Source organism: Hyperolius riggenbachi, chromosome 10 (genome assembly GCF_040937935.1).
Source record: "Hyperolius riggenbachi isolate aHypRig1 chromosome 10, aHypRig1.pri, whole genome shotgun sequence".
Lineage (NCBI taxonomy): Eukaryota > Metazoa > Chordata > Amphibia > Anura > Hyperoliidae > Hyperolius > Hyperolius riggenbachi.
This window is the reverse complement of record NC_090655.1, coordinates 68,308,929-68,771,454: the sequence shown is the minus strand read 5'-3', so window position 1 is coordinate 68,771,454 and position 462,526 is coordinate 68,308,929. Positions and strand designations below refer to the sequence as shown.

The 462,526-nt window shown below is 45.3% G+C and overlaps 1 protein-coding gene and 1 long non-coding RNA gene across 2 annotated transcripts in view; one reads left to right on the top strand and one right to left on the bottom strand.

Moving 5' to 3' along the window:
- The first annotated feature begins 88,736 nt into the window (after positions 1-88,736).
- GFRA1 (GDNF family receptor alpha 1) lies at positions 88,737-393,122 on the top strand. Its single transcript, XM_068257931.1, has 9 exons — positions 88,737-89,009; positions 112,543-112,848; positions 163,280-163,363; positions 289,757-290,093; positions 338,965-339,074; positions 342,838-342,972; positions 375,788-375,972; positions 388,213-388,266; positions 391,611-393,122. Exons 1-9 carry the CDS (start codon positions 88,970-88,972, stop codon positions 391,767-391,769), a joined length of 1,410 nt encoding a protein of 469 aa, XP_068114032.1. The 5' UTR covers positions 88,737-88,969; the 3' UTR covers positions 391,770-393,122.
- Positions 393,123-397,662: 4,540 nt separating this feature from the next.
- LOC137536005 (uncharacterized) overlaps positions 397,663-462,526 on the bottom strand; it is a 176,862-nt gene continuing 111,998 nt past the window's right edge. The window contains exons 2-3 of the long non-coding RNA XR_011024496.1: positions 400,112-400,195; positions 397,663-397,900 (exon numbers count right to left, since the gene is read on the bottom strand). This is a non-coding gene — a long non-coding RNA (uncharacterized lncRNA). The remainder of the gene's footprint in view (positions 397,901-400,111; positions 400,196-462,526) is intronic.

The window sequence follows — 462,526 nt, the reverse complement described above, 5'->3', positions numbered from 1 at the left end:
TTCTAGTCCTTTGTGAAGGCTTAGGGACAAAAAGCTCATCCGCCAAGCTTTTATATTGTCCTCTGATGTATTTATACATGTTAATTAGATTCCCTGTAAGGCGTCTTTTCTCTGGACTAAGTAAACACAGTTTATCTAACCTTTCTTGGTAAGTGAGACCTTCCATCTCTTGTATCAGTTTTGTTGCTCGTCTCTGCACATGCTCTAAAACTGCAATATCTTTCATGTAATGTGGTGCCCAGAACTGAATTCCATATTCTAGATGTGGCCTTACTAGAGAGTTAAGTATTGGTACCATAGCCAAATAGAGTACTGTAATGTTGGATGTCAACATAGAGAGCTTAAAGAGGGATTGTCAGCCACAAAATCTAATTCCATCTACCCACTGCTGTGTATAATATGCAACCTGACCCTGCATTGCAAGCTCTCCAATCTCTTCAGAAATGTTTCTGCTGTAATAAATCTTATCTCAGTCAGCCTGGCTCTATTTTTGCCATTGCCAACGAGAAGGAAGCTTGTCATCACCCCTCCCTTATTCCTGCTCCTCACTGATTGGCAGTTTAGGGCCCGTTTCCACTATAGCGTGGCGGAATCGCCGGCGAATCACCGCAGGCAAATCGCATCCGGGTGCGATTCCGCATGCGTTTTTTGCCGCGATTTCGCATAGGTAAGGCTGTATGCGAATTTAACCATGTCACTGCCTGTGTAAATTAACATTAATACCTATGCGAAATCGCGGCAAAAAACGCATGGGGAAAACACATGCGATTTCCCTATTAAATACATTGCGTGCGATTCGCCTGCATTCCACACGCAGGCGAATTCTGAGGGCCCTACCCTGCAGATTTTTTCTGCACAGAAAAACGTGCGGGGAAACGCACAAGTGGAAACAGTCCCACCCACTTGTACTGACTGTGCGAATCCGCATGCGGGCAACGCATGCGGATTCGCGATAGTGGAAACGGGCCCTTAGTGAGCTGCTGAAATCCGAAAATAAAAGGTAAGGGAGGAAATGACTTCAGGATTGGCTTCAGTCAGAGGGAATCAAGATGGCAAATGCCAGGAACAGTTATTTACTATATAAAATTTACTGAAATCAAAATGTGGACAGTACAATACATCTGTTATGTAAGTAGAACTTACATATGTAACTGTTATGTAAGTTGAAGTAGTTATCTATTTATATATGTGGGTTTTTTTTCCTGGGATAGCATGGCTATGCCTTCTGCTTTAAAGTGCCAATTAGATGTACAACTTTTTAACCACATTCGATCTTTCGATGCAATTTTGTATTGAATTGTATAGAAAATTTGCCATTTTTGAAGGCAGTCGATAAGGAACGATTCTTTGCTTGATTGCTAAATATGATAAAATCGATCTGAAAGTTGGATTTTATTATCGAATTTGAAAAAAGAATCGTTCAGTAAATGTGAACAATTGATAATTGCCTTCGATTAGTTACGATCATTCAAATAGCATTGAAAGATCGCATTTAGTGAAAATTGTGCCGTTAATGGGCACCTTTAAAGGAACACTATCCATGAAAACCGTATCCAACCACAGAAGCTAAAAGATTCCCATACACCTCTCGATCTGCCACCAGATCAACTATCCGATAGATTTCTCTCTGATCATAGAAGGATCTCTTGCCTGCCCACACACTGCCGACTGATTTCCAATAGATTTCAGCATGCACCTATTGGAAAGTATCCTAGTCGACCCCCCCCCCCATGTAATGGCCCATGGTGAGCATTGCATTCAGGGCTGTGGAGTAGGTACAAAAATCATCTGACTCCGACTCCTCAATTTATGAAACCTCCGACTCCAACTTCGACTCCAGGTACCCAAAATGGCTCCAACTTCTCGACTCCGACTCCTTAGGGCCCGTTTCCACTAGTGCGGTGCGGAATCGCCGCATATCACCGCTGACAAAATCGCATGCGGATGCGATTCCGCATGCGTTTTTTGCCGCGATTTCGCATAGGCAGGTTATATGCGATTTTAACCATGTCACTGCCTGTGTCAATTTACATTACTTTCAATGCGAAATCGCGGGAAAAAACGGATGCGATTTCCCTATTAAATACATTGCCTGCGATTCGCCTGCATTCCACACGCAGGCGAATTCTGCAGGGTCTACCGTGCAGAAAAATCCTGCACATAAAAACGCAAATGAAAACTGACAAGTGGAAACAGTCCCATCCACTTGTATTGCTTATGCGAATCCGCATGCGTTGTCTGCATGCGAATTCGCGCTAGTGGAAACGGGCCCTTAGTCTAATTCTTACCAGGGTTGTGGATTTGGTACAAAAATCATCCGACTCCTCAGTTTATGAAACGACTGACTCCAACTCCAGGTACCCAAAATTGCTCCGACTCCAACCTCTCGACTCCAACTCCTACTCCATAGCCCTGGTTGCATTGCCGCCGTTCTGCTGCTATGCTGTGTGTTTTTAGACCTTGACTAACATTAGTATTGACCTTTGATTCTGGAACTAATCAATCGTAAAAAACTTGAATTGATTACATCTGAAGAATGATCACACCTGAAGAAAATTTGTACTGTTAATGGGCACCTATAGGGTACGAACACACTAGGCAGAATCGCATATGCGTTTTTCATATCACATAGTGGAAAACACATATGCGATTCTGCCTAGTGTGTTCCTACCCTTAAAGTTCAAAGGGCCTACAGAAATAGTGCTGATACACCTTGACTCTTTGAGAAACCCGGTTCACATTAGCGTTTTTAGCGCAAAAAATGCTGTAGCATTGGGGCAATGGGAAACGGAAAGTTTCTTCACACTAGTAAAGAAATGGACCGTTCCACGGGGGACGGAGGCATGTGCCGACGCGAATCTAGCGACGGGAGGGTGAAGGGAGGGTGCAGCAGCCCTTGAGGGAGGGTTTATACATACCTAATTTTCAGTAGTAGCCGGCGGTAAAGGCTTCCATCTTCTTCCGCGTCATTTGACTACATGATGCTGTGTAGTCACAGTGGAAGAAGAAGAAGTCTCTACCGCCGGCTACTACTGAAAATTAGGTATGTATTCGCGGAGTGAAAACGGATCCGATCAATCATTGATCAGATCCGTTTTCACTATGTGAACCAGGCCACGGACTGAACCATCCGGATCCGGTGAAGCGGAGTCCGGATCCGCTCACCGGATCCTTTTGGCTCAGAACGCTAATGTGAACCGGGCCTTAAAAAGCGGTTTAAAACCCGGACATAATATTCAATAAAAACATGTTTTCCTACTTTTTATATGCCATACGGTTATCATATTTGCATTTGTGCATAAGTATTATTATTCATTTATAAGTTATAGCTTCCCAAAAGTACAGTTTTTTGCTTTGTGAGCTGACTTTGCATTTTATTAATAACTGCTTTTATTCATTCATTCATTCAGGCAGACAAGCTTTGACTCTCTCTCTGTGTCCTCCAGCTCCTGCACAGTCAGAGAATGTGTCACATTCCACACTTGATACATTTAAAGAGAGTCTGAAGCCATAATTAAAATGGCTTTTTTCCTTATATATAGCAGGGGCATGTGTGCCCCTGCTAAAACGCCGCTATCCCGCGGCTAAAGCGAGGGTCCTTTCCCCTCCAAATCCCCCTTTTGCTGCCCGGGGAGTGCTTCCGTGTGAGGCGGGGCTATGAGCTGCAGCCCTGCCTCACACGCGTCTATCAGCGGCGGATCTCTGCCTCTCCCCCGCCCCTCTCAGTTTTCCTTCACTGAGAGGGGCGGGGGAGAGGCGGAGATCAACCGCTGATAGACGCGTGTGAGGCAGGGCTGCAGCTCATAGCCTTGGCTCACACGGAAGCGCACAGGGGTAGCATAATCTACGACCAAGTTGGTCGTGATTTTGCAGGGGGGATTTGGAGGGGAAAGGACCCTTGTTCAGCCGTGGGATAGCGGCGTTTTAGCAGGGCACACATGCCCCTGCTATATATAAGCAAAAAAGCCATTTTTATTATGGCTTCAGACTCTCTTTAAGTAAACACAAGATTACATTGTTTAACTTTCGGATGCGGCAGGGAAGCTGGCAGGGGAGCTTCTAAAGCCTGTGTTTAACCCTTTGAATGATGTTCTAGTAAAAAAAAATGCTGGTTGTGTATAATATGCTGTGAATAATCTATTAGAGCAAAGAAGAAATTCTGGGTTATATTCCGCTTTAATGCAAAATTACCATATGTAACTGGAACTTTCCTTTAAATAAGCCCAGAATAGTTATTTTGTTTCACGTGACGGTGAATTAATCTGACGTCTGTAATATCAGAAAGCTTTTACATCTAGTGACAGGGTCATGTCTGAATAGCGATTGATGAATCATGGCAATATGTCACTCGCACAGCACTCCTAATTGTCTGTACTGACAAGTTTGACAGAATGTGATTTAACTGACCAGTCATTTTGCCAGTGATTTATGGCTTTGTAATATACTATCGACGTATGCATTAAGCCCAGGCCAATTTATTGTAGATAGGCCGCCTTTCATGGTATATGCTCCCCGTGGAGCTTGTGGGCTGTAACTGCTCATGAAATCACCTCTCTGGTTCTTAATTCCCATTACTATAACCTGGGGCTTTACATCTCATGGAGAAAGTAAACGATTGGATAAATTCTTTTTTTCAAGGGTCTGGAAGAATGGGATCCGCACAGTATCTTCTTAAAACGGGAATCTTAATTATGCCACTTCAGCAACACCATAACCGGCTGAAGTGTTTCGGACTGTGATTAGTCCTGAATCAAAGCTCTTTTTTTGAGCGTTGACTGTTAGCACCAGTTGAAGAGGTAAAGTGAACTAGTTTCCCTACAGACAGAAGCCTTGATTTAATATGTCTCAGGATTGCAGGTTGTAAAGCTTCAGCTTGTAATAGCTGTTGATTGCTTTCACTAGGCAGGGAGTGATCCCTTCCATGCTCTACATGTTAACTGCAGTGATGTGCAGAAAACCACAGGATGTCATGACTCCTTGCACATCAGAGACCATGATCCAATTGAAATGAATACAGTAGTAATCTATTCATGTAGGAATTCCTGGAAGTGTATGTACCTTTTGTCTCTTTTGCAGTATCAGCAGCCTAGTTATTACATTTTGAGTGGTATGTTGCCTAACTATGTAGTTTGAAAGGAACACTGCCTAATCATGTTTTTGGAGGTACATGCTGCCTGTGTTGTTTGCCTGCTTAATTTGGATTTAAGGTTCTAGAAATGGTTGTATGAAACAGTGCATACACTATTTAATTATGTCTCATATAGCTCTTTGCACAGTAGTTAGGATCTACGGAAGGTGTCTTTACTTTAATCTTGGGGGGGGGAGTTTTCACTGTTATCTGGTTATACTCCTTCTTGATAGGTTCACATACATTTGACCATGCCCACAAACTCTTATGACCACACCCATGTTTTTCTGTGGCGTGTATTCCAGAGGTGTCCCAGCTCTTCTGGTAGTCCAGCAATGCCCCAGAAGGGGTGTATATTGAAAACAGGAGACAAAACATAACAATATCATGATGGGAAGGACACTTCACAAAACACATCAAGGTGTCACACGCCCCCTAGTGGCCGGACCGCACAATGCCTTCCAATCGGTTTCAGCACACAGACCATGCAATCTGTGGTCGCAATTGGTGCGCAGAAACCGCTGGGAATTTGGCAGCAGACCGACTAGAAGGGAGCTTATCAGTTACGGTAATACAAATTACACACTATTTCAGGGTATAACTGCCACCAATCCTACAGAAGGATAGGAGTCCTAACTATACTGAGACTAATACCTGCAAATAAAACGGTTAAACACACTCTATTTTATCTAGCTATCAACAATAGTAGCGACTCTTCAGAAGCTAGAGTTCAGTTTGTGCGGCTGAATAGCAGGTGCAGCTGAACAAATAAAATGACTTTTTATAAAGTCTTTATTATAAATGCAATATAAATAATTAATATATACAGAAAATCATTAAAATCAACAATTATGGAGACAATCTTAGCGCAGTATGAAAATAAAAATAAGGGAAGAAATAAACGGATACTTAAGCCAGGTGAAAATATGTCCTTTCTGGGAAAAGAAATGCTAAGTCCTTGGTTTCAGAGTGGAGGACTCAGTGTCAAAGTCCAAACAAGTCGGATGCCAGCAAGGATGTAATCAGGATGATGTTTCAAAGTGGAAGACATTGATTTTGGGTCCTCTGCCATTTTTATATCCCTGGCACAGTAGGAGGGAGTGAGGGTAGGAACCACACATCCTCTTAGAACTGAGATGAGATGAGCCATCCCCCTTCTACTGGGAACCAAAAATCATATCTAACCATATATAGACTCTATCTCACAGAACTGTACAGGTTAGGGCAGATTTTATAGCATTTTCAGGTCAGTCTGCATTTATCCAGCACAATGATACCAAACACGAGGGGTAGGACCCCGGTGGTGTCACCAGGTCAGTTTCGAACTGCCTAACTGACAGCCCATAACTCAGAATGTTCTGAAACCTTCTCAGTACCAGTGCCAGGCAAGGTCCGACCCACTCTGAGTTTGGAGGGCCTGGCAGTCTTGCAACACAGTAAATATGACAAATATAGCAGTTTATGATTTATCTTATAACTAACAGTTCAGCAGGAGTTTCAAGTTGCCAACTGGAGAGCTTGCTGATCCTTTGACCTCCTAAGATCAGAGCTCACGTGACAATTCCTGCTGAGAATGGTGCCAGCTTGGCTACAGTAGGATCCACTTGATGAGTTTCTGTCAAACCTGAGGTGTGAAAACTTGATTTAGGAGGGCCCTGAACACAGCTAGGTGCCTGGGCACTTCCTCCGAGAAAGTGCCTGAATGGCCCTGCCATTTGGTGTTAGGAAAACAAGCTGTCTTTTAAAAGAAGGAATGTCATTCTGACTGCTGCAGTGACTGCGCAGTCTAATCAGGAAGCAATCAGAAAATCGACTGCGCGAATCTTCCCGATTCGCCTGCGTTTCTCACGGCTGTTCCGTGACAGCCCTCCCTGGAGTGGAGGCATACAGACATACATCCACAAGATGTGTGGTGTTGCCACTAATCTGGCTGACGGGTCTCGAGCTGCCAGTACCGCGGGATAACTCATTGGAGCCTGCGGCTCGGTTCATCTGGACAGGTCGCTGTTTTTTACCCTCCGGATTGACCCAACATGGACCGTTCTGGACAGGGCGTTTGCGCCACCACGTTCGGATGTGGCGTCGGCCAGGACTGCTGACAACAGGCAGTAGGTCAACAGCCAACCCACACAAGGGCTTCTTGGTAAGTGGCTGTGGACCGAAAAGAACCCCGCGGAAATCCCTGGACCTTCCCAGCTCCTGACAGACAGCACATGCCTTGCAGTATTTTGCTACATCCATGTTCATCCTGGGCCAATAAAACTGTTTTCGAATACAGGCAAGTGTCTTGCGGACTCCCAAGTGCCTGTCCAGAGGGCTGTCATGTGCGGAGTGCAGCACTAGGCCCCTGAATGCACTCGGTACCACAAGTCACTTGGTATTCGCCTGCGGCTTACCTGTGGGGGGCTGCACAGCCTCGCTGTACAGTCTTCCACTTCTCCAATATACCTTGAAAGCTGCCCCGTCTGCGAGGGGCTCAGAGGCTTGCTGCCTGAGCGCCCCTACCAGGCTTGGGTCACTTTGTAGCGCTACTGTGAATGCAGCACTGTCAGTTCCAGCCAGCTGGCTCATGTCACATGAAGTCAGCGGCTGAAGGTTCTCACTTCTGGGGTCAGCACTGAATGAAGAGTCCGGCTCTGAGCCCACAACCCTTGCACCACTTTCAGTTTCAGCCAGCTGGCTCATGTCACATGAGGCCATCGGCTGAAAGTTCTCACCGCTGGGGTCAGCACTGAACCCACAACCCTTGCAGCACTTTGAGTGACTGCTAGCACAGGCACAGCATTAGCATTACAATTATTGACATTTTTCACACCATTGACACATGCATTAATGACAGTGACAGGCACAGTAACATTTTCATCACAGACAGTTTGTACATTAAACACAGGTATCTTTGACTCAGTTACTACTGAACCTTGTATCCTTGAACTGGGCACCTTCAACCCACCTCCCCCTGGTGCTCGCCCCAGTGTGTAAAGTACCTGGTGGTGGGCGGAGAGTCCGTCTCCTTCCGTGAGCGTCGAGGCGGTTGCGGCAGGTTCGTAATAGGACACAAGCTTGCCCAAATCAGTCCCCAACAACACAGGGACCGGGAGATCATCCACAACCCCAACAACCCTTTCTTAAACCGCCACCCCCCAGTCGAGCTTCACTCTCGCTTGGGCTATGTGTAAAAGGGTGCCCTCTTTTCCAGTAAGGGCAAGGGATCGGTTGGAACTGATGCTCTCCTTCGGAACAAGGTGTGAGTGAACTAAGGTGATGTCTGCTCCGGTGTCTCGGAATCCGGTGACAACCTGGTCATTCACCCTAACAGGCTGCTGCTGGTCAGTTCGGTCGCAGATTTCCTTTCTGCAGGCAAACAAAACAAGATCTGATGATCCAGGCTGTGGTTCGCTGGCTGGTTGCATCTGCCGTGGGTGAGGTACTGGTGGTACAGGTGATCCAGGTGCTGGTGGTGTCTGCCTCCGCTCAGTACAGTCGAATCTCAGGTGTCCGGGCTTGCGGCAGTAGTGACAGGTGACCCCCTCAGGTGCGGCATGCCTGGGCGCCGCAGGTGCACTAGGTGGCCTCTGTGGCGGACGGCTCACAGGGGCAGGAGGGTCTGCCCGGGTATTTGGCTGACCCCCTCTCCAGCTAGATGGTGCAGTTCTGCGTGAGTCAGGCACCCGGGTAGTCACAAAGGTCTCAGCGAGGTCTGCGACAGCACAAACTGTCATACATCAGCAGAGCAAATGTTCAGAAACTGTTCTAGTACTATCAAGTCGTCCTCCAGGACATCATAAGACCCTTTGGTGAGGCCTAGAGTCCACTGGCGGAGTGTGGTAAGTAAACTGCTGACCACATCTCAATAAGAGTCAGTATATTTTTTCTGCCAGGACCTGAACTTTTTGCGATAGGCTTCTGGCGTCAGCTGATATTTAGTAATGAATCTTTTATAGCGGCATAATCATTATCTTTTTCCACAGGTAACTCTGCGAAAGCATCAAGTGCTTTGTAGCGCAGCAAAGGTGTCAGATGTCGGGCCCACTGGTCTTGGGACAGACGATACTGACGGCATGCTCTTTCAAAAGACCGCAAAAACAAGTCAATATCAGTGTTTTTTTCAATAGTAGCAAATTTAAATTTCGCACTTATGGGTGATGCGGCTCCTTCAGCAGGGAGGCTGGGCAATGAACTCCGGCTGGCCTGTTGCACCTTTGCCAGATTCAGTTCATGCTGACACTGGCGCTCCCGCTCAGTGGCATCCCACTCCGCTTGGCGTTCCGCCGCAGCGGCTTGGCGTTTTGCAGCTTGGCGCTCCTCATGCTTTTGCTCCGCCATGTACTGCAGGTACTTTTCCAGGTCAGTGTCCATCAGCTTTTGTAATGCCTGCTGCATTACCAGGTCAGCACAAATGGACAGTCCAGTACTTGCCGGTTCCAGGCGAGTACTTGGAGAAGCTCTGAGACCGGGGTCCATACTGACAGTCCCCTGCGTAGGTGATGCAGCAGGGCCCTCAGGATGCTCAACCTCTGTACACTCAGGATCTTCAGTCTCTGGTTCCCCTCGACTTGAGTCAGATAGGCTGGTGTCCACCTCAGCGGACACATCCCGCTCCCGCAGTTGCTGGGTATCCCATTGAAACAAGTCTGTTATCACGTCCTGTTTTGTTTGGCGGAAGGTGTCAATGCCCCGCATTTGATAAAGATTTTCCAGATCTGCTTGGCACATGTTCTTGTAGTTCCCGGGCATTTTCACGCCAAATAAAATAAAAACTTTTGGGGAGGGGTACTGGGCTACACAGTCTCTCTGTATATATATAAAAAATATATTGCATTCAGCTACAACACCAACAAATTAGTTCATTTCTCGACAGGGCTTATTTGATAGCGCTATCTGAGATACTTTCAGCACAACACAGATCCCAAACGCTGCTAAACACTGTCACACGCACCCTAGTGGCCGGACCGCACAATGCCTTCCAATCGGTTTCAGCACACAGGCCATGCAATCTGTGGTCACAATCGGTGTGCAGAAACTGCTGGGAATTTGGCAGCAGACCGACTAGAAGGGAGCTTGTGAGTTACGGTAATACAAATTACACACTATTTCAGGGTATAACTGCCACCACTCCCTACAGAAGGGTACTATACTGAGACTAATACCTGCAAATAAAACGGTTAAACACACTCTATTTTATCTAGCTATCAACAATAGTAGCGACTCTTCAGAAGTTAGAGTTCAGTTTGTGCGGCTGAATAGCAGGTGTAGCTGAACAAATAAATGACTTTTTATAAAGTCTTTATTATAAATGCAATATAAATAATTAATATATACAGAAAATCATTAAAATCAACAATTATGGAGACAATCTTAGCGCAGTATGAAAATAAAAATAAGGGAAGAAATAAACGGATACTTAAGCCAGGTGAAAATATGTCCTTTCTGGGAGAAATGCTAAGTCCTTGGTTTCAGAGTAGAGGACTCAGTGTCAAAGTCCAAACAAGCCAGATGCCAGGATGTCCTCAAGCTGGCAAGGATGTAATCAGGATGATGTTTCAAAGTGGAGGACATTGATTTTGGGTCCTCTGCCATTTTTATATCCCTGACACAGTAGGAGGGAGTGAGGGCGGGAACCACACCCCCCTTAGAAAATGAGATGAGCCCTCCCCTTCTACTGGGAACCAAAAATCATATCTAACCATATATAGACTCTATCTCACAGAACTGTACAGGTTAGGGCAGATTTTATAGCATTTTCAGGTCAGTCTGCATTTATCCAGCACAATGATACCAAAAATGAGGGGTAGGACCCCGGTGGTGTCACCAGGTCAGTTTCGAACTGCCTAACTGACAGCCCATAACTCAGAATGCTCTGAAACCTTCTCAGTGCAATCGCCAGGCAATGTCCGACCCACTCTGAGTTTGGAGGGCCTGGCAGTCTTGTAACACAGTAAATATGACAAATATAGCAGTTTATGATTTATCTTATAACTAACAGTTCAGCAGGAGTTTCAAGTTGCCAACTGGAGAGCTTGCTGATCCTTTGACCTCCTAAGATCAGAGCTCACGTGACAATTCCTGCTGAGAATGGTGCCAGCTTGGCTACAGTAGGATCCACTTGATGAGTTTCTGTCAAACCTGAGGTGTGAAAACTTGATTTAGGAGGGCCCTGAACAAAGCTGGGTGCCTGGGCACTTCCTCCGAGAAAGTGCCTGAATGGCCCTGCAATTTGAGTGGAAAACAAGCTGTCTTTCAAAAGAAGGAACGTCATTCTGACTGCTGCAGTGACTGCGCAGTCTAATCAGAAAGCAATCAGAAAATCGACTGCGCAAATCTTCCCGATTCGCCTGTGTTTCTCACGGCTCTTCCGTGACACAATGTTACTGTTTTCTATGCCACACCTTAAAAAAATCTCCCTGTGGTTGTAGCAATGGCCTATCACTGAAATAAGGTCCACTGTCTCCATTCAGGGAGTTGCTATACATTTCTGAGCTCAATGTTATATATCTTTTGTAATAAGCATTTATGCTTGATAAAACAGGGGTGCTCCCCTGGGAAACGCGTCGCATTAAAGATTTCAAACAGCCTTTGCATATCATTGTGGCTAACACTGACTTGCTTTGCTAGCTGTTTTATCTCCTACTACACTCATAGCCGGGGAATCAGGCTCGTACCGTCGAAGCGCAGAAAAACATATCTACGGCCACCGCAGTGGATATCTGTGCAAGCCAGGCCCCCAGCATAAGAGGGACACAAGCGTGACAGCTGGCAAACCTATATAGGTTTCTCCAGCCTGGACAACCAAGTGAGACTTTTCCTATAGAGCCTAGAGCCCTCACCTACTAGTATCACAGGGTGCGCATTTTCTCCTTTCTGTCTCTATATCCAGCACTGTTCTATACAGGTAGCAGCACCTGTGATACAAGGGGACCCGCAGAACGCTCTCTGATGGTAAACTCTGCTACCAGAACCCACAGATCTTTTGTAATAAGTCAACAAATGTAAGCATTTGTTTTGCTTAGTTTTGTCTAATTGTACTTTTTTTTAACTCATTGGTAAAGCAGACACCTATTTCTACAATTTCATTACCTTACTAAAGTCCTGCCTTTTTTTAGGTCTGTATTCCTTATGTCTTTGGGAAAAAATTGTGAAAATATTGCTTCCATGGGTGAAATAACAACCAATATGAGATTCTGCAGAGACCGATTAGACATCTGTAATCGACTTATGACTTACTTAGCTGCTAATCTGCACACCCATGCAATATAGCTTAATTTATGAACCATAATAGCACCACTTCATGGGTATCATAAGTGATAGATTATGTATGAAGTACTACCTATAAAATGTTGCTACTTTTTGGTGAAAGGAAATCCAAAGATTCTAAACATCACAGACTGCCAAGATTAGCTTTCATCTATTCTAGAATCTACTTTTGAGTTATACAGTTGTTAATATACAAACCTGTGAAATTGTACTTATTTTATGCAGTTTGGCTGCAATTTTTCATGGGAAACATAAATTGTCGATTACTCTATAAAAAAGAGGGATATTGAGTCAGAGTCGAGGAGTCTGAGCAAGTCGAGTCGGTGGTTTCAATAAACTGAGGAGTCGGATGATTTTTGCACCAACTCCACAGCCCTGGTAACTATTAGGCTAAGGAGTTGGAGTCGAGTTGGAGTAATTTTTGGGTACCTGGAGTCGGTGGTTTCATAAACTGAGAAGTCGGAGTTAGAGTCGGATTTTTATATCGACTCCACAGCCCTGATAAAAACGCTAACCATATTTTGTTACCCTGGAGAAAACATGATGGGTTACAGAAAGTGATAGACATCCCTAATCTATTCATTACTGATACCTGCTTAAAGTGACCCCGAGATGGTACACTGAGCTTTATTTATAGTTACCTGGGGCTTCCTCAAGCAGCACAAGCACCGTGGCTCCCCTCGCCGTCCTCTTTTCAAATAAGAACACGCTATGTTGTCAGAACCCAGGTTCCGGAACTCGTGCAATGTTATGAAGTGATAAAGTATATCAAGACAGTTGTGCAATATCACTTAAGTACCAGCGGTCTCTGCCCTCTTAAGGACCAGAGACCGCTGGTACAATACTGATGGAATGCCGACGAATCGCCGCATATACCCGCCGTCACCGCCACACGCCGGGATCCTCCTGACATCCAATCTGCCATCTCTATGACGCCAGAGTCCTGTGAGCCGGTCAGGAGCCGCTTTCATTAGCTTCTTACCGTGTCTATCAATGTAAGCCAATGGGAGTTGCTTACATTGATAGACATGGCCAGGAGCCAATGAAATCGACTCCTGACCGGCTCACAGGGCTCTGCCATCATAGAGAAAGGCAGAGCAAGTGAGCTGCAACGGGACACGGGGGGGATTCAGCAGCGAGATCGGCAGGGAGTGACGAAAACAGCAGATGTGCGCTCCGGCGGTGATTTAAATCTACACCCTAACACACAGGTAACCACCAAAACAGGGCATAGATTTCAATCACTTCGGTCCTTAAGGGCTCTTTCACATCAGAGCTTGCGTTGGAGAACGCTCAAAGCATACGTTTTGTTGTATGCCTTTTACTGCGTTTTGATATGCGTTGCACTGCAGTGAGTGTGCGTTTTTAATCCGTTTTCAATGCGTTACTGCACATAGAAAAACGCAGGTAATTTTTTTTTCTTTTAGTTGTCAACTTTCTACATTGTTCCTCTGTTGCATTCTGGGACTGATTGCCTGCGTTAACGGATTAAAAACGCGCATAGTGTGCGTTTTACATTGACTAACATTGTAACGCATAAAGCTAGCGTTGGCCAAAAAACTGCGCCTGGGTGCAGTGGAACGCAACGCACAAAAAGGCTGCGTTATATGTGAAAGCTAAAATGAAAGTCTATGGACTTTCATTTCACCTTGGGTAACGCAAACTTTATCCTTTGCGTTGAAACGCAGAAAATCTGCCCTAATGTGAAAGAGCCCTAAGTAGTTAAATGCCAAACAAAAACACACATCAGTTCATACAATGTTATATAATATTATGTTAAGTCCAAAAGTGCTATTGAATGGCACCTGCTAAGCAATCCTGGGTGCTAGTGCAATCAAGGGGTTAGATGACTATGATGCTAGTGACTGTGTGAATCAATAAGAAGATTATACATCATCCGAGTAGTACAAGAGGTGGCTAAGCCCTGGACTGAGGAGAGGTAAGTAATGGATGCCAGGGTGGACTGTACCACCGGTTCCTCAGGCGTGACCCCACTTTGTCAAGAATGGACCTTGCAATGTTTGGTGGTCACCGCATGGTGTGTGTGTGTGTGTATGTATATATATAGATAGATAGATAGATAGATAGATAGATAGATAGATAGATATGTATGTGTGTGTGTATATCTATATATAGATATAGATATAAATCATTGCTGAGCGCGATCTCCCTCCACATCATGGTCGTGTGGCTTCTCTTCTGCATTCATGGCCTCACATTAGAAGCTCGAGCCCGCCCATGCAACTTTTAAGCAATACCAGTTGCCTGGCTGTCCTGCAGATCCTCTGCCTCTAATCCTTTTAGCCATAGACCCAGAACAAGCATGCAGCAGATCAGGTGTTTCTGACATTATTGTCAGAACTGACGAGATTAGCTGCAAGCTTGTTTCTGGTGTCATTCAGAAAGTACTGCAGCCAAATAGATCAGCAGGGCTGCCAGGCAACTGGTATTATTTAACTCCCTAGCGACCGCATGACGGCGATGGGTGTGAATGCGGCGGAAGCCCCAGGACCACCTAACGCCAATTGGCGTCAAGTCCTGAGGTGGGGTATTGCAGGAGATTGTGCACGCCAATCGCCGCTAGTAGACTGTTAGATGGTGAAACGGCTGATGCCTATGACAGCCGATTGCTGTGATTGGCTGGCGGGGGAGGGAGGTGTCGGTAGAAAAAAATAGTAATATTTATTTTACAAAAAGATACAGATAAATAAACATGATAGCAGAGATCAGAGCCCACCAATAAAAAGCTCTGTTGGTGGGCAGAAAAGAGGGGGGGATCACTTGTGTGCTGAGTTGTACGGCCCTGCAGTGAGGCCTTAATGCCAATATATTTATAGTTAGATGGTGCGCTTCTTGAACCTTTATAGCAGCAGTTTACCGGAATAACATATATTTGGATTGCTATAACCAGAGGTTTAGGTGTCACCCTTCAATTGCAAATTCTAATTAACAGATGGTCTAGCGCTCAACAAAATACAGATGAAGTCTCTCACTAAACAGTTCAATATTATAGTGTTGCAATCTTCATAGCATAACAGTCTTTAAATAAGCTAACCCCCTTGTAAAATATCGCGTAAGTAGGGGCCACCAATAGGAACCTCCCGGGAACTCAACATTATGGGTAAAGTAGTTTCTAAAGACGTCTTGATGTATAGTTATTGGGCTAATTTTAAAGTAAGTGATGCTAATGATGCATAATGTTAGGAAAAGGGAAAATTTTAAAGAATATTTTACTTTTGGACACTAAAGATCATGGGGCGACACTGATGTAGTCACATCATGTGATCATAAAGGCCTGTAAATAGCGTCTCCTTGAAGCCAATAGCCACGCCCCTGATGAGTCATACTGACGAAACTAGTCGGATGAGCTTGGCAGAACGGGAGACGCTGGATGTACCTGTTGTAACTGATTGATTTTAATGCGCATATTGATACAAAATTTGTAAGTGCACTACTTTTTATATGTTGTTTTATTAAACGATGTTCTGCTATGGAAACTTCTTTCTGAGTTTAAAGGCTGATGTTTTGGAAAACGGATGCGCTTTGCCTCTGACTGGGTTGCATAGGAAACAGCTTCTTGATCCGGTGAGAGGCTTGCAGTGTATGTGGTGTGGGAATACACTTGCACCTGTGAAGTGGATATCAGCACCTGGGTGTCATATTTATGAACAATATACTACATCATACTCTTGTTGTAGTATTTTTTCTGGATTTGGTGAAGAGCCGTGTGAGGACTATACTGGCTGGGCCACAAGCTTAATTGCTGATCCCTGAGGGAGATTAGCCACACTATCTGGTGAGCACATTGAGTCACGCATGAGCACTGTGTTGGGTGTAAATAGTGAGACATACTACAGGCCTCAATTCACTAAGCTTTATCAAACACTTTATCAAACGTTTGATAATTTACTTCATGGGTAAAATCTAATTTTGAATTCACTAAGGTGTTATATATTTATCAAATGTTTTATCGATAAAACGTTCATTAAATATATAAAACCTTAGTGAATTCAAAATTAGATTTTACCCATGAAGTAAATTATCAAACGTTTGATAAAGCTTAGTGAATTGAGGCCAAAATGTGTACTTGTTTTTTCCTTTATGAACATCTGAGGGTTTGACTGCTGGGAAGGTGAGAAGAGGCATCTGGACTGCATACTGGCTGGGCCAAAAACGAGATTGCCCGTCTTTTTACGATTGGCAATAAGATCTAGTGAGCAGATTGTGTGTGTGTAGGGTGATTTGGAGCGGCCCTAGTACAGACATACTGCACCATATGTGCTTTGTCTTGTTGTTCTTATGAGTGATCCAGGATACAAGCTGGAAGAAGAGCATCGTAACTGGCTTAGCCAAAAACGCAGTAGCTGATCTTTCATTGATTGGCATATTGATCTGGTGAGCGTATTTAAAGACTGTTATGCTATGAAGATTGCAACACTATAATATTGAACTGTTTAGTGAGAGACTTCTTCGGTACTTTGTTGAGCGCTAGACCGTCTGTTAATTAGAGGACTTAAATCTGCAGTGGCCTAAATTGTAAAAAAAAAAACCTGGCCACTAGGGGGGTGTAAGCCCACGGTCCTCAAGAGGTTAAAGGGAAATAAAAATGGCAGCCTGCACATCCCTCTCGTTACAGTTGTCCTTTAAAGGTGTTAAATAGCAATGTTTTACGTGGTGTAAGTGATTTCAAGTAAAGGAATGTTTATTTTGGGTTTTTCAAATATACCTGAGACAAACATATCACAAGGATTTATACTTACCAGATGCTTCTTCCAGCCCTCAGTAGTCCGTTAGCTCCTCGGTGTCCATCCGGTCCTCTCCGTTCTCCTGCAGTCTACCCTGGTACATTCCTGGACTCTGCTGTCCCAGCCACGTGCACACACACACCCCGATTACGCTTCTGTGGCAGAGAGCATTCTGCACATGCGCAGTTCACCGAGACTGTAACTGTATTTACACAGAATGATGCCAGTGCGGTAGCCCACAACCTTGCTTGATCGCGACTCCACTGTGGCACAACGGAGGGTACTGGACCAAAATGGGGTAGCTAATATACTACAGGCAGAGGCACTTGGCTCAGCTACAGACCTACACTGTACCTACTCCTACCTATTGCCTGATGAAGCGGGGTCATACCTGCGAAACGTGTTGCATTTTCCCCTGGAGTATGTAAATAAATTTGTTCTGCTAAACTTTGTTGGCGTATCTTGTGTCTGTTTGGAGGAGGTAAGTCCACCACTGCCTCCACACATTTTAAAACTTTTTAGACATTTTTATTCTTCTGGCGCCTCTGTATCACTATGTTACATTGTCCTAGGTAAGTATAAATACTTGTTATATTTTTGTCTCAGGTGTACTTTAAATGGAACCTAAGTGAGAAGTATATGGAGGCTGCCATATTTATTTACTGGTAAACAATACCAGTTTCCTGGCAGCCCTGCTGATCTCTTTGGCTGCAGTAGTGTCTGATTCACACCAGACACAAGCATGTGGCTAATCTTGTCAGATATGACAATAATGTCAGAAACACCTGATCTGCTGCATGCTTGTTCAGGGTCGATGGCTAAAAGTATGAGAGGCAGAGGATCAGCAGGATGTAAGGCAACTGGTATTGCTGAAAGTGGGATTGTCACCATAAAAATCAAATTTCAAAAGCAACTGGTCTGAGTGTATTAAGTGATAAAGATGCTAATCCTGCATTCAAAACTTTGTATGCTGGCCCTTTAATAGTCAGTGCCAAACAGTTGCATGCTGGAGGTTCTTTTTATCCATAATATATTCCTCCTCTTCCATTTATTTCCCTGCCTATCTGAAACATGATCCCCTGCTCACTTGTGTTTACGAGCAAGGCTGAGTGACTCAACGATTGGAGAAGAAAAGAAAAAAAGTAAAGGGCAGAAATTACATCAGGACAGGATTTAGCCTAAAATGTGGGCAAAAGACATGGTTCCCACCATCAACAGAATTATGTTCATTTACTATATGAAATTCACTGAAATCAAAATATGGACAGTACAATACATGTGTTATGTAAGTACATCAAGTATTTATCTACTTCTATATGTGTTTTTTTCCCTGGCATAGTATGGCTAATCCTACTGCTTTAAAAGAAAATAAATATGGCAGCCTCCATATATCTCTCATTTCAGGTTCCCTTTAAATCTTCTGTCCAGGTCAGAAAATAAGTTTCAGAAGAGACTATTTTGAGCCTAGAGTGATAAATTCCGCTTTGCAGACTGCAAATAATGGGCCAAGCGATGGCAGGGGTAGGTTGTACATTAGTTATGGATTGAAAGGAAATAATTAGATTTTTGTTCCCCCCCCCCTCCCTTCAGCTTCTCGTCTTGCTTTTATTAGGCAAAGTGCAGAAGTTTATCACCACGTCTGGCTATATAATACCCGACTGTCCTCGCTTCTGAAATGCGTGACGTTAAATAAACTGTGCTTTCAGTCCCATCTGCAAGGTGTCATCTCGAAGCAGATCTTAAACCGTCAGCTAATTCATTGAGATAAGCATCGCTCTGCTCTCTGGGAGCGTGGATGGCTCTCCGCGGCCCAAACAAGACACGGTTATTTGATTAGAACTTTTAGTGCGGCAGCCATTATAGCCGAGGCTGGAACGCTCCAGCGCTAAAAACTTTAAAGGTTATGCCTTGACTGGCGCAGGGCAGCAATTGGTCCTCTTGTTTAACGTTCGTAGAGTCTCTTAAAAAACTAGAAAGAGCTGAACCCTGCAATTTAGCGGTGGACGGTTCAGCGGCAGTTATTATGTATTTAGAAGCTTTGTTCAGAATAGCGTATAATTGGCAGGTGGTGATCTATAAAAGGTTGAGTGGTGTACGCTTTTGTGTTTGCTTTGAGTGTTTTTGTTGTTTTGCTTTTCTCCTCATATGACTTCTGACTGAAGGAAAACAGAAAAAAAAGTACAAGAGGAGGCAGGAAATAAAGCTAAGATATATTTAGCTGCACTGTAGCCATTTTTGTTAAAGTGGACGTATAGAAACAACGAAACATTTCTAAAGCGCTTTTCTCTTGTAGGACCCAAAGCACATAAGCTTGTCTCAGATCAATACATAGTGATGTTTTAATTATGTGATCTTAAATTCCAGACTAAACATATGGCTTTTTAGTTTTGATTTATACGTGTCCAGGGTTGGCGCTCTCTTGATGAAGTTTGGCAAGGCATTCCACAGGGTAGGGGCAGCATGACAGAAAACTCTTGCTCCAAAGGTTTTGTGTTGGACTCTGGGAGTTGTCAAGTTATAGGATCCTTTTGATCTGAGGTTGTGGGTTGGGTGACGTAGTTGCAACAAATTCTTCAGGTATCCAGGGCGTAGGTCATGTATGGATTTGAATGTTGGCATGCCAGTTTAGAAAAGGATTCTCCATTGTATAGCATTTTTGACACCAATCCTAGGAACACTCTTTATTTTACTATTGGAAAAGGTTGTGATCCTCTTGAGTTTTTATTGTGGTACTTGGCCCTTTCTGAAAGAATTTCCATTGCTTTTTTCCCCTTTCTTTACAGGAAGTGAGAAAATCTCTAGAACAATATAAAAACAGCAAAAGCAAATCTTTTTCTTGTAGGGTGACTTTATTATAGCATCAAAAAGGAATTTCCACTTTCATTATAACATTTCTATACTATAGCAGTGCGGCACAAATCATTTCATAATTTAATGTACTTAAAGAGACTCTGAAGTCTCATTAAAATCATGTTTTTATGTGAAAAATGTCTTTAATATGTTTGCCCTAACTAAAACGCCGCATCCCAGCGGCTGAAATCTAACTAAATCCCCCCTAACTCACCCTCGCAAAATCCTCGACTTTCTTGGTCGTGGATTTTGCTGTCCTGTGTGCTTCCGTGAGAGACAGAGCTTTCAGCTGCGGCTCTGTTTCTACACTTGTCTCTCAGCGCATATCTCCGCCTCCCCCTCGCCCCTCTCAATGAAGGATAGATGCGTGGAGAGGCAGAGCTGCAGCTGATAGCTCTGCCTCTCACGGAAGCGCTCTCCGCAGTGTGCCCCGGGGAGTTTGGGGGGATTTAGTTAGATTTCAGCCGCGGGGATGCGGAGTTTTAGTTAGGGCAATCTTGTTAAGGACATTTTTAACATATAAACTTGATTTTAATGAGACTTCAGAATCTCTTGAAAATAAACTGATGAGATTAACCACCCTGGCGTTCTGTTGATTGCGCCAGGGTGGCTCCGGCGATCAGAGCAAACAGGAAATGCCATTCAGAACGGGATTTCCTGTTTGGCTTCCCCCATCGCCATGGCGACGATCGTGATGATGTCATCGACGTCGTGACGTCAGAGGAAGTCCCGATCCACCCCTCAGCGCTGCCTGGCACTGATTGGCCAGGCTGTGCATGGGGTCTCGGGGGGGGGGGGGAGGGTGGGCCCTGTTATGCGGCAGGTAGCGGAGCATCGGTGGCGAGCGGCGACGATCGTCCCTAACACGCAGCTAGCAAAAAAAAAATTATGAAAATCGTCCAACCAGTGCCAGAGCAATCCAGCGCGGCGGTCATGGACGAGCTGAGCTCATCATTACCGCCAAGCTGGTTAACAATTGGATCTGCCCTCCTACTCCTAAATATGACTTTTTAAGATATTCTATGATTATATTTTATATTGTAACATTTACAAAGTAGATTGAATGTTTTGTTGTCTCTGCTCAATGGCAGCCTATTAACCACTTCATGCGCTGGGGCCAGTATATCTACGCCCATTGAGACTTCATCTTAGCTCCAGGGGCATAGATATATGTTCCTCGGCACAATCACCCACCACAAGCGCTTGTGCACATTCTTGCGTGCGTTCTCATTGCCACCCGTTAGTACACTGATCAGTGAAAGGGAACACGTGTTCCTATTCATTGATTAAAGTGTCTGAGATCAAAGATCACCATCATTAGATCATCAGTGAGATGTGGGTGTGGTCATTGACAAAGTGAAAGTGAAAGCATGCAGTGGGGGACATCTAGCGGCAAAAAGGAAAAAGCCTCCCTACATACATTTAACCTCCCTGGCGGTAAGCCCGTGCTGAGCACGGGCTATGCCGCGCAGGAGGATTTCTCAGGCCCTGCTGGGCCGATTTGCATGATTTTTTTTTTTGCAACACGCAGCTAGCACTTTGCTAGCTGCATGTGCATTCTGATCGCCGCCGATTAGCCACCGCCGCTCGCCGCGCCACCAACCCCTTCTCCCCCCCCCCCCCCCCCGACCCCGTGCGCTGCCTGGCCAATCAGTGCCAGGCAGCGCTGAGGGGTAGATTGGGTCTGCCAATGACGTCGGTGACGTCATGCCGCCTGTCGCCATGGTGACGGGGAAAGCCCTCCAGGAAATCCCATTCTTTGAACGGGATTTCCTGATCGGAGATCGCCGAAGGCGATCGAAGAGGGCGGGGGGATGCCGCTGCACAGCGGCTATCATGTAGCGAGCCCTGGGCTCGCTACATGATTTAAAAAAAAACACTGACTGCTGCCCCCTGGCGGTTTTTAATAGACCGCCAGGGGTTTTTTAATTAACCCCTAACCCCCCACCCCCTTTCCTTTAGTTACCTACCCCAAAGCCCCCCCCCCCCCCCCCCACCCGCACCCCAAAAAAGAAAAAAATGAGCTTGCAAAAAAAGTGACATTTAAAAAAATAGAATTACCTTAGGGAATCCACTTTTTTTATTATATTTGTCATGAGGGTATATTACTGGGGGTTTGTTTGCAAATAAGGGCTTGTAATTAGTGATATAGTGTAAACGTACAAAAGAAAATACACCTTTATTTCTGAATAAAATATTGTCACCATACTTTGTACTAGGGACATAATTTAACCACTTAAGTAGCAGCGGTCACTGCTCCCTTAAGTACAGAGACCGCTGGTACAATAACGATGGAATCCCGACGAATCGCCGTATATACCAGCGACAACCACCGCACGCCGGGCTTCTAAGGACACCCGACGGCAGAGTCATGTGAGCCGGTCAGGAGCCACTTTCATTGGCTCCTGACCGTGTCTATCAATGTAAGCCTGTAGGAGTTGCTTACATTGATAGACAGGGTCAGGAGCCAATGAAATCGGCTCCTGACCAGCTCACATAGCTCTGCCGTCGTAGAGACAGGCAGAGCAAGTGAGCTGCGGCGAGAGACGTCGGGAGTCAGTGGCAAGATTGGCGGGGATCAACGAAAACGGCGGATGCGCGCTGTGGTGGTGATTGAAATCTACGCCCTGCCAGCCAGGTAACCACCAAAACAGGGCGTAGATTTCAGTCACCGTAGTCCTTAAAGGAATCATCAGGCAAAATGTAAAAAACTAAGTTTTCTCCAGCCCCTTGCAGCCGACTGTCCCACGCTGATCGTTCCACCCTCCACCGCCGTCCCGGGCTCTCCGCACGGTGCAGAGGCAGACCTCAAGGTCGTCCTTACTGCGCCTGCGCAGTGCGCCGCGGACAACGTGGCCATGATTGACAGCGGTGCTTTGCGCAGGCGCAGTAAGGCCGACCCCGCGGTCGGCCTCTGCACCGTGCGGGGAGCCTGGGATGGTGGCAGAGAGCGGAGCGGTCGGCGTGGGACATTTTGCTACAAGGTGCTGGAGAAAGCCCCAGTTGAGTAAACCTCATTTTTTACATTTTGCCTGACAACTCCTTTAAGTAGTTAAACGTAGTTGTAATAGCTGGGACAAATGGGCAAATAAAATGTGCGGGTTTTATCCACAGTAGCACGTTTTATTTCAAAAACTATAATGGCCAAAATCTGAGAATTTTTTTTTTCATTTTTTGTTATTAATCCTGTTAAAATTAAAGCTATTGACCTTTTTCTATCTCTCCCCTGCCCTCAGAAATCATTCTGCCAGTAAAACTTTTATGGCTGTAATTTGTTATCAGTGAGGTTTACTATATTCCCGACAAGGTACCGACAAGTCACTTCCATACCTGAAAATTAACTCTTTCAAGCGGAAAGTGGCCGTGCACGCGTGTGCATATACAGGCGTGTAGGCCACCTCCCCGTGGCTCATGCGGGTGTGCTCCCACCAGCTGCACTGCAAAACAAATAGTTTTAAAACCTCCATTTTGCAGAAACTAGTTAAAACAAATTTCCCAACTGACTATAAGATCAACTTTTCCCCTCCATTGCATTCTTGTTTTTACAAGCTGTGCAAATGCAGCGCAATGCCCCATTGTGAAACTATTCATATACAACTAACTCCAACCTATCTGTCGGTCTGTCTGTTGGTCTGATAGACATAACATTCAATAAAAATGTTTTCCTACTTTGTATTACCCATACTATCTATTATCTTATATACTCTTATCGTATCGTCCCCCCCATTCCCTTTAGATTGTAAGCTTGCAAGGGCAGGGCTCTCTCCCCCTTTTGTGTCTTGGTAACCATTATACATTTTATTCATCATGTTAATTTTATCACTGTCATTACCAATTCTATCATTTGTATTTTGTATCATTCTTTGTATTTTGTCACTAATTATGTATCTTGTATATTGGTGTACACCATTGTCTGTATTATTATGTACCCCATGTTTGTTTCTTACTTTGTACAGCGCCACGGAATATGTTGGCGCTTTATAAATCAATAATAATAATAATATACCAGTACAAACATTGCAGTGTCATTGCAAGAGGAAATACAGCATAGTTATGTCAGTTTTGTATAATGGTTTGCATAGTGTCAGATATGCATAGAGAGGGGAAAAAGGGGATCCTTTTATCCCCTTTAGGTAAATGAGTTCTCCAAGCTCTTCTTAGTAATACTAAACACCTACAAACTTTTTCATATAAAAGTGGGTGCAGCATCAGGATACACTCTTGTATAAAATACAAAACAAAAGTTTGCCTTCTTAAAACAGAAGGTATCTCTGCGTCCGCTATGTCCTGTGTCAGTGCTTTTTTGCACTGCACATGTGCTGGTAGGGACGCAGAGACACCGAGGAGAGCTGAGGGAGGACGGGGCCAGAAGGGGCGGGCATGTGTGCATGCGCAGCGGGTGGGAGTGACGGGCGTGTGCATGCGCGCAGCAGGATGCTGACAGACCTAGCCTGTTTTTTAACGGGCTGAGGTCACTAGTTTGTGATAATTCAGGTTGGAGTGAAAATATGATGTCTCCCACGATACATCACTGCTGAATATGCAAATCAGCATTTGTTATCCCTGTAAGCTAACCACACCTCCAGAACCGAAATATACAGTATATATGTGATAAACAGCGGAAAAGCCGCCGCATGTTCTGGCAGCAAGGCGGCTGATTCCGCGTCTGATGCGGCGGTTTGTCCGCGTCAGCAGGCGTCTGGTTTGTCTGGAACTGGTGGTGCCCATGGGCAGAGTGGTGTGGAGGCCGCCGCATGTTCTGACGGCAAAGCGGCGGATTCCGCGTTCAGTGCAGCGGGTTCCCCGCAACAACATGCGTCTGGGTTAGCTGGACCTAGTAGTGCACACAGATGGAGAGCTACGCGCGCGCCGCTAGACAGGCTCTTTATACCAATAGGAGGAAGATCAGCTGATCGGGACGGTCAGCTGATTCCTTCTCGGCTATTGATTGGTTGATGGGAGCTGGGCGGCGCTGTGGGGTGCTTTACTATATATATCTCTTGCTGTTCAGTTGCTGGTTGTCTGGCGTTGCGAATGCTTATGTGTTAGCACTCAGACCTCAGTCAGATCTTTCAGTGTGGTGGAACCAGGAGGACCTGGGAATCCACACTTAGCCAGTTACTGTATATCATCTGTGTTATTCTCTAGCATAGTTCCAGGGTGTTGAGATCACGGCCCTCACACCCCAGACCAGGAATACTGTATATCATCTGTGTTATTCTCTAGCATAGTTCCAGGGTGTTGAGATCACGGCCCTCACACCCCAAACTAGGAATACTGTATATCATCTGTGTTATTCTCTAGCATAGTTCCAGGGTGTTGAGATCACGGCCCTCACACCCCAGACTAGGAATACTGTATACCATCTGTGTTATTCTCTAGCATAGTTCCAGGGTGTTGAGATCACGGACCTCACACCTCAGACTAGGCCTTGTTCTGATATCTGTTATGACCTGTAGCTTTCCTGACTATTCTTCTGATCTCTGATTTGTTACTTTGCATATCTGATACTCTGTTGCCGACCCGGGCTGTCTGTCTTTCTGGCTGTCACCCTCCGCAGGGTGTCCAGCCTTTCTGCAGGGGTCCCCTGCTCTTCAGAGGGGACACTGCTCCGTATCAGTCAGGGACTCCCTCTCCAGGTGTCCTTGACTGCAGTAGAGTCTTCTCTACTTATTGGACCACCTGCTACCCCGGTGGTCCAAAGGTTACTGTTGCACTAAAACACTTACACACTCAGGTGTCTAGAGGTTAGTCATATTTGATTATTGGTGATTCTGCAGATCCCCAATAATCAGGTATATCTGTATTCTTGGGGATACTGCAGATCGCCAAGAATCAGATTCTCTCTCTGGTTGCTGACACCAATCGTTACAATATAATACATAAAATACAATAATGACAACTCTATTGGCCAGCAGGTGGCTCCCTTACACAACCATTGAGGGATACAGCACAACAAACACAAGGGAGCTTGGGAATCATTAACTGGAATTAACAGCTCATACCCTATCAATTACGCTAAAATCCAGACTCCCCTGTGATGAGGTGTTTACAGAGATTATCAGCCCATCTCTTCTGTCTCTGAGTACAAATATGTCCTTCTATGGACCATGCAGACTGCATCACATAGCTGTAGTCTGGATAAAAATCTCCAGGAGACATTGTACTAACAGGCGGTGTGCTAAGTTCATCTGTTGCTTAATACAAGACACAGACCATTTATATGGGATGTTTCTCCTGGTGGGCTCAAAGCGTTTCATGCAGCCACTTAGGGCACTCTCCACAGGCAACTTGAAGCATAGGCGAGCCTTGCCTAAAGTCTCCTTACTGTTTTACACACTGGCTTGAGCCAGGCTTCGAACCCTGATCAAAGGTTTGAACCCTTCTCCAAAGGCAACACCCTTAAAGGGACACTTAAGTAAAAAAAAAAATGAGTTTTACTCACCTAGGGCTTCCAATAGCCCCCTGCAGCTGTCCGGTGCCCTCGCCGTCTCCCTCCGATCCTCCAGCTCGGTGACAGGAGCTGACAGGCTGGGGACGCGAGTGATTCTTCGCATTCCTGGCCACAATAGCGCCATCTATGCTGTTATAGCATATATCATATACCATATAGCAGCATAGAGGGTGCTAATGTGTCTGGGAACGCGAAGAATCACTCGCGTCCCCAGCCTGTCAGCTCCTGTCACCGAAACAGGAAGTGGCTGCCGGCGGGGCCAGGAGGGTCGGAGGGAGACGGCGAGGGCACCGGACAGCTGCAGGAGGCTATTGGAAGCCCTAGGTGAGTAAAACTCATTTTTTTTTGGTTTGACTTAAGTGTCCCTTTAAATATAGTAGAATGCAGTAAATACATGGATTACAGTAAATACAGGATGTCTGCTTTTATAGTAATGTTCCTGGTCTCAGCATCAGAAACACTTCCTATATCTATGTATTGCTGTGCATTAATATGTAGCCCCGCTTTTCCACTGAGGCTTAGCCTAGGCTGTTTATTATACGTAATTCTCCCCCAGAGCATTCTGAGAGACCAGGGGTCATATGCAATTCACTATTTCTCCTAAGTTTTCTCCAAGTTGGTATTCTCACACTTTGTCAATAAAATGCCTTTTATACCCTCAGCAGGCAAGAAAATACACAAAATAGTTTTGATGGTACTTTTCTACTACTTTTGGTACTTTTTCAATTGCACAATGCTGAAAAGTTATTTTAAAGAGAAAATGAAAAATTATCACCTAGGAGAAAACCCAGGAAAAAGTGAATTGCATGTTGGCCATGGTGTCTTTATTACTGAGTACAGAACTCTCGATAAACAAACATTCTGCAGAAAACACCTGACAGGACTGTGATACATTTCAGAAAGTAAATCAGGGAGATGAAAGTTTTTACAACGCGCAAACATTGATTAAATAATTTCTAAATGAATATTATTTTTTTAAAAAAGCAATTTATTTATTAGGTTCTTTAACCAGTATGCTGTAGTGGTGTCTTCCTTAAATAGAAAATAACTGGGATATTAAAGGGGCACAGTAGTGTCAAAAAGTCCAATGTAGTAAATTATTCACAATATCCACTTTTACAAATATCCTGGTTTCAGCACCACAAACACTTCCTATATCTACATGTTGCTGTATATTGGTTTGTAGCCCCGCCCCTCCAGTGATGCTTAGCTTAGGCTGTTGAGCTATGCAGAATTCTTGTACCAGAGCATTCTGGTAGACCAGGTATATTTTGCTCTGGCTTAGTAACACTAAGTATATAAACATTCTGCAGTGATGCCACTGACAGGACAAAATATGTCGCTGCCTGTAATAAATTTCAGAACGTAAATCCGGGTGGGGAAAGATTTTACAATGGGCAAACACTGACTTAATAATTTATAAATGACTATTGTAAAAAATAACCAATTTAAATAATTGCATTATTTTCATTACAGTTCCTCTTTAAAGTGGACCTGAACTCTTGCACAGAACAGAAGGAAAACAGAGAGAAATGCACCCTGTATGTATTTAGAGAGTTAAGCCTGTCTACTTCCCCCTCGTCTGTGACTAATCAGCACTTAGTAACTAAGACTTGTGTCACTTTAATTCCCTAGAATTGCTATAGTACAGTGTGAGGATTGCCTTTGTAGCAGTGATATTGCATTTTCTATACTGTACATGACTTCAGTTTATTCACCACTGAATTACCCAATGATTTTTCTACCTGCGTAGATCAATAAATATCAGGGACAGTTATGGGCCAGCCGGTGCTACACAGCCTTATTAGAGGCACATGAGGCCTGCTGAAAAAAAAAAAATCATTTAAAGCACGTGTATAGTGTAAGTAGAGGGAAGGATGAATGGTATTTTCTGAGAGGGAAAGCTTTAACCACTTTACCCCCAGCGGTACGAATTTCTCCGCCCCTTTTTCCCCTCCTAAAAAACCAGGGACGGAGAAATCCGTACCTTCCGCGCTACTGCCGCTGTCCGCGCTCCCGCCGCTCGTGCACGCCGCCGCCCGCTCGCCCGGAGATCAATGAATGGGAAAATCCATTCCCGTTCGTTGATCTAGCCCCCGCAATGATCTGCTGCTTCTTTCAGAAACAGCGAGATCATTGTGCGTCTCCCAGCCTCCTACTGCTTCCTGTAAGCGTCCTTCCGGACGCTTACAGGTCGCATGTAAACAAACACTCTGTGGCCATCTTGTGGCCAAATAGTAAACTACACCCTAAAAGCATTTTACATATACAAACATTACATTTACACAATAAATTAACTCATTACCTCCCACACTCCCCAATTTTTATTTTTTTTTTGTAATTATAAAAAAAAAAAATACAATAAAAAAAACAAACATAAATAGTTACCTTAGGGACTGAACTTTTTAAATATTTATATCAGGAGGGTACAACACTGTTACTTTATAAACTATGGGCTTGTAATTAGGGATGGATGCAAAACTGAAAAAAATGCACCTTTATTTCCAAATAAAATATTGTCGCCAAACATTGTGATAGGGACATAATTTAAATGGTTTTATAACCGGGACAAATGGGTTAATACATTTCATGGGTTTTAATTACAGTAGCATGCTTTATTTAAAAACTATAATGGCCGAAAACTGAAAAATAATAATTTTTTCCCACATTTTTTCCTATTTCCCCATTAAAACACATTTAGAATAGAATAATTCTTGGCATAATGTCCCACCTAAAGAAAGCCTAATTGGTGGCGAAAAAAACAAGATATAGTTCATTTCATTGGGATAAGTAATGATAAAGTTATAGACGAATGAATGGAAGGAGCGCTGAAAGGTGAAAATTGCTCTGGTGGTCAGGAGGTAAAACCCCTCAGTGGTGAAGTGGTTAAGTTCTAACCCATGGAGGGGGGAGGAAGAGCAGCCTGCTCTGTTTTATTTAGAGAAGAGGAGGAGGAGGAGAAGTAGCATATTTTGCCCATTAGAGGGGAGAGTAGGACTAGAAACAAGCCAGCCTGCCACTGGATGGAGAGGAGAGCTACACTGGTGTAAAAACAGGAGATAAGGGGCCTGAGCCACTACTTCATTATATAAGGGAGAATCAAATTGTGTGGTAAGGCACGCTCTCTCCCTCCCCCCCCCCCCTCTCTCTCTCCCTCCCCCCATCTCTCCCTCTTTCCCCCTCCATCTCTCTCTCCCCATATCTCCCTCTCTCTCTCTCCCCCCCCCCATCTCTCTCTCACTCTCCCCCTCTCTCCCCTCTCTCATTTACCCCCTCCCTCTGTCTCTTCTCTCTCGCCCCCCCTTCCTATCTCTCCCCCCCCCCCCCCCCCTCTCCATCTCTCCTCTTTCCCTCTCTTCTCTCTCTCTCACTCTCTCTCTCTCTGTCTTTTCTCCCCTCCCCACCCTCTTAGCTCTCTATATGTCTGACTCTATCTTTTACAGCTTTACTTAGTCTCTATGGGGTGTACCTCTTTGAAACCTTCATGGGTCACCTCTTTGTAAGTTACTGCCCCCCATCCTCCTGTGACAAGTGCTCATCTGATCCCTAACAGGCCTGGGCACCTGGACTTCTTTCTTTCCACCTTCACCAGGGCCTCCATCTTCTGCTCCCTTGGCTATCACCTACCACAGACCCACAAATCAGCGCAGCAGTATTAATGCTGGGTCTTGCCTCTTCCAGTGGCGTCGGGTCACGGATGCTCTTCCATTACATCCAGTAGATGTAAGCCTTCCTCTCAGCCCAAGCGTCTCTGCACGTCACGTGAGTCTCCAAGAATGAGGCCTAGTGGCTGCAGTGGGAGGACATCAGCATAGCTCCCAACTGTCCCTCTTTCGGAGGTACAGTCCCTCTTTGGGAGCCCTGTCCCTCTGTCCCTCTTTCCTCCTCATTTGTCCCTCTTTCAGGACTTTGTCCCTCTTTCTATGTAAATATATACGTTTCTCTACTAAAAATGTGTTTGATTGACTCTAAACTTTATTTCCATCCTTTAAATTGATATATTACTGATTGTAAAATGTTACTATATGAAGGAAAATGAACCAGGATAGAAAGGGTCAGTGTGGTTTGAATTTTAGAACAACATATTTTTTTTAATGAAATCTTTATGATATGCATGACTAGGGACGTGACAGGGGCATGATCAGGGGTGTGGCAGGGGCGTGGCTTAAGTGTCCCTCTTTCTCATCTCAAAAAGTTGGGAGGTATGCATCAGTGATCTAACGCTGGAAGGCATAAGCCCCAGTACTACTTCTGCTCTGATCTGTGTGATTGTTAATGGAAGATGAGCAGGGAATGGCCCATCCCTGCTACTATTCCTAACACTAGCCTACCCACCGCTACACCTAACACTACTTTCACTGCCACTTCACCTAACACAAGCCTTCCCATCACTATACCTAACACTAACCTCACTGTTGCACAAACTGAGGTGACACAGAGGGGGACACTTTTTCACTGCGTCGTGCTGTGCGCGCCGCTTTCTTTGGTGTCAGATCCATGCACATGTTTTGACGCTATGGGCAGGGTGGGGTGGCTATTAGGTGGGCTCAGCAGCCAGTGGGTGGGCTCAGGAGGGGGGGGCAGGCCTGATAATGTGTGAGGGGCCCCAAAATTTCTGATGGCGGCCCTGTTCAGACTGCAGACTGTCCCAAGCAATCGCTACTGTCAACGCTGGCTGCAGATTGTACAGAGCTTTGCTGAAGAATAACCTGGTACCTCTTTCAGCTTTGGCCCTCTGCAGCTTTCGCTTCTCTGCTTTTCACTAACTACAGTTGGGGGGAATCTGCCTGAATTCTAGCAGCCGTCGTGAAATCGTGTCGTGTTATCCCACAGCGCTATGTGTTGCACGTTGTCTGCTTTTGTACAGCCCCCGGGCTTTATACTGCCATGCTAAGAGGTGAAAAAGCTTGCGCAGTGTTTATTGCTTCATATGAAAGTGAGCCAGTGCCTTCCTATTACAGTGATACAAAGTTTATTGGCTGAGATTCCATAAATTTTATACTGCAGGGTGTAAATCTCACAGAGGGAGAAGGTCACGAGAACAAACAGCGTTTCCTTGTCATCTGTGATCCGCTGATTAATTGATTATTATGCAAAGGAAACTGTGTAACGTGTGCGCGGCGCTCAAGATTCACGCAGCTTCTTCATCGCATAAATCAGACAAGTGACAGGCCGCATTTATTAAACCGAGGAAGTCGCATGATTAGCGAAATGATACGGCGTGCGCTTCACACGTCTGAAGTATGAAAACCCGAACGAAGCGCAATACAAAAACTCAAAACTGCAAGGTCCAGCGTTCACTGTCAGCGGATATGCTATCACTGATAGATGTAAAAAAAAGAAAAATAACTGAAGTTAAACTTTCATGAGACAGTTGTTGTTCTTGTTATGAAAGGGAACCTGGGCCCATATGCAATTCACTTTTTCACCTGAGTGTTCTCCTATGTGATATTTTTACAACTTGTCATAAAATGCCTTTTAAGTCACCAGCAAGCAAGAGAATACTCACAATAAAATTGATAGTACTTTTTCACCAACTTTTGGGTTCTTTTGGAATTGTAAAATGCTGAAAATTTAGTTTAAAGACAAAATGAAAATTATCTCCTAGAAGATAACTCGATTGAAAAAAATTAATTGCCTATGGACCCTGATGTGAGAGGGATATGGAGGCTGGCATGTATATTTCCTTTTAAACAATGCACATTGCCTGGCTGACCTGCTGATCCTCTGCCTCTAATACTTTTGGCCGTAGACACTGAACACGAGCACGTTTGATTTGGGTGCAGCCGGCGCCACCATAAACCATAATAGGAATTACGGCTATAGCGGCGCACAGTGAGTAATTTTAGAAGACGGAGCTGAAGTTACTTTTAAAACACTGTAATTCGGCTGCCAGCAATAGCTGGCAGCCGAATTACATAATTTCTCCCTATCCACGTCAGTGATTTTCAGCCGGGGTTCCGCGGAACCCTGGGGTTCTGTGTGAGTTCCCCAGGGGTTCCGCGGCATTTTCCCTCTTCTACGGGACAGATCGGTCCCGTTTTCCCCTGGCACAAAATAGCCCCACTCGTCCTCTGATGCGACCGGCGGATTGATTCAATCCGTGGCGCATTACGTCGCTCTCTTACAGGGCAGTTTTTGCTCCCTTTAGTGTTACGTAAGAGAGCAAACGTGGTGGACGTAAGGAGGCAGCAGCGATGGAGATGGCAGTGAGCGGAGAGGAGACGGCAGTAAGCGGATTTGAGATGGCGGAGAGGAATCAAGGAGCGAGGCAGTCACCGAGGGAGTATTACTTGCACTGTAGTTGCAGGGTGGTTGATAGGTTGAGGCTGCACAGGACTCCAGGGGCAGTTTGTTACTTCCCCCCACACACTGACACCTCCTATTCCTGCCTACCTTTTTTTGGGAACACCTATGCCTTCTTACCTATGGGAACACATGTTTGCCTTCTTAAAGTGTACTTGAGATTGGGGCCAAATCAAAAAAATGTATATTTACCTGGGGCTTGTTATACAAGCCTCCTCCAGCCTGGTCGTTCCCTCGTTGTCCTCAGGCGCCACCTGGATCCTCCGCAAATTGCCCCAGTAAGTCATCCAGTTGGGGCCAGTCAGTGCAGACCGGCCGCTTCGCTCTTCCGTAGCCGGGATCATTCTGCGCCTGAATTTAAAGAGACTCTGAAGTCTCCTAAAATTGCACTTTTTTATTTAACAGTTTTCAGCATTATAACACAAGCTAAAAAGTGTCTAACGTTTGTGGTTTATTTTATGTTGAAAAATAAAATGATTCAGTACTTCTGAGTCTTTCCTTTCTCTGTGAGGCTGTGAACTTTGAGATCGCCCTTCATACATTTACATCATTGTCATCTTCCACCACGAAAATAAACGGTAGCAATTTGTGCATGTTTGAAGCGGTGTCTTTCATAGTGCTGTGTTCGGTGACAGCCGTCCCTGCTGATATCACAGGGGGTCCCGGGGGAAGGGGGCTCAGCTACGTTCAGCTTTGTTTGTTCTTATTAGTCGTCTTTTCCACGCACTCAGCATCTTCCGCTGCGCGTTCTGCTGTGTTTTGTCGCCAATTACACTGATTTTGACACAGAGAGGAGTTGCGAGGCTGCGCCTGTGAAGTGGAATATTTATGGAAATGTGTGTGACAATGCAAATTTCTGTCAGCGCATGTAATGAGGCTTAAAGACACCAGGGTGGGCGCAAGCTGCAGCATTCTGCGTCTGAGCCCTGCAATGTTTGTCTGCGATGTGCCCTCTGAGCGCTGTCATACCAACACACCGTATGTGCGGGGAATAGAGCTATTCCCTGACTCGCTAATCTGCTTCTTAATTTAGATTTATCAATGAAGGGATGTGTAATATTGCTACACTAAACAGCTGTTTTTCTACTGCATGTATGGGCCTGCACCACAGCACTTCTCCTGCCCTGTCTCCTGAGTTTTATTCTCAGTATTTATTCTTATTCCATACATATGGACACAGCACAGTAGCATTTCGCTTGTCCTGTATGCTGGGTGTAATTCTCAGTATCTGCTCTTATCCTGTATGTATGGACACTGCATAGTATCACTTCTCGTATCCTGTATGCTGGGTGTAATTCTTAGTATCTGCACTTATTCTGTATGTATGGATACTGCACAGTAGCACTTTTATTACCCTATATGCCAGGTGTACTTCTCAGTATCGCTTCTCTTGTCCTGTATGCTGGTTGTAATTCTCAGTATCTGATCTTTTTCTGTATGTATGGAGGCTGCACAGTGGCACTTCTCTTGTCTTGTATGCTGGGTGTAATGCTCAGTATCTGCTCGTATCCTGTATGTATGGAGGCTGCACAGTAGCACTTCTCTTGTCCAGTATGCTGGGTGTAATTATCAGTATCTGCTCGTATTCTGTATGTATGGAGCCTGCACAGTAGCACTTCTCTTGTCCTGTATGCTGGTAGTAATTATCAGTATCTGCTCTTATCCTGTATGTATGGAGGTTGCACAGTGGCACTTCTCTTGTCTTGTATGCTGGGTGTAATGCTCAGTATCTGCTCGTATCCTGTATGTATGGTGGCTGCACAGTAGCACTTCTCTTGTCCTGTATGCTGGGTGTAATTCTCAGTATCTGCTCTTATCCTGTATGTATGGAGGCTGCACAGTAGCACTTTTCTTGACCTGTATGCTGGGTGTAATTCTCAGTATCTGCTCTTATTCTGTATGTATGGAGGCTGCACAGTAGCACTTCTCTTGTCCTGTACGCTGGGTGTAATTCTCAGTATCTGTTCTTAGTGCATAGATTGCACTAAGTCTGGTATTCAGACTACATGTGGTGTGCTATCGCACAGTTGCACACAATTTTTCAGCTAAGGTCAACACTGGCCAATTCACTGAAGTGAACGAGATCAACAGCGCAAAGCACGGCAGCACAGATGGTGCACATTGTGTTCTGATCGCACAGTCATATCCGTTTGCAGGTGTGAACAAGACCTTAATGCTGGTACAGTACTGATAGTGCCTTCCACTGTTCACATTTCTGTGCAGCCTGGATGATAATTTAGCATTGCAAACATGCACAAGCAAGTCACAGATGACAGGCAATTCCCTCAGTAATTAGGCAGCAGCTTACACAGGAAGCCCCAGAGTAGAATGCAGATCGTGAACAGGCTACAAGTGGCTGCTAGCCCACCCACCAATCACGGCTCATGGGTCTCCAGCTGACGTATGAGGCATGTGCCCGTCCACTTTCCATTATTGCTGGATACAGAATACCGCAGGGGCCAAAAAACAGGTTCGCTATGACCTAAGTTCTATTATATCAAGGGTTATTAAACCAGGTATTACTCCCATATACTTATAATGGTGCTTGACCAGGACCTGGACATTAAGCTTAAACTATCAAAGATAACTAAAATTCTTAATGCCACATACTGTATATTTACTAGCAAATAGCAAAACAATGGCTTTTTTCATCTTTTCATTTTTTATGTGAAGAAGCAGCACAGTGGGCAGCACAGTGGCATGGTGGTTAGCTCTCTTGCCTTGCAGCGCTGGGCCCCCAGTTTGAATCCCAACCAGGTTAACATCTGCAAGGAGTTTGTATGTTCTCTCCATGTCTGCGTGGGTTTCCTCCGGGCACTCTGGTTTTCTCTCACATCACAAAAAACATACAGATAAGTTATTTGGCTTCCCCCTAAATTGGCCCTAGACTATGATACATGCACTACATAATACATACATAGACATATGACTATGGTAGGGATTAGATTGTGAGCCCCTCTGAGGAACAGTTAGTTACAAGACAATATACTCTGTACAGTGATGCGTAATATGTCGGTGATACATAAATAAAATAAATAAGAAAATATGACATTTTCTGAGAACAGTTTTCACTGTGGGCATTACTATGAAGGACTGTGTCCAGCACATCCAGCATAAAGAAACGATCCTCACCGGCTGTAGTCCTATGAGTAAAATGTCTTCAGAATGATAGAAAGCAGAAATATAAAATTGCTCCAAATTGTGTGTAAATAACACATCAGCTGCTCCTGTGTATCTGTCTGCCTTAGGCAGTCTAAAGTAGACAGTTTAAAGCCAGGAAGAGCTCATTCTTAATGGGGGAGGGGGAGAGCATGCAAGTACAGGAAAAAGTACAGGTCTTTTCAGGACCTGTACCTAAAAAATATCTCAGCTAATCTCATATGATCTGTGAGAAAGCAGGCAGGGCAAAAACAAACAGTAAATCATTCCTTTTGGAATACAGAGAAGTGGAACCTATCTACACGGTACAGCTCTAGCCCCGACACAAGCTGATATACAAGGTTTTTTTTCACACAGGCTGTAATCAGAGACTTCTGAAAAGCTTTCTATTGTTTCTGGCTAAAAGCTCTATAGGTTTGTGGGGTTTACAGAAGGACAGTTTCTTTGATAGTTCCTCTTTAATTTCTACTATATTACAAACAATTACATTTCTATAACACTTTTCTCCCATAGGAGTCAAAGCGCTTGGGCTCTCTCTGATTCAGTAATTGGTAGTAGGATGAAGTATTTACACAACAAAAATTATACAGTAGTTCTGCAAATGCCAAACTGAACAGGTGGGTTTTCACTCTGGATTTAAACACGTCAAGAGATGGAGCTGTCCTGATCTGCTGAGGTAAGGAGTTCCATAATGTAGGAGTGGCATGACAGAAGGCTCTGGGTTTTCAGGTGGACTCTGGGTATGACTAGATTATTAGAACCTGTGGATCTGAGATTGCAGGGATTGCTACGCAGCTGCAACATTTCTTTTATGTATTCAGGGCCCATATTATGTAGTGATTTAAACGTCAGTAGGCCAATCTTGAATAGGACCCTCTATTTTATAGGTAGTCAGTGAAGCGAGTGCAGGACTGGTGTTATATGGCAGTGACTGGGTTGGTTGGTTAACAGTCTGGCAGCAGTATTCTGTATCAGCTGTAGGTGGTACAAGTCCTTTTTTAAAAGGCCGGTGTAGAGAGCATTACAGTAGTCCAGTAGGGGCTTTAATGAAGGCATGAACTAAGGTTAGTAGATCTTCTGAGGGGAGGAGGTGCTTAATTTTTGTGGTGTTCTTCAGGTGAAAATAGGATGATTTCACCACAGCAGAGATGTGAGTTCTGAAGTTTAAATACCCGTCAATTAGAACACCCAGGCTACGCACATGATCGGAGCTGTGTGGATCTGTGCCTCCTATTCCCAGTGGTGAAGACTGCAAGTTAAGTTGTTGGCATGCGCTGCCCTCCGATCAAAAGGACTTCAGTTTTGTCTGCATTTAGTTTCAGCCAGTTGTCACTCATCCATTGCTGTAGTTCGCCTAAGCCGGTATTTATACAGTTGGAGTTGTGTCTGTCACACCAGGCTTGAAGGAGAGATATAGTTGGATGTCATCAGCATAGCAGTTGTATGTCTGGCCGTGCTTTGGATTAGTTTTCCAAGTGGTAACCTAAATTGTGAAAAGTAGGGGAGAAAGGATTGAGCCCTGGGGCACCCAATACTTAAGTGGTACAGAGGTGGACAGGAAGGGCCCCATAGACACTTTTTGGGTTCTTCCACTCAAGAATGATTGGTACCACTGAAGAACTATTCCACAGTATTCCTATAGCCTGCTTATCAAGATGTCATGGTCAACTGTATCAAAGGTTGCAGAAAGGTCTAGCAGTATCAGGATGGAGCACTCCTCTCTCTCTTGCCATGAGCAGGTGGTTGCAGATTTGGATGAGGGCAGTTTCAGTTCTGTGATGTTTCCTGAAGCCAGACTGGGAATGGGTCATAACTGTTGTTTTGTAAGATGTTGCCTTGTAGCTGGAGGTATATGGCTTTTTCAGTTACCTTACCCAGAAGGGGAAGGTTAGAGACAGGTCTGTAGCTGGTCATTGCATCTGGGTCCAGGGAAGGTTTTTCGAGGAGAGGTCTGATGATTAGTGCATAAAGAAAAAAGATACGGGCACCGGCCGTCCTCTTCAAGTGGTTTATTGCATCCTTTTGAGATCATATGACACATGCATCAAGATCAAACCTTATCGTCAGTGTTCATCTGAACCAAAAGGGCAGCCGTGGGTGTGGAGGTGGGGTGGCAGGCACTGAGGTGGAACAGGCGATGGACGTTTTGCAACCTTCTGGTCGCTTGGTCACGCTGCATTCCACAGGTCTGATGATTGCTTCCTTCAGTAAAGCAGGAAATCTCCCCAATCAGTGTTCTCCCCAGAATATTTTTCCAGCCGGGTGGCATGATAAAGTAGCCGGGTGGGGCACAACTGTGAGAAGGGCTAACGCAACTCTGCTTACAGCATAGGAAGGAGATGAAGATATGAGTCGATGTCAGCTGGGTGCTCCCCAAAATTAGCCGGGTGGAGCACCCGGCTAAAAGATCCTGGGGAGAACACTGCCGATTGTAGGGAACAGTTTTCAATTTTGAGGAATACCGGTACAAACAGGTCGGGGCAGTTCAGCATGAACTATGTTGGGCCAGGATCCAGGTAAAAGGTAGTTTGGTGGAGGTGAAGGAGGATGTTTGATGTGACTTCTTCATCCATTTCCTTGAATTTTGACCAAGGTGTTACGTTGTCTCTGCTAATGGTCTGCACAGTATGCTCTCGGTGACGTCAGCGGGAGCGAGGACGCGGCCATGCAGATGCAGTTGTTTTGCGACTTCAAAGTTGCAAATCCCGGAAGTGAACTGGTGGCGGGGACTGGAGCATCGGTGACTGGCTGCGCGGGGACAGGATGTCTGTGGGGGACCATTAGAAGCCCCCATGTAAGTTCAACTTTTTCCCCCCACCCCTTACAGCATTTCTTTAATGAGATTATGCTATAGAGTACTGTATTTCTAAAAACACTGTGCCCAGTGTGCAGGGCTGATATTTATTATCTGGTATGTAATTATGCATGGTCACTGCACATTGCTACTTCTCTTGTCCTGTACACTGAACATAATTCTCAGTTCAAGCTCTTTTTCGGCATGATTGGTCACTGCACAGTACTCTGCCTTTGCTTGGCATGCTGCCTGTAGCTCTTGGTATATCAGACATAAGTGGTACTCAGTGAAATGACTGGCTGAATTCTGGGGAAGTATTTATTAGGAGCACCGCAAGGCTCCCTGGTTGCATTCTCTAGACAGCTACTCATGCTTCCTGGTAGCAACAGCCAGCACTCTCTGGAGGGGCCCAGAACAAGGCAGAGTTGGGGCCCGGTGCTCTGAGCTGCATTCTTGTCTGCCGGGCAGAGAGATGTGAAGAAGAAATTTGCTTTCTTATTACAGTCGTAAATCTTCGCGAAGTAACACAAGTGCAATTGGAAAGAGTTCTGGCTAATTTCAATGGATGGGAAAATGACATTACAAATCAAACATGGCTCCCTGGACAGCACTGGAACAGTCAGGATAGAATTGGGAGGGGCTAGGAGGCACTCTCCCTCTGAAAAGCGCTAGTTTAAAGCATAATTCCAGTTAACCCTTCTGCACTATATGAACAGACAATCTACCACAACATCTGTGAAGCTAGTGTGGTCGTTTTTATAAAACGTAAATCCGTTGCCTGCATTTTGCTTGTTGCATTGCTGATTTCCAATGATCCACAGCAGTGTTTATCAACCCCCTGCAGCTGCAGTGGGTGGGGTGGGAGAAGTCATTGTAGGAAGTTACCAGGGGGGAGGGGTCAGTGTGGGTGCTGCTGGGGGGAGAGAGAGGTCACTGTGGGTGCTGCTGGGGGAGGGAGGGGTCAGTGTGGGCACTGCTGGGGGAGGAAGAGGTCACTGCTGGTGCTAATGGGAGTAGAGAGGGATCACTGTGGGTGCTGCTGGGGGAGGGAGAGGTCAGGGTGGGCGCTGCTGGGGGAGGAAGAGGTCACTGCAGGTGCTGCTTGGGGAGGGAGAGATCACTGTGGGTGCTGCTGGGGGAGGCAGAGGTCACTGTGGGTGCTACTGTGGGGAGGGAGAGATCACTGTGGGTGCTGCTGTGGGAGGGAGAGGTCAGTTTGAGCGCTTCTGGGGAGGAACAGGTCACTGCAAGTGCTGTTGGGGGAAGGGAGAGATCACTGTGGGTGCTGCTGGGGGAGGGAGAGGTCACTGTGGGTGCTGCTGGGGGAGGAACAGGTCACTGCGAGTGCTACTGGGCGGAGGGAGAGATCACTGTGGGGGCTGCTGAGGGAGGGAGAGGTCACTGTTGGGCCGGGGGTGGGGGGGTTAGTTCACTGTGGTTGCTTGCTGCTGGGGGAGGGAGGAGAGGTCACTGTGGGTACTGCTGAGGGGAGGTAGAGATCACTGTGGCTGCTGCAGGTGGAGGGAGAGGTCACTGTGTGGGGTAACTGAGGGGAGATGTCACTGTAAGTGATGATTAGAGGGAGAGATCACTGTGGGTGCTGCAGGGGGGAGGGAGAAGTCAGTGTGGGTGTTGCTGGGAGAGGTCACTGTGGGTGCTGCTTGGGGGAGGGAGAGAGCCCTGAGTGCAGCAGGGGGAGGGAGAGGTAACTGTGTGGGTTGACTGGAAGTGAGAGGTCACTGTGAGGGATGATTAGGGGGGAGAGATCGCTGTAGGGGGGGCTAGGATTGAGAGGCCACTGGGGGGGTAGTTGGGGGGAAGAAATCACTGTGGGTAGAGGCTAAATGTTACTGTGAGGATAGGGATCACAGTTGAGTCTGTGGAAATTGACCACGGCATTCCGCAGACATTCTCTTGTATTTTCCGCATACATCAGCTGACAGTAGCTGGCTGTCAGAAACAGGAATCACATGAAGTGTGCAAAAAAAGGCACCAAAACTGGTATTTTTTTTCACGCACAAGGAAAACATACATTGTAAAACTTGACCGTGAATGTCCATAGGAAATCATTACCTACTTAAAGCTGTATAAAACCCTGACATAATATTCAATAAAAACATGTTTTCCTACTTTTTATATGCCATACGGTTATCATATTTGCATTTGTGCATAAGTATTATTATTCATTTAGCAATTATACGTTCCCAAAAGTACAGTGTTTTGCTTTGAGAGCTGACTTTGCATTTTATTAATAACTGGTTTTATTCATTATGTATTGAATTCAGAAATGCTTTTAGTCTCTGTCTGTGTCCAGGAGCTTCTCCACAGTCAGAGAATGTGTCACATTCCTCACTTGATACAATTCAGTAAACACAAGATAACATAATCTACACTTCGGATACATCCTCATTTCTCTGCACTGAACTTTCCAGCCCTGTGTGTAACCCTTTGAATGCTGGTCTAGTAAAAAAAAAATGCTGGTTGTATATAATATACTGTAAATAATGTTTTAGAGTAAAGAAGAAATGGTGGATTTTATTCCGCTTTAATTACATTTTCGCGTGCAATTTCCCGAAGTTATTCCTATTGGCTCCCATTGCTGTCTGGGGTGAATGAAGCATTTACAGGAGAGGCTGCATTCAGCAGCCATTATTTTATGTGTCCTTTCTTTTTTGTGTGGTGTGTTGATGTCAGAAATATTATCACTGTACACATAGCTAGAGATGAGCGTAATGACCTAATTACGATTTCGCGTAATTAGTGTAATTACGATTATGGCCGTAAGTACATAATCGTAATGAAGAAGGATTTCGCGAAATTTCGCGTAAGCGTAATTTTCGCGTAATTTTCGCATTACAATGGTTATTTGTTCATGCCGTAATTTTGCATTAAACGCTACCGTAATTTCGCGTTAAACCGTAACGCTCCGTATAATATAAAAAAGCCGCCGACTTTAAGGGTTAATAGCAAAGCCCCCTTAAATGCTAAGAGCCTCAAATTTGGAGAATATATTAAGGAGATCAGGAGGAATTTTCAAAAAGACCTTATAGTTTTTGAGAAAATCGATGTTAAAGTTTCAAAGTAAAAATGTATACATTTAAAAACCCGCCGACTTTAACGGTTAATAGCAAAGCCTGCTTAAAGTTTAGGAACACCAAATTCCTAGGGTATATTAAGGGGATCAGTGGGAATAAGAGGCAAAAAATTTTTTACAAAAAGACCTTATAGTTTTTGAGAAAATCGATTTTTAAGTTTCAAGGGCAAAAATGTCTTTTAAATGCGGAAAATGTCAGTTTTTTTTGCACAGGTAACAATAGTGTATTATTTTCATAGATTCCCCCAAGTGGGAAGAGTTTTACTTACTTCGTTCTGAGTGTGGGAAATATAAAAAAAAAACGACGTGGGGTCCCCCCTCCCAGACCTCTTTAACCCCTTGTCCCCCATGCAGGCTGGGATAGCCAGAATGCGGAGCACCGGCCGCGTGGGGCTCCGCACCCTGACTATACCAGCCCGCATGGTCCATGGATTGGGGGGTCTCGGAAGGGGAGGGGCAGCCAAGCTTTCCCCTCCCTCTCCGAGCCCTTGTCCAATCCAAGGACAAGAGGCTCTTCTCCACCTCCGATGGGTGGTGGAGGTGGAGGCCGCGATTTCCTGGGTGGGGGGTTCATGGTGGAATCTGGGAGTCCTCTTTAAAAAGGGGTCCCCCAGATGCCCACCCCCCCTCCCAGGAGAAATGAGTATAGAGGTACCCCTTACCCATTTCCTTTAAGAGTTAAAAGTAAATAAACACACAAACACATAGAAAAAGTATTTTAATTGAACAAAAAACATAACCACGAAAAAAGTCCTTTAATATTCTTAATTAACCATTAATACTTACCTGTCCCTTTAAATAAATGATCCCACGCAATATCCTCGGAAATGTTCTATCAGTTACAATGTAACAAAGTTATTACAATGTAACAACTTTGTTACATTGTAACTACGCCGCACCCGACGTCGCGAAATTTCGCGTTGAAAATTACGCTTGCGGTATTTTCAATTACGATTTTTTTCGCTACGCTAATTTCGCATCGTAATCGCAAATTTCGCATGCGTAATTATAGTAATGCGAAATTACGAAAATTTCAGCTCAACTCTAGCCTATACTCCTATTATTTGATATAAACCTGGGGATTAATACACCTGGAACTCTCCTTAAAGGATACAAGAGGTGACATGTGACATGATGAGATAGACGTATATGTACAGTTCCTTTTTTTTCTTTCCTCTGCCTGAAAGAGTGTCTGTCCGTGTGGGGACTGGATTGAAGTGTAGCGTAACCCTCACTGATAAGGAATTGCAGCTGCAAAACACTTTCATAGCAGAAAATAATAAGCAGGATATTATTTAGTATATATATATAGAGAGAGAGAGAGAGAGAGCTGACATCTTCTGCAGCGCTGTACAGAGTATACTTTTCCTGTCTCTTAACTGTACCTCAGAGGGGCTCACAATCTAATCCCTACCAAAGTCATATGTCTATGTATGTATCGTGTAGTGTATGTATCATAGTCTAGGGCCAATTTAGGGGGAAGCCAATGACCTTATCTGTATGTTTTGGGAGGAAACCAGAGTGCACGGAGGAAACCCACATAGACATGGGGAGAACATACAAACTCTGTGCAGATAGTACCCTGGCTGGGATATGAACTGGGGACCCCCCTGCTGCATTGCAAAAGTGCTAACCACTATGCCACCGTGCTGCCAAGATAGATATAATTCAGTTTATTTGCATTTAGTGTCTCCTTTAAGGGTCCATTCAGATATTGGGGTTGATTCATAAAACCGTGCTATGACAAATATCACGCCTTATCAGAGATAACACGCCTTATCAGAGATAGCACGCCTTATTAGAGATAGCACGCCTTATCAAAGTTTACATGCCTTATCAGAGTAGCGAGCACTACGAACTTATGCCTGCTAATTGGCAAAAGCACTTGTCCTGCCCTAAGCCCCTGCGGGTTCGTAGCACTCGCTATACTACTCTGATAAGGCATGTTATCTTTGATAAGGCATGCTATCTCTGATAAGGCATGCTATTTATCATAGCACGGTTTAGTGAATCAACCCCATTGTGCGGTGCGATTGGCGCACGGCATAAGAGTCTCCCGCAGCATATCACACTGCACAGTTACAAACAATTTGTTCCCTGCAGCAGACAACGCTGACAGGGAATCAGCATGACCCCGTCCCCCATTGTGTGCATCGGAAACTTCTGACCCCTCAGTCCCATGCTCACTTCACGACATGAAGAATATACTGAACAGGCACTAATTACCTTTGGGGTGAGGGTCTTCTCCCTAGGGAAAGGTTTGCTTTGTGTATTGTAAAAAATATATACCTCAATCCCTTTATATGTCTAGGGCTCTGAAGGGCAGTTTATCTCCAGTCTTCAGCCAGACTGTGAGGTTTCTCTCACTGATAACTAATTACAAGCTATAAAACCCTTGCCTGGCAGGGAGACAATTCAGAATGAAGGTAATAGAAAATAAGGGTCAATAGTTCAAGATGGGGGTTGTAAAGAGTCTAAAATGGTCATCACTGAGCTGTATATATGTATGTATATATATATACAGTGGGTTGCAAAAGTATTCAGCCCCCTTGAAGTTTTCCACATTTTGTCACATTACTGCCACAAACATGCATCAATTTTATTGGAATTCCATGTGAAAGACCAATACAAAGTGGTGTACATGTGAGAAGTGGATCGAAAATCATACATGATTCCAAACATTTTTTACAAATAAATAACTGCAAAGTGGGGGTGTGCGTAATTATTCGGCCCCCTGAGTCAATACTTTGTAGAACCACCTTTTGCTCCAATTACAGCTGACAGTCTTTTAGGGTATGTCTCTACCAGCTTTTCACATCTAGGGACTGAAATCCTTGCCCATTCTTCTTTGCAAAATATCTCCAGCTCAGTCAGAATAGATGGACAGCGTTTGTGAACAGCAGTTTTCAGATCTTGCCACAGATTCACGATTGGATTTAGATCTGGACTTTGACTGGGCCATTCTAACACATAGATATGTTTTGTTTTAAACCATTCCATTGTTGCACTGGCTTTATGTTTAGGGTCCTTGTCCTGCTGGAAGGTGAACCTCCGACCCAGTCTGAAGTATTTTGCAGACTCCAAGAGGTTTTCTTCCAAGATTGCCCTGTATTTGGCTCCATTCATCTTCCCATCAACTCTGACCAGCTTCCGTGTCCCTGCTGAAGAGATGCACCCCCCGAACATGATGCTGCCACCACCATATTTGACAGTGGGGATGGTGTGTTCAGAGTGATGTGCAGTGTTAATTTTCTGCCAAACATAGCGTTTTGCATTTTGGCCAAAAAGTTCCATTTTGGTCTCATCTGACCAGAGCACCTTCTTCCACATGGTTGCTGTGTCCCCCACATGGCTTGTGGCAAACTGCTAACGGGACTTCTTATGCTTTCTGTTAACAATGCCTTTCTTCTTGCCACTCTTCCATAAAGGCCAACTTTGTACAGTGCATGACTAATTGTTGTCCTATGGACAGAGTCTCCCACCTGAGCTGTAGATCTCGGCAGCTCGTCCAGAGTCACCATGGGCCTCTTGACTGCATTTCTGATCAGCGCTCTTCTTGTTCGGCCTGTGAGTTTAGGTGGACAGCCTTGCCTTGGTAGGTGTACAGTTGTGCCATACTCCTTCCATTTATGAATGATCACTTGAACAGTGCTCCGTGGGATGTTCAAGGCTTTGGAAATCTTTTTGTAGCCTAAGCCTGCTTTAAATTTCTCAATAACTTTATCCCTGACCTGTCTTGTGTGTTTTTTGGACTTCTTGCCACTGCTATTCACAAATGCTGTCCATCTAATCTGACTGAGCTGGAGCTGTTTTGCGAAGAAGAATGGGCAAGGATTTCAGTCTCTAGATGTGCAAAGCTGGTAGAGACAAACCCCAAAAGACTGGCAGCTGTAATTGCAGCAAAAGGTGGTTCTACAAAGTATTGACCCAGGGGGCTGAATAATTACGCACACCCCACTTTGCAGTTATTGATTTGTAAAAAATGTTTGGAATAATGTATGATTTTTGTTCCACTCCTCACTTGAACACCACTTTGTATTGGTCATGTTTAAATTTGTCTAAAATGTTTAAAATTGATTCATGTTTGTGGCAGTAATATAACAAAATGTGGAAAACTTCAAGGGGGCTGAATACTTTTGCAAGCCACTGTATGTATATATATATATATTGATATATATATATATATATATATATATGCCAAGGAATGAGCAGCACAAACCAAATTTTATGCAATACTATGCAAAGCATGCATGCAGCACTGGAGAACCCCAATCTCCATGAGAAATATATAAATACAAAGGGTGCTGTAGCACACAACAGGAAAACAGTGACAGGGGCTCTTGGTTACGCTTTAACACGTTTAAAGGAATACTGTAGGGGGGTTGGGGGAAAATGAGCTGAACTTACCCGGGGCTTCTAATGGTCCCCCGCAGACATCCTGTGTTGGCGCAGCCACTCACCGATGCTCCGGCCCCGCCTCCAGTTCACTTCTGCAATTTCTGACTTTAAAGTCAGAAAACCACTGCACCTGCGTTGCCGTGTCCTCGCTCCCGCCGATGTCCCCAGGAGTGTATAGCAGAAGCCCAGTATGGTCTGTGCCTGCGCAGTACGCTCCTGGTGACATCAGCGGGATCGAGGACACGGCAACGCAAGCGCAGTGGTTTTCTGACTTTAACCTATTTTGGTTCCTGGACGTAGAAACTACGTCCAGGAACCATGCTCGCTACCGCGCGCGTGCACGCGCACTCCCGGCCGCGGATTCGGTAGCCACGGAATCAATGTATCGGGCTATGGTGCCCGATCACTGATTCCTCTCCCCCGCTGAAAAAGCGAAAGCTTCTCTCGGAAGCTGTGCTTTTTCTGGCCGTTGCCTCCCCCCTGCGTCACTCTAAGCGTGTGCTACGCTTAGAGTGACGTCATGTAAACAAACTCATGGCCGCCATCTTGTGGCCAAAAAGTAAAACTACAGCTAAAAGTAAAAAAAAATAAAAACAACACACAATTACATTATAAAACTATAGTTTACATCCCACCCTCCCAAAAATACCCAAATAAAATGTTTAATATAAAAAAACAAAAACATTACAATAAAAAAAAACATGTAAATATTTACCTAAGGATCTAAACTTTTTAAATATCAATGTAAAGATGAAATATTTCTATATTTTTTTTATTTTAAACTTGTTAATAGTGATAGATGCAAAATGGAAAAAATGCACCTTTATTTCCAAATAAAATATTTTCGCCATACATTGTGATAGGGACATAATTTTAACGGTGTAATAACCGGGACATATGGGCAAATACAATACGTGAGTTTTAATTATGGAGGCATGTATTATTTTAAAACTATATAGGCTGAAAACTGAGAAATAATGATTTTTTCAGTTTTTTTCTTATTCTTCCTGTTAAAATGCATTTACAGTAAAGTGGCTCTTAGCAAAATGTACCCCCCCAAAGAAAGCCTAATTGGTGGCGGAAAAAAATAGATATAGATCAGTTCATTGTGATAAGTAGTGATAAAGTTATAGGCTAATGAATGGGAGGTGAACATTTCTCAAGTGAAAACGACGGAACGCGAATGGGTTAAAGTCAGAAATTCCAGCTCACCAACTGCACCAAAGTGTCCCCGATCTGGTAAGTCCTACTCTAACCAGGTGCAAAGCATGCACGCAGCACTGGTGAGCTTAAACGCGTTAAAGCGTAACCAAGAGCCCCTGTCACTGTTTTCCTGTTGTGTGCTGCAGCACCCTCTGTATTTATATATTTCTCATGGAGATTGGGGTTCTCCAGTGCTGCGTGCATGCTTTGCATAGTATTGCATACAATTTGGTTTGTGCTGCTCATCCCTTGGCTTATATTATTTTCCCCTGTGAGCGTGCATAACCACGCCCATCTCTAGCACAGTTAAGCATATAAATGAGCGGTGCTCATAGTTCAGTTAGTAGCTAGTAGAAGGTGAGGTGTTTTTAATTTCATTTCTCCCATTTAGCTGACCCCTGGGCTTTTGGCATGGTTCCCACTAGAACGCTGATAAAAACTAGCATTTTTGCCTGGTTAGAGTAGGACTCACCAGATCGGGGACACTTTGGCGCAGTTGGTGAGCTTAAACGCGTTAAAGCGTAACCAAGAGCCCCTGTCACTGTTTTCCTGTTGTGTGCTGCAGCACCCTCTGTATATATATATATATATATATATATATATATATATATATATATATATATATATATATATATAAAACCCAAAAAAGACTGGGATTTCTAGAAAATTTATCTTCAGGTTAAGGTGTGTGTGGGGTCAGGTTAGGCACCACCAGGGGAGTATTAGGGTTAGACAGTGCCGGATGGGTCCAACAAAGGGGTCCTTAGAGTTGGGTACCACTAGGGGGGTTATAGGGTTGGACACCACCAGAGGGAGATTCTTAGTGCTAGGCCCCACCAGGAGGGTTTTAGGGTTAGGTGGGGGGGTCATTAGGTCAGGCACCACCGGTGGGGGGGGGGGTTGGGTTAGGCAGCACCAGGTGGGTTCGGTCACTGTTAGGCATTAAGAGGGAGGGCTAGTTGTGTGGTACATTGGTCAGATTTTAGAATTGTTACAATTGATTGCTATTCTTGAATTGAACAGATATTTAAAAAAAATGTATGGTGTGTGGCCACCTTAAAGAGAATCTGTACTCTAAAATTCTTACAATAAAAAGCATACCATTCTATTCATTATGTTCGCCTGGACCCCTATGTGCGGTTTCTGCCACTCCCTGCTGCAATCCTGGCTTGTAATTGCCAGTTTTAGGCAGTGTTTACAAACAAAATACATGGCATGTGATAGGCTGAGAGGAGCTCAGACTGTGACTCATACAGAGCCTGCAGGGGGCGTGGAGAGGGCGTGTATAGCTTCTATCCTATCACAGCAGAGCAGCAGATTCCTGCCTGAGTGCCTGAGCCCAACAAAGCCGTCAGAGGAAAGAAGATTAGATTATATAACAGAGATAATACAGCCACTGTGCAACTAGGAAAGGCTGCAGTAAGACAGACTGCATAAGAACAGGTATAGGAACTTATAGGATAGAAGAAATAAGGCTGAAAATGTTGTTACAGAGTCTCTTTAAAAAGGAACTGAACCAAAAAAAAGTCACTAAATTGATCCTCCTTATACCTTTGAAATTAATGATTAGTCACAATACACTTGTGAAGGGCAATATAAAAGTAGATCTATTTGTGCAATACAACTATGAATAAAAGAGAATGGCAGGCTCCATCTTGCAGCTCTCTCCCTCCATCTTGCAGGTCTCACTCCATGGGAGGTGCAGAGTCTGATTCTGTGGGCGGTGTTACAGTTGAAGTTAGACATTCACGCCCCCAGAATGAGATTTACAGCCCAGTGTCATGAGGTCATCATCAGTCGCCCTGTTACAGGAAAGTAACAGCTGTGGCTTCTGCTGCTGCCCTGCACTGTACTGGCACACGCCTTGATAAAGTATTATTATTTTTTCTCTAACTATGATACTAATACAGTGTGAGATCTTGTGCTGTCATCCTGCAGCTCTCCCCATTCGCATATCTCCCAACTTTTTGAGATGAGAAAGAGGGACACTTAAAAGCCACGCCCATGCAACACCCCTGACCATGCCCTGTGACACCCCTAGTCACGCATACCGTAAACATTTCATAAGAAAAAATTTGTTTTATAATTCAAACCACACTGGTCCTTTCTATGCTTGTTCATTTTCTTTCATATTAACATTTTAAAATAATTACCGGTAATATATCAATTTAAAGGATGGGAATAAAGTTTAGAGTCAATCAAACACATTTCTTAGTAGAAAAATATATATATTTACATAGAAAGCGGGACAAAGTCCTGAAAGAGGGACAAGTGAAGAGGAAAGAGGGACAGGGCTCCCAAAGAGGGACTGTCCCTCCAAAAGAGGGACAGTTGGGAGCTATGCATTCGTGTTGTGCCAGATCACATATCATGTCCTGTAGTCGTGCAGCTCTCCCCTTTCGTATCCTGTCCAGCAGAGGTAGTGGGGTAACACTGCAGAGGGAATCCGCTCTTATGTCAAACACCCCCGCCCCCCTCTTCTCCTCCTCGTAGGTGTCACGCAGGGGGAATCCCCTCTTACATCATCCAGCCGCCCTTGTCCTCCCCTGTAGGTAGCTTGACAGAGGGAATCCCCTCTTATGTCACCACCCCCTGCAATTTCTAACAAGGATTTCGATGCTCTGTTTTCTTATTCTGAGTTCAGTTCCTCTTTAAGAGTAAGGTTAGGATAGGTCATACTAAAATATCGGTAAAGATTACCGGTATTTTACTATGGGAATTAACTAGTGGAATATCAGTTATTTTACCGATATTTTACTAGCGGCACACCCTGCGCCCTTTACCATTGCCCCTTTTTACATGTACACCATCCTGCCCAGTTGGACTCTATGCATACCATAGTCTGTGCTTTGCAAAACTTTTTTGCAAAACATACACTCATGTGCGTTGTGCAGCACAGATGTCAATATTCATGATGAAACGCTTTGACTGTCCGAATATATGTGTGTCATTGTAGCGCACATCCATGTGAAACATTGGGACCATTCTCTGTTATGCGATGTAGAGACAATGCTACAAGCTGTACCGGCTATAGTGTGACCAGACCATCTCCCAATCTCCAATATTTCTGCTGGAGTAATTAGCAGCATAGAGCAGGAGCTTCTCTGGAGGAGTTATCACTTCCACTGTGCTGTCAGCAAATCTCTGGGGTGGCTGCTTTAATCTCTGCTCATAAATTAAGGTTAGAAACCTGATTTACTGCTTGCCAAAATCCTTGTAATATATAGATCAGAACGGAGAGGACTGCTTTATATCCACTAAAGTAAAATTCCACATTAAAGTTTATTTGGCTTCAACTAGTGAATTTTTTTTTCTATATATATAAAATGGGTTGTCTTAAATGCCTGTACCCACTACGCAATTTTCATGGCGATTTTTCCAACTAATGGCAATTGTTTTTATGAGAAACGAACTATCATTTCTGCGATGTGGGTACAGGTGCTCAACTAGGCGGACAACGTTTTTAGCGCTTGGCAATAATGACTGACGACTCCCGTGCAAAGTACAGCGATCGTTTGAACACTCGTTTCTGCCCGTTGTATGCCGTCACGTGTACTCACCAGAAAGAGGATGGATCGGGAAACCTCTTTCATCGAGAGGTGTCGCTATGAGGTTTCCCGATCCATCATCAAATTAGTATTTAGCTTACACTTGTGACACATCGATTTCTCCAGATGAGGATCGCCAGAATCCTACTAAAGGCTATTTTACACTGCCTGCATTGTGCTCTGTTTTGCGATGTAATTCTGATCACGTGCTATTCGCAAAAAGCAAGCACACAGTGCTTGTAGTGGAAATCACGGGTTCTATTTCAAGTGAACAGGCTGCAATTGCGCTGCGATTTTTCAAAATCAGAAAACGACATCCATGTTGCATTTTGCTTGAGATTCCCGCCGCCCAAACAAATTCAGAAAACACAATCACAAGAAAAGCGCAATGCTAATTGCATTTTGCGGTGTAAAAGAACCCTAAAGTCATTAGCATTGAAACTTTATCTTAAAGGGACACTTAATCCAGGAATGAAAAATCAGTTTTACTTGCCTGTGGCTTCTACCAGCCCCCTGCAGCCGTCCCGTGCCCTCACAGAGCCTCCGGTCCCCTGCTGCCAGCTAGTTTTGTTTTCGGTGACAGGCCCAGACAGGGAGTCGGCGGGCTTTCCCTGCACCTGCGCAAGCCTGGTCACGCGTATCCTTCTTCATGTTCCCGTCCTCAATAGTGTCCTGCACAGGTGCAGGACGATATCGCGAACAGGAACGCAAAGAAAAATGTGTGGCCAGCTCTGTCTTAGCTGGCGGTGGGGGACCTGAGGCTCCGTGAGTGACTGCGAGGGCACAGGACGGCTGGAGGGGGTTGTAGAAACCACAGGAAAGTAAAATAGATGTTTTATTTCTGGCTTGTGTCCCTTTAAGCCGAGCTGGAGATTGCTGGCTGATTAAAAAAAAGCTTAGACTCTAGTCTGCCATTTAAGAAACTGATGACAGATTGAACAGTTTAGCGTTTAGAGATCTACGTTCCCAAATTAAGTTGAACTTTCTTTCCTCATTCTTGCTCCCATGCAGATAAAATCAGCTTCCTGAATGGAAGAAGCTGGTTAATTCTTATAGATGGAAGATCAGAGACCATCCACTTATGGGTGATTATTAAACGGGCCAAGAACAAAGATGGTCTTAGATCATGCCTCAGGGCATATTTGGGGGGATTTGGTGATAGGACACCACATCTGGTCATGCAAGAAGCATTGTATATATTCAATATGGGTGACCTGTGCTAGCGGAAAGCTGCAAAGGACTCGCAGAGCAGCTGGCCACCTACTGGGAGCAGTGCTTGCACTCCCTAAAGCACAAGTGCTTTGCTCACCATTTCCAGCATGATTTGCGGGCGTTCTCAAGCTCTGTGTACAGATTTGCGTTTTGTATTTTGAATAAAGTTTTAACGTACACACAGCTTCCAACTGTCCCTCTTTCGGATAGACAGTCCCTCTTGGAGAACCCTGCCCCTCTGACCCTCTTTCTTCTTCATTTGTCCCTATTTCAGGACTGATGTACAAATCCATGTAAATATAAGTATTTTTCTACTGAAAAATGTGTGTAATTGACTCTTTTATTTTTCCTTCAAATTGATATATTTTTCTTATGAAATCTTTATGGTATGCGTGGCTAGGGGTGTGGTGGGGGACATGGTTAGAGGTGTAGCAGGGGCGTGGCTCAAGTGTTCTTTTCTCCAATAGTAGGGAGGTATGCGTACATGCTGATAGTTGCCCGACCCCCTTGCACATAATGTCATCGCTTTTGTGGAAAGGGGCGGGGCTATGCACCAGAAGCTGCCGCACACAGACCGGCATGTCGGAAAAGCCTGATTCAAATTGAATTGCGGCACATAAAATTGATGCAAAGTCGCTTTTAAACAGGGACTCCAAAGCAATTTTGCAGCGCTCCTATACTTTGTATTGCTCTAAAAATGCTGCAGGGCCTGCGACTGATTTTGCTAATCGGGTTTGCAGCCCTTGACTTTCATTAGCATGGCGCTTTAGCAAGCGCCAGCGATTCCAAAGTGTGGCTAAAATGGCTCTAGTGGGCCACTAGGGCATGGTGCTGACTGCATTTTCAGGACCTTTCATTACGGGCCAGTTTGAAGAGGAGGTCACTAGCAGCCATAGGAATTGGGAAATGAGGGCAAGGCAGGGACAGTAGATGAATTCTGACATGGATATTAGAGGTCGCTCAGCATATATTGTCTGTTTTCTCAGAGTCTGCTTTAATGTAAAGCATTCATAGCCGACTGGTGAAGAACCTAAAGCTATAATCGCCTCTGTGCGCTTGTGCCCCGCGTTCCAGAGCATGCTGGCACTATATAAACAAACATGTCCACTTAATACAGGACCTGATAGTTATCGCAGCCCCAGGGGCAGCAGGAGATCAATGCGGTCAATTTTCTTTTTTTGCCTCTTCTCTGTGTTTTGCTGACTTAGCCGTTCCACCCCCTAATTTATCTCCTCCCCAGCAAACGATAGCCGATGAACCCAGCCAGGACCTCATTCATAATTTAGGCTGCACAAAAATCTATATGACAGGAGCAAATAAAACACGTTGTAAAAACAAACTTATCTGATGCTTTGTGTATGAGATTAAAACGCTTCATCAGTTTGAGAGGACGCTGCTGTTAAAAAGTTTGAAGGGATATTTTTCTATAATATCTTTTTGGGTAACCATAGTGGGCAAGCCATGTACTTTATTAACCACTTAATGACCGCCTAACGTCGGCAGGTCATAAGTGGTATTACATGGAAACTCCATGTCAGTTCACGGAGGGTGTCTCCGTGAACAGACTGCGAGCCGCCGATCGCCAGACGCGTAATGTAAGCACACGGGGAAGAAATCCCCGCTGTTTACATCATACGGCGCAGCAGCGCCGTAAAGGAGATCGGCGATCCCCGGCCTCTGATTGGCCGGGGATCGCTGCCGCCTGATAGGCTGAAGCCTATCCTATCCGGCACAGGATGGATATCCGTCCTGCGCAGCCCATAGCCTGCGGGAGAAGCAGGTATGGGCAGAGAGGGCGGAAATCGCTGCGGAGGGGGGCTTTGAGGAGCCCCCCCCGCAAATCACAGGCAGCCGGCGGCGATCAGACCCCCCCAACAGGACATCCCCCTAGTGGGGAAAAAAGGGAGGAAGTCTGATCGCCATGCTGCAAACCTGATCTGTGCTGTGGGCTGGAGAGCCCACGCTGCACAGATCAGGCAAATCAGGCCTGGTCCTTAAGTGGTGTTAAGTAGATAAGTGGAGAGTAGATATTGCATTTATCTTCTAGTATTAGATGCTGGTGCATTGATAGTCAATGGGGGAGATTTATCAGACAATTTAGCAGCAGAATCTGAAAATGTCCAGTGCAAATTAGCTCATACTTAAAGGGGCACTATGGCAAAAAGTTGTAAAATGTAATGTATGTGCAAACATAGACAAATAACTATGTTTTTTCCAGAGTAAAATAAGCCATAAATTACTTTTCTCCTATGTTGCTATCACTCACAGTAGGTAGTTGAAATCTGACAGAAGTGACAGGTTTTGGACTAGTCCATCTCTCCATAGGGGATTCTTAGCAGGCTTTTATTCTTTATAAAGACTTTCCCTAAAAGTGATTTAAAGGGAACCTGAACTGAGTAAAATTATTTAAAATAAACACATGATGTAGCTGCAAATGAATATTACATACTTACTTCACCGTCAGTTCCTCTCAGAAGCTCACCATTTTCTTCTTACAGTGATCCCTTACCGTTCTGACAATATTTTGTCAGAAATGAAATATACCAGTTGCTGTCAGTTATATATCAGCTGCTGTCAGTTACAACTGAATGTGCAAGGTAATGTCATAAGTTTCCCTATGGCCCAAGTGGGCAATATTACAGTTTAACAATTTGCTGACCAGAAAACTCTTATTGGGTAATGGCAATTTTCAAAATGGAGGACAGGTCACAGTGGACAAACAGGATGCAGGAGAGGAGAAAGAGATTGGGGAGTAGACTACACAGGAGGTAAGTGTGACGGGTTTATGTTTATTTTGACTTTTAATTTTCAGTTCAGGTTCTTTTTAAACTTTGATGCTGGCCAGCTTCCCTGCTCTCTGCAGTTTTTTTGGCAGTTGGACAGAGCAACTGCAATTCACTAAGTGCTTTTGAAAAAAAAATAAATCCCTGAGAATCCCCTATGAAAAGATGGACTAGTCCAAAACCTGTCGCTTCTGTCAGAATTCTACTACCTACTGTAAGTGACAGCAACATAGTAGAAAATTAATTTATGGCTCATTTTACTCTGGAAAAAAATGCACTAATTTTTATATGTTTGCACATATTTTAAATTTTACATATTTTCGCCATAGTGCCCCTTTAAAGTGAAATTTACGAGCTTGCCCCCTTAAAGGACAATTGAAGTGAGAGAGATGTGGAGCCTTCCTTATTTATTTCCTTTTAAGCAATACTAGTTGCCTGGCAATCCTGACAGTCCTCTGCCTCATATATCCTGAACAAGCATGCAATAGTTCAGGTGTTTCTGACGTAATTGTCAGATCTGACAAGATTAGCTGCATGCTTGTTTTTGGTGTTATTCAGGCACTTCTGCAACCAAATAGACCATTAGGGCTATAAGGCAATTGGTGTTGGTTAAAAGGAAATAAATATGTCAGCCTCCATATTTCTCTTGCTTCAGTTGTCCTTTAAAGAGAGCCCAAGGTGGGCTCATAAAAAAAAAAAAGTAGGCTACTTAAACCGGGTGGCTAAGCGGATCAAGTAGCCTCAAAAACCGCCGCTCCTGTTGGCTGCATGGCGCACTTTCACTTTCGTGACCTCTTGGTCACAACACTGGAAAGAGAGATTCATTCATTCACCCGTGCGCAGGGAGGAGGGGAGCTGCCGGGGGCGTGGCTAGGTAGAGAGAGCTGCCCAATGGCAGCTCTGTAGACCCTCTATGAACGCCCTAGCGGGCATTTTAAACAGGGAATCCCTCTCCCGTGTTTACCTTTGACATGGCGACAAATATTGTCGCCAATCTTGGGGGGCTATAGCATGGTGGGGGGGGGAGCAGTGAGGCCTGTCATGAGGCAGGGAACATGCCTCTATGTCCCATCTGCCCCCCAAGAACCACCTTGGGTTCTCTTTAAGGCTTCAATAACAAAACCTTCCATATGGGTATCATGCCAAAGTTTTTATTTTGCAAAAACCATAGGCTTCTGTACAAAACATTTGGACGCTATTACGGTTTAGGTGGCCCATTGGGAAACTCAGGGCCGGCGATACCATATGGGCAAGGGGGTCAATTGCCACAGAGTCCGTGGCGGCCCCCCAAGTGTCCCCCATCAACTCCTCTCTGTTCAGTATGGTTGGCTGGGTATTCTGGGAGAGGGCACTAGGGGGAGTTGAACATACATTACTTGGTATGGGCAATCGGTGCTGGCTTCCTTGTTCCAGCACAATGCCACGACCCGTTGCCATGGGTTGCAGGACAGCCGCAGCGGCACTTTCTCCATGACGCAGGCACGTTAAATCTTGTCAGTGCATACGTGCCTGCGAGGAAGGAGGCAGCGCCGTCCAGCCGCCAGAAGGAGCAGAGGAGGACTATTCTTGAAGAGGGAATGAGCATCCACTGGGTAAGTGATACTGCATCCCATCCGCTGTGCACTGCTTGGGGGTTCATTTTATGCTGTGGGAGGAGGAATATTTTAAATAAAATGTAAAATTGTCTATAACTGGCTGCCAAATCCTGGGGATGAAAGTGGGCATTGGGAGGAGAGCCAATGCCAACATACCATTTTATTGCTGGGAGGGTGGAGCTGCCTCTGCCAGATTATTTTATGGGGGGGGGGGGGAGGTATTTAATGAGTGGGACCACTAGGCTGGCATGGAATGCTGGGGGGATAGGGTCCACAATGCCACCAGCTTTAGGGCTCGTTTCCACTATAGCGAATCCGCATGCGGGCACTGCATGCGGATTTGCATACTTAATGTTAGTGGATGGGGCTGTTTCCACGTGTGCGGCGGCGGCGGCGTTTTTCGGTGCGGGGAAATCGCGTGCGGCAGGAATGCGGGCGAATCGCCGCTAATGTATTCAATAGGGAAATCGCATGCGGCTTTGTCATGCGGATTTCCCCGCGATTTCGCATGAAAGCCAATGGAACTTAACACAGGCAGTGACATGGTTAAATTCGCATGGCTCCTTGCCATGCGAAATCGCTGGTAAATCTGCATGCGGAAACGCAGCCGCATGCGATTTCTTCAGCGGTGGAATCCAGGCGATTCCGCACCGCTACAGTGGAAACGAGCCCTTACTGAGGGGGGGAGAGACCAAAGGACCACTAGGATGTTAGTGAATACTGTGGGAGGATGGGGGAATTTGCTAGCAATTAAGGGGAGCCTAATGCTGCTTACTGAAAGGGGGAAGGGGGTGTAGTGTCAGCCCCCAACCCCCCCCCCCCCCCCCACGTTGATTTTGTCCCAGGGCCCCATTATAGATAGAACCAGCCTTGGGGAAGCCTCATTGAGAAGTTCCAATAATATGATTGGTTGCTGTTTCAACAGTTCTCCAATGATAGCACCCACTGGAAATGTTAGGTTTCAGATAGGCTTTAGTAATAACTACACCTACACTATTCAGCCTATTACAACCCTTCAGGTTGTAGAGGGTGCTGGTGCACAATTCAGTGCATGAAATCCATTTAAAAACAAACCTTTCCTAAACTTGTGTCCCAACTGCCAAATGATATAGAAGTGTGTCACATTTTCTGTGGCTTCAGTTCATTTATTGCCAGTAGAGGGAGCTCTTTGATACGCTTTCATGGTTTTTACTTTATTCATATGGTGGAAGGGAAGAAGATAGTAGAATCAAGTTTTGAAAATAGCGTGTGGGCAAAGCTGAAATAAAGGAACACATTGGCTGCACTTTCAAAGCCTAATCTACACACAGAGTATTATTATTATTAATGGTGAATAATGATTACATGGCAGAAAGTGTAGAAGAATCAGGAATCCTCTTGATGAAGGTAAAAAGTATAAAAGGTGGCCTAAGACTCAGTATTATGAAAACTAAGATCATGGCATCAAGACCCAGTCCCTCCTGGCATATAGAGGGGGAAGATATGGAAGAAATATCAGACTGTGGCCTCAATTCACAGAGTTTTATCAAACACTTTATCAAACGTTTGATAAACGTTTGATAAATTACCTCATGGGTAAAATCTAATTTTGAATTCACTAAGGTGTTATATATTTATCGAATGTTTTACCGATAAAACGTTCAACAAATATATAACACCTTAGTGAGATTTTACCCATGAGGTAAATTATCAAACGTTTGATAAAGTGTTTGATAAACGTTTGATAATGCTCTGTGAATTGAGGCCTGTGTGGTCGTAATTCACTAAGTATTACCGGTATGTGAGAAAACGCGGAAAAGCCACTGCGTCTGCTGAAAGCAAGGCGGCTGATTCCGCGTCCTACGCGGCGGTTTCCATGCGTAGGCACGAGTCTGGTAGTGTGGCAGAATGCGGAAAAGCCGCCGCATGTTCTAATAACAAAGCGGCTGTTTCCGCGTCCAAGGTGGCAGTTTGTACGCAGCAGAGTGCCTTTGGAGTGGCTGGGTCTGTTAGTCCACATAGATGGATGAAGAGCTACGCGCGTGCGGGCCAGAAGTCGGGACCTTTATACCAGCAGGGGAAGTGTCAGCTGATCAGGACGATCAGCTGATTCCTGCTGGACTCATGAGTGGCTCGGGTGGGGCAGCAGTGTTCAGCTACTATATATTCTGCTTGCTTGTCAGTTGCTAGTTGTCTGCCATTGCAAACACTTTGTGGAAGCATTCAGACCATAGTCAGATCCTTACAGTGTGTTTGAACCAGGAGGACTTGGGAATTCACACTGAGCTAGATTACCTTGTACTGTTTATTTGTTAGACCAGTTCCAGGGTGTTGAGATCAAGACCCTCACACCCCAGACTAGGAATACTGTGTATCTTCTGTGTATTCTCTAGCATAGTTCCAGGGTGTTGTGATCAAGGCCCTCACACCCAAGACTAGGGAACTGTATTGTCTTTGTGTTATATTCCAGACTAGTTCCAGGGTGTTGATGATCACGGAACTCACACCCAAGACTAGGGAATTGTATTATCATTTATGTTATACTCCAGACTAGTTCCAGGGTGTAGAGACCACGGACCTCACACCAAGACTAGGCATTGTTTGATATCTGTTATTACCTTGGGAACTATCTCTCTCCCTTAAGAGATAGTCTCCTGACCTGCTAGTGACATCCGCCCTTCAGGTGTCACTCCTGGGCAGGTTCCTCCTACCTTCAGCCTGACTTCCACCCCTCAGGCTGTTGGAAGGTTCCTGTGTCAGCATAAGCAGTATTCCAGGCTGCTTCTTATCACCTGCTCTGCAAGTGCATTACTCAAAGTATTACTGTTACACCAAACACTCATATACCTATAGGTGTCCAGAGGTTAGCAATATATCTGATTATCGGTGATACTGCAGATCATCAATAATCGGGTATATATCTGCATTCTTGGTGATACTTCAGATCGCCAATAATCAGATTCTCTCTGCGTGCTGACACCAATAGTTACACGGTAATGCAGAAAACAGCTGATTTCACCCATCACCTTGCCAAATCCAATTCACTAAACTTATTACCACACTGAAAAGTAAAATTACAGACTTGTGAGGTAAATTACTGACTTGTGCAGTAAATACCTCAAGAAATGGCAGTTCACAGAAATTAAAGCAATTGGTAAATATAGTAAAAGTGTTACCTCCAGCTCTGACCAGCCAGTAACTCACGATCTACATGAGGTAAAAGTTGACAGATGTAGCAAACAGACACCCATTAGGGAGAGCCACACAGCCCGTCTTCTCACCCCTTTTGATCCGATGCTCTGGAGGGTGGGACTTTAGCACAGCAGAGAAGGAGAGATTTAAAAAGGCTTTTCTGTATCCCTTTAGATGTGCATATTTGTATACTGCTACACAGAAGAGCTCCCTCTAGTGCACACCACTTGTGGGAAGACTCACAGCTTCCTGCCTGAAGGAATTTTTGTTTTCCATGGGGGGGGGGGGGGGGGGGGGGGAGAGGCTATATCACTGAACTTCTACTGCATGCGGGAAATCTTAGTGAATTTGAAAACGAAGTGTAAAATACCAACCTAAATTGTTTTATTGAACTGCCCATAGGGAATTGAGGCCTTTGTGTTCTTGGGATCAGAGATCACTGGAGACGGAAATGTAGCCATAAAATGTAAATAGATTTACTTCTTGGAGGGCAAACAATGACAGACTTGGGCAGTGTAATAAAAAGCAAAGATGTCACCTTGTAAACAAAGTTTCACATAGTCAAAGCCATGGATTTACCATTAGTAATGTAGGGTTGTGAGATTTGGGCCATAAGGAAGGCTGAACTCCAAAGAATCATCGCCTTCAACTTGTGATGCTGTGAAGACTTTTCGAGAGTCCCTTGGACTGCAAGGAGATCAAATCAATAAAACCTTAAATTAATTAACCCTGTTCATTGGAAGGAGCAATGCTGAAGATGAAGCTGAAATACTTTGGACACACATTGAGAAGACAGGATTCATTGGAGAAGAACCTGGTGCGAGGAAAGATTGAGAGCCGAAGGAGGAGGGGGACAGCAGAGAATGACGTGGCTATATAGAAACATGGAAGCAACAAACATGAATATGTACAAGCTTTGAGAGGCAGTAGAAGATAGAGGGGCCTGACGTGCTGTGGTCCATGCGGTCGGACATAACTGAATAGTGACTGACTAACAACTATGATACTTTAGGCCCAACATCTTCCATTGTGTAGTACAGAGTAAGAAACAGACAAAGTACATAAAAATACAGCTTACAATCTAATCCAAGAAACCTGATGCAATTTTTTGTGATAATTTCAGTTTGCTAATGATCATAGGAGAGGCATGCTGCCATGCCTCTTCAGTTCTTAGGGGAGAGGAAAGGGGCATAACTATCCCATCCCTTCCTCACACACAAAAATTTTGCAGTTCACCCCCCTCCTTTCCATGCTACTATCTGTGCGCTGCCCCTATCCCCCCAACATGTGTGCAGCTCATATCTCATTCCCCTAACACCCCCCACCAGCTGAGCTTCATACTGTATCTTTTTCTGGTTGTGGGACAGGTCTTCACTTCCTCTTCAATGTGCTGCCACGCCATGCAGCCAATCACCTAGTGGCTGCCGACGCTCCAGCCAAGCGATTGGCTGCACGGCGGCTACACTAAAGAGGAAGTGAAGAGGACCTCTCCCATCACCAGAAAGAGGTACATTATGAATCTCCGCTGCCATGCTACTCAGCACCCCAGGACCAGGCCCCCTTAGTGGCTCCTTACTACTGTGACCCATTCAGGCTCTGTATTTTTCCACCAGAGCCTGAGCAGGTTTGTGCTTCTGCGCATGTGCAAATACAGACCTAATTGGGCTCTGCGTTTTTCCACCAGAGTTTGAGTAGGTTCATGCTACTGCGCAGACACAGTGCAAAACTTTCCTAAGGGTCCCTCCCTGCTTGCGAACAGCTGGGTGGAGGAAGACTGAGGAAGCCTATAAGGATCCAAAGGCTTTCGACTGCAGAGAAAAGTATTTTTTTTTTCCAGCATCTGACAAAAAACTGAAATGTTAGTTTGGATGGTTAAGCCATTTAGGAATACACAGAAGAATGTAAAGCTCATTAATCTAAGTCAGCCACTCATGAGCGATCTCCCTTTGTCCTGACTACTCTAGGCTCATGACAAGTAAACTCTGGTTGCTACGGGGTATTGCGTTTTACACATCACTGTTTTCTTCCACTGCTTGACAAACAAACTCCCTGCAGTGGGATTTCCCATCTGTACACCGGCTGAAATTTTCTCTTTCCTCTCTTATTAAAGAAAAGAATATGTTATGGAGTGTTCAGCTGACCTTCCGCGGACACAGCCATCTGCCATGTGTCCCAGCCACTGTGCGGTGTTACCCCGCCACATCTGCTTTTTTCAGCGAAATTTTAAACGAATCTCCCAGCTTGGCTTTTGTGATGTCCAAAATAAGTTATCTCCGGTTCACCAGACAATTGGAAGAATCCGTCACAAGCATTTTTGAGCTCAGCATCTGTTTGCTTAACCCTGCCGACACCGCCAAAACTCTCGGCATATTGCGGCTATAGATCTAATAATATCGAATGGAGGGAAGACCTCTGGGACCAGCCAGCACCACACAAATTAGTCAGGCTGCCATCTGGAGGGCTACGTTGTGCGTTCGCTGAATGGCAGGGGGATAACTCGCACCCTGTCACCCCAAGGCGAGGATTAAACGAAGTGAGAGGAAGATAGGAACCGCTAAATGGCATTTCTCTCCTGCCTAATCTGATGGTGCACACTTACTATGAACGAACGTACACTGCTGCGCACAAGGCAAAGACTCCTAGTACAAGCAATAGCAGCAACACGGGCATAAACCCAACAGCGACACACACAACAAGAGCAACAGTAACAATCACATCAAATATAGCTGCAGCAGAGATAATATACATATACAGTACTCAGTCATCCAGGACCAATGGGGATTGGCTGATGCCGGATAAGTGTGCTTTCTGGTTGCTTGAGACTCAATGTTAAAAATAGGCCTAGCTAATACAGTGCTATACCCCACTCTATATACATACCATGCAATATGTATTGAATGTTAAAATACAGTAATTAAAAGTATTGGGGGAGCCATGGAATCCAGACTGTCAGCACAGCAAAGCCCACAAATATCTTAAGATTGGCCTTCACCACTGTGAGTACTTCCGGTGACTTGTGCTGGTTGGTTGAGTTCCAGATTACCCGGGACTGTAGTATTTATATAAGATCTGACTGATTTATGCACCATTCTAGAGTTTAAAGAAAGATTTATTGTGAGAAATAAAGTATAACAATTGTGTCATATCCAGAAAACGGTGAACAATGAAGATCCTCATGCAGAATCAGGTTCTGATATTCCAAATATCTTTCAACATGGTTTAAAAACTAACTGTAACAGTGCAAATTTATAAATAGACGTTGTATGGAAATTTGCCCTTATCTAGTAGTAAGTAAACATAGTATTGTTATTTAGCGGAGAAGTGCATGCAAATTGCTCTCCAAATGCTGATAATTCAACAGGTATAGAGATGCACCTCAGTCATTAAAGGACCACTATCGCAAAAAGGATAAATGTATTATACATGAAATGACATACAAATAAGAAGTACGTTTCTTCCAGAGTTAAATGAGCCATAAATCACTTTTCTCCTATGTTGTGTAAGGGATAGCGGACCCGCTGCCAGTATGCATGTGGCAGCGGGCTCCACTTCCCAGGCTCTCACCGCTGGTGTGCCGCCGGGCGGGGCAGTGCGGACGGCAGAGTCCGCATGCTCGGCGGACTCCGCCATGCAGTTGCTTCCTGTGGGGTCCCTTTCACCGGCCCTCACTCTCCGCATGGCGTACGCGCGAGGAGGCAGGATCTTTATGCCTCTAGATGGGGAGTCAGCTGACTCCGGCTGCTCTGGTGATTGGCTGGGGCTCTGGGGCGGCGCTGGGCAGCTCTTTGGCTACATATAGGACTTGGTTGTCAGTAGCAAGTTGTCTGCTGTCGTGAATACATCCGTGTTAGCGCTCAGACCTTAGTTCAGTTTCCTAGGTGTTGATACCAAGGACGTCACACCTTAGATTAGAATTGTATTTGTATATTTACCTGTGTTTTGACTCTGGCTACCCCTGACTACTCTTTACTCTAATCGCTTTTGTACTTCTGCCTAACTGATTCAAGTTGCCGACCCTGCCTGTTTACTGACTCTGAATCAGCCTTCCGTTTCTGTACTGCTGCCGCCTTCTCTGTTGCCGAACCTCCGCTTGTCTGACCTTTCTCCCTTCAGTGGAATGTCTCCCACTGTAGGGTTATCTTTAAGGCTTGCCTCTCCGAGACGCCTGCCCTAGCAGACGATTACTGCCAGGGGCTAAGATTCCTCTCTTTGCCGGGTTTGAGGATCTCACACACGGGGTTCCCATTCAGAGGTAACCACACCTCTGAGGAATTGCCGTGTGGTGGATATTTCCACGATCTTGTGAATTATTGCTGTCGTTATTGTTATTTACTGTGTTAGGTGTCTGGAGATTAGTTTCACTTGTATTATTGGTGATTCTGCAGATCATCAATAATCAGGTGATATCTGTATTATTGGCGATACTGCACATCACCAATAATCAGATTCTCTCTGTTTGCTGACACCGATCCTGACATGTTGCTGTCACTTACAGTAGGTAGTAGAAATCTGACAGAGCCGACAGGTTTTGGGGTAGCCCATCTCCCCATGGGGGAATCTCGGGGTTTTTTATTTTCAAAAGCAGTGAATTTTTTTTGAACTGCCCAAAAAAAGTGTGACGCAAGCAGGGAGGATGGCCAGCATCTTTGTATAATTACTTTTTAGGGAGGGCCTTGCTGAGAACCCCCCATGAAGAGATGGACTGGCCCAAAACCTGTCGGTTCTGTCAGATTTCTACTACCTACTGTAATTTGCAGCGACATAGGAGAAAAGTAATTTATAGCTCATTTTACTCTAGAAGAAATGTACTTCTTATTTGTATGTGTTTACATGCATTTTAAATTTTACTTTTTTTCGCGATAGTGGTCCTTTAAGAACCTCAGTAAGTAAAACTGCAGTAGAAAACAAAACTGGCTCATATTGATATTTACCTTAGTAGAGAGAAGGCCCCCCACCCCACCATTCCAGCAATGGGTCTCCCCGAAGCTGCATGACAAGGGCATGTTGACGGAGAATGGACGCACTGCGCAGGCACCATCCACTCCAACCTGCACAGAAGCACAGAATAGATTGAGCTTGCCTTTTTCCGAGGAGCAAAAGCGACTCCAAGCTACTGCACAGGTGCTAGCCGTCCTGCACAGTGCAGCCACACTCGTTCACGTACTGGAGAGTGATCGTAAACTTCCAGGAGTTCCTGGCATCCAGCAGTGGACATTAGAAGCCTCCGGAGAATCCAGAGGCTGCCCCCTACCGAGGTAAGTATCTAAATTCCTCTCTTTTGAATCTATACTAAATTCCTCTCTTTTGAATCTATAAACATATTCAGCTCACTCCTATAGTCAAGCCAGGGCTGCCACAATTCCTCAAAATAATGTAAAGTATCAGCAATCCTGGCATTTAGTCTTCAAAAATGTTTTCTTTTGTTTATACAGTGCAATATTGCTTCATAACTTTCAGATAATTTTTTTTTGCCACTGTAAGGCTATATATACAGTAGAATCCCTTTATAGTAAACTCCAAGGGACCAGGAAAAATAGTTTACTATATCAGAAGTTTACGATATCAGAATTGGTCATACATTGTATATTTATACAGACGCATTTGCCGGGACCTGAGGACTGAATTTTCTATATACAGAGGTTTACTATATCAGAGTTTTCTATAACGAGATTCTACTGTACTTTGCTGGAACACGTAATATGTTGAACTAGTAAAAAGGCCCGCCTGTTAAAAAATGGGCGCTAGGCCACGGCCGCTACCACCCGCAATGCGCGCACATAGGCGTCCCGCTTGCCCATCCCCCCACCACTGTCCGAAGTATATGCACACAGGGAGATGTTGCTTGCTTGGCAGATGGAATTAGCTGTTATTTCCCACAATGCAATGAGGTTCTCAGACAGCAAACTGTCAGGTCTGGAAGCAGGGATACACACACACAGGGACAGGACGCAGAGACACAGGGGTTTTATTACATCATAAGGGTATAAGAGGCGCCCTGGTGTAATAAAAACATCTAAAAACAGTTTAAAAACGGGAAATAAATTTGAGGTGGCTTACCTCAGTGACGAAAAAATCTTTGTATTTTACAAAGGTTTTTATTAGTAGCACAGGCAACGCGTTTCGCGGGTCAGAGCCCGCTTCCTCAGGCCAATAACAGTGCCAAACTAAATGACAGATTCAGCAAAGGGAGCCTCTGAGAACTAGAAAACACTGCGTTTTATGCAGCAAAGTTAGTCTATGGGACACAGAAGAAGCTGCGTTTGTACAGTATGCGTTCCGCAAACGCTGGTAGTGTTGCATAATATGCAGGCTGGCTGCCAAAACGCACATAATGAATGTCTATGGTAACACATATGCATTGAGTTCTTTTAATGCGAGTTTAATTAAAAAGTAAAGATCTCTGATGTGTTTCCGCTTCCTATTGTCTTCCTAGTGATTTGCATAAATAAATTAAAAAAAACGCATATATGTTTTCCATTAGCGTACCGCAAACGCATTGAAGCACATGAAAACCGCATCTGCGTAAAAAACGCAAATGCAAAATGTGGTAAAAAGGCAATAGCAAATCGCAAACGCACCATCCTAAAACGCTACTTTTTCACGCTATGTCTTATGTGAACCCAGCCCCAAGATACCCTTTTTTATGGTAATTTTCCTTGTTTCAGCATCAGAAAATCTTCCTATAGCTATACATTGCGGTATATTGGTATGTAACCTCACACTCCCAGTGATTCTCAGTCTAGGCTGTTTAGTTATGTGGAATTCTCCTTCCAGTGCAATCTGGGAGACTATTTATATTTTCCTACTTGCTTTAGAACTCAGTAAACAGACATGCCAAGCCTCAGGGTCCCAATGAGGCTTCCCACGCCATCCTCTGTCCCACGGGGTCCCGCTGCAGCCCTCCAAACAGCAGCCCGACAAATCCGTCAGTTTGTTCAATATTTACCTTTCCAGGCTCCAGCAGGGACGCTGTTGCGGCTTTCGGCTCCGAAGTAGACGGAAATACCCAATCTCAGTCGGGTCCACTCTACTGCGCAGGCGCCGGAGACTTGCGCCTGCGCAGTAGAGCAGACCTGACAGTGATCGGGTATTTCCACCTATTTCGGAGCCGAGAGCCGCTACATCGCCTGCGCTGGAGCCGGGAAGGTAAATATTTACATCGCCGCTGTTCAGGGGGCTGCAGCGAGACCTCCGAGGGGCGTGGGAAGCCTCATTAGGACCCTGAGGCTTCCCCCTCCCGAGGTGTGTACCCCCCAGGGGATCTTTTTGATGTTACAGGTTTTCTTTAAGATGTTGCCACCTGTGCTAAATTTCAGAATGTAAATCCTGAACACTAGTTAAAAATGGAATATGAACTTACCTGGGGCTTCCTCCTGTTGTCCGTAAGATCCCTCTGCATCCTCTGAACTCCCTCCGTTATTCCACTGGAGGCTCCGTTAGCTGCATGACTTCGCCAGAAATTGTACGCAACTGTCCATGCTATCCTGCCCCTCTGTGTGCCCATCTCGCTTGCGTGCCCATGGCTGTGAGCTTTCTGCTCTTGCACAGTTCTCGAAAAAAAGAACAATGCGTACGCAGAAAGCTCACGGCAACCGGTGCGGGAATGAGACCGCGCATTGAGGGGCCGCACATACGTAGTTGTGCACAACTCTCAGCCAAGTCGTGCGGCTAATAGTGCCTCCAGCAGAAGAACGGAGGGAGCCCAGAGAAGAGGGACCTCATAGACTACTGGGGGCTGGAGAAAGGCCCAGGTAAGTTCATATTCTATTTTTAGCTTGTGTTCAGGGTCCCTTTAAGAGTTGCAAGCTTCATTCTTTCAGGCTGTGATCCAAGCAGGAACATGGGAGGGTAAATTAGTATATAAAAGGCTTGAGATTAGGCTTGCAATCTTTGTCCAAATTGTAGAGACTTTAGGGCCCTCCCACCAAATATGTAGACTAGAGTCTGCAGCTTCTGTACCATTTTATACTAAAGGAGACTAAAGTATTCACTTTCCCAGGTCTTTGGTAAAAGCCGCACACCCACAAGCCTTTCAGACTCTGATATTTCAGTCTTTAGGTTGGGAGCAGGAAAGTTAAACTGCTTTATTTGAGATATATTTCAAAGGGATCTTAATGTATCAATTTTCAAACAATAACTTTTTACAATGGCTAAACAGCTGGAAAGCACTTAATTCATGACAAATGCTGCATGATCCAATCACGAAAATGATGGGAGCTGGCAGGAAAAGTACAAATGTCTGAAAGGAGGAATTCAAGTCAGTATTTTGATCAGATTTCATTAAATTTCAAATACAGGATTATTATTTTTTTTTATTAATCCCTCTGCAGCCTCCCACACATACCAACTAACTGACAGATGTACATAACTCCCAACTTTCTGAGACAAGAAAAAGGGACAACTTTAAATGGCAACTAAACTCAGAACTTCTCCTCTGCTCTAAAAGATTAGCCACAGCATGATAACCTTTATGGATAACCTTTCTAGTAACCTTTTTCTCCTAGGAGATATTTTTATCTTCTGTTTAAAATAACTTCACAAAATTCTGCAATTGAACATGTACCAAAAAATAAGTGAAAATGTGCTGTCATATTTATTCTGAGCATTTTCTTGGTTGCTGGGGCCTTAAAACATATAGGTGACCGGGGTAAAAAAAAAATACCTGAGAAACTGAATGGAAAGATTTGTTAGGGCTCCTTCCCACTGTTGCGACGCGATTTCGGCCGCATTCCGACGCTTGTAAAAACGCATGCGGATGAGTTTCCGCATGCGTTTTTACCCGCGATTTCGCATGCGATTTCGCATGGCAGGGTGCCATGCGAAATTAACCATGACACTGCCAGGGCTAAATAAAATTGAAAAAGGTGCGAAATCGCACGCGAAATCGCGGGTAAAAACGCATGTAACAAACGCATGCGTTTTTACTATTAAATACATTAGCGGCGATTCGCACGGATTCCCGACGCAGGCGAAATCGTTGGCTCTTTTGTGCGTTTTTTTCACGCTGAAAAAAACGCACCTCAACAACGCTACAGTGGAAACAGGCCCATCCACTTGCATTACATGTGCGGATCTGCATGCGTTGGACGCATGCAGATTCGCGATAGTGGGAACGAGCCCTTAGAAGAGAGTTCCCCAACCCTGTCCTCAAGGCCCACCAACAATGCATGTTTTGTGGAAATCTACAGAGGTACGGTAGTTAATCAGCTCTGCTGAGACACTAATTACCTCACCTGTGCATGTTTGTGGTTTCCTGCAAAACGTACTGTTGGTGGAATTTTATTCACATGGTATGGGAACGTCCCCATATACAAAGTTATTGGAACCAAATTATTAAAGGGGCACTACAGCGAAAAACTGTTAAATTTAAAATATGTGCAAACATATACGAATAAGAAGTACGTTTCTTCCAGAGTAAAATGAGCCATACATTACTTTTCTCCTATAATGCTGTCACTTACTGTAGGCAGTAGAAATGTGACAGGTTTTGGACTAGTCCATCTCTTCATAGGGGATTATCAGCAATATAGGCTTTTATTCTTTATAAAGATATTCCCTAAAAAGGATTTAAACAATGATGCTGGCCAGCTTCCCTGCTTTCTACACAGTTTTTTGTCATTTGGACAGAGGAACTGCCATTCACTAAGTGCTTTTGAAAATAAATATATCCCTGAGAATCCCCTATAAATAGATGGATTGGTCCAAAACCTGTCACTTCTGTCAGATTTCTACAACCTACTGTAAGTGACAGCAACATAGGAAAAATGTAATTTATGTCTCATTTTACTCTGGAAAAAATGTACTTTTTATTTGTATATGTTTGCACATATTTTAAATGTTATAGTTTTTCACTGTAGTGCCCCTTTAAATTCCGTCAAAAAAATCTTTGAAAGACCCATTATCCTAGACTCCAAATCACACTTATTGGGAATTTCAGGAGATATAGCCCCCACCAGGAGACTGGTACTACTCTGGGATTTTCTATGTTACTTTGCCAGAAAAAACATTGTCCTGCATTGGATGTGGCAGGGGGCTCAGACGGTAGCAGAATGGGTAAGGACGGTCAATGCAGCGTTTCCATTCTATATATTAACCTATCTTCAGCTAAACTGCCCTCTTAAATTTGATAGCCTTTGGATTCCGTGTATTAACCTCCTTAGCGGTAACCCCGTGTGTGACACGGGGTAAGCCGCCGGAGGGTGCCGCTCAGGCCCTGCTGGGCCGATTTGCTTAATTTTTTTTTTGCTGGACGCAGCTAGCACTTTGCTAGCTGCGCCAGCACCCCGATCGCCGCCGCCGCGCGCCCGATCGCCGCTATCCGGTGCGGCGCGCGGCCCCCCCCCCCCCCTCAGACCCCGAGCGCTGCCTGGCCAATCAGTGCCAGGCAGCGCCGAGGGGTGGATCGGGTCTCCCAATGACGTCCCGACGTCGGTGACGTCATCCCGCCCCGTCGCCATGGCGACGGGGGAAGCCCTCCAGGAAATCCCGTTCTTTGAACGGGATTTCCTGATCGCCTATCGCCGGAGGCGATCGGCGGGGCTGGGGGGATGCCGCTGAGCAGCGGCTATCATGTAGCGAGCCCTCGGCTCGCTACATGATAAAAAAAAAAAAAAATTAAAAAAAACTGTTGCGCTTCCCCCTGGCGGTATTTTTCATACCGCCAAGGGGGTTAAACATCTCAAAGAACAAGGTATTGATTATGATGTACAGAATTAGCAAGACTTACATAAAATTTCTTGATTGCGACTGTGCTGTTCAGAGCAGGACCATAGGAGGAAGTCGTGGGTAGGTACTGAAGGGAAACAGGTTGGGTTGTTATTGAATACTAGTAAAAAGGCCCGCCCATTAAAAAACGGGCGCTAGGTCACAGCTGCTACCCCCCGCAATGCGCACACATACGCATCCTGCTTGCTCGTTCCCCACCACTGTCTGAAGTATATGCACGCAGGGAGCTGCTTGCTTGGCAGTTGGAAAAAGCTGTTATTTCCCACAATGGAATGAGAACCTCTGTGAACCACACACAGCAACTGTCAGATCTGACTCTGTGTCCTAACTGCCCTGGCTGCGCACGTGCTCAGTACAAAAAAGTCAGGGACACACAACCATTCAGTTGATGAGGCAGGAACACTTGCATTTTTTTTGTATAGGATGTAACTTGTAATGTTTTACATTTAAAAGAAAAATCAATAAAACTAATATTTGTTAAAAAAAAAAAATCTGAGAAGCTGCTTAATCCTTCCCGACTGTGAACAATCGCTTTGCAAAGTCCCCGGACCAGGCCCTGATTATTTCGCCATAGCCACCTGTGCAGTTCGCACTGCTGCTCATGAGGCCGCCTGGAGTGAGGATGTGGCAGTAGAGAGTTCCCAACCTGTGCAGGAGTGCGAGCAGAAATACAAATCACGCAGGTGGCTATGGGCCAAGGATGCTGACCTAGGGGAGGGTCAGGGCCTGGTCCAGGCATTTTGCAAAGCGACTGATCGCATTCTGGGGAAAATGGCGCAAACCCAATACGAGAAGGATTAAGCAGCTCCGCAGGTATTTTTTTTTTTTTTAAAGTGAACTAGAGATAGGAGTGATATAGAGGCTGCCGTATTTGTTTCCTTTTAAACAATACCAGTTGCCTGGCAGCCCTGCTGGTCTATTTGGCTGCAGTTGTGTCTGGATCACACCAGGAACAAGTATGCAGTTAATCTTGTCAGGACTGACAATAATGTCAAAAACGCCTGATCTGTTGAATGCTTATGATAAAGACAAAATAAATACAGAGAGCCCAATATAGTGTAGTATGCAAAACAAGGGGTTGGAAATGAAAAGTATATAATGTATATATTCACAAACGTGGGTTACCGCCTAGGCAACCACTGTATAGGCAGGTGAGGAGATTAGACCTGTCCTCACTCAGGATTAAAAGTCGCTCTCTGTAGATAGGGAAAAATGGGGATCAACCCCTCCACCAGGGGTGGTTATTGATAATGTAAGAGTGAACAGAGGCGCCAGCAGGATAAAAGGTTCTAAAAGGCTTCAAATCCCTCAGGAGGTGGTGGTGAACTCGCCTCCCCGAAGCAGACAAGATACCGTCAGTTGTATGACAACAGGTTTATTAATATACTCCAAAACAAACAGTGCAACGTGTTTCACGGGTATGTTCCCGCTTCCTCAGGCAATAAACAGATAGGAGTACACAGTATAGTCTCAAGGTCACGAATAGCGCCTCTGTCTATAGATACTATACTGTGTACTCCTATCTGTTTATTGCCTGAGGAAGCGGGAACATACCCGTGAAACACGTTGCACTGTTTGTTTTGGAGTATATTAATAAACCTGTTGTCATAAAACTGACGGTATCTTGTCTGCTTCGGGGAGGCGAGTCCACCACCACCTCCTGAGGGAAGCCTTGAAGCCTTTTAGAACCTTTTATCCTGCTGGCGCCTCTGTTCACTCTTACACTGTTGTATGCTTGTTCAGGGTTTAGTGCTAGAAGTATTAGGGGCAGAGGATCAGCAGGACATCCAGGCAACTGGTATTGCTTCAAAGGAAATAAATATGGCAACCTCCACCAGTAACTCTCACCTCGGGTTCACTTTAACCCCGGTCACCTCATATATCCTTTAAAGCAGAGTTCCCAAGCCCTGTCCTTGGACCAAGGTGTGATAATTAGTGTTGCAGCAGAGCTGATTATCTACTTCTGTGGATTTATACAAAACATGCACTGTTGGTGGGCCCTGAGGTCAGGGTTGGGTAACACTGCTTTAAAGGGCATTTTATTTATAATGTTAAAATATCACCTAGGAGAAAAAGTGAATTAATTTGGGCCCAATATGTAGAATGAAGACTTTTCATTGTGTGCTGTGCAAGAGTTTGGACATCTAGCCATACCCCTACCACATCCCTAGTCACAAAGACCATGAAAAATTCATGAGGACATATTTTCATAATTCAAACCACACTGGTATTTTCTATCATAATTGCTTTTCCTTCATATTAACATTTCAAAATAAGCAATACGTAAACTTAGAGCACGAGAATAAAGATTTAAGTCACATGACACATATACGAACATTACATCAGTAGCTCCATTCATAAGTCCTGCAAAGGGGGCAATTAGAGGAAGAAAGATTGACAGAGGAATGTGTTTCCCTGTTGAGCTTATTGTGCTTGCTGTGTCTGAAGTGGGCTTCTCCATCTCTGGGGTGTGTGTGTGTTCCGAATTCGAATGATCGCACAGCACCAGACAATTTGCACCGCACTTTACAGCTGCAGTGAACCCCCCCCCCCCCCCCCCCAACATCCTCAGTAAAGGTAGGTAGCCAAGGTATTGGTGCCCCCAGTATTGGTAGCTAGGTACAGTTGCCCCCAGTTTAGGTTAGCCAGGTACAGTTGCCTCCAGTATAGGTTGGCCAGGCACTCTCTTCACTTCCTGGTTTTGCCTGGTGCTGCCCCCAGACTTCTGCCGCCTGAGGAAGTCGTTCATGTGTGTCAGTTCAGGCAAAGTGAACTGCTGAGATTTTTGATTGGAAACAGAAGCTGACTTGATAACTGCATGGCTGCATGGTGTGTACTCACTGTAAGAAGCATTCTTGGTCCTGTAAACAGGATGATTAATGTAAAACTGGAAATCCTGAATAATATTTTATGATCTGCTATGAGCTGTTACAGGTCCTCTTCCAGCAAAATAAAATGTAAAAAAAAAAAACTATGAACATCAATGCAAATGCAAAAATAAATTGAGAGTGTTGGCTGTAACTTCATGACATTTTTTGCCAAGCAAAAATTAGCTAAATTCACAGCAAAATCAAGTTTGGGAATTTCGCCTGTTCATCCCTACTGTATAAAACATATTATTATTTAGTATTTTTAAAGTGCCGACCTCTTCCGCAGCGCTGTACAGAGTATATATTGTCCTGTCACATAACTGTCCCTCAGAGGGGCTCACAATCTAATCCCTACTATAGTCTATGTGTAATTGTAATCTAGGGCCGATTTAGGGGGAAGCCAATTAACTAATCTGTATGTTTTTGGGATATGGGAGGAAACCGGAGTAAACCCACACAAACATGGAGAGAACACACAAACTCCATGCAGATAGTGCCCTGGCTGGGATTCAAACCGGGGACCCAGCGCTGCAAGACGACAGTGCTAACCGCTATGCCATATGTGTCCATAATTTAAGGAATGAGTAACAGTGACACATTTTATACCTCTCAGCCTGTCCTACTATACATTACCCCCTCCCACCATCACCGGCATTCAGCCCATCCATCTTGCAGTCTCCAGTGTCTCTCTACCCTTTCCCGCTCTCCGCTTCCTGAGCTGCTAGAAACTCATCTAAACTCAGATTTAAACCTCTTCCTTACTCATTACCGATATTCTAAAAATACCCGTCCCCACTGCCAGCTAACCTCTGACCCGTGCCGTGCCCCAATTTGCTAGTTCTTTTTTATCACTGAAGACTTCAAAACGGTGCTGGATAAAAGCATGGGCAAAGTAGGAATGCCTCCATTATTATGTAATAGTGCACAACTTATCTTGCCTTGTAGGGGTTAAACAGATATGTTATATCGTCTCTCGCTATAAGCACTACGCCTGTGATTATCGCCGCAGCGGGGATTTCTCACCACTGTTCTTTGTCTCGGGAAACTTCCTCATACAGGGGAATATTTCTGCAATTAAGAAGACAATCTCTGTATAATTTCCGCATAATGAATCATGCTGGAACTCATAACAAATTGCACATCACATTGTGCTGACAGTTTAAGACGGATCAGATTAATTCCAGCTTTGCCTTTATAACGTGGCATTCTTCCTCTCTGTCCCGGCCTTCATTTCCATTTCACAATTATTCTCTTCCACTGGTGTCATGTGGATTGCTCTATGCAGACCAGGCCTTGCTTTGGACCTAGTCAGTCCAAGGTGGAACGCAATCACCCCAGACCAGGCATTCTGTAAACATGGTGTGGGTGAACTGTGAAATGTTGAAGGGCTCCTTTGCACCGCTTTCTGTTAATCTACTTAAAGAGAACCCGAGGTGGGTTTGAAGAATATTATCTGCATACAGAGGCTGGATCTGCCTATACAGCCCAGCCTCTGTTGCTATCCCAAACCCCCCTAAGGTCCCCCTGCACTCTGCAAGCCCTCATAAATCACAGCCACGCTGCTGACAAACAGCTTGTCAGAGCTGGCTGTGTTTATCTCTATAGTGTCAGTCTGCTGCTCTCCCCGCCTCCTGCAGAACTCCAGTCCCCGCCTGCATCCCTTCCCTCCCTGCTGATTGGAGGGAAGGGACGGGGGCAGGGAGCGGAGCTATGCAGGAGGCGGGGGAGCAGCTGAGACTGACACTACAGATGTAAACACAGCCTCACAGCATGGCTGTGATTTATGAGGGATTGCAGAGTGCAGGGGGACCTTAGTGGGGTTTGGGATAGCAACAGAGGCTGGGCTGTGTAGGCAGATCCAGCCTCTGTATGCAGATAACATTCTTTAAACACACCTCGGGTTCTCTTTAAAGGACAACTATCACAAAAATTCTAATCGTTAACATACATACATATACATGTGCATTTCTTCCAGAGTAAAATGTACAATAATTTGCTTCTTCCTAGGTCACTGTCATTTACAATAGGTAGGTAAAAACTGACATATCTGATAGGTTTATGGCTAGTTATTTTTTTCTTATTATATATTAAAATGCATTTAGAATAAAATAATTCTCGGCAAAAAATACCACCTAAAGAAAGCCTAATTGCTGGAGTAAAAAACAAGATATCGATCATTTTGGTGTGACAAGTAGAGATAAAGTTATTGGCGAATGAATGGGAGAATCGCTGAAAGGTGAAACTTGCTATGGTCCATAAGGGGAACACAACCTGTAGAGGTCAAATGGTTAAGTACCAATGATTTTGTTCCTTTCCCATATTGTGCGCACTGCGCATATTAGATGCTTGTCACGACCTAGTGGAAACTCACCCTTAAGTGGAGTGCCTTTTAGGGAAGGTGGGGGGGGGGGTGCATTCTGAAAGTGTGGGCTGGTTGCTTGATGGAGGGTGCCCCATATCCTATCAGATTCTTGCGATGCCCTGACGCACCTCATACCTAAAACATGTACATTGTAGATCTAATGGGAGGTACGCTGCTAGATTAGCGTGCATTGAGCAAACTGCATAGCACCCACTAAGGTTTAAGTGCACAGTAAATAATAGTGAATGCACGCCATTCATCCTAGCCTGAAAATAATAAAAAATACACTACTGCTTTGTACAACATAAGCTGTATGGGAAAAATAGTTTTTGCACAGGTGAGGCAGTCCCTTATCTGCTTTATGGCTGATCTGCGATGATGTCACAGCACAAGTTCATGGCTGATCTCTGCAGACAATAGAGAGGTGATGTTACGCAGGCGCTGCTGTGCACAGGGTTTGGCACACGTGTATATTATTGATCTTGGTATCATTTTACAATTCCTCCTAGACAAACAGAAAAAACATATGCTGGACAGATGGCTGAAGAGATGGTCATTGTTATTATTTTCCCACACATCAGAGCAGTGCGTAGAAACCCCTCCTGCCTCTTTCTCCTTGTTTCTGATTTTATCCCATGTACTTCCCCCAGAATGGGGGCCACAGGGACAGCCGAGCCTGCACAAGGCCAGTGATGTCAATGGTAGCTGCGTATTGCTGGATAGGATGGCTGATGCTTGTTTACTTATGGAATAAAGGCAGCCATAAATCTAGCGATGATGGGCAAATTTGACAAAGAGATAATTCCTCTAATCGAATCTGCCCATACACTGTAGGCTCAATTTCATGCTGAAATCGATCCCGAATTGACCTTTTGAAGTCGCATCCGCCGCCTCGCCGGCCCGACGCTGTCCCCCTAATGTGCAATGTGCCCCCCAGTGCCCAATGCACTATATATTACCTGTCCTTGTCCACCGCTAGCTCCAGGAGCAGTCCTTGGTTCATACATGTTCCCCTGACGTCACACATGCACCCATACTACTACGGCAACCACGTTGGGCTCGTGTATGGACCAATGACTGCGCCTGGAGCCAGCGGCGGACAAGCAGCAGACACTATGTATGGTGCACTGGGAATCGGGGGCCACACTGCACATTGGGGACAGCGCTGGGGTTTTTTTTGCATTCATCGCTCATCCTGATATCGCTCACCATTACCACCACACACCCGGTTGAGCAAGTCGGCCCTACATGTTGCAGCATGTCGATGCTGATTCATGCGACGATTGGGCCCAAATTTGGTTCCATCGTCGATTTGGACATTTATTTTTTTATTTATTTATTGTATTTATAAAGCTCCAACATATTATGCAGCTCTGGACATGCGCTTGGTTGCACTGATTTTCATTCGCCAAGTCACCTGATGAATGGCCAGTTTAAAGGATGAACGAATCTTCTTTGTATAAGACTTTTTTTATAAAGAGTGGGTGAATGGAGGTGGGTTTATGAAGATTGATTGTTTCTCAGAGTGGACATTGACAAATGCAAATGAGTTAATTCATGGTGAAAGAAAACGGCACTCTTACCATTGTGGTTGTAACCCATCACACAAAGGCCCCTCTCCAATTAGCTTTTTCTCCTGAGATTTCTTCGAGGACATAATTTTTCATGCTATCAAAAAATAACCTTTCAACACTTAGAAATCGAAAAAGCTTCAGGTATGTTATTTATTTTTGTTTTATCCCATCTCAGGTTTACATTAAATGGAAAAATATTGCAGCCTCCATATCCCTTCAGGCTCCCTTTAAAGAGGAACTGCAGCAAAAATAACATGATTAACATTGCTTATTTTTTACAATATTAATCTATACATTATTTAGTCAGTGTTTGTAAAATCTTTACTCTCCCTGATTTACATTCTGAAATGTATCACTGGTGGTGACATCTTTAGTTCTACCAGGTTATCTGTGCAGAATTTTCATTACTCAAGTGACAGCGACACACCTGGGGAACTGTCATTATCCGGATACATCTGGAACACTATACTATATACCGGCAAAGGTACCAAGTTCAACTCCAGGTTCAGTGACTACGGAGTGGCGACATCCTCTGTATTGTCTCTGGTTCACCCTTTACTGAACAAAGTCTATTGTGTGACCACTGATAATTTCTACAGCTCCCCGGAACTGTTTGAGTTCCTCATAAAGCATAAGACTGATGCCTACGGCACCGTCAGGCCTAATAGGTGGGAAATGTCATTAGCGTTTGCCAAGCAGAAGCTGAAAACTGGGGACATAGTTGCTTGGCAAAAGGGGAAAATGCTGGCTCTCCACTGGCGTGACAAAAAGGATGTCTGTCTCCTGAGCACAGTGCAAGACGCCTCAACTGTCACCACCAGGAAAGAGGAGGTAAAGAAATCCAAAAGCCTCAGTTCATGGACTACAACAGCACCATGGGTGGGGTGGACAGAGTCGACCAGGCGGTGACTTTTTACCCTGCAATCAGGATGCAGCAAAAAAAAAGTGTTGCAAAAAGATCTTTTGCCATCTGGAGCAAAGCTTGTGGAACTCCTACATCCTCCACAAGCAGCGAAGTGACAGGCCAGTAACATCCGCTGACTTCATCTGGAAGATGTGTGAGTGCGTCTGCCATAAATACCAGACTGCAGCAGATGCCAGAGTTGGGCACCATGCCTCCTATGCAGTGAACCCGGAGCGCCTCACTGGCCATCACTTCATGGAATACATTCCACCAACTTCCCCCAAAAAATTCCCCAACCAGAACATGTGCTGTATGTTGCTCGAAGACTGACGAGAAGGGGAAAAAAGTCAGAAAGAATCACGATTCTACTGCCCTGATGTCGCCCTGTGTGCCGTGCTCTGCTTTAAGATATACTACACGCGGGAGGTGTATTAGGTATATACTGTAGTGTATGTACATACTGTATTATAATCTGGTGCCTTATTTGTAAAGTATTGCTATTTTTTTAGTTTGATAAATTTAACCTACTTTGGTTCCTGGACGTAGAAACTACGTCCAGGAACCATGCGCGCTCCCGCGGCCGATCGTGCGCGTGCACGCGCACTCCCGGCCGCGGATTCGATAGCCAGGGAATCAATGTATCGGGCTATGGTGCCCGATCACTGATTCCTCTCCCCCGCTGAAAAAGCGACAGCGTCTCTCGGAAGCTGCGCCTTTTCTGGCCGTTCCCTCCCCGATGCGTCACTCTAAGCGTGTGTTACGCTTAGAGTGACGTCATGTAAACAAACTCATGGCCGCCATCTTGTGGCCAAAAAGTAATACTACAACTGAACATAAAAATAAATTAAAATGAACACACATTTACATTATAAATCTATTGTTTACCTCCCACCCTCCCAAAACTACCCAAATAAAATGTTTACTATAAAAAAAAAAAAAAACATTACAATAAAAAAAAAAAACATGTAAATATTTACCTAAGGATCTAAACTTTTTAAATATCAATGTAAAGATGAAATATTTCTATATTTTTTTTATTTTAAACTTGTTAATAGTGATAGATGCAAAATGGAAAAAATGCACCTTTATTTCCAAATAAAATATTTTCGCCATACATTGTGATAGGGACATAATTTTAACGGTGTAATAACCGGGACATATGGGCAAATACAATACGTGAGTTTTAATTATGGAGGCATGTATTATTTTAAAACTATAATGGCTGAAAACTGAGAAATAATGAATTTTTCCATTTTTTTCTTATTCTTCCTGTTAAAATGCGTTTACAGTAAAGTGGCTCTTAGCAAAATGTACCCCCCAAATAAAGCCTAATTGGTGGCGGAAAAAACAAGATATAGATCAGTTCATTGTGATAAGTAGTGATAAAGTTATAGGCTAATGAATGGGAGGTGAACATTTCTCACGTGAAAACCACGGAACCTGAATGGGTTAATTATTTCAGCAATTTTGTGTTCCAGTCCTTTATTTATATGCAGATTATCTACCAGGCTTTTATTCTGATATATTTTGGTGAGTTAAGACTTAAAAATTGAAGGCCTAAGATTCTTGAAAAAAAAAATTGTACCGCTTTTAGACCCATAAATCCAGAGAAATGCACTGCCAGGGAGGTTAAAGGATAAATATTATAGGGAAAAAAATGTACAATTTCAAATATAGTACAGTATATGCATACATATAATATGTACCTTTGTCCCAGGGCAAAATGCACTATTAACCTCCTTGCCGGTTCAATTCACGCCGGCAAGGAGGCAGCGCAGAACTTCTTTTTTATTTTTATTTATTTTTTAAATCATGTAGCGAGCCCAGGGCTCGCTACATGATAGCCGCTGAGCGGCGGCATCCCCCCACCCACTACGATCACCTCCGGCGATCAGAGTAAGCAGGAAATCCTGTTCAGAACGGGATTTCCTGCAGGGCTTCCCCAGTCGGCATGGACGTCGGGACATCACAGGGAATCCCGATTTACCCCTCAGCGCTGCCTGGCACTGATTGGCCAGGCTGCGCAGGGGTCTGGGGGGGGGGGGGGGAAGCGCGGCGGGTAGCGGCGAATCGGCGGGTGGCGGCGGCGATCGTGTACCACACACAGCTAGCAAAGTGCTAGCTGCGTGTAGGGAAAAGGGAAAAAAATTATGCAAATCGGCCCAGCGGGGCCTGAGAAATCCTCCTGCGCAGGCTACCCCGAGCTGAGCTCGGGATAACCGGCAAGGAGGTTAATGACTTTTTTTTATGCCGCTGCCAGTTACAGTAGGTTGTAGAAAAAAGGGACAGATTTTGGACCAGTCCATCTCTTCATGGGGGATTCTCTGTATTTCCTTTATTCTTTAAGGGCTCTTTCACAATGCGACGTTAAAGTCGCACGTTAAAAAAATTTATAACGCAGACTAACGTTGTGCGACCTGAACGTCGCATTAAACGCAACGTCCTGGATGTGAAAGTAGCCTAAAAAAGCACTTCATGGAAAGGACTTGAACAAAGATGCATTTTTCTGCATTGCATGTGACAGCCAAGGTATATACAGACCTTTTTTTTGTGGGGGGGGGGGGGGGGGGGGGGGGCAAATGTAGATAAAATGCATTTATTGTACAACTAATCTGGGAATATATATAGATAGATAGATAGATAGATAGATAGATAGATAGATAGATAGATAGATAGATAGATAGATAGATAGATAAAGGCAAGTTTTGCTACCCAGGAAACAATGGAGTCAGGACTGAGGCTTTCAATTGTGCTGATTTGAGTACCTCAACAAATTGATTTTTCTTCCATTCGACGTTCATCAGACAAGATTTTTCAATCTCTCAATCTCTGTGTTCGATTTTCTGGACAAAACAGATTTCTTCTTGTCAAGACCTCAAGAAAATTGCAGTGAATTATTAAGTCAATTGTTACCTCAAAAGTGGCTCAGAAGCAGATGAGAAGCCCTATGTGAATAAGCTTTCTCTGTGGGTTGTTGTTAGTAGCTGTGTGTGTGCTCTGATGTGGTGCCAAGCACGCAGGTCCTCCTTCATGCATGGCAGTGACGTGTTCCAGGGCTTGGCATGCTGCCCTCTCCTCTCCTGCAGAAGCCAGAGAGGAGAGCTCTGCTCTCACATTCTCTGTAGAGGCCGCTGCTGCCTCAGGCTAGGCACTGCTCTCTCTGTTGCCTTTCACTAATGTCTTACAATGAGGACAAGAGATCAGAGCTCAGGGACAGTCACACTTCACAGGGTGCTGATCACAGAGCTCTATTCATCCGTCCCAGAGGAAAAGGGACAGACAAACTCATTTATCTGGCTGCTGGGGAACTGCTCACACCAGCATAGCTGCTTGCACTATACTTGCCATAGTCCATCCTGGCTTTTTTCATTATTATTACTTTGTATTTCTATATCTTCTGCAGCATTTTACATACTGTAAATTGACTAATTCATTTGTAAATCGCTAACATACCGTATTTTTCGGACTATAAGACAAACACCAGTGGAAAAAATATGTATACTAAACCTGGTGCATTCATGGTGAAGGGGCATCTTGTGGATTACGACCCCTTTGTAGCTCATGCCCCCTTGTGTCTCCCTGTGTCCTCCTGTGTCCCCCATATGTCTGCCTCTGTCCTCGTGTCCTACTCTATGCTCCTTTGTGTCCCCCTGTGTCCTCCGTTTGTCCCCATGTCCTCATCTGCATGGGCACAGTACAGGGAGTCCCCAACATTGCGTCGGGCTGGAGATTCATTTTAACAGGTGTTCACAAGTCAGGAACTCCCTGCATTTGGACTATAAGATGCAGTGACTTTTCTCCCCACTTTTGGGGGAGAAAAAGTTATAGTCCAGAAAATACAGTATTCTGTGGTGCTGTACAGAGTGAGAAATAAACATGGCATACATAATAATTCAAGCAATAATATGTACATAATATGGACACTGGTACATAATACAGAATTAGTAGACTTAGTACATAGTCCAGAGTCCCCCTCAGTCCATCTGTGTCTCTCATGTCCCCTGTGCCTCCACAATGCCCCCCAGTGTCCCCTTGTGCCTTCAGTATCTCCCTGTGCCTTCACTCCCCCCCCCCCCCGGCGTGTCTCCAGTGCTTCCAGTGTCCCCCTGTGCCACCAACGTCCACCTCCATACCTCCACTGTACCATCATGTGACTCCCTGTGCCTCCACTCGGCCCCTCTGTGCCTCTATTGTCCCCTTGTGCTGGCACTCTTCCCCCCCATGTCTCCGCAGTCCACCTCTGTGCTTCCACTGTGCCTCCAGTATCTCCCTGTGCCTCCACTCTGCCCCCCTGTGCCTCTATTGTCCCCTTGTGCTGGCACTCTTCCCCCCCCCCCCCCTTCATGTCTCCACAGTCCACCTCTGTGCTTCCACTGTGTCTCCAGTGTCCGCCTGTGCCTAAAATGTTCTGTGCAGATCCAAAAAGCTCTCGCTTTTTTTTATTTCTTTTTCCGTTTACATGACGTTTGTTTCAGCGGTTTGTTTTATAAATTGTAAGTCAGAACATTTGTAACCCAGGGACTATCTGTAATGACAGTGTCAAATGTAACATGATGAGAAAAAATGTGTAGCAAATTCCAAGACACAAAAGTCGAGCTTACAATCTGAAGGAAGAGGGAGGAAACAAGAGGTGGGGTAGTATACAATATTTATACCTAGAGACAGGTCACTAAATGTCCCTCAGAGGAGCTCACCATTGTAATCTCTACCACAGTCAGCCCTTGTCTTATATTCCTATTACAGTGTTAAGCAGGCCACACGCATCGACTTTCCAGTTTGATTCCAGGCAGATTTGATCACATTTCATATCGATCATAATTTTGATTTTAAAAAATTGATTGAAGTTGTCGATCAGACTGAAAATCTCTGTAGATTTGGGGAGTGCTGCTGAGGCAATGGCCTATGATGCAGTGCTGCGGCTCAATCAATATTTTTATTGATTTCATACTGCAATCTACTGAAAATCAATGGACTGTGCTGGAAGGAGTAGATCTTGTGCCACGAGTAATCTTTGACATAAATGTTATAGATTGTTTAGCGGGTTCCAGTACAACGCAGGAGGGGCACAAGTAGATTAGGGAAGCCTCTGGACCATCCAGATGCTTCCCCCTACTGATGTAATGTATTTGACCTTTGTTGGGGGTGCTTTAACTGCTCTGCAACCACCTAACTCTGATGGGCAGTCGTAGAGTGGCTCCCCCAGGACCGCCTAACGCCAATTGTCCTGGAGGCAGAGATTAGCAGGGAAAGTGTGCACGTTCCTTTCTCTGCCTGAAAGAGTTAAACATCAGGTATGCAAGTGACCGTTTCTGGGGACTGGGTCAAACTATATTGTAATCCATCCTCACTGAAAAGGTATTACGGCCATAAAACACTTTCCTGGTAGTAAATGGCTTTTGAGAGCAGGAAAGAGATAAAAAATGGGCTTACTTCAATGAATGTGTCATCGAGTAGAGACAATAAAACAGTAAAAACTTAAAAAGCAGATTTAAATATAAAATAAAACTAATATAAAATAAACTGTGGGATAGATGAAAAAGTCATTTTTAGGGGAAGGAGGATAGATACAAGTGTTTATCTCATCAATTTTTTTTTCACATGGGGTTTGCTTTAAGCACTGCAATACCGTATGTACTTTTTATAATAAATGAGGGGAAAGTACCTAGCTGGCTCTAGTTGCTCCATTTCCTGTAGATACAACAGTGCAATTTTACTGGATGGTTTGCTGCCCCGACTCCTCCAACTATCCCATCATCACCCACAGCCTTTATTTTTTTATTTTATTTTTTGCCTTATCCTTTTTATAAGCTGGCTGGTTAGGTTTGTATACAATTTGCAATACATTTGCTACATGCAAGCTGGTATTATTGACATCACACAGACCATCTCTAGTACTGCTCGGCCTCTTTCAGACGGGAGGCTGGACTGCGTGCTTGTCAGGCTATTCAGTGCTCCATCTGCTGCCCACCAGCACAATTCGGGTGCAATTAACCTTTTAGCAGCCAATTTATTTCGAGGCTTGCAAAGTGCTCAAGGCCAATTTATTTTAGCACTTTTTTTTATTATTTATTACTTGTTACATTCCCTTGCTTCTAATTAGTACTCTTGTAATGTGTATTTATGGACACTTGCCACAAGGACTTCCAGTTTCTATATTTTCTGCTAGCAGAGAGAGAGATCAAAGCATTCCAAGAATTTACAGCACAAATAGTTCTCCCAACTAAGGTCAAAATCAGTGCAATTACCTTAAACGAGATAATTCTATTGAAGCTGCTAATGGGTTAAAATGCAGGGGAATGGCACGATTTGTAACATCATGCGTGTTGGCGCTTGTCACATGGTGGTATTACCCGGTGGCAGAAAACCGCAATGACACATCTGACCACAGCCGCAGCCACATATAGATGTGACTCCATGGGGGGGGCACCTGTCTCCCACCAGAACCGAGAGCTTACACCCAGTGGAAGAAAGCAGCTGACAGGCGTTGGGATTCACCGCCTTTAGCTGAGTCTATGAAAGAGCCCTAAGATGCTGAAGAAGATATGTCAGTGCTATATAAATGTGTTATACAGAGTGAGGCACTTCTGAATTTCCAGTGCTTTCAGAAGAGGGCTTTCAAACTATTTTTAGTACACAATACAAAATCCTGAAGGTTCTGTAACTTAACTGGATACCTTGTCTCAGTTTTAGCCTAAGGCTAAAATACATCACTGATCCTCCCTAACCCTCCTTCCCTCCCCCTGCCTAGCAGAAGATTAGGAACCTCCTGAGTCTATCAGGCCATAGTCCTCTGTGAATATCGGCCATCAATGTGATTTTCTGGTGTGAGCAGTTAACCTTTGTCCCCTGAGGATAGATGGCCAATGTACAGAGTACTGGCATTGTGACTTATACATCACCATGAATATGATGGGACATTGTCTGCTGTGCTGGGAATGCTTCCAGTAGGATAGACTGACAATCTACCGACTCGCTATGGTCAAGGCTAGAAGTTCTGTTTGTTCTGTTACTAAACAGTGAGTGACAGATTCCAGATAGCCCTGACTTCCATCACTACGCGTTTCATGCCTTGCCACGCTGCGACCAGCCAGATAGCACTGCGCACGGAACTTGCTGAAAGTTGTAGTTCTTCATCAGCTTCCCCCGCAACTATCATAACTCCCCAGGAATGTTTTCTCTGTTATATTTAAATGATAACTGTAGTGAAAAGAATATGAAGGCTGGCATATTTATTTACTTTTAGACAATACCACTTCCCTGGCAGCCCTGCTGATCTATTTGGCTGTAGCAGCTTCTGAATAAAACCAGAAACAAGCATGGCTCGGTCACACTAGGCATGTTTTCATCCTTTTTTCAAGCGCAGGCGATTTTTAAAATGGCCCACTAAACGCTGAGCAACGAATCTCTAATGCTGGGAATACACGGTTAGTTTCTTTCTTATCTATCGAGCCGCTGATGGCTCGATTGATAATTTCCGACAGGTCCGATGTCCCCGCTCGATCCCCGCGGGCGGACAATGGGCAGAAAACGAGCGGAAGATAAGGAGCGCCCACGGTGTCAGAAATAGTGTCAGAAACCCCTAATCTGCTGCATGCTTGTTCAGGGTTTGTGGCTAAAAGTTTTAGAGGCAGAGGATCAGCAGGACAGCCAGGCAACTGGTATTGCTCATAAGGAGATAAGAATGGCAGCCTCCATATCCCTCTTGCTTCAGTTGTCCTTTAAACTGACAATGGAATAAACTGAATGTATTTATCTAAAACATTCCTAGCTCAATCAGTTTTTTCTGGCTTAATCTCAGTTTCAACCACTTTTCCATAGTCTAAGGCCTCTTTCCCACCAGGACGTCGCATTTTAGGGGACGTTATAGGTCGCATAACGTGCCCCTAACGCCGCGCCTGGTGGTTGGAGGCGGTCGCTACCTAGAGCTGCGTTATGCAGCTCTTGGTGCGCCTTTTTTGTGCTGTGAGATGCGGAGACCACGTGATCCGCATCACGTGGTCCCGCCAGCCAATCGCCGCACAGAGCGGCCGCTCCAGGAAGTAAGCACTGCATGTCACTCAGTGCAGTGAATATTAATTAGCCATGTGGCTGGCCGCGGAGGAGGAGGGGAGACCTCCTCCTCCAACATTACTGCGCATGTGCAAACAGTCTAACGCGGCTTAGCCGCGTATAACGTATAGCATGCAGCACTTTCTTTAAACGTGCTGCGTTACTATGTAGCGCAACATGGGCACTGTGAACAGCCCATTGATTTTTCATTGCTGTGCAGTGGGCTGCGTTACAGGCTGCAGCCTAAAGGTGATCATACATGTATAGATTTGAAACATACAGCCTCCATGGAACCAAATGGGTATCCAATCTCATCTGATTAGAAATGTAAATTTTGGATTTCCCCACACCCTGTATTATTCAGAAATATCCAATAAAAAGTTGGGGGGGGGGGGATGTTAAGGGGAAATATCACTACCTGCCAGCCACTACAATCTGCCTTACCGTACTTTTCGGAAGCAGTTGGGTGTTGTACCACATTAGCCTTTAGTAAACACTAGAAGTTTTGTTACTTTTTGGACATGTAGTATAACATATATTTTTTGGTTGTTTTCAACATGTTTTTAATTTGTTTTAAACTACTTTCAATGGTTAATACATTACTGTAATGTGTAGCAGCAACAATAAGTCATGAAAACACTGTATTGAATATTTTTACATGGACATAACTTTGTTTGTATGTATGAAAAAATGTAACTCAAGTTGTTTGTAAGTAGACTTCCTGTATATAGAAACTATTTTGTTTTTGTTTTCAGTGAGGTTTAACAACGTATAACTAATACAATACTGCAACATGGAATAACAAAAATACGTAACAAAAACAGTATTGAATATTTTGTACATAGACAATTTTGTTTGTATCTCTGATACGCTGTAACTCCAGTGGTGTGTAAGTTAGGCACTGTTTGTAATGTTACACTATATAGATGTATAGCAGTGAACTACTTCACACTGAAGTTTTTTTTTTTGCTTGCAATTCTTCGTAATATTATTTTGTTCATAGTTAAGTATACCAGTATATAGTACAAACACTCCTGGCTCAGGAGCTTACACTCGCTCACTGCTTTCTTCTACAGCCTTTCCCTAAATGGACTCTGATCCTGCAGTGCTGCAGATACACATTGATGTATTGTGCCCAGATCGGAGACTGACTGACGGGGCAGTGTGCCAGGCTGAGCTCCGTGCCAGGCATAGAGGGAATCACACCCTTCTGCCCTCCCATCCTACACTGCACATTTTATGAGTGGGAATAATAACTCCTGGAGGGTAGATTCTTCCTGTTACACCAGGTATATCTCCTCACAGTAGCTTCTGCAAATTATGTGGCCACCCTCTCCCTCTAGTCTGCACCCCTCACCACATGCTCCTCCTCCTGTGCCCAGACATGCCACCCCAAATATTAACTTCCTGTGGGGTGTGGGTGACTTAGTTGCCAACCCTTCTCCCAGACCCAGGATCATCCGGGCCCTGTCTCCCATTCTTATGTATACCCCCATCTCCCAGTGTCTTCCCCAAATTCTATACCCCCATCTCTCAGTGTCTCCCATTCTAACGTATGTCCCCACCTCCCAGTGTCTCCCCCAAATCGTATACCCCCAACTCTCAGTACTATAGCCCCATTTCTCAGTGTCTCCCTATCTAACGTGTACCCCCACCTCTCAGTGTCTCCCAATGCAACGTATACCCCCATCTCTGTGTCTCCCCCCAAACCGTATACCCCTAACTCTCAGTGTCTCCCATTGTAACGTATACCCCCATCTCTCAGCGTCTCCCATTGTAACGTATACCCCCATCTCCCAGTGTCTCCCATTCTAACGTATACCCCCATCTTCCATTCTAACGTATACCCCCATCTCTCAGTGTCTCCTCCAAATTGTATACTCCCATCTCACCGTGTCTCCAATTCTAACATATAACCCCATCTCTCCGTGTCTCCCCCAAATCGTATACTCCCATCTCAGTCTCTCCCCCAAATCACATACCCCGCCCTTATTCTGTGTCTCCCCCAAATCTGTCTCCCCTGCTATGTTCTGTGCTTCATTTTCTGCCCAAAGCAAAGATCACTCCTCTTCCTCAACTTCCCAGTGTCCAGGAGCCCTTGAACCCCATTCCCCCCTTCCTTCTAGTTATTCGGGGCTACCATCAGAATCAGCGCCCACTCCGGACCCCCCTTCTAACCAGTCCTTACCATCGTGCAAGTCTCCCCTGATAACCAGAGACACCCCGCCCTTCACTCCCCCTTCACCCCCAAGTGTCCGAGACCCTCAGCCACGCCACAGACCCCCTCCAAGTGTTCGGGACCCACAGTTGCGCCAGAACCCCCTCCAAGTATCCGGGACCTCCTGACCTGCGCCCTGCATGCTCTCTCAGTAAAGCGGACCGAGCCGCTATGCCAGCGTCTCACCCCCTGATGCGGACCCCCTTCCTTTCACTTCCTCCCCCTGCCCACTTGTGCTGAAGTTGCCCCCATCTCTCGTGCAGTTGCCCCCCGCGTGGCCCCGCCCCTCAGGCCCCGCCCCCCAGTGTCCGGGCTGCTGGCTGGGGCAGAGGGATCGCACTGAGTACCTGGCTGGGATCGGAGGAGGCTGCGGCTGCTGGATGCTGTGTGGAGTACAGGGACAGATCTGCCCCCTGGCTGGGATAATACTGTCTGTGGCCCCTGGATGTGGCCGATCTCTGGATGGATCATGTGAACTTCTGCCTGGATGTGGATTTGTTTATTAACCCGGGAATATTATTATTACCATCACTTACCTGCTGAGCTGTCCTGGCACCCCTTCCTGGAGTTGTAACCATGTTCTATGCCAGCCTCTACTTCCTGCTGCCTCTTATGGGTAAGTGCCAATGCCGTAGCAGTGCACATAGACCCGGCGTATGCCAGGGGAGAGGGGACTGGTACCATGCAGCACTTTATATGGCAGGGGAGAAGGGACTAGTACCATGCAGCACTTCATATGCCAGGGAGAGGAGACTGGTACCATGCAGCACTTCATATGCCACGCCAGGGGAGAGGAGATTGGTACCATGCAGCACTTTATATGCCAGGGGAGAGGGGATTGGTACCATGCAGCACTTTATATGCCATGGGAGAAGGGACTGGTACCATGCAGCACTTCATATGCCAGGGAGAGAAGACTGGTACCATGCAGCACTTCATATGCCACGCCAGGGAGAGGAGATTGGTAATATGCAGCACTTTATATGCCAGGGAGAGGGGACTGGTACCATGCAGCACTTCATATGCCAGGGAGAGGAGACTGGTACCATGCAGCACTTCATATGCCACGCCAGGGGAGAGGAGATTGGTACCATGCAGCACTTTATATGCCAGGGAGAGGGGACTGGTACCATGCAGCACTTTATATGCCAGGGGAGAGGGGACTGGTACCATGCAGCACTTTATATGCCAGGGGAGAGGGGACTGGTACCATGCTGCACTTCATTAGCCATGCCAGGGTAAAGGGGACTGCTACTGATACTATGTAACACTATAGACACTGTGCCAGGGGAGAGAGGTCTGCTACTGATACTATATAACACTATAGACACTGTGCCAGGGGAGAGGGGACAGCTATTGATAGTATATAACACTATAGACACTGCCAAGGGAGAAGGGACTGCTATTGATAGTATGTAACACTATAGACACTGTGCCAGGGGAGAGGGGACTGACTTCATCTAACACTCTATATGTCATTCCAGTGGAGAGGTGAATCATGGCAGGGATACATTGTATTCGCTCTGGCCAGAGAGAAAGGACTGGTACTGATAGCGTGTAACCCTGTATACGCTGTGCCCAGGGAGAGGGAATTGATACTGAGAGAGGACTGGTACAGAGGGTAACACTATATACACTTTGCCTAAAGAGAGCTGACTGGTACTGATACTGTGTAAAGCTGTGCCCATGGAGTGAGGACTGGTACTGATACTGTGTAAAGCTGTGCCCATGGAGTGGGGACTGGTACTGATGCTGAGTCCATGGAGTGGGGACTGATACTGTGTAAAGCTGTGCTCATGGAGTGAGGACTGGTACTGATACTGTGTAAAGCTGTGCCCATGGAGTGGGGACTGGTACTGATAGAGTGTGAACTGTATACACTGTGCCCATGGAGAGAGGACCGGTAGTATTAATGAGAGAGGACTGGCAGTCTGGCACTAATACTATGTAACACTGTATAAACTGCCCAGGGAGAGTGGACTGGTACCGATACTGTGGAACACTGGATATACAGCTGTGCCCAGGGAAAAGGAAACTGCTAACATCTAACACTCTCTATCCCAGGGGAAAGTTGACTGCCACCAATTCTATCTGACAGTGAGAGGGGACTAGTACCGCGTAACACTATATACCATTCTAGGGGAGAGGTAACTGGCATCAGTACTATGTGACACAGGGAAGAGGGCTATCTCTTATACTATATAACACTGTATACTATGTAGTAGGGAGAGGGGAGAGCTGCTAATACTATAACACCACATATGCCGGGGAGACGGGACTTGGTACCCTGTAACCCCGTGTAAGTTGTGACAGTGCTAGTGCTATAACCTTCTATAGTATGTGCCAATACGGGTACCGCTGTGCAGACTGTCCCAGCGAGAATAGCTGGTACTGATATTGTGCATGTAGCTGTGCTAGGGCAGAGGTGACGGATGTTAGTACTAATACTGTGTGTATACAGTCCCAAGCGAATGCCTGCCTGGCACTGATACACTATCTATGCTGAGCCAGGGGAGACGTCCTGTATACATCTGTGCCAGGGTAAAGGAGACTGGCAGTATGGTGCAGCACTGTATACATCTGTGCCAGGGTAAAGGAAGCTGGCAGTATCATGTAGCACTGTTTACATCAGTGCCAGAGTAAAGGTGACTGGCAGTATAATGTAGCACTGTATACATGTGTGCCAGGCTAAAGGAGACTAGCAGTATAATGTAGCACTGTATACGTCTGTGCCAGGGCAGAGGGGACAGACACTGATACATGCTGTATAGTTATTATGCTAGCGGAACCGCTATACAGACCGATACGATACGACTGTGTACTGTAATCACTGTGCTGGGGAGATGGAAACACTGTATAACATTGTATACGGCTGTGCGGGGGAAAGGGTCTCTGATACTTTGTAGCACAGTATATCAGCTCACAGGAGATTGCCACCAACAATACTAGTAGCACTGTATACAAGGATTGGCACCAACAATACTAGTAGCACTGTATACAAGGATTGGCACCGACAATACTAGGTAGCACTGAATACGCTGGGAAAAAGGAACGATACTGGCACTGACATTATGGAGCACTGTATACATATGCCAGAGGTGGGAGACTGAAGGTAATACTATATGTAGCACTGTATAGTGCCAGGGGAGAGGGAACTGGCACTGATATAATGTAGTACCGTATACAGTGTCAGTGTGTCAGGGTAGGAATAGCACTGGTATACACTGTGTCAGGACAGAGGGAACCAACCGACACTGATATAATTGTGTACATCTGTGACGAGACAGCAAGGACTGGCAATGATGCTATGTGGCACTGTGTACAACTGATCCAGGAGAGAGGACTGGTGCCCAAACACATACTACACTATACACAGACCGATGAGATGGAACTGGGCCCTGATAGTATACAGTATATATGGTGCTATGTACACTGCCCAGTAGTACCCAAACACACACAGCACGCTATAGAGCTGTGTCAAGGTACCCAAAAGCATACCACTTTGTGTATATACTATACCGTGGGAGAGGGGGCGGGTACTGGCAGCATATAGCTCTGTATGCAGCTGTGCCAGTCTGGAATTGATATTATATGGTAGTTTACACAGTGCTGGGGTGAGGGAACTGCTACCCACATACAACATGTGCACTATGACAAGATAGAGGGAGCAAGTACTAATTTGATACTGTATATATCTGTGCCAGAGCAGGTGTACTGGCACTGGAGAAAGGCAACGCTGTGCCCTCTGTGGCACCCTTATAACATTGCTGTGCCAGGGTAGAGAAGACTGGTGCTGATGACTTGTAAGTCTAGACTGGTACCCGTGTATGAGAGGAGACCGGTGCTATCGACTTGAAACACTGTACTGACCCAGACGGGCACGTCCACTACCCATGGTCCAATGCCAACGCAGAGGGGTCTCTAGACCGTACGACTCCTAGCATGGCATCTGCACCACCAATATAGCCTGTGCCAGTGAGATATTTGTGTTCGAGATGGCACTTATGTATTGCGCTTTATACACTGAGCAGGGACAGCTGCCTCTCGCTAGAGTTCTGATGCTGTGTCAGGGAAGGGGCTAGGTTATTTTCCTGTATCACTAGCAGGGGTGAGGAGAATACCATGTGTCACTTTATATAGCATAGTGCCAAATGACAGGATGGCGAGATATGCTGGTGATACTTTATAAACTGTGCCATGGTGGAATCTGGCTATAGACACAAGAAGTACGAGGGGTTATAAGGTTAACTATGACCAGATTGTTTCAGGGGCAGCCTTACAGGTAGAAAAACAGCAGTCCCCATGCAGACAGGACTGGCACTGGTCCTGGGCATACAGATGGTGCCAGAGGGCAAAGCAGGGGCTATAGAGTTAACAGTGGCGTAGCTAAGGAGCTGTGGGCCCAGATGCAAGTTTTACAATGGGGCCCCCCATGCACTCTATACATAGCAATTGATACGATGCACCAAAACCTACCAATGGCAACTACAGTGTCAGAGGTGCAAGAAGGGGATGGGGAACAGCTTGTTAATGATTACTACAATTCAAATTATCTATAGAAGTGATTATTATGAGCACAGGACCAATAGAGAGCGAATACTGTAGTTGAGGGAGGGCCCCTTGGGGCCCCTCTGGCCCAAGGGCCCCGATGCGGTCGCAACCTCTGCAACCCCTATTGCTACGCCCCTGAGAGTTAACACATAAACTGTGCTAAGGGGCAGCCTGGGTATAGAGACAGAGATTTCTTTGTAGGGAGCACTGGCTTGGATTGCAAGTATTTAGAGCTTGCCAGGAGACAGCATCTGTAAAGTCCCAAAGGAAGGAGACATAAAGGAGGTTAAGGATGGGTACTGGCTGGGGAGCTAGAGATGAGTACTAAGCTGGCTGGAGAGCTAGGGATGGGTACTTGCATGGCTGTGGAGCTCAGGTGGGTATTAGGCTCCCTGCACACTGCAAATCCGTTTTCCGATTCCGATTCCGTTTCCGATTCCGATTCCGTTTCCGATTTTCCTTGAATACATTCAACAGAAAAACGGATCAAAAAACGCAGCATGCAGTTAAGATTAAAAATCGGAATCGGATGTAAAAACAGATTAAAAATCTGAATCTGAATCTGATTTGCTTGCAGTGTGCAAGAGGCCTTAGGCTGACTGGGGAGCTAGGTACAGGAGACAGCGTCTGTAAAGTCCCAAAGGAAGGAGACATAAAGGAGATTAAGGATGGGTACTGGCTGGGGAGCTATAGATGAGCAATAAGCTGGCTGGAGAGCTAGGGATGGGTACTAGGCTGGCTGTGGAGCTAAAGATGGGTCCTAGGCTGGCTGGGAATGGGTACTAGGATGGCTGGGGAGCTATGCACAATACTAGGCTGGCTGTGGAGCTAGGGATGGGTACTAGGCTGACTAGGAAGCTTGGGTTGGGTACTGGGCTGAATGAGGATCTGGGGATGGGCACTAGGCTGGCCTGGGATGGGTACTGGGCTGACTGGGGAGTTAGAGATGGGCACTATGCTGGCTGTGGAGCCCCGCATGGGTACTAGGAGGACTGGGGAGCTGAGGGTGGGTACTAGGCTGGCTGGGGAGCTAGGGATGGGTACTAGGCTGGCTGGGGAGCTACGGATGGATACTAAGCTGGCTGGGGAGCTAGGGATGGGTAGGTACCAGGCAGGCTGGGGAGCTAGGGATGAACACACGGCTGGCTGGGGAGCTACGGATGGGTACTAGGCTGGCTGGGGAGCTAAGGATGGGCACACGGCTGGCTGAGGAGCTACGGATGGGTATTAGGCTGGCTGGGGAGCTAGGGATGGGTAGGTACCGGGCAGGCTGGGGAGCTAGGGATGGGCACACAGCTGGCTAGGGGAGCTACGGATGGGTACTAGGCTGGCTGGGGAGCTAGGGATGGGTAGATACTAGGCTGGCTGGGGAGTTAGGGATGGCTACTAGTCTGAATGAGGAGCTAGGGATGGCTACTAAGCCTCCTGGGGAGCTAGGGATAGGTACTGGGCTGGCTGGGCGAGGGTACTAGGCTGCCTAGGGACGAGTACTAGGCTGGCTAGGGAGCTAGAGATGGTTACTAGATTGGATGGGGAGCTAACAATGGGTACTGCACTGACTGGGGATGGCTACTAGGCTGGCTAGGGATGTGTACTAGGCTTGATGGGGAGCTAGGGGTTGGTACTAGGCTGGCTGGGGAAATAGGGATATGTACTAGGCTGGCGTGGGCGTTTGAGATGGGTACTAGGCTGTCTGGGTAGCTAGTGATGGGTACTGGGCTAGCTGGGGATGAGTGCTAGGCTGGCTAAGGACGGGGTAATAGGCGGGCTAGGGAGCTAGAGATGAGTACTAGGCTGGCCGGGGAACTAGGGATGGGTACTATGCTGGCTTGGGAGCTTGGAATAGGTACTAGGCTGTTAAGCTTGGGGGTGTAATCTCCACAGTCAGCATACAACACATAAGCTGACGTGAAGGAGGTACACACACCAGCACAAGGGATCAGGATATCCCCAGTTTAGTGGAGGAGAGGACTGACTCCAATAGGAGATTGTGGTGCAAAGAGCCGGTGCAGATCTGAGCAGCCACAAACACTTTCGTAATAACGTCTCAGCGCAAAGTAGCGCTGAGCGCATAAACCAGGACTGAGGAGATCAGGACAGGTAGACAGAATGAACGCTTGCTAGCTAGCGATTACTTAGCAACAGCAAGCGTCCAAAACCAGACAGACTGGAATGAGGCAGCCAATGCGTTGCGGCGATGGCGTGCCTCACAAAGACAGGACAGGAGAGACAGGAAATAGCAGGATCGAGATAGATGAACGTAACACAGATAAATATACAATAAGTATGTTTTCCTAGCGTATTACAATTACAGCTATCAATGAAACTATTTGTAAGGTCTGACTAACATATGTATATATCGGCAATGAACCGATATATGACATAAGCAGGAACGCTGACTAGGACTGGAGTAATACAGGGAACAGGACTCAGAAGGGTTCGCTATCTCTTCGCAGAGATGAACGCAATCCACAAACAGTAACAGAACAGGATTCAGAAGGATTCGTTATCTCTTCGCAGAGATGAACGCAATCCACAAACAGGACCAGGAACAGGATAACTAGCTCAGCACGGGTGTTCACGATACGCGCAAACTACCAAAACGTGCTGGAAAACTGACTAACTGAACACAGGAAATAAACAGTTCGTGTACGTATATATCAGCAACACTGATATATCAACGTAACACGGATACAAGGAAAATAACAAAATGCGCAAGTATGCGTATATATTGGCGATGAACCAATATATGACACAAGACAAGCAAGTAACAACTTCTAGAACAAGAGCAGAACTAGGAGGACTCGCTGACCCCTTCGCAGGAGTCAGCACAGTCCACACGGACCAGGAACGAGGTGGGGCACGAGCAGAGTAACAGATAGAGTCTGAGACTATGGTAGCCCATGAGACATTGCAGGAAGCAGTTCTTTATACTGAGGTCATCCAATGGGAGCAGACCTGCAGATTCCCACACAAGTGAATGGTAATTAATCACAGGCTGATAGCAGGAAAAGGCAGACAATGATATGCAGCCTGCAGGAAAGGGACTGCCCCTCCACTGCAGCAGACAATGTTTGTTTACACAAGAGCATGTCAAACTGTCATTAATTTCAGAGTGACTGCAGATGGAATCAGCAACTAGTTCAAGTGCAAACCAAACTATGCAAGAAAATGCATGTAATGACATCAGAACTGCTTGGGTTACAATACCACTGCAGCCAGCAATAAACGCTGCAGACATGAGCATAACATAGGCTGTCTGGGCAGCTAGGGATGGGTACAAGGCTGGCTGTGGAGCTAGATGTGAGTACTAGGCTGTCTGGGGAGCAGCAAGGTATGGGTACTGGGCTGGCTAGGGATGGGTACTAGGCTGGCTTGGGAGCTTGGAATAGGTACTAGGCTGTCTGGGCAGCTAGGGATGGGTACAAGGCTGGCTGTGGAGCTAGATGTGAGTACTAGGCTGTCTGGGGAGCAGCAAGGCATGGGTACTGGGCTGGCTAGGGATGGGTACTAGGCTGGCTTGGGAGCTTGGAATAGGTACTAGGCTGTCTGGGCAGCTAGGGATGGGTACTGGGCTGGGTAGGGATGGGTACTGGGCTGGGTAGGGATGGGTACAAGGCTGGCTGTGGAGCTAGATGTGAGTACTAGGCTGTCTGAGGAGCAGCAAGGTATAACTACTGGACTGGCAAGGGATGGGTACTAGGCTGCCTGGGGAGCTACGGTGGGTACTAGGTTTGCTGGGGAACTAGGAGTGGTTACTAGGCTGGCCGGGGAGTTAGGGGTTGGGAACTAGGCTGGCTTGGGAGCTTGGGATGGGTGCTAGACTGGCTGGGGAGCTAAAGCCTATATTGAAGGAGGGGACTCTATGCAAAGTTTTGCTGGGCAGCAGTGTCTCTGAATTACAATGCTGCTAAGATCATGTACATTTGGCCCTGTCCATAATACATCATGACCACGCCCACCTTCCGGTGCATGGTCACGCCCCTTTTTCACCGCTATCCTGGGATGTGTGGGCCCCAGGTTGAAATTTCTTTGGTGGGCCCCCAGTGTCCCAGTCCGACCCTGCTTCTATAGATGCTTTAAATAGTGGTAATCATTAACAAGCTGTTCCCCATCCCCTTATTGTACCTCTGACACTGGTTGTACTTGGCAAGTTTTGATGCGCCGTATCAATTGTTATGTATAGAGTGCTTGAGGGGCCCCATGTAAAACTTGCACCGCGGCCCATAGCTCCATAGCTATGCCACTGGGTACACAATGTGGATATACGTACCATATATGCCTAATGCCTCTATAGGAATGCTCACAATAGCTATAGGGCTGTAGAACTCTGTGTGAAAGGGTAGATGCACTCACTATCTCTGGATATGGTGATTGGATATGCAGTATGTACACACTATACAGTATATCTCTGTATAGACAAAATCGGGATATATAGTTTAGAGGACCCATGCATAGAGATGATTAGATATACACTGTGTGCTCATAGCAATGTTGTTTACCTCTCTATACACACATATTGGACACATGCAGATACAATACAGTCCAGTTTTCCCAAAATCAATTTGTAGTATGCGGTTGAGCAGAGATATTCTTCCATAGTGTAGATTCTTTAGGCAGCCCTCATCGTGCAGGGATGTGCAAGATTGCACAAGGTTGTGTACACAGGAGTCTATGTTCAGATGCATCTGTATATAAGTTATTGTGACACACTGGCAGAATATTGTGGATACAATGTGTCCCTGTTTATATACAATCAGGACACAAGCCAGACTTTGGATACTTAGACCCTACATGCCAGATGCACAGAGTAATTACACATGGAATCATTATATCAATGTATGCATTGTACACAATCCTAATACCTATTGGGAGGATCACAGTAATCATGCAAATCTGGCCTGGATTTTATAATTATCACCTGACACTTAAGTCATATCAGGGACACGGTTGTTGTAAACTTGATAGTAAAAGTTGAAAGCAAAAGTTTTCAGGACAGCCTTACCCATCAGCCTGTACTGTTGTTTGTGGTGGAGGCGGGATGGGGGTGGGGCTAGCAGTGCTAAAAAAACCTTTTTCAGTATTTGGACCTGCTGTGTGTTATTAAGGGGGGGGGGGGTGGAGTAGTCATTTCTGTCAGTGGTCACTAGTGAATACAACTGCCTGAAAGGCATAACATTTTGCTTGAAGTTCTTATAGTAAATTCAAAGGACAAATGAAGTGAGAGGGATATGGAGGCTGCCATAGTTCTTTCCTTTTAGACAATGCCAGTTGCCTGACTGTTTGATGCTCTGCCTCTGATACTTTTAGCCATAACCCCTAAACAAGCATGCAGCAGATCAGGGGTTTCTGGCATTATTGTCAGATCTGACAAGATTATCTGCATGCTTGATTCTGATGTAATTTAGACACTGCTGCAGCCAAGCAGATCAGCAGGACTGCCAGTCCACTGGTATTGTTTAAAAGGAAATAAATATGGCACTTCTCACTTCAGTTGTCCTTTAAAGTCTGCTTGTTGAATGGCATCTTTGTGATTGCTGTTGTGTTCTTCCAAAGATTTTACTTCAGTAAAAGTACCTTTACTTGTTCTAATCTGGATCACATGCACTGGGATAAATAGCACAGAAACATATCTTTACTTATTGTTTCAGGGGACATTTCACTCCATTAGTTTGCTCTCTGATGAGTAGATCATTCTGAACTATAGAAGGGGGAGGGGGGGGAATAGTTGAAGCAAAACTTGTCACTATGGCGTTCACAGCAATAACTTCAGTACTGATTGGCTTGGTCTCTAAAATGGTCAGTTTGCTGGTGGGGAGGCCCCTGATATCAGGGCTTCTATTAGAATCCATAGTAATATGTGCGGCGGATACAAATTGCACTTTTGTGCTCCTTTTAAAAGGAAGCGGAGGTAAGAGACACATGGAGGCTGCCATATTAATTTCCTTTTAAACAATACCAGTTGCCTGGCAGTGCAGCTGATTTTTCTGGTTGCAGTAGTGTCTCTAAATCAGAACCCTGAAGCAAGCATATGGCTAAACTTGTCAGATATCAGAGCACCTGATCTGCATGCTTGTTCTGGGTCTATTAAATGTATTAGAGGCAGAGGATCTGCATGACAGCCAGGCAACTGGTACTTATACAAGGAAATAAATATGCCTGTCTTCATATTCCTCTCACCTAGTGCTCCCTTTAAAGGACAGGTGCGAGGAAAAATACAAAATGGGTTCTACTTACCCGGGGCTTCCTCCAGCCCCTGGCAGCTGATATGTCCCTCGCCGCAGCTCTGGTGTCCCGGGATACCCTCCGTTTCAGATGCCAACCTCGCCAGGTCAGCATCTACTGCGCCTTTGCAAGCACATGTCCGCAGCGCTCGCGATTGCACTCACGTGGTTTGGAGTGCGCTGCGCCTGCGCAGACCACTCCATGCACCGGACACCGGAGCTGCGGCGCGGGAAATATCGGCTGCCAAGGGCTGGAGGAAGCCCCGGGTATGAAGATCCCATTTTTCATTTTTCCTCGCACCTGTCCTGTAAGCACTCTCCATGAACAAGAAATATTGGGCCTTCTTCAGTGGGCCTCATACTGAAGCACTATGTGTACCTTCTGGTGGCCTTGATGTTGGGATACTTGTGCTCATGCTAGATTTTCACCCGAAGCAACCATGAATGATCATTCTGGGTCCATCTGACTAAAAACCAGACTTTCGCTAAATTGCTAACCTTTCAGCAACCATAATGACCCAAATAAAAAAATCTAGCTTTTCCTACTTTGTGACAGGCAAGATGAATAAATCCAGGCAAGGATTGCAAGCTTATGTTTACCCGCTAGTGAGTAACTTTGTACTTCTGGCTCCTATAGTTCCTTCTTCCAGGGACTAGGTGGCTGGTACTGTATTTCTGAGTCCATATGGCTCATTGGGGTGGATGCACTAAACTGCATTAAGCAGAAGCACATGCATAAAGATGAATAGAGCATAAAGCATTGCATGTAATGTATTGCATTCTGCTCTACTGATCATGCGCTAAGACTTAATGCAGGTTATTCTTATTAAAGTAGGACTAAACTGTGTATTTCAAATACAGTAATAAAAAAAAAATTACATTTATTAAAATGTATATGAATAATTTACCCCCCCCCACACTCCCCACAAACAATTATTACACAGCCAGCAAAATGGGGTCTATTCTCAGTGTGAGACATCTTGGCGCAGGGCAAAAAACAGCTGGTTCAAGGTAAATGTACCTGTGTGAACCTGCAGTCCCTTATTTCTGAAGCCGAGAACAAGGAAGTAGTTTTTCAGCAATTGCAATTTTGAGAGTGATTTTGGAGTGATTGGGATTCATTTTGAGAGTGATTGCCATTTTTAGACTGATTGTGCAACAATTGCGATTTTTGCAAGCAATTTAATTTTTGGAGTGATTTTGGAGCGATTGCATTTTTTAGACAGAAATTAGCTCAAGATAGACGCTCTCCCAGAATAAGGTTAGGCACCTACTTGGGGGGGGGGGGGGGGGGTAAGGTTAGGCACCACCTGGGGAGGGTTCTGTGTGAGATTAGGGAGGGGCTAGGTCATGGTAAATATCCCTAAATATTACACTATATGAATGAAGCAGTAGAATATTGGTAAATTTACCTGTATTCTGCACCATTTTAAACAGGAACCTTTCTCAAATGTACACATGACTGGCACATAACATAGGACATCACTGTTAAAGCAGATCAGATTAATAGATGGTTTGCAGCTTGGTAGGAAACCATAGCTCCCAACTGGCCCTCTTTTGGAGGGACAGACCCTCTTTGGGAGCCCTGTCCCTCTTTCCTCCTCATTTGTCCCTCTTTCAGGACTTTGTCCCTCTTTCTATGTATATATATATATATATATATATATATATATATATATATATATATATATATATATATATATATTTCTCTACTAAAAAATGTTTGACTCTAAACTTTATTCCCATCCTTTAAATTGATATATTGCTAATTTTAAAATGTTAATATGAAGGAAAATGAACCAGGATAGAAAGGACCAGTTTGGGTTGAATGATAAAGTAACATATTTTTTAATGAAATCTTTATGGTATGCGTGACTAGGGGTGTGACAGGGGCGTGATCAGGGGTGTGACAGGGGCGTGATCAGATGTGTCGCAGGGACGTGGCTTAAGTGTCTCTTTTTCTCATCTCAAAAAGTTGGGAGGTATGGGAAAGCTATATAGCAAAGCTTTAGCACATGCTGAAAAGCCAGAGACATTATTTAACTGATCAGGATAGTGACGGCTCTGGTATTTCAGTAATACCATAAGGCTGTGAGAGCCGGACCATAAATAAGTCTATGCATCATAAAAAAATGATGCCTTTGAATTGTGGTGTTGGAGAAAATGACAGAGAATTCCCTGGCCTGTAAGAAGATCCACTCCGTCAGCGGTTAGAGAAATAAGTCCAGAACGCTCAGTAGAAGGGCTCATGGTAGAAATAAAACTATCACACTTGGACCACATGTTGTGAAGACTCAGGGCTGGATTTACCATAAGGCACTGTAGGCATAGAGGTGCCAGGTGTTGGAAAGGGGGTTCGCTCACTCCCACTCCTCTAGTGCCTCCCTCACTCTTCCCCTATGCAGAGTCCTGAACATAGTGGTTACACAAACGGCTCTCAGCATTCCACTGACCAGATCTCCAGTCGAGGGCACCTCTTGCTACCTAATACTTGGGGTCATCTCTAGCTGCTTAATAATGACGATACCTCTGGCTACCTAATGATAAGGGACACCCGTAGCTACCTATGACGGGCAAGGCAAGTAAGGGAAAAGTGACAGCTGGGACAGCCAGCACACTTGTGGTGCGGTTTGGTGGGGGTTTGTAGGTTCATAGAGGGGAAGTCTAGGATGCCAGGACATTTGTGCCTATAGGCTCCAATGATGTAAATCCGGGCCTGTGAAGACTAATGAAGATCTAGATGCTGGGGAAGGGGGTGAGGGGTTGAAGAAAAAATGGAAAAGCCTAGATGGATAAAGCAGTATTATTGAAGCCATGAATATTCCCATGCAAGAGCTTAAAAAGCTGTAAAACAACATCAGGGTTACCTTTATATAGTTAAGGTTCTCAGTGTGTGTATAAGGATTATCTCACTATATACAGTATTCAAACACAGGCCAGCCCTGAACCTTATATGTGTTTGTGGCAAAACAGATAGGCTGCTTTGTGTTTCCTGGACTCTGATGATCTGAGGAAATGGGTTTAACCACAGGTGCAGCGGCCACCAGGGGTCACTATAAGTCACAGCTATAGCCTTTTAACGTGAATTTTTCAGGGTAAACTTCTATCACTGTACAGTTACTATAGTCCACTAAAAAAGTATTGTGTGATTTGATATTACAGTGAGGGAGATGCATCTTAATAAGCTGTGGAGCATTAGAAGTGCCAAGCCTGAACTTATTCCAGGGGTCGGGTCAGGTGGGGTTAAAGTGGACCCGAACTCTTGCACAGGACAGAAGGAAAACAGAGGAATGCATGCTGTATGCATTTAGAGAGTTTAGCTGTCTAATTCCCCCTCATTTGTGCATAATCACAAGTGTAATTTTATCTCTCAGCTGTGTCAACTCAGGTATCTTGATAATCCTTGGCAGAGCAGCTAATGTGTAAATACAGAATGTTAACCCTACATTTGCTTTCATGAAAGCAGGAAGTAAATACACTGCAGATTTATTGCAGGATTTGTATCAGCTGTAACAAAGAAATGTTTTTCTTTAAAGGTTATTATGCTGGTGATTATTTTTTAAATGGCCATGCATCAGGCAATTTTACCAGCTGATCGACCTTTCTGATTCAATACTCTTTATCAAATCGGAAGAATATCAGTGCTGTAACGTCAGTTCAACCAATATTTCCATCAATTTCAGACCGCAACTGTTCGATTAGTGATGGTAACAGAGTTTGATATCGCGAAAACTAATGGACCCCCAGCCAGTGTCCGCCAAGTGTAAAGCGTCCCAGACTGGCCTTGTCTCACCTCTCCACCCTAACCACTGTGTCCACCTTCATTGAAAGTACCTGTACCACATGGTACCAAGTGACGTCAAAACAGCTGCCTGGTGCCACGTGGTACAGGTGCATGTGACGTCATAACACTTGCCTCTACCACGTGGCACCAGGTGCATGTGACATAACAGCTGCCTGGTGCCATGTGGTACAGGTACATGTGACGTCATAACACGTGCCTCAACCACGTGGCACCAGGTGCATGTGATGTCATAACAGCTGCCTGGTGCCACGTGGTACAGGTACATGTGTCGTCATAACACTTGCCTCTACCACGTGGCACCAGGTGCATGTGACATAACAGCTGCCTGGTGCCATGTGGTACAGGTACATGTGACGTCATAACACGTGCCTCAACCACGTGGCACCAGGTGACGTCAAAACAGCTGCCTGGTGCCACGTGGCACCAGGTGCATGTGACGTCATAACAGCTGCCTTGGTGACACGTGGTACAGGTACATGTGACGTCATAACAAGTGCCTCAACCACGTGGCACCAGGTGCATGTGATGTCATAACAGCTGCCTGGTGCCACGTGGTACAGGCACATGTGACGTCATAACACGTGCCTCAACCACGTGGCACCAGGTGACGTCAAAACAACTGCCTGGTGCCACGTGGCACCAGGTACATGTGACGTCATAACAGCTGCCTTGGTGCCACGTGGTACAGGTACATGTGATGTCATAACACGTGCCTCAACCACGTGGCACCAGGTGCATGTGACGTCATAACAGCTGCCTTGGTGCCACGTGGTACAGGTACATGTGACGTCATAACACGTGCCTCAACCACGTGGCACCAGGTGCATGTGATGTCATAACAGCTGCCTTGGCGCCACGTGGTACAGGTACATGTGACGTCATAACACGTGCCTCAACCACGTGGCACCAGGTGCATGTGACGTCATAACACGTGCCTCAACCAGGTGGCATCAGGTGCATGTGATGTCATAACACGTGCCTCAACCAGGTGGCACCAAGTGCATGTGATGTCATAACAGCTGCTTGGTGCCACGTGGCACAGGTACATGTGACATCATGGCACGTGCCTGAACCACGTGGCACCAAGTGCATGTGACGTCATAACAGCTGCCTGGTGCCACGTGGTACAGGTACATGTGACATCATGGCACGTGCCTGAACCACGTGGTACCAGGTGCATGTCACGACATAACAGCTGACTGGTGCCACGTGGTACAAGTGCTTGCAGTGACGGAGGAGGAGCCCAGGAATCATGCTGTTGGAGGGGTGAGATTTTAGGAAGCGGGGGGACATTTTTATCCTTGGGAGGTGGCCAGGCAGGCGGCAGAGGCAGTGGGAAATTGGTTTCCGTTGTATGGGCAGGCAGCAGATCAATTTATGATCAGATTTAATCAGAGAGGGATCTGTTTCATAGTCGATCTGGTGGCCATCCAGTAATGCATGCCCACCCATAGATTGCCTAAACCCTTTCCTGATCTGTATATGGTTGGCAGTAGTGGAGATGTATAAAAAGAACTTGGGTTTTTCTAAAAATAAGGTTATTGGATTTCAACCTAACCACACTGGAAGCAATTTCTGTGACTGGTGTTTATTAGGTAATTCCTGGAAGAGTTGATCCAGGGATTTATCTGACTGCCATCTGGAGTTGGGAAGGCATTTTTCTAATTTTAATTGGTTCAGGCCTTGTAAGGTTTTTCACCTTCCCCTGGATCAACTGTGATATGAGCAGGTTCAAGATGGTGTTTTTTGTGCTTGTTTGTTTGTTTTCTGGTTGGGCCTGATGGACTGATGCAGGTTCAGGATAGTGTTTTTTTTTGTTTTTTGTTTTTTTTTACTGGTTGGAGTTGATGGACGTATGTCAATCACTGTTTCCATCCATTTCGGTTGGATGGATGTCTTTTTTCAACCAAACTATGTAACTATATACAAACTAAACTTTGTGTTGCACTTTAAATCTTCAGCAAATCAAAACAATATATATATATATATATATATATATATATATATATATATATATATATATATATATACTTGATTCTGGGAGGATAGAGACTTATGACAATATTGTAACAGGGTCTGGTTCCTGGAAATCTGAACATGACACCGTGATACCTGATCAATATTCATCACTTTATCAGGGTGACTCTATCAGCAGCCCTTCAGAGCTGTGTGCAGATTGGTCATCCGGGAACCAATGATGACTACAGGGCGACCACAAAACTCAGGACTGTATCAAGACGTTGTACCCAGGGCAAGACATTTTAGCTAGTCAGCAGAGTGCAGTAGCATGGGAACAGATGCCCCTTAAGAATAGTGGGCCCAGGGCAGCTGCCCCTCGTGCCTATGCGGCAACAGCCCCACTTTTACCAAACGTAATATCTAACAGTAAATTGTGACATCCCAGAGACTTAACAGAAGAGCAGGAAACCAGCGTGTGTGTGTGTGTCCCAAGGGAGGAACTCATGTCAATCACTGCGATTTACAATCTAGGCAGTCATCACACTCAAGCAAATTTATAATTAATAGCTCTGCTTAACTCTGCATCCTCTTCAGATTTACATGCAGGAATATTAAGAACTAACAGCAAACGATCGATACAGATTAACCACTGAGGTTATAGTGAGGTGGGCTGAGCTGTCACAGCTTAGCACATCTTCAAATCCATCTACACAATGGGGTTATTCATAACTTGAATTCATTGGGCCCTACAGCATGATTCTCATAGGAATTCAGCCCTTGGTACAATTCAGAAATTATACGCTCCAGGGGTGTCAGTAAAACTCATTGGGCCAACAGAAATAGATTGGGGCACCCTCCATATGACCCTTTCTCCACTTCCCTTCTAGTTTGGATAGTGAAATACAAGCCACCCGCCCTAAGGGCAGTTAGACTTAGAAACTGCCATTCAAGAAATGTTTTTGAAAACAAAGAAAACCCTGAGAATCTCCCATGAGGAGATTAACTAATCCAAGACCTGTTCCTTTTTTTTTTCACTATAATGGTCCTTTAAAGTGTACCTGAACCCTTGCACAGGACAGAGAGGAAACATAGGCAAATGCACCGTTTGTATTTAGAGAGTTTTGACTGTCTATTTCCCCCTCATCTGTGACTCATCACAATTGTAATTCGATGTCTCAGTGGTGTCAGCTGGCTGCCTTGGCAGAGCAGCTAATTTGTAAACACAGGCTGTTAACCCTATGGCTGCTTCCATGAAAAAAGGAAGTAGACACACTGCAGATTTATAGCAGGATTTGTATCAACTTTAAAAAGAAATGGGTACTATTCCGTTAGCCGGGCGCAACCACTAGGTGGCGTTAATTACTATTCACCCTCCAGGCCTCCATGGATAGTAGGGAAAGATGTAACTCTGCTGCCAGCGATCGCTGGAATTTTAGCGCCACCTAGTGGTTTGTGCCCGGCTAGTGGAAAAGAACCAAGGGATATTTTTCTTTAAAGGTTATTATGCTGTTGCTTATCTTTTAGAGCAGAGAGGAAGTTCTGGGATCAGGTCTGCTTTAAAGAAAAGTGATTTCATTTCTCTGTTATAATTATAAGCTGAGTACAGAATTCTGATGACCTTACCAGCAGAAAGGATACATCGATTGAACGTGCTGCAGGAACTGCAACTAGAGGGCGCTACAGACCAGCTAGCCTTTCCAAAACAATCCACATAATACAGTACAGATCCAGTTCATTATAAAGCTACAGGCATTGCTAGTAAGGTCAGCTGCTATGTAGCAGACCTACAGCAGATCAAAACCCATCCACATAACCAAATGCTAGACAAATCAGCCCCCAGAGAAAAGATTAAGTCTTCTGAAAGGCTTACCTTTCCCCCTAATCCCGGGGATTCCAGAGCTGGCTGCATGACTAATGCCTAGGCATCAGCAGAGGAAGTGTGGGGAAATATCACCCGCTAGGATGTATACAGTAATAAAAAGAGCTGGCAGATGTTGTAATGCTTCTGCACTGCTCCCAGCTGTCTCTCTTTCCAAACTTAAAAAATCTTGCTGTTCACAGTGACCATTGGGCTCCTTGTAACAGCAGGATCGCAATAGATCAGGAAAGCAGCGCTGCACGTTATCTGCGCATTGCGCTGTATACAGTAAAGCATGCAGTCAATGAAAAGTATGCTTCACTGTACTGTTAATGCGTGCATTTTCTAATAAGGCTAACGTAGCTAAGGAGCTGTGGGCCCCGATGCAAGTATTACAGTGGGGCCCCCCAAGCACTCTATACATAACAATTGATATGGCGCACCAAAACCTGCCAATGGCAACTACAGTGTCAGAGATGTAAGAAAGGGATGGGGAACAGCTTGTTAATGATTACCACTATTCAAGGCATCTATAGAAGTTATAATTATGACCACAGGACCAATAGAAAGCTAATACTGTAGTTGAGGGAGGGCCCTTCGGGGCCCCTCTGGCCCAAGGGCCCCGATGCGGTCGCAACCTCTGCAACCCCTATTGCTACGCCCCTGGATCACCCATAAAAGGTGTCCAGTCTTGTCAGTTTTTGACATTTGGCATCTATGTTGTATGAGTTTTCTATGGCTTGGTATTTCATTCATAAATCTGTACATTTCCGGTCCAGTCCAGTCCTGTCAGTTCTGTATCAGTTTTCTGTGAGTATGTTCACACATAAAAGGTGTACAGTTTCAATCCTGTCAGGTAAAACTGATGCAAAACTGAGAGGACTGGATTGAAAATTAACAGATTTATGCAGTGGCATAGCAATAAGGGGTGCAGAGGTTGAGACTGGTTGAGACCAGAGGAGCCCACTAGGGACCCTCCTTCATCTATCTCATTAGCTTTTTATGGGTGCTATGCTGATAATTAACACCTCTATATATACACTGAATAGTGGTAATCCTCAACAAGCTATTTCCTTACTCCGATTAGACATCTCTGACGCTGCAGCTGTCCTTGGTGTGTTTTGGGGCTCCATATCAATAGAGTGCTTGGGGCCCCATGTAAAACTCGCACCAGGGCCCCGTGCACCTTCGTTACACCACTGGATTTATGTGTGACTCAAGCCTAAACACGCTACATGCTGTACGCTACAATACTGCATGCCGCTACACAATACCCACCACACTATGAACATCGCATAGGTGTTGCACTGCAATGTGGCAAGCCATGTTACAAAGCTGTCATTATAGCACACCACTGTGAAAGGGAGCGTTCTGCGCACATGAAGTTTAAGTCTTTGTGGACTGCAAGTGTGACTGAGAGAGGTGTGTGGACTTGTAGACCAGTGTTTCTCAACATTGTAGCTGTCAAAGTGATCACTACGATCCCCCGGCGATCGTAGTGATCACGTGATCAGTAGCCATAAGCGATGGCTGCTGATCACTCAGGGGAGATGTCAGCTGTCATATGACAGCTTAATCTCCCCCTCCGGGTGCGCACGATCGCGTCGAGAGCAGAAACGGCGGGCCGGCGTAGATCCTACGCTGCATCAGGCTAGAACAGCCACAAGTGCGGCGTAGAATCTAATGCACGCGGTCCTCAAAAGGTTAAATAAGATTTATCATTTTCTAAAACTCTAAGGGCTTGATTCACAAAGCGGTGCTAACTGTTAGCACGCCTGTGAAAACCCCCTTAGCACGTCTAAACAAGCTTTTCGCGCATAAAACTTTACGCGCGCAAAACTTTATGCGCGTAAAATTTTACGCGCGTACTGCACAGAGCGCAGGGCGCTCTGCGCGAAGTGCCCATTAAAGCCTATGGGACTTAGCGCGCGTAAAACTTTGCAAAGTTAGCGCGCGATCTGATTGAGAAATCCGGTGCTAACCTACTTAGCACCCTGGTTAGCGCGTCTAAAGACTTTAGACGTGCTAAGTAGGTTAACACCGCTTTGTGAATCAAGCCCTAAATTTGCTATTCTTGGTTAAGTATATCAAGCCCGAGTACCCCTGGAACCATCTGAAGTAACCCATGGGGTACACGTACCACACATTCAGTGGTGTAGCTAAGGAGCTGTGGGCCTCAGTGCAAGTTTTATGCTGGGAATACACCATACAATTTTCTGTTAGATTCTTCTGTTAGATTTTTCTGTTAGATTTTCTGTTAGAATGCATAATTAGATTATTTTCTGTAGATAATGGTCATTATCTCTGGTGCATTGTCTTCTGTTTATCTCCTGCTGAGTAGAACAATGCCTAATTTCTCGGCAGATAGATGGTAAGATAGATACATTTCCAATATGTTGAACTTTATCTATCTGGCAGGTAAATCTAACAGAAAATGGTATGGTGTATTCCCAGCATTACACCGGGCCCCCTAAGCACTCTATACATAACATTTGATACAGCGCACCAAAACCTGCCAAAGACAACCACAGCGTCAGAGGTGCAAGAAGGGGATGAGGAATAGTTTGTTAATGATTACTACTAATTAAAGCATTTATAAAAGTGATTATTATGAGCACAGGACCAATAGAGAGCTAATACTGGGGTTGAGGGAGCACCACCCGTGGCCCCTTTGGCCAAAGGGCCCTGATGTGGTCACAACCTCTGCACCCCCTATTGCTACGCCACTGCACACGTTGAGAACCTAGGTTGAAGACCATGCATGCGCAGTGGCCTTCAACCACAGTTGTGGCTGGGGATCTTTTGGAGGTGTAGTGTGGGTGTGAGTGTAGGCATAATGGGGGTTGTGACCGGAGGCATGGTTCGGGTGTGGCCGGAGGTGTGGTGTGAGGCATAGTGACTGGAGGTGTAGTGTTGGTGTGACTGGAGGTGTGGTGGGGGTGTGACTGGAGGTGTGGTGTGACGCATAGTGACTGGAGGTGTAGTGTTGGTGTGACTGGAGGTGTGGTGGCGGTGTGACTGGATGTGTGGTGGGGTTGTGACTGGAGGTGTGGTGGGGGTGTGACTGGAGGTGTGGTGGGGGTGTGACTGTAGGTATGGTGGGGGGGTGACTGGAGGTGTAGTGAGGATGTGACTGGAGGTGTGGTGGGGGTGTGACTGGAGGTGTAGGTGTGGTGGGGGTGTGACTGGAGGTGTGGTGGGGGTGTGGCTGGTGGTGTAGTGTGGATGTGACTGGAGCTTTGGTGGGGGTGTGACTGGAGCTTTGGTGGGGGTGTGACTGGAGGTGTGGTGGGGGGTGTGACTGGAGGTATGGTGGGGGGTGTGACTGGAGGTGTAGTGTGGGTGTGGCTGGATGTGTGGTGGGGGTGTGACTGGAGGTGTGGTGGGGGTGTGACTGGAGGTGTAGTGTGGGTGTGACTGGAGGTGTGGTGTGGGTGTGGCTGGATGTGTGGTGGGGGTGTGACTGGAGGTGTGGAGGGGTTGTGACTGGAGGTGTGGTGGGGGTGTGACTGGATGTGTGGTGGGGGTGTGACTGGATGTGTGGTGGGGGTGTGACTGGATGTGTGGTGGAGGTGTGACTGGAGGTGTGGTGGGGGTGTAACTGGAGGTGTAGTGGGGGGTCTGAGTGAAGGCATAATGGGAGGTGTGACTGGAGGCATGGTTCAGGTGTGGCTGGAGGTGTGGTGTGAGTTGAGGCATAGTAAAGGGTTTGACTGGAGGTGTAGTGGGAGCATGAGTGGAGGTGTGACTGGAGGTGTAGTGGGGGGTCTGAGTGAAGGCATAATGGGAGGTGTGACTGGAGGCATGGTTTAGGTGTGGCTGGAGGTGTGCTGTGAGTTGAGGCATAGTAAAGGGTTTGACTGGAGGTGTAGTGGGAGCATGAGTGGAGGTGTGACTGGAGGTGTAGTGGGGGTCTGAGTGGAGACATAATGGGGGGGGTGACTGGAGGCATGGTTTAGGTGTGGCTGGAAGTGTGGTGTTATTGCAGTAGGGGTAGTGTGGGTGTGTGTGTTGGGTTGAGTAACATGACTAGAGGTCTGACAAAGGAGTGTATTTTGTCCAGATACATTTGCATTAAAAGCGGACTCTCTTTTGCATCTCTTACATTGCTGAGAAGATGATGATCTAGGAACCGGTGCAGCAAATATTTTCCCACAAACCTTCTTAATTCATACTTAATTTAAATTTAATTTAATGTTCTGCTGAATGCATAGGACAAGTCTGTGCCTGCACTGGGGCTCTAGGAAGGTAAAATTGTACTTTGTGGCGCTTTCTGTGTAGGGGGCTAAGTGTACTTATCCTCAAGAATGTGTAATACAATATAAAATGTGGCTTTGATCACTAATGTTCTTGTATTACTGATTGTGCTTCTTTTTCCATCATACTGTATGCGATATTCTTTTTATTTGCGCTGTCAGTAGTGTCTTGAAGGATTAGCTTTCAGGATTGATTCCCTTCGTCAGATCCTGAGCATATGGATTCAACTTCCAAACTTGTATGTAATCAGTGGCGTAGCAATAGGGGGCGCAGAGGTTGCAGCCACATCGGGGCACTTAGACTAGAGGGGCCCAACCTCAAGCGCAGTATGAGCTCTGTATTGGTCCTGTGCTGGTAATGATCACCTCTATGGATGCTTTGAATAGTATAATCATTCACAAAGTGTTCCAGTGCTTCCGCTTATACATCTAATACTGTGTATGCACATGGCAAGTTTTGTGGCACAATATGAATTGTTATGTGAAGAGTACTGGGGGGGGGGAGCAATGTAAAACAAATCTCCATAGCTACGCCACTGTATGTAATGTAAGAATCCATTGTAAATTGAAGGCCGTTTCACGCTGCGGCGGTGCGGTAAATTTACCACAGCCTAGTGTTAGTCTATGGGGTAGTTCACACTCCCCACGTTGCATACTGCACACATTATTAGAAATAACACGATTAGTTACAGAAGTGTGAACAGCCCCTATATAGAATTGTATGGGCAGCGATTTGGCATGCAAAATTATTCTGCAAAGCAGCGGAGGTAGTGTGAGAGGGCCCTAACAGCTTAAAGGAATCATCAGGCGAATTAAAAAAAAAAAGCTTTACTCACCTGGGGCTTTCTCCAGCCCCTTGCAGCTGACTGTCCCACGCCGACCGCTCCGCTCTCCGCCGCTGCCCCGGCCTCCGCGCATGGTGCAGAAGCCGACCCCGAGGTCGTCCTTACTGTGCCTGCATGAACCGCCACTGTCAATCAAGCCCACGTTGTGTGCGGCGCACAGCGCAGGGGCAGTGATTCTGCCTGGTAACTCCTTTAAAGTGGACCTGAACTCTTGCACAGGGCAGAAGGAAAACAGAGAGAAATGTACCCTGTATGTATTTATAGAGTTTAGCATGTCTAATTCCCCCTCATCTGTGTCTAATCACAACTGTAATTTCTATCAGCTGTGTTAGATGGTTGCCTCGGGAGAGCAGCTAATTAGTAAACATGGTATGTTAACCCTATGTCTGCTTCCATGAAAGCAGGAAGTAGACACATTGCAGATTTATTGCAGGATTTGTATCAGCTGTAACAAAGAAATGTTTTCTTTGAAGGTTACGCTGTTGCTTATGCTTATCTTTTAGAGCACAGAGGAAATTCTGAGTAAATGTCCGCTTTAATTTCTCTTCATGGATCTGTAGTGTTTATTATGCCTAGATTGTGCACTTCTTTATTTCTAGCTAGCTCTTATAGTTGGGTTAATGCTACCTTGTGTCTGTGTCCCCATTCTAGATGCCTTTCTGTCAGCAGAGGTGAGGAGAGGACTGACACCAGGGGACAGGCTGGACTGTGTGCGAGCCAGTGAACAGTGCGTGAAGGACCAGGAATGTAGCACCAAGTACAGGACTCTGCGGCAGTGTGTGGCCGGCAAGGAGACCAATTTCAGCAAGGTGGTAGGCCTGGAGGCCAAGGATGAGTGCAAAAATGCCACCGAGGCCCTCAAACAAAAATCCCTGTACAACTGCCGCTGCAAACGTGGCATGAAAAAAGAGAAGAACTGTCTGAGGATTTACTGGAGCATGTACCAGAGTCTGCAAGGTAGGTACACGGCACTGTGCCTGTAGATATCATGTTATTAGAAAAAACGTGAAAGTGATGTTCGATTATTATAGATGTGGACAAAGGTCAAAGAACTGGCATATACCAGAGCGAATGGGTTGGTGGTGGATGCTGGGTACTAGAAGCCTGTTGGTTGTTTCACATAGAGTGCATCATCGGAGGCTATGACCTTTCACAGCCTCCGACGAAGCGCCCTGCATGAAAATGATTACCCATTCTGGTATGTGCCAAGAGATATACAGTCCCCAGAACAGCAACTGGTTATTTCTGAAACAGATTTACAATTCATGTAATGCTACTTGGAGCACTAAACTTTCAGTTCTTATATTTCTACTTGGAATTTGATTGGTTTGCAGGCTAGTCCTCCATGTCTTGATCATTTGAATTAGTATGGCCCTTGCATTTCATTGTCACAAATAATTTGTACTTCGTATGTAGATAGTAATAGTTTCTTTTTTATGGTGTACTTGTACTTTTCCAATTTCTGTATTCTGTAGGCATTGAAGGACAGCTGAGGTGAAAATAAACTAATAAAATAAACAATTGCAACTATCCTCCTTCTCCTAGAAATGACTTTTTAAGATATTCCACAGTTTTATCTTATATTTAAATATACTTTTTACGTTTTTACTGGTTTATTGTTTTAGCTCAATGACACATTCATTGAAATATGCAAGAGCTAAAATCTATAAACTACTGACCCTTTTTATCTTTTTCCTGCTCTCAGAAGCCATTTTCTGCTAGGGAAGTGTTTTATAGTTGTAATTTCTTATCAGTGAGTGTCACGCTGTAGTCTGACCCAGTCCTGACAGGAACTGCCACTTACATACCTGATGTTTAGCTCTTTCAGGCAGAGAAAGAAAAAAAGGAACACAGCATAGTTATTTGTGTGCTAGGCACTGTACATACACATGTCTATCTCATCATGTCACATATATTGGTAGGTGAACAGAGGCGCCAGAACGATAAAAGTACATAAATTTTTAAAAAAAATTGCTGGGAGGAAGTGGTGGACTCGCCTCCGTTAAAGCAGACACCAAGGACTGTAAATATATAGATATACACATTTTTTGAAAATACCCCAAAGATGTAACGCGTTTCGCGGGCACAGCCCACTTCTTCAGGCAATAAACAGGGGATAAACAACAGCAATTCAGTTATAGCAAGCAGAGCACCTCTGATCATCATGTCACATGTCACCTCGGGTATCCTTTAACTGGGTGTTTTCAAGGGCAGGAATATTGCTAAAATGTGGCACTTGGGAGATTGTATCTTTGGTTTTGGCTCTCATTGGCTCATTCGCAGTAGCTGTTGTAAATGAATGTCCATACCCACGGCAAGATTTTTGGTGTGATTTTGCGCAATGAACATTCATTTCACGTGACATCACTTAACATCATTTAACAAAAATTTGTTAAATTATATTTACAGATTGCTGTCGGACCGTGACGACTGTTCATTTTGAACAGCTGTGATGGTGGATCGCATCACGCACGGTCATTAAAATGTCATTAGATTTTATAAAAAATTGTAATGATCGTTTTAACAACCTTTTGCATCCCGTCATTCACATCTCGTCTTCCCATCAATAATGATAGATGGACCAGGGAACGATCGTTTCCTCATCCAATCTTTCCCTGGGTACTCGGCTTTAGACTTTCATAACAGTTTGATTGCATAACAACCAAATACAGCTTTTTTTGTTTTTTGGACGCTCTCCCCACCAGCTGAAATAAGGTGCAAATGGTCAAATCCACCAGGGCACCAGGCAGAATATCACTGCAAAAGCATCAGCAACCTTCAACCCTCAGGCAGGGAACACACTTGACTGTTTTCGTACGCGTTTTCTGCACAGAAAAACTGAGAACTCATGTTAATCAATGGGCTAGTACACACTTACTGTATTGTTCGCGCGCAGAAAAAAAACTGACATTCTGCATCCTAATTCTGCACATTTTGGCAGTTTTCTGTATCAATACATCAGCTGCTGTGAAAAAACACGCGCGTTTTCCTGCATGGAAACACACTTAGTGTGCAGAAAAAGTATGCAGAAAAACGCGCGCGGAAAAATGAAAGTCAATTGTGTTCCCTGCCTCAATCTTCTGAAGCAACTTTTTAGATAAACATATAGTGACTATCCGTGGCAGTTGAGTAACTACAAATCATGGGGCCAGTGGCGTACCTAGGGCATTTGACACCCGGTGCTGGGTATTAAAAGACACCCCCCCATAAAAAAAAGCGACTGTGGCATGCTAAACGCGACACGGCGGGTAATGCCAGGTGTAGGCTCCCTCCCCTAAAGTTGGCCTCAATATAGGTAGCTAACAAAAAATGGGTGTGGTTATAACCTGCGGCGCTAAGCGGGCGTGGCCATGACCGAGTGAGGGTGGAGCTAACTAATTTAAAGTGAACCCAGGATGAGAGTGATATGGAGGCTGCCATATTTATTTCCTTTTAAACAATAGGCAGCCCTGCTGATCTATTTAGCTGCAGTAGAACTGAATTACACCAGAAACAAGCATGCAGCTAATCTTGTCAGTTCTGACAATTGTCAGAAACCACTGACCTGCTGCATGCTTGTTCAGGGTCTATGGTTGAAAGAATTAGAGGCAAAGGACCAGCACGGCAGCCAGGCAACTGGTATTGCTTAAAAGGGGATAAATATGGCAGCCTCAATATTATTCTTACCTCGGGACAGTGGGCCCAAGTTTTGGTGACCCTTTCCCCAGAAAATTCACATAATTGTGCAGGTTTTCTCAAGAAAATACACGTAATGTGAGCAGATTTGACCAGAAAACACGTTCAATCGTGTCGGCAGATGTGACCAAAAAACATGTTCAATCATGTTGGCAAAGTTGACCAGAAAACACTTTCAATCCTGTCGGCAGCTTTGACCAAAAAACACGTGCAATCATGTCGGCATCTTTGCCCAGAAAATACGTGCAATCATGTCGGCAGCTTTGCCCAGAAAATACGTGCAATCATGTCGGCAGCTTTGCCCAGAAAATACGTGCAATCATGTAGGCAGCTTTGCCCAGAAAATACATGCAATCATGTGGAAGATTTGACCAGAAAATACATGCAATCATGTGGCCGACCTGGCCAGAAAACACTTCAATCACGTAGCAGACCTGGCCAGGACAGTCGATACACCTGCTAATATAAAAATTTACTCACCTGAAGCAGCAACAGACCTCCTGCCCCGACCTCCGTCCGCGCACAGCTCCCACGATCCTCTGCAGCCAGCCAGCAACTCAAACTCCCACACTGAGAGCAGGGCTACGGGAAAATGGCGCCCGAAGCCCTGCACTGCAGACTCAAAGTCTCCAGAACAGGGCTTCAGATGACATTTTACTGTAGCCCTGCTCTGCCGCTGTCGGAGCTGCAAGATGCTGCTGTCAGTGAACTGACACAGCGTCTATTAGACACAAAGTCAGTTCACGCTGGGGGGTGCTTAGAGTGTTTTAGGGGGTGCTTTAGCAGTCAAAAGCACCCCCCTGGTGCTGCCACTGCCCCAGTATAGCTAGTATTTTTGCCCTCAGTGTAGGTAATATAGTTGCCCCCAGTATAGCTAGTATAGTTGCCCCCAGTATAGCTAGTATAGTTGCCCCCAGAATAGCTAGTATAGTTGCCCCCAGTATAGTTGCCCCCAGTATAGCTAGTATAGTTGCCCCCAGTATAGCTAGTATAGTTGCCCACAGTATAGGTAATATAGTTGCCCCCAGTATAGCTAGTATAGTTGCCCACAGTATAGGTAATATAGTTGCCCCCAGAATAGGTAATATAGTTGCCCCCAGAATAGCTAGTATAGTTACCCCCAGAATAGCTAGTATAGTTGCCCCCAGTTTAGGTAATATAATTGCCCCCAGTGTAGGTAATATAGTTGCCCCCAGAGTAGGTAATATAGTTGCCCCCAGAGTAGGTAATATAGTTGCCCCCAGAGTAGGTAATATAGTTGCCCCCAGAATAGCTAGAATAGTTGCCCCCAGTTTAGGTAATATAGTTGCCCCCAGTTTAGGTAATATAGTTGCCCCCAGTGTAGGTAATATAGTTGCCCCCAAAGTAGGTAATATAGTTGCCCCCAGAGTAGGTAATATAGTTGCCCCCAGAATAGCTAGAATAGTTGCCCCCAGTTTAGGTAATATAGTTGCCCCCAGTATAGGTAATATAGTTGCCCCCAGAATAGCTAGTATAGTTACCCCCAGAATAGCTAGTATAGTTGCCCCCAGTTTAGGTAATATAGTTGCCCCCAGTGTAGGTAATATAGTTGCCCCCAGAGTAGGTAATATAGTTGCCCCCAGAGTAGGTAATATAGTTGCCCCCAGAGTAGGTAATATAGTTGCCCCAGAATAGCTAGAATAGTTGCCCCCAGTTTAGGTAATATAGTTGCCCCCGGTATGGGGAAAGCTTGGAAGGAGGGGTGGCGGGGAGGGGGGCCGGACCCCCCACCTCCCTCACCTGGGTCCCCTCTTTCTGGCGCTTCCCCCTTCTAATTAGCAGCAGCGGGCGGAGAGGACTTACCTGCTCCTGCCGATGGCACACAGCGTCATCCTCACGTGACGCTAGTCTCCAACTTCTCTGTCGCTCACTGTGCTTCCGCCAATCAGGAAGCACAGAGAGCGGTGGAGAAGGCGGAGACCAGCGTCACGTGACGATGACGCTATGCGCCATCGCCTGGAAAGCAGGAAGGAGGTGAGTAAGTCCTCTCCGCCCGGTCCTGCCCGCTGCTTCTAATTAGGAGGGGGAAGCGCCAGAAGGAGGGGACCCAGGTGAGGGAGGTGGGGGGTCCGGCCCCCCTCCCCGCCGCTTTTCCCGCCACCCCTCCTTTCCGTGTTGCTTCCCCCCTCCTGTCCGGCACAGGCCTCTGTGGGAGGCCTTGATGACACCCCCTGGGGCGCCCGACACCCGGAGCGGGGCGCCCCATGCCGCCCTATTGTAGGAACGCCACTGCATGGGGCCCTCTTAACGGGAATCTGAAGTGAAAGTAAACTTATGATATAAGGATTTGTATGTTTAGTACAGCTAAGAAATAAAACATTATTTGCACAGATATGAGTCTCATATTGTTTCCAGTAGAGGAAGAGTTAAGAAACTTCAGTTGTTATCTATGCAAAAGAGCTTCTGTGAGCTCTGTGACTTATTAAAGTCGTGGACAGCACTGTCTTTTGAAGCACTTATCTCAACTGTCTCTCATTGTTTCTTCTTTGTTTATGGTTTTTCTGCAGAGAAAAGTTCAAAGGGCCATTAGCCTGCTCTGTGAAATCATTTAAAATGTTGAGTGTATTGTGGAAACTGCAATTATTAGTGAATGATGCAATGTTATAAAAAAGGCTATATACCTGAAAATAAAAATATGACACTCTTTTCTTTGCTACTAATGTTCTATTAATTATCCGTACTACACAACCAATTCATTATATCATGAGGTTTTTTTTCACTTCAGTGTCACTTTAATGTACACAATCTTTCCCTCGGCTCCCCTTGGTGACCCTCACAGCCCGTGGCCCCCTTTGCAAGCATCAGAAAGCAAGTCTGACTATCAGGATCATCACACCCATAACATGTGTAGCTGCAAAAACACCTGATCTGAAGTACTGGAGGGAGGAAAGGTTAGTGGTTGGGCCCTCCACACCTCTGGGCCCCCCTTCAGTCACAGGGGCTGCCCCCCTGTAGTAACGCCCCTGATCCATGGTTTTCAATTGGCATATATCTTTGTTTATTCGAGTAGAATCACAAATGTCCTTGGAACAGCCAGCACCCGTGAATTCAACTGCATTCCTTCAAGCGACAGAGAGTCTATGACATGCAGCATACCAAAGTCCCATACATGTGTCACCACTTCAAAACAGACATCAGCCATATGCTGTTTCGGGCTATAAGCCCATTATCAGGCTATAGACTTGTGCAGCCAAAGGAGTTGCACTTACAATACAATACAATACAATAACATTTCTATAGCGCTTTTCTCCCATAGGACTCAAAGCGCTTAGGCTCTCTCAGATTCAGTAATTAGTAGGATGAAGTATTCACACAACAAAAGTTATATTTCTGCAAATGCCAGAATGAACAGGTGGGTTTTCAGTCTGGATTTAAACACGTCCAGGGATGGGGCTGTCCTGATCTGTTGAGGTAAGGAGTTCCAAAACGTAGGGGCAGCATGACAGAAGGCTCTGGGACCAAAAGTTTCCAAGTGGACTCTGGGTATGACTAGATTATTAGAACCTGTGGATCTGAGAATGCGGGGATTGCTACGCAGCTGTAACATATCTTTCATGTATCCAGGGCCTAGATTATTCAGGGATTTAAATGTCAGTAGGCCGATCTTGAATAGGACCCTCCATTCTATAGGTAGCTTGCACTGGCCTTTCTGTTGGGGGAAACCGTAGCGTTTCCACTGATCTCCTTCAGGGGCAGGAGCAGTAGCACTTCCACTAACTACATCCTAAATGGGATTGAAGTTCCTCCTGAATGGGTAGGAGGAATATCGTCTGCCTCTAATACTTTTACATAGACCTTGAACAAGCATGAAGATCAAGTGCTTTGAATGAAGTCTAGAGGCATGCTTGTTTCAGGGTTATGATTTAGACACTACTGCAGCCAAAGAGATCAACAGGCCTGTCAAGCGAACTGGTATTGTTTAAAAGGAAATGAATATGGCAGCCTCCATATACTGTAAACTCTCACTTCAGGTTCCCTTTAAACCTGGAAAGAAATATAGGGATACACATAGCTCTCAATAGTATTTCTCTTGGATGGACAGTCTGTATTTTGGAACCAGATCTCCTGCTTCCTCCCCAGTTCTCTTCTCTCATTGGAGCCACATACTAATACAATACAATCCAGAAAACATACATTTAGCATTGCCAAAGCAAAACATCAGCGTTAGCATGGGAGGGCGTGGTGGTGGGAGTTAGGGCTGGTTCACACAGACATCACAAAAAGGCTGAAGTGGGTCCGAAAATCAGCTGACATATGAGTCATAAATGGTATAAGGGCTATACAGTCCATGAGGTATCCTGTTCCCCTCAGTTGGTAGCTGGCTGTGACATATGGGGCAGCTATTTGCACGGTTAGTTCCTCTTCCCCTAGTAGGATGTAGATTTTCCTCTCCTATTTCCATCTGTGGAGGTGAAATAGGGGATGTGGGTGGAGAGTCTCTAAAAATAGGTAGTCCTCAAAGGTGCGTATTTGCTGCAGTGTAGTAGGAAGTGGGCCTCATCCTCCTGGGAGCTGGGACCCTTGGTCACACTGCCTGCACGGTCTCTCCTCCCGGAGAATCCATGTCTGTCTGTGCCACTCTGTCTCTATCTCCAGGCTGTGGGCACTCAGACGGTACAGCCTCAGGGTCTGTCTGCTTTTGGGGTGGTGTAGCCTCTCCAGATATGGGGCCATTGTGTACTCCCTCCGCCGCAATAACTTCTTGTCATGTCTTGTTTGGCTATGCTGTTTATTTCCACTTCCCATGATAAGGTTAAGAGGAGACTGGAGAAAAAGTAAGTGATGTTTTCAGAAGATTTACAGTGGCTGCGATTATAGACATTTTCAATGCAGTAAAATGCATCTTTCTCTCATAAATTCTTTATAGTCTACTTGGCTGGAGGTACATCAGGTGCTAAAAGGGTGTCTCTTTGTGACCCCAGATAGCTCGGAGGTGTGGGCTACTATGGACTCACAATACTTCTTTCATTATTGAACTCTGGCTGGCAGATTTCTTTCATCTGCCGCACACATTCTACCACCTCCACCACAACTACAGCTTTACCTGACAGTCTTTTAAATCATGTGAGTGAGATTATTTAACACATGGGAAAATCAGTCACGTAGAGGGAAGAGATTGCGCATTACCATAGTACCGTGGGCCATGCTACTAGCCTTTCTTGAAATACTTACAAGTGGAAATAACAATAATGCGCTGTGTGTGCATTGTAATATTACCGCTATTTCATGCATCAACCCCTATGCTTCTTAAAGTACACCTGAGACAAGGAAATACGTTATATTTTACTTACCTGGGTCGTCTTCCAGCCCTCCCATAGCCTGACAGGCCCCTCGGTTTTCTCCAGGTCCCTTCTGCTGTGTGGCTGTGCCTCTCCAAAAGCTCACCAAATCAGCCAGTTGCGGGCTACTGTACCTGCGCAGCCCTAGCCGTGCGCCCAGAGATAGACTAAGATATAATGGGGCCCTCAGCAAGGTAGTAGATTTGGGGGCCCCTTGTCATCCTTTCGATAAGCTGAAGTGGAGAGAGGTCAAAGAAGGTGGCAGGTGGGCCCCTTGACACATACTAGGCTCCAACTAGCACCTGCCACAGTTGCCTGGTGGAAGATCCTGCTCTGCGTGCACCTCCTCGATCATGCTCCCGCCCATGGAAGTACAATTCAGAAGGTGCATGGCCTAAACCAGGCATGCAGCGTAGCACGCTACTGGCAATTGAGGAAGGGCACAATGGAGCAGACCTGGAGGACACCGACAGACCAATAAAGCTACAGGAGCTGTAAAAAGCCCCATATAAGTAAAGAACTTGTTGTGTGTCCTTCTCCCCCCCCCCCTATAGCGCAACATGGGGGGGGCAGAGATCGGTGGTTGGGGGACACAGAGCCATGTCAGTAAGCAGACAACATGCCTCTGTGTCCCATCTGCCCCCCGAAGATCCACCTCGGGTTCTCTTTAAAGCTTTAGGATGCAATATAAAACCTCCTAACACTGTTAAGAAACAAATATAAGCATTTCCCTTACTAAAACTAAAATTGTAAATGCGACCTGACAAGTGATACAGCACAAGCTATTTTACAGTTTCGTGTTATTAACCTCCTAGCCGTTCTAATTCCCGCGGCCCTCCGGCCGCGGGTAGGTTTTTTTGCATTTTTTTTCTATCATGTAGCTAGCCTAGCGCTAGCTACATGATGCCCCCTCCCTGCGGTGTCACTCCCACCCCTCCAATCGCCGCCGGCGCACTCGCCCATAAGGAAATCCCGTTCTGAACGGGATTTCCTTTAGGGCTTCCCCCGTCGCCATGGCGACGATCGCGATGACGTCACTGACGTCATCGACGTCAGCAGGAGTCCCGATCCACCCCTCAGCGCTTCCTGGCACTGATTGGCCAGGCTGCGCACGGGGTCTCGGCGGGGGGGGGCTCTAACGCGGCGGGTAGCGGTGAATCGGCGGCGATCGCAGGTAACACGCAGCAAGCAAAGTGCTTTCCTGCGTGATTAAAAAAAAATTATGTAAAATCGGCCCAGCAGGGCCAGAGCAATCCTCGGCGGCGGGTTACCCCGAGCTCAGCTCGGGATAACCGGCAAGGAGGTTAGAAATGACCTTTCGTTTTCACTGGGGAAAAAAGCAGAAGGCTAATTTATGTTCCTTACAGATTAGAGTTGTCAGTTTGTAGCTAGGATTTTTCAGAATCTTTTTTGCCCACAATGTCTTCTTGCACTTCAGGCTGTAGATGTCCCCTTCCACGAACAGAGCTTTACTGCATATTTTAGTTTTAGATATTGTATAAAAGGGGTTAGGCCTGGAACCCACTAGCAGCACTTTTGTAAGCACTTGTGATTTGTAAAGCTCTTGCTAATGTAATGCTATGGGCAGGGCTGGTCCTAGGCTTTTTGCTGTCTGAGGCAAAGTTGTGAGGATGAGCCGTGCCTAACAACCCCCCCCCCCCCCTCCCCCCCGCCGCTTTGGAATTATTGCACCGCGCCCGAGAGACAGGATATGCCATGCTGCAGCTCAGCACACAATAACACACTGGCTAGCTGGTCGCCTGGCTGTGAGTCTGTGACAAACTGCTCATCCAAAGCCAGTCCGCCGCCCTTCATTCCTCCTTAATCAGGACAGCAGTGCCATCTCCTCTCTTCTGCTGTGCAAATCAAATGAAACAATGCTGTTCTCCTGCCTCCCCCCTCCTCACTTACTGTCTGAATCCTCACACAGCACTACAAGCTGCTTTTCCCCAATGATGACCTCTTCACCTCACTCTCCTCTCATTTCTCCTTCTATTCTGATTGCATGCTGTAAGTGTAAACACACAGTACAAACATGCTGCCCCTGTAATCTCTGCGCCTGATGCAAATGTTTCACCTTGCTTCATGGCAGAACCGGCCCTCACTATGGGTTCAATCACACACATAGCAATAAATAAGAAATAGCATTATAAATCACAGGAGCTTAGAAAAGCGCTGCTAGCGAGTCCCAGGCCTTAGATCATCTTCTAGGTTTTCTTACTGTCTATTGCAACAAGATGTATCTTACAAACTGGATTTACCACAAGGCACTGTAGGCAGATGCCTACAGGCGCCTGATGATGGAAAGGCGGCTCACTTCTCTTCCCTAGTGCCTCCCTTCCTCCTTCCCTATACAGAGTCCTGAGCAGAACGTAAATGAGAGGTTACTCACCCAGTTCTCGGCATTCCACTGATGAGATCTTCCTTCATTCGGGGGCACCATTAGCTACTTAATACTGAGGGTACCTCTGGCTACCTATTGCTAAGAGACACCTGTAGCTACTTATGATGAGCAAGGGAAATAAGGGAGAAGTGACAGCTGGGCCAGCCAGCACACTTGTGGTGCGGTTTGAAGGGGGTTTGTGAAGTCTAGGGTGCCAGGACATCTGCGCCTATAGGCTCCTGTGATGTAAATCCAGGCCTGTTTACAGGTAAAGCCATGGTTGCAACAGGGAAAGGAATTACCACAAATTAAAGTCTGACAGCAGTAATGGCCCAGGAAAGATTCTAACAATATCCCAAATATTACAAAACAAAAATGTTCCTTTGTTTTAAAAACACTGTAGTAGTGAGCTTCAGTGTTTTTCCAGTGATTCTGGGGGAGGAGTAATGTGGTGACATCATCACATTTTTCCAGCTCCACAGGCAGAGCCGGTTCTAGGTGCAATGGTGCCTCCGGGTAAAATTAACCTAGAAGCCCCCCTGACAGACCCCACATAGCTGCATTGGAACAGGTGAGCTGAAGAGTGTGTGTGAGTGTGTGTGTGTGTGTGGGGGGGGGGGGCACCTAGGGGGGCCTTGCAGCATTTGGGAACCCTGGGGCTATTTTGTCCTTGTGGTAGCGCCAGCCCAAAGACAGTTTCAGGTAAAATGGGGGCCCTGGCCGAAAGTGAACATGGGCTGGTTCCTATGTAATTCTGTACTGAGAGTAATGTGCCATTTCATGCAAAAATGACACAATTCCAACCATATCATGATTGAATTAATATGAATATATTATTATTACTGTTTTATAAAGCACCAACAAATAATGTGGCGTATATGATTATACCTTGACAGACTCTGTAGTGACATATACTAGAATGCAGTAAATTATTCAGGATACCCACTTTTATGGTAATTTTCCTGGTTTCAGCATCGGAAACACTTCCTATATCTATACATTGCTGTATGTAGCTGCATTTGCAGTCAGGACAAATTTTCTGGAAAGGCCTCAAAGGCCCAGGCCTTGGGCAGCTTCAGAACAAGGGGCACCTGGACATGGAAAAGAGTTGCTACATATGAAAGAGGGGGCTGAAATGGGGAACACATGATAAAGGGAAACTGATGCTGAAGGCGGGTTTTCATGAAAGAAAGGGGGTGCTGTACATAAATGATACACATGGAAGAGGGGTTCGCACATGGAATGGGAGGGGCGCTGCTGCACAAGAAAGGGTACCCAAAGCTCCCAACTGTCCCTCTTTTGAAGGGACAATTCCTCTTTGGGAACCCAGTCCCTCTGCCCCTCTTTCTTCCTCAATTGTCACTCTTTCAGTACAGATCGGTGTAATTATATGTATTTTTCTACAGAAAAAATTGACTCTAAATTTTATTCCCATCCTTTACATTGATATATTTCTTATTGCCAAATGTGAATATGAAGGAAAATGAACCAGGATAGAAAGGACCAGTGTGGTTTAAATGGTAAAACATATTTTTCTAATAAAACCTTTATGGTATGCTTGACTAGGGGTGTGCCGTGGGACATGGTTAGGGGCGTGGCAGGGGTGTGGCTTAAGTGTCCATCTTTCTCATCTCAAAAAGTTGGGAGGTACAGGTACCCACAACATACTTGGCCTAGGGGCACAAGAATTATAAATGCGGCCTTGCTCACAGTGATGTCACAGCCTGCCTTTGGAGTTCTCAGAAACAAACATTTTGCAGAGCTGCACCTGACAACACTAAAAATGTTGAACGGAATGATTTTACAATTGACAGACACTGACTACATCATTTAAAAATCAATATTGTAAAAAAAATAGTAATTTTATTACGTTACTTCTTTAAAGAGAGTCTGAAGCCTTCTAAAAATCATCTTTTTATTAGACATTTATCTTTAGCAATATCAGCAGTGCTAAAACGCTGTATTCCCGCGGCAGAACAATGTCATTAAACACCCTAAATACCGGTGCAAAATTCCACAACTTTCCAAGTCGTGGATTTTGCTGCCCGGGGAGGCAGAGCTTAGTGCTTTAGCTCTGCCTCCATTAGCGTCAATCCCCACTGATTGCCGCCCCTCTCCCCGCCCATCTCAGTGAAAGAAGACTGAGAGGGGCGGGGAGAGGCGGCGATCAGCAGGGATTGACGCGAGTAGAGGCAGAGCTACAGCACAAAGCTCTGCCTCTACCAGGAAGCGATCCCCGCATTTTGCCCTGGGATTTGGGGGGTTTAATGACATCGTTCTGCCACAGGAATGCAGCGTTTTAGCAGTGCTGATATTGCTGAAGATAAATGTCAAATAAAAAGATGATTTTTAGGAGGCTTCAGACTCTTTAAGGGCTGTCTTTGAATACTTTCAGCAAGCGTGCTGACAAGGCCTATAGCATAAACTGCTGCTGTACGCTATGAATTGCCTGTTCACTTACTGGCATTTACAATGAAATCGGTTCCATTCCTCACAACATGCAATTCTAGGCAGGGCAGGCGAGACAAGTTCATTGCGCTGTGGGAATTGGGCCAAATGGGCGTAATTGCTGAACAATTGCAGTTTAGAAATTCATTGGATTGCATGTGGCAGAATGGGGCACAATGCCTGACCCATAACCCCGCAGGCTGCTGCTGACTGTCAAGACATGATCTGCTCGGCCCCCACAGTCTCTGTGACTTGCAGATTCCTGTTAGAAGTCAAACTGCCTATTGTCATTGTAAAGGAGGCCGTGACCCCATGATTTCATCCCGCCATGTGCTAGGGATCTGGGTCTTTTCTCCAGCCTGTAAGCAGATGGCTTGTGGCTGACCAGAACCCCAGAGGAGAGGTCTCCAGGGTGCCCTGTTCTGACCCCTCTAAACAGATGTCAGTGGATTACCATGTCATGGGACAAAACACAGACACAGGCCTGGCAGACCCCCAACAGTACAGGAGGGATCCCGCTCCCCCATGCTGGCTATTGCTTCCAAACAATGGAGTTCAGCTTGTGCATGTGTGGAAGCAGGTGTCAGGGCCGGGACTTCCCAGCTGCCTGATTTCCACAGACAGGCCCAGGTTTGGGTGACGTACTCTTGGAACAGATCGCTGACAGTCGGAGGGATGACACTCAGCAAAACACAATAGGGGAGATTTTATCAATCTATCTGCTCAGCAAGAGGTGCAAAGTGGAATCTGTAGAGATGGAACGTGAGATAACCTTGCAGCTATAACGCTGCAACTCAAATCATATTCTTCCCTTATATGATCTGTCTACATAAAACCTATACCATCCCATGTTATTGTTGTTGTTGTTGTTATTATTATTATTTAGTTTTTACAGTGGGATGCGAAAGTTTGGGCAACCTTGTTAATCATCATGATTTTCCTGTATAAATCGTTAGTTGTTACGATAAAAAATGTCAGTTAAACACATCACATAGGAGACACACACACAGTGATATGTGAGAAGTGAAATGAAGTTTATTAGATTTACAGAAAGTGTGCAATAATTGTTTAAACAAAATTAGGCAGGTGCATTAATTTGGGCACCACAAAAATGAAATGAAATCAATATTTAGTAGATTCTCCTTTTGCAGAAATGACAGCCTCTAAATGCTTCCTGTAGGTTCCACTGAAAGTCTGGATTCTGGTTGAAGGTATTTTGGACTATTCCTCTTTACAAAACATCTCTAGTTCATTCAGGTTTGATGGCTTCCGAGCATGGACAGCTCTCTAACTCACACCACAGATTTTCAATGATATTCAGGTCTGGGGACTGAGATGGCCATTCCAGAATGTTGTACTTGGTCCTCTGCATGAATGCCTCAGTGGTTTTTGAGCAGTGTTTAGGGTTGTTGCCTTGTTGAAAGATCCAGCCCCGGTGCAGCTTCGTCACTGATTCCTGAACATTGGTCTCCAGAATCTGCTGATACTGAGTGGAATCCATGCGTCCCTCAACTTAGACAAGATTCCCAGTCTCTGCACTGGCACACAGCCCCACCACCACCATATTTTACTGTAGGTAGCAGGTGTTTTTCTTGGAATGCTTTGTTGTTTTTCCTTCATGCATAACGTCCCTTGTTATGCCCAAATAACACAATTTTAGTTTCATCAGTCCAAGCGGCTCTGTTATTCTGTGGGTGGGGAAAAGGCTTCCTCTGCATCACTCTCGCATACAGCATCTCCTTGTGTAAAGTGCGCTGAATGGTTGAATGATGCTCAATGACTACATCTGCAGCAACATGATGTTTGTAGGTCTTTGATCCTCGTCTGTGGGTTGACTCGGACTGTTCTCACCATTCGTCGCTTCTGTCTATCCGACATCTCACCATTCGTCGCTTCTGTCTATCCGACATTTTTCTTGGTCATTTCGAGCCTTAACTTGAATTGAGCCTGTGCTCTTCCATTTCCTAAGCATGTTCCTAACTGTGGAAACAGACAGAATAAATCTCTGAGACAGCTTTCTGTATCCTTCTCCTAAACCATGACGGTGAACAATCTTTGTCTTCAGGTCATTTGAGAGTTGTTTTGAGACCCCCATGTTGCTACTCTTCAGAGAAAATTAAGAAGAGGGAAACTTATAATTGACCCCCTTAAATAGTCTTTCTCATACTTGGAGTCACCAAGTATGTAGGTCAGGGGTCACTGAGCTTACCAAGCCAATTTGAGTTCCAATAACTAGTTGTAAAGGTTTAGGAATCAATAAAATGACAACGGTGCCCAAATTTATGCACCTGCCTAATTTTATTTAAACAATTATTGTGCACTTTTTGTAAATCCTATAAACTTCATTTCACTTCTCAATTATCACTGTGTGTGTCTCCTATATGATGTATTTAACGGACATTTTTTATCATAACAACCAACGATTTATACAGGAAAATCATGACGTGAATTGCCCAAACTTTCGCACCCCACTGTATATGGTGCTGACATCAGAGGCATAAATACAAATCATGGGGGCCTTCCAGCAAAACTTTGATGGGGCCCCCCAGTGTTCACACCCTTTCCCTCTCCTACCCCTGATGACCCTCACAGCCTGGGGGCCCATCTAGCAAGGGTCATAAAACAAGTGTGGCCATCATAATCTTCACACCCATAACAAGTGCAGCCACAAAATCATCTGATCTGAAGGCTGGACCCCTTTATCGGAGGGAGTGAAATAGTAGTTGGGGCCCCCTTACAGCTCTGGGTCCCCCTGGAGTGGCAGAAACTGCTCTCCTCTAGTTACGCCCCAGCTGACATCTTCCACAGCGCTGTACAGAGCATATTGTCTTGTCACTTAACTGTCCCTCAGAGGGGCTCACAATCTAATCCCTACCATAGTCCTATGTTGATCTTAAGGTGGCCAAAGTCAGAGCAGGGTGGAGCTATGCTTGGTCACTAGTCCTAGACCATGTATCTAATAGGAACTGTTGCAACTGCTGTCAGACCAGGGTGTGGCTGTGATTGGTCACCTCACCAGTGCTAGCGCATGTATCTAATGGTTCATACTCACGAGGCACATTTGTGGCCTGTCGCTAGCACACGGGAGCGTGTGCGCGACAGGCCAGCGACAGCTCGTCGCCAGGTCCCTCCGCATACACACGGCGGAGGGACCTGGCAACTGATGCGGCGGAAGCTGTCACTGTTGCTCCTCCCCCCGCCGGAAGCCCAAGGTATTTACTGCTTGTTGCTGTCGCTAGTCCGCATACCCACGCGGACTAGTGACAGTTGTGGCGGAATTGCGGCGGCGAATGTCGCCAGGCGATTGACCGCGACATCAGCGACGAGCGACGGTTCGGGGTGCGCGCACATGCAACATCGCATACTCACGGGCGCGCGCCGCGTGTTGCGGCGACAACTGTAGCTCGTGAGTATGGGCCATAACAGGGACTGTTGTGGTTACTGTGAGATCAGGGTGGAATTAAGGTTGGCCACCAGTGCTAGAGCATTTATCCGATAGTGACAGCTGTCGTTACTGTCCTACCAGGGTAGAGTTGTGGTTGGTTACCAGCCTCAGATGTTGTATTTATATGGGGACTGTCAATTATCATCGATAATTGTTCCGGTAGACAGTTTTAGAAAACATTGCTGTACAGAAAAGCTTCTTTTTGCACAGAAGTTTCCTGTCTTCAGAGAAGCTTCCTGTCTTCAGAGAAGCTTCTTGCCTTCAGAGAAGCTTCCTGTTTTCAGAGAAGCGTCTTGTCTTCAGAGAAGCTTCTTGTCTTCAGAGAAGCTTCTTGTCTTCAGAGAAGCTTCTTGTCTTCAGAGAAGCTTCATGTCTTCAGAGAAGCTACCTGCCTTCAGAGATGTGTCTTGCCTTCAGAGAAGCTTCCTGTCTTCAGAGAAGCTTCCTGCCTTCAGAGAAACTTCATGTCTTCAGAGAAGCTACCTGCCTTCAGAGAAGTGTCTTGTGTTCAGAGAAGCTTCCTGTCTTCAGAGAAGCTTCCTGCCTTCAGAGAAGCGTCTTGGCTTCAGAGAAGCTTCTTGTCTTCAGAGAAACTTCATGTCTTCAGTGAAGCGTCTTGTCTTCAGAGAAGCCTCCTGCCTTCAGAGAAGCTTCATGTCTTCAGAGAAGCTACCTGCCTTCATAGAAGTGTCTTGTCTTCAGAGAAGCTTCATGTCTTCAGAGAAGCTTCTTGGCTTCAGAGAAGCTTCCTGTCTTCAGAGAAGCTTCCTGTCTTCAGAGAAGCTTCTTGTCTTCAGAGAATCTTCTTTATCGGGGTGTATGCAGTGACGTAACTATAATTCATGGGGCCCTTCAGCAAAACTTTGATGGGGCCCCTCAATGTTCACACCCCTCCCCTTGCCTTACCCCTTTGCCCTTCATGGCCTTGGGGCTCAACTCACAAGCATCATAAAACAAGTGTAGCCATCATGATCTTCACACCCATAACAAGTGTAGCCACAAAAACACCTGATCTCATATACAGTCCCCTGCATCGGAGGAAGGGAAGTTTGGCAGCTGGGGCCCCCCTGCAATTGCAGGTGTTCCTCCCCTCTAGTTACACTCCTGGGTATATGTATCTGGGAGGACAAATGCTGGGAGACAAGGATGACACACACCCCTTACCATTTTCAGCTTAGCGATGGATCATCTCAGTATCCTCCTCATCATCCAGATGGCCATCATAGCATGCAATAATGATGTGTAATGATAATAATGGAGGCTTGTTCTTGTTACTGTGACAAGCTTGTCGCTGCTCCGAGCACCCAGCCCTGCATCTCAGGGGCCTCCTCACATTAGGCCTGGCCTATTTATGATTTATGTGGTGTGAAGATCACAGGCTGGAGCTGCCACTGGTCACTGAGTTACAGGGCTGCCCCATCTCCGTCATCTTCCTCTACATCTTCTGCTGCTAGTGCATTAATAGGCTCATAAAGAGCAGCCGTGTGGTCTCACCACAGGTACTCTTACCAGGAGTAAATAACACCCCTCAGGCTATAAAAGCCTCATTGCTTTTTAACCCCTTCCCTACTTGTATATGAGTTACGTGAGGCGGCTGATGCACAAATCCCAGCTTGTTACTTCCAGCCGACTGCCGTATCCAGAGAGGAAATCAATTCTATTGAGTGACCGGAGCACTGGAGAGTGTTGGAGAACTTGGAGACTCTGGTTCATTATTATTATTATTATTTAGTATTTATATAGTGCCGACATCTTCCGCAGCGCTGTACATAGTATATAGTCTAGTCACTACCTGTCCCTCAAAGGAGCTCACAATCTAATCCCTACCAGAGTACTATGTCTATATTGTGTAGTGTATGTATTGCAGTCTACATACACTACACAATACGAACCAATTAACTTATCTGTATGTTTTTGGGATGTGGAAGAAAACCGGAGTGCCCAGAGGAAACCCACGCAGAGACGGGGAGAACATACAAACTCCTTGCAGATGTTGACCTGGCTGGGATTCGATCCGGGTACCCAGCGCTGCAAGGCGACAGCGCTAACCACTACGCCACCGTGTTGCCCTACGCCACCGTGTTGCCACTGGAGAGTGTTGGAGAACCTATGAAGCACGGGTAGCTGTCTAGGGGGGGGGGGGGAGGGGGGCTCTGGAGGTGAGACAGGCAGTGTCCTTGTGTCCCCCCCCCCACACACACACACACAGACTCTCTTCAATCCCCCCTCCTTCTCTCCCCTTTTATTACAGAGTGATATATGAATCTCCAGCATACAATAATCCTCTATAATAAAACCCCTGTGTCCCTGTGTGTGCTGTCTCTGTGTAGCTGGGTCCATGCTTTTTGCTACTGCGCATGTGCGCAGCACAAACCCAGCCTTACAGAGACAGGAGGACAGGGACGGGGCCAGGGAGCCAGGCAGGCTTGTTAGCGGCGGCCCGATGTGCGTCGGGCACACAGACTTCAGGAACAAACTGTGTTTATTGTTCCATATGCACACATGTAAGACATCAACAGTCGTCTACACCGACGATCGTTTCGGGGCCAATGCGGTTCCCCTTTGTCAAGGCATTAGCAGACTGACATATACAACAATAACAGTGTGACTACCACCATACAGTGGGCTGCAAATGTATTCAGCCCCCTTGAAGTTTTCCACATTTTGTCACATTACTGCCACAAACATGCATCAATGTTATTGGAATTCCACGTGAAAGACCAATACAAAGTGGTGTACACGTGAGAAGCGGATCGAAAATCATACATCATTCCAAACATTTTTTACAAATAAATAACTGAAAAGTGGGGTGTGCGTAATTATTCGGCCCCCTGAGTCAATGCTTTGTAGACCATCTTTTGCTGCAATTACAGCTGCCATTCTTTTAGGGTATGTCTTTACCAGCTTTGCACATCTAGAGACTGAAATCCTTGCCCATTCTTCTTTGCAAAACAGCTCCAGCTCAGTCAGATTAGATGGACAGCGTTTGTGAACAGCAGTTTTCAGATCTTGCCACAGATTCTCGATTGGATTTAGATCTGGACTTTGACTGTGCCATTCTAACACATAGATATGTTTTGTTTGTAACCATTCCATTGTTGCCCTGGCTTTATGTTTAGAGTCATTGTCCTGCTGGAAGGTGAACCTCCGCCCCAGTCTCAAGTCTTTTGCAGACTCCAAGAGGTTTTCTTCCAAGTTTGCCCTGTATTTGGCTCCATCCATCTTCCCATCAACTCTGACCAGCTTCCCTGTCCCTGCTGAAGAGATGCACCCCCCGAGCATGATGCTGCCACCACCATATTTGACAGTGGGGATAGTGTGTTCAGAGTGATGTGCAGTGTTAGTTTTCCGCCACACATAGCGTTTTGCATTTTGGCCAAAAAGTTCATTTTTGGTCTCATCTGACCAGAGCACCTTCTTCCACATGGTTGCTGTGTCCCCCAAATGGCAAACTGCAAACGGGACTTCTTATGCTTTCTGTTAACAATCCCTTTCTTCTTGCCACTCTTCCATAAAGGCCAACTTTGTACAGTGCATGACAGACTAATAGTTGTCCTATGGACAGAGTCTCCCACCTAAGCTGTAGATCTCTGCAGCTCGTCCAGAGTCACCATGGGCCTCTTGACTGCATTTCTGATCAGCGCTCTCCTTGTTCGGCCTGTGAGTTTAGGTGGACAGCCTTGTCTTGGTAGGTGTACAGTTGTGCCATACTCCTTCCATTTCTGAATGATCGCTCCATGGGATGTTCAAGGCTTTGGAAATCTTTTTGTAGCCCAAGCCTGCTTTACATTTCTCAATAACTTGATCCCTGACCTATCTTGTGTGTTCTTTGGACTTCACGGTGTTGTTGCTCCCAATATTCTCTTAGACAACCTCTGAGACCCTCACAGAACAGCTGTATTTGTACTGACATTAGATTACACACAGGTGCATTCTATTTAGTCATTAGCACTCATTAGGCAATGTCTATAGGCAACTGACTGCACTCAGATCAAAGGGGGCCGAATAATTATGCACACACCACTTTGCAGTTATTTATTTGTAAAAAATGTTTGGAATACTGTATGATTTTCGTTCCACTTCTCATGTGTACACCACTTTGTGTTGGTCTTTCATGTGGAATTCCAATAAAATTGATTCATGTTTGTGGCAGTAATATGACAAAATGTGGAAAACTTCAAGGGGGCCGAATACTTTTGCAACCCACTGTATATTTTGAGGAAATGAGCACACACCCTAATTGACATTCGAAGACACGCCCAGTTCGGGCAATCTGTCACTCAAACCTGCATTTCAAACCTATTGGCCAGATGACTTAAGTTCCTACCTTGTGCCGACAATTAATAGTTGTCGCTCGCTCTGTTGTAAAACTGCTCGCTTTGCCGCTGCTGGTACGTCCCTGAGCAACAGAGCAGGGCCGGTTCAAGTAACAGTTGGGCTTTAGGGCAAAATTAGCCCGGGGGTCCCCCAACAGACATCCCCGACCAAAAAGCATCATTAGAGGCCCTTTGTTGCAGCCAAACTTCCCTCCTGGGCCCCTGAGCTGGCTGCTGACCCTCCCCCAATAACCTCCCAACTTAACAGACTCTGCAGAGACCCTGGGGAGCAACAGTTACCATGGGGGCGGGACACCTTGGGGGCCCCTACAGGCTCTGAGGCCCTGGGGCAATTGCCTATTTTTTCCTATGGTAGCTCCGGCCCTGCAACAGAGTCAATAGGTTCTATGTCCGATCGGTGCCTCCCTCCAGGCCGTGCGATCGCTCCGTGTCGCCATCCAGACATGCGCATACGCGACCTCGTCATGTGGCCCATGTTTACCATGGTCACATGGGCCAATGTGCGCCCCCGGCCGCTGTCCAATCCACGCCCTCACTGCTCACATCAGCCTGTGCTCACACTGGCTTCGGAGCTGTCCGTGGCTCCTCCCCGAGGGGGACGGAGCTTTCCTCGTTGTCGGCCGTCACTAAGCAACCATCAACGCCGACTGCGCAACATGCTGGGCAATAGTGACACTGCTGCTGTGTCATACTATTGCCCCATCGACTATGCCGCTACAAGCAGGTCAAGTCATTTGGCCATGACACAGGGCAGCGCATCATTGGTGAAAGTCTGTGCACAAATTCTATTAGAGGCACCACAACAGTATCAAAATACATAGCCAACATTATGCAAGAGCACCCTGACCAAACTAGCCATATAGGATTAACATTTAAAGGGCCAGATGCTCCCCTAATTTCTCACATAGTTTTGCAGGGAATATCTGCACCTGGTAACATACAATATACAGTATAGTACATACATAATGCAAAGATACATTTTAGACATCATGAAAATCATTTAAAGGGCCAGATGTTCCCCTGATTGCGCATCATTTTGCAAGATATATTTGCATCTGGTGATAATGTGCAATACATGCGGCGAGCGGCGGCGGCAAGAAACACAGACCCTAGAGCCCATTTTTAAATGGGCTTGGGTCTGCTAGTATACAATAATACAATAACATTTGTAAAGCGCTTTTCTCTCATAGGACTCAAAGCATCATAACATCGACAGTGAAAATAACATAATGAATAAAAGTGATTCTTTTTTACTATATTCATTTATACATTATTTAGTCAGTGTTTGCCCCTTGTGAAATCTTTCCTCTCCCTGATTTACATTCTGAAATGTATCACTGGTGGTGACATCTTTTGTCCTGCCAGGTGATCTGTACGGAATGTTAATGTTTGTTACTGATTGTTCTATGCACAGAGGGAGATGGTGCTTGCTTGGCAGTTAGAAAAAGTAGTTATTTCCAACAATGCAACAAGGTTCACAGAAGCAAACTGTCACGGCCATGGTCCTGACATCACACTGTGGGAGGAGCTTCACCACACTATCAGACATATAGAGCCCCCTGATGATCTATTTAATAAAGTGAAGCTTTCTCATGGGAAAGTGGGTATCAGCTACTGCTTGGGATGAAGTTCAATACTGGGTTAACGTTCCTCTTTAACCTCCCTAGCGGTAACCCCGTGGGGTAAGCCGCCGGAGGGTGCCGCTCAGGCCCTGCTGGGCCGATTTAAATAATTTTTTTCTTTGCTGGACGCAGCTAGCACTTTGCTAGCTGCGCCAGCACCCCGAGATCGCTGCCGCCGCGCGCCCGATCGCCGCTATCCGGTGCGGCGCGTGCCCCCCCCCCCCCAGACCCCGTGCGCTGCCTGGCCAATCAGTGCCAGGCAGCGCCGAGGGTTGGAGCTGGACTCCCAATGACGTCCCGACGTCGCTGACGTCGGTGACGTCATCCCGCCCCGTCGCCATGGCGACGGGGGTAGCCCTCCAGGAAATCCCGTTCTTTGAACGGGATTTCCTGATCGGAGATCGCCGAAGGCGATCGAAGCGGGCGGGGGGATGCCGCTGAGCAGCGGCTATCATGTAGCGAGCCCTCGGCTCGCTACATGATTTAAAAAAAAAAAATTTAAAATAAACTGCTGCGCTGCCCCCTGGCGGTATTTTTCATACCACCAAGGGGGTTAAAGGATACCCGAAGGCACTGTACATACACATGTCTATCTCATCATGTCACCTGTCACTTCAGGTATCCTTTAAGGTACCCATACATTACTTACTCCATTTGCAGCATCAGTATCATAATGATCGAATCTGGCAGAGATTGATGCTGCAACGAGACTGCCCAATCGTCAGCTCAAGCAATTTCCATCAATCAATTTCACAAATCAATCGAAACGATCTGGCATGCTGGAAAGATCTGGCATGAAAGGGCTTGGTCAGGTGCGTGGTGATAGCAGCGTAGTCCAGTCCGGGGACATAACTACAGGGGAGCAGCAGCTTTAAGTGGGTCCAACTACTACTTCACTCCCTCCGTTAAAGAGTTCCATCCTTCAGGTCAGGTGTTTTTTGTGGCTACACATGTTATGAGTGTGAAGATACTGATGGCCACACTTGTTATATGACTCTTGTGAGATGGGCCCCCAGGCTGTGAGGGTCACCAGGGGGAGGCAAGGGAAGGGGTGTGAGCATTTGGGTTCCCCATCAAAGTTTTGCTGGGGGGCCCCATGTTTTGTAGTTACATCCCTGGACCACACCTACTCGCATTGGGTCTCCTACATTTATTCTGCACAGGGGTCCACTGCTGGCTTTGTCCGCCACCAAAAATAACAAGTTTGAGAACGTGAAGTACAAACAACTCGGCTCGCCAATTATTTGCAAGATAATAATTCAAATGGTAACAAAGAAAAACCAAATAAAAAAATGCTTTAAAGTTGGAACCAGGCTTTCCCACTCATTTACTCAGCTTGCAGTCTGTTTGTGCTGTAATATCAGTATATGGGGGGGGGGGGGGGTGGGGGGAGGGGGGGGGGCGGAGCATCTGGCCTCATATAACTTCCCAGCTCTTATCACCATATATGTCTATTTCCCCCATGGCCAGGGAGTGTATGGGGGTCTTGGAAAATATCAGCACTGGCTGTCAGTGTCTGTGTTATGACAATATAATGCGGGGTGCCGAGCGAGACACAGACCACCACCCTCCGCCGCTGATCTATGGCGAGAGAGCGTGCCAAACCCCAGGCCGCATCTGCGCTATTGTACGCACTGCAAGAGGCGGTGGAAGATCCATTTCCTCAGAGAAGCCACTAAATTACCTCTGCTTATTGATGTCATTACTCAATGAAGTCACTCTTTTTGGCTCTGTTCGAGGGACAGCCTGTTTTGTTTCTATCCTCTTTTTTTTTTTCTCCCTCCCCACAAAAAGAGCATTGAGGAAAGTTAGCCGGGAGCGCCGTGTGCTTGCGCCTCCATCCATCATGTCCGTAAAATCCTCCTTTGTCTGCTGGGAGACCTTCATTCTCCACAGATCCTGCAGGAAGACGCTAATCTCTCTGCTTTATTTCAGTCTAGCTCCATTAAGGGGGACCGCAGGTTTAATTTCAGTCAGCAGTGGTGTAGGAATGGGGGAGGCAAAGGTTGCGACTGCACCGGGGGCCCTTGGACCAGAGGGGCCCACTAGGGCCCCTCCTTCAACCACAGTACTAGCCCATCTGGTAATGATCACTTCTATATATGCTTTGAATTGTGGCACCATATGAATGATTATGTATAGAATGCTTGCAGGGGCCCAGTGTAAAACTTGTACTTGGGCCCATAGCTCCTATAGCTACGCCACTGTCAGCCAGGCAATCATCATGGCCCGACCCCACGTCATCAGCAAAACTAAGAAGGGCAGCACAGTGCTTTATATTTTTGTGCGCGCCTGTAAATTCTCTTTGCGCATTTGTCACAGGTCTATAGAATAAGAAGTAGCAGAGTGCAGACAGGGCACAGTCACGGAAAAAAACAATTACTAAGCTTATGTGCACAGGGCCAGTTCTAGCTACAATGGGACCCCGGGGCAAAAGTAATCTGGGTGCCCCCCTGACACCTCTCCTAAGCCCCCCAGCAAATTCATCTCCCAGTGCCCCTGACCTGGCTGCCTGAACATTCTCACAGGTAGGTCTGGGTTTTTGGAAAGGCCACAAAGGCCCGGGTCTTGGGTGGCTGCAGACCCAGTGGGCATCTGTACATGAAAGAGGAGTTGTTACATATGAAAGAGCTGGCTGAAAATGATGAGGCACACATAAAAAAGGGAAGCTGATGCTCAAGGAAGGTGGGCATGAAAGAGAGGGGCTGCATTATGCATACATGGATGATGCACATGGAAGAGGGGACGGCACATGGAATGGGGGGGCTGCTGTACATGAAAGGGAAGCCTCAACATACTTGGCCTAGGGGCACACAAAGTATAAACCTGGCCCTGATCACAGGGTCGCCTCTTCTCAGTAACCCAGTGCATGTTATTATGTAATGACGTTGGGTCAATAGAAGATACGGCCAGACAAGAATGAGAGCGAGATCACACAGAATAATAGAACACAGGGCCCACTGGGACAGGCGAGCTGCTATGCTGCCAAAATCTTTCCAGGTCAGCGTGGGATCTTTTACCTGACCACACACTGCACACCGTTTCCCAATAGATATGAAAATTAAAATGACTGAAAACCTACCTAGCGCCGCCGCTTGCCACCCGCCCCCCCACCCGACACATATACACACACGCATAATGTGACCCATGGAGAGGGTGGAGCAGCTCATTTATCTGTCAAGTCCCTCCTCTATTGTCCTCTCTCCACCCCTGGGGGCTTTTACTCCGTGACCGCTTCTCAAGTACATGCTTATGTACGGGTCATGGGTACAAGCGCACTTGGTGGCAATAGGAAGAAGAGGCTAGAGGAGACATTCAGCAGATAGATACATGGGTCCGTCAGCTCTGTCGATTGTCATAACATTGGATGCCATTACCGCCACTCACCCAACCAAGCCCTTCCGAACAACTTATTTCGGTCATTTCACCTTGAAATGGTTCAAAGTAATCCACAAGCAGCCATGTTGTGTCATCTATCTGCGCCAGATTCAATCAAATTGAGTGATGCATGGACACCTTAAAGCCAAGTATCCATGCAGCAATATTTGCTGTGATGTTACCTGACGTAACATATAATCGTAGATGCCTCTGCACCAATGGTAAAACGTAGGATGTGCTGAGATCTGCCCTGGAGTCACAGGTAAATCGTCAAAAAAACTCCATACGATCCGCACCATCCAATAGTAAATTTTATTAGCTCTTTAAAACATACTACAAAAGTATAAAAAGATCATAAGTGGGTCTGTGCAAAATGATGACTCTGATGATGATTTACCTGACGTAACATAAGCATGTTAAACAATGTTGCCCCCGCGGTGATCGCGCATCATGAAGCAGTGGAAATGACAGATTGGATCGTTAAGATCCCCGATGACTCTGCACAATGTACCGCGATTGCTTTCTTCCCGTTCACTCCCATTGCATAGTCATGTGACGTTGCAAGCAGGAAGGGGATGTCCCTGGACCCGTCGGGTGGTGAGTACGAGGCTTAAGTTAGAACCAGAGTTGAACTCTGGGACCTTTGAGTCATGAAAGAAAGATCCCTGTCCGTTTTGTTCTTGAGTTAAAGTTCTCTCACGTACATTTTTGTAGCAAGAAGTCTTGTTTCGCTTTGTTAGGAGGTGTATTTGTTGGAAATAAGGAGGAAGGGGCCCTGTATCCCTGAACCCCCCCTTCCCCCATCCCATGCTTTAATGCACAAGATTGAACAAGTCTCCTCCCGAGGCAACAGACAAACTGATGGGCTTTCATGTAGCGGCCTCTCACCGTTCTGGATCAATACGTTTACCTTCCAGTCAATGGAATTGACACATTTCCACTGTGTAACAAGGGACTAGGCAATACTGATAACACACAGCAAATGGATTCTGCATCTCCAACAGAGCGAGAATCAGCAAATCTGCTAAATCTCACTACTGTCATTCCTGTGTACAAAACACTACAAAGTACAGCTATAGCCCAACCTACCCGCTCTCACTACTGTCATTCCTGTGTACAGAGCACTACAACGTACAGCTACAGGAAAGACCAACCCGCTCTCACTACTGTCATTCCTGTGTACAAAACACTACAATGTACAGCTACAGGCCCGACCAATTCGCTCTCACTACTGTCATTCCTGTGTACAAAACACTACAATGTACAGCTACAGGCCCGACCAATCCGCTCTCACTACTGTCATTCCTGTGTACAAAACACTACAATGTACAGCTACAGGCACGGCCAATCCGCTCTTAGTACTGTCATTTTTGAGTATAAAACACTACAAGCTACAGCTACAGGCCCAACCAACCCTCTCTCACTACTGTCATTCCTGTGTACAAACACTACAACATACAGCTACCGGCACAACCAACCCGCATCCCACTACTGTCATTCCTGTGTACAAACACTACAACGTACAGTTACAGGCACTACCAACCCGCATTTCACTACTGTCATTCCTGTGTACAAATACTACAATGTACAGCTACAGGCACAATAAACCCGCATCCCACTACTGTCATTCCTGTGTACAAAACACTACAACGCACAGTTACAGGCACAACCAACCCGCATCTCACTACTGTCATTCCTGTGTACAAATACTACAATGTACAGTTACAGGCCAGACCAACCCGCATCTCACTACTGTCATTCCTGTGTACAAAACACTACAACGCACAGTTACAGGCACAACCAACCCGCATCTCACTACTGTCATTCCTGTGTACAAATACTACAATGTACAGTTACAGGCCAGACCAACCCGCATCCCACTACTGTCATTCCTGTGTACAAAACACTACAACGCACAGTTACAGGCACAACCAACCCGCATCTCACTACTGTCATTCCTGTGTACAAATACTACAATGTACAGTTACAGGCACTACCAACCCGCATTTCACTACTGTCATTCCTGTGTACAAATACTACAATGTACAGTTACAGGCACTACCAACCCGCATCTCACTACTGTCATTCCTGTGTACAAATACTACAATGTACAGTTACAGGCCAGACCAACCCGCATCCCACTACTGTCATTCCTGTGTACAAAACACTACAACGCACAGTTACAGGCACAACCAACCCGCATCTCACTACTGTCATTCCTGTGTACAAAACACTACAATGTACAGTTACAGGCACTACCAACCCGCATTTCACTACTGTCATTCCTGTGTACAAATACTACAATGTACAGCTACAGGCACTACCAACCCGCATTTCACTACTGTCATTCCTGTGTACAAATACTACAATGTACAGCTACAGGCACAACCAACCCGCATCTCACTACTGTCATTCCTGTGTACAAAACACTACAACGCACAGTTACAGGCACAACCAACCCGCATCTCACTACTGTCATTCCTGTGTACAAAACACTACAATGTACAGCTACAGGCACAACCAACCCGCATCCCACTACTGTCATTCCTGTGTACAAAACACTACAACGCACAGCTACAGGCACAACCAACCCGCATCTCACTACTGTCATTCCTGTGTACAAATACTACAATGTACAGTTACAGGCACTACCAACCCGCATTTCACTACTGTCATTCCTGTGTACAAATACTACAATGTACAGCTACAGGCACAACCAACCCGCATCCCACTACTGTCATTCCTGTGTACAAACACTACAACGTACAGCTACAGGCCAGACCAACCCACTCTCACTACTGTCATTCCTGTGTACAAACACTACAACGTACAGCTACAGGCACAATAAACCCGCATCCCACTACTGTCATTCCTGTGTACAAAACACTACAACGTACAGCTACAGGCACAACCAACCCGCATCCCACTACTGTCATTCCTGTGTACAAAACACTACAACGTACAGCTACAGGCCCGACCAACCCGCTCTCACTACTGTCATTCCTGTGTACAACCACTACAACGTACAGCTACAGGCACAACCAACCTGCATCCCACTACTGTCATTCCTGTGTACAAACACTACAACGTACAGCTACAGGCACAACCAACCCGCATCTCACTACTGTCATTCCTGTGTACAGAACACTACAACGTACAGCTACAGGCACAACCAACCCGCATCTCACTACTGTCATTCCTGTGTACAAACACTACAACGTACAGCTACAGGCACTACCAACCCGCATCTCAATACTGTCATTCCTGTGTACAAATACTACAATGTACAGTTACAGGCACTACCAACCCGCATTTCACTACTGTCATTCCTGTGTACAAATACTACAATGTACAGCTACAGCACGACCTACCTGTCCTCACTACTGTCATTCCTGTAAACAAAACACTATATAAAGTAAATACGTTTTTCGTTTCATTTCCCGTCTGTTTTACAATGATACTTATTGTTTACAAGTTTTCGGCTTCACTTCACACCAAGTTGAAAACGATCTTTATCATTTGTAACAATTTTTTATCCACCCGCGCCATTTGTCATCCACCTACGCTCGCTCTTTTTTCCTCACGCCTTTATTTCATGCACGCATTGTAACATTCAAGACCAAATCAAAACAATTAGAACTAAATTAGCTCATGAACAGTACCTGGCATTCATTGTTATGCTATCCAGGCAACCTTTGTTACCCTGCTGTCACACCCAGGCATCTGCCTGGATTGTCCATGCCTAAAAACACCCTTGGTACAGATCCACCGGATGCCAGCAGGAGGGGGGGGGGGGGGGGGTGGCTAATGCTTTTTTGCAGCTTTAGGCCTGGAACCCACTACAAAACGCCATCGCTAATCGCAATCGCTTGCGTTTTGTATGAGCAGTTTGTAAGCGATTTCATGATCGTTTTAGGGAACGCTTTTAAAAAGTGTATAAATTTTCCAGCGGTTGTTTAGCGTTTTAAAGTCTGATTGGTCCTTTCAATTAATTTTAATTTTGTTACAGTGTGCAGTAACTTCAAAACGCTAGCAAAATCACTCAGTGCAGGTTTTGATGAGCGATTACGCCAGCGATTACATACTTAACATTAAAGCGCTAACGCTCTCAAAATTCTGCGTGTCCTGCGTTTGTGATTTTTCTAATCGCAATCGCTCCAGTGGAAGTTGCCCCATCCATTTACATTAGCTGAGCGTTTTTACAAAACGCTAGCGTTTCCAAACGCTCCCTAAATGCTAAAAAAATCGTCCTTGTGGGTTCCAGCCCTTAGAGTTCCGGGACTAATTTAACAGTTTGCCTGGCTGTAAAAGCTTTAGCTAGCACTAGGCTAGCTAGTATATGTAGCTGGCACCTCCCGGTCACCTGATCCAGCTAGTTATTACATTACCCAGCCTGGATCCAGCGATCGCGCAGCCTCCCAGCACAGCTCCGCAGTGTCAGGCATACCACTAAGGAGGTTAATCATGCAAATGGATTCAAAAGGGTTAAAACAAACCGGAACAAAGAAGAGTCTGGCCTTTATGCAATTAACTTTTTCACCTGAGTTTTCTCCTGGGTGATATTTTCAAACATATCAATAAAATGCATTTTAACCACTTCCGGATACCGGGTGGTTTTGCTGATCGGTGCTGCGTGGGCTCTCCAGCCCGCAGCACCGATCAGCTAGCAGCCAGGCCGATCAGACTTCCCCCCTTTTTTCCCCACTAGGGGGATGTCCTGCTGGGGGGGTCTGATCGCCGCCGGCTGCTTGCACTTGCGGGGGGGGCTCTCTTCAAAGCCCCCCTCCGCAGCGCTTCCTGGCCGCCTTCCCCTTCCCTCCCTCTACCTCCCCCTGTGAGCGGCGCAGGACGGAATTCCGTCCTGCGCCGGATAGGATAGGCTTCAGCCTATCAGGTGCCGGCGGTCCCCGGCCAATCAGAGGCCGGGGATCGCCGATCTCCGCCACGGCGCTGCTGCGCAGCAGCGCCGTATACATGTAAACACCGGGGAAGATCTTCCCCGTGTGTTTACATTTACCCTGCGAGCCACGATCGGAGGCTCGCAGGGTGTTCACGGAGACACCCTCCGTGAACTGGCATGGAACGGCCGCTCATACGAGCGGCCGTTTCCATGCAATCCACTTCAGGATTCAGGGGCGTAGTTAAGCGTACGCCGAATCCTGAAGTGGTTAAACCACCAGCAAGCAAGGAAATGTTCAAAATAGTTTTGATAGTACTTTTTCACCGAGTTTTTGGTACTTTTTCAATTGCAAAGTGATGTAAAGTTATTTTAAATAAAAAATGATCTCCTAGTAGGAAACCGTGGAGAAAAAGTGAATTGCATATGGTGCTCTGTGTGGAGAATAGCCAGTGCCACGATGATCAGCATTTCAGCTTCAGACAACCAGCATGTAATCTTCCACTGCTGGGCTTGTTCACCTCAGGGTCGGACTGTTTAAGGTGGCCATACACTGATAGATTTGCAGCAGATTCGACCATCAGATAGATTTCTGGCAGATGCCTGTCAGGTCGATTCTGACAGGAATCTATCTGATGTGTGCCACACACTAGGAACAGATTTCCAATAGATTTCAGAATTAAATCTATTAGAAATCTATTGAAAATCGATCTAAATGCATTATTGCACCATTAGATCCAATGCAACTCTATGGGCCATTGATCTGCTGCCAGCAGAAGATCGACCTAGATTTTCCATCCTGTCAGATAGATCAAATAGATCGAAATCAACTGCAAATGGATCGATCATGCATTGATTTGCACCCGATTGATTAATTTAATGGAATTGATCGAAGGCTGAAATTGACCAGTGCATGGGCCCCTTTAGGCTCGATGTCTGCAGTGTGAGAGTCCTTACACAATCGCTGCTGTATTGGCTCACTGCTGGTCTGACGTCTGTCAGCTGAAACAGGGTCATCAGACTTCCTATGAGCAGACATTGCAATGCTGCGTCTGTAAACAAGTCTATAGATGGCTGGCTGGCTGTAGTGCTTGGCCAGCCTGCCATCTACATGCTGAAAACCCCAGAAGTAGGCACATTGTTTTGTTTCTAATGCATTAAATGGAACATTACTTTAAAATAACTATTGATACTAACCGTTAGTAAAAGCACAGTAGTTTTTGCGGAATAAAAAGGGAAATGCCTGCTGAAGCGGTTCATAGCATCTCATTTTCCCCTCCACAATCTCCAGCTGCATGCAGGTTTTTCCTTGTGATAACGTTTTGATTCTATCCAGCCACTGCAGAGATTGTGATGGCTTCAGTCAGTGCAGTCAGCGACCTTCTTTCATTGAATGCCACTAAATGCCAACAGGGAGGGCCACATTTATATTTAGGGAGCCTGTAGGCACAGAAGTTCTGTTGCGCTAAACTCTGGCCTCTACGGAACCCAGGAAACAAATATAGAACGGAGCATTGGATGGGCGGGCTGGATAGGACCGTCCAACAAGCCCACCCATCCAGCACTCTATGCTGCATGCACAGAGCTGAGCTGGTTATATCTGGGAGAGTATAGAGAGCTGGATGGGCAGTCCCATTCAGCTACCCAACCTGCTCCAGGGGCGATGATGTCAGCTCGGTTTCAGGATTATAAGCGTGGTTTTGCGTACCGTGACAGTAGCTTCTAAGCCCACTGCACCTCTAGGCTTGTGCCTAGTGCTTTCATGTAAGAGACCAGGGTCTAAATCTTGGCTGGAGCCAGTAGCTGTTCAGGAAGCAACTCTTGGCCAAGACCCAATGCTCCAGGGTGGTCATCTGAGTGGTCACTAAGTGGCACAATTCCCATGCACTTGGAGACTGAGAGGAGAAAAGTGATATACATACCGTTGATGGGTCAGCACTGTGCAGGGGCATAACAATAACCATCAAGATCCACTGTCATTGGTCATTGCGGGAAAGCCTGGGGCTTTTGGAACTCACTCCTCAGGGGCGTACCTACAGGGGAGCAGCCCCTGCAGGGGGGGGGTGGTCCAGAGCTGTAAGGGGGCCCCAACTACTACTTCATTCTCTCTAATAAAGGATTCAATCTTTCAGATCAGGTGTTCTTGTGGCTACACAGGTTATGGGGGAAGATTATGATGGCCACACTTGCATTATGACCCTTGCAAGATGGACCCCCAGGCTGGGAGGATCATCAGCGGTAGGAAAGGGTGTGAACATGGGGAGGGGGGCCATCAAAGTTTTTCTGTGCGGGGGCGGCTTGATTTGTAGGTATGCCTCTGCCTTGAGTAGAGGTAGCGGATTGTCCTATGTCACCTCATTCCAGTGGCGGGACGGGATCTCACTCCTCTGCATCATAGCTGTGCCCCGTGAAGCCTATCTCCTTGCAGCTCCTGGTGCATGTCATGTGACATGTAGAGGCACTGCCTGTATTATGGTATATCGTGAAGGGGGGAGGGGTAAATATGTACACAGGCTTCTTCTGGGAGGGGTGGGGGCAGATTCTAGTTATGACCCAACCACTATGCTCTCCAACCTCCTGTAAGCAAGCTGACGGTATAAAGGCATGTACACGCTTTAAAACTGTCTCCTGTTAACCAACCAATACCCAAAAATCCTATCCATACATTATTCGTAGAGATGGCCCGAACCTCCGATTTTCGGTTCGCGAACTTCCGCAAAAGTTCGGTTCGCGCGAACTTCCGCGAACCGCAATAGACTTCAATGGGGAGGCGAACTTTGAAAACTGGAAACACTTATGCTGGCCAAAAAAGTGATGGAAAAGATGTTTCAACATCTGAGTTTTTGCATGGAGGAGTGGGATAGACGCCAAAAGTCCCAGGGGAAAATCTGGATTTGACGCAAAGCAGCGTTTAAGGGCATAAATCACATTGAATGCTAAATCGCAGGCCTAAAGTGCTTTAAAACATCTTGCATGTGTGTACATCAATCAGGGAGTGTAATTAGATTACTGCTTCACACTGACACACCAAACTCACTGTGTAACGCACTGCAAACAGCTGTTTGTGTTGTGACAGCCGTGCTGGACTGATGCGCACCATGGTGAGAGTGCAGGAGATAGCAGTTTTCAAGCCCATATGGTCGCCGGGCTGAGGTAGCTCAATGACAGAACAACAGTGATTGTCCAGCTGATCAAATTTGGTCTGTCCACAATGAAGCAACAAGCTTATTATCTTGGGTGTGCCAGCGGTCATTGCTTCATTGTGATACGCAAGCCCCTTCACCGCGGCAAGGTAATGATCATGAAGGGGAATTGACACATGTACATGCCTTTTGTTTTGTTGTTGCAGCTGCAGGCAAGCATGTACATGCAACAGAAAAAGTAGTATAGCAGCCGCTGCTAGCAGCGGCCTTAAAAATTCAGGAATCCACCTGGAGTCCTGGACCCTGTTGGTGGTGGCGGAGAAGGCAGTCAAGCGGCCTGCGGGCAGAGGTGCTATGTGGGGAGCAACTTAGTCTTGGGGAAGGAAGTCACACGGCGTGCAGGCAGAGATAATGTGTGTGGGGACTGACTTAGTCATCAGGTGGGCAGTAGCCCTCCGGGATCCATGCCTCATTCATTTTGATAAAGGTCAGGTACTGAACACTTTTGTGACTTAGGCGACTTCTCTTCTCAGTGACAATGCCTCCAGCTGCGCTGAAGGTCCTTTCTGACAGGACGCTTGAGGCAGGGCAAGACAGAAGTTGGATGGCAAATTGGGACAGCTCTGGCCACAGGTCAAGCCTGCACACCCAGTAGTCCATGGGTTCATCGCTGCTTACAGTGTCTACATCCACACTTAAGGCCAGGTAGTTGGCTACCTGTCGGTCCAGGCGTTGGTGGAGGGTGGATCCGGAAGGGCTAAGGCGAGGCGTTTGACTAAAGAATGTCTGCATGTCCAACATCACCATGAGATCGCTGGCGCGTCCTGTCCTTGCCTGCGTGGACATGGGAGAAGGATTACTGGCAGTGGTACCTTTATTGCGTTGTGCTGTGGCATCACCCTTAAACGCATTGTAAAGCATAGTTACCAGCTTGTTCTGCAAGTGCTGCATCCTTTCTGCCTTCAGGTGAGTTGGTAACATGTCCGCCACTTTGTGCCTATACTGAGGGTCTAGTAGCGTGGCCACCCAGTAATTGTCATTCCCATTGAATTTTTTTATACGGGGGTCCCTCAACAGGATGGACAGCATGAAAGACGCCTTCTGCACAAAGTTGGATCCAGACGTACTACTATCCATCTCCTCTTGCTCTTCCTCAGTGACGTCAGGTAAGTCCTCCTCCTCCCCCCAGCCACGAACAATACCACGGGAATGTTGAGCAGCACAAGCCCTCTGTGACGCCTTCTGCGGTTGTTCTTCTGCCGCCGCCTCCTCCTCCTCCTCCAAAGAAACACCTTCCTCATCATCCGAGTCTGACTCCTCTTCCCCACTCGACTCTTCCTCCTCCCCCCTCTGTGTTGCCGCAGTTGTTGAAGAAACATCTGGTTCTGATGAGAATTGATCCCACAATGCTTCCTCCCGTAACTGTTCCTGTTCACGCTCCTCCACAGCTCCTCCACCACTCTACGCACGGCACGCTCCGGGTAGTAAGCGTACGGGATCAAGTCGCTGATGGTGCCTTCACTGCGACTCACCAGGTCGGTCGCCTCCTCAAACGGCCGCATGAGCCTGCATGCATTTCGCATGAGTGTCCTGCACGACCTCGCACAGACCTGCCGGGTGCCCTTCCTCTGGGTCTGCCTCTACCTGTTTTGTCCATATTGGGGGGGGGGGGGGTGAAGTGAAAGGTATGCTCTGACTTGACTAATACAATATGCAGTCACACAGGTGCAGTTAACAGGTATGCACGGAGTGGTATATCACACTGTGTGTGCTCACGTAAGTAGGTGGGTGCACTGAAGTGAACAACAGGTAGTAGGTATATGCAGTGATGGGTATTACAATGTGCACCTGTCACACACACAGGCAGTCACTGAATGTGATGGGCCTGGCAGTAGCACACACAGTAGGAATTACCAAGGCTGTCTATGCAACACAAGTGTCTGTGGGACATACACACACACACACACACACACACACACACACACACACACACAAAAGATCACAAGAACAAGATTACCTCTCAAAAGAGCTGTTGAGGGGTGCTTTTTTAGCAATAAGAATCTGCAAAGAGCAAGCTAAGAAGCCTTCAAGAGCCTAACTAAGCTTTCCCTATAAGTCTCTGCACAGCAGCTCTCCCTTCTCTAATTACTGCAGGCACACGAGTGAGTCTAATGCCTGACGCTGCCTGCCTTTTATAAGGGGAGAGGGGGGGGGGGGCTCCAGGAGGCAGTGTAGCCTTATTGGCTACATGTGATGAATAGTGGAAAAGCCGCCGCATGTTCTGACAGTAAGGCGGCTGATTCCGCGTCTGATGCGGTGGTTTGTCTGCGTCAGCATGCGTCTGGGTTGTCTGGAACTGGTGGTGCACATGAGAGGAATGGCGTGGGGGCCGCCGCATGTTCTGACAGTAAGGCGGCGGATTCCGCGTCCAGTGCGGCGGTTTCCTCGCAGCAACATGTGTCTGGGCTGTCTGGACCTAGTAGTGCACACAGATGGAGAGCTGCGCGCGCTGCAAGACAAGCTCTTTATACAAATAGGAGGAAGATCAGCTGATCAGGGCGGTCAGCTGATCTCTGCTCAGTCAGTGATTGGTTGATGGGAGCTGGGCGGCGCTGTGGAGCGCTTCACTATATATATCTCCTGCTGTTCAGTTGCTGGTTGTCTGGCGTTGCGAATGCCTATGTGTTAGCAATCAGACCTTAGTCAGATCCTTCAGTGTGGTGGAACCAGGAGGACCTGGGAATCCACACTTAGCCAGTTACTGTATATCATCTGTGTTATTCTCTAGCATAGTTCCAGGGTGTTGAGATCATGGCCCTCACACCCCAGACTAGGAATACTGTATATCATCTGTGTTATTCTCTAGCATAGTTCCAGGGTGTTGAGATCACGGCCCTCACACCCCAGACTAGGAATACTGTATATCATCTGTGTTATTCTCTAGCATAGTTCCAGGGTGTTGAGATCACGGCCCTCACACCCCAGACTAGGAATACTGTATATCATCTGTGTTATTCTCTAGCATAGTTCCAAGGTGTTGAGATCACGGACCTCACACCTCAGACTAGGCCTTGTTCTGATATCTGTTATGACCTGTAGCGTTCCTGACTATTCTTCTGATCTCTGATTTGGTATTTTGCATATCTGATACTCTGTTGCCGACCCGGCCTGTCTGACCTTCTGGCTGTCACCCCCGGCAGGGTGTCCAGCCTTTCCGCAGGGGTCCCCTGCTCTACAGAGGGGACACTGCTCCTCATCAGTCAGGGACTCCCTCTCCAGGTGTCCTTGACTGCAGTAGAGTCTTCTCTACTTATTGGACCACCTGCTACCCCGGTGGTCCAAAGGTTACTGTTGCACCAAAACACTTACACACTCAGGTGTCTAGAGGTTAGACATATTTGATTATTGGGGATTCTGCAGATCCCCAGTAATCAGGTATATCTGTATTTTTGGGGATACTGCAGATCGCCAAGAATCAGATTCTCTCTCTGGTTGCTGACACCTATCGTTACACTACAATGTGCCTGCTGACTGATGTAGAGGGTCAAAGTTGACCCTCATGATGCACTAGGGGGGCAAACCAAACTTCCGGAAAAATTTGCGGTTTTTCGCGATCGCGAACCCTAGAAGTACGCCGGCAAACCATTCGGGCCATCTCTAATTATTAGGTCTTCCCTACCCCAATCTCACTAAACAACAAAACAAGCTAGTTAGTTATATCTTTACATATGTTACTCCTTGAATGTTGTCTACTCCTGTCTATGACAATAATTTCCATTGTGTTTTGAAGTTGTGCTCTGTTTATGCATTTTCTGTATGCTTCTCATTTTACAAAACCCAATAAAAATGATTGAAACAAAACTCTGTCTCCTAAAACAATCTTTACAAATACAGTGAGTGCAGAATTATTAGGCAAATGAGTATTTTGACCACATCATCCTCTTTATGCATGTTGTCTTACTCCAAGCTGTATAGGCTCGAAAGCCTACTACCAATTAAGCATATTAGGTGATGTGCATCTCTGTAATGAGAAGGGGTGTGGTCTAATGACATAAACACCCTATATCAGGTGTGCATAATTATTAGGCAACTTCCTTTCCTTTGGCAAAATGGGTCAAAAGAAGGACTTGACAGGCTCAGAAAAGTACAAAATAGTGAGATATCTTGCAGAGGGATGCAGCACTCTTAAAATTGCAAAGCTTCTGAAGCGTGATCATCGAACAATCAAGCTTTTCATTAAAAATAGTCAACAGGGTCGCAAGAAGCGTGTAGAAAAACCAAGGCGCAAAATAACTGCCCATGAACTGAGAAAAGTCAAGCGTGCAGCTGCCAAGATGCCACTTGTCAGGAACCGGCCCACGGCACGCCTGCGTATACGGTTCCCGACTGCGGGTTTGACCAGATCAAGTGGGGATCAGCCTTATTCGAGCTAAAACAAGGCTGGGACCCCTCAGAACACCTCTCACTGCCACCTCTAGCGGTTCGCTAGACACTTCCACTCTGCTGTCGAGTCCTCAGCGCGCAATCCGCGTTTTCGTATTCGGGTCAGCTTTGCGCTTAGGCCGAATACGGGAACGCCACGCACCCACACACACACACAGTTGCAATCTTACACTGTAGTGAAGCAAAACCACTAACAGTCGTTCCGAACGATACTGTTAGCCACTCAGCTGTTGAGCTACTCGCACTGGCGTTTTCGTACGTTGAGTCAGCGCGCGCTTTAGGCCAACGTATGACAAACGCCCCACACACAATGCAATTACAATCTTATACAGTAGTGTCGCTCAATCATACAATCAGGCACGGACTTATACACAGTTGCACTTCAATCTCTTCTAGGCTATGAGTGTTAGTTTAGTACAGCAGAAGTCCAGCTTATTAAATAATAATTTAATATTCCAGGGAAAAAAGTGGAACAATGCAGAACAGAATATATACAAAAGATTACAAAAACAAAATAAAAAGTTACAAAATAAAGAGTTACAAAGATGCACACCAAGCAATTTGCTTACCCAAATACAGGGATCCAGATAGAAGAACCTTGGACTTTTGTGGACGGACACAATTCTGGTTAGACCAGGAGTCCACTAGCTTGGGCCAGAAGTCCAGCTGCAGCTACCGTCAGGAGGGGACTGATTTGAGGTATCTGTCCCCTGGTTTTTATAATGAAATATTCGCCTCGAGGCTGTAAGACCGTTTGGACGGGGGAACTAGATTTAATTACATCCTCAGTCATAATTGGATTTCCAGAGATCTAACATCCACATGTGAAAAATGTACTATAGCACACACACAACAAAAGACTTCCTTAATCCAAGTTCTCCAGGTAAAAGTCTATACATCAAAAGATTGTGAAGTGAGACTTTCCAACTCCATTGTTGACCGTATTTCCTAGCTGATCAAAGATAAGGATATAGTTTGCACCTCCACCAATAATTTAATTTCCTCACAACGAAATAGTGTTTAACACACAGGAGGCTCTTCCTGGCTAGTCTAGAGTTCTTGACAATGCTTTAGCAGCCTTCCTCAACAGAAGTGTAAACGTTTCAAGTGTCAATTAGAGTTGGGCCGAACCTCCGATTTTAGGTTCGCGAACCGGGTTCGCGAACTTTCGCGGAAGGTTCGGTTCGCGTTAAAGTTCGCGAACCGCAATAGACTTCAATGGGGATGCGAACTTTGAAAAAAAAAAAAAATTATGCTGGCCACAAAAGTGATGGAAAAGATGTTTCAAGGGGTCTAACACCTGGAGGGGGGCATGGCGGAGTGGGATAGATGCCAAAAGTCCCCGGGAAAAATCTGGATTTGACGCAAAGCAGCGTTTTAAGGGCAGAAATCACATTGAATGCTAAATGACAGGCCTAAAGTGCTTTAAAACATCTTGCATGTGTATACATCAATCAGGTAGTGTAATTAAGGTACTGCTTCACACTGACACACCAAACTGTTCACTGAACAGAACAGGTATGCAGTGGCGGGTTCACTGAACAGGTATGCAGTGGCAGGATCAATGAACAGGTATGCACTGGCAGGATCACTGAACAGGTATGCAGTGGCAGGATCAATGAACAGGTATGCACTGGCAGGATCACTGAACAGGTATGCAGTGGCAGGATCAATGAACAGGTATGCACTGGCAGGATCACTGAACAGGTATGCAGTGGCAGGATCAATGAACAGGTATGCACTGGCAGGATCACTGAACAGGTATGCAGTGGCAGGATCAATGAACAGGTATGCACTGGCAGGATCACTGAACAGGTATGCAGTGGCAGGATCAATGAACAGGTATGCACTGGCAGGATCACTGAACAGGTATGCAGTGGCAGGATCAATGAACAGGTATGCAGTGGCAGGATCACAGTACAGGTATGCAGTGGGCTGAGGGCTCACTGAACAGAACAGGTATGCAGCCAGGAAGAAGTTAAGCCTAACTAATCTTTCCCTATGAGAGACTGCAGCAGCTCGCCCTACTCTCACTAATGCAGGCACACGAGTGGCCATAACGGCCGCCGCTGCCTGCCTTATATAAGGGGGGGGTGGGGCTCCAGGGGCTAGTGTAGCCTAATTGGCTACACTGGGCCTGCTGACTGTGATGTAGAGGGTCAAAGTTGACCCTCAGGTGCATTATGGGGCGAACCGATTTTTTGCGAACTTTTGCCGCAAAACGTTCGCGTGCGACACCCGCACGCGAACCACCTAAGTTCGCGCGAACCACGTTCGCCGGCGAACCGTTCGGCCCAACTCTAGTGTCAATGACTTCAACACTTCCACTGCAGTTAGGTAGAACAAAACCCTTCACCTCTGCCATTGTGTAATTAACCAATGTCTTTGCTGGAGGCTAACACCCCAGCTCTATTCACTGAAGTCCCTTTAGATGCAAATGTAGTATAGCCAGATGACCATCGCTACAAAGCAGAATACACATGTGAGATATAGCAGACAGAAAAATGACAGAAATATGTTCCTGTATTCCCTAATATCATCAGCACCTCAATATATCACCACACCACTTGCCACCAGTTTGGCCATATAGCTGCAACATCACTGGAGTGCCCAAAAGCACAAGGTGTGCAATACTCAGAGAAATGGCCAAGGTAAGAAAGGCTGAAAGACGACCACCACTGAACAAGACACACAAGCTGAAACGTCAAGACTGGGCCAAGAAATATCTCAAGTCTGATTTTTCTAAGGTTTTATTGACTGATGAAATGAGAGTGAGTCTTGATGGGCCAGATGGATGGGCCCGTGGCTGGATTGGTAAAGGGCAGAGAGCTCCAGTCCGACTCAGACGCCAGCAAGGTGGAGGTGGAGTACTGGTTTGGGCTGGTATCATCAAAGATGAGTTTGTGGGGCCTTTTCGGGTTGAGGATGGAGTCAAGCTCAACTCCCAGTCCTACTGCCAGTTTCTGGAAGACACCTTCTTCAAGCAGTGATACAGGAAGAAGTCTGCATCCTTCAAGAAAAACATGATATTCCTGCAGGACAATGCTCCATCACACGCGTCCAAGTACTCCACAGCGTGGCCTGCAAGGAAGGGTATAAAAGAAGAAAAACTAATGACATGGCCTCCTTGTTCACCTGATCTGAACCCCATTGAGAACCTGTGGTCCATCATAAAATGTGAGATTTACAAGGAGGGAAAACAGTACACCTCTCTGAACAGTGTCTGGGAGGCTGTGGTTGCTGCTGCACGCAATGTTGATGGTTAACATATCAAAACACTGACAGAATCCATGGATGGCAGGCTTTTGAGTGTCCTTGCAAAGAAAGGTGGCTATATTGGTCACTGATTTGTTTTTGTTTTGTTTTTGAATGTCAGAAATGTATATTTGTGAATGTTGAGATGTTATATTGGTTTCACTGGTAAAAATAAATAATTGAAATGGGTATATATTTGTTTTTAGTTAAGTTGCCTAATAATTATGCACAGTAAGTCACCTGCACACACAGATATCCCCCTAAAACAGCTGAAACTAAAAACAAACTAAAAACTACTTTCAAACATTTTCATCTTTGATATTAATGAGTTTTTTGGGTTCATTGAGAACATGGTTGTTGTTCAATAATAAAATGATTCCTCAAAAATACAACTTGCCTAATAATTCTGCACTCCCTGTAGTTTCAGACAGCAGTTTTAGAATGATTGACATATGAACTCACTGTTCAGCTTCTGGCCAGCTGTTTTGGGGGGGGGGGGAACAAGCTGGAGCTCGGTGGCAAGTGACATTAAAGGGAAATCAAGTTGAGAGAAATATTTATTTCTTTTTAAACAATGCATATTGCCTGACTACCCTGCTGATCCTCTGACTGTAATACTTTTAGACATAGACCTTGAACAAGCATGCAGCAGAACAGGTGTTTCTGACTGAAGTCTTGTGTCAGGTGTGTGATTCGGACACTACTGACTAAAAAGATCAGCAGGCCTGCCAGGCAACTGGTATTGTTTAAAAGAAAATAAATATGACAGCCACAGCCTCTATATGCCTCTCATCCGAGGTTGCTTAAAGAGAACCCGAGGTGGGCAGATGGGGCTCAGATGGGACACAGAGGCATGTTCTCTGCCTCATGACATGCTTCTGTGTCGTCGTCCCCCGCCGCTCCCCCCCCCCCCCGCCACGCTATGGCCCCCCGAGATTAGCTACAATATTTATCACTATCTTGGAGGTAAACACAGGGAGAGGGATTCCCTGATCCTCTAGGGTTTCCAGAGCTGCCATTGGGCAGCTCTCTCTCCCTGGCCTGCCCCCTGCCACTTCCCCGCCTCCCTGCACGCTACGAAAGACACACAGTCTCTCCTTGCAGCGTCGTGACCTATATGGTCAGCGTTGTGACTATTGCAGCCCGCAGGAGCGTCAGGGAGCGTCGGTTTTTGCGGCAACTGATCCCGCTCAGCCCCCTAGATCAGGTAGCCTACTTTTTTTTTTTTGAGCCCACCTCGGGCTCTCTTTAACAATTAAGTATGATTTTGGAAGCCGGAAATTCGGTTCCCAGTGGGTAATGGACAACCCTAGGCGCTAATCAGTGGCGTAGCAATAGGGGTTGCAGAGGTGGTGACCGCATCGGGGCCCTTGGGCTAGAGGGGCCCCGAGGGGCCCACCCCTCAAACACAATATTAGCTCTTTATTGGTCCTGGGCTGATAATATTCACTTCTATAGTTGATTTGAATAGTAGTGATAATTAACCGGTTCATCGCCGCAGTGCCGAAAATCTCATGCATCCGAGCAACGTTCACCTCCCATTCATTCGCCTATAACTTCATTGCTACTTATCACAATGAATTGATCTATATCTTGTTTTTTCCACCACCATTTAGGCTTTCTTTGGGGGGTACATTTTTCTAAGAGCCACTGTACTGTAAATGCATTTTAACAGGAAGAATAAGAAAAAAACGGAAAAAATTCATTGTTTCTCAGTTTTTGGCCATTATAGTTTGAAATTAATATACGGTATCGTAATTAAAACGCATGTATTTTATTTGCCCATCTGTCCCGGTTATTACACCATTTAAACGATGTCCCTATCACAATTTATGGTGCCGATATTTAATTTAGAAATAAAGGTGCATTTTTTCAATTTGTGTCCATCACTATTTATAAGCTTATAATTTTAAATAATATAATAACATTCTCTTGACATGCATAATTAAAAAGTTCAGATCTTTGGGTAACTAGTTATGTTTTTTTTTTTGTAGTATTTTTTTTTTTTTTTAATAAAAAAAGTGTATGTGGGTAATTTTTGGTGTGGGAGGGAAACTGCTAATTTTAAATGTAAAATTATTATTTTTTTTTAATCAAAAATGTATGTGGGTGCAGTTAACTATTTGGCCAAAAGATGGCCACAGAGAAAAAAGTCCTGGATGCGAACGATCTCGCATCCAGGAACTAAAATGCTGGGGAAAAGTTTCCTGGGGGCAGAAATACCGCGCTCTCTGGAGAGAAAGCGTCGGTATTTCTGCGGGGATGTTAGATCGGTGAATTGGAATTATATTCCCATTCACTAATCGGGGGGCTAGCGGCGGGCGGCGGGTGCGCGCCCAATCGCGCGCACCACGCTGGGAAAGCAGCAGTGCCTATCTGGACGAGGAAACTCGTCCAGATAGGCCGAACTGGTTAACACACAGTTCCCTATCCCCTTCTTGCACCTCTGACACTGTGGTTGTCCTTGATTGGTTTTGATGTGTTGTATCAATTGTTATCTATAGCGTGCCTGGGGGGGCCCAATGCTAAACTTGCACTGGGACCCATGGCTTCTTAGCTATGCCACTGGCGCTAATGCAAATATTGTCTGTTGGGCACCAAAAGCAGAAAGCTATAAATAGCAGGCGCCAGGCCTGTTCAACCAATATGTTTTGTTATTGAAAATTTGAGTTTTGAAATGTATGGTTTTTGAAATTAATTGTTTTCTGCATTTATGTTATTTGCAGAAGAGGTAGGGATGTGGGGGGGTTGGTTCAGGTTAGGCATCAGGATGGGTGTCAGGGAGGGAAGTTTTATGGTTAGGTGTCAGGGAGGGAAGTTTTAAAGTTAGGCGCCAAGAAGGGGGAGTTAGGTTTAGGCATCGGTAGTGGAGGGTTCTGTGTGAGAGTAGGGTTAGGTTTAGCCATAGTAAAATATCTATAACATTTACCAATGTTTTACTTTCGTCATTACCACTGTAAATATTTTTTTCATTTGAATTTGGTGCTTAATTCACGATGGTATTTATAGTTTAGAGTTAAATTGGCTTCATCCCATGCCCATTTTTCCTTGCGCCTCTATTTCATGCATGCCTGATTTTCTAGCACGTCTGATCGCTAACAATATCCCTGTGGATGTCATGGGTGTGTATGGACCTGAGGTCTGTACCAGTGCTGCACCTCCTCCTTCAAGTCCCAGTGCTGCTGTGCAAGAGACTCACATGAGACTGATTGGAGATGCTTACATGCCCTGTTATTAGAGATGGATTAAAGGATACCTGAAGTGACATGTGACATGATGAGATAGACATGTGTATGTACAGTGCCTAGCACACAAATAACTGTGCTGTGTTGCTTTTTTTCTTTCTATGTCTGAAAGAGTTAAATATCAGGTATGTAAGTGGCTGACTCAGTCATGACTCAGACAGGAAGTGACTACAGTGTGACCCTCACTGATAAGAAATTTGAACAATAAAACACTTTCCTAGCAGAAAATGGCTTCTGAGAGCAAGAAAGAGATAAAAAGTGGAATTTCTTATCAGTGAGTGTCACACTGTAGTCACTTCCTGTCTGAGTCAGGACTGAGTCAGCCACTTACATACCTGATATTTACCTCTTTCAGGCTGAGAAAGAAAAAAAGGAACACAGCATAGTTATTTGTGTGCTAGGTGCTATAAATACACATGTCTATCTCATCATGTCACATGTCAGTTCGGGTATCCTTTAAGATGTAATGGAGCCTAGGCAAGGTAGTAGATTTGGGCCCCCCTTGTTTTCTTTTTGGTAAACTGAAGTGGAAAGAGGTCAGAGAAGGTGGCTTGTGCAACCCTTTACACCCACTAGGCCCCAGGTACCTGCCTTGGTTGCGTGTTGGATGATCCTGCTCTGCCTGTTATAAATAACATCCAGTTGCCTGGAGCTTAGCTTTAAATAAAAGCAACAATAAAACTGTATAATGCAGCTGTTATTCCTCAGATAAAGATCAGCTTTACATGGAAGCATACCTGTGCTGGGACCGCGGCGTGCAATTGTTGCATTATCAGACATACAGGTAGCACAGCACAGAACAAAGCTCATGAGCTCCAGTCACTGAGCCAATGCAAAGATTCTGAGCACCAAAACAAACAACTTTCACATAGAGAATAACCGAAAACAAACATCGATTTCTGAGTCATAGAAACTTCCCTATTGTTAATAGAACTCGTAAAGAGAAAAGAAACCCTTCAGGTGAAGAGAGTCAGGAGCAAGTCAGAAAGCAATAAAGGCCCATAAAAGGAAACAGCATGAGGAAAAACACCTGTTGTAATTGCTGCATTATGTAAAGTAGATGAACGGGGGATGTGTGCTGCCTATAGATCAACTGAAGGATAAAAACTATATAGACACATAGATTTCCCCCTCCAACTCCACATCAGCACCGCTCAGACCTCCCGGCCCTGCTGGACAGCACGGGGGACCCAATTAAACCTGCTTCCAGCTTTTTAATAAGGAGAGAGCTCTCGGCTGCATATGTTTGCTAATGATAACTGAATGTCTTAAAGGAAAAATCCACTTTCATAGGAAATCAGTATTATCTCTCTAGTATCTAGGCAAGCCATTTTGTAATTTATTTTTCTTGTATTGCTGAAAAAGTCTAACCCATTATACTCCACAGTCAGGATACAGTTCCAGAAAGGGCCAAACAGGGTAATTAGATTGGAGAAAAAGCCAGTAGCCTAGTGTGCATGAAAAAAGGGCGCAGTGAAAAAAGGGCTTGGCTTGATAACGAAATGGCGCAGGTGGATAACGCAATTTGATAACGATAAACATCGTTGTCAAACTTGGTTAACGGTAAATAACATTGTAATTACAGACGGGAAATAATAATCAAAAGATATTAACGTAAAAAATTGTTACGTAATTCAACAATACAGCTTAACCCAACCCTACTGTCACACAGAACCCTCCCCTGGTGGTGCTTAATCACTTGCCGACCGCCCACAGCCGACGGGCGGCGGCAAAGTGGACGCCGAAAGGACCGCAATACGCCCATGGGCGTTGCGTCCTTTCGGCATGCTGGGGGAGCGATCGCGTCACTGGTGATGCGCACTTCCCCCGGCAACTGGCTCCGCCCACCCGCGACGACAACCCGCCGGCCGTTCGGAAGCGCCGGCGGGTTGTTAACCTCACGATCGCCGCTACAAAGTGTATAATACACTTTGTAATGTATACAAAGTGTATTATACAGGCTGCCTCCTGACCTGGTGGTCCCAGTGTCCGAGGGACCACCAGGGCAGGCTGCAGCCACCCTAGTCTGCACTGAAACACACTGATCTGCCCCCTGATCGCCCACAGCACCCCTCAGATACCCTCCTCTGCCCACCCCCAGACCTCTGTTTGCACCCAATCACCCCCCCCTAATCGCCCATCAATCACTCCCTGTCACTATTTTTTTTTTTTTTTATTCCCTAAACTGCCCCCTGGGGACTCCTGATCACCCCACACCCCTCAGATTCTCCCCAGACCCCCCCCCCCCTGTGTACTGTATGCATCTATCCCCCCTGATCACCTGTCAATCACCCATCAATCACCCCCTGTCACTGCCACCCATCAATCAGCCCCTAACCTGCCCCTTGCGGGCAATCTGATCACCCACCCACACCATCAGATCGCCTGCAGACCCGACGTCAGATCACCTCCCAAGTGCATTGTTTACATCTGTTCTCTCCTCTAAACACCCACTAATCACCCATCAATCACCCCCTATCACCACCTGTCACTGTTACCCATCAGATCAGACCCTAATCTGCCCCTTGCGGGCACCCAATCACCCGCCCACACGCTCAGATTGCCCTCAGACCCCCCTTATCAATTCGCCAGTACATTATTTACATCTGTTCTTCCCTGTAATAACCCACTGATCACCTGTCAATCACCTATCAATCACCCATCAATCACCCCCTGTCACTGCCACCCATCAATCACCCCCTGTCATTGCCACCCATCAATCAGCCCCTAACCTGCCCCTTGCGGGCAATCTGATCACCCACCCACGCCATCAGATCGCCTGCAGACCCGATGTCCGATCACCTCCCAAGTGCATTGTTTACATCTGTTCTCTCCTCTAAACACCCACTAATTACCCATCAATCACCCCCTGTCACCACCTGTCACTGTTACCCATCAGATTAGACCCTAATCTGCCCCTTGCGGGCACCCAATCACCTGCCCACACGCTCAGATTGCCCTCAGACCCCCCCTTATCAATTCGCCAGTGCATTATTTACATCTGTTCTTCCCTGTAATAACCCACTGATCACCTGTCAATCACCTATCAATCACCCATCAATCACCCCCTGTCACTGCCACCAATCAATCACCCCCTGTCACTGCCACCCATCAATCAGCCCCTAACCTGCCCCTTGCGGGCAATCTGATCACCCATTCACATCATCAGATCGACTGCAGACCCACCATCAGATCACCACCCAAGTGCATTGTTTACATCTGTTCTCTTCTCTAAACACCCACTAATTACCCATCAATCACCCCCTGTCACCACCTGTCACTGCTACCCATCAGATTAGACCCCTATCTGCCCCTAGGGCACCCAATCACCCGCCCACACCCTCAGAACGCCCTCAGACCCAAGCCCTGATCACCTCGTCAGTGCATTGCTTGCATCTATTCCCCCCACTAATCACACCTTGAGACACCCATCAATCACCTCCTGTCACCACCTGTCACCCCCTAGCACACCTACCCATCAGATCAGGCCCTAATTTTCCCCGTGTGAGCTCCTGATCACTCGGCCAAACCCTCAGATCCCCCTCAGACCCCCTTCCAATCACCTCCCCAGTGCATTGATTGCATCTATTTTCCCCTCTAACCACCCCCTGAGACACCCATCAATCACCTCCTGTCACCCCCCTAGCACTCCTATCCATCAGATCAGGCCCAATACAACCTGTCATCTAAAAGGCCACCCTGCTTATGACCGGTTCCACAAAATTCGCCCCCTCATAGACCACCTGTCATCAAAATTTACAGATGCTTATAGCCCTGAACAGTCATTTTGAGACATTTGGTTTCCAGACTACTCACGGTTTTGGACCCGTAAAATGCCAGGGCAGTATAGGAACCCCACAAGTGACCTCTTTTTAGAAAAAAAACACCCCAAGCTATTTTGTTAGGTGTATGACGAGTTCATAGAATATTTTATTTTTTGTCAAAAGTTAGCGGAAATTGATTTTTATGTTTTTTAAACAAAGTGTCATTTTTCACTATTACTGTGCTCAATTGGCCTGCCAACTCTCCTGACCTGAACTCCATAGAGAATCTGGGGGATATTGTGAAGAGAAAGTTGAGAGATGCAAGACCCAACACTCTGGATGAGCTTAAGGCCGCTATCGAAGCATCCTGGGCCTCCATAACACCTGAGCAGTGCCACAGGCTGATTGCCTCCATGCCACGCCGCATTGAAGCAGTCATTTGTGCAAAAGGATTCCCGACCAAGTATTGAGTGCATAACTGAACATAATTATTTGAAGGTTGACTTTTTTTGTTTTAAAAACACTTTTCTTTTATTGGTCGGATGAAATATGCTAATTTTTTGAGATAGGAAATTTGGGTTTTCATGAGCTGTATGCCAAAATCATCAATATTAAAACAATAAAAGGCTTGAACTACTTCAGTTGTGTGTATTTGAATCTAAAATATATGAAAGTCTAATGTTTATCAGTAAATTACAGAAAATAATGAACTTTATCACAATATGCTAATTTTTTGAGAAGATCCTGTACACTGAATGGATTTTTTTTTAATCAAAGACATGTAGCAGAATAAATTTGGACAAACATGTATACAGAAATTTTACTTTATTTGAAAAATGTCAGCACAGAAAGTAAAAAAAAAATCATTTTTTTGACAAAATTCATGTCTTTTTTGATGAATATAATAAAAACTAAAACTCGCAGCAGCAATCAAATAGCACCAAAAGAAAGCTGCATTAGTGACAAGAAAAGGAGGTAAAATTCATTTAGGTGGTAGGTTGTATGAGCGAGCAATAAACCGTGAAAGCTGCAGTGGTCTGAATGGAGAAAAAGGCTCTGGTCCTTAAGGGGCGAAAAGACTGTGGTCCTCAAGTGGTTAAACTAACCCCAGTGGCACCTAACCCTAATTACCCCCCCCCCCCCAGTGGTGCCTAACACTAATTACCCCCGGTGGTGCCTAACCCTAACCCCCCCCCCCCCCCCCCCCCGTGGTGCCTAACCCTAACCACCCCCCTGGTGGTGCCTGACCGCCCCCCCCCTGGTGTTGCCTAAAACTAACCGCCACCCGGGTGGTGCCTAACCCTAACCACTCCCTCTGCAGAAACACCATTTTACACATAAAAATGATAATATATATATATATATACGAAATAATATGACAAAAATTATAATGTTGCAAGCTTCTAAAATGATAACTACGTCAAAAACTATAATGTTCTAATGTTGTTAACGATATTTTTCGCAGCATCCTTTTCTCTGCTTTTTTCGCCGTATTAACGATAGTTGCATTAACGTCTATGGCGGTGCCCTTTTCTTCCACCCTCATCCTGCGCCCTTTTTTCCTGCTACCCTAGCCTACCAGTGTGTGTCTCCCACAAGTCTTAAAGTGAACCCGAGCCAAAGCACGGGTTCAAAATCTGCTGCTTACTATTTAGAGTGGGAAGCCTCAGAATCCTTATGAGGCTTCCCTCGATTGTAACAAGCCCCCTGTTGCTGAGCGTGGTTCCCTTTCACAGCTCCTCTTCCTGGACAAACATGCTGCCCCTGTAATCTCTGCACCTGATGCAAATGTTTTACCTTGCTTCATGAGAGAGCCGGCCCTGTACTTCAGCCCCCTTGTGTCTACCCTTTGAGCTTAGATGAGTTGGGCGTGATGCAGACTTTGCGCGAGTTGCGTGATGTAGACAGCATGGAAAATAACTGAGATTCCTTGCTGAAGATTATTTATTAATCAAACTTACTGTTGAGTAATATCCTTCATATTGTTCTCCCTTCTCTGATATCCATTTTTTATGAAAAATTAAAAAACTTATGTTGTCTTTTTCTCTTGCAGGAAATGAGCTTCTGGAAGATTCTCCCTACGAACCTGTCAACACCCGTCTCACCGACATCTTCAAGATGGATTCCAGCCTGACAGGTAAGGAGCGCCAAAGACTCACAGCGATCAATATTTGCTTTTTCACCTGCTCTTATGGGCACTGGTGGACTGAATTATACATTGGATTTCTGTGCATCTTAAAACCCGCTGAGTTAAGATTTCAGCATAGTAGCTCGTACAGGGGCGTTTCTAGGTTCCTTTGAGATCCGGGGCACCCCTGGGCACCAAGAGGGAATGAATGTGCGGCGCGCTAAACATGGGTGTGGTTGTGCTGCGCAAAGTGGGTGCGGTCAAAGGTGGCGCTAAATGTGCATGAACATAGCAGTGGCGTAACTTAAACATATTCAATAGGCAGCATTTCACATATATAAGCCCCTCACCTGGCTTTTGTCTTGTCTTCGGCTGGCTGGTATAGGTTGGATAGGTAGCTTCCCCCAGCGTAGGTTAGATAGGTAGCTTCCCCCAGCGTAGGTTAGACAGGTAGCTGCCCCCAGTGTAGGTTAGATATTTAGCTTCCCCCAGCGTAGATTAGATAGATAGCTGCCCCCAGCATATGTTAGATAGGTAGCTATCCCCAGCGTAGGTTAGATAGGTAGCTTCCCCCAGTGTAGATTAGATAGGTAGCTTCCCCCCAGCGTAGGTTAGATAGGTAGCTGCCCCCAGTGTAGGTTAGATAGGTAGGTTCCCCCAGTATAAATTAGATAGGTAGCTTCTCCCACTATAGATTAGATAGGCAGCTACCCCTAATATAAATTAGATAGGCAGCTTCCCCCAGTATAGATTAGATAGGCAGCTTCCCCCAGCATAGATTAGATAGGCAGCTTCCCCCAGTATAGGTTAGATAGGTAGCTTCCCCGAGGGAGGCGGGAGTAAGGAGGCGGGGAGCTGGGCGGAGGGGCGGGGGGGGGGGCGGTCAGTTACAAACTCACCTCCGATCGCCACAGACACAGCCTCCAGCTCCTTCCGACTTCCTCCTCCGGCGTCCGTCACCTTGGTTACAACGCCCCCTGTGAGTTTGTAATTGCCCGCTCCACCCCCCCCCCCCCCCCACCGCTCTGCCCAGTGCCCCCTCCTGCAACTGAATCGATCTAGGGCACCATGGCAACAGGTTCCAGGCCGGTGCCCCGGATCAAAGGCCCTAGCGATGCTGATGAGCTCGTGTCTCCTCCCCTCCCATAGTGGTGAGATTTCCCAGCAGTAGTGTCCATTATACCTTTAAGGGACACCTAAAGTGAAAGGGATATGGAGGCTGCCATGGCTGCCATGTTAATTTCCTTTTAAACAACATAAATTGACTTTCCGCCCTGCTGATCCTTTGCCTGTAATACTTTTAGTCATAGACCCTGAACAAGCATGTAGATCAGGCACTCAGGCTGACAGGATTTGCTGCATGCTTTTTTTCAGCTGTGTGCAAGACCGTATTTATACTTTTTCCACCCCTAGGCCAACTGTCTTGTGCCTATTCCATGTTCAGTAGCAGCCCTCCCATTACATGTGCTGCCCCCTCTTCCATGAGCAACAGCTCATCTCTGATATACAGCTGCCCTTTTTCTGTTCCTTTTTCATTTACAGCCGTCTTTTCCCTATGTAAACAAACACAGAACATTTATATCGCGCTTTTCTCCTGGCGGACTCAAAGCGCCAGAGCTACAGGCACTAGGACGCGCTCTATAGGCAGTAGCAGTGTTAGGGAGTCTTGCCCAAGGTCTCCTACTGAATAGGTGCTGGCTTACTGAACAGGCAGAGCCAATATTCGAACCCAGGTCTCCTGTGTCAGAGGCAGAGCACATAACCATTACACTATCCAGCCACCATGTCTGGACCTGTAACCACCTCTCTTTCATGTCCAGCTGCGCCCAATGGGCAGCAGCCGCCCAAGGCCTGGGCCTATATGCCCTTTCCAGAAATCCAGACCTGGGTGTGGGATTCAGGTACTACTGATGCATAAATGATCAGCAGGACTGCCAGGCAACAAGTGTTGTTTAAAAGGAAATAAATATGGGAGCCTCCACATGTCTCTCACTTCAGATGTCCTTTAAGTTACATATTTTAGCAGCTGCCTCTAATGAAAATTCAGCATTCCCTGCATTAACAAAGTATTCTTCAGGAGAGGTTCCGGATTGTGATTTAAGAAATCAGCTTGAAGCCTGGAACGCATTGCAAGTTACAAATCACTAGCGCAATCGCTAGCGTTTTTAATTAGCGTCTTGTAAGCGATTTCATGAGCGTTTTCTGGCTATTTTAGCAGCGATTTTAAAAAGCTTTTTGCCTGCGATTGTGATAGTGATTTGTGATTTTATTCTGATTGGTCCTTTCAAATTATTATCATTTTTTTACAGTGTACAGTAATTAAAAATGCGCACAAGTCGCTATGTGTAGCGATTCATGAGTGATTTGCCAGCGATTCAATACTTTACATTGAAGCGCAAACGCTCCTAAAATGCTGCATTTCCTGCAATTGCGATTTTGCAATCGATACTGTGGAATTTGTTTCATTAATTTACATTAGCAGTGCGTTTAGGGAAATGGCTTGCAATTTATAGCGATCCCTAAATGCTCAAAAAAGCGCTCTAGTGGGTTCCAGGCCTTAAAGAGACACTGAAGCGAAAAAAAACTATGATATTATGATTTGTATGTGTAGTACAGCTAAGAAATAAAACATTAAGATCAGATACATCAGCCTAATTGTTTCCAGTACAGGAAGAGTTAAGAAACTCCAGTTGTTATCTCTATACAAAAAAGCCATTAAGCTCTACGACTTTCAAAGTCGTGGAGAGGGCTGTTTTCTGACTTTTATTATCTCAACTGTTAGTTAATTTTTTACTTTTCCTCTGCCAGAGGAGAGGTCATTACTTCACAGACTGCTCTGAAAGACTCATTTTGAATGCTGAGTGTTGTGTAATGTGCACATATTATAGAATGATGCAATGTTAGAAAAAACACTATATACCTGAAAATAAAAATATGAGACTATTTTCTTTGCTGCTAATCTTCTAGTAATTATTCATAGTACACAAACAATTCATTATATCATATATATTTTTTCGCTTCAGTGTCTCTTTAACAGGGAATGTGGTGATTGGGATTAAGGGGCTGCAATCTGTATTCCTTTTTGAAGAAATGTTGCTTGGCTGCCATACCAGCCTTTTGGCTTCAGTGATGTCACATTCATATGTCCTGAGAGTATATTTCCCATGAGGCTTTGCTTCAGTTGTAACACAGGCTACACAGTTCCAGTGCCATAAAGAGAGAAGCAGCATGAAACTAGAAACTAGTTTGACTTGTATAAAAGGGCAATGCTCCTTATCATTATTCTTCTATACTCATCAACAAGCTGGAAACATCTGAAGTGAGAGCGATATGGAGCCTGACATATTTTAATACTTTTAAACAATACCAGTTGCCTGGCTGTCTTGCTGATTGTTGGCTGAATCACACACCTGAATCAAGCATGTGGCAAATCCAGTCAGACATCAGTCAGAAACACCTGATCTGCATATGCTTGTTTAGGGTCTATGGCTAAAAGTATAAGAGGCAGAGGATCAGCAGGACAGCCAGGCAATGTGCATTGTTTGGAAGGGAATAAATATGGCAGCCTCCATATCCCCCTCAGTTCAGGTGTGCTGTAAGGTAAGAAACTTTTAGAAAGGATATCTAGCCTTTTTAGCCTAAAATACAGTAGTTGAAACCTGTGTACAGGGGCGTAACTAGAAATCACTGGGCCCCCCTGCAAAAGTTTGGATGGGGCGCCCTCCCCCTGCACACTAAACAGGGACTGTCTACAAAACTGTGTATGATTCATTATCACTGGCTGAGCAGATGCAGTCATTAGAACAATTGTGCAGAGAGCAGAACGTTTTTTTTCTCTCCTTGCCCTTAGTTGTCACTCTCTCAGTAAGGGCCCCCCTGTGGCTTCTGGGCCTTCTGTGGCTGCATCCCTTGCAGAGTCTATTGTTACACCCCTGCCTGTATTGAATACTTTGCTTCTGGCTAGTGAAAGTACTGGAAATTTGCTGGAAAAAAAAATGTACATTTCTAAACTTTCACACCTGTAGTTGTAAAGCCACTCTATTTGAGGCTCTGTTAGTATCTGTGGAACAGATTTTAACATTTTTGAGGGATGAACGGACAGGAGAAGGAGAAGCGAAGCAAAGACATTGGTGAGAGAGGTCACTTGTTCAGAAGCCGGGAATACGTGTGGCCTTGAGTTGCCGCCGGTCGGCCCTGAGAATGATTGGATTGGATCCTGGCCAGGCTGCTATGAGACAGCACTCTGCTTTCCATGCCCAGCAGACTTGCCCTGGAAACGGGTCTGTTTTTGAAGCCATTTGTAAAAGTTTTTCTTCTTAAAATAGCACTCCGTGGAGTGTCATTGACATTGGAAGAGGCACTAAGCAGGAATAACACTTGTAATTTATAACCTTCTAGAAATGTTTGCTCTGTAAAAGTTATCATTGGAAGAAATATTTAATATTTCGCCTGTCTAGTCAGCTCTTGTCTAGCGCCGTGGGAAATTACAATGACTTGTTGAAGTGGTTGAGAGATATGACTGCAGCAGCTACTGGTAAAAAAATAAAACAAAACAATACAAGTGTCTTGGCAGTGGCGTACTAAGCAGGGGGGGGGCACACCAGGTGTCACCATGGAAGGGGGCTGATATCAATCCTCCCTCCTTCTCCATGGGTCCCCCTCCTGTGTCCCCTTGCAGAGGGTGGGTGCAGCAGTGCATCTTGTAGATTTCTTACCTGCTCCTGATTCCTCCATGCTCCACAGCAGCCGGTGACTCTCTGATCAGGCGGACATGAAGGCATCAGGAACAGGTGAGAGAAGACACACCGGTGCACCCGCACTTTGCAAGGGGACACAGGAGGAGGACAGACTTCCAGGGAGGGCATTAAGGATAGCAGGGACGGGGTACCACTAGACCACACCAGGGAAGCTATGGTGGGCACCACTGTACCTGGACCACCAATCAAGCTATATAGGGGGGTGCCACTAAACCACCAGACAAAGCTAAAAGGGGGCAAGGCCAGGTAAGCTATAAGCGGACAGGGAGGGGGAACCATCGGACCACCAGGGATGTCATATGGGGGGTACCACTAGCGCACCACCCCCTCCAAAAATGTGTTTGATGGGGGGGCGGGGGTTCTGTAAATAATCAGCACCGGGTGTAAAATACCCTAGATAGACCACTGTGTCTTGGTATGGATATATTTTCATTGCTGTAACAGCTTATTACTCTGTCTAGATTGCACAACGTATGTAGTGTATTATCTCCTTTTGTTGTCCATGTAGTTTGCTTGCATTATATAGTATTTACCATGCCCCCGGATGATCTTAGCTCTGTATAAATCAATAGGAATAACAATACAGTGAGCACATCCCGCCTGCTGTACAAAAAGGAATTGCTATTAGCACAATGGCGGTTTGTGTCAGAATTAGGAAACAAAGGAGAACTGAAGCAAATGAGGCATTACTATTTTTAGTCATCTTTCTCAGCTGATTGCAAGCACTGGAAGAAAGAAGGTTTTTTAGGAAGTAACTGGGGATATTTTAGGGACTCTATTAACTTGATGTGTTATGTTATTATTCTGTGTTTTATAGAGCCTCATCCATCTTTATGGAAAAAAATTATTCTCCCAACACAATGTGCCACAAAGCTATGATTTTTTTCCCCCCCGCATTTGCATAGATGCATCCCCGCCCCCTCCAGCATCAGAAGCTTTTCCCTCAGCGATAGGTCGAGATGAGCTAAGACTAGACCAATACGACTATTCTAGTGACTGCTGGGAGCAGCAAAGGACATCTTTTCATCTTCTCCTTCCCTCTCCAAGGGACAGTACAGGCTGCTCATTAGAGAGCTCAACACCTCATCTATAACACTGATTGATCGGGGGTGGGGTGGTTAAAACATTTATTGCCTGTCTTACTTTTTACATACTGTAGTATAGATGTCATGGGTGTTCACTGAAAGCAGTGGCGGCTCCAGGAATTTTTTTTAGGGGGTGCTATGCAGGTGCTGGACCAATTTCCGGGGGAGCTAATGACCGCGTCCAAAAAATGGGTGTGGCTACAACCTGCGGCGCGTTTCGCGCGGCGCCGCGAAAAATTGGGCGTGGTCATGACCGGATGAGGGCGGGGCTGACTGTAATTTAAAGTGAACCCAGGGTGAGAGTGATATGGTGGCTGCCATATTTATTTCCTTTTAAACAATTCTAGTTGCCTGGCAGCCCTGCTGATCTATTGGCTGCAGTAGTGAACTGAATTACACCAGAAACAAGCATGCAGCTAATCGTGTCAGTTCTGACAATATTGTCAGAAACCCCTGACCTGTTCAGGGTCTATGGTTGAAAGAATTAGAGGCAGAGGACCAGCACGGCAGCCAGGCAGCTGGTATTACTTAAAGGATACCCGAGGCGAAAATAAACAAATTAAATAAACAATTGTAACTATCTTCGTTCTCCTAAAAATGATTTTCCATAGATATTCCACAGTTTTATTTTATGTTTAAATCTACTTTTTATGTTTTAACTGTTTTGTTGTTTTTGCTCAATGACACATTCATTGAAGTATGCCAGAGCTAAAATGTATGAACTATTGACCCTTTTTATCTCTTTCCTGCTCTCAGAAGCCATTTTCGGGTAGGAAAGTGTTTTATAGTTGGAATTTCTTATCCGTGAGAGTCACACTGTAGTCCCTTCCTGTCTGAGTCAGGACTGAGTCAGCCACTTACATACCTGATATTTAACTTTTACATGCAGAGAAAGAAAAAAAGGAACACCGCATGGTTATTTGTGTGCTAGGCACTGTACAAACACATGTCTATCTCATCATGTCACATGTCACCTCGGGTGTCCTTTAAAAGGAGTTAAATATGGCAGCCTCAATATTATTCTCACCTCGGGTTCCCTTTAAAAGTGCAACGCAAAGACAGAGGGCCCAAGTTTTGGTGACCCTTTCCCCAGAAAGTTCACATAATTGTGCAGGTTTTCTCAAGAAAATACACGTAATGTGAGCAGATTTGAACAAAAAACACGTTCAATGACCCCAATATGCACAATCGTTATCAGATATGACCCCAATATGCACAATCGCTATCAGATATGACCCCAATATGCACAATCGTTATCAGATATGACCCCAATATGCATAACCGTTATCAGATATGACCCCAATATGCACAACCGTTATCAGATAGGACCCCAATATGCACAACCGTTATCAGATATAACCCCAATATGCACAATCGTTATCAGATATGACCCCAATATGCACAACCGTTATCAGATATGACCCCAATATGCACAATCGTTATCAGATATGACCCCAATATGCACAATCGTTATCAGATATGACCCCAATATGCACAATCGTTATCAGATATGACCCCAATATGCACAACCGTTATCAGATATGACCCCAATATGCACAACCGTTATCAGATATGACCCCAATATGCACAACCGTTATCAGATATGACCCCAATATGCACAACCGTTATCAGATCTGACCCCAATATGCACAACCGTTATCAGATATGACCCCAATATGCACAATTCTTATTAGATCTGACCCCAATATGCACAATGCTCAGCAGTTCTGACCACAATCAGCAGCACCACCTGAAAAAGAAAAGAAAAACCCATTTACTCACCTAGTCAGAAGACCTCCTGTTCCGACCTCCTCCTCTTCCGACCTCCTTGTGACGCGCAGCTCAGCTCCCACGATACTCTTTCTTCCTGCAGCAGCCTGCATTACCCGGTGAGCAGGGCTACGGGAAAATGGCTGCCCGAAGCCCTGCACTGCAGACTCCAAGTCTGCAGAGCAGGGCTTCGGGCGGCCATCTTACCGTAGCCCTGCCTGCTGCTCCGGGCTGCCGCTGTGAACTGACTCGGCGTCTCTTATGGCCCATACTCACGAGGGACTTTTGTCGCCTCAACACGCGGCGCGCGCGTGTTGCGGCAACAGGTCGCCCGTGAGTATGGGCCGCCGCACGCGCGCGCACCCCGAACTGTCGCCCGCCGCTCATGTCGCCATGCGATTGAAAGTTTCAATCGCATGGCGACAGTCGCCGCCGCACCTCCCCACAACTGTCGCTAGTCCGCGTGAGTACGCGTGCTGCCTGAGGCAAAGATCGTGAAGGCACCCCCCCCCCCCCCCCCCCCGGTCGACAACGGCCGGCGGCAGCCAGCCAAGCTCATCATCATAGTCACGGTCACGACGGCGGCGCTCAGTGACTGACCGTGTCCGTGACAATCAGGCAGGGCAGCAGAGCGGGCGGCAGCCGCCGCCATCAGCAGGCTTAGGCAGCGCTGCGTCACAGCCTTGGAGGAGACAGGAGAGGCCACAGAGCTCGGAGTCGTCGGACTCGGAGGCCGGGCCTGGCGGCATCATAGGTGGCACGTGGCAGCAGAAATGGCGGGCGGGCGGTGCACAGCTTAATGGGTGGCGGGTCCCAGCCAGAACACAGTCCGGGCGGACTAGTTCTCAGTGGAGGGTCACTCACCGCGTGTGCAGTGCAGGCACGGGGTCGGTGACGGGGTCGGGCACCAAAGGAGCAGCCGGACTTCACTGCAGAGTCTGCACTGCAGCCTGCACTCTCTCTCCTCTCCGCAGTCACACTTCCTCTTTATGTCTGGTGCCGCCCCTCCACTTCCTGCCGCCTGAGGAACCTGCCTCACCCCGCCTCATGGGCGGGCCGGCCCTGCATAAACCTACGAGGACGAGGGGCGTGTCAAAGACCAGGCTTAGGGTACTTAACCAGCCTTTCAGAAAGAGTGGCCAGCTCACTGGAAGCATTTCAGCTGCTACATTCTTCACTTGATTATGCATAGCTGTAGAAGATATTCATATTTGACCATACTTCACTTGTTCATATGGACAGTGAGCTCTTGTAGTTAAAGCACTGGGGTAATGCAGAGAGATAATAATTCCAGTATTTGCATAGCACTTTTCTCCTGGTGGACTCAAACATGCCCGCTGTTCGGAGTGGGCACAGCGAGACCGCTGTGGGACACAGGAGGACGAGGGATGCCTCGATCGGATCCGAAGGCTTCCCCGTACCAAGGTGAGTACCCCCCAGCGGAACTTTTTGTAGTTACAGGTTTTCTTTAAATGTAAAAAGAAGACATAAAATTAAAGATTTTTTTTTATTATTGAGCCCCGTTGTTGGCATGCATTTTTAATGTGCTATTGGGAAGACCTGGGTGCTAAAAATGCATGCTAAATGATGATCAAATGATTGGTACCCATTGTAACAGATTGAGATGGATCTGTTATAAGTCCCCGAATAGTGCCAGAACAATTATGCCACAATAAGGGCTCGTTTCACGCTGGCAGTGTCGTTGTTTATTTTGAAATGTCTCTGTGTGCTTCACCCCGGCTGTTCAGCAGAGCTCAAAACAAGGAGCTAAATTTTATGTCAATGCTGTTGCGAAAATACATGACTTGTTGCCTGTTTAAATATTTAGCATCTCTGCATTGTTTTGTCCGCTGTTATCAGATCTGCGATTTATTTTACATTTGCTTGTGGACTGAACCCGTAACAGCTGTAAATAACCTCTATGCAGGCTATAAACTGTTATTTGGCATGATGGAACAGGTGCATGGTGGGAAAATAAACAGAGTGGAATATTTCTACATGGAAAACAAGCAGGCTTACGGTGCCCATACATGGTACATTTTTTTTCGATTAGATAATTTAGTTTATTCCATTAGATCGAATATAAAGATTTTTCCAACATGTCCGATCAGATTTTAATTTAAAAAAAAATGGATAATCGTTCATTTTCCTTGATCTAAAAAAAATATATATTTTTCAACTTTCTTTCGATTCAATCATTTTGGTCAAATAGAAGGGAAAATGTTACGTTTTTAGTGTACCATGTATGGGCACCATAAGCTTGCCTGTTTGTCAATCAGAGCTTTTCACAAACCTCAGTGTGGAGTTGTCCACTTTGTTGGAGCTTCAAAATCCTTATCCTGCTGGTGATGATGGCAGGGGGTCCATGACTGTCATTTCTGATCACATGGGGGGGCAAAATGTGCATCTCAGAGCACTTCACAGCACAGCCGCCCCTCCCCTTGTCCTCAGGGATCCAACAACATATAGAATGCTACAGGATAGGAATAAAACAGTGTGTTTACATGGATATGTTGTTTTGCGCTGATGGAATTTGTGTGCTTGTACAAGCGCTGGAATAACAGACACAGCGAGGTAGCACAGTGATGTATAGACCCAGCTCAACCTGACGTCACATTATTAAGAAACGCTTTTAGTTGCAGAACTCTCTTATTGAGAGAAATATGCAGCTAATAAAAAATTCTCTAAAAATTGTGTATGCCTGGCTTTCTCTGCCGCCATTACTTCCTGAGTCACTGACTGGGAATAGGCATGCAGCAAGGGAAGACAAAGTAATGCAGAGACCTATTCCCCTATTACTCCTAATGTACACATCTAGATAGATAGATATGTTTGTTTTTTTCTGCTTTATATGATTCTAAAAGTATTCCTATCGTCTAAATGGATTTGTAGCTAATTCTTAAATGTTAATATGAAGGAAAGGTAGTGGCAATAGAAGGGACCAGTATGGCTTAATCCAATGGTCCTCAAACTAAGGCCCGCGGACCAAATGCGGCCCGCCAAGGCTTTTTCACTGGCCCCCCAAAAACAAAATGTATAACTTATAGATGAGGCCCACCGTACCTGTAAATATCGGCTGATCGCATATAGAATAGCAGTGCAGGCCCCACCCATCCACATACTGTAGAAGCCAGTGAGAAGTAATTTGCTGGCTTCCAATACAATTCTGCATCAGGTGACACTGCTGTCCAACTGCACAGCATGTTGTCACCTGGGTATGCTTTACTGTCTGGTGCACAAAGACATTCTTTGGGCACCAAATGACTGAATGGCTGCTGCTGGGAGTTCCCCTCCAAGCATCATTGGGGGGAATTAAATACCTAGATTCAATGAAATGTTTGTCAAAATAATTTTATGTATGTTCCAGACCCCCGGCAGTCTGAAGTATATTGACCCGGCCCTTGACTGAAAAAGTTTGGGTACCTCTGGCTTAAACAATCAGTATATTCCTTTTGCTTATTAAAGGAAACGTGAGGTAAAAGTGAACTGATGAGATAAACAATGGTTTCTATCCTCCTTTTACTAAAAATGAGTTTTTTAGATATCCCACAGTATTATTTAAATTTAAATCTACTTTTTAAGTTTTTACGGTTTCATTGTCTCTGCTCAATGGAGCATTGAAATATGCCAGAGCTAAAATCTATGAACTATTGCCTCTTTTTATTGCTCTCAGAAGCCATTTTCTGCTAGGAATCAGAAAGTGTTATATGACTGTAATCCCTTATCAGTGAGGGTTACCCTATAATCCGACCCAGTCCCGAGGTGGACAGAAACTGTCACTTGCATACCTGATTTTTAACTCTTTCAGGAAGAGAAAGAAAAAAGGAACACGACATAGTTACTTGTGTGTTTGGCACTGTACATACACATGTATACAGTGTTCTCCCCAGGCCCCTTTAGTCGGATGCTTCACCCGGCTACTTTTGGTGAGCATCCGGCTGTCATCGGCTCACCTCCTCCTATGCTGTAAGCAGAGTAACGACGGCCCAGCATTTTCTCATCACGCTCCACCCAGCTACTTTTTCATGCCACCCGGCTGGGAAAAAATTTGGGGTAGAACACTGCGTCTCTCATCATGTCACCTCGTGTATCCTGTAAGGCAGGGAGTACACTTGTCGGTGCAATTTAACAGGCGTTTCGGGCAGTTTGTGACGCTCTGGGTGATGCGTTTCCTGATTGTGATTTTTCACAAACAGTCCTAATTTTTTGGATATTGGCGCAATGTAGGAAGTAACAGGCTGTGCGATTTAAAATGGCAGCAAAAATCACAAATGAAAAATGCAAACTAACGCAAACCACGTGCGATTCCCGAGCGGGCCATTGACTTCATTGGCCTGTGCAGCTGTACACGTTTTGCCGCATGTGAAATAAAGTGTGCTTACAGCCTAACTCTCTGTAGTATTTGTGACTGTGGTGGGTGGGAGTGTGACTTGATGTTGGCTGGTGTGTGTCCATGGGCGTAGCAGTCACCCCTGCGACCCCGCCATTGCAGGGGCTTTGGCCCCTCCTCCTGCTCCCTCTCCCCAACCGCAAGTGCAGCCAATTAGCAAAAAAAAAACTTCCAGTTCGCTCACAAAACCCATGTGCAGGAACATGTGTAATTCTGCTGCCGTTTGCCGGCTCCCGATCACATGACCCGCATGGGGATCGGGGACCAAGGGGGCCCCATGCTATCATTTTTGCAGGGGGGCCCTATTAAGTCTAGTTATGCCGCTGGGTGTGTCCTTAAGACTGATACACACATCCAACTTTGATTGGGCAGTGATTGACTAATTTTACCAGTTGGCCCATTGAATGTGTGTAACAAGTATTAAATGTATGACTTTAGAATGCCTAATCTAGAAATATACCCAAGCAGAGAGTCTGAAAGGGCCTGATTTTCTGTATTTATCCACCTGAGAAGGTCTACAGCCAGGGCTGGATTTTATATAAGGCACTGCAGGCACATGCCTACAGGTGCCTGATTATGGAAAGGAGGAGCACTCCCCTTCCCAAGTGCCTCCCTCCCTCCTTCCCTATGCAGAGTCCCGAGCAGAGCAGAGAGAGAGAGAGGTCACTCACCCACTTCTCTGCATTCCACTGATGAGATCTCCCTTCATTTGGCTAGCTACTTAATGCTGAGCGTACCTCGGGCTACCTAATGCTAAGGGACACCTGTAGCTACCTGTGACGGGCAAAGGAAGTAAGGGAAAAGTGAAAAAAAGTGAAAGCTGGGCCAGCCAGTACACTTGTGTTGCAGTTCAGCAGTGGTCTGCATGTTCATAGAGGGGAAGTCTAAGGTGCCAGGACATCTGTGCCTATAGGCTCCTGTGATGTAAATCCGGGCCTGTCTACAGACCATAAAAGAGACAGAATTGCTTAAAAATAGTCTATATTAGATGGAAGGAGTTTGGATCGCTGGCCTGGGTGGATTTTATAGCACAGGTTGCTAAATTGTTAAGGAACGTACACACTTGCTATAATTGATACCCTAAAGGCTAGCAATGTGTCTGTACAAGATGGGTCACTGGACTGTCGCCTGGGGATCATTTCCTGATGACTGACGTGTTTGTACTTAGCTTTAGTGAATACATTTGTGCTTCCATATGCATTCACTGTGTTTGAGTGTGCAGCTCACAGAGTTGCGCTGACGTCACCTGAACTGTACTGTGCAGGCGCAGTAGTTTTGCACCTGCACAGTACAGTTCGGATGATGTCAGTGCGACTCTGTGAGCCGCACGCTAAAGCGCAGGTAAATGCCAACCTGGCGAGGTTGGCATCTGCACCAGAGGGGACCAGGAGCCACAGGAGCTGTGGTGAGGGCACAGGATGGATGCTAGGGGCTGGAGGAGGCCCCAGGTAAGTAGATTTTTGCTTTTTAATCATCTTGGACCTTTCCTTTAATAACAACCTGGCTGAGGATAATCTGGCTTTGTGGTGGGTGTATGTGTGTGTGTGTGTGTGTGTGTGTATGGGTTTCTGTGTGTGTGACACAGGGGTTTGTGAGGCATGGTGGAAGAGTGTGCGTGTCGAGTGTGTGTGGGTGTGGTGGGGGTGTATGGCGCGGGGTGTGTGTATTTGTGGCATGAGGTGTGAGTGTGTGACATGGGAGGAGTGTGTGTGTTTGTGGCACGGGGTGATTGTGTGGCGTGGGGGAGTGTGTTTGTGGCACAGGTTGTGTGTGACGTGGGGGAGTGTGTGTGTGTGGTGTGGGAGAGTGTGTGTGTGGCTCGATGTGTGTGTTTGTGGCGCAAGATGTGTGTGGGGTGTGAGTACGTGGCGCGGGGTGTGTGTGTGACATAGTCGCTAACCGTCTGGGGTGGCTCATTTTCTGAAAACCGTGGTCTAGCGTGTGTACGGAGCTTGACTGGAGTTCCACTTTAACTTTTGAGGATATTTTTGGGGTAGCTTTACGTCCCCCCCCCCCCCCCTTCCTCATAATCTAATAATTGCTAGAGAAGACATATTGGTTCAGCTGTACAATCAATTCTAATAATTGATGGATGAAAGCGCGTTAATCACTTCAGTATTGGCCGGCAGCTGCTTAGACTGTAATTTTTAATCTATACAAAGAAAAAAACAGCCAAACTGCGTTATTTACAGTCAGACACCTGGGAGAGGATAAAATATGGAAATAGCGCTACACTTTCCGTATGGCGGGCCAAACCCGCCGCCCAACAACTTTTTCTGAATTTCTCCCGATGTCAAGAGCCGCTAATGGAATTTGTATGGAACATGATGTCTTAATATTTCATACGAAAGATACATTTCTAAAAATAATAAAATCAGATCCAGCGATATGAGGCTGGGGCAGCGTAATCACATTTCCCCGCGCAGGATCGCGCTTCTGCTGGGGAGAAAAGATTGAGAAAATATGATATTTTTTTCCTGCTAGTATATTTTATGACACTTGTGCATTATTAAAATCTCCCCAGTACTGCGAAAATATACCACGGACTGAAGCGCGGAATTTGCTGTATTGCTATAGCGAGGATTCGTTTATTGTTGTTAACCCTGTAACAGAGCATAGGCGCTGCTACAGAGATCTGTGATATATCTCAAAAGATTGATGCACGTTATGGAAATTAAAAAAATAATAAGATGTAAACTTCAGATTGGTGTTCAGTCATTTTATTGATCAAACATCGATCTGTCCATTCGTCATCTCAATCAGGGGGTGTAAGGTAGAAGGGGTTCGGTGGTTCTTGTAGGGACCAAGAGCACCTGAACGAGAAGTAGAGTGAGATCAGGAGCCCAATGGTGCAGTATCGTTAGTATAAGGGGATGACAGTATATATGATTATATACTCACAAAGATGGGTTGCGGTTCCTGCAACCAGCGTACAAGCCTGCAGGGAATTCACCGTCCCCACTCGGTGCGCCAGGTTCTGCCGGATACTGGACAGTTGCTCTTCTGTAGTTCAATACACTTTCCAGAAAATTGTAAAGCTATTACCTCCAAAGGAGGCCTGACTGATAGAAGGATAGGGTGGAGGCACCCAAAATATATGGGTGATAAAACTTTAAAACATAACGTGTAAATTGCTCAGTTACCAGTTCAACTGGAAAAATATTTATAAAAAATGTGACAATGCGTTTCGCAGGTCATGGCCTGCTTCCTCAGATCAATACAAAAAAACCCGTAGCAGCATAAGCAGTAGTGTGTAGGCAGATGGGGAAGATCGACACACAATCTACGTTTTCTTAGCTTAGTACTGCATTACACAGTATAAAGCAAGTTGTGGCGGCCCAATCAACATAAGACCTTGGATCAAATCTGATTGCTGTCAAGATGGTAAAATGAATGCTATTTTCCAATCATTTTTCCATCAGGGAAATATTAAAGAGGAACTGTAGTGAAAATAACGTAATCAATAAAATTGCTATTTATTTTTTATTTTTTTTTACAATATTCATTTATAAATGATTTATTCATTGTTTGCCCATTGTCTACTTTGCTGAAACCAGGAAAACTACTGTAAAGCCGCATCTACACGCGTAGATGCGGCGGCGATGTTCCTTATCAATCGAGCTGCTTATGCGGCTCGATTGATAAGATCCGACAGGACGGATCTCCAGACCGCCGATTCCCTGCTCGCTCCCCGCGAGGGGACAATGGCAGGGAATCGAGTGGAAGATAAGCGGCGCGGGGACGAGCGGGAATCGAGCGGGTATTGATTCCAGCGCACGCGCGGCGAGCAGGGACGCGGAAGAGGCGATCCGGCGGCTAATCGAGCTGCCGGATCGCCGCCTCATCTACACGTGTAGATGAGGCTACCGTATGTGTCACTACAGTACCTCTTCAATTGAACCTGATGTCAGAAATACATTGCAAAATGTATGCCTAGTTTAGGATCTCTTTGTTTGTCGCCTGGGCTCTTATGTCATCCTAATAGATTGGACCATTAGAGCGTAAGCTCCTTTGGTACAAAGTCGATGAGGCTAGATCAGTGATCTCTGTACGGTACCGTGGAATATGTCAGAACTATATCAATGTGTATTGTGTGTGACGGTGGTGTGGACGTTAGTGTAATCTGTGTTAGTGTGTCATTTATGTCACAGGTGTGTACATTTATGATAATACAGGGTCACCCTGATAAGGACATTAGAGTATAAACTGTTCTAGAGCAGGATTTGAGGAGAATGTCAAAAACATATACTATATAGATGGCAATAAACTTGGCTCTTTAGGATAAGTGAAAAAATATAAAACTTAAAGCGGACCCAAACCAAACATTTTTTTAATTAAAAATATTTAGTTGCACCACTCTGACACATACAAAGATAAATAAACACTCCTTCAAGCCTATGATCATTTCAGTGCATGCTTTTCACCCTTCTCTTTTCATAGCTAGGGTTATACTGGGGGCAGCCATTAGCAATTCCTCCATTGCCGGACACCATCTACTCCACCAGTTTGCCGGAAAAATGCCGGCAATTTGAAAGGAAGGGAGGGGTTCCTCCAATAAATGTAAAATATTTTATATTTGTCATCATGCAGCTGAAAAAAGGCTGCTATTTATAATTATAATTTAGAAAATAGATTTTATTTCTGAAATCTTGTATTTTTAATTTGGGTCCACTTTAACATTTATTAAGCAGACCTTTTTAAACCTTTAGCAGCCAATTTATTTAGAGGCTTGCAAATGCTCCAGGCCAATTTATTTTAGCACATTTTTTATTTCCTATTTGTTACATTTCCCTTCTTCTAATTAGTACTGCTTTAATGTGTATTTATGGCCACTTGTCACTAGGGAGCAGTATGAGACAATAACACATGACTTCTGCTTTCAGTTTCTATATTATCTGCTCAGTAGAGAGAGATCAAAGCATTCCAATAATTTACAGCACAACGAGTTCTGCCGACTTAAAATCAAAAGCAGTGCACTTATTTCCAACAAGATAAATTTGTTGAAGTTGTCAATGGGTTAAATATCACATAATGGGAGGAGCAGAAGATGTCTGGCACTATAGTTTAATGTGCAGCATACAAAAAGACGTATTGTATAGAAAACAACATGGTAGATACATTGCAAGTGGAACACTCAATGCAACAAAACACGTGTGCTGTGAATGACGTCTTAGCTGTACCTGGGTGCATGGGAGGTAGCTGGTGTGGGCGCACATCATTATGAAATAATGTTGTCACTGGCACCCAAGCCATGCATGTATCCCCCCCGTTCACCACAGAACATAAGCCAGTAGAAGAGCCATATAGTTGGCTATCTTCACTTTGATCGCTGTGTTACGTGGAAGGAAACGGTTCCGTGCCGTGCAGCAGTGGAACACGATGTGCGTTTCCTCTTGTTCTGCTCCATTCACATGTCTCCATTGTTTCATAATATTTTTCTCCTCAAGCAGCTGTGGTCTTCTATCTGATCATCTTCTCAGATAAACCCCCAGCTCAGCTTTGTGATGCCAGTCCTCAGACGTTCCAGCAGCCTCCCAAAGTGTACAGCAGTCACTGCTATTGTTTTATGGCATTGTGGTCCTTCCAGCCAAGTACTGAATGCTCTTTTATGAGGACTTGATGGCGGTTTCACTTCTCGTTGAAAGAGCAGGAATGTCAGATAATCTTCATTCATTGAGAATAATCACTTCCTCTACTCTTCAAAGAGGCCCTTCCTGAATCAGGTCTGAGTCACCGGGTCATGGATGGATGGAGCGTGGGATGGAGATCAGCAGAAGGCTGTATTGTCCTCCATGAGAGCGGTATTCATACCAGGCGGACGGCCTTTCACTGATGCCCACTTGCCTCTATCTGAGGGTCACATCGAGGCAGAGGACACGGGGGGGAGGAGTAGCCAGCTGAAGGCAACATCTAAGGAACTCGCAAAATAGGCAGAGCTTAGTTTCATTTTTTTTTTTATTTGGGACTAATCCAAAGGTCTAAAATATACATCTATGTCACAGGGGTGTCCAACCTTTTTAGGCCAAGGACCATATCACTGTTCTTGAGAGTGCTAGGGGGCCGAAGTAACAAAATTAAGCAAAATTGCCATTAGGTACACTATGCCTGTGACATCTGTCAAATAAAACATTTCCATGGGAAATAACCAGGGCCGGATTTACCATAAGGCATTGTAGGCGCGTGTCTGCAGGCACCTTATTTGGGAGAGGAGCCGCCTCTGTGGCTCCTCTCCCTTCCTGAATGCCCCCTCTCTCAGCAGAGCTGGAGGACAATGTCACTCACCACCCGACTCCAGTCTGGCAACTACAGGCACGTAGATAGGGGCGGACATCCGAGGCTTAATCAGTGAAAGTGAGAGCAGCGTGGTGGGTGGTGTTGGTATTGCATCCTCCTCCCTCTGTCCCTGCACCGCACCAGCTGCAGTGGATTTGCTGGGCAGGCCAACTCTTTGAATTACACTGTTGCGTATATTTAGCTCTTTATGTGAAATAAGAGCTGGGATTTGAGGTGTGGCCTGCATTGAAGGGCGGAGTTTAGGGCACTAGTATCTCTGTGTCTATGTGCCTACAAGCTCCGGAAATGTAAATCTGGCCCTAAAAATAACCGTGTCCACTTAGCACTGTGGCAGCTGCTATTCAGTGACTGTTACTGCTGTTGACCCCTCTGCAGGTGGCACATGTGGCACCCAGCTATGGTCTGTAGGCTGCATGCAATTAACAACTGTAGAGAGCTTTGTGGCCCACCAGAAATGGCTAGGTGGGCCAGACTTTGCACATGCCTGAAGAGGTGTACTAAATTTACATCAGCTTTGTTTTCCAAGTGGGACCAGAGTGGATCAATTTTAAAGAAATTACATAGGGGATTCTCTCTCTCTCTCTCTCTCAAAACCCTAATAACTGTGTAGTATTCAGTATATTGATATGTGTTCCTTATGTATATTTTTACCTTTTATCATCCTTAAAGCATACCTGAACTGACGTGATGTGATGAGCTAAAAATGGGTAATAAAAATGATGCCGCCAGAAAGTCAGCAGCAGCCCCTGCACTCACTCACTTCCCTGGGCTCCAGCGCTGCAATTTTACCTCCGTCCTCCAGATGGTGCTGTAACTCTGTAGTGAGGTCACTGACTGTGGTCTCACCAGAGTGATTCAGAGCTTCGGAAGACAGGAAGGAAAACGGCTACCGACGTCTGGATCCCCAAGGAGGTGAGTAAAAACGACTGCTGGGCGCTTTATTCTGCATTGAGCTCCTGGCGGGTAACCCGAGCGTAGCTAGGGCCTACTGCCAGGGAGTTTAAGGACCAAGCCTGTTTAGAACTTGCCTGTGTTCAATTCTTATTTTTTTCATTGCAATCCTGATAACAAGCAAGTGCTAAAGTGTACCTGAGACGAGAAGCATCTCATGTACCATACTTACCTGGGGCTTCCTTAAGCCCCCTTGAGGCTACTCGTCCCTCGCCGTCTCCCTGGGTGGCTCCAGTCCCCTGCAATTCAGCCCAAAAGCTACTACTCTACGCTTCCAGGTTTTCTGGCACTATTGCGCGTGACAGGAGCCACCGGGGTTAATGGCGAGGGATGAGCGGCTTTAAGGGGGCTTAAGGAGGCCCCAGGTAAGTATGGTACCTGAGACACTTCTCGTCTCAGGTTCCCTTTAAGGTACGTACCCACCTATAAACACGTCTCACACTCTCTGTGACGTAACTAATAATGAAATGGGATGCCTGGATGTATTGAACTGGATGACGTTACCTCACCTTTCAGCATGAAGCCAACGTTTCAAGAACTCACAGATGTCTTTATCAAGGCAATAATTGGTCCAAGCCAAATCTGTACACAGAATTTTCATAATCAGACAATGGGCACATGCAAATCAGAATGATTCCTATAGGGAAACATGCCTCTAGAAGCGTCACAAGAGGCGTTCGGGGGTTGCAGGCTGCCCTGGGTGTCATCTCGGAAGGGGTGACACCAGGGCAGGGAAGAGGTGACCTGAGGAAGGGATGCGGGAGGAAAAGGGATGCGACCAGGGAGGGGGGCTGACTTCTTTCCTGCCTCACGCCTATGGCCCCCTCCTTTGGGAAGAGTAATGCAATGGAGGTGCAATACATAGCAGATTTTACCATACAAGCGCCGTGTCTCCTGCCCACTCCATCCTCTACTCGCTGCAGTTGCCGACCGAGTCTCCACTTCCTGGTTCTTCTGTCATATGATTACACGCGCAGCGAGTAATGTTCCCTAGGGATGACTCTTATTGAAGAGCAAAAAGATCCAGTAAACCTGTCCTGAATTTATTAACATGATCTTCTAGGTCATGACAGATTAAAATCAGGGTTGCCAAATCATCCCTTTAAATACTGATACATCTAAGTTATGCAGGTTTCTGTGCTTCTTACACAAAACCAGTACTTAAACTTCTCTAGGGTCATGAAGGAGGTCTGATAGAAAGATTGCAGAACCTTATAGGAGTGTTCAGAGTCATAGACAAGTCTCTAGAGCCATGGAGACAGTAGGTTTATCTTGTAGGAGTATGCAGAGTTATAGACAAGTCTCCAGAGGCGTGGAGACTGTAGGTATATACAGTGGTGTGAAAAACTATTTGCCCCCTTCCTGATTTCTTATTCTTTTGCATGTTCGTCAGACTTAAATGTTTCTGCTCATCAAAAACCGTTAACTATTAGTCAAAGATAACATAATTGAGCACAAAATGCAGTTTTAAATGATGGTTTTTATTATTTAGTGAGGAAAAAAAACTCAAAACCTACATGGCCCTGTGTGAAAAAGTGATTGCCCCCTGAACCTAATAACTGGTTGGGCCACCCTTAGCACTGCAATCAAGCGTTTGCGATAACTTGCAACGAGTCTTTTACAGCGCTCTAGAGGAATTTTGGCCCACTCATCTTTGCAGAATTGTTGTAATTCAGCTTTATTTGAGGGTTTTCTAGCATGAACCGCCTTTTTAAGGTCATGCCACAACATCTCAATAGGATCCAGGTCAGGACTTTGACTAGGCAACTCCAAAGTCATTATTTTGTTTTTCTTCAGCCATTCAGAGGTGTATTTGCTGGTGTGTTTTGTGTCATTGTCCTGCTGCAGCACCCAAGATCGCTTCAGCTTGAGTTGACGAACAGATGGCCGGACATTCTCCTTCAGGATTTTTTGGTAGACAGTAGAATTCATGGTTCCATCTATCACAGCAAGCCTTCCAGGTCCTGAAGCAGCAAAACAACCCCAGACCATCACACTACCACCACCATATTTTACTGTTGGTATGATGGTCTTTTGCTGAAATGCTGTGTTACTTCTACGCCAGATGTAACGGGACACACACCTTCCAAAAAGTTCAACTTTTGTCTCATCGGTCCACAAGGTATTTTCCCAAAAGTCTTGGCAATCATTGAGATGTTTTTTAGCAAAATTGAGATGAGCCTTAACCAGCCGGGCGGTATGGACGAGCTCAGCTCGTCCATCACCGCCGGAGGCTGCCGCTCAGGCCCTGCTGGGCCGATTTTCATCAAATAAAGAGCAGCACACGCAGCCGGCACTTTGCCAGCCACGTGTGCTGCCCGATCGCCGCCGCTCTGCGGCGATCCGCCGCGAGCAGCGGCGAAAGAGGGTCCCCCCAGCCGCCTGAGCCCAGCGTAGCCGGAACAAAAAGTTCCGGCCAGCGCTAAGGGCTGGATCGGAGGCGGCTGACGTCAGGACGTCGGCTGACGTCCATGACGTCACTCCGCTCGTCGCTATGGCGACGATGTAAGCAAAACAAGGAAGGCCGCTCATTGCGGCCTTCCTTGTTTATTCTGGGCGCCGGAGGCGATCGGAAGAACGCCTCCAGAGCGCCCTCTAGTGGGCTTTCATGCAGCCAACTTTTAGTTGGCTGCATGTAATAGTTTTTTTTTTATTTAAAAAAAACCCTCCCGCAGCCACCCTGGCGATCTTAATAGAACGCCAGGGTGGTTAATGTTCTTTTTTCTTAAAAGTGGTTTGCGCCTTGGATATCTGCCATGCAGGCCGTTTTTGCCCAGTCTCTTTCTTATGGTGGAGTCGTGAACACTGACCTTAATTGAGGCAAGTGAGGCCCGCAGTTCTTTAGATGTTGTCCTGGGGTCTTTTGTGGCCTCTCGGATGAGTTTTCTCTGCGCTCTTGGGGTAATTTTGGTTGGCAGGCCTCTCCTGGGAAGGTTCATCACTGTTCCATATTTTTGCCATTTGTGGATAATGGCTCTCACTGTGGTTCGCTGGAGTCCCAAAGCTTTAGAAATGGCTTTATAACCTTTATCAGACTGATAGATCTCAATTACAGCACTTTTGTTCTCATTTGTTCCTGAATTTCTTTGGATCTTGGCATGATGTCTAGCTTTTGAGGTGCTTTTAGTCTACTTCTCTGTATCAGATAGCTCCTATTTAAGTGATTTCTTGATTGAAAGAGGTGTGGCAGTAATCAGGCCTGGGGCTGACTACAGAAATTGAACTGAGGTGTGATAAACCACAGTTACGTTATTTTTTAACAAGGGGGGGGGGGGGGGGGGGAGCAATCACTTTTTCACACAGGGCCATGTAGATTTGGAGTTTTTTCTCACTAAATAATAAAAACCATCATTTAAAACTGCATTTTGTGTTCAATTATGTTATCTTTGACTAATAGGTAACGGTTTTTGATGGGCAGAAACATTTAAGTGTGACAAACATGCAAAAGAATAAGAAATTAGGAAGGGGGCAAATAGTTTTTCACACCACTGTATTCTTATAGGAGTGTGTGGACTCATAGAGAAGTCTCCAGCGCCTTAGAGGAGACTGTAGGTTTATCTTACAGGAGTGTGCAGAGTCATAGACAAGTCTCCAGAGCCATGGAGGAGACTGTAGGTTTATCTTATAGGAGTGTGCAGAGTCATAGACAAGTCTCCAGAGCCGTGGAGGACACTGTAGGTTTATCTTATAGGAGTGTGCAGTCATAGAGAAGTCTCCAGAGCCGTGGAGGAGACTGTAGGTTTATCGTATAGCAAGAAGTTGTAAATCAGGATGATACCATTTATTGGCTAACTAAAAAGAATAGGAATAAGCAAGCTTTCGGCTTTGCAGCCTTCGTCGGGCTTAAATCCTGTTTGTAAGCCCGACGAAGGCTGCAAAGCCAAAAGCTTGTTTATTCTTATTCTTTTTAGTTAGCCAATAAATGGTATCATCCTGAAGTAAAACTTCTTGATTTTACTGATGGCTAACATGGTACAAAACCCTACTGCTACTTTATCTTATAGGAGTGTGCAGAGTCATAGACAAGTCTCCAGAGCCATGGAGGAGACTGTAGGTTTATCTTATAGGCGTGTGCAGAGTCATAGACAAGTCTCCAGAGCTGGTGAGACTGTAGGTTTATCTTATAGGAGTGTGCAGAGTCATAGACAAGTCTCCAGAGCCATGGAGGAGACTCTAGGTCTATCTTATAGGAGTGTGCAGAGTCATAGACAAGTCTCCAGAGCCGGGGAGACTGTAGGTTTATCTTATAGGAGAGTGCAGAGTCATAGACAAGTCTTCAGAGGCGTGGAGGAGACTCTAGGTCTATCTTATAGGAGTGTGCAGAGTCATAGACAAGTCTCCAGAGCCGGGGAGACTGTAGGTTTATCTTATAGGAGTGTGCAGAGTCATAGACAAGTCTTCAGAGGCGTGGAGACTGTAGGTTTATCTTATAGGAGTGTGCAGAGTCATAGACAAGTCTCCAGAGCCGGGGAGGCTGTAGGTCTATCTTATAGGAGTGTGCAGAGTCATAGACAAGTCTCCAGAGGAGTGGAGACTGTAGGTTTATCTTATAGGAGTGTGCAGAGTCATAGACAAGTCTTCAGAGCCGGGGAGACTGTAGGTCTATCTTATAGGAGTGTGCAGAGTCATAGACATGTCTCCAGAGGAGTGGAGACTGTAGGTTTATCTTATAGGAGTGTGCAGAGTCATAGACAAGTCTTCAGAGCCGGGGAGACTGTAGGTCTATCTTATAGGAGTGTGCAGAGTCATAGACATGTCTCCAGAGGAGTGGAGACTGTAGGTTTATCTTACAGGAGTGTGCAGAGTCATAGACAAGTCTTCAGAGCCGGGGAGACTGTAGGTCTATCTTATAGGAGTGTGCAGAGTCATAGACATGTCTCCAGAGGAGTGGAGACTGTAGGTTTATCTTATAGGAGTGTGCAGAGTCATAGACAAGTCTTACTAGAGTCTGATGTTTTACCTTGATCTCTCCTCAGTTTGAGTGGTGCTACAATCAATCGTTGGCCACCCGATTTTCTTGTGTGGGTATAAATGTAATTATTTTTCGGGTTGGACACGAATGAGATCTCCCTATTGGAGGAATAAGCAGCATACTCTACAGCAGGTGTGGTTTGACTCTGAACCCGGCTTTCTGATTTTATAGTAAGTATAGGGCTCCAACCCAGGCAGGGGGGTCTGTGTCGAGGGATTCAGCATGGCATATGTTATTTCCACAGAGATAGAGGAAGATATAAACGGGGCCTTTCAGGGAGCAGCTAAAGAAACGAGGGTAGGGAATGATGAAGAAGAAAACATTGATCCCCTGTTTAGGGAGCATAAAAAGTTATTGTTAAAATCACTAAGAAGGAAGTGGGATATTTCCACACTAAAGTTCTATGTAAAAGAGAGAGTTGTCCCATGGGGCCTACGGGAACGGATAGTCCCAGCAGATCATCTGCACACAGAGCGCTTCATTAAAGTATGGAAGGAAGAATGTATAAAGAGAGGGATCATTACAATGAATTTGATCATTGAGGAGGAGCAGATCCAATTAGAGGAGCTGGGGGAAGAAATAGAATTGAGTAAGGATGAACTGGACACCTTCCAGAAACATCCTAAATTTGAGAAGTTAAATAAACAACTTAAAGGGGAAGTTGAGAGACAGCAGACCAAAATTAAAAAAGAAAAATTACAGAAATTCCAGGAAGATGTAAAATCATGGAATGAAGGTGAATTTTTTGATTGTCAGAGGGGGAGACCAAGAAGTAGATCTAGGAGTAGACAGTGGAACAGGGGAAAGAAAGGTGAAGAGGAAGAAAGAGGGGGAAAAAGTGGGGTGGTTTTTTTAGATCAGGAAGAGGACGAAAAAGGAGACGGGGACACAGAAGAAGTAGAGGAGAAGGAGTTGGGGATGACAAGGAAAAGCAATCTAAAGGTACAAAAGGGCAGTCAAAAGAAGGTGGAGAAGAGGGTTCAACCAGTCAGGGGCCAGAAATAAAGGATGAAATGTCAAATAATGTAATCAACCTGACTAACCTTGCTTTGGATGAGAATTGTTTTAGTCTATTGGGAAGAGGCCTCTCATTTGCCCCATATTCAGGGGGTGACGAGTTCGAGGTATTTAAGGACCTCACATTCTTTCTGAGAAGAGTAGCTCTTAAACTTTTGTTTGAGAATACGGAAGGTGATAGGGAAAATATGATTACTGAGGTAGAAGCCACAGGTGTGGTAGGACAAATGTCAGTAGAAGAAAGGAATTCTTTGAGAGATTTGGAAATGCTACTGGATGAAGGAAGAGTTGAGGAGGACATCGCTGATGGCCTACAGCACCTGAACCCAGCTCCTTTAATGGTTCGTAAGAAATCTAGATTTATGCCCCAATTAAATCATAAATTAAAAGCCTTTAGGGATTTAGTCCAAAGAGATCTTGAAAAAATAGAATGGACCCCAAAAAAGTCCTCTAAAGATAATCTTACCCCTGGTGAAAGACAGGCCCTGAAATTTTTGAAGGAACGTGATGATATTATCATTCGTAGTAGTGACAAAGGAGGAAATGTGGTGATTCTATCCACTGAGCAATACAAGGGAGAATGTTTGAGACTCCTAGGAGATAATGAAACTTACCTGAGATTAAGGGAGAACCCATTCTTGGCAATTAAGACCAAAGTCAATTTGTTGGTGGATAGGGGAAAAGAACTGGGGGTTCTCACCAGGAATGAGGCCGAATTTTGTAATGTGACCACTTTCAGGGCCCCCATTTTCTACATCATTCCTAAGATACACAAGGATAGGGAACACCCTCCAGGCCGCCCGATAGTATCGGGTATTGACGGCCCTCTGGAAAGATTGGGCAAATATCTCGATGGAAAATTAAAACCGATGGTGGAGGTTCTGCCCTCGTTTGTCAGAGATACAAGTGATGTGTTGGGGGTACTGGAGGGCTTCCCAACCGGTGTGGAGGACTTGATTGTGAGTGTGGATGTGGAGGGCCTGTACACGTCCATACCCCACGAAGTGGGGATGGCAGCTACGGCATTCTTCCTGAGAGAACATTACCCAGATTCCCCGCTACACAACGAGTTTTTGATTGAAGCCCTGGAATGTGTTCTGAAATATAATTGTTTTGTATTTGACGGTCGGTTCTACCGCCAGACCAGGGGCACGTCGATGGGGGCGTCCTGCGCCCCGGCCTATGCCTGTCTCCATCTGGGACTGTGGGAGCGGCAGGACGTGTACCCTATGGTCCTCTTCCAGCGCCATGTGCGCCTATGGCTGAGGTTCATAGACGACGTGCTCCTGGTCTGGCGGGGAACGAGAGAACAGTTGTGCCAATTTATGTCAGAGTTGGAGGTGAACGAGAGAAATTTAAAATTCACATTTGAGGTGGACAATAATGAATTAACGTTTTTGGATTCGAGGATTCGTAGGGAGGGTGAGCGATTTGTTACAACGACGTATAGAAAACCCACGGCAGGAAACACACTCCTGCACTTTGAGAGTCATCATTTAAATACCCAAAAAAGAGCAGTACCTAGAGGACAGTTTTATCGACATAGGAGGAACTGTACACTTGATAGTGACTTTGAAAAAGAGGGTCGAGATCTGGGGATCCGATTGATGCAGAGGGGGTACCCAGGTGAATTGGTCAAGCAGGAGTTTCAGCGGGCAGGTGAGAAAGGGAGAGAAGAGATCCGCAGTGGACGGTCCCCCAAGAAAAAGATCAGAAAGGTTGGGAAGGATAAGGATCCAGTCAGATTTGTGACAATGTATGGGTCTCATTGGTACAGTCTACAAAATGTGCTACAAAAGCATTGGAATGTTTTGCTATTAGATCAGAGGATAGCCAGGGTAGTTGGCGAGAGGCCCTATATGACAGCAAAGAGGGCACAAAATTTAAAGAACATATTAGTGAGATCTGAATTTAACAGTTCACAGAAGGAGACATGGTTGGGACGATTTCCTCAAAAAGTAGGGATGTTTAGCTGTGGGAATTGCAGTGTATGTAACTTGGTTGATAGAACAAAAACCTTCACTAATGCCAAAGGGACAAAGACTTATGAAATTAGAGATAACATCAATTGTAACTCTGAGAGAATAGTTTATTGCATTACATGCCCATGTAATCTGTTATACATTGGCAAGACGAAAAGAAGATTGGGAGCAAGGATAGGTGAACATGTAAAAAATATAGAGAAGGCGGAAAAAGATAGCCCCCTAGGCCTCCATTTTGAAAAATATCACAATAAGGACCCTTCAGGTCTGCGTTTCAAAGGGATTATAAAACAGAAAGTGCCTAGGAAAGGGGGTGATATTGAAAAAGAACTTTATAAAATTGAAACCAGCTGGATCTATCGTTTGGGAACAAAGATCCCCCAAGGACTGAATACAGATATCAATATGGTCTATTTTTTGGATTAGGAATTGCAGCAGCGCTGTGAGCAGCAGATATCTGCAGATGAACGGACTGCCTGTGGAAAAAGTGGTTAAGATAAGTGTGGCGATGATAATAAGTGACTTATGGAAAGTGCTGTATCGTATTGACGCAGTAAGCCAGCTGCGAGGGGGTTAATTTGAAGGTGGAGCCGTATGCTGAATAAAGGGAAGAGCCTACCTGACTGTTTGATCCATCACGCTTTGAGAAAGCCCCGTGGGCGGGGCGAAACGCGTCAGCGGGCGGGCCCTGGTCTGGACAGTGTGAGTACTCACGAAACGGAACCTCCGCCGCACACCTTGGATCTTCTGGGGACTCCTTACGCAGTGCACCAGCTTCAAGCGGCGGGGTGACGGAGACGTCGGGCAATCGTATGTACCCTGAGCGATGCTCCCCCGTGAAGACGAGCAGAGAATCCTGGCGGCAGTAGCGTAGGTGAGAGCACGAATTCCCCTTACAATCACACACTCCACAGGCTGCATACCTGGTTGCCGCTGTGCCGGTGGCGGTGGACCTGAACTTCCAAACTGTGCAAGTTAAAAATTGAAATATCCAGCATGAAGTAATACTGGTGAAGAGCTTTTGGAGTTACATACATTGTGGAAAGCTGGGACATTATTGTGATAGCACGGGCCCACGGACACATGGGAGCTGGGGAACTGCAGATACCAGCGGGGCGGCAGGATGCAGGGTAGATGGCCAATCAGGAGAGTGTGAGAGGAGGCCTCATGGTGTGCGTCGGTGGTGGGCCCACAATTGTCAGACTGTGATCGGTGGACCTTATTGATCTGCATAGGCTGTGCTGGGCGATCAATATTGGGCAGTTACCGTCACGGCGACAGTGGGGGTTTAAATAATATGAGTACCGCAATTGTCATTTTATAGACCAGAGGTGGTTTTATAGGTTTTTAATAGGAGGGTTCAGAACCACCCCTGCTGAGTATTTTTGTATGCAGCGAATTAAGTATTTTGTACAAGCACATGAAGAGATGGAGGTTACTTATTTGTGGTTACTAAAGTCTTCAGAGGCGTGGAGACTGTAGGTTTATCTTATAGGAGTGTGCAGAGTCATAGACAAGTCTGCAGAGCCATGGAGGAGACTCTAGGTTTATCTTATAGGAGTGTGCAGAGTCATAGACAAGTCTGCAGAGCCGGGGAGACTGTAGGTTTATCTTATAGGAGTGTGCAGAGTCAAAGACAAGTCTCCAGAGCCGGGGAGACTGTAGGTTTATCTTATAGGAGTGTGCAGAGTCATAGACAAGTCTCCAGAGGCGTGGAGACTGTAGATTTATCTTATAGAAGTGTGCGGACTCATAGACAAGTCTCCAGACTCCAGAGCCAGGGCCGGATTACCAACCAGGCAACAAAAGCAGTCGCTTGGGGCCCCATTCAGAGTCAAAGGGGCCCCATCAGCACATAAACCAGCCCTCGCCATCCTGTCAGCGGTGGCTGGTTAGTATAATGGTTAAAGGGACTCTGAGCAGTGCAGTAACTATGGAAAGATGCATATCATTTTAAAGCGCTCTTTCTCCTCTTTCCAATGATATATAAATGGCTGCCCTATGCCTTTTAGTTGTTGCTATTTTCGCCATTGAAATTGCAGCCACAGGACGACTTTTCTCCAAAGTCGGCAGCTTGATTCAGCACAATGCAATGAAATATAAGGAACCCAGGGGGATATAATTACAAGCATCATGCTGGTAGGTGTGAGGATGTAATTAATTAGTTGTGGATATGCTTAAAGACATACCCACAGGCACTGCTCGGAGTCCCTTTAAGGGCTCTGCCTCGGACACAGGAGACCAGGGTTCGAATCTCGGCTCTGTCTGTTCAGTAAGTCAGCACCTATTCAGTAGGAGACCTTAGGCAAGTTTCTCTAACACTGCTACTGCCTATAGGGCACGTCCTAGTGGCTGCAGCTCTGGCGCTTTGAGTCCGCAAGGAGAAAAACGCGATATAAATGTTATTTGTCTTGTCTTGTCAAATGATGCCGTGTGCTGCTGATTGTCTTCAGAGCCAGGCTCTCCTCCTAGGTCCTCCTCCTGCTACTGTGCGCTCTACTGCTGCCCACTCCGCCTTCCCTTCCCACAGAGAACCACAGCTGCAGCAAGAATGATAGCAGCAGATGGCAAACGCTCACTCACCTATCCATGATCCAAGTGATAGAGATCTCGTCATCTGAAACCCATCTGTCTCTTCTACAGGGCAGCCACTCGCTCTGAACTTCCTGATTCTCAGATCAGACAGGAAGTAGGAAGTAGTAATAGTAGTAGTAACAGAGCGGCAGCACTCTAGAGGAGACAAATGGGCTCCAGATGACGGGACCTCTATTGCTTGGATCGCAATAGGTGAATGTGAGTCATCTGGTGCTGTCATTATCCCCCGCTGCGGCTGCCTTCTCTGCTGGACTATCGTATTCACTGGGATGGAGGCTGCATGGTGGCTTTCTAGTTTGGGAGGAAATCGGTTGTTCGGTGGCGGGGGTGGTTATGTAAACCTGTCTGGGGAACGGCTTCCAGTTTGGTGGTGTCCAGAGCTTTCTGCTATTGCCAGGCTGGAGATGCAGGGGGAAAGTGCTGCTGCTGTGATATCTGGCGCCCTCTTCACAGGGGTGCCCCAGCCCCTGAGTGCAAATGTCCCAGCCATTCATCTCTCACTCTGCATTTTGCCGCTGCTATTCCCTGCATTGTGCACCCACAGAGGAAAGCGGGCTGTTGCCCATAGCAACCAGTAGCTCGGCTGCCCCGGTGTGTGCAGCATGTTGCTGTGCAGCTGCATCTTCTGATTCTATTACGACATGATGGGGGGCCCAAATCAGTTACTTTGCTTAGGGCCCCATTAAGCCTTAATCCGGCTCTGTCCAGAGCTGTGGAGGAGACTGTAGGTTTATGTTTTAGGAGTGTGCAGACAGTCATAGGCAAGCCTCCTGAGCTGTGGAGTAGACTGTAGGTTTATGGCAAGCATATTCAGAGTCAGCAGCTTTGGCGATCTGATAGCACAAGGAATGGTCCTCCTGTTTATGTGTTTTTATTCTTCCGCAAAATAATTGTTTTGTTGCCGTTGTTTGCCCAGAGGATATTTAATTGTTGCTGCGTGCAAGGGATTAGTTTTGGCACGATTCAGTGAGACTGCGAGCCAGGAAAAGTCTTCTTTGGGTGACAGTAATAAATTCATACAGTCTACGCTATAACTGTCATGAGGCAGTTCTGGCAAAGCCTTCAAACCAGGGAGGCGCAGACTCCTGTTCAGATGAGATAAGATAAAGAGCTTGCCAGCGGGAGGAAGCCTTTATCACTGGCCAAATCATATCAGTGCGATTATCTGTTCCGAATACACCAATCTGATTCATCCCCTGTTACATCCATAGAGCCTTGTTAATTAGGGTTTATCAGAGATTGTCACACTGATTAGTAAAAAGGTCATTTCGTCATGTAGCTGGTGGAAAGTGTCTTAATAAAATGTCACAACGATTCTTGATGGGTATGTATGAATAATGGAAACTTGCAGTGAAAGGAATATGAAGGCTGACATCTTTATTCCCTCCCTGAAAATGCCTCTTGCCTGGTTGTCCCTCCCTAACTGGTCTCCAGAATTATTGTTACAGAGAAGTTGGGGTGGAAGAGGATGAGGCGGGGGGTGGTGTAGCTGCCTGGCACTGGTGAGGGCTGGGGCACAGAAACCAGCACAGAGCTAGAGAGGATCAGGACAGAATAGTGACTTACAGAGGAAGTCAGTTGAACCACTGCACATCTAACTATTATTATGTACCGCTGATTATACTGTATGATTGTATGACTATCCTTATTTTCTTTCTTATGTCTGTACTATTCCTACTTCTCACTCTGAGCAATTGTATGTGCCAAACCCAATTCCGAGCACGATCCAGTCGTGCTTGGTGATCAAAAAGAGATTCTGATTCTGAGTATAACACTGCTGCACTTAAATGGTTACTAAAGCCAAAATAAAAAAATCAGTTTAATTTCTTGCAGCCCCCCGGAGTCATCCTGTGCCCTCGCTGTCCTTCCAAGTCCCTCCATCGAGCAGCGGGAACCCCTCAAAGGTGGCCTGTCGCGGCCAGTCGCAGGGCTGTTGAGCTGCACACAGTAGCTATTTCCACGTATTGCGCATGCACAGAACGCTCCTGGCAACGGGGGCACGGTGAGGAGCCGCAAGGCCAGCCGGTTTTGAGGGGGTCGCTGCTGCTGGCCGGAGGATCTTGGAGGGACGGCGCCGGCACAGGATGGCTGCAGGGAGCTGTAAGAATGCCCAGGTAAGTTAAACTGATTTTTATTTTGGCCTTAGATTGGTCTTAGAATGTGCTAAATGGTAACATATAGTTACATAGGGCCTGATGCGCTTACTAGCAGTAGTACTGCCTGCGGAGACAGTAACGCTGCTTAGTAAAGCGTGTTGCCGTAGCAACACTCGCGTTACTTCAGTACTGTGGGACGCGCTAATAGTGTTACTTGTGGTACACTGCTGTGATAGTGCCAATAGTATTGCCGTGTGTTGTCTCCGCACAGCAGTATTACCGCTAGTTAAATCCGTGGATCAACTCTACCTGGAATTACCTCATATTTATAACCATGAATGTCATTCAATGCAACATAGGCAATCCATCTGCCCATGATCTGCTGGTGGGTACTCAGCTTAAAGCGGACCTGAACTTGAAACTTTCTCTCTGCTCTAAAAGATAAGCAACAGCATAATAGCCTTTAAAGTTAATCTTTTCTTTGTTACAGCTGACACAAATCCTGCAATAAATCTGCAATGTGTCTACTTCCTGCTCTCATGGAAGCAGACAAAGGGTTAACATCCTGTGTTTACAAATTAGCTGATCTGCTGAGGCAGCCAGCTGACACAGCTGAGAGATCAAATTACAGTTGTGATTAGTCATACATGAGGGAGAATTCGACATGCTAAACTCTAAATACATACAGGTAGTATTTCTTTTATGTTTTCCTTTTGCCCTGTGGAAGAGTTCAGGTCCACTTTAAAAGGACCAAGCCAAAAGATGTAGTGTACTGCCATTGCTCTAATGCCAAACTGATTTATTGTCTATGTGTTTTCAGCGCCGGGAATTTTTTTCTCCCTCCCTACCAGACCCGTGTGCACTGTGCCCCCAAAACCACTCACACCTAGAGAATCCTATCTGGATTAAATATCTGGAGGAGCTCCCATAAGTGCCAGCAGACTGTGTTTCAGCCCTCACCTCCCCCACTGCAGGGAAGATCGGCCAGTTTTGAGTGACTGAGATTTTCTTCTTTTAACAAACATGATATTCCCTGGAAGTTAATCATTCATGGCTTTAGAAACATATCCCCCAGGTGTTATCACAGTTCTCACTTTTGCAGTTCACAGAGGTATGGGAATGCATCCTATAGACTAGTACACCATACACGCCAGGGGGGCACAGCATGGGGTGTTGTGACAGTGTGGCAATTCATACTGCAGCTGTCTCACATTTTTACGTCGGGGCCTGAAGTGTTTTTTTATGTAACAGCAGAAGAATATCTGTGTCTGTGGCACAAAACCATTTCATGATATTAATATTTGATTTTCAGCTCAGGATATTTTCAGAATTCTGAGAGACGCAGAGTGAAAAGTACGCAGGTGACACAAAGCATTGCCAGAGGCTGCGGATGGTTTGTTGGGTAGGCAATGAGAACACAATAAGCTCCCATTCAGAACATGAGGTAGATTCACTCCTATACGGTAAAGTTACCGCAAGTAGAATAACCTGTGGTTGTACCCTGGTAATGTACCCATCACCTAGGATTAACTAGGTAACCATGGTCATGCATATTGCGTCCAATGCCACAAAGCTGGTTGGCCCGATCACTTGACTTTGTAACGTCTGTGACCAGGGGTGTAGCTAGGAGGCAGCAGCCTCTGCGACTGCAGGGGGCCCTAGAGGTGTGAGGCAGCCCCAACTACTAAACTTCCCTTTCTCTGATGCTCCAGCTACACATGTTACGGGTGTAGAAAAGGGGGAAAGAGACGCCCAATAAATATAAAATACTCTAAAAGCAAATAAGAATAAGAAAAACGAGGTAGCTTACCTCAAAGACGACACACTCACAAAATATTAATTGTTTATTAGTACAAAGCACAGGCAATGTGTTTCGTGGGAACTCGCCCACTTCCTCAGGCCAAATAAAGTGCTGCTCGAATGTGGCTATCAGTCTGCACCTCATTTTTCTAATTTTTAATTGCTTTTAGAGTATTTTATATCCATTGGGCGCCTCTTTCCCCATTTTCTGTGTCTCACTCCCCCCCCCCCCCCCCCTTAGTGAGGGGAGAACCATTTGGGCTCTTGTTGTCTCTGTGTTTTTTCTTTTTTAGTCGTTTACACTTCATCTCCCGCTATGTTATGGGTATGAACAGCCTGATGGTCACACTTGTTTTTTAATCCTCATAAGATGGGCCCCCAGGCTGTGAGGATCACCAAGGGAAGGCAAGGGAAGGGGTGTGAGCATTAAGGGGCCCTATCAAAGTTTTACTGGGGGGCCCCATGATTTATAGTTACACCCTTGTCTGTGACAGTTGGGTGAAACTGCCATAAAATGATTAGAGCTCACCAGTGGAGCCCCAAAAAGGTATGACAAGCAAATATGTGACTCGACCTGCCCAACACCATGGAAAAAAATGAACCTCAGTTTCAAATTGGGTTGTCCTATAACATACATCCTTAAGGGGGCACATAAGACATTAAGACCCAGAAGAAGTCAAGGTCACCATGACCTTGTCCCTCACCAGCAATCAATTTTACCAACACTTAATAATAATGTAATACTCAGAGCAGTCTTCTGTTACCCGGACAGATCTATATTGCTCATCAGGTTTCATGTGAAAATCACTCCCAGACGGTCATTAGGACCTCGCTGTATATTAATTCAGGAGTAAATTGGAAATTGGAGGAAAGTGGATGAGGAACAGAGGAGATTGTGTTACAGATACGATGGGAGGAGGAGACGAGGGCACATTTAAGCATTCCTCAGACATTTTTCATTACTCGATACGAGATCTCGTGTGCGCGATGTAATAATTCTCCTTAATTCGCTGGTCGTTTATCATTGCTGGCCACCGTACATGTGAAGTTGTCAACGTGAAACTCTTGGAGAACATTTTTTTCCCCGCTGCTGAATTTGTTCATTTAAGGAGAATTTCATGAAGCATCGTTGGGCTGAACATTAAAATGAATTACATTCGTCATTTATACCTATTAAACTATGTTTTTGTCCTTCAGACGTTATCAGCATAAAGCTTATGGATGTTCTTCAAGCTCTGTCTCTAGTCAGCTTTCTAATTCCGGAGGAATAGTGAGATATCCAGAGAGATAGATTGCTTCATTGACACATCCAGAAATCATATTGTCATCTTGAGGACCAGTGCAATACCTTGGCTTTGCTTGGGAGAACCATTTTCACTTCACACCAGAGTGTTACCAGAGCCAGAAAAAATGGTTTTGAGTGATAAGTATGTATTAGAGCTTACAGCACACACTGTAGGTGGGTAAAATTCATAATACTTTCATGGCACATCCAAGAAGGCAGATCCAGCAGCTAACGTGTTTCAATTACAAGGTTTTTAGTCATAGCTCATAATATACAAACAGAAATGACATATATATATATATATATATATATATATATATATATATATACATACATACAAAAGACTCCTCCTGTTGGAGGGGCGGACCACACACCCAAAGGTAATTGGTCATACCGACACCCAGGGCAGTAGAAAAAGCTGGACTGGAGTCATCAATACACTCATAAAATCAATGGAATTCAATATAATATTCACTCTGGTGCCCAAACTGAAGATCCATTTTGCCTCACATAACAATAATTTGTGATATTTATCTCCCCCTCTAACTGGATGAGTTACCTTCTCTAATCCTTTGAAAGAAAAACTCATGTCGCCATCATGTGCCTGAAAAAAAAGGTTTTGCACCATTTGGAATATTGCCAGTGGTACGAGAAGGAAAACAATAATTTTCCACAATCCGCAGATGAAGTGGTCTTATAATTCATCCAACATATTGGACCCAACATGCATTGCACAAAATAACACACACCACATGTCGGATGGATTTTCCACAGCATTACATGACTGGTCCGAATGTTGAGGAAGATGAAGATTTGTGATAATTTGGAGAGGTGTTAGAAATTCTGAGGTTTGCACAGTCTTTTGGCCCAACTGGGGATCTTCTTCCCTCACTTCCTGTCTGTTGGACCTTCATGGCGTTTGTATGAAAGCCATGAAATTGCTTGTCTATGTCTATGAATCAGCTAAATCCACCACTGGGTCATTTGGGCTCAAGAAGCACAAGAGTCCCAGCAGGTTAGTTTTCATCTATGGTTAAAATAATAAAATGGTTAAAATAATAAAATATAGCATTAGAATGAACAGCTAAAACTATTTGAGTGGTTTCAGAGGTACTGGAAGGGTTAAGACTCAAGCCTTTCACTTCATAAGCCAGTTGTTGCTAACCTGAATTATCAGATTGTGTTTGGAATTAATTACAAGGTGTAAACAACCATTTTTTAGATATCCCGTAATCTTATTTTATGTTTAACTACCTCCCGACCACCCATAGGCCACAGAAAGTGGTTGCGTACTTATGTGCGCGCATGCACGTGTACGTGTACAGTGCATTGCACTGTCACCATGCAGCACTATAGAGTCTCAGGTTTTAATCTTGGCCAGGACACTATCTGCATGGAGTTTTACCTATGTTCATGGCTCCAGCCATTCTGATTTCCTCCCGTATTCCAAAAACATACTTGTAGGTTGATTGTCTTCCCCAATACTGACCCTTAAGGTAGCCATATATCTAGCGATTTAGCTTTGTGATCGACAATTCGATCATTTTATAGAATTGAGTGTGTTACAGAATTGCCAATCGATGAAAAGCGGTTTGATTTCTTGTCGAATGACCAGCTTAGTCGATCGAGCAGGATGCAAGATACCGGTCGATCGCACAGGAATCGGGTACTGTTCCCATGTCATTCCATGTACTCTGAATCGATTTTTGCATTCAGAGCATTCAGAGACACAACATTGGTCAGATTGATTAGTAAAAGTGAATTGCATAGGATATCATTTGTAGTGTGTGGGTCACTATTTCGATCAACCATACTGAAGTCGATTCCTTAATAAAGTTGATCGCTTTATCAATTGAATCAGAATTGCTAGATGTATGGCTACCTTTATACTACAGTAGGGACATCAATCTAGGACTATGGTGGGGATCAGATAGTGAGCTCCTCTGAGGGACAGCTAGTAGCGCTGGTCTACTTTAGGGGAGCCAGCAGGAAACGTCATAGAGAAATTCCGCTAAAGTGATTGGATGGACGGCACCCTCCTGAACTCCTGGGTTTCAGATAGGTTGTAGTAAACAATGCCTACACTTTTCAGCCATTCACAATGCTTTGTGCTGTAAAGAGTGCTGTGATTGAAGAACTGATCCCTACGAGGTTTCCTACTGAGTCCCCTAAACTAGACAAGCGCCCGGTCAGTGACATGACTACCGCGTTTCCCCGAAAATAAGACACTGGGCTTGATTCAGAAAAGGGTGCTAAGTGTTGGCACGCCAGTGAAAAGCCACTTTGCATGTGCTAACATGCTTTGCACGTGCTAACTAGGGTGCTAGGTAGTTAGCACATGCAAACTACTTACCACCGTAGTTAGCACATGTGAACTACTTAGCACCATAGTTAGCACATGCAAACTACTTAGCATCCTAGTTAGCATGTGCAAACTGCTTGGCACCCTAGTTAGCATAGTGCTAAGTAGTAGTTTGCATGTGCTAACTATGGTGCTAAGTAGTTTGCATGTGCCAACTAGGGTGCTAAGTTTGCATGTGCTAAGTAGTTTGCATGTGCTAACTACTTAGCACCCTAGTTAGCACGCCCAAAGCCTTTAGGCGTGCTAACTGGGTTAGCACCGTTTACTGAATCAGGCCCACTGCCTTATATTAATTTGTCTTTCAAAATTTGTGCTAGGTCTTATTTTCAGGGAGGTGTTATACTGTAGTCTATGGTGGTAGCCAGATCCCCTTTAGTGTATACAATAGATAGATTCCCCCCACCTGCCCGTTCCCTTTACCTCCCCTGCTCTTGCTCCTGGCCCTCTCCTTGAAGTCCGGAGCCCTTTGCTGATTATGCCTGGGATAATTCACACCGCAGATTAGCGGTGAGTTGCGGTGAAAGCAGCTACAGTAATGTATCCAGTAACAGTGCAGATAGGAAGTAAACAGAGATCACTTCCTGTATTGGGTGGCGCTGTTACAGGATACATTACTGTAGCTGCTTTCACCACAAGTCACCCCTAATATGAGCTGTGAATTATCCCAGGCATAATCAGCAGTGGGTTCCGGACTTTAAAGAGAAACTCCAACCTAGAATTGAACTTTATCCCAATCAGTAGCTGATACCCACTTTTACATGAGAAATATGATTTTCACAAACAGACCATCAGGGGGCGCTGTATGACTGATTTTGTGCTGAAACCCCTCCCACAAGAAGCTCTGAGGACGCGTACTCTGGGCAAACTGCCACAATGTAACAATGTTCACAGACAGGAAATGGCTGTTTACAGCTGTCTCTAACAGCCAAAACAGCTAGGAGCAGCTACATAACCTGCCCACAGTAAAAATGTCACCATGTAATAAATGTCAGAATGTAAATCGGAGAGAGGAAAGATTTTACAATGAGCAAACACTGACTAAATCATTTATACATAATTATGGTAAAAAATGAAGCACTTTTTTTTACTACATTATTTTCACTGGAGTTCCTCTTTAAAGAGAACCTGTACTGAGTAAAATTATTTAAAATAAACACATGAGGTAACTTCAAATGAACATTACATAATTACCTTGCCATCAGTTCCTCTCAGAAGCTCACCATTTTCTTCTTACAGTGATCCCTTCCAGTTCTGACAACATTTTGTCAGAACTGAAATATATCAGTTGCTGTCAGTTATATATCAGTTTCTGTCAGTTACAGCTGAGAGGAGAACTGATGTGTCCATGTTTCCCTATGGCTCAAGTGGGCGATATTACAGTTTAACAGTGTGCTGACCAGGAAGCTGTTATGGGGTAATAGCCATTTTCTAAATGGAGGACAGAGAATTTCATTGATCACAGTGGACAAACAGGACGCAGGAGAGGAAAAATAGATTGAGGAGTAGACTACACAGGAGGTAAGTATGACTTGTGTATGTTTATTTTGACTTTTAAAGTTCAGTTCAGGTTTTCTTTCAGGAGGGGGCCAGGAGCAAGCGCAGAGGAGGTAAAGGGAGCAGGCGAGCAGGAGCAAGTCTGCCATTAGGTCTTATATTAGGAGGAGGTCTTATATTTCGAGCATACTCGAAATATATGGTAGGTCTTAAATTCGGGGAAAGACGATATGTACCCTGTAAAGGGCTGCAGAAGATGTCAGCACTCAATAAATGCTCAACAGTAATAATAATATCCCCCCATCCTAAACATACATTGCTCCTCCATAGAGAATGAGTGTTGCCCCTGTATTTAATTGCACATGTAGATCTGGGTGGCGGAAAAAAAAATCTTGACATCTGAACTGCGAAGACGTCCTGGATATTAATGCAGCACTTTTTAATATAATCCACTTCCCGCGGCCGAAAACATACAACATAATTAGGCGTGAAGGAAGAAATGTGGGTATGGCTGGCGGTAATGGCTGCGCCGCTGGCCCAGACGCATGAATTAATAAGCAGCTCTGGGCCTTCTCCCCACCTATTGTTATCCAGCCGCGCTCTGTGCCGGCGCTGCGTGCGCCGCTGGAACGCCTCACAGCTGACGAACGGAGCAGACCCGGGCTTTATCTCTGGGTTTAAATAATGTTAATAATTGATGGCCCTCATTTAAATACAAGACTCAATTACAGAAGCGGACAAGGATGATGCATGTACCCCTTGCGATGCACTTCATTAATCTCCTCGCCGAGACGCTGGGAAGTTCGCCTTGGGCTGCGCGCAGGGGGGGCATTAGCAGAACACACACTCGCCGCATGAATATTCATCTTTAATGCACGTTTCTATCCATGTGAGCGAACTGCTAATAGACGGGCTTTTTACAGAGATCAAACGGTTTCTGCCGCCCTAATGCAGATAACCGTATAGAGGCCTGACATGCTTTAACCTTTGGACGGTCCACTGAGAGACCTAACCAGAGTGGTGGGCAGCAAGTCTCCGAGCTGCCTAAATTCTACAGAATTCATACTTCCAACGATTTAAAGGCTTTTCAGATGCTTCAAGTGAATGTGTAACAACAGGAGGGTTACCATCGTTATTTCTTAAAGTGTACTAGAGATGAATGAATAAGGGCAATTTATACTTACCTGAGGCTTCCTCCTGCCCCACGAGGATCCCTCCCCGTCCGCCCCAGCCACTCCGTCCGCTACGTTTGGCCCAATATCTTCCAAAGTCAGGGCTAGTCGTGGTGTTCTGCGCATGGGTGACCCGGCTTTGTGCTCCTGCGGCTGAGAACGTTCTGCCCCTGCGCAGGAGCTTGCTTGGGGGGGGGGGGGGGCTGCACAGGCCCAGGACACCCGCACTAAAGAAGATACTGGAGAGGATCCTGGCCAAAAGGAGCAGCCGGGGAGGATATCGAAGGAGCCCACGATCCTCATGGGGCTTGAAGCCCCAGGTAAGTATAAATTGCCCCTAATCGTTCATCTCAGGTTCCCTTCTCTGTCATGGTAATCCTTTGGATCAGTGGACTGATGTTCTGAGTCTGATCTGATGTCACTAACTGCATGCATTGCCACAATGTTCTCTCATATCACCCTCCCATTTCCTCCTCTTAAGAGGAGGGAATAGGATGGGAAAGAGGAGGGAATATGGCGGGAAAGGGTGGTAATAGGATGTTAGGAAGGAACATCGCAACATGCCCTCCTCGCTCCTCTTCCAGTCTGAAAATTGGACTTTATCCAAAAGTCAATGTTTTTCAAGGAGTAATGATGGTGATCCAAAAAATCATAACCTGGTTGATTTTCCCATGAGGCATGATGATCTTGTAGGTGCCTCAGATGATTATTTAATATTTTTATAGCGCCGACATCTACCGCAGTGATTTACATATCCATATACTCAGGGGTGAGCCTGGGGTGCCCTGCACCTGGGTGCAAGATTTTCTCTGGCGCCTATGGGAGTGGTTAAATTTACCGCGCCCAACCACATAACCACACCAGTGTCCTGCCTAATCACACCCACACCTTCCACCTCTTTCCGCATGCATGTGATACCCCATTCCTACCCCTCTTCCATGGGCTTGCTCCTGGCTGGCTTTGGCTTCCTGCGAGTCTGCTAGTCTCTGGACTGACTCAGGCTGAGAGGCTCTGCGAGTGCGACGCAGTCACACACTGCGTATTTATGGCTGCCTGCGGCCACCTTACTCTCGCTGTCGTAGGCTCCTCCCCCCGCCAAGCCCAAGCGTGAGGTGGGCTGCCTGTATCTTTCCCGTTGCGCCATGCAGCCTGCCAGTGTTGCCAACCTTTCACGTTATTTTTTTACTGACAAATACCTAAAAATTTACTGACAAAAGATTATTTTTACTGACAACATTTCCCCACTAAATGCACATAAGAGACAGCTTTTCCCCATGTAAATGCACATAACAAGAGACCGCTTTTCACCAGCAAATGCACATAACAAGAGACCGCTTTTCACCAGCAAATGCACATAACAAGAGACCGCTTTTCACCAGCAAATGCACATAACAAGAGACCGCTTTTCACCAGCAAATGCACATAACAAGAGACCGCTTTTCACCAGCAAATGCACATAACAAGAGACCGCTTTTCACCAGCAAATGCACATAACAAGAGACCGCTTTTCACCAGCAAATGCACATAACAAGACAGCTTTTCACCAGCAAATGCACATAATAAGACAGCTTTTCACCAGCAAATGCACATAATAAGACAGCTTTTCACCAGCAAATGCACATAATAAGACAGCTTTTCACCAGTAAATGCACATAATGACAAACAGACAGTGTCCCCAGAATATATAGCTAGGGATATATGTCCCCAGGATAGGTAGCCAGGGGGTATATGCGCCCAGGATAGGTAGCCAGGGGGTATATGCGCCCAGGATAGGTAGCCAGGGGGTATATGTGCCCAGGATAGGTAGCCAGGGGGTATATGCGCCCAGGATAGGTAGCCAGGGGGTATATGGGCCCAGGATAGGTAGCCAGGGGGTATATGCGCCCAGGATAGGTAGCCAGGGGGTATGTGCGCCCAGGATAGGTAGCCAGGGGGTATGTGCGCCCAGGATAGGTAGCCAGGGGGTATGTGCGCCCAGGATAGGTAGCCAGGGGGTATGTGCGCCCAGGATAGGTAGCCAGGGGGTATGTGCGCCCAGGATAGGTAGCCAGGGGGTATGTGCGCCCAGGATAGGTAGCCAGGGGGTATGTGTGCCCAGGATAGGTAGCCAGGGGGTATGTGCGCCCAGGATAGGTAGCCAGGGGGTATGTGCGCCCAGGATAGGTAGCCAGGGGGTATGTGCGCCCAGGATAGGTAGCCAGGGGGTATGTGCGCCCAGGATAGGTAGCCAGGGGGTATGTGCGACCAGGATAGGTAGCCAGGGGGTATGTGCGCCCAGGATAGGTAGCCAGGGGGTATGTGCGACCAGGATAGGTAGCCAGGGGGTATGTGCGCCCAGGATTGGTAGCCAGGGGGTATGTGCGCCCAGGATAGGTAGCCAGGGGGTATGTGCGCCCAGGATAGGTAGCCAGGGGGTATGTGCGACCAGGATAGGTAGCCAGGGGGTATGTGCGCCCAGGATAGGTAGCCAGGGGGTATGTGCGCCCAGGATAGCTAGTGAGTGACAGGAGCGCGCCCCGCCGCCGCCGCTCCCTCCTCCGCTCCCCCCTCACCTTTCAGCAGCTTCAGTCAGACCTCAATCAGCGGGCGACCCGACCAGTAAAAGGGCGCCGGACGCACCCGCTCTATATGCGGAAGTGATGTCACTTCCGCATATCAGTGCGGCGTGCTAGGTCCTACCGCCCGCCCGCCTGATTGAGGTCTGACGCGGCGGCGCCGGCGGCTAGAGGGAGGGAGCTTGAAGCTTCGGCCACAGGGGGAGAGCGGCGGCGGCGGCCACAGGGGGAGAGCGGGGCCGGGCGGCGCCTCTCAGAGGCAGGCGCCTGGGTGCCTTGCACCCGCAGCACCCGCCCAGGCTCGGCCCTGCATATACTGTATTCTTTTGACTATAAGACTCACTTTTTTCCCCCGAAAAGTGGGGGGAAAAAAGTCACTGCGTCTTATAGTCCAAATGCGGGGAGTTCCTGACTTGTGAACGCCTCCCAATACAAACCTCCAACCCGCCGCAATGTCAGGGACTCCCTGTACTGTGCCCATGCAGAAGAGGACACAGGGGGACAAACGGAGGACACAAGCATGACACAAAAGGGCAAAGAGGAGGACAGAGGCAGACACATGGGGGGCACAAATGAAACAAAGGAGGACACAGGGTGACACGAGGTACAAGGGGACATGAGGTACAAAGAGGGCAAAATCTACAAGATGCTCCTTCACCATGGATGCACCAGGTTTAGTATATAGAGTATATATTTTCCCCTGGTTTTTGTCCTCTAAACCTAGGTGCGTCTTATGGTCAGGAGCGTCTTATAGTCCGAAAAATACGGTATATAATAGAGTAAGTGCCTCAACCTTCAAGCAAGAAGAAGAAGTAGCGCCCTGCCCCCAGGACCGGTCCAAGCAAGAAGAAGGGGCCGGTCCAAACAAGAAGAAGTAGCGCCCTGCCCCCAGGGGCAGTCCTAGACTTGCCACCGAGCTGGAGGGGGTAGCGGGCAGGAAGGGGGTATTGGGCACAGCGGTGGGGAGGGGGGTCGGACACCCCCTCTCCCTCACCTGGGTTCCCCATCTGCGCTCCCCCTCTAGCTTAAGTTCAGCAGCAGCCGCCGCTATTAGAAAGAGACAGTGGGCGGGGATGACTCACCTCTTCCGCGTTCCAGCGTGCGTGCCACTGTTGTCACTTCCTGCAATGCTGTCCACTTACAATACAGTGGGCGGCATTGCAGGAAGTGACGACAGTGGAACGCACGCTGGAATGCGGAAGAGGTGAGTAATCCCCGCCCGCTGCCTCTTACTAATAGCGGCGGCTGCTGTTGAGCTTAAGCTCGAGGGGGAGCGCACATGGGGGACCCAGATGAGGGGGGGGGGACCCTGCTGAGCTTAAGCTGGAGGAGAGCACACATGGGGGACCCAGGTGAGAGGAGGGGGGGTCCGACCCCCCTCCCCGCCGCTGTGAACAGTACCCCCTTCCTGCCCGCTACCCCCTTATGCGGCGTATGGTACGCCGTGGGTTGGCTAGTTACGTATAGTCATGTCACTAACTGTCCCTCAATGGAGCTCACAATCTAGTCCCTACCATAGTCATACATCTTTTGTAGCTACCCATACACTTCGTCGATTTCCCGTCAATATACAGCAGATTTGATCAGTGTTATCGAATCTGCTGTGAAATAACGCAAATGTTGACTGATCGATTGATTTCCACACGAAATCGATCAATTCAGTCGATCTGTCCTGGCGGAAAATTTTGCTAGATCGCGGGCGGGGCGGGAGCACGTGATATAGCGGCGATCAATTCAGCGGTGACCGACGCAGCATAGCGACAGCAATACATTACCTGTCAGTTGGCGCGAGTCCCTGGTCTGTGCTGACAACTTCTCTGGCTGGCCTGTCTCCTCTTCACTTCCTGTCTCCTCCAGTGACAAGCCGAAGTTCAAAGAGTAGAGCGCCCTCTACTGTTAGTACTTCCGCTCGTCGCAGGATGGGACAGGAAGTGAAGAGGAGACAGGCCAGCCGGAGAAAGTGTCAGCGAGGACCGGGGGCTTGCGCCTGCGGACATGTAATGTATTGCGGCTGGCCGGGGGAGCACACGGGGGCAGCAAGCAGGCGGCAGCTCCACAAGTTGTGAATCGATTTCAAGCTGAAATCGATTCAAAATCTGTGTGCAGTAATGGGCAGCCAATAGATCCCTCTGTGATCAGATTCGATAAAAGAGGGATCTATCTGTTGGTCGATCTGGTGGCAATCGACCAGTGTATGGCTGCCTTTAGATCCTTCTGTTATCATATTCGATCAGAGAGGGATCTATCTGTTGGTCGATTTGGTGGCAATTGACCAGTGTATGGCTGCCTTAAAGGGGAACTGAAGTATGCGCTGAACTGCATAACAAAAACGTAGTGTTGCATGCATTTCTGTGCGTCGAGCTGTAAAGTGCACATCAATGCAAGTGAATGGATGCGCTTTTTTTTTAGCGCAAAGAAGCGTGTGTGTTTAATTGAAAAAAAAATACATTTTCATATGAAAACAAAGCTTTGTTGACAACAGCTACTGCTATAATGAGGAAATCATGCTTTAAAAAAAGGGTACCGCAACTCACTGAAACGCGCACTAAAGGCCGCACAAACACATGCGTTTTTTAACATGCGCTTTTACATGTTTCTCAATGCACCCAATGTGAACGAAGCGTTACTCTTTTACTCCTTACTAGATAACCTAAACCCACTGCCTGTATGTACACTGCATACTTTCCCACCTCTTGGTTCCCCTCATTCCTTTAGATTGTAAGCTCACAAGCAGGGCTGGATTTACCATAAGGCACTGTAGGCACGTGCCTACAGGCGCCTGATGATGGAAAGGCGGCTCACTCTCCGCCCCCCCCCCCCCCCCCTTCCCCAGTGCTTACCTCCTGCCTTACCTCCTAGCCAGAGTCCCGAGCGGAATGGTTACTCATGTGGGTCTCGGCATTCCATTGATCAGATCTTCCTTCAATCGGGGCACCTCTAGCTACTTAATACTGAGGATAACTCTGACCACCTAATGCTAAGGGACACCTGTAGCTACCTATGATGGGCAGGGGAAGTAAAGGAGAAGTGATAGCTGGTCCAGCCAGCACACTTGCAGTTCAGTTAGGTTGGGGTTTGTAGATTCATGAAGGTTGAAGTCTAGGATGCTAAAACATCTCCAGTGATGTAAATCTGGGCCTGCTCTCAAGGGCTGGGCTCTCACCCTTTTGTGTATTGGAATTTGTAATTTCATTACATAGCTTGCTCTCTGTTATACATTTTATTCATCATGTTGCATCTGTCATTGTAATCACCAGTTCTGTATTTTGTACCAGTTCAGGGGCTATGGCTAATAGTATTAGAGGCAGAGGATCAGCAGAAGGGCCTGGCAACTGGCATTGCTTAGATGGAAATAAATATGGCATCCTCCATATCCCTCTCATTTCAGTTGTCCTTTAAGGCCAATTTAGGGGGAAGCCAGTTAACTTATCTGTATGTTTTTGGGATGTGGAAGGAAACCCTCTCAGATATACCTTTATATAGAGGGAGATGTGAAGCTGTGTATCTCATCTTACACGTACGTATTGGTGCCTTGGGGAAAAGCTGACAGAGAAAGGTGAAAGAAAAAAACTTAAAATAAATTTGAATGGGAATCCTAGAGTATAAGCTCTGATGTCAGTGTTCTCTGTACGGTGTTATGGGGTATGTCAGAGCTTTATAACTGGATTAAAATACTAATAACAATTAGCAGTGCCCTCAGCATGTGTCCAACAGCTGCTGTGTAACTGATACACCATTGTACTATTTATTTATTTATTTTAACTCTCCATTAGTAGTTGATTTTTCCTGTGTGGGGTCAGAGGGGTTATAAAAAGAATAAACATGAGAAATCTCCTGCAGCAAGGGGCAAACCAACACGGTAACTCTATCCAGTGATTAGTGTATGAGGGACCAGGAGGGACATTGTGGCCACACAGCAGGCAGCAAACAGAGGGGGGAAGACAGAAGCCCTCCATCACTGTGTTATAGGATATCTGACATGGGGTGGGGGTGGGAGGGACACTTAGCTCTGGGAGAGGGCAATGCAGCTTATGGTGACCTAGAATTACCTGGAAGGTATAAAGAAGGCAAAATAACAATTAGATTTTATTTATTTTTTTGATAAAGGGCTTTCTGGTCTCTTTTAGCACTTTATCCCTTCTAGGTGTTTTTGGGTCACCATGAGCTGGCTGGGTATTCTCTAAGGCCCATACCCACTACACAAAGGTTCCACGATCTTGCGATGTGGGTAAAGGCGTGAACAATGTTTGGCGATAACGTCTATCATAGTGGATCTGATCTTTGAAGGATACCAGAGCCGAAAAAGAGGATGAGAAATGGGGGGGGGGGGGGGTTTCAGGAATGTACGGTGAGCTGTCCTGATGCCCACAATTCACCCCGTTCTCCTCCTTTCCCCTCCTTTGCCTGCTAAATGCCCCCTGGCAACCTCTTCCGGGTGGCCGGAGTCGGGCATCAGTGCGTAGGCAATGACCTGACTGCGCATGTCCTACAGCGCGCAGCCGGGAGCGATCTGCGCATGACGTAATCGTGATGTCAGTACCTGCGCACTGCTGCCCGACTCTGCTCATAATCTTTTCGGCTCTGGTATCCTTTAAGAACCCCGGTGGCTCTGCGCATAGTACCGCGATCGCTTGACTTCCTCCTCGCGCCTGTTGTGTGCCGTTGCGTGTACCCACCCGCAGGACAATGGATCAGGGAATGCTCATCTAGGGACGTCGCTGGATCCATCTTCCTTGGCTGTCAGGTGAGTATTCAGTTTTAGCACTGGTCCAAGCCCTATCCCATAGAGCCATATCAATCCCTGCCATGCACTGATGAGGACCAACAGTCTAAAACAGGCTGTCTGCATGTAGGGTTGATGTGGCTCTGTAAAATTGAAATCTATAGCCTTGCTATACACCAGCGGCTCTGGGTTTAAGCCTGGCTTCAGGGGCATAAAGAGTTAATTTGCATATTCAGTAGTGATGCATCATGGGAAAGCACAGTTGCTCACTTTACAGCTGAATTATCACAAATACCTTCTGTTTTAAGAAGGCAAGATTACATTCAGAGAGGGGACAAGAGAAACAAACTATCACTCCCCAGGAAGCTTCCGGACTCACAGTAAGACAAATCGCAAATGGTTAGTTTTCTCCTGTTTGCTTGGCTGGGCAGACAGTCCTCTCCTCAGACTTAGAGAGGCTTAATAAGATCCATCTCAAGGGAGGACAGAGCCAGATCTACACACAGCGTGACATGAGCACACTTCAGCCACACATCTGGGAGAAGAAAAACTATCCAGCGCAGAGTGTAACTGACTGACAGTGTGCAATTCACAGCATACATTCCCTCTATATCCAGCGCAGAGTGTAACTGACTGACAGTGTGCAATTCACAGCATACATTGCCTCTATATCCAGCAGAGTGTAACTGACTGACAGTGTGCAATTCACAGCATACATTGCCTCTATATCCAGCAGAGTGTAACTGACTGACAGTGTGCAATTCACAGCATATATTGCCTCTATATCCAGCACAGAGTGTAACTGACTGACAGTGTGCAATTCACAGCATACATTCCCTCTATATCCAGCGCAGAGTGTAACTGACTGACAGTGTGCAATTCACAGCATACATTCCCTCTATATCCAGCGCAGAGTGTAACTGACTGACAGTGTGCAATTCACAGCATACATTGCCTCTATATCCAGTGCAGAGTGTAACTGACAGTGTGCAATTCACAGCATACATTGCCTCTATATCCAGCGCAGAGTGTAACTGACTTCCAGTGTGCAATTCACAGCATACATTGCCTCTATATTCAGCGCAGAGTGTAACTGACTGCCAGTGTGCAATTCACAGCATACATTGCCTTTATATCCAGCACAGAATGTAACTGACTGACAGTGTACCATACACAGCATACATTACCTCTATATCTAGCACAGAGTGTAACTGACTGACAGTGTGCAATAGACAGCATACATACCCTCTATATCCAGTGCAGAGTGTAACTGACTGACAGTGTGCAATTCACAGCATACTATATCCAGTGCAGAGTGTAACTGACTGACAGTGTGCAATTCGCAGCATACATTGCCTCTATATCCAGTGCAGAGTGTAGCTGACAGTGTGCAATTCACAGCATACATTGCCTCTATATCCAGCAGAGTGTAACTGACTGACAGTGTGCAATTCACAGCATACATTGCCTCTATATCCAGCGCAGAGTGTAACTGACTGACAGTGTGCAATTCACAGCACACATTCCCTCTATATCCAGCGCAGAGTGTAACTGACTGACAGTGTGCAATTCACAGCATACATTGCCTCTATATCCAGTGCAGAGTGTAACTGATTGACAGTGTGCAATTCACAGCATACATTGCCTCTATATCCAGTGCAGAGTGTAACTGACTTCCAGTGTGCAATTCACAGCATATATTGCCTCTATATCCAGCAAAGTGTAACTGATTGGCAGTGTGCAATTCACAGCATACATTCCCTCTATATCCAGCGCAGAATGTAACTGACTGACAGTGTGCAATTCACAGCATACATTGCCTCTATATCCAGTGCAGAGTGTAACTGACTGACAGTGTGCAATTCACAGCATACATTGCCTCTATATCCAGTGCAGAGTGTAACTGACTTCCAGTGTGCAATTCACAGCATACATTGCCTCTATATCCAGCAGAGTGTAACTGACTGACAGTGTGCAATTCACAGCATACATTCCCTCTATATCCAGTGCAGAGTGTAACTGACTGTGTGCAATTCACAGCATACATTCCCTCTATATCCAGTGCAGAGTGTAACTGACTGTGTGCAATTCACAGCATACTTTCCCTCTATATCCAGCGCAGAGTGTAACTGACTGACAGTGTGCAATTCACAGCATACATTGCCTCTATATACAGTGCAGAGTGTAACTGATTGACAGTGTGCAATTCACAGCATACATTGCCTCTATATCCAGTGCAGAGTGTAACTGACTTCCAGTGTGCAATTCACAGCATACATTGCCTCTATATCCAGCAAAGTGTAACTGACTGACAGTGTGCAATTCACAGCATACATTCCCTCTATATCCAGTGCAGAGTGTAACTGACTGACAGTGTGCAATTCACAGCATACATTCCCTCTATATCCAGTGCAGAGTGTAACTGACTGACAGTGTACCATACACAGCATACATTCCCTCTATATCCAGCGCAGAGTGTAACTGACTGACAGTGTGCAATTCACAGCATACATTGCCTCTATATCCAGCGCAGAGTGTAACTGACTGACAGTGTGCAATTCACAGCATACATTGCCTCTATATACAGCGCAGAGTGTAACTGATTGACAGTGTGCAATTCACAGCATACATTGCCTCTATATCCAGTGCAGAGTGTAACTGACTTCCAGTGTGCAATTCACAGCATACATTACCTCTATATCCAGCAAAGTGTAACTGACTGACAGTGTGCAATTCACAGCATACATTCCCTCTATATCCAGCGCAGAATGTAACTGACTGACAGTGTGCAATTCACAGCATACATTGCCTCTATATCCAGTGCAGAGTGTAACTGACTGACAGTGTCCAATTCACAGCATACATTCCCTCTATATCCAGTGCAGAGTGTAACTGACTGACAGTGTACCATACACAGCATACATTCCCTCTATATCCAGCGCAGAGTGTAACTGACTGACAGTGTGCAATTCACAGCATACATTGCCTCTATATCCAGCACAGAGTGTAACTGACTGACAGTGTGCAATTCACAGCATACATTCCCTCTATATCCAGCACAGAGTGTAACTGACTGACAGTGTGCAATTCACAGCATACATTATTATTATTATTATTTATTGTATTTATAAAGCTCCAACATATTACGCAGCGCTGGACAATAAATATATACAATGATACAAGGATGACAGACATAACAAGCTTATACAACATAGAACAAAGTTATACATGCAAATTGTACAAAATACATGATCATGCAACTTGGGCTGGTTATGTAGGCCCAGTAATACAAGTACAGGCTGTCATAGGACAGGAGCACATGATCCTGTAGATTACACTAGGGAATGGAGGACCCTGCCAGAGGCTTACAATCTAAAGGGTGGTATGGAAACACTAGGTGGGGATGTTAAATATTCAGTAGAGAGTTACTGTGTGGTAGGAGGAAGGTAGGCCATCATAAAGAGGTGGGTTTTGAGGGCTTGCTTGAATGAGTTGAAAGAGGGAGCAAATCTGATGGGTGGTGGAAGGGCTTTCCAGAAGGTGGGGGCAGCTCTTGAGAAATCCTGCAGGCGGGCATGGGAGTGTGAAATGCGTGGGGTGGTGAGGCGAAGGTCGTTGGAGGATCGGAGGGGGCGACCTGGTGTATACCTGTGAACAAGCTCCGAGATGTAGGTAGGGCAGGTTTTGTGCACAGATTTATACGCCAGGCATAGAATCTTGAAAGTTATCCTGAAACGGATAGGGAGCAAGTGCAGGGATTCCCAAAGGGGAGATGTGGATGCGGAGCGGTGCGAAGAATGGATGAGTCTTGCAGCCACGTTCATCACTGATTGCAGGGGGGCAGTGCGTTTCAAGGGGAGGCCAGAAAGGAGGGAGTTACAGTAATCAAGGCGGGAGATGATGAGGGCATGGATGAGCAGTTTGGTCGTGTCCAGAGTTAAGAAGGGACGGATGTTGGAGATATTACGCAGATGGCAATTGCAGGCTCTGGTGATGTTTTTGATGTGTGGGATGAAGGAGGGTTCAGAGTCCAAGGTGACACCCAGACAGCGGGCCTGGGAGGTAGGGTGAATGGTTGTGTTATCGATTGTCAGGTGGAAATCTGGGAGGGGTGCAGCAGCATGGGGTGGAGAGATCAGGAGCTCAGTTTTGTCTAGGTTAAGCTTCAGGAACCTAGCAGACATCCAGGAGGAAATTACTGAGAGACACGTGGAGACCTTGTTTATGGTGGTGGATGAGAGATCGGGGGTATGGAGGTAAATCTGCATGTCATCGGCATAGAGGTGATATTTGAAGCCCAGGGAGGAGATAAGCTTGCCAATTGAGGAAGTGTATATTGAGAAAAGAAGGGGGCCCAGAACAGAGCCCTGGGGGACCTCAACTGTGAGGGGGGCAGCGGTTGAGGAGGAGCCATTGAAGGAAGTTGTGAAGGAGCGATTGGATAGGTAGGAGGAGCATACATTGCCTCTATATCCAGTGCAGAGTGTAACTGACTGACAGTGTGCAATTCACAGCATACATTCCCTCTATATCCAGCGCAGAGTGTAACTGACTGACAGTGTGCAATTCACAGCATACATTGCCTCTATATCCAGCACAGAGTGTAACTGACTGACAGTGTGCAATTCACAGCATACATTCCCTCTATATCCAGCACAGAGTGTAACTGACTGACAGTGTGCAATTCACAGCATACATTATTATTATTATTATTTATTGTATTTATAAAGCTCCAACATATTACGCAGCGCTGGACAATAAATATATACAATGATACAAGGATGACAGACATAACAAGCTTATACAACATAGAACAAAGTTATACATGCAAATTGTACAAAATACATGATCATGCAACTTGGGCTGGTTATGTAGGCCCAGTAATACAAGTACAGGCTGTCATAGGACAGGAGCACATGATCCTGTAGATTACACTAGGGAATGGAGGACCCTGCCAGAGGCTTACAATCTAAAGGGTGGTATGGAAACACTAGGTGGGGATGTTAAATATTCAGTAGAGAGTTACTGTGTGGTAGGAGGAAGGTAGGCCATCATAAAGAGGTGGGTTTTGAGGGCTTGCTTGAATGAGTTGAAAGAGGGAGCAAATCTGATGGGTGGTGGAAGGGCTTTCCAGAAGGTGGGGGCAGCTCTTGAGAAATCCTGCAGGCGGGCATGGGAGTGTGAAATGCGTGGGGTGGTGAGGCGAAGGTCGTTGGAGGATCGGAGGGGGCGACCTGGTGTATACCTGTGAACAAGCTCCGAGATGTAGGTAGGGCAGGTTTTGTGCACAGATTTATACGCCAGGCATAGAATCTTGAAAGTTATCCTGAAACGGATAGGGAGCAAGTGCAGGGATTCCCAAAGGGGAGATGTGGATGCGGAGCGGTGCGAAGAATGGATGAGTCTTGCAGCCACGTTCATCACTGATTGCAGGGGGGCAGTGCGTTTCAAGGGGAGGCCAGAAAGGAGGGAGTTACAGTAATCAAGGCGGGAGATGATGAGGGCATGGATGAGCAGTTTGGTCGTGTCCAGAGTTAAGAAGGGACGGATGTTGGAGATATTACGCAGATGGCAATTGCAGGCTCTGGTGATGTTTTTGATGTGTGGGATGAAGGAGGGTTCAGAGTCCAAGGTGACACCCAGACAGCGGGCCTGGGAGGTAGGGTGAATGGTTGTGTTATCGATTGTCAGGTGGAAATCTGGGAGGGGTGCAGCAGCATGGGGTGGAGAGATCAGGAGCTCAGTTTTGTCTAGGTTAAGCTTCAGGAACCTAGCAGACATCCAGGAGGAAATTACTGAGAGACACGTGGAGACCTTGTTTATGGTGGTGGATGAGAGATCGGGGGTATGGAGGTAAATCTGCATGTCATCGGCATAGAGGTGATATTTGAAGCCCAGGGAGGAGATAAGCTTGCCAATTGAGGAAGTGTATATTGAGAAAAGAAGGGGGCCCAGAACAGAGCCCTGGGGGACCTCAACTGTGAGGGGGGGCAGCGGTTGAGGAGGAGCCATTGAAGGAAGTTGTGAAGGAGCGATTGGATAGGTAGGAGGAGCATACATTGCCTCTATATCCAGTGCAGAGTGTAACTGACTGACAGTGTGCAATTCACAGCATACATTGCCTCTATAGTGCAGAGTGTAACTGACTTCCAGTGTGCAATTCACAGCATACATTGCCTCTATATCCAGCAGAGTGTAACTGACTGACAGTGTGCAATTCACAGCATACATTGCCTCTATATCCAGCGCAGAATGTAACTGACTGACAGTGTGCAATTCACAGCATACATTCCCTCTCCAGCACATAGTGTAACTGACTAACAGTGTGCAATTCACAGCATACATTCCCTCTATATCCAGCGCAGAGTGTAACTGACTGACAGTGTGCAATTCACAGCATACATTGCCTCTATATCCAGCGCAGAGTGTAACTGACTGACAGTGTGCAATTCACATACATTGCCTCTATATCCAGCGCAGAGTGTAACTGACTGACAGTGTGCAATTCACAGCATACTATATCCAGTGCAGCGTGTAACTGACTGACAGTGTGCAATTCACAGCATACATTGCCTCAATATCCAGCGCAGAGTGTAACTGACTGCCAGTGTGCAATTCACAGCATACATTCCCTCTATATCCAGTGCAGAGTGTAACTGACCGACAGTGTACCATACACAGCATGCATTCCCTCTATATCCAGCGCAGAGTGTAACTGACTGACAGTGTGCAATTCACAGCATACATTGCCTCAATATCCAGCGCAGAGTGTAACTGACTGACAGTGTGCAATTCACAGCATACATTCCCTCTATATCCAGCACCGAGTGTAACTGACTGCCAGTGTGCAATTCACAGCATACATTGCCTCTATATCCAGCGCAGAGTGTAACTGACTGCCAGTGTGCATTTCACAGCATACATTCTCTCTATATCCAGCACAGAGAGTAACTGACTGCCAGTGTGCAATTCACAGCATACATTGCCTCTATATCCAGCGCAGAGTGTAACTGACTGACAGTGTGCAATTCACAGCATACATTCCCTCTATATCCAGCACAGAGTGTAACTGACTGACAGTGTGCAATTCACAGCATACATTGCCTCTATATCCAGCACAGAGTGTAACTGACTGACAGTGTGCAATTCACAGCATACATTCCCTCTATATCCAGCGCAGAGTGTAACTGACTGACAGTGTGCAATTCACAGCATACATTGTCTCTATATCCAGCACAGAGTGTAACTGACTGACAGTGTGCAATTCACAGCATACATTCCCTCTATATCAAGTGCAGAGTGTAACTGACTGGATACATTCCCTCTAAATCCAGCTCAAAGTGTAACTGACTGACAGTGTGCAATTCACAGCATACATTGCCTCCTTATCCAGCGCAGAGTGTAACTGACTGACAGTGTGCAATTCACAGCATACATTCCCTCTATATCCAGCACAGAGTGTAACTGACTGCCGGTGTGCAATTCACAGCATACATTTCCTCTATATCCAGCGCAGAGTGTAACTGACTGACAGTGTGCAATTCACAGCATACATTGCCTCTATATCCAGCTCAGAGTGTAACTGACTGACAGTGTGCAATTCACAGCATACATTCCCTCTATAAACAGTTCAGAGTGTAACTGACTGACAGTGTACCATACACAGCATACATTCCCTCTATATCCTCTATAACTGACTGCCGGTGTGCAATTCACAGCATACATTCCCTCTATATCCAGAGCAGAGTGTAACTGACTGACAGTGTGACAGTTACACTCTGAGCTGGATATAGAGGGAATGTATGCTGTGAATTGCACACCGGCAGTCAGGTGGAAATCTAGGAGGGGTGGACATCTGGGAGGGGTGCAGTAGCATGGGGTGGAGAGATCAGGAGCTCAGTTTTGTCTAGGTTAAGCTTCAGGAACCTAGCAGACATCCAGGAGGAAATTGCTGAGAGACACGTGGAGACCTTGTTTATGGTGGTGGATGAGAGATCGGGGGTATGGAGGTAAATCTGCGTGTCATCGGCATAGAGGTGATATTTGAAGCCCAGGGAGGAGATAAGCTTGCCAATTGAGGAAGTGTATATTGAGAAAAGAAGGGGGCCCAGAACAGAGCCCTGGGGGACCTCAACTGTGAGGGGGGCAGCGGTTGAGGAGGAGCCATTGAAGGAAGTTGTGAAGGAGCAATTGGATAGGTAGGAGGAGAAGGCAAGACCATGGATGCCCATGGACTGTAGTGATTGGACTGTATATCCAGTGCAGAGTGTAACTGACTGACAGTGTGCAATTCACAGCATATATTCCCTCTATATTCAGTGCAGAGTGTAACTGACTGACAGTGTGCAATTCACAGCATACATTCCCTCTATATACAGCACAGAGTGTAACTGACTGACAGTGTGCAATTCACAGCATACATTCCCTCTATATCCAGCACCGAGTGCAACTGACTGACAATGTGCAATTCACAGCATACATTCCCTCTCCAGCACAGAGTGTAACTGACTGACAGTGTGCAATTCACAGCATACATTCCCTCTATATCCAGCACAGAGTGTAACTGACTGACAGTGTGCAATTCACAGCATACATTCCCTCTATATACAGCACAGAGTGTAACTGACTGACAGTGTGCAATTCACAGCATACATTCCCAGTGGCGTAGCTACAAACCTCTGGGCCCCGATGCGGAATCTGGATGTGCCCCCCACGGCAACAACATCCCCCCTCCCCCGGCAACACCCGATGCACACACATATCCGAATCCCTATAGCCAGCTATAGGTCCCCCCAGTATAGGTAGCCAGGCATAGGTAAGCCATTATAGTTGTCCCCGGTATAGGTTAGCCAGGTAGGTGCCTCCAGCATAGGTAGCCAGTATAGTTGCCCCCAGTATAGGTTAGATAGGCTGGAGCCGCCGGTATACGTTAGATAGATAGGTGCCCCCAGTACAGGTTAGCTAGGTGGGTGCCTCTAATATAGGTAGCCAGAATAGTTGCCCCCAGCACAGGTTAGATAGGTAGGTGCCCCCAGTATAGGCTAGTTAGGTAGGTGCCTCCAATATAGGTAGCCAGTATAGTTGCCACCTGTATAGGCTAGCTAGGTGCCCCGAATACAGGTTAGACAAGAAAGTGCCCCCAGGTTAGATAGGTAGGTGCCCCCCAGTATAGGTTAGATTAGGTAGCTGCCCCCCAGTATAGGTTAGATGAGGTAGGTGCCCCCCAGTATAGGTTAGGTAGCTGCCCCCCAGGATAGATTAGGTAGCTTTCCCCCAGGATAGGTTAGATTAGGTAGCTGCCCCCAGGATAGGTTAGAGTAGGTAGCTGCCCCCCAGGATAGGTTAGAGTAGGTAGCTGCCCCCAAGGATAGGTTAGAGCAGGTAGCTGCCCCCCAGGATAGGTTAGAGTAGGTAGCTGCCCCACAGGATAGATTAGGTAGCTGCCCCCCAGGATAGGTTAGATTAGGTAGCTGCCCCCCAGGATAGGTTAGATTAGGTAGCTGCCCCCCCCCCCCCCAGGATAGGTTAGGCAGGTAGCTGCCCCCCCCAGGATAGGTTAGGTGGGTAGCTGCCCCCCAGGATAGGTTAGGTAGGTAGCTGCCCCCCCAGGATAGGTTAGGTAGGTAGCTGCCCCCCCCCCCAGCATAGGTCAGGTAGGTAGCTGCTCCCCCAGGATAGGTTAGGTAGGTAGCTGCCCCCCCCCCCAGGATAGGTTAGGTAGGTAGCTGCCCCCCCCCCAGGATAGGTTAGGTAGCCGCCCCCCCCCCCCCCCCCCAGGATAGGTTAGGTAGGTACCTGCCCCCCCAGGATAGGTTATATGGGTAGCTGCCCCCCAGGATAGGTTAGGTAGGTAGCTGCCCCCCCCCCCCCAGGATAGATTAGGTAGGTAGCTGCCCCCCAGGATAGGTTAGGTAGGTAGCTGCCCCGCCAGGATAGGTTAGGTAGGTAGCTTCCCCCCCAGGATAGGTTAGGTAGGTAGCTGCCCCCCCAGGATAGGTTAGGTAGGTAGCTGCCCCCCCAGGATAGATTAGGTAGCTGCCCCCCCCAAGATAGGTTAGGTAGGTAGCTGCCCCCCAGGATAGATTAGGTAGCTGTCCCCCCAGGATAGGTTAGATTAGGTAGCTGCCCCCCAGGATAGGTTAGATTAGGTAGCTGCCCCCCCAGGATAGGTTAGGTGGGTAGCTGCCCCCCAGGATAGGGTAGGTAGGTAGGTAGGTGCCCCCCCCCCCATAATGAAGGGGGGAGCCGCAGCTGCGGGGAGGGCAGCCCGACCTCTCCCTCCCTTCCTCTCCCCGGGGCCCCCCCCTTCAAATGCAGAGTGCGCGGCGCACAGAAGCGCTGTAGGCAGAACTCACCTCCGTCCCTGCGCCGCTGATCTCCTCCCGCTGTATAGATGTTGTTACACACTGCTTCCTGTTTAGCCGGAAGCAGTGTGTATCAGCATCTATACAGCGGGAGGAGATCAGCGGCGCTTGGAACGCAGGGACGGAGGTGAGTTCAGCCTACAGCGCTTCCGTGCGCCGCTCACTCTGCATCTGAAGGGGGGGGGGGGGGCCCGGGGAGAGGTAGGGAGGGAGAGGTCGGGCTGCCCTCCCCACGGCTGCCCCCTCCCAATAGCGCGCATGGGCCGCACGGTCGGCACTACAAAAAGACATGGCTCCCCCCCCCCCCGGGCCCCTCCCCCGCCTCTTCAGGAGCCGGGCCTGGTGCAATTCACAGAATACATTCCCTCTATATCCAGCGCAGAGTGTAACTGACTGACAGTTCACAGCATACATTCCCTCTATTGTGCTACCAGGGAATATATCCAGAAATATGGACTGAGCAGATCTTGCAAATTATTGCTAATGAAAAATTAATTCTCTCTCCTTCCACCTATGAAATAAACCTCGCCTGGAAATATACGATTCGCATTCAGATGGGAAAATGCATGAAATGAGTTAATTTTTTCTGAGTTATCTTTTTAATTTGCCATTATACATCAGCAGAGCGGCTGTGATGGGCCTTTTCTCGATGATTATGCAAAGGCAGTGTGTTAAGAGTGACGTCAACCTGGCCTCCCGCTACCTTCCTAGCAGTCTTGATTGGTTCAACAGCAACACCTCTTTATGTTCCTGTGGCAAGCCATCAGGGGCAACGGGGTGTGTGCACTAAACTGCGTTAAGCGGAATTACATGCATAAGATATTCCGCATGATGAGTAGAGCGCAATACATTGCATGTAATGTATTGCATTCTGCTCTACTCATTGTGTGTAAGACTTTACACACATTGTTCTGATTAACGCAGCTTACTGTGCCATTACTATGCAAATGCCTCAAAGTTTCCCAATTACAATATGCCAAACAGCACAGAGACAAGCCTTAAATATTCCTGCACAAAGTCGTTTGGAGTGATAAAGGCTAAAACTTTACTTTTTGGCCACAACCATAAATGCTATATTTGGAGAAGAGTCAACAAGGCCTATGATGAAAGGTACACCATTCCTACTGTGAAACATGGTGGTGCATCACTGATGTTTTGGGAATGTGTGAACTACAAAGGCACAGGAAATTTGTTTAGAATAGAGGGCAATATGAATGCAGTAAGTTATCATAACATACTAGAGGAAAATGTGCACTCTTAAGCCAGGAAGCTGAGTATGGGATGTACTTGGACATTCCAATATGGCAATGATCCAAAACACAAGGCCAAGTCGACCTGTCATTGGCTACAACAACATAAAGTGAAGGTTCCGGAGTGGCCAACTCAGTCTCCTGACCTCAATATCATTGAGCCACTCTCATGTGATCATTTGGGTAGTTTGTTTAGTGATTATGATTTAAAAAGCATAACACAGTTGTTTGATAGATTTTAGGGCTTCATATCGATAGAGTGTTTGGGGCACTATGTAAAACCTGCACAGGGGCCCCAAGCTCCTTAGTTACGCCACTGAATGTAAGCTAGTCTGAAAAAGTAAGCTTTGAGAGAGCGCTTAAAGATTTCAAAGGTTGGAGAGTGACTGATGTGTTTTGAAATGGAAATCCAGAGAGGTGAGACTCGTGAGAAATCTTGTATACGTAAATGCAAAGAGGTGATTCTAGAGGAGGACAAAATAAGGTTGTGTGCAGAACGGAGATCATTAGCTTTGTTTTGCAATGAGGCAACCAGTAAAAGGATTTGATTACCAGCCATTCAGAGACATGTAAATAAGACATGCAGCCGGATCTACCATAAGGCACTGTAGGCATGTGACTACAGGCGCCTGATGATGGAAAGGTGGCTCACTCCCCTCCCCAAGTGCCTGCCTTACCTATTCAGAGTCCTGAGCGCTGCAAGGGAAGTAAGGGAGAAGTGACAGCTGGGCCAGCCAGCACACTTGCGGTGCAGTTTGGTGAGGATTGAGTTGATGGAGGGCAAAGTCTAAGGTGCCAGGACATCTGTGCCTATAGGCTCCTGTGAGGTAAATCCAGGCCTGCAGACATGTGCTTCTCCAAGAACTTTCGCAGAGGGGTCAAATATATATACTACTTTATAAGTGACGTATTTTACATCAGCTTTTATACCTATAAAATCAAGCTTAGCATCCAAATGCGGCACAGAGAACGTAAAACATCTTCTATCTAGCCTTAGAAGGGATTTACAATGCAGTGAGGGGACCCCCAAGCCTTACAGCTTTAGGACCCCCTGCAGGCTTCTCGAAACAAGTTTGTATATTTACACAGAACAGAATAATAGGAGCACATTATATATTTATTGTGCTCTAAAAAGGCAACGTAAACAGCGTACCGCGGTTATCCCAGCATGCGGCATCCCGTCTAACGGTACCCCTCCCCCCATCCTTCTGCTGATCCTCTCCAGGGTGACGTTAATGGGCTGAGAAGCTGGCAATCTACAAGACAAAGACCCGCCGCAGCAAGACGTGGAGCGCAGCATGTAGATGAGAATGGGAAAAGGATTGTATTTCTATTTTTGTAATAAGTTATGATGCACCGCCTGCCCACCCCCAAAGAAATTACCCCAAATGGTAGCTAAAAGCGGGCAATCGGAGCCCTCCACGATGATTGCAGCTGTAGGAGGGCTTTTTGTGCTGCTGCAATTGGAATCATTCAAAGACCCTTGCTCAATAGAGGTCAGCAGAGAGACGTGGGTCTCTTTCCTTCACACACACTATTCCCCCCCCCCCCCTTCTATCCTTCCGCGGCATTAATGATTGCTTTGCAATTTTCCACAGGACGCTTCCCCCATTGGGCTGTCATCAAAGAAGGATTGCGATATTGCCGCCTAACTTTGTATTGGCGGTCAGCCAGAAATGATTGTAATGGGGCTGAAGTGCTCGGCGGAGAGATTGGGCTCATTTCCTCGAGGAGGAGAAAAAAAAAACACAGCGAAGGACTGGGAGATATTCGCTAGAATACACAGCCCCCTCCCCAGAAACGGAAAAATAAAAGTCGTGAATAGATAATCGCAGCCATTTTCACAACACAAAACCGCTTTACAATGAGGCAGAAATACACGCGTAAACCAAACGCCCCGCTCACTGACGTTCTTTCACCCCCTGCGGCGCTAAACTTAGACGCTTCTTTCCAGTTCTGCTGAAGAGCCAGAGAAGCTGAGGGAAGAAAAGGGGTCAATTTAATGAGAAAAAAACATCTGTACGCACAATATTTACTCCGGTTGTCAATGTGGCTTTTCTTTTTGAAGAGACAGAAATCACTCTGCATAGGCAAGGCAAATAATATTTAAAGTCAATGGGAACCATTTCTTAACCACTTCAGCCTACAGTGTTGTTCACCTTATGCTTCCGAGCAACTTTCACCTCCCATTCATTTGCCAATAACTTTATCACTACTTATCACAATGAAATGATCTATATCTTGTTTTTTCTGCCACCCTTTAGGCTTTCTTTGGGTAGTACATTTTGATAAGAATTATTTTATTCTAAATCCATTTTAACAGGAAGATTAAGAAAGAAATGGAAAAAAAAATATTATTTCTCAGTTTTTGGCCATTATAGTTTGAAATTAATGCATGATACCGTAATTAAAATCTATGTATTTTATTTGCCTATTTGTTCTGGTTGTTACACCATTTAAATTTTGTTCCTATCGCAATTTATGGCGCCGATATTTTATTTGGAAATAAAGCTGCATTTTTTCAATTTGCGTCCATCACTATTTACAAGCTTATAATTTAAAAAATTATATTAATATACCATACTCTCTTGACATGCATATTCAAAAAGTTCAGTTCCTAGATTTTTTGCGTATATTTTTACGCTTTTTACGCGTGTTTTCTTGTTGGCATTCATTGTGGATGCCTTTAGCATACTTTTTTCATGCGTTTTCGCGTTTGGGGTTTATGCGTACATTTTTACGCATCAGGTGATTTTTACGCGTACATGGCAGTTCCCCATCAGGTCCGTTTTGGGTGTGGTTTAGCAGCCTTTTTTCTTATGGGAGTGTTTTCTTGCAGTGAGGTCACTTGTGGGTTGTACTTCCTGTGTGCTGAAGTTCCCCATCAGGTCCTCCATTCTTTTGGTCTGCTCTGATTGGTCACTTCTCAAGTCTCATTTGTGGATTGGCTGACATTTGAATGTGTGGCCATATTTAAGAAGGTATGAGAACATTGTTTGTCATTATGAGCTTGCAACTTGAAGAAGAAGCATGTCGCTTCGAAAGAGCGGGCTGTAGTTGCCTCCAGCTCTATCTTTGCCACATGATTTTACTGCACTAATAAAAGAGCTAACTTTTTCACTGTAGCGGTGCTGCTGATATCTCTTTTTTTTGAGAGTTGTTTTAATAAATATTACTGTTATATTTATAACGGCTCATTTGGCCTGATCATTATTTACCTGAGGGAGGTGAGTCCACCCACTTCCTTCCTTTTAGACGGCTTTTAATCGTTTTTATCCTTGATTGGCGCCTCTGTTATCCCCGTGTTTATTACATATCTAGTCCACCCTTCGGTGGAGGGGTGTTTTCCCCATCTTTCTTCTGCCTACAGAGAGCGACATTTTAATACCCAAGTGGGGTCGGGTTTTAATTCTCCCCACCTGCCTAATCAGTGGTTGCCTGTGAGGTGACCCGCACTTGTGAGTATATTTCATTCATACAATTTTGTCAATTTTTAATCAAAAATACTACGTTGGATTGGGCTCTCGGTTTCTACCTTTTTTGTCGTTCAAGCCAGTCCTGACTCAGGCAGGAAGTGACTACAGTGTGACACTCACTGATAAGAAATTCCAACTATAAAACACTTTCCTAGCAGAAAATTGCTTCTGAGAGCAGGAAAGAGCTAAACAGGATCAATAGTTCCAGGGGCGTAGCAATGGGGGGTGCAGAGGTACCGAGCGCATTGGGCCTTGGGCCAGCGGGGCCCCAAAGGGCCCTCCCTCAACTGCAGTATTAGCTCTCTATTGGTCGTGTGCTCATAACAATATCTTCTATAGATACTTTGAATAGTGGTAATCAGTTACAAACTGTTTCTTATCTCTTTCTTGCACCTCTGACACTGTTTTGCCATTGGCAGATTTTGGTGCGCTGTGTCAGTTATGTAAAAAGTGCTTGGGGGACCCCATTGTAAAACTTGCACCGGGGCCCACAGTTCCTTAGCTACACCACTGAATAGTTCATAGAGTTTAGCTCTGGCATACTTCAATGAATGTGTCATTGAGAAAAAAACAATAAAACAGTTAAAACTTATACAATCGGTTTATTTTCGCCTCGGTTGTACTTTAGGACCGCGGTGATTGAAATCTACGCCCTGTTTTAGTGGGCTCCTGGCTGGCAGGGCATAGATTTCAATCACAGTATGCAGCGCGCCTTCGCCGTTTCCGTTGCTCCCTGCCGATCGCGCCACTCAAAACCGAAGTTTCTTGCCGCAGCTCACAGGCTCTGCCTGTCTCTATGACAGCAGAGCCATGTGAGCCAGTCAGGCTCCGATTTCATTGGCTCCTGGCCATGTCTATCAATGTAAGCCGCTCCCATTGGCTCACATGACTCTGCCGTCATAGTGACGCGAGAGTCTATGCCATGAGGATCCCGGCGTGCGGCGATGACGGCGGTTATGCGCAGTAATTCGTCGGGATTCCGTCGTTCTTGTACCAGCAATCTCTGGTCCTTAAGGGGACAGAGACCGCTGGTACTTAAAGTGATCCTTAAGTCTCTCAAAAAATGAGATTTACTCACCTGGGGCTTCCCTCAGCCCCCTGCAGCCGATCGGTGCCCTTGCAGCCCCGCTCAGATGCTCCTGCACTTGCCAGTGAACACTTCCGGTTTGGCCATCATCGGCCGACAGGCATGGGAACGCGGGTGATTCTCCGCGTTCCCAGCCATAATATCGCCCCCTATGCTGCTATTGCGGCCTCCTGGCTGACTTGACTTGAGAGAGTTATGGTGGCTGCCATATGTATTTCCTTTTAAACAATACCGATTGCCACAAAAAGGGTTTATGTACACACAATAACACACAGAAAAGTAGAGAAGATTGCTATTATTCAGTATATACGTATACTACAGCTCCTACATCTTCTGCAGAGTTTTACAGAGTATATTGTCTTGTCACTGTTTCACAGAGGAGCTCACAATCTAATCCCTACCATAGTCATGTGTGCATCATAGTCTAGGGGCAATTTAGGGGAGAATCCAATTTAGTTATCTGTATGTTTTTGGGATGGAGGAAACTGGAGTGCCCAGAGGAAACTCATGCTGACACCATGCAAACTCCGTGCAGATAGAGCCTTATCTGGGATTTAAATCAGGGACCCAGTGCTTCAAGGCGAGAGTGCTTACCACCACGCCACCGTAGCAGTATCATACATGCTGCCTGTTAAGAAGCTACGGAAGGAGTAGTCAGAGACCAAGTACAGGTCTTGTGTACAGCATATTTCAGAGAATATTCACATCTGATAAAAAAAACAACCAATTACATTTTCTAGACTATATGATTTCAGCCTGGGCACTCTGAGGGCTGTACAGGTCCTTTCCTGTGTCTAGAGTTCTCCTTTAACTATTACAGCGAGCTGACATACTGCTTTATTACTGTTTGTATCTTGCCTGCCAGAAAAAGTAGATTTTACTTTGGTTAATAAAAGATCTAAGCTTTTTTTTTAATGATATTTTCACATATTTGTAGTGAGCAGTAACAGACAAGAATGACAGAATTGTGCCAGCTTTTTCTCCCAGTGATCATTGCCAGAAACCATCTCCAGTGGGACTGTGGCAGCTACACAAAATCAAAGATTTCCTACTAATGTTCACACTATTTTGGCAGTTGGACTGAGCAACTGCTGTTTAAGTGCTTTTGTAAATGATGAAGTAACTGAGATTACCCCACGAGTTGATGGACTTGTTCAAAACCTGACGGATTTTCATAACCTACTGTAAGTGACAGCAACATAATAAAAAAGTAACTCAAAATACATTTTACTCTGGTGGAAATCTACATTTATATGTATGAGTTTTAAATTTGACAATTTTTTTTTCTGAACGGGGGATATTAGGCTATTGAAGCCAGACTAGGATCGCTAGGGAGATCAGTTTGGGAAGTATCTATGGCTGCTACGGCAGTTCCTATACCAGTGGTTTCAAGTCCATAGGCTGAAAAGACAAAAGTGGGGCGTTCCTATAATGACATAAGGCTGTTGGTCAAAATGGCCATAAATATTAATTGTGCTTATCAAATGTTCTGAGTGGCCAGTTTCATTCACAAATATCATTGAGTTAACTGAATCTGGATTGGATCATGGATCTGCCCTGTTGATCTCCTGAACTCTAGTTGCAGCAGCCTGTGCATTCATTCTCTGTTAATTAACATTCTGTCTTTAAGTTTAGCATTTAGCTGTTAATTTAAGGATTCAGTTGCTAACTGTGGGAATCACTTCCTAACTTAAAGAGATAAAAAACTAACTATAGCAAGTAACTTGTCTGTATATCTTATCTAAAGTTTAGATAGTTTACACAGCAAATCTAGCTGCAAACAGCTTCAATGGTATATGATTATTTTTTCCTGTGATACGACAGCAGCCATATTCTGCTTGTCACCACACAGGCAAGCTGCTCTGCATCTCCACCCCTCAGCCTGTGAAAACTCCTCTCTCCTCCCCTTTCCTCCCTCTTGCCTCTGAATTCTCTGACTGGTAATTCCTCCTCCTCTTCGGGGAAAAACCACCTCCTCCCAAGACTGAGCTCCCATGAGCACTTGCTACATGGGACTCAGAAAGCCTAGGCGCTGCAGGAGCAGTGGGCAAGGCGTGTTTAGTTCATATGGAGCTAGGGTATTAAAATCAAACAAAAAATGTATTTGGCTTGAGGAATACCCTCTAAACTATATGTAAGGGGCACAATTATGCAATGGGTAAAAGTTTATCTTGGATCCACTTTAAAGCAAAACTGAAGCAATTGGTAGCAGGACTACCAGTTGCCTGGCAGTCCTGCTGAGCTCTTTGGCTGTAGTGGTGGTTGAATCACACGCCTGAAACAAGCATGCAGCTAATCCAGTCTGACTTCAGTCAGAGCACCTGATCTGCATGCTTGTTGAGGGGCTGGGGCTAAAAGTATTAGAGACACAGGATCAGCAGGAGAGTCAGGCAACTGGTATTATTTTAAAAGGAAAAATCCACATCCTTCTCAGTTTAGGTTCCCTTTAAGGGGGGTTAGGCGGCCGGTCCCCAAAGGGTTAAAGAGAACCTGAACTGAAAATAAAAAGTCAAAATAACCATACACAGGTCATACTTACCTCCTGTGTAGTCTACTCATCATTCTCTTTCCCCTCTCCTGCATCCCATTTGTCCACTGTGATCAATGAATTTCTCCGTCCTCCATTTTAAAAATGGCCATTACCCCCTAACAGCTTCCTGGTCAGCACACTGTTAAACTGTAATATAGCCTACTTAAAGAGACTCTGTAACAAATTTTTCAGCCTTAGTTCTTCTATCCTATAAGTTCCTATGCCTGTTCTAATCTGCTCTGGCTTACTGCAGTCTTTCCTAACTGCACTGTCTCTGTAATAAATCAATGTATCTTTCCTCTGTCCTGTTTGTCGGGCTAAAGCCCCATCTACACGATACGATTCTTTGTACGATTCAATTACGATTCTATTTACGATCCGATTAAATCCGACATGTCTGATCAGGATTCGATTCGATTCAATTCGATTTGCTATTGCAAAACAATGGCAAATCGAATTGCATTGAATCGAATCCCAATCGGACATGTTGGATTTAATCGGATCGTAAATAGAATCGTAATTGAATCGTACAAAGAATCGTATCGTGTAGATGGGGCTTAAAGCTTGATTGTGTGGAATGTGCAGGGCTGCTTGTGATTGGTAGAAGCGATACACACCCTCTGCAGGTCCCCTGCATACTGTGAATGACTCACACACTATGCTTAGCTGAGCCTATTAGAAGCTGGTTAGTTTGTTTGTAAACACTGCCTAAAACTGTTAGGGCTGGTTCAGACGGACGTTCAGAGGCGTTGCGTTCGTTGGCGTTGCGTTCGTGATGCGTTCAGGCTTTCAGCAGCGTTCGCGTTGCGTTCGCATGCGGTCGCGTTTTTTCTTCCCCTAGGGGGACATTACCTGTCGCGGTTAACCGCCCCTGGAAGCTGCATGTAGCTTCCAGGGGCTCCTTGAACGCCAGGGAAAATCGGGACCCGAACGTCGCGTTCGTGTAAACGCGCGTAAAAGCTTGGTACAAACGCTCCCATTCACTTGAATGGGAGCGTTTAACGCCAAGCCCCAAACGCTGGCAGTAGACGCTGCACAAACGTCCGTCTGAACCAGCCCTTAATTACAAGCCAGGATTGCAGCAGAGAGTGGCAGAAACAGCACAGAGGGGCACAGGAGAAAATAATGAATAGAATGCTATGCTTTTTATTGTAAGAATATTAGAGTACAGATTCTCTTTAAGCCATAGGGAAACATGGAGATTACCTTGCACATTCAGTTGTAACTGACAGCTGCTGATATATAACTGACAGCAACTGGTATATTTCAATTCTGACAAAATATTGTCAGAACTGGAAGGGATCTCTGTAAGAAGAAAATGGTGAGTCTCTGAGAGGAACTGGCGGTGATGTTAGTATGTAATATTAATTTGCAGCTACATCATGTAGATGATTTAATCAATGTTTGCCCATTGTAAAAATTTTCTTCTCTCTGATTTACATTCTGAAATGTATCACTCCTGGTGACATCTTTAGTCCTGCCTGGTGATCTGTACAGAATGTTCATTTACTGAGAGTTCTATGCACAGAAAGAGATACTGCTTTCTTGACAGTTGGAAACTGCTGTCTGTGAACCTAATTGCATTGTGGGAAAAACAGCTGTCAGGACCATGGTCATGACATCAGACTATGGGAGGGGTTTCACCACAATATCAGCCACACAGACCCCCTGAAGCTCGATTTGAGAAAAGGTAAAGATTTCCCATTGGAAAGGGGGGATTGGCTACTGATTGGGACGAAGTTCAATCCTGGGTTAAATTTAACCACTTAATCCTATCTGGACGGATATTTGTGTCCAGATAGGCTACGCTACTGACGCTGACCTCTGCGCGTGCTCCCGTGCACGCTCCTGCCTCCTTCCGTTAGCCCGGAGATCAATGAATGGGGACACAGTTCCCATTCATTGATCTAAGTCCCCGTATGAAAGACAGACGCAGTGTACGAGACGGCTCCGTATTTCACAAAGCCCCTACTGTCACGTCCTCGCAATACCTCCATTTTGTGTACTAATACTACGCATACCGAAGTGAGCTGCAAAGATATCTTGTGGCCAAATAGTAAAATTACATCTGGTAATAAAAATTTGCAGACAATCACTTTTTTTACTTTTAAAATTAGCCCCTTACCTCCCAGTACAGACCAAAAGTTTGGACACACCTTCTCATTCAAAGAGTTTTCTATATTTTCATGACTATGAACATTGTAGATTCACACTGAAGGCATCCAAACTATGAATTAACACATGTGGAAGTAAGTATAGTACATACAAAAAGTGTGAAAAAAAACTGAAAATCTGTCATATTCTAGGTTCTTCAAAGTAGCCACCTTTTGCTTTGATTACTGCTTTGCACACTCTTGGCATTCTCTTGATGAGCTTCACACTTTTTGGTTATGTACTATACTTCCAAATGTGTTAATTCATAGTTTGGATGCCTTCAGTGTGTATCTACAATGTTCATAGTCATGAAAATAAAGAAAACTCTTTGAATGAGAAGGTGTGTCCAAACTTTTGGTCTGTACAGTATATACAATAAAAAGAAATACATGAACAGTTACCTTAAGGACTGAACTTTTTTAATATGTATGTAGTAAGGTATATTACTGTTATTTTTTAAATTATGGCCTTGTAATAAGTGATGGACGCAAAACTGAAAAAATGCACCTTTATTCCCAAATAAAATATTGGCGCCATACATTGTGATAGGGACATAATTTAAATGGTGTGATAACTGGGACGAATGGGCAAATAAAATATATGGGTTTTTATTATGGTAGCATGTATTATTTTAAAACTATAATGCCAAAAACAAAAAGAAATAATGCATTTTTTCATTTTTTTCCTAATTTTCCTGTTAGAATGGATATATAATAAAATAATTCTTAGCAAAATGTACTACCCAAAGAAAGCCTAAAGGGTGGCAGAAAAAACAAGATATAGATCATTTTATTGTGATAATTAGTGATAAAGTTATTGGCGAATGAATGGGAGGTGAAAGTTGCTCGGCTGCATAAGTTGAAACAACACTGAAAACTGAAGTGGTTAAAGGACAGAATCCTTATTTTAAGGATTGCATGAGGTAAATTGCTTAGTGAATACTAAATTATTCATCACCGTGGTGTTAGCTCAGAATCGATATTAAAGACAAGAGATAAGCTTAGTGAATTGTGGCCAAGGTCTCAATCCTTAAAGGAGTTATCAGGGATTTGTATATAAAATAAGGGCTACTTACCCTGGGCTTTGTCCAGCCCCAAGCTCCCAGCATGTCCCTTGCCGCAGCTCTGCCTCTCAGTTCACCGCCACTGCCTCTCAGTTCCCGGCGATGACATCAGCCGGGGACCGAGAGGCAGCGACGGCGAATGGCTCACCGCAGAGCTGCGGCGAGGGACAAGCTGGGAGCTTGGGGCTGCAAGAAGCCCCGGGTACGTAGCCTTTATTTTAAATACAAATCCCTGATAACTCCTTTCAGATTAAGACTGAGTTCTAAACTTAAAGACAAGATGATGTTATTTCACAGAGAGGAATGCAATTGATAACAACTGTAAAGTATGTGAGGAATTATCACCTGGCCTGAGCTGTCTTTAAATGGAATGTTACTAGAGACTGCCATGTAAAATGGAGAATTCTGACTTTTCTGCTTTTGGTTCTGCTAATTAGCCCGTCTAATTTCCCTTCATCTGTGACTAATCACCATTGTAATATGATCTCTCAGCTGTGTCAGCACAGGAATCTCTTATGCCATGGCAGAGCAGCTATTTGTAAACACAGAGGTCCATATGCAATTAACTTTTTCTCCTGAGTTTTCTCCTGGGAGATAATTTTTCATCTTTTATTTAGTATAACTTTTCAGCACTTTGCAATTGAAAAAGTACCAACAAGCAGGTGGAAATGTTCTATCAAAACTATTTTAAGTATTTTCTTGCTTTCTGGTGACTTAACAGGAATTTTACTGACAAGTTTGAAAATATCAGCAAGGAGAAAACTCGGGAGAAAAAGTTATTTGTATATGGGCCAGGATGTTAGTTAAGGTTCCCTTTAAGCAACCTAATGTTTCTATTGCATTGAGCATAAATGGTAAATTTTAGGCCAGCTTCAGTTACCTCTGTAGTGGTACATTGGTTAGTGTGCTTGCCCACCACACAGTGAGTCCCAGGTTCAAATCCCAGCCAACGTGAGTTGGCTTTTATGCTACAAATCCTTAAAGGGAACCTAAACGGAGAAGGATATGGATTTTTCCTTTTAAAATAATACCAGTTGCCTGAATCGCCTGCTGATCCTGTGTCTCTAATACTTTTTTCCACAGCCCCTGAAAAAGCATGCAGATCAGGTGCTCTGACTGAAGTCAGACTGGATTAGGGTGTGATTCAGCCACTATTGCAGTCACAAAGATCAGCTGGACTGCCAGGCAACTGGTATTGTTTACAGGAAACATCCATCATCACTCATCATCCATCATCCATCACTCTCAGTTAAAGCGGAATATAACCCTGCATTTCAACTTTGCTCTAAAACATTATTTACAGTATATTATATGCAACCAGCATTTTTTTTTTACTAGACCAGCATTGGAAGGGTTACACAGGGCTTTAAAGTCCCTAGAGATTTCTGCAACCGAATCCGAACTTGAGTTAGATACTTTTTGTTTACAAATATGTGTTTATTATGACTCATCTCTCTCACTGAGAAGGAGCTTGGAGGACAGCCAAAGAGATGTATCTATTGATAAACAGTTACACACTAACTAAATAGAATGTAACCATCTGAATGTCTGCACGGAACTTAAAACCTCTGTGTTTAACCCTTCCAATGCTGGTCTAGTAAAAAAAAAAAATGCTTTTTGCATATAATATGCTGTAAATAATGTTTTAGAGCAAAGTTGAAATGCAGGGTTATATTCCGCTTTAAGGTTCCCTTTAAGCAACCTAATGTTTCTATTGCATTGAGGATAAATGGTAAATTTTAGGCCAGCTTCAGTTACTACTGTAGTGGTACCGTGGTTAGTGTGCTTGCCCACCACACAGTGAGATCTGAGTTCGATTCCCAGCCATGGTATGATGTATACTGGTTTTTGAAATAGGATAATTCCCTGGCAGATGAGACCCTCCTGAGGAGGGAATAGGTAGAAGGGTAGGAGGGAGGTGGGAGGAGGCTAATTAAAAACTCCCTAGCAGAGTGTGTAGCAGCTGTCCCATAACTAATTAGTGTAGGCAGACAACTGAGTCAAATGGTATAAGGACCTTGCTTGGAGGAGGGAGGGAGGGCGGGTCCTCCAGCAGTGATGTGTATTTCACTCAATCAGGTGCGCCTCCAGGTATTAGAGCTCTTGAAACATATTTTCTATCATTGTTCCAGCCAGTAGAATTTTTTTAAAATTTTCAAAGTTCGCCTCCCCATTGAAGTCTATTGCGGTTCGCGAACTTTTTCGCGAACCGAACCTGTCGCAGAGATTCGCGAACAGGATTCGCGAACCTAAAATGTGAGGTTCGCAACATCTCTACTAATCACAATGAAATCTATATCTTGTTTTTTTCACCACCAATTGGGCTTTTTGGGGTTGATAAATGTTTTCAGTAATTACTTTATTTGCTATGCATTTTAAAGGGAAAAACAAGGGAAAAATTTGAAAATACACTATTTTTCCAATTTTATCCCCTATAGTTTTAATATAAACTGCTACTGTACATAAAACCCACACATTGCATCTACCTATTTGTTCTGGTTATCACAAGATTTTAATTATGTCCCTAGTACAATGTATGGTGACAATATAGTATTTGGAAATAAAGGTGTATTTTTTTTTTTATTTTTTTTTTACTATTTTCACGTACACAGCGGCAGTAGCACTGTCTGACTTATAGAAACGTCCTGGAGCCATTACGAGGCTCTAGCAGGACATTTTTTATAAGTCGGCTTGTCATTAAGTGGTTAAACAATACTATTGGCCTGGCAGTCTTGATCTTTGTAGTCTGATGTTTAACATTTTACAAAGAATACCTTTTTAAACCATTACCTTATTGATAGTTCTGTTAGAGGCCCAGTAAAGTTTTGCATTGGTTTGGCCGCTCAGCTTGCCGTGAGTCCTTCTAGCAGACATATTATACAATGCAGTCACCTCAGATGTAAGGTCTAGGGAAGGATACTCCCCTTCTCCCCTGCGGTGGCGTGCCGGGTGTCTGACGGATGTTTGCTACATTCAGGGAGAAGTTTGACCTCGCTGTCTGGGAGTGTGTAGGAGACGATGTACTCTGAGTCTTCAGGGCTCTGCTAACCTTTCACAAGTGACACGAGTGTCAGGAAGCCACGTCTCCATTTAGTGGCTGTCGCAAGATATGAAGCGATCTGCGCCTCTTTATAAAGCATGCCTTATTGATCTGGACTGGTGATAATCAGCGCACTGGCGTGACCCAGGGAGCTGTCTTCCTTGATACGTGTAAAGCTGTTTTTTTCTCCTCTCCATTCCTCAAAACAAACTTTCTCCGGAAAATCATTAACAGCTTACTTGTCAAGATGAAAAAGCAAATATGGAAAGCTCACTACAAGCCAAGCAGAAAGCAGAGATCTAGAGTCCACCAATCACCAGGCATGGAAATAAAGATACATTTCCATCCATAACAACCTCTCGTATTCCAACAGTTCCAATCTGAAAAGAGGCAAAGGGAAAACCCTAAAAGGGCGGTTCAGATTTTGAAATGAGGGACAGCTGATATGTAGAATGGTTATTCTGAAATATCAATTTCGGATGGATTGGTAGTGTACTTGGGCACTTGCAAGATAAAGTTGCCCAAAACTTATATCATTTTATCGTTATTGTTTTTCTTCCAAAAGAGAAAACCCTTAAAGAGGAACTATAACCCAGGACTGAACTTCATCCCAATCAGTATCTGATACCCCCTTTCCCATGATCATACCCCCTTTCCTGAATAGATCATCAGGGCTGATATTGTGGTGAAATCCCTCCCACAGTGTAATGTCAGGAGTTTCCTGTCTGTGAACCTCATTGCATTGTGGGAAATAACGGCTTTTTCCTACTGCCAAGCAACCAGTATCTCCCTCTGTGCATATGTATATCCATATAAAAAAACATTTTAGCCCATCGAATTTTTAGGGGGTGTGGTGAGAGATAATGACGGGTAATGCTGTCTGTTTTTTTTTCATGTCTGCCAGTAGTAAAGATGATTACGTGCAGGCTGATTGTGGATCAAACAATATGAACAAATTATACGTATCAATCATTTCTTGAGCTGTCTTCTTTCTTTTTAACTTCTCACTTTGCAATGTACTGATTTATTATTTCCACTTTAAATATGCACTATGATTGGTACCCCAATCCCTTCCATTTTACTCACCTGCACCACAGAAGATATTATTGATTTACAAAGCACTATCATCTTCTGTGAAAGTAGATTCCCGAAGAACTAAACCCCAGCCCCTACCCCTAATCATAAATGGATCTGCTGTGACTCGAGTAGCAGGGCCGGTTTAAGCAACAATGGGCCCCAGGGCAAAATAAACCTGGGGGGCCCCCCCAACAGATACCCCGGAGCAAAAATTGGCATTAAGGGACCTTTTTTGCAGCTGGTATAGTCAGGGTTTGAAGCCCCAATCGGTCGGAGCACCACATTCTGGCTACCCCAGCCTGCATGGGGGACAAGGGGTTAAAAAGTTTCAGGAGGGGGGACCCCACATAATTTTTTTAAAAAAAATTCCCACACTCTAAACATAAAAAAAATTGGGAAAATAGGAAAAAAATGCCAGGGATCTTCATACAGCCATATGGCGGCTGTATATCGATCCCTGGCCAAAGTGCTGCGGCTGCGTATGGACCCCCTGGAAACCCCGTAAGGAAATGTATTGCTCTTTCTTTTGATACATGTAAAATTAAACTACCGGTCGGTACTAAAAGTGACATTTACCGCATTTAAAAGTATACTTTTTTCCTTCAAAACGTTAAAATCGATTTTCTTAAAAACTATAAGGTCTTTCTGAAAATTTGTTTTTTCCTCTTATTCCCAATGATCTCCTTAACATATCCTGCAAATTTAGGGTTTCTAGATTAAGGTGGATTTGCTATTAACCATTAAAGTCGGCTGGTTTTTAAATGTGTATTTTTTTTCCTTCGAAACTTTAAAATCGATTTTCTCAAAAACTATAAGGTCGATTTGAAAATTGTTTTTCCTCTTGTAGCCACTGGGGGCCCCTACAAGCTCTGGGGCCCTGGGGCAGCTGCCTCCTTTTCCTCTATGGTAGCGCCGGCCCTGTCGAGTAGAGTCATTCAAATTCCTTGGGTCCATAATCTCTAAGGAAGAATAGGAAAGCAATACTGTTACCACCATCAAGAAAGCCCAACGGAGGAGGCATATCCTATGGCAGCTGAAAAAGTTTGGCCTATCACAGAAAGTAGTGGTGCAGTTTTTCACTGGAATTATTAAGTACAACAGGTGCATCATCCTATCAGCAAAAATAATAGTTGGCTGCAGCTTACCATCCCTGCAGGACCTCTGCACAAGCAGGTGCAGAAAGGGAGGGCCCAAGACTGACTCTGACCCTGCTCACGTCATCTACCAACTTCTGCCTTCAGTAGTGCAATACTGGTCTGTTGCAACAAATAACTTCATGAACTGTGAGGCATGGAAAGAAAGTCTGGCGTGGCTTGCGGCAAGCTTTTTCTAAGGTGGACCTTAGAAAAAGCTTGGCGCAAGCCACGCGAAACGGTCGTTAGGCCGTGCACCCTCTGGCACCCACCGCCGCTGTTCTCCACCTTCACCCAGACGTCACCAAAGATGCCATTGGTATGACTTTTGAACTGCTACATTACTTTTTGTATGATTGTCATATCCTGCTGATGCCTTTATTCTGCATCTTTGTGTCACTTTTTGCACAATAAATACTATAGTGCCATACTTTCTTTCCATGCCTCAAAGTTCATGAAGAATACTTTCCTTTTTAGTCTTGAGCACATAGTTGTCTGGGTTACTCATATTTTGTCTGCCATCAGCTTTTACCCCGAGTGCCTGCCAGCTCTCCTATACACTTTGCAACAAATAACTTCCAGGCACAGAAATAGCTTCTTCCCTCAGGCAGTACCTCTGCTTCATGCAGAACCATGTTAATTCCGGGACTGCAAGGACTTGAAACCATTATAGCACAGAAAAAAGGGGGATGAAGCAGTCATTTTCCAGTTTAATTATTATAATTCCTATACTGTCCTTGATCTGTAATTATCTTTACTATCTGTCCTTGTATCATATGGTCTGTGTCCGTCAAGCAACTTCCAAATCAAATACCTTGTTAGTGCAAACTTATTTGGCCAAAATAAAAATAATTCTCATTCTGTGATGCTATACAGACTAAAAAACAAACAAACACGGGTACGTAAAAAGACAGACATTGGTAGAAATAAAAATACAGACATCGATATATAATACAGAAATAGTAGACAATATGTGCTCTGGATAAACATTCTTTCCGTATTAATCGGGCCCACGTTCAATCCCAAATGGGGAAATGAACAAAGACAGAACAGTGCTAAAAATGTATTACAATGTGGCGGTGGTGGTTGGGTGACATTACCAGTATGACCATGTACAACAAGTGTGAGGCTGAACTAAAATGCTGCTGTTCAAATTAACATTATTAGTGGGAAGTGGGTTTATATGAAAGCCAAATCAGTTAACCCTTTGCACACTCACATGCAAATGCTTTCATGCAAATCAATCCTCCAAGAACCACTGCTGTCCCTACAGCTATGTTAAAGAGAACCCAAGGCGGGTTTTATAAATCATATTAGGACACAGAGGCACGTTCTGTATACAATGTCCAGCCTCTGTGGCCTTCCAGCCCTCCCCCCCCCCCCCCCCCAGGCTCTACTGTCCCCCATATGAAAAAAAAAGCGCCAGGCTAGCGACAAGCAGATTGTCGCTAGCATGTTATTTTCCTCTGTCTGTCATTCTCCCCCGCCTCCTGTATAGCGCGGCTCCCCGCCTGTGTCCCTTCCCTCCCCGCCTCCGTAAGCTTCCTACAATAGAAGGATACAGAGGCTAGTCATTGTATACAGAACGTGCCTGTGTCCTAATATGATTTATCAAACCCACCTCGGGTTCTCTTTAAAAGCCAGGGTCTTTGTTTCAAAAGAATACATTTATGAGAATGTATCATTTTGTAACAAAGACCCTGGCTTTTAACTTAACTGAAGTGACAGAAGTGGTTCCTGGATGATTGATTTGCATAAAAGCATTTGCATGTGAGTGTGCAAAGGGTTAACTGATTTTGCTTTTTTTTATAAACTCACTTGTCATTAATAGCGTTAAATTGAACAGCAGCATTTTGGTTCATCCTCACACTTGTTGCGCATGGTCACACTGGTAATGCCACCCAACCACCACCGCCACATTGTGATACATTTTAGCGCCGTTCTGTCTTTGTTCATTCGCCATTCGGGATTGAACGTGGGCCTGATTAATATAGAAAGAATGTTTATCCAGAGCACAGCGGGTTAGCCAGATTGTTTCTCATCTCAGGACTGCTGAGCCCGGGGACATAAACAGCTCTCTGATGAATCGTTCGCTGCCGTACGCGATGGGAGGGGCTCCACCAGCACACGCTCCGTTTATATGAAGATTCTCCACAACAACGTCATGCTCCCTTTGAATCCGCCTGATGTAAATTGTCAGCGATTACTGTATGAAATATTCCGGTGCTTGGACTGAAAGCAATTAGACACCCATGATGTGCTTTTTCATAGTCTACCTCCTTTTCCATAAGTACCCTCATCTCTCTGAAGACATGACTTTGGTTAGATACGAAAATTTTAAAGGGAACCAGAAGTGAGGGGGATATGTAAGCTGCCATCTTTGTTCTCTTATAAACAATGCCAGTTGCCTGGCTAACATGCAGAGCTATAGGTTTTACTTGTGTAAGAGTGACACCCCTGTAAGAAGCATGCTGCCGGTGGAGTCAGAACAGGGTGAAAACATCGGATCTGCATGCTCATTCTGGACCAGTGACTTAAAAGATATCCGAGGCGAGTAATAAAATCTAATCACTTTACTTACCTGGGGCTTCTTCCAGCCCCCAGAGGCCACGTGTGTCCCTCTCTGCAGCTTTGGTCTTACCCCGGGTCCTGCTGGCCGCATCTCAAGTATCCCCGACGGGTCAGCATTTTCTGCGCATGCATAGGCATGTGCCAATGTCACCAGGAGCATACTGTGCCTGAGCAGAAGGGGAGAAAGAGACATAGAAGGGAACAGGGAGGTATAGAAGGGGACAGAGGCACAGAGGGGGACAAGGAGGCATAGAGGTGGACAGAAGCACAGAGGAAGCATAGAGGCACAGAGGGGGACAAAGAGGCATAGAGGAGGGCAGAGGCACAAAAGGGAACAAAGATGCATAGAGTAAGACAGAGTCACAGAAGAGGATAAAGAGGCATAGAGGGGGGCAGAGGCACAGAAAGGGAGACTAGTGACAAAGGGGGGCACAGAGGAGGCACAGGGGACAGAGGTGGAACAATGTTTCTACTTAAGAACGGATTCAGGTTAAGGAGAAAACTACAGTCCCTATCTCTTTTGATAAACGAGTAATATCAAAACTGCCCAGTGCCAAAATAGAGCCAAGATTACACAGATATCGCCGGGCTGCAGATCCTGTGGCAAAACGGCTTGTCGCCCTCTTTACCCGCTTCATCTCCGGTGATTGTCCATGTGAGTGATCGTTAGTAATAGATCGTAAGCACTAAACTCCCTTGATGCTTACATTTGCAAAAGACCCATTAAGAGCAACATTTACAAGCTGGACGATGGCGACGCATTCCGTTTTATGACCTTTTATTTTGTCTGACTCCTCTTTTACGGTCCGGGTGATCATCTCTGGCGATGGAGGCTCAGAACGGACAGATAATGGAGGTTAGTTATGGGTGTTAAACTCTGTTAAAGTGATACGCATAAATATAGGTGCTTAGATAATTATCACCAATCTGCTGCTTAATGAGGACTTAATAACTGCACATATATCTGCGCTGGGGCCATGCGCTCCTTGTCGCCATTTCTGCGGCGGCGGCGGCCTGTTTGCGAGTCTAAGTAATAAACGAGTAAATGTGCAAATGACGGGAAATATGGATAATAACTTTAACACGTTTTAGCTTAATTAAGAGGAGGCGTTCCTAGCACAGGGAAGAGTTCCTAATCTGTCTGGGTGGCTGGGCTCGTTTCGCGTGTATTAGGGTGGGGACTAGAAGAACGTGGTGTGGCCTACAGCGTTATTTTTATTACTGAATAATTTATGAAAGCAATTCCAGAAATAGCAGTTCAAAGAAAATTGGGCAAACTAATACCTGAGAACAGCAGCAGAGTATAGCATAAAAACAGCCTGCAGCTTTGGACTAACGCCAGATGATTGTGGTACAGGTTGGCAGTTTGTAGTCAGATGAGGAAATTGGACATGTGTGTGGGCCTACCCTGGACTGACCCTGCCATAGAAAATAAATGATTGGCTGGTTGTGATTTTGAAAGTGAAAATAAACTCATGAAAATATTATTCGTATTTTTTTACTAAAGGTAAATTAAACACAGAACTGAGTCTCATATTTTTATGTTCAGTTTAAAGGTTTTATTTTAGGCTCCATTGTTTCTAAACAGCAGCATGATAAATGTGCCTTTCAGATTGAAAAAAACAAATAGAAGTAATTACAATTTAAACTTCCCAGCACTAAAACCTTATCAGAAGCCTTATCTCAGGTGTTTCTCAGCTTTTTTGGCTTCCATTTACTTTTCAGGAAACACAGTGAATTCAACAAGCTGTTCCATGAGGTCATTTACATAGATGACAACAGGAGACAGCTTCAGAACCATAGCTTTACGGACACACTCCTCATCTCTGTGGAGCAATCTTTTCTGTTCTATGCAGAGATGGATTAAGATGTAATGGAGCCTAGGCAAGGTAGTAGATTTGGTGCTCCCTTGTGGTCCTTTTGGCAAGCTGAAGTGAAGAGAGGTCAGAGAAGGTGGCTGGTGGGCCCCAAGCTGCTGTCTAAGTTGCCTGGTGGATGATCCTTCTCTGGTTCTATGGAAGGATAGGGGAGTGGACGTGCAAGAGGCTTCTTGCTACAAGAACAATAGAAGCCGTGACCAGTGGCGTAGCCAAGGAGCTATGGGCCCCAGTGCAAGATTTACATTGGGCCCACAAAGCACTCTATACATAACAATTGATGTAGAGCACCAAAACCTGCCAGTAATAGGTTTGATAATGATTACTACTATTCAAAGTATTTATACAAGTTATCACCACCACAGGACCAATAAAGAGCTAATACTGTGTTTGAAGGTGGACCCCCCGGGGCCCTCTGGCCCAAGTGCGGTCGCAACCTGTATACCCCCTATTGCTACACCACTGGCTGTTCCTTTGTTGATGTGGTTCAGATAGGCTTTAAAGAGAAACCGTAACCAAGGATTGAACTTCATCCCAATAAGTAGCTGATACCCCCTTTCCCATGAGAAATCTTTACCTTTTCTCATACGGATCATCGGGGGCTCTGTATGGCCGATATTGTTGTTAAACCCCTCCCACAGTGTGATGTCAGGACCATGGTACTGACATCACACGGTGGAAGCCTTGTTGCATTGTGGGAAATAACAACTGTTTCCAACTGCCAAAAATGCATCATCTCTTTCCACATACATCACCTGCCAGCAGTAAAAATGTTACCATGTGATAAATGTCGGAATGTAAATCAGGGAGAGGAAAGATTTCACAATGGGCAAACATTAACTAAATTCCTTATAAACCATTATTGTAAAAATTAAGCGCTTTTTTTCATCATGACGTTATTTTCACTGGAGTTCCTCTTTAACAACTTCTATGCTAAGTAACTTTTTCTCTCTTTCTCTCTCCTCATTGTCCATTACTTGGAAAGCAAGGGGGTGAAGATGATACCCCGCTCAGATCCATTCACCGACCCAGCAAGTTACATGGGGGGTGGGGGGGTGCCAGAGGCCTTGACGTCCTCTACTGCCATCATTAAGACGTTATCTATTAACCACTTTCTTAGATCTGCTTGGAAGCTGGCTGCTTTCACCACGGCCCGTTAACCTCCCATCATGGCGCAGTCACGCCATGTTTCCCACCGCCAGCACAACATCTCTGAAGGTCGTGGAAACTGGCATAAAGCATCTGAAAATAAAATGTTTTGCTGACATTAATTGGCTAAGCCGCCACTTGAATGTAAAAAAACCCCGGCTAATTAGGGGTCCTTAATTCTGTCTGGAAATGAGGAGATAAGCTGCAGAGGCAGACGTATTTCCCTATGAAACCAAGCAGGCCACTTACAGACAGATGAGGGATGAGGCAGAAGCAGCGAGGCACAATGAGCAGCGAGGCTCCTCATTTCATTACCTTCATGAGGCTGCTACTGGCTGGCTGGACCTCCTTATGTTAGCAGTGGGGTGCTCCCTATTAGGGGTGTCAGTCTATCATTGTGCTACAGGCAGTTCCTCAGCACTGCTTCCCCATCCACACTTGCAGCCTTATCCAGCTACTACTGGTTCTGCCAGTACACCAGGGATGTCCAACTCCAGTCCTCGAGGTCCTCATACATTTTTGGCACAGCTCAAACTCATTGATGGGACTGAATCAGGAAAGGTGTGGTCCATCAGGTAGAACACACTCCCTAACACTGCTACTGCCTATAGAACACACCCTAGTGTGCTGCAGCTCTCAAGTGCTTTGAGTACGCCAGGAGAAAAGCGCAATATACTGTAAATGATATTTGACTTGTTGTACCCCACTGTGTGATATGATGGCGCTTTATAAATAAAGATAATATTAATACAAGTGATCCACTTGAGAAGAAAAGAACATGAGTTCCGAATATGTTCACAGCAGCTAAGCAAAATACCAATTTCATTTTTTCATAAATTGGAAGATGAATCCTGACTAGCAGTTAGATGCTGACTGGTGTTTACAGCAAGTCTGGGACATTTATTAATGTTATCTGCTTTCCATGCTGTAAATCTGCTTCCGTATCTGCTGCTTTTCTGTCACTTCTCTCCATGTCCTACGGCTTTTCTCCTTCCCAGCCTCTTAGCTCTCCTGAGTGCAGGGCCGGGCCGAGGCATAGGCTGGAGAGGCTCCAGCCTCAGGGCGCAGTGTAGGAGGGGGCGCAGAATTCATTCAGCTGTCATTCCTAATTGTGTTTGAAGCAGAAAGAAATAAGAAAAGGGGATACATGGCAGTGACTGTAAGCCATATAACTAGATATTAAGGTGTTGGGGAGGTTGTGGGCCCTGTGGCGCCTCTTAGTCTAATAGCAATCAGTGTGTTATGGCTGGGGTGGCAGGGATAGAGGGGCGCACTTTGGTGTCTCAGCCTTGGGTGCTGGAGGACCTTGTCCCGGCTCTGCCTGAGTGCTCCTCTCTTACTGCTCACACGACTTTCTTCTCTCTCACCTTCTATCACTCCTTTCCTCTGTCTTCTTTTCCCCTTCTTTCTCAGCTCTGCCAGGGCAGGTTCTAGACTTTTTGCTGCCTGAAAGCTAATGGGAATCGTAAAAAGAAAAAAATAAGCCAGATACTTACCTATGGTAAGGAGAGGGAAGGCTCTGGGTCCTCTAGAGCCTTCCCTCTCCTCTCCCGGTCCTCTTGTTGCAGCGGCAGCTCCTTCAGAGGTCTTTGGAAGCCGAGTCCTCCCGAAGACAGGCAGCTCCATACTGCGGACGCTTAAGGGTGCGTGCGCAGTATAGAGCGGCCTGTCTTCAGGAGCACTCGGGCTCGCAAAGACTTTCCGAAGCCGCCTTCGGTGGCAGAGAGAGCAGTATTTAACCATATAATTGGTTGAATACTGCTACCGGGGAACCAGCACTAAAACGGGGACTGAGAGAGGAGCGGGAAGGCTCCATAGGGCCCAGAGCCCTCCGTTTTCTTAGGTAAGTATTTGCCTCATTGTAACGATTCCCATTAACTTCATGCAAACATTGTTAGGATACACACTCACACACACAGCCACTGCACACACTGGACAGCATGCTTACATACATGTACAGAAACAAAGAACTACTTACCTACACAAAAGTTGTATCAGAACAGCACCTGGTGAGGCGGAGGGAAAGCACACACTTACAACTCTCTCTAAATCAAGCAGGAGCAGCAGAGAGAGCAAGAGAGAGAGAGAGAGAAAGATTGGCAGTACTGTTTCACAGTGCTGCCTGCCGCCCCCTACTGTTTGCCACCTGAATCATGTGATTTACTCTGCTGCATAGAAGGGCCAGCCCTGCCTCCTTTCACCCTCTATTTAGCATTCCTCTCCTCACTACACCCCCTCCTATCTTCTTTTTCTCACACTCATATTCCCCTCAAATTATTTCTCCAACCTTTACCTCCTTTCCTTCCACAGCTCTCTGCTTCCTCCTCCTCTTTATAAAAAAAATAGCTTTATTGACATGATCAAGATACATACAAGATTTGCCAAAGCAAGGGAAAAATGGGACATGAAAGGGGCTGAGTCTTGGGGGGTTGGGGTGGGAAAGAGAAATAATTCTCTATTTTCCATTCTAGCACTCTCTCCTTTCTTCCCTTGCTGTCCCCTTCCTGCTTTTTCATATCTCGTTATCCACATTTTCCCATTGTGCTTCTCTCTCTCCTCCTTTTCCTTTCTCTCCCTCCCTTGTTTTCTCTGTTTCAAAATCTTCTCTCTGTTTCTAATTTCTTTACATTTTAAACATTTTACCTTCTCTTCTTCCCCAGTGGCTGGTTAATTACTCTGCCTCTGACACACGTTCTTCCTGTTCTGTAAACCAGCAATCAGTCCTTGGCCAAGACTCCCTAACATTGCTACTGCCTATAGAGCACGTTCTAGTGGCTTCAGATCTGGCGTTTTAGTCAGTCAGGAGAAAAGCACAAAATAAATGTTCTTTGTCTTTCTTCTCTCACTTTCAGCCACATCTACTTCTCTCCTCTCTCATATCCTCTCTTCTTCTACCACTTTCTACTTCTTTAACTTTCTCACTTTATTTTGGATCGTGTTTTCCCAGAGGCACAATTACCACCATCTCCTGAACCCACTTCACCCCAACGTCCTGGACGTTTAATGCACCATCGTTGCCTGAAAATTTCTGAACGTAATTTAGTGTACACGGAGTAGCAACACTCTGGCGCGGCATAAAGTATGTTCTCTACGTGGTTATCAAGTCTCTCGGGGAACCGTAAATATGGGAATCGGTTACCCATCACTAGGTAGGACACAGAACTCTGCGAGACTCGGTTTAATTGGCAGAGAAGGCAGTGAGTGTCATCTCATCACTTCTCTTTGACATTCCGGTTAAATCACCCGTTAAGATCCTCTTGTGCAGCTGAAGCCTTCCTATAGATGCCTGGCTGCTCTTGGACGTAGGCAACATTATTTGTTAAAGGCGAAGTGCAATAGTACACAGCAACCCTTCAGACTCTATCTTCTTTTCCGGTATCAGTACAGTAAGCAGCAATCTGAAGGATTATGTGATGGTGAATACACTCACCCATCCTGGATCCAGTAGGTTCAATAACCAGAGAAACAAAGGATAAAATAGGGTACACTAAAAAACTGTTAGGAGTGAGGTAGTGGTGGAGTTTCCGCTAGGTAGTCAGACTCGATAAGTCTAGTTTCAAAAACAACTTTTATTTTCACACTCGAAAAAAACCACTCTTCAGGCAAAATTATAGGAGTATCTGTTGTCCCAAGTGTTCAAGCTTGGTGCCTCCTGGAAATAAAAGTTGTTTTTGAAACTAGACTGACTACCTGGAGGTATGTCCACTGCTACCACCCTTTTATCTGTTTTTAAGTGTATTGTATCCTTTGTTGGTACCTCTGGATTATTGAACCTATAACTATCCACCCTTGGAGGGGTGCTTCCGCTGTTTCTACACTACAGAGAGCGACTTCTTAACCTGAGTGGGGTCAGGTCAGGTCTCCACCTGTCTACGCAGAAGTTGCCTTTGTGGTAACCTATGTTTGTGAATATTACTGTACTCCTTTCAAGCCTTTATTAAATGTTACCCATTAACAGTACACACTACACTATACTGTATTGGGATCTCAGTTTCTCCTTCCTAATTTCCATCCTGGATCCAGCTCTATCTAGACTCTAGTGCTCTTTTCCCTTAGTTTCAACCGTCTAACAAATAAAGACACAATAGCTTAGGGCGGATGAAGCTTTTAATAAGGTGTGAATTCTCTACCTTGCTTTGGACGGTGTAATTTGATTGGACAATGGAGAGTCTGCACATTCTCTCACTTTAGACACACTGAGGCCCAAGGCTCTTTGTCTTGGATGAGTGCATAGGAGAAGTACATTAGGCAGACTCACATCCAACATTCTACAATCCATACCATATATTAAAAGCCGGAATATTTTATTACAATTCCCTTTAGTAAATTTAACTGTGGGATGAAAGGAATCACACGCAATCCTGCAGCCGCAGATGAATGTGGAGAGTAGGTGGAGGGGCGGCTTGCCTTTGATCGTAGCCTAAATGCAGCTGCCTAGCGCTATTGATGTATTTTTAAAGACGTTTCTATTGATTCATGACGCTTCGATATTGTTCTAAGCACTTGGCGGGTGTCTCCATCCCGCGCGCGCGCCTTCCCACTCCCCTCCGCACGCCCGCATTATCCACGGGTTGGAATTGTCGAGGGGAAGGCCCGGGCTCATGCTGATATTCACCAGATTAGTATTGACCAAAAGGCTCCTAAGTGGAAGCTCTTTACTCTCCTGCGCCAATAATTGCTTCGATATGAGCTCACCGGAGAGGCGCTTAGTGCCGCCGTACACTTTCTATAAGAGAAGCTGAAGGCTTAGGAGGAGTGCGAAGCTATATGAAGTCTCATGTACCACAGATCTATAGGAGATGGGGGAAAAAATAACCATGTTCTACATCAAGACTGTCTGTTTAATCTCCTCAGTGATGCTAGTGTTTACAGACAGTGTGGATTTAGAAAATTTTAAGAACTGTGACCAAGGATTGAACTTCATCCCAGTCAGCAGCTGATACCCCCTTTCCCACGAGAAATCTTTACCTTTTCTCAAATAGATCATGTGGGAGGGGTTTCACTACAATATCAGCCATACATACCCCCTGTCTCTATAGCTGATATTGTGGTGAAACCCCTCCCACAGTGTGATGTCAGGGCCATGGTCTTGACAGTTACCTGTCTGTGCACCATGTGTCATTTTGGGAAATAACAGCGGTTTTCAACTGCCAAGCGAGCAATATCTCCCTCTCTTCATATGTATATCTATAAGAAAACAACCCCTTAGCCTATTGCATTGTTAGTGGGTGTGGTTATAGATAATAGTAGTTGGTGGTGTCTGTTTTTTTTTCTTGTCTGCCAGTAGTAAACATGATGATGTGCAGGCTGATTGTGGATCAAACAACATTAATAAATTACATGGTGAATATCAATCATTTCTTGGGCTCTATTCTATTTTTTTAATGTCTCACTTTGCAAATGTATTGATTTATTTTTTTCCCCTTTTTGCTAAAGTTCCTCTTTAAAGTGAATCAAGCACCATATTTAGCACCCAGGGCATCTCAAATGCACATGAAAAATGCATGCCAACAATACAGTATGTCTCATTATTAAAATAAACTTCCATTTTACCTTTTATTTTACATTCAAAGTAGTTTTATTAGCCTACTTCAGCAGGCCTGCCTGTCCACCACAGAGATTTTAGGAGCTGAGATTTTAGGAGCTAATTGTTTTATTGTAGTCATTACCAGGAAGTAAACTCTACCTTTTCATCAACAGAGGGGGGTGGGTAATTAGGACAGTTTCTTCAAAGAGATTACCTAGAGTGAATGTGTCAAGATAGCATCTCAGATACTCTGTTTGCACAGCATAGTCCCTTTGGGGACAATATCTCTGCTGTTTTGTTACCTTTTCTTTTATTCTTCTTAATAACATTTTTTTTTAAACTAAGATAGTATCTCTGACTACTGTAAATAACGACTGTGAGAAGGGGAGGGGGTACATGGCAGCTTCTATGCCAGGAGAAATTCCAGTGAAAGAAAGGGTGCTTAGTTCCCTTTAAATGACTCCTGCATCCTGCTGATCTCTTTGGCTGCAGCAGTGGTCTGAATCATACCCCTGAAACAAGCATGCAGGAGATAGGAAACTGTTCTTTAAAGAGTTTAGAGAAGTCACAGATGCTATTTTCACAACTTCCCATGGATAAATACGGGCAGAGAGAAGGGGGGATGGGGCATGGTAGCTCCTATAGCTATTAGAAACCAGGAGAAACTGTAGGAAAAAATGATGCTTGGTTCACTTTAAGATGCCCCCGTGACACCTAATAGACCCCATGTACCTGCCTAGTTTGCCTTGTAGATGATCCTGCTCTGGTGGTGGGAGGAGGATGCCCAATAAAAGGAAAAAAAGCACATAAAAGTTTGTGAAGTTTCACTACGGAACAAGGATGACACGTCTCTTCCGTCCCATAAACCCCTCTGTCTGGGAGGCTGGCATCCTTCAGGCACTGCTAAGTTCCCCCCTCTCCATCTTGTTCTCCTACGCTGAGGTTGTTTGTTGTCGGGACCCCTTCCAACACAAGCAGTCCAGCGAGCACAGCAGCACGGGAACTTATTGTCCTTCAGCGCCAGCACAGCGTTCCTGCAACCATTACTCACCGCTGCAGACACGCTCCCTGGAAGTGGAGGCAGTCAATTACCAGCTGCAGCTTTTATGGCTACATTATTGCCAGCTCACTATTAGCTTCTCAGCACCCGCGTTCCGTCTGACGGGCCCATGACAGGCCGCTGATGGATGGCTTTGTTCTTCAAATGTCAGATACCTGCGCCGTGGAAAGGTGATGTATTTACAAGCGCGCTAATCTGCTCCAGATCCCTTCCCTCCCGAGTGCTCCGATGCTTTACTAACTGATCATATCGGCTTAATACCGCGGCGTTCGATTCACCGCCATCCCTAATATGACCGGCCTGTTTTCTGCTGAATGCAAGGAATTGTCTGATGAGATCTCAGCTACTTTACAGACTTCGATTGTCTGAGAAATCAACTAAGCTGGCTTCTACTTTTCACGAAAGAAGTTTTAGGAGAAAGATTACCCCTTTCATGTGGCTTATCTTAAATATAAGAAGGGAGACAGATGGCCACAGAGGTCTGTAATTAAAGGAAAACTCTGCAGTGCATTAGCCAGGAACCTTGGACTCATAGACAATTTCCTTTGCAGGTTTCTGGCCCTTCTCATGTTAGCACAAATGGACTGGCAATATACCCGATTATAAATCACAAATGCTATATCAAAACGTTTAGTATGTTTAACCACTTCACCACTGAGGGGTTTTACCCCCTGAGCACCAGAGCAATTTTCACCTTTCAGCGCTCCTTCCATTCATTCGTCTATAACTTTATTATTACTTATCACAATGAAATGAACTATATCTTGTTTTTTTCGCCACCAATTAGGCTTTCTTTAGGTGGGACATTATGCCAAGAATTATTTTTTTCTAAATGTGTTTTAATGGGAAAATAGGAAAAATGTGGGGAAAAAAATAATTATTTTTCAGTTTTCGGCCATTATAGTTTTTAAATAATGCATGCTACTGTAATTAAAACCCATGAAACGTATTTGCCCTTTTGTCCCGGTTATAAAACCATTTAAATTATGTCCCTATCACAATGTTTGGCGCCAATATTTTATTTGGAAATAAAGGTGCATTTTTTTTCAGTTTTGCGTCCATCCCTAATTACAAGCCCATAGTTTATAAAGTAACAGTGTTATACCCTCTTGACATAAATATTTAAAAAGTTCAGTCCCTAAGGTAACTATTTATGTATTTTTTTTAATTGTAAATTTTTTAATTTTTTTTTTAATTACAAAAAAAAAAAAAATGGGGAGTGTGGGAGGTAATGAGTTAATTTTATGTGTAAAAGTCATTTATTTGTATGTGAAAAATGTGTAGGGTGTAGTTTACTATTTGGCCACAAGATGGCCACAGTAACTTTTTGTTTTAATGCGACCTCCAAGCTTCCTTCCGGATGCTTGGAGGAAGAATAAGGAGGCTGGACACGTGAGTTTTTTCTCACAATGATCGCGCTGCCCATAGGAGAGCAGCTGATCATTGCGGGGCTTAGATCAACGAACGGGAATGGATTTTCCCGTTCATTGATCTCTGGGCGAGCGGGCGGCGGCGTGTTTACTAGCGGCGGGCGGCGTGTTTACGAGCGGGAGCGCGGGCAGCGTCGGGAACGCGGAAAGTACGTGTTTCTCCGTCCCTGGTTTTTAAAGGATGGAAAAAGGGGCGGAGAAATACGTACGCGCGGGGGTAAAGTGGTTAAAATCTGCAGAGAATTCAAGGGATGTATAAAGTGCTACATTGGTGGTCAACAAAGAGTAATGTGGCTGTGGCCACAAGTATACATGAGTAAGGACAAAGTCTACCTGGACACACCTGAAACTGCACAAAATGATCAGTGACTAAAAACATCAAGAGTTCTCTACATGTTTCACCCCAGAGGGGCTTTGTCAGGAGAGACCCCAGTGAACTACTAAGTGTAAAGGTGTTGATTGCAAAGCACTGAAGTTACAAAGTATTAATATCTAAAGTGTTTCACCCCAGAGGGGCTTTGTCAAGAGAGACCCCAGTGAAGTACTAAGTGTAAAGGTGTTGATTGCAAAGCACTGAAGTTACAAAGTATTAATATCTAAAGTGCAGTACATGATAGCAAACAAAGTATGTACAATGGAGAACAGGTATACTGTAATTTCTGAAAAGCTCATGATAAAGCTTGAGAGCTCCTTCCACCTGTGCTGCTTATAAGTAACGAAGTTTCGTTAGGGCCGCCTCACAATGACAGGGATAGACTCCTCCCTATACTTGAGTCCCACCAGTTAGGAATTGCCCCCTGGCTACAAGGTACTGATCATACAGTTCCTAATTGATGAAATATGCCTCCAAAAATATGTAGATGCCATTACTGTACTTTGTGTAAAAGAGCTCCCACCATCTTTAGGTTACTTCTAACGGGGGTGACGGCGCTGAAACAAGGGGACCACGAGAGGAACGGGAAGGGTCTATAGGACTCAAGGCCTTCCCCTATCTATGGGTAAGTATCTGTTTTTTTTTTCACTTCGGGTTTGGTAGGTCTCTTGTCTAAAATGAGCAGGCAGATCAGATGCTTTGACTTAAAACCAAGTAAAGCAAGACGGTTAAGTAACTGCATTGTTTATAGGGGAATGAAGGTGGCAGCCTCCGTATTCCTCGAACTTCAGGATCCTAGTAAAGGGCAATGAGCAGGAATGTGTAGATCACTAAAGAGAGGATCAACAGCTACAAATTATTTCAGGAGGATTTTTTTTCTTTTGCAATGTGCATTTTTACAAAACTTGTTAAAGGATACCCGAGGCCAAAATAAACTAATGAAATAAACTACTGTACCCATCTTCCTTCTCCTAAAAATTACTTTTAAGATATTCTAAGTTTTATTTTATGTTTAAAGTTTTAACTGTTTTATTGTTTTTGCTCAATAACATTCATTGAAGTATGTCAGAGCTAAAATCTATGAACTATTGGCCCTTTTTATCTCATTCCTGCTCACAGAAGCCATTTTCTGCTAGGAAAGTGTTATATAGTTGGAATTTCTTATCAGTGAAGGTCACACTATAGTCACTTCCTGCCTGAGTCAGGACTGAGTCAGCCACTTACATATCTGATATTTAACTCTTTTTCAGGCAGAGAAAGAAAACAAGGAACACAGCATAGTTATTTGTTTGCTAGGCACTGTACATAGACATGTCTATCTCATCATGTCACATGTCAGCTCGGGTATCCTTTAATGCATAATTCATTTGACTAGGTATGGGAGTTCCAGCTCGAAGGATTGAGAAACTGGAGGACTGTGTATGTATGGTCTTTTTTATTTAAAGAGACACTGACGCAAAAAAAAAAATATGATATGATTTGTATGTGTAGTACAGCTAAGAAAAAAAACATTAGGAGCAGAGACATAAGTCTAATATTATTTCCAGTACAGGAAGAGTTAAGAAACTCCAGTTATCTATGCAAAAGAGCCATTGAGCTCCAGGACTTTCAAAGTCACAGAGAGCTCTGTCCTCTGAAGCTTGTTATCTCAACTGTCAGTCACTGTATTTTCTTTTTCTCTCCAGAGGACAGGTTATTAGTTCACCAGACTGCTCTGTAAAAACATTTAGGCTTTGTTCACACTTGCGTTTTCAAAACGTTTTGCAGGAGTGATTTTTCCGCAATTTCACGCGGAAAAATCACTGAACACTGCGGTGATTTTGCCGCGATCGCGTTTAGCGCTTCTATAACACTGAAACGAGATCGCCTGAAAATAACTTGAAAATGGTGCAGTCTAAGCGTTTGTGTTTGCTGTTTTTGGGTGATTTGCCCATAGACTTTAATTACACTAGCACTTTGAAAAAGCGCTAGCGTTTTAGCGTTTTTCCGAAATCGAGGCAAAACGCTCTACTGTGAATAGGGCCCTAGAATGCTGAGTGCAGTGGGTAAACTGCAAATATTAGAGAATGATGCAGTTATAAAAAACACTATATAACTGAAAATTAAAATATGAGAATATTTTCTTTGCTACTGATCTTCTAGGAATTATCCGTACTACACAACCAATTTTTATATCATATTTTTTTTCCGCTTCAGTGTCTCTTTAAATGGAGGGCACCAGAGGCTATATTATTTTTAGCACCACTGAACAACAATGCTTATAGGGGCATTACAGTATATTAAGGTGGGTGGGTGGGGGGCAATGGAAGCTACATTTTATTTTTAAGTTCTACTTAATACCAAAGTTTATGGGGGAATAGTTTTAAAGAGCACCACAGAAGTTGCATTAATTAAAAATAAGGTCACAGGGCCCACAATAAAGGAGGACACTGACTGTACTTAAAAGATCAGGCTAAACATATTATAAAGAGACACACTAGTTGGGGGAGGCATAAGGACACACTTGTTATAAAGAGCACACTTTTTAGATGGGGTAACAATTGCTGCAATTGTCATTTAAGATTTCCTGGTTGGTGTATTTGTCATCTGGGGGTTCATGGTCACTAGATCTGTCTTCTGAAGGTTTATAGCTGCTCTATTTGTCAGCAGGGGCTCATGGTCACTGCATTTGTCACTTGGGGCTTATGGCTGCTGCATTTGTCACCCAGGACTCATGGTCACAAGCATTTGTCATCTGGGAGTTGAGAAAGGCTGATCTAGCATGTGTACCTAGCTTAAGTCTGGACCTTACAGGCCTTCATAAATCCCCAGGGCTGCAACCAGTACTTGGGTATACAGGTTGACTATCCTTTTAAGTGTATTCCTGCTAGCCAGGCATCAACTGCTATAGTACATATTGTACAGAGCCCAGCATATACTGTATCTGGGTCAGCAATCACAGACTAAACTGCTACTTGTGGATACGTTCGTGTGAGCCAAAGTCTGGCTCCTCATAGGCCCTCCCACGTGTTCCAGCGCTCCGAATCCGAATCCGAATCATCTTTATTATCGCCAAGTACACCAAGTGGTGTACCCGGAATTGCTTGTGGTTCACATGGCAAGAGTAAATCAGGGACATATAGCAAGACATACAACAACACATGATTGCAAACGTAGCGAAGGCAGGCAGGACATACATACATTTAAAGCATCTTAGTTTCAGTTAGAGTCCTGGGGGGTGCGGGGACAGGGATTGCTGCTGTGGGAGTCCATTCAGTCAGAGTTTGCGGCTGAGAGGAGGGGGTGCCTGGGGCTAGAACGTCCCCGGAGTGTAGACCGGGGGGGGGGGGGGGAGTTTTGAGTTCAGTGAGTTCAGCAAGAGAACTGCTTGAGGGAAGAAGGTGTTCATGCGCCTAGTGGTCTTGGCGGGGATGGATCTGAGACGGCGTCCCAGTGGGAGGGTCTCAAAGTATCGTCTGCCCGGGTGGGAGGGGTCGAGTAAGATTTTGGAGGCTCTTGTCTTCATTCTCGTGGAGTAGAGGAGATCTAGCGAGGGCAGTTGGGCGCCAATGATCTTTTCTGCTGTTTTTATCACTCTGTGGAGTTTATACTTGTCTTTGGCGGTTGCTCCTGCGTACCAGACGGTGATGGAGCAGCAGAGGATGGATTCGATGGTCGCGGAGTAAAAGCTGGTGAGCAGATCCCGTGACATTCCGAATTTTCTCAGTTGGCGTAGGAAGAAAAGCCGCTGTTGAGCTTTCTTTTGAGTTCTGGTGGTGTTCTGCTCCCATTTGAGGTCGCTTGATAGGGTTGAGCCTAGGAACCGAACACTTTGGACTCTGGAGACCTCGGACCCATCTATGTACACAGGAAGGGGGGCCGGAGAGAGTTTCCGGAAGTCCACGATAAGTTCCACAGTCTTTGCCGCATTGAGAACAAGATTGTTGGCCTTGCACCAGTTACAGATCCTCGCAACTTCGTTTCGGTAATTGTCCTCCCCGTTTCTGTCGATGAGGCCGATAAGCGTGGTATCATCTGCGAATTTGATAACTTTGACGGAGTCTGAGGCCGAGGTGCAGTTGTTCGTGTACAGAGAGAACAGGAGAGGGGACAGCACGCAGCCCTGCGGAGCACCGATGTTGGTGGTTCTTTCGCTGGAGATGCGACTACCAAGCTTGACCCGTTGAGTTCTGTTGGAGAGAAAGTCCTTAGCCCACCTGCAGAGGAGGGAATCTGCCCCCAGATGCGCAAGGTTGTTGATCAGAATGTTCGGACAGATGGTGTTAAAAGCCGAGCTGAAGTCCAGGAAAAGGACTCTAGCATAGGCCCCTGGGCTGTCGAGGTGTTCCGAGATATATGCCAGGCTGACATTGATGGCATCGTCAACTGATCGGTTTTCCCTGTAGGCAAACTGGAGTGGTTCGAGAAGGGAGCTGGTGGAGTGCTTCAGTTGGGCCAGCACTAGCCTCTCGAATACTTTCATGGTGATGGGGGTCAGGGCCACGGGTCTGAAATTGTTGAGTTCTGTGTTCCCTGTTTTTTGGGGGACTGGGATGATTGTGGACCTTTTGAAGCAGGAGGGAACCTTTCCTTCTGATAAGGATCTGTTGTAGAGGGAGGTGAGGATGGGAGCTAGTTGGATTGCGCAGGTTCTCAAGCAGAGTGAGGTCACCCCGTCCGGGCCCGAGGCTTTCCTGGGATTGAGTCTGCGGAGGTGTCGTAGCACATCCTCTTCCTGTACTGCGGTCAGAGCGGGGATTCCACTGGCCCCTGGGGGGCCCTGGGCATCCTCTGTCGCGGATGCCGTGAAGTCTGGGGCTGACTGGGATGCTGGGGCCACAGGCTGCTTGGATTGGAGATCAAACCTACAGTAGAACTCGTTGAGTTCCTCCGCCAGTTGTGAGCTGGAAGCTGCTTGGTGAAGGGGGGGTTTGAAGTTCGTTGCCGCCTTGAGACCCTTCCAGACTTCCCGCGAGTTGTTGGACTGTAGGCTGAGTCCTACCTTATTAGAGTAGGTCCTTTTTGCTGCTTTCAGTTCTCTGTTCAGGGTATTCCTGGCTTCCCTGTACTCTTCTGGGGTGCCCGACTTGTGTGCCTCCTCCTTGATCTTCCGGAGACGTCGTAGGTTGCTGTTGAACCAGGGCTTATCGTTTGGGAAGACTTTGAAGGTTTTGGTTGGGATGCATGCATCCTCGCAGAAGCGGACGTAGGAGAGGATGTTTTCGGACCATTCCTCCAAGGTGGGTGCCTTTAGGGTCGGCCAGTCGGTGCATTCCAGACATGCCTGCAGCCTCAGTTTTGCATCCTCGGACCACGTTTTAACAGTTCTAGTGATGGGCTTCGTCGACTCAAGCTGCCTTCTGTAAGTGGGGATGAGGTGGATCACGCAGTGGTCTGAGTTCCCTAGGGGAGCGCCTCGAGAGGCCTTGTAGGCGTTTCTGAGGGCCGTGTAGCATTTGTCCAGGGTGTTGTGGTTCCTGGTGGGACAGGTGATGTGCTGCTGGAAGTGGGGCAGTTCCTGTCGCAGGTTTGCGCTGTTGAAGTCCCCTAGGGTGATGATGAGGGCCTCAGGGGAAGCAGTTTCCCAGCCCGAGATATAGTCGCTCAGTGTTCTCAGGGCATTCCTGGTGTCGGAGTCCGGTGGGATGTAGCTCATATTCCCCTCCAACCTGCACCTGCGTTCTTTGGTTCCAATGGCCAGATCATCCCACAACTCAGCAACTGTTTGACACATTCTAATCTCAGACTCAACAATGTAGACAGAGAAAAAAACCCTACATGTTTCTCAGTGTGTAGCTTACCTGCTGGGGCCAATAATCTCCTGTATAACTGATGGGTAAAGGTCGCACCAGCTTGCGGTGAACTAACACAAGGAATCAATCTGTCTGCTCTTCCTTCATTAAATGTGTCTCGCCGCAGACACGCCAGCCTATGAACGCAGCACATATATATCTTCTGACAACCGCAAGCACAAAGGGACAAAACAACAACACAACATGGCGCACACGTTGTCTCTCCGACAACGCCGCAGCTGCCGCACATTAACCTCTTAATTGCTGTACCGTGGAGGGCAGATGGAGCACATTTACCGCCAGGGCCACGCAGATTTCATCTCGGCACGGAACTTCTGTTAAATAATCCATGATGCGGGCATTGTTCTAATTGATCACGGGGAGATTTATACCTAGTAATTGTAGCCAGGTGGGGGGGGGGAAGCATTTGAAGAAGGCCGCATCCTGTAGACAGAACCATTAAGCCCTCCTTTGCTGCCAAAACAAAAATGAGCTGGGAACGCAGCCACGCCGTTTAGTGCGCCTGTCCTATCAAAGTGATGGATCATCCGTGGTTCACGCCAACATTAAGCTTCTGTTCACCCCACCCTATTAACCACAGCCTCTCCACGAATGTATCAATCCAGGCTCTTACAGAATATTCCATTGTGTTAAAGGGTCGGCCCACCCAAGGCTGGTAGTTCGGTGATAGGTGGACTGAGGAGAATGAAACTACTTAACGTTACCTTGCATCTCTTTGAGGCTCTGCTGGTAAGATCTCTCTGTCACAGCAGTAACTAGAGGCTCGTGTTCTCTATGTAGAATTTCTTTCACTTCACTTCTGATTTCTTTCACTTCACCTCTGGTCACACCTCTATTCATGCCTCAACCACACCTCCAATAAAACCTTCAGACACCCCCTCAAAACACATGTAGCTCATTACACCTCTGGTTTAACTTTAATTGATGCCTCAACTTCCAGTGAAGACCATGCCATACCTTCATACATGTCCTCCAAACACATGTATATACACTAACTACACCTCTGGTCACACTTTCATTGATGCTTTAAGGTGCGTCCTCACGCCATACCGCTGCCAACGACGGGTCCACCAGACCCTCCTGCTGTGCGAACGTTCAGCCGACAGTAGCAAGTGTGTACGCAGTGTCAGCAAACTGATAAGGCTGTTTCTGAACGATCCACTGAGCATACACACATGCTACTGTCAGCTGAACGTCCGCCCAGCGGGAGGGTCTGACGGACCCGTCGTTGGTGGCGGTATGGCGTGTGTATGCGCCTTAACTTACACCTTCAATGAATACCATGCCACACCTCCAGACACGCATTCCAAATACATCGTGTAGGGTTCTCAATAAATCCACAATAAACTAAGCACTCTCACTAAACACACATACCATTCATCCTCTCCCACACCTCCAATGAAGACCAAGCCACACCTTCAGATACACCCTCCAAGGTAGTACCACCAAACCCAAACCAATAAAATGAACCTCCCTCTGCCTTATCCCAAAATGTAACCCTAACCGTTACTTTCTTTACATAATCTTTGTTTCGACTGCAGTAGTTGACACTTCATCTCTAGCCATGCCCCACTACACCTCAAATCACAACCCTAGCCTTCACCAAATACATCTCCAGTAAAACCCCATCAACTCCATGTATTCCTCAACCACACCTCCAATGATATCCTCATGACACTTCCAGTTCCACCCCCACTTACATCAAATCTGCAGTCCAACCTCCAGTCACACCCCACCCGCCTCCAGTAACCCCCCACCATTCCTTCAATAACACCCCACCACACCTCCAGTGCCACTCCCATCTCACTTCCAGTTCCACCATAACTTGAATCAAATCTGAAGTCATACCGCTCTAGCCACACTCCCACCACAATTCTACTCACACCCCCACCTACAGTACATCAAATCTGCAGTCACACCCCACCACAGCTTCAGTCACACCCCGTCCCACTTCTAGAGCTACTACTATCTCACCTCAAGTTCCACCCCCATTTGCATCAAATCTGTAGTCATGCCTCCATTAACACCCACAAGACACTTCCAATAACATACCACCACATATCTAGTCCAGTCATACTCTTATTACACTCCCGCCACACTTCCAGTCATTTTTTTGACCACACCTCCAGCCACACCCCACCACACTCCCAGTAATTTTCTCACCACAACTCCAGTCATTTTCTGGCCACACCTCCAGCCACACCCACCACACATCCAGTGATTTTTCTGGCCACACCTCCAGCCACACCCCACCACACTTCCAGTGATGTTTCTGGCCACACATCCAGCCACACCCCACCACACTTCCAGTGATTTTCTGGCCTCATCTTCAGCCACACCCCACCACACTTCCAGTCAGACCTCCACTACAGCTCAAATCAAACACACTGTAGAAAATTCATAAGCAAGTTGTATTTTCACTGCTTTATTACATCGGTCACTTCTTTCATTAATATATGAAGATTTAGAGGTTGAGCCTTACCTTTAACTACAATATAAACACTCTTTGTTAGCACATAAATAATGTAGAATATGTGTATGCTGTTTTGTACTTCATTTGCACTTGAATAGAAAGTTCACGCGTCTGAATAGTGTTTCATTTCCCTTTGGTATTAGCTGTCCAGTATTGATTTCAATACAAACACAGACAAGAACTTCAAAGGCAGGAGAAAAGGACAGGTTGAATTTGTAAAAACATGATTTCAAAGAAAACATGAAACAGACAGAATTCAAATACAGGTTAACACTACTCTGTAAAAAAAAATAATACTAATCCGACCTCAAAGTGGGAATGCTGCGGGCGTAAACAAGCAAAGGGGATTTAGCTCCAAAATATGGACTTTTCCTCCAAGAGTGACAGTTGCGAACCTTGCGATGTGTCAGTACTAACCACAGGAAGTAGTAATAACAGGGATAAGCCAGATCTGGCAGTTTTCACTGAGTTATTAGAGCTGGTTCACTCTGGGGTGTTTTTCATTCTCAATTTGTATAAAACACAAACAAGCTGCATGACGCATTTCAGGAGTCCCGTATCTGTGATGTGATTCTCCATCCCTCAAAAAAAAAAAAAAAAAAAAAAAAACGCAATAGCTGAAAATGCAAAATCACAATTGCTAGACTGTGAACCTTAGCCTTAAAGGGAACATGAAGTGAGAGGGAGATGGAGGCTGCCATATTTATTTCCTTTTAAACAATACCAGTTGCCTGGCAGTCCAGCTGATCTCTTTAGGTCGAGCATGCAACTAACCCTGTCATACTTCAGTCAAAAACACCTGATCTGCTTGCTTGTTCAGGGTCTATGACTAAAGGCTATTACACACTAGCAATTTTGATTGGCCAATGATTGGTCAATTTTACCACCTCCATGTAGTATGAGGGCCAAACAGATTTTCAATTCTATGCAGATTATATAGGTAAATGGTCATACTACATGATGGAGGTGGTAAAATTGACCAATGATGTACTAGGCTTAAAAGTATTAGAGGCAGAGGATCAGCAGGACTGCCAGGCTACTGGTATTGTATAAAAAAGAAATAACTCTCACTTCAGGTTCCGGTTAAGGTTTGTACACTTGTCAGATGGAAGTCGTTCCACATGAGCGATAGAAGACAGAGTCATGTGGGGATGCATCATTAGCGATGGCACACATACACACCAGCGTTTGCATGCACAGCAAGAAACGGCACTTCTTTTGATGCAGCTGAACTTCACGGATGCTGCGTTCATAATCTACCGATTCCTGTACACAGTCTTCAATATAAACGCCTGTTGAATGAAACGATCTGCCAGGCAGATCGGCCAAAGTGTACTGAGAAACTTTGTTTATTGTTGCCTCTTTCAGGGCCCATTCACACTAGGGGCGTTTTCAACCTTTTTTCAAGCGCCGGCGATTTTTTAAATCGCCCACAAAACGATTGTGCAATGATTCCTTATGCAGTTCACAGCTGAGCGGTTCGTTTCCGATCCGCTCAGCAAAGCGCTGCATGTACCATTTTCAGGGCGTTCTTGCTATAATGGAAGGTATAGGAAAAACGCAAAACGCTCACAAAATTGGTTTGTGCAGCGATTGTGTTCACATTTTTAAGAATAAATACATTGTATTTATTCTTTTCCGGGTCAAAGAGTTCACTTCCTGACCTGCGTCAGGGAGTGAATTACAAAACCGCTCTGGAAAAGCGCTTAGAAAACGCAGCGCGCAGTAGAGTGACGGGAGGGGAAAAATAAGAACAGCACACAAAAACGCAAAATGTTTGCGTTTTTGTTTTTAGGTGTGAATAGGGCCTCAGTGGTTTGCTTCCATTTTTGTTAACGATAATCTGTCAATCAGTCGTTCGCTTTGAACGACTTCTATCAGATGTGTGTATGAGCCGCTAGGGAGAAGGCAGCACACTGAGAGAGGCCCCTCCAGGAGTCAGCAAGATTCCTGTATAATGCTTTGTCCATTATCTTATACCCAGAGCTGCCCAGAGGTCACTGATAAACTCAGAGTGACAGTGGGGACAGCTCGGGCGCTGCGCACGCTGGCACATCCAATACAATCCATCACCGCGTGAATATTGTGGCTCTAAGCAGTATTTGCTCTTACCGTCAGAGCTGAATATTGGCTGATGGTCTCATTAACTGATCTGTGTGAACAGTCTGCACGGATCTGTGTAGTGCTGCGTGTGATAATGATCTGCGGAGGGGGCTTCCGCGTAGTGTTGGGCGAACATCTAGATGTTCGGGTTCGGGCCGAACAGGCCGAACATGGCCGCGATGTTCGGGTGTTCGACCCGAACTCCGAACATAATGGAAGTCAATGGGGACCCGAACTTTTGTGGTTTGTAAAGCCTCCTTACATGCTACATACCCCAAATTTACAGGGTATGTGCACCTTGGGAGTGGGTACAAGAGGAAAAAAAAATTTAGCAAAAAGAGCTTATAGTTTTTGAGAAAATCGATTTTAAAGTTTCAAAGGGAAAACTGTCTTTTAAATGCGGGAAATGTCTGTTTTCTTTGCACAGGTAACATGCTTTTTGTCGGCATGCAGTCATAAATGTAATACATATAAGAGGTTCCAGGAAAAGGGACCGGTAATGCTAACCCAGCAGCAGCACACGTGATGGAACAGGAGGAGGGTGGCGCAGGAGGAGAAGGCCACGCTTTGAGACACAACAACCCAGGCCTTGCATGAGGACAAGAAGCGTGCGGATAGCATGCTTTGTACCACCATGCAGTCATAAATGTAATAAAGATAAGTGGTTCAATAAACAGGGACCACGCGGCAACGCTAACCCAGCAGCAGCACACGTGATGGAACAGGAGGAGGCGCAGGAGGAGAAGGCCACGCTTTGTGAGACACAACAACCCAGGCCTTGCATGAGGACAAAAAGCGTGCGGATAGCATGCTTTGTACCGCCATGTAGTCATAAATGTAATAAAGATAAGAGGTTCAATAAACAGGGACCACGCGGCAACGCTAACCCAGCAGCAGCAGCAGCAGCAGCACACGTGATGGAACAGGAGGAGGCGCAGGAGGAGAAGGCCACGCTTTGTGAGACACAACAACCCAGGCCTTGCATGAGGACAAAAAGCGTGCGGATAGCATGCTTTGTACCGCCATGTAGTCATAAATGTAATAAAGATAAGAGGTTCAATAAACAGGGACCACGCGGCAACGGTAACCCAGCAGCAGCAGCAGCAGCAGCAGCACACGTGATGGAACAGGAGGAGGCGCAGGAGGAGAAGGCCACGCTTTGTGAGACACAACAACCCAGGCCTTGCATGAGGACAAAAAGCGTGCGGATAGCATGCTTTGTACCGCCATGTAGTCATAAATGTAATAAAGATAAGAGGTTCCATAAACAGGGACCACGCGGCAACGGTAACCCAGCAGCAGCAGCACACGTGATGGAACAGGAGGAGGCGCAGGAGGAGAAGGCCACGCTTTGTGAGACACAACAACCCAGGCCTTGCATGAGGACAAAAAGCGTGCGGATAGCATGCTTTGTACCGCCATGTAGTCATAAATGTAATAAAGATAAGAGGTTCCATAAACAGGGACCGGCAACGGTAACCCAGCAGCAGCAGCAGCAGCAGCAGCAGCAGCACACGTGATGGAACAGGAGGAGGCGCAGGAGGAGAAGGCCACGCTTTGTGAGACACAACAACCCAGGCCTTGCATGAGGACAAAAAGCGTGCGGATATAGCAGCAATGCTTTTTGCCGCCATGCAGTCATAAATGTAATACAGATGAGAGGTTCAATAAACAGGGACCGGAAACGCTAAACCATCCCAGATGTTCATCGGTCATGTTACTTGGTTGGGGTCCAGGAGTGTTGCGTAGTCGTTTCCAATCCAGGATTGATTCATTTTAATTTGAGTCAGACGGTCTGCATTTTCTGTGGAGAGGCGGATACGCCGATCTGTGATGATGCCTCCGGCAGCACTGAAACAGCGTTCCGACATAACGCTGGCTGCCGGGCAAGCCAGCACCTCTATTGCGTACATTGCCAGTTCGTGCCAGGTGTCTAGCTTCATGCCCGGTTTCAGGTCCAGCGGTGCCAGCCACAAATCCGTCTGTTCCTTTATTCCCCTCCAAATTTCCTCCCCTGTGTGCTGCTTATCCCCAAGGCAGATCAGCTTCAGCAACGCTTGCTGACGCATGCCAACAGCTGTGCTGCACTGCTTCCACGATCCTACTGCTGCTGGTGCTGGGTTAGCATTTCCGGATGAGGTACAGCTTTGAGATGCGTTGGAGGAGAAGGAGTCAGAGAGGTAGGTGCTGCTGTTGTTATCCAGCTGTTTGCGGCGTGGGCAACACCCGCGCCGTAGCAGGTGAGGAATCGCTGCCAGGCTCCACAAGGTTCACCCAGTGCGCGGTAAGGGAGATGTATCGACCCTGGCCGAACGCACTCGTCCAGGTGTCAGTGGTGAGGTGAACCTTGCAGGCAACGGCATTCTTCAAGCTTCGGGTTATTTAGCTGACCACGTGCTCATGCAACTCAGGCACTGCAGAGCGCGCAAAGTGGTAGCGGCTGGGAACAACGTAACGTGGGATGGCCACTGACATCATGCCCTTGAAGCTGTTTGTCTCCACCACTCGATATGGCAGCATTTCGCAGGCCAGAAGCTTGGCTATGCTGGCTGGCTGTTACTGCCACGGCCCGGGGGTCATTTGCTGGCAATTTCCTCTTGTGCTCAAACATCTCAGAGACAGACAACTCAACCGTAGCGCTGCACACCGAAGGGCTGTTGGTTGTTGTGTTTGATGAACACTGGGAGACCTCAAGAGCACTAGTCCGGAAAGTGACAGTGTCAGCATCGTCTGATGTTTGTGAATGTTGTGAACCACGCAATGGCTGGGCTACTGCTGCTGCTGAGGCGGGTCTGGTGGTGAGTCTGGTGAACCCAAGGGAGGCAGTGTTGCTGGTGGTACCCTGTCCTGCCGCGTTTGCCCACAGAGTGGGATGTTTGGATAGAATGTGGCGGCTCATGCTGGTGGTGGAGAGGTTGTTAATACTTTTCCCCCTGCTCAGGCGGGTCTTGCACACCTTGCAAATCGCCATGGTAACATCCTCAGTGCAGTCTTCAAAGAAAGCCCAGACTTTAACTGGCTGAGGACTCGGACCTCGTGCGTGATGTGCTGGTGCTGCTTAACCCACTGCTGGACGCTTGAGAGGTCATCCAAGTAATTATCTGGTCCTGTTCTTTTGGATCTGTGAGGGTTGTTGTCCTGGACAACATGGGCAGTATTGAGTGGGTTTTCTTGGGTGCTCCCCTGTGGCCTGTACGTGAACCGTCAGGGGAAACACCTCTTCCCTTGCCCCTCCCTCTTTCACCGGATTTCTTCCTCATTTCACTTATCCTTAAAGTACACGCTGACTGGCAGCAGTACAGTGGCAGTACAGAAATGCTATACAGTGGTGGGTGAGCGGTGTACCACTATTGTCAGCAGTGACACAGAGCACAATGCTATACAGTGGCGGGTGAGCGGTGTACTACTGTTCCCAGCAGACACAGAGTGGAAGTAAACACAATGCTATATAGTGTGGCTGAGCCGTGTACACAGAGTGGCATTAAACACAATGCTATATAGTCTGCTATATAGTCACCCCGAACAGGGTGATGTTCTGCAGAACCCGAACAGTGGCAAACACTGTTCGCCCAACACTACTGGGAGGGAACGCAGATTTTAGTACCTAAACACACGATACAACATGTTTTCCGGGGTCGGACTCTGAGGCACATACAGATGGTCCCGATCATCATCCTCATCATACAACTCTTCTCCTGAGTCTGACCCACCCACCACCTCTGCCACCCCAACATCCCCAGACACAGACCCCTCATCGTCCTCAACATTAACTTGGGATGCTGGCCTGAGCCAGACCTCCTCCTCCACATCAGGCCCCATCATCTCCTCAATGGCAGCCCTCATTAATCGCTCTGGCGACGGACTGATGGACACAACGTTCTCCTCCGGGGAGGGCTGCTGCTGACCACTGGCTGCTGGGGTGGATGTTATAGCTTGCGTGGGGCGTTGGCTGTTGCTGTTGTTGGGAGTGCTGCTCACAGCGGAGGTCTCTGGGGAACTCATGTTGAGCTCATATAGTGGTTGACGGTGAGTGGAGTATTACTGATCCCAGCAATATACACACTGACTGGCAGAGTACGCAATGCTATATAGTGTGGCTGAGCGGTGTACACAGAGTGGCAGTAAACACAATGCTATATAGTCTGGCTGAGCGAGCGGTGTACTACTGTTCCCAGCAGAATCAGAGTGGCAGTAAACAATGGTATATAGTCTGGCTGAGCGGTGTACACAGAGTGTCAGTAAACAATGGTATATAGTCTGGCTGAGCGAGCGGTGTACTACTGTTCCCAGCAGAATCAGAGTGGCAGTAAACAATGGTATATAGTCTGGCTGAGCGGTGTACACAGAGTGTCAGTAAACAATGGTATATAGTCTGGCTGAGCGGTGTACACACAATGCTATATAGTCTGCTATATAGTGTCAGTAAACAATGGTATATAGTCTGGCTGAGCGAGCGGTGTACTACTGTTCCCAGCAGAATCAGAGTGGCAGTAAACAATGGTATATAGTCTGGCTGAGCGGTGTACACAGAGTGTCAGTAAACAATGGTATATAGTCTGGCTGAGCGAGCGGTGTACTACTGTTCCCAGCAGAATCAGAGTGGCAGTAAACAATGGTATATAGTCTGGCTGAGCGGTGTACACAGAGTGTCAGTAAACAATGGTATATAGTCTGGCTGAGCGAGCGGTGTACTACTGTTCCCAGCAGAATCAGAGTGGCAGTAAACAATGGTATATAGTCTGGCTGAGCGGTGTACACAGAGTTTCAGTAAACAATGGTATATAGTCTGGCTGAGCGGTGTACACACAATGCTATATAGTCTGCTATATAGTGTCAGTAAACAATGGTATATAGTCTGGCTGAGCGAGCGGTGTACTACTGTTCCCAGCAGAATCAGAGTGGCAGTAAACAATGGTATATAGTCTGGCTGAGCGGTGTACACAGAGTTTCAGTAAACAATGGTATATAGTCTGGCTGAGCGGTGTACACAGAGTGTCAGTAAACAATGGTATATAGTCTGGCTGAGCGGTGTACACAGAGTGGCAGTAAACACAATGCTATATAGTCTGGCTGAGCGAGCGGTGTACTACTGTTCCCAGCAGAATCAGAGTGGCAGTAAACAATGGTATATAGTCTGGCTGAGCGGTGTACACAGAGTGTCAGTAAACAATGGTATATAGTCTGGCTGAGCGGTGTACACAGAGTGTCAGTAAACAATGGTATATAGTCTGGCTGAGCGGTGTACACAGAGTGGCAGTAAACACAATGCTATATACTCTGGCTGAGCGAGCGGTGTACTACTGTTCCCAGCAGACACAGAACAGTGAACAGAATGCTATATAGTGTGGCTGAGCGAGCGGTGTACCACTATTCCCAGCAGACACAGAACAGTGAACAGAATGCTATATAGTGTGGCTGAGCGGGCGGTGTACCACTATTCCCAGCAGACACAGAACAGTGAACAGAATGCTATATAGTGTGGATGAGCGAGCGGTGTACCACTATTCCCAGCAGACACAGAACAGTAAACAGAATGCTATATAGTGTGGCTGAGCGAGCGGTGTACCACTATTCCCAGCAGACACAGAACAGTAAACAGAATGCTATATAGTGTGGCTGAGCGAGCGGTGTACCACTATTCCAAGCAGACACAGAACAGTGAACAGAATGCTATATAGTGTGGCTGAGCGAGCGGTGTACCACTATTCCCAGCAGACACAGAGTGGCAGTAAACAGAATGCTATATAGTGTGGCTGAGCGAGGTACACAGAGTGGCAGTAAACAGAATGCTATATAGTGTGGCTGAGCAAGCGGTGTACTACTATTCCCAGCAGACACAGAGTGGCAGTAAACAGAATGCTATATAGTGTGGCTGAGCGAGGTACACAGAGTGGCAGTAAACAGAATGCTATATAGTGTGGCTGAGCGAGGTACACAGAGTGGCAGTAAACAGAATGCTATATAGTGTGGCTGAGCAAGCGGTGTACTACTATTCCCAGCAGACACAGAGTGGCAGTAAACAGAATGCTATATAGTGTGGCTGAGCGAGGTACACAGAGTGGCAGTAAACAGAATGCTATATAGTGTGGCTGAGCAAGCGGTGTACTACTGTTCCCAGCAGTGACACAATGACAGGGGGGACCCTGGCTAGCGTGGCTGGAGCGCGAACTACCCTGCCTGCCTACCCAAAGCTAAACCCACAGACAAATGGCGGAGATATGACGTGGTTCGGGTATTTATTTACCCGAACCACGTGACCGTTCGGCCAATCAGAGCGCGTTCGGGTCCGAACCACGTGACCCGTTCGGCCAATCACAGCGCTAGCCGAACGTTCGGGGAACGTTCGGCCATGCGCTCTTAGTTCGGCCATATGGCCGAACGGTTTGGCCGAGCACCGTCAGGTGTTCGGCCGAACTCGAACATCACCCGAACAGGGTGATGTTCTGCAGAACCCGAACAGTGGCGAACACTGTTCGCCCAACACTACTTCCGCGGAATTTTAATGGCCTAAAAGCAACCATTTAGTGTGAACTATAGACAGGCTGAAAAGGTCAGGAGATGGGGAGGAAAAAAGCCCTATCTACCACACACCACATTTGTGCCTGTAAATTAGGTGGCTGGATAACATAAGCGGCATCACATTAGAATGCAGAACGGCAGCGAATAGGGAGGTGGTTTTATTCAGTTTTGGGTTTTTTTTCCATTATTTATCAAGTCTCGTATTAAAAATTGGATTTTTATTTTTTTAATCAGAAAAATATTAAATGTCACTAGTAAAAATATAATTTGTTTAGAGTGCCACCTGCTGGTTTGACTTTTAAAGCAGACCTGAGCGGATCTTCCTCGCTACTCTAAAAGATAAGCAACAGCATAATAACCTTTAAAGAAAAACATATCTTTGTTACAGCTGAGAGATTAAATTACAGTTGTGATTAGTCACACATGAAGGGGGAATTAGACAAGTTAAACTCTCTAAATACACACTAGGTGCATTTCTCTATGTTTTCCTTCTGTCCCGAGCAAGAGTTCTGGAACACTTTAAGAATTTTAAGTACAAGAAAGGCTTTGTATTTCTGCTGTGATGCACATCTGCAAACAATACACTCATTGTGAACTTTTGCTAGAAACACCTATTCACCTCCTTATACATGCAGCTACATTATCAGCCAATCATGTGTCAGATGTGTAGTACATAGTAAAATCATGCAGCTACAGGTCAGGAGCATCAGGTAATATTTACATCAAACACCAGAACGGCGCAAAACAAAGGTGATATCAGTGATTGCGACCGTGACATGATTATTGATGTCAGAAAGGCTGGTTTGAGTTTTTCTGGTCTTCTAATATTACCATAGTCTGCTCAGAATGGATGGACCAAAAAAATCAAAAACATCCAGTGAGTGACAGTTCTGTGGACAAGAAAGCATTGTTGAGGGTCAGAGAATGGCCAGACTAGTTAAAGCTGACAGAAAGGCCACAGTAAGTGAGATAACCAGTCATTACAGAATACCCAACCTATTGCAGAATGTAGCATGTTGGAATCAACTTCTGTCAGCCAAAAACAGCCGAGGCTGCTTTAGGCACAGGATCATCAAACCTGAACTGAGAGTGGTCATGTGCAGACATGCATGTATGTGAGGTCATGTTGTAACATACTGTACATCATAGCACCCTTCTTACCTCCAGTGGCATAGCAATATGGGATGCTGACAATGCCACTTGAACCACAGGGGCCTACTATGGGCCCACCCTCAACCATAGTATTAGCCCTTCAATGGAGCTATAATGATCTTCTATATTTGCATTGAATAGTAGAAATCATTAACAAACATTTACCCCCCATGCCTCTCATATTGTGGATGTTCTCAGCGCCGGGCCGAAGCAGAGGCAAGAGAGGCTCCAGCCTCAGGGCGCAGTATAGGAGGGGGCGCACAACTCAGGCTATGTTCCCATTATAAATCGCAAGCTCTGAGCATTTTTGTGAGCGCTTTAAATAATCTCAGTGTGATCAAGCCCTCACTCAGCTATCCTTCCCCTATTGTGTTTGAAGCAGAGAGAAATAAGAAAAGGGGATGCATGGCAGTGACTGCAAGCCAGATAACTAGAAATTGGGGGGTTGCGGGCCCTAGGACGCCTCTTAGTCTAATAGCAATCAGTTTATGACAGCTGGGTGGGAGGGATGGAGGGGCGCACTATGGTGTCTCAGCCTTGGGTGCTGGAGGACCTTGTCCCAGCTCTGGATGTCCTTGGCAGATTTAGTTGCGCCATATGAATGATTATGTATAGAATGCTTCAGGGACCAAATTTAAAACATGCACTGTGGCCCCAAGTTGCTTAGTAATGCCACTGCTTGCCTCTTTGTTCCCTTTCGGGTCCCTGCAATTCACCTTTTAAATATTCAATAGCAGAAGCGCCACTAGTCTCTAGGCTAGTGGTGCATCTGTACAGCAATCAGCCCTGAACTGTCGCCCCAATAGATTATCTCTACTTGTACATGTGTATGAGGCTTTAGAATATGGGGAGAACTTTAGACTTTGACCATGGCAGGGATTAAAGTGTGAGCTCCTCTGAGGGATACTTAGCAACATAACTATGTATTCCGTAAAGTGCTGCAGTAAATGTCAGCACTATATAATATACTTGCATAATATTAATAATGCTGCCCTGGAGAGCATGATGTTGTGGTCATATAAGGGTACCTGTCAGAAATGCTTATTGCGCCATGTCTGGAATAACATTCCATATGCAGCATGCTGGGGATAGTCTGCAGGCCCTGGCACTGATCTATACCTGCATTAGCCTTCTACCTGTCCTCTGCCTCGCGGCGCAATGTAAGGGCCTCTATGTGAGCCGTCGCGGGGGAGTCGGCTCAGCTGCAGTGGTTATCTAGGTGTGGAACGTGGCAGAGGTTAATTGAAAACTTAATGACTGCACCTGCTCAAACAGCTCTATTAATCACAGCGTGGCACCGGCTCCCTCTGCGGCGGCACGCGAGACATTTCATTCCGATACCTGAGGAGGCAACGTGAGACGGCCAAGCTATTAGCACAAGCTGCTTCCATATATTAAAGGGGACTTGTAAACTGCACAGGGCCATGGTCACCTATTACAGAGGCCTTGCAGCAGCCTTGTGTTTGCCGAGCTTTTAGAAAAACTGAAGGGGTAGGAACATTTTAAAGGGCGCCTCCATTTTAGCTGTAAAACAAAAGAAAGAAAAAATCCTCCTAGTCACTTACGGTACCGAGTGAGGAGCATGTGAGTAATTTATCTTGCAGTTTCTTGTGTACATGAAAAAAGGGTGTGAGCAGAGCCGGGACAAGGTCCTCCAGCACCCAAGGCTGAGACACCAAAGTGCGCCCCTCCATCCCTGTCACCCCAGCCATCACACACTGATTGCTATTAGACTAAGAGGCGCCACAGGGCCCACAACCTCCCCAACACCTTAATATCTAGTTATCTGGCTTGCAGTCACTGCCATGTATTCCCATTTCTTATTTCTTTCTGCTTCAAACACAATTAGAAATGACAGCTGAATGAATTGTGCGCCCCCTCCTACACTGCGCCCTGAGGCTGGAGCCTCTCCAGCCTATGCCTCGGCCCGGCCCTGGGTGTGAGGAAAAATGGGCACCCGTTTATAAAATTATTATTAATATCTTCCAATATTTTTCATTTTTAAAGTGTAAATAGTATAAATTATCATAACAAATATCGGTGTATATTGGTGATATTTTACTACAACTTAAAGGACCACTGTAGGGGGGTAGGGGGAAAAAGAGTTGAACTTACCTGGGGCTTGTAATGGTCCACCGCAGACATCCTGTGCCCGCGCAGCCATTCACTGATGCTCCGGTCCCCGCCTCCGATTCACTTCTGGAATTTCCGACTTTTAAGTCGGAAAACCACTGCGCCTGGGCAGCCATGTTCTCACTCCCGCTGAGGTCACCAAGAGCGTACTGCGCAGGCGCAGACCATACTGGGCCTGCTCAATACACTCCTAGGGGCCTTCAGTGGGCGCAAGAGTGCGGCCACGCAGTGGTTTTCCAACTTTAAAGTCGCAAATTCCGAAAGTGAACCGGAGGCGGGGACCGGAGCATCGGTGAGTGGCTGCGCAGGCACAAGATGTCTGCGGTGGACCATTAGAAGCTCCAGGTAAGTTCAACTTTTTTCCCCAATCCCCCTACAGTACTCCTTTAACCTAACCCTACTCTCACATAGAACCCTCCCTTCCTGATCCCTTACCCTAAACCCCCACCCCCTTCTTGATGCCTAACCCTAAAACCCCCCTTCATCACTCCTAACCCTAAAACCCCCCTCCCCTAACCTTATAATGTTGAAAATTATATGTTTCAAAATGATAACTTTCAAAAATGAACAATTTCTAATTAGTAACATTCAAAAACGTGAAAAACTATAACTTTCAAATTTTGAGTACAATAAAAAATTTCAAAATCTATAGTGTAATTTTCAAAACGATAATTACCATGTGCCGAATTTTCTGACGATATTTGCATTAGTGCCTACGGGGCGCCCAAATCACCCATTAGCCGCAGGCCGCAATGTTTTTTGACCTGCAGAGATTGAAACATGCAGATAAAGGAAGCTTGAAGTGAGAGGAACAGGGGATTGCTATATTTTCCCTTTTAAGAAATGCCAGTTGCATAACCGTCTTGGTGATATTTTGGCTTCAGCAGTGGCATGCCTCATGCTGTAATTATTCATCACCTGAAGTAATTGTTATCGCTACAGCAAGTGGCCTGGACAGTGGTCAGCGACGGTCATGTACAGTATCTCACAAAAGCGACTACACCTCTCCCATTAATGTAAATACCGTACTTCATTATATCTTTTCATGGGACAACGTAAAGTAGTCAGTGTACAGCTTGTGCAATAGTGTAAATTTGCTGTCCCAACAAAATAACTCAACACACAACCAGGGGCATAACTACAAATCATGGGTCACCATACTTACCATGCCAGGTAGCTACAGGTGCCCTTTAGTATTAGATAGCTAGAAGAACCTCAGTATTGAGTAGCTAGAGGTGCCCAGACTGAAGGGAGATCTCATCAGTGGAATGCTGAGAGCAGGTTGAGCAACCTCTCGTTTTTTCTCTGATTAGGACTCTAAATAGGTAATGAGGGAGGGAGCCGCCTTTCCATCATCAGGCGCCTGTGGGCACGTGCCTACAGTGCCTTATGGTAAATCCGTCCCTGATTGTCAGTGCGTCATATGCAGTAACAGACACCACACAGCAACGCACATTGGGATTGATTCACTAAACCGTGATAACTCCTATCACGGCCGCGCTACCAGTTTTGCGCGCATTTTCGCACGCAATCGTGAATATTTACGCGTGAAAATTCACGATTGCATGCTAAAACGCGTGTGAACACGCTGGCGTGGCCATGATATGAGTTATCACGGTTTAGTGAATCAAGCCCATAGTGTGAACTCACCCTGAGGCATGCATGACTAGCCTGAAAGTCAGGAAAATATAATTTGTGAAAATGGCTCCATCTCTATTCCTTTCTTTTCAAATGTCCTCAAACCTAAAAGCTGCTAATCTGTTAGCCTGTCAACTGGTTAAAGCACATCTGGAGTGAGAGGGATATGAAGGCCACATATTAGACACTGACGCAAAAAAAAAAAATGATATAATGATTTGTATGGGTAGTACAGCTAAGAAATAAAACATTAGGGGCAGAGACATAAGTCTAATATTGTTTCCAGTACAGGAAGAGTTAAGAAATTCCAGTTATCTATGCAAAAAAGCCATTGAGCTCCATGACTTTGCAGAGAGCTCTGTCTTCTGTAGCTTACTATCTCAAGTGTCTGGCACTGTATTGTTTTTTCCTGCAGAGAACAGTTCAAAAGTTCACTAGCCTGCTCTGTAAAATCATTTAGAATGCTGAGTAGTGTGTAAACTGCAAATATTAGAGAATGATGTAAGTTATAAAAAAAAACAATATAACTGAAAATAAAAATGAGAATATTTTCTTCGCTACTAATGTTCTAGTAATTATCCGTACTACACAACCAATTCATTATATCATTTTTTTCACTTCAGTGTCTCTATAAACAATACAAATTCACTGGATGTCCTGCTGATCTTCTGCCTCTAATACTCTGACTGGATTAGCTGCATGCATGTTTCAGGTGTGTGATTCAGACACTTCTGATGCATGAAAGATCAGAAGCACTGCCAGGCAACTGGTATTATACTCAAGGAAATAAACATGGCAGACCCCATATCCCACTCACTTCATGTGTACTTTAATTAACCAGCAGCCACTATTTGAATGGCTCAGGTTCAAATCTGTGTAAATTTGCATGATAGCCACATCTTAAAGGACAACTATCAAAGTTAACTAAAATTCTAAATGCCACATATATTTCCAGTAATTACTAGGAAATAGCAATATAAATGCTTTGTTTATGTTTTCATTTTTTATGTGAAGAAAATATGACATTTACAGAGAATAGTTTTCACTATGGGCATTACTATGGCGAACTGTGTCCAGAACACCCAGCATACAGAAAAATACAATCTTCACTGGCTGTAATACAGTGACTGGAATCTGATAGAAATGATAGAAGGAAATGATAGAATAATAGAAAGCAGAAATATAGCTTCAAATGTGTGTAAATAACTCATCAGCTGCAGCTATGTGTGTTCCTGTGTCTGTCTCTCTTTCTCTTTCTGCCTCATGCAACGTAAACAGAGTTTGCAGCCAGGAATAGCTCATTCTGAAGGAGGGGGGGGGGGGGGGGTGGCATCCAAGTACGGAAAAAGTCTGCTCTTTTTTTTCAGATCCTTCTCTGTATCTATCTATATCTATATATTCTCATATGATCTGTGTATTTGTAAGCAGCGCAGAAACAAACAGTAAATCATTCCTTCATTGTAAATAGTTACAAGTGGATCCCACCTACATGGTACAGCTCTAGCCCTGACGCTGACACACATTGTTAAAAAAAGCTTATAAACAAAGCATTTTGTTTCACACAGGCTGTCACCAGAGACCTCTGAAAAGCTTTCTATTGTCGCTGGCTAAAAGCTCTTTAGTTATGTGGGGTTTACAGAAGGAAAGTTTATTTGATAAGTTTCAGAAATTCCATGGAGGGTTCGGCGTTAAAAACGAGAACACGATTTTTAATCATTCATGACTGCTGCACTTGCCAGTTTAATACCTGGGAATTAGTGGAAGAGACAATTAGAGAGATTGCTTGACTGAAGGATCCAAAGATAATAAAATCACCGCAAGAAAGGACAGATGCTGCACGCCTGTTATCTTCCTCAACATAATCAGAGCTGCAGAAGCACATTCCGGAAGGGCCTTTAAACTCAAGCCAAGACACACAAACTTTTCACAGGAAGATAAATCTTTTTTAAAGGATTTCAAGTTGCTCAGGGCAACCGTTGGGAGTTTGTTTTTCCTTATTAAAAGATATCTCCTTCTGCAGTGCTGATTCCGTATAGATTAATACAGCATCAGCACCACGGACAGCAGACAGACAAGGTTTCTGGCCCTAAGACGTCTCGTCTCAGCACAATGCTATAAGAAAGCACGGAGCACATTGCTGATGCTGATGGCTAGCTATAGTAGGTGTCGATGCTTCAAGATTTTAATTACTTTACCTGAAGCAGCATAGCCAAAGGCATTAAGGAAAGACTTAAAGATGTATTGAAGTAGAGTTTAGCCTATCTAATTCCCCCTCATCTGTGACTAATCAAAAGTGTAATTTCATCTCTCGGCTGTGTCAGATGACTGCCTCAGCAGATCAGCTAATTTGTGAGCACAGGATGTTAACCCTATGTCTGCTTACATGAAAGCAGAAAGTTGACACATTGAACATTTATTGCAGGATGTAATAAAGAAATGTTTTTTTCTTGAAAGGTCATTATGCTGTTGCTTATCTTTTAGAGCAGAGAGGAAGTTCTGAGATCAGGTCTGCTTTAACTTAGGAATGCTTGCAGGCAAATCAAAACAGAAGTTATTGATGCTCTTCAGAAAGACTATTTCACACTTCTCTTTTGCCTGCACACCTTATGTTGAGATGATAACGACTGTTTTCACTCTCTGGTATAGTGCTGTGGATAGGACAGTGACATTGCTGTAACCTCCTAATGTGAACACTTTTATCTCAGAGGAGATTAGAGGCGGACATAACCCTTTAAATTGTGCAAATTTAAAGAGAGCACGAAGTGGGCTCATGTAATAAAACAAAACCTAGGCTACCTGATCGGGAAGGGGGGATCAGGTAGCCGCCATACACGCCGCTCTCTGCCGCTCCTGAGGCCTGCACTGCCCTACTTTCACTTTCTCTGTCTCCCAGTGCACACAGAAGGCGGGGGCGTGGCCAGGGAGAGAGAAAGCCTGCAGGAACCTCCCTGGTGGGTGTTTTGAACAGGAAATCCCTCTCTACCCATTATTCTCTGAGATAGCAACACATATTGTTGCTAATCTTGCGCAAGGGGGGGGGGGGGCAGAGAGCGGCGGTGGGGGCATCACAGAGGCATGTCATGAGACAGAGAACATGCCTCTGTGACCCATTTCCCCCCCCCCCCCCCCGCACTGCCTCGGGCTCCCTTTAAGCAGCTTGAAAATGGATCAATCAAATTTCATAATCAGTTTGCAAGTATTTGCACCCCATTGATCATCACTGGTTATTAAAGAGGCACTGTAGCGACAAGTAGTAGATTGCAGAAAATGATTCAAGGTACCCACTTTTACGGTCATTTTCCTGGTTTCAGCATCAGAAACACTTCCCATATCTACAATATATATTGCTGAATATTGGTATGTAGCCCCACCTCCCAGCAATGCTTTGCCTAGGCTGTTTAGCTATGCAGAATTCTCCTCCAAGAGCATTCTGAAAGACCAGGTATATTTTCCACTGGCTTCAGAACTTTCAGTAAACAAACATTCCACAGAGCTTGCCTAAAGATGTTGCCACTAGTGATAATTTTCAGAATGTAAATCGGGGTGAGGAAAGATTTCACAATGGGGCAAACACTTTGTCTAAATAAATTATAGATGTATATTGTAAAAAAGTAAGCAGTTTTATTCATTACGTCATTTCTACCACAATAAACAACAAGGCAAACATGAGATCAAGTGAGGATAGGCTACTTATAAATTGCTTCATATAAAAGCATTCTCTTAGTTATATCAGTTCTTGCAATTCATCTTTGAATGCAGTTTTTCCTTAGCTTATAATATGCTTTGAAATATTGCTGAAAACAGCATTTCTGCTTCTGAAAACACTGTACAAGTCTTGGAGTGAGTTTAAATTAACTTTCCAAAAGTGTTTAATCTACATTTTCTGTCGTGTAATGAGGAATCCGTTTTTTTTCTGGCGGACTTTAGCCATTTTTTTTAGATCTTTTTAGATAGTATTGTTGTCTTTTTATTCTGATGCACTTATATGGCATTGACGTAATCTTCCGAAAGCACTTTACAGAGTACATAGTCAGGCCACTAAAGGTAGTCATACATCTATCAATGTATGGGCAGATTTGACCAAGAGACAAATCTCTCTCTGATCGAGTCTGATTAGAGAGAGATCTGTCAGCTTCCCATACACCGCAGGCGGATTCCCAATCAAATTCATGCTGAAATCGATCCAGAATCGGCCTTGTGCGCGGCATCGGTCCACCTCATTGCGACGCTGTCCCCTATTGAAAAAGTAAAGTATACATTACTTGTCCGCGTCCTGCGCTTGTCTCCCGCTGGCTTCCGGGATTCCTCCGTTCTGCATTCACAAACGCCCCACATGGTTTCCAAGTAAGGGCACAGGTGTGATGTCACAGGCACGTCCTTACTAGAAAACGACTTGGGACGCGCGTGTATGGACAGCAGAATGCGCCCGGAGCAGCAGAGGGACAAACGCAGGCTGCGGACAGGTAATGTATACCTTGCACGCGGCACCGGGTGAACATTTTTCATTGGGGGGGGGCAATGCGGGGGGTTTTCTCTCATTCGTAAATCCTTGCAAAATTACACACCGTTCCCACCGTGCACCCATTCAAGCAAGTCGGCCCAACATCTTTTTGTCCTGAAATTGGTCGCATTGTCGGTTGGGCATGCACTTGGCAGTACTGATTTTCATCCAATTCGATTTTAATAATCAAATCGGATGGTCGATCAGCCACCAAGTCGCATAATGTAGGGCCACCTTAACTGTCCCTCAGACAGAGGAGCTCACAATCTAATCCCTACAATACTGATAGGTTCCTTGCGCACTATGCACACTGCATCACAATATAATCTCAACATGACATTGCCGAACGTTACAAATGCGATGCGGCGCATTGAGATGCATACAGTGAAGCATACATTGCCATTGAAAGTATGCTTCACTGCCACTGTAAACGTGAACCCCTTGTAGTGGCTCCTGACCAGGCACTTTAAAAGTGATTTATTTGACATAAGCTAATGACTAATGATGAGGCTTCTCAAGAGGTAATCACAAACCCTGCACAGGGCTAGGGAAACATTTTTACCTTGGCTTCAGCAACGGGATATATAGATATACATGCAGATCTCATCTCACTAATATTGTAAATGCGAAAGTTTGGATGTTTGTTACTCAATCATGCAACAATGGCTGAAAGGATTTGAATGAAATTTGGCACACACGTAGTACAATCAGATTTGTTTCATTGCAATGCAAATAATTGAGGGCAAAGACCGCAAAGCGCACAAACTAGGTCATTGAGTAATTGAGTAATTGTGTGTTAGGGAAAAAGTGGGCACAGCCAACACAAGCCAAATACATACCCGGGCAACAACGGGCCATCAGCTAGTAATTAATCAGGACTGAGCCATCAATGATAACATCATAATCCAGAATCACTAAAGTTTTCTTTCCTTCTATCACTAAATCTTTCTATCTGTAATGTGATTGATCCAGTGCCAGGAGATGTGAGGAGCAATCTGCTACTCTTCCTCTCTGCCCACCTGTCTCCAGACAGCGGGCATGTGTGTGTGTCATCATTGCTGGCATAGAATGCTTTCCCCTGCTGAGTGCAGAGCTGGGTTCTCAAATCTGTGGGCTCAACAACTAAGTATCCTACACACATTTTTTTTCTGAATGTACAGCAGAGTCCCCAGTGTCCTGCACCGGCGGGGATAGCCCGATGCCGGATACATGGAGAAAAGTAGTTCCCTAAAGACCGCACCACTCAATCCAATAATGAATAATCAACAAACTTTATTCAGTATACAAAGTATAAAAACACTAAAAACAATAGATCAAGGGGCACATAATAATCATAATACACGTACTGAGTAATACCATATAATCACAATGCCTGCAAAGAACCTCCTAAATAATAACATGGATGATAGGTAAGTATGTGTGACAACAGTCAAAAGACCCCTGACAAGCTATTAGCCAAAAATGTGCAAAAAAATGACAATATAAGTAAAGTGCATGGTGCTAGAATGAGGATGAGAGAGAGAAAAGATCCCACCCATCCAAAGAACATACATAAGACAATAGTGCAAACAATTGAAGCAAGTAAACAGACGGTAAAGTGCTGGGAAGTGCAGAACCAAGACGAAGTAAGAGCTTACCTGGAAGGAGGACGAGCAGGCAAGGGAATGTGGTGCCCCACGGACGCCGTCGCGATTCGCTGCCTAAATGCGCAGCTTCGACTGGGTATTTTTGGTTCCTTTCTGCACGCTCTAGTATTTACCCATATTTTTGGTTGAGTGGATGGTGCTTGCCCGTTTTGTTTGTGTTGATAATCGATGCCGGATACATGTCCTTGAGTGCCAAAAAAGCACAAAACTCCCCTCGATCTCCCCCATGCATCGTAAAATACTCACTGAGCATCTAGCAATGTCTTTTAGCCTTCCTTTAGCCCCCAGCGGCTTTCCTGCATCCTCTGTGTACGGCTCCCGGGGTGTCACCTGACCGAGATCGGGTCATGTGACATGCCGGCAGCCATACACGGACATCGGCAAGCCTCCAGGAGCCACAGGAAGGCTAGAAGATGGTGCAGGCGCAGAACGCTCACGCCTACAGGAGCACAATGGGGGCAAGGATGTAACGAGCTATAGCAGTTGCTATTGGGTCCACCGTCCAGGAGCAGTGGGGGCCCAGGGGATAGTTGATGTGTTCACTATAAACTTTCTTGTATTCCGCCACCTTTTTAGTGCCCATGAACTATGTGCAGTGCAGATTGCACAAGAATTTAAAATTGCCATTTAACTCATATTCATTGGGTAGGGGCAGGTGGCACAGCTAAAGAGTGCCTACATCTGAGGGCCCCATGAACGTTTTGCTAGGGAGCTACGCCACTGGATGGGGAGTTAACGTTAAGTGGAGGAATTACCGGGACAGCTAGCGAAGGATCCAGGGGGTGTGGGGAAGACAGCGAGGAACCGATCAGCCTCAAGGGAGCTGGAGGAAGCCACAGGTATGTATATTTTTATTTTCATCTCATGTACACTTTAAAGGGAATCTGAAGTGAAAATAAACTTATGAGATAATGAATTGTATGTATAATACAGCTAAGAAATAGAAGCAAAGAAAAAGTCTCATATTGTTTCCAGTACAGGAAGAGTTAAGAAACTTCAGTTGTTATCTATGCAAAAGTGCCTCTCTGAGCTCTCCAAAACTTGGGTCACTGTTTTCTGGAGTACTTATATATCAATTAAACAGTCAGAGACAGATTTTACTGCAGGGAAGTTGAAAGGGTCATTAGCTTTGCTTGTTTTATAGTTTAAAATATAGTGTGTGGCTTGTACTTGCAAATATGACAGAATTATGCAATTATGCAAGAAAAGAAAAGTTACATATCTAAAAATGAAAATATGATACTACAGTAGTTTCTTTGCTACTAATGCTCTATTCATTATCAGTACTACACATACAAATCATTACATCATAAGGTTTTCTTTCACTTCAGTGTCACTTTAAAGGGACACTGTAGGGGGGTCGGGGGAAAATGAGCTGAACTTACCCAGGGCTTCTAACGGTCCCCCGCAGACATCCTGTGCCCGCGCAGCCACTCACCAATGCTCCGGCCCCGCCTCCACTTCACTTCTGAAATTTCAGACTTTAAAGTCTGAAAACCACTGCGCCTGCGTTGCCGTGTCCTCAATCCCGCTGATGTCACCAGGAGCGTACTGCGCAGACCCAGACTATACTGGGCCTGCGCAGTGTGCTCCTGGTGACATCAGCGGGATCGAGGACACGGCAACGCAGGCGCAGTCGTTTTCAGACTTTAAAGTCTGAAATTCCAGAAGTGAACTGGAGGCGGGGCCGGAGCATCGGTGAGTGGCTGCATGGGCACAGGATGTCTGCGGGGGACCATTAGAAGCATAAGTTCAACTCATTTTCCCCTGACCCCCCAACAGTGTCCCTTTAAGTGCTGAGGGGAATGTGGGTGATCGGTAAAAAGAATTGGAAAGGGTAAAGGAAGCCATATGATCCTAATGCTACGTACACACATGCGACAACGATCGTTCGTTGTCAACGACGAACGATCTTTTAATTGACGAAAGAACGACCGAAGTAAAGTTAGTTGTAAAAAGTATGTAACGATCACATCGTTAGAACGAACGTTACACCACGTAAAAGCACTTAATGCGCCTGCGCATAAAATTGTAAAGTTCCTTGGAGAAAAAGTGAAATGCGCATGTCCAGCCTGGTACGAACGATCGTTTCCAACGATGTGCCACTTTTGCTAACGATCGTCGGTGGTAAAAATCCGCCAAGACAGAACTTTGTTTTGTAGCGATTTGCCTCGTTCGTCGTTTGCCTTAATAGTCGTTGGTTCGTTTTTTGTAACGATCGTCGTTGGTAAAGATCGGGGAACGATCGTTACAAACGACTATAGTCGCATGTGTGTACGCACCTTTAGTGTGTTCAGAAGTCACAGCGCTCTGTGCAGAGGAGTATTCAGTGGTTCCAGTGCCCTCCCATCCCCCAGGCAGCACAAGTCCCCACACTGGGGGCTGTATAGATTGCAACACACAAAATGGCAGAATGTAAAGAGCTTGCGAGATCGGTATTGTTGTGTGTTATACGAAAGCTTTTCATTTAAAATATTTAACAAGAAGCTTTGTGTAACACTCAGCCTTCCTCCACAATGATCCATCCCCCAGGGGGGCGCTGTGCTGGTTAATGCACAACAAGCCTCACAATAAGAGCAGAAAATTCATTACTGTGTAATGGAGAATATTGAATACAAGGCTGGCTCTGTAGGTACAGTGAGCAAAGAGAGATGGGGAGGAAGAAGACACTTTGTGGTCAGACTCCATTATCAATATCCCTGTGACCTCTGGCCGAAGCCTTTTACTTTTCCCAGCCTCAGACTTAAACTTAAGCTTCGCCTCTTTAATCAATAGAAAAAGACTGCGGCTACTAAAGACTGTGTCTTCCTGCAGGCAGAAAAATAATGTGGCTGGATATTCCCAGCATCCTTTGCAGCAACAAAAAACACAGTGAGGATGCCAAATGAGGTGGCTCAGCTTGTTAACAGGAGACCAGGGTTCGAATCTCGTCTCTGCCTGTTCAGTAAGCCAGCACTAATTCAGTAGGAGACCTTTGGCAAGTCTCCCTTACACTGCTACTGCCAATAGAGCGCGCCCTAGTGGCTGCTGCTCTGCTCTGGCGCTTTGAGTCCGCAAGGAGAAAAGCGCAATATAAATGTTATTTGTCTTGTCTTAACAAGCCTCTGATTTAGAAGCTTAACAGTTTCTCAAATACTCTGTTCTGCCGGAGAACTTTGTTCCTTATCCTGATCCTCAGTCAAAATAAATAAATGGCCTGTGCTCTTCCTCAAAGTAGGCTAAAGTGTTAAAGAGGACCTGGACTCAGAACTTCCCCTCTGCTCTAACAGATAAGCAATAGCATAATAAACATTTCTTTGTTACAGCTGATACAAATCCTGTAATAAATCTGCAGTTTGTCTACTTTCTGCTTTCATGGAAGCAGACAAAGGGCTTGATTCACTAAGACAACTAGCATGCCTTATTAGAGATAACACACCTTATCAGAGTACCATAGCGAGCGCTACAAACCTGCAGGGGTTCAGGGCAGGACGAGTGGAGCTCCCATCTTTGCCAATTAGCAGGCATAAGTTCGTAGCACTCGCTATGATACTCTGATAAGGCGTGTTAACTTGGATAAGGCATGCTAGTTGTCTTAGTGAATCAGGCCCATAGAGTTAACAACCTGTGTTTACAAATTAGCTGCTTTGCCTTGAGAGAGATTCAAATTACAACTCTGGATGAGTCACAGATGAGGGGTAATTAGACTAAATGAGGCTAAACTCACTATATACGGGTACGTTTCTCTATGTTTTCCTTCTGTCCTGTGCAAGAGTTCAGGTCCACTTTAAGCCATGGGTCCCAGTCAGGAGCTACAGCACTCAGAGAGTGAGGTGCCCCGAGCAAATAACAACAGCTTAATTCACACAGGGCACATTCTTCTATAAGTGCCGGAGCTCCGGATTGGGAGCCATTGGCTTAAAGTGTACCCAAGGCGAACCTTGGGTATGAAGGCATCTACTAGCGTAAGAAGAGGGACGCCTCCGGATCCCATTGAGGCTCCCCACGTCGTTGTCCAGTTCCCTGTCACTGAGCGTGGACCGCCAGAAAATGACTAACACAAGGTTGGAAATCTGATTGGGGTCACGGTCCTCTTAAAGCACAAGGCGGCTGTACTGAGCCTGCCCAATAAGGCGGAGCCGCTTGTGGACATGGACTGCTCAGGTGTTGCTGTTCTGCACAGGCCTGGCATGGCCGTGTGAAGCATGAGGATTCAGCACTGTGCGCAGGCTGCCATAGTTTGGCACGGCTATGGCAGTAATTCTATATTGCATGGCTCGCACATGGGCAATTTGGGGTTCCAGTGATTGCTGGACCTTAAATGACTTCTCCCTCCGAATTGCTATGACTCGGAGGGGGAATAGTATAGACTTTGTAATGCGTACACATTGCCGTTCTCCTGCCAAAAGAGTAGCATGGCCTTGATTTTAAAGTAAACCAGAGACGTCGCTAGCTAAAGATTTAAAACTTACCCGGGGCTTACTCCAGCCCCATAAGCACGTGTGTGTCCCTCGCCATCCTCCTGCGGTCTCCCATTCAGCCACAATCAGCCTGGTAACTGGCTCAGTCAGGACCAGTCTGGGTCTTCTGCGCATGCATATCAGCAGAAGCGAGGAAAAGCCTCTATAGGATCTAGAAGGAGCACCGCGTAGCAAGAATTAGTGTACCTAGACCTCTCCCCCAAATCTCAAGGGGTACACAACAGTTAAATGATAGATGGGTTGGCACCACTCTGAAATATAAGTTTATAGTTTGTTTACTTCATATAAGAAGTACGCAGCAGTGACAGACCGCTGTTTCAGGTCAGAGACCCCTTCTCAAACGCCATAAGCCAATTGGCTTATAAAGGAGCTGCAATCACATTTCAGAGTGGTAAAAACCCATCTATCGTTAGTCTACAGAATCCAGAGGCATCCGTCATCTTAGGTAAATATTTATTTTTTGCCCCGAGCTTCGGCTCAGGTTCACTTTAAAACAAACCTGACCTAAAAAACATTTCTTTGTTACAGCTTACAGAACTCCTGCAATAAATCTGCTACTTCCTGCTTTCATGGAAGCAGATAAAGGGTTAATATCCAGTGTTTACATATTAGCATTAGCTGTGTCTGCCAAGGAATACTGAATGTCTGTGCTGACACAGCTGAGAGATCAAATTACACTTGTGATTACGTACAATTGAGGGGGAATTAGAAAGGCTCTTCTCTCTAAAAACACACAGGGTGCATTTCTTTCTGCTTTCCTTGTGTCCTGTTCAAGAGTTCAGGTCCACTTTAAAGTGTAGCCTAAATTTGAAGTGGAGTGCAGGGTATTTATTTTGACTTATGATTGATATGGTGACGCCAAACACCGTATAGCCAAATCGCCCACCATTTATTGACCATCACTGGCTCTGAGTGCAGTCAACAATATTTAATTACATTATCTCCTAATGTACTCTGTGCTGCTGGAGAATTGAATGTTTCTAATTCAAATTACCCAGAAGCAGGATTACCGGTAATACAATTGTTCATTTTATCCTTTCCATACGTATAACAAATAAAGAAAAACTTTTTTTTTAAAGAAACTACAGAACATTTGTAAATGCGGATTGGTAGCTACGTTGCCACAGAAACAATGCTCATGTGAAACTCTGTGATTGATAGTTTTGTTTCTAAGAATCTGACCAGTCCTCTTTAATCACAGTGGCTCCATTCCCCGATCCAGTGACAGTGACACACGTTCGGTCCAGACGCGATTTGTCAGGTGTCAGGGTGCGAGGCGTCCACGGCTGAGGTCAGCTTCCAGGAAAGCACATTAAACTGTGATGTCATGAACATCAGCCATGATGAATGAAGACGGTCATGACAGGCACTGAGCTCGCCACGTCAAGATAAATACTTTTATTTTATGATAAATGAACCTTTCCAAAAGTGATAGACCTTCCCTGTTCCTGTCACTCCACTAAGGGAACCTGTCATCGTTTTATAGGCCAAGTTCACCTTCATAAAGAAACACTTGTTACTAAAAATAATGGACATCTGTAACAATCTGCATGTTCCCTTTGAAATATGTACAGACAGTGCCGATCAGACCTGACTACAGATCACAGATATGTGAGTGAAGCTCTCACATAGAAATTAGCAGTAGTAGGGGCAAGGCCGGACTTACAGTTTTTCCACCCCTAAAGCAACTTTCTTGTGGCTCCTCTTCCATGTGCAGCACCCCTACCTATTCCTTATGCAGCCCCATCTTCCATGTCTAACCTTCTTGTACAGCAGCCCCTTCAGTTCTATACAGATCCCTTTGAGCAGCAGCAGCTCCCTATGTCCATGTGTTGCTTCTTATTTGCAGTTTCCATACTCCATTTGCAGCAATCCCTCTTTCATGTCCAGACGCCCCTTGAACAGCTGTCACCCAAAGCTCGAGCCTTTGTGGCCTTTCCAGAAATCGCTCCCTGAGTAGGGGTTTGCAGTGATAGGGAGAGGCATCACTGAACACACCGCATTTTAAAGAACAAGTGACACCCATGCCAACCTAGAAAAAAACCACATGTATAAGTAGATAAATACTAGTTTTACTTTTATAACAGATGTACTGCACTGTCCAGGAAAAGCAGATAATCCTATTCTAGGCAGTTTTCATCTTTGTTCCCTCTGACCTCCTGACATAATTTCCTTTCTCACTTTTTTTGCTCTTCTTGCTATTTGTGTATTCGTTACCCGCCCTCCTCCCAGAGTCCTCAGACACTCCCACTGAGGTCTATACTAGGAAGTGCGCTGTCTTATGTAATTAGAAGGAGGGGTAACTAAAGAAAAGAGGAGGAATATATTATAGATAAAAATACCTCCCAGCATGCAACTGTTTGGCAATGGCAATTAAAGAGCCAGTGGTATGTGATAACTCCATAACAGCAGAAAAAGTTTTGAATGCAGGATTAGTATATTTATCACTTAATACACTCAGACCAGTTGCTGTTGAAATTTAATTTTTATGGTGACAATCCCACTTTTAAAAAAAATCCCCCCAAAAAATCAATGCAGTAGTTTAGAAGTTTCATGTAAAATAAAACCCTTATTATGCAGACCTATACATAAAGCTGAATACCCACCAGCAGATGCGGCCAGATGGATCAGGGTTTTCCGCAGCCGAACGATCGTTTTCCCGACCCATCTAGCCGCATCTGCCACAGTCGTTTGTGACAGCAGAAACGAACCATCATGTAAACGATCATTTACAAGATTGCGGTGAACCCGTGCAAGTCATTGAGGATCAGAAGGTTCCTCAATGACTTAATTGGACCGGTTGGTTGTTCAAAAACGAACGTTCGCTATGTTTTCCGTGCATCAGTCAACATCATTTAAAGCATTTTCATTAAACAATGTTGCGCGATATCACAGAAAAAAATTGATTATCATGCAAAATCGGTAAGTTTGGGCCTTAAAACCTGAAAGAGGGACAACCGAGTTGCAAAGAGCCATGAAGGGACTGAGTTCAGAAATAAGGCCAGGCGCTGAAAAAGAGAGATGGTTAGTATGTATGATGTTAGGCGCAGTATGTATGATGTTAGACGCAGTATGTATGATGTTAGACGCAGTATGTATGATGTTAGGCACAGTATGTATGATGTTAGGCGCAGTATGTATGATGTTAGGCACAGTATGTATGATGTTAGGCACAGTATGTATGATGTTAGGCGCAGTATGTATGATGTTAGGCGCAGTATGTATGATGTTAGGCACAGTATGTATGATGTTAGGCGCAGTATGTATGATGTTAGGCGCAGTATGTATGATGTTAGGCGCAGTATGTATGATGTTAGACGCAGTATGTATGATGTTAGGCACAGTATGTATGATGTTAGGCGCAGTATGTATGATGTTAGGCGCAGTATGTATGATGTTAGGCGCAGTATGTATGATGTTAGGCGCAGTATGTATGATGTTAGACGCAGTATGTATGATGTTAGGCACAGTATGTATGATGTTAGACGCAGTATGTATGATGTTAGGCACAGTATGTATGATGTTAGGCGCAGTATGTATGATGTTAGGCGCAGTATGTATGATGTTAGGCACAGTATGTATGATGTTAGGCGCAGTATGTATGATGTTAGGCGCAGTATGTATGATGTTAGACGCAGTATGTATGATGTTAGGCACAGTATGTATGATGTTAGACGCAGTATGTATGATGTTAGGCACAGTATGTATGATGTTAGGCGCAGTATGTATGATGTTAGGCGCAGTATGTATGATGTTAGGCGCAGTATGTATGATGTTAGACGCAGTATGTATGATGTTAGACGCAGTATGTATGATGTTAGGCGCAGTATGTATGATGTTAGGCGCAGTATGTATGATGTTAGGCGCAGTATGTATGATGTTAGGCACAGAATGTATGATGTTAGGCGCAGTATGTATGATGTTAGGCGCAGTATGTATGATGTTAGACGCAGTATGTATGATGTTAGGCGCAGTATGTATGATGTTAGGCGCAGTATGTATGATGTTAGGCGCCGCCCCCCTTGATTAGCCTCTATGGTGCTGGCCTACCGCTGCCTGATGGTAAACACAGCCCTGCTTGGAATGTGTATATGCTAAATAAGTTTCCTAGTTCACATTTTGTAGAGTAGTTCTGTATGTGACACAGTTTCTCCTGCAGATCCTTTCTTTGTGATTGTCCTGGCCCTCAATTATCCCTCATTGTCCAGAGAAGCTCTCTGAGCAATTTGCATGTTTATTTTTCTTTGCTGGCAAAAGTCATCCACTAATTACTCAAATTATGCACTAATGAGAGCAAACATTGGATCGCCTGCATGCCCTGCAGATTGTGGGGTAATTAGGGAGATTTCAGTATTGGGAGGGGGGTGGAAGGTTCTGCAGCTGCTGACAAGACCCTTTTCTGTTTTATACATGTGGTGGGGAGATTCCTTCCCCCCAAGCAACTTTCCACAAGATTTCCAACTATAATGTGAACACCGTTGGTAAATGTACTGCCTCAGGTCATGCAGATTGCAGTCGCATGCACAGAGCACTAAGGTCACCTAATACATGGACTTAACCCATTGCAGTCCAATTTTTGGATCACCCACATCCCCCAGCACTTACTGTTTTTCAGAGGGTAAGAAGGGGGTGGCAAGGATGATCCAGCGAATGCTCCAGCGGCTGGGATCCGAAGGGTTTCTACCTCATCGCACTAGAGCAGGAAGGCAACCTGGCATCAGGGGATCTGTGTCCCGTTGGACCCCCGATGCCCAAGCCTTACCAATTGCAATGCTAACTTCACCGACTGAACCGCTCTGTCATCCGCCAATAATCCCTGTGCCTCGTCCATAGCAACAGAACACATCGCTAGCCTGAAGGCTGTGTGCCTGTACAGCATCGTTCCTCAAATTGTTGCCTGAGGGATCATTTCCCAATCCCTGATGGGCAACAGTTCTTGCGTTTGTGTACTTAGCTTTAGAGGCAGAGGATCAGCAGGGAAGCCAGGAAATTTGCATGGTTTAAATGGAAATAAATATGGCAGCCTCCCTATTCCTCCCACTTTAAGTGTCCTGGTACCTGGGATGAATGGAAGGAAGACATTTATACATACCTGGGGCTTCCTCCAGCCCCCTTCAGGTTGATCGATCCTTCGCCATCCTCTTCCGCCTCCTGCATTCTCCGCTATGGCTCTTGGTAATTCAGCAAGTCGGTGCAGGCGCAGAACGCTCCCAGCCACAGGGGCACATGTGCATGGCCAGGCCGCGCATGCACACTACGCCCGACTGGCTGCATTACCGAGAGCCGTAGCAGAGAAGGCAGCGGAGGACGACAGCAAGGGACCAATGAGTCTGAAGGAAGCTGGAGGAAGCCCCAGGTATGCTTAAATTTCTTCATTCCATTCATCTCAGGTGATTCCTCTTTGAAAATGATGGCAGATATGGTGCTTAGAACGAGCTCCTGGTTAGAAATGTATGACTCTCTTGTTGATTTGCCCCCCTGGTGACTGATGATGAGAAATAATCCTGCTTCTCTTTATTTACAGAGCCCATCATCTCCAAAGGCAATGACTGTTTAGACGCAGCAAAGGCGTGCAACCTGGACGACACGTGTAAAAAGTACCGCTCAGCTTACATCACGCCCTGCACCAGCAGCACATCCAACGAGATCTGCAACCGCAGGAAGTGCCACAAAGCCCTGCGCCAGTTCTTCGACAAGGTGCCAGCCAAGCACAGCTACGGCATGCTGTTCTGCTCCTGCAAGGACACTGCTTGCTCAGAGAGGAGACGGCAAACCATTGTGCCGGCCTGCTCCTACGAGGAGAAAGAGAAACAGAACTGCCTGAGCCTACAGGAATCCTGCAAGACCAACTACATCTGCAGGTAACAGGCCCATATGTCAGCTTGTGCTTTCTAAAGCGAAGTACACACATGCAAGAATTGTCATCTGTCGGGGATCGAGAAATTAGCCCTTTAAGAGACAATTTACAGAACGATGCTGTACAGACACGTCCCTAGCTTTGAGGCTAGTGATGTGTTCTGTTGCTATGGAGAGAGCAGAGGGATGATGATCAGCTTCAATTGGTCCTCGGGGCTTGCTTGTAAAAAACATTGTGAACAGTCATGCTTGGGCATCTGGGGTTCCTCCAACAGGAGGAATCTTTAACGATGCCCAAGCAATATCGATCGGCGGCCGCCAATGTATGATCTGAACTGAGTATTTATTAACATACTCTGAATCCCATCTTATATGAGTGGTGCTGTGATATATGTCATAGCACTGTCCAGCAACCCCCTGTGGCCCCAGCACTGCTCAGCCGAAATACTTGACTGAGCAGAACGTTGATTATGGACAGGGAACAGGTGGCAGTTCCCCTCCCCTCCTTTAGTCCATCCATAGGTACCTCACTCCCCGCTGATGGTTCCCGGTGTTACTGTAATGGCACACAAAGCGCAGGAGAGCTGCAACGTGTGTGGGCTTGGGGACACTGAGCTTGGAATGATAGCGTAACTTAGTACACAATCTTTGCCAGCTCTACTACGTTTTGTGTTTGTGTCTCGTAGTAACACCAGGAACGATCAGTGGAGAGTGAAGGGGGCATACCCAAGGAGGGGCAAGGGGAGGGAAACTGTCACTTCCTTTCCGCCCCTAATCATAACCAACATTCTGCTCAGTCGAGCATTTCAGGTAGTGCGGGGGGACCACAGGGGGGTGTTGGAGGATGCAGATGGTGACCACTCATAAATAATCAGTTCTGGGGTACTTTAAGCTGTAGGTATCTGCATGCCCTTATGAGGTGTGTGGAGATTTTGTAGCTTCAAGTAAAGTAAAAATAACTTGTTTTCACACATATAACTTTTCCCCAATTTCCATTCCAGAAAAGATCCGGGCTCTGTCCATTCCATGCAAAGATAAGTCTGTATTTGCAATATCAAAATACAAAACAGGTTAGTGGTAACATTGATGTGTGGAGGGTAGCAGACCCACCTGCTACCCTCTCACCTACCGCCTTTCCCACCATATGTCACTGGCACTGCTAACCTGCTTGGCATTTTGACATTGCACATAAAGACTCATCTGTGCATGGAATCAATGGACAGAACCTGGATCTATTTCGTTTTAGGATATATGGAAGGGCTGGAGGGGGAGAAAAAAATATTCCTGGAGTAGGGATTTTACTTTGTTTAATACAGGACAGGCCCACTTTAAGCTGACTGTATAAAGAGATTTTAATTCAATCAACTGAGCAAGCAGTCTGAAGGGACGTCTGGAGCAGTGTATCGTTAATCGATCTTTTATAAGAAGTTATGGTTTCATTTCTGAAGATACAACCAGATGAAGATTTGCCAGCGGGGCACTTTGCCAGCGCAGGTTACAGACTCTGCCATCTGCCGGCAGTAATGCCCTCATTACACAGGACTGTCATAGTCAGCAGTCCTGAACGTGTTCAGCATTGTGCGTACTTTGCGTTCATTTGAGGTTTTGTTCTTGTTCCCATATCTCCATATGATTAGCAGATGATGGTAATGTGATGCGTTTGATTGATCCTGCCATGTAAATACGGCCAGGCTCGCATGTGGCTGACATGTTACCTTGCGTGCACATCATGCGACGCGGAGAACCCGCCGCCAGTGCTGGGGCTCAGCCACACATGCTACTTCATTGCTGGAATATATTTTCTGCTGATTAGAGTAATTGAAATGTCATGTTGTTTGTCTCCTTTATGCGTTCAAAAGCTGGCAGAGTTTCCCAAGAATGCAGCAGAAAATGAACATATTGCACACAGTAGCGTGGATATGCCTTAGAGACACAACATATCAGCATAAAGAGTCGCAGATGAGGTCTTGATTGAAAAAATGAACTCCCAGCAGAGTCCAAACTCAAATCCTAAACTCAAACTACACAAGCCATATCATTTTTATATAGCAGCACAAAAGGCCATTTGCTCTGAGTCATCTAGGCTAGCGGACACCAACTCCCTGACAAGTGGTGAACCATAGACTCAGAAGAGTATAAATCTATTCATATTTCCCCGCCTAATACTCCAGGAAGTCAGAATAACCCTTTGCTTTTTGAAGGGCTTATCGCAACCTATATAAATACTATATCACAGCTCGCAACTGCCTCTCTTTTGGAGGGACAGTCCCTCTTTGGGAGCCCTGTCCCTCTGTCCCTCTTTCCTCCTCATTTGTCCCTCTTACAGGACTTTGTCCCTCTTTCTATGTAAATATATATATTTCTCTAGTAAAAATGTGTTTGATTGACTCTAAACTTTATTCCCATCCTTCAAATTGATATATTACTAATTTTAAAATGTTAATATGAAGTAAAATGAACCAGGATAGAAAGGATCGGTGTGGTTTGAATTATAAAACAAAATATTATTCTTATGAAATCTTTATGGCTAGGGGTGTGTCGGGGGGCATGATCAGGGGTGTGGCAGGGGTGTGGCTTAAGTGTCCCTCTTTCTCATCTCAAAAAGTTGAGAGGTATGCTAAATAATAGTAATAATAAACCCCTAGTGCTTTAAGATCCTGGAAGACCTCTTGGTTCATATGTCACTCCCTGGAGAATATGTAACCACACCCCTTGGTAAAGGGATGTCAGCCCACAAAACAATTGTCAGAATCACTTGTGGATATGGCAGAATAAAAAGTGAGCCATAATTTAAGAAATTGGTGTGCTGACAAACTTTGTTCTTTGTACTACTGGTGATACTGCATATATCACTTCGCTAAGCACCCAGGAAATCTCATGGGTGGTGTGCCCATTCTACTCCCAAGCAGTTACACTGGAGCAGGGATGCCCATCTCCACTCCTCGAGGGCCATATCCATGCCAGTGTTTAGGATGGACTGAGAAATATGTTCTCCTTGAGGAACCACACCTTTCCTGATTCAGTCCCGTCAATAAAATTGAGCTGTGCAAAAAATGTGCCAAATCCAATTCCGGGAAGGACCCGGTCATGCCTGGTGAATAAATGTATTTTGCTTCTGATATCTCTTTCCTCGGAGAACCACCATGGCCCCCAAGGCAAACACTGCCATCAAGATCCCATACAAACCACAAAGCACCTCTTCCCCCCTCTTGGATAGAGGGGCCAATACTTTAGCCCCTGGCCCTATAGGAAGTCAAAGTCTTTGGGGGTGTTCAAAAACCAATAGTATTTTCTTAAGCCAGGAGATTGTGTTCGCCTCTGCAAAAGCATATCTCACTCTCCGTTCTGACACACCACTATTATGTAGAGAACACCCAGTTAGATTTATCCTTCAAACTTGGCATGAGAGTTCCCACTCCATCCATAAATGCTTGCTTAGCCGATGTACAGGAGTGGATGACTGACAACTGGCTGACAAAACTGAAGTACTGTGACTTAACTGTGCTCTGACTTTTGAAAACTGAGCTTATTGTCATTGGATGTCGACGCTTGGCAACAAAACCGATCCACTCCCAAACATCCTTACTAAGAGTAGCGGGCTCAGATATAAATAGCTCTGACCCTGTGCATAGTGTGGGTCTATTAAGGGATGTTGAATGGAGCTTCAGAAATCTCTTTTGTGCTTAAATCTTTTTACTTTCACCAGAGGAACACTGCAAAACACTTCATCTTCTGAGAAGATCTTCCATATTTTTTGCAGCAACACAAAACCTCCCACAATTTCATATCAACACAATCTAATCATTTCATCTTCTGAGTTCAGTACATAAGAAAAGCAGATAGCGTGCACCTTCTGTCCAAAGTAGTGGTTTAATGGCACAACAGACAATCTTATTGGTAGTGCAAGCAATAATTACATATCACACTTTCGTATGCATACAGTAACAGTATGGCCAAGCGTGGCTTACGTGACCAGTGATAGCAGGGTAGCTGGTGCTGGAGGTGGGTGTCCGGTTAGGAGTGGTGGAGCGACGGCCGTTTCGCGTCTATGCGCCGCTTGGTCACACGAACCACAGTGGTTCGCGTGACCAAGCGTCGCATAGACGCGAAACGGCCGTCGCTCCACCACTCCTAACCGGACACTCCTAACCTCTCCTCTGGAGAGTTTACATTTGAGATTGAAATGCCATCTGTTTAGTCTTGTGTTCATGGACATGTAGCTTTTTTTCTCTGTGACGTAATCCACCTCACCACTAATGACAGAACTGAGACATGCCATTAGCTTTGAAAGAAAAAACAGATACTTACCTGAGTAGAGAGAAACCTCTGGATGGTCCAGAGGCTTCCCAAGTCCTCCTCGCACCGACCATTGCCGTAGACTGACCCCCCGAAACATATCTGACAATATCTTGTTGGATATGTTACTATGTCCATGCTCACCGCAGTACAGCCTGTCCGCACTGTGCCTGCCTGAGTATTGTTGTGGTTGCGTTGTAAGCTGGAGCATGAGGGGCACCTTGCTACTGCCAGGCGCAGCCATACTTGCGAGGGCAGAGTATGGCCACACTTGTGCATGAAGAGAAACGTGGCTTCAAGCTTCCAGAGGGTCCTGGGCAGTGGCGGTAGGGCCGTGGAGGACACAGACTTCTGGAATATCCACAGGCTTCCCTCTTCCTAGATACGTTTCTTTTTTTCCTGTTTACCTTAAATTTCACCTTCTAGTGTTTAAAAGTGGACCTGTACTCTTACACAGGTCAGAAGGAAAACCGAGAGAAATACACCCTTTAAGAGCGCAGGAGATTTGGGTGCAGCCGGCGCCACCATAGACCGTAATAGGAATTACGGCTATAGTGGTGCTCAGTGAATGACTCCGGCGCCGTCAAAAGATGGAGCTGAAGTTACTTTTAAAATACTGTAATTTGGTCTTCCAGCAATAGGAAGCCAAATTACATCATTCCCCCACTATCCACGTGGACCTGGAGGGGGAATAGTAATTAACGCCGCCAGGATTCATGCAGCAGCAGGATAAGCCATATACCGGCCGTATCCTGCGCCCAAGTCTGCCGGTGGCGATTTCATATGTATGCACCCTGTGTGTATTTAGAGAGTTTAGTCGGACTAATAACAACTGTAATTGGATCTCTCAGCTCTTTCAGCTCAGGAATTTCTGCTGCCTCAGCAGAACAGCTAAGTTGTAAACACAGAATGTTAACCCTATGTCTGCTTCCATGAAATCAGGAAGTAGACACGCTGCAGAATCATTGCAGGATGTTTTTTCTGTAAAGGTTATTATGCTGCTGCTTATCTTTTAGAGCAGAAAGAAAGTTCTGAGTTCAGGTCCGCTTTAAGGAATAAAGAGAATCTCTTGTTTTAGAAGAGTTAATGTCTCAGCCCTGCTGTTCTAGAATTCTAGGAGTATATTTCATTTCTAAAAATAGATTGATCCTCAAACCCCTGATGCTCTAAGCAGCCGAGCCTTTCCATGCTTTATAGAGCAGCGGGCAGCACCAAAGGCAAGATATCAGCACGACAGCCAGGCAACTGGCATTTTTAAAAGGAAATAAAGATGACAGCTCTCCCCATATTCCTTTCACTTCATGTTTCCTTTAATCATCTCTGTAAGTAGCATCAGCAGCCTGTCGGCAGGGATGAATGGTTGGAGAACACAGATTACCATGGCTGCCAGCGCTGAATGAAAGCCCAGGGGGCATTTTTACAAGGTCAGAATCAATACTCTGCCATTTTCCTCATAGGAAACATTGATTCCAATACTTTCCCCCATTCATCAAGTTGTTTGGTGCAGTTTATGCCTCATTTTCACTGCGTTTCCACAAAGGTGAACGTGTGCCAACAAATTCCATTCTGTCACAAAGAAATAGACAATTGTTAAAGGAGTACTGTAGGAGGAAAAAGAGTTGAACTTACCTGGGGTTTCTAATGGTCAGACATCCTTTGCCCGTGCAGCCTCTCGCCGATGCTCCGGTCCCCGCCTCAGGTTCACTTCCAGAATTTGTGACTTCAAAGTCGTAAAACCTCTGCGCCTGCACGGCCGCGCCCTTTCTCCCGCTGATGTCACCAGGAGTGTATTGCTCAGGCCCAGTACAGTCTGCATCTGCGCAGTACGCTCCTGGTGACGTCAGTGGGAGCGAGGACACAGCCGTGCAGGCGCAGTGGTTTTCCGACTTTAAAGTCGGAAATTCCAGGAGTTAGCCTGCGACAGGGACCAGAGCACCGATGAGTGGCTGCGCGGGCACAGAACGCCTGCGAGGAACCATTAGAAGCCCCGGGTAAGTTCAACACTTTTCCCCCCGCCCCCTCTACAGTATTCCTTTAATCACTTTTCATTCTTTTTTTTTTCCTGAAATTGTTCACAAATAATTTGTCACTTTAGGCTTCAGGCCCCTTGCACACCTGCACCACGTTACTCTTTTGTCACGGCTTTTCGGTCATGCAAGTCTATGGGGAGTTGCACACTGACACAAAGGTTGCAGCGCGTTACCCCATGATCCATGCCTATCATATGGATTATGCAGTAATGCAAGTCAATGGGCAACACAGGCAGTGTGCATGACGGGAGCACGGTGTGACGTGCGCATGTGTAGATCGACGGGAGTTCCAGTGACATACTTCCTGCACAGCAGGGGGTACGTCACTAGCCGGAGGCGGGGGCGGCGCTATGCATATGACCTTGTTGCTGCACCACAGCGCAGGGTCATATGAAGGCTGATTTCTGCGGTGCTTGCACTGCATCATACTGCTAATATTAGCAGTATGATAAGCTTTTTTAGCCATTCTTCATACAGCAGCTGTTTATAACGGCTTGTGTGCACAATCACCCCTCTTGAGGAACAGCTGCCTGCACACATCCTGCCTTGGTGCAATGCATGTGGTGCTGACCGTATTCACGCGTGTGAACCCAACACGAGGCCGATTAGCCTGGAAGGACAAAGGTAGCAGCAGCAAATAATGGTCACATGATGCACAACACATGAAGTCCTCTGATCCAGACCTCCGGAACAAGCAAATAATTAATGGAATTATCTACTGTAATGTGAATTAAGCATTAAGCAGCCAGGCACGCAGGGGGATCTGGAGAGGAAGGAGCTGTCACTAAGTAATTAGGGCTAAAAAAAACCCTTCTTTTCTGTCATGATTACAGTGTTGTCATCACAGAGTAAATTACACAAGTCACCTACTGCTAAAATAAATACCGCCAGCGGAAAATGTGAAATCGGTCGTTCGAAGTGAAAAATGCCATAAGCGGAAAATCTCAGAATCAGAAACTGGTAGTGGAGAGAGAGGCAATACAGAATTCATTATCTTTTATATTGGAATGAGTTTTTTTTTCTCCCTCTGTGTAATGCATGTATGTCACATGACCTATACAGGGGGTCGAGTGATTTCAATTTCAAAATATGATGTGCAAACATTGCATTACCATTGCTGACAGTAAGGACAGGGAATCCTGCTGCTGTCTCCATAAAAAGTGCTGTGTGTATATTGTAATGAGTTTTTTCTTCCCTCCATGTAGGCCATGTGTAATGCATGTACGTCACATGACCTATACAGGGCGTCGAGTGAATTCAATTTCAAAATAGGTGAACATTGAATTACCATTGCTGCTGAAAGGAGAGGGAATCCTGCTGCTGTCTCTATAAAAAGTGCAGTGAAAGTAAAGGGGCACTCTGGCGAAAAATTGTACAATTTAAAATATGTGCAAACATAAACAAATAAGAAGTATGTTTTTTTCCAGAGTAAAATTAGCTATAAATTACTTCTCTCCTATGTTGCTGTCACTTACAGTAGGTAGTACAAATCTGACAGAATTGACAGGTTTTGGACTAGTCCATCTTTTCATAGGGGATTCTCAGCAAGGCTTTTATTCCTTATAAAGATATTGCTTAAAAAGGATTTACACAATAATGCTGGCCAGCTTCCCTGCTCGCTACACAGTTTTTTGGCTGTTGGACAGAGCAACTGCCACTCAGTAAGTGCTTTTGAAAATAAATAAATCCCTGAGAATCCCCCATGAAGAGAGATGGACTAGTTCCGATCTTACTCAGAGGTACACACCTAGCCGCTCACTCCGCTCTTCCAATGAACTTCGCCTAACCGTCCTCCGCATCACCCAGTCCCATGCACGCCTCCAGGACTTCTCAAGAGCTGCTCCAACACTATGGAACTCCCTACCTCCACCCATTAGGGCAGCCCCCTCCTTCAACATCTTCAAGAAAGCCCTCAAAACTCACCTTTTCACTCTGGCCTACTACCCCTAAACCTACAGCTAAACTCTGGTCCCCTACCATTCGTGTCCTTACCTCTCCCTCTAGATTGTAAGCCTTTGGGCAGGGTCCTCTTCCTTTTGTGTCCTACCTGATCTTGCACCTCCATTACTGTGAACCCATGCTATCAGGGACGGATCTAGACCAAGTTGCCCCAAGTTGCGCCTGGGGCAAGGTCAGGTTTTGGTGCCTAAACTGCCATTCCCCATCAAATTTTGCCGCCTTTTTAAGAATTCAACAAACTGCGCCTGGGGCAAGAGACCCGCTTGCACCCCCCCCCCCCCCCTAGATCCGTCCCTGCATGCTGTGCATCTGAGTGAACCTAACTTGCCTAATCTCCATGCTCCCATCCAGTGACTGACTAAGCATTACCTTGTACTCATACTGTGCTGTGTGATCTGTTTTTTCTTGTATTCCTGTATTGTCATATTGCGGTATGTGACCCCTGAATATTGTCTGTAACCTAAATTAATGTTCAGCGCTGCATAATATGTTGGCGCTTTATAAATACAATAAATAAATAATAAATAGTCCAAAAACAGTCAGTAATGTCAGATTTCTACTATCTACTGTAAATCACAGCAACATAGGAGAAAAATAATTTATGGCTCATTTTACTCTGGAAAAAAATGTACTTCTTATTTATGTTTGCACATATTTTACATTTTACAATGTTTTGCCATAGTGCCCCTTCAAGGCTCTTTTCACACTACCAGTAAAAATGTTTTAGTTTATCAGAACTGAACTGAAGGGATCCGAACGGATGCTAATGGATCCTAAGCATAGAAAGAGGATCCATTCACATCCATCTATTTGGAACAGATCTGTTCAGTCTGTTCCGAAGAGCGGAATGCAAGTTTGTGTCCCGTACATATTTTCTGGATCAGTTGGATTGGACTAAGCAGGTGGCTGATGGAATCAGTGCTAGCCTATGAGAACAGATGGTGACCACTTTTACTAGGCTTCTTACTGCTTATGCTTCGCAAAATACTTACCTTTCCCATCCATTTGGGTCCACAGCCACTGCTGCAGCCGTCCATTTGGTTCCCTGCATGCTAGAAATGCCAGTATAACATTCGCAGAAGCCTATCAGAAGCACCAGGCTACAGTTGGTTTGGAATAAATTAATAGTAGTCGTCCATCCCGAGAGAGGATTCTTAATGGTTCACTGAGTAGTGCAAGTATGAAAATCGTCCCTGGTGCTCAGGAAGGCTCTGAGATCGGTATACTGGCATTTCTAGCATGCAGGGACCTGACTGGACAGTGGCAGCAGTGGCAAAGGACCCGAATGGACTGCAGCACAGTATACTGGCTCTGCCTCCGACACAGAAAACCAGAATCTCAGCTCTTCCTGTTCAGAAAGCCAGCACCTATTTAGTGAGGAGACCTTGGGCAAGACTCATTCAGGCCTAAAAACGGAACTGCAAGCGTTTTGTGTTTTTCTGTGCTGGTTTTTTTCCCCCTCCCGGCGCTCCACTGCACACTGCATTTTTTGAAAAAGCGCTTTTCTAAGCACTTTGCCAGAGCATTTTTAAGATTTATACCCTGACGCAAGTTACGAAGTAAACTCTTTGACCCGGAAATGAATAAATTCAATGTATTTATTCTAAAAAACGCGAACGCAACTGCCGCATAAAGCGGATTTGTGAGCGTTTAGCACTCTTTCTATACATTCCATTATAGCAAAATCGCCCCAAAAATGGTACAGGCACCGCTTTGCTGAATGCACAGAGCACAAACCGCGCTGATATGAACCTTCTCACAGAGATTCATTGCACAAGCGTTTTGTGGGCGATTTTAAAAAACGCCTGCTCTTGAAAAAAGGCTGAAAACGCCCCTGGTGTGAACGAGCCCTCATACTGCTACAGCCTATAGAGTGCGCCCTAGTGGCTGCAACTCTGGCGCTTTGAGTTCGCCAGGAGAAAAGAGCAATATAAAATGTTCTGTGTCTTGTCACCAAAGCAACGAAGTGCCAGGTACTGAGCAGGCAGCGAACAGAAAGGAAAACCGGATGAAAAACTGATGCCCAGTGTAACAAACTGATCTGTTTAAAAAGAAAACATATCCGTCTATACAGGGTCCGTTTTTCACACAGTCTGAAGCCAGCCTAAAGTCTGCAGTCCAGGGTAGTGCTGACTTCTCTGATAGAGCGGAGTAAACAAGTCTTTAGTGAACTGGTAAGGAGTACTGAAGGCCTGATCCACAGTAGGGCAGATGGGGGCAGGTAAAGATAACAGGAGCGTGGCAGCTTAAAAATTGTTACGGTAGAGGGCAGATATGATCACTGAGATGCTAATAATTCTTGCTTGCATGCAAATTGTATGCAGCTTGCAGTTAAGTTTGTCAAATGCACTTTTTACTGATTTGGATTGGCTGCATACAACGTGCAAACCGTAATTACCGTACTTACATCTGACTGACCGTCTCCAGTGGAGAGATGGATAGATGTGCTTGAAGAGGTGGTGGTTTAATGAATTCAAGTTTGGGGGAGTCTAATATGGCAGGGGAGTTTGTCTGAGAGTGGGAGGAGCTCTAGAGAAGCCTTGGAGCCACACAGCGGAAGAGATTATGGCTGTAGTGGTAGGACAATGCAGCTATTCACGTTAGTGCTTTTGCATATTGCCCGATAACTGGTACCAAGTATTGAATGGGCCAGATCTCTGGAAAGGCCACAAACGCCTGGGCCTTGGGGCGGCTGAACATGGAAGAGAGGGGTTGTTGCAAATGGAATACAGAGATTGCAAATAAGGGTAGCAGGAAAAAAAGGCGCAGGACGAGGGTGAACAAAAAGGGCGCCGCCATAGACTTTAATGCAATTTTGCGCCACGAAAAATATTAACAACATTAGAACATTATAGTTTTTGAAGTAGTTATCATTTTAGAAGCTTGCAACGTTATAGTTTTTGTCATATTATTTTCTTTATATGTACAGATTTTACGTTATGAAAGATATTATCGTTTCTATGTGTAAAAGGGTGTTTCTGCAGAGGGAGTGGTTAGGGATAGGCATCACCCGGGCGGTGTATAGTTTTAGGCACCACGGGGGAGGGGGCTAGGGTTAGGCACCACCTGGGCGGCGGATAGTTTTAGGCAACACCAGGGGGGTGGTTAGGGATAGGCACCACGGGGGGGGGGGGGGGGTTGGCACCACCAGGGGGGTTAGGGTTAGGCACCACTGGGGGGTGATTAGGGTTAGAGTGGTGATTAGGGTTAGGGTGGAGTGGTTAGTTTTAGGCACCACCAGGAGAGGGTTCTGTGTGAGAGTAGGGTTGGGTTAAGCTGTATTGTTGTATTATGTAACGATTTTTAACGTTAATATCGTTTCATTATTATTTCCCGTCTGCAATTACAATGGTATTTATCGTTAACCAAGTTTAATAACGATGTTTATCGTTATCAGATTTCATTATCCACCCGTGCTATTTCGTTATCAAGCCAATCCCCTTCTTCGCTGCGCACTTTTTTAATGCACGCCAAATAAGGAGCTACAGATAGAAATAGGGAGCTGCCGACCTAGGGGTTTGTGTATAATTCAAGGGGGCTGCTGTAAATGAATGTTAGACATGGAAGAGGGGGCAGCACAGGGAATAGGAGGGGGTGCTGCACATGGAAGGAGAGCACTAACGTCTAACATGCCATGCCCCTATTTTGGCGCCGCTGGATTGCAATCTGTAGCATTTATACGATAGGCTGTAGTGAAAATGAAGCTCTTTTTTGTCCCCTCAAAAAAAAAATACTGGTCATGTGACCCATGAACACTTTTGTGCATGCAGCATGCCCCTCCCCCTCTCAGACATCTCTTACTCAGGAGGTCAATTCATTAAACTTCCTGTGTGCATTTATGTTAGCTCATATATTATCATTTTTTGCTGACTTTACTTTATCTCATGATTCAAAAACATAAAGCACCCATGAGAAAAGGTTTGCATTACTTTAGTGTTAATTAGGCGCACAAACTAAAGCCTATGCACAAAGCTACACAATAATGATCTATCTCATTTGGAATTGCCAGGTGATTCGTGTCAGCTGTTTATAGGCCTCACATTTGTGACCTAAATGACACATGAACTGAGAGGGATATGCCATATTTATATCCTTATAAACCATTCCTGTTGCCTGACAGTCCTGCTGATCTCTTTGGCTGCAGTAGTATCTGGATCAGAGATGAATTAAAGAGGAACTCCAGTGAAAATAATCTAATAAAAAAAAGTGCTTCATTTTTACAATAATTATGTATAAATGATTTAGTCAGTGTTTGCCCATTGTAAAAATCTTTCCTCTCCCTGATTTACATTCTGACATTTATCACATGGTGACATTTTTACTGCTTCAGGTGATGTCACTGGAAGGAGATGCTGCTTGCTTTCTTGGCAGTTGGACCCAGCTGTAAACAGCTGTTATTTTTTCTCACAATGCAATGAGGTTCCCAGACAGGAAACTGTCAGGACCATGGTCCTCACATCACACTGTGGGAGGGGTTTCACCACAATATCAGCCACACATACCCTCCCCCCCCCCCCCCCCCCCCTCTTCCCAGATGATCTCTTCATGAAAAGGTGAAGATTTCTTAAGGGAAAGGGGGTATCGGCTACTGACTGGGATGAATTTCAATTCTTGGTCACAGTTTTTCTTTAAGAAGTAATGGGGCCCTAGGCAAGGTAGTACATTTGGGGACCCCTTGTGGTCCTTTTGGTAAGCTAAAGTGGAGAGAGGACAGAGAAAGTGGCAGGTGGGCCCCTTGACACACACTAGACTCCAAGCACCTGCCTAGGTTGCCTGGTGGATGATCCTGCTCTTATCTGGATCACCTAAAACAAGTATCCAGCTTGCAACTTACAGTCCTGGGCAGGAAATACATCATTGGTATTACCGTTGATCCGCGCATGCACGCTGCGTCGTACTGCTCCGCCATCGTGCACACTGCCTGCATTGCCTACCGATTTGCATTACTGCATAATCCTTGTGGTAGGCACAGATCAGGAGGTAACGCGCTGCAGCCTTTGCGTCGACATTGCAGCGATTGGCATACTTCTGGCGCACCACATCGCATTGCTTGAAATGTCTGCATGTCTCCATAGACTCGCATAGCTGAAGCGGCTGGGGAGAGAAATGCGGTGCAGGTGTGCAAGAGGCCTGAAGCAAGCTTAAAGTGACAATTTATTTGTCAAAACTTTCAGGATAAAAAGAATGGAAAGGCTTTAACCTCCCTGGCGTTATGATTTTTTCCAGATCTAGGGTCTGAAAACCATTTTTTCACAAGCTTTTAGGCCTTGTTCACATTGTGTTCGGCTCGCGTGTCCGTCTGCGGTGGGCTTTTTTTCCACGCTTTTTTAAAGCGTTTTCCAGCGATTTTCTGCGCGTTCACTTGTTTTTGTGGGCGTTTTTGTAAGCACTTTTGCAGAGCGCTTCCGTCTTTCGATCCGTAAAAAAATAAATACAATGTTGAGGTTTTTTTAAAACGCTCACGCAATTGCATGCCAAAGCGATTTTGTGAGTGTTTTGCGTTTTTCCTATACCTTCCATTGAGTCAAATCGCTGCAAAAATGGGGTCCATCCGAAAATGGCGCAGGGAGAAAAATGGCGCACCGTTCTGCCGATAAATGTATCATAAAACGCTATTTACCGTTTTAATGTAAATACAATAAAACGGTAAATTTCGTTTTATGCTACATTGATTGCAGAGCGGTGCGCCATGATAAACATGCAGGGCTGGGGGAGAGAGGCAGCGGGAGACTAGAGGGCATAGGCAGCGGATGTATGCAGAAGCATACGTTACCTTATCCTGGGCCAGTGATCGCTCCTTCCCTCCGCTCCTTCCATTCGTTTGCTGTAGTCCCGCAGCCGGCCAATCAGCATGCGGAGACTGAAGCCACATGGTGATTGGCCGGCTGCAGGACTACAGTAAACGAATGGAAGAAGTGCAGGAGCGGAGGGAAGGAGCGATCGGCGGCCGGGACAAGGTAACGTATGCTTCTGCACACATCCTCCCCGCTGCCTATGCCCTCCAGTGTCCCGCTGACTCTCTCCTCCCCCGACCCCCGCTGCATTCTTGAACAATTATAACGCTATTTAGCGTTATAAGTGTAAGGCACACTGCCTGCGCCATTTTTTAACACTTATAACGCTAAATAGCGTTATATAATGTAAGTCTATGGGGCGCCCTTTGTATTCCCCTGGCGCTGTGCGCCATTATTAACTGTCACGGCAAAAATGGCCCAAGCATCGCTTTTCAAAGCGGATCGCAAACGAACCGCTCTGATATGAACTCTCTCATAGAGAATCATTGCACAAGTGCTTTCAGGGCAATTTTGAAAATCGCCCGTGCTTAAAATTTTACAAAAACACCTATAATGTGAACAAGGCCTCAGACCAGTGTTGCCAACCGCCCGTAAATTTGCATACAAATTAAGCTGCCCGTGAATTCCGTAAGGAATTCAGCAGCGTCCGTAAAAGGGCGGCCAATTGGCCGCCCGCTCTGTTGCAGGACAGCAGCGCAGTGGAGGAAGAGCTGTGGGCAGCGGTGGAGAAGGGGGGCAATCTCTCCCCCCTTCTCTCACCTTAGTGCTCTCCCTCCCTCGCTGACTGTCCCCCTCCGACGAGTGACTGGCAGTGGCGTTTGGCAGCGGGCGGGACTTACCTTCCGTCTCGCTCCTGCGCCGGAAGTTCTGCTGCTCTGGTCTGGACCAGACCAGAGTAGCGGCAGATCATCCCGCGCCGGCGACGAGAGAAGACGCAGGTGAGTTCCGCTCGCTGCCGCCTGCCACTGCCAGCCACTCGTCTACTGGGCACATATACCTCTGGCTACATCTACTGGGGACATATACATCTGGCTACATCTACTGGGGACATATACATCTGGCTACATCTACTGGGCACATATACATCTGGCTACATCTACTGGGCACATATAATCCTGGCTACATCTACTGGGCACATATACATCTGGCTACATCTACTGGGCTGGGCACATATAACCCTGTCTACATCTACTGGGGACATATACATCTGGCTACATCTACTGGGCACATATACATCTGGCTACATCTACTGGGCACATATACATCTGGCTACATCTACTGGGTACATATAACCCTGGCTACATCTACTGGGGACATATACCTCTGGCTACATCTACTGGGCACATATATACCTCTGGCTACATCTACTGGGCACATATACATCTGGCTACATCTACTGGGCACATATAACCCTGGCTACATCTACTGGGCACATATAACCCTGGCTACATCTACTGGGGACATATACATCTGGCTACATCTACTGGGGACGTATACCTCTGGCTACATCTACTGGGCACATATATACCTCTGGCTACATCTACTGGGCACATATACATCTGGCTACATCTACTGGGCACATATAACCCTGGCTACATCTACTGGGCACATATAACCCTGGCTACATCTACTGGGCACATATAACCCTGGCTACATCTACTAGGGACATATAACCCTGGCTACATCTACTAGGGACATATAACCCTAACTACCCATGGGCACATATACCTCTGGCTACATCTACTGGGCACATATAACCCTGGCTACATCTACTGGGCACATATAATCCTGGCTACATCTACTGGGCACATATACCTCTGGCTACATCTACTGGGCACATATACCTCTGGCTACATCTACTGGGCACATATACATCTGGCTACATCTACTGGGCACATATAATCCTGGCTACATCTACTGGGCACATATAACCCTGGCTACATCTACTAGGGACATATAACCCTGGCTACATCTACTGGGCACATATACCTCTGGCTACATCTACTGGGGACGTATACCTCTGGCTACATCTACTGGGCACATATAATCCTGGCTACATCTACTGGGCACATATACCTCTGGCTACATCTACTGGGCACATATACCTCTGGCTACATCTACTGGGCACATATACCTCTGGCTACATCTACTGGGCACATATACATCTGGCGACATCTACTGGGCACATATAACCCTGGCTACATCTACTGGGGACATATACATCTAGCTACATCTACTGGGGACATATACATATGGCTACATCTACTGGGCACATATACATCTGGCTACATCTACTGGGCACATATAGATCTGGCTACATCTACTGGACACATATAATCCTGGCTACATCTACTGGGCACATATACATCTGGCTACATCTACTGGGCTGGGCACATATAACCCTGGCTACATCTACTGGGGACATACACATCTGGCTACATCTACTGGGCACATATACATCTGGCTACATCTACTGGGCACATATACATCTGGCTACATCTACTGGGCACATATAACCCTGGCTACATCTACTGGGGACGTATACCTCTGGCTACATCTACTGGGCACATATATACCTCTGGCTACATCTACTGGGCACATATACATCTGGCTACATCTACTGGGCACATATATACCTCTGGCTACATCTACTGGGCACATATACATCTGGCTACATCTACTGGGCACATATAACCCTGGCTACATCTAGTAGGGACATATAACCCTGGCTACATCTACTAGGGACATATAACCCTGGCTACCCATGGGCACATATACCTCTGGCTACATCTACTGGGCACATATAACCCTGGCTACATCTACTGGGCACATATAATCCTGGCTACATCTACTGGGCACATATACCTCTGGCTACATCTACTGGGCACATATACCTCTGGATACATCTACTGGGCACATATACATCTGGCTACATCTACTGGGCACATATAACCCTGGCTACATCTACTGGGGACATATACATCTGGCTACATCTACTGGGGACATATACATCTGGCTACATCTACTGGGCACATATACATCTGGCTACATCTACTGGGCACATATAACCCTGGCTAAATCTACTGGGCACATATAACCCTGGCTACATCTACTGGGCACATATAACCCTGGCTACATCTACTGAGGACGTATACCTCTGGCTACATCTACTGGGCACATATACATCTGGCTACATCTACTGGGGACATATACCTCTGGCTACATCTACTGGGGACATATACATCTGGCTACATCTACTGGGCACATATAACCCTGGCTACATCTACTGGGGACATATACCTCTGGCTACATCTACTGGGCACATATACATCTGGCTACATCTACTGGGCACATATACATCTGGCTACATCTACTGGGCACATATAACCCTGGCTACATCTACTGGGGACATATACCTCTGGCTACATCTACTGGGCACATATACATCTGGCTACATCTACTGGGCACATATACATCTGGCTACATCTACTGGGCACATATAACCCTGGCTACATCTACTGGGCACATATAACCCTGGCTACATCTACTGGGCACATATAACCCTGGCTACATCTACTAGGGACATATAACCCTGGCTACATCTACTAGGGACATATAACCCTAACTACCCATGGGCACATATACCTCTGGCTACATCTACTGGGCACATATAACCCTGGTTACATCTACTCGGCACATATAATCCTGGCTACATCTACTGGGCACATATACCTCTGGCTACATCTACTGGGCACATATACCTCTGGCTACATCTACTGGGCACATATACATCTGGCTACATCTACTGGGCACATATAACCCTGGCTACATCTACTGGGGACATATACATCTAGCTACATCTACTGGGGACATATACATATGGCTACATCTACTGGGCACATATACATCTGGCTACATCTACTGGGCACATATAGATCTGGCTACATCTACTGGACACATATAATCCTGGCTACATCTACTGGGCACATATACATCTGGCTACATCTACTGGGCTGGGCACATATAACCCTGGCTACATCTACTGGGGACATATACATCTGGCTACATCTACTGGGCACATATACATCTGGCTACATCTACTGGGCACATATACATCTGGCTACATCTACTGGGCACATATAACCCTGGCTACATCTACTGGGGACGTATACCTCTGGCTACATCTACTGGGCACATATATACCTCTGGCTACATCTACTGGGCACATATACATCTGGCTACATCTACTGGGCACATATATACCTCTGGCTACATCTACTGGGCACATATACATCTGGCTACATCTACTGGGCACATATAACCCTGGCTACATCTAGTAGGGACATATAACCCTGGCTACATCTACTAGGGACATATAACCCTGGCTACCCATGGGCACATATACCTCTGGCTACATCTACTGGGCACATATAACCCTGGCTACATCTACTGGGCACATATAATCCTGGCTACATCTACTGGGCACATATACCTCTGGCTACATCTACTGGGCACATATACCTCTGGATACATCTACTGGGCACATATACATCTGGCTACATCTACTGGGCACATATAACCCTGGCTACATCTACTGGGGACATATACATCTGGCTACATCTACTGGGGACATATACATCTGGCTACATCTACTGGGCACATATACATCTGGCTACATCTACTGGGCACATATAACCCTGGCTAAATCTACTGGGCACATATAACCCTGGCTACATCTACTGGGCACATATAACCCTGGCTACATCTACTGAGGACGTATACCTCTGGCTACATCTACTGGGCACATATACATCTGGCTACATCTACTGGGGACATATACCTCTGGCTACATCTACTGGGGACATATACATCTGGCTACATCTACTGGGCACATATAACCCTGGCTACATCTACTGGGGACATATACCTCTGGCTACATCTACTGGGCACATATACATCTGGCTACATCTACTGGGCACATATACATCTGGCTACATCTACTGGGCACATATAACCCTGGCTACATCTACTGGGGACATATACCTCTGGCTACATCTACTGGGCACATATACATCTGGCTACATCTACTGGGCACATATACATCTGGCTACATCTACTGGGCACATATAACCCTGGCTACATCTACTGGGCACATATAACCCTGGCTACATCTACTGGGCACATATAACCCTGGCTACATCTACTAGGGACATATAACCCTGGCTACATCTACTAGGGACATATAACCCTAACTACCCATGGGCACATATACCTCTGGCTACATCTACTGGGCACATATAACCCTGGTTACATCTACTGGGCACATATAATCCTGGCTACATCTACTGGGCACATATACCTCTGGCTACATCTACTGGGCACATATACCTCTGGCTACATCTACTGGGCACATATACATCTGGCTACATCTACTGGGCACATATAACCCTGGCTACATCTACTGGGGACATATACATCTGGCTACATCTACTGGGGACATATACATCTGGCTACATCTACTGGGCACATATACATCTGGCTACATCTACTGGGCACATATACATCTGGCTACATCTACTGGGCACATATAACCCTGGCTACATCTACTGGGCACATATAATCCTGGCTACATCTACTGGGCACATATAACCTTGGCTACATCTACTGGGGATGTATACCTCTGGCTACATCTACTGGGCACATATATACCTCTGGCTACATCTACTGGGCACATATACATCTGGCTACATCTAATGGGCACATATACATCTGGCTACATCTACTGGGCACATATACCTCTGGCTACATCTACTGGGTGCATATACCCCCTGGCTACATCTACTGGGCACATATAACCCTGCCTACATATACTGGGGACATATACCTCTGGCTACATATACTGGGCACATATATCTGCTGGCTACATATACTGAGGACACTGGCTGTTTGCCATTATGTGCATTTACTGGTGAAAAGCTGTCTCTTATGTGCATTTACTGGTGAAAAGCTGTCTCTTATTATGTGCATTTACTGGTGAAATGCTGTCTCTTATTATGTGCATTTACTGGTGCAAAGCTGTCTCTTATTATGTGCATTTACTGGTGCAAAGCTGTCTCTTACTATGTGCATTTACTGGTGAAAAGCTGTCTCTTAAGTTCATTTACTGGTGAAAAGCTAGCTCTCATTACGTGCATTTACTGGTGAAAAGATGTCTCTCATTACGTGGATTTACTGGTGAAAAGCTGTCTGTCATTACGTGCATTTACTGGTGAAAGGCGGTCTCTTATGTGCATTTGCTGGTGATAAGCTGTCGGTCATTACGTGCATTTACTGGTGAAAGGCGGTCTGTTATGTGCATTTACTGGTGAAAAGCTGTCTGTCATTACGTGCATTTACTGGTGAAAGGCTGTCTCTTATGTGCATTTACTGGTGAAACGCTGTCTCTCATTATGTGCATTTACTTGCCATGCCCACTTTAGTCGCCGCAAATTTCCTCGAACATGTTGCCCCCTACCCATTTGACTGCCCCCTCATATGTGCCAGTCTAGAACCGGCCCTGTACCCCTGCCTACATATACTGGGCACATATACCCCTGGCTACCTGTTTTGGGGACATCTCTCCCCCTGGCTACCTGTTCTGGGGACATCTATACCCCTGGCCACCTATTCTGGGGACACCTATAGACCTGGGGCTACCTATTTTTGGGGAACCACTGCTGTCAGATTAAATGTATTTTGGAAGAACCTCTGCCAGATTACGTGGATTTTTGGTGAAATGCTGTAAGATTACATGTATTTTGGGGGAAGGGGGGGAAACACTATGGCAGAGCTCAAACTTCCCTGGCAGACCTTTCACAGCAATATTAAAATCATGTATATTTGACCCCACCCATGACCACGCCCACATTCTGTTGCGTGGCCACGCCCATTTTTCGGCGCCCCGCGCTACGCGCGTTCATTCAGCGCTGGCAGCCCTGGTAATCTGTGTTCTCCAACCATTCATCCTGTCGACAGGCTGCTGATGCTACTTACAGAGATGATTAAAAGAAACATGAAGTGAGAGGAATATGAGGAGAGCTTTCATTTTTATTTCCTTTTAAAAAATGCCAGTTGCCTGGCTGTCCTGTAGATCTTTCTGGTCAGTAGGGTCTAAATCACACACCTGAAACAAGCATGCAGCTAATCTTGTCAGATTTGTCATAGACATCCGATCTGCTGCGTGCTTGTTCTGGGTTTATGGCTTAAAGTATTAGAAGCAGAGGATCAGCAGGGCTGGATTTTCCTGAGGGGGGAGAGGCCGTGCACCCCTTCCTCTCCCCTCTCTATTTAGAGTCATGAGCTGAGCGTAAACCAGAGGTTACTCGTTCTCAGCATTCGACTGAGCACGGTGGCATATTGGTTAGCGCTCTCGCCCTGCAGTGCTGGGTCCCCAGTTCAAATCCCAGCCAGGACACTATCTGCATGGAGTTTGTATGTTCTCCCTGTGTCTGTGTGGGTTTCCTCTGGGCACTCCATATCCCTCCCACACGCCAAAAACTTACAGATAAGTTAATTGGCTTACCCCTAAATTGGCCCTAAATGACGATACATACACTACACAATACATACATAGACATGTAACTATGGTAGGGATTAGATTGTGAGCTCCTCTGAGGGACAGGTAAATGACAAGACAATATAGTCCTGTACAGCGCTGTGGAAAATGTTGGCACTATATAAATACTAAATAATAATAAAGGATCTCCCTTCAGCTGTGTGTCCATCTCCGTGGCTACAGTGGTGTCTCTCATCATGTAACACGCCAGTACGTGCTGTGCTGGCAGATCAGATTCAGAGTGACACCCTGTATCCATAGAGGGGAGGGGACACTTGGCTGAAGGGAGAGCCAGTGGAATGACAACAGACGGGTGAGTAACACTCTGCTAGCGACTCTGCATATGGAGGGAGGATGAGGCACACACGTCTACTGGGTGGAACTGCCTGAAAGTGTGTGTGTGTGTGGGGGGGGGGGGGGATACTAAAAAATGGGGGCATCTCTGACTGCCTATACTGCAGTGCAATTCAGCAGGGGTTTGTGGAGTTTGGAATCTGGGATGCCAGAGCGTAGGTGCCTATAGGCTCCTGTGATGCAAATCCAGGCCTGGGGATCGATTTTCAAGCACAGCTCTACTGAAATCCAGTCTAACATCTAGTGGTGTATCTCTTAAACTATTGAAATGAAGGGTGTATTCATCATAACTTGATCTTGTAAAAAAATGCATAGTGTATGGCAGGCTTTGGGAAGAGAGGCAGAACCTTATATGTCACAGATCTTAGAGTAATACTCCACTTCTACCGTTCTCAGGGCGGATCCGTGCCCTCACAGCGCCAGCGAGCAGACCCGCCTCGTCTACCGTCCAACCAGCAGCTGTGTCACTGCAGACAGACGAGTCTGACATCTGCCAGACATCCAGAGTCACCCCGCACTACATCTGTTCCCAGACGCAGGGCACAGGGGGTGATAATAGATGATATTTACCCAAGCAGCAGGCTGGAAGAACCTTCACATGAAGCAGAGATGTATTTTTTCCTGCTTTCGCAACCATTATTATCCTCTGTTTTCTCATCTCGTTTCTTTAGTGCTGCTGTTGTGGGCTGACACGCTGTCAGAGAAATGATTTGTCTGAAAATAACTTCACAGGAACGGCTCACTGTTGCGAAGTTTGGATTGTGTTCCAGACAATTCTGAAGAGCCGTCGCAGGGTGCTGCCGCCAGGCACCAAAACCGCTATATAAGGAAGCGAGAGCGGCAACTAACACTGCGTGCAGGACGCCCGGGACCGGGGCTTCTTTCCAAAGTCACTAAACAAGATCAGCTGCCCAAACATTATACCATTTTTTTTGCCCAATTAGACCGTAGACAAAAAATGCTCAAATGTGTGTTCATTGCACTTCTAATGCGAGTCAATGGCACCACACTTGTCATTATCACATCTGAATTTTCTACTAAAAAAATGGTCTACATGTATGCTTTTTTTTATATAACGGACATTCAAATTGCATCAATGCAAGTCAATAGAAAAGGAAGTCAATGGAAAAGCAAATTTTAGCATTCCAAATGCTGATCTCCAGCAATTGACTGGATTGCAGATGACTGGCAAATCGCTACACAACAGTGGAACCCTTTGAGGGTGATTACACTACAGCGCTGCGATTGCTATGACATTGCGGAGCATTAAAGGAATGCAAAGCCAAAATTCCATTCCTTCAAATTGCTATGACAATTTATTCGCAGTGGATCCCAGCCTTAGACTTCAGTCCTTGAGGCCTTTTTACACTTGGCCACTTTCTTTGCGTTGCGTTACCCTTTCTGCACGCAGGGTAATGAAACAGCAAAGAAAGTGTATGGGGCCCAGTCCACTAACCGCATCGTGTTGGAAGTTTCCGACCTGCCACAAAGTTAACCGTGGCGACGCACGGTAGTAATGTAAGTCAATGGGCGATGCATACATTTTAAACAAATTGGCAGCGTTGGGGCGTTTTCAATGATGGGGAAGCCGGGAATCCCGATGACGTACTTCCTGTCCAGCAGGAAATACGTCACTGGGAGGGGGCGGCACCAGGTGTGCGAGCGATATGTGTGGGGGGTTTGGCACTATGCATATGACCCTGGCACACTCTGCCGCAGAGTCATATTAATTTCGTTTTTGGCATTGCGGTGGGATGCGAGCGGCGTTTTGCATCACAATGCTTTCTTCAGGTGTAAAACCGACCTGAAAATACACAGGAAAGTAAGTTTATCTGTGTTTACGAAAAACAAAAGTTTGCTTTCTGAAAACTAGGTACTCTGTACCTCTGTGTCTATGAGCCTCCCAAAATGCTTTTTAGGGATCTCAGGGCTGTCCATCAAACACTCCTTGAACATCTTCAATGATGTTTGGTTTATTTTAGTCTTTTTCTTCTGCCTCCTATTAATTCATAGCAAAATAGAGAGAGTAAATTAAAAACTGAGTGAAATCCAATACGCAGTTTTGTTTGTTTTACTGCAGGCGGGTCAATAAAGTTCTAATTGGTTTCACTAAAACTTGGCCTTATTTTATATATGTAATGAGACGAAAGAGAATAAAAGAAGACAAGTTCCTCAATGCAGGACCACAAGCAGTCCTTTACCATCCGCACAGCACCGTATGTTAATCAGCATCCGAGCTCACGTTAATCATTCCAAGCCGCGCTCCAGGTTCACAGGTTAGAGAGACCTTCCTACATAATATCCTCGCTATTCACACAACAACACAAAGCTCTCCAGGGCTGTGGAGCAGAGGAGCATAACTAACTATTTGAGATGAGAAAGAGTGACACTTCAAGACACACACCTGCCACACCCATGGCCGGATTTTCAGACAAGGCCACAAAGGCCATGGCCTAGGGCACCAGGAAAGCAAGGGGCAGGCTGTGAGCAGCAGGATGGCAGTTGCAGTTAGCCTGCAGAACAATCGTCCTGCTACACAGAGGTTGCACATTGCAGTGGGCAGCTACAAACAGCCGGTTCTGGCACTTGGGGGATGAAGGGGCAACAAACAGGCACTTACAGTGATCTCTGAGCCATCTGTCACTCACCAAATGTGCCCCTTTGCGAAGGAGCCTACAATCTAATCCATGCCATCATGCCACTAACTATCCTCGGAAGAGCCTACAATCTAATCCCTGCAGTGTTGGGGGGGGGGGGGGGGTTAGGATGCTGTTGGCTCAGGGGCAGCTGGTTATAAAAGGCCTTGGGTAGTAAAAAATACAAATACTGCCCTGGCCACGCCCCCCACACCCCTAGCCAAACATACCACTAAAAATACATAAGCAAAAGATGTATTTTTAGAATTCTGGTCCTTTCTATCATCACTAGTTCTTCTTCCAATTAACATTTGATATTTAGAAATACAGTATATCAATTTAAAGAATGGGGATTAAGTTTGGAGTCAATTAAACACGTTTCAGTAGATAAAGTAGATATATTTACATAGATCTGTACGAGTCCTGGAAGAGGGACAAATGAGGAGGAAAGAGGGAGTTGGTCCCCAAAGAGGGACTGTCCCTCTAAAAAGGGACAGTTGGAACCTATGGAGGAGAACATGAGTTCTGCAAGGGATTTAAGGCCCTTTTCCCCTAGGGCCTCTTTCAGGTGGACAGCTAAACTGTGCGTTTGTCGGGTAAGTTAGCGCCCTGTCTGCCACCCAGGAGCACCATTTGGGTGCAGTTAGGTGCAACCGAATGGCAGTGGTTGTAACGCCACAGGTATCAGTGCTTGACACACGGTGGTGTTACCCAGCAGCAGACAACCGCGACATATTACATTTGAGCACTGCTGGGGCCACACTCAGGGTTGACTCTACAGGGGAGGCCGCCTGTCCAGCACTGGTACGGAGAGAGTGCCCGGTGCAGGCGAGCAGCTGACAGGCAGTGAATCCACTGCCTTCAGCTGTCCATTTGAAAGAGGCCTAGGAAACATGATTGCAATTGCACTGCAGTGCAAATGTGTTTTTTCCCACCGTGAATCCACTGCAATTGGGCTATGATCTATCAGGAGTACAGCGCGATTGAGGTGCAGTTGCAATTGCCCCCCCCCCCCAAAAAAAAATAAACAAGCAGGAAAATATAACAAAATCGTGGAGAAAATCACATAGTGGTGCGATTGCTATGTGATCGAATCTGATCAGAGAGAGATCTGTTGTTGGCTGCCCATACACTGCAGGCCAATTCCTGATCAATTTCAGCGTGAAATCTCTCTGGAATCGGCCTGGTGATGCTGCATCCTCCACCGCCCCCTAAATGTTCATGTACCCCCAGTTGCTGTGTTTTATAATCTCTCACCTGTCTGCCCACCATTAGTGTCCAGCTGCTCCTTCTTTCCTATTGGCATCCCAGGTGGCTGCCGCGTATAGCACATGGCACATGTGTGATGTTACATGTGGCAGCCTCGTGGGACGCAAATGGAGGAAACAGGAGCAGCTAAACACTTGTGGCAGCCAGACAGGTGAGAATTTATAAACATATCCTGGCCTATGCTGGCGGCCACGATATATGGGTCACGTTTTTTATGAAATTCGCCTTATCTAGAACAAGGCCTGATTGCACAGATCCAGCAGCCAGATCTGAACTGCAGCCAAACTGCTGCGTTTAGCCTTCACAATACCCCAACCCCCATCCCATGGCCCAGAGTGAGAGGGGAGCCTCCAGGCCACTCGTACAGCTCTCCGACAAGAGTAAATGAAATCTTCCCAGCAGATGGTATCCTCTTTATCAAAAGTTACATTAGAAAATTGAATTCTGGAGGCGATGCCAAAATCTCAAGGACACTTCAAATGATAAAGCCAGCGAGCCGTCATCCACCGCCAGGATTCTTATACATTTCACAGAATATGCGCGGCAATTAGGAAATTACACTGCGGTAATTGTTATGCCGCTCTTGTTAACCCCGCGATGCATTGGGAGCCTGGATGATATACGCTCGAAATGTTAAACGTTAACTGTTTCAGCCGCCACGGAGGCGGAATGGCGCTGGCTGTCTGTATCTGACGGAGAATTAAAAGGGATCACGGACCCCTTTTAAACACCCCCTTCTGGCACAGCTTTAAATACAGCGTCTGATAGCTTTGTGGGCACAGTGCCCAATAGGTAACATTTTGTGTTTCTGCAGCTAAAAATTATTTTTTTGCAAATCCTATCATGTGACCATATGCAGCCCATCTTAAAGTGTATGGACAATTTTCCAAGTTTTTTTCTGTGTCTGGTTCCCTCCCCCTCCCCCAAGCCTGCTCAGCCCCCACCCCGCCCGGGCGTATGGGGAAAGAATGATAAAAAAAAAAACAAAAAAAAAAAACACAAAAATACAATTTTTTATTGCTCCAAAATGATCTGAAGCTGAAAGTCAGGCAAACTCTTTCCTATTCTTTACACTCTGTTTATTGTTTGTTTGCATGTATGCACAGCTTTTGTCTTGTCATGATCTCACCTCTTGCACCAAGTCTGGTTCCTGGCATCCTACATGACCAGGGCATAGCAGGAAGTGAGTCAGGCATTCCTGATTGGTGGATGCAGTGTGTGGCCTGTCCCTATTGGTTAGTGCTGTCTCTGCTGTGTACAAACTGCCCGTACAGAGGCGTATCTACAGGGGTTCAGGTATGGCATTTGCCATGGGCGCCTCTTACTAGGGGCACGGCTCCATAGCATTCCTGACATTCTACATCTAGATTCTAGTTTTTTTTTCTGGGGGCATTCTTCTCCCTGGTTAGATTATGGGGGGGAGTTCTAGGAATCACTAGTGAAAATCGCTACTAAAAGCACTAAGTGTTTACGCATATGCTTAGCGATTTTTGGTGTCCAGCCCTAAAGAAATGGGGGATCTACCAGCCCTCACAGCACTATATACAAAGCTAACTACTAAATAAATTGTGCCCATTGCACAATTTAGAGGCAGGAGTTTACTACAATATAGCTGAACCCCAGTGAATTATCTATGGCTGAGGGGCAGATAGCAGCATACATAGCGCCAGAAATGCACAAAGTTTGTAAACATGGAGGCCGAACTCCAAATAGCCGTAAAGGGGGTTTAACCACTTAATGACAAGCTGACTTATAAAAACGTCCTGCTAGAACCTCTTAATGGCTCCAGGATGTTTTTATAAGTCAGACAGTGCTGCTGCCGCTGTGCATGTGCGTGCGTGCACGTGTGCTCCCCCGCATGTGCACGTGTGCGCCCCCCGCGCGTGCACGTGCAAAAAAACACCAAAAAAATACACCTGTATTTCCAAATACTATATTGTCACCATACTTTGTACTAGGGACATAATTAAAATCTTGTGATAACCAGGACAAATAGGCAGATAAAATGTGTGGGTTTTATGCACAGTAGCAGTGTTTATATTAAAACTATAGGGGATGAAATTGGAGAAATAGTGTATTTCTTCCTTGTTTTTGCCTTTAAAATGCATAGAAAATAAAGTAATTACTGAAAACAAATATCAACCCCAAAAGGCCCAATTAGTGGTGAAAAAAACAAGATATAGATCATTTCATTGTGATTAGTAGTGATTAAGCTATTGGCAAATGAAAGGGATGAGCACTGAAAGGTGAAAATCGCTCTTGCCCGTTAGGGTAAAAACGCCTCTGGGGTGACTTGGTTAAGTTGCGCCAGGTGTTCAGCTATCAAATAGCAAAGCCATTATAATCAGGGTAGGGGGAGAAAAAGCAGGGCACGGACTTTGGCTACTATGTAACAGAACTTCGCATATCGGTGGGGGTAAATGATAGGGTGCCCACATTGAAGTTGACCAACTGGTTGAATACGCCTTTGCAAGTCCTTAGGGCTCTTTCACACCAGAGCCCGTTTTCTGCGGTGTAACACAAAGTCGAAACGTTGCGTTAACCAAGGTAAAATGAAAGTCCATAGACTTTCATTTTACCTTTCACACCCGACGCTGCATTTTGGTGCATTGTGGTTTGATGCACCTGGGAGCCTTTAATTGTCGGGAGCCGGCGTTTTCCCGTCGGGGGAATTAATAGCTACTGCCGCTGATTGTGTCGACAAGACGCCGCAGGCTATTCAACGCGTGCAGGAAAACTGCTCCTGCACGCGTTGTTAGATGTGAAAGAGCCCTTATAAAGGCTTCTGAAGTACTGCCCACCCACAAGTGTGTGCAAGCGAGTCCCGAAGGCGCGTCATTTCAAAGGGGGATAGTAATGGACTGGGGGCACAGAGAGAGGACTGGGAAGGCTTCACAGCCTTCCATCTCCATAGGTGAGTAAGTCCATGTTGGATTAGTTTGGCTCTGTAATATTAACAAGCTGACACATCATTGCATTCCAACAGTTCTGGGGGTGTGGCTAGCTGTCAAGAACAACAAAGAGATGATTTGCCTATTCAGCAGTGATGCATTGTGGGACACCTCATGTACTCACTCCAGTCATCAATACCTTCTGTTTTAAGAAAGCAACATTCTGTTGTGCATGGCATTTTAGTAAGAGCGCTTTTTGCTTCCTTTTAGCCCCTTACTAACTCCTAGGACTTCTGGTTCACCATGAGCTTTCTGGGCAATCATTAACTTTTTTTCAGGGTCACTACAGATTTGCTTTAAATTAGAAAGTAAAAATCTGTACATTATTGTAAGAATCAGTATCTCTGGAACTGGTGATCGGTTTAGGCTTTAGGTGTCTATGGTAGGACTTGCCTTTGTCTACTGGTTTGTGTTGGGTGCACCTCAAAGGTGACTTTCCAAATTTATTGTAACATTACTCTCTCGGGGGACAACTCTTTCAGATGGATAGACAATGAGGCTTTTAACAACAACAACAACAGAATCAATTAGCAGAAACATCATTGCAGAAACTATTCAAACATAGGTTTTCCGATCACATATTTGCTACTTGAAAACTGTCGCCTCAAAGCTTCAATCAAAACAGTTTGTGAAGCGCGATCAATAGTTATTCGATCTCTTCGATCATGCGCAAGAAAGAAAGAAATAAAAACAAGGAGAGGGATAAATGAATGTTGGAGGGCGGAGGCTTGTGCCGCTCCTCACGCCACCGATGTAATAAATGAATAAACAGAATAGGAGGTGAGGAGACGAGGGATGCAAGGCTGAAGGTTTAAGGCATTTGTTGCTCTATTTCTCTGTCAGATAGAAAAGAGTCATTAATCACCATGCTCACAAGAGCAGCGTGTGACTTATCTGCTTCCCAGAGATTTCTGTGGGGACCGACCGGGGCGCAGTATCAACAACACACAGCTCTCCATTCTCACTTTATTATCTCATAAACACTGCTGGAGCGCATTGCTGCTCTCAGGAAGAGAGAGGAGATAGGAGGAGAGGCAGAGAGAAAAGAGGAGAGACGCACAGAAGTGTGGTGTGTCTGTTGGGGGGGGAGGGAAGGTGAGTATTGGTACCAGACAGAGAAGAGATAGTCGGAAAGGGCAGACGAGAAAGAGAGAGAGGGAAGCATAAGATTGAGGGGGGGGGGGGGGGGGGAGAGAAGCATGGAGGTAGGAGGAAAGGAAGGTGAAGAGTGAGGGAAAATAAAAAGATATCAGAAAGGGGAGACACAGAGAGATTAATTTTTCTACTAGGAAATGAGTACACTGCAGGGCCTCCATCTTCCTCCGTGCAGCATTAAATACTTACCTGTTGCTCCTAGGAGCATCAGGATGGTTGGAATACAGTGCTGTGCACGATCGATAAGTATCTAATGCCCAGCAAAAACCCCTTAAATCTTTGTCCACATTATCCCTGCAGGCATGCCGATTAGTTGAGACTTCCAGTTGCCTGAGTTCCAGATAACGGGGACTTTGCTGTCCCCCCAGAGGTACGTCTACCACATGTGGAGATGGAGAACCTAGGGGAAAGACACAGGAGAGGGAGAGATAAGTATTGGAAGGAGGCAGAGAGGAGCTTGATTGATAAAAAGTGCCGGAGGGAGATGGAGAGAGGCAGGAAGGAGTGGGTGAGATAGAGAGAAGTGGTGGGAGATGGGAGGGGCAAGAGGAAGCGAGGGGAGCGGAAGAGGCATGTGTGTTGGAAGAATAAAGACAAAGAGGCTTCAGAAAATGAGAAAGAGGAGAGATTCGAGAGGAAAAACACAGAAGAATAGATAGGGAAAGGGATAGATGAAATGGTGAGAGAGGGAAAAGAGGCATAAGAATTCAAGAGAGATGATGGAAAGATCTAGCTAGAGAGAGCTATAGACTCATGGCTGGATTAAGCAAATGTTCACTAATGGTTGAGTTCCCAGACTCTCTCTAGAGACTGTGGGACTGAACCCAGGGCCGGATTTGTACTCTTTACCGCCCTAGGCCACTGTCACCAGCCACCCCCTTCAGTACAGGTAGCAAGATGGCCCCTCTCCCTTCCCTCTAGTTTAGGTAGCTAGATGACTCCTCTCCCTTTCCTTCCAGTATAGGTAGCCAGATCACCCTTTCCCCTTCCCTCTAGTTTATGTAGCAAGATGACTCCCCCCCCCCTTTCCCTATGACTTCTTAAATCCCTCCTTTTGCCACCCCTGCACCTTTTAGAATAGGTAGCCAGCTCACCTTCACATCGCAGCAGCCATCAGTGTCACTCATTTCTCTGCTCTTCTCCAGTGCAGAAGCTTCCTCTTCCTTTCCGTCTCCAATGCTGCCTAAGTCAATAGCTGCCGGCCACAATGCAAACGTGCACAGAGAGCAAGATGGCTGCTGTACAGGCGGCTAGCAGCAGAGTACCGCGGTCAGGCACTAGCCTGATCTACCTGCATTGCAGCATTTGCAAGATTGCAAATGCTGCACCAGTGTAGCCTGCTGCTTTGGTGCCCCTGCTCCTGTGGTGCCCTAGGCCATGGCCTAGGTAGCCTTCGCCTAAATCCGGCCCTGACTGAACCAGGACTCCAGCTCTGCAAGACAACAGTGCTATTCAGTGAGTTCCTATGCAGGACTAATAAGAATAAAGAAACATGGGCAGCCAGAGGAAAGGTTGGTGAAGTTGCCAGCATGGGGTTGTTTCGGGAACTATTTGGACAGGCTATAATGCAGGGTCAGCCCAGGCCTCTGGAGCCACAGCTCAGCTCTTTGATCACGATAGCTCTTCAAATGTAGTCTGATCGATAGGGACATGAAGGAGACAGCACTGTGGCCTCTCGCAGGTCCTCATATTCCCAGGCCGGGAGCAGGGCATTGATCATGCCTGCAGCCTCACAGATAATGGTCATGAAAGCTTTTCAAATCCATTTACAACCATTTGCTCAGGTTAAGTAAGTTTTTACACCCATGGCTTACTTCTCTCATATCACACGTATAGATCATGGCTCCATACATCTCCTACTTAACTCATTCAATGCCCACAAACACCAGCCGCCTGTCCTCTAGTTGGCGATGAACCACACTGATAGTGGAATCCTGCCTGGCTAATATATCTATATGGCAGGAGTGTAAAACAAAATGATATATACTGTAAGGGGCTCTCTCTGCTGGATGCATCACCCAGCCTTGTTGTGCCAGTTAGATGGTACTGCACAACATCTGGTTGGTACAGATGGTCCACAATACTTTCTTGTTTTTTGGTCTCAGGAGAAATAAAAATCTATTTAATACTAAACAACAAAACATTTGTAAAGCACCTTTCTCCCGTAGGACCCAAAAAAGCTTGCCGCAGATCAGTACATAGTGATGTGTATAGGGGAAAACTTTATGTGATCATAAATGCCAGACTAAACAGGTGGATCTTCAGTTTTGATATAAATGTGACCAGGGTTGGAGCTGTCTTGATTATGTTTGGCAAGTCATTCCACGGGGTAGAAGCAGCATGACAGAAAGCTCTGTCTCTAAAGGTTTTTAGTTGAACTCTGGGGGTGGTTAAATTATTGGATCTTTTGATCTGAGGTTGTGGGAGGTGTGATGCAGTTTCAACAAATCCTTCAGGTATCCAGGGCCTAGGTCGTGTAGAGATTTGAATGTTAGCATTCCAATTTTGAAAAGGATTTTCCATTGTACGGGTAGCCAGTGTAGTGAGCAAAAGATTGGTGTTATGTGGCAATGCTGGGGTTGGCGTGTTAACAGTCTTGCGGCAGCATTTTGTACTAGCTGCAGGTGGTGTAGGTCTTTACTTGGAAGGCCTGCATAAAGGGCATTGCAATAGTCCAGCCATGATGTGATGAAGGTGTGAACTAGGGTTGGAAGATCCTCTGAAGGAATGAGGTGCTTAATTTTTGCATGATTCTTTAGGTGAAAGGATTTAGCCAGTTTTCATTCATCCACTGCTGAAGCTCACCTAAGCATGTGTTTATGTTTCGGATAGGGTCTGTCATGTCAGGTTTGAATGACATATATAACTGGGTGTCTTTGGCATTGCAGTGGTATGTCACACCGTGTTTTGGAATTATTTTCCCGAGTGGCAGCATGTATATGGTAAACAACAAAGGGGATAGTAAAGGCCTGGCGAAGGGCATACACTTAAAACAAACTCGCGTTGTTGCCTAGAAAAGTATTTTGTTTACTACTCCAAGCCAGAATTCATAACAGTATTGACCTCATGAGGATGTGGTTGTCGATGTACTTAGACTACATCTGTTATCTTCATGAAGATTGGATTTATTTGCTCTCAATAAGGAATATTTTTGTATTTTGTGGAAATAAAGATTTTAACTGCAAAACATTGTTGTGGTATCTGAGAGAAATATATAATTCCTTACTAAACTATTGAGTAATATAGCTATATGGCAGGGGTGTCCAACTGAATCACATACTGTAAGGTGCCAAAAGCTAATACACAGTCTACGATGGGGCCAAATTGTTTATTATGATTTAAAGGACAACTGAAACAAGAGGGATATAGAGGCTACCTTATTCATTTACTTGTAAGCAATACCAGTTGCCTGGCTATCCAGCTGATCCTCTGCCTCTAATACTTTTAGCCATAGCCCCTGAACACCTGATCAGATGTTTCTGACATTATTGTCAGATCTAACAAGATTAACTGCATGCTTGTTTCTGTTGTTATTCAGACACAGGGGCAGCTCCAGGATTTTTTTTTAGGGGGTGCCATGCAGGTGCTGGATCTCTTCTAGGGGTAGCTGTGAACTTGTAGCCAAAAAAACAGGACACATGGCCAAACACAGTTGGCGTGGCCAAAAAAGGGCATGTCTATGCACTGGAAAGTGGGCGTGTATAGGTAATATAATTGTCCCAGTATAGGTAGTGTAGTTGCCCAGTATAGGTAGTATAGCTGCCCCAGTATAGGTAGTACAGCTGCCCCAGTGTAGGTAGTATAGCTGCCCCAGTGTAGGTAGTATAGCTGCCCCAGCATGGGTAGTAGAGCTGCCCCAGCATGGGTAGTAGAGCTGCCCTAGCATGGGTAGTAGAGCTGCCCTAGCATGGGTAGTAGAGCTGCCCCAGCATGGGTAGTAGAGCTGCCCCAGTATGGGTAGTAGAGCTGCCCCAGTATGGGTAGTAGAGCTGCCCCAGTATAGGTAGTAGAGCTGCGCCAGTATAGGCAGTAGAGCTGCCCCAGTATGGGTAGTAGAGCTGCCCCAGTGTAGGTAGTAGAGCTGCCCCAATATGGGTAGTAGAGCTGCCCCAGTATAGGTAGTAGAGCTGCCCAGTATAGGTAGTAGAACTGCCTCAGTATAGGTAGTAGAGCTGCCCCAGTATGGGTAGTAGAGCTGCCCCAGTATGGGTAGTAGAGCTGCCCCAGTATACGTAGTAGAGCTGCCCCAGTATAGGTAGTAGAGCTGCCCCAGTATAGGTAGTAGAGCTGCCCCAGTATACGTAGTAGAGCTGCCCCAGTATAGGTAGTAGAACTGCCTCAATATAGGTAGCAGAGCTTCCCCAGTATAGGTAGTAGAACTGCCCCAGTATAGATAGTAGAGCTGCCCCAGTATAAGTAGTAGAGCTGCCCCAGTATAGGTAGTAGAGCCGCCCCAGTATAGGTAGTAGAGCTGTCCCAGTATAGGTAGTAGAGCTGTCCCAGTATAGGTAGTAGAGCTGTCCCAGTATAGGTAGTAGAGCTGTCCCAGTATAGGTAGTAGAGCTGCCCCAGTATAAGTAGTAGAGCTGCCCCAGTATGGGTAGTAGAGCTGCCCCAGGATGGGTAGTAGAGCTGCCCCAGTATGGGTAGTAGAGCTGCCCCAGTATAGGTAGTCGAGCTGCCCCAGTGTAGGTAGTAAAGCTGCCCCAGTGTAGGTAGTAGAGCTGCCCCAGTATGGGTAATAGAGCTGCCCCAGTATAGGTAGTAGAGCTGCCCCAGTATAGGTATTAGAGCTGCCCCAGTATGGGTAGTAGAGCTGCTAGTAGAGCTGCCCAAGTATAGGTAGTAGGCTGCCCCAGTATAGATAGTAGAGCTACCCCAGTATAGGTAGTAGAGCTGCCCCAGTATAGGTAGTAGAGCTGTCCCAGTATAGGTAGTAGAGCTGCCCCAGTATAGGTAGTAGAGCTGTCCTAGTATAGGTAGTAGAGCTGCCCCAGTATAGGTAGTATAGATGCCCCAGTGTAGGTAGTAGAGCTGCCCCAGTACAGGTAGTAGAGCTGCCCCAGTATAGGTAGTAGAGCGGCCCCAGTATAGGTAGTATAAATGCCCCAGTGTAGGTAGAAGAGCTTTCCCAGTATAGGTAGTAGAGCTGCCCCAGTATAGGTAGGAGAGCTGCCCCAGTATAGGTAGGAGATAGGTAAATATTGCACCGGCTGTCGGATTTGTTGCCTGTGCGTTCCAGGGGCTGCAGCGAGACCACCGTGGGACACAGGAGGACGGGGGAAGCCTCGATAGGGTCCAGAGGCTTCCCCCTACTGAGGTGAGTACCCCCCTAAATTATCCCCCCTAAATTAGCTAAATTATCGCAGATACCTTCCGTTTTAAGAAGACAATGTATACTCAGTTTTGCTTTTTAGTAAGAGGGCATTTTGGTCTCTTTTAGCCCCTTAAAGGACAGGTCCGAGGAATACAAAAAAAGAGATCTAGTTACCTGGGTCTTCCTTCAGCACCTGGCAGCCTATCTGTCCCTCACCGCAGTTTCGGTTGCCTGGGGTCCCCTCTGTTGCAGGTGCTGACCTCGCTAGGTCGGCATCTACTGCGCCTGCCATCCTACTCCTGAAAAATATATTCATTTTTTAAGAACCTCCCAGTTTCATTTTCTGTTCTAAAAAGCTGAAAAAGTCGGTTTAATGCTATTGTCTCATATGATGATGATTCAGCTTTTTCCATAGTCTCGCAGTTAGCAATCATGTGACCCCCAACATGACAAATTCAGCAATCATGAGGCCCCCACAGGACATACTCAGCAATTATGAGGCCCCCAACAAGACAAATTCGGCAATCATGAGGCCCCCCAACAAATCATGAGGCCCCCAACAAGACAAATTCAGCAATCTTGAGGCCCCCAACAAATCATGAGGCCCCCAACAAGACAAATTCAGTAACCATGAGGCTCCCAACAAGACAAATTCAGCAGTCATGAGGCACATAAATAGACAGCATTTCAAATAAATAGGCAGAATGCCCCCTTAATATGGTGGACACCTCTCACCTGGCTTCTGAATTCTCCTCTACTGGCTCCTGTGCATGGCTGGCCTGGCAATACTGTTTTTGGCTGAATTGGGGATGATGTGTGCGTGAGCTGAAAGGCCTGGCGTTGATGCTGTGGCCAGGCTGGCGTTGATGCTGTGGCCGGGCTGGCGGTGATGCTGTGGCCCGGCTGGTGGTGATGCTGTGGTCGGGCTGGTGGTGATGCTGTGGCCCGCCTGGTGGCGATGCTGTGGCCGGGCCGGTGGTGATGCTGTGGCTGGGCTGGCTGGCGGTGATGCTGTGGCCCGGCTGGTGGTGATGCTGTGGCCGGGCTGGCGGTGATGCTGTGGCCCGCCTGGTGGTGATGCTGTGGCCGGGCCGGCGGTGATGCTGTGGCTGGGCTGCCTGGCGGTGATGCTGTGGCCGGGCTGGCGGTGATGCTGTGGCCCGGCTGGTGGTGATGCTATGGCCGGGCCGGCGGTGATGCTGTGGCTGGGCTGGCTGGCGGTGATGCTGTGGCCTTTTTGACAGTGATTTTGGGCTGGTTGACTGGTGATGATGCTGGGCTGGCTGGCCTGGATAGTTTAGATAGTGACAGGTGCCCCCTAGTTTAGGTAGCGCCAGGAGCCTCCTAGTTTAGGTAGTGACAGGACCCCCCAGTTTAGGTAGCGACAGGAGCCTCCAGTTTAGGTAGTGGCAGTGCCCTCCAGTTCAGGTAGTGACAGGAGCCCCCAGTTTAGGTAGTGACAGGGCCCCCCAGTTCAGGTACTCACAGGAGCCCCTAGTTTAGGTAGAGACAGTGCCCCCCATTTCAAGTAGTGACAGGAGCCCCCAGTTTAGGTAGTGACAGTGCCCCCAGTTCATGTAGTGACAGGAGCCCCCAGTTTAGGTAGTGACAGTGCCCCCCAGTTCAGGTAGTGCCTGGAGCCCCCAGTTCAGGTAGTGACAGTGCCCCCCAGTTCAGGTAGCGACAGGAGCCCCCAGTTTAGGTAGTGACAGTGCCCCCCAGTTAAGGTAGCGACAGGAGCCCCCAGTTAAAGTAGTGACAGTACCCCCCAGTTCAGGTAGTGACAGGAGCCCCCAGTTAAGGTAGTGACAGTGCCCCCTAGTTAAGGTAGTGACAGGAGCCCCCAGTTAAGGTAGTGACAGTGCCCCCTAGTTAAGGTAGTGACAGTGCCCCCAGTCAAGTTAAGGCAGTGACAGTGCCCCCCAGTTCAGGTAGTGACAGGTGCCCCCTAGTGCGGAGAGAGAAAAGGGAGCATGTGGCAGCGTTGGAGAAGGGGGGAAAGTCCCCCCCTCCCCTCACTTTTGGGGCTCCCTCTCTCTCTCGCTCCCCCCTTTAGAATGAAGTGATTCGGGCAGCAGGTAGTGACAGGAGCCCCCAGTTTAGGTAGTGACAGGGCCCCCCAGTTCAGGTAGTGACAGGAGCCCCCAGTTTAGGTAGTGACAGGGCCCCCCAGTTCAGGTAGTGACAGGGCCCCCCAGTTCAGGTAGTGACTGGAGCCCCCAGTTTAGGTAGTGATAGTGCCCCCCAGTTCAGGTAGTGACAGGAGCCCCCAGTTTAGGTAGTGACAGGGCCCCCCAGTGCAGGTAGTGACAGGAGCCCCCAGTTAAGGTAGTGACAGTGCCCCCCAGTTCAGGTAGCGACAGGAGCCCCCAGTTTAGGTAGTGACAGTGCCCCCCAGTTAAGATAGTGCCTGGAGCCCCCAGTTAAGGTAGTGACAGTGCCCCCCAGTTCAGGTAGTGACAGGAGCCCCCAGTTAAGGTAGTGACAGGAGCCCCCAGTTAAGGTAGTGACAGTGCCCCCCAGTTCAGGTAGTGACAGGAGCCCCCAGTTAAGGTAGTGACAGGAGCCCCCAGTTTAGGTAGTGACAGTGCCCCACAGTTAAGGTAGTGACAGGAGCCCCCAGTTAAGGTAGTGACAGTGCCCCCCAGTTCAGGTAGTGACAGGAGCCCCCAGTTAAGGTAGTGACAGGAGCCCCCAGTTTAGGTAGTGACAGGAGCCCCCAGTTAAGGTAGTGACAGGAGCCCCCAGTTTAGGTAGTGACAGTGCCCCACAGTTAAGGTAGTGACAGGAGCCCCCAGTTAAGGTAGTGACAGGAGCCCCCAGTTAAGGTAGTGACAGTGCCCCCCAGTTCAGGTAGTTACAGGAGCCCCCAGTTTAGGTAGTGACAGTGCCCCCAGTCAAGTTAGGACAGTGACAGTGCCCCCCAGTTCAGGTAGTGACAGGCGCCCCCTAGTGCGGAGAGAAAAAAGGGAGCATGTGGCAGCGTTGGGGCTCCCTCTCTCTCTTGCTCCCCCCTTTAGAATGAAGTGATGCGGGCAGCAGCGGCTGGACACTTACGCTATTAGCAGACGTGAGTGACTCTCTGTATCTGTGCGCCGCTGCTCTGGTCTAGTTCAGGCCAGTGCAGCGGCTCACAGAGAGAGAGAGTCACTCGCGCCTGCTAATAACGTAAGTGTCCCGCCGCTGCCGTCCTCATCACTTCATTCTAAAGGGGGGAGCGAGAGAGAGAAGGAGCCCCAAAGGTGAGGGAAGGGGGGGGAGACTTCCCCCCTTCTCCACCTCTGCCACACGCTCCCTTTTCTCTCTCCGTTGCCACCCCAGGGTGGCACTTCCAAGTTCGGGTGGCTGGGGGGGCAGCAGCTGGCCAGGGGAGTGCGCATGCCCCATTTTGCCAGCCCCTTGCATGGCTCCAGTGCACAGAGCACAGGATAAGCCAGAAGTCACCCCCAGCCCCTTGCATGGCTCCAGTGCAGGAGAAGTCAGGTGTACCATACAATATATACTTGTTTAGTGCAGAGAACAAGCCCTGTCTCATGTCACCAGGCAGCAGTAATAAGTCACACTACACTGATTTTGTTGCTCAGATAAACTGACCAAGCAGAGCGACAGAAGTGGGATAATTGTTTAAAATATTCAGTCGCTTAAAATATTCAGTCTTCAGTCTCCACATTACAAAGTAGAATTATCTCCAGACTAAAGTTTGAACTGAAATGACCTTGGGCTGAAAATTAATAAACTTTTTTCAACTGTTCCGCTGCCAAGTTCCTGCTCCCAATCTGCCTCTCTGATGGCCAAGTCAGTTTCAGCATTTATGGCATGCCCCAAGAAACTATGCCGTGTAGACTGAGTGTTCATTAACCTCCCTGGCGGTTAAAAGGGGCCCTAAAAGACATTTAGGTTACTTTTAGTCCTTAAAATCCTGCAGGTTCTCCAGAAGTTAAACGAGTGTTCTTTTTATCGCTACTTTCATTTCACATGTACAAAGCATGCATACAAATCCATGCCCTGCAGTGATAAAACAGTTGTATGGAAGTTGCAGTACTGATTTTGTGTAAATAAAGGGAACCAGAACCAAGTAAAATTATTTAAAATTAAATGAATATTACATACTTATCTCGCTGTCAGTTCCTCTCAGACGCTAACCATTTTCTTCAACGATACCTTCCAGTTCTGACTACATCAAGTCAGACTTGTCTTTCCAGAAGCGGAAAGCTTTAGGGCCCTTTTTATCAGTTGCTGTCAGTTATAACTGAATGGACAACTGATGTGCAAGGTAATATCCATGTTCTCCTATGGCTCAAGTTATATAACAGGTTAACAGAGTGCTGACCCCGGAAGCTGTTACCGGGTCATCGCCATTTTTAAAATGTAATACGGAGAATTCCATCGCTCACAGTGGATAACCAGGCAGAGATGAGCTCCGGATGAAATCTGAATGGGTTTCATTCGGATTTCATCCAGATAATTAGTGCACCTGATGGGGTGGGTGAGCGGGGATTAAACTTACCCAGTGGCCGTCTTCTTTAATCCGTCCCACGTCGCTTCTCACGATGCGTTCCAAGCCGAGTCAGGTTTCGGTAGAAAAATACATATATTTTCACAGATCTGTACATCAGTCCTAATAGAGGGACAAATTAGGAATAAAGAGGAGCAGAGGGATTTGGTTCCAAAAGACGGACTGTCTCTCAGAAAAAGGGACAGATGGGAGCTATGTGTGTTAATTATACAGAGGCAAAATAGTAATCACGAGGGCCAGGCAGAGGCGAGAGAGGCCCCAGCCTTAGGGCGCAGTGTAGTCAGGGTGCACAACTCACTCCGCTATCATTCCTCTATTGTGTTTGAAGCAGACAGAAATAAGAAAAGGGGATACATGGCAGTTAACCATAGCTCCCAACTGTCTCTCTTTTGGAGGGACAGTCCCTCTTTGCGAGCCCAGTCCCACTGTCCCTCTTTCCTCCTTATTTGTCCCTCTTTCAGGACTTTGTCCCTCTTTCTGTGTATATATATATTTCTCTACAAAAAAAGATGTTTGACTCTAAACTTTATTCTCATCTTTTAAATTGATATATTACTAATTTTAAAATGTTCATGTGAAGGAAAATGAACCAGGATAGGAAGGACCAGTGTGGTTTGAATTTTAAAACATTTTTCTTATGAAACCTTTATGGGATGCGTGACTAGGGGTGTGATGGGGGCGTGGTCAGGGGTGTGACATGGTCATGGCTTAAGTGTCCCTCTTTCTCATCTCAAAAAGTTGGGAGGTATGCAGTTACTGCAAGCTTGATAACCAGAGATTAGGGTGTTGGGGCCCTAGGCCGGCTCTTAGTCTAATAGCAATCAGTGTATGACGGCGGGGGTGGGAGGGATGGAAGGGAGCACTTCGGTGTCTCAGCCTTTGGTGCTGGAATACCTTGTCCCACCTCTGGTAAACATATGCAGTTACCCTCTGTATTGAGAAGGCACAATTGACCGTGACAGTTAAAAATGGCGCACAGCGCCAGAGGAATGAAAAGGGCGCCGCATAGACTTACATTATATAACGCTATTTAGCTTTATAAGGGTTAAAAAAAGGTGCAGGCAGTGTGCCTTACACTTATAACATTAAATAATGTTAAAATTGCAGAGGGCAGAGGGGGTCGGGGGGTAGAGAGGCAGCGGACACTGGAGGGAATAGGCATCGGAGGAGGATGTGTGTAATATGCATACATTACCTTGTCCCGGCTGCCGATCGCTCCTTCCCTCCACTCCTTAACTTCTTCTGGTAGTTTGCTGTAGTCCTGCAGCCGGCCAATCACCATGTGGCTTCAGTTTCCGCATGGTGATTGGCTGGCTGCAGGACTACAGCAAACGAATGGAAGAAGGGAAGGAGCGATCGGCAGCCGGGACAAGGTAATGTATGCATATTACACACATCCTCCCCCGATACCTATTCCCTCCAGTGTCCTGCTGCCTCTCTCCCCCAACCCCCGCTGCATATACTAGCCAGCCCCCTGCATTTTTTAATGGCCCACCGTTCTGAAATAACTGTATCATAAAACGCTATTTACCGTTTTAATGTATTTCCAGTAAAACGGTAAATAGCTTTTTATGATACATTTATCGGCAGAACTGTGCGCCATTTTTCTCCCTGCGCCATTTTTAGATGGACGCCAATTGACTCCTATAAGCTGGATGCCTGTACGGCAACTATTTTTATCATGCCTAAACTCAGTTTAGGCATGATAAGTTTAGGCATGATAAGTTTAGGCATGCTAAGTTTAGATAAGTTTAGATTGCACGCAAAGTCCCGCATGCAAAGCAGCGCCATTAAACTCTTTGCAAAGTGCACCAGACTTTGCTAGCGCAAAACTTTTGATCAGCTGTGCACTGCGGTGCTAGCCCAGTTGGTGCTTAAACTTATCACACCTAAAAACTTATCACACCTAAACTTATCACACCTAAACTTATCATGCCTAAACAGAGTTTAGGCGTGATAAAGGGCTTTTCACCACGGTGCTAACTGTTAGCACCGCTTTGTGAATCAGGCCCAATGGATCACAGGGCTGCTGATGAGGACAGATAAGCAGAGTGAGGCTTCATTGCAGGGTAATTGTGTTCTGGTTCACAGAGGTGATGACCTCACTAGCTTCCTGCAGGCTGATCCCCAGAGGAAGCTCCACAAACAGCAAGGTATTTATTATAACATAGACTTCAGATGACCGCTGCCTAATATGGGCATATTTACCTGCATGATGAGGATTACTGTGCATTTATACAGAGCTCACACAGGGCCAGTTTGGGGAGAAGAGAATTAATCCTGCCTGTGTGTACTTGGGAAGCAGCAGAGTATTGTTCTGTTTTAGGCCTCGTACACTTGAGGCTGGCTTCACACTGTATATTGGCGTCGAGAACAGGCCTTCGGGGAACACCACGTTACTAAGCGGTATTCCCCGTCAGGCATCCGTCCAAGCAGGAAGTGATGCACGCTTGTGGTCACTTCCTGTTCTTAGATTTACATGACTTCCGGTCCGCTGCACGTTGACGCAGATACATGCGCTAATGTAGTTTTGGAAGTGCGTCAGATTGAGCACTTCCGGCGCACTGCACCGCAGGTAATATGAAAGCACCCATAGGGCCTGATTCACAAAGCGGTGCTAACAGTTAGCACGCTGGTGAAAAGTCCTTTATCATGCCTAAACTCAGTTTAGGCATGATAAGTTTAGGTGTGATAAGTTTAGGTGTGATAAGTTTAGGCGTGATAAGTTTAAGCACCAACTGGGTTAGCACCGCAGTGCACAGCTCATCAAAAGTTTTGCGCTAGCAAAGTCTGGTGCACCTCGCATAGAGTTTAATGGCGCTGCTTTGCGTGCGGGACTTTGCGTGCGATCTAAACTTATTTAAACTTAGCATGCCTAAACTTATCACACCTAAACTTATCACGCCTAAACTTATCACGCCTAAACTGGCTTTTCACCAGCATGGTGCAATGGTTATCACGCCTAAAGTCTCTAACTGGGTTAGCACCAATTTGTGAATCGAGCCCATAGACTTTCATTGCCCTGCGGTAGCAGTGCGGTAAATTGCCGTGACGCAACACCCCAGTGTGAAAGGGCGCTGAGACTACCGTCACTCAGGCGACACAGTTTGTGGCCAAGGATGTACAGACACGTTACTAGCTGGCGTTACTAGCTGATGCGTTCTGTCACCATGGAGGGGGCGGAGAGAGACGATATGTTGTGCAAGCTCCGGAATTAGGAAAAGAACAATAGCGTCAGTACTGCATAATTAGCTCTATAATACAGCACTGTGGCCTAGCTATGGTGCTTGGCACCTGGTGCTGGCTGCCGGTCCCTCTCTCTCATTGGCTGGAGAGAGGCATCAGCAGGAAAAAGAAGGTATTTGATTGGAGGACTGCAAGAAAGAGAAGCCTGATGCATGCACGTGTGCAACAATCTTGGGTGTGCCGCAGCCTCACAAGCACTGTTGCCCTGATATGTGTACAGAAAACCACCACATGGACCAGCAGTTTTAGTTATTAGGGAGTATAACACCAAATTCTCCACATTACATTCTGGCCTTGTCTCCTCCCATCTCCACTGATCTCGGGGAGATCCAGACAGCAGCAGTCAAACCCATAAATGTAATTACCTCGCCACTAAATTGGAACAAACATGACTTTGTATGACTTCCCCATATCAGCTTTCAGATTTTAAGTGGAAGAAAAGCAGCCAGGAGAGTAAACAATTTTGAGAAAGAATTGCAGGCGCGGAGACGTGAATTAATCCTGACACGTTTGGTAAATTAGGAAAGCGGCACACTAAATCCAATCTGATGTAATAAGATTTTCCGTCACCTTGGTAAGAAGATCAGGAAACATTTTAATCAAGCGGCTGTATTAAAGAACTGGTGTTAGTCTATGGAAATTTCACCTGGCAACCTTTCCCTGACTACCGGGAACCCAGCAAAAACTACAGCACAGCTCTGCTTAGTATTAGCCCAGGGGCATATCAATGGCCGGTTGATGCCGTGTAGCAGAGTAGCAGCAGCAGTGCACCGTACTTTACTGCTTCCAGCGGCTGGACAGGTTCTCACTTCTCACTTCTTCGTAGCCATGACTCTTTTCTTGTAGAATTTTTACTTGTGGCTCCTGTCTTTGCATGTCACGTGACATGCATCAGGAGCTGCAAGGAGATAGGCTAAACAGCACGTGGCTATGATAGAGAGAGGTGTGAGGAGGACCTGTCCCGCCGCTAGAAGTAGGTAAGGTATGACACATCGCAGCCATTGCTCTACTATATCTTGGGGGCTTAATGTGCACATACTACTACGGTGGGCGGAGGGGAGATTTGCTAGTTCAACAGTCTTGTTTGGTGAGAACTGGCCAGCAGGGATTTGCTGGGGGCCCAGCAGATTCAAGTTACACCTCTGTGTTAGCCCTACCATGGTTAGGCCTGGTTCACATGATGCAATTTTCCGTCAGATTGTCGGTCGAACCGATTATTGCCGACAGGTCCAATCTTATTTCCAATCGTTTTTGTATAGAAGTGATCGGAAAATTGATCACAAAAAGATCGGAAATCAGATTGGACCTGTCGGATACAATCCAAATTGCATCGAGGGTACCAGGCATTAGTTTGGTTAAAAAAAAAAATTGTTTACCAAGGTCTGCCAAGTGTGAAGCAGTAAAGTTTAAACGTGAACACAGCTGGCTGAAGTTAAAGGAAAAGTATGACATTTTAAAGTGGACCTGAACTCTTGCACACAACAAAAGGAAAAGGAAATACACCTTGTGGGCATTTAGAGAGTTTAGCCTGTTTAATTCCCCCTCATCTGTGTCTTATCACAATTTGTAATTTGATCTCTCCCCGTGTCACATGACGGCAGAGATGGCAGATAAGCTCATTTGAAGTAGACACACTGCAGATTTATTGCAGGATTTGTATCAGTTGTAACAAAGAAGTGTTTTTGTTTAAAGGTTATGCTGTTGCGAATCTTTTAGAGCAGAGAAGATGTTCTGATTTCAGGTCCACTTTAAATACCTATGTACACAGCTAAAGCAAATAAAATGGGAAGTAAAAAGATTCAGATGACTTGTGAGGCAACATCTGGAGAATGGGATAGAGGTTTGGGCTTCACACTACAGTATAGAAAGGACATTGACTTTCTAGAACAGATATAAAGAGGGATGAAAGATCTCGCTTACCAAGAAAGGTTGAACAAAGTAGGATTATTTAGCTTGGAAAAAAGGTGACTGAAAGTTGATCTGAGTAACATGTATAAATACATCAGAGGACAATACAAAAGCTTGGCAGATGAGCTTTTTGTCCCTAGGGTTGTACAACGGACAAGAGACCACGATCTGCGTATGGAGGAAACAAGAAAGGGGTCCTTCACAGTGAGAGTAGTTAAAATCTGGAATATCTTACCTCAGGGAGTATTTATGGCAACCTAGTAATAGCCCTTTAGATTGTAAGCCTTTTGGCAGGGTAATAAGTAATGTATCAGTAAAGTATAGTGCATTTTACTCTGGAACAAATGCTGTATTATATATGTATATACATGAATTTTGAATTTGTTTGTGATAGCGGTTCTTAAATTTGGTCAGTTTCTTTTAATATATCATATTTCAAGTAAATTTACTGGAATAACCTAAAATTTGCCACTGAAACCGTCCACTAAAGCTGCCGCCCTGATTAATGATGATGGTTATTAATGGTTACCCCATACATCACGGTTGACATTCGGTTAAATGAATGATGCTTATCTTGTAAAGTATACAGTATCAGAACTAAACTCAAAAATCCAGACAAGTAGCTAAAATAAACAGCTAAAATGTGCAAAACATCTCACATGCCAACAGATTTGTAATTTTGTCTAGCCGGTGGTGTGATTCATTTGTCTCTAGACAACCCAGCCAGGAATCTGACTTCAGTTTTCTCCAGAGAGTTTTAAAAGTACAGGAATAGTTTCCCAGATTATTATTTGCACATCTGCCCTCTCACCTCCTGCACGTGGTAAATATAGCTTTTAATAACACTGGTCATGTGACCTCTGACCAACTGTTATAAACTGGCGTTTAAATTCTGGCGTATAAGACTACTTTTTAACCCTTGAAAATCTTCTGAAAGTCATGGGTAGTCTTATACGCCGGGTGTCATTGATGCCGGGTGATATGCCCTATCCTGTTACCGCCTCTCAGATATCACTGCTGAGAATTGTAGTGAAGCGAGGCAGGTGCACATGTGGGAGATCTGAGAGGCAGAGAAGGAGGTAAATGGGATACAAGGGTGGGCCAGATGGGTGAAAGAGGCGTGTTTTATGGGCACAGCGCAATCTATTCTTCCATACCGCTTTGAAACACAGGGAGACAAGGAGAACTTACCAATCCACTTAGGTAGAGGGAGAGTTGACCAGTCCAACCAGTCAATCACCTGTATACTGTTATATACTGGGTACCACATACAGTACAGCAACATGTTCATACATAGCACCAGTATATGATGTTTTTTAAATTTTTATTTGGTGTGTGTTGGAAGAGGGGTAGTCTTAGACGAGTATATCCCAAATTCTATATTTTAATTGGAAAAGTTGGGGGGTCGTCTTATACGCTGGAATATACTGTAGTTGCTTTAGGAGTATCCAGCACACTGCAGCATGCTCCCGCCTCTTCTTCTGTTGTGCATATTAATTCCCTCTCCCAGCTGTTGTACTCAGTCCACATGTGTGGATATTGCTGGGTGGTTGGGAGAGAGATGAATCAAGCTCAGCTCTCTTCACAAGTGGGTTATGTTATATACACAAGTTACACACAGATGGATGAGGCTATAATGCATGTATTAGTTATGAAAGGAGAAGCAGTGGTCAGAAGCCATAACATCAATCCTGTGTACAGCAGTTTTCAGAGAATAACTGCAGAATCGAATGAAAATAATTACAGATCAGGTGTTTTTGTGACAACACTTGTTAAAGGATACCCGACGTGACATGTGACATGATGAGATAGACATGTGTATGTACAGTGCCTAGCACACAAATAACTAGGCTGTGTTCCTTTTTTTCTTTCTGTGCCTGAAAGAGTCAAACATCAGGTGTTCCTGATGGCAGTTTCTGTCTGAGTCAGGACTGAGTCAGACTACAGTGTGACCCTCACTGCTAAGAAATTCCAACTATAAAACACTTTCCTAGCAGAAAATGGTTTCTGAGAGCAGGAAAGCAATAAAAAGGGTCAATAGTTCATAGTTATGTATAGAATGCTTGGGGGGCTCTTGAGTCCAGAGACCATGCAGACAGAGAAGACAAAATGATACTCTAATTTTACTGAAGGTGAAAGCTGCATGGTCTCTGGGCCAGGGGTGTAGCTACAGGGGAGCAGCCTCTGCAACTGCAGGGGGGACCAGAGCTATAAGGGGGCACCTATTATTATGCTGAGAATACACCATGAGATATTTTGGCAGATAGATGGTTTGATAGATGATTTCCAACAGGTCCGATCTTATTTTCGATCATTTTTCTCATAAAAGTGAATGGAAATTGATGAGAAAAACTATCGGAAAATCGATCGGAAAATTCGATCAGACAGTAAATCTACTGAAAAATGTCATTGTGTATTCCCAGCATTACTTCAAGGATACCCAAACATGTGACATGATGAGATATACATGTATGTACAGTGCCTAGCACACAAATAGCTATGCTGTGTTCCTTTTTTCTTCCTCTACCTGAAAGAGTTAAACATCAGGTATGTGGCAGCTCCTGTCTGAGTCAGGACTGAGTCAGACTACAGTGTGACCCTAACTGATAAGAAATTACAACTATAAAACACTTTCCTAGCAGAAAATGGCTTCTGAAAGCAGGAAAGAGATAAAAGGATCAATAGTTCAAAGATTTTAGCTCTGGCATACTTTGGTGAATGTGTCATTGAGCAAAAACAATAAAACAGTAAAAACTTAAAAAGTAGATTTAAACATAAAATAAACCAGTGGAATATCTTAAAAAGCCAATTTTAGGAGAAGGAAGATAGATACAATTGTTTATTTCATTCGTTTATTTTCACCTCGGGTGTCCTTTAAAGGAGTTATCAGACAATATGAGCAAAACAAGCGCTACTTGTCTCTAGGAAAAAAAAGAGTAAGGGAGTAAATGGCTTCAGTCAGAGGCAGTAAAGATGGAAAATGCCTGAAACGGTTTTGTCTTTATTTACTATATAAAATGTACTGATATCAAAACGTGGACAGTACAATACATGTTAAATAAGTAGAACAAGTATTTATCTACTTATATATCGGTCCCTGATGCTTTAAAAAAAAGGCACTTCATGTATTTCTGTATAGGGTTCGTATAACAAACCCCTGAATCTGTCTCCTATAACCCTGTGCACTGTATCACTTGATTGATAAAAGAGCAACACTGTACTGCTAATCTTGTCCTCAGGAACATAACTATAAATCATGGGGCCCCCCAGCAAAACTTTGATGGGCCTCCCCAATGTTGAAACCATTTCTCTTTCCTATACTTGGTGACGTTTTGATATCAGTAAATAGTATATAGTAAATAAAGACAAAACCGTTTCAGGCATTTTCCATCTTTACTGCCTTAAGCCATTTACTCCCTTACTCTTTTTTTTCGTAGAAACAGCTCTATCATATCTAGCTTGCTTTGTAAACACATGTGAGTACAGCATAGATTGTATTTCAGCAGCTTCACACTGAACTGCCCGCAGCCAATCAGTGAGGAGTAGAAATGTGGGAGGGGCGTTAACCTGCTTTCCTCTTCTCTGCAATGTACCAAATAGTGCCAAATTGACAGAGATAAGACTTATTACAGCAGAAACATTTCTGATTAGATTGGAATGCTTGCAATGTAGGGTCTGGATGTAGACTGCATAGTAAACACAGAGCAGTGGATAAATGGAATTTGATTTATGATTTTATGGCTGACAATCCAGCTTTAAGGAAAAAAACAGATTAAATGTTGTTTTGTATGTCTGCCTGAGTAAAAGACTTAACAGTTTGTATCCTGTTTGTTGCTCCTCTCGGTTTCAGGTCCCGTCTCGCACATTTCTTCACCGACTGCCAGCCTGACCCCCGCTCTGCCAGCGGCTGCCTGAAGGAGAACTACGCAGAATGCCTCTTGGCTTACTCCGGCCTGATCGGTAGGATTCCTTTATGTAAAAATGTCAGAGGGTCTAACGAGTCTGCAGCCATGCTGTAATAATTATATATACCGGGACGTAGCGAGCATAAAATGATTATGGGAAATATTATTACGTCGCCATTGTGTGACCTGCTGGCCTCCAGCCCTCAGCAAAGAGAAAAAGCTTTACTAGAAGCCCAATAAAAGCACAATATGAGCTGGTTATACAGTATACAGCAGCGCTCAGTGTCGTGTTTATACCGTGTGCTTCATCGCAGTATGAATAATTGTACTCCCAGAATTCCTTTGAGCTATGGCGGGCTTATAATACCAGAGGTATGATGGGGCATCTTTAAGTTTTAATTACCACCCAGAACGTATTATGGTACAGCAAAGTCCCTGTTATCTCGCAATTCAGGCAACCAGAAGTCTCAACTAACCAGCATGCGTGAAGGATGATGGTGACTTTGATTTGGGAGATTTTGGAGCCTTTAACCCCTTTATCCACCACTACAGTGTATCTACATCCCCTGTAACTTCATCTAAGCCAGGAGGACGTAGATATATGCCTTGTAGCAGAAGCACAGCTGTGCACGGTTGGGCATCGCTCCTGTGCACCCTTCTGGCACTATCTAATGCAGCACTGATTGGTGAAAGGGAATATACAGTATGTTCCGTGCGCTAATGAGATTCATTTTTACCATCAAAAATACTTTTATTTTCTCAGTTCCTAGTGAAAAATATGCACTGTGTAGCATTATTTCAGAATCAAATACCTTCATCATAAATTGTGACAGGAACATAATCTAAGTTTTGTGATACACGATAAGAAAAGCCATACAAAATTTGTGTGTTTTATCTACAGTAGCGCTTTTTATTTTTTAACTGGATTTGGTAAAACTGAGAAATGTTTTTTTCCTATTTAAATGCTTAGAAAAAAAATGTTTGAGGGAAACAAAATGCTATACAATGAAAGCCTAGTTTGTCTATATATTTCATTTGTGTCATAAGTAGGGATAAAGTTATTGCTGATTAAATAGGGACATCGCTAAACTGTCAAAACTGCTCGGGTGCATAGGAGGGAAACAAGGTCTGGATGCGAAATAGTTAAAATACTTACTGAGCCTCCAGCGATGCCTTGTAGCCTTCTTGCATCACCTTGCGCCTTCTGGCATCCACACACACAAGTCGGCGTGACACGTGATCCGATGCGGGTCAGCTGACTTTCCGGCTTCCGTGCACGGAAGTAGCCGGAAAGCTGCTAGAATCCCGCTAGGTGCTAGGGGAAGGGTTCTAGACGTCGCTGGAGCCTCAGTAAATATTTAGAGCAAGGGGTTTGTGCTTTTTCAGCTGGTTGCACAAGTAACCGGCAAGCACATGTATCCGGCATCAGGCGATTCCCGCTGGTGTCGGATACTCGGAACTCAGCTGTATATTGATGACTTTTTGGTGTCATCATTGGTCCCTAAGTGCTTGATGTTGAGAAAATCAGCCCATTGTCTCCTTTATTTATTTTACAGATTGTGCCAGAAGTGACTAAAGTGTGAGATGGATAAAATTGAGGCCATGTTTGCTAACCCCTTTCCAGAAACATACATGGCGTGACCTTTCAAGTCAGATGTTGACCCAGTTGGAACAGGATGAAGAGGAATTTTTTTGCAAAGTGCTAGCTGCGTGTTTGAAAAAAAAAATATGCAAATCGGCCCAGCAGGGCCTGAGCGGCACCCTCCGGCGGCTTACCCCGTGTCCAGCACGGGGTTACCGCTAAGGAGGTTAATGCAGGAACTTTATCACACTGCGAGCCTTAACTTTTTCCATCTCACACTTTAGTCACTTCTGGCACAATCTGTAAAAGAAATAAAGGATACAATGAGCTGATTTCCTCAACATCACGCAGTGCCAAAAATTCATCAATATACCATAATAACTTCCAGGTTATAATTAAGACGTTACAACACTCCCTTGTATTTACCTCTGTAAACAGAACTAGTAAAACACACAAAGGGCCAAGGAGATGCTAAGAATGTGGCCTTGCATGCAGATCTAATGCAAATTATGTGCAGTTTGGAATTGAGCACATCAAATGCACTTCCGGATGAGTTTGATTGGCCAGATTTCAAACTGCACATAATTTGCATTAAGGTCTATGTGCTAAAGGGAATTGTTAGAATCTCATTGGCCAAAAACTTAATTGAGCTTAAATTTCAGAGGTAGCTCACAATATAGCCAAGTCACAGTAATGGGCTTTTGAAATCCCACCTTTCCTACTGTCTCAGAAACAGATTTTTTGTTAACAGAGATCAGCACACACTGTAGCTAGTTAAAGCACACGCCTCTGGTGTACATGACAAACTAAGCTTTGATTGACCAATGATTGGCCAATTTACCACTTCCATGTAGTATGAGAGCATATCTACTAGCATGGGTGCATAGTTCCATAGACAGCACTCTCACTGTGCAGTGCATGGAATTTGTATGTTCTGCCAGCGTTGTGTGTGCTTTCTCCACATACATACATATAGCTTATTGGTTCTCCCAATAACATTGGCCTTATTATTATTGATTTATAAAGCATCCATATTCCATGGTGCTCTATCAAGTAAGAAACAAACATGGGGTACATAATAGTACAGACAATGGTATGCACCAATATACAAAATAAAGAAATGGTTCAAAATACAGAATTGGTAATGACAGTGACAAAAGTAACATGATGTATAAAATGGACAAGTCCTGCCCTTGCGCACTTACCAATTTTACAATCTCCTACTATGAGGTAGGTAAGCTTGCATACGACATGTAAGTGATAAAATTGTGATTGGCCAATAAAAATTGAAGGTGTGTGCTAGGCTTTAAAGAAAACCTGAACTGAGAATTAAAAGTAAAAATAAGCATACACAAGTCATACTTACCTTCCATGTAGTCTACTCCTCAGTGTCTTTCTCCTGTCCCGCGTCCTGTTTGTTCACTGTGATCAAGGGAATTTTCCGTCCTCTATTTTGAAAATGGCCATTACCCATAACAGCTTTCTGGTCAGCACACAGTTAAACTGTAACATCGCCCACTTGAGCCACAGGGAAACATGGACATTTCCTGGTACATCAGTTTTCCTCTCAGCTATAACTGACAGCAACTGATATTTTACTGACAGCAACTGATATATTTCAGATCTGACAAAATATTGTCAGAACTGGAAGGGATAATTGTCAGAAGAAAATTGTGAGCTGCTAAGAGGAACTGATGGCAAGGTAACTATGTAATGTTCATTTGAAGTTACCTCATGTGTTTATTTTAAATATTTTTACTCAGTACAGGTTCTCTTAAAAGTGTACCAGAGCTGAGATAAAATAAAAGTTTAATGCATACCTGGGGCATCCTCCAGCCCCATGCGCACGGATCGCTCCCATGCCTCCGTCCTCTACCTCTTTGGTACAAGTCCTGTGACTTCAGCCAATCAAGCCAGTCTGCGCAAAAGAAGTGCGCCCTCTGCGTATCTCTCCGGCAGCTGAGGGCGCACTTCTTTTGAGCAGACTGGCGGCGTGGGAGCGATCCGTGCGCATGGGGCTGGAGGACACCCCAGGTATGTATAAAACTTTTATTTTATCTCCGCTCTGGTTTCCTTTAAGCCCGGCAGGACTAAAGATATTGCCATTTGCTACCTGTGATAAATTTCACTACAGTTCCTCTTTAAACACCCCCTGTAATTGGTGAATTGGTTTTGGGTGGGCTGCGTGAAGCAGTGATGTTTTGTTGTTGTAACACGCATTGTATGTTGTCTGCAGGTACCGGTATCACCCCAAACTACATCGAGTCCACCAGTCTGAGCGTGTCTCCTTGGTGTGACTGCACCAATAGCGGCAATTACATAGATGACTGTCTGAAGTTCCTCAACTTTTTCAAGGACAACAACTGCCTCAGTAAGTGCTTGTCACCGCTAATTTCCTTTATACATCTCCAACATTTCCTTTTTACAATGCTGGTGGTTTGCTTCTAAGGCTGCACATAATTAATTGTTATAATATAATAATTCCTTTTTTTTTATAGCGCTTTTCTCCTGACGGACTCAAAGTGCTTGTCAGGCAGCCATTAGAGCGCACTCAGTAGGCAGTAGCAGCGTTAGGGAGTCTCGCTCAAAGAACTCCTTACTTAAGGTGCTGACAGGCAGAGCCGAGATTCAAACCCAGGTCTCCTGTGTCAGAGGCGGAGCCCTTAACCAGTACACTATCCAGCCACAATTGTTGTCACGGGACGGGGACTCGATCCTTGTGGCGACAGTTCAGAGGCCGAGTGCTGTACAGACACCTCTGTTACGGCAGAGCGAGACATCTGCAGCTATGGGGAGAGAAGCAGGAACGACAGGGCAGGAGTAAGGAGGAGAACAATGCTCACGGGGTCACTGTCGTTTAAACATCCGACTACTGAATCTTTAAACAAGCTCGGGGGACGCCTGTACACAATCTGAATCCGTTGGCGTTTGGGGGCCCCCTTGGCTGAGTTTAGTATGGCATATTTATGTAACTTTAGCATGTTTAAATGTACAAAAAATGAGGGTCTGATTAATAATGTGATACACTTCTGTTACTGATTTTGCTTCTACTTAAACAATGAGGCTACTTTCATAAATCCAGTGTCACATCGAGTTACAGTACGCTTCCCTGTCGCAGTGGCCATTAGTCTTAATGAGACATTGCACACCACCCGCAGTGCGATGCGATGAGACATAAGTGGGGACAATGACGTAGAGGTGACGCAAACTCCGCAGTGCGTTGCTGTACGTTGTGCCACCATACAGCAGGCATTTGCATTGGAGTCTATGGATCTGCAACAATCTAATTGGACTGTTGCGGTGGCAGCTTGCATGCACTGATCGAAGGAAATCAGTGATGTACTTCCTGTCAAGCAGGAAACGCGTCACTGTTAGGGGGTTGGAAGTTGGAACTATTCATCTTACCCTGTCGGCACTCTCTGCCGCTGGATAATATGCACAGGGGAATGGTGCGATTATCCTGCCCCGGGCTCTCCTGCCGCAGGACAATTGCACTGCTACATGTGTTCAACTTGCCGGAAATTAATCTGCTGCATTTACAGAAATGAATCAATAGCAGTCCGTATACAGTGTAAAGAGGACATTTTACTGAAAGATAGTAGAAGGGGAAAAAATAAATTAAGACATTGTAAAGGGAGAAGTTAAAAAATAGAAACTAGATCAAGAAATGATTGATACTCACTGTGTAATTCGTTCATGTTTGCTCCACAGTGAGCCTGCAGATCAGCAACTTTACTTATGGCAGTCATAAACTGCCTTATCTACAAACACACCCACTACCAATATAATAGCTTACTTTGCAGTTGGCAACAGCCATTATTTCCCACAATGCTATGAGGTTCACAGACAGGAAACTGTCATGGCCCTGACATCCATCCTGTGCTCTACATTTTACAGCTGTTTCTGAGCAGCATGTTTGTACAGTGCTTACTCCTTGGAATGTTGTCTTAAAGTGAACCAGAGACGAAGCACCCTCATGTATTTCACCATATGTATCAGAGGGAACATTAGAGAAAACACCTACCCTGCTCTCTGTTTCATCCTTTACTGTTCAGCCTGCTTGTTATCAGCCCTGAAAAAACCCAGACTGAGCATTCATTCTGGCTTTTCTCAGGAATCATTATAGCGGAGTCTGTGTTCTCTGATGTCTTTTCAAGCCCAAGCCTTATCTATATTTGTTAGTCATAAGAGGTTTTTAGAAATGGTGATTTCATTTTGCACAAAGCCCACTAAATAATATTATTTTCTGATGAACTGTGTTTTGCATGGAGTTATAGTAAAAAAAAAAAAAAAACCACAAAAAAATAATGCTATAGATCAACTTCTCTTCAAAGTCAGCTTTTATTAAAAAAATGCTATAAATGTAAGGAAGTGCAGCACACATCGTTTTTTGGTATTTAATGTTCATAAAATCTATCCTTCGATTTCGATTCACAGCCAGCTATGAATTTCCAAAGCTGACATTTAGCTGAAGTTGCAAAAAAATCCACATTAATACCAGAGCGTTTTCTAAGGTGATCCTTCATAAATATTGCAGCAGCACCAGTGCAGAGCTCTCCCCGGATGCTTGCACCCTCCAGGCAAGGCGTGAGAGCGCATGTGACCTGGCAGGCTGCCAGCTATAGGATGCCTCCTCATAATCACACAGAGTACATGTAGCATGGGCCAGAAACACAGCAGCACCCTCACTGGATGGAAAAGTACTGTGGCCAGGGCCAGATTTACCATAAGGCACGTGCCTACAGGCGCCTGATGATGGAAAGGCGGCTCACTCCCCTCCCCTTGTGCCTCCTTCCTTATGCAGAGTCCCGATGAGAGTGTAAATGAGAGTTTTCTCACCCTGTTCTCAGAATTCCACTAACAAGATCTCCCTTCAGCCAGGGGCAACTCTGGCTACCTAATACTTTGGGGCACCTGTAGCTACCTATGACGGGTAAGGGAGAAGGGACAGCCAGCACATTTGTAGTGCAGTTTGGCAGGGGTTTGTAGGTTTATGGAGGATGAAGTCTACGGTGCCAAGACATCTGTGACTATAGGCTCCTGTGATGTAAATCCAGGCCTGACTGTGGCTTAGCAGCATTGGGTACACGGACCAGATAGGAGGACACAGGAACAGCCAATCATTACACTGATCACATAGGGGGGACACAGGAACAGCCAATCATTACACTGACCACATAGGGGGGCACAGGAACAGTCAATCATTACACTGATCACATAGGGGGGAGGGGCACACGAACAGTCAGTCATTACACTGACCACATAAGGGGGCACAGGAACAGTAATACGATGCAACACCACACAACGCATATAAGTATAAATGCAGCCTAATGGATAACTGAAGTGAGAGGGATAAGGAGGCTGCCATGTTTATTTCCTTTTAAGCAATACCAGTTGCCTGGCAGCCCTGCTGATCATCTGCCTCTCATACTATCAGCCATAGACCCTGAACAAGCATGCAGTAGAATATGCAAATCAGCTCTTTATGCCCCTGTAAGCCAAACACAAATCCAGAGGGTAGGGCTTGCGCACCAGCGGTTTCGCTTTTAGGGCATAAAGGGATTATTTGCATATTCAGCAGTTGATCACATGAAGCTACATGATTGCAAATAGCTTCCTTATATTACCTTGTGATACATGCATACCAGTCATCATTTACATTTCCCCAGACCTGTGTGGGAGGAGGTGATGAGATGACATAATCACGCCCTGCTCAGTCCACCTTACAGGGGGTAGTCTGAGACTTTACTTGAGACACATTACAGCCCTGCATGAAGTGCAGTCTCTGACAGAAACCACCAGCAAGCTGCTCCAGCACTCCACATGGTTTTATGAAACTGCAGTGACTCTGGGGGGTAAGATTTCCATGTTCATAATGCACATAATATCTGCACATTCCAAAGACATAATAATAATAAAAAAAAATTCCTCTCTGGATTTCCATTTCGTGTATCTGCATTTCCGTTTTATATTTAGCCATTCAGACGTGGCCATTCATCATACACTTCCCTCCATCTCTGCGAGGACCTGTCACCACGCGCTCCCCTCCTACCCCTAGCCAGGAAGAGTTACAGTTAGTAATTTCTAGGCAATAGAGCCGCCGCGCGTCGCGCTCTTTGGAGGGAATTCTCCGTAATGGCGCTCTTTTACATTAAAGAAACATTTTCTCTTAATGGAAATGAAGTCAGCTGCCTTGGAGTTGGAGAAACAACAGAGCCGTTCTGCACAAAGTGCTTAAAAGAGCAATAACTCTTCTGATATTATTATTACTTTCCACGCCACTGTGCCGAGGTTTTTGTACAGACAATCCACGGCGAAGATCGGGAGAATATATATGAATGACGGACCCGCTTAGTGAAATCATCACTGCTTTCCTCGCCCTCACCGAGCATGGGAAAATCAGAGTTAACAATTGAGATAATGGCTTCACGAGTCGTTTTCTAAATGTAAACTGACTGTGTTTTCAGTCTGCAGCAGAGCCATAATGTTTTACAGTGCCACAAAAATTCCATTCTTCTTCCTGGCCACCATGGCAATAGTAGCTTATCTGTAAACCAGGGTTCTCAGTTCCCCCTCTTTACCCACTTAGGGACCAGCGATCTCTGCCCCCTTAAGGACCAGAGACCGCTGGTACAATACTGACGGAATCCAGACGAATTACTGCGCATACCTGCCACAACCGCTGCATGCCAGGATCCTCCTGACATCCACTCTGCCGACTCTATGAAGACAGAGTCATGTGAGCCGGTCAGGAGCCGCTTTCATTGGCTCCTGACCGTGTCTATCAATGTAAGCCTATGGGAGCGGCTTACATTGATAGACAGGGCCAGGAGCCAATGAAATCGGCTCCTGCCGTCATAGAGACAGGTAGAGCAAGTGAGCTACGGTGAGAGATGTCGGGATTCAACGGCGAGATCGGCGGGGAGCGATGAAAACAGCGGATGCGCGCTGCAGCGGCGATTGAAATCTACGCCGTGCCAGCCAGAAAACCACCAAAATAGGGCATAGATTTCTATCACCGTGGTCCTTAAGTAGTTAAAGTGGATCCGAGATAAACTTTTACTCATTGCATAATTGTTTCCCTTACATATAGTTTATAGGGCATTCCTCAAGCCAAATACCTTTTTTTTTTTGTCTTAATACCATAATTCCTTATAAACTAAACAAGCCTCGCCCACAGCTCCTCCGGCGCTTAGGCATTTTGAGTCCCATGCAGCAAGTCGGCAAGTGCTCATGGGAGCTTAGTCTGGGGAGGAGGTGGCTTTTTCCGAAGGAGGAGGAGGAGGAGGCATTACCAGCCAGAGATTTCAGAGGCAAGGGGACAGAGGGGAGGAGAGATAGGTAGAGTTTTCACAGGCCGAGGGGTGGAGATGCAGAGCAGCTTGCCTGTGTGATGACAAGTAGAATGTGGCTGCTCTCATTGTATCAAAGTAAGAAATAATCATATACTGTTGAAGCTGTTTGCAGCTTTGTTTGCTGTGTAAACTATCTAAACTTTAGATAAGATACAGTGGGATGCGAAAGTTTGGGCAACCTTGTTAATTGTCATGATTTTCCTGTATAAATAGTTAGTTGTTATGATAAAAAATGTCATTTAAATATATTATATAGGAGACAAACACAGTGATATTTGAGAAGTGAAATAAAGTTTATAAGATGAACAGAAAGCGCGCAATAATTGTTTAAATAAAATTAGGCAGGTGCATAAATTTGGGCACTGTTGTCATTTTATTGATTCCAAAACCTTTAGAACTAATTATTGGAACTCAACCTGGCTTGGTAAGCTCAGTGACCCCTGATCTACATACACAGGTGAATGCAATTATGAGAAAGAGTATTTAAAGAGACTCTGTAACGACAAAAAGATCCCCTGGGGGGTACTCACCTCGGGTGGGGGAAGCCTCAGGATCCTAATGAGGCTTCCCACGCCGTCCTCTGTCCCACGGAGGTCTCGCTGCAGCCCTCCGAACAGCCGGCGACTGTGCCGACTGTTCAATTCAATATTTACCTTTGCAGGCTCCAGCGGGGGCGCTGTGGCTGCTTTCGCTCCGAAGGAGGCGGAAATACCCGATCTCAGTCGGGTCCGCTCTACTGCGCAGGCGCCGGAGACTTGCGCCTGCGCAGTAGAGCGGACCCGACTGAGATCGGGTATTTCCGCCTCCTTCGGAGCGAAAGAAGCCAGAGCGCCTGCGCAGGAGCCTGCAAAGGTAAATATTACGTCACCGCTGTACGGAGGGCTACAGCGAGACCCCCGAGGGACGGCAGACGGCGTGGGAAGCCTCATTAGGATCCTGAGGCTTCCCCCATCCGAGGTGAGTACCCCCCAGGGGACGTTTTAACGTTACAGATTCTCTTTAAGGGAGTCAATTGTTTAAGTTTTCCTCCTCTTTTAATTTCCTCTAAAGAGTAGCAACATGGGGCTCTCAAAACAACTCTCAAATGACCTGAAGACAAAGATTGTTCACCATCATGGTTTATGGGGAAAGATACAGTAAGCTGTCTCAGAGATTTCAGCTGTCTGTTTCCACAGTTATGAACATATTGAGGAAATGGAAGACCATGGGTTCTGTTCAAGTTAAGGTTTGAAGTGGCAGACCAAGAAAAATCTCAGATAAACAGAAGCGACAAATGGTGAGAACAGTCAGAGGAAACCCACAGACCAGCACCAAAGACCTACAATATCATCTTGCTGCAGATTGAGTCGTTCATTGTTCAACCATTCAGCGCACATTACACAAGGAGATGCTGTATGAAAGAGTGATGCAGAGGAAGCCTTTTCTCCGCACACAGCACAAACAGAGCTGCTTGAAGTATGCTAAAGCACATTTGGACAAGCCAGCTTCATTTTGGAATAAGGTGCTGTGGACTGATGAAACTAAACTAGTTATTTGGGCATAACAAGGGGTGTTATGCATGGAGGAAAAAGAACACAGCCTTCCAAGAAAAACACCTGCTACCTACAGTAAATTATGGTGGTGGTTCCATCATGCTGTGGGGCTGTGTGGCCAGTGCAGGGACTGGGAATCTTGTCAAAGTTGAGGGATGCATGGATTCCACTCAGTATCAGCAGATTCTGGAGACCAATGTCCAGGAATCAATGACAAAGCTGAAGCTGCGCCGGGCTGGATCTTTCAACAAGACAACGACCCTAAACACTGCTCAAAATCCACTAAGGCATTCATGCAGAGGAACGTTCTGAAATGGCCATCTCAGTCCCCAGACCTGAATATAATTGAAAATCTGTTATGTGAGTTAAAGAGAGCTGTCCATGCTCGAAAGCCATCAAACCTAAATGAACTAGATACAGTATGTTTTGTAAAGAGGAATGGTCCAAAATACCTTCAACCAGAATCCAGACTCTCATTGGAACCTACAGGAAGCACTTAGAGGCTGTAATTTCTGCAAATGTAGGATCTACTAAATATTGATTTCATTTCTTTTTTGTGTTGCCCAAATTTATGCACCTTCCTTATTTTGTTTAAACAATTATTGCGCACTCTCTGTAAATCCAATAAACTTCATTTCACCTCTCAAATATCACTGTGTGTGTCTCCTATATGATATATTTAACTGACAACGATTTATACAGGAAAATCATGACGATTAACAAGGTTGCCCAAACTTTCTCATCCCACTGTATATACACAAGTTACTTGTTATAGTTTTTCATCTCGGATCCACTTTAATGAACATTTCCCTTTTTTCATGTGCTGCGTCTCATTTTCAGCCTCTTAATTCATATGTATCAACCTCTTTTTCATTATCAAGTGCCCCCTTGGGCTGCAGTCGCTCAAGGCCTGGGCCTTGGTGGCCTTTCCAGAAATTCAGCCCTGTCTGCCGTGCAATCTCCAAAGCCCAAGCGCGTCCATGCTACAAAGTGTTTTAGGGGTCTCAGTGCTGGAACAGCCTGGCGGAGGAGGCTGTTCCAGCACTGGAACAGCCTCCTCCGCAGGTCCACTTTAACCCAAGCCATTCCTGTCCAACTATTACCCACTGGGACATCAGATGGGACAACTGGCCCCAACTTTATGTATAAACTGCATATACAGAGGCGCAAAAATAGGATCAAATATACTAAAAACTGTTTAAAAATGGGAGGTAGTGGTGGACTTACCTCCCACAATACAGACTCAAAAAAGTCAAGATTCAGCATAAATCAGACTTTAATCAAAATAGTATATCAAATGTAGAGGTGCCCCAGTGTGCCCAGTATGCACATTCACTGTATGTAATTTAATCAAAATAGCTCCAAATAGGCAACGCGTTTCGCAGGCTTTCACTCGCTTCTTCAGGCAACAAAAAGAACAATTTAGCTGAGCTTAGAGCCAGAAATAGTGCTTCTATGTATGGCTGAGAAAATTGAGCTATTCTAAATCCTTCAAAATCAATTTTTGTTTCACCTGCTATGGTCTGGCAAGAAAAAAGGAGGGGGCAGGGATGCCCAGAAAGAGTCCTTTTATTTTTGCTTAAATGTAAGAAACAGAAAAGTGGATTACAGATCATTGTCTGAAGACTGTCCATTGCATGTAGTGCACAGTGCCATGGAAATTAGAGTGTTGAGAGAAGGACTATGTAGTAAAGTACCTAATTGTCCAAGAAAGAACAACGTGACTGTAAATTGCCATAGAATAGAGGGTTTCTGAGGTGAATCTGGGATAAGCGAAATGAAAATATGTTAGAGATATTGAACAAAGGGAGATACATTTGCATTTTCCGGGCTAAAAGTGAAAAGTCGATTTTGTTGAGAAAAATGCATTCTATTCCTCTCCAGGCCAGCTTTGTGCAAAGCAAGGATTTTGGAAAGCAATACTTTATTTTATATGTTTAAATAGTGCTGACACATTTTCTACAGAATTTTTCTGAAAATATTAAAACAATCACATCAGCCAGTGCCCTCAGAAGGGCTCACAATCTAATGACCCCATCAGGCCTGGTCCGCCCATGATGCCAAGTGAGACGACTTCCTCAGGCAGCAGAAAGTCTGAGGGCAGCACCAGGCAGAAACAAGAAGTGAAGAGAGTACCTGGCCAACCTATACTGGGGGCAATTGTACCTAGCTACCAATACTGGGGCACCTATATCTGGCTACCTACCTACACTAAGGGTATTTTTGGGGGGACTCACCGCAGGTATAACGTGTAGTGCAAATTGTCACGCATTTTTACCTTTACCTAAGTTTACCTCAGGCAGTAAAAAGTCTAGAACCGGACCTGGTCCCTATGGTCTGTCAACCAGTTGTCTAGGGACTGTTTTTTGGGGACCCAATTACCAATTAACACACTCACACTTTTAATTGTTTTAACTTGCGGGTGGGTTCCAAATCCCGGGGGGAGGAGGGCTTGGAGGGGAGTCCAATTCAGTCCAAGAGGAATTGGAGCAAACAAGTGCAGAGTGCAGACGTGGAGCAGTTTCTCACAGCCAATCCGAATTCTTGATCTTGACATCAGCTCCGTTTTTGTACTGGATCTGCTCCAGTTTTCCTGGTTTAATAAACCTGCTGTTGGGGTTTAAATGGGAAAAGCTCAATGGCTATCTCTGTGCATGATTATAGAAGAAGCGACTCCTCTCATTAAACCTAATGTGGATTATACTTCCACCTCTGTACAGACTTTCACACATTGAGAAAGATGAGAGTTTGGGGTCACTCTGTGCACCATATAGTGTACTGTTACCGTGGTTGCAAAAAACTGAAGTGACATTTTAAATCAAATTCCAGAAATTATTTTTTATCCCCTCTGTCTTAAAACCCCCTCTTCCCTACAAATGAATAGACCTCAGACTCCCCTACAAAACCTCCTGAAAATCATTTATTGCGTCCTCGAGATCAGGAATCCCCTCCAGGGGCATAACTACAGGGGAGCATTCATTGCGACTGCAGGGGGGCCAGAGCTGTAAGGAGGCCCCAACAACGCCTTCACTTCATCTTATAAAGAGTTCCATCCTTCAGATCAGTGTGAAAATGATGATACCCACACTTGTTTTATGACCCTTGCAAGATGGGGCCCCTGGCTTTGAGGATCACCAAGTGTAGGCATGAGAAAGGGTCTGACCATTGGGGCCCTCATCAAACTTGTGTGTGTGTGTGTGGGGGGGGGAATTATTTCTAGCATAACAATGTATCCCTGCTGTCTGGACACTGCAACTTCCATTGGCCAGTGAAAAATGGATTCATGCCAAGAGTATGATGGGCGGCACTTGTCCATGCCACCAGCAATCTTTTTTGAACACCGGGTAATAGGAATAGGCTATATAATCAGTACAGTCCAATGAAAAGAAACCAGGGGGCTTGGTTAATCCAAAAAGGACTGGACCTTTCTGCCATAATACTGCAGCGAATTCTGATTTGCTTATGCATGAGTAATTTATGTCTATAATGTGAAGCAGAGCTTAAGTGATGTATTGCAATCATTTGCACTTGCTAATAAATTACATTTGCACATACCCCAAGGAGTTCCTCCTTCTACAATGATGCTTTTTATTTACCTGCCTGGAGATGTTCGGCCATGACGGAAGTGCTCCTTCTGCTTATCATGGTATAGGCAGGCGGACAACCATATTTATTTTATGAATTTCTGTAAATCCTGCAGGAAATCAATCCTTGAACCAGAGCTGAGTCTAATATGCCCCCACCGCAGCCTCTCGCACACATGAGAATAAGTAACAAAAGGAGAAGAGATGCAGCACTTCAATGTGTACCAATTTCATTATAAATAAAACAGGTTTGTTGCATTGCTTTTGGAGTCTCAGAAGAACTTGAGAAGAGTCAGCATAGACTGGATCCTAATGGGTGTTACCCATCCATCACCATCCCAATATTCTGTCTCCATCCCTAATGACAGTGGGGTGAGGCCCCACACACAGCAGATACTTGTCAGTATCACCACACCAATGCATAGACTGACCACAACTAGTGATACCTCTGGTCAGGGGCGTAACAATAGACCCTGCAAGGGATGCAGCCGCAGGGGGCCCCAGAAGCCGCTGGGGGCCCTGTGGGGGAAGTTTCTTTCCCCTGTCTTGAGAAACTGACAGCTAAGGGCACGAAGAGGAAAAGCTTTCTGCTCTCTGTGCAATTGTTCTAATGACTGCATCTGTTTAGCCACGGATAGCGAATCATACAAAGTTTTGTAGACAAAGATTTGTAGACAGTCCCTATTCAGTGTACAACAGATTCTTGTGTACAGTGCAAAGTTTCGAAGGAGGGCCCAGTGATTTCTAGTTACGTCCCTGCCTCTGGTCTTCAACACTGCGGATACACCTGCAGTGTGAAACTAGTGATATCCCTGACCACCAACGCGAGTGATAGGCCTACAGTCTGAAATTCAGAGCTCATAATTGTCTCCTTTTCTGAGAAAAACACTGGTGGAGGCACCCTTAATGATATGATACTACTAGATGTTGTATATACGAGAAGCGTAATTTCTTACCTTCTCAAAAGGACAAACATTATTTAATGGAAAAAGTAATGTTTGTTCATGCACGGTAGACAACGCATTTCATGGGTCATTGGCCCGCTTTCTCACATCAATTCAAGTGCCTGTAGAACTTTTGGTCACAAACGTGAGCACCTAAAATTTGTTTGTAAAAGTGTGTTTTTCAGTATAGTATAGTCCATACCCCATAGGAGTTATTTAGTTAGGAGGACCTTTAGCCCTCACAACTAATCCAGGAGGGCGACCGACCAGCATCTACACCAACAGATCTGGGACACCAAGCAAGTTTTGCAACCCAACCCTGTGATTATAATATTAAACATGTGCTTACATCCCTTTGTCTAACGATACTGCACCAGCACCATTGGGCTCCTGGTCTCTCTCATTCATAGAGACTTGAAGGTTATGGACAGAGCCAGGACAAGGTCTTCCAGCACCCAAGACTGAGACACTATAGTGCGCCCCTCCATCCCTCCCACCCCAGCCGTCACACACTAATTGCTATTAGACTAAGAGGCACCCCAGGTCCCCCAACCCCTCCAACACTTTAATGTCTAGTTATCTGGCTTGCAGTCACTGCCATGTATCCCCTTTTCTTATTTCTCTCTAATTCAGACACATTAGGGGAATTATAGATGAGTGAGTTGTGCGCCCCCTCCTACACTGCGCCCTGAGGCTGAAGCCTCTCTCGCCTTTGCCTCGGCCCGGCCCTGGTTATGGGTAATCATCAAGGATCTAAACTTTTTATTTTTCCGTGAGACAGTCCCTCTTTGGGAACCAACTCCCTCTGTCCCTCTTTCCTGTTCATTTGTCTCTCTTTTAGGACTGATCTTCTGATGCATGTTACTGTATAGTATCTCACAAAAGAGCCGGGTACCATGTGTTGCACTATTAGCATGACCAGTGGTATAAAGCGATTGCGTGTGTTGCTATGGTTAAGCAAGTAATGTAAGAACGTTACCATAGCGATGCTCGTGTTGCCAATGTACTGAGGGCCTTGATAACTGTCCAATGCACGGTACTCTGTTGGCGTTGGTACTTACCATAAGACAACATTGCCATAGGTTCATACACCAGGCACTATCGCCTCCACACTAAAATAAGCTGATTTGGCCTAAGCTGAGGTGGGACATAGGAAGTCCATGGATATAAGATATATAAAGTCTATCTACAATATATAATGTAGTAGATGGCTCATGTAAGGTGACAGCACTAAACACTAAATCACTTCACTGTTTATAGCATACCAAGAAACCCCTGGTACTCAAAAGAATCAAACTCCCACACTAAGCCACCGCCAAACTAAGCTGCCCCCACACTAAGCTGCTGCTGCACTAAGCCACTGCCAACACAAAGCCACTGCCCACAACTGCGGTGCCCACACTAAGCCAGAGGTGTATCCTTACATACTTAAGTATGCACAAATGCAGGCACACACTACAACTGTAAACCGTATGAAACCGCTATCCCCAGGCTCCGGCTGAGTGGAATCCACCAGACACTGACTCAGATGATATTATCAAAGGTTTATTCGCAACCGAACAGTGGTCACGTAATTTGCTATCAGCTTCAAACACTTCAGTGTCAAAACACTCTTCCCTTGCACATCAAAAGGTCAATAATACACAATATCTAGTCTTCACAGCCGGTGCACCTGCGGAAGGAAACGGTTAATGACACAGAAATTATTATAGTGAGCTACAATAGGTCTTCTCATACAACAATCAACCACTTTACAGCATATACAGATCACAGCACCGTTGTTGGGCTTGGGCTGTGGAAAAGGGTTGGTCTACTGAGCAATTCAGTCCAGTACCTAATTAGTTCTCAGTCCCTTGCCACCAAGTCCAAGCTATAATGCTCAGCAAAACCTTGGGGAAACTCGTGACAGTTCGCAATATGGTACTGAATAGATGACAGTTCGTTAGTTGGTCCAATCAGGACATTCACCTTGCTCCAAGATCTTTTAGACTCTAGGTTGCATTTGTAGCACTTAATACACTTTACTCTTAATACCTCACCTCTGGATTGGGCTCCCCAAAACAACAAACAAAATAAAATGTAAATCAAATAACCAAAAAGGGTTAAAGCAAAATAAAGATAAATGAAATAAAATATAAAGTGACTGATGCACCCCTCTATACCATCAACACCACCCTCCCACAATAGAACTCTCTTTAAGTGCACATTGACTTTAAGGCTGAATACGCTCTGAATTAGAGTTGATGCAAGACTTGTAATCCAAGTAGGTTAACTCTGTATCTTGATCAGATGACAGTTTACTTTTTCTGTAGCACACTTTAGTATCACAAGAAGCGATGCAACTCCTCTTCCACTTAACCTAGTAATACTGACAGGTTCTCTTTAAATATCAAACTCTTTGTAATCATGCAGAACACATCAACATCTGAAGTTTAACTCTTGACTTGAAACAGACTTGACAGGGATAATGGCTCTATATTACAGGACCTTATGCAAGCGGGGGCTGTGTCAGCTCAGCAGGGTACTTTAAGTAGTAGAGAATGTCTCTTAGTGGCAGTAGGGCCTGGACTTTTTATAAGCAATAGCAACTTGTCTCACTTTATATCAGCAGCTTTCTTCTGCATAAACAACTGTATTCTCAGCACAAAGTTTCTGTGACTGTACAGCACTCTCACATAGGCAGTCTTTAGCAATACCACTCAGGGATACAATCTGGACCTCTTCAGATTCTAGGTTGCTATCATCAGCAAGCTTACTCTGGACACTGGCTACTAACTGTACACACTGTATGGCTTAGATGTGGCACTCAGGCTGCAAATGTCTTTAGCTAAAGGTTTATCTGGGTCTGCCGCCTCCGGCCTCTGGGTAGTGTCCGGCCGACTACCGCTGTCCTTATTGTATGGCCGCTGGGTCCCCTTAGCTTCCGGGCGACTGCTACGGCCTTTCTCTGCGCTGGTCTGTGCTCCCACCCTGCTCCGCACTGCTTCCTCCTGCTCAAATCTTCTCTCCTCCACGCTCTCTTTCGCTCTACTCCTGGCTCCAGACTAGTTCCCGCCAGTTACACCCTTCTAGACCCTGCCCCCTGCGCCTGCAGTGTATCTCTCTGACAGGCAGTGCAGGGCTCGGGAAAGTCCCAGAAAATTCCCCTAATTTCCATACTGTGGCCACCTAGCAACGGGTTATACGGCCTTTCCTTCGCTTACTGGCCCTTCTCATGCACCGTTTTGGTTCTAGCAGCCTGATACTTAGTCTTAAAGGTGCCACACACATAGTAATGCTCTGTAAGCAGATGGAACCCCATACAAATCTAGCTGTTGCTGGGACGTGCAGTCTACCGCTGGCTGCCACTCTGCAGGCAGGCCTGGATTTCTGGGAAGGTCACAGAGGCCATGGCCTAGGGCGATAAAAATTAGCATGGCGCAGGACTTGGAGAGATAAGAGGTCACATGTCAAAGTAAATCACCTCTCCTGCTTTGCTCTGGTCTGCCTGAATTCCAGAGATCCCTGCATCTCTCTTACTTGTGCAGTGTGTGTTATGGCAGTTGTTATAATTTAAGTAGGCCTCAGTTACTTGGCCTGAGTTTTATGTAAAAGGCTTGTCCGCAGTGTATGCCTTTAAAATCAATAGAGGTTTTGTGATGCAGGCAGAGGCATCTCAGGGTCTGCGTGTAGCAGAGGATACACGCAGATACTGAGAACATGTTCCTAAAAGAAGGTCATCGGCCTACTCTGACCTCCACGTACACCACAGGAACAGTAAACATCAGCCATATTTACTAAACATCCACATTCCTGCATTTAGGTCAAATGCCTCATTGATTATTAATCAAGTAGGTGGGTATGATGACACCACGAGTGGGTCCACCAATAATCTGATCTAGGGGGTGGCGAAGATGATGTCATATTTAACTCTTTCCTAGTCGGTATTAAACCCGGAGTGAGCGATGGAGAGAGCATTCTGCTTCTTCCTTCCGCACTAGCTTGCAAGGCCGACTGGGACCTCTAAGCATGTTCTTCCTTTCTGTAATCTGATATAATGTATGCTGTACATAGGTAGTTTAGTGTAACGTAGTTAGGAAGAAGGTACGTGATTGACTTCAGCAGGGAGTCTAATCACGAGCTTGTAACGCAACATGAAGATTGGCATGGCTAGGATATGATGAATGTATCTATCTGTATTCCTGTTTCCTGAATAAATAACGTAAACATTGAAGAAGCCTGAGAAAGTCTATCTCCTGCTTGCTGTGTGGAGAGTCAAGTGATCTCCCAGTCTGTGAGACATAACTGTAAGAAGTTACTGGTGTCGAAGCAAGGTGATATAAGAACAGTTTATAACAGCAGTCAGCATCTGCTGTCACCTGTATGATGAGAGGAGACAAACAATCTGCTGTGAGAAGAAAAATATATGGTCTCAAGTAGCGGAACTCTTGAGTTCCGATTAGTTTTTCTCATGCAGCACGCATTCACGGGCAGAAATTAGCAGCTCTCCCCCTCCCTGACTGATGTTAGTTTATTACTAGTAGGTCAGTGCTGTTAAATACCTCAGATCTGTTAAATTTATGGCTTTTTTTTTTCCTCCTAGAGAATGGCAACAACATTCTTTGTGCTACAGTTTAACTCTTCCCTGGCTTTTTTTTTGCCAGCAAAGTACTGTGTTGACCATCAGTGAAAGCAGGATGTTTTGAAACAGAATGACAACTGTGTTACATTTATTTATATTTACAATTCAATGCATCTCCTGCTGACTGTATATATAGCTGTGTGCCTAACATCTTGTATACAGTAACAAAGTCTGAAGACGGCTCATTAACCAAAGGCTCACTGTTTTTCTTTTGGTTAGCCAATAAAAAGTGTTATTCTGTTACAAAACTTCCTGCTGACTGATTTTAAAATCTGTCTTAAGTGCTAAATTGTCACTGTGTAAAGTACATCTGAGCTTATGCTGGGTACACACAATGCAATTTTCTGACAGATTTACTGTCAGATCGACTATTTCCAACATGTCCAATCTGCTTTCCAATCAATTTTCTGAATGATTTTTCATAGAAGTGAACAGCAAATTGATTGAAAAATTGAAATTAGATCAGAAATGATGGAAATAATCGACCTGACAGTAAATCTGTCAGAAAATTGCATCATGTGTACCTAGCATTACACTACATCTATGCCAGTGTGTGTAGTGTCGGATCCTTCTACTTACCTGTTCTCTGTTTTGGATGGACTTCTCTGCATTGTGCTACACTGTCCCCTATTTGTGGCTCTGACAGCATCAAGCAGCACAGAGGACAAAGAAGCAGCACTGTCCACTGGGGCTACTTGTGATTTTGCACTCCTGTATGCATGTGCGCAGGAGCCGAGGGAGTGTTATGGGTATGTGTACTTGACAAATGCTGCTGAGTGCTTATACATGAGCATCATCTCTGAAGTATGCAAGGCCAGAACACTATCGCCTGCTGTGCATGCAGACGGGAGTGCAAAATTACATGGAGTGGACAGAGCATGCACTGCTTCTTTGTTGAACGGGGCAAAGCAGCAAAACAGAGGGGGGGCCCGTTCAAACTAGTTAGAGTTGGACAGAATGGGGGGGGGGGGGGGTTGGTGACAGCCGGCCTAGGGCGCTGGAAAGTACAAATCCGGCCCTGTCTGCAGGTCTCCATGGCCCACTTTGTGCCACGCTTGGCCACCCGGCAGCAGCCATACATTATCTCGCTGAGCATTCAGTTTTTATTTCCTAAGCTATAAATCCATAATCCCCGACACTCCCCGAAGACCTGATTAAAAGTGTTCTCTATTCATTTAGCGGAGAAGCATGAAAATGAAAGCGAGCAGGTAATTTACTCCAGCTCGGAACGCAATCCCTTTCAAATTGATGTAATCTTTTCAACTTTGCTATTGTACGCTTTTATCATCCGTTTTGTCGCTATAATTATGCAGATGGTCTGGAAGCTACAAAGCCTTCTCCGCTACCAACGCCATCCTCGTTATGCTTGTTTTCCTTGCATCGCCCGCTTATCCGCAGAGGGTTTATAAGCGACACGGGAGACCGCCAAGCGTGCAGGGCTTCTGTTACATCTTCCTCTGGTACTGATATTCAATAGGGACTCTGAAATGATTCAGCAGATGCAACACAAACTTCACACAAACAAAAACATGGCACTCTTAAGGGGGGGGGGGGGGCAATATGCTCCCGAATGTCACAGCCAAATGCTAAATGTGTTCCGGTTGTATGTGGAGTAGTGCCAATGCCAGTCTGCAGCTTCTAAAGTACCGTTGCATGATTCTCTCTTGTGTTTGAAGGAAAAGGAACTTAGCTCCACCGGAGGCCATTTTGGGTTCTAGAAGACGTTTCATCCCTCTTACACAGCAGCAGAGGCATATCTAGAGGGGTGCAGGCATAGCTAGTGCCATGGGCGACACAGCACCATGGGCGCCACATACCTGCTGTGTTGCTCTGCCTGCCCAGTGCTGTACCGCCATGCCTGCCCCTGTGCTGCTCCACTATGCCTGTGTCTCCCTGTCACTCAGACTTCAGATCAGACATATTCTGTTGTCTGGGGAACATGGATATTTAACGTATGTATGTAGGGCACATTCGGCTTAGTATTAGAGAAGAGGATAAAGGGGAAATAAGTAAAGTAAAGTAAATTTAGCACCAAAAAACACAGGCAACCATGACACATGTATATGTGATAAAGTATGCTGTTTTTAGAGGGCAAGGGGGCTCTGACCAGGGGGCGCAATTTCAGTGTTTGCCATAGGCTCTATATAACCCAGATACTCCTCTGCAGAGCAGCTCCCTTAATTCTGTTGAGTGAAAGAGATTACTAAGTTGGAAGCACATTTAGGGTGCATACACACATCCAATTTTTATTGGCTGATGACTTGCCAATTTTACTACTTCCATGTACCATTTAAAATCTGTTGGCCCTTATACTATATGGCCAGTCAAAATTGGATGTGTGTATGCACCCTTGGGCTCAGTCGACAATGGGAGAGTATTGCAAACAGCCAGCTGTAGTGGACACTGCAATATCTGCTCCAGTGGTCCATTGAGCCCGACATACTGAATGTGAGCTAGGACAGGCAGGCAGGCAAGGACTTGGGGGCGTGTCAGGGATGTGTATCCTCCAGCAACCTCTGACACCAGGTGAGCAGGAAACTACTTGGGTGTGTCAGGAGTGTGTGCCCTCCAGCCACCAACACCAGGTGGGTGGGCAGTGACTTAGGGGTGTTTCAGGGGTGCGTCCTCCAGCAAACACTGACACCATGCAGGCAATACTTACAGGACGGACTGGTGGCCATGGCTTAGAGGCATGTAAGGGGTGTGTCTTGCAAGTTAAGTGGCAAAATTGCATGGCCTGATATACTTGACTAACCATGAGGAGAACAGTCAAGGAGCACTACTGCTGCTGCTGCATCAATGGCCCTCCAGGCCAGTGCCTAGAGTTACTTTGCTCAAAAATGACCCTGCATTGAGGTGCTCTGAGAGTCCTAAACTAAACGGGTACTTTTCCACCATTCTCTTCTATGGGAAATGCATCCGCTTAGTCAAACAAAGGTACAGGTCGGAAATTAGTGTATTTTTGCCGCATCAAATCCAACAGATCCGTTGCAAATGCACATGTGTAAATAGATCCTATTAATAACATATGATCCATTAGAATCTGTTTGCTCTCAGTTTTTGTGACCCGTAAAAAATTTACAAAAAAGGCAGTTTTTTGGGCTCTTTTGTAAACCGAGCCTTAATCTTCAAATGCAATAAACTGGCGGGCCTTGGATAAATCTTTTACCAATCAGCTATTTTATTGATCTGTATTAATATAACATCTTAATACATTATAATCCTCAGTGCAGAACAGAAAATGGCCTGCTTAATCCTCAGACACAGAAACCTAACAGCGGCAGCACAACAAAAAAAACCATTTGAAAAGCGCTTTTTCCCGGTAGGACTCTGTTAAGCTTGGGGGTGTAATCTCCACAGTCAGCATACAACACATAAGCTGACGTGAAGGAGGTACACACACCAGCACAAGGGATCAGGATATCCCCAGTTTAGTGGAGGAGAGGACTGACTCCAATAGGAGATTGTGGTGCACAGAGGCGGTGCAGATCTGAACAGCCACAAACACTTTCGTAATAACGTCTCAGCGCAAAGTAGCGCTGAGCGCATAAACCAGGACTGAGGAGATCAGGACAGGTAGACAGAATGAACGCTTGCTAGCTAGCGATTACTTAGCGACAGCAAGCGTCCAAAACCAGACAGACTGGAATGAGGCAGCCAGTGCGTTGCGGCGATGGCGTGCCTCACAAAGACAGGACAGGAGAGACAGGAAATAGCAGGATCGAGATAGATGAACGTAACACAGATAAATATACAATAAGTATGTTTTCCTAGCGTATTACAATTACAGCTATCAATGAAACTATTCGTAACGTCTGACTAACATATGTATATATTGGCAATGAACCGATATATGACATAAGCAGGAACTCTGACTAAGACTGAAGTAATACAGGGAACAGGACTCAGAAGGATTCGCTATCTCTTCGCAGAGATGAACGCAATCCACAAACAGGACCAGGAACAGGATTCAGAAGGATTCGTTATCTCTTCGCAGAGATGAACGCAATCCACAAACAGGACCAGGAACAGGATAACTAGCTCAGCACGGGTGTTCACGATACGCGCAAACTACCAAAACGTGCTGGAAAACTGACTAACTGAACACAGGAAATAAACAGTTCGTGTACGTATATATCAGCGACACTGATATATTAACGTAACACGAATACAAGGAAAATAACAAAATGCGCAAGTATGCGTATATATTGGCGATGAACCAATATATGACACAAGACAAGCAAGTAGCAACTTCTAGAACAAGAGCAGAACTAGGAGGACTCGCTGACCCCTTCGCTGGAGTCAGCGCAGTCCACACGGACCAGGAACGAGGTGGGGCACGAGCAGAGTAACAGATAGAGTCTGAAACTATGATAGCCCATGAGGCATTGCAGGAAGCAGTTCTTTATACTGAGGTCATCCAATGGGAGCAGACCTGCAGATTCCCACACAAGTGAATGGTAATTAATCACAGGCTGATAGCAGGAAAAGGCAGACAATGATATGCAGCCTGCAGGAAAGGGACCGCCCCTCCACTGCAGCAGACAATGTTTGTTTACACAAAAGCATATTAAAACTGTCATTAACTTCAGAGCGACTGCAGATGGAATCAGCAACTAGTTTAAGTGCAAACCAAACTATGCAAGCAAATGCATGTAATGACATTAGAACTGCTTGGTTTGCAATACCACTGCAGTCAGCAGTAAACGCTGCAGAAGCGATCATAACAGTACCCCCTCCCTTAAACGCGGCCTCTGGACGCCTATGAAAACTGACATATTTCTCCTGAACCACCCAAACCAAAAAATCAGAAGTGGGAAATCCAGCAAACTGATCTGACTGAAAATTCATGAAGGTCGGATCCGTCCGACAAAACCAAATTCCCGAATCAGTCTCACCAAAACTAGACCAATTGGAACCAGAACCTACCGAACCATGCCCGTCAGCACTACAAGCCTCAGTGTGATACCCATCAGAACCACGACTTCCAGAGAAAAGCCCCCAGAAACTCTCTGAGCGATACCCACCGCCTTCTCGGGACTGTCCAAAAACGCCAAAGCCTTTACAATGCCCACCGGAACTGTCCCCACCAACACAAAACCCACCGTTGAACCAGTCCAAGGTACCAGGACAAGTTTCCTCAGAGATCTCCCAGAACACTTGGAAGCTCCAAAGAGATCCCCACAGGTCAGAACGCCCCTTAGGTTCACATGGAGAACCATCAAGAACCCCTATGGAACCCAGGGCAACTCTAGAGTCAGGGTCACAAGGACAAACATCAAGATCAGGGTTTTTAGGGACCAGAACCATCTCCGGGCATGCAGGCCAACCGGCAACATCAGAACATGTCTCCACTAGGGAAGCGTGTGAGCACGCCAACACAGACACACTTGGGCACTCTGGCATACGAAGCACATCTGGGCACACTGGCACAAGAGAGACTTCTGGGCATGTCAAGGAACTGCAAACCTCAAAGTCAGTCAAGGTAGGACCGAAACCAGGACTGGGCAAAAAAAAATCATCATGACTAGACTTCACAGTTACTGGATTGTCACTAAAAAATGCAGGATTAGACTTAGATGTCTCTGATTCCAGCAAAGTTATTAACAAATCATGTTCAGGGGCATTTACAAGACAGGACAAATCTTCTGATGTATGCACCGAACTAGACAGGGTTCCCATAACTTCTTCTGGACTAGACAGAGACTCATCAAATACACTGGATTGGAGCTCATGAAGGGCTGCAAAACAAGTCAGTAGTGCAGCAATCCCCACTGAACTAGGCAAAACTGAGTAACTCACTGGACAGGAAGGGGACTCAGGAACTTCTGCCACACCGGCCAGAGAACCAGAATTTTCCAGGATACAGGGCTGGGTTTCAGAAACACTCATTAACCCGGACTGAAATTCTGAGATTTCTATTATTTTTTCCAGCGAGTCAGAATTATCCATGTTACAGGGCAAGACTTTTGAAACATTCAGAGGACAGGGCTGGAGTTCCTCGGCTGTTACAACACTGGAGAGGGACTCAACAACATTGGTTAAATCAGACTGTGTACAGGGCAAGGTATCTGACACACTTGCTGACGAGGACAATATTTCAATGGCTTCTGCTTCGCTGGGCAGAAATTCATCAAGTTTTATTAGAGCAGACTGTAATTCCAAAACAGCTGCTAGACAAGTGAATATTACTGTAACACCAACTGAGGTAAGCAGTGCCTCAGACTGTTCTGCTAGAGGGTTTGAAGTATCCCAAGTACTGGGTGAAGCATAAGACTCTGTGACCACAGCTTCACTGGACAGGATCACCGAACAGTCCACACTGCAGGGCAAAACCATGGAAGCACCTGCTGGACAGCATAATGATTCTGTGACCTGAGTTTCATTGGAGAGATCTACTGCACAATTCATGGTACAGGGCAAGTTCACTGGAACATTTTCTGAACACGGTAATAATTCTGCGATTTCGGACTCACATAGCAGACGCTGTGAGTTATTCATGAGACTAGAGTGAGGTGTAGAAACAGGAAGATCAAAACACAATGTTTGCGCATCTAAATCACCATTCAATTGTGAAATTGGAAAATTCAGATGTTGGGGTTCTGAGATTTCTGGACAGGATTGCTGGGACTCAGAAACTGATGTAGTGCATCTATTGGCATCTGCTGGATCAGACAGGAGTTGAACTTTATTAACACAGGTAATTTCTGCAGAAGTATTTGCAGAGACAGGCAAGATTTTTCTGGTGTCTGTTTCACTGAACAAAGACTCATGAGTACTGGCTAAGCTGGACTCAGAAGTCAGCAGGACCTCTGGGTCCTCTGCTGAGAAATTTGTGCATGGCAAGATTAAGGAAGTATTAGTAATTTCTGTCTTACTGGGAAGTAACACTGAGTTATCCATGGTACAGGGTGGAATTACAGGAACTTCAATTTCACACAAAAGGAGCTCTGAATCACTCGCTGAATCAGCCAAAGGTGCTGAAGCAGGCGAGTCCTCAGGAACTGAGGAAGTGGAACAATCTCCACTAGACAGTGTGTCTTCCCTGGTATCAACTGATTGAATCACATAAAAATCGTCCAGAATCATTCTCCACACATCGATCAATGGAGCCACAAAGTCATACCCACACACACCGGTTTTTATTAGGTTATAGGCAGACTTAATGCATGCATTCAATACTAATTCACTCTTTGCACTGTAAAACTGACAAAATGAACTTGCATCTTTCTTCCATTCATAGACCAGGGCTTCCATCTCTCCTTTCTCAAATGGAGGATCCCATGCATATTTAACAGCTGAGCATTCCGGCTGATCATAGTTTGCAAATGTGTTAGTGGCAGAAACATACATTGGGTTATTTAGCAGGTGATTGGCCGATTTCTTATTCCTAAGGATCTCCAATACCTGTAGCAAGCGTTGAACTGTAGTGTATGCAAATTTCCCTTGCTGCACGAATAAATTGATCTGTTCAATACTCTGTAATATATCTTCATAATCATATTCAGATAATTCATTTAAACAAGAACTTTTATTTTCCCTGGCTAGCAATGAAAGTTCATTAGTAGTTTCATAGGTCCATTTGACTCCCCTGAATGGTGACTGAATTTCATTATCTGCTACTGGCGGAGTCTCATTACAGATCTGATGCGCAGTCGCTAAGGGCAACGACTCCGCTGATTGTAACGCCTTTCTTTTGGAGCGTTTACGTTTGGCTTTAGACCCTGCTGCCTTAGCAGAAGAAAAGTTATCAGAACAATTATCTGCTTGCTGATTATTTTTGTAGGCAGTAGAAGGAGCAGCTGATTGACAAGCTGCCAGGAGCTTATCAAAAGGGCTAGGCAAATCGGTTTTGCGCAGCCAGTTATAGATCACAAACGCTAGAAATTCCAGTGGTCTTTCTTTTAAATTGGTATGATCTAAGACATCGTAGGCCCACTGAAACAATCTTCCCTTAAATAAAACATAAACTAGCTGGGAGGCCCACGTTGAAACAGGAGTAGCCTGGAGCTCGGGATTAGCCAGGAACCTGGTACATTCAGAAAAAAACTCATTTTCTGTTTCAGAATTGAGCTTCTCAAATTTCTTAAAGGAACAGGAACCATAACAAACAGTGTCATTTTTGCTGGGAACCCCCCCCACAATGGGGATTGGTAATGGGGCTATCATAATGTTAAGCTTGGGGGTGTAATCTCCACAGTCAGCATACAACACATAAGCTGACGTGAAGGAGGTACACACACCAGCACAAGGGATCAGGATATCCCCAGTTTAGTGGAGGAGAGGACTGACTCCAATAGGAGATTGTGGTGCACAGAGCCGGTGCAGATCTGAACAGCCACAAACACTTTCGTAATAACGTCTCAGCGCAAAGTAGCGCTGAGCGCATAAACCAGGACTGAGGAGATCAGGACAGGTAGACAGAATGAACGCTTGCTAGCTAGCGATTACTTAGCGACAGCAAGCGTCCAAAACCAGACAGACTGGAATGAGGCAGCCAGTGCGTTGCGGCGATGGCGTGCCTCACAAAGACAGGACAGGAGAGACAGGAAATAGCAGGATCGAGATAGATGAACGTAACACAGATAAATATACAATAAGTATGTTTTCCTAGCGTATTACAATTACAGCTATCAATGAAACTATTCGTAACGTCTGACTAACATATGTATATATTGGCAATGAACCGATATATGACATAAGCAGGAACTCTGACTAAGACTGAAGTAATACAGGGAACAGGACTCAGAAGGATTCGCTATCTCTTCGCAGAGATGAACGCAATCCACAAACAGGACCAGGAACAGGATTCAGAAGGATTCGTTATCTCTTCGCAGAGATGAACGCAATCCACAAACAGGACCAGGAACAGGATAACTAGCTCAGCACGGGTGTTCACGATACGCGCAAACTACCAAAACGTGCTGGAAAACTGACTAACTGAACACAGGAAATAAACAGTTCGTGTATGTATATATCAGCGACACTGATATATTAACGTAACACGAATACAAGGAAAATAACAAAATGCGCAAGTATGCGTATATATTGGCGATGAACCAATATATGACACAAGACAAGCAAGTAGCAACTTCTAGAACAAGAGCAGAACTAGGAGGACTCGCTGACCCCTTCGCAGGAGTCAGCGCAGTCCACACGGACCAGGAACGAGGTGGGGCACGAGCAGAGTAACAGATAGAGTCTGAAACTATGATAGCCCATGAGGCATTGCAGGAAGCAGTTCTTTATACTGAGGTCATCCAATGGGAGCAGACCTGCAGATTCCCACACAAGTGAATGGTAATTAATCACAGGCTGATAGCAGGAAAAGGCAGACAATGATATGCAGCCTGCAGGAAAGGGACCGCCCCTCCACTGCAGCAGACAATGTTTGTTTACACAAAAGCATATTAAACTGTCATAAACTTCAGAGCGACTGCAGATGGAATCAGCAACTAGTTTAAGTGCAAACCAAACTATGCAAGCAAATGCATGTAATGACATTAGAACTGCTTGGTTTGCAATACCACTGCAGTCAGCAGTAAACGCTGCAGAAGCGATCATAACAGACTCAAAGCACATAATCATGGCTCAGCAGCATCCATTTAATGAAAATGGAAACATTCTTCTGGAAAGGAGGCATTTTGAATAAGATACTGTATCTGGTTTCCATTCTTAAAGGGAGCCAGAGATGAACGATTCACACAAAATAAACATATCAGTTGATAGCTTGTAAAGAATAAATGCTCTACCTGATAATTTCGCCACTCTGGTGTGCCTTTTTGAGTACTTTTTATCCATTATTGCTCCAGGAAATATCCAATATGGCCGCCGGCTCATATTCCTTCTGTTGTGAGGTGTTCTGGATGTGCTGTCTAGGCTATATGAGACTATAGACAAGCAGGGCTGATGTAGGCTTTCATCTGTGTGCTTTCAACTTCATATTCTGGTATGCTTTGTGGCTGCCTGTAGGAAGTGTCTCTCATAGTAATGAAACTGCATACAGTAGATAATAATGACAGGCTGCACAGACAGAGCACACAGATCACACAGCCACACTTGTCTGTTAGACAGAGATTTTTCCTGCAGCAGCAGCCCCTCCCATGTCATCACAGCTCTCAGTATGTAAAGCATGAAATTTGAGCCAGGAGGGGGAAGGCTTGGGCTTTAAAAGACTCCACAGAAGAGTGACTCAGCTATAATGATTCCAGGTCAAACCTCGACTGAATAGTCGGTGGATTCTTATCACAGTTGATAACAGATAGATTAGACTGAGAAGAATAAAACTAAAAGCAGGGTAGGTGTTTACTGTCATGTTCTCACTGATAAATGTAATAAAATACATAAGGGTGCTTCGTCTCTGGTTCTCTTTAAAGAGACACTGAAGCGAAAAAAAATATATGATATAATGATTTGTATGTGTAGTACAGCTCAGAAATAAAACATTAGCAGCAGAGACATAAGTCTAATATTGTTTCCAGTTCAGGAAGAGTTAAGAAACTCCAGTTATTATCTATGCAAAAGAGCCATTGAGCTCCAGGACTTTCAGGCTTCTTGCACACAGGGACGTTACAGGCGCACGTTAGTGCAGCCTGTAACGCTCCCCCAACGCACAGCAATGTAACACAAGTGGGCTGTTCACACTGCCCACGCTGCGTTACATTGTAATTGCAAAGTGCTGCATGCTGTGCGCTCTACGCGGCTAACCCACGTTAGACTGTTTGCACATGTTCAGTCATGTTGGGGAGGAGGGGAGAGCGGCCGGGCACATGGCTAATTAATATTCACTGCACTCAGTGACGTGCAGTGTTTACTTCCTGGAGCAGCCGCTCTGTGCTGCGATTGGCAGGGCGGGACCACGTGATGCCGCATGCGTCCAAGATTACGCATCACGGCAACACGGACGCCAGAGTGAGCTGCACAACGCGGCTCACTCCGATGTCCACACCAGAGAGCACTAGGCGTTGCGTTAGGGGCACGTTATGTGCCCTATAACGTCCCCTAAACGCAACGTCCTGGTGTGTAACTAGCCCTAAAGTCCAGAGAGCTCTGTCTTCTGAAGCTTGTTATCTCAACTGTCACTGTGTTTGTTTTTCTCTGCAGAGAAGAGGTTCGAAAGTTCACTAGCCTCCTCTGTAAAATCATTTAAAATGCTGAGTAGTGTGTAAACTGCAAATATTAGAGAATGATGCAATGTTATAAAAAAAATTATATAACTGAAAATAAAAATATGAGACTATTTTCTTTGCTACTAATGTTCTAGTAAGTAACACTATTTAATATATTATATTAATATATATATATATATATATATATATTATATTCTATATAATTATTACTACACAACCAATTCATTATATCATATTTTTTTTCCGCTACAATGTCTCTTTAAAGTGGATCCGGGATAAACTTTTACTCATTGCTTAATTGTGTTCCTTTCATATAGTTTATAGGGCATTCCTCAAGCCAAATACTTTTTTTGTTTTGTTTTAATACACTAATTCCCTATAAGCCTTGCCCACAGCTCCTTTTGTGCCTTGGCACTGTAGCAAAGGCTTATGGGAGCTCAGTCTGGGCAGGAGGAGGAGGAGGCTACTAGCTATTGATTTCAGAGGCAGAGGGGAGGAGGAAGGAGGAGAGGGGACTGAATTTACACACAGGCAAGCTGATAGCATCTCCAGCCCTCAGCCTGTGACAATGTGACAAACAGAACATGGCTGCCCTCATTGTATCACAGGAATCAATAATCATAAACTTTTGAATATGTTTGCAGCTAGATATGCTGTGTAAACTATCTAAAGTTTAGATACGATATATAGACAAGTTACTTGTTATAGTTAGTGTTTTATCTCGAATCCGCTTTAACCTCTTGACGACCAGCTAACGCCGATTGGCGTAAACTGGTCGTCTGCGGGTTTCCATGGAAACAGCAGCTCGTTCGAGCAGCCTTTCCATGTCCATTCACGGAGGCTGTCTCCGTGAACAGCCGGAGAGCCGCCGATCGCGGCTCGCCGGCGAAATGTAAACACGCGGGGAAGAAATCCCCGCTGTTTACATCATACGGCGCTGCTGCGCAGCAGCGCCGTAAGGCAGATCGGCGATCCCCGGCCTCTGATTGGCCGGGGATCGCCGTCATTTAATAGGCTGAAGCCTATCCTACAATGCGCAGGGCTAAATCCGTCCTGCGCAGCTCAGAGAGGGAGAGAAGGGGACGGAGCGCCGAAAACGCTGCGGAGGGGGGCTTTGAAGACACCCCCAAAGCGCAGATCAGACCCCCCCAGCAGGACATCCCCTAGTGGGGAAAAAAGGGGGTAAGTCTGATCGCCCTGGCTAAAGCCTGATCTGTGCTGCGGGCTGTAGAGCCTACGCAGCACAGATCATTCAGAAATCCACTGGTCGGCAAGTGGTTAAGAAAGAAAATGTCTTGGAAATCCTAGAATGCAAAGAGCAAGTTCATTAAAACGGATTTGAACTCAGAACTTCTGTTCTGCTCTAAAAGATGAGCAACAGCATAATAACCTTTAAAGAAAAGATATTTCTTTGTTACAGCTGATACAATTCCTGCAATAAATCTGCACTGTGTCTACTTCCTGCTTTCATGGAAGCAGACATACTGTAAACATCCTGTGCTTACAAATTAGCTGCTCTGGCGTAACAGATGAACTTCCTGAGCTGACACAGCTGAGAGATCAAATTACACTTGTGATTAGCCACAGATGAGGGAGAATTAGAAAGGCTAAAGTCTCTAAATACATACAGGGTGCATTTCTCTGTTTTCCTTCTGTCCTGTGCAAAAGTTCAGGTCCACTTTAATAAGTAGCTACAAGGAAGTCAGTTAAAGTGGAAAGCTACTTCTACTGAGAAACAGGGGATCCATTTAGCTCTATACATCTCAGGGATTATTGGCAAGCCTTATTTCATCTTGCTTACGTGTAAGCCTATAAAATGTGCATGCAAAACACACACCACTATACCACAGGGTTCCTAACAGAGGCTGTGCTGTAAGAGTGTCTATCTTCCAAGTTTGCTGCCATTCAGTGGATTAGTCTAGGTCTAGGATGTAAAAGATAAGCAACAAGGGCTCCTACCCCGTCCAGCTAATTTGGCCACTCTCAGATGGGAGGCTGAACTGCACTCTTGTTGGATCAGCATCCTTTCTGCTTCCCAGGAGTAGGAATGGCAATGCTTAGGAGAACCCATGGAGAAGCATGTGATCAGTTTGATCAGCTGATAGATTTGTAAGGCTGTGATTTGCTGGTCATGATAATGCATTACGCCCGGACATCCTCATCAGAACCTTATAAATCCATAAGATGATCACATGCTTCTTCATGAGTTCTAAGCATTGCCATTCCTACCCATGAACACAATCAGTGCAATTAAATGCAGCCAAATGGCAGGGCTTGGAACACCACGCATTTCAGCACTTGACACGCAATGGCATTACCAGGTGGCAGAGAACTGCAAGAAGATGTGACTGCATGAGGGTGTGCCTGTCCACCGCCTGTACCCAGTGCTAAAACGCCCCCGGCCAGTGCAGAAGAGCAGCTGATAGGCAGGGAATTTCCCGCCTTCTGCTGTCTGTATGAAAGAGAACTCAATCCTGCAACAAGATACCGGAAAATTTATACTTACCTACCGGTAATTTTCCTTTCCTGTTGAATCTTCATGGCAGCATACTACAGGTTATTCCCACCCCCTAACCCTGCCAGGACCAGTCATTCTAAAATTTTGCCCCACCTTTCACAAACTGCTTTTGTTTCTAGTACTAAATTTAGACTGTCGAAAAACTGGGGTGGGTCCCTCGTATGCTGCCATGAAGATTTTACAGGAAAGGAAAATTACCGGTAGGTAAGTATAAATTTTCCGGCTTCCTGTAGAATCCAGGGCAGCATACTACGGGACTTACCTAGATCAATAAACGGGAGGAAGCCATATATAGTGCAAGAAAACAAAATAACTTTATTATCTATTGCATCTCCAGTCTCATGCAATTTGAAAATATTTAGCATCTGTCTGATGCCGCTTTAATGTAACAAAACAGTGACTATGTCAGGTATTCCCTGCTGCAACCTGTGCAGAAGAAAGCACCACCTTTCCGAAATGGGCCATAGAGGATGCTCCCGGATCTACCCTATAGTGGTTTATGAAGGTGTTGGTTGAAGACCAGTTTGCGGCTCTACATATTGTTTCTGAAGAGACCCCCGCCAGTGCTGCCCACGAGGTAGAAATAGAATGTGCAGTTACGTTTGTAGGCGGTTGTGTGCCTCTGCTGCCCTATATGCTGCCCTAATTGTTCTTACAAGCCATGAAGCAATTGTTCTCGTTGCCGCAGGTTGCCCCCTGCGGTATCCTGTAGTTATTATGAATAACCTCTCTGTTTTACGGTTATCTTTAGTATCGTTCAAGTATTTCTTCAGAAGTATTGGTATATTCAGCGGATTTGGTCTTGCTGCTGACTCATCTACAAACACGGGCAGATTCCATTCCTGATTGAAGTGGTACGCAGTTGACACCTTTGGTACAAACTGTAGGTTAGATGTTAATGTCACCCTGTCAGGGAAGAACTGGAGGTGCGCTGGGTCAATAGTAAGAGCCTGGATTTCGGACACTCGGCACGCTGAAGCAATTGCCACCAAAAAAACTACCTTTAGTTTGAGGTTCATCAAGTTACTATCTTCCAGTGGTTCAAATGGCGATCTGGATAAACCTTGGACAAGTCCCATTGAGGATACAGGTTTCGCCTTGGTGGCCTTAATTTGGTTACTGCTCTGATGAACTGTATGAGTAAAGGGTGGACTGCCCATCTTTTGTCTGTTAGTGCGGAAATGGCCGAGATCTGGCCCTTTATCGTTCTTATCCCAAGGCCCATGTCAAGGCCCACCTGCAGGAATTCTAGGATATAAGATATTGGTGGGTCCATCGGATCTATGTCTCTTTCGGCAATAAAAGAAGTATATTTGTCCCATACTTTGTGGTACGTTTCGTAGATAGTTTCCTAGCTCTCAACATAGTCTCGGTAACTGCGACCGAACACCCTATTTCAGCCAGCTTCTTCCTCTCAACCTGCACGCCGTCAAACTACGTCACTTCCTGTTAAACTGCAAGTAGAGGCTGGAACTCAGAGAGGAAGTTCGCCGCCGGCTAAAAATCCACCTTGGAGCCCATCCTGTACAGCGGGCGAAATCGGCTCGCTCTCCTTGTAACCTGGATATACTGATTTACAGCATATGGTCCGTCTGCACCCCTGAAAAGACCAGCAAGAAAAGGGGGGTGACTTTCTCTGACCCAGATGTACTTGTAGTTACAGTGGTCAGAGTTTCGCACAGTGGAGGGGGGCTATGCGGAGGCTGCAGGAACACAGCATGTAGGCAGAAAAAAAAATCATAAGTAAAAACTCTCTCGACTAGTCCCGGCTTAGGACGGGAAATAAAAGCAGTTTGTGAAGGGTGGGGCAAACATTTATAATGACTGGTCCTGGCAGGGTTAGGGGGCAGGACTAACCCGTAGTATGCTGCAATGGATTCTACAGGAAAGGAAGTTTTTCTCCACTATGGCTATCATTCATGAAAGTGCTGTCGGTATGGAGAATCAGTGCGGGAAAACACTACTGTCAGTGTTTTAGACTTCTGGCTGCTCATTCATAAAAATGTATCCAGGTGCGGTAACAGTGCGGAGATTCCCCGAACTAGGCTGGCGGCAGGCAGGCGGAGGCTTGCGGAGACACAGAAGCTGCCGAGTTGATACATTTCTCCATGTTCCGCTCTACTGCAGCTGCCTGGGAGGTCTGTGTCTCCATTCACTTAACATTGTTATCGCCACATCAAAGGGAGCGGTACTTCCCGACCTCATACCGCTTGCGGTAATCTTTATGAATTAACATTTTGTTACATTTTTTATGATAATCACCGCACAAGGCGGTGATTTATCGCTCTGTTCGGTAATGTCAGCTTTTCATGCGGAAAGAGCCTTTATGAATGCAGATTTAGCTTCGTGCTCGGTAAAGTCAGCTGTTTTAAGCATTTCCGCATGCGGACATGCTTTATGAATGATGAGTACAGATTCCAGGGTGGCAAAAAAGGAGAAAAAAGCAAGAAAGGCCTCTTTGGTTTCCGTAAGTCTTGTAAACTCATTGCAAGCTGCAGAATGAAAAGGGAAAATGCATATTAATAACATTAAATGGCCAGCAGCCTTGTGGAATGCAGATATTGATTTGCAGAAGTTCTCAAAGAAAGTGAAGTTTAAATTTAAAATCAAAGACTAAACTGAGCTAAGTTTATTCACGCTGTGGAGGAGATTAAAGCCAACCTGCAGCGAGGGGAATATTGCCGAAAGGGTTGTTGACTTTCTTTTTAAATATATTGAGAGAGGGAGGCCCCCATGAAATAAAATCATTTAATATTAAAAATTAAAAAAAAGTATAAATATAAATGAGAATTTGTCAAGAGAAATTGTCAATGAGATGCTAGTAATTCCTGCTTGTAAGCGCAATTCATTTATTTTTATTTAAGCATTTATATAGCGCTGACAGATTACACAGCGCTGTACAGAGTATATTGTCTTGTCACTGACTGTCCCTCAGAGGGGCTCACAATCTTATCCCTACCATAGTCATATGTCTCTGTATGTATCGTGTAGTACAGAGCTCCCCAACTTTGTCCTCAGGGCCCACCAACAGTGCATGTTATGTGGAAATCCAGAGAGGCAGTTAATCAGCTCTGCTGGGACACTAATTACCTCACCTGTGCATGTTTGTGGTTTTCTGCAAAACATGTACTGTTGGTGGACCTTGAGGACAGGGTTGGGGAACTCTGGGTAGTGCATGTATCGTAGTCTAGGGCCAATTTAGGGGGAAGCCAAATAACTAAACTGTATGTGTTTGGGATGTGGGAGGAAACTAGAGTGCGTGGGGGAAACCCACACCGACACGGGGAGAGCATACAAACTCCTTGCAGATGTTGACCTGGCTGGGATACGAAACAGGGACCCAGCGCTGCAAGGCGAGAGCGCTAACCACTTAACTTAACATGCGGTGTGATATATGAAACATCACTACAGGCACACTGTCATATATTTATGTATTTATAAATAAAATACAAATGGAAATTAGGCTGTATTAATTTTCTTTTCAATCTCTCTCCCCCATGTAGAGAATGCAATCCAGGCCTTTGGGAACGGTACCGATGTCAAGCTTGACCCATCTGTGCACACCACAACGTCAACCTCTGTCCTCTCCAAGGGCAAATCTAAGGACTCCAACCACATAGACACGATGCACATCAGCAACGAGATCCCCACACACAACGGCCTGCCAGCCTGTGCCAACCTCATCCAGGTGAGCTGCAAAACAGCTGCTCTGTACAGCCCTCATCCAGGTGAGCTGCCAATCAGCTGCTCCGTACAGCCCTCATCCGGGTGATCTGCCAAACAGCTCCTCTGTACAGCTCTCATCCGGGTGATTTGCCAAACAGCTGCTCTTCACAGCCCTCATCCGGGTGAGCTGGCAAACATCTGCTCTGTACTGCCCTCATCCGGGTAAGCTGCCAAACAGCTGCTCCATACAGCCCTCATCCAAGTGAGCTGACAAACATATTTTCCGTACAGCCTTCATCCGGGTGATCTGCCAAACAGCTGCTCTGTACAGCCCTCATCCAGGTGATCTGCCAAACAGCTGCTCTGTACAGCTCTCCTCCAGGTGAGCTGGCAAACATCTGCTCTGTACTGCCCTCATCTGGGTGAGCTGACAAACAGCTGCTCCATACAGCCCTCATCCGAGTGAGCTGACAAACATCTTTTCCATACAGCCTTCATCCGGGTGAGCTGACAAACAGCTGCTCTGTACAGCCCTTATCCGGGTGATCTGCCAAATAGCTGCTCTGCATGGCCCTCATCCGGGTGAGCTGACAAACATCTTTTCCATACACCCTTCATCTGGATGAGTTGACAAACAGCTGCTCCACACAGCGCTCATCCAGGTGAGCTGACAAATATCTGCTCTGTACAGCCCTCATCCAGGTGAGCTGCCAAACATCTTTTCCATACACCCTTCACCCGGGTGAGCTGCCAAACATATTCTCTGTACAGCCCTCATCCGGGTGAGCTACCAAACATCTGCTCCATACAGCCCGATGTACTACAGAATGTGCGAGTTTAGGTCTAGTTTAGGTTCACTTTATGTAGCCCTGTGGTGCCTGCCTTCCCCACCCAGTATAAGTAGCCCTGACGTGTGTGTCCCTCCCCAGCTTGTATAGGTAGCCTGAGGTGTCACTTCCCCACTAATATAGATAGTCTGATTCTACCACCCCACTCCCCGGTATGGGCAGGGCCGGCGCTACCATAGGGGCAAAGGGGGCAATTGCCCCAGGGCCCCAGCATCCATAGGGGCCTTCACGTGTCCCCATCATCCACTAAATTATGTGGCCAAGCCCCACGCGCTCCATCCTCCCTCCGCAGCATTAGGGAGGCAGTGAGGACAGGAACACACTTACCTTGTTCAAGTTCAAGGGCATAAAGAACCTATAATTAAACCTCCGGGAGGTTTGGGTGCAGGGTAAAGCTGAAAAATGGCTCACCTTGCTCCTGCTACCCGGTGGCGTTAATTAATATTCTCCCTAAAGGTCGCTGTGGATTGTGGGGAAAGATGTAATTCGGACGCCAGCTATTGCCACCAGTTTTTAAAGCAATTTGGGCGCTGTCTATTGAGGTGCCCAAATTACTGTCTAAGCGCCGCTATAGCCGTAATTCCTATTACGGCCTATGGTGGCGCTGGCTCTGCCAAAATTTCCACCACTGTTCTTACATCGCTCCAGTTCAGGGGGGCCCCCAGGTTACTTTTGCCCCAGGGCCCCATTGTAGCTAGAACCGGCCCTGGGTATAGTAGACTCAGGAGTCTACCCCCCCAGTATACGTATCCTGGTATGTCCCTCCCCCAGCATAGGTAGCCTGAGGTGTCCATTCTCCATCATGCAAAGTTGCAAGTGTAATAGAGAAGTGCCTCACCTCTCCAGGATTCACCCACTCATCTCCGCACTCCAGCTGCTAGTTCAGTCCTTGTGTTCTCAGCGGCATCTGTCATCATGTAACCCACATGGCAGGCAGACACCGCTGGAACCATGGAGACCATATTCTAAGCAGCTGAAGTGTGGAGATGCATCGCTGGATCGTGCAGAGCTGAGGACCTTCTGTGCTTGCAACTCCCTTTGCAGACAGTTGTTGCCAGGAAATTTTGTTGCCTGAATCATATCATTTAGGTGGCTTCATGGTAGTGTTGACTCTATGGGAGGGGCTCTATAAGCCCCGATATTGGCTTTTGCATACGGCAACCAGATTGACTCAACTTTAACCCATAAGATGACCACCCAGTGGTGTCCCTGCTGCCCTGAGATGGACAACATGCTCCACTTTCACTTCCTGTGTTTCTTGCGTTAATCCTGTTTGGCTGATTTGGTCGCTCTGATCCTCGCTCCTCACTCTGTTTTGTAAATGAGACAATCTGCAGAGCTGGAAGGAAGTAAAGATTTCCAGTAAAATGAGTTTCACATTATCAGGTTTATAAATAGGAGCTCACCTAGGAAGACGATACCCAGAGGGTGCTGATTAATTCAGTGTCACAGGGTGGGTGTGCGTCTTTAGTCCCGCAGATGAGCATGTCGCTGTGTGCATCTGCGGGGGGTGTCGGCTGTTTATCCTAATTTGTTACCTTTAGAGGAAGATTAACTAAGAATGTAAATCCATGGGGTAAGCTGAGCGATCACAGGTCGCGTATTCATAACACCTACAATTCCCTCGTATCTGTCAGCAATGCGTGTACATTACAACCCGTGCAGAATAAATCCTGCATGCCTCTCACCTCCATTCCTGAATTTTCTCCAAGTTCTCTTGCTTACCGCCCAACATTTTGAGATAGGAAGAGGGACAGTTTAAGACAGTGGTCCTCAAACCACATATAGAATAGCAGTGCTGGCACCACCCATCCACATACTGTAGAAGCCAGTGAGCAGTCATTCGCTGGCTTCCAATCCAATTCTGCATCAGGTGACACTGCTGTCCAACTGGATGGCAGGTTGTCACCTGGGTATGCTTCACTGCCTTGTGCACAAAGACGTTCTTCGGGCGCCGCATGAACGAATGGCTGCTGCTGGGAGGTCTCCACCGGGAATGATTGGGGGGAATCAATACCTAGATTCAATGTAATGTTTTTCAACATCATTTTAGGTATATTCCGGCCCCCCAGCAGTCTGAAGTATGTTGACCCGACCCTTGACCGAAAAAGTTTGTAGACCCCTTGTTTAAGACATGCCCCTGCCACACCCTAGCCAAGCCTGTGCCACGCCCGTGCCACACCCTTTGTCATGCATGTCGCAAAGAATTCAGATGCAAAATCTGAAGTTTTATCATTCACACAAAACAGGTCCTTTCTATCATCATTAGTTTTCCTTCATTTTAAGGTTCAAAAAGGATAAATATATGAATTCAAAGGATGGGAATAAAGCTTCGAGTCAGTAAAACACATTTTTCAGGAGAAAAACACATATATTATATAATACACAGATCTGCACATCAGTCTTGAAAGAGGGACAAATGAGGTAGAAAGAAGGACAGAGGGATTGGATTCCCAAAGAGGGACTGTCCCTCCAAAAGAGGGACAATTGGGAGCTATATTCTAGTATCCAGCAGACGTAGGAGTGAAAAAGGAGATATTTTAACCAATTCCCTCTAATAATTAGTGCCCTTATGAATTTGGAGGACATTGAAACTGATTTTGTAAAATAGAGTGAGCAAGTTTCCGGACGGTTTTACACTTGTGGTGTGCATTTACTGTGCGATACCCTGCCCCCGCCGCATTTCTCTGCAACAACGACAATCTGAGTGCGATGGGGGCACACGGCTGGGTTGAGGCAGAAGCGAGAGAGGCTCCAGGGGAGGATGGTGATGGACCGATCAGTCTGAAGCCCCATGTATGTATCCCCCCATCTCAGGATTCCTCTAAATAGCTAAAAAATAGGAAGAATAAACAGTCAGAATTGCTTTGTCAAACCTGCTCCACTGTGCACACAGAAACTAAGCTAATATCTGTGATTTTATGATGCTGAGGATTGCTGTGCTGTTCACCTGTGCCCAGCCGTCTGCCTGGAGATCGGGAGAGTCGTCATCTGCATAGAGTATTGCATCAGCTGCACCATCAGTGATCTCACAAGGTCACAGCCAGAACTTCTGACTCATCCAGTAAATGCTGCCTTCTCATCATCTTCTCATATTATCATCATTGCAGCACTTTTCCCAAAAATCATTCTGCTTATTATTAGGTTGCTTTTTTTCTGGAGTACTTCTGCTCTAAATAAGATTATGCTTCATAGAACTCTTCTGCAATATGAGAGCCCCCATGGATTAGGAATGAGAGCTGGCCTGTTACCTAGACACAGGGGGCAACTTAAAGGGTCTGTCTAGTCCTAAGTGGACGTTCGGATGGGTGGAGCCAACTGCAGGCTCCTTTATTTCTTTAGTGAATGCTTGGGGACTACCCGTCTTCCCAGTCAGGGCCGGTTTGCTACCTGAGGCAGTAGCGGTTGATTCACTAAGCTACACTGCTGAACCAGCGCAGCTTAGTGTGGCAGCGCAAATAAAATTTTCAAAGTATGCATGCTTCTGCTGTAGCGTGCACTACTAACTTACTCTGGCTCCCCCCAAAATGAACAGCTCCTCCAATTGTCCCACTCTAGACCCTGTCAGATCCAGTGACTTTGTAGGACGAGATCCCCGCACTTTGATTGGCCCAAAAGGCTGCCTGTTACTTGACAGGCAGCTCATTGGGCCAAAGTGCAGGGATCTTGTCCTACAAAGTGAATTAACCCCAAGTCAGCTAGCTAATTGTACAAGCTGTTAGTCAGTATTTCTCCTATCTGGCTCTCTGAGAAATTGCTGATGTTGCTGAAACGCAAGAGAAGCTGAAGACGTGTCTGACACTTCCGCTGCCCATAGGATCAACTGTATACACATCACCATGGAAACAGTGACGTGAGCCCTCTGCTGCACATGCACACTGTGCCAGGTTGAAACATTATGTATGGCTCGCACAGAATTACATTTTAAAATATGAGGCATTTATGGCTCTCTCAGCCAATAAGGTTCCTGACCCCTGGGCTAGATGGTTCTCAGCTGAGGCAGAGAGTTGGAGCCACCTCTGTTAACCTCCTTGCCAGTCTAATTCCCGCCGGCAAGGAGGCAGCGCAGAACTTTTTTTTTTATTTTTATTTTTTTTAAATCATGTAGCGAGCCCAGGGCTCGCTACATGATAGCCGCTGAGCGGCGGCATCCCCCCACCCACTCCGATCGCCTTTGGCGATCAGAGTAAGCAGGAAATCCCGTTCAGAACGGGATTTCCTGCAGGGCTTCTCCGGTCGCCATGGCGACGGGGCGGGATGACGTCACCGACGTCATGGACGTCACAGGGAATCCCGATCCACCCCTCAGCGCTGCCTGGCACTGATTGGCCAGGCTGCGCAGGGGTCGGGGGCGGCTCGGCGCGGCGGGTAGCGGCGAATCGGCGGGTAGCGGCGGCGATCGCATGTTACAAGCAGCTAGCAAAGTGCTAGCTGCATGTAACAAAAAAAATTATGCAAATTGGCCCAGCGGGGCCTGAGAAATCCTCCTGCGCAGGTTACCCCGAGCTGATCTCGGGATAACCGGCAAGGAGGTTAAAGAACTACTGAAGTGAGAAAAATATGGAGGCTGCCATATTTATTTCCTTTTAAACAATACCAGGTGCCTGGCAGCCTTGCTGTTCTATTTGACTGCAGTAGTGTCTGAATCACACCAGAAACAAGCATGCATGCATCTGACAATAATGTCAGAAACACCTGATCTGCTGCATGCTTGTTTAGGGTCTGTGGCTAAAAGTATTAGAGGCAGAGGATAAGCAGGGCTGCCAGGCAACTGGTATTGCTTAAAAAGAAATAAAAATGGCAGCCTCCTTATCACTCTCTCTTCAGCTGTTCTTAAGGATTAGCCCTCCTGATTATCTTGGACAATCTTGGACTTTCAATGCATTCCAGCAAGGAATCTATTGAAAAATCATCGAACCACAGCATTGCACTGTTCCATGCAGTGCAAGCCTATAGGCTGCTAATTGACCGCCACTCCTGTTCCCAGTCGACCAAAACATTCCATCCGGTCAGATCAATACTTGAAATTGATCAATCGACTATTTTTATGGCATTGATTCCCAGCAGATCTGATCACAGTGATCGAGTCCACCGGGAAATAAATGAGAAAACTGATGTGCATATGGCATGCTTACAGGGAATGTCCAAGGAAGCCTTAAAAAAAAATCTACTTGCCTGGGGCTTCCTCCAGCCCATCAGCTGTCCTGTGCCCTTGCCGCAGCTCGGCACAGGACGGCTGACAGGGGCTGAAGGAAGCCCAGGGTAAGTATTTTTTTTATGTCTTCCTCGGACATTCCCTTTAAAGAGGAACTTTGACCTAGGATTAAACTTCATCCCAAATTAGTAGCCGATACCCCCTTTCCTACAGGAAAACGTTACCTTTTCTCAGATCTGTATGGCTGATACTGTGGTGAAAGCCCTCCCACAGTGTGATGCCATGGCTGTATATGAACCCTGTTGCATTGTGTGAAATAACTTTTTTTTCCAAATGCCAAGCAAGCAATATGTCCCTGTGTGCATAGAACTCTCAGTAACAAATATTCTGCAGAGATCACCTGGCAGGACTAAAGATGTCACCACCATAAATTTCAGAATGTAAATCAGGGAAAGAAAAGATATTACAATGGGCAAACACTAACTAAATAATTTATAAATGAATATCGTAAAATATATATATATATATATTAATTACATTATTATCACTACAGTTCCTCTTTAACCTCTTGAGGACCGCAATGCTAAACCCCCCTAGTGACCAGGCCATTTTTAGTAAAATAGGCCACTGCAGCTTTAAGGCCATGCTGCAGGGCTGCACAACACAGCGCACAAGTGATTCCCCCACCCCCCTTTTCTCCCCACCAACAGAGCTCTCTGTTGGTGGGGTCTGATCCCTCCCCCATGTTTATTTTTTTGTACAAATATTATCAGTGTTTTTTTAATAAATAAAAGTGTGTTTATTTAAATATCTTCCTTCCCTCCCCACAGCCAGCCAATCATGGCGATCGGCTGTCATAGGCTTCTGCCTATGACAGCCGATCGCTCTCCAGTGTCACACGCTACTGCCGATCGCAGCACTTTACATGTAAGTAGACAGTGATCACGCCGTCTAACAGTCTCCCGAACGGCGATTGCCGCTCGGAGACTGAAGGCGGTGGCGGAACTCCGTCCCCCAAGCAGGAGATGCGCACAATCTCCTGCATTAGCTGGCCCCAGGACTATACGCCGATCAGCATTAGGCGGTCCTGGGGCTGCCGCCACGCCCATCGGCATGACGTGGTCGGCAGGAGGTTAAAGAAAACCTGAAGCAGAAAAAAAAACATGATACAATGAACTGTATGTGTAGTATGGATAATGAATAGAACATTAGTAGCAAAGAAAATAGACTCATATTTCTCTTTTCAGTTGTATAGCCTTTTTTTTTATAACATTGCATCGTAGTGTTACAGTTGCAGTTTTAAACCACACTCTGTCTTTTTAGCTATAAAACAAAGCAGAAATTATTACCCTTTTAACTTTCCTGCAGTAAAACCTTAGCTGTCTCTCACTGTTTATTGGCTATTTAAAGAGACACTGAAGCGAAAAAAAAATTATGATATAATGAATTGGTTGTGTAGTACGGATAATTACTAGAAGATTAGTAACAAAGAAAATATTCTCATTTTTTTATTTTCAGTTATATAGTGTTTTTATAACATTACATTATTCTCTAATATGTGCAGTTTACACAACACTCAGCATTCTAAATGTTTTTACAGAGCAGGCTGTAAACTATTGACCTGTCCTCTGGCAGAGAAAAAGAAAATACTTGACTGACAGCTCTGATAACAACCTTCAGAACTCAGAGCTCTCTGCGACTTTAGAGCTCAATGGCTTTTTGCATAGATAACAATTGGAGTCTCTTAACTCTTCCTGTACTGGAAACAACATTACACTTATGTCTCTGCTCCTAATGTTTTATTTCTGAGCTGTACTACACATACAAATCATTATATCATAAAAAATGTTTCGCTTCAGTGTCTCTTTAAGTGCTTTAGAAAACTGGACTGTATTCCAAGAGTTCAGATAAACTCTTTTGCATAAATAACAACTGAAACTTTTTAACTCCTTCTGTACTGAAAAACAATAGGAGACTCTTTTCTTTTTTTCTACTAATGTTATATTTCTTTATATTCACTATCTCATACATTTATTTTTCAATTCAGTTTTGCTTTAAGTAGAGAGATACAAATCAAGGTTGGTGTTCTGCCTGATATTTGAGGTTATGCGCTATCTATGAATTATGTCTGATTCAGGTTGGCTCTAAATGTGCTTCAGCCGGTCTGCTCATCCCTGAATAGAAAGCTGTGATTTGCAACACAAATTACTGCCTGTAACAATTGACAATAAAGTCAGGATAGGCCAACATCTGCTGTTATCTCTCCTAAGCCTTTCTGACACGTCCCAAACTCGATACCGGGAGACAGACGCAAATGACGCTGCATTCGTGTGTGACACGGGCCCAATGACCCAGCAGCTGTCACACGGAGCCACGACTCAGCGTCTTCCTGTTCTATTGCAGTAATTGGGATTCGGAGCTGGAATCCTCCGCACAACCATTTAGGTCATTTCCCCGCTGAGCGGCGGAGAGCTGTGCGCGGACGATGCTGCCAGGGGGCCAGCGCAGGCACGTTGGCATCCGGGTGGCTGATTCTGCAACATCCCCGCAGATGGGATTAAAATGTGCTCGCTCGGCAAGTGTGTACGGCGCAACGGCGGAGCGGTCACCCAGCTGCAGGTCATTTCACATTGATGGGGGGGGGGCGGCGGATTCAGAGCTTTGACCGCGGACTGTTCCTGGTGGGGTGGGGGGGAGGAAGACATTGTGTGGCGCGCAGGGGATGCCAGCCAACATGCTGCATCTATGTTAATTGTGGATTCCGATCAGCGACGGGAGCCAGACAAGATGAAGTGTTGTTGACATAAATCTCCGGCGACTTGTATCAAGTCATGTGAAAAAATAGACAGAAATTGCCAAGTAAAGCGGAAAGTGAGTTTTCGCAGTACAAACAGCTCCGATATGGGGAGGCTTCACTTCCTCCGATCCCACAACGCGTGCCGGGAGGCGACGTTAACTTACGCTGAAACAAAAGGCAAGATAAGATTTGCGAAGCCGTAAAACACTCAGGTATGGATGTACCCTATACTGACTTTAAGCCACACTCTAGGCACAAATGTTCTCATCCTGTGCAACACTCAGGGGCAAAATATTTTCTTATCTTCGTAGAGACACCTTAAAAAAACCTTGTATGCATGCTAGAGTAAACTTGGTTGCAGTGGCGTAGCTAGAAATTATGGCGCCTCATAGCAAAACTTTCATGGGGCACTTAGATGTAGACACTCTTAACAAATGCCACCTGACTCTACCCTATGGATATTTGGGCAATTAACATTTTCATGCACTCAACACTGCATATAGTTCACGGGCACTGAGATAAAGTCAGAGGGTAGAGAAACACAAGAAAGTTAATGGTGAATATATTACGGTAAGTACCAGCTTGGCCCCCTATGCTTCTGGGCCCCATAGCAGCTGCTGTGACCGCTATGGCTATTGCTACGCCCCTGTTTGGTCGAGACAATTGTTCTATGCAGTCTGAGGCTATATCTTATAATACTTCAGCGCTGACAGTAATTCTGGATTCTGGTTCCACCACCGCACCAGAATAAAGGGAGGCTTACCAAATTACAGTAGACTCAAATTATAAGGTCTCAAGTGCGTGTTTCTAGGTGATTCCAAGCCACCAATTATAAGCAAGCCCCTTCTAAAAGATCCTCCCCCTTCTGCAGTGTGGCTCAGTGAAGTAGTTTAATATTGACTTGCTCCAGTGCTGTGTTCTGTCTCCTCTGATCTTCCTATCAGTCATGCTCTCTATGCTACATACCTCTGCCTGTGAGTGCATGTCATATGATCTGAAGCTGGTGGAGGTATGGAAGCATAGAGCGTGCAGCTGCCGGGAAGAACAGAAGAACAAGAAGCAGCGCTGGAATAAGTAATTATTACCCTACTCTGCTATGTAGGGAGAAGGTAGCGGTGGAAAGGTGTGTGGGTGTGTTTTAACCAGAAACACTGTCATCCTCTGGATGGGAAGGCAATTCACTGTCATTCTTTACTGCTTACAATGATGCACATATGAAGCTCTCGAGGGCCACATAAAATGGTAAGGAGGGCCGCATTTGTCCCTTGTGTCTGACACCTGTGGCTTGCAATCTAAAGGGAGGGTGTGGTGACGCCATTGGAGGGGGATGCATAAAGAGGTTCTCAGCAGAGAGAGTTAGTGCATAGACAGGGTGGGGTAGGCCTTCTTGAAGAGGTGAGTTTTGAGGGCCTGTTTGAAGGTGCTGAAGGAGGGGCAAGCCTGACTGGCAGTTCCACAGGATGGGTGCGGCTCTAGTGAAGAGTTGTCATGGTGCTTCTCTGCTGCTGAATGAAGTAGTCAGCCTTTGCTGCATTGGTTAAAGTGGATCTGAACTCTTACACAGGACACAAGGAAAACATAACAGAAATGCACCCTGTATGAGTTTAGCCTGTGTAATTCCCCCTCATTTGTGTCTAATCACTAGTTGTAATTTGATCTACCTCATGTGTCACATGACTGCCTATGGCAGATAAGCCCATTTGAAAGTACAGGCTGTAAACAATATGTCTGCTTCCGTGAATCAGGTAGTAGAAACAGTGCAGATTTATTTTTAAGATTTCTATCAGCTGTTACAAAGAAATGATTTTTGTTTTGTTTAAAGTTTAATATGCTGTTTTGTATCTTTTACAGCAGAGAGGAGTTCTGAGTTCAGGTCCACTTTAAGGGCCCGTTTCCACTAGCCACCGCATGCGGCTGCCAGATGCGCGGTGGCACTTCCGGGTCTGCCATGCACGGCTCTGGGATTCGCTAATTCCTGCATGAAAACTGAGGGCAATGTCAGCCGAATTGCTAGGGCAAGTGATTCGGCCGGCGGCGCCATCATTTTCTATGGCAGAGTTTCCCCAAGCGATTTGCCTGCGGGGAAACTCTGCGGATTCGGCCCGGTTTCCGTGCTAGTGGAAACGGGCCCTAAAAAGAAGAGGGGGGACAATTGTAGTAAAAGATGCCCACTAATGATACAAGGACCACTCTGATCAGATTAATGAAATCAATCCGATTTTCAGATCAATCCTGTCAATCTCATCAGATTGGTTAGGAGATTTTTGTCCATTAGTGGTCCTAAAAGATTGTTTCCAATCAGTCATACACATTATTGGAAATGAATGATTGTTTGGTGAATTGCATCTTTAGTGGCCACCTTAAGGAGCACTGTATCAAAAAACTGTTCCCCTGGAGGGTACTCAACTCGGGAGGGGGAAGCCTCAGGGTCCCAATGAGGCTTCCCCCTCCGCTGTAGCTACAGGCAGTCCAGCGCTGGCTCCCCCGAAGTGTCCCGGAATCCTCCCCCGACAAGCCTGACAAGCGCAGATAAGCGCTGATTTATTTACCTCTCTTGGCTCCAGCGGGGGCGCTGTTGCGGCTCTCCACACAGAGATAGGCGAAAATAGCCGATCTCCGTCGGGTCCGCTCTACTGCGCAGGCGCAGGAGACTTGCGCCTTCATAGTAGAGCGGCCCAACGGAGATCATCTATTTTTGCCTATCTCCATGCACAGAGCCGATACTACGCCTGCGCTGGATTCGGGGAGGTAAATATTTACATCGCCGCCATTCAGGGAGGATTTTTGCCTCCGCCATGGGACCGAGGAGGACGGGGGATGCCTCAATAGCTTAGGCTTCCCCTACCCGAGGTGAGTACCCACCAGGGGAGGTTTTCTTCATTACAGGTTTTCTTTAAATGTCATTCTGGGTCTTTTTCACTTTGGAATTTACAATGGACTAACTACACTCGAATATCCTTATGTACATCCTTATGCAATTGCTCTGGTATTCAATTGAAAAGCAAAGTTTGTGTGAAAGTTTACTTAAGTGACTTGTTTAGGGAACACAGCCCCTCAGTAAAGGGAGAGTCTCCTGTGTGCTGGCTTCAGTGGTTTTTCTGAAGTTCTACTTAAAGTTCTATCTGGGCTCTCCTTGGACCAGCAACTGTCTTCACAAAATAAAGGTTTAAGAACAAAAGCGACGAGGCATCTGTCTGACATCAATCTGTCAGCCGGTCGGTATAACGAGCTGCCAAACAGCCGCTTCCAGCTAATTAATGCGGCTGATGGCGCTCGCTCATTCCCGGTGTCTTGCCATGTAATTAATTTCACCGGCTACAAGGAAAATCCTCTCCCCGGATAAAGCTTTGTGTATCTCCTAAGAATGGAAAAAACAGAAACATTCTTCATTCCATGAGAGCAACTGGAGCCCACGAATAATCAAAAGCATTCCAATTAATTTTTTACCTTTTTTTGTTGTAGGCACAGAACAGGAAAACAAACGACAGTGTGGACACCGAACTTTGCCTGGCTAAGGTAGGAGGATTTTTTTTTTATATAAATAACTAATTGAAGCCTTAAATTCCATGAAATCTTAGGGATTATGGTCTGCCCTTTCAGTTCGTAGGGAATTAGACAGGTTTATTCAGTAACTGAAAGTCTCCTTCCGCAGCCAGAGAAATGAGACTGTGCAGCATTCAGTATGCATACCTCCTAACTTTTTTTTAGATAAAAAGAGGGACACTTAACCACTTCACAACGGAGGGGTTTTACCCCTGAAGCACCAGCGCTATTTGTGCCTTGCAGCGCTGCTTCCATTGATTGTTTTCAGTGATATGATTGGTTATTGGGGACTGGGGTCCCCATAACCAATCATTGCACTGCAGAGCGGGGGTGTGTGCGCGCGCGCGGGTCGCGGGGGCGCGCGATCGCGCGCTGCACATTTGTTTACATTTAATTGTTATCAATGGAGACTGCTTCTGTTTGAAGCAGTCTCCCATTGTGTCCGCAATCGGCGCGTCTAATTGGATTTAGAAACGCTTGTTCCTAACATCCAATTAGTCACCTGCTGTGCTGGCTGGCTGGAGTGTGCGCGCGAGGTCCCCGCCCACTCCCAGCCAGTAAACAAACAAGTGCGCCTTTCTCCGTCCCTGGGGGTGAAGCAGTGCGCAGAGGGACGGAGAAATTTAGCACTGGGGGGTAAAGTGGTTAAAGACATGCCCCCGCCACACCCCTCACCATGCATATCACAAATAATTCTGAATCAAAAGATTTAGTTGTATCATTCAAACCACACCGATCCTTTATTTTATCATTCGTTTTTTCTTCATTATAACATTTTAAAAACAAGAAATATATCAATGTAATTAATGGAAATAAAGTTTAGAGTCCGTTAAACACAATTTTCAATAGAAAAATAATACATATATTAGCATAAATCTGTACATAAGTCCTGAATGAGGGACAAATGAGGAGGAAAGTGGGACAAAGGGGATGTGGTTCCCAAAGAGGGACTCTCCCTCAGAAAAAGGGACAGTATGTCCAAACTTAAAGAAACTCAGATATCAACCTAAGACCATCTCTGATACTTACCCGGAGCTTCCTCCCGCCCCATAAACACGACTAAGTGCCACGCGGTCCTCCCGTGGTCTGCCGTTCAGCAGCATTGATCTCCATTACCAGTGTCAGTCGATGCCAGTCAGGGTCTACTGCACATGCGGGTAAGTATCAGAGATGGTCTTAAAGGAGTACTATCGATTGAAACGACTTTTTTTTTTTAATACTCTATATTAGTGTACACATTACCACTAGTGCTAGGGGCACTTTATTTATTCACCCAGGTCTCTCTCTCACTATCCCTGCTTAAAAATTCATTTCTCACAGAGCTCATAGTAGTTTGGGTCACCCTGAGCTGCTTTGTTACTCTGTCACACAGCTCACAAATATATTTCACTGTGTCACTCACAGCATGCAGCAGACATGAGAAGAAATAGGCTGATCTGAGGTGGTAACAGGTAACTAAATGAGCTGGAATATTGCTGGAATATAACTAGCTATACCAGGAGTCTGTGTTTACACTCAGACTGGCTGCCTGCTTGAGGCGATTCACTCCAGGCTGCATCCACTTTACAAGCTGCTGAGAGGGGCAGACCACTGTCTACAATTAGCATTATTAGTATCTTTATCAGTAAAGAGAAGCAAAGATAATAAACACACATTGCTAGAATCTTTAACCCCTTACCACCATATCAACAAGATTCTTTCAGCAAGGTGATAATTAAACTATAAACTGAGGAGTTGATAGCAACTCCCCTGTGCAAAGACATGGTCTAGCCCTCTGGGAGCTCAGTATTAGATACATTTTGTATCCAACACTGACGCCAAAACTGACGGAGGATTTTACAGCTGAAAGGCAGAGCTGTGTGAGGAATCAAATTGTTCCTAGTACTTGTCCTAATGTGTGCTACAACATACAGCATTTAAAAATAAATGCATACATCGATAGTATTCTTTTAAGTTGATCTCTGAGCCTCTTTAAATCCAGTAGCTATCCAACTCCAGTCTTCAGGGTCTGAGGTCCTCACTCATTTTGAAACAGCTCAAATGAATTTCTGGAGGTGAATCATGGAACGTTTATTAGGTAGGAAACATTCCTCAATTTCTTAATCCATCCTAAACACTGGCATGGATGTGGCCCTCAAGGACTGGAGTTGGAAAGCCCTGCAGTAGCCTATCATGACATTTTTTACTCAGTTGGATCTTACAGCTCTTGATTTGGAATTTAGAACATGTACTCAGGCCTATGGCTTATATGCAATTCCCTTTTTCTGCAGAGTTTTCATCTAAGAGATAATTTTTCATCTTCTATTTAAAATAATTTTTTAACACTTTTCAACTGAAAAAGTACTGAAAAGTAGGTGAAAAAGTACTATGAAAATGGTTTGTTTTCTTGCTTTCTGGTGGCTTAAAAGGTATTGTATTGGCAAATGTAAAAATTTTAACAAGGAGAAAACTCAGGAGAAAAAGTTAATTGCATATGGGCCTATGTGTTGTTACTAACTCCCGTCTGCTTATTAAAGGGGATCAGAAAAAAAGTCAAACTTTGATAGTGTTCCCACTTCCTGTTCCTATGACGAGAAATTAAGCCTCTGCACTCTCCTCCCTACAAAATCTTAGATAACACTGTTTATTTATCTCTGACCTGATAACATCACTACAGAGTTGTAAAGTAATGACAGCAAACCCCAAGGCCGGATTTGTACTCTTTATCGCCCAAGGCCACTTTCACCAGCTGCCCCCCTTCGGTATAGCTAGCAAGATTACCCCTCCCCCCTTTCTCTCCAGTGTAGGTAGTCAGATGACTCCCTTAATCCCTCCTCCCCCTTCAGTTTTGGTAGCCAGAAGTAGCAGATTGTAAACGTTACTGAATTGTTACATCTGATACATTATCAAAACAAATGAACTGTTTAAATAAACAGTAGGGATAAAAAAATAAAATGTGGGGGTTTAATGTACAATAGAACTGTTTACATTAAAGCTACAATGTATGAAAGTTGATAAATTGTGTATTTTTTACTTGTTCTTTATTTTCCTTTTAAAATGCATAGAAAACAAGGTGATTACTAAAAACAAATATCAGCCACAAAAAGCCTAATTTGTCCTGAAAAAAAACAATATTTAGATTATTTAGTTGTGATAATTATTGATAAAGTTATTGCCAAAGTAATCAGAGCTGAGCTGAACTGTGAAAATTACCAGGTTAGGGAAGTGGTTAAAGTTGATAACTGGCTGTTATGTTTTATTGTGGAAACACCTATCTACCTTTTGAACCTAACTATACAAGTATGAACAAAAGACCTTTATATGCTCGTATCTTGCAGCAGTCGCTTGGAAAGGACAACAACATGGTTGGACGACCTTCCAGTGACCACATTTCTACTGAAGGCTCTGCCACAGTGCCATCCGGGCTCTCCACGGCCCTCCTCTTGCTGACCGCGATACACTCTCTGTTCCTCGCCTTCCCATCCCTGACGTTATAGCCACTCAACCACACACGGACGTGACCAAGAACAACAAATATATAAATATATATTACTTATGATAAATCTTATTCACTTTCCTACCCTTTCGATCATCTGAAATTGCTGTGCCGCCAAGAGAACGGAAAAACTCTGAAATCCTTCAGAGGAGAAACCAAACGCTTTACCAGTATATAGGTCCACGCTACTTCTGTCGCGTAGCGAGTTCTGGGCATGCTTTGTGTTTTAAAGTTTAACAAAAGTTTGTAAATTCGTTTGTTGATAAACTGTCTCTTTTTTTCCACCTATGAAAAAGGGAATCCTACCTTTATCCTGTTTATAGAATTGTTTTTTTTTTTTAAAAAGGTTTCATTTCTTGCCAAAATTTCCTGAACAAGGCCAAATGTAGATATTTCCTATACTGCCCACAAGGACAATACTGTAAGGAGGACAGTTGCCTTTCCAAGAAGTGCTTGTGTTAGTTATTTACCGCTATGTCAGATTTCTGTTCAGTGTTTCAGTTTTTTCATCTAACGTCGCGTGTCCCAGAGATCTTCCTAGCCTGCCGTTTGGTTTTGGGTCGCAAACATCTTCGTTACTCTACAAGGCAATTTTGGAAGAAGGTGTATCTGGCAGAAGAGGAAAAAAGAGAAGGCGGTGAAGGGTACAAACCTTCCAACAATCACCTTCGATACGGGAATTCCTATTAATCACAAACCTCTTTTCCCGGCAAAGGAAGAAAAGGGTTGAAAAAAAATGTACTGTGTTGAGGAGCTGAAATTGGCAACGCAATTGAAAAGGACAGAAAAATGGACACTGTGTTGCTGCTGCCACGCAAAAAAGACATGACCATAAAATTCTGGCATTGTTAATTTTTTATTTTCGAAAAGTTTCCTTATCAGATTTGATCCTAAAATGATTTTTTCCCCTAAATCTGGGTTTTGAGAGAAGATAGCACACACCACAAACAGCCTCTCCTGCCCGTCCTGCAAGCATGGGGGACATGCCAAGTCTACAGTTACGATCTGGAGGTGCCATATGTCCCCACTGTGTACATATGGCCGTATCACAGAAGGTGACCGCGTAGGACAAGACGCGAAGCGTTTGATACAAAGATTCTGCCTCTCTCTGCAGGCTCCAAGCTGATGCATATTCATATTATTGGCTACAGAATCCCTGGACTTGCTAATACGTATGTACGGGGAAAAAAAGCTAGTGACATGCCAAGAGCTTAATTACAGCTATATGTAACTGAGAACAACGTGTGTAGACATGAAAGAAATGACAAGCACTGTGTTTGCCTTAATGAAGCATGATTTCATAATCCCTTGTACAGAGATTAATATTGTGCACAGTATAAAGGCGAGAATTTGGCACTGTGGATGTTTTTTCTGGACTGCACTTGTTTTTCTAAACAAAACACAGACAGCCCGTCGCATCGGCTTATGTAAGTCTTAAACGGCAGCAACAGATTATCGACTTCATTGTACGGCTTATTTCAGGTTGTTCCCACCAAACACTACTCATATAACAGATGACAAAAGTGTCGCTTTAAAGGACTGCTATCGAGAAAAATTGTAAAACTTAAATTACATGAAAACACAAATAAAAAGTACATTTCTCCCAGAGTAAAGTGTGCTATAAATTACTTTTCTCCTATGTTACTGTCACTTACAGTAGCTAGTAGAAATTGGACATAACTGACGGGTTTTGGACTAGCCCATATCCATATGGGGGATTCTCATTTTCTTTATTTTCGAAAGCACTTCGTGAACGGCTGTTGCTCAGTCCTATTGCCAGAATAGTGTGTAAACAAGTAGGGAGGTTGGCCAACATCTTTGTATAGATCATTTTCAGAGAGTGCTTTTGTAAATGAGAAATGAAATACTGAGAATCCCCCATGAGGAGATAGACTAGTCATCAGATTTCTACAAACCACTGTAAGTGGCAGCAACGTAGGAGAAAAAGTAATGTACAACTAATTTTACTCTGGAAGAAACATGTTTGTTCTTTGTATGTGTTAACATGTATTTTACATTTTAAAATGTTTTGCAATAGTGACCCTTTAATTCTGAGGTCACATGCAGCCAGGTTAGATATTTTAATATGGGGCGCAGTGGTGGGTTGCAACACTCATTGGCATTGGTTACCAGATCTATGCCTAGTAGATTGTATTCATGCCCTCCTTATGCCTTCACAAGGGTGAGATTTCTTTACAGTGTTATGTGTCTCCTCCCCTTCTGCACTGAAGACATTTCTTTGAAGTAGTTTGTGTCTCTGGAGGAAAGTAAATTGAGTACTTCTACCTGTTGGTTCATCAAACAGCTGCAAGCTAACTGACCGTCAGCCAATGGCTTTAATAGGCACATTTTCTTTCCCTCCCTGGGGATATGCAAATGTGAATGTTAGGAGAATTTTCCTCTTCTCACCAGAAATCAGCTGTGAAGGTTGGAATGGCTGAAGGCTTTACTGGAGAATTGCTTTGATATCAAGAAACATTAAATACCACCATAGAAGACTGCCTATTGGCCAGTGTGATCTAGTGACACAACAGTGGCAGGCCAAGCTGGTACAATTTTAAAGGAACCTGGGGTGAGAGACATATAAGGGCTGTTATATTCATTTCCTTTTAAACAATACCAGTTGCCTGGCAGTCCTGCTTATCCTTCTGGTCAATAACGTCTGAATCACACACCCGAAGCAAGCATGCAGCTAATTTTTTTTTGCCAGAAACATCTTATCTACATACTTGTTCAGGGTTTGTGGCTAAAAGTATTAGAGGTAGGGGATCAGCAGGACAGCCCGGCAATGTGCATTGTTTAAAAGTAAATAGATATGTCAGCCTCCATATGTCTCGGGTCCCCTTTAAAGAGCAGGTAATGCCTAGTACACACCATACAATTTTCTGTTAGATTTTTTTGTTAGATTTTCTGTTAGATTATTTTCTGCAAAGCCCCATACACACGCTCAACCAAAGAGACTTAATACAAACGAGAAGGCAAATTTAAGCTATAAAAAGATACGCCTTGACGTGCACACAATGATAATAATATACACTACATGACAAAACGAGCGACTTCCTTAAAAGACGTGTGTTTACCCTATCTATAAAGCTCCACAGCAGCGTCTCTTTACCATAGTTGATAATAGTACATCATAGCATAATCGTCTAGATTTGTGTACACATTAACAGTTTGCAGACGTCTTCTCACCATCTTTTCCAAAATCAATCCGGCAGCCGGAACAACTCAACCTTTTTTTATCTGTCGTTTGCCGTTTCTTATCTGTCGTTCTCGCTCAGTCGTCCGCACGTCTAAACGTAAAGACTGTCATTCAATTTTCCCAAAATGTTTGATTTTCACTCACTGTAAAAGACAGCGGTTGAGCGTGTGTATGGGGCTTAAAGTGGATCCGAGATGAACTTTTACTCATTGCATAATTGTGTTCCTTTCCTATTATTTATAGGGCATTCCACAAGCCAAATACTTTTTTGTTTTAATACTCTAATTCCCTATAAACTAAACAAGCCTTGCCCACAGCTTTACAGGTAGCCTTGGCATTTTCAGACAATAGCAATGGCTCATGGGAGCTCAGTCTGGGCAGGAGGAGGGGGAGGTATTACTAGCCAGAGATTTCAGAGGAGATGGGGGGGATTAGGTTTTTTTCACAGGCTGAGTGCTGAAGATGCAGATAAGCTTGCCTGTGTGTAATGTTTACAAACAATATGGCTGCTGTCATTGTATCACATAAAGGAATAATCATATTCTATTGAAGCTGTTTGCAGCTAGATTTGCTGTGTAAACAATGTAAACTTTAGATAAGATATATAAACAAGTTACTTGTTATATAGTTAGTTTTTCATCTCAGATCCGCTTTAAAGAGAACCTGTACTGAGTAAAAATATTTAAAATAAACACATGAGGTAACTTCAAATGAACATTCCATAGTTACCTTACCATCAGTTCCTCTCAGAAGCTCACCATTTTCTTCTGACAATAATCCCTTCCAGTTCTGACAATATTTTGTCAGATCTGAAATATATCAGTTGCTGTCAGTAAAATATCAGTTGCTGTCAGTTATAGCTGAGAGGAAAACGGATGTACCAGGTAATGTCCATGTTTCCCTATGGCTCAAGTGGGCGATGTTACAGTTTAACTGTGTGCTGACCAGAAAGCTGTTATGGGTAATGGCCATTTTCAAAATGGAGGACGGAAAATTCCCTTGATCACAGTGAACAAACAGGACACGGGACAGGAGAAAGACACTGAGGAGTAGACTACATGGAAGGTAAGTATGACTTGTGTATGCTTATTTTGACTTTTAATCTTCACTTCAGGTTTTCTTTAAGTACTGTAGAGACTGGTCATTATCTCTGGTGCATTGTCTTCTGGTTAACTCCTGCTGAGTAGAACAATGCCTAATTGCTAGGTAGATAGATGGTTAGATGGATAATTTCCAACATGTTGGAAATTATCTATCTGGCAGGTAAATCTAACAGAAAATTGTATGGTGTGTGCTAGGCATTAGTCATGTGCAGCAATGCACAGACACCATTTTTCCAGAAATCAATTCATACACTGTTGTAAGGTGAAGCCCCCATAGCAAACTGTTCCCTTTTTTTGGTTTGAAAAAAGAAAACTAATGTTTGCTACTGGCAGCAAAAAAAATGTTTGCTCTTGTATTGCATATAAAGGTTCACATCAGAAATAAAAAACAAAAAATATAAACAAACTACAATGAATTGTCAGGGACTGACTGATCAGGATCAGTAGTATACAAAAAAAGGGTGGGGAGGGGGGTTTGGGCAGGAACCAAAGTTGCAGCATCTGTCCTGGATAACCAATCAGAATCTTTGTTTCAATAAACATAACTTTTTACTTGGGACAACCATTCCATGCTTACACCATTTTCTTTCGCACTCGGCTTGATGAGTCAATTCGCTCTCTGTAGTAATCTGCAAAAAATAGCTTATTGAAGCTTCTGCACGGTGACTGCAGAAATAAAAGCACAGCTGCAGTGGTTTAAAGTAGAAGCTCTTCTTTCTGATCAGTCAGTGTGTACCATTTACAGTGCCAGAGGATTAAAGTGGACCACAACCCTTGCACAGGACAGAAGGAAAACAGAGAGAAATGCACCCTGTATGTATTTCTAGAGTTTAGCCAAAATTATTCACTTTCATCCATGAGTAATCACCAGTGTAATGTGATCTCTCAGCTGCGTTAGCTCAGGAATATCTGCTGCCTCGGCAGAGATGCCAATTTGTACACACAGGATGTTAACCCTATGTCTGCCTCACAAGTTTGCCTCGGGCAGCAAAAAGTCTAGAACTGACCCTGATTGTGCTGCTGTTGCTTATCTTTTAGAGCAGAGAGGACGTTTTCAGTGCAGAACATTGGATGATCTTGATCAGCTTTGTGGCAATCCAATGAATTTGTTTGTAAATCAAGAGTTCTTACTTTAAACAAAAGTACCTACACTTTTATTTCTATTTGTGAAGGTCTTTGTTGATATAAATGTGAGCAAACAAAGGGTTAAATATAAATGTACACTTTGCCACCTTTAGCTAATTCCTGAATTCTATGTCATTATTCTGTCTGCATATCCTGTTTGTGTTGTCAGTCAGCAGCCACAGTCTCATCCCTGCTCTAAAAACACAAACCATAAACCTAGATCGGCATGTGCTCAAGTGTTAAGCAAACCAAAACGTTTTCCTGCTGTTTCTGGATTCTGATTCTACTCTCAAATTCTTTCTGCAGCTGTTGCAGCTGCCCATACAGAGTTCCTAGTGAGTGAGCAAGACGTGGGAGGAGCTTCATAACGAAGTATCTAAACTGACCTTCGCTAACAGGGCAGACACTGAACCTGCAGAAAGGCAGCATATGAAGTACCCTATGCAGACATGCTCCATGTCAATACATTCTCTGTATAAGGTCAAAATCTGTCATGAAAAATGTGTATTATCAGGTGCTGATTCGAAGGGTTTTAGCGAAGGATGATCTGGGAAGAATGATTATCCATGAAGACACATTTAAAGACTGCCTGTTAAACATGCCAACTCCATGGTTCTGGAAATCCAGGAATGGGTAATCTCCTTAGAATTGTCTGGCCATAAGGCCCGCTTCACACGTTGGCTTTGCTTTGCTTGTGATCTCCTGCGGCAGAACAAAAGCCTTGAGCTGTTCTTTATGGCAAAATTCCTTCAAACATTCTCATGCAAATGACCAAATCAAACAACAGCTGTTTTATCAAATCCATAGCATTAGCAATTGGGTAACGCACCTGAGGCAGCAGTCCAAGGAACCCTGTTGCGTACAAAAGTCCCCCTTTTCTGAGCGTATTTGCTGCATAAATAATAATTTTATAGGCTGCCCAGTCGATGCGTACCTGAAGTAAATTAGTTTACAATGGCATGGTGCTGTCCCCTTTAGATTTACTTACCTTCCTGCCCTCCTGATCTGCTACAGTGTTCCTCCAGTTCTCGGTTATATGTTTACGCCTACTTATAAGAAGTACATTTCTCCCAAATGCACTTAAAATTGCTTTTGTCCTATGCTCCTGTCACTTACAGTAACCAGAGAAACGCTGACCGATCTGACAGGTTTTGGACCAGTCAATCTCCTCATGGGGTGTTTTCAGGGTTTTAGTTTCAAAAGCACTTACTGATCAGCAGTTACTTAGTCTAGCTGCCAAAATAGAGTGAAAATTAGTCAAGGAATTTAGCTGGCATCTTTGTATAGATCCTTTTCCAGAGAGTGCTTTTGTAAAGAATTAAAGGTGACACTAAAAATCCCCCATGAGGAGATGGACTATCCCAAAGCCTGTCAGATTTTTACTGCCTGCTGTAAGTGACAGCAACATAGGAATAAAACAATTTATATTTGGGAGAAATGCATGTCCTTTAATTATGTGTACACATGTACTTTAAAGAAAACCTGTAACATCAAAAAGTTCCCCTGGGGGGTACTCACCTCGGGAGGGGGAAGCCTCGGGGTCCTAATGAGGCTTTCCACGCCGTCCTCCGTCCCTCAGGGGTCTCGCTGCAGCCCTCCGAACAGCGGCGATGTAACTATTTACCTTTCCGACTCCTGCGCATGCGCTGTGGTGGCTCTCGGCTCTGAAATAAGCGGAAATACCCGATCGCCGTCGGGTCTGCTCTACTGCGCAGGCGCAAGTCTCCGGCGCCTGCGCAGTAGACTGAGATCGGGTATTCCCGTCTACTTCGAAGCCGAAAGCCGCAACAGCGCCCCCGCTGGAGCCTGGAAAGGTAAATATTGAACATGCTGTCAGGCCGCTGTTTGGAGGGCTGCAGCGAGACCCCCAAGGGAAAGAGGACAGCGTGGAAAGCCTCATTGGGACCCTGAGGCGTACCCCTCCCGAGGTGAGTACCCCCCAGGGGAACTTTTTGATGTTAGTGTCTCTTTAAATTCTACATTTTTCACGATAGTAGCCCTTTAAATCCTGCGAACAAAGGAACATAAAAGCAGGGCTGCTCAAATCCGGATCTTGGAGACATCCAGGTAGTTCTATCCGGATATCTCCCAGTTACCTCTCTGACGTCTTCTTCGGTCCGTCCCTCGGTGCCTCCCATGATGCGGTCCAAGAGGCGGTCACATGATTACAAACACTTCCTCCTTCCTGGTTGAAGGAGGAAGTGTTTGTAATCACGTAACGCGCGTGGAGCGCATCGTGGGAGGCGCCGAGGGATGGACGAAGAAAACGTCAGACAGGTAAGATTGACTCCGCACAGGTTTACTGGGAGATATCCGGATAGCAACTATCCGGGTATCTCCCGGATCTGGATTTGAACAGCCCTACATAAAAGTCCTCTGGTAAAAAAGGAAAAAAAAAAGCCACTAAGCTATATCTGCCTTTTACAACATAAATTATTTGCTTTACCTGAGCAAGATGAAACTCCCATGATGCCTCACTTCTGCTCCATTCTTGAAAAGTGAATGACCCAGAGCTGCTGGTGTACTGTATGCCTATAGCATATTTCTATTGCAGATCCAGGTTGTAGATTAAGATTTCTCTATCTGATTTTGCTGTCCTGCCTGCAGTGCTGTCGGTCGCTGTCTGTGGTGCTGAAATGGAGCTAAGCACTGTGTTCCTTGGGTTCCAGTCAGTGTTTTCCCCCTCCCAGTGTCTTCTAAGCTTCCCCAGTCTCAAAATAGCCCCCAGTGTCACATTCACAGTGTAAATAAGAGTTTTGCAGCCCTCTGATCTATTTTGTTCCTCTGGAAACAGTATTATATAGATATATATATTAGAATGAACAGGAGAATATCATTCACTCAAACTCCAGAATCATCCACTTATTTTTTCTTATTAGTGATGACAATGATTATAATGATGATGTTACTTACTTTTAATAAAAGTGTACAAAATCCACCACTCCGCCTCTCAGACATCTTATTTCAGAAGGTAGGCAGCGGACTGGCACTTGTGTTCTGAAATTGTCAACAAAACGTAAATCAGTGCTCCATGACTCTTTTACTTTAAGAACAACAACAACAACAAGTTTTCACATAAGATGGCTAACTGAATACACAAAAGTCCACATGAGCAGTAGTCATGGTTCTCCATAGAATTAGATAATTTATTAGGTTTTACAACAACATCCTGTTTACAATAAATCTCTAGTGTAGACTGATACCTTGGCTTTTCTGTGGTTAATTCTTTCAGGCAAAAAGGTGGAGGCAGGCTGAAAACTGTTGTGAATTCCCCCTGTTCAATGCACATTGTTGACATCACCGGCATGATGTCAGCTCCCAAACAAGAGCCAAGTGACAGTGGAACCAAGCAGTGGTAAGGATGTGTTACTGTAAGATGGTGATAGTGTCATACTTATTTTAAAGTTATTAAGCTTAATAAAATAGCCAGTCTCCACTTCTCACCGCCCAGTTTTGCCTCTTGCAAAGTCTGGGTATTTTCAGTGAAATCTGAAACGTGGAAGTGGCGAAAAGGTGACACAAAGTCTCCAGGATTCCCAGCACAATCTCTGCTCAGCAGCCAACACCGGCAGGAGCGCCACCTTTCAGTTCCTCGCTAATGAGGTTATTAGATGAAACGTATTCACTAAAAGGTGTCAAATCCCAGCAAGAAACTGCCAGCGCTGCAGAACACACGGCGAACGTCTGAATTGGATTTGTTTTCAAATCCTCTGGGAAAGTTTCTCTCTCTCTTTTCCAATTCTGTGGCTTTCCTGGAAATTTTGCAATTTTAATGCTGTCCAGATACAAACCGGTGAATAAATCATTTGTATGCGGTGTCGCTATGTAAAGCGGCAGGCCTCAGATACGCCGTACTGGGTGACATTGAAGATGAAGTCGTCAGATACACATCAGGACAAACTGGCTATTCACAAAGAGAGCTGAGCTCTCCACTTAGCAGGAGGAGGAGAGGCTGTGCAGGAATATTGCTGCAGGCCTCAGCTTACCAACATCTGATGCCTAAAGCCATATCACATACGAAAAGAGCTAGAATCTGCTCTGGAGGCGCCCGGTATCATAGAACACCTGAGATGGGCCCCCCGCCATAAACTATACATACCTGGGGCTTCCTCCGGGCCCCTCCGGCCTGATTGATCCTACAGCATCCTCTTCTCACTCTTAATTTCTCTGCAATTGGCTCCGGAAATTTCCCTGGCCCGGGGCCAACTGCGCATGCGCATGTGCTCCTGATGCATTCACATTGCCTTGAGTGTTCTGCGCAGTAGTACTGCACAGGTGCAGAACGCGTCCGACAACGGCACCAACTGTAGGATTTTTTAGGGGTAGTTGCGGGCGAACAGAGATCGAGAAGAGGATGGTGTGGGAGTTATCAGGCCCGAGGGGGCTGGAGGAAGCCCCAGATATGTATATATTATGGCAGGGGCCCCATCTCTAGTACACTTTAAAGAGGAACTTAAACCCAAGATTCAACTTACTTCCAATAAATAGCTGATACCCCCTTTCCAACGAGAAGTCTTTACCTTTTCTCTAATAAATCATCAGGAGGGGTCTGTAGGGCTGATATTCTGGTGTAGCCCCTCCCACAGTGTGATGTCATGACCAAGGTCCTGACAGTTTGCTGCCTGTGAACCTTGTTGCATTGTGGGAAATAACGTATTTTTCCTACTGCCAAGCAAGCAGTATCTCCCTCTGTGCACAGAACTCTCAGAAACGAACATTCCATACAGATCACATGGCAGAACTAAAGATGTCACCACCAGTGAAAGATTTCAGAATGTAAATCAGGAAGAGGGAAATATTTTACAATGGGCAAACACTGACTAATTAATCTATAAATGAATATTGTGAAAAATAAGCAATTTTATCCATTACGCTATTTTCACTACAGTTCCTCTTTAAACGGTTTAAATAGGAGAGGTAGTGTTGGTCTTACCTCTCCTGAAGAAAAGGCCAATGAGACTGGACTTACAGATTTTATTCAGCACTATAATGGACAACACGTTTTTGGGGGCTTTGTCCACTTCATCGGGTCTTTACAACAGCAGTACCTATCAGTTAGGGCCAACAAGCTTGATTTTTTTGCTTGGACCAATAAAACCCCTTAGGGGTGCGACTATCCAGTTCCTGCACCACAGTAATCGGAAACCCTAAGCGGGGATGGGCACCTCTCTGCAGGCTTTGTCAACCCACCTTTGTGGGTATATAAGCATATCATTGTTTATTTTTTTAAAAGTTGAGCCGTTTGTTCCTGAAGTTCAGAAGGAGGGGGTTGGGGAGGTGGGTGTATGGTATGGCTGCAGAAAGAGACCTGGTCTGGAGAAGAGAAGCAGAGCTGTGCTGGCCAACAGGGACCCTGCCTGTCACCCACTACTTGTCAACTAGGTCACCCTTTGCCTGAACTCAGGTCGTCCACTACCTGTCATCCATGCCACCTAGTACCTGTCACCTTGGCCGCCAGTTATCAATCTATCCTGATCCCTCAGTCCCTTTCATCAAGCCCAGGCCTGGATTTACCTCACAGGAGCCTATAGGCACAGTTGTCCTGGCACCTTAGACTTCACCCTCCATGAACCTACAAACCCCCGCCAAACCGCACCACAATATGCGGGCTGGTCCAGCTGTCACTTCTCCCTTACATGTCATAAGTAGCTACAGGTGCCCTTTAGTATTAGGTAGCCAGTAGTACCCTCAATATTAATTAGCTAGAGGTGCCCTCAAGTATTAGGTAGCTAGAACCTCAGTATTAAGTAGCCTAGAGGTGCCCCTGACTGAAGGGAGATCTCATCAAAGAAGTTCTCGTAGTGAAATCCTGAGAGCCAGGTGAGCAACCTCTCAGTTACACTCTCATCAGGACTCTGCATAGGTAGGGAGGAGCCTTTACATCATCAGATGCCTGTAGGCACATGCCTACAGTGCCTTATGGTAAATCCTCCCCTGCTCAAGCCACACAGTACGTATCATCCAAGCCACACAGTACCTGTCACCCTGGCTGCCCAGTACTCATGAGCCTGGCTGTCCAGTAGCTTCCACCCGTCTAATACTTTGATCCATAGAGCTTGAACAAGCATGCAGATCAGGTGCTCTGACTGAAGTCTGACTGGATTAGCTGCATGCTTGTTTCAGGTGTGTGACACAGCCACTGATGAAGCCAAAAAAAGATCAGCAGCACTGCCAGGCAACTGGTATTGTTTACATGAAAAAATAAAATATGGCAGCCTCCATATCCCTCTCACTTCAGGCTCCTTTAAAAAGGAACTGTAATGGAAATTACATAATGAATTAATAGTGCTTATTGTTTACAATATTCGTTTAAAAGAGAAAGAGGAACAGTGTGAATGTTTATCACCTAAAGACCGCAGATGAGAGAAATCAGTGTCCAATGTTCAAGCAATAATGTAATTGAATCAGCACAGGTCATAAGTACCGTATTTTACGGACTATAAGACGCACTTTTTCTCCCCCAAAAGTGGGGAAAAAAAGTTACTGCGTCTTCTAGTCCAAATGTAAGCCACCTTGGTGCTTTTTTCCTAGTGGGTGGCATGGCAGCAGTAGCAGTTGTAGTCCGCAGTGGGTGGCAGCGGCATCAGAGCGATCCACAATGTCTAAGCGGCATAGGAGAAGCCGCAGTTATAATCCATTTGTCCTTTGATCTCCCCCGCCCCCGCAGCGCAATCCACAATGACAAGCGGCATAGGAGAAGCTGCGTCATCACATGTTTAGCTGCATCATCACATGACCCCGGCGTGCGCCGGGGTCATGACAGCGTAAGTAAACAATTCAAGTACGGAAACCCCCGAGGATTGCCGCTATAGCGGCTGAAGATGTTCCGATACTTTGTCAGATGGGATCGCGCTGCTGCAGGGCTTATTGGGCTGGCGCTGGACAGAATCAGAAGGTTAAAGAACAAAGCATTGCGGATGACGACTGGGCTGGATTAAAAAGAATGATTACAGCGGATTACATGCGGATGATTACAGCGGCTTTCCCTATGCCGCTTGTCATTGTGGATCGCGCTGCGGGGGCACCCTGGGGAGATCAAAGTGGATTATAACAGCGGCTTCTCCTATGCCGCTTAAAGACATTGTGGATCGCGCTGCTGGGCCTGCTGGGGAGCTTAAAGTTACATTGGGACAGCATTGTGGATGATAAAAGCAGCTGCTCCTATGCTGCTTTGGAACACCGTGGATCACGTTTGTGCTGCTGATGGACCACATGGACACCCAGACCAGACCCAGCTGCCACCCAGGCTGGTGAGATCTCCCGTAATTGAATGGGTTAGTTAGTGTAGCTGGGGAGGGGGGGGGAGTTGTGTAGTGCAGTGTAGCTGGGGGGAGGGGACAGCAGGGGTTAGTGAAATGTAGTTTAGTATAGTTTGTGATGGCAGCATGGGTTAATGTTGCTTGGCAGTGGGACAGAGACATCTTGGGGGAAGGAAAAGTCTATAACACACTCCTGGACCATGGATGCACCCAGGTTTAGTATATATATTTTTTCCCTAGTTTTTGCCCTTTAAACCTAGGTGCGTCTTATAGTCCGGAGCGTCTCATAGTCCGAAAAATACGGTAGGTATGTGATACGATTCCACCATGCTTCACATCTGAGGTATCGGGCCAATAAAAGTGAATCCCAGCACCCAAAAGGAAAAAGGCTTACCAGTCAATAAAAACCTACGTTATAAGGCTATATACATAGCATGAGGCTCCCAGTGGTCACAGAACTGTCCCAATCTTTAAAGTGGACCCAAATTAAAAATACAAGATTTCAGAAATAAAATCTATTTTGTAACTTATAATAATAAATAGCAGTCTTAGCTGCATGATGAGAAATATAAAATATTACATTTATCGGAGGAACCCCTCCCTTCCTTTCATATTGCTGGGACAGAATCCGGCAGACTGGTGGAGGAGATAAAAAACAAAACACAGGCTGCTACTGATGATGTCACAGGGGAGGTGATCTCAGCTTCTGTGAGATTTCACATGACAAGACAAGACAAATAACATTTATATTGCGCTTTTCTCCTTGCGGACTCAAAGCGCCAGAGCAGCAGCCACTAGGGCGCGCTCTATTGGCAGTAGCAGTGTAAGGGAGACTTGCCAAAGGTCTCCTACTGAATTAGTGCTGGCTTACTGAACAGGCAGAGCTGAACATGGATGATGCCCCTGTGAAGGAGGGTAGCTGAAGACAAACACACCCATGATCTAAAACCTCCTACTAAGCTCAGAAGTAATGGCTGCCACCTGTATAACCGTAGTTATGAAAATAGAAGGGTTAAAAGCATGCACTGAAATGCTCATAGGCTTGAAGGAGTGTTTATTTATCTTTGTATGTGTCAGAGTGGTGCAACTAAATATTTTGAGTTAAAAAAATGTTTGGTTTGAGTCCGCTGTAACTGACTCAAGTCGTCCTCCAGATAGCATGACCTGTGACCTGCGCTGATTCAATTACAATATTAATTTATAGACTGTTTAGTCAGTGTTTGCCCCATTGTAAAATCTTTCCGCTCCCTGATTTATATTCTGAAATGTATCACTGGTGGTGACATCTTTAGTTCTGCCAGGTGATCTGTACGAAATGTTCATTAATAAGAGTTCTATACACAGAGGGAGATACTGCTTGCTTGGCAGTTGGAAACAACCGTTATTTCCCACAATGCAACGAGGTTCACAGACAAACTGGTAGGACCATAGTCATAACATCACACTGTGGGAGGGCTTTCACCACAATATCAGCCCTACAGATCCCTCCTGTTGATCTATTCAAGAAAAGGTAAAGATTTGTCGTGGGAAAGGGGGTATCAGCTACTGATTGGAATGAAGATCTATCCTTGGTTTAAGTTATTTTTTAACTAGGGCTTTAAAATTAGGCTATTCCCCACAATAGAAACTAACCACTTGTGATGCTGCCTGACAATCAGCTCTTATGACCATCCAAACTGTGACCTTGCAGAAGGGGTGATGGAAGAACGCATCACACATCCACCCACCGATGAAGTGGATCCAGCCCCTCTCCAGAGACAGTAATCCCGCAGCTGCCAACAGTAGTGTCACTTAAAAGTGCTGGAATGTTTAAGCCGCTTTGTTCTTCTATCTGCAGTCTAATAATGAGCTCCGAGGACTCTGCAGCATCTTCAGATCCATATTCTGAGAGCTGCGAAGTGCCTTAAGAGCCTTAGAGATACAAAACGCTGGACACAATGCAGTGTGATTGTAAAATACAGTGAGAACAAAGACATCTCCATGGCGACACAGTTTGGTGGCATACTCGCAAACAGAACGAGACACACAACAAAAACATGCATTGATGAGAATACTCTGCCACCGATATTATACAATGTTAAACTGCACATAACAAAACAATCACACTTTCAGCTTAAATAGAAACATTTGTATTGAAAAATAGTGCTTAAGTTCCGAAACAAATCACCTTGCATTTACCAGAGTTTAACTATAGAGGGAAATACAGTGAAACCTTGGTTTGCGAGCATAATTTGTTCCGGAAGCACGATTGTAATCCAAAGCACTCTTATATCAAAGTGAATTTCCCAATAAGGATTAAACACTGCCTACCAGAGGACATGAAAATAAGTCACTGCACTCTCCTCTCTACAAAATCATAGATAACACAGATTATTCATCTCTGATAAAAAGGCTACAGAGTTGAAAAGGAATGACAGACTCCTCCCCCAGGGAATTCAACAGGAGGACTAGACAGTAAACATGTAAAATAAACATTGCAGGAGAAGACAGAGGCAGCAGTGAGCAAAGTATAGAGTCTGTGTCTGACACATGAGCAACGCAAATGAACTGTTTTAATAAAAAGGAGAGATAGATAAATAAAATGTGTGGGTTTGATGTATAATATAACTGTTTACATTAAAGCTATAATGGATGAAAATGGATAAATAGTGTATGTTTTTCTTTTTTTCCCCCTTATTTTCCCTTTAAAATTCATAGAAAATTAGGTAAATACTCAAAAAATATCACCCACAAAAAGCCTAACTTTTCCTGAAAAAATATAGATAATTTAGGTGTAATAAGTAGTGATAAAGTTATTACCAAAGTAAACAGAACTGCGCTGAACTGTGGAAAATATTCACTACAAAGGACTGTATTGTATTAAGTAACAATGTAAAAAAAAACTCTCTATAACTAACAGAATCATTGTTATTTGCTGGCTCACCCCAACCTTTTTTTGTGTATGTGACTTTATCAAGGAGCTTATCCAATAACAGGTACTTTTGAGGATTTCACCAAAACGTTACATTGTACAGTCCCTACATTTAAAGTGAAACTCCAGACTAATAATATACTTAGCAGCACTGAAAGGGGTTAGTGTTTCTTTAAGTACAATTCAGTACAATGCTGCAGCGTCAAAGGTAGAAGTACTAGCGGCTCAGTTGTGATGACGTGACGTGCGTAAACATTCTGTGCTTGTATATCAAGGCACTGCTTGCTCATCAAGTCCAAATTTCGTATACATTTTTGCTCGTCTTGCAAAGTGCTCTTAAACCAAGTAACTTGATATCCAAGGTTCTACTGTAATTGTAACTAGCAGTTGTTTAATATAGTTTTTCTTTTTTCTTCTATGAGGACTGTTTTATGAACACACTTCACACTGGTGTCTATGAATAGTGACATTAATTTGTGGGACTGAATCGGATACCATGGCTCCTTCAATCCACTAGCAAAACAGGTAAAAAGGTAAACCGTGAGCTGGAGCAAAGATTTCATGAACTGTACCAGGGTATAAACATACAAATGTCATTCCTTGTGTTACTTGTCAGACTCACAACAAATCTGCTCTCACTCATACTCCACCACTCCAGCCAGTACCCAGAAGACTCCACATGGTAACACTTTCCATCAATGGGTACTTCCACAGTCACCATTCTATTAGAGTAAATGGCCAGAGATTGTTTTGTTATATTTGGTACCGTACTTGCACAGTTGCGTGTGGTCCAGTATTAGTCATGGAGAGAATCCAAAGACATAACAACAAAAGTTGTTAAGGTGATACCTTTAATGACTAACTGTACAAGATTCATTTGCAAGCTTTTGAAACTTTAACCACTTGTGGACTGCGGTGTTAAACCCCTCTAAAGACCAGGCCATTTTTTTTTACTAATTGGGCCACCACAACTTTAAGGCCTAGCTGCAGGGCCACACAACTCAGCACACAAGTGATTCCCCTTCCCTTTTCTCTCCACCAACAGAGCTCTCTGTTGGTGGGGTCTGATCGCTCCCCAGTTGTTTGTTTGTTTTTTATATGAATATATATTTGATTAATTTTTGAATAAATTTCCCTATTTTTTATTTATTTTATATTCCCCCTTCCTCCCTCCCCCCGACAGCCAATCAGCGTGATCGGCTGTCATAGGCTTCAGCCCAAGACAGACAATCACTTCCCTGCCTACAGAGGGGACAGCCGTGTCACACGGCTGTCCCCAGTACAGCGCTGCCTTAGATCGCAGCGATGTACAGGGTTTTGCCATCTAACAGTCTCCGTCTAACAGTCTCTGCCACTGGAAGACTGAAGGCGGAGCGAAGCGGAGATGCGAGCGCACGTGCAATCTCCTGCTAGCCCCATTGAAAGCCATTCACGACAATCGGCGTGGAGTGGATCAGAACCATACAAAGTACTGTCACATACACAGACTTTATATAGGATTTTTTTATAGTATACGGCAATCTGACCTGATGCTAGCCTTAGGATTTACTGTCTGACCATGGACCCCAGTTTCTTCTATCAGAGTTTGGATCTTAACCGAGAAAGAGAAATGTTGTGCATAGGAGTGGTAGAGCAAGAAGGGGGGTAGGAAATATTACCACTATTGGAGGGGCAAATACAAACTACTGCAGGGACAACTCACCTTACAGAGGTTGCATGCTTCAACCCAAAAATGACACCTAAAGCTGAAATAGAATTTTGAGTTGGGTTTAACAGGCTACATGCAGCAATCCATGGGATCCGAGTAATTAGAAAAATATCTCCCTCAGAAATCCTCATGTGCGATGCAGACACTTAATAGCATGCAAGGAAATCAACCAAATATTTGTCGCCTGCGTCTCCCTCGGTGGAATGACTGACAGGTATCTGCAAATTGTTGAGAACACACGGTCTTGTTAAATATAAACTGCTAATTGCTATTCATATCACCATCATAATGAGATGCAGATAATAGTTCAGCACAAAAATAATTGCATTGAAAGGTAATTAAAAAAATATCTGCAAATTAGTGTTTGCTGAAAACACAAGTGAGCAGTGCATCCGCTGTTGATCTTGACGCGGCCCTAACTCCCGGCGCTCTGTGCCAACAGCTCTGAGAGAGTGAGAACAATGCCAACAGCTGCAGCATTATATGCTACATTACATCTCTTCCTTGTTTACCATCATTAACTGGGTAGATTTCTATCACCGTGGCGTGGCAGAGAATTAATGGACAAGTTACAAATATTGAAAATGGGTATTTAACTTAAGGGGGTACTCTGCCACAGATTGCTGAAATTTCATTCATTTCTGCCAAATCGTCTTTTAAAAGGACCACTATCGCAAAAAATAATTGTAATATTTAAAATTGCTATAAAGGCTATAAATCTAGGCTCTTAGTGCGCAGCAATCTAGAATGCAGGAGAAACAGATATGCATTAGCGTCCTGGTAATAGCTCTTGGCTAGAACATACCAAACATAACAAACAAGTTTATTCACAGCTCACATTACAGACTCAGAATGTAGTAAACGAGAGTTTCAAAGCCAGTACAAAATATACCCGGTCACCCAGAATGGTCTTGGAAGGGAGAATTCCACAAATCTAAACAGCCCAGGCTAAGCATCATTGGGAGGGCAGGGCTGCATACCAATATAAAATAGTATATAGCTATAGGAAGTGTTTCTGATGCTGAAACCAGGGGTAATATTATAGCACCTATGGAAAACAGTGAAATTGCCCCACCCCCCCAGTACAAGACATTAGAGTTAGCCCCCCCAGCATAAGTACCCAGATGTAGTACCCTAGTATAGGTAGCCAGAGGCAATCCACACAGTATAGGTAGTGTCAGGAACTGGCCCCACGGTAAGCCTGCAGAGACAGTTCCCGACCGGGTTTTTTTTGTCCAGATTGAGAGGAGGAGCAGCCTTATTCCAGCTAACACAAGGCTGTCGCCCCTCAACACCACTCTGCCACCACCACCAGCCGTCCACAATGGTACTGCTGGACACTTTGACTGGTGTTTACGTAAGTTGGGTCAGCTTTAGTCCAACGTACAAGAATGCCACACACACACAATTTTACACAGTAGCGAGGCACAATCCCAGCAAACAACCAGGCACTGAACTTGTAACACAATTATACTGCAGTCGCTCTCTAGGAGAGGCGAGCTCTGCTTAGTATCCAGAAGACTAGCTTATTAAATAAATATTTAATATTCAAAAAAAAGTGGAACAGTGCAGAAATAAATATATACAAAGATATTTACAAAAACAAAGTAAACAATACAAAGGCACACAACAAGACAGCTTGCTTATACACAAAATAATAAGGGGATCAAACATTACCAGCATAAAGGTCTGAGCATTGTTTGCAGGAGATCACAGGCTCTGACCAGAAGTCAGGGCACTCCTAGCCTGTTGCTAGCTCCTGAGAAGTACAAGTTCTGAATTCCATGCTGACTTTTACAGCAAGAAGCGTAACCTGAGGGTACAAATCTAGAAATAATCTAATTTCCTCAGACAGTGACATCACGGTTTGCAAAGACCACTTGTAATATCTCAGCTTGCTGTTATATGTAAATTTCAAAGGTTCCTGTTCCACTTTCAACCTCCCAGATTCTGGACTTTAGACAGTCCAATTGTGTATTTGGAATAACAGGTGGTTGTATATGTTTATACAGAGTTCAAAGCGATGCAGACACCCTCCAAGCACATCAGGTGATTCAGGACAAATGGTTGGGTAATTACTGTATTTTTTAGACTATAAGACTCACTTTTCTCCCTCTAAAAGTGTGTGTGTGGGGGGGGGGGGGAAGTCACTGCATCTTATAGTCCTAAAGCAGGGAGTTCCTGACTTGTAAACGCCTGCCAATACAAACCTCCAACCCGCCGCAATGTCGCTGACTCCCTGTACTGTGCCCATGCAGAGGAGGACACAGGGACAAAATGAGGACACAGGGGAACAAACGGAGAACACAGGGGGACACAAATGGGCATAGAGGAGGACACACAGGGCATAGAGGAGGACAAAAGGAGTACTGTAATGATCGCTGCTGCAGCAGCTATTACTGGAAGTAGTAGTGCTGCAGCTCAGGCAGTTCTGATCTATTTCCATGCAAGCTGCATAGCTTTGTCTGTCTTTCCCTGCTGTCAGCTTGTGACTGATTATCATTCACCTGTGTGGGAATCTGCATGTCTGCTCCCATTGGATGACCTCAGTATAAAGATCTGCTTCCTGCAGGGTTTCCTTGGGTTTTCATAGCTTCAGCCTAAGCCTGTCTTGCTGTCGCTTTAGCCCCCGATCGTGTTTCTTGTTATAAAGATACTTTGCTGGTCTTTGCATCATATATTGGTTCATTGCCAATATATATGCATACCAGCACGTTTATTATTTTCCTTGTATTTGTGTTACGTGATACATCAGTGTCGCTGATGTATACGTACACGAACTGTTTATATCCTGTGTGCAGTTAGTCAGCTTTCCAGCACGTTTTGGTAGGTTGCGCGTACCGTGACCACCCGTGCTGAGGTAGTTACCCTGCTCCTGGTTCTGTTTGTGGATTGCGTTCATCTCTGCGAAGAGATAACGAATCCTTCTGAATCCTGTCCTGTTACCGTTTGTGGATTGCGTTCATCTCTGCGAAGAGATAACGAATCCTTCTGAATCCTGTTCTGTTACTGTTTGTGGATTGCGTTCATCTCTGCGAAGAGATAGCGAATCCTTCTGAGTCCTGTTCCCTGTGTTACTCCATTCCTAGTCAGCGTTCCTGCTTATGTCATATATCGGTTCATTGCCGATATATACATATGTTAGTCAGACGTAACAAATAGTTTCATTGATAGCTGTAATTGTAATACGCTAGGAAAACATACTTATTGTATATTTATCTGTGTTACGTTCTTCTATCTCAATCCTGCTATTTCCTGACCATCCTGTCCTGTCTTTGTGAGGCACGCCATCGCCGCAACGCATTGGCTGCCTCATTCCAGTCTGTCTGGTTTTGGACGCTTGCTGTCGCTAAGTAGCCGCTAGCTAGCAAGCGTTCATTCTGTCTACCTGTCCTGATCTCCTCAGTTCTGGTTTATGCGCTCAGCGCTACTTTGCGCTGAGACGTTATAACGAAAGCATTGTTTGTGGCTGTCAGATCTGCACCGGCTCTGTGCGCCACAATCTCCTATTGGAGTCAGTCCTCCCCTCCACTATACTAGAGATAGCCTGTTTCCTTGTGCTAGTGTGTGTACCTCCTCCACGCCAGCTCATGCGTTGCATGCTGACTGTGGAGAATACACCACCAAGCCCAACATTATGAAAACCCCATTACCAATCCCCATTGTGGGGGGGATTCCCAGAAAGTATGACACGGTTAATTATGGTTCCTGTTCCTTTAAGAAATTTGAAGAACTTAGCTCTGAAACAGAAAATGAGTTTTTCTCTGAATGTGCCAGGTTCCTGACCAATCCTGATCTCCAAGCGACTCCTGTTTCAACCTGGGCACTCCAACTAAGTTATATTTTGTTTAAAGGGGAATTATTCCAGTGGGCATTTGATGTTCTCAATCATTCCGATTTGAAAGATAGACCGCTGGAATTTCTAGCGTTTGTGATCCATAACTGGTTGCGCATAGATCCATTGCCTTTTCCTCTTAATGAACTCCTGGCAGCAGGCCAATCAGCTGCTCCTTCAATTGCTTGCAAGAATGAGCAGCAAGCAGAAAGTGTTACTGATAATTTTCCTGCAGCTTTGAATAAATCACCAAAAACCGCAAGGTCAAAGGCAAAACGCAAACGTTCTAAGAAACGTGTCCAATCTGCAGAATTGTTATCCTTAGCGACTGAGACCTATAATGAGATTCTGCCATTAACAGATAATGAAATGCAATTGTCTTTCAGGGGAGTTAAATGGACTTATGAAACTACTAATGAACTTTCCTCCCTGGCTAGGGAAAATAAAGATTTTTGTTTAAAAGAATTAGCTGAGTATGATTATGATGAGATATTACAGAGTATTGAACAAATCAACTTATTTGTGAACCAAGGGAAGTTTGCATACACTACAGTTCAACACTTGCTACAGGTATTGGAGATTCTTAAGAATAAGGAATCTGCCAATCACCTGCTAATTAACCCTATACATGTGCCTGCCACAATCATATCTGCAGACTGTGATCAGCCTAAATGTTTCGCTGTTAAGTATGCATGGGATCCTCCATTCGAGAGGGGAGAGATGGAAGCCCTGGTCTGTGAATGGAAGAATGATTCAAGTTCATTTTGTCAATTTTACAGTGCAAAAAGTGAAATGGTATTAAACGCATGCATTAAGTCAGCCTATAACCTAATAGAGGCTGGTGTGTGTAGGTATGACTGTGTGGCTCCCTTGATTGATGTGTGGGAACTGATTTTGGATGATTTTTATGTGACTCCGAATTCGCAAATTTGGCGTTCTGACCCGCCTGCTTCAGCACCTTTGGCTGATTCAGCAGGTGATTCGGAGCTCTTTTTGTGTGAAATTGAAGTTCCTGCAATTCCACCCTGTACCATGGATAACTCAGTGTTACTTCCCAGTAAAACAGAAGCCACTGATACATTCTTAACCTTGCCCTGCGCAAATTTCTCAGCAGAGAATCCAGAGGTCCTGCTGACTTCCGAGTCCAGCCTAGCCAGTACTCATGACTCTTTGTTTAGTGAAACAGACACCAGAAAAATCTTGCCTGTCTCTGCAAACACTTCTGCAGAAATTACCTGTGTTAATAAAGTTCAACTCCTGTCTGATCCAGCAGATGCCAATAGATGCACTACATCAGTTTCCGAGTCCCAGCAATCCTGTCTAGTAAACTCAGAACCCCAGCATCTGAATTTTACAATTTTACAAATGAATGGTGATTCAGATGCGCAAACATTGTGTCTTGATCTTCCTGTTTCTACACCTCGCTCTAGTTTCGTGAATAGCCCAGAGCATCTGCTATGTGAACCTGAAATCGCAGAATTATTACCTTGTTCAGAAAATTTTCCAATAAATTTGCCCTGTACCATGAATTGTGCAGTAGATCTCTCCAATGAAACTCAGGTCACAGAATCATTATGCTGTCCAGCAGGTGCTTCCATGGTTTTGCCCTGCAATATGGACTGTTCAGTGATCCTGTCCAGTGAAGCTGTGGTCGCAGAGTCTTATGCTTCACCCAGTACTTTGGATACTTTAAACCCTCTAGCAGAGGAGGCTGAAGCACTGCTTACCTCAGTTGGTGTTGCAGTAATATTCACTTGTCTAGCAGCTGTTTTGGAATTACAGTCTGCTCTAATAAAACTTGATGAATTTCTGCCCAGCAAAGCAGAAGCCATTGAAATATTGTCCTCGTCAGCAAGTGTGTCAGATACCTTGTCCTGTACACAGTCTGATTTAACCAATGTTGTTGAGTCCCTCTCCAGTGTTGTAACAGCCGAGGAACTCCAGCCCTGTCCTCTGAATGTTTCAGAAGTCTTGCCCTGTAACATGGATAATTCTGATTCTCTGGTCAAAATAATAGAAATCTCAGAATTTCAGTCCGGTCTGATGAGTGTTCCTGAAACCCAGCCCTGTATCCTGAAAGATTCTGGTTCTCTGGCCGCTGTGGCAGAGGTTCCAGAGTCCCCTTCCTGTCCAGGGAATTCCTCAGTTTTGCCTAGTCCAGTGGGGGCTGCTGCAATACTGACTTGTTCTGCAGCGCCTCATGAGCTCCAATCCAGTGTATTAAATGAGTCTCTGTCCAGTCCAGAGGTAGTTGTGGAGTCCCTGTCTGGTTCAGTGCATACATCAGAAGATTTGTCCTGTCTTGTTAGTGCCCCTGAATCTGATTTGTTACTGACTTTGCTGGAATCAGCGACATCTAAGTCTGATCCAGCATTCTCGTGTAAAAGTCCAGTAGTTGCGAAGTTTAGTCATGATGATTTTTTTTTGGCCAGTTCTGGTTTTGGTCCTGTCTTGGCTGACCCTGAGGCTCACAGTTCCTTGACATGCCCAGAGGTTTCTCTTGTGCCGGTGTGCCCAGATGTTCTTTGTGTGCCAGAATGCCCAAGTGTGTCTAAGGTGTTAGCGTGCTCTGATGCTTCCTTAGTGGGAACACGTTCTGATATTGCCAGTCTGCCTGCATGCCCAGAGATGGTTCTGGTCCCTGAAAGCCCTGATATTGATGTTTGTCCTTGTGGCCCTGACTCGGGAATTGCCCTAGGTTCCATAGGGGTTCTTGATGGTTCTCCATGTGAGCCTAAGGGGCATTCTGACCTATGGGGATCTCTTTGGAGCTTCAAGGTGTTCTGGGAGGTCTCTGAGAAAACTTGTCCTGGTGCCTTGGACTGGTTCAACAGTGGGTTTTGTGTTGGTAAAGACAGTACCGGTGGGCATTGCAAAGGCTTTGGCGTTTCTGAACGGTTCCTGGAAGGCGGTGGGTATCGCTCAGGGAGTTTCGGAGGGCTTTCTTCTGGAAATCATGGTTCTGATGGGTGTCACACTGGGGCTTGTAGTACTGATGGGCATGGTTCTGTAGGTTCTGGTTCTGATGGGTCCAGTCTTGTGGGGACTGATTCTGGAATTCGGTCTTGCCGGGCTGTCCCGGTCATCATGAATTATCAGTCAGACTGTTTTGTTGGGAATTTCGGTTTTGAAAAGCGTCTGGAATCCGCTTTTAAAGGCGGGGGTACTGTAATGATCGCTGCTGCAGCAGCTATTACTGGAAGTAGTAGTGCTGCAGCTCAGGCAGTTCTGATCTATTTCCATGCAAGCTGCATAGCTTTGTCTGTCTTTCCCTGCTGTCAGTTTGTGACTGATTATCAATCACCTGTGTGGGAATCTGCATGTCTGCTCCCATTGGATGACCTCAGTATAAAGATCTGCTTCCTGCAGGGTTTCCTTGGGTTTTCATAGCTTCAGCCTAAGCCTGTCTTGCTGTCGCTTTAGCCCCCGATCGTGTTTCTTGTTATAAAGATACTTTGCTGGTCTTTGCATCATATATTGGTTCATTGCCAATATATATGCATACCAGCACGTTTATTATTTTCCTTGTATTTGTGTTACGTGATACATCAGTGTCGCTGATGTATACGTACACGAACTGTTTATATCCTGTGTGCAGTTAGTCAGCTTTCCAGCACGTTTTGGTAGGTTGCGCGTACCGTGACCACCCGTGCTGAGGTAGTTACTCTGCTCCTGGTTCTGTTTGTGGATTGCGTTCATCTCTGCGAAGAGATAACGAATCCTTCTGAATCCTGTCCTGTTACCGTTTGTGGATTGCGTTCATCTCTGCGAAGAGATAACGAATCCTTCTGAATCCTGTTCTGTTACTGTTTGTGGATTGCGTTCATCTCTGCGAAGAGATAGCGAATCCTTCTGAGTCCTGTTCCCTGTGTTACTCCATTCCTAGTCAGCGTTCCTGCTTATGTCATATATCGGTTCATTGCCGATATATACATATGTTAGTCAGACGTAACAAATAGTTTCATTGATAGCTGTAATTGTAATACGCTAGGAAAACATACTTATTGTATATTTATCTGTGTTACGTTCTTCTATCTCAATCCTGCTATTTCCTGACCATCCTGTCCTGTCTTTGTGAGGCACGCCATCGCCGCAACGCATTGGCTGCCTCATTCCAGTCTGTCTGGTTTTGGACGCTTGCTGTCGCTAAGTAGCCGCTAGCTAGCAAGCGTTCATTCTGTCTACCTGTCCTGATCTCCTCAGTTCTGGTTTATGCGCTCAGCGCTACTTTGCGCTGAGACGTTATAACGAAAGCATTGTTTGTGGCTGTCAGATCTGCACCGGCTCTGTGCGCCACAATCTCCTATTGGAGTCAGTCCTCCCCTCCACTATACTAGGGATAGCCTGTTTCCTGGTGCTAGTGTGTGTACCTCCTCCACGCCAGCTCATGCGTTGCATGCTGACTGTGGAGAATACACCACCAAGCCTTACAAGTACAGAGGCAGACATGGGAGGACACAAATGGGCATAGAGGAGGACACACAGGGCATAGAGGAGGACAAAAGGAGTACAGAGACAGACATGGGAGGACACAAGGGGGACAGAGGAGGACACAGGGAGACACAGGAGGTACAAGGGGGGCATATGCCACTAGATGCTCCTTCACCAAGGATGCACCAGGTTTAGTGTATATATTTTTTCCCTGGTTTTTGTCCTCTAAACCTAGGCGCGTCTTATGGTCAGGAGCATCTTATAGCCCCAAAAATACGGTATTTAATTAACTGTTTCCTTGCTGGAGGCTGGCTAAACATCACACAATCTCCAGGTGTCTGCGTGCTATTTAACTTAGCTGGTCTGTTCAAATGAGATTAGCACCCCTTGACAGAGAGATTGCCCATTTACAGATGACAAAGACAGTCTGAATCAGGCAGCCCATTCAAGATCGCTTCCTACTTCACCCAGTGTCCATGTGACAATTATTTCTAAAGGCAGCTGCCAGACTGGCTTCTAACAGATATACAAGTCTAAGTTAGTATTTCCCTTACACAGCAGACATAAAATGAAAAAATATGGCTTCCACGAGATACAAATTACACAAATGGCTGCTGTATCCGATACAGTCTTACAGGTAGCGCCCCTGTTTTGGTTGTCCTCCCGGTATAGGTAGTTATAGGTGTCTTCCCCGTATAAATAGCCTTCTTTAGCATAGGGAGTGGCAGGTGTCCATCCCCACAGTATAGGTAATGAGAGGTGTCCCTCGGTATAAGTAACCCTCCCTAGTATAGGTAGCAGGCTGTGTCCTCTCAGTATACGTGGTAAGAGGGGTCCCAGGTATAAGTAGCCCCCCCCCCCCCCCCCAGTATAGGCAGATACAGGTGTCCATCCAGTATAATTAGCCCCCTCAGTATACATAGTGAGAGATGTCTCCTAGTATAAGTACCTCCCCCCTAAGTATAGGGGGTGAGAGTCTCCCCCTGTAAAGTTTATGAGTAGTGTCCCCCAGTAATAGTCCTCGCCCCTCCTTGTATAGGCAGTGAGAGGAATCCACCAGTATTGCAGTGTACCACGAGAAAGGAGGGGACAGGCATGGCGCCCATGGCACAAGCCATGCCTGCACCCCTCTAGATACGCCACTTACTGAAACCAGGAAATTACCTTAAAAGTGTGGGTATCCTGGATAATTTCCTGCAGCCTACTATATGTCACTACAGTGCCTCTTTAAGACATCTGCATTCAAAGTTGCTCAGCCATACTCTGCTGCTGCCCCAACGCTTCATGCAGTACATGAACAGCTGGCTGCCTTCTGGGACCAAATCTTCCAGACAGGCAACATCCCAATCCAGTGAAACGGTTTGCATTGTAACTGTTATCATCCAGGCAGTGGACAGTTGCCCAGTAAGAGAATTACAGATGATCCCCCCTCCTCCCACCCTTACCTAATCCTAAAGCTTCTTTTCTTGCAACGTCTCCTAATCCAGGCCCTAAGGATTCGCCAGCGCCATTCATTAGCCTTGTTAATTTGTGGACTGATGAATATCGGCTCCCACTAACAAGACTAGGATTATGCAGCGCGAGCCGTTATGTTTACGGCGGGCCCCACAGCATCTCAGGGCAGATCGGGCAAACTCAGAGAATGGAATCTCGGCAGACGGGGAAGCTGCTGACTCCTCTTCTCCGAAATTCTAATTAAAAGCAGAATGGCAAGTTTGTGCCTTCACTTCGCTTCGCGCTGTGAGCTCAGCAATTTTCGAAGGAGGAACGTTTCACATTTTGGAAGGAAAAAAAATAAAATATCTCCTCCCTGAAGGATTATTTCAGCTTTAATATTTAACGTTAAAATATTCTGTTGAAAAACCAACAGCTCTTGGCAGGCGTTTTTGCAGCGTCTCCTTCTTGTTAACTCTTCCGCGTCTCTGGAATTCCCTTTGCAAGTTGAACAATTGTCAACTTTTTTTCCCAAAAGGAGGAGGATGAAACCGGGACTACAGGCAAGACATTTTTGTGTCGGGGCACTGTTGCAGACTTTGCCTAGAACCAGGGCCGTGCAGAGGGTCCTTAAGTAGGGGGGCTCAATTTTTTTTAAAAAAAGGGGCCCTTTCCCTTAAAAAATGCACAGTAATACCAACAAGTGGTGGATGACCTTCCCCCCAACCACCTTCCCCTGCAGTGACATGTGGCATTCAATTGTGTGAAGTCACTCAGACCTGTGACTGGTGGCCTCATGTTCCCTCCTCCTCTTTTCTGTCTCCTTGGCAGCCACGTCTAGGCTGTCATGACGACAGGATGGCAACAATGTTACATGATACGCAGGGTGTGCGGTTGCCATGGAGATGCCAAGCTTCAAGTAACTTCCTACTTGTTGACGCCTGTGCTGCCCGAGTCCTTGCGTCTGTTGGCGACCAGCAAGTATAAGATACTTACTGTAAGTCTGCTCCAACTCTCCAGTCCACTCTACATCACACCACAGACTCAAAATAAGGAGAAAGTCCGGGGGAAGAGCCTAAGGCAGTGGGTCACACAAAGAGGGTGGGGTGCTTGAGCACCTAAAGCAACTTCTCCCCCACACCCCCACCCCACATCACGTGCCTGCCTAGGACTCATCTATAAGTGAGGGTCTTTAGGTGCACTAGGTTCTGCTTTTATCTAATTTCCCATTATTTCCTTTTTAATTCATTGTTTTAGTAGTACATAATTACATGGAGTACATCCATTGAGTTCAACCAGAAAATAGGGTGTGTAGCAACAAGAGAGACAGACGAGGCACCATCCACAATACTTAGGAGTTCTTATTATTCAACCATCACCAGCACAAAAGTTTCAAGCAGCACACAAAGCACACGCACAAAGTTTCAAGTGACGGCCTGACAGACGTTTCGCGGCGTCCTTCCTAAACTAATTGTCTCCCTCTAAATTTGCTATCCAGTTATGGCTTTCATCCACCCAGGTCTCCGTTATTCTCATAATGACTTTGTTGAAGAAAACTAACTCTGGTTCATCCATTTTGTTGGCAAGGCTCATAGCTTTGGTTACCATGTACCCGAACACATGTATTACAGCACCAGAGATTTGGGCGCAGCCGGCGCCACCATAGATTGTAATAAGAATTACGGCTACAGTAGCACACAGTGAGTAACTTCGGCGCCGTGAGAAGACGGAGCTGTAGTTCCTTTTAAAACACTGTAATTCAGCCACCAGCAATAGCTGGAAGCCGAATTACATAATTCCCAACCATCCACGTGGACCTGGAGGGGGAATAGTAATTAACGCCACCGGGACTTGTGCAGGAGCAGAGTAAACCATATATCGGCTGTATGCTGTGCCCAAGTCTCACGGCGGCTATATTTCTCTTACGCATCCCCACCTCCCTCTTCATCCCCTATAATGCTAGGCTCACCCTGTCTATGTACCCTACCTTGTCCAAGTATTGCGACTTTACCTACCTCCTCTCCCTCAGATCCTAGATTCAAATGTGGTTTATTGAGTTGTTGGCACACAACACCACAGCAATTATTGGTAATGTAGTGGTGGTAGATCACTAGAGCGTTGCAGAACCAGAAATGAAGGAATAAACTGAGGTTTGATTAGGTTAGGCATGGATAAGGGAGGTTAGTGAATTGGGTAGGCGGTAGTTAGCTGAATCAGTTTAGTTATGGTTAGCAATTGTTATAAGGTGGTGATGGGGGTGAGGGGGCGAAACTGAAAACTGATGGGGGTGAGGGGGAGAAACTGAAGTGGTTAGGGCAGGGTTTCTGAAACCTATTCCCAACGGTGCATGTTTGGCAGGCAACTTATGCCCAATGATCAACAGGGCTGCCAGGCAACTAGCATTGTTTGCAAGGAAATAAATATGGCAGCCTCCTTATACCTCTCACCTCGGGTTCATGGGCGTCCGCAGAAAGTTTTCCAGGGAGGGCAAAAAAGGATGGGTGGTGCGCGCCCAAAAATTGGGCTACGTTAGCGCCGGAAAATGGGTGTGGTCATGAACCAGAATGTGGGTGTGGTCGCGGGTGGAGACAAGTTTACATGAACTTAGCAATGGTGGGACATTAGATTAGGACAGTGGTGGCGAACCTTTTGAAGGTCGAGTGCCCAAACTGCAACCCAAAAGTCACTTTACTATCGCAAAGTGCCAACAGCAATTTAAACTAAATACAAACGTTTTAACTCATACATGAACATTATGGAAAATCCAAGTTGAAAATAAACTGTGAAGATAAACAATTTCATCCATCCGACTCCTGAAAAATGTGTTCATTTTTTTTTTAGAACCTCCCAGTTTCATTTTCAGTTTTAAAAAGCTGAAAAAGTAGGTTTAATGCTATTGTCTCATATGATGATGATCCAGCTTTTTCCATAGTCTCGCAGTTAGCAATCATGTGACCCCCAACAAGACAAATTCAGCAATCATGAGGCCCCCAACAAGACAAATTCAGCAATCGTGAGGCCCCCAACAAGACAAATTCAGCGATCTTGAGGCCCCCAACAAATCATGAGGCCCCAAAAAGACAAATTCAGCAGTCATGAGGCACATAAATAGACAGCATTTAACATAAATAGGCAGAATGCCCCCTTAATATGGTAGACACCTCTCACCTGGCAGCAGTTCCCCAAAATACACTCAATCTGACAGCAGTGGTTCCCCAAAAATAGGTAGCCCCAGGTCTATAGGTGTCCCCAGAATAGGTGGCCAGCGGTATAGATGTCCCCAGAACAGGTAGCCAGTGGTAGAGATGTCCCAAGAACAGGTAGCCAGGGGTATATGTGCCCAGTATATGTAGTCAGGGGTGTATGTCCCCAGGATATGTAGCCAGGGGTATATGTCCCCAGTATATGTAGCCAGGGGTATATGTCCCCAGTATATGTAGCCAGAGGTATAGATGACCCCAGTATATGTAGTCAGGGGTATATGTGCCCAGTATATGTAGCCAGGGGTATATGTGCCCAGTATATGTAGGCAGGGGTATATGTGCCCAATATATGTAGGCAGGGGTATATGTGCCCAATATATGTAGCCAGGGGTATATGTGCCCAGTATATGTAGCCAGGGGTATATGTGCCCAGTATATGTAGCCAGGGGTATATGTGCCCAGTATATGTAGCCAGGGGTATATGTGCCCAGTATATGTAGCCAGGGGTATACGTGCTCAGTATATGAAGCCAAAGGTATATGTCCCAGTATATGTAGGCAGGGGTATATGTGCACAGTATATGTAGGCAGGGGTATATGTGCCCAGTATATGTAGCCAGGGGTATATGTGCCCAGTATATGTAGCCAGGGGTATATGTATATGTAGCCAGGGGTATATGTGCCCAGTATATGTAACCAGGGGTATATGTGCCCAGTATATAAAGCCAGAGGTATATGTCCCAGTATATGTAGCCAGGAGTATATGTGCCCAGTATATGTAGCCAGGGGTATATGTGCCCAGTATATGTAGCCAGGGGTATATGTGCCCAGTATATGTAGCCAGGGGTATATGTGCCCAGTATATGTAGCCAGGGGTATATGTGCCCAGTATATGTAGGCAGGGTTATATGTGCCCAGTATATGAAGCCAGAGGTATATGTGCCCAGTATATGTAGTCAGGGGTATATGTGCCCTGTATATGTACCCAGAGGTATATGTGCCCAGTATATGTAGCCAGGGGTATATGTGCCCAGTATATGTAGCCAGGGGTATATGTGCCCAGTATATGTAGCCAGGGGTATATGTGCCCAGTATATGTAGCCAGGGGTATACGTGCTCAGTATATGAAGCCAAAGGTATATGTCCCAGTATATGTAGGCAGGGGTATATGTGCACAGTATATGTAGGCAGGGGTATATGTGCCCAGTATATGTAGCCAGGGGTATATGTGCCCAGTATATGTAGCCAGGGGTATATGTATATGTAGCCAGGGGTATATGTGCCCAGTATATGTAACCAGGGGTATATGTGCCCAGTATATAAAGCCAGAGGTATATGTAGCCAGGGGTATATGTGCCCAGTATATGTAGCCAGGGGTATATGTGCCCAGTATATGTAGCCAGGGGTATATGTGCCCAGTATATGTAGCCAGGGGTATATGTGCCCAGTATATGTAGCCAGGGGTATATGTGCCCAGTATATGAAGCCAGAGGTATATGTGCCCAGTATATGTAGTCAGGGGTATATGTGCCCTGTATATGTACCCAGAGGTATATGTGCCCAGTATATGTAGCCAGGGGTATATGTGCCCAGTATATGTAGTGAGGGGTATATGTGCCCAGTATATGTAGGCAGGGTTATATGTGCCCAGTATATGTAGGCAGGAGAGGGGTATATGTCCCCAGAATAGGTAGCCAGGTGTCCCCCCAGCAGGAGGGGAGCAGTGCAGAGAAGAAGGAGAGCTATGGGCACAGTGGGAAAGGGCGGACGTCTCCCCCCCCCCCTTCCCTCACCTTAGGGGGCTCTCCCTCCTTCGCTCTCCCCTCCGGAACGAAGTGTTGTGCAGTGATGGGCAGCGGGCGGAACTTACCTCCGTCTCGTTCAGGCGCCGGATGGATTTGCCGCTAGTCTGGTCTGGACCAGACCAGACAGCGGCACCAGAACTTCCGGCGCTAGAGCGAGACGGAGGTAAGTTCCGCCCGCTGCCCAGCGCTGCACAAAACTTCATTCCGGAGGGGACAGCGAGGGAGGGAGAGCCTCCTAAGGTGAGGGAAGAGGGGGAGACGTCCGCCCTTCCCCACTGTGCCCATAGCTCTCCCTCTTCTCTGCGCTGCTCCCCTCCTGCTGGCCGCACGGGCACGCAGCCAGGGGGGGGCAGAGGGCGGCCAGGGTCGGGCAGATGCCCGAATTTGCCGTATGTGCGGACGCCCATGCTCGGGTTCCCTTTAACCACTCTGCGACTGCCTAACACCGATCGTCGGCCTCAGAGTGGCTCCCCCAGGGCCGCCTAACACCAATCGGCGTCAGGTCCTGGGGGCGGAGATTAACAGGGAACGCTCGCGCGCATGCGCGATCGTTCCCTGCCGAGAAACTGAGTAGAGCTGTTCAGCCTGCCAGCTGCGATCGCTGCTGACAGGCTGTAAAACAGAAAAAAAAGAGCCGTTATTTGCTTGTGCAGTGCAGCACTATTTTCTGCCAGAGAGAGAGGTATAGAGAGAGTACTGCGCTTGCGCAGAAGTTACGGGACACCGTACAGAAGACGAAGAACACTGAGGATGGTAGGCAGCATGGGAGCGATCCATGCGGATGGGGCTGGAGGAAGCCCCAGGTATGTATAAATCTTTTAATATTGTTTATCTCTGGTTTCCTTTAACGATAACCACCTGATAAATAATTGGGATCCATTTAGTCCCACTTAGGCCTGGTTTAACATTGGGATTGCAAAAGGCAAATCACAATCGCCTATGGAGTGTGATTGCATTTTTTACCAAGCAATTGTGGCTCCATGCTACAGTGATTGCATTTTTCGAGCCGCATTCCACAGAATGAGACCGAAATGTTGCATGCAGTGCACCTTTGCGACATATGCACACCGCAGGCACTGCAAGGATTTACCACATTGCTTTGCTGAATACCAGCTATCAGCAAAGAGCAGAAACGCTCCCCACCAAAAGCAAGTGTGAACTGGCCCATGAGAGAATATGATTAGGGATTACAAATTGTTCCAACCTGCAGTGTAGAACTCAGGGGCATATTTAAAATGATTTAAATATACCCCCAAGTTCTACTTATGGCCTCTTCCTCCCCACAGCCATACCAATCCTCACCAAAAAGTTACAAAGCATAGAAGCGCAAACAAAACAAAAAAGATGCAGGCCGACAATCGTAATTCTGGAAAATACCAATTGCACTAGCAAAAACCCGGCAATGAAATTTACATGTTCATCGCCGTGCTGTTGCTATTGGCAAAATGAGCACGATACAATTTTTTAATCATAACGTGCCTAATATAAAAAGGGCTCTAATTAGTTGATCTCCCTCTAAGATGGTTTATTATATATTTTTTTTGGAAGAGTACTTTGGCTAATCCAATTGGCTAAAAGTAAATCACATTTTGGCCAAGAGGATTGTAAGCCGGCCCACCATGGCAAGGTAGACTCTTAGGGTAGGTTGGGGGAAGGGAGTGAGAGAGGAATAGGGGATGGCAGTTTTGAAGAGGGATAAGGGGGATAGGTGGTCATCTTAGGTACCACTTTTACACCCTTTAGTGTAAAGTCTGGAAACACGACAACCACCTGATAAACAATTGGGATCCAGTTGGTCCCCCTTAGGCCTGGTTCAGCACTGGGATCGCAAAAGGCAAATCACAATCGCCTATGGAGTGTGATTGCATTTTTACCAAACAATTGTGGCTCCATGTTGCAGTGATTGCTTTTTTCGAGTCTCATTCCACAGAATGAGAATGGCATTGTAACTGCCACCGAAATGTTGCATGCAGTTCACCTTTGCGACATGCACATCGCAGGCACTGCAAGGATTTACCACATTGCTTTGCTGAATACCAGTTATCAGCAAAGAGCAGAAACGCTCCCCACCAAAAGCGCATCAAGTGTGTACTGGCCCTTGAGAGAATTTTATTGGTGATTACAAATTGTTTCAACCTGCAGTGTAGAACTCAGGGGCATATTTAAAATGATTTAAATATACCCCCAAGTTCTACTTATGGCCTCCTCCTCCCCACAGCCATACCAATCCTCACCAAAAAGTTACTAAGCATAGAAGCGCAAACAAAACAAAAAACATGCAGGTCGACAATCGTAATTCTGGAAAATACCAATTGCACTAGCAAAAACCCGGCAATGCAATTTACATGTTCATCGCCGTGCTGTTGCTATTTGCAAAATGGGCACTAAACAATTTTTGTTTCGAAACGTGCCTAATACAAAAGGGCCCTAATTCGTTTATCTCCCACTAAAATAGTTTATTATATTCTTTTAACATGTTCATCGCCGTGCTGTTGCTATTTGCAAAATGGGCACAATACAATTTTTGAATCGTAACGTGCCTAATAGAAAAAGGGCTCTAATTAGTTGATCTCCCTCTAAGATGGTTAATTATATTTTTTTGGGAAGAGTACTTTGGCTAATCCAATTGGCTAAAAGTAAAGCACATTTTGGCCAAGAGGATTGTAAGCCGGCCCACCATGGCAAGGTAGACTCTTAGGGTAGGTTGGGGGAAGGGAGTGAGAGAGGTATAGGGGATGGCAGTTTTGAAGAGGGATAAGGGGGATAGGTGGTCATCTTAGGTACCACTTTTACACCCTTTAGTGTAAAGTCTGGAAACACGACAACCACCTGAAAAATAATTGGGATCCGGTTGGTCCCCCTTAGGCCTGGTTCAGCACTGGGATCGCAAAAGGCAAATCACAATCGCCTATGGAGTGTGATTGCATTTTTACCAAACAATTGTGGCTCCATGTTGCAGTGATTGCTTTTTTCGAGTCTCATTCCACAGAATGAGAATGGCATTGTAACTGCCACCGAAATGTTGCATGCAGTGCACCTTTGCGACATATGCACATCGCAGGCACTGCAAGGATTTACCACATTGCTTTGCTGAATACCGGTTATCAGCAAAGAGCAGAAACGCTCCTCACCAAAAGCGAACCAAGTGTGAACCGGCCCTTGAGAGAATTTGATTGGTGATTACAAATTGTTGCAACCTGCAGTGTAGAACTCAGGGGCATATTTAAAATGATTTAAATATACCCCCAAGTTCTACTTATGGCCTCCTCCTCCCCACAGCCATACCAATCCTCACCAAAAAGTTACAAAGCATAGAAGCGCAAACAAAACAAAAAACATGCAGGTCGACAATCGTAATTCTGGAAAATACCAATTGCACTAGCAAAAACCCGGCAATGCAATTTACATGTTCATCACCGTGCTGTTGCTATTTGCAAAATGGGCACAAAACAATATTTGAATCGAAACGTGCGTAATACAAAAGGGCCCTTAATAGTTGATCTCCCTCTAAGATGGTTTATTATATTCTTTTTTTGGCAGAGTACTTTGGCTAATCCAATTGGCTAAAAGTAAATCACATTTTGGCCAAGAGGATTGTAAGCCGGCCCACCATGGCAAGGTAGACTCTTAGGGCAGGTTGGGGGAAGGGAGTGAGAGAGGTATAGGGGATGGCAGTTTTGAAGAGGGATAAGGGGGATAGGTGGTCATCATTGGTACCACTCTTACACCCTCAAGTGTAAAGATTGGAAACACGATGACCACCTGATAAATAATTGGGATCAAGTTGGTTCCCCCTAGGCCTGGTTCAACATTGGGATTGCAAAAGGCAAATAACAATCACCTATGGAGTGTGATTGCATTTTTACCAAGCAATTGTGACTCCATGTTGCAGTAATTGCGTTTTTTGAGTCTCATTCCACTGAATGAGAATGGCATTGTAACTGTCACCGAAATGTTGCATGCAGTGCACCTTTGCGACATATGCACATCGCAGGCACTGCAAGGATTTACCACATTGCTTTGCTGAATACCGGTTATCAGCAAAGAGCAGAAACGCTCCCCACCAAAAGCGCACCAAGTGTGAACTGGCCCTTGAGAGAATTTGATTGGTGATTAAAAATTGTTGCAACCTGCAGTGTAGAACTCAGGGGCATATTTAAAATGATTTAAATATACCCCCAAGTTCTACTTATGGCCTCCTCCTCCCCACAGCCATACCAATCCTCACCAAAAAGTTACAAAGCATAGAAGCGCAAACAAAACAAAAAACATGCAGGTCGACAATCGTAATTCTGGAAAATACCAATTGCACTAGCAAAAACCCCGCAATGCAATTTACATGTTCATCGCTGTACTGTTGCTATTTGCAAAATGGGCACAAAACAATTTTTGAATCGAAACGTGCGTAATACAAAAGGGCCCTAATTAGTTGATCTCCCTCTAAGATGGTTTATTATATTCTTTTTTGGCAGAGTACTTTGGCTAATCCAATTGGCTAAAAGTAAATCACATTTTGGCCAATAGGATTGTAAGCCGGCCCACCATGGCAAGGTAGACTCTTAGGGCAGGTTGGGGGAAGGGAGTGAGAGAGGTATAGGGGATGGCAGTTTTGAAGAGGGATAAGGGGGATAGGTGGTCATCATGGGTACCCCTCTTACACCCTCAAGTGTAAAGTTTGGAAACACGACGACCACCTGATAAATAATTGGGATCCATTTGGTTCCCCTTAGGCCTGGTTCAACATTGGGATCACAAAAGGCAAATCACAATGGCCTATGGAGTGTGATTGCATGTTTACCAAGCAATTGTGGCTCCATGTTGCAGTGATTGCGTTTTTCGAGTCTCATTCCACAGAATGAGAATGGCATTGTAACTGCCACCGAAATGTTGCATGCAGTTCACCTTTGCGACATGCACATCGCAGGCACTGCAAGGATTTACCACATTGCTTTGCTGAATACCGGTTATCAGCAAAGAGCAGAAACGCTCCTCACCAAAAGCGCATCAAGTGTGAACTGGCCCTTGAGAGAATTTTATTGGTGATTACAAATTGTTTCAACCTGCAGTGTAGAACTCAGGGGCATATTTAAAATGATTTAAATATACCCCCAAGTTCTACTTATGGCCTCCTCCTCCCCACAGCCATACCAATCCTCACCAAAACGTTACTAAGCATAGAAGCGCAAACAAAACAAAAAACATGCAGGTCGACAATCGTAATTCTGGAAAATACCAATTGCACTAGCAAAAACCCGGCAATGCAATTTACATGTTCATCGCCGTGCTGTTGCTATTTGCAAAATGGGCACTAAACAATTTTTGTTTCGAAACGTGCCTAATACAAAAGGGCCCTAATTAGTTTATCTCCCTCTAAAATAGTTTATTATATTCTTTTAACATGTTCATCGCCGTGCTGTTGCTATTTGCAAAATGGGCACAATACAATTTTTGAATCGTAACGTGCCTAATAGAAAAAGGGCTCTAATTAGTTGATCTCCCTCTAAGATGGTTAATTATATTTTTTTTGGAAGAGTACTTTGGCTAATCCAATTGGCTAAAAGTAAATCACATTTTGGCCAAGAGGATTGTAAGCCGGCCCACCATGGCAAGGTAGACTCTTAGGGTAGGTTGGGGGAAGGGAGTGAGAGAGGAATAGGGGATGGCAGTTTTGAAGAGGGATAAGGGGGATAGGTGGTCATCTTAGGTACCACTTTTACACCCTTTAGTGTAAAGTCTGGAAACACGACAACCACCTGATAAACAATTGGGATCCAGTTGGTCCCCCTTAGGCCTGGTTCAGCACTGGGATCGCAAAAGGCAAATCACAATCGCCTATGGAGTGTGATTGCATTTTTACCAAACAATTGTGGCTCCATGTTGCAGTGATTGCTTTTTTCGAGTCTCATTCCACAGAATGAGAATGGCATTGTAACTGCCACCGAAATGTTGCATGCAGTTCACCTTTGCGACATGCACATCGCAGGCACTGCAAGGATTTACCACATTGCTTTGCTGAATACCAGTTATCAGCAAAGAGCAGAAACGCTCCCCACCAAAAGCGCATCAAGTGTGAACTGGCCCTTGAGAGAATTTTATTGGTGATTACAAATTGTTTCAACCTGCAGTGTAGAACTCAGGGGGATATTTAAAATGATTTAAATATACCCCCAAGTTCTACTTATGGCCTCCTCCTCCCCACAGCCATACCAATCCTCACCAAAAAGTTACTAAGCATAGAAGCGCAAACAAAACAAAAAACATGCAGGTCGACAATCGTAATTCTGGAAAATACCAATTGCACTAGCAAAAACCCGGCAATGCAATTTACATGTTCATCGCCGTGCTGTTGCTATTTGCAAAATGGGCACTAAACAATTTTTGTTTCGAAACGTGCCTAATACAAAAGGGCCCTAATTCGTTTATCTCCCACTAAAATAGTTTATTATATTCTTTTAACATGTTCATCGCCGTGCTGTTGCTATTTGCAAAATGGGCACAATACAATTTTTGAATCGTAACGTGCCTAATAGAAAAAGGGCTCTAATTAGTTGATCTCCCTCTAAGATGGTTAATTATATTTTTTTGGGAAGAGTACTTTGGCTAATCCAATTGGCTAAAAGTAAAGCACATTTTGGCCAAGAGGATTGTAAGCCGGCCCACCATGGCAAGGTAGACTCTTAGGGTAGGTTGGGGGAAGGGAGTGAGAGAGGTATAGGGGATGGCAGTTTTGAAGAGGGATAAGGGGGATAGGTGGTCATCTTAGGTACCACTTTTACACCCTTTAGTGTAAAGTCTGGAAACACGACAACCACCTGAAAAATAATTGGGATCCGGTTGGTCCCCCTTAGGCCTGGTTCAGCACTGGGATCGCAAAAGGCAAATCACAATCGCCTATGGAGTGTGATTGCATTTTTACCAAACAATTGTGGCTCCATGTTGCAGTGATTGCTTTTTTCGAGTCTCATTCCACAGAATGAGAATGGCATTGTAACTGCCACCGAAATGTTGCATGCAGTGCACCTTTGCGACATATGCACATCGCAGGCACTGCAAGGATTTACCACATTGCTTTGCTGAATACCGGTTATCAGCAAAGAGCAGAAACGCTCCTCACCAAAAGCGAACCAAGTGTGAACCGGCCCTTGAGAGAATTTGATTGGTGATTACAAATTGTTGCAACCTGCAGTGTAGAACTCAGGGGCATATTTAAAATGATTTAAATATACCCCCAAGTTCTACTTATGGCCTCCTCCTCCCCACAGCCATACCAATCCTCACCAAAAAGTTACAAAGCATAGAAGCGCAAACAAAACAAAAAACATGCAGGTCGACAATCGTAATTCTGGAAAATACCAATTGCACTAGCAAAAACCCGGCAATGCAATTTACATGTTCATCACCGTGCTGTTGCTATTTGCAAAATGGGCACAAAACAATATTTGAATCGAAACGTGCGTAATACAAAAGGGCCCTTAATAGTTGATCTCCCTCTAAGATGGTTTATTATATTCTTTTTTTGGCAGAGTACTTTGGCTAATCCAATTGGCTAAAAGTAAATCACATTTTGGCCAAGAGGATTGTAAGCCGGCCCACCATGGCAAGGTAGACTCTTAGGGCAGGTTGGGGGAAGGGAGTGAGAGAGGTATAGGGGATGGCAGTTTTGAAGAGGGATAAGGGGGATAGGTGGTCATCATTGGTACCACTCTTACACCCTCAAGTGTAAAGATTGGAAACACGATGACCACCTGATAAATAATTGGGATCAAGTTGGTTCCCCCTAGGCCTGGTTCAACATTGGGATTGCAAAAGGCAAATAACAATCACCTATGGAGTGTGATTGCATTTTTACCAAGCAATTGTGACTCCATGTTGCAGTAATTGCGTTTTTTGAGTCTCATTCCACTGAATGAGAATGGCATTGTAACTGTCACCGAAATGTTGCATGCAGTGCACCTTTGCGACATATGCACATCGCAGGCACTGCAAGGATTTACCACATTGCTTTGCTGAATACCGGTTATCAGCAAAGAGCAGAAACGCTCCCCACCAAAAGCGCACCAAGTGTGAACTGGCCCTTGAGAGAATTTGATTGGTGATTAAAAATTGTTGCAACCTGCAGTGTAGAACTCAGGGGCATATTTAAAATGATTTAAATATACCCCCAAGTTCTACTTATGGCCTCCTCCTCCCCACAGCCATACCAATCCTCACCAAAAAGTTACAAAGCATAGAAGCGCAAACAAAACAAAAAACATGCAGGTCGACAATCGTAATTCTGGAAAATACCAATTGCACTAGCAAAAACCCCGCAATGCAATTTACATGTTCATCGCCGTACTGTTGCTATTTGCAAAATGGGCACAAAACAATTTTTGAATCGAAACGTGCGTAATACAAAAGGGCCCTAATTAGTTGATCTCCCTCTAAGATGGTTTATTATATTCTTTTTTGGCAGAGTACTTTGGCTAATCCAATTGGCTAAAAGTAAATCACATTTTGGCCAATAGGATTGTAAGCCGGCCCACCATGGCAAGGTAGACTCTTAGGGCAGGTTGGGGGAAGGGAGTGAGAGAGGTATAGGGGATGGCAGTTTTGAAGAGGGATAAGGGGGATAGGTGGTCATCATGGGTACCCCTCTTACACCCTCAAGTGTAAAGTTTGGAAACACGACGACCACCTGATAAATAATTGGGATCCATTTGGTTCCCCTTAGGCCTGGTTCAACATTGGGATCACAAAAGGCAAATCACAATGGCCTATGGAGTGTGATTGCATGTTTACCAAGCAATTGTGGCTCCATGTTGCAGTGATTGCGTTTTTCGAGTCTCATTCCACAGAATGAGAATAGAGTAACTGCCACCGAAATGTTGCATGCAGTGCACCTTTGCGACATATACACACCGCAGGCATTGCAAGGATTTACCACATTGCTTTTCTGAATACCGGTTATCAGCAAAGAGCAGAAACGCTCCCCACCAAAAGCGCATCAAGTGTGAACTGGCCCTTGAGAGAATTTGATTGGTGATTACAAATTGTTGCAACCTGCAGTGTAGAACTCAGGGGCATATTTAAAATGATTTCAATATACCCCCAAGTTCTACTTATGGCCTCCTCCTCCCCACAGCCATACCAATCCTCACCAAAAAGTTACAAAGCATACAAGCGCAAACAAAACAAAAAACATGCAGGTCGACAATCGTAATTCTGGAAAATACCAATTGCACTAGCAAAAACCCGGCAATGCAATTTACATGTTCATCGCCGTGCTGTTGCTATTTGCAAAATGGGCACTAAACAATTTTTGTTTCGAAACGTGCCTAATACAAAAGGGACCTAATTAGTTCATCTCCCTCTAAAATAGTTTATTATATTCTTTTAACATGTTCATCGCCGTGCTGTTGCTATTTGCAAAATGGGCACAATACAATTTTTGAATCGTAACGTGCCTAATAGAAAAAGGGCTCTAATTAGTTGATCTCCCTCTAAGATAGTTTATTATATTTTTTTTTGGAAGAGTACTTTGGCTAATCCAATTGGCTAAAAGTAAATCACATTTTGGCCAAGAGGATTGTAAGCTGGCCCACCATGGCAAGGTAGACTCTTAGGGCAGGTTGGGGGAAGGGAGTGAGAGAGGTATAGGGGATGGCAGTTTTTAAGAGGGATAAGGGGCATATGTGGTCATCCTAGGTACCACTTTTATACCCTTTAGTGTAAAGTCTGGAAATACGAAAACCACCTGATAAATAATTGGGATCCAGTTGGTCCCCCTTAGGCCTGGTTCAGCACTGGGATCGCAAAAGGCAAATCACAATCGCCTATGGAGTGTGATTGCATTTTTACCAAACAATTGTGGCTCCATGTTGCAGTGATTGCTTTTTTCGAGTCTCATTCCACAGAATGAGAATGGCATTGTAACTGCCACCGAAATGTTGCATGCAGTTCACCTTTGCGACATGCACATCGCAGGTACTGCAAGGATTTACCACACTGCTTTGCTGAATACCGGTTATCAGCAAAGAGCAGAAACGCTCCCCACCAAAAGCGCATCAAGTGTGAACTGGCCCTTGAGAGAATTTTATTGGTGATTACAAATTGTTTCAACCTGCAGTGTAGAACTCACGGGCATATTTAAAATGATTTCAATATACCCCCAAGTTCTACTTATAGCCTCCTCCTCCCCACAGCCATACCAATCCTCACCAAAAAGTTACTAAGCAAAGAAGCGCAAACAAAACAAAAAACATGCAGGTCGACAATCGTAATTCTGGAAAATACCAATTGCACTAGCAAAAACCCGGCAATGCAATTTACATGTTCATCGCCGTGCTGTTGCTATTTGCAAAATGGGCACTAAACAATTTTTGTTTCGAAACGTGCCTAATACAAAAGGGACCTAATTAGTTTATCTCCCTCTAAAATAGTTTATTATATTCTTTTAACATGTTCATCGCCGTGCTGTTGCTATTTGCAAAATGGGCACAATACAATTTTTGAATCGTAACGTGCCTAATAGAAAAAGGGCTCTAATTAGTTGATCTCCCTCTAAGATGGTTTATTATATTTTTTTTTTGGAAGAGTACTTTGGCTAATCCAATTGGCTAAAAGTAAATCACATTTTGGCCAAGAGGATTGTAAGCCGGCCCACCATGGCAAGGTAGACTCTTAGGGTAGGTTGGGGGAAGGGAGTGAGAGAGGTATAGAGGATGGCAGTTTTGAAGAGGGATAAGGGGGGTAGGTGGTCATCCTAGGTACCACTTTTACACCCTTTAGTGTAAAGTCTGGAAATACGACAACCACCTGATAAATAATTGGGATCTAGTTGGTCCCCCTTAGGCCTGGTTTAGCACTGGGATCGCAAAAGGCAAATCACAATCGCCTATGGAGTGTGATTGCATTTTTACCAAACAATTGTGGCTCCATGTTGCAGTGATTGCTTTTTTCGAGTCTCATTCCACAGAATGAGAATGGCATTGTAACTGCCACCGAAATGTTGCATGCAGTTCACCTTTGCGACATGCACATCGCAGGCACTGCAAGGATTTACCACATTGCTGAATACCGGTTATCAGCAAAGAGCAGAAACGCTCCCCACCAAAAGCGCATCAAGTGTGAACTGGCCCTTGAGAGAATTTTATTGGTGATTACAAATTGTTTCAACCTGCAGTGTAGAACTCAGGGGCATATTTAAAATGATTTAAATATACCCCCAAGTTCTACTTATGGCCTCCTCCTCCCCACAGCCATACCAATCCTCACCAAAAAGTTACTAAGCATAGAAGCGCAAACAAAACAAAAAACATGCAGGTCGACAATCGTAATTCTGGAAAATACCAATTGCACTAGCAAAAACCCGGCAATGCAATTTACATGTTCATCGCCGTGCTGTTGCTATTTGCAAAATGGGCACTAAACAATTTTTGTTTCGAAACGTGCCTAATACAAAAGGGCCCTAATTAGTTTATCTCCCTCTAAAATAGTTTATTATATTCTTTTAACATGTTCATCGCCGTGCTGTTGCTATTTGCAAAATGGGCACAATACAATTTTTGAATCGTAACGTGCCTAATAGAAAAAGGGCTCTAATTAGTTGATCTCCCTCTAAGATGGTTAATTATATTTTTTTTGGAAGAGTACTTTGGCTAATCCAATTGGCTAAAAGTAAATCACATTTTGGCCAAGAGGATTGTAAGCCGGCCCACCATGGCAAGGTAGACTCTTAGGGTAGGTTGGGGGAAGGGAGTGAGAGAGGAATAGGGGATGGCAGTTTTGAAGAGGGATAAGGGGGATGATGGTCATCTTAGGTACCACTTTTACACCCTTTAGTGTAAAGTCTGGAAACACGACAACCACCTGATAAACAATTGGGATCCAGTTGGTCCTCCTTAGGCCTGGTTCAGCACTGGGATCGCAAAAGGCAAATCACAATCGCTTATGGAGTGTGATTGCATTTTTACCAAACAATTGTGTCTCCATGTTGCAGTGATTGCTTTTTTCGAGTCTCATTCCACAGAATGAGAATGGCATTGTAACTGCCACCGAAATGTTGCATGCAGTTCACCTTTGCGACATGCACATCGCAGGCACTGCAAGGATTTACCACATTGCTTTGCTGAATACCGGTTATCAGCAAAGAGCAGAAACGCTCCCCACCAAAAGCGAACCAAGTGTGAACCGGCCCTTGAGAGAATTTGATTGGTGATTACAAATTGTTGCAACCTGCAGTGTAGAACTCAGGGGCATATTTAAAATGATTTAAATATACCCCCAACATCTACGTATGGCCTCCTCCTCCCCACAGCCATACCAATCCACACCAAAAAGTTACAAAGCATAGAAGCGCAAACAAAACAAAAAACATGCAGGTCGACAATCGTAATTCTGGAAAATACCAATTGCACTAGCAAAAACCCTGCAATGCAATTTACATGTTCATCGCCGCACTGTTGCTATTTGAAAATTGGGCACAATACAATTTTTGAATCGAAACGTGCCTAATACAAACGGGCCCTAACTAGTTGTTCTCCCTCTAAGATGGTTTATTATATTCTTTTTTGGCAGAGTACTTTGGCTAATCCAATTGGCTAAAAGTAAATCACATTTTGGCCAAAAGGATTGTAAGCCGGCCCACCATGGCAAGGTAGACTCTTAGGGCAGGTTGGGGGAAGGAAGTGAGAGAGGTATAGGGGATGGCAGTTTTGAAGAGGGATAAGGGGGATAGGTGGTCATGATGGTTACCACTTTTACACCCTTTAGTGTAAAGTCTGGAAACACGACAACCACCTGATAAATAATTGGGATCCAGTTGGTCCCCCTTAGGCCTGGTTCAGCACTGGGATCGCAAAAGGAAAATTACAATCGCCTATAGAGTGTGATTGCATGTTTACCAAGCAATTGTGGCTCCATGTTGCAGTGATTGCGTTTTTCGAGTCTCATTCCACAGAATGAGAATGGAGTAACTGCCACCGAAATGTTGCATGCAGTGCACCTTTGCGACATATACACACCGCAGGCATTGCAAGGATTTACCACATTGCTTTTCTGAATACCGGTTATCAGCAAAGAGCAGAAACGCTCCCCACCAAAAGCGCATCAAGTGTGAACTGGCCCTTGAGAGAATTTGATTGGTGATTACAAATTGTTGCAACCTGCAGTGTAGAATTCAGGGGCATATTTAAAATGATTTCAATATACCCCCAAGTTCTACTTATGGCCTCCTCCTCCCCACAGCCATACCAATCCTCACCAAAAAGTTACAAAGCATAGAAGCGCAAACAAAACAAAAAACATGCAGGTCGACAATCGTAATTCTGGAAAATACAAATTTCACTAGCAATAACCCGGCAATGCAATTTACATGTTCATCGCCGTACTGTTGCTATTTGCAAAATGGGCACAAAACAACTTTTGAATCGAAACGTGCCTAATACAAAAGGGCCCTAATTAGTTGATCTCCCTCTAAGATGGTTTATTATATTCTTTTTTGGCAGAGTACTTTGGCTAATCCAATTGGCTAAAAGTAAATCACATTTTGGCCAAGAGGATTGTAAGCCGGCCCGCCATAGCAAGGTAGACTCTTAGGGCAGGTTGGGGGAAGGGAGTGAGAGAGGTATAGGGGATGGCAGTTTTTAAGAGGGATAAGGGGGATAGGGTACCACTTTTACACCCTTTAGTGTAAAGTCTGGAAATACGACAACCACCTGATAAATAATTGGGATCCAGTTGGTCCCCCTTAGGCCTGGTTCAGCACTGGGATCGCAAAAGGCAAATCACAATCGCCTATGGAGTGTGATTGCATTTTTACCAAACAATTGTGGCTCCATGTTGCAGTGATTGCTTTTTTCGAGTCTCATTCCACAGAATGAGAATGGCATTGTAACTGCCACCAAAATGTTGAATGCAGTTCACCTTTGCGACATGCACATCGCAGGCACTGCAAGGATTTACCACATTGCTTTGCTGAATACCAGTTATCAGCAAAGAGCAGAAACGCTCCCCACCAAAAGCGCATCAAGTGTGAACTGGCCCTTGAGAGAATTTTATTGGTGATTACAAATTGTTTCAACCTGCAGTGTAGAACTCAGGGGCATATTTAAAATGATTTAAATATACCCCCAAGTTCTACTTATGGCCTCCTCCTCCCCACAGCCATACCAATCCTCACCAAAAAGTTACTAAGCATAGAAGCGCAAACAAAACAAAAAACATGCAGGTCGACAATCGTAATTCTGGAAAATACCAATTGCACTAGCAAAAACCCGGCAATGCAATTTACATGTTCATCGCCGTGCTGTTGCTATTTGCAAAATGGGCACTAAACAATTTTTGTTTCGAAACGTGCCTAATACAAAAGGGCCCTAATTCGTTTATCTCCCTCTAAAATAGTTTATTATATTCTTTTAACATGTTCATCGCCGTGCTGTTGCTATTTGCAAAATGGGCACAATACAATTTTTGAATCGTAACGTGCCTTATAGAAAAAGGGCTCTAATTAGTTGATCTCCCTCTAAGATGGTTAATTATATTTTTTTGGGAAGAGTACTTTGGCTAATCCAATTGGCTAAAAGTAAAGCACATTTTGGCCAAGAGGATTGTAAGCCGGCCCACCATGGCAAGGTAGACTCTTAGGGTAGGTTGGGGGAAGGGAGTGAGAGAGGTATAGGGGATGGCAGTTTTGAAGAGGGATAAGGGGGATAGGTGGTCATCTTAGGTACCACTTTTACACCCTTTAGTGTAAAGTCTGGAAACACGACAACCACCTGAAAAATAATTGGGATCCGGTTGGTCCCCCTTAGGCCTGGTTCAGCACTGGGATCGCAAAAGGCAAATCACAATCGCCTATGGAGTGTGATTGCATTTTTACCAAACAATTGTGGCTCCATGTTGCAGTGATTGCTTTTTTCGAGTCTCATTCCACAGAATGAGAATGGCATTGTAACTGCCACCGAAATGTTGCATGCAGTGCACCTTTGCGACATATGCACATCGCAGGCACTGCAAGGATTTACCACACTGCTTTGCTGAATACCGGTTATCAGCAAAGAGCAGAAACGCTCCTCACCAAAAGCGAACCAAGTGTGAACCGGCCCTTGAGAGAATTTGATTGGTGATTACAAATTGTTGCAACCTGCAGTGTAGAACTCAGGGGCATCTTTAAAATGATTTAAATATACCCCCAACTTCTACGTATGGCCTCCTCCTCCCCACAGTCATACCAATCCTCACCAAAAAGTTACAAAGCATAGAAGCGCAAACAAAACAAAAAACATGCAGGTCGACAATCGTAATTCTGGAAAATACCAATTTCACTAGCAATAACCCGGCAATGCAATTTACATGTTCATCGCCGTACTGTTGCTATTTGCAAAATGGGCACAAAACAACTTTTGAATTGAAACGTGCCTAATACAAAAGGGCCCTAATTAGTTGATCTCCCTCTAAGATGGTTTATTATATTCTTTTTTGGCAGAGTACTTTGGCTAATCCAATTGGCTAAAAGTAAATCACATTTTGGCCCAGAGGATTGTAAGCCGGCCCACCATGGCAAGGTAGAATCTTAGGGCAGGTTGGGGGAAGGGAGTGAGAGAGGTATAGGGGATGGCAGTTTTGAAGAGGGATAAGGGGGATAGGTGGTCATCCTAGGTACCACTTTTACACCCTTTAGTGTAAAGTCTGGAAATACGACAACCACCTGATAAATAATTGGGATCCAGTTGGTCCCCCTTAGGCCTGGTTCAGCACTGGGATCGCAAAAGGCAAATCACAATCGCCTATGGAGTGTGATTGCATTTTTACCAAACAATTGTGGCTCCATGTTGCAGTGATTGCTTTTTTCGAGTCTCATTCCACAGAATGAGAATGGCATTGTAACTGCCACCGAAATGTTGCATGCAGTTCACCTTTGCGACATGCACATCGCAGGCACTGCAAGGATTTACCACATTGCTTTGCTGAATACCAGTTATCAGCAAAGAGCAGAAACGCTCCCCACCAAAAGCGCATCAAGTGTGAACTGGCCCTTGAGAGAATTTTATTGGTGATTACAAATTGTTTCAACCTGCAGTGTAGAACTCAGAGGCATATTTAAAATGATTTAAATATACCCCCAAGTTCTACTTATGGCCTCCTCCTCCCCACAGCCATACCAATCCTCACCAAAAAGTTACTAAGCATAGAAGCGCAAACAAAACAAAAAACATGCAGGTCGACAATCATAATTCTGGAAAATACCAATTGCACTAGCAAAAACCCAGCAATGCAATTTACATGTTCATCGCCGTGCTGTTGCTATTTGCAAAATGGGCACTAAACAATTTTTGTTTCGAAACGTGCCTAATACAAAAGGGCCCTAATTAGTTTATCTCCCTCTAAAATAGTTTATTATATTCTTTTAACATGTTCATCGCCGTGCTGTTGCTATTTGCAAAATGGGCACAATACAATTTTTGAATCGTAACGTGCCTAATAGAAAAAGGGCTCTAATTAGTTGATCTCCCTCTAAGATGGTTAATTATATTTTTTTGGGAAGAGTACTTTGGCTAATCCAATTGGCTAAAAGTAAAGCACATTTTGGCCAAGAGGATTGTAAGCCGGCCCACCATGGCAAGGTAGACTCTTAGGGTAGGTTGGGGGAAGGGAGTGAGAGAGGTATAGGGGATGGCAGTTTTGAAGAGGGATAAGGGGGATAGGTGGTCATCTTAGGTACCACTTTTACACCCTTTAGTGTAAAGTCTGGAAACACGACAACCACCTGATAAATAATTGGGATCCGGTTGGTCCCCCTTAGGCCTGGTTCAGCACTGGGATCGCAAAAGGCAAATCACAATCGCCTATGGAGTGTGATTGCATTTTTACCAAACAATTGTGGCTCCATGTTGCAGTGATTGCTTTTTTCGAGTCTCATTCCACAGAATGAGAATGGCATTGTAACTGCCACCGAAATGTTGCATGCAGTGCACCTTTGCGACATATGCACATCGCAGGTACTGCAAGGATTTACCACATTGCTTTGCTGAATACCGGTTATCAGCAAAGAGCAGAAACGCTCCCCACCAAAAGCGAACCAAATGTGAACCGGCCCTTGAGAGACTTTTATTGGTGATTACAAATTGTTGCAACCTGCAGTGTAGAACTCAGGGGCATATTTAAAATGATTTAAATATACCCCCAAGTTCTACTTATGGCCTCCTCCTCCCCACAGCCATACCAATCCTCACCAAAAAGTTACAAAGCATAGAAGCGCAAACAAAACAAAAAACATGCAGGTCGACAATCGTAATTCTGGAAAATACCAATTGCACTAGCAAAAACCCGGCAATGCAATTTACATGTTCATCACCGTGCTGTTGCTATTTGCAAAATGGGCACAAAACAATATTTGAATCGAAACGTGCGTAATACAAAAGGGCCCTTAATAGTTGATCTCCCTCTAAGATGGTTTATTATATTCTTTTTTTGGCAGAGTACTTTGGCTAATCCAATTGGCTAAAAGTAAATCACATTTTGGCCAAGAGGATTGTAAGCCGGCCCACCATGGCAAGGTAGACTCTTAGGGCAGGTTGGGGGAAGGGAGTGAGAGAGGTATAGGGGATGGCAGTTTTGAAGAGGGATAAGGGGGATAGGTGGTCATTATTGGTACCACTCTTACACCCTCAAGTGTAAAGATTGGAAACACGATGACCACCTGATAAATAATTGGGATCAAGTTGGTTCCCCCTAGGCCTGGTTCAACATTGGGATTGCAAAAGGCAAATAACAATCACCTATGGAGTGTGATTGCATTTTTACCAAGCAATTGTGACTCCATGTTGCAGTAATTGCGTTTTTTGAGTCTCATTCCACTGAATGAGAATGGCATTGTAACTGTCACCGAAATGTTGCATGCAGTGCACCTTTGCGACATATGCACATCGCAGGCACTGCAAGGATTTACCACATTGCTTTGCTGAATACCGGTTATCAGCAAAGAGCAGAAACGCTCCCCACCAAAAGCGCACCAAGTGTGAACTGGCCCTTGAGAGAATTTGATTGGTGATTACAAATTGTTGCAACCTGCAGTGTAGAACTCAGGGGCATATTTAAAATGATTTAAATATACCCCCAAGTTCTACTTATGGCCTCCTCCTCCCCACAGCCATACCAATCCTCACCAAAAAGTTACAAAGCATAGAAGCGCAAACAAAACAAAAAACATGCAGGTCGACAATCGTAATTCTGGAAAATACCAATTGCACTAGCAAAAACCCTGCAATGCAATTTACATGTTCATCGCCGTACTGTTGCTATTTGCAAAATGGGCACAAAACAATTTTTGAATCGAAACGTGCGTAATACAAAAGGGCCCTAATTAGTTGATCTCCCTCTAAGATGGTTTATTATATTCTTTTTTGGCAGAGTACTTTGGCTAATCCAATTGGCTAAAAGTAAATCACATTTTGGCCAATAGGATTGTAAGCCGGCCCACCATGGCAAGGTAGACTCTTAGGGCAGGTTGGGGGAAGGGAGTGAGAGAGGTATAGGGGATGGCAGTTTTGAAGAGGGATAAGGGGGATAGGTGGTCATCATGGGTACCCCTCTTACACCCTCAAGTGTAAAGTTTGGAAACACGACGACCACCTGATAAATAATTGGGATCCATTTGGTTCCCCTTAGGCCTGGTTCAACATTGGGATCACAAAAGGCAAATCACAATGGCCTATGGAGTGTGATTGCATGTTTACCAAGCAATTGTGACTCCATGTTGCAGTGATTGCGTTTTTCGAGTCTCATTCCACAGAATGAGAATAGAGTAACTGCCACCGAAATGTTGCATGCAGTGCACCTTTGCGACATATACACACCGCAGGCATTGCAAGGATTTACCACATTGCTTTTCTGAATACCGGTTATCAGCAAAGAGCAGAAACGCTCCCCACCAAAAGCGCATCAAGTGTGAACTGGCCCTTGAGAGAATTTTATTGGTGATTACAAATTGTTGCAACCTACAGTGTAGAACTCAGGGGCATATTTAAAATGATTTAAATATACCCCCAAGTTCTACTTATGGCCTCCTCCTCCCCACAGCCATACCAATCCTCACCAAAAAGTTACAAAGCATAGAAGCGCAAACAAAACAAAAAACATGCAGGTCGACAATCGTAATTCTGGAAAATACCAATTGCACTAGCAAAAACCCGGCAATGCAATTTACATGTTCATCACCGTGCTGTTGCTATTTGCAAAATGGGCACAAAACAATATTTGAATCGAAACGTGCGTAATACAAAAGGGCCCTTAATAGTTGATCTCCCTCTAAGATGGTTTATTATATTCTTTTTTTGGCAGAGTACTTTGGCTAATCCAATTGGCTAAAAGTAAATCACATTTTGGCCAAGAGGATTGTAAGCCGGCCCACCATGGCAAGGTAGACTCTTAGGGCAGGTTGGGGGAAGGGAGTGAGAGAGGTATAGGGGATGGCAGTTTTGAAGAGGGATAAGGGGGATAGGTGGTCATCATTGGTACCACTCTTACACCCTCAAGTGTAAAGATTGGAAACACGATGACCACCTGATAAATAATTGGGATCAAGTTGGTTCCCCCTAGGCCTGGTTCAACATTGGGATTGCAAAAGGCAAATAACAATCACCTATGGAGTGTGATTGCATTTTTACCAAGCAATTGTGACTCCATGTTGCAGTAATTGCGTTTTTTGAGTCTCATTCCACTGAATGAGAATGGCATTGTAACTGTCACCGAAATGTTGCATGCAGTGCACCTTTGCGACATATGCACATCGCAGGCACTGCAAGGATTTACCACATTGCTTTGCTGAATACCGGTTATCAGCAAAGAGCAGAAACGCTCCCCACCAAAAGCGCACCAAGTGTGAACTGGCCCTTGAGAGAATTTGATTGGTGATTACAAATTGTTGCAACCTGCAGTGTAGAACTCAGGGGCATATTTAAAATGATTTAAATATACCCCCAAGTTCTACTTATGGCCTCCTCCTCCCCACAGCCATACCAATCCTCACCAAAAAGTTACAAAGCATAGAAGCGCAAACAAAACAAAAAACATGCAGGTCGACAATCGTAATTCTGGAAAATACCAATTGCACTAGCAAAAACCCCGCAATGCAATTTACATGTTCATCGCCGTACTGTTGCTATTTGCAAAATGGGCACAAAACAATTTTTGAATCGAAACGTGCGTAATACAAAAGGGCCCTAATTAGTTGATCTCCCTCTAAGATGGTTTATTATATTCTTTTTTGGCAGAGTACTTTGGCTAATCCAATTGGCTAAAAGTAAATCACATTTTGGCCAATAGGATTGTAAGCCGGCCCACCATGGCAAGGTAGACTCTTAGGGCAGGTTGGGGGAAGGGAGTGAGAGAGGTATAGGGGATGGCAGTTTTGAAGAGGGATAAGGGGGATAGGTGGTCATCATGGGTACCCCTCTTACACCCTCAAGTGTAAAGTTTGGAAACACGACGACCACCTGATAAATAATTGGGATCCATTTGGTTCCCCTTAGGCCTGGTTCAACATTGGGATCACAAAAGGCAAATCACAATGGCCTATGGAGTGTGATTGCATGTTTACCAAGCAATTGTGACTCCATGTTGCAGTGATTGCGTTTTTCGAGTCTCATTCCACAGAATGAGAATAGAGTAACTGCCACCGAAATGTTGCATGCAGTGCACCTTTGCGACATATACACACCGCAGGCATTGCAAGGATTTACCACATTGCTTTTCTGAATACCGGTTATCAGCAAAGAGCAGAAACGCTCCCCACCAAAAGCGCATCAAGTGTGAACTGGCCCTTGAGAGAATTTTATTGGTGATTACAAATTGTTGCAACCTGCAGTGTAGAACTCAGGGGCATATTTAAAATGATTTCAATATACCCCCAAGTTCTACTTATGGCCTCCTCCTCCCCACAGCCATACCAATCCTCACCAAAAAGTTACAAAGCATACAAGCGCAAACAAAACAAAAAACATGCAGGTCGACAATCGTAATTCTGGAAAATACCAATTGCACTAGCAAAAACCCGGCAATGCAATTTACATGTTCATCGCCGTGCTGTTGCTATTTGCAAAATGGGCACTAAACAATTTTTGTTTCGAAACGTGCCTAATACAAAAGGGACCTAATTAGTTCATCTCCCTCTAAAATAGTTTATTATATTCTTTTAACATGTTCATCGCCGTGCTGTTGCTATTTGCAAAATGGGCACAATACAATTTTTGAATCGTAACGTGCCTAATAGAAAAAGGGCTCTAATTAGTTGATCTCCCTCTAAGATAGTTTATTATATTTTTTTTGGGAAGAGTACTTTGGCTAATCCAATTGGCTAAAAGTAAATCACATTTTGGCCAAGAGGATTGTAAGCTGGCCCACCATGGCAAGGTAGACTCTTAGGGCAGGTTGGGGGAAGGGAGTGAGAGAGGTATAGGGGATGGCAGTTTTTAAGAGGGATAAGGGGCATATGTGGTCATCCTAGGTACCACTTTTATACCCTTTAGTGTAAAGTCTGGAAATACGAAAACCACCTGATAAATAATTGGGATCCAGTTGGTCCCCCTTAGGCCTGGTTCAGCACTGGGATCGCAAAAGGCAAATCACAATCGCCTATGGAGTGTGATTGCATTTTTACCAAACAATTGTGGCTCCATGTTGCAGTGATTGCTTTTTTCGAGTCTCATTCCACAGAATGAGAATGGCATTGTAACTGCCACCGAAATGTTGCATGCAGTTCACCTTTGCGACATGCACATCGCAGGTACTGCAAGGATTTACCACACTGCTTTGCTGAATACCGGTTATCAGCAAAGAGCAGAAACGCTCCCCACCAAAAGCGCATCAAGTGTGAACTGGCCCTTGAGAGAATTTTATTGGTGATTACAAATTGTTTCAACCTGCAGTGTAGAACTCACGGGCATATTTAAAATGATTTAAATATACCCCCAAGTTCTACTTATGGCCTCCTCCTCCCCACAGCCATACCAATCCTCACCAAAAAGTTACTAAGCATAGAAGCGCAAACAAAACAAAAAACATGCAGGTCGAGAATCGTAATTCTGGAAAATACCAATTGCACTAGCAAAAACCCGGCAATGCAATTTACATGTTCATCGCCGTGCTGTTGCTATTTGCAAAATGGGCACTAAACAATTTTTGTTTCGAAACGTGCCTAATACAAAAGGGACCTAATTAGTTTATCTCCCTCTAAAATAGTTTATTATATTCTTTTAACATGTTCATCGCCGTGCTGTTGCTATTTGCAAAATGGGCACAATACAATTTTTGAATCGTAACGTGCCTAATAGAAAAAGGGCTCTAATTAGTTGATCTCCCTCTAAGATGGTTTATTATATTTTTTTTTTGGAAGAGTACTTTGGCTAATCCAATTGGCTAAAAGTAAATCACATTTTGGCCAAGAGGATTGTAAGCCGGCCCACCATGGCAAGGTAGACTCTTAGGGTAGGTTGGGGGAAGGGAGTGAGAGAGGTATAGAGGATGGCAGTTTTGAAGAGGGATAAGGGGGGTAGGTGGTCATCCTAGGTACCACTTTTACACCCTTTAGTGTAAAGTCTGGAAATACGACAACCACCTGATAAATAATTGGGATCCAGTTGGTCCCCCTTAGGCCTGGTTTAGCACTGGGATCGCAAAAGGCAAATCACAATCGCCTATGGAGTGTGATTGCATTTTTACCAAACAATTGTGGCTCCATGTTGCAGTGATTGCTTTTTTCGAGTCTCATTCCACAGAATGAGAATGGCATTGTAACTGCCACCGAAATGTTGCATGCAGTTCACCTTTGCGACATGCACATCGCAGGCACTGCAAGGATTTACCACATTGCTGAATACCGGTTATCAGCAAAGAGCAGAAACGCTCCCCACCAAAAGCGCATCAAGTGTGAACTGGCCCTTGAAAGAATTTTATTGGTGATTACAAATTGTTTCAACCTGCAGTGTAGAACTCAGGGGCATATTTAAAATGATTTAAATATACCCCCAAGTTCTACTTATGGCCTCCTCCTCCCCACAGCCATACCAATCCTCACCAAAAAGTTACTAAGCATAGAAGCGCAAACAAAACAAAAAACATGCAGATCGACAATCGTAATTCTGGAAAATACCAATTGCACTAGCAAAAACCCGGCAATGCAATTTACATGTTCATCGCCGTGCTGTTGCTATTTGCAAATTGGGCACAATACAATTTTTGAATCGAAACGTGCCTAATACAAACGGGACCTAATTAGTTGTTCTCCCTCTAAGATGGTTTATTATATTCTTTTTTGGCAGAGTACTTTGGCTAATCCAATTGGCTAAAAGTAAATCACATTTTGGCCAAGAGGATTGTAAGCCGGCCCACCATGGCAAGGTAGACTCTTAGGGCAGGTTGGGGGAAGGGAGTGAGAGAGGTATAGGGGATGGCAGTTTTGAAGAGGGATAAGGGGGGTAGGTGGTCATCCTAGGTACCACTTTTACACCCTTTAGTGTAAAGTCTGGAAATACGACAACCACCTGATAAATAATTGGGATCCAGTTGGTCCCCCTTAGGCCTGGTTTAGCACTGGGATCGCAAAAGGCAAATCACAATCGCCTATGGAGTGTGATTGCATTTTTACCAAACAATTGTGGCTCCATGTTGCAGTGATTGCTTTTTTCGAGTCTCATTCCACAGAATGAGAATGGCATTGTAACTGCCACCGAAATGTTGCATGCAGTTCACCTTTGCGACATGCACATCGCAGGCACTGCAAGGATTTACCACATTGCTGAATACCGGTTATCAGCAAAGAGCAGAAACGCTCCCCACCAAAAGCGCATCAAGTGTGAACTGGCCCTTGAGAGAATTTTATTGGTGATTACAAATTGTTTCAACCTGCAGTGTAGAACTCAGGGGCATATTTAAAATGATTTAAATATACCCCCAAGTTCTACTTATGGCCTCCTCCTCCCCACAGCCATACCAATCCTCACCAAAAAGTTACTAAGCATAGAAGCGCAAACAAAACAAAAAACATGCAGATCGACAATCGTAATTCTGGAAAATACCAATTGCACTAGCAAAAACCCGGCAATGCAATTTACATGTTCATCGCCGTGCTGTTGCTATTTGCAAATTGGGCACAATACAATTTTTGAATCGAAACGTGCCTAATACAAACGGGACCTAATTAGTTGTTCTCCCTCTAAGATGGTTTATTATATTCTTTTTTGGCAGAGTACTTTGGCTAATCCAATTGGCAAAAAGTAAATCACATTTTGGCCAAGAGGATTGTAAGCCGGCCCACCATGGCAAGGTAGACTCTTAGGGCAGGTTGGGGGAAGGGAGTGAGAGAGGTATAGGGGATGGCAGTTTTGAAGAGGGATAAGGGGGATAGGTGGTCATGATAGGTACCACTTTTACACCCTTTAGTGTAAAGTCTGGAAACACGACAACCACCTGATAAATAATTGGGATCCAGTTGGTCCCCCTTAGGCCTGGTTCAGCACTGGGATCGCAAAAGGAAAATTACAATCGCCTATGGAGTGTGATTGCATGTTTACCAAGCAATTGTGGCTCCATGTTGCAGTGATTGCGTTTTTCGAGTCTCATTCCACAGAATGAGAATGGAGTAACTGCCACCGAAATGTTGCATGCAGTGCACCTTTGCGACATATACACACCGCAGGCATTGCAAGGATTTACCGCATTGCTTTGCTGAATACCGGTTATCAGCAAAGAGCAGAAACGCTCCCCACCAAAGGCGCATCAAGTGTGAACTGGCCCCTGAGAGAATTTTATTGGTGATTACAAATTGTTTCAACCTGCAGTGTAGAACTCAGGGGCATATTTAAAATGATTTAAATATACCCTCAAGTTCTACTTATGGCCTCCTCCTCCCCACAGCCATACCAATCCTCACCAAAAAGTTACAAAGCATAGAAGCGCAAACAAAACAAAAAACATGCAGGTCGACAATCGTAATTCTGGAAAATACCAATTGCAGTAGCAAAAACCCGGCAATGCAATTTACATGTTCATCACCGTGCTGTTGCTATTTGCAAAATGGGCACAAAACAATTTTTTAATCGAAACGTGCCTAATACAAAAGGGCCCTAATTAGTTGATCTCCCTCTAAGATGGTTTATTATATTCTTTTTTGGCAGAGTACTTTGGCTAATCCAATTGGCTAAAAGTAAATCGCATTTTGGCCAAGAGGATTGTAAGCCGGCCCACCATGGCAAGGTAGACTCTTAGGGCAGGTTGGGGGAAGGGAGTGAGAGAGGTATAGGGGATGGCAGTTTTGAAGAGGGATAAGGGGGATAGGTGGTCATCATGGGTACCACTCTTACACCCTCAAGTGTAAAGTTTGGAAACACGACGACCACCTGATAAATAATTGGGATCCAGTTGGTTCCCCCTATGCCTGGTTCAACATTGGGATCGCACAAGGCAAATCACAATCACCTATGGAGTGTGATTGCATTTTTACCAAGCAATTGTGACTCAATGTTGCAGTAATAGTGTTTTTTGAGTCTCATTCCACAGAATGAGAATGGCATTGTAACTGCCACCGAAATGTTGCATGCAGTTCACCTTTGCGACATGCACATCGCAGGCACTGCAAGGATTTACCACATTGCTTTGCTGAATACCAGTTATCAGCAAAGAGCAGAAACGCTCCCCACCAAAAGCCAAAAGCGCATCAAGTGTGAACTGGCCCTTGAGAGAATTTTATTGGTGATTACAAATTGTTTCAACCTGCAGTGTAGAACTCAGGGCATATTTAAAATGATTTAAATATACCCCCAAGTTCTACTTATGGCCTCCTCCTCCCCACAGCCATACCAATCCTCACCAAAAAGTTACTAAGCATAGAAGCGCAAACAAAACAAAAAACATGCAGGTCGAGAATCGTAATTCTGGAAAATACCAATTGCACTAGCAAAAACCCGGCAATGCAATTTACATGTTCATCGCCGTGCTGTTGCTATTTGCAAAATGGGCACTAAACAATTTTTGTTTCGAAACGTGCCTAATACAAAAGGGACCTAATTAGTTTATCTCCCTCTAAAATAGTTTATTATATTCTTTTAACATGTTCATCGCCGTGCTGTTGCTATTTGCAAAATGGGCACAATACAATTTTTGAATCGTAACGTGCCTAATAGAAAAAGGGCTCTAATTAGTTGATCTCCCTCTAAGATGGTTTATTATATTTTTTTTTTGGAAGAGTACTTTGGCTAATCCAATTGGCTAAAAGTAAATCACATTTTGGCCAAGAGGATTGTAAGCCGGCCCACCATGGCAAGGTAGACTCTTAGGGTAGGTTGGGGGAAGGGAGTGAGAGAGGTATAGAGGATGGCAGTTTTGAAGAGGGATAAGGGGGGTAGGTGGTCATCCTAGGTACCACTTTTACACCCTTTAGTGTAAAGTCTGGAAATACGACAACCACCTGATAAATAATTGGGATCCAGTTGGTCCCCCTTAGGCCTGGTTTAGCACTGGGATCGCAAAAGGCAAATCACAATCGCCTATGGAGTGTGATTGCATTTTTACCAAACAATTGTGGCTCCATGTTGCAGTGATTGCTTTTTTCGAGTCTCATTCCACAGAATGAGAATGGCATTGTAACTGCCACCGAAATGTTGCATGCAGTTCACCTTTGCGACATGCACATCGCAGGCACTGCAAGGATTTACCACATTGCTGAATACCGGTTATCAGCAAAGAGCAGAAACGCTCCCCACCAAAAGCGCATCAAGTGTGAACTGGCCCTTGAGAGAATTTTATTGGTGATTACAAATTGTTTCAACCTGCAGTGTAGAACTCAGGGGCATATTTAAAATGATTTAAATATACCCCCAAGTTCTACTTATGGCCTCCTCCTCCCCACAGCCATACCAATCCTCACCAAAAAGTTACTAAGCATAGAAGCGCAAACAAAACAAAAAACATGCAGATCGACAATCGTAATTCTGGAAAATACCAATTGCACTAGCAAAAACCCGGCAATGCAATTTACATGTTCATCGCCGTGCTGTTGCTATTTGCAAATTGGGCACAATACAATTTTTGAATCGAAACGTGCCTAATACAAACGGGACCTAATTAGTTGTTCTCCCTCTAAGATGGTTTATTATATTCTTTTTTGGCAGAGTACTTTGGCTAATCCAATTGGCTAAAAGTAAATCACATTTTGGATAAGAGGATTGTAAGCCGGCCCACCATGGCAAGGTAAACTCTTAGGGCAGGTTGGGGGAAGGGAGTGAGAGAGGTATAGGGGATGGCAGTTTTGAAGAGGGATAAGGGGGGTAGGTGGTCATCCTAGGTACCACTTTTACACCCTTTAGTGTAAAGTCTGGAAATACGACAACCACCTGATAAATAATTGGGATCCAGTTGGTCCCCCTTAGGCCTGGTTTAGCACTGGGATCGCAAAAGGCAAATCACAATCGCCTATGGAGTGTGATTGCATTTTTACCAAACAATTGTGGCTCCATGTTGCAGTGATTGCTTTTTTCGAGTCTCATTCCACAGAATGAGAATGGCATTGTAACTGCCACCGAAATGTTGCATGCAGTTCACCTTTGCGACATGCACATCGCAGGCACTGCAAGGATTTACCACATTGCTGAATACCGGTTATCAGCAAAGAGCAGAAACGCTCCCCACCAAAAGCGCATCAAGTGTGAACTGGCCCTTGAGAGAATTTTATTGGTGATTACAAATTGTTTCAACCTGCAGTGTAGAACTCAGGGGCATATTTAAAATGATTTAAATATACCCCCAAGTTCTACTTATGGCCTCCTCCTCCCCACAGCCATACCAATCCTCACCAAAAAGTTACTAAGCATAGAAGCGCAAACAAAACAAAAAACATGCAGATCGACAATCGTAATTCTGGAAAATACCAATTGCACTAGCAAAAACCCGGCAATGCAATTTACATGTTCATCGCCGTGCTGTTGCTATTTGCAAATTGGGCACAATACAATTTTTGAATCGAAACGTGCCTAATACAAACGGGACCTAATTAGTTGTTCTCCCTCTAAGATGGTTTATTATATTCTTTTTTGGCAGAGTACTTTGGCTAATCCAATTGGCTAAAAGTAAATCACATTTTGGCCAAGAGGATTGTAAGCCGGCCCACCATGGCAAGGTAGACTCTTAGGGCAGGTTGGGGGAAGGGAGTGAGAGAGGTATAGGGGATGGCAGTTTTGAAGAGGGATAAGGGGGGTAGGTGGTCATCCTAGGTACCACTTTTACACCCTTTAGTGTAAAGTCTGGAAATACGACAACCACCTGATAAATAATTGGGATCCAGTTGGTCCCCCTTAGGCCTGGTTTAGCACTGGGATCGCAAAAGGCAAATCACAATCGCCTATGGAGTGTGATTGCATTTTTACCAAACAATTGTGGCTCCATGTTGCAGTGATTGCTTTTTTCGAGTCTCATTCCACAGAATGAGAATGGCATTGTAACTGCCACCGAAATGTTGCATGCAGTTCACCTTTGCGACATGCACATCGCAGGCACTGCAAGGATTTACCACATTGCTGAATACCGGTTATCAGCAAAGAGCAGAAACGCTCCCCACCAAAAGCGCATCAAGTGTGAACTGGCCCTTGAGAGAATTTTATTGGTGATTACAAATTGTTTCAACCTGCAGTGTAGAACTCAGGGGCATATTTAAAATGATTTAAATATACCCCCAAGTTCTACTTATGGCCTCCTCCTCCCCACAGCCATACCAATCCTCACCAAAAAGTTACTAAGCATAGAAGCGCAAACAAAACAAAAAACATGCAGATCGACAATCGTAATTCTGGAAAATACCAATTGCACTAGCAAAAACCCGGCAATGCAATTTACATGTTCATCGCCGTGCTGTTGCTATTTGCAAATTGGGCACAATACAATTTTTGAATCGAAACGTGCCTAATACAAACGGGACCTAATTAGTTGTTCTCCCTCTAAGATGGTTTATTATATTCTTTTTTGGCAGAGTACTTTGGCTAATCCAATTGGCTAAAAGTAAATCACATTTTGGCCAAGAGGATTGTAAGCCGGCCCACCATGGCAAGGTAGACTCTTAGGGCAGGTTGGGGGAAGGGAGTGAGAGAGGTATAGGGGATGGCAGTTTTGAAGAGGGATAAGGGGGATAGGTGGTCATGATAGGTACCACTTTTACACCCTTTAGTGTAAAGTCTGGAAACACGACAACCACCTGATAAATAATTGGGATCCAGTTGGTCCCCCTTAGGCCTGGTTCAGCACTGGGATCGCAAAAGGAAAATTACAATCGCCTATGGAGTGTGATTGCATGTTTACCAAGCAATTGTGGCTCCATGTTGCAGTGATTGCGTTTTTCGAGTCTCATTCCACAGAATGAGAATGGAGTAACTGCCACCGAAATGTTGCATGCAGTGCACCTTTGCGACATATACACACCGCAGGCATTGCAAGGATTTACCGCATTGCTTTGCTGAATACCGGTTATCAGCAAAGAGCAGAAACGCTCCCCACCAAAGGCGCATCAAGTGTGAACTGGCCCCTGAGAGAATTTTATTGGTGATTACAAATTGTTTCAACCTGCAGTGTAGAACTCAGGGGCATATTTAAAATGATTTAAATATACCCCCAAGTTCTACTTATGGCCTCCTCCTCCCCACAGCCATACCAATCCTCACCAAAAAGTTACAAAGCATAGAAGCGCAAACAAAACAAAAAACATGCAGGTCGACAATCGTAATTCTGGAAAATACCAATTGCAGTAGCAAAAACCCGGCAATGCAATTTACATGTTCATCACCGTGCTGTTGCTATTTGCAAAATGGGCACAAAACAATTTTTTAATCGAAACGTGCCTAATACAAAAGGGCCCTAATTAGTTGATCTCCCTCTAAGATGGTTTATTATATTCTTTTTTGGCAGAGTACTTTGGCTAATCCAATTGGCTAAAAGTAAATCGCATTTTGGCCAAGAGGATTGTAAGCCGGCCCACCATGGCAAGGTAGACTCTTAGGGCAGGTTGGGGGAAGGGAGTGAGAGAGGTATAGGGGATGGCAGTTTTGAAGAGGGATAAGGGGGATAGGTGGTCATCATGGGTACCACTCTTACACCCTCAAGTGTAAAGTTTGGAAACACGACGACCACCTGATAAATAATTGGGATCCAGTTGGTTCCCCCTATGCCTGGTTCAACATTGGGATCGCACAAGGCAAATCACAATCACCTATGGAGTGTGATTGCATTTTTACCAAGCAATTGTGACTCAATGTTGCAGTAATAGTGTTTTTTGAGTCTCATTCCACAGAATGAGAATGGCATTGTAACTGCCACCGAAATGTTGCATGCAGTTCACCTTTGCGACATGCACATCGCAGGCACTGCAAGGATTTACCACATTGCTTTGCTGAATACCAGTTATCAGCAAAGAGCAGAAACGCTCCCCACCAAAAGCCAAAAGCGCATCAAGTGTGAACTGGCCCTTGAGAGAATTTTATTGGTGATTACAAATTGTTTCAACCTGCAGTGTAGAACTCAGGGCATATTTAAAATGATTTAAATATACCCCCAAGTTCTACTTATGGCCTCCTCCTCCCCACAGCCATACCAATCCTCACCAAAAAGTTACTAAGCATAGAAGCGCAAACAAAACAAAAAACATGCAGGTCGACAATCGTAATTCTGGAAAATACCAATTGCACTAGCAAAAACCCGGCAATGCAATTTACATGTTCATCGCCGTGCTGTTGCTATTTGCAAAATGGGCACTAAACAATTTTTGTTTCGAAACGTGCCTAATACAAAAGGGCCCTAATTAGTTTATCTCCCTCTAAAATAGTTTATTATATTCTTTTAACATGTTCATCGCCGTGCTGTTGCTATTTGCAAAATGGGCACAATACAATTTTTGAATCGTAACGTGCCTAATAGAAAAAGGGCTCTAATTAGTTGATCTCCCTCTAAGATGGTTAATTATATTTTTTTTGGAAGAGTACTTTGGCTAATCCAATTGGCTAAAAGTAAATCACATTTTGGCCAAGAGGATTGTAAGCCGGCCCACCATGGCAAGGTAGACTCTTAGGGTAGGTTGGGGGAAGGGAGTGAGAGAGGAATAGGGGATGGCAGTTTTGAAGAGGGATAAGGGGGATGATGGTCATCTTAGGTACCACTTTTACACCCTTTAGTGTAAAGTCTGGAAACACGACAACCACCTGATAAACAATTGGGATCCAGTTGGTCCTCCTTAGGCCTGGTTCAGCACTGGGATCGCAAAAGGCAAATCACAATCGCTTATGGAGTGTGATTGCATTTTTACCAAACAATTGTGTCTCCATGTTGCAGTGATTGCTTTTTTCGAGTCTCATTCCACAGAATGAGAATGGCATTGTAACTGCCACCGAAATGTTGCATGCAGTTCACCTTTGCGACATGCACATCGCAGGCACTGCAAGGATTTACCACATTGCTTTGCTGAATACCGGTTATCAGCAAAGAGCAGAAACGCTCCCCACCAAAAGCGAACCAAGTGTGAACCGGCCCTTGAGAGAATTTGATTGGTGATTACAAATTGTTGCAACCTGCAGTGTAGAACTCAGGGGCATATTTAAAATGATTTAAATATACCCCCAACATCTACGTATGGCCTCCTCCTCCCCACAGCCATACCAATCCACACCAAAAAGTTACAAAGCATAGAAGCGCAAACAAAACAAAAAACATGCAGGTCGACAATCGTAATTCTGGAAAATACCAATTGCACTAGCAAAAACCCTGCAATGCAATTTACATGTTCATCGCCGCACTGTTGCTATTTGAAAATTGGGCACAATACAATTTTTGAATCGAAACGTGCCTAATACAAACGGGCCCTAACTAGTTGTTCTCCCTCTAAGATGGTTTATTATATTCTTTTTTGGCAGAGTACTTTGGCTAATCCAATTGGCTAAAAGTAAATCACATTTTGGCCAAAAGGATTGTAAGCCGGCCCACCATGGCAAGGTAGACTCTTAGGGCAGGTTGGGGGAAGGAAGTGAGAGAGGTATAGGGGATGGCAGTTTTGAAGAGGGATAAGGGGGATAGGTGGTCATGATGGTTACCACTTTTACACCCTTTAGTGTAAAGTCTGGAAACACGACAACCACCTGATAAATAATTGGGATCCAGTTGGTCCCCCTTAGGCCTGGTTCAGCACTGGGATCGCAAAAGGAAAATTACAATCGCCTATAGAGTGTGATTGCATGTTTACCAAGCAATTGTGGCTCCATGTTGCAGTGATTGCGTTTTTCGAGTCTCATTCCACAGAATGAGAATGGAGTAACTGCCACCGAAATGTTGCATGCAGTGCACCTTTGCGACATATACACACCGCAGGCATTGCAAGGATTTACCACATTGCTTTTCTGAATACCGGTTATCAGCAAAGAGCAGAAACGCTCCCCACCAAAAGCGCATCAAGTGTGAACTGGCCCTTGAGAGAATTTGATTGGTGATTACAAATTGTTGCAACCTGCAGTGTAGAATTCAGGGGCATATTTAAAATGATTTCAATATACCCACAAGTTCTACTTATGGCCTCCTCCTCCCCACAGCCATACCAATCCTCACCAAAAAGTTACAAAGCATAGAAGCGCAAACAAAACAAAAAACATGCAGGTCGACAATCGTAATTCTGGAAAATACAAATTTCACTAGCAATAACCCGGCAATGCAATTTACATGTTCATCGCCGTACTGTTGCTATTTGCAAAATGGGCACAAAACAACTTTTGAATCGAAACGTGCCTAATACAAAAGGGCCCTAATTAGTTGATCTCCCTCTAAGATGGTTTATTATATTCTTTTTTGGCAGAGTACTTTGGCTAATCCAATTGGCTAAAAGTAAATCACATTTTGGCCAAGAGGATTGTAAGCCGGCCCGCCATAGCAAGGTAGACTCTTAGGGCAGGTTGGGGGAAGGGAGTGAGAGAGGTATAGGGGATGGCAGTTTTTAAGAGGGATAAGGGGGATAGGGTACCACTTTTACACCCTTTAGTGTAAAGTCTGGAAATACGACAACCACCTGATAAATAATTGGGATCCAGTTGGTCCCCCTTAGGCCTGGTTCAGCACTGGGATCGCAAAAGGCAAATCACAATCGCCTATGGAGTGTGATTGCATTTTTACCAAACAATTGTGGCTCCATGTTGCAGTGATTGCTTTTTTCGAGTCTCATTCCACAGAATGAGAATGGCATTGTAACTGCCACCAAAATGTTGAATGCAGTTCACCTTTGCGACATGCACATCGCAGGCACTGCAAGGATTTACCACATTGCTTTGCTGAATACCAGTTATCAGCAAAGAGCAGAAACGCTCCCCACCAAAAGCGCATCAAGTGTGAACTGGCCCTTGAGAGAATTTTATTGGTGATTACAAATTGTTTCAACCTGCAGTGTAGAACTCAGGGGCATATTTAAAATGATTTAAATATACCCCCAAGTTCTACTTATGGCCTCCTCCTCCCCACAGCCATACCAATCCTCACCAAAAAGTTACTAAGCATAGAAGCGCAAACAAAACAAAAAACATGCAGGTCGACAATCGTAATTCTGGAAAATACCAATTGCACTAGCAAAAACCCGGCAATGCAATTTACATGTTCATCGCCGTGCTGTTGCTATTTGCAAAATGGGCACTAAACAATTTTTGTTTCGAAACGTGCCTAATACAAAAGGGCCCTAATTAGTTTATCTCCCTCTAAAATAGTTTATTATATTCTTTTAACATGTTCATCGCCGTGCTGTTGCTATTTGCAAAATGGGCACAATACAATTTTTGAATCGTAACGTGCCTTATAGAAAAAGGGCTCTAATTAGTTGATCTCCCTCTAAGATGGTTAATTATATTTTTTTGGGAAGAGTACTTTGGCTAATCCAATTGGCTAAAAGTAAAGCACATTTTGGCCAAGAGGATTGTAAGCCGGCCCACCATGGCAAGGTAGACTCTTAGGGTAGGTTGGGGGAAGGGAGTGAGAGAGGTATAGGGGATGGCAGTTTTGAAGAGGGATAAGGGGGATAGGTGGTCATCTTAGGTACCACTTTTACACCCTTTAGTGTAAAGTCTGGAAACACGACAACCACCTGAAAAATAATTGGGATCCGGTTGGTCCCCCTTAGGCCTGGTTCAGCACTGGGATCGCAAAAGGCAAATCACAATCGCCTATGGAGTGTGATTGCATTTTTACCAAACAATTGTGGCTCCATGTTGCAGTGAATGCTTTTTTCGAGTCTCATTCCACAGAATGAGAATGGCATTGTAACTGCCACCGAAATGTTGCATGCAGTGCACCTTTGCGACATATGCACATCGCAGGCACTGCAAGGATTTACCACACTGCTTTGCTGAATACCGGTTATCAGCAAAGAGCAGAAACGCTCCTCACCAAAAGCGAACCAAGTGTGAACCGGCCCTTGAGAGAATTTGATTGGTGATTACAAATTGTTGCAACCTGCAGTGTAGAACTCAGGGGCATCTTTAAAATGATTTAAATATACCCCCAACTTCTACGTATGGCCTCCTCCTCCCCACAGTCATACCAATCCTCACCAAAAAGTTACAAAGCATAGAAGCGCAAACAAAACAAAAAACATGCAGGTCGACAATCGTAATTCTGGAAAATACCAATTTCACTAGCAATAACCCGGCAATGCAATTTACATGTTCATCGCCGTACTGTTGCTATTTGCAAAATGGGCACAAAACAACTTTTGAATTGAAACGTGCCTAATACAAAAGGGCCCTAATTAGTTGATCTCCCTCTAAGATGGTTTATTATATTCTTTTTTGGCAGAGTACTTTGGCTAATCCAATTGGCTAAAAGTAAATCACATTTTGGCCAAGAGGATTGTAAGCCGGCCCACCATGGCAAGGTAGAATCTTAGGGCAGGTTGGGGGAAGGGAGTGAGAGAGGTATAGGGGATGGCAGTTTTGAAGAGGGATAAGGGGGATAGGTGGTCATCCTAGGTACCACTTTTACACCCTTTAGTGTAAAGTCTGGAAATACGACAACCACCTGATAAATAATTGGGATCCAGTTGGTCCCCCTTAGGCCTGGTTCAGCACTGGGATCGCAAAAGGCAAATCACAATCGCCTATGGAGTGTGATTGCATTTTTACCAAACAATTGTGGCTCCATGTTGCAGTGATTGCTTTTTTCGAGTCTCATTCCACAGAATGAGAATGGCATTGTAACTGCCACCGAAATGTTGCATGCAGTTCACCTTTGCAACATTCACATCGCAGGCACTGCAAGGATTTACCACACTGCTTTGCTGAATACCGGTTATCAGCAAAGAGCAGAAACGCTCCCCACCAAAAGCGCATCAAGTGTGAACTGGCCCTTGAGAGAATTTTATTGGTGATTACAAATTGTTTCAACCTGCAGTGTAGAACTCAGGGGCATATTTAAAATGATTTAAATTTACCCCCAACTTCTACTTATGGCCTCCTCCTCCCCACAGCCCTACCAATCCTCACCAAAAAGTTACTAAGCATAGAAGCGCAAACAAAACAAAAAACATGCAGGCCGACAATCGTAATTCTGGAAAATACCAATTGCACTAGCAAAAACCCGGCAATGCAATTTACATGTTCATCGCCGTGCTGTTGCTATTTGCAAAATGGGCACTAAACAATTTTTGTTTCGAAACGTGCCTAATACAAAAGGGCCCTAATTAGTTTATCTCCCTCTAAAATAGTTTATTATATTCTTTTAACATGTTCATCGCTGTGCTGTTGCTATTTGCAAAATGGGCACAATTCAATTTTTGAATCGTAACGTGCCTAATAGAAAAAGGGCTCTAATTAGTTGATCTCCCTCTAAGATGGTTTATTATATTTTTTTTTGGAAGAGTACTTTGGCTAATCCAATTGGCTAAAAGTAAATCACATTTTGGCCAAGAGGATTGTAAGCCGGCCCACCATGGCAAGGTAGACTCTTAGGGTAGGTTGGGGGAAGGGAGTGAGAGAGGTATAGGGGATGGCAGTTTTGAAGAGGGATAAGGGGGGTAGGTGGTCATCCTAGGTACCACTTTTACACCCTTTAGTGTAAAGTCTGGAAATACGACAACCACCTGATAAATAATTGGGATCCAGTTGGTCCCCCTTAGGCCTGGTTCAGCACTGGGATCGCAAAAGGCAAATCACAATCGCCTATGGAGTGTGATTGCATTTTTACCAAACAATTGTGGCTCCATGTTGCAGTGATTGCTTTTTTCGAGTCTCATTCCACAGAATGAGAATGGCATTGTAACTGCCACCGAAATGTTGCATGCAGTTCACCTTTGCGACATGCACATCGCAGGCACTGCAAGGATTTACCACATTGCTTTGCTGAATACCAGTTATCAGCAAAGAGCAGAAACGCTCCCCACCAAAAGCGCATCAAGTGTGAACTGGCCCTTGAGAGAATTTTATTGGTGATTACAAATTGTTTCCACCTGCAGTGTAGAACTCAGAGGCATATTTAAAATGATTTAAATATACCCCCAAGTTCTACTTATGGCCTCCTCCTCCCCACAGCCATACCAATCCTCACCAAAAAGTTACTAAGCATAGAAGCGCAAACAAAACAAAAAACATGCAGGTCGACAATCGTAATTCTGGAAAATACCAATTGCACTAGCAAAAACCCAGCAATGCAATTTACATGTTCATCGCCGTGCTGTTGCTATTTGCAAAATGGGCACTAAACAATTTTTGTTTCGAAACGTGCCTAATACAAAAGGGCCCTAATTAGTTTATCTCCCTCTAAAATAGTTTATTATATTCTTTTAACATGTTCATCGCCGTGCTGTTGCTATTTGCAAAATGGGCACAATACAATTTTTGAATCGTAACGTGCCTAATAGAAAAAGGGCTCTAATTAGTTGATCTCCCTCTAAGATGGTTAATTATATTTTTTTGGGAAGAGTACTTTGGCTAATCCAATTGGCTAAAAGTAAAGCACATTTTGGCCAAGAGGATTGTAAGCCGGCCCACCATGGCAAGGTAGACTCTTAGGGTAGGTTGGGGGAAGGGAGTGAGAGAGGTATAGGGGATGGCAGTTTTGAAGAGGGATAAGGGGGATAGGTGGTCATCTTAGGTACCACTTTTACACCCTTTAGTGTAAAGTCTGGAAACACGACAACCACCTGATAAATAATTGGGATCCAGTTGGTCCCCCTTAGGCCTGGTTCAGCACTGGGATCGCAAAAGGCAAATCACAATCGCCTATGGAGTGTGATTGCATTTTTACCAAACAATTGTGGCTCCATGTTGCAGTGATTGCTTTTTTCGAGTCTCATTCCACAGAATGAGAATGGCATTGTAACTGCCACCGAAATGTTGCATGCAGTGCACCTTTGCAACATATGCACATCGCAGGCACTGCAAGGATTTACCACATTGCTTTGCTGAATACCGGTTATCAGCAAAGAGCAGAAACGCTCCTCACCAAAAGCGAACCAAGTGTGAACCGGCCCTTGAGAGAATTTGATTGGTGATTACAAATTGTTGCAACCTGCAGTGTAGAACTCAGGGGCATATTTAAAATGATTTAAATATACCCCCAAGTTCTACTTATGGCCTCCTCCTCCCCACAGCCATACCAATCCTCACCAAAAAGTTACAAAGCATAGAAGCGCAAACAAAACAAAAAACATGCAGGTCGACAATCGTAATTCTGGAAAATACCAATTGCACTAGCAAAAACCCGGCAATGCAATTTACATGTTCATCACCGTGCTGTTGCTATTTGCAAAATGGGCACAAAACAATATTTGAATCGAAACGTGCGTAATACAAAAGGGCCCTTAATAGTTGATCTCCCTCTAAGATGGTTTATTATATTCTTTTTTTGGCAGAGTACTTTGGCTAATCCAATTGGCTAAAAGTAAATCACATTTTGGCCAAGAGGATTGTAAGCCGGCCCACCATGGCAAGGTAGACTCTTAGGGCAGGTTGGGGGAAGGGAGTGAGAGAGGTATAGGGGATGGCAGTTTTGAAGAGGGATAAGGGGGATAGGTGGTCATCATTGGTACCACTCTTACACCCTCAAGTGTAAAGATTGGAAACACGATGACCACCTGATAAATAATTGGGATCAAGTTGGTTCCCCCTAGGCCTGGTTCAACATTGGGATTGCAAAAGGCAAATAACAATCACCTATGGAGTGTGATTGCATTTTTACCAAGCAATTGTGACTCCATGTTGCAGTAATTGCGTTTTTTGAGTCTCATTCCACTGAATGAGAATGGCATTGTAACTGTCACCGAAATGTTGCATGCAGTGCACCTTTGCGACATATGCACATCGCAGGCACTGCAAGGATTTACCACATTGCTTTGCTGAATACCGGTTATCAGCAAAGAGCAGAAACGCTCCCCACCAAAAGCGCACCAAGTGTGAACTGGCCCTTGAGAGAATTTGATTGGTGATTACAAATTGTTGCAACCTGCAGTGTAGAACTCAGGGGCATATTTAAAATGATTTAAATATACCCCCAAGTTCTACTTATGGCCTCCTCCTCCCCACAGCCATACCAATCCTCACCAAAAAGTTACAAAGCATAGAAGCGCAAACAAAACAAAAAACATGCAGGTCGACAATCGTAATTCTGGAAAATACCAATTGCACTAGCAAAAACCCCGCAATGCAATTTACATGTTCATCGCCGTACTGTTGCTATTTGCAAAATGGGCACAAAACAATTTTTGAATCGAAACGTGCGT

Coding starts and splice junctions, on each gene's coding strand:
- GFRA1 (XM_068257931.1), top strand. CDS start 88,970: ATGTTCTATGCCAGCCTCTACTTCCTGCTGCCTCTTATGG. Junction 163,364..289,756: donor GATGGATTCCAGCCTGACAG/GTAAGGAGCGCC, acceptor CTTTATTTACAG/AGCCCATCATCTCCAAAGGC. Junction 339,075..342,837: donor GGCTTACTCCGGCCTGATCG/GTAGGATTCCTT, acceptor TGTTGTCTGCAG/GTACCGGTATCACCCCAAAC.